Source organism: Agelaius tricolor, unplaced genomic scaffold (assembly GCF_023055355.1).
Source record: "Agelaius tricolor isolate 1412-34295 unplaced genomic scaffold, bAgeTri1.0.p SCAF_20, whole genome shotgun sequence".
Lineage (NCBI taxonomy): Eukaryota > Metazoa > Chordata > Aves > Passeriformes > Icteridae > Agelaius > Agelaius tricolor.
The window spans coordinates 5,096,349-5,572,388 of NW_027269280.1; the positions used below are offsets into that span (position 1 = coordinate 5,096,349).

Consider the following 476,040-nt stretch of genomic DNA (forward strand, 5'->3'; position numbering starts at 1 on the left):
CATTCCTGCTCTGCTCTTTGGCTCCCAGGAAAAGCAGATGTGGCTTCACTGGAAATAATTATTGGCACCTTGGTATTTGTGCCCTGTGTAATTTAAGGAGTGGGCAGTGTTGCCTGTGAGGAGATCACTGCCCTGTAATTCTGCAGCCAGGATGCAAATTCCCATCACATGCAGAGCTGCCACAGCTCTGCACCTCGGTGCCGCAGCGATGCTGCTGGGACAGTCCATGTTTTGGATTATACATGGAATGTAATACACTGTGCTAATGGCAGGGATCATTCTGGGGCGAATGCCCCTGATTCTGTCCTCCAAACACCAGCACAGGTCACCCTTGTTCTCCAGTAGCACTGGCAGCCTGGAGCTCCTGCCAGCAGGAGGGTTCACTGTAATCCTGGGAGAAAATGCATAAGAAGTCAACCCAAACCACCTTACACTCAGGGCTTTGCCATTGCTTCTGCAACTCAGAGGATCCAAAACATTCACATTGAAGAACTTGCATATTTTGCACAAAAATAATGGATAGTTAAGTAAAAATGGGCCCAAATTCCTGAGCTTGTATTTGTTACCTAGAGAACAGTCCCTTGGCTTACATTCCAATGCCATCGGTTATTCCTTCCCATGCCCTGCTTTGAGCTGCTGCTCAAACCATGTGGACTGTCCTCTAAATTACCCAGTGCTCCTTCCAACTCCTTAATTAACTCCAAGTCCCAAAAGAAGATCCAGAGCAGGAGCACATCCCACAAACAGCCTGCAGCTGCACATTCTCACACACTCATCCAGCCAACAGGACATGGCTGCGAGGCCAAACCTCGGGTGTGAAGGCTCCTGCCCCAAACCAAACCCAGGGATGTTCAGCACGTGGAGTCAGCCCAGGAAATGGGAAATCATTCTGTTTGTGCAGCAGCAGCAGCACTGGGCACTCATGGGAGCTCCCACAGGGTGGGATGGGGGTGCCAGGGAGACACAGCACAGCCCCCAGGCAGGGGAAGCCTGTTCCTATTTTTGCTATGGGACAACATTGCTCCTCAAAACATCAACTGCTTCCCTGTGAGTGCAACGTGCATGGAAAGCAAAATTCCAGTTGAACATAGCAGTCCTTCACAGTGAGAGTTATCTGGTGCTGAAGCAAAGGCTGTGGGTTCTCCATCCCTGAAAATATTCACAACTCACCTGGAAGAAAGGCCCAGGACAACCTGCTCGAGCTCTGAAGTCAGACCTGACTGCAAAGCCCACCCTCCTTTGAGCAGGAGGATGCATTTCACCTAGGATACACGATGCCACCTGCAAGCAAGAGCCTCTGTGGGTGGTGGGTCCTCTGGAGGCACCAGCTCTGCTCCTCCATCGCTCAGGAAGGGGTCCATGTACAGATAATTGATGCATTTTCAACTCGCAAATGCAGCACAAACTTCCCTCAGAAACATCTAATTCACATTTTAAGTAACAAAAGGGCTCAAATCCCTTTCTTGCCTATTTAGTCATGCTGCATTTGGTAGAAGTGAGATGAAATGCTCAGCTCAGGGAAGATCAGAGAGAAATTGTATGATTTCCACATTATAGGATAATTCCACGGCTGACTTACCCAAATGTGCAAGATGAGACGCCACACTCAGACAACGTTCACCATGCTGAGCTGAACTCTTGGGTCTCAGAGTCAAAGGAGAAGGGAGCAAGCAGGGGGAGCAGGATTAGCAAGAGAAGAACAGATGGGGCCTTGGAGCATCAGGGTATAAAGGAGAGCAGTGGGAAGGTGCTGGATGCAGGAATCTGGCTGCAGTACCAGCAGAGAGGAATGCCTCAGAGGAATAAGAGGGACCTGGCCAGGTCTGGACACCTCCAAGGTGAGCTCACACCTGTGGAGTGCCCTCTCATCCCCCCCACCCTCAGCTGCTGGTAGGGGTCTCTGCCTCTGAGCATCCCCCTTGGTGCAGGTGGAGGCTGGCAGAGGGAGGCAGCCCAGCTGCAGCCCCCTGGCAGCCACCTCTTTGTATTTCACGTTATTTATTTTTAAGCATCTGGGCCTCTGCACTGAGGCAGATGCTGTGACTGTCCCAGTCACAGCCTCCTGACCAGCCACTCGAGGGCTTTACCTGCTTTATGAGGTCTGGACGCTGCCTTTCTTTCCCTTTCCTTTTGTTGATCAAACTGAATTTTATCTCAGAGCAGACCATCTTTCCAGAACAGAAGGCATAAATGCTTCATCTTGACAAAGCTGAAACCAAGCCTTTGTTTTGCCAAAAATACCCCTTTCACTTCTCATTTTGTCCTGCTAGTCACCAGATTAAATCCACATTAACAAATATTGTCGCTCATCCCAGAAGTACATTTTTTGGAAAGCAAAGTGTTTTTGACAAAAAGCATCATCCTGCTCTCCCAGTCCACCACAAGCACATGGGGAGGGGAGCAGGAGCCTTCCCCAGCCCTTGGCTCATGGTGAGCACAGCTCTGCCTGCTCAGCCAGGCAGGGACAGCTCTAATGAACCCTCCCAACCTCACCACTGTTTATCTCACCCCTGTTAATGGTGGCTGTGTGTTTGTTTCAGCTGAGCTCCTGTGGCTCCCATCTCTCAGAGGTTCCTGCAGCCCCCACCTGCCAGAGCTGCTGCTCCAGCCGAGCCAGGGGCTGCCCAATGCCCATCCCAGCCCTTCAGGAAGCACTTTTCCACCTGGCTGTGCACAGGCAGAGAGCACAGGGTGAGGTTTGGTCCCATGGAGCTCCTGGCTGGGGACTGTCCCTGCCATTGGCCATCCACCTCCAAAGCTGCTGCACAGAGACACTCACAGCCAGTTATCTTCCAGCCCAGTGCAATTTAATTATCAACTTGGAAGCTCTCCAGCAAAGCATAAAAAGTCAACCCATTGCAGTTGTTTAGGTGTATCATTGCCCTGCTAATTGAGTTTGATGGGAATTTCAAGAGGACTTTACGATATTTTCCTTCATTGCTGTTATGTTTAAGTCTTCCTCATTCTCTGAGTTGCTGAAAGCAGAGGAGGGGTAGGAAGAGACCTCCCTTCATCCCCAGAGTAGGAGTAGTGGATAATGTGCAGGGAGATTACTCCTTACTGAGCCATATCTCTCTTTCTGAGACCCAATTCCCTTTTGAGGAATGCTGCCATGAACATCAGCTCCTGCCAAACTACAATAACCTCCCCATTTGTGTCTGTGCACGGGGATTTCCACCAGTGCCAGACAACAAAACCAACCTCAGTCCTGCCATGGAGCCAGAGGATGTGACAAACAGTTCACAGCCAGGCCCAAAGCCCCAGCTGTAACCAGAGAGCCCAGATCTCTATCTCCATGAGAATCAGGAGCATAAAGGGTGCTCGGGGAGCTGGCACTGCTCCCACTGTGCCAGCACAGCCAGGATGTGCCACATGGCACTGCAGGGTTGGCTCCCAGTTCAGGGCATCCCCTGGGAAAGGGCAGGAGGAGTTCTGGAAAGTGATTCTGTGACACACAGACTCTGTGAATATTCTCCCTTCTGTTGTTGCTATTTAAACTCTTAAGGTGCAGTCAGGCTAAAAAGGATAAATAGAATCACTGAATTTGTACACAAAGCCCCCCAGTGCCCCTGCCCAGTGCCCAGGAGTCAGTGCAGAGGGTTTCACTGACCAAAAGGCTCAGCAGCCAGTGACATGCCACTGAGGCCAACAGGACCAACAAGGAGAGGGGGGAATGGTGTCACTGAGAACCCCACAGGCAGAAACTACAGCTGAGAAGCTGCTTAAACAGGCTCTGCTCAGAGACACCTGCACTTTGCTTCAGGGCAGGACCCCAGAAGCCAGGTGTCACCTCAGGCTTTATCCCTGTGTCACCCTCCAGAGCCTCTTCTGTAAATCCAACAGCAATGAAGGAAGGGGAGGCATAAAACCAACACCAGGTTCTTCCTGGTGGGAGGTTTGCTGGGTGGCCACAGCAAGGCAAGGCTGGCACAGGGCATCGCAGCCCCGGGCAGTGCCAGGCAGGCAGCGAGCAGCCCCTGCCCTGCACCCGCCTCTGCTGCCCAGGCACTCACACTGAGCCGGTTCTGCAGCCAAACACGGCAAAGTTTTGGATCTTCCCAGCTGTCAGCCTTGGTTCTGGATCGGCACTGCTCACCCAGAGGGCTCTGACCGCCTCACCCACGTGCCAGGAGCCAGGAGCAGCAGCTGGTGCTTCATCCCTGCCCGTGCTGGGCTGCTGGGCCCGGGCACGGTGCCAGGCTGCTGATATCCACCGTGACGTCTGCTCTCCAGCCACAGCAGCTCCCAGACACGGGGGAAGGAAGAGACACTTTTCTTCTCACATCAGGAGCCGTGGCAGCAGCACACGTAATCCGCGCTGGCACCAGATTCTCCATTTCGTGTTTGAATGATGCTGCCACAAACATTTATTGTCACAAAAGAGGTTATTCAAACATGAGCAATTAGGCAACTATATTAGCATATTTTTCATTGTAATATTACAACAAAGGGTATATTCCTCCCAGTGAATGTATTTATAGGCTTTCGGAGCTAATATTTGTTTAAATGATTAATATGTTTTTCAAATACATGTGACAAGTGTGGCAGAAATATTTTTATCTCCACAAACAATGTTCTGAAAGGCGAGAGCTCAGAGTCTCTGGGAGGGCTGTTTTCCAGGTTCAACAGAGTTTTTCAAGACATACAAGTTATATTTTTATCATCATGAATTGCAAGAGAAGGCCTTTCTCTGAGGAATGTTTAGAAATAAGCTGAGGCTGCATGGCCTCCACCCTTCTGTACAGCACCTTACCAAAGAGCCCCTGGATTCTCCCTGCAGTCAGGTCACCATTTCCATCCAAAGTGTGTCTCTTACTCTTACTGAGAAAATCCCAAAGAGTGGATGGTTCAAAGCAAGGCTTAGAGCAAAGGTGTGTTGAGTTTTTAACCAACATTTCCCTTTACTGAACATCTTAACAGGAAGGGTCACAGGATTTTAATCACAATTCTGGTGTGTGGATGGTAGGAGTCAACTTCCAGAGTTCTATGCTCCCTTTTCTGATCGCCTCCATGGACAAGCACATCCTTCAAGTCTGAGTGATCTGTTAACTCTCTCACTCTTGCTTTTCTTAAGATACAAGAGAAAAACACATAGAGAAGTAAATTCAAAAAGGTTAGTATTGACTTGTCTGGAGCTGAGGGGTTCTGGTTGGAGGGAGCAGAGCTGGGGGTGGTGCTGCCAAGCCCCTGGACCAGACACCAGCAGGGACCCCCTCACTGCCCTGCCCAGAGGAGTGAGCTGGTTCCTACCACCCAATCCCCTCCTGATCTGGGATTTCCCCCCAATTGATTTCTGTCAAAATCGATCAGACCCTGCTCCTGGGGTTTGGGTGAGAAGGGGCAGGGCTGGGACAGGGCATTATGAGGTACTGCTGTTCATTTAGCACCCAGCACAGAAGTGTGGAGGAGCTGTGAATAAGCCTCCAAATGCCAGCAGGTCCCAGAGCAGCACCCAATGATGTCATCCCACCCTGCTGGGTCGAGGCACTCTGGTTTTGGGGGCAGACCCGTGTGGGACAGCAGCCTCAAGGACCTGCAGTGTCCTTCCAGACATTAAAAGCCACAGGGCTTTCCCCACTGACAATCCTCATGTCCTTGGCAGCCTTCTGGAGCTGGCAGAATAAAGTGACACTAGCAGAGGAGTATGAGATGCCTGTGCTTGATGCCGTGGCTGAAATCTCAGCCTGGGGTTTTTCTGCCTGTTCAAGTCCTCCTTCCCTTTTAAACAACAAATGAGTTATTTACATTGCACTTGGCCGTGCAAGGAAGTGGAGTCTGAAGAGGAATATATGAACACCACCTGTGGAACTGAAATAGCCATCATCATCATCTGCAGGGGAAGTGGCTGCGGGCTCAGCCTGCTGTCTCTGGGAGCAGAAACTGCCACGGGCTCAGAGCTGGTGCTGCTCAGGGGGATGAACAGCTGAAGGGAGGGGAGGGACAGCTGGGGCAGCTCTCCAGTGACAAACCAGGGTCCCCACACTGCAGGTGACATGCTCTGCCCCACGCTCAAACCAAACCCTGCCATGGATGGGCATTTGCTCTTCTTTGAGGCACAGATTTAAGCTGCTCAGACCCCAAGCTCCCACCAGGTCCTCTTGACACCCAGCTCTAGCAGACCAGCCAGGTCTGACCTCCAGTGCTGTTGGTGCCAGCAAATCCCCAACCTCTGCAGGGACAGCTGACACTGAACTCAACAGCATGGTGGCACAGGGGACATCACTCTGTCCTTCCCAGAATGGCTCCACAGGGCCTGGCCTGCAGCCTGTGGGGTTGATATCTCTGCGATTCAGAGAGGAGTTTAAAGGACCATTTCCAGCCAGGGCCCTTCTCTTGGCATCCTCTGACAGCTCCCTGAGCCACCACAATGCTCTTAGTGTGGAAACCCCCAGCTTGGGCAGGTCCCTGGAGGACACAGCTCTGGCAGAGCAATTCATCCCTCTCTGAAGAAGAGGAATCTCTCGGCAGCAGAAGCTGAGACATGAGGTGATGGCTGCCCCATCCCTGGAAGCGTTCAAGGCCAGGTTGGACAAGGTTTGGAGCATCCTGGGATAGTGGAAAGTGTTGCAGTTCATGGCAAGGGGTTGGAGCTGGATGGGCTTTAAGGTCCTTCCACACAAACCATTCTGTGATTCTGTGCTGGCACTGATGAGGGGCTCCTGTCCCTGTCCAAGACCCCACAGCACCTGCCCCTTCCAGTCCTCCCCAGCCTGAGGTCCCAGAGCTCCCCTTGCAAAGATCAGCTGCAAACCTCGGTGAAATCTGAACAGCAACTGACACCTTGCAGCCATGCTGGAAATGTGGTTTTCCACCACTGCTGCTATTGCAGGGAGAGCAAATTCACAGACAAATCCATGACCCCAGATTCTTTTAAAAATTCTCCAAACAGAGCCTTAGAAATGCATGGCTTTGCTCAAGATCACCCTGTTTGTGTTGGTACGAGGCCAAAATCCATGAAAAATAGCATGCATGCCAAAAAAATCAATTTTATATAATAAATACAGATCATTTGGATGTTTCTTGCCAAAAACAATGCAAACATATACATCCTTCGTGATTCTTATCAGAGCACAGCTGAATCTTTAATACACTCCACAGACAGGCTACTAAAAGGCAAGAAGACTGCTCAATGGTTAAAGTTTCCTCATGTCCATCCCTTGCAATGGCTTTAATGGTCAAAAGTGTGAAATTCAGTTAAATGCAAAACTTAATAAACCAAACCCCAAATTTTCTTCTAAGTAAAACCCTATTTTTAACAAAGAATAGGGGCTGGTGTAAAAAATAAATATATTTGGCAGCACTAGAATTGCTTTATGTCGCTGCAAAAATGTTTACCAAGGAGTAGCTGCTCTGAGCTCCACATTCCCAACAATCTCATATGTTTAAGGTCCACAAGAGTGTCAGGGCACTCAGCAGCATCCAACACCATTTCCTGGAACACAAACGTGTTACAGCAAATGGTTTAAATTCTCCATTACAACCTAGGTGGAATAAATAAAATATTCCATCTGCCTAATGTGACATGCAGATCAGACCCCTGTGGGTAATCCTGGAGTTTGCAAAGGTGCATATGGGATGCTCCAGCAAATTTAATAAATGTAAAGGAGGTTGTTTTATTTTTTAAAATAACCTTTATGTTATCCTTGCTGTAAATTATGTAAGGGGATGCTATCAAAATGTGACACACGTGCTGCACATGCTCACAGGGGAAAGGCAGCGCCGTGCCAGGCACTGCTGACAGCCTGGGGCTCACCTGTGCCAGGCACTGCCAACAGCCTGGGGCTCACCTGTGCCAGGCACTGCTGATAGCCTGGGGCTCACCTGTGCCAGGCACTGCCAACAGCCTGGGGCTCACCCGTGCCAGGCACTGCCAATAGCCTGGGGCTCACCTGTGCCAGGCACTGCCAACAGCCTGGGGCTCACCTGTGCCAGGCACCGGCGGGATGGGGGCGGCAGGAGCGGGATGGGGACAGCAGGAACGGAATAGGGACAGCAGGAACGGAATAGGGACAGCCGGAGCGGGATAGGGGCAGCAGGAATAGGGTGGAGGCAGCAGGAATAGGATGGGGGCAGCAGGAATAGGATGGGGGCAGCAGGAATAGGATGGAGGCAGCAGGAATAGGATGGGGGCAGCAGGAATAGGATGGAGGCAGCAGGAATAGGATGGGGGCACCAGGATTGGAATAGGGACAGCAGGAACGGGATGAGGGTAGTAGGAGTGGGATAGGGACAGCAGGAATAGGATGGGGGCAGCAGGAACGGCATGGGGACAGCAGGAATAGGGTGGGGGCAGCAGGAATAGGGTAGGAGCAGCAGGAGCAGGATGGGGACAGCAGGAATAGGGTAGGAGCAGCAGGAATAGGGTGGGGGCAGCAGGAATAGGGTGGGGACAGCAGGAATAGGGTGGGGGCAGCAGGAATAGGGTAGGAGCAGCAGGAGCAGGATGGGGACAGCAGGAATAGGGTAGGAGCAGCAGGAATAGGGTAGGAGCAGCAGGAGCAGGATGGTCGCCCTGGGCAGCCGGCGCTGCATGGACCGCACGCTCCCGCCTGCCTGCAGCAGACGCTTTATACAAAACACACCGTTCCCTCCCACAGCCGGTGTTTGTGGCAGGAACACAGCCCCCAGGGATGGCTGGGCTGCTCGGTAAGGCCTCCTGGAAGCTGGAGCAATTCCTATTTTTAGTTTTCCTTCAGTGAAACATCGCTGCGGCCGCTGTTCACGCCGCTCGCTGGCTGTGCCCGCCGGGAGCGGCACCGCTCCCTTCCCCTCGGGAAGTGGCCGATCCTGGAGCCAGGCTGGGGACGCCCTCCCTGTCACTGGAGCCTCACATGGAGATGGGGACTGTGGCACACAGACCCCGCACTGCTGTGCACCCACCACTGTCCCCCTCCTGCTGTCCCCCCCAACACTGTCCCCACACCAGCCCCCCACCCACTGGCAGCCCCTTCTGTGCAAGCAGAGCAGGAAAAGCTGCTTGAACCCAGCTCTAGGGAATTTGAGGAGGTTTTTTTCCTCCTTTTTTAAAGCATTAGTTATAGTGGAGAGGCTGTGTTTCACAGCAAAGTTTGCAGGAACTATCAGGGAGTGTGGAACTGCTCGTGGTGCTGCCTAATGAAGTGTGTTTGAAATATTGAAGTATATGATAAACCATTATGTAAATTAAATTCATTGATAGCTCTGCTATGAAATTGCTCTGGTAGCAGAATAGTAGATAAACATGGAGCTTAGAAGGTGTCATTTATTCATCCTTAAAATGGTTTCAAGTTTCTAGTGATTCATTATCATTCAGCAGAAAACAAAGAGATCATTCGTTTCACAACTAAACTCCAAGACAAGCTCTGGGATTTTGCAAGTGCCCATGCCAGGCTGAGGTGTTTCAGGTGCTCAGATTCTTCCAAACCAGGTCCTTTTTCCTTGCAGGTCCTGCCTTTGCCAGCTGAAAGGGAAAATTCATTCTGGGGCTGAGCAAGCCCAGGAGGGACCGGAGGAGGAATGTGCAAAGAGGATAAAGAGCAAGACCAATAGCTCCTGATGCTTCCCAACAATGGAAATGGCATTTGCTATGCTCCCTCTTCCATCACCCACTGCTCCACAGCCCTCCCAGCAAGGGCCATGCAGCCTCAGGGTGGGTCAGTTTTTGTCTCCATGCAGGCACATGGGGAAGGCTGGGGCCAGCCTATTCCCCTGTGGCCTTGTCAGTTTGTACATTCACCAAGTCTGGAACAACCTTTACCTGAATTGGAACATTCTTCAGGTAAAGAATTGGAAGAACAATTCTTTACCTGAATTGCAGCTAAAGATGTCTCTGCAGGGCTCTGCTCCAGAGCAAAGGCTCGGGGCATGGAGCAGAACATCCCACCAGAGATCCTGGGGAGTTACTGGGTCACAAGCAGGACATCACCACCACGACCATCCACATGGCCCAACCAGCCAGGCACAGCTGTCCCTGGCCACAGGAGCAGGGTGGACACGGTGGTGCAGGATGGACACGGTGTCCTGGCGGTGCAGGGTGAGAGCAGAGCCATGAGGGGTTAATGCTCCCGCAGCCGCCAGCCAAGCGTGCTGGGAAGGAGACAACCCGCTGCTCTGAAACTAATTTTACAGCTTAACTCCTATCAAATATCCTGGGCCCCCCTCAAAAACCCTCTTTGAGAGGAGTGCTCCTAACCCGTTGGAAAAGCCGTGGCGTGTTTTGATTGGCAAGGTTTCCTCCAGACGGTGGGAGTTATAAATGAACATCTCAGCAGGGCCTGGAAAAGTCCAGCTCATTCTGCCAGCCCGAGACGGCGCGAGCGCCTCTCCACGGGGTCTGTCCCTCACTGGAGCCCCTCCATCCCATTACATAAGCCCCAAACAGGACATTACTGCATGTGTGTGAACAACTCGTGTTACAGGAACAGCAACTCCTATTCACCGGGAAAATTGCTGTAGCTCTCAAAAGGCCCCTTTTCTCACAGCCTCCCGGCCTGGAGAGCCCAGGGAGCTGCCATCTGCATGGGCAGGGACAAAGTCTGGCTCAAGCTGCTGCACCCACCACTCCTCGCTGGAATCTTCATGTGGGAGCAGGCTGTGAACCACAGGGGCCCTGCCTGACCACACAGCCCCTGCCCATGGCTGTCCTGCTCAGGGCTGCACACGCCAGCATGAGCCCCAGGAGCAACCAGCCCTCCACTGAGAGAGACCTCAGGGCTCTGTGCCGAGCTGTGCCACCTCTCCACGCCAGTCCCACAGCCCTGTGGGCAGCCAGCCCACCCAGCCCACGGGGGGTCATTCCCAGGGACAGTCCCCCTGCTGACATTCAGATGCCAGTCAGTTTTTCAGGGTGAACAATGGAAGAGGGGGCTGTGCTGGGCACTGGGTGTCCCTTGATGGATGGAGACTCAGCTGCTCCTACATGAACCACCCCAGAATGGTTTGCCCCCTCCAATCCATGCCATGCCTCCTAAAGCCTCTGGAAGACACTGGAAGCAGGGATGCAGGCCCATTCAAAGGTGTGCCCTGGCTCACAGAGATGGGTATCTGGGCCCCCAGGGCCTTCCCCACACACCAGGCATTGCTGCTCACCACAAAATACCCCCAAACCCTTGCTGCCTTCCCTGTCCCATCCCCAGTGTCCTGACCAAGCCAGGTGGCTGGAGGGCAGCTGCTGTGCCCTGCCCTGCCCTGCTGTGCTGGTGCTTCCCGGAGCTCTGCTGATGCAGGGTGACAGATTGCAGCCATAAGTCACCAAGTGCCACCAGCCCATGATGTGTTATTGCAATACATCACCGGCATGACGGGCGGCAGGACCACGGACCCAGCCCGCGCCCTTCATCAGGCATTTCATTCTCCAGTTCTCAACTTCTCTCCTTTTCCCAGAAAATTAGGGCTGTGTTTACAGCACACGGGCTGGGAAGTTCCCCAGGTTACTCCATCAGCAGGCAGGGAAGTGGCAGCAGCCACTTTCCCAGCAGGAGCACAAGCCCCTCTGCATGATGAGCAGGTCAGGCTGTCCCTCTGGCTGTGACCTCTTCCCACAATTTAAAAGTCACCACTGGTTTATCGATCCTGCTTTCCCTTCCCTTCCCTTCCACAGAGCATAGAGGGATGCCTTGAAGAGGCCATTTCTGTTGTAAGACAAGTTTTCCCCAAGTCCCACACCTTCAGCTGATCCCAAACCATTTCCCACGTGCAGCATGTACCTGGCAGCTTAGATCCACTGCCCGGGACTCAGCCTGCTGCTGGGCAGGTGGCTCTGCACACCCTGCAAAGCACAGGCCATCAAAAACTTTGTTGCTCTGTGCAAACTCTATTCTCATCAGCAGCTGCTGTAGCCACTTCTGTCCTCATCCCTGGCACCTCAGAGCTCTCCCTGAAGCCAAACCAGATCCTTCCAGCCCCCCTCGGGGTCACTGCTCCCCGCTAGCCCTGGTGTGACTGTGACCACTGCACAAACCCCTCAGAGGCAAAGCAGCTCTGGGGCTCCAGGGCACACGGGGTGAATCTGCAATTGCTTCAGAGAGGAGCTGAAAACGTATCTCTCCAGCTGGATTTTGGGCTGAATTCAGGTTGAATGCTCACTGTGAAGGGGCTCAGCTCCTGGTGTCAGTGCAGAGTGAGGAGGAAAGGCTGGTGCCACGCAGTAACAATTCAATTACTTGCTGGGGATGCTGGGGAGAGCTCTGCTCATTTTGATGCTGTGGAGTAACTCATTTCATGCTGCAATTGCAAAGCACTCACTAGTCCCACACACACATAGCCCCTGGAGAGCCTTTTCCAATTAATAATCATTAACATTCACTGCTTCAATAAGTAAAATGATTTCTGCATCATCAAAGAGGGCTGGCTCCTCTTGAAAGCCAGGCAGCGTGCTCCAGGCTGGCACTCTGACAGCCATGTGAGTCTGTGGGGCACGTGCTGGAGCAAACACCTTCCCAAAATGCCCTGTGACAGCACAGAACCCACTGATATCCTTCTATTTCATCTTCCCGTGCTCTTGTGTTTATCCTTTACTTACTCATTATCATTTCTGCAGTAGGAAATTCTAGCCAAGCAGATTAACACACTGTGAATATCTGGCTTTGGGAAGGATCTCCCTGAGCAAGTGGCAGGTTTGGAAACTGCACCTTTGCTGGTAAGAGGATTTGCTGCTCGATATTTTTACCCACAATTAGCTTTGCCTTTGTAACATGCAGCAGAAACTGAGGACTGGCACAAGAGCAATCCCTTTATGTTTATTTTGTAGGAAAATTTTATCATGCATCTGTTGGCATCCAGATTTTAAAAGTTCATCCAATGTTAATCGTGTGGCAATTTACATTTGTCTGTGACCTGTTGTTCATCTGCTGCTGGCACTCAGATATCAAATTGCACTTCTAATTTTAGGCGCTGGAGTTTGCCAGGTGTATTTTTGCAAATGAATTTTTGTCCTGTTTTTTGGAGGGTCACACACACAGATCCTCACAGCCATGTGTGCTCATCCAGCCCCAGGGACACACCTTGTGTATCTGTGGCAAACCCATCTTGAATTTGGGGTAGATTCATGGTAATCTGGAGAAAACAGAGAGCCCAAGGCACCACCAGCTCTCTGTGGAGCTTATCTGCAATGAGGTTCTCAAACACCCCTCTCCTGCTGAAGGTGGATGTCCCCTGGCCTCAGCTGCCCATGCAGTCAGGTGGGACAGAGCTGGACCAACAGTAGCCCCTCCACCAACCCCAGACCTGGCACACCAGCTGTGACCTCACACAGCCTTCCCAAAACACAACCTGCCCCTATCTCTTCAGCACATTCCCCACTGGAATCAATTTCCCCTTTTGAAGCTGCACAGAAATTCAGTACAATTCCAGTGCCTCATGCTAACCTGTCACTCCAGGGGCTGTGGGGCCAACAGGGATCTCGTGCTCTGTGCTCACAGCACCAGGGCCACAGGAACAAGGGACAGAGCAAAAAAAGAACTTGTGAGGTCAGGCTGGGTGCCAGCGGGCCGGGCTGTGAGGCTCGGGGCAGGGGATGCCTCCCAGCACGCTTTGTCCGTGAGCAGCGCTCATGCCAAGCGCCAGGGCGAGCAGGGAATAGGTCATTCACGCTTGAGCTGAAATCCCAGTCGCATTATATCACTTACAGCTAATTAGCAGGCTCCAGGCACAATGCAGCCAGACACTGTTTCTTGCAGAAATGGAGAACTGGGGACAGCCCTGAGCGCAGCGCTCGCCAGGTTCCGTGGCAGCACAGACCACGTTCACCTCCTCCCTCCCTCCCTGCTTGGGGCTGGGTGTGAACCTCCCAGCGTGGGCTGAACCCAGCCAGTGACAGGTTATGCTGGAAGGCTTCAGGAAAGTGTTCCCAGAAGAAAGGCTGCATTGATCTGCAGGGGCAGGGTCCTGGTTCTCCCCCACACTCACAAGGTTGGGTTCCTCTGCACTCCTGGATGTCCAGGCAGCCACAGGGACTGAGTCAGCCTCTGCCCTCTCCATCACTTGTCGCAGACATCTTTTATGAAAAATCCTTTCCTTAGGATTTTTCCTCCTGAGAAGCTGAGAGGCCTCAGAAACAAAATGTAAACAATGGTTATCTGCTGCTGTGGAATGCAACAGGTGAATCTTTGATTGGCCCATGTTGGATGTTTCTAATTAATGGCCAATCACAGCCCAGCCGGCTCGGACAGAGTCCAAGACAAAGCCTTTGTTATCATTCTTTCTTTTTCTATTCTTAGCCAGCCTTCTGATGAAATCCTTTCTTCTATTCTTTTAGTATAGTTTTAATATAATATATATAATAAAATAATAAATCAAGCCTTCTGAAAGATGGAGTCAAACCCTCGTCTCTTCCCTCACCCTCAGACCCCTGTGAACACGGTCACAATCACTCACCTGGAGGCTGTAGCATCATTGTCTCCAAATGCCACCAAGGGGCTGCAGGGCGAAGCCACACTGCTCCAGGGACAGCAGCCAGGCTTGGTGACGCAGGGCAGCCACTCTGGCTGTGAGGGACCATACGGAAAGGGGCTGCACGTCTGCACTCCTTGCCAGACCTCTGAACTCCCCTGCCAGCACACAGGGGCTGGGCAAGCCTCTCCAGGCCCTCAGAGTGTGCAGGGTACAGCAGGAAGGTCTGAAAGGCAGAGGACAGGTGGAAGCAGAGCAGGACCCTGCTGGTCTCCCACCTGCTGACCCCAGGAAGGCAGGGCTGCAGCTGCCAAAACCGAGCCTGGACACAGAGAACCACGAGAACCACGGAAAGAGCCAAGGATTCCCCCGCTCCCCCATCAGCATCTCCTGTTGCCTGGTTTGGCACAGGTCTGTCCCCATCGTGGGGCTGCCCCTGGTGCAGGGCCAGGGAAAGGATCTTCCCATTAAGAGAAGAACCAGGGCAAACAAGGCAGGACTGTGCAGGAACAGGAGTGAGCCAGAGATGGGGCAGGGTTCCTCCAGTGAAGGATGGGCAACTCCAGCCTAAGTAGGGCCAAAGCCTGGTTCCATCCAATCAAGATCATGAATTTCCTGGTTTTCCCAGATGAGCCTGAGGTATCTGGCCTCAGTCAGGACACCAGAAGAGCCCCAGTTAAGGACTCAAGCCCTTCTGACAGAACGCAGATTTGCACTGCTGTTCCATTTTGCTTCTGAAGGTGCCCAAAGCAGAGGGAAATGAGGATGGGAAGCAGGCAAGCATTTTGCCTTCTGTCATGGGTTGGAGAAGCGTGCTGGGCTGGCTCTGTGGGAGGAGAACTGACCTCCCAGCACAGCTGGGGTGCCCAGTCCTTGATGCCCAGCAGGGCAGGTGGGACTGGGAGCAGAGGAGGTGACAGTGGTGGCTCTCATCTACAACCACCAGTGGGATTTTGGAATTAAAGCAGCCGTGCCCAATCTCTGAGACACACTGCCCCCAAAGAGGAGCAGGGACACACAGGGTCACCCTGCACAGCTGGTGCCCTTCCACCATGCTCCAGGTCAGTGCTGGTGGTGGCAGAGACCCCCCTGTCCCTCTGTCCCCTCTGACAGGACCCCCCAGCCTGGGCAGGCTGGGCACGGAGAGCTGGTGCAAAGTGCATCTCACTGCCACTGTAAACACTTTAAAAACATTTCCCCAGGTTTCCTGCCTGTGCTTCCCTGCCGAGGAGCTGGGGAACAAACACACTCCGTCAGGTTTGGGTTCATTCAGGCACTACTGATCAAGATGGGAATTTTTTTTTCATTTTCTATATTGTTACTATTCATGTCAGTCTGGACTCTTTGCAAAGGAATATTAGCAAAAATTTTTTTTTAATTATTTGCCAGAAACAAAGGATGTATTTCTTTTTTGCCAAACATAGCAGTTATGTGGATAGTTCAGTTCCAGCCACAGTTCACAGAGGCTATTTTGGAGCAGATTTACCTGGCTGTGTCCCACATCACCACACACTGAGCAAATGCATCTCATTCAATGTACTCCATGAATTTAAGGGATGTTTCTTTGGAGAGATGTAGGCTGAGCAGTTTAACTAATTACTTACAAAATCATTTTCTTACTTGACAATAACAGTCACCACCTGTTCTGGGGCTGGCCTGGGCTTCAGGCAAACATTACCTCGTTTGTTCATTTCCCACCTGGGAGAATGAGAAATGCTCTGGTTTTATACAAGTTATTTCTACAAAGCTGCTCTTAATACACCAATAAAGAGAGGATTCCTGCAGGCCAAGGACCTGGGGCTCTTTGAAATGCAGAGTTTTACTGGACTTGCAGAGGCAGAAGTTGCAGGATGGAAACCCTGGATTTAAGGAGCATGGACAGGATCTCCCTGTGCTGCTGCTGCTGCAGGCAGCAGCCTCAATCCTCTGCTCTCCAAGGAAATGTCTGGAGGCCTTAACATAAAACCGGTTCAGTTTCTTCAATAACAGTGTCAAACCATTAGTTAAAATATCCTGAACCCACATGAACAGCTCACCCCAGCTCTGCACCCCTTGGACATCTCCATGCTAACCCAATGGGTTTACACTTATCCACTTGGGGAAAAAAACCCACCCTCACACAACAATTGATTTTCATTCCCAAAGCTGACAAAGAGGGAGATGGAGCTTCCAAGGCCATGAGCACACGAGGGTGTGACCCCCATTCTGCACTCCCTGTGTCCCAGAGCCAGGCTGCAGCAGGTCCCCAAGAGCTGGCAGGTGACAGCAGCGTCCCAGGGCCAGACCCAGGTGGGGACATGGCCCTCACGGACACCAAACCCAAGCAGGTCCCAGGTCCCCTACACTGAGCTCTCTGTCCTCACACAGGGCTCTGGGAAAAGCCAAAGAAATGAGCAAAAAAGCCATTTTTGAGGCTATTTTGAGTGCTGGTGGATTATATTGTAATGCAGCCCAAGTGCCAAAATACACTATGCTTGGGGGTATGTAAACTAATTCCCCAAAAAATCTTAGGACTTTATTCCAGTGTCCTGTCCCTCGGTCTGACACAGAGCCAAGCCCTGCTCAGCACCACCACAGCCTATTAGAGATTTTGCTCTAAGCAGCTTGAGAGTGTTTATTTGGTGTGCAAAGAAGATTGGAGCTGGGAAAAGCACAAAAAGGATTATTCTGTTTATCACTCAGCTTTCCCTGGCCAATCTCTATTCATGGAAAAAGTCATTTACTCGGGTTATCCACAGGCTTTGCTCGCCAGAAAGTGTTGAAAGCCCTGAAAATTAGAGAGATGCAGAATGGATTGGAAAAACGTAAGGCACTTAGAAGCCTCTGACACCCAGAAACACACCAACACAACACAAGGCTTTTTTCAATCCCAACTTTCCCCACTGCTAATAAGAAACTGTCCAAGTCCCAGCACGTGCCAGTTAAACCGCTCCAAAGGCCAAGCAATAATTAGATGGATTGTCAAATCTGGGAGGCTGGGTTTTGAGAAGAAAATTAGAAACCAAAACATCAGATTGGCATAATGAGTTCTTCATTAATTCTTTTCTTTAGCTCTTTGCTTTTTTTAATATGGTCTCCAAATGACATTTGATTTTATTTTCCATTGTAGCAAACACGAAGCGGGGAATCCACTGGGCTCGTGCAGTAACTACAGACAGGGGAAAAAAGGATGAGGCAAGTGGGAGGGCAGGGCTCACAGCACCCAGACAGTCCTGTGGGCATCCCAGGCTCCCCTTGTCCCCTGCTGGGGTTGTTAACACAGCCAGGTCACGGCGCAAAGGATCTGCCCTGCATGGATGGATCCCTCCAAAGAGGAACCCAAGAACTGTGAATGCTGCCAGGGGAATGCCCTCTGCTCCTGCCAGGCACAGAGATGGCATGTGACACTCACAGTGGTGCTGCTTGGACACAGGGACCCCCATGTGGGGCCACGCAGCCCCCAGCTCCCTCACACCCCAGCTGGAGCTGGAGCTGGAGCTGCCCAGACAGCTGCTCTGACACCGCGAGGCCTCCCTGAAAAGGGAGATTGTTTCTCAAAAATAAATATTAAATAACTCTAAAATTTCAAATAATTCAGAGCTCTGCTGTTTTCCATGCATTATGAAAACAAAATTGAGGGGAAAAGGTATGTAATACGTTTCCTATTTCCTGTTTCTGCAGCTCTGCATGTGCCCCGGGGGATCAGCACAAGTGGAATTATCTCTCCTCTGGCTGGGAGCGTTCATTTCGGGCCAAAAATACCAAAAAAGTATGAACTAATCCCTACATAGAGCTAGGAAGTGTGGGATCTCAGGCCAAATGCTGAAAAATGAGGCAATTTTCCCCATTTCAAGAAGTGACTAAAATCCCTGTGCTGTTCTCCGCACAGGCCTGTTCTGTTCCAGCCCAAACCACTTCAAGAGCAGGATCAGATCCTCTCTCCAGGAGCAGACAGACACGAGGAGCTGCTGCTCAATGCAAACATTGTCCCTCTCCCAGGAATCCCTGCCTGCAGAAGGGGCACTGCCCAGATATTGTTTCATTTGTCTCTGTGATGCTTGGAGCAGCGGGAAGAGCAGCATTAAATACATTAAATACATTAATAACCATGGAATACTGCAGCAAGATCTGGAGACTGATAAAATCATGACTGGGAGAGGGATTAGCACGGCATGGAAGCACCTGGAGGATTTGGGGTGGGAAGGAGCACCCCCTGCTCTGGGAGAGGGAGATTTGGTTGGGATGCCTGTGCAGGACGTGGGAGCCTCTTGCTCCTGCAGCCTCTTCAGGTTTTGCCCAGGAACTGGGATCAGGGAACAGCAGGAGCACACATGGTGCAGAACTCCCTGCACAGGGCAAGTGACCACCAAAACCCGTGGTCAGCACCAAAACCCGTGGTCAGCACCAAAACTCATGGCCACCACCAAAACTCATGGTCACCACCAAAACCCATGGTCACCACCAAAACTCGTGGTCACCACCAAAACCCATGGTCACCACCAAAACCCATGGTCACCAAAACTCATGGTCACCACCAAAACTCATGGTCACCACCAAAACTCATGGCCACCACCAAAACCCGTGGTCACCACACCTGCAGGGAGAGGCAGAGCAGCGCCTGCAGCTTCTGGAGGAGGAAGGGAGGGAAGGGGGAAGGCAGGAATCGCCTCTCCTTCCAGAAAATACCTGCCAGCCAAAGGCAGGAGCCAGCATGAGATGCAAAAATGACAGGAATGTGATGCTCTGGTTGCATAACTGCAAACCAGTCAAGAACACAGCAGTCAATCCTCACCCCGCACCCAGCAGCTTGTGCACTTCATGCCACAAGGGTTTTCCCAGTTGAGGATGGAGAGCCAAGTGTAAATCCCACCCTTGGCACCCTCTGAATAAGTCATTTACTCTGTCTGACCCACAGCTCTGCTGGCCATGCATTCAGGGGGTCCCTCGTTCTCAAACACATCCTTCAGATTTCCAAAACCCAGAGAACACATGCAGGGATGTGGATGTTCTTACACGGTTTGCTGTCTGGCCCAATTTACTAAATTTCACTTTTATTAAAAAAAAAAAATAAAAATCACTTTCTAAAACTTCATAAGCACCACAGAGGGAAAATCTGTGTAAGAATCCACCTTTTCATATTTCCTTCCTTTGATGGTGCAACTTCAACTCCTCATCCACAAAGATCCTGCTTGGAACTCAACTCCTTAAAAAAAAAAAAAATACCAAACAACCAACTTCACAAGAAGCCACACGAGTTTCTTAACATGAGAATTCCCAGAGTGTTTCTCAGCCCGGAGTCCTGTCCTCGATTAACCACTGCTTTTGGAGTAGGGGGAAGTGCCCACCCCTTGTTTGTACCACTCGGAGCTGCAGAGCACGGAAGGAAAGGCAGACCCTTGGTGAGCACGGGGTGTGAGGAGCCAACACCAGCCCCAGCTCTCCACCCCACCCGGGCAAGCTCCGCCTGCTCCGGGACACCGAACCCGTCTCCATCTGCGCCTCGTGATGCTGCTGGAGGCAACAGCAAAAAAAAAGAGAGAGGAGAGAGGAATCATGGCAAGACAGAGCCTGCTCTGACAGCTGTGCCCTCCCCCAGCCCCTTTGCCCAGTTTCCCATTTTCTTATCCCTTTTTTTCCCTTCGCTTTAATCTTCCCACTGAGGTGCTTGGGCCAGGCCAAGTTCCGAGGCTTTTCAGACTCCAGGCTATTTTCTGTAGCCCTGTCTGAAGGAGAAGGGGGGAAAAAAGTAGCTAAAGATTTTCCAGTGGGAAGAGAGTATTTTCTCTTCTCCCATAACACAGGCACGGCCAAAGGAATTTTTCTCAAGCTTGACAACAATTCACCTTCAGGCAAACAACAAGCATGGAAAATTTAAGCCCAGCAGGTGAATGTTTGGGAAAATTTTTAGCCTATAGAAATTCTCGTGTAACCTTAACTATAGGGGTCGCTCTGTGGCATCGCTCATCGCGGGCTCCCTCCTCCGCCGCGCTGGCAGCCGCGTTCCCAAGGACGGCTGAAGGATTGGCATGAGAAAATAAGAGCTTGGGGGGAAAAAAAAAAATAATTATGTACCCAGCCCCTTGAAAGCACTGCACAGTCGGGTACACAGCCGAGGGTCCCCAGGCATGAGTCACTGGGGACTGCCACCACCCACAATGGCTTCGGGACACCAAATCCTGGGCAAACAGGGATCCCAGAGGGCTGGGATGGGGGCCAGGCAGGGATCTTGGGCGGGGATGTGAGGCAGGGATCCCAGAGGGCAGGGATGTGAGGCTGACAGGGATCCCAGAAGGCTGGGATAGGGGGCAGACAGGGATCTTGGGCAGGCAGCACAGGGGTTTGGCTGTCACCACCCTGGGACCACAGAGGAATGTGCACAAGCCACAAATTCAGCTTTGCTCCACAGCCCAGACTTGGTGCATGTATTTAAGTTAATCAGAAACAACTGAACCACCAAGGGACTAATTTCTCCAGTGTGAACTGTCCACAGTGGGACCACTGCTGGGAAGGCTGTGGCATCCCTCAGTTCAGTGTCATGAGCCACTGGCTGAGCAAACTTCCCTGGAAAAAGAAAGCAAGCTGGATATCTCTGTGGCTGAGCAGTGACTCTGTGCCTACAGGGCAGACCCACCAGGGCCCTTCCAGCCACACAGCACCACTGCTCAGCTGATCATGGATATCTAAGTTCTTACCCCACTCCTTGCTCAAGACATTCTGATAGAAATACTCATCATTTCTAGCAGAAAGCATCCAACCTGTGCTGAGCTGAGCCTGTGCCAGGATGGCAAGGGCAGCTCCATCTGGAGATGTTCCAGGGCACAAACCAAGAGGAAAGAGCACAGACCTGGGACTCTAAGCCTCACCTGACAATCCCAGGCAAGGAGATTCATTTCCCAAGCAATGCGACTCTGAGTTCCTCTCTCCATCCCTCTCCAGCACAGGAGCAGCTGCAGCAAACAAAATGTTTGGCCAAAAAGGGAATTTCACTACTGCTCAGAATTAGCAATAAGAAGTTATCTGTGTCCCACTGCTCTGGCTGGAGAGTCCCTTTGGAGGTGTGAGGTGTCTGTGCAGAAAGGACCTCGTGTGTCACAGTCCCAGCTGGGGCACCTGCAGAGAGCTGTGGTGGCAGAGTCATCACCAGGTCTGCTGCAATGGGCTAGTCAGCCCATCCAGAGCCCCCAGCTCCAGTCACAGGGCAGGTTATGGATGTGGAGCATCCCTGCAGTGCTGCCTGGAGAGCAGGCACTGCCAGCTGGGCTGGCCAGACCCTGACCTGGGCACAGGGAGCCCTAGGGAGCGAGATGCATATCAGAGCACTGCCTGGCACGGGCAGCCCCCAGCCCACAGATGCCATTCCCACAAGTCCCCCTGACTTGTCTGCTGAGGATAAACAAACACCAGAGGTGATGGATGGCTCCCTTTGGGAAACACTGATCACTCACTTTTAGCGAGGCAGAGGAGCAGCAGCACCGGCAGCTGCCTTGCATCACAGCCAGGTTTCACTCGCCCAGTTTGGGGAGTTAACCACCCTCTGGTAGACAACACATCCCTGGTGCAGTAAACATCCCTTCAGAGCTGAGGGACAGCAGCAGCTCTCGGTGTCCCCGCTCACTCCTGGTGCTCCAGCTGGTCTGGGATGCCAGGATGAACAGTGGGGACGGGGGCTGAGGCTGGCGGGGAGGAGTCACTGTTGGAAAGGCAGATATTTTGAAATACCATGGCTGATATTTTTATACAATAGAGACATCATGTACGTAGGAGGCCTTTTTACATTTTAAAACATAAACTGAATCACCAAAGATAGAAGATGAGCAAACCTACAAGCATATGAGCATTTTACCATCTCACAGATTCCCTCCTCAGCGCTCCAGGGCCAGCAGGCAGCACGTACAGGCAGCTCACAGGCAGAGCATCACCTCATCCTGGCAGGGAAGGGGGTTACAGGGGGAGAAGATGCTGGTTTCTGCCTTCCTCTTTCCCTTGAGCTCACCCCCACACTGGGGACTAGAGCAGCCCTGAGAGGAGTGCCAGGTGTTGGGGACAAGTCTGAGGGCAGACAGGGGTGGGAGGCGGCACCCAGCTGAGGACACAGCAGCCCCACACCCAGATCTGTGCCCACATCCAGCACCAGCTGCTGAAGATGCCTGGCAAGGTGCAGAAGGGGTTGTGTTTGGAGAGGCAAATAAATGAGAACCAAATGTAGGGATGGCTGCGCGTGGACCGGACTCGTGCTCCGAGAGGCTGAAAGACACTGCACTTTAATTACAGCTCTTACCAATCAGGCAGTAATTGCTGGTATCCTTCCTGTGGCCCACAATTGCCTAATCTTGTTATTTGAGAGCCATCACAGTTTAAACAGCTGGTGAGCTCTGCCTGCCCCTCAAAAAGCCATAGTTTGCCCAGCAGTGCTTAATCTGATAACTGTGTGTGACAATGGATCCTCTGCAGCTCCCCAGCTCTGTGGGGTGCAGCCTCACGCTGTCCCTGCCCCTTCCCAGGACATTTGTACCAGGTTCACATCAGCTGGGTGTCCTGCAGCAGCCTGCCCCTCTGCTCCTCCATGGGGAGTCCCACCCCCTCTCCTGAGAGGACACATCTCTAGGAGGCTCCAGAAATGAGCATCTTCTCTGTGCATGATCAAGATCACCCCAGATATCAAAAACTCTGCTGGCCACACAAGAACAGATCCAGAGTTCCCATCCAACTGTTAATTTCCATTTTTCTGTCCTGGAGACACCTGGATGACACCAGCTAAGCGCGGTTGTCCCTGGGTGGCACAGAGGTGACACCTCCCCAGACCCACGCTGTTCTTGGGGCTCCTTGAAGAGGAGGTACCATCATGCAGGGCTGACACCAGTGCACCCAGAGCCCCCCTCCTGCTGAGCCCTGGGGCTGTCAGGAAGCAGACTTGGCTTGAAGCTGTCGCTGGTGAGCCCAAATGTGAGTGCAAGAACCCAGAGCTCCTGGCAGGGCTCTGCTCAAAGCTGCAGCAAGGGGGAGTTTTGGAAAATGGTCCCTTCCCTTTGGTCATATTTAAGAATTAACACGTCATGGAAATGCTGATGGTATCTCTGCACCATTCCTCCTTCATACTTGGTGACTTATCAGCCTGGGAAGCAGCTATGGAGATGTTGTCAGCAGCATCCATCTCCACGGAAAGCCTGGAATGATTGTGATAATACTGCAAATACTTCAGGCTTTTCTTTTATGACCATTGCCAGTTACAGGGGATTCAGAAGCATCTCAGCTGGAAAGCCCAGCTGGAGAGCAGGATGGGGCTTGGGTGGGCTGGGGTGGGCAGGGGCAAGCTGCCATGGGCAGATCATCCCAGATATCCAAAACCCTGCTGGCCACGTCAGAACAGACCCAGGGTTCCCACCCAATTATCCCCAATTATTCCCAACCATGTGGGACCCTGCAGTGGGCCAGCCCTTGGCTTTGAGCAGCCATTCTGTGCAAGGTTCTGAATGAGGCTGCTCCCCTCCACAGCCCTTCCCAGACCCACAGCAGCCAGACAGAGGCCCCACAGCCCCACTGCTGTGGGGCACAAGGCCAGGGCAGCAGAGTCTTTGTGTGCCCACAGGCTTGGCTTTGGGGTCGCCTCCCTGTGTGTCTGAAAGGGCAAGTGGAATCGAGGGATGTGTACACGGGGAGGCTGGGGAAGGTCAAGCTGGTGGCTGTGGCCCCTGTTCCATGCCTGCACTGGCAGCCAGAGGGGCTGGTGCAGAAGCCAGGGGAGCACACGGGGCACAGGCAGGATCTGGTTGCACCACCCCGCTCGGGTTCGGCAACCTCTGACAGCTGAGCACAGTAACCCTTTAATCCTTTGCAGAGCTCGTCTGTCAGAGCCCCAAAGCCCACGGGGAGGTATCAGTAACAAAACGCAGGAAAGAGAAATGAGAGTGGAAAATGTTTGGCTTTTTGTCTCCTCGCTCTCTGGAAACACAGCCGTGCCTGTGCTGCGGGTTCCTGCAGGCACTGCCCAGCGCCCCGGGGCTCTGGGGCGTCCTGTGGGCTCTGACTGCACTGAGCCTGCACCCATGGGTGTCACCCACCACCCCTGACAGACCCTGCCTGCCCCGGCTGGCCCTGGCTGCTCCAGAGGCACAGGAATCAGGGAGGAAGAGGTGAAAGCGAAAGGAAGGCAAAGGGAGGGGAGGGGACTCCAATTCTGAGCAATTTAAAGGTGTAAATAATGTTGCCATGTGGTCAGTGCCTTGCTCTGCTCAGCTCCTCACCTGAGAGGTGCAGCTGAGAGGTGAGAGTGGAGGCTGAGCACTTCCTCCCTTGTAATCTGCAGATTATGGCTGTGAAACTGGATTACCAGAGGCTGAGGAGAGGCACTGAGTGGGATCCAAATCACACAGCAAAACAGCAGAGAAACCTGGAAGAATGTCTCACGTAGTACGAGTGCAAATACATCCCTTGCAAGACCACATTTATATTTTAATATCAATTTTTCTGTAATGCAGAACACACTTATGGCCCAGCTCCCTTGCTGGGCAGCTGCTGGGTTTCAGCGTGGGGGAATTGGCAAGATCTTTTCACCAGGTGAAATAAATAGAGTGCTGGGCCCCAGATAGGATTACGGTTTGTTTTCTTTAGGTGTATAGAATCCGCGGGAAAGCTGAGCCCAAACGGAAACTCAACTCCTAAAGAATTTGGCCTATACTGGCCAGCTCCTGTCTGCCTGCCAGGCATGCTCTCCTTGCCTTGTATTTTGCTCTTTATCTTTTAAGAGGCTTTGTTAGCAAGGGATCAAGCCATTCTTTGTGTGCCTGGAGGACAGGGGGCTGCTTTCATATTATTTGAGGATGATAAAGTTACAGGGTTTTACCTGGAGAGCCGCAGTGAGAAAGTTCTCCTGGGCATTTCCAGGAACAGACACTCTCCCAGCCAACCCCCCAGCTCCACTTCCCAGTGTTTCCAGAGCAAGCCAGGGGGGGCTGAGCATGGTGAGGGAGAGAAGCATGACAGGGAGGAACCTCCCCCATCTCTGACTCCTATTTTTTGCAGTGAACATGTTTTTCTCCTTCTTTTTTCCTGCAGGGAGATGGGGGTACAGGGCGGTCACAGCCACATCCTCCCCCAACACAGCCACAACAGAGGGGTCTGGACAAGGATGCAGCCTCAAGTTAACAGCAGAGACAGAGAAAAGCACAACCCCAGAGCCAAAGGCTGTGTCCAGGAGTTTGCTGCACGTCTCATCTCTCTCTCCTTCTCTTTGTTTCTCTAGTGAGCAGCATTTGGAGGAAAAGCCTCGGCGAGCATATGCGGGAGCCTGCAAGCAGCTGCCTCCTCCTGCTCCCTCACTCCTCCAAAAGCTGGGACATGTGGGAGGTGAAGGGGCAGCCCTGGGACAGAGCCAGGAGCACCTGTGGGACCAGCACTGTCCCTGGCCAGGCAGGGGGAAGGCAGCATCACTGGGTCAGAGCCATCAGAGGAGAGCCTGGCTGGAGTAAATCTTACTAGATTTACATCAATAGGAGTATTTTGAGGGCCCAGAACAAAGGGGACAGCTAGATGTGTCCTGGAACAGGCATGGATACATTCAGTCAGTGCCCAGCACGATGTGAAAAATCTTTAAAAGCCCAAGGAGAGGCATCCCCAGGTGCTGAGGCACCCACTGCCCTCCAGGAGTGGGTGCCAGCATCCCAGCTGAGCCCTGCTTGGGCATCTCAGCAGCACCATGTGCATCCCAGAGCATCCCATGTGGAAAAACAGGATCCCAGCCTTAAAATTAACAAAAATTAAAATTTTTTGGGCACAGGACTTCTAAACTCGCTGCTCCACTGGGACATCAACACACATTTTAAAGCACAAAAATCTCTTCAGCCAGGCATTTCTGTGAGCTGGTTGAAAGCCCCTGTGCCCATGGTTCAGCCCTGGGGCACTGCTGGGGCCCTGCAGCTGCTGCTCTGCTCCCAGAGCTGGGAGCAGCCGTGGCTCATCTGGATTCAAATACAGCCTCAGAAATTCTTGTGGGAATACTGGGGGGAATCTCTCACTGAAAATATACACACATCCCTTCTCTCCAGACACTCCAACAGCAGCTGAAAAATGGGTCTGCAGCTTCAGCAACCCAGTTCTCCACCACAGTCAGCTGTGCAAGGGCTGCACATCAATTCAGGTCTTCATTTTAGGTCTCTCTGTATCTTTGCTCCCCCTGTACAGTCCGGGTGGCCGCAGGTGCCAGGCTGTCCCTGTGCCCTGCATTGTCCCCATGCCCCTGGGGCTGTCCCATGCCATCAGGCTGCGGTGCTGCCGGGCTGGGAGCTGCTGCAGATATTCCTGCAGGCCAGGAGGGACGGTGGGAGTGGAGCCCATCCCTCTGCACCGCCCCCCTCAGCTTCACCACCTGGGCAAAAAATGCGGAGAGCTGCAGAGACACGACCGAGCTGCCTGAGGGAGGACAGCACAGCTCCTGTTGCTAATTAGACACCCGGAGCTGTCCCGGTGCTCAGGTGAGCCCTTCGTGGAACAAAGGAGCCCTTGTCAGCAGCATCCTGGTGCTCCTCCAGGAGGAGGTGAGGGATCTCCTTGGGGCTTTTCCCGCTCTCCAGGGAGGCTCTGCCAAGCCCATTTCTGCCTCCTGCCACGCAGGGTGGGTCCCCATCAGAAGCAGGGTGTCTGTGACAGAAGAGTAAGTGACTCGGGTGTCCTTTTGCCCATGAACTGCTGCTTCACTTTTGCTGGAAAATGCACAGAAATCTGAACACAACCTCGCCTAAAGTGCTCGGTGCCAATGCGGTTCATGGCTTTGTGAGCATCTGCAGCCAGCAGATAATGAAAGGAGCTGGCTTTGTACCATGGAGAGGGAGCCAGGGGGGCTGCTCCCAAGGCAAGGGCAGCTGGCAGTGCTGAGTCACCTGGCTGGTGTGCCAGGGGCACCTGGCTGTCAGGGCAAGCAGGAGTTGGTTACACAATGAAAATATTGATATTTGTTTCATATTCAATAAATTCTCCCAGCTCTTGCCTGCTGCAGGAACAAGTCAGAGCTGTTGCATGTGTGAGCAGGGTGAATGTACTCCTCTGGGGAAGACTGGTGTTTAACTGAGCCAAACCACCCTCTGCCTCATGGAGACTCCTTGGTAAAATGTCAAAATCACACATGTGCACTGACAGGGAACACACCAGGTCTGGGCCTATGATAACCAGCCACCTAAGGCCACAAAAGCATGGCCAACTCCACCACAGATGTCACTGAGAGCATCCACCCCAGCTGGGAGTGCTGAGAGTGCCCAGCCCAGGGGGAGTGAGCAGCCCTGGTCCCTCTGCTCCCCCTGTGCCAGCCTGCAGTGGGCTGGCAGCTGTGCCCCCAGCACACACATCCAGCACGCTCAGCCTGCCCCAGGGGCAGCTGGAAATGCTGTTGGTGAGACTGCAGGAGCTGCAGAGCCATGAGCTCTTCAGAGCCTGAGCTCACAGACCCGCAAAGAAATGTTCGGGCCATGATATCACAGAGAACGCTCGCCAAAGCAGCTGAAATCACTCAAACATTCAGAGCGTGCTTATGGGGGGGACCCTCTGTTCTAAATATATTCCTTTGAAGGCAGCTTGTTATTTAAACAGTGATTGCAAAACAGGGTTTACATGGAGCTGCTCCAAACCAGAGAGGCAGGGAGAGAGGGATGCAGGCAGGGAGGGAAAGAAGGCAGGCTGTGGGCACAGTCACCACCCAGGTATTTTAATTGCAAATCCCAGCATGTTTTATAGATATCTAGAGAGTATCTTTTTACGTGGGCTCCAAGGATTACAGTAAGATCCATCACGTTTTATGTGATCCTGGTGACAGTGCCCGAGTTCCACCCTGACGGCGTCTAGGATGGGAGTATCCCATGGAACAGCTCATCCATGGAGCTGGGAATAGTCCAAGGCATCTTCATGCAGTCTGAGGCTCCCAGGAGAGTCCAGCTGAGCAGAGCAGTCATGGGGCAGTGCCTCCATCCTGGATTTTGGGGGTCTGTTGGCTCTTGATCCCTTCCCTCCCATCCACACTGTCACAGCGTTCCTGAGGGAAGTGACGCTGCCTTTCTCTGCAATGTCCCAGTTCCTCCAGATCTTGCAGCATCCCAGGCTCAGCTCCCTGCTCCTACCCTGGCCATGGTTCTCTGGCTTGCTGCTTTTAGGCTCGAGAACTCCAGCAGAGGAGGGAAAAGCAAAGGCAGGACTGGGAGATGGTCTGCAGCAGAGACATGGGCAGGGTGTCCCCACGGGCTGGCACCACCTGCCAGTCAGCACCACAGGAGTGCAAGGCCCTGCTCATCCCTTCCAGCCCCACAGGAGCAGTGCCTGTGCACATTGCCAGGCTCCTGCTCAGCTTTCCTTGTGTTGTTAATACAAACAGGGGAATCCCAAGTGTGTCTGTGAGATTCCCAGTGGCAACCAGCCCAGCAGTCAGCAGGGGCAGCGTGTCCCATTTGGCCCGACACGACCAGTGTATAAATGCTGCAACCTGCTACAGTGCTTCTTCCAGAAATCCCAGAGGTGCAATCTTTCCTGAAAAGTCTGTCAGTCTGTGCTCCAACACAGGTTTTGCTTCCTGCCTCAAAAAGCCCAAACAAGGGAGGTGATGGGTCTGCAGTTAATGCCCCACTGGGCTGGGGCTTTAACGCTGGAGGATTCATGGACCCCTGCACCCAGGAATCCCCAGGGAGGGTAAATCTCTGTGCTCTTCAGGAACAGCACCACCCCCAGCACGCAGTGTGGCATCAGAGATGGCTGTGACACTCAGCAGCACAGGCACAGGGACACAAAGGCGCCTGGCTGCCAGCAGCAGCGAGGTGGTGGCTGTGTATGTGACCAGAGTGCTAAAGGAAGATGTCTCCATTGCTCCACTGGTCTGTGTGCTCTCCCCACTCCCAATGACCTCTGTCCTCGCACAAGGGGCAATGTTTGGGTAAATTCAAAACTAGGCTTCCACTCAGTAAGCTCTTCCTGCACTCCCCATCCTTGAGAGTGCTCTCTGGAGCTCGTTTGTTGTTGGAAATGCCCACAGCATATGACCTGTCAGCCCCTTGCTGCACTCAGCTTTTGGTGACGTGGAACTTGCTTTGGTGGAAGCAGTGATCTGGCATCCTCAGGCAGAGCACAGTGCCAGTGGGGGCAGCCCCAGTGCCACCAAAGGCAACCAGAGGGAGGGTGGAGGGAGATCCCTGATGCTGCTGGTCGCCAACCATCACCCCCAAGGCCAGGTCAAGGTATCATGGGCTCCTCTGGCAGCCAGGCAGCAGCAGGACCAGGGCATTTCACAGCATCCTGGCCTGAAAAGCAGGGATTCACCAGCAAAAACAAGCCTAAGGAAGCTTTCAGCCCCTAAGTGAGACACTGGTCCTCTCCTGCTCTCCAGGATGGACCATAGACCCCACTCCTCTTTGCCAGGACCAGGACTCCTTTGTTACCTTTGCAACAAAGTACCTGAAGGCAGGAGTCTGGAATAGCCCAAAGCTGTCTGCTAGCACTTGTGTGTACAACAACACCCTGAGGAACAGGACACAGCCTCTGGGGCAGTGTGAACACGGGCAAAACAGAAAAGTGTTCATGTACCAGTACAAAAGCATCATAAATACTCTCCCACTGCCAAAAGACCTCTCAGTCTTTTACTAAATCTCATCACAGGTACAATTTACAAGCCAATAATGCTGAACAACTCCATTTCAATCTCAGGGTTAAGCTTTATTTCAGGCTTTCCCACCTTATCATGTTTGCCCCTCCCAGGCTGGCATTGGACTGCTGAAATGGAGTGGGGCTTGTCTCTGTCTGAAAATCATTCCATCAGGAAAATATTGCCCTTCCCAGGGCAGCAGGGCTGTGCCACCCCTCTGTGCTGCCAGGACTGCCCTTGGGCCATCCCCAGTGCCTTGTCCTGGGGGACATGGCACCAACAGCTGCTCAATTCAAACTGCAGCTTCTTCAGAAAACACTCCCACAAACATTGACACTCCAAAAAAAGCTCTCTTTAGCCTTTTCTAAGCTGGGAGTTTATTTTGTTAATATTTTTCTGCACGGCGTGTTTCAAATGAGAACATTCTGAGAGTAAATTGGTGAAGTCTTTATTGCTGTTTATTTCTAAGCAGCTACAAGCCAATAATAATAGCAAATCCTCTCCAAGTGAAAACTGTGTTCCTTTTGGTGGAAACGCTCAGCGCGGAGTCTGAAGCTGCGTTTTGTCAAGCAGATGCAGAGTGTCACCTTCTAACGCCCATGCTAATGGAGTAATGGGATTGGAGCTGTGCTGGCTGCCCAGATCACTGTGATAATCCTGGCCTAGGGAAAACAATCCTGTGTGGAGCATTACTGCTCTGGAGAGAGGCCATTCCCTGCTGGCCCAGCTGGCCCTGCTGCAGGCACACGTGCACAGGGACACGCTGGGGTGAGTGCTGCATCCTCCAGCTGCCCGTGAGAGCCACTGGCATTTGGCAAAGCTGCCTCTGGATCCCTCCATGGGTCCACAATCACTGGGAAACCTCACGCAGGGCGCTGCCCCATCTCAGCCTGCTGCTGGGGACACAGGAACATGCACAGTGAGTGTACCACACACACACACACCAGGGCTCTCCACGGATGGGATGTGGTGGCACTGCCGTGGCAGCTGGAGCCAGCACAGCAGGACTGAACAGGGATGGGGCTGAGTGGGAACAGGGTTCTTGCCCAGGTGGCATAGAAGGAATTCATCAGGGTGGCAAACAGGATCAGCTGAGGCTGGACCCAGCACTGAAGTGGGTCTAGGGCTGAGCAGATTTCAGTTCCCTGGCTGGGGATGGATAAAGGGCCCTGGAGCTTGAGGCTGCAGAAGAGATGAGAGGAGTGCTGGGCATGGGCTGCAGCTGTGTCCCTGGAAGCTGAGATCCCTGCAGACAACAGGACCTGCCAGGAGCCAGCCACCTCCATCAGTGTTGCCACTCAAAGGTGGTGTTCCCAGAAGTAATGACCCCAGTGTAAACTGAAAATCTTCAGGAAACTTTTAGGATTGTGATTACTCCTCCAGGAGGGTTACCAGTTTCGGAAGCTCAGGACATGCAGTGGTGAGTTTGGAAAACCAGCAACAGTGCTTCACAGTCCCTTGGGAGGTTCCTCTGTCCCCCCACAGGGCAGCATCATGTGCTGCCCAGCATCCCTGCACCAACACACCATCGTGACCTGCTGTGCCCTGGGGGGAAGGTGTTGAGCAGGACTGAGAACAGGGCTGTGGTCAGGATCTTCCCAGCTCAGTGGGTGTCAAGGCAGAGCCTGGAGGTGTTCAGGGAACCCCTGTGCTGGCTGGATGCCAACCCAGCTCCTGTAGGGAAGCTCTGCCCCCATCTGCATGAAGAGGTGACCCCTTCCCAGCCACACCAAGTTAAACAAACAGGAGCCGAGCCACAGGCTGTGACTAGGTTTGACCTGTGGTAATGAAGAACGGGCTGCTGGTGGTGGTGATGGTTTGAATGCAGAGGAAGGAGCAGAGCAACTTGTGAACGTGTTAGAGAGCTTGGCAGAGCCAGTGGGATGCACAGTGTGGCTCTGGGCTCTCCCAGTCCTGCACCCAGCAAGGCTCCTGCTCACAACACGGAGGTTAGGAGAGGAAGGATGCCAAACCGCTGACAAAACAAACCCTGCTGGTGCAAGGAATCCCAGAAGCGTCTGGAATTTGCCTGTGAAGCCGGGCAGCCCGTTGCCCATCTGCTCTCTTGCTCGCTCCATTCACACGCTCCTTTCCTCCTGGTTTTACAAATTAAAAGTTGTAACAGTCTCTCTGCAGGCTTGCAGCGAGTGCAGGAGGCAGGTGGTGGCTGAGTGACTCCCCCTTGCTGTGTGCTTCCCACAGCTCTCCTACAGCCCCATTCCCTGCCCTAGGAATCCTTCTCCAGATGTGGGTGTGAACCCCTGCTCAGCATAGGGTAGGGGCTGGCCTTCCTCAGAAAGGATCTTATTTGGGTCTCCAGATCCACCAGAAGCCTGGCACTTCTCTGAGGTGAAGAAGGAGCAGTCACTCTAAACTCAAAGGTGGCAGGGATGGACACACCTGGAGCCAGGTGTGAGGGTGCTGGTGGTGATCACCCTGGTGCCCAGGGGCAGCACCTAATCCTCAGCCTTTGCTTCTTAAAGTGCAGGTTTTGTGTAGCCACAGGGCTATTACTAAAGGAAAAACCCTTTTATCCAGAATAGAGTACTTTGTCAATGTGATTATGCGTTAATTGCTCTGCTTTAAGTGAAAGTGGGTGACCTTTACCTGTTAAGGAGCTGCTTTGGGAGGAGGCTCTCTGTCCTCTCCTGGAAGCTGCCCCACTGTTTCAGCCCTGAGCTGTCTGGGGTGTGGATGGAGCCCATGTCCTGCACCTGATGGCTTCTCCCTGAGGAGCCCCTTGGCACAGAAGTGAGTGGTTACTGACCGTGGTTTATCCGTGGTCGCACGGAGGTGTTGGAGCGTGGTGTGGAAGGGTTGGGAGTCTCCCAAGCATAGCGCTCCTGCGGCTGTGCTGGGGGGCAATCAGCAGCATTGGCAAGGGTCTCTGTGGGCCTGGAGAGCATCAAAACCCTACAAAACACTTCCATGTGGGCCTCCCCGCTCCCTGCATGTCAGTCATTCTTTATTAATCCATTGGCCGGCGCGAGCGCTGCTGTCCCCACAAGTGTTCTTTCATGTTTGCCTGCAGCCTCAATGTCATCGCACAAAATCAAGAGTAATTATGAGCAGATACCAGCCCCTTGCTCCCCCCACCGTGACCATTCCTCCACATCTGGTTTCCACAACCCCTCTCAGCGGCACTGGGAGCTGCAGCTCCAGCACAGACCCCTCAGCTCTGCTGAACATTAACCTCCTCTGCCCCTTCCCTCCTGTCCCCCATAATTTTTCATTTTGACCAGTGTTCGTCATCAAACAGGTTTTAATTTCCCATTCCACCATTCCTGATGGGTTTATCCTGGGTTTCCTGGCAGCACAGATTCTGCTCCAGCCCTTCAGAGGGGCCAAACCCACACCGTTCTGCAGTGAATCCCCTGCATCCCAGCTCTATCCTGGTAACTTTTTGTCGTTTCATTTTGCCAGTTCAGGTTCTGGAGTACGTGTGCAGCCTGCTGGCTGAAGGGCCTGTGGGAAATAAATACCACTGTGTCCATGTGCAGGAATTTACCCACTGTCCATCTCCTCAGGGAGGCCAGCTTCTCCTGCTCCTCTAAATTTTTACCTGATCAGGTACCTCCATGCTTCCCCAAGCCAGTCCCTTTGCTGGGCCAGCAGCCTGCAATCCTGCAAACATCCCCTTCACATGGTCCTTGTTACAGGCACAAGATGTGCCTTAATCCTGTAATTTCTGCTGGGGCTGGAACTTGCTGCATCAGCATTTTGGGCCCCTTTGTAGATGATTTTCCTTCACTGCCTGTTGAGGTGGGAAGGGGCTCCAAGGGGGCCCTGCAGCAGCAGAGCAGAGGGTGCCTTTGGAAAGGTGTCACCGAGAGTCCCAGGAGTTTTCCTTTCAGAAAGGTGTTGCCAGGGGTTCAAAATGTTTTCTCAAGGATGGTAAGTGTGGATTGAGGTGCCAGGCTGCTGCAAGGAGTGAGGAGGGGTCTCAGTCAGAGTGGCCCTGGCTGCTGCTGCCACTGTTCCAGCTCCCGAGCTCACTGGTGTTCTCACAACCCAAGGGAAATAGAGGTTGTGTTTAAAATCGAGAAAAGGGGGAAAAAATATAATAGGCATCAAATGTTGAACCAATTTTGGCTTGACCAGAATCCAATAAAGTGCAGTTCATACAACATTTTTATTGCTAATTGGTTTGACTGTTAAAATTTAAATGCATGAAGTTACTTTAATGATGGACAGAGTGGACCTTGTTAACCTTTAAAAGGGGTTTAATTAATTTATAGACCTCCTAAAATGCTTCACACTTCTCCCTCCTGTGCCTGGCCCTGGCTGGCTTGGCCAGGCTCCCTTGCAGCCCCCAAGCTCTGAGAGGTGACTGAATGCAGAATGTGCTGAAAATGGGGCCAGCAGAGCATGGCCAGTGCTGGCCAGGGGCAGAGGCACCCTGGGCTGAGCCCCCAGCACAGGAGGTCTGGGATGGGCTGTTAAAGCAGTCAGGGTATGACAGGGGGCCACATCCCCACCCTGCAGAGGGGCCAGGGAGCAGAGCAGGGTCTGTCCTGGCTGCTGAAGCTTCCCAGCACCCCACTGGTGTTTCACCATGGCCAGGGACCCCTGCCATGAGCGGCCAGGTGGGTTACAGGCTGCCAAACATTTTCTATTTAAATGCAAATTTTGACTTTTCACTCAGCAGCTCCATGAAGTTTTTCACAGCACAACGGGGGTCACAATAATAATTTATCCACAGGCCTTGTCCTACAGGTACTGGTTGTACAGAAGGGTTGGTGCTTTGATGGCTGGGAGAGGAGAAAGGAAAGGGAAGGGGAAGAAGAAAAGAAAAGGGAAGAGGAAAAGGAAGGAGAAGGGAGTGAAGGACAGACCTCAGTGCCACAAATATTCTGGCCTGGGCAGCCCCAGCTCAGCTCCTGGAGCCACTGGCAGCCACAGAGGATGGCCAGGCTCTGGAATCTGCCCAAGCCCTGCCAGCTCTTCACCATGTGGCGCCTGCGGAACTCCCCACAGTGAAACTCTTTCTCAATATATATATTATTCTCATTCTTGGTCCCTGCCATATCTAAAGCTGGGCCTGGAAGATGGAGTGTTTATGTGCTGTGCCAGGGAGGCTGTTCTACAAGGCACATCATCACAGTGTTTGATGTACACACAAACTTACCCTCATTTATCTGCAGCCTTCCCACAGGGTACAGGGATGGTATTTCTCAGCATCATAAAAAAGAGCAGAGATGCAAGGAGATGAAATTCAATGGTTTCCAATAATTTGGATACCCAGAGAGTCACAGCAGATGTGCTGTACCCCCAAACTTCAGCCCCTCTTGCTGTTGCTGTTATCCCCACTCCCTACAACCTCCTGGCAAGCAAAGCTGGGCTCTGTGAGCAGCTGCCCCCTCCTCAGACAGCCCCAACACAGGAGCAGTGACTGAGCAGGCCATGACACATCAGGGCCCAGCCATGGGAGTGTCAGGAATTAAGATAAGTAGAAAAAGCAGAAAGCCTTTCCCGTGACATCATCTCACTCTCCTGGTTCACAGGCAGGACAGGGGTCATGGCAGTGCCTGGCCCATGCTCAAGCCCTGTCCCTGAGGCACTGCTGAGACAGGGGACACGAGGAATGCAGCACAGCTCCTCCCCAGCCCAGCACTGCCACCTCCACGTACAGCAAGAGCCATAGAAAAGGGATCTGGAGCCGAGGTCACATCCTTTTTCTAATGTGAATTAGTCTGAGCACTAAATGAGTTCAGACTTAATTGTAAGCATTTTCTGTTAACTAAGCAAGAAATCTTATAATAACACAATAAGGTGCCATTTCACAGCATCCAAATGGAGCAATAAGCTGGGGCCTCATTTGTATGTATTTTTTTTTCACAGTGATTGCTGACGCTGCTGCTTTTAATATATTCACATTGGCACAGCCATTTGCATTCAGATGCAATTATGAGTTAGAAACTCCCTCCTTTCTGCAAGCTCCAGAAAGGGAGAATTTCAGCCCAGAGACACGTTACTGTTCATTTTGTGGGGTCTAATTAAGGAGTCTGCTCTGGCAGGAATCGAATTCCTATTGTTACCAAAGGGAGCGTCCTGCAAAGAAATAGATTAAATTAAACCAAGCCTTTAAAATTCTCCCTTTTTCTTAACAAAATCTTATTGATCTTGAGCAGAAATAGTTATTTCCTATGGAAAAAAACAACACTTTGGGGACAGAGGCCCAAAAAAAATGCATGAAGCACATGCAGCCATTCCTGGGGAGTACTGGCAGGTCACAGCCATGCCACACACAGTCGACCACTGGACAGCCAGCACGAGACCCTCAGAGGAAGGCTGAGAGATTGATGACAAACCCACTGCAGACCCCCAAGGCCACTGCAGACCCCCCAAGCCTCAGTCCAGCTTGGCAGCAGTGGCAGGGCTCCCCAGTGACCAGGTCCCCACAAGGCCAGGGCAGTGCAGGTGCTGCCTGAGCAGCAGAGCTGGGTGGCTTCCAAAGAGCCACCAAAGAGCAACTGGATGGGCTGCACACCCCTCCAACCCCACCTTCTCTGAGGAGCCAAAAAAACTAATAAAAAAGAGAAATTAAGGAGGCTGAAGCTCTAGGAGGGAGTGGGAGAGCACTGAGGCTCTTGCCATGGGCACAGGTATCCTGGCCCTCAACAGCATGAGCCAGCACCATCCGTGGTAGCTGGATGTGGTGTGTGACAGCACCATGGGTCAGGGCTTAGGGACACCACCAGACACAGAGCTTACATCCCCCACAGCTTTAGGAAAGGACTCCATTTTGCCAAGACAGGTGCTCCCTATCTCGCCACCTCCACTGCCATTCCCAGGAACAGCACAGGGATTCCAGGAAGGAATGAGCTTGGGAGCAGCACAAGGGCTCTGCCACACCAAAATGCCAACCTGCCTGGGGAAACCCTGGCATGACCTGAAGAACTGGTGGGAGCAGGAACTTCAGTGAGTCCCTTAGGCTGGGCCACAACAGAGCCAGAGCTGGACTCCTCAGGTGCTGGTGAGTAGCCTCCTCCTCCTCTTCCTCCTCCTCCTCTTTCCAGGAGGGAGAAATAACACAGGGAGGAGGAGGAGATGATGGTGTAATTACTGCAGCACCTGAGATCTCATAAGAGTGCCATGCAGATTACCTCCTCCCGACAGGCTGGAGCTGTGGTTTATAGTTTACACCAGCATATATCGAATTAACCTCCTAGAAAAAGGTTAAACTATCAATCACGAGCTGCAGTTTAAGGAACTGCATCCCTGTGATGTATGGCACCGGCAGCACGTCAGGACTCAGCCAAAGACTGCTTAAAAGTAACTGGGGATAATGGGCCTGGCTCCTTATGGAGATAGATGTGCCGAGTGTTGACTTTAATACGCTGCATAAATGAGACCCCGGTGTGGAAATATTGCATCACAATGTAAAACAATTTCCTCTATTCAAACAACCCCTAAGTAGAGTTCTCGTTAATATTGGCTGGGCGGCAGGGCCAGCCCCGGGCAGCCCTGGCAGTGCTGGAGGTGCCAGTGGGGCATGAAGGGCACGGTGGTGTGAAGGTCCTGGAGCAGTGCTGGGGCTGGGACAGCCAGGGCAGGGGACATCTGGGGCAGGGGACACTGGACATTCGCTGGCGCTCGCCCGGGCCGGGGCCCCGCAAGCAGAGGGCTTCGATTATCTGCACATGTGTCGAGCAGCAGGGCTGTAATTTGAAGACATGTAACACAGACTGTTTACATTTTTGCAGTCCTGGATAGTTATGCGCTGAATTTCCCTACTGGAAAGAAAAACTGCATGAGTGGGGAATGCAGAGGAGGAGGAGGAGGAGGCTTCTCCCCTTCGCAGCACAGGCAATGCATTGCATCTGGGAGCGGGCAGGGACCCTGCCGCCCCATCTGAGGGGCCCCTCACAGCCCTGCTTGGCTGAGGGGTCGCACTGGGCAGCCCAGACAGAGGGACAGTCCCCAGACAGGGGCCCAGGCAAGGGGCAGCCCCCACAAAGCTCTGCAGAGAGCCCAGCCACCGTGACCACCAGCTCTGAGTGAGCGCGGACACGTCCGCAATCACGGGCTGGGCACACGTGTTACAAAGTTGGGGTTTAATTGTAATAAATGTAATTGCTAATTTTGGGCAAAGCTACCCATTACTGCTTCAGGAATCTTAGGAGAATTGGCACTGGATACTCCCATCCAAGGACAGCACTTCCCAGTTTTGCTAAACACTTTTTATGTGCAACAACTCTGTGATCGTCACCGCTTCGACCAAGTGATGCCAGTGGTCCCTGTGAGACCCAGGAGTGTGACAAGCCTTCCCCTGCACCCTCCACCACGGGGACTGTGTCACTGCTGTCCCATCACCCCGGCCCTGGAGAGCTCAGAAGTGCTCAGGGAACAACCCCTCCGTTCCTCTTCAGATGAGCTGAGACCTGATCTGCTCATTGTGCTTTTTGAGCTTTAAAAAAGGCTGGTCTGAGGTTAGAGCTTCACCTAACGCCGCCTGAAGAATAAGAAAAGGTCAGCAAGACTTGTGAAATAAAAATGTTTCCATCTCAGTTGAGAACAAGCCCAGATGGGTGAGCAAAGTTTAGAAATGGGAAAGAATTGAGCGAGCAGCAATACTGTGAGAAGCTGATAAGAGGAGCTCTAGCAGGAGAATAGGGGAGCCTTGTCTATCAGCCTATTAAAGGCTATTCTTACAAGTTTTTTTCTTTTCATTAATACGCAGGGTGAATAGAACATTGAATAAAAATCAGTACTTACTGCACAATTGTAGGATTGAAAGGTAACTGTCAACAGAAGGATTGGGGTGACAAAAGGGGCCATTTCAGTGCTTAGCAAATGATTTTCGGCTTGTCATTTCAATAGGCCGTGTTTTTCAGAGATTGTGTTTTTTTGAATAGCGTTTATTACCATGCTTTTTAAAAATTTCATGTTGTCTCTTTGCAGGCACCATTCATTTGCAGATGCAGTATTCCTTTTGGGTTGTCAGAGGGATACTGCTTTAGAAAAATAAAGTACAGTCGTCCAGTGAGAAAAAGGATTCTCTTGTGAAGCTAATGGCTGGGAGAAAAACAATCGGGGCAGCTCCTACCTTCTTGCCAGCCTGACCCAGTTTCTCCCACTGTTCTTTATTCATGATCGCGTGGGCCACCGGTTCTCTCCATTTCAAATTACAAGTATGATGCTGAGTAAGATAAAACTTTTTTTAACAGAAAGCCCATCTTCCCCAACGCTCCGATTTTGCAACGGGAGACCCCAAAACCAAACCGGTCGCCTATCTCTCACCCACAGACAAGAGGTCCAATTCTGCAGCCTTTATTCAGACAAAATCCCATTTCTCTCAATGGGGGCTTTGCTTGAATAAGCAGTGGGCAATTAATGCTCAGACTTTACAAAGGAGATACGTGGGGTGTTTAAGGCTTTGTGCGTATGCCCGAGAGGAGAAGCGAAGTGACAAAGTTTTACGGTTATCTGCCTTAAATAAAATCTTTGAAAACACATGTTGGTTTAATCGAAATGATCATGTTCATTGCTCCATAATTGCTCACATAGGTCTGGAATTTGCATGACACTGTACACTATGCAATAGTGGTTAAAAAGACCGGCATTAGGATTTCATATCATTTTAACAAAAACCACCATTTTTGGCACCCTGGGCTCCTAAGTAGAGAGTAATCTAGAATTAGTGAGAAATAGATTTCATGGCTTTAAGTCACTTTATAGTGTGCAGGTCTTGAACCCTGATCTTTTGTAAATTGAACCACTTGTGAAAAAACAAAGGGCTCTAATCCCTTTAAACTACCACTGCACATCCCTGGCCCAGCGCCCTTGAGAAGTGATTTAAATGGCGTCGGGTATGGCAGCTCAAAACATACTCAAATCTGTTAAGAGGCTGATATATAGGAAGGGAATGGAAGCAGAGTAAAAAAAAAAAAAAAAAAGCTAATTAAAAGTATTGATGAGTCTGACAGAGAGAGTAATATCCTTCAGCTTCTCTGAAAATCACCCTGAGCAAGACTGGAATCCTCCTGGCACGGCCGCTGCAGCCAGGGGGAGAGGAACAGCTGAGAGGATGAGGGTTCCAGGCACTGTGGTGAGGGTTTGCTGGGGCTGGAGGGGCAGGACGAGCTCCTGGTGAGGGTCAGAACAGCCTGGGACACTGTGGGGAAGGTCACTGCCTGTCCACAGCTCCCGTGGTCCTGTACCTCCTACCCAGCTCAGCTTTGTCTCTTGAAACCCCTTTTTTCCCCCCCTCCTCCAAAACACAACACACCACTTGAGAACCGTCCCAGGTGACCTGGAGTTTTCTGTATCAGACAAACATTACAAATTCAAAAGCACTTTTCTTTGCAATGCTGGCATTCCATCTCTTTCCTGGGGAGCTGCAGCAATAATGGGTGTGTTAATGAGGATTATCCTTCCTGCCGGCCCAAGGAACAGCTGATCAATCCATTGAACCCTCATCCCAGCTCCTCCCTGACTCCCAGGTCCCATGAGGAGTGTGGCCATGGCATGGGGATGGCACAATGGTGTGACCCTGGCAGGGATGGAGGGCAGGGTCCCCATGCCAGGCAGAAATCCTGCCACTGCCAGCATTTTCCCTGGCTGCATCTGCCTTGTCCCAGCCAGGACAGCTCGTGAAACAAATGTGCCAGGATGGCAAAGCACTGTGCTCCAGCATTCCCCCTCCCCTCTGCACGCACAGGGAAGGGCTCTTGGCCTTCTAGGCTTGATTTTACACCACTGCAGCACTGAGTGCTGGAGCTCAGGGGCCAGCAGGGACAAAATGTTCAGTTTCCTTAGCAATAGCAGAAAAACAAGAATTTCACTTTGAAAAACTTAAAGCGATGTTCTTTAACAAACCTGCTGTCTGCTCTTCTCCCAGGGGAAGGCTGAGACAAGGATCTCTGCAGCAGAAATGCCTGACTCAGTGTTTAAAGTGCCCTTGTTAGCCCTGCCTTGATGGCTGTCTGGAGAATCACAGATCCCACCGATATTTAAGGCCATATAATTTGCTTATCTCCTTGTACAGTCTTAAGCAGCCCCTGAAGAGAGACAGGCTGTTCCCTTGCAGATGCTTTTGTTTCCAGCTGATGTTCGGGTCACAGCAGAGGCATCAGGTGACAGTACAGGGACCCCACCAAAGCACCCACAGTGGCACCAGACCTCGTCCTAGGCAGGCAGGAGTGCAGGCACCAAGGGCTGGGGGCATCCAGACCTGACTGTCCCAGCAGGGTCCCAGATTGCCACCTTGCCTTCACTCCATGGGTTCCCTGTGAGCCCCCACAGCCATTCCCTCAAGCCATGCCCTTCACCTCCCAGCCTCCTCCACTTCACCTTTCCCAAAGCCTCCCATTGTAAATACCGATGGAGAACCAGAATGAAAGGCCAAGCAGCCGTGTCAGAGCACTCCGGACATTAGTCAGACAAAAGACTTTAAAACAAAGTTCAATTAGGTGTGAAGGAAATAAGAAACTGCCAGCAGCAGCAGGGCTGTGTGAATGCTCTGAGATGCTGGAGCAATATGCAACATAAATGCGTTTGTCTCTGCTCTGACCAGCCTTCCCTGACAGCCTGTGCTCCAAGCCGTGCAAACAGAAGCCTCCTGGCATACTTGGAAGATAGTCAACATTTCCAGCTATAATATTTTAATTATGAAGCATGCTGTTGAGTCAGTTATCTGAAGCAACCGGCTCAGGGAAGGCCCAGTGCCACCAGGCATGGGCTCTAAATGGGATGATGGGATGATGCTTCTCCAAAAAAGCCAACGAGCTCCTCCTCACAGCCAAGTGTGGAGCTTCCCCCACATCCAGCTGCACTCTGCAGCATCCCAGGTTCAGTGCCACCACCTTTCCCAGTACAAAGGTTTCCTCAGCAGACACCCACCTCACACGCCTGGAACAGACAAGGATCTGCTGCATCCCTGGCACAGATCAAGTCCCAAGGCAAAGGATGAAGCTACCACAGACCTTCTCTGGAGTCAGATGTGGCTCCTACATTGCTTCTGCAGATCTGCATTTGGCTGGAGTTTCCTGAGGACTTTTTCCACTGCCAAGGTATCTCTTACATTCTTGGTTCTTCATGTCCTCTGTGCCACCCATCCTGCCTTCCCAAGTACCCCATGTGTGCCTCTCTCACTGCTTTCCCATGATTGTTTTGGTTCAGAGCCATGGCTGCTATTGTGTCCTGAGGTATCTCTACTGGGAAATAGAACACAGAAATATGAATTCAGCAAGGAAATAATAAAATAAACAGTTATTGCTAAATGCAACATCCACTGAGTGCCCAGCGGTAACACAAAAAGAACCTGAGAGCTGAAGCCCTGAAGTGCTGGGAGGCTGGACAGCAGTGCATGGTAAGTGCAGGGATTTTGCTCCAGGACTGTCTTTACACTAAATTAAAGCTGGAGAAGTTCTCAGGACTGTACGTGAGCCCCAGCCAAGGCGCCGGCAGTGAGTGTGTGTGTTTCACCGCGGGCGCCTCAAAGACCTTTTGGGCACGTACAGGAATCTGGGCTGCACAACTGCATCCCAGGGCTGGACAGGGACCACTGATTGTGCTTTAATTGCAGGCTCAGTATGAAACAAGGTGTGGGCCAAAGTGCAGCTCCAATAGGTGCAGCGCCAAGAAGGACGCGGTGCCAGCAATAGATACTCTGGCAAACTCGGTCCTGCAGCTCCAATTATGGAACTTCTCTTATACCACTGTCTCTAAACATTGGCTTCTGACTGCAGTGCCTTATGCCAAATTGTAATCGCCCTCATTCTGCTGATGGTCAGAACGGCTGGAGCCCAAAGGGGATGTAATAATCACCGAGGAGGAGAAAGCACGCTCGGAGCTGATGCTCAGCACAGCGTGTGCAGCGCACAGGGAACGGCAGCATATGTCATCGCACTGTGATTACCTCACAGGAGCTGGAAAAACACACTTTTCCTGCTCAGACTCCAAAATGATCATAAATTCAAATGGGTTTTGCAGCTTTCTGTGAGGAAGACTCTCCAACAAATCCCACCAGCCAGGGACAGGGCCAGGCTGTCTGCAGAAGGTGTTGGCAGGGCAGCGTCATTCCTGGTGGCGCGAGCAGGACCCACCGACACTGTTCACACCATCAGCCCTGATTTATGGCTTATTAAAATAGAGAGAGTTGAGATAAAATGCCAGGAATAAAAAACTCTAACTGGATCGAGTGTGACTTGGCTTATTGAGTTTGTTTCCTCTCTTTTTATAAGGGCTATAAAAACAAACAGCTCTCACTTGACTAAAGAAATCATTCATTAAGCTCCTTCACTTGTTCCAGCACATCCAGACACACACAAATAAATTCTGGGTGTCCCTTTCTGGAGCTCATCCCAAGAACACTGGTGGGGCCCATTCACTCCAGCTGTGCCACCTGGGCAGGGCAGGCTGGTGGTGGCACAGTCACGGTCACATCACAGGTCCCCAGGATCCTGGGAGTCCTCGGGGCACAGGCAGGGCTGTGTCACCTGAGAGGAGCCTGGCTGGGTTCACATCCAGCCCAGAGAGACCCCTCAGTAAATGTGATTGAAAAAGGAAGGGGGGAAAAGGAAAAGGAAAAGGGAAAGGGAAAGGGAAAGGGAAAGGGAAAGGGAAAGGGAAAGCCTGAGCAGCTGGGGAAGAGAAGGAGGAGCCTGAGGCAAAATTTATTTCTGTCAACTGGTGGTCTATTTCCTTGATACCATTTCCTTGTATACAGATAAGGAGTTATCTTAAATGACCATGTCTTTTTCAATTTGTACTTAACAGTCAGTCCCATTTTCCTTATATGATACTATCACAGCAGGATGAAAAATGCATTACAATAATCCCTGAGGATCTTCATATATCAATATCAAATGGGCTGAAATTGACCTGTTATAAAAACCAGCCTTTCAAGTCAGAAAAAACTTAAATAAAAAAAGCAAATTTCAGAGCCTGCAGGATGCTCCATAACCCGAATGCTCAGGCACAAAGAGCAACGTTTCCAGAATGCTTAATGAAAACAAACCTTCAACATCCACAGCAAAAATATCCTTGCTATTGGTACATCTGCTGTGTGTTTTCTGCATCTTGGAGGAACGCTGACCCAGGCCAGACCAGAGCATCCACAGCCAAATCGGGCTGAGCCACCAAGTCCAGGACCAGGGATTTGGCACTGGGAACTTTCTCCCAGCCTGCACAAGCTGGAGGGTGGCAACTGGAGGAAAGGAAGGGAAAGTGGCTGAAGCACCTCAGCCCTGCCCTGACCACCAGCTCAGAGTGTGGCAGTGCTGCACCAGGGCCAGAGGGAACCCTACCCTGGCACCACAGGGCAGGAACCAGCTGGCTGCCCCCAGCTCTCCCAGCCTCACCTGTCAGCTCTGGAAACGGAGCACCAAGCCCTGAACATTCCTCCTGCAACCTTTTAAAACAAAAATGTACCTTCAGGCTCTTCCACACAAGGCAAGGAGAGGATGGGGCACTTCTCTGGGATAACACTCCCGAGCTTCTCTAGCTCCCACTGGGTTCACCCCTCACTCACGTGCCGATTCTGGAGCAGAGCACCCAGGGCTGCTGTAGGCAAAGAGGCTCTCTCTCTCCATTCCACACATGTTTGCAATAAGCACAAACACCACATTATCACACCACTTCATCCTGCCTAAACCAGCAGTGCCCATTTCCCTTCCCTGCTATCACAGCTATGGGGGATTTGTCATCCAAATTAGAGCTAAAGATACAAAAATACCTCAACAGATCCTAATCAGAAGAAGATGTTTCTGTTGTGAGTTATTGGCCCACCACAAGCCTGTCAGGGAAAAAAAAAAATAGAGAAGAGAGAGAAGAGGCTGCAAAGAAGCTGAGCACCAGCAGCTGCCAGTGCCTACAGCAAGTTGGGCAAGTCCCAACCACATCCGCTGCCAGAGGAGCTGCTGAGGCACCTCTCACCATAAAAGAGGACCCTCAGCCCCAGACCTCAGCACCACAGACTCAGACCACCTTGAAAATCTGGCAAGAGGCCCTGTGGTGCCAAGTATTGCGGCCTGCATTTGCCAAAGCCACATCCCCTGCCACATCTGTGGCACCAAACCCTGCAGATTCTAGCTCCAGCCCAGCACAGGCACCTGTCCTCAAGGCTGAGAGATGCTGCAGTCCCAAAGAAGAGTCCTCCAGGCCTGGGCAGAACCAATGGACTAGGTGGGATGGGAAATTATGTACTTAAATAACACCATTAAACACATCAGGACCTGGCAGCACTCTGCCCAGAGTTTAGGGATTCTCTTCCTTTCCTGTAGTTTTTACCCCCCTGCTCCATCAACTCTCCTTTGTGGGAACTGGGGGCTCTACGAGGCAGAGTCCCCAAGCTGCCTCCGACTCCTGTCCCTCCATGGCATGTGTGCCCCATGCCATATGTCTGCAGGACACCCTGTGCCAGTTTAAATCTTTAAACCTTCCATCCCTCCAGGAAGTTGGAAGGAGATGTGTGGGGACAGCTCAGAAGAGCCTCGCTCAGCCTTGCTGACCACAGGACAGCCCTCGAGGGAACGGCTTTGGCCCTGGCTCTGCCCAGCTGCCCACCTCGCAGCATCCCTCTTCCTGTGCCAACTGCAAAAGCTGAGCAGTGGAGGGGTCCTGGAGGAGAGCCTGCCAGAGAGGAGTGGAGCGGAATCCTGGCACGCGGTTGCAGGGCCGGCTGCCAGCTTTAAGTGAATTTCATGAGAAGTGCATTGGGCCTCTTATCATTTGCAATGAGCCCTGCAGCTCTGACGAGACACGGGGGGACATAAGTAATGTCGGAACAGAGCCCTTTATTAATTAATAAACAGGAGTGCAAGCTAAAAGCTTTACATCCACCACTGCTAAATGCACAGTTAAAAGCCCTATAATAACCCGTGTTCATCAGATATTCCAGGCACTCCGGCTCGCTCCGAGGCGCGTGTGATGTGACACCATCTACCTGCTGCAGCCTGCAATTAAAGCCAGGCAGCGGCTCAGCCTGCCAGGAACCCAAGCAAGACACTGCACAGCAACATCACCTGGCAGATGCACCCAACCATCACGGCATCAGCAGTGCCCAGGCTGGGCTGGGATGGATGTGCTCAGCACAAATCCTGCCTCTGCCGGGCTCCCCGACTGAGCGTTGTGCTCTCCTGAAGCTCACTGGTACAGTCAAGCCCTCAGCTAATCTGTTTGTAAAATAACACCCAGGGCTGCCTCAATCATTTCAAACCAAGGCACATTTTGATTTTTCTTGGGTTTCCTCTGCTACCACAGAGCACGTGCCCGCGGTGGTTATGCGCAAATTCACACGCTCCTGTTCACCAGGCACAGTTACCATCAGCGAACATGCAAAGTAGATATTAGCAGCCACACATGGCCACTTAGATGCCTGCTCATTTGCATATGCAAACACTCATTTTGCATGCAAAATGTGATTTACAGAAAATGGACATCTAAATCGAAGTCCCAGCATTGGCTCTGCCCCTGCTCCTGACAGCACTGACAGTGCTAAACCATGATAAGCACGGGATGAAAAGGGCTGTGAAATGGCCCAGGCATTGTTGCTGCTTTCATAGTGGGGATTCATTAGAATCCATTCATTTTTAAAAGACACCTTTGGAGTGGGTCAGTAGTATTGACCCCTGTACCCTGGCCCTTGCTCTGTGCAGCCTGCCAGACATGACAAAGGAGGAGAGGCTGTGAGGGGTCAGAAGAAGCCCCTTCCCTCTCAACCTGCTCTGATCCCCATGAATCCACCCTGCTCCAAGCAATGCCCAGAACATTTTGAAGAGGGGTTATCTCTAACACTGAATTCATCAGTGACCATGAGAGCTGGTGGGTTTGGCAAAAACTCCACGAGTGTCCCCCCAGCCATGTCCAGCCAGTGCTCCTGGAAGATGGCTCTGTGCATCACGCACGCCATCACAAGCCTTTCCTGCCCTCCCTCCTTGGCAGCCCACTGAACACGCGCTCCGGCTGCCACACACAAAGGAGCCGTTCTGGGAAATCCTGGCTTTCGGCATGACTGAAGTTTATAGCAGAAAGTGATCCTATTTTCAGGCAGATTTCCACTAATGAGCAAAGCCTTGACGGCCATATGCTCCCCACAGCCTCTCCTGCTCACTGCGAGCTCCTTACACGTTCTTCATGGTGAGGAAGAGACATGATACATTTCTGTGCTGTTTCACTAAAATATAAGGACTGTGTTAAATTAAAGAAATTTAAAACAACAGCAGGATATACAACTAAATTCCTTCCTTAAGGCTGTGCTGTACAGGTCAGTAGGCCAGAATCCCGTGCACAGGGAGCTGGGATTTCTTCCCTCTGACCCACACGTGACACAGGTGTGAGCAAGGTATCAGATCCCTTATCTATGTAACATCACACAATTATTTACAAACACCTGTGAAGAGGAAGACAATTTCTGTACAGCATAAAGGCCCATACATCTCTTACAAATCTCTGAGATATGCAGGGCTCTGCATCTTGTAAGACAATACAGAGTTACTCTCTTTTTATATGTCCAAGTTCTCTCTCGTATCTCAGGACAAGCAATCTTTGAAATTCTGCAAAAATTCTGAAAAAACATCTTTATCCTTGTCAACATTCTAAATGACATATTGGTGAGCCAGAGGGTTCTTTTACCTGACGTCATGGATACCCCACCACAGGGGTGCAATCTGTGTTCCTCTCTCTTTGGTTGGGCATTATCATTCTTTTAGAACATACTTAGAAAATACAGGTTGCCATTTGGAGCTGGAACGACTGTTTAAAAGCTTTAATAATCAGGTAATGAGAAATATTTCTTTCAAAAAGGAACTGGGATATTTGTGTGAAATTCTGGACCTGATGAAATGCCACAGTTAAAAATCACAGAATCATTTCGTTTGGAAAAGACCTTCAGGGTCATCAAGTCCAATCTTCACCACCTTGTGAACTAGAACAGAGCACTGAGTGCCATGTCCAGGCATTTCTTGAACAGGTATACCCTGTCTCTACCTATATTTTCCTGCATCTCCAGCTGAGCTGAGCACCCCAATATTCAATGTGATGGTTGGAGTTGCTCCCTCGCCACCGGCACCATCACCCAATGATGATTACTTTGCAAGAAGAGAAGAAACAGCTTCAGAACAAAGTTTGAAATAGTTCTTGCAGTTTGTGCAGCTGCTAAAGGCAGACAAAAAGTCAGGGAAATGCTCGTAAGCAGCACGACACACCTCGGTTTATGTGATAATAAAAGCATGATTTGACATTAATTCTCTGCTTTCTGTAGCAAATCCCTGCACAAAGCTTCTTAGCCACCAACCCAGTTGGATATGAGGAGCAGCCAGGCTCCCACAGAAAGGGTTAAAAGAAAATGTTATACTAAAAGAAATCTCTCTACAAGTATAAAAAAAGAAAAATGATTGTAAATTCCACCAGGGGAATTCTGCCATGAATATGCTTCACCTTTCGCAGAATCTCCCACCCTGCCTCAGAGGATAACTGACCTTTGGAGAAAAATAATGAAAAGAAGAAATTCCTTGGAGAAAATAATGTGGCCAGGCCTCAGTAATGAGATCTGCTCCCTTTATGTTGCTATGACAACCGCAGTCATTTTATAATACAAAATACATGAATGGGAAGAGGGCCATCTCCTCGCACCGGGGCCGGCGCTGCGGCACCCCCAGCCTTACACACTCCTCGCAGGACAGCAAGGTTTGGCTTGGTTTGTGTTCCCCTCCATTTCCTTTAATGTGCATGGGGTTAAGGAGCCCAACTCCTCTGAGTGCTCTAATTATGGCTTCTGGATGCATTTCTGGGTGGCAGGGAGTGGCGGGGAGGGTGTACTCACAGCACCCAGCCTGAACCCTCAGCAAGGCACACTGGGCAAGTCTCCCCACAGCTCCGTGCAGCCTCCGGGAACTTCAGCATGGAGATGGTTCTTGGAAAGAGTCTCCTGCTCTTGACTCAAAATCACAGGTTTCCCACCCATCTGAGTTTGTGACAATGAGGAATGAGGAGGCAGAGTGTGCCAATCCCAGAGCAGGTTCCAGGCCACTAGGAGCTGCCTGGTGAGCACACCTCTGCTCTGCAGGGACACAGCAAGCTGAGCTTCTGTCAAATCAGATGTCAACAAACTGGGAAGATTTGTATGAGAGCCTTAATGCACATCCCAGGCTTTTCCAGAGGAAGATCCACTTACTCCTGGCGTGCAGGGCTCTCCAGCTTGCCTCAAACCACTTCAGTGTGTGAGCATGATCACAACTGCTAGGACTAAAGGTGGCCCAAAGTCAGAGCAGGAGTTGGAAATGGAGAAGTCAAGGGGGACCTAAGTATGGTGTTTCAGTTAATCCAGAGGTTCAGAGCGTTTCCTGTTTCCCAGGTGGTCTGCGGGGAGACCTGTGCTCGCTGCACCGTCAGCACAACTGCTCAAGGAACTGGAGTGCTGGGAAACTACAAACCCAGGTTTGCAAATGAAGAAAACAGCCAGTAACACAGAGGAAACCAAGAGGGTGGAGGAAAAGGAGGCCAGGAAACCAGGAAAAGCACCAGCCCATGGTGTTATACAGCTCAAGAAAGGAGCAGAGTGGAGAAGGGCCCCAGGGCTGTCTGATGGGATGAGCCACAAGGAGGACAAACAGGACAGGGTTATTTCCATCTCCCTCTCTGCTGTCCTTTCATGGAGACATTTCCCAACAAACAGAGATTGGCAGGAAGGGGTGGAAAGCTGAGGGAAAGAGTCCCAGGCAGACAAACCCCAGACTGCTAAAATCAACTGCCATTCTCCAGCTACTTCCAGTACTATGACAAATGTGCCCAGGACGTGTTGTTGGTTTTAACTTCTGAGTTACGTGGACATTGAAAGGGGGTCTGTCTCCTCTCCAGCACCTGAAGTCAGCACCATTAGCCAGACCTCTGATCTGGCCTGCTCCACTCCAAAATACTTTGACTTGCCTCTGGCAACTGATGCTGGGGACCACGGAAGGATTTCTGCAACTATCTAATAATTTGAAAACAGCACAAAGGCATCAGAAGCAGCCGCTACATCAGGACAGCTTCAAACAACCAGGTGCAGGGGACCAGATATTGCCAAAGTCAGGGTAAAATTTAGGTTGCTCCCTGATTGGTACCTTCTCTACATATGGAATTTGCATGTGGGCAGCAAAATCCACCTTATATCAAATACCAAGGCAAAGGCTAATTTGAATTCATTTTGTTTGGTAGTATGGAACAGTAATAAATCTGGGAAACCACTGGAAAGAAGTTTAAGAGAACATACAAATTGCAGTCACACATCAGCAATTAGGAATCCCAGGAAGGAGAAAGCACCTGTCTTGGTCTTTATTGAATATTATTCTCAATTAGAATATTCATCATGCACACAAGACAATTCTTTCATTCCAACTTCCATAGACGTGTCCAAATTACATCATATCCGCAGAACAGAGGGAAGGAAGTTATCTTAATCTATCTCTGAATAAAGCATTATTTAAACTCTCAGTGGTCCTGCCTGAAGCTCACTGAGGTGCAGAACCCTGGCAGATGCTGCACAGAAATAAAACTGCCTGGGTGAGCCTCCCAAAACAGCTTGCAAGAAAATGATCCCATTAAGGCTGAGGCTTCCCAAGCAGCCCCTGTGAGCGGCTGGCAGGAGGCTGAGGCTCTGCCTTGGAGGGGAACATGTACTGCACACCAGGTGGACTCCAAGGATGCTGCTGCCCATGGGGAGGGCGGTCCTACCTGGACACTGTCCAGGGGTGTCATGCAAAGGAAAGCAGCTACAAATTCCTGCTGCCTGGAACTAAAGATATGAGCCATCCCTCACAGCCTGGAAAGCCGTGTTCTGGACAGAGCATGTGCTGTTGTCTGTGAGGTTTGTTAAATCTGAGGTTACTCTTTGCCTGGGGCTACCCCTGTGCACAGCTGGCCCTGGGAACAGAGCTTCAGTTCAGAACCTTCCTACCCCTGTCCCTTGTCCCTTCCCAGCCATGCCAGTCAGACTGCCAGGTGTTTTCTAATAACAGATCATACATTTCAGGCCAGAGGGATCCTCACGCTCATCTGGCCTCTGGTAAGTAGGAGAACAGACCTGAGGGCTTTTTTGTCTCCATTCCTGATACAAATCCCATGTCTCTGCTTGAAGTTTTGACAGGACTCCTTTGCAAAGAAGGCTGGAAACCCCCAGTTTGAGAGCTGCATTGCCATGGCAGTGGTGTTCATTCCTGGGTCAATAAACCCAAATCCACAGAGGGGACAGTGCACAGTGTCCAGTGCTTGGACAGTGCACAGCCACAGTGCTTGGAGAAGGTCCCCATCCTGTCTGTGGGGACGTGGCTGTGCAGGCACATGGAACACGTGGTTATGAGAGGTAACAGAGCTTGTAACTCGATCCTACACTGGCTCACAGAGAAGTTACATCGGCCAAAATATCAGATTTTGGATAAAAATAAAGCTGAGGCAACATGCTTTAAACAGAAATCCCTGCCCTGGAGAAAGGGCTGCCTGGCTCCTTGCAGCAGCCAAAGGAGAAGACACATACCCAGAGGGTGAGCAGCATCCCTGCTCCAGCATCATCTTCCCCATCATCTCCATGCAGCTCCAGCCAAGCATCTGGGCAGGGCAGAGGAGCCAAAATGCTCTGCCACACACTGGTGCTGTCACCAAGAGAGCCTGGACCCCTGGGGGGATCTCTGTGATCCTGCCCACCTCATCTATCTCCTGGGTCCCTTTGAACCATCACCTCTCCCTGCCACTTATCAGGTTTCTTCAGAAATAAAAAGGTATTGAGAAAAATCAATGATAATTCATTGTATCCCATGATTTTTAAAGGCAATTAAGGCAAAGACAAGGTAAGAGGTTAGCAAAATCTCTCATTCTTTAATATATTGTATTTTCTCATTAATTCCTTAATCTTGTGACAAATTCTCCCAGGCAGAGGGCCAGCTTCCTGCCCACTTGAACTCTGGCCGAGTTTTGAATGAAGCAAGTAATGCCTCAGCACCAGCCATTGTCCAGTGCTTCCCAGCTGCCCTGGGGAGCTATGGGGGTCCATGGGGGATCTCCTCTGGCCCCTCAGCTTGTCCTCTAACCCTGCAAAAGAGAGAGCCTTTCCTGCAGCAAACACAGGGTCTGGGCAGACAAAGCTTCCCCAGGGTATGAGACCTAAAAGCAGTGGCAAAATATTCCTGTACAAAAAGAAGTCAATGCTCCCCAGCTCTGTCTCTGTTCATTTGCACCAGAGTTAATAACTAAACTGCTGCTAATTGGGGATACTATGAATGAGAACATATCACGCTTCTGCTAATCACCAGTGTTTCTGTGTAATGTCTGGAAAATCAGAATTATTAATGAAGAAGTTATTTTGGAATTCTGAGTTTAATTCTGCAAATTCTGGATAATGGCAGTCTGGTTTGCCAGCTAATTTTCACATCATAACATCAAAACCCCTTAATTAATAGTGAACTAATTAGAAAACACTAACTTAAAGACAGCAGGAAAAAGTTCTTTCCATAAGGAGAGCTGGGTTGGAGTGAGGCAGCACAAGCTGAAGGGGAGGATTGGAAAGGGCAAGGGGTGGATGGGGATGCGTGAGAGGAAATTCTCAGTCTGGTTTTGAGCAAGTTTCAAATCAATTTTCTTTGAATGACTCTCCACAAGGCCTCTCCTTGGAAGAGCTGGGAAATGGCTCCTTCCCTCCTTCTGTAGCCCTGGGAAAGGCAGATGCAACGTTAACAACCTAAATATTTACCTGCTTCATTTTGTTTCCTAGTTATTAGGAATATTTTCCATCACTCCGCCTATTTAAACAGAGTATCCCCCCAAAAGAGCAAATATTATGGCCCTTCATTCTACAGAAATTTATTACTATGGAGTAAAAATGCTACTGTATTCCAAACACTGGCAAGAAAGCCAGGAGGCTCTGCTCCTGCCAGCTTTTAATAAGATACACATTGGAGCTGCATGTTGCTCACAAGTTGCATGTTTATTTAAACAAGAGTTTCCAAGTGTTTAGGGACAGAGGTTGCTACAACAAGTTCTTATCATCAAACACAATGGTGCTGAAACGTTCAGGAAGGAGAGTTACAAATGGAGTAACTCTGCAGAATAAATCACTGATAAATTTTCAGCACAATTAGTTTTAACGCAGGATGGAATACTGTGGACCCTGAGTCTTCAAATGGATGTGCTCACTCTTAGGATGGTTTGGGACCTATTATGAGATGAAATGATTTATTTAGGGATTTCAAACGCTTTAAATAAATCTTTCTTTTTGCCTCTGAATTACATGTTTTTCTTGCAGAGCCAGAGATTTGACACTTTCTTGAGGTAGTTCTGCAAGGCCAGGATCACCCAAACCTTCCCACTTGCCTGATGACAGAATCCTCTTCAGTGACTTCCAAAAAAACAAAGCAAAGTGTGCTCAAAGTGTGCCTCTCGCCTTCAGTGGTGATGATAAGTGAGCTTCTTAGCTTGATTGTACAGGGACAATATAAAATACTCCTGGCAGTACAGCTGCTGAAGGGATGCCACTCAGACTATGGGGTCATGGTCAGGAAATGGCCCTCCACAGATGCTCGTCCAAGCTTTACCCACTGCCTGTGCCCCCAGTGCTGGATGTGGGGAGACGGTCACACACGGGCCTGTCACTGTTCATGGCTTAGCTTTTGCTCCCTCAGCAATGGAGGGACCCAGGCCCCACGTCTGGACCACAGAATCACTGAATAATGAGGTTGGAAGAGGATGCACTGGCCACTCACAGGTCCCACACAGGGATCTCCAGCCGATGCCCTCTTTGGTTTTCCCCTGCACTCTGGGATCTCTGCACGTCCCCACAGCACTGCTGGGATCTCTGAACATCCCAAAACCACTGCTGGGATCTCTGCACATCCCCACAGCACTGCTGGGAGCTGGCACAGGGCTGGGCACACACCGAGGCCCCCTGTGCCCAGCCTCAGCAGTGCTGGCTGCTGGAGCACCCACAGGGCTCAGCACCCCTGGGGCTGGCACTGCTGTGAGACCTCGAGCCACACACGGCAATAGCCCAGGGCAGAGGCAGGAGCACGACCCCAAGGGCACCATGCCTGGGCCCAGCCCTGGCCCTGAGGCAGGAGCCATGAAGGGCCCAGCCCCGGCCCTGAGGCAGAGGCCATGAAGGACCCAGTCCAGAGGCCTCAAACGGCCTGGTTTCAGTCCTGAGGCAGGAGCCATGAAGGGCCCAGCCCCTGCCCTGAGGCAGGAGCCATGAAGGGCCCAGCCCCTGCCCTGAGGCAGAGGCCGTGAAGGGCCCAGTCCAGAGGCCTCAAAGGGCCTGGTTTCAGTCCTGAGGCAGGAGCCATGAAGGGCCCGGTTTAATGAGAGCTGAAAGCTGCGGGTCCCGCGGGCTCGCCAGCCGGCCCGCTGCCCAGGAAACTCAGCAAATGTCAGAGGAGATCGCATCTCAGCCTCCTGTGTGTCAGCAAAGAGCTCGCAGACCTGAATCCCTCAGTTCCACGGTCTCAACGCACCCATATGTGCCTTCCACATCCACATCACCAACCAAAGCTCAGGGGTGAGGAATAAAATCTGTCCTGCTCTCCCTGACCGATTTTTGACACCCGCCATGGATCACTGACACCCCAGAGATGAAGGGGAATGGTTTAGTTAACTTCACTCTTACTAATCTTAGCCAGGCTCAGAACGTGATGGACACTTTCTGCATCAAAGCTGGATGGGGATGCAGGCTCCAAGCTGCTCCCACTGAGCCTTCATCACTTCTCCCGGTCCATAAACTGGGAGCCACATCCAGCCCTTGGCTCCAGGCTGGCTGCTGGGAACCAGGGAAGGAAGATAAGCAATCCTCTGCTGCAGTGCCACTGAAAACTGCTGGGCTCGGTAAATAAAAGGAGTCTCTAAATATTATTTTTGGTAGGGATTTTCATCTGAAAAAGTAAAATGCTATAAATCAGGCACAATGCTACAATCAGCACATACTTGTGACTAAATGCATCCTGTAGCACATTTCAGCATAAATTACAGCCATTTGATTTAGACTTTGCTGCACAAAGCCATATTATTTAAATTCAGCCAGAATTGAGTCCACTCACATTGCTATACACTTATAAAACATAGTCATGATTATTGTCATAAACTTCTGCAAACTGGCTGTTGAGTTACTTTGCCACATCATCATCTATAGTAAACAAGACTTATTTTACATTTTTCTCTCCTTTCCTGACAATCTGCCACAAAACGTTCAGCAGAATTGAGGCTAAAGTTGTGGCCAGATTCCCACAGCATGTGCTCAGCTGTACCTGTACCCTGGGGAGGACAGAAAATCCTGTGTGGAGCCAGAATCATGGAATCATTAAGGCTGGAAAAGACCTCCGGGATCAAGCTTTAAGCTCCCATGCAGGACACACACCTCCCCATGGGCCACAAACACCAGCCTGGGGCAAAGGGCTGGGGCTGGAGCATCAGCTGGCTCCTTTTGGTACCAAAGCATTCCCTCCAGATGCAGAGCTTTTGATTTATGAATCATTTTTTGTTCTCTGTGCAGAACCTACGAGCTCATCCCCAGAAATGGTGCAGGCAGGAGTGAGACATGGAGAATGCTGCAGTTTTGAAGTTATCCAAGTCCATCAAAGAAAAGTCAGAGTGTCTGGCCTGAATAACAAGTCCCATAACTATAAAACTGTCCACTGCCCCTTTCCCTGCCATGATGCCAGCATTCCTCCCCAGCCTGGGGGGACCACTCACTCACTAGCTGGCTTGTCTGACTAAATTAATGTTTTACATTTCTTGTCTAGTTTGCAAACTTTTAAAAAATTAATCCCATCATTTCAACAAGTGTAACAACTAAATTATCATCTTTACATGATTAAAGTCTCTGCTGCGTCTTTTCTTGGCAAACATTACATGCCCATAATTTTACTAAATGTAATAAACCAACCATAGAACTATTAATTTTAGCATGGTATTCACGACAATTAGAAACGCATGAACCTTAAAATGATAAAAACTGAAATGAATACCAAAATAGCATGAAACACAAGAATCCAGCTCCTCAAACCAGGGAAATGGATATTATTGTCTGGTGTCACAACATCCATTTCAAGAGACAGCCCCAGCACCACCTAGGTGCCACACAGGCTGGCACACAGCAGTGCCTGGGGCAGAGGTGACACCCTGGCCCCCAGCTCCAGGTGGCCCCAGGGGGAGAAGCCCCACTTTCACCAGGATCTGGTGAGATGGGGGAATAGCACTGACAGCACAATGCCCCCAAAACAGCTTAGCTGGTGGTGGATGGGCTGCAGGAAGGCACCCATCAGTCCCCAGCCCCGGGGCTTCATTCTGAAACCCTCCCAGCTTCAGACCCACCACGGGGATCCCCACTTCTCCCACTGCTGGGCTGGGTGCCCACAGGGAGCTCTCCTGTCCTCAGGGGCTCTGGCCAGAGGAGCCCCCACCTATAGTTCAGTTGCCCCTGACCACAAGCTGAGAGATCCACTGCTTCCAAAGACCTGGAAATTATCCCTTTTAACTCACATGAGAATCACATGAGTGAGAAGCTCCTTTTCCTCACTTTCAACAGCTGAACTTTTTCTTTTTCTTTTTTTTTTTTAAGAAAAAAAGAAAAGAAAAAAAGCAAAGAAAAAGCAAAAAAACTAGACACTGAGTATTTGATCCAAAGCCAAAAACAACCTTTGGTATCAAGGCATTCCTGAGCTGCTTTGTTTATAGATACCAAAATACACACACACCACCCCACACTGCTGCAAGCACACAGAGCACAAACCGCTTCCATCCGCGCGGCCACAAATCACACACTCAGGCCACAAATGCCCGGGGCCAGCAGCCAGACTGGGGCTGGCAGCCACAGGAGAGCCACTGCCCAGGGCCCAGCCCAGCCCTGCCACTCGCCCTGCTCGCTCTGTCCTAGTTTGCAGAATTCCTGACGGACTGGACAGTTCTGCGTTTCCTTTTCCATTATTGCTGATTGCCAAAATATTTGTGCAGTGATGGAATTTGCCTGCCAGAACTAGAGCAGGAGGAGAGAGCTCTGTTTTCGTCTGACCTCGAGTCAGGAGAGGTTCAGGGTCCCCGGCTGGAACTACTGGAGCTGAGCTCTGGCTGGAGCCCAGCGTTCCTCCTGGGACGAGCCCGGGCGGGCTCTGCCTGCCCTGCACTGGGGGACGGTGGGAGGGCTCCTGCCTGCGAGAGGACAGAGCAGCCCAACCCATAGAAGGAACCGGAATGTTTCCACTTTGCCTGAGCGCGCTAGGAAACTTTTGGAGAGACTATTTTAGCAAAATATGCTAAATGCCTCCAGATCGATGCCCGTGAGTAGGAAAAATCAAACAGCTTTGCCATCATAAACAGCAGAAGGATGGCAACCAGAGGAGTCCAGCAAGCAGTGGGACAAACAGGAAAGAGTTGGAAATTTCCAGGGCATTGTTTGAAACGCAAGACAGAACATTCTGATCTACTTTTACTGTTTTGATGTTACATTTCATGTTTTAAAACACTCCATGCCTTTACAGAAACACTGCAAAGATGTCAAAAGAATTCAAATACACCAACTGCTCTTTACTTGGCTCTCCTTAGTCATTGCTGATTAGCAACATTTCCATCAGAATGGAGGCAAGACATTTAAGGACAGCCACATGGTGCCACTTGGGTTCTCACTTGGCCCACAGGAAGGAAAGGGGAGGTCCCCTCCTCTCACAGAAAGTTGGGCAGCTCCCAGCTCCAGCTTCACCCCAGATTCTGGGCAGGTACCCCATAAGACAGCAGCAACATGCCGGGGCACAACCTTCTGTTGATGAGAACAAGCAAGAACTTCCCAACCAAGTGGTGACTCATAGAAGGGGCACAGAGAGATCAGCTGTCACCAGCCTGTGGCACACTGGGAACAGACAGCACAGGCACCCACTGCTCCTTACTGGGGATGGGGAGGCAGCAGGGGATAAGGTACAAAAGCATTTTCAAGGCTCTGAGCAGCCACCCCACACAAGGGATCACCGGCTCCTGCCACAGAGAGTGGCTAAGCAGGGACAGCATGTGGCCCTGCCCAGGGGAACGGTGACACCGCTGTGGCAGCAGCATCCCAACCATGCTCATGAGCACAGAGACCAACAGCTGCCAGGCCCAGGCTCACACAGAAAACCCTATCCCCAATACCCCATTTCCAGCACTACCACTCCTGCCCAGGGCTCCCTGTCCCTTCCCTGCTGGGCACAGCTCAGCTGCTGCCCTGGCCAGGCCCTGAGCTGCAGGTCTGAGGACACCATGGGTCACAGCTCTGCTGCAAACATGTGTCCTTGTGATGATTTTGGCAACAGGAATGGCCTAAATATTTGTTCAAGAGTAGTGAGTGTCTTTGTGTGTCAGGCACAGAGAGACTTTTCTTCTGCATCTGCTCAGCCATTTATCCTGCTTTGTTGCTGCCAGTTGGAAGCTGTGCTGTGCGATCCAGGCCCTCGCAGAGCAGGATGAATTCTCAGCCAGGCAGAGGAGCATCGTGCTGAGCCCAAGCCCTCAGACTCAGTCTCACATCTCTCCCCATGTGTACACAAGTGGCCCAGCAGGTTCTCACCCTCAGCTCCAGGCCATGGCTCCCCACAGCCCCATGGTGCCCGTGCCCTCCCCTGGGGAGCTCTTACTGCCCCCTCCACATGGGACAAATTCATATGTGTCTGTGGCAGAGCACTCCTGGCATTCTGGCTGAGCCATTCCCATGCTTCTAGCACTTTCAGGACATAAGCTTCACTCTCCTGGCTCAGATTTTAAGTAAACGAGCATTTCTCTGAGACAAATCATTACAGGAGGCAGATCAGATTTGTCCATCTATCCAGTTAGACAGCCAGACATTATGCCCCCAGGAATATGCTCTACTGGCCTAGCACCAGGTTTAGGATAAAGGTGGGAGAGTGCAAAAACCCTCTGATAAGGTCACAGCACATGTTACACCTCCTCAGGCTGAAGAACAGGACACCAGAAAAGCAGAGGTGGCAGGTGAGTCCACTTACAAGTCATCTTCTCACAACAGGCTGCTCCCAGCTTTCCTTACACTAAGGGAAAACAGATTTTTTAGAGATGCAGCCCCAAAGTCGACCTCTCCCCTGCACCAGTCAAAGCTCTCCCTTTGAAAGGAAATGCTGTTGGAGCAGCATCTCCTGCAGCCAGTGCAGGCCAGGGGGGCAGAGGGAAGCTGGAGCCGGGCAGGACGTGACCATCACTTGTACATTTTACGCTCTGGAGAGTTTTACATTTTATTGTCTTATTTTTTATTCTCTAACCCCTTCAAAAAGATATTGGAGCTGTCAAATCTAAAGTCTCCTGATGATAAGCATGCTCTGTAGAGGAGGTCCTCAGGCATTACTGCAAGAAATACCTTGGGATCTGCTGGGGCTGAGGGTCAGCCTTGTCCCTGGTCCCTCTACGGGGCTGCACTCAACAATTAGTCTCTAGTGAAAATCAGCCACAGAAGTTCAGAATTTTTTTTTCCTTCCATTTCCACAGATCACCTTCTGCTCCAAACATGGAAACCATATGGCAGACAGGTCCTATCCCCTGCCAAGAAATTCCTTCTTGATGAGATCCCTGTAGCTATCGCTGAGGCTACATGGGCTTCCAGCAAGGGAGTTCACTTTCTGCATCAGACAAACCCTCCAAGCAACCCAGGGAGGAAGAGCAGGCTTCGAGGTGCCAGAATTCATGCTGTGGCTGTTGCCTGTTGAGAGTAATTGCCCTCAGAGGGAATATTGTCATGCTTGGATTTTCCTCTCTGTCCCTCCAGCTGAAGCCAGCCTCGCTCCACTCTGCTGCAAGCAACAAGGCACAGCTCAGATGGAGGCTGGAATCTGGCTGCAGACCCTCTTCTCCATCTGAGGGGCACAGGGGGAACACACAGAGAAACACAAACGGGGAGTGTTTCACCCACAAACATGGTCCATGCTTGGGAAAGGCTAGGAGTTACACCATTCTGGACAGGCAAAGGAGTCACATGGGTTTGTTAAGGAATAAAATCCAAAACTCAGCCCTGTGTTGGGAAAATTCATCTGAAAACTACAAATCCACAGCACAGCCCAAGACAGGGAGCAACAAGAGCAAGGCAGGGGAGGTTTACACCAAACCCCCAAGTCCTGGTGTGAGCTGACATCCCTCCACACCTGCTGCTGGCTCAGAGCTTTGTGGGAGCATCCCATCCACAGGGACTGGGGATCCCACCTCATTCCTGGGGGGTTACCTTGCATTTAGCTCTGTGGTGATGATGCATCACATTGGTTTGTGACCATTGAACCAGGAGACTCACAGCTCTGCCCTCACTGCTGACACCACCCATCTCTGTGTCATCTGCAGGCACTTCCAGCAAAGGTTTTTACCATCATTGTTGTTAAATCACACATTAAATCATGTCAGAATGTTCCTTGGGAACACCACAGGGAGCGACACTGCCATTACTGACCAGACTTTGAAATCTGTCATTAAGCCAATTTTTAATCCACATAATATGTGCTATTAGCTACAGGTTCTCTGGGCAAAATGTCAAACATCTTCAAAAAAATTAAAATACACAGCACCAACTGTGCTACGCTTCCTAACCAGGCCCAAAATTTGATCAGACTGGACTCTTCATATGTTTTCTCCCAGCAGGAGCTCCCTGTCCCTGCTCCACACAGCACTGCCAGATCAGCAAGGGAAAGTGTGCAAGATGTCTGGCCATTGCTGTAATTAACTGCTTGCTCCTGCAAGGAACCCCCAAGCTTCTGCTCCTGGCCTACCCTCTACTTCCAGAGCAGACAGAATCTCCCCAGCATGCTCAGTCACTCCATGAGCCCCACTCCAGCATGGCACTGTGTAAAACAGCCCCAGAAAACTGCAGGGAGAACCTGCCAGAAGCCAGACCCCAGATCAAAGATATGGCAGCACAGTGAGCCCTGCACAAACCCAGTGAGTGTTCCATGAAATTCCAATTATTAGTTAATTATTGGGGATCGACAGTGCTCCAAAACTCCTGTGGCTTTTGGGCAGCAAGGCAGCAGCTGCTGGGTCAGGAATTGTCAGATGCCTCAGGAACACCAAGTCCAGGGGAGTGGGCGAGTGCTGGGCAAAAAGCAGGCAGTGTTTGGGAGATGCTGTGCCACTGCAGCAGACACAGGACTCTTGGGGACCCTGTGTCAAAGGCAGCAGGCCCTGAGCAGCAGAAACCTTTCTGGCTCTCAGTGCAACACCAGCTCATCCCCCTGCCCTCCCTCAGGCAGCACCTGGACCCCTGGTGTCACTCAGCCACTTCTGCTGGCCCAAGGTTCTCAGCCTAACCTTTGCCCAGCTGATGAGTCTGGCAGATGTTGTGGACTGGCTGAGGCTGTTTTTTGGGGTCCTGTGCCAGCAGCCACAATGCAGGGCACAGCCACTATCCACGCTCTCCAGAGTGGACCAGCAGGGCCACATTTGCTGAAGAGCTGGGAAGAAAAAAAAATCAATGAGCACCATGCAGTCAAAACAGATTCTGGCAGAGTCCAGGCCATCCTGAAGTGAATATTACTTGGGACTAAATTGTTTTCCTTATCTAGCAGTTTGTCCTAAGGAGCTGGACTTAGCCTCCCAGCGAACCCAATAAGTCTTTCAGTTTGACTGGAAACTCCACATTTTTCCTTTTTAGAAAAATGTCACAGACATTCCTCTGTTTCATTACTCTCCGCTGCTTCTCCTTTCCTTCCCATTAAAGCTCTGGCGAGGGGAGGCCAAGCTGAGCGCCAGTGCGGGGCTGGACACAGGCCCAGACTGTCTGGACGTGGCTCAACAGTGGAAAGACCTATTGTTTTCCTTGGCAGGCAACTGGTATTTTTCCTTATGCCCAGAAAGGCTGCGCCAATTTACAGCCCATGACCTGTGGAGGGGGAGGAAGAGCCAGACTCGCGTCCCACCCTTTTCCCCCTCCAATAATCTCAGTCTGTGGAGGCACCACACACCCTCCTGCTGGGCAGGGACCATTGCCCTGAAAGCTAATTCCTGTAACCAGGGCAGCAGTCTTGCCCCCCAGGTATCCTGTGGCCCTCACTCAGGTTTATCACACAGCCAGGATCTGATCCCCAAAATAACCCCAGGGAGTGGGCAGCCTCCCTTGCTCCAGAGCAGCCTCCCAAGCCCTTCCCATGCTCGCAGGGCTGTCCCAGGGGATGGCTGGCACATCCTGCTCCTGCCTGGACAGAGATCCCACCAGCACAGCCCCCTGATGCTATCTCAGTACTTCCAGCACCAGGGCAAGCAGGAAGCACAGGGCTGTGGGAAAACTAAACAAGGAAGTTTGACGAGGTTTCTCACACCAGCGAGTAGGTTTGCTCCCTTCTCACTGAAAACTGCTGGGCACAGGTTCAGGTCAGGACTTGCCTTATCACGAATTGTTTCTCCCAGGCCTCAATACCATCAGCAGCTTCCACCGTCCTGCTCCTGGCACCATCCCTGGACCACAGCACAGGGGCCTGGATTGTGCTCCCTGCATTTAGGCAGAGAAGGAGCTGTAAGAACACACACGTTGAGCCTGCTGATTGCTGAAATCTCTCCCAGGAAAGCTCCTTCTGGGGCATAAGAATGGGGAAAAACTCAACATTTTATCGAGGGTTTGGTCCCTAGCCTTCCAAGACTTTCCCCACCTCAGCTCCTGAATCCCCATTTACCTCCCTAACACAAGACTCACTGTAGCTTTAGAAAACTGAAATCCTGCACCGAAGCAGCAGATCTCCCCAGGCTGGGGGAGGTTTCCAGGCCTGCCCTTTCATCCATCTGCAGGATAATGCTCAAAAAAGGAAAAAACAAAAGACTAAAGCAGAAGGTTTGCTCAGTGCATGCATCCTTCCAGCTTTTCATATTAATTACTCCTCTTCCCTCCCAGGCCTCCACTTGCCAAGCACTCTGCCTTACCAGCCAGGCTGTGCTGTGGTGGACAAAGTCTCACAACCCAAATGGCCTTTTCCCACTGGCCTGCACCAGCAGCTCTTCACAGTGTCTTGGTTTAAAGGGGAGCTAAGAGCAAGTGTGACCCCACAAGTCAAGCCCCACCATGTGCACCGGTTCTTGGTCCCAGACTCTCCCATGGCCTCAGCTCACACCTTGGGGCCACACAGATTAGGCAGGGTGCCCAGCAAGGCAGGGAGCATCATGGTGCCCACAGTGTCAGTGGGGCTGTGGGCACAGAGGAGCCACAGGACCTGCACAAGGAGAGGTTGGGCTTGGCCTGTGTCCCAGAGCAGCCAGAGCTCAAGGACACAAGACCCCTCACTCCAGTGCCTGCTGCACAAAGGAACAGGACATTCCTGCTCCTCTTGGTCTGTTCTCAGGAGCCAGGCAGAGCCCTGAGGCTTTGACCAAGGGTGGCTCCAAATCCTCATCTGCATCTACTGCCCACCCCATCCCTCAGCAGCTGCAGCTGAAGGCCCCAGTCCTTGGGGAACTCTTGGAGAGCACTTCCCACCATCTGAAGACAAATATGGCAGGTCTTCGAACTTAGCAAGATACTCACAGATACTTAGCAAGATGATGACAACAAACATTCATTATAGCCCAGATTATGTACTTCATTAACCATGCTTCTGCAAGCTGCAAACCCCCCAAATGTCCTCAGACAGAGACCTCCATGAGCAGATATGGATGGAAAGGGAGGAAAGCCAAGCGACAACCGGGCTAATCAGAAAGGAAATGGCCTTTGTCACTCGGCCAAGTCAAACTCAGATTGTCTCTTGGATTTAAAGTGCTGCTGAAGCAGGAAAGCTCTTTAAGAGCACACACAGTAATTGTCCAGCAAATAGAATGGTGCCAGCTTTTCTCCTCAGCTATGGAAAGGACATGCAGGATGCAATACAGGGCCATCACCAGGGGTCACAGAGTGGTGATTCAGTGATTCGGCACCCAGCAGAAAGCTCATTTGTCACCTGTTCTAATTGCAGATCCCTCCAAAGGCTCACAAGCTCACAGCCTCCCAAACCCTGCCATGCACTCTGGGCAAGGCAGGACACCCCAGCAGAACCACAGGGCATTCTTAGGGATTGCATCTCCCTCATTTCACCCCTGCAGTCCTTTCAGAGGTGATTATTCATCTTTCTGGACTCTCCATCACACCTCACAGCACCAGGACTGCAAAGCTGCTCCTGGCATTTCCATCTGTATTATTGCTGGCTGGGAACACAGCTTCCAGTCTGGCCCCTGCCCCTGCCTGTGACTCCTGAGAGGCGAGGCTCCTGCTGGGACTGCTCCAGCTGCAGCAGAGAAAATTCTTTGCAGGGATTGTTTTCACAAACCTTTCTATTGCCAGCTATTTTGATACCACAAGTCATCCCTGCAATGGGGAGGAGAGACCTCCCTTCCCCTCCAAAGGATATCCATGCTTTGTCAGGAGGCTGCTGGGTGCCAGAGCAGAGCTCATGGAAAAGGAGTCAAGGGCTGCCCCTCTAATCAGGGTGGTCCTTCCTGACTCCTTTTGAAAGCATTTTCCAAGGAAACTGGATGCATTGGCAGCAATCTGGACAACTCATAAGAGAAATTTCACTGGCTTTAGAGGCAAGGTGAAAGGTCTTGGACATTTCTTGTCCTGGCAGCAAGCTCCCCTCAAATGATTCTGTTCTGCCTATGAGGCATGGATGACCCTGGAGGAGTTGGGGACACTTTCACCTGCAAGTCTGTCACCACCACTGCAGCTGGAATTACACCTCCAGACCCTTGGTAGCCCAAGAGCTGCTCAGAGGACCCTGCTGCCTGGCCAGCCTCTTGGGTGGGAAACAGGAGGCTGCACCTTGGAGGACTCAGGATCATCCTCATCCAGGCTCTCCTAGAAGACATGGAGTTGGGTGATCAGGGCTGGGCAGGAGTGGATGCAGGGATCTGGTCTAGAGCAATGACAGATAACATACTTTGACACAGGGAGATAAAAAGCCCCATCTTTCCCAGGTTTCCAGCTCCAGCCTTGCAGAGCCCAGAGTCAGGAGCCCACCCCACTAAATCTCAGGGTGCCAGCGCCCAGAAGTCCTCCCAGGGGTCAGGGTGGTCACAGCACAGTGTTTCTCCCCAGGGGAGCAGTCTGCTCAGCACAGCACACCCTTGAGTCAGCGACCACAGCATGCCATGTCCCGCTGCCTGTACCCACAGGGCAGGAGGAAACCAGCCAGCTCCTGACCCACCAAGCACCTGGAGCAGCGCTCCCATGAGCTCCCTCAACCCCTGCCAAGGGAGGAGTTTTGGGGCTGGGAGGGGAGCATCTCATCCCGCCGAGACACGCCTGGAGGAGTGTGACTAATCCTGCACCGGCGCTGGGAACGCGAGCGGCACCAAACGCCCCAGCAGCAGCGGGAAACGCCGCCAGCAGCAGCCAGTGTGAACACGCTGCTCCTGCTCGGGTGTGAGTGCTTCAGAAATGGCATAAATAAGGAAGTGGCAGCTCAGCCAGGGCACCAGGTAACCCCGGCCTCACAGACAGCTCATGCGCTGCCTGCAATGCTCTGCCCTGCGGCTCGTTCTGCAGACACACCGAGGGGACAGGGCTGGGCTCTTCCCCGCTGAACCACACAATTCCAACTGCTGTGGACACCAAGGGAGCTCTCCCAGGGACTGCTGTGGGGCCAGGGATTTCATCCCCTTTGGAAACAGCAACATGAGTTTTCTCTCACCCCCCAGATGGGCGTTGCACAGTTCCATAGGGCAAGACCCTCATGCTTGACTGTCGTGGGGGAGCATCCCAAAGGGATGAGCTGCTCCATGGAGACACATCTGCTATGGAGCAGGCTGGCTGCTGGGGACAGATGTGTCCATTACCTTGCAACCCAACTCTCCTGTTCATCACACCCAAGCAAGACCTCTCTCAGGAGCAAAGGATCTTTCCACTTGCCTATGGGCAGCCCCAGATTTTGTGTCTGGGTATTCTGGGAGGTCAGCTGCAGCTTTCAGAACAACAAATAGCACAAAGAGATGCTGTAAGTATATTCATACGCAGGCAAAGGAAAACAAACCATGATTTTCAACAGCACAGATCAAATAATATTCCAGTTACAGCTAATTAAACTCCCTGCAAGAATGTCAAAGGGAGGGGTGTTTTTCCAAGATCCTTTTCCTTTGATTTACAGTGTGCATTGGGATTTCAACCCAAACTTCGTCATATGCTGCACTACCTTCTCCCTCTCATGATTTCAAGTTGTCCTCCTCCAGGTGTAGCATCTGGGAAAAACAGTGACAAGGGTGAACTCAGTCACCCCTGTGGCACCAGCCAGAGACCACCAGGTAATGGCCCTGGACACCAGCGTGAGACTGGGCAGTCCCACAGCTGGGGGAAGTCACAGGTGATGGGGCAGACATGGCTGGGAAAGGAACCAGCACCTCCTGCCCAGCTCCTGCAGCCCTGCTCAGCAGCTCACATGCACTCCCAGGGGAAGGCTGAACCAATTGACATAGAGGAACTACAAGGGCTCAGTGGAAATGATTTGTTACCAATTAAGGCGGAAGTCAATTAAGGCAATCGGTACAGGTTAAAGAAAAGATGGCCTAAGAAATACCTAATTGACAGGAAAAAAATAATACAAAGAGCCACCTTGCAGCAGCCCTGCATTAACTGGGGAGGCTGGGGACACTGTAAGGTTTCAAGAGTTCATTGCATTTATGATCAGGAGCACAGAAGTCCAGAGGCTTCCGTCCAGATGAAAGGCTGAGGGAAAGATTCTACAAATCATCACTGAACTCTCGACTGCTTTAATCCTCCTCTGTTCCCATTTTCTCCCATTCACTGTGTCAGCAATATCTGGAATCCAACACCCACAGGTGTGTTTTCACACACAAGTGATGTGTAACAACTTCCACATCCACCCATCTAAAGAACACCATCTATCGTTACAATTCCAGACACACACTTTTATCCAGCCCAGGAAACCCCCAAGCTAAAAATACTTGGAGGCTGGAAATATCCTCAGACATCAATCACTGTGAGCCTGCTGGAGGATTCAGGAGCCACAGAGGCACAGGTGACCCCAGGGAATGACAGGGCAAGGGCCAAAGAATCTAAACAGCAGAGGCAAAGGTGCTGAGGAGAGATATCCTGGCTGCTCCAAGGGAGCTGAGCTGCAAGGAAGTGCTGGGGAGCCCGCAATGGCTCCTGGTGATTGTGGGACCAGGACACTGCAGGGACACACCAGAGACCTCTGGAGCCAAGGACTGCAGCATGGCACAGGGAGGAGGAAGACAAACTGATCCCTCCTGGATCAGCTTTGGTCCAGGGTGGCAATACTGCCCCAAAACAACCAGGAGTACCCATCACCAGCACAGCATCCACCCCTCCAGGAGCACACTGCCCTTGTCCCACCAGCACAGGGCCAGGCTCTGGTGACCAGCAGACGCATTTGTACCTCACTAACTGCTGTGTGAGCAGGTGGCTGCACCTTGATCTCCCCTGTGACCTCTACAAACCATCTGCTGAACCCCCCTGCCATCATCTCCTGCCCTGAAGAGCTCTGCTCCCACAGGTGCCAGCACACACATCCATTATGGGATCCTGGGGTCCTTTGCAGGAATAACTCTGATGTGCTGCAGACTTCAGATGGGGCTAAATCACTTGCCTGGTATGAAGGATGCCTTCCTTGGTGACATTTTTAACACTGTTTTTAAGGAGCATATTGCCCAGCTGGAAATGAGAATCCATCAGGCAATAGCATATATCGTAGGTCCTGGTCAGTAAGTGGAAAGAATTGGGGTTTATGGCTCAATAAATCATAGATCTTTCAATTAGATGAGTAGCTTAATTACTCCGCTGGATTTCGCATCCTACCTCTTTTGTAAGATCGTATTCTTTTAATGGCAACGCCGCCGTTACCAAGGCCCTGACAAATTGCACTTCATTCCTTCCTATTCAGCATCTGACTGGAGCAGGTAGGGCATTACAGCTTAAATTCATTAAATTACTCTTAACATACAACTTCCCTTGACTTTCTGTAGATTATTCAAAATAAATGGCATCCCGTGAATGCCCTCTCCACTGGGCAGGATTGACTTCCCTTCTGTGACCCTCTCCAAAGAGAAAAACACACTGAGTAAAAACAGGGGAGATCAGCACACATCTACTAATGGGCATCAGCATTTTGTTTCAGGACTTCTGACACTTCAGGCCTGGTCTCTCCTCCCTAGGCTGGGCAAGGCTGATGCCATTTGGATTGCAAGGAACTCTCCAGTTTCACTTATTTGTCACACACCTTGATGCCTGAAAACCACAATCATCCTCAGTCATGGCCCCAAGGAGCAGCAGCACACGGCAGCATGCACAGCCTCAACAGCCCCAAAACACTGCTGATGCCTTCAGGTAAAGAGGGTTTTGCCAATACACAACAGTGGTCACTTGGAGCCACAAAAATATTGCTGAACTCCTGGGGATAAACAAGCAGGAGGTGCCTTCACCAGCACTCTGTAGGAACAAAGAGCACCCAAACCCAGGCAACAGCAAGCAGCAGTGAGCAGGAGGGATTCAATCCAGCCTGATGATGCTGGCAGACAGGTGCCCCAGACCTGGCACACCTGAACACCTTGACCTGTGCTTGCAATTCATCCCTCCACAGCATCACCCAAGAGCAGCAGGCCAGGATGACCTGTGGGGTGACCAGTCTCAGGGGAAGCTTCAGCAGTTGGTGTGAAATGAACCTGTACCTCATCCTCACTTCTGAAAAAACAGGTTTTAGTTGAAAGCCAACATTTCCCATACCCAGAACAGAGTATCCAATCCATGCAGACTGACTCCCCATCTCTCCTCACTTTCTTCCTATTGCACCTCAAGAGTTATAGATCCCTCACACTCATAAAAGATAATCACCCTTCATGGGTGAAGGAGCCTCTATTTATACCACTGCAGCAGGATGAATAGGCTGTGCAATTAAAGCAGGAGCTGCAGCAGAAGGGCTGGGCACAATTCCTAATGAAGGGAAAATCCAGTATTTTCCAGTACCTCAAAATTAGGTATTTTTACCTAATATCTTCTGGGTTAGAAGCCCTAGAGTCAAAGATTTAATCCCAAAGCTCAGTCATGCCATTTCCCAAGATCAGCACTGTTCCACATCCTGCAAACCTGTGTGCACAACACCGCTCTGGGTACCGGGAGCTCCAGGCGCATCCCTGGCTGCATCCCTGCTTAAGGGCTCTCCAAGACTACAAGGATGGCCACAGGCCATGCCTGGCCGGGGTCTCCAGGAGCCCTGGATCTCCAGGGACCCTCTGCCGCAGGCGGCTCCGCGGGGGGCACTATTTACCTTGGTAATTTCCGAGGGAGGCGTTTTAATTGCTTTAAATTACTGCTGGAAAAACTGGAGTGGTCAACAATCAATCAGGCTGATTTACCACCCCGTGCCCACCCGCCGCGAGCCGGCAATCAGCTGCCGCCACGAGATCTATTATTGATGAACTTTGCGGCACCGCTAATTAGCCCTGAGCGCAGGTCCCCGGCATCGCCGTGCCGGCGGAGCACGGCTGTCACCGCTGCCCGGGACAGGGGACCCGCCTGTCACCTCTGCCCAGGACAGGCAGCGCCCGGGGGCACCCGGAGGGCTGCCCTGCCTTCCCTCCCTTCCCGTAGCTGGATCCTACAGGCAGCCAGGCCAGCGCAGGGGTGAAGGGGGAAAGGAAGGCTGAACCTTCCCTGAAATTCAGGAGAGAACCGTGGGTGGAAGTTAGGGTGTCCCAGGAGCAAAGCCGCCCTGTATTCCAACAAAAAGCAGTGAGGGTAGAGGAGGGCATTGCAATTCTGCACAGGAATCCATAGTTCCCATCCCTGCCAAGAGCACCTCCACGGCGACGGGCGTGTCCGTGCCAGTCATCCATCAGCCCACTGATCTCATCCTTGATTTTCATGGACAACTTTGATTTTTCATCATAAATTCTCCTTGTTCCTCACTGGAGACTGACAGGGGGTTTAAGTACAGAATGAAACAGAGAATATTAAAGTGGCTGCTATTCTTTTGTGCCTGTCAGCTGATTCACTTTAAACACTGTCCTTTCTAGTGAGAATACCACAACACTTTGGGACCCTCAGCCAAGGCCCTCAAGGATATTGATTGAATGCAGCTTCCTCTGGAAGACCCTTCCTTTTCTTCAAGTTCCCCTCGTTTCAAAGAGGTGCAGTAGAGGTCCAAGGGTCCTGCCTGGCCATTCAGGGTCACTGCCAGCATCATTCAATAGAAGCCTGACCAGCATGACCAGGATGAGCACCACTGCCAGGATTGGGTAGGAGCACAGCAGCCCCAGAGCAGCCCTCACATGCCCCCAACTTTTCCAGCTCCTTCTGCCACACTGCTGCTGGGTGACCCCATGCTGGTGACATTGGGTGCTGCAGTTCCAGCTCTCCTGACGGGACCAGTCCTGACAGGAATTCCATGCAGTGCTCCCAAGAGCCTGAAGAGCACATCCAGGCACAGGGAACCCTGCACGGCACCAGGCTGAATCCCCCCCAGTCCTTGCTTCCAGGGGCATCAGCTCCCCTTTCCACTCCAGGGACAAAGCTGCTTTATCATCCCCTCCTTGTTATAATCCCATCAAAGCACTCGTGGCTGATGGCCCCCTTGCCTGGGGTGCCTCTACCGCAGGCACCCACACAGCTCTGGTGCCAGCGCCTCTCCCTGGCAAGCCCAGCCGCAGTCTTTTATCTGCAGACACAAAGCAGCAGTGCCCTGCAGCTCCTCCACTAACAGGTGATTAAACGTGCATAAAGATTTACTCATTTCCCCTTCCCCGCCGTCAGTAAGCAACGTGAAAAAATAAATATTCCAAGCGCTTAAATACGAAGGCTCCAGGTTCACAGTGGGGAAACAACCACTTCGAGCTATGGAGGTTTCCAGCCTCTGCTGGAAGGAGGTTTCCATCCAGCTGCAGGAGGTGACCATTCCCTAATTCCACTTCACACTGGAAGTGCTGCAGATTCCCGTGCTTTTCTCAGCAAAGGTGCTGAGCCCCACCTGGCTGCCAGCGAGGCAGGGCTGGGCACGCCGGGGAGGATCCTCAGCATGGGTCTGGCTGGTGCTCCCCTCGCCCCCACACCCTCCAGAACACCTGCACGGCAGCCACCGTGGTCCATCAGGGCACCAATCCCAGTGACCAAGCATGCTGCTCCTTCCTGGCACAAGGCTGGACGTGCAGGGGTGGGAGATCTCTGGTCTGGGGACATGGACCAAGAGGCTCCAGCCACAGCCCCAGAGGGACATCCCTGGGAGCATGCTGGGAGTGGCTGAGGTCGCAGGCAGGCTGCTCTGGGTGCCCTCACCATGTTCAGTTTGTTCAGCATTCCTGACCTGCCTCCAGCACAGCTTATCTCAGCTCCAGTCGCTCTGGGATGGAAACAGCCCCAGCCCCAGGGGAAGTTTGCTCACCCTGCGTTTACACCTGAAAGATCCGTTGTTTATCCAAAGCTGTGCAAACTGTAGGCCTGGAAACGCGACTGAAACCCTTATGCAACCACCCTCCTGAGCCAGAAACAGCCCAGCAGCAGCTTGCACGGCTTGGCCCAGAGCAAGGTGGGTGTAAAAACTGGAACAGAGCCAAAAGCAAGTCCATATACTGAGCATCTCTGTGCCTCCAAGGAAGCCCAGCCTCCTGGGTGACGCTGAGGTGACATTTCTGTGCTGCCAGCACACACACCTGCACAGGCAGGAGAGTCCCAGGAGGCTGAGACCAGAAACAATAACCACAAGTCCCAGCAGTTTATCACCACCACTGCATTCACCCCCATGAAAACCACACTTTGATTTGTCTATTGATTTTTAAATGTTCAAATTAGCACAGACTCGCTTCCTACCCACTTCCTTCTGATCACAGCCACCTGCCCCCAACACCTCCAGTTCCCTGGGGTTCACCTTTCCCCATCTCCTGCTTTGTAAACGCCCCAGTCTCCCCACTGCACCACTGAGCACATCAGGGCTCCTGCTCCAGTACGGGACCCATCGGTTCCAGGGCACAGCTGCTGCCAATTACCACTACTTAACTGGCACATTAAGCACAGAGTAAGGAATTAGGAGTTTCGGTCTGCTCTCTACTTAACAATAACAAAGTCACTTGACCTTTTTTCAGCCACCACAATGGCTGTGTAAGTGACTGCTTGACAAATGGGCTTTGTAATGGTCTCTGCTCTTTCTCATGTGGCTGGTGGAACAGTTAATATCTTGAGTCACAGCATTAAGAGGAGTGTTCGTGATTAATTTAAGATGTCAATTAATCACCCCAAATGGACTGGTTTGTCATCACTTCCTAATGGGAAGATGTTGATTTGTCCCACAGAATTTGTAACAGGAAGGGAGGCTGAAGGCCCCGCTCGGAGCCGCGGGAGCTCTGTGACCAGCGCTAGTGAGAGAGGAAGGAAGAAAGGAAACAACCACTTCCACATACAAGAGTGCCACTGTGTTCCCATTTTAAAAATCACACCGCCCTGGGAAGAGCCTGCATGTATTTTTTTTCTGAAGTGCCAGCCCTGATTATGACTTTAGACACCTCCTTCCAGCAATCCAAGGTGCATCACCCACAGTGCAGGGCATGAGGGACAGTGCCAGGTCCAGTCTTTAGAAAACTCACACATTCTTCCTAACACAGACAGCAAGAACTGGAAAAATCTCTGCTTTTAGCTGGACAAAGGAGACGTTGACAATTTCAAATCTGTCCTTGGTTTCCTTTTATAGAAACAAGACATGTGCAGTGATGATTCAGAAATGTAGCTCGAGATTGCCAGGGCTGCTTCACACCAGCTCCTCTGAGCTAAGCAGCCGTCCCTGGCAGAGCCTCTGTGCTCAGAGTCACCCATCCTGGCCATGGGGCATGTGGACCAGGAGCTGCATTGGCTCCTGGCTCTCATACCCCATTTCTGGAGGCCAGCAGAAGCTATTTGGCCAGTGGGAGTGCTGCTCTGCACTGCATGGATGGTCAGAACACACCCATGGTCTGACAAGTGTGGCAGTAATTCTGGACAGGTTCTGCAATTTTGCTCCTTTTCTAAAAAATTTGCTGTTTGCTACATAGCACTGATTGCTCAGCCCAGGGCCACCACACTGCCTCTAGGAAGTCCATCTTAACTTTAGATTGTATAAGAATTTCCTCCACTGGGAAATGTAAATGTCCAAACTAGCCCCTCATCAGCCCTCATACTGGGAAAAGCCTCAAGGTTCCCTATGCCCCAGAGAAGATGAGCAGGCTTTGTCTGAACAAAGTCCTGTGCAATAGTGTGGCAGCCATGGTGACAAGGAACTGGACCTCTCTGGATTCCAGGTGGAGAAGTTTGTACCCAAAGCAGGTTCCAAGCACTGCAGTTCCCTCTTTCTGGAGGAGGAACTGGACCTGGGGAGCAAGAGCCCTGTAATCCAGGCAAAGAAAACCCAGGGTTGGCATGCAGCACTTTCATTTAGGTATTTGTGAAGCAGCTAAACAACAGCTTCTTGTAGCTATAAAAATATTCCAGACTTTTTAACAGCTCCGCTCCATGAGCCTACTAGTGCCCAGACTTTGCATCCACTGAGGTGCAGGGAAGAAATCCTCCCTTCCAGTCACAGTGGGCACCAAGATGCAGGAGATAGCAAACCCCCAGCTGACTCCAAGGGGCTCTTTCCTTGGCTGCACTTTTCCAGGATGTTTCTGGGTCACTTGTTTCTGTATGAGGCATTACCTGGACTCGTGTGAGCTGTGTCACCCCTCATCAGTCTCACACTGTGGCAATAAATAGAGTCCAAGTGGAGACAGAATTTTTTTTTTCCACCCTGAAGTCTGTAAAAGAAAGGTCTGCAGGAGTTGGAGATGGAGCATCACCTGCCTCAGGTCCCATGGAGATCCCAGCAACATATCACACTCCAGGCTGTAATTCACAAGGCATATTAATCATGTAACAAAGAAGTCACTTGGGATGTTGGAAAATAAAAGCAATGATGAAAAAATAATTTTTTTTCAATTGGTGTGTAATGAGGCAGGGTTTCCCCCACATAGGCAGGTTCCTCCCTGGGAGGAGAGCCTTTGCTTCCTGCCTGCCCAGGGGCCCATGACCCCGCTCTCCGTCACACCCCATGAACCGTGCTCCTCTGCCCAGCACCACGGGAAATGTGCACTCCTTTCCTACGAGTTCCCATGAAATCACAAAAATGTTGGGGGTCTGGGGGAGGAAGCACTGCATTTCCATCCATTCCTCTCCTCCCATGGAGGAGTTTGAAAACAACTGTCCTTGTGTCTGCGTGCGCCTCATGTGCGGCAGCTGCAGAACGAGTCCTGCTCACAGGGTTGTGGTGAGACCACACTGCCCTGGGAACCCCATAGTCAGGGTTAGGAACTTCTTTCTAATGGGGTGATCCCAAGGAGGTCAAATGAACTCCCTGCACACACGAGATGAGCCCAGACTGGGCAGAAGAAGGCACAGCATGGCACCAGCCTGCACTCGCTGGGATTTCTCCACGGCTTTCACCAGCCAAAGCTCCATGACAAAAATGTCAAATCTGGAATTTTAACCCATAACAAGCCCATGAAATCCCAGATGCATTTCCATGAAAGCACCCTTCCTAGCTATGCCTGGGCACATGCAGTGCAATGCCAGTGCCTTGGTGCCAGCACCAGAACCTCCAGTGGGGTCACAGTCTTGTAACAACTGCTGCCAACAGGGAAACTGGTTTTACTGGACAGTCAGGTTGCAGGGAGGAAGGTATAGGGGACATATCCCTTCCCTTCCCTCAGGAGCCTTCCCAAGGGTCTTCTCCAGCCATCACAAACATGCACACGTGTATGCAGCTTGTTTGGGTCTGGGACAGAGCTCATTAATGCCACTTTGGGCAGCAGCAGCAGAGCCCATGCGTGCCAGTCTCACTCATTCCAGAGCTTTTGTGTTTATCAGCTCCCTAAGACAGACGCTGGAGCTGCTGTGTGTTGCCTCCAGCAAAGTCCTGGGGAGAGGGGAGAGCAGGCCCCGGCAGGAGGCAGCTCTGCTGCTCTGATCTAACCGGGAGTGACACAAGGGCTGGGGGCCAGCAGTGCCCACCCCCTTCTCCTGTGATCCTGGACTTCTCATCCACAGCATTGCAATGGCAAAGTCACAGCCCCAGTGAGGCCACAGTGGGCAGCCAGGCCATGGGCTGGAGAAGGTTCTTTTGTCACAGACCCCTCAGCACAGAGCAGGGGATGATTTCCTGATAATTTCCTGATTTCAGTCGGGGATCAATTGGCCACTTGCTCCCGTTCCTTCCCCCAGGACCAGAGGCTCCAGCTCTGCATGCAAAGCAGTTGCTCCCTATTTCCAAATGCAAATGCCTCTGTGAAAGGCCTTGCTTTGAAACCAGCATTATTCCCCAGGGTCCCGACCCTCCTGCCACATCCCTCACCCCGGCCTCTAGCCTAGCCTCTGCCTCTGCCTTCCCAGAGTAACAAAGGTTACGGGAAATAAAAGCAGAGCGATTACCATCTGGGAATCATCAGGCAGAGCCCAGAGGGATGGAGCAGGCTGCAGAGACCGGGCTGACCCCACAGCCCACCACCCATGTGTGCCTCAGCACCCCCCAAACCCCAACAGCCCGCCAAGGGCTGCAGGGACCCCAGCAGCATGGTGTGAGGGGCACTGAACCAGGCTGAGCCAAACCCAGTGACACCCTGCACCCCACTGAAAGGGGCTGGAGGGAAGAGTGGCTGCCACATCCCTCCTTGCACCCCAACACAGCACTTCTGCAGCCCCAGAGCCAGGCACAGACAGCCCAGGATGGCAGCAGCACACAGCCATAGCTACAGCAGGGCCAGAAAGTGCCTGGCAGCTCCATCTCAACTCTGTCCTCCTCCCGTGACCCCGCTGCCAGTGTGGCTGTGAGCAGGCAGCTGGATGGGTCTCACACCTTTGCTGGCCCCAGTGCTGCAGGTCCCTAAGCTACAGTGGGAACAGGGATGGGGATGGGGACATCCCACAGCTCCACACTCCCTTTGCCCATGAATGGAGTGGCTGCTCCTCCCTGTCATCAATCTCCCGCTCTGTCCACTCTGGAGCCTGGAAATAAACCCCCTTTAACTCCGCCACAACCGCTCTGTTTTGGTGGCGGAGGGCCCCACATTCCTGAGTTTCAGACTGCAGCCATGTCTTCAGGAGCGGAGCCACAAGAGCTTTCTGATGGTTAATTGCTGGCACACTCTCACTGAAAACATGAAACACCCCCTGACAAGCCGTGTGATTTATTACTGCCCACTGCAAAACGGAACAAAATCAATTGGCTATTACCTCACTTAGCGAAGGCTTGTCACCGCCTGGGAGCAGGGTGTTAAAAATAAAAGCCAGGCACAGCCCCGGCTGCGATCCCCACGCTGGAGCTGCTCCACCTGCTTTGCCACAGATAACAGCAGGGCCATGCCAGGGCTGGGCTCCCTGTGCCCTGATTGCTGCCATGCTGGTGCAGCACCAGCTCCTTCCTGCTTTGCTGTTATTAATCCACAAATGCTGTTGTGAGCACTGGCACAGCACATTTTTAAGATGTGCAGAACAGTGACAGAATATTCATGACAGAAATGTATCCTTTAATTAGTCAAATTCATGCAACCCTTCCTGCCCCAGCAAGGTGGACCCTCCATGCCCAGGAAGCCACCCCATGCTGGTCGTGGCACTGGCAGGAAAGGGCTGGAGCCCTGCTCATGGGCAGGTGGAACGTGCCAGGGAAGGGGACTGTCCATCCACTCGTGTCTGAGTGTGACAGCCTGGCTTTCCTTGGCTGGGAGCTGTCTCTGAGCTGACCCCCTCAAGGTGCCCAGTGCAGGCTCTGAACACCCACACTGTGCAGCTGCCTCTGCTTGCATTTCCAAACATGCAGGGAAACCCATCTATTGCCCTAGAAAAGTGACCAGAGAAATGCCCCAGCAGAAATCCACCCGTATTTCCCCAATGCCAGGTTGTTTCCTTGGCATTGTGAGCCATAGACCACCACAGGGGCAGTTGAGGTCTGGGAGCACACGCCCTGTCAGCAGCAGGACAGCTCAGGAGCCAGGGCTGGGGCAGCTGCCACTCACTGGGACACTGCAGCCAGTGCCAGTGGGACAGCCCTTGCCTAGCAGCCTTAGGCTCATCACTGTGACTGATGAGAGGCAGAGCCCTGAGGGCAAGCAATACCCTTCTCCCAGGTGTTTCCATGGTCAGTGTTGGGCTCTGTGTCCTGCTGCATGTGGCACAGCCCAAGGCACTACCCACAGGGTGGGTAGCAGCTCAAGAGCTGGCAGGAGTGGCTGAGGCACATTTGCAGGATATTTCAGAAATTGAACAGTCCCTCTCTTTACATTTCATCGCCTTTGTCTCATACCCAAATCACTTACAGGCTCCTCCAGTCATAGCAGGGAGATGCTCCTCCCATGAAGCTCCAAACTGTGCACAGCATAAAGAGGCTGCATTATTTATAGACTCTGGATGGATATTTCACACGAGGTCCAGCCCATTCCCAGCATTCCCTCCATTCACAGATCATTAAGTAGCACTTGCTGACATACAAGGCAATGCAAGTGAGTGGGGAACTTTGAATATTGCCACCCAGCCCCTCAGTCAATGAGATTCAGGATGTAATCATCTGAAGAAGGGGGGACAGTCGTGCCCTCCCATACAAATCTCATCTCAAAGCACCCACACAATCACGGAGCACTAAGGCAGTTGCAGGTGGATCCATGGGACCCACATGGCCTGGGCACCACCAAGAGGACAGGAAGGCTGCCCAGGGCCCATTACTACCACTGCTGAGCCTAAATTATTTTTTATAAAGGGGTTCCTCCCCACTGAGCTCATGGCTGCAAGGTGATCAGCCTTGTGGGAACAATATCCCTCCAAAACTTTGGGAGCAGCACAGAACAGAAGAGCCATGAGAGCAAGAGCAGACCCCAAGAGTTTAACTCAGAGCATGGCAGGTACAAGAGGGGGTCTCCAATGTGAGCAGCATGAGCAGATGTTTGTGTGCAGGATACCTTTCATGGCTTCCAAGTGTTCTGTGCCCTGTGACCATCCTAGCTGGGGTGCTTGGAGCAGCCAGTGGCTCTGCTGCTGCCCCAGACCCCACTCCAGACAGGCAGACAGTGTCCCTGCTAAGGGCTCATGGCCACCACACTCCTGCCTACAGCTGGAGTAAACCTGGGGCTGTGTCTGCCCCCACCTCAGGCCACAGCCCAGCAGAGACAATGGCAGGACGTGACTGTGGGGACATCTGTGCCTGATCCAGGAAACATTTTGGCATCTAGTAGGAGCAGTGGGTTGTTAAAAAGTAAAAAAAGAGATGTGTGATTGCAAGAAGATCTGGGATACATTTGCAGGCTGCAGCAGAGCATTTCAGAAGAGGACAAGGCTGAGATTGCAGTTCCCAGGAAGCCTGACACCCTGCTCCATGGGCTGTGACCCTGCCAGGAGCTGGTCTCCAATGACCGGGTCATGTCACCTCCCTAAGGGCTCACCCCTCTGCCCAGGGACTGCCTGGATGCAGAGTGAGGCTCACTGCCCTCCCAGTCCCCAGCTGCTGTGCCCACACCGCAGGCCTGTGCCCCTCAGCAGGACAAGAGCTCTGTGTGTCCCCTCAGTCTCACCAGTGCAGAGGTGGCCAAGGGGTGACACGGGGTGGCTGAGGTGCACAGCAGAGCACCTGCATCCCATCCCAAGGGCAGGTGACACTTGGCCATGCAGACCTCCCAGGGAACAGCAGCCTCCTTCTGCCCCTCACTTACTCCCCACAGCTCTGTGCCCCACTCTCACCCAGGTTTCCTCTGCTGCTCAGGGTGACTGCCCAGGTGGTGCCACCAGCTGCAAGCTTGTCCCCAGGAGCACAGGGCCTTGCTGGCACACACAAGGGCTGCAGCAGCACCTGCTCTGGGAGAGCTGTGGCTCATCTGGTCCAGCCCAAGGCCACCCTGCACGGCAGCACTTCCATTTCAGTCCATGGCGCGGTGTGCTGCGGCGACGGATCCGTGGGGCCAGTGGAAAATGGGGCTCTGAGCTCATGCATCTTATTTTAGCTCCCCATCCTCTCTGGAAGCTATCTCAGGCATGTTTTGGGAATACAGCAGGTATTTTTATGAGTGGGATTTGCAAGGGTATTTTCATCTTAGACTTGGAGACAACTGGGCCTGCTGCCAGGTTCAGGAAGCGCAGGGGCAAGAAACATGAAACTAGTGAGAGGTAGGCTTCCCACTGGGGCTTATATTTAGCTGAGGGGAGCAGGAGCACTCCAAAATGTCCTGCTTGGTGCTCCCTGTGCCAGACCATCCCTCAGCCGGTTCACTGAGGCCAACCTTGACCCAGTCCAGGAAAGGCAAGGGGAATGTGTCCTGGGCGATGGCACTTGTCCTGCTTGGCCCAGCTGGCACTGCCAAGACCCCAAATGCCCTTTGGATCAGCTGTCACCAGCAGAGCCAGACGTCACCTGCACTGGGGGAGCAGCACCCATGGCAAGGACAGTGAGGGCTGGGGGCACAGCACTGGCTGGGCGCTGCTCTGTGCCCGGGGCAGCAGAGTGGAGCTGTTGGGCAGGATGACCAGCCTAAGCTCAGCCACACACACAACAGGCTGGGTCCCCTGGGTGCCACAGGGTGCAGAGCTGCTGCCCAGTGGGGGATGACAGCTGACAGCTGAGCTGGAGGGGCTGGGGAAAACCACGACCTTGCAGTGACACGGGCCTGGCCGTGCCATGCTGTGGCCGGGAACATGAGCTGAGCAGCTGCCTGGTGGTGCTTGGCCAGGGGCCGAGGTGCACGGGCTGCTGGTGGCCAGCACCAGAGCTGCTCAGAGGCCCCTCAGAGACCCTCCCTAGCAAGCATGGCCAGCTCGATCCAGAAACAAAATGCCTTCCCAGGAAAAAAAAAAAAAAAAAAAAAAAAAAAAATAGGAAAAAAAAAAAAAAAGAGACAGCTTCAACCAAGTAATAGCCACAGGCAGGTTTTGTTTTTAAAGCATTTTTATTTTCTTCATTTTGAATTGAATTTTTAAGTGATTTGTCTCACTGAAAATGGACACATTTTGAAATCCCATGTGTTCCCTCCTCTCTGCCCAGAGGGGGTTGGCTGCTGACCCAGTGCAGCGAGCTGGGGGGCTGAGCACAAGCTCCTCATTTTCTGTGGCAGCTTTGTACCTTTTCCAAAGCAAAGACAGTCCTCAGAAAGGAATAACCTCAAGCAAATACCCCCCCTTCCCTGTACCTGGGACTGGTTTTACTGCACCTGGCAAAGAGGGCCAATAGCTGGAGGGAGCAGAATCAGAAAACAAGATTTCCTCATGACTTTCTATTTTATAATCAAACTAAGTGTAGTCATGCCCACCATCCAATGCAGCCCAGCACCTTGTAGGGGTTTTTGGCCAGCACTTGCTGCCTCTCCTTGTGAATTCCCAAGGGTCTCCTGAACAACCAGCACTGATCAGACACAGCACAGGAGCCCTGGAGCTCCAGATCCACCAGCACAGCTCAGAACGCCCTGAGCCAGGCCTGCCCCACTGCTCCAGTGCCACACAGCACTGAGGGGACCTGGTCCATCGAAAATGTGTTGGTTTTGCACCAGAACACATGTGATGCTCCACCATTTTGGTGATGCTCCACCATTTTGGCGGCCGCCCTGCGCCCGTTTCAGATGAAATGGTGTCGGCACAGCTGCACCACCAGTGGCTGCCATCGCAGCCCCACTGATTGCGGCGCCCTTGTCACGCCGCTCCCGAGCAGAGCTAAATTAGAGCAACTAATTGCACGTCTCTTTGAAACAATCAGAATGACAAATCAGTGGTAATCTCTTCAGTTCTAGAGGGAAGCTATTGCGGCTCGTTCACAAGGATTAATCAGCTTTTCATCAGTGTTATTATACCAGCGCTGCCTCAGGAGGAGCCCCGAGGCCACGCTGGCTGGGCTCACACCATGGGGACACTGGAGCAGGCAGCACGGCCAAGCTGCTCGTTCCCAGCCCTTGTCCATTGGCAGAGCTGCCACTTCCACTCCCAGGCTCCTTGGCCCTCGCTCAGGCTCTGCCTGGGGGCAGCTCTGCCCGAGGGGCTGCACACTGTGGGCAGCAGGAAGCCTGGAGGGAGGCTCAAGTCAGGTACACCCCCCTCAGTGTGACTCTCCAATACACAAAACCATGTTAATGATCAGTGCCAAATCAGAGATCAGTCAAGGAGAAATAACTACAGGTCTCTCCCTTCTACATAATGAGCTGCAGGAGACGCCCTGATGCCCCTCCCTGAGCACAGGGAAGGTTTTCTCCATGCACCACCAGCGGTGCTCTGTGTCTGTCTGGGGCTGCTCCACAGAAATCCCAAACACCCTGTTGAGCAGGAGCTGTCAGCAAGCAGGGCTGCTGCCTTTCAACTCTTTACCACCTGCACTCTACAGAAAAGCACTCAGCAGCATCCCTTCTTGGCTGATACTCAACATCCAGAGGACACAGGCTGCTAGGGATGGATGACCTAGGCTGGGTTCTGCCAGCCCTACCCCTGCTCCATGGCATGACCACGCCCAAACAAGCCACTTTCAGCTTGACAAAAGCTAAAATGGGAGCATGTTCATCAACCTCTACACTTCCACTGCATTTCATGGCAGTCCCAGAGCACTGTGCATCTGCCCACACATGTTAAGAGCAATGATGGCAGAGAGCTTTACTGAAAATGCCCAGAACTTACGCTGCAACCAGTGGTATTGCCCTTTGGCCAAGGCCTAGGAGGGAAGGATGCTTGAGGAGAGAAAAGCAATTTGTGATACTACTCCATGGACAGAACTGACTGCTTGCTTTTCATGGTTCATCTTCCACTATCAAAGACCTTCCCCTGGTCCACAGAGGTTCTTTTTCCCTACCAAGCAGAACTGAGCACAGGTATGAGCATGGAGTGTGCAAGGAAGAGAGGAGAAGGCCATGGTGCTGCTACAAAAGGCCCCAGAGACAAATTCTTGATCTTTCATGCACTCAGACCAACAGCCCTCAGTGCCCTGAACAAGAGGGCTGAAGCACTACACATGGCTCTGCTGTGCCCTGGAAAAACTCTGCGGCGGGCACGTGGCATTTCAGTCCCCTGTTTCAGTTTACAGGGGCACAGGTCATTCATTCCCTCCCCAGCACAGCCCTGCTGTCTCTGGCCAAGGGGCTGATGGAGAAATCTCTCCACCAGCATTGCCATGGTGAGCCTGCCCATGGGTTCACCTTGTACCAAACGTCCTGGGCACTGGGCACGACTCTTCCTTAGGTGCAGGTCAGTGCTGCTGCCACGGAACCCGCCCAGGGCAGCAGCTCTGAATGGGACAATGCCCAGCCTGGCAGTGGGAGATGGTTCTTGGCATCCAGGAGACAGTCAGCAGCAAGGCCAGCGTGGTGTTGCGTGGGGGCACCGTTGGAGTGGGAATCACCATCTGCAAGGGATGGAGAGAAGAGAGGATTAGCAGAACTCAGCCACAGCCATGGAAGCCCAGCTCCCAGCAGCTCCTCCTGGCTCAGACCCTATCCCTGCTCAGCCAGGAAAGAGACTGGCATTACGTGGGCCTGAGGCACCATCTTCCATGGGAAAAATATCAGCCTGCAGCCCATTGCTGGGGCTGGGGAAGGGTGTGCACAACAGCACAGCAGCACTCAGGGCAGCTGAGCACAGCTCTCCTGCTGCCTTTAACAGCTCTGTGCCAGCTCTGCCACATTATAGTGCTTGGATCACACCATCAAAACTCAACAATGCACTTGAGTTACATAAAGGTCCAGCTCGTGGAGAAGAGGCTCTTGACGTTTCCCCTCCAGAAGGCTTTTAGGGTACGTTAGGAATGCTAAAACCATAGATGGAAAATGCATGGCAAGGTGAAGTCAGGCATCAGGCTCCTCCAAAACAGTGAAACTAAAACTGCTGAAAAACAGACAAGGAAACATACAAGGTCACACACTGCAGCCAGAGGACCCTTGAAGTTGTTTACAGATGGCAAACGTGCACTACATGGCATGCATAACTTCCATTTCCCACTAGCACGTGTGTGGGCACACACCAAGTATAACATGTACATAAAATAATACAGAGAGATATATTTAAGTCCTCTTCATGCACACGTAAAGCCAGCATCCAGGCAACAAACTTCTGCTGAATTCAAAGCCCTGAACTAGAAGAAATCCCTAAAACCAGAAGAGCTCTCTTAACTAAGTGTCTCTCACGCCAGAAGAAGTCCATATTAAAATAAGCCAATCCTTATTATTTTTTTTCCTTCTGAATATCAAACTCACTACTACCTGGATTTGCCATGCTGGTGCTGGACCTTTGATGCACACAGTTTACCCAGTGCACATTAAAATGCCCATGAAGTACAGTGCTGTACCTGCCCTGCTCCAGATGATGCTCTGCAGATCCCCACTTGCAGTTTCACTCAGGCCAGCTCACTTAGAAATGTCTGAAAGTCAAAGCATTGCTCTCACTCAGGGAGTGTCACGGTGTGTTTCCTAACTGGGGCTCACAAACACAATCCTTCCCCTATGCACAACAAAGGCATTTGGGATCAAAGGAAAGGGTTAACCCCCACGCAGTCATCGCTTGGAGTCCTGGAGGTCTGAGCGCTGCCAACTCCTGAAAAATGGCCACCAGGCAGGCAAGCTGCTGAGAATCATCAGAATAAGATTGGAAGGTGTCCACATCAATCAATCACTTGTTGACAGATGACTGGAAGCCCCTACTGTGCCCGTGGACAGCTGACCAACTCTTGGCTTAACCTGGAGTCTAACATTAGCCTGTTTGCTTCGTGTGGGTGGCTGCTGCGTTATGACCTTAATAGTCAATCAATCTTGCAACGAGCAGTCTGTCTGGCAGAAACATTCATTATCCATCCTATTCATGCATTGAAAAGCTTTATCTTCAAAAACTCTGCGTCACTTAGGGAGGAATAACAGAACCCTGAGCAAGAAAATAGGCCCAGCCCCAGTTTCTAGGGGAAATCCAGATGTTGGGGCTGAGCTCCCACAGCTGCTGCAGCCCCAGATCCAGGGGCACTCAGGGCAGGGCTTGGCCTCCCTTTTATTTCTGGTACCTATTCAGGCTGCTTTGAGGTTGCTGCTCTTGCACCAGCAACTGCTGGAATCAGTGCCAAGAGGAAGACAAGGGGGAGAGATATAAAAGGACAACAAACACACATCAATTAAACCTTGCAAGCTGTTAGTCACACTAGTTAATAAGTTCTTTCTATCTGTAAAGTGCTCTTAGTGACAAATCCTTTAACTGGCACTCAGAGCGTTATTATGGCTTTCAAGATGCCTCTGTCTTTCATGTGCAGCTTCTTGTACACATGTGAGTGCTCCCCGTTGCGCAGTCTGTTTACACTAGTTGTGAGAAGACATCATCAAAGCAAACTGAAAGCAACACTAAATGCTTGAGAAAAACAGAATTTATTCACTGCTGCCTGCTCTGAAATCGCCTTTCACTTAACAAACCACTGCAAACTGCAGTGGCAGGAGCCGGGGAGCTGGGCTGGCACAACAGCCCTCGGCCTCTCTGGGCATCCCCAGCAGCATCCATCTCCCAGCATCAGGAAGGGGGACCTGAACCTGCTCCCAGCAGCTGAGACCTGGTGGTCACAGCTCCAGGGATGAGGAACTGCAGGAGCTGCCCATCCCCTGCTGTGGCCAGGGGTCCTGAGTATGGCAGTACCAGAGCTGTGCCTGGGACAGGACAAGGGTTGGGAACCACAGCTATGCCCCAAGGGTCCTCACCATCACTCATCCCAGCCATCCCTGTGCCATGGGGCACCAAGAAGGTGGTAGAGGCTTTGTTTCAAAGAGCTGAAGCCAGACAAAGCTTTGTGCAAGAAGAAGAGCTCAAGAGGAGCACTCCTGCCTCGCTCGCCACCTGCAGAAACTGGCAAAGGGTGAACACCCACAGGTGCCCCATGGGGCAGTCAGCTTTGCTGGCTGGTCCCTGTTCAGGAGAGGGGCAATGAGAAGGTGGCTCCATCCTCACCTGCACCACACAACATCCCAGGAAAGCAATATGTGACATACAGCACATAAACACAGCAGCACCAGGGAGGATGGGGAGCCAACCCCAAGTGCCCAGTCCAGGGCCAGAGGCCACACAGCACCACAGGATGCCCTTACAGAAACTATCTTCTCCTTACTCAAAGTCAAAGCAATTAGGGCCCTGCAATGTTATATTTAAAAAGAGACAGTTAATAGGAGATCTTCCATAATCCTTCACACTCAGGCTGCCAAAGCAGCCACAGTTCAGCAGGCCTTGTCCAGGCTGATTGTATGTCCTGAAAAACGAACAGTAACTTGCACAGAAGCAAGTTATGTTTCTGCAAACTCTCTTCCACACAAACTAAATATAAATCACCTTAATAGCCATTAATGTGTAATGGTCATTCATTAAATTCAGGAAAATACAAGGCCTCAAAGCAACTATGCCATGGTTTCAGTACCTGGGGCACTCACACACAGCACCTGCGCTCCCTGTGCATGGCATGTCCTGGGCCACTGCTGCCCGAAGCCACCCTGTTCATGTGGCACCCACTTCCCACGCTCCCAGACCGTGCAGCAGGAGCAGCACTGCCACATCATCACCTCTGGGTGTGCACAGAGAGCAGCCCACTCTGCCAGGACAGCCACCAGGGCTGCCTGTGTGCTGGCACCCATCCACACAGCTCCTGCAGCAGCACGGCCCAGCACACAGGAGCTGTGCCCCTGGGGAGTGGGATGGCAGCAGTGGCTTTTGGGGGCCCTCCAGGCTATCAGTTGCAGGTGACAGCATTAGATCTGCTGCCCCAGAAAGCCCTCTGTGCAACCTGGCCTCCCCTGGCTGGCTCAGGCCTTCACAGATGGTGTCAAGTGGCAACTTTCTCAATTCTGACCTTGCTGGAATTTGCTGCTGGGGGGGACACACCAGTCCATAAAGTTCCTATTAGTGTAAAAGCAGATGTAAGCACTTTGCTGGCAGGGCTCAGCAGCAGGGAAGCCTGCAGTTGATCAGTTCTGCCTCGCTGGTCACTGCAGTCAACAGGAATTACCACAGAGGGTTCCTGTGCCCCTCTCTCAAAGCCCACCCCTCCAAAAAGGATGGTTTAAAGAAGCCAGCCAAGTTCAGGCAGCACTCCAGGATAACACAGTAAATCCACATGATATGTGCTGAGGGGAGCCAGCCCCAGGCAGGAATAGCCAGCAGGAGAGCAGTGGGGATTTGTTTATTGCACAGAACAAATCTAAGTATGGGGACATGCTGCTGCTCCCATGAGGAGCTGGTGACTGCAGGGCCTTTGTGCCACATGACCCAGCACAGGACAGAGGGACAGGCAGGTGGCAGCTGGGACTGGCCTTTGCCATCAGCTCCCACAAGGACACCCAGCACCCCCGGACTGGCACAGCCAGGGAGCAGCACCTGCCCCTTCCCATGGCACCAAGGGGCCCCCAGAGCCTGGAGCAGCTCCCTGGGCTGGGGACCTGAGTCCCTCAGCCCCTCAGACCCCAAACAGGCCACAGTGCTCAGCCTGAGGGAGCCTGGAGCACCTCCCTGGGCTGGGGACCTGAGTCCCTCAGCCCCTCAGACCCCAAACAGGCCACAGTGCTCAGCCACAGGGAGGAAAAGGGCAGCAGTAAAGGCTGCTGTGGCCATGGTGCTCCCTGTCACTGGAGGCGTGGGACTGCCAGTCCTCCACCCCCCGTGCTCCCTCTCCATCATGCTGCTCTGAGAAGCAGCACCAGCTGACCTGGTTTCAGCCAGTTTTCCTTCATGATTAACACTCCCCGGGCCCATGCTCACTCTGTTATTCTCACCAAATTAAAGAGCAGTCCTGGATCCTCGTTAGATTTGCTCACATTTGAGCAGTGTCATGTGGTCAGTAGCCCATGGCAATACACTAAATTAAAGGCCTAATGCAGAATCCACCTACAAGCCTGACAACTAATGAATCGAGGGCTTCAGGCCCCAGAGGAGCTGCGCTGGGATGAAGCCACTTCACACCAAGCCAGAGCAGAAGTGCAGTCCCTGGGCTGTCATTCAGAAATAAAGAGTTGTTGAATTTTATTCACCACAGGACACAGAAACAACAGCATCCCTGTAACTAAAGCTGGTTTGCCAGAGAGCCAGGCAGCAAGGAGCCCTCTCAGCACTGATCCCCCAGGGCACAGCAGCTCCTGCCTGAACACCAGAGGGGCTGTAAATGACCTCCCACTTGGCTTCAATGGACTGGGTATGAGTCCCCATCAGGGACACCCTGGCTCTTCCCTCTGGTCAAAATTAACACCTCCAAACCACACTGGCACTCCAGAGTGCACAACACAGCCCCTTCCTCTGTGCCCCAAAGGGCTCAGGGGAGCTCAGCTGCCCATGCCACAGCACCCACAGCACCCTCACAGGCATCAGCCAGCACTGATGGGGCTACACATGAGAACAAGAGGCTGTGGCCCCACACTGGGCTGTTAGCACCCTCTCCCCATCCCCAGCAGCAGCTGGGCAAGCACTGGATGTGAGCTCTGGAGCCAGTGCTGCTGCCATCCATTTTGCTCTGAAGCATTTCAAGTTGGAGCTGAAGCCTGGAAAGGTTCAGCCTGTTGCATCAGACAGCTCCAGCCCTGCAAAGGTCAGGGCTGTTTTGGTAAGGAGCTGTTTGCTGAAGCCTCCCCCTCCCCCAGATCCCTGCTCTCAGCCCGGGCTCCTGCACCCATAGCCCTCCCCGTGCTCACACACTCACACTCTGCTCAGCCTTTGGAAATGGAGAAGCTCCACACCAGGACACTGCTCCTCAGTCAGCACACGTGGGCCATGAGCTGTGCAGTGCTCCTGGGGCACCCAGCCTGGCACTGGGGGGGTCTCCCCTCCTCTGTGCCCACCCCTTGTGCCCCTGCTACAGATGGGAGCCCAGGCAAGCCCTGTGCCAGGGAGTGGTGACCTCTGGCCAGGTGTGTGCTGCCAGTGCCACCACCCACTGTGTGTTCCTGATGGTCACAGTCATGGACCCAAACCTCCCTCCTCATCTCCAAAGCAGAGACAGACCCTTAGCACAAGGACAAAGCAAGGTGTTCTCTGCTCAGGCTGGTCTGAAATGCCCTGGGAAAGCTGCCCCAGAGGGCACCACACTGCAGAGAGGACACCCAAACCTTTGGGGGACGGGAGAATGCTCCCAGTGACCCCCCAAAACTCCGTGATGGGGCTCTGCAGGCGTGTCTGGGTGGTGCAGAGCAGTGCTGGGAGCAGCCAGCCAGGACTGCAGAGGGAGGAGGGTGGTGAGCAGGGTGGTGAGCTCTATCATAGCCACCCTCCAGCCAGGCACAGGGCATTGTCCCCCTCTCCTCTCTGCAGCTGCCAGCCATCCATCCATCCCTCCATCCATCCATCCATCCATCCATCCATCCATCCCTCCATCCATCCATCCATCCCTCCATCCATCCATCCATCCATCCATCCATCCATCCATCCCTCCATCCATCCATCCCTCCATCCCTCCATCCATCCATCCATCCATCCATCCATCCATCCATCCATCCATCCCTCCATCCATCCCAGGGAGGAAAACTTAAGGCTGAGATGTGTTAATTGATGCTGGTGCACAGCCCATCCTCCCCACATTCCTCCATCTGGACAAGGCACCACCACTTCTCTAAAGCCATCTTTTCATCCTAAAGCAAGAGCTGCATTTTAACATTAATTCTTTTTTATTCCTAGACAGACTTAAATCTCATTAATTTTAAGACACTTCAAGCTCTCTTTAGCAGTCCCTAACATAATTCTCCTAAGTTAAGATACAAGATACTAGATAGAAGTAGCCAATCCCGTTTATAATTGTATATATGACCAGCAATTCAAATTCACTTCCCTTGATTTAATGTCCTATTTGTATTCTATCAATAAATGGAGTTCTCAGGACCATACTTAAATGGAAGCAGCACTATGCTCTGATAGCCAAAGCCAGCAAAAAAAAATTGCATCACTAAACTAAAATGTCTTGTAGTATATGATTCCTTGACTTATTGTTCTCTCCTCTTCACTGCACTTGAATATTAACTGTTGTATTAATAGCTCACTCTTAATTATCCATGAGTAATGTACTACAACCAGAAAATTAATGGAGGGAAGCACCACAAAAATGGAAAAGAATTCTTCCTATCCCAGATATATTTTCAAGCACACTGTGAGAGGAGGAAGATACACACACTGCCTTGGACACAGCCAGAGAAGAGGCCAGTGCTGGGGAGGGTCCATTGCTGAACCCCAGGGATGGGTCCTTGCCCTGCTGGATTCTCCTTGCCGTGGGAGGGAGGTTCTGAGCAGGGGTCTCATGATGATCCCAGAGAGCATCTGGGCTGGTCTGGAGAGGGGCAGCAGAGCCAGCCAGGGACTTTGGTTCTCCAGCCCAAGATGAAGGAGATGAGTGGAACCAGAGTGTTGTTGTTAAGGAAGACTTTGCCACAAAACACATAATTCAGCTCCAGATTTCACTGTAGAAGGAATGTGAACTTGAAAAGACTGACAAAGGACAAGGTGTTTTCATTGATAACATGGATTCTCAGAGTTAAATATCACAGCTCAGGGGAGTGCAAAAATATCCTGCACCCTTTGTTCATCACCACCCCTGCTCTCCAAAGGGCACCCAAGAGAGAGGACCTCTCATCTCTGCCAGGACGTTTTCCCTCCCTGGGAGCCTGTTGGAAAGTGCTGCTCACCATGATGCCATGACACAGCATCTGTCCCCAAGCTGGGACCAGGGACAGTGCCAGCATGGTTCCTCCAAGGCAGCCAGGAGCTGCACAGGCAGGGCCACCACATCCATCTCCACGGGTGCAATCCTGGGCTGAAGACTGGAATGGTGAGGTGCCTAATTAAATATGTGCCTCCCAGTGCTGGAGCCCTGCAGCAGCCATGAATTATGCAGTGGCTCACTTACATGTCAGCAGGATCACAATATTGATGAGCTATCCTGCATGTAATCTGATAAAAACCAAGATAAACTCAGCAAAAATTGAGTGTAATATGATCCTTTCCTTTCAATAAACCACTTCCAGCCCAGCACTGGGAATGTCTCTCCAGGCTTCCTGCTCACCTCAGGCAGCCAAGCCCATCAGCTCCTCAGTATGGCCCAGCAGGAGCACGGAGCAGCAGCAGTGCTGACAGCATTGCCCTGCACTGCACTGGGTGCCTGTGAAACCCACCTGGGGATATTTCTGAGCCCTGGTGCTCTCCACAGCGCCAGTGCATTCCAAATGGTCTGTGTTTTGGCATTTAGATTAATGCTGGAGACAGGGAGGGAGAAGTTGCCATGTCTCACCCTGACTCCCTCCTCTCTGTCTGAGCAAGTGAAGGATGACAGAGTGCAACTCCCACTCGGAAATGCTTTCCAGTGCTCACACAGACCCAAGTCCGACTCCAGCTCCCATGACAAGCTTTGGAAACCTGGGCCAGATCCTTTCAGTACCCTGAAAACAGCCAGCAGCACAGGCTCCTGCCCTCAGCTAGAACACATTCTCCAAGAAACAGCTCAAAGAGAGGGGAGAGGCTTCTGGCCACGTTTGGTCACTGGATCCATGCAGAAGGCTGAGGAATGCAAGCCAAGGACAGAGGATGCTGCTCCCTGCCCCAGCACTCCCCCAGTGCAGCAGGGACTGGGGCTGCTCCCCCTGAACTCTGCAGGACCTTCAGAAGCCCAGCCTGCCCCCCTTCCAGACAAAGCCAGAGACAACGAGCAGCGAGCAGAGTGACTGCCCTCACCTTGGGGACACACACTGGAGCCTCCTCAGCAGCCTCCTTCCCAATGTCCCTGCTGCCCCCAGCTTCAGGGACACAACGAGGTGATCACTTCATTGACAAGAAACAGGCAGTGGACGAAGTATAGACAGGAAGGTTACGCCAGCTCTGGAGCCTGCTGGACACTGGCAGGGGCTGGGGATCCTGTGAGAGCCCATAAACCCCACCACCAACCCCAGTGCTCACAGGTCATTGCAGAAGAGGTGACCATCAAAAGCTCCCTCCCTCCCGAGGGACGTTTACTTCAGAGCACAAGAACAAAGTTTCAAAAGCAGAGCACTGCTGGTTTTCTTTTAAAGTGACATTTCAATGTAAAGAGAGGGGAACACAAAGACCAAGAAATACTCAGACTGGGGGATCTGCCCAAGAGAACCCAGAAATGGCAGAAAAGGACCAGAAAAATAAATGACTGGTTAATGCAAAGATCTCAGTGACTGAGCAAGTGGCCAGCTCCCAAGCTGTGCTGCTCCTCTCTCCAGACCTCTCTGGCCCATGGGAGGGCATTACCTGGATGAACCCCAGCTGGAATCTGCCCTGAGTGTCAGGGGTGACACCACCACAGTCAGCACCATGTGCCAAACCAACCAAGCACAGGCAGCACCAGGCTCTCCACAGCCACAAGTTCCTGCAGTTCCTGACCTTGCAGGAGGGGTCTGGATCCAGCCAGGTCCTCCTTGCCCCAAAGGCTGCTCTCCCTCATGCCCAGGGGGGCTACCCTGGCCCAGCAGGAGCAGCTGAGGGGGAATTGGGCTGGCCCAGCACCCTGCAGGGGTGTCCAGCCCCACTGATAAGCCGACAGGGAGGGACAGGAATGTTGCTGCCTGGAGACGCCTCATTTCACAGATGTGTCTGTGTCTGCGCAAGAGAGAAACTTTCACAGTTTTACTGCTTTTCAAATATTTTAATGCAAGCCATTTGGTGTCATATTTTAAAAAAATGGGTACCAGCACAAGCTACATGCACATTAGCAACTGTCTCTCTATTAGTGTAAATACAAGAAGCAGAAAAGCACAGTCTGACTCCTAATCCATATGGTTATTCCAAATAGATTGCATGGTCTTAAACTTTGGCTTATTAGATGGGATCTTACATATGGAAAGAATTAAAATGCTGGATTTACAGTGCAGTCTAATCAGAACATGTTTAAATAACGATGCCCCAGCAGCCCCAGAGGGTCACAGCCTCCCAGACACCTGGTGGAGAGGCTGATCCTGCTCCCACAGAAAGCACCTCCCCAAAGCCCGGCGCTGCAAGAGCTGCACCGTGGCTCAGGGCAGGGCAGGATCCAGCCTCCAGCGCTCCAACAGAGCAGGCTGCAAGGAGGAAATACCTCATTTCCCACCGACTAGTCCATACAAGCAGAGACAATAGGGCCAAGTGTGCGCTGCCGGCAGTGCTCCCTCCTTGGAGTGCTGGCCAGCACGGGCTGCTCTGCCCTGACTCTTCCTATCTGAAAAAGCCATCAGCCCGCCTGCTCCTTCACTTAGAATGAAAGGTCACTTCAGGGCTTTTAGGGTGTTTTTTTCAAACAAAAGAATTATCTCGATTCGAAAAAAAAACCACTTTGCCCCGAGATCACAAAAGCTATTAAAAGCAAAGCATGATATCACTGTTAACAAAGCCAGAACTCGTGGGAAGGTGGATATACATTACTTACTTCTGCTAATTCATTTCTGGACAAGGCCAGACTCATCTTGGGTGCTTCAATACTTCCATGTCCACCACCACAAATCTAAACATATTCCCCCACCAGTCTCCCTGCAGCAATCCAAGCCTCTCCCCTCTTATTCCACTGATGTTGTTTCCATGTGAGTCAGTCGCCTTTTTATTGCTCCTCTAAATACAGCTTTCTCCAAAGCTGCTGAATTTCTAGACTTGGAAGCATGACAGAAGAATGCACTGATTCACCCCCCTGCACACAGCTGGCTGACACCTCCCTGGAACAGCTCACCACAGGGAGGGTGACCAGTGTGAGCCAGTATGGATCCAGCAAAGGAGCTGGAGCCCAGCCACATCTCCAGCCATCCTGGACCCTGCAATCTGCCTCTCTGCTGACCAGATGGCAAACACCAAACCTGGTCCCACACCAGCCCCAGGAGTGGCCCTGTGTTGTGTCACACCACCCAAGCTTCAGTCCATGTGCTGGAGCCATCCACAGGAGTTCAGCCCTCTCAGCTCCACCCAGACTCAATGACACTGCTCAGCAATGCTCTCTGTTCTGGGGGGCATCAGAGGCTGTGCAGAGCCGAGGGGGAGAGGGTTTCAAAACCATAGCCAGCCCCTTAATGACTACATCAAGTGGCAAGTCAGTTACTGGTCTCTTAAACTGCCAGAAAACATCAGCACCACGAACCCAAGCGAGTGTTGAGTGTTTCCTCCACTCCCTGGTGCAGGGAAGTGTGCCACAAGCTGAAGGGCAGCCCATGGCCAGGGACACAAGGAGCGGGATCACATCCCCAGCCCTGCTCCCTCCTTCTTCTCAGCCCTGGCCACAGAAAGCCACGTGCTGGGCTTCCAACCTGCAAGCAGGAACAAAAGCCAGCCCCTCCATGGAGCTGCAAGGGGGCTCAGCTGTGTGCAGCTGGCAGCACCCAGCACAGGGCAGCTCCTGGGCAGGTCCTGAGAGCACAGCTGAAGCCCAGAATGGTTTCCCCACGGTCCATACTGCCAGCTATACAGGAGCACCTTATTTGTGCCAAAACCATCATCAGATTGTGCTGCCAAAAGATGCAGAGGAACTTGGAAAGGCCACAGATGAATAATGCTGTTCAAACCATCCCCTTGGTACTGAGAGCAGTTCTGCACAAACACACTGCACTGACTGGGGCCTAACAGGGTCTTCCTCTCTCCAGCCTCTCATTACTGAGGATCAGGAAAAGAGAAGGAGAATATGCTCCTTTTGGTTTTTAAGGAAATTATTAAATTGGGCTCAACTTTTCATCTTTCCCACAAAAAGGTGCTCTGTCATCTCGTGCCTGTTCACCTACACAAAGACGAGATGACATCTCTGGCTAAAGGCCGACAGTTCTGCACCTCCTTGTCACTTTTAACAAGAAAATAATCCTGCAGAAACACTTGAAAAACAAATCGGTGTTGACACTCCTCATCTGCTAGGTACACTTTACAAAAGGAAAGAAATACTGCATTAGCGTTTGACCTCTTCACCTTTCTGACATTGGAAGAAAATAAAGAGGGAAGGCTCAGAAAAGCTGATGCCGAAGTGAGAATGTCAGGAGAGCAGGCAGAGCTCGAGGCTGGAGCCCCCAGCACAGCAGGCAGGGCAGGGCTGGGCTGGGCCAGCCCAGGCAGGAGGGAGCTGAGAGCATCGAGGGAGCTGCAAGGGGCACACAGGAGTCCCAGGGATGGGTGAAGAGAGGTTTCTGCAGGTGAGAAATTAAAGAGGGACCATCAGCAAAAAGCTTCTCAGTCCAGCAAAGCCCTGGGGCTCTGCCCTCGGGCTGGAGTCAGTCCCTCCCCGTATATGAGCAAACATCCTCCCACCTGTCTTATCCCTACCCCACAGCAGCCCTGTTCCAGCTCCATCCTTGCACCATTCCATGGCTGTGTAGTGCTGAGTGGCTCCCTGCACTCACAAGAGACTGCCTTGTCCTCTAAATGCTCCTGAACCACGCAGCACACTTCCAGCTCCTGACCTCTGCAGCAGGAGCGAGAGGGTTTCCTCAGCTCCCAGCACTGTCAGCTGCTCCCTTCATTCTGGGCACGGTGAATTTCACCTAATAAGTCATGCTAACCCCACCTCCTCTTCCCTGAGCAGAGGCTACCAAGAAATAAAACTGAGCTTTGTCTTCTGAACAGCCAAACACTCTCCACGAGAATGCTCCCAGCACAGGCAGCTTCCCTTGGGACACGACACTCGGGTGACTTTCCACCTACTCAGGCACCAGATGATCTCCCTGCTCCCCCAGTGTGGCTGGGCACAGCTCTGCTGCCGGGTACAAGTCCTTGCCTGTAGGAGGTGGGGGCACTTCGAGGAACTCCCAGAAATATTTTCCCACAGGTAGCTGTCGGCCTGAGCTAATGCGACATGACACGAATCTCACCAGGAACAATGTGCTGACATTCAGAGCCTGCTCACCATGTTCCCAACCACTGTCACTGCGCAGCGACCACGGGCAGGGGGATACATTTCCCCCCTGAGCTTGTTTCCAGCACCCCTTTGAGGTGTCACTGCTGTGGAAGGCCTGGCAGTCCCTCCACAAGACAGGTTTGTAACAGGTAGCACAGTACCATGGTAATGTCAGCGGGAACAGCAGGACAGGGAGGGAGGCAGTGCTGCCTGAACAAGGAGTCTCCTGCAAAGCCACTCTCATTAAGTGTCCAGGCACAGCAGCAGCTTCACATCCTGCAAAGATGGCTCTGCACTCTGCCCCATCTCTGTAAAAGGTGCAGCTACACACGGGAGCAGGAGTCAGACACAAGGGCCAGCTGTTCACAGCCTAAAGACAACCCCTCCACCAACAGCTCCATCTGAGAAAGGGCTCTCTATCTGTCCCTGTGACACCCCCAGGAAAGTGGATTGGAAGTTCTTGGGACAGATCCCTCCAGGCTGCAGGTGGGGAAATGCAGGGAGCATGACAGAGCATGGTTTGTGTGCCGAAACCCCGCCACCCGCCCGTGCCCTGCTTACACAACAGCGTTACACAACACGGCTCTTCCCCGCCTTGCATAAGGCCGGGCACACCCCAAACCCCAGAGACAGCGACGTGCTGGGACAGCAAACCCACCACTGGTCACCCAAAAGCACATTCCCACCATGCTGCCTCCCCACTGGCCCTTCCAGGCCATTCCTGAGAGGAGGCAGCCCAGCACAATGACAAGAAGCATCACAACGTGATACCAGGAGGCAAGAGAAGGAGCTATTTCACCACATCCTGGGAAAACACTGATTTGACCCCAAATCGCAGGACCTGGGGAGCTCTTTCTTGCTGCACAAAGAAATTGTTGTAACTTTTGGAGAATTTAAAGTAAATTTTGTTAGAGATCATCCAGGGCCAGCCCAGCACAAGGGGCAAGCTGCAGTTTCACGTATCTGCAGGTGACAAAGGCAGCACTGTGGTCATCACAGTTTGTAGCTTCTACCCCAAGCTGTTGCAAGAAGGAGCAACCCTGCCAGGTGCTGCCATGTACAGCAGGTGTGAACTCCTGGTCTCTGTTTCAAAACATCCATCCAGTACATCCCAGTGTGTGAAAAACAAAGCATCCACCACACCACACAGCACAGAGAAGGCTGCTAAGAAGGATGAGGCTTTAGTGGCTGGCTCTCCCCAGCCACTAAAGTTTCCATTTTCTGCACCCAAGCCAGATGCCTGCAGCCTGAGCAAGGATTTACAACAGCTTCAGCTTCAGAGTCCCTCTGCTTCTCAAGGAAGTATCAGGAAATAAAAGGGCAATTGCATTAGTCAGTCATCAGGAGTTCAGGGTTTCTGCTTGGTTTCAATGACAGCAGGTAAAAAAAAATTGCTCAGCTGCCTGACTGCAGCCAGCAGCCCTGCAGGAGGCCAGGCACGTCCCTTCCCAACGCACTGTGTGTGCCACACCACCAACACCTCTGCTCTGGGAGCTGCCAGCACCAAGCTCAGCTCATCCAGGGTCTCCCCCAGCCAGCACAGGTCCCTGCAGGAGCCACTGTCTCTGCTCTGCTCCAGCAGCTCTTGCCTGTGCAGGGGTTGATGGAAATGCAATCCCTGGAGGCTCTGAGCATCCCCCTGAGGTCCTCCCAGCTCGTGGCTGGTGTGGAGCATTTAATCTCCACTGAAAGTCCCACCAAGAGGAGATCTGCCTCTTCCACAGCTGCATCCCACCAGCATCCTCCTCTCACCTAGGGACACCAGCCCTGCTCTCCAGGGGCCCTACACCCACATTCTCAGCGATGTCCCCATCAGCAAGGTCACAGACGTCCCCACCCACCTCTTAGCTCACAGTCTGCTCCTTGGGAAGGCCACCCACATCTGTGGGAACGCTTTTCAAGGTTACATTATGAGCAAATTCCAGTTTTATCACACCCCTAACTAAGCAAATACCACTATCCAGATCTGAAACCCATCCTTGGAAACCCCAGTAACATCCTGCCTCTCCCTCTGTGCGTCCCCTTCACACAGCTCTTGGCTGGTGACCAGCCAGCCACTTTCACCCACAGTGCTCCCCCAAATAATTGCTTTCTTCCCTCATGTAACAACTCCTAAAAGGCAAATCCTTACAACAAAAGCTGAGGTAGCCAAATACAGCTTCTACTAGCCTCTTTCCCTCTCCTCCCCCCAGATATAAATTTTATACTTGGACCTACTAAAGTTGGCTGAAAATAATGATAACTGACAGATGCTGGGTTAAATAGGCCACAGTCTTTCCCTCGGGCCTAATTTAGACCGGATATCAAAATGATACAAAATATCATTGCTTGCCTTCACTCCATCAGGACATCTGCAGACAGACCCATATTAACTCCTTCCTGGGAACATCGTGTTTGCACTGTCACCTTGCAAGAAAAAGCACAATTTAACCTGATCTCCTCCTGCCCTGGATCCTCTGCTCCAAGGTGGCTCCTCAGCAAAATCTCTTTAATTCCAGCCCAGCTCAGTGCCAGGTGCTGGGCAGGTCACACCAGCCTGGGCACAGCAGCCTCAAACCATGACCCACCTGTGGCACTGCAGTGTTTGGGGCAACAGGAGCCCCAGAGCAGCTTGGACACATGGTTTGCACCACTCAGGACAGGTAATTAAAGACTGTATTTTAATGAATATGCACAAGGGGGCAGAGTCAGAGTTGTGCACCTGAGGTAAAGTTATGCATATTTTAATTTTTCAACACTTGGCAGTGCAACCTCACCACATTCACTTGGCCTCCTGCATCTCCTTTCCTGGGACACTTGTTGGGTTTGTTTCTCTTCAGAGGAAAAGGAAACATTACAGAAGATCTCCTTGGCCTCCATCAAGCCCTCAGGGTAAAGCCCAGGAGCAATCCCAAGCCCCAGCCCAGACAGGGTGATGCCACATCCTCACTGGCACCAGAGGCAATGGGTCCATCCACTGACAAGACTGAAATGTCTAACTACCAAATCTCATTTTCAGTTGCTTATAAATTTACCGAGGATTAACTGATCAGCCCCAATTTTCCTTGGCAAATACATCAGCTGGACTGGATATATTGATTTGAAGATTTAATTCAGAATTTCTTGATTATTTCTGAGAAATATTTCTCTTGTAAAGTCTCCATCTCTCCCACTCTTTTCACTTTAGAGGGCAAAGGCACATTCCGTGTTCTGAAAAAAACATGAGTTTGATTTACAGATTTTTTTTTTATTGCTGTCACATAGTTACTGTACTAAACAACAAGCAGTGAAAGCAGCTCCAATAGAAGCAGCAGCGTTACAGCCACCTCCACTCCACACCTGCCCACAGCTGGCTGCAGCTACAGCCCTCAAAGCTCTCCATCTCCGAGGGCTCAGAGCTCCTGAGGCCTCAACCAAACCCACAGAGTGGACCAAGGCTGAAGAAAACACAGTTGGTGCTTTAAAGTGAAGTTGAACTCAAAGAAAATCAGTGCATCAGTTTAGAGTTATAAATGTTAAACTCTGGAAGGGGATCATTTGTGCTCCCATAGACTCATAAAACTGTATTAAACATTAAGTACTACGTTAAAAGGACATTATTCCCAAGTCCCAAATCGAGCATTCAGAAGTTAGGAATGGCTCTGCAACCTGCATTTGACCGTTTCATTCAATTGTGACAGACTTGGGTTGCACTGGTTTTCCTCCCAGAAGCTCAGGCAGGTGCTGGAGCTGCTTTGTGAACAAACTGAAAATAAAAGTGGTGGACACTGATGCCATCAAAATCCAGCTTGGCTTGCTGGAGCTGTGGGTACAGGAGACAAAAATGGTTCAGGGAAGCCCAGGTGCCCCCCCAGAGCACGGCTTGCTGTACTCAGCACTGGCAGATGAGCCGGTGGGGCTGGAGAGGGGATTGCACAGAGCCCCCAGAGCCAGGGGAGCAGCCCCCGGCCCCCGGGGCTTCACTGGAATTCACTGGAAGGCCGTGCTGTGGTCCTGCACACCCAGCAACCCTCCCCAGGCTGCCTTGGGCTGGGCGAGTCCTGCTGCACGCTGGAGCTGCGCTGCAGGGCTGTGGAAACGGGCACAGGGCAGCAGGGCTGGGCTGTGAGGTGTGAGCGGTGTGCCAGGGTGTGCACGAGTGTGCCCGGGTGTGCATGAGTGTGCACGAGTGTGCACGGGTGTGCCCGGGTGTGCATGAGTGTGCACGAGTGTGAGCGGGTGTGCACGGGTGTGCATGAGTGTGCACGAGTGTGAGCGGGTGTGCAGGAGTGTGCACGAGTGTGCCCGGGTGTGCCCGAGTGTGCACGAGTGTGCCCGAGTGTGCCCGGGTGTGCATGAGTGTGCACGAGTGTGAGCGGGTGTGCCCGGGTGTGCAGGAGTGTGCATGAGTGTGCACGAGTGTGAGCGGGTGTGCAGGAGTGTGCACGAGTGTGCCCGGGTGTGCAGGAGTGTGCACGAGTGTGCACGGGTGTGCAGGAGTGTGCCCGGGTGTGCAGGAGTGTGCCCGGGTGTGCAGGAGTGTGCACGAGTGTGAGCGGGTGTGCACGAGTGTGAGCGGGTGTGAGTGAGTGTGCATGAGTGTGCACGGGTGTGCAGGAGTGTGCCCGGGTGTGTAGGAGTGTGCACGGGTGTGCACGAGTGTGAGCAGGTGTGCACGGGTGTGCAAGAGTGTGCACGAGTGTGCACGAGTGTGAGCAGGTGTGCACGGGTGTGCATGAGTGTGCCCGGGTGTGCAGGAGTGTGCACGGGTGTGAGCAGGTGTGCATGAGTGTGCCCGGGTGTGCAGGAGTGTGCACGGGTGTGCACGAGTGTGAGCAGGTGTGCACGGGTGTGCAAGAGTGTGCACGAGTGTGCACGAGTGTGAGCAGGTGTGCACGGGTGTGCATGAGTGTGCCCGGGTGTGCAGGAGTGTGCACGGGTGTGAGCAGGTGTGCATGAGTGTGCCCGGGTGTGCAGGAGTGTGCACGAGTGTGAGCGGATGTGCACGAGTGTGCACGGGTGTGCAGGAGTGTGTACGAGTGTGAGCAGGTGTGCACGGGTGTGCAGGAGTGTGCACGAGTGTGAGCAGTGTGCACAGGTGTGAGTGTGAGCGGTGTGCGCAGGTGTGAGTGTGAGCAGTGTGACCGGTGTGCGCAGGTGTGAGTGTGAGTGGTGTGAGCGGTGTGCACAGGTGTGAGTGTGAGCAGTGTGAGCGGTGTGCACAGGTGTGAGTGTGAGTGGTGTGCACAGGTGTGAGTGTGAGCAGTGTGACCGGTGTGCACAGGTGTGAGTGTGAGTGGTGTGAGTGGTGTGCACAGGTGTGAGTGTGAGCAGTGTGAGCAGTGCGCACAGGTGTGAGTGTGACCGGTGTGCGCAGGTGTGAGTGTGAGCGAGCCGCCAGCCACGCTCCCAGCCTGGCCCGGCAGCAGAGCGGCTGCTCCTGCTCTGCCATGGGCAGCTGGGCACGGCAGCAGCCGCCACCCAGGATCGGCTCCTCCGAGCTGCCGTGCAGAGCAGCAGCACAGCCCGGGGAGCTGCTCCTCTCCCTCCTTCAGAGGGCAGGGAAAACAGGGATGCCACAGAAAAGGGATTCCCCCAGCCTGTGGGCAGCCAAGCAGTGTTTATACCTGCGTCTGCCGTGCTGAGGTGTCAAGTTAAACTGCCAAAGCATGTCAGAGCCCCCAACAGCAGCTCGGGTGGTTTTACTCACATCGTTAACAAATTGAACTTTGAGATTTGGAAAGGACAATGGCAACAGTCGTTCTGTGGCATTGCACCTTTCCTGGATCACACCTTTCCCCCATGACCTAAAAGGAAGGAGACCAGCATCACCTCTGCTCCTGCAGGGCTGAGAAGTGGGACCATCACCCTGATAATAACTGCCTGCAGTTCACAGTGCTTCCAGAAAATTGGGCTTCTCATTTGGAAAATAAGGTAGCAAATAAAATAAGATAGCAAATCCTGCTTGGAGATTCTGGGAATCCCAGCTCTCTCAGACATCACATGGCAAACCCTTCTTGGGGACAGCCACAATGGGAGGGAGAGGCAAGAGAGCAGAGAGCAGTGCCCCAGGTTGCCCAGATTTGTGCAAATACTTGCTAGGATTCCCAGAATCCACAAGCAGGATTTGTTATCTTATTTTGTTTGCTATCTTATTTTCCAAATGAGAAGCCAAATTTTCTGGAAGCACTGTGAACTGCAGGCAGTTATTATCAGGGTGGTGGTCCCACTTCTCAGCCCTGCACTGCAGGTTTGACCAGGGCATGCTGAATGGCCAACACAGAGCTGTCAGACAGCCCCAGGTCCCCAAGGGCATCACTGCCAAGCACCTTCCCAGCAGGAGAGCCCAAGGCCTGGATCTGTGCCCTTACCTGGCGAGGCAGGGGCTCAGGCTGCTCTCCTGCACAAGGAATTAATCTCTCCTGCACAGGGAAGCTCTGCTCAGTGCACAGCAGGATGTGCCACTGAGCTGACACCAGCACCAGCTCTCTGCAGCACATCCATATGGCTGGCCAGCAGTGGGCATGTTCTTTCACTTACATTTCCCTCAAGTTTTGATCCTACACCAGGAGGTGTAGCAAAGCAGTTTAATGCCCAGGGTGATCATGCAGCCAGATCATGGTGAGAGGGCTTTTCCATGCAGAAATGAGACAGCATCACACATTAGCCAGGTCGTGCTGAGCTCAGTCCAGGCCCAGGTGTCTGAGGAAAACCTCCAACCTTGCTCCAGCCATGCCTCAAGGGGCACCCACAGGTATCCCCACGTGCCTCACACCTGCACACTCCCCACAGAAGTAAACCCAGGCCTGTCAGCAGAACCAAGCAAGGCAGTGGCTGTGAATGGCTGCTCCCCCTCTCCACCACCAGTGCCTGGGGTGCAAGCAGGCAGCATGGGCTGCACAGCTCAGGGGGTTCCATGGATGCCAGGGAACAAAAATCCCCCAAGGTCCAGAGGGGCACACCCAAACCATCCCTTGATATCTATTTCCACCCAGCCCCAGCCACACTCCACTGGGATTGAAGAGCCATCTCTTCTCCTGGCCAAGCAGTATCTCCTCTGTGAGCAGACAGAATAAGGCAACAAACTATTTCATTTTTACTATTTGTATTTGACCTTTTTATATTGTTTGCTTTTTCCAGCATAATCCCTTAAGAACACGACTGATGATTTATAACAAAAGAATATCTCTATAGTGGGTGCCTTGCAAGACCTCGCTCCTGCTGCTTTGGAGTGATTTACTTTTGGATTAGCCTCTGATAGAGAAGGGCTCGGCTGACGATTTGCCCTCGTATATCAAAAGGGAAATCCTTAAGACATCACTATAAAACAGCAGGAAAGAGCACCTGCCTGACTCATAAACTTATATGATGTGGTTTAGTCAGATAGGCCATCTGCTTCCCTTACATACCCATATGTCCTTGGCTGCTCCCCGCTACCTCACGGGTAACTTTGGTGATTTTCTCCTTCACTTCCGCAAAGCTAAACCAGAGAAATGAATCGAATGATAAACTTTCATGCAGATGTGAAACAAGTGCAGTAGCCACTGTCTCTGCTTTCCAGTTACACAATAAATAATGACAGTGGAGGTGAGGAAACACATGCCTGCTCTTCATTAGAGACATCATATAAACTTAATGTGCCAAATCCTGCCCTGGACTACACCCACATGGCTCAGCCAGCTTGGGTGAAGAGAGGAAAGATCCACTCTTGTAGTGTGTCCTTGCCAACCCCCAGCTGTTCCCAGCAGGAGCAGGCCATGGTCCCCAGCATGGCTCCACTCCCGTGCTGGAGGGCAAGGAGTGGTTGCTCAGCTAGAGTTGGTCTCAACCATCCCAATGTTTAGGGAAAAATACAAGAAACTGGAGATTACTCCATTCTCTAGGACAGGAAAACACCCTCCATCCTCATGATTACCTATTTAGGGACTGACTGAGCCAAACTATCTATGAAACCTTCATTCCCAATGATCAAATGGACTTTTGTATCCCGAATTCACCTGTGTCCCTTTTGAATCCATTTTTGCCCTGGCTTCTACAACAACCCATTAACTTCAGGGATATATCTGAACACCATGATATAAAAGGTATCCAGCTTCAAAACTGCTGGCTAGCTTCATTACATACCCCCAGCTCTTGCCCTAGAAGAAAGCAATTAATTTTCTAATGAACCTTTGCCTTCCACACATGACTGCACATGGCTGGCCAGCACCCCCAGGGACCAACCCAACACTCCTTTCCCACAGGGACAGCCTGCATCACACAGAAGTTCTTTCATGCCACTTTCTCCCCCTTTCAGCCTCTTTAGAGGTTTATTCTGCCTTTTTTGCAAGATAGGGCTTGAGCACATCACTTGCTATATCCAAAATGTGCTTGCAAAGACCACTGCAGCTTCTCCACGGTGTAATTTTGTCTGGTCTTCTATGTGCTTTGGTCATGCCCAGCCACCAAACACTGCTGTCCCTTCACACCTCTCATGAGGAGAAACCAGTAGATCCTATTGCTTTGTGACCCCAGCCACAATCCCAAGGAAAACTCCAGCATGCTGGCCTGGGAAGTGGGAAGTGCCCTGCATGGAGGCAGAGCAAGCTGCAGGCACTCATTCTGCAATGAGAGCATGCCTGCATCCCCCAGCCTGGGCACACTGCTGCAGTGCAGAGAGAGGGGGGCTCACACCAACCAGCCCTGGGGGCACAGGGGGAAAGAAAAAACCTCCTGTAATTTATGTCCTTTTTTAATGTTTGCCTTGCTTTTTAATTTCCCCAAAACCAAGTCCCTGGGAGTTCATTTTTCTCCTCTGCAATAGAGTAAGGCGAGCGGAGGCTTTTCCGGCTCTCTGGAGAGCTGCCTATAGCCTACCACAGAGTGGATAAAAACCCGCATAAAAAGACCACCCAAGGGACTGGGAAAGTGGTCCCTAGAGGGAAGAAAGAGGCATTTTGTTTAGAAAGGCTGAAGCACAGACAATTACCCAAAGCAGGAAAAAAAAAAGCCCGGCATGAAATCTCCTGCTCGGCTTTCCCCTCTGAGAGCCCTGACAGGAGCTCTGGACCTGCTGTGCCATGGGCAACAGAGCTGCCAGCACAGGAGAAGGTACCAGGGAGCACACGTGCACACACATGTGTCCTTAGGGAAAAACTGGCAGCACCCTGGGCACAGGAGACACTTCACTGCCCTTCCCTTTAGAGAGACCCCAGTTTATTGCTCACTAACTCTGTGGAGCAAATGGCTCCAGTCCCACAGTGATCTCCACAGAGATCCAGTTATTGCAACACTCGGAGTGCACTTAGCCATGACGTGTCCCCTGTCTGCTCTTACACACCCAGCAGCAATGGCCTCGCACACCCAGGAGGGCAGCAGCCTTGCAGCAGCCTTGCAGCAGCCTTGCAGCAGCCTTGCAGTGGCAGGGCAGGGAGTGCCCAGTGCTCCTGTCACGGGCAAGGCAGAGCACAGCTCCAGCAAGGACTCTCTCAAAGAAATTAAAAGTGGAAAAGGCATCACATTAACCTCCTTAATTTTTCATTTCTGACACACACTGTTTTCTCCTCATTTCAAAGAATTCCAAGTTAATGTCTGGAGGGCAGAAAAATCCATTTCCCAATATGCCTGCTGCAGCTTTTTCACCAATCGACTGCCCTTCCTGGTACAATCACTGGGACATTGATTTTTTTCCTTTTTTTTTTTTTTTCTAGAGCATCATCCAAAAATCTATCAATGCAAACAGCATCTTTGAAAAAAATACCAGCAATACAAGGCAGGATGCTTCTTCCACCCTTTAACCCCGATGCTGCAGGAAATCTCTGCCTGGTACCAGTTCTAGCAGCATCTATTGCAGTGTGGCAGGGACAGGGGTGACCCATGAAGCTCATGGCAGTGGGAAAAGTCTAGGAGAGGAGCAGGGGGAAGGAAGAGGCTGCTCAATGCAGTGCTGGACAGGATTTAGGGAAGCTCACTGCAGGCAGCTCCCTGTATGTCCCCCATCCACAAAGGTGACAAGGGACAGACTCATTATCCCAGGAATGAGCAGCTCTGGGCTCACCTTGAGACCTCCGTGGGGAGGGAGAGCTTTGTCCCCCACGCCACAGGGAAGCAGCCATGAGGATGGGCAGAGGCAGAGGAGGATTTTCTGCCCCTGCATTGCCTTCCACGGGACCCAAGGTTGCCCATACAATAGCCTGTGTTCTGGTGAGCATGGCAAAACCCGCCTCCTATTACTATGCTAAATAAACACTTCACTCAACAGTCTTGGCACTTATTAAGCACCTGGGAGAGAGACTGCCTCACGTTGTCCAAAACACTCTTAATTACTGTTTAATCAAGATCTCTTCCCCTCTAGAAAAAAAAAAGAAAAGAAAAAAAAAGAGGCGGGTAAACATTTGCATGTATTTTCCACTGCAATCACATTACACATCTCTGTGACAAGCAAATTCTTGGCAGAGCTCAGGAAGAACACGCTGCCTGTGCAGGAGCATCGCAGCACAGCCTGCTCAGCCAAATAGCCTTAGGTCCCCCCTTCCTTAGGTAAGAAAAGGAACCAGGAGGATTTCCTGGCACATGGACTAACGCCATCAAATGCTTCTTTTATTTGTTGTTGACACATGTATAACAGTAGAAGAGTCACTAAATAGCCTTGTAATATCTTGATTTATGGATTATTCTTCCCTATGAGTAGCACATGGCAAGGACAACATGCCTTCATGCTGTATCTCTGCTAGCACAGGAGCACTGGATTGCTGCTATTAGCACCCACAAATCCCAGGCAGCACAAATTGGGCTAGATGGGATGCCCAATCCCCTGCTATTAGAGCTGGTGAAGGCACAAAGCACTGTGTGGGTGTCTAGGCACAGATCCTTGCCCTTTTTGTAAGCCTTCTCGAGCTGGATTTTCCCTGAGTGACTCTTGCATGGAGCTTTAGAACTGTGCCTGGCAATGTGCAGCTATCTCCAGAGGCCAAAGTCTTGGGGGATGCTCTGTGGCATTGCCAGCCTGACTGCCCCAGCCAGCACAAGACCTGGGCTTGGGGGTCAAGATCCAGCACAGAACCTCCCTTCTCCTCCACTTCACACTCAGCTCTTCCTTAAGATACAGGGGAATTGCCTTAATTGATTTAACTGGCAGCTGCAATGCTCTGAAAAATGAATTTATATCAGAGAAACGTAAGAAAAAGAAGGGCTTTTGGGACAGTATCACTACACTGCTTCACACCAAGGGCCAATCCCCAAACAGGCCAGGCAGGGCTCAGTTTGAGACACCACCACTGCCTCCATCACAGTCAGAAACACATCAAGCAGTACCCTCTGAAAGCTCTGGAAAGGAGCAGGATTGTGTCCATGTGTTCCAGCACCTGCCTTGTTCTGTTGAACTAAGTGACAATTACCCGGGATCCACTGCTGGTGATAGATTATCAATGGCATATGACTTTGCATTTTAACAGCCACTAATCTGCCTGCTAAACCCAGAATATCAGGTTAAATCACCTAATGTGATCTTTTGAGTAAGGCAGAGCAGAATTCTGTTGATAGTGATTTAAACAGCTGCTGGTGAAAAGCATCCAAAGCAGCGCAGCTGCAATATTCCAGATATGGAATGGCCAGGCTTTGGGTAAAGGGGACACCTGTACAGGAGAGGGGATAAACTGACTCCCCTTTTACACAGTGAATGCATTCAGAAGATCCACAGCTCTTCATAACAACAAGCTTTGGGAAAAGGGCAAGATCCCCCAGGGGAGACGGGCACACAGGTCTCTCTAGGACAAACAAGCAAGATGTAGGTAAAATGATCTTGGAGTACACATTAAACAAAGATTCATTTATTCGTTTTTATGAATGACTGAATTTCTCCCATTTCTCCTCCCTACCCATGGTACAACATCCTCACACAGACAACAGGCAATCTCCCAGATATGTGCACATGTTCATGTGACAATGATGTGATCAGGAGCTGCACGGCTGAACCCAGCACAGACTTCAGCTCTAAATTAGCATTCAAGCACAAACTGAGCTGTGTCAGTGCTCCTCAGCAAACCAAACTAGTCTAAGATTATCTCTGTTCTCAGCCCATTTACCAAATAGGTCTCGTAGTGAACATGTGCTGACTCTTGATCTAGGGAATGCATCCAAGGAAAACAGCTGCCAGAGGCTTCTCTGCAAATGAACACTGTGTGCTAAAGGAGTCCCGTGCCTGACACGGAGCTGGAAAGCTGGCTGGGGGTTGAAGTGGGGACAGACAAAAAGTTCACTCCCTCAAGTGCCATCTCTGAAGAAAGCCACTCACACACACAGAGGGTGGGGCAGTGGTTTGCAGCAGCCCCCAGCCTGGGACACTGCTCTGTACAGGAGCACAGAGTCCTGCTGCTCTCTCTGGACAAATCCCCCAGCCCAGACACACTGAAGCCTGCCAGGTGCCTGCAGGAGCTGTGCAGAGCTGCCCCTGCTTCTGTGCCTTCCCTGAGCTCCAGGGAGGATGGCTCATCCCACCAGCAGCTGGCCCAGCCAGAGTCCACTCCAGCAGCACTGCTCCCAGCCCAGAGCACAGCTCCAGGCCAGCACTGCTCCCCTCTGCAGGGGGGGACAGCAGTCTGAACCAGCACTAACAAACCCACTCATTAAAACCTTGGGAAGGGCTTAAAATCCACTTTCCTGGGGAACAGGAACAATTTGGGGGAAAAAAAAAAAGAAAAAAAAAGGCAAACATTTTTTCTTTCATAAACGGGCAGTGGAGCCACGATCTCAGCATGCTGCAGCCAGGAACAGTGGCTGGGAGCAGGGTAATGCCCATCTCTGCCCCAGTAGCTGCTCCCCATTGCTGCCCTGAAAAGCTTCATCACCGTGGGCAAAAACGCCAAGAGAAACAGGCTGGCTGCTGCTCTGTCAGTTAAACAAGACATTTCACATGTTGTGAAATTAACATCTGCTTCACTGCTTTCCCCTCCCCTCATCCTTTGCAAGTTCATTTTCTCCGAGATTTTGAGAAACTACAGCAAGAAAGATGAAAACCAGTTCAGGGTGCACAAAAGAAAGGTCAGCAAGTGCATCTGGATAACTTTTAAAGATAATTACTCATTTTCATATCCTCCTTCCGTTCCTCTGGCTGGGAGCACCAGACACAAATACAGCCTTCCTTGGAGCATTTTCTTGGCACAGAGTGCTAAGGGTCTTCAGAAAAAAACTCAGAAAACATTCAGACCTGGGCTGTGATGCATCTCATTAACATGCACATCCCAGTCAAAAGCTAATGTCTGGCATGGAAGATGTCCATCCATTCCCTGCTGAGCCCACAGCAGGATTTCTCTGGGGCTGGTTAGTGGAGTCCCAGCACAATAGTGCTGCAAGGCCCTTCATCATGCTGTGCTTCAGCAGCATTCCTTGGCCCAGCAGAGCACACCAGCAGTACGAGACGTGAACAATGGCCAAGCTTTGTTTCCATGTTCCTGTCTCCTGAGCCCATGAGGAACATCTGGTTGCCTTCCTTCCAGTGCAGAGGGTGGGCATGGGTGGGTCCCCAGTGACAGCAGCAAGGCTCCAGTGAGCAGCACACCCCAAGCAGCCTATTGATCCACACAAGATGAGGCAAGACCAAGGACGTGCTTGGAGAGGTGCCTGCAAGACTTTTGCCACGCTGGCGGCAGAAGTTGGAATCTGTGTGAATGTCAGCGCTGCAAACAAAGCCAGGATGAAAGACTTGACCGTGGCCTGCAGAGAAAGTGGCCACTCATGTCCTTGTCTCCACAGAGCAGAGCAGGAACCACCATGCTGTACAACATTGCCTGGCTCCTGCCAGGACAGGGGCATCTGCTCCAGGGCTTTAACCACATCACAGGCAGCGCAGGAAGGCGCTCAGGCTCACAGCCGGTTTCTGTGGCAATGCAGCACCAAGGAACAGCAGTCAGCAGCCCAGCACCCCACAACCTGTGCTTAGAAGGGTTCAGGAAATCTCTCCTACACAGTTTTGTTTCTGAGGGACACTCACCATGTGGAACTCCCATCATCCAAGAGAGGTGAAGACACCCATCTTTCACCCAGGAACACAGCAGCAGCCAGGGACTCACTCCCTGCTTTAAAGGGATTCAAACTCCAGGTATGATCAAGAAATGGCTGAATGTGGCACTGAGAGCCATGGTCTAGTTGACAAGGTGGTCAAAGGTTGAACTCAATGATCCCAGGTCTTTTCCAGCTGAATTGATTCTGTGTGTCCCTTCTCTCAGGGGTGTTTGGTAGATGTTCCTTAGGATAGGCAGACAGCAAGAGAGCACGCACTGCTGTGCCTCTGGAAAAAAGGCTTTTAGGAAATAAAAAAATCTTGATCCTATAATCATAATTCATAGAAAGTAACTCCATAGATTCAGCTTGTCTGATTTGAAAGCCAAGGCATAACTCAGAGAGAGAGGCTGGGTGAGATGTTGGCAGGAGACACCAAGTCCCCCGGAGGTTTCAGGCACATCCCTGCCCCACAGTAACCTGCTTAGGAGCTCAGGCAGATGCCCAGTGACCTGGCTATCACATGCCACACCTGCAGAGGCCCATGACTGCAGAGCCACTGGCACCAGGGCTGTGATGGCACAGGCAGAAGCCTGTGCCATGCTCAGGGCAGAGCTCTCCCCACCGGTGCAGGGTGGGGATGGAGGCACTGCCTGGTGTCTGTCTGTCCACCAAGGTGACCCAGCAGTCTGTCCTGGGCCCTCAGGGCAAGGGCCCAGCCAGCAAGTGACACGCTGGCTGCAGGCTCAGCAGCTCCATGCAGCTGAGAGCCCAGCACAGAGGGAAGCCTGGATTAGCTCCTGGCACTGTAGGAAGTGCTATAATAGCAGAAGCAGAGCAGCAGGCAGCAATTGTGGAGCCTGAGCAAAAATCCCTTGTTTTCACTGGCTAGTTCTGGTTTCATGTTTCTGATCTTTTAAACATCAGGCACTCCCCAGGCCTGGCCAACAGCTCCCTAAAGCAGCACTCTGCTCTGCCAGCAGCCTGACCTGTGCCAATGGGTTTCCTCCAAACTGCCAGCTCCAGGCTGGAGACAGAGCTCCAGCCCCACTGCATATGGGCTGGCAGCAGCCCCCAGCAGCAGAAGCAGCTGAGCCCCCTCCCTGGAGGAGAGCAGCACCATCCCACTCGCCTGCAGCCAAGGCTCACAGCTCCAAGGCATTTTTCCCAGCCTGTCTCTGCAGGCAAACCCGCGAGTGCCCCAGCAGAGGCACGAGGAGCAGCCTGCAATGGCATGGTGCAAGACCAGTACAAACCAGTGCCAGCTGCCACCAACACATGCTCTGCTGTCAGCCCAGCCACTTATCCACACTGTTTTCTCCCTGGCTGTAAGGCAGCCAGCAGCAGACCTGCTTGTTTCCCTTTCCAAAGGGAAAATAAAATCACTCTCAGCATCCTAGAAAAAGCTGCATGAGTCCACAGAAGCGATGAGAGACCATGTGGGCAGGTGAAGGGTTAACAGGTGGAAGCCAATGCCCCTCTACCAGGCAGCCAATATTTCTATCAATAAATTATGCATCAGCATCTAGTAATAATGACCTAGCAGGCAACGCTATTTAAAACAAACCAATCGATGGCATTAACGTAATCCCCAGGAGAAAACAAGACACCACACACAGAGCTGGGATCACAGCAGATCAGGCCAAGGAGAAAGGGACCTTTGGGACAGCACTCAGCCAGCGGGGACAGAGGTGCCCCAGCTGAAAAGCCAGGCAGGGGCTCCAGTTCAGCCAGGAGCAGAGAATGAAAATCATCTCCCCAGCCCTGTGCCACAGGCAGTGCAGCCTCGGGAAGGGCTGGCACTGAGACCAGCCTGGCTCACCCCTGTGGCAGCTCCACAGCCTGACTGCATCCCCCAGGCCAGACCCTGCCCAAGAGAGAGTACAGAGGCTGTGCCCAAGGGTCTGGGCCATGCCACACTGGCCCTCACTGCAGGGCAGGGGCCACAGCCCCCCACAGCAGGCACAGTGTGCTTAATCTCACTCATCCCTGGAGCTGCTCACCGTGCAGAGCCACCTGAACCTGGAGGGGAGCAGGGATTTGGGAGCTGCTGCACCCCAGCAGGGATTTGGGAGCTGCTGCACCCCAGCAGCCGTGGCCAGGCCCCAGGAGCACAGTCCCAATGCACAGATACAGAGCTCACCAGCCCACACATATAACACACTTCATGTGCATTCTCCATATTAATAAATGGGGAAAGAAGGAACCATCAATCTATGAACTGCCAATTTGCACAGGACTAGCTCTTTTACTGGCTACGCACTAGCACCTTTTACAGCCCATTAATTACTTTCTCTAATAAAGTTTGACAAAATGATAACTTGCCCATGAAAAGTGTTGTAATAAATACGTTTTCTCTAACTTTGGACCATTCTTGCATGTCTGGCTCATAAACCCCTCCCACGGTTCAGTGACTTAGAGCCTACCTGTACTTTTCAGGCAAGGAGGGGGCCCTGGTGTGGTGGCTGGTGAAGAGCAGCTGCACCAGCACTGGTGCCACAGCCAGCAAGCAGGGGCCTCCTCACACCAGCAGGAGCTGGCCAAACTCTGTCACACAGCTGGGGCTGAGCGGGGGAGAGCACAGCCCACACTGTGCCCTGGAGCTTCTGCTTGCCAGGTGGGCGCTGGGGACCCCACAAAGCCTGTGCTCAGGGCACCCCAGCATTTCCCACTCCTTGGGACACTCACAGACCCCTCAGCTCAAACCCCTGGCAGTGCCCATGGCAGGGTTAGCCAGCTGCATCACAGCCGTGGCAGCTCTGGAGGAGGAGGAGCAGGGTCTCCACAAGTGTGAATGCCACCACTAGCTCCAAGAAGCCAGATATCTGTCTCCCATGCACGCAGCCTGCACTGCTTCTGCACTCCCTGTCATTTAATTTCCCATGCCAGCCACTAAGACACATGACCTAGACTCATGCTGAGAGCTTGGGATGCCCACTGCTTCCACTATTTCTTTATCTACACAAGGCCACAGCTGAGCTCAGCAGACAACACAATGGCTGAAGCTGATCTTTCCTAATACAGAAACAGGAGGCAGTTGGTATGTTTAAACAGCTTATAATTTGAAATTGAGACTAAAAGACCTTTTTATTACACTCCTTAGGAGCACTAAGTGACCTGACTGGTCTGAGACAAATTCAGATCTCCTCTTTCCCAGTCAGTCCAGTAGACAGGGGTACTGGAGACTGGCTCCAGAGCCAATGGTCAGCATGGATGGGCATCACAGCAGATAAAGCAGGAGGCACAGCTGCCCTCAATTCCCCTGCCCTCCCCTGAGGCTGGCCAGCTGCTCTCTCTGCCCAGGCACAGAGCTGCCACTGTCACCTCTGCAGAGGAGCACAGAGAGTGCAGCAACCTGGACTGGAGGTCTGAGCAGGCTGGCACAGTCATGGCACACCCTGCCCTGCTGCAAGCCAGCCCCGTGCTCACTGTGCAGGCTGTGCTGCTCCTCCAGCAGCCAAAGGCTCCTTCCCTGTTTAATTAGTTGAGTGACTCTGCTCTGCCCAATAAAATCATCACCCCCCTCAGCAGTGCCATGCCACGGAAATTTATGATCATAATTTAGAGGCTGAATTACCACTGTCGGTACCTGTGCCATATGAATTACTCAGTCATATTAAATTCAACTGTTGATTTTGCAGGGTTATGTGAAGCAGGAACACTTAGAGCCAATGAAATAATGGAGGAGAAAGAATTATGGCCAGGGAAGTTACATTAGCTGTCCAAAGCACCCTGCACAGAGCCCACCTGCCCGTCCCCAGCTGAGGGCTGCCTGCCCCTGGCAGTGCTGGGCTCCCAGGACCATCAGAGCTGGGAGATGGAGCTGGTCCTTCCCCCTCCCCACGGCCAGAGTCCTGGCCATGCAGAGCTCTGCTGTCAGAAGATCTGAAGGAGTATCTGTCCTCAGCAGAGTCAAGGCACTGACATGAAAGAATCCTTCCATTTCTGGATCCAGCAGTCCCCAGGGCACAGGCTGTGGTAGGAGTTTTGTGTCCATACAGAATTTGCTGGTCTGCAGAGTCACAGACAGGAGCTCAGGGACACTCAGCACAGCACCAGAGCCCTCAAATCCCAGCATGATGATCTGAACCCAGCACTGACCTGACTTTCACACAGAGATACTTGTGAAGACTAACTCAGAGCAATGAACTTGGATTCCTGCCAGCCTGGACACACTTGGTCCAAGACTTCAGATCCCAGCAGCCTGCTCTGACACAGAAAAGACAAAACCTGGAGCCCTTCAATGCCACAAACTGGAAACAAAAAGCCCTTTGACTGGAAAGCCTAAGTCTCAAGCAGGCCGATTTTGGAGTGATGGCTTTAACAGCTTATGTGCAGGCAGGATTTCTAATGCACAAAGAGTAAAGTGCATTTGTATGTGGAACAAGTATTAATCAACTAATGCAGAAAAAAGGTCCATCAACAATAAAGAAAGCCTGGGATGCTTTATAATAATCCTGAGGTTTTGGGTATTGACAAAATAATTTCCTCAAAGAAAGTTTCAAACCCTAATTTCATACAGATCTCCCTCCACATGTCCATCCCAGACCTCTCTAATCATGAAAAAAGTGCATATAAAAATTCTCATGCACGGTTTCAATCAAGTGCATTTATCTATATAGATTGCCCTTTTTATGCCAAGATAATGTCAGAAACTCTACACAAATCATCACAATTTACACTCTCCTCCTCTTTAGTATAAGGCAGACTTTGCCAAATCAAGGGCTAATATATCACATTATTTCTAGTAATCCAAGGGCTGCCTCCTGCCACCTGCTTTATGAAATACCTATGTCTTTGATTCATTGATCCCTGCCTAACCTTGTAGGTAGAGAAGCTTTTCTCCCTCCTTTTAGAACTTTAACATGTTGTGTGCTGTGCTGCTTGGCTGAGACCAGCCCCTGCCCCTCAAGCCAGAATTAACCCTCCCCTGTAACACAGGACCACAGGTAATCTGGAAACCTGCCAAGGATTTATTTTTTAGACAATAAACATGGGGGTTTTATCCTTTCAGGGCAGAGCACAAACACATTTCCCACAATCAGTGCAGTCAGCTGCATACCTGAGGAAATGCAGAGGTGAGCAGAGCTGGAGGGGGCCCCACTACCACAGTGTCTCCCCTGTCACAGCCCTACCTGCCCAGCACCTCACTTTTTGCCCAGTAGGAGCAAATGGACCTCAAGACAGAGATCCCCTTTGTTCTGGCCATCCAACACTGAGCATGGCAACAGCAGCTGTCACCAGAAACTCAATTTTTTCTAATAAACCTTCTCCTCTTTACACAGGAGCAGTCATTTGAGTTGCCTACACGACCTCAAAGGAAAACACTAAGCAAAAGCAAATCCCAAAGAACCAAACCCAGCTGATGCGAGCACCTAAATCCCTTTGCAAAGGGTACCCAAGCCTGCTGGCAATGCTGGGCAGGGCATCAGTGCCAGACACTGCTCCTGTGCACCCACCAACTCCATCTCCTGATGAGAGCAGGGAGACCAGAGGGAGCCTCAGCCCCCCAACAGGAGACCCCCAAGGCCTCCCACAGCCATGGCATGGGTGGGCATAGCCAAAAGCATTTGGGAGCAGATTTCACAGGCCCTGCAGCTGCAGTGCTCGTGCTGCTATGAAACTGGGCCTCCTGCAAGAGCCTGCTGTGCTCTCTGTCCATTCATGATGGAGACAGCTTAGTATTCCAGCTGTGCATCCCAGCATCCCACAGCAGATCCAATATGCATTGGTAAATACTGCTTCTGCTGCAAGAGTCCACAGAGAAGTTATCAAGAGGAAAAGCAAATGTGTACAGCAAACAGTGTGTGGAGAGCACAGCTGCAATACAAAGCATGCCCTTCCCTCCTGATGCCAGCTCTGGGGTGACTAATTCTGTGCATGGATGCCAGTCACCAGATACCTCAGGTGCCCTTCTTGTACAACTCTGGAAACTGAAATAAAAGTGTGGGGCTGTCTGCCTGCAGCCCCAGGTGCTCCAGTGCACCCCCTCTGCACATGAGCAGGCCTGTCACTGCTCCTCCCATTAGCCCCTGCAGCCTGCAACAGGGCTCCCACTCTCATGGCAGAGAACAGCCAGCATACCCAGGACGGGTATTTCCCAAAAAAACGAGGTTAAAAACCCTCAGCAGTTTTCAAGTCCCTTCCAAAGCTCCCCAGGAGGTCCCTCCTGGCTGTTAAGGACTTCATGGGAAGGAGCCCAGCCATGCAGAACCAGCTTTCCCAGCTCCTGCTCTTTCACAGACATCTCTGGTCCTTTCAGATAAAAATTTTTAAGCATAGCATCTTCTCTGGTCTTTCTAAAAGGGTACAGCCCCCAGCCTAAGAGCTTGCTGGCAAGCCTCTGCCCTGTGCTTTTTGGTCCAAATGCACTCTCACAGATGTGGTGAGGCAGCTCCCTGGGGAGTGAGGGTGGCCACTCACACACTGAGCCCAAGGGGAAGGCACAGCACAGGCAGGGTGCACTTTGTCCACTTACAGCCTCACCCAGGGCATCATTTCAGACATTTTCTGCAGATTAGAAAAAAGGTGTTTGGTTGGGTTTTTTTTTTTTTACAGGAAGCAAATCCAGGGCTAAAATCTTCCCCTGCATCTCCTGTCCAGTAGCAAGGTCTCCTCTGTTCATTATAATCTTCAGTGTAACTTCTGCTCTGCAGCTCCTTTAATCACATCAGATATGGGAACAGAAAAATGTCATTGTTCCTTGGCCATGAACAATACCATCCGTGGAGCCATGAGAAAGTGCAAGATGGATATAAAAAAGGCGGGCTCTTGTCTCCCCATAATCTCTTCTACAAACTGACAAAAGAGGGTTTTGTATAGAGAAAATTGCCACATACAGAAACAAAACAAAAATAGAGCATGCGAGCTGGGACCACTTTTATCTGGAGAGGCACCACAGGGAGATATGCCAAATGTGATTCATTTTAACAAGTTTAGCCCTTGAGAGACAAGAGGAGAGCCCCCCGTTAAGAATGAGGAGGTTAGCCAAGAGGGTCAGGGGGGGAACAAGGCCTGGCACAGCCAGGGAGGGTAAGTGACCCTGAAGACTGCTGCTTCCCTTATTACAGTGGCAAGTGCTTCTGGCTTGGGACAAATGTCTGGAAAAAACAGCCTGGTCTGGGGTGGGGATGGGGCAGTTAATGGTGTTTTACTTCTGTTAGGTTTGCCTGTGCATTGGCTCAATTACAGGGGAGTAATTAAAATCTATAAGCAGATACAGAGGTTCTTGCTCACTCATCCATTATGGGCAGCTAGCAACAATTAACTGCATGACCCTTTGGGGAGATGCTTCCCCTACACAGGCACCTGAGCAAACACCCCAGAGCTGCTGAGCAAGTGCATGCAAAGCTTTGGTAAAACGTCATACACGCACCCACGTGTGCCTGGGACCAGCCTGCCCACTCCCCAGGCTCTGCAGGTACAGAAAGCCCCAGATCAATACAGCAGCCAGGCCCTTTGAATGAAATCAATGCAGCTCAACAAGCACCTAAGTCCTGGTGTCATCACATTATTTATTGCCCAAAGTCCCCATCCCACATCAGTCCAGGGAAGAGCTTCAGTACATTCCCTCCTTCTGCAGCACAGAATTAAAGCTCAGGCTCTGCTTCCTGATGTACAGCGGGATCATGAACAGCACTGGCACCACACACCACCAGTTCAGAGTGTGTGAGGTCACAGGGAACCAGAGGAGCAGCCAGCACCTTCCTGAGAGCAGCTCTGTGCCCACCCTCCTCACAGGTTCTTCTCCTCCAGCCCTTCACTGCCTCCCAGGGATGTCACTCTGTTCACTGCCTCCTTTCAAGCCATTGTTCGTTTATTAAGTGCTTTAAGAGATGCAATTTGTGCCCCAGGAGAACAAGCTGCACAGAAAGAACTCCACAGTCCTGGTGGCCTGGCAGCACCAGCCAAATGTCACATCCAGGCCCAGCAGGCAGCAGCATGGAAGCAACCAGTGCCATCCCCCACCGTGCCTGCAAAGAATGGGCAAGATGGGCACAGCCCCTCCACAGAGGGGCCACAGCCGAGCTGCAGCACCAATAAAACTGTGGCCATGACAGCAGACAGCCACAGGGCCAGGCACTGAGCCCCTGCCTGAGCAGGCAGGGTGGGCAGGGAGGTCCGGCACGGCCAGCCCCGGCCTGTGTCACCAGCAGGCCCAAAACAGCACCCTCTGGCCCCAAAGCAGCACCCTCTGGCCCTAAAGCAGCACCCTCTGGCCCTAAAGCAGCACCTTCTGGCCCAAAAGCAGCACCTTCTGTCCCAAAGCAGCACCCTCTGTCCCAAAGCAGCACCTTCTGGCCCAAAGCAGCACCTTCTGTCCCAAAGCAGCACCTTCTGGCCCCAAAGCAGCACCTTCTGGCCCAAAGCAGCACCTTCTGGCCCCAAAGCAGCACACCTTCCTAGCCCCCAAAGCAGCATCCTCTGGCCCAAAAGCAGCACCTTCTGGCCCAAAACAGCACCTTCTGGCCCAAAAGCAGCACCCTCTGGCCCAAAAGCAGCACACCTTCCTGGCCCAGCCATCAGCCCCACACAAGGAAAGCCCTCCCCCAGGCTCTCGTGGCCACAGAGCCAAGCAGCTCTGGCCTTCCCTGCTCTCAGCAGCACACGCAGGGAAAAACTGACCCAAAAATACCAACAGCAGCCCTGCTGTGAGCACAGCACCCAGCCAGTGCTGTAGGGGCCAAGGAGATCCTCCAGAACATCAGCCCCATAGCAGGTATGGGGAGCTCAAACACTCCCAGCCTAGAGATGCAGCAGGAGCCTCCCTTGCTCTGCTTCCACACATGTGAACATGCAGATTGAGTGGTTTGTCAAACAATGGGGACACCCAGACTGCAGACATTCCCCAGGTCCAGCCGTGCTGGCTCTCCTCAGCTGGGGGCTGCACAGTGCTCCTTGCAGGATGTCTCCTGAAGGCCTTCCAGAAGCTCAGGGCTTGCCCACAGCTGTCAGAGACAAGTGTCAGGAGAGCCATACATGTGCTGCCATCCCCAAGCCCACATCAGACAGTGGCTCCCTGCTGCAGCCCAGCAGCCTGCAACAGGGAAAACCCTCCCAGCACATCACCACAGCCCTCCACTCTGCCCCAGTGCCCCCTGAGACCTTCCTTACCCACCTTCCTGGCAGGCTTCAGGCCTCAACATGCAACTTCTTGCCAAGGATCATCATCACATCAACAGCTCACACAAAATACCCCCACATCCTGCCATGCAGGTTTTTGAATTTAAGGCTCTGAAAGTGACTCATACCTCAGAGCCCCTCATACCCTTCACAGGTGTTTCCTTTTTTCAGATGAATCCATATTCCCACTCATGAATGAGTGACAGGTGTCTTGCTTGACACCTGGTTATGTCAGCCAAATCCCCAGCCAAAAGCCATGTCACAAATTAGGTCATTTAGGATTCCTAACCAACACTGTTAGCTAAATCCTTAACACTGTTAATTATGTTTCCTATCACCAATTTACAAAGCGACTCTATTGATCTCGCCCCTACTCTGCAAATTACAAAGAAATGACCAGAATTAAAAATGCAACATCTGAGTGGGAGCTTCCCCCAACAGAGGGGAGAGCTGCACCTCAGCACTGCACTCCCCTGATCTAAGTCTTCCTGGAAGATGATCTTCATGCTGTCATTTTTTTTTGTGGAGGGCAATGAACCAAAGGTCTAAGGAGCAATATATTTTTTAGCTGTGGTTATAGCTTGAACTTAATGATCTTCCCACAAGCATAAAGCTAACCTGAGGTAGCAGCAACATTTTACATTATCTCATTGAGAAAAATACCACAGAAAATATGGTTATAAGGACATGGTTCAGGAAGGTAGCCAGGGAATACCAGGGAAACTATAGTTAGTTGTTGAGAAAGGTATAGAAGTCTCATTTAAAATTGAGAGGTTTCCTCATTCCTCATCTGGGCAATTCCCCACTTTAATCCCCCTGTGACCCCTGGGGATGCAGCAGCACCCTGGGACAGGCAGATGGGCCACTGGAGTCAGCACTGCCCTTGCTCTGCTCCCCAGCATTTGTGGCTCCAGCAGCACCAGGGCTGCAAACCTGGCTCTCACCTGCTCCTGCCAGGAGCTGAGCTCAGCCCTGAACCTGACACTCATTTCCATGTGGTGTTCTCTGGCAGGGAGAGGCATTCTGTGAGATGAGCTCCATCAAAGCCTGTGTGCATCGATCTCCTTACAGTCAGAAAGCTCAATTAGACCAACAACAACAAGGGGAAATAGATGGCAATTCTGCCCACCAGCAGATCACAAATCCTCTTACTCAGAGGATACAGTTCATATTACACCCAAGCAAGAAATCTCTCAAGTCATTTTAATTAATTCCCCTCCTCTAAAACACTTGAGTGCTGACTGGAGAGGGGACACACTCCTGCAGGGAAGTGCTGTGTGCTCACACACCAGGAGCAGAGCATGTCACCCTAAGAACACCTATGGAGGATCCCTTCTACCTTCACTAGACTGCACAGACATTTCACTCCACTATCTTCCACATTTTTATTGTTTTTAATATTTCCTCATCTCCTACAGCGGCAAACCAAACCTGCAAACCCCCAGATGCCACTCACCCAGGCTTGGGGAAAATGAGGCCAACCAGAACAGGGGCAAAGCAACCAGGACCCACAAAGCTCTGCAGAGGCAACCCCACGAGAGATGCAAGCATTGCTCAGGCTCCAAAATAAGTGTGTTTGGATGCTTCACTGACAGTACAGAGAAAGAAAACAACTGGGAAAGAAAAGCCTTATGGAAACTGAAGGGAGGGAAACTGTCATGGGAACACGGAGGAAGAAGCAGGGCAGGAATAAACCCAGGCTACAGATCAGCAGGAAGCTTCTAGCAACCAGAATGAGAATGTTCCAGACAGAATATAATTTTTGTCCCTTCTTCCGACAGCCTGGAAGAGGAATTCATCTCCACCACTTCCTCCTCAAAAAGTCCTACCCCTTCATTAGCATATCTGTCTCATGGGCACCCACTGAATGACACTCTTAAGCAGGCAGACAGAAACACCCGTGATTCCACACAGGAGAACATAGGCAGTGAATCTGTCTGTCTGTCTGGACACACAAACTGTGTTCAGCACCACAACATCCAAACAAATTCCCAAGGGCCTCAAATTAATATTGACTGATCCCAAAAGGCTGACAGATACTGCACAGGAGGGAGCCTGGGAGATGTTTTACCAGATTTTAGAAACAAAACCTCCTTAAACATCATGAAACATTAAAAAATCCTCATAGCTGCTAGTGTTTGCAAAACGAGAGATGACAGCAGCCGCTGTCCTGTTGCCCTGCATGCACAGCCAGTTGGGTTTTCATTGCAAATCCACTTGGCATCTCATTACTGTCCATCACAGGGGCTCCAGTACCAGGACCAGATTCACTTCAGCAGTGTGAGCCTTGCACTGTGCTTCCTAATGCAGCTGGATTAATGGGAACACATCTTAGGGAACATCCTCACCAACCAGAGGAAAACAGTAACATCCTCTGACAGTTCTTAGGCAGCAAAGCACAGATCCCCAAAGGGAGTGAAGTTCAAAGAATCTCAAGACCTGACGGGGCAGGGACCTTGTGAGAGGCTGTGCATGACATGCCTTCCTCTGCAAAGAGCTCTCACAGCTTGAGCTGCAAGAACAGGAGCCACATTTCCACTTGCAGACATGATTCCACATGAAAAGAAGATGGTGCGATGTGAAACTCTCAGCACTGCAGAACAAGAAGAAAAGTAAGGGAAAAAATACAAGTGTAAAATACAAATACGTGAACTCAGTTACAGTAAGCTAGAAATTTTTAAGAAAATAAACCCCTATTAGCTGAAGGAGAAATATTAACTGTCATTAGGAAAAGCATTCAAAATACAGACAAAAGGGACAGCCTGCTATCGTTATGTTACTGGTATTGTTATGTCACAATCTGCCTTACATTGTGCTTCCTCAGAGTCATGAAAAAGACTTGGAGGGCTCAAAACAGCTGTGTTAACCAAAGGAATCCAGTTTTTAAAGTTATTGTCTTGCTTCACTAGGCACCTTCTCATAAAACACAAAAAGAAACAACCAAGCTGCTAAAGCGTGGGGTTTGAAGCCAGAGCTTCCAGCTCCCAGTGCACTGCAAAGGCTCTCAGTAAATATCTGAGATTTTGATATCTGCCACTGATGAGAAGGTACATCACACTCACACCTCACTGCTTCATCAGTGGCAAGAACAGGGAGGCAAAGGGGCAAAAGATTTGCTCCACTGCTCTTTGCCTTTCCCATGCCATTTGCAGGACAGTCTGGCTTTGTAGGAAACACGTGTCCCACTCTGGGAAACATCCAGCTCTGGTCCCCCCTGTTCCTGAAGGCACTGTTCAGCTCAGAGACAGTCCCTGCATGGTCCTGCATTCCAAATGGAAAGCAGCAATGCTGTGCACAGACCAGCCACCCACGAGAGCCACCACAGCCATTCCTGTGCTGTTCCCTTAGGTCTAGGTGCACCCTTTAGCCATATCCCTCCCACATTCTCACAGATAAGTCCCCTCTGCGCTTCTCCATCATTCTTATCACCCTGACCAACGGGGTCTGTCTTGCAGGATGTGAGCCAGACCACCTGCAGATTCCCATCCCAGGGAAGACAGGACCCTGCCTGAGGGATGCAAAGCAGAGCAGTCAGCCACACACGGTGGAAGTGCAGGAGCCTGCTCCCAGGGTGGCAGCTCTGAAGGTGCATTTCCATAGCTCACATTTCCATGGGGTCACGCTGGCAAAGAAAGGAGAGCGCTGGGGAAAGACTGGCTGGGCGAGTTTGAGAAGAAGGCTCCTCTCCACCAGCCTTTAGATACAAAGGTCGAGGGCTTGCAAGGGTCAGCAACCCCTCTTAATATTCACCAAAGCAGCAACAACAAAGGCAAGCTGGGGAAAGGGAAGCGTTCCTGTGGAGTCCCATCTTCACTCTGGATACCACTCCACAATGAAGTTATTTCAAACCGCCCATAGGTTAAGCTGTGGCTTTCATCCCAATAGCTCAGTCCCTGCTGGGCTCTGCCTGCAAAGGCACATCAAGCAGAGACACTCAGATGACATCTAACCTCACCCAGCTCCCTGCAGCAGCACCTTTCTCAGCCAGGCTGGAAATTCAGATAACAGAAGAGAATGTGTCAATTGCCTAACACTTAATGAGACCAGAAGGAGGTCACAGCTCTGTCTGAACAGCACTGTTAAAGCCCCCATCTGTTACAAATGCTATGCTGGACAGTGGCAGTGCGTGGTAAAGAGACAAGTTCCACCTTCCAAAGCAAACCACGTGAATGATGCTTGGCTTTGATGATGATTCCTAGGAGGCAAGGCTCACATTTCACCTTCACACACCTGGGCATTAACCACAAAGTCAAGGACACTTAACTGCTTTCTCAATTCAAAAAATCTGGATCGTGTCTGAAATTGTCCCCATGCTGTGACAGCAGTTGGGAAGCCTGTCCCTCTGCATGGAGCAGTCTGGGATGCTCCTGTGAGCCCAGGAATAGCGTGCCTGGCTGCAGTCACTGACACCATGGTGGGGAGCAGTGGCAAACAGGGTCTGACTGCCCCAGGAAAATGATTGAATTCTCCCTTTCAGGTTTGTTGACTGAAGCTCTTCAAGGTCTTGCAACCACATAACACCTGCACATCAAATCCTGGGCATCAACAAAACTATAAAGGATTGGCACCACCACCAAGTATTCCCTTCCCCATCTGTGTTTCTCTGGAACTGAAGATGTGGCTGTGACTATAACCCAGTCACCTGCCAGTTTCTTTCCCTTGTGTTTCCATCCTGCACTGAGCACTTATAGAGTGACATGGTCAGCCCTTCACAGCCCAACCCATGGCAGAGAACGGGAAGGGAGCAGAGCTCCTGTGCCTATACCCTGTGCCCACCGTGCCCCTCATCACCCACCTGGGCACTGCACAAGCAGCAAGGTCTGGTCAGCAGCAAGCACTTTGTGTGCTCCTTGTGCCTGCCTGTGCAGGCAGAGCTCTGCAGAGAGAACATGAGGAGTTAAAGCTTTTTTTGTACAAAATGTGTAAAGATTTGGGCTGCACACTTGGTGAGCTGCAGTGGTTGTGGGCCAAAACATTTTGCTGCATATTTCTGAAATTATTTGTCAGAAAAGAACGTCAATGACATAGAAAATGGGTTGCAGATGTAACCTTTTCAAGCATCAATAATAACTTAAGACATTTGAAACAAAATCTTAACTCACAAGTGACTCCATCACATGGGGCAGTTTCTGAGGCAGGGGCTCGCAGAGGAGAGGCAGGACTGTAACACATCCCAGAAATGGTGCCTCCTCCAGCTCTTCCACTTAGCAAAGAACAATTCAACTCTTGCATTTGCCAAAGCTACTTCCCTTTCTGAGACCTTTTTTCCTGATTTCCAGGCTATTCCTGGACTCACTGGGCACTCCTGGCTGGAAAAGGAGGCTTCCAGACCAGGTCCAATAGCCAAGTCCTACAATACACTGACATTAGGGCAGGCAGAGTGATTTCTCTGAGATCCAGCACAAAGGCACTATGCAAGAAAGACATTCACACACACACAGAGCTCCTGCTCTCGTGGCCAGTGTGGCTGCTCCAGCTCAGGAAGGATGAGGGAGAACAGAGATGTGCATATTGCAGCACTGCAGACAGCATGGATGTCCTGTGTGTCAGTGTCACAGTGTCCTCACCTCTGTGGATCTGTGGTTCATCCACAGCCTCTGGGGGTTCCCACTGGCTCAGGGTCCATCACTGCCACAGGTCTGGCACCGCCAGAGAGCCAGCACTGCCACCACCCCAGAATTTCTGTAATGAATATCACCACTGTCATCTCAGAGGCACATGCTTAAGGAATTTAACTACTTTAATACAATGGGCTCAAATTGCCAAAGAATGTTTGTGCATCAGTGTGAAATCAGAAATTCGGGGAGGGGGTGCTTTATCTGTCAAAGGCCAACCTCAGGGGGCTGCCAGAGCAGACAGTGGGAAGCTGGATTGCATTTGACACGCATCAGCCCATCAAACACAAACAGCCTTCAAAGTGCTGGGAGGCTGAGGCAGCCCCATCGCAGCCTGGGCTGGCCCCACCGGGCTCCGACCCAGGTCACGCCCCGTGGGCTCTGCAGGACCCACCTGGGCCTCCCAGCCTGATCCTGCTCCATAAATCACAGGAAAAGAGATACTTCTGAACAGCTCAAATTAAGATGAAATGCCTTTGTTTGCAGGCTGGGAGCTGCCTGTGCCATTCCCTTGGCTGCGCGTGACTGCAGAGATGCCCCAGCCACAGGGACAGCAGCCACAGTGGACAGAGCAGCACCCCAGGATGCAGCATCCAGGCTGTCACACCAGGATGCAGCATCCAGGCTGTCCCCCCATCCAAGCAGGCCAGCAATGGGCCAGGTATGATCAGATAATGACTGTCCAACAACAGCCTGCCCGGGATGAAGAGAAAACATCCCAGCTCACAGCATGGGCACAGTACCAGTGCTCAAGGGAGGCCAACCCGAAACAAAAATCCTGCCAGGATGGTCAGACCTCAGCCAAGCATGGCCACTGCTCACAAAACCCCACTCCTGGGTGTCTGTGGGACTGGGAGTCCTGGGCCTGGCTGGGGCACGGTGAGCACACTCCCTCTGCCCCACAGCCATCCCTTCAACTTTTGCTGGAGGGTTTCCAGTGCCTGGAAAGAGCCAAACTTAAATCCCGGGGAAAAGAAACACAAAACCTTGTCTTCAGATTAATCCCCAGACCTCCACCCTGAACAAACCCCTTCTGCAGCCCCCACTGCCAAGCCCAGCCCCAGCTCTCCAGCACAGGCTGCCATGGAGCTCTTCCAAGGGGCTCCACAGCCCTCTGCAAGCATGAGCACAGCTGAGGGGAATAAATAACAGCCCCAACGTAAAAAACCAGCATTTTCTTACAAAGCAAAGTCTCAAATAGTAAATGAAGGGAGAGGAAGGGGAGGAAACGTGCCTGAGCACCCCCTCTTCAGCACCTCCAGCATGCACAGCATCACTCAGCTGAGCAGGGTGCACAGCAAATAATACCCAGTCCCCTGTCCCCCTGCCCCAGCAGTGAGACCCCACACACCAGGGAATGCAGGGGAACAGATGGATTTTCCATGGGAAGGAGCTGTGACTGCTCCTTCCAGTTGAACATGTCAGCCCAGCAGAGCCATGTGTTCAAACCATTAAACTGCTGCCTTTGCTCTGCCAGCAGCGAGGGGAGAGAGGGCTTGGAGGAGGGATATTCAGAGGGAAATGCTCCTCAGCCTGGCACAAGGCAGACAGGCCACAGAAACCCACGGCCAGAGCCTCAACCCATCATTTGTATGTACCCAAACTACAAGGTTTTTCTCTTCCAGATACTTCTTGTCAATGAGATGAAGCAACAGTAAAATATGAAATGGCACTAATGCAGAAATAATCTCTCATACATGGGACTGCCTTCACCTGGGCTCCTAAGCAAGAGCCTTGATAAGGAGGATCAGGCTTATAAGGCCAGCATGTTTTGGAGGTTGTTTGCACATGGGTTAGGGGTTAGAGGTTATTACACTGGGTTATTTCAGGCCAAAACCCACGCACAGCATTAAGCCAGACACAGAGATTTCTCAGAGATGAGGGTGTGGCCATTAATTAGGGAAACTGACAATGTTTAATCTCACTACATCAAGAATAAGGGACATTGAGGGTCCATGAATTGAGATAATTTGATTTTAATACAAATACAATATTTCTCTCTCTATCTTCATTAACATCAGAAATGTAAATAGTTTCACACAGACTGCAAAGGAGCCCCTGCCATGTTTGCTGCTGGGAGAGAAGGACACAGCAGACACAGTGTTTGTTTACAAGGGATTGTAGGCTTAAATTGTCAACCACTTCCCCAATATCACCACAGAGCTGCTGGCAGCCCAGGCCAGGAGCCCAGCACAGAGTGGAGGCTGCACCAGTCACGTTCTGAGGCATCAAACCCAGCACCTACCCTTGCATTTAGGAGAGGAGACACAATGCTGATGGGGCCAGGAGCAGTCAGCTGGAACGCTTCAGTTCCCCTAAAAGAGAGGAATTTATTTTCCATGGAAATTAGCAAAAAGCTTCTGTTAGCAGCAACGGGAAATAATTTAAAATCGTATCTTGCAGGTAAATGAAAGTGCACACCAAAAACACAGCAGAGGAAGAAGGCTGAGCCTGCAGAGTTCAGGTGGGAGTTGGCAGGGCTGATGCTGCCTGCAGCCCCCAGCCCCAGCACTGCAGCCCTCATGTGCTTTCCAGTGGGATGTGCACGTCTGCAGGAGGGGCGTGCATGGCCCACCTGGTTCTGGGTGCACGTGTGCAGGAGTTTACTCCCAAAGGACAGGATTCTGCTCTGTGAAAAGCTTGGGGTCCACCACAAGTTGTTACCTCCTGAGAGGGTGGGCAGAATAGGAAAAGCACAGCCTCATCACCAGCAGGCAGCAGGAACCTGAGACAAACTCAGGATTTTCCTGCATTTCATCCCAAAACACTTTTCTTTGGGCTGAGTGATACTCCGAGTGACTTGGCTGACCAAGAACACAAGGCACAGAATTAAGATCTTTCAAAAATGTAGGTATTCTAACCTAGAAGACCTCCCTAATGTGGGAGGGAAGCATTCTGGGGATAAGTTTCCACAAAAGCAAAATATTTCCTGGAGCAGGCTTTCCACCAGAGGAACAAATAAGGTTTCAGAGGCTGAAACCTTGGACAAGGCACACCTCACTCACACTGTGGGCATGGTGCTCGTGTCCCTCCAAGGCCCCTCTCCAGCCCAGCACTGCAGTGCAGAGTGCAGGGCAGCCCTGGCCAGCAGAGCCCTGCTGTGCTGGGTGCTGTGCTCAGGTTATTGCAGGGCTCCCAGACAGGTTCATGGCTCCAATCATTCCCTCAGGAGAACCCCACGGACCATGTCCAGCTCTGTTGTTTCAGCCACGCTGTTGAGGCGCCTGTTTACTTGGGAATCATATGTTTTCTGCCCTGGTCCTCACTGTATTCAGAACAGTTACTTAGCTTCAATAAGCCCCTTGTTAAAGCCTTTTCCTTTCTGTAATCTCATCAAACTAACCAAAAGGAGTTTGTTCTGAAATAGAGTCCCATTTTGTAACCTGGCTTCCTGGAGGAGCGCTCCCCATGCTCACCCGGCCCCTCCACCACAAAAGGGCTCTGCTTGTCCTGGCGCTGACAAAACACTCCGTCTGTTTGGGTTAGTCAGCAGGGGGTTAATGAAAAGCCCGGCCCTGGGGACTCCCACCTTATCTGCAATCATGAATTTATTGAAGAATGTGTTAATGTGCTGGATTTTATTCATCAGGGGTCAGGGCTTTTCAAATTCTTCCTCCCAGCTCCCCCTCTTTCCATCCCTCCCCAGCAAGCTCACAATGCTGTTTAAACAAAGGACTCCCAACACAAAGAGCAAATTTACACAGTAAAGTTTTCTTGCAAGCCCAGAGCAGAGTCTGGAAGAATTCCAGCTTTATAAAGAGAAAAAGGGGGTGGGGGGAAGAAAGGGGGAAGGGAGACAGGGGCATTTTGCAGAGGATAAAAGGAAATTGAGAAAAGTTCCCACCTCCTGAAGCTCAGCCCTGAATATTCTCCATCAGTTAACCCCAAAGCAGGAGGATGTTTTGGCAGAACATGAGCCCTCACAGCATCAAACTTCTCAGCCTCCTTCGAGGTGGAGGCTGAAATGAGTGTTTCAATATCACATTTAGGGTGACACTTCAACAGCTCCTTTGTCTGTGCACTGCTAACAGAAACCCCTAAGAGGACACAGCAAACATTGACCAGGGCTCCTCCTCTGTTCCTTGTTTCACAGGTGTGACACAAGCATGATCTAAAAGGAAATAACAAGGCTCAGCAATGGTGACACGGTGACACGTGTCCATGGCCAAGTGAGAACGCAAAGGAGCCACAGATCCCACCTCCCATATCCCACCACATGCTGTCCCACGACCAGGGACCCCCAGGGTCCTGTAAGAGCACCCCTGGCACCTCCCACCCAGGCTTGGCAAGGGCCCAAACCCTCTGCTACCTGCCAGTGCTGGAAATAGGCAGCCATGGATCCCCTTCCATCACCCCAAACATCCTCCCCACTCCACAGCTGTAATAAAGGGATGTTTGGTTGCTTGCTTTTATTCTTTTTCACTAAAAGGTTAAGGACCCCCACCACCCTGTTCATTTTGGTTGTGCTGGTCAGAGCTCTGGGCATTAGGAAACAGGGCACAGCCCTGCACTAAATGAACCAAAGATAACCTAAATGATTTGCTTCAGGTCTTGTCACCTCCACTTCCTGCACTGTCATTACTGAGCTCTGGCAACACCTAAGAAAGGAAAGTTTAAGAGACATCACCCCCATCCACTCCTCTGCCTTGTAGGCACAGCCTTACAAAGCTCACCTGAGCAGAGTTTTTAAACATTTTACAAGCAAAATATAAACATTTTACTAGCAAAATATATGTGATGTTATTGGCCATAATGTTAAACTGCTGGGGGAGCTCCAAATTGTCTCCCAGGCAGGAGAGTAACCACTTCAGGAATATGACCTAGGGATTTTGGAATTGGTTGATATTAAAAGAAATCCATTATAATGGGATTCTACTTTCTAACAACTTTCTCAGCCAAAAGGATGCCATAGACTCAAACTTTCATTCCTGTGTTTATTTACCTTGGTTTTTATGGCGAGAGGTGCCTTCTGCTGTACTCTCATAGCACCAGCAGCCATCTGCAAGCAGCTCCCCCAAACAGCAGGGGAAGAGGGGGTTTGAACGGCTCTGGATCACACACAGGAGCCCCCAGGCAGCACTGCAGGAATGTTGGCTGGCATTGCAGGGGCAGAGCTGCCCAGCAGCCACACATGGTGGCCACAGAGGGGCCGAGCAGATCTCAGCACATGGGATCCAGCTGCACTGCCAATGGATTCCTGACTGCTGCACATACAAGACATATTTACAGAGTCTCCTCCGTGACAGGAATTCTAAAGCCTCATGCAGAAAGTAACTCAAAGGACGTAATTAAATCAGTTAAATGGCTTGGGCAGAGAGATGCAGCTACAGACAGATTTCAGCTCTCAGCACAGTCACAGGCCACAGGAAAAGATTAGAAGAGCAAGAACTGTAAAAGCTCCAGGACCAACCACTTGCTTTTCTTTACTTAATAAACTATAATCCATGCTTAACTCTGGCACGGACCAGGTGAGCCTCTGAGCACAGTGCCCTGGGATGAAGGCAAGTGTTTGGGATAGGCAGGCTCCATGCCAGCATCAGCAGAGGTGACACTACCAGGTGACAAGCAAAGCCAGTGTCAAGAGCAGAAATCAAAGCCCAGTCAGTTGATTTTCATCTGTTAATGTGATGTGCAGTGAACAGGGAGCTCCTGCTGCCTTTTTGGAAGCAAGAGCTTGGGGTGGAGCCTTGCTGGAGCAGGAGGGGCTGCTCCAGCTGCTGCAGAAGCAAAGGAGCCTTTGCACAGTGGGAGATCTGGGAGCCAAGAAATGGCCTCGTGTGCTGGAGGAGCTGTGTGAATCCAACCATTAACAGAGCTCGTGGGCAGTTTTACTGAACAACTAGGACAAAGGAGGAGCAGGGCTGTGCGGGGCTGGGGGCTTGGGGAGCTACCCCAGGGGCTGCTCCCACTGCCCAGCAGCTCCAGGCATGGTCTGGCCCCTCTGGACAAGCTCCAGTGACCAGAGGAGAAAGAGAGACACTGCCACAGAGAGAGGGGACACAGAGAACAGGACAGCCCCAAGGTCCCATGGCAGCATCTGGGCAGAGCTGCACAGACATCTCCACCCGCCAGCAGCAAGGAGGCTACCAACAACCTCAGTGTACAGACAGGGCCACCATCCTGGGTGAGGGTTTCCTGAGATCATAGGCAAATTTGTACCCATCACAAGGTCCAGGGCTTACCTGAATATGAGCAGTATCCATTCACTTCTTCACACCCATGGGAAAAAGGAGTTGCTAAAAAAATTAACAAAGCTGGTATGAAATATAGAGTAGCCACCATTAACATCATATTTATTGTTATTTAGTTGCTCAGTAAAACATATACAGATATGTACAATATGCAGGAATACAGAAGACTGCACTTTACATATTTAAAAAAAAAAAGAAAGAAAAATAACACTCAATTTCATGAGCTATCGTCACAGTCTTCCAACCAAGCATTTAGGAAATGAATTTAACAAGAATTAAAAAAAAAAAAAAAAAAAAAAAAAAAAATTACAGGATTGCCTAACACACAGCAGAGTCAAGTTTTCATATTTTACATGTGCAATAACATTTTTCAGAAGAGTTTGCTAATGCAGTACGGATTACCAGTGTTTTGAGGTTTCTTTTTTTTTCTTTTCCATGAACCAAATTTAGTACAAAGAAATAATATCCTTTTGCTTAAGGCTGTTTTAAAGCTGTAATATTCTTGGGTAGTGAATAGTGATAAAGTTATAACTGCCGGAAATCAGAACCTGCAGTTTCATCAGTCAGAACCTATGAGCGGATGGACTCAAAGCAACAATTTTAATAGAGAATTTCTAAGACAAAATTAGACTATTTCCTCCGTTAGCCTTAAGCATTAAAGAAGAAACAATTCTACAAAAATGGGTTATGCTCTTACACACCATCCCTTGAACAGCTGTGAATCCAGTAGCTGACAAAACCTTACACTGCAGCTTAACAAAAATAAGTCAAATGTACCAGTTTGGTTTCTGTTGTCCAACCCACCCACCCAGTGCCCATCCCACTGCTGTGCTCACCTCATCCCTTCCACCTCCCAAAACTGGAACGTTTTGCCTTGTTGGTGGTGCCTGGAAGTCCAGTCCCAACCCCAGGTTCCCAAGGGCCAGCCAGCCCCAGAGTGACCATGGGGACCACAGGACCTGCACAACTCCCCAGGTGATCCAAGTGACAGAATTCTGGTGCTCATCCCCTTCCACCCTCAGACACCATGAAAACCTTAACTAAGTAACAAGCCCAAAGCCCCTTACTGATGCTCAAACAGCAGAGAGCAAGTAACCCCAGGAGAATGTGATCTGGAGAAAAGTTGCAGGAGTATTTAATAAACGAGGCCTATTCTGTCCTTTTTTGGCAAAGACGTATTTGATTGCTCCTCCCAATTGAAATGCAAAGGGAATTTTGCTGGGTTTGCTACGACACTGCAAGTTGCAAACTAAGCACAGGGTTTCTTTTAGGGAACACAGAGGAAGCCAGGACACAGGGCCAGGAGAGGGGGGATGTCCTGGCTCCCCCAGCCCAGCCAGCCAGGGAGAATCCCCAGGGCAAAAGGCAAAGCCACATTGTAGCTGCTGTTCCCAATCCAAGGCAGATTGAGCATTCTACCACCCCTCTTTGCCTTCTTGTCCAGCTGCCCCCATCTGGAAGCCCTGTAGGACACACAGGCTGGAGGTTTCTCCCAGGCATTTGGGGAACATGTATCTGATAAAATTCTCCCCCTGTTGACCCAACTTGGCCCCTGAGGGAAGTGAGCCTCAGGCACGGAGCTCTGCAGCAAGCAGAGGTCAGACCTCAGTGCAGCTCAGCCTTGCCACTGTTCCCTCAGGCTCCCACTGCTGTCTGTGCCTCAGTTTCCCTCCCCACAAGAGTGCAACTTACCTCTTCCACAACTGGCTTTTACCTACAGCTCCCAAACATGTTTCTGTTGGAATATTATTATTTAGAAAATGACATAATTTCCATTCTTACCATGTCAGGCCATGCTGACACTTTATATGTGTTTAAAAGACTGATCAGTGCATTCAGTGTAAAATCAATGGAGAAAATGGGTACAATGAAATTACTGCAGGTGCTGCCATGCTGACAAAGCTTGAACCTTCTGTATATGCTGTCAGTACCACATCCCCAGGTGAAGAGCAGGACAGGATGCCTGTCCTGGTCAGAATGTAGAGTTTCTGTTCTGATCTTTGGCAAAAAAGCAACAAAACCCTAAAAGCACAGGTTTAGTTGGTCCTGGCTAACAGCTGCCTCAAGCAGAGCTCCTTCAATCAAGATCAGACAGGAGGTCAGCAAGAGGACTGTGTATGATTCAGTTAAACTCCATGGCCAGTGAGGCCAGCACACAGCCAGCCACTGCCTCAAATCCTCCCTCTCTGACAGTCCCAACCCTGCACTGCACACACTGCCTGGGGCAGAGCCAGGGGTGGCCAAGTGCCACAACACCCAGGGCTCCAGGCTGCACAGCTCAGCACTGGAGACACAGCCCCTGGCCTCAGGGCACCTCCTCACCTCACAGGATTCCACTGATTTTAAGGGAACTGCTTATGCTCTGCATTTCCATAAGCAAGTGAGAAAGCAAGTTCCAAGGGGATGAGAACAACACTCCTGGAGAGAAGTGCAAGCTGCTGAGAATGAGCCAGCAGAACTGGGTGGTGAGACCAAGCCACCACAGCTCCACTCAAACGGGGATTTCTCTTTAAAAGCATCTGAACTCGGTGTTCCCTGACAGGTTCCTTCCCGTGGCACAGGGTGTGCATCCCTGACCTCAGGAAGCCTGAAAAACCTGTTCTCTTCAGTGCAGCAGGAAAGACTAAAAACAAAGCACAAGGCAAGGGACTGCACTCCGAGCAGGAATGCCACCAGACCATGAACTTGGCCGAAATTTTCAGCTGGAAGTGATGGAACTCAGTGACTGGTGTCACCCCAGGGCCCCCTGCTGCAGACTGAGCCCTCCACAGCAGCAAATGTGCTCTGCTGACAGGATTTAAAATCAAACACATACTTAGGTAAGCCATGACTTGAGGAATCACAGGCAAAGAGGCACCTTCTGGAAGGGGGCTGACAGTGATTGCTAGGAGATACTTTACTGGGGATGGTGACATTTTATTGCAGGTGCAGGAGGAGCTCTGCACTCCTGGTTGCACACCCTGACAAGAGGTACAAACCATCCCAGCTTTTTGATCCAAACCAAGTGGGTGTGAGGCAGCTCCACAGCCAGTTGCTCCAGGATGGGCAAAAATCCTCATCCTCGTGGAAGCTCCAGCTTTAATACAAAGTAAAATAATATTGAAAACCAAGATTAAAAACTATCCAAATTTATCCAAAGTCAATTCATTGACCAGACCCATAAATCAATCCATGCATGGTTAATAAGAGCACATTCAAATCACATTTCCAAACACTGTGAGTCTCTCTGAAGCCACATAGGACTGAGAGTGAGGATTCCAGACCTCCCTTGGCTTTTTAGGCAGAATTTCCTCTCTGTTGGTGTCTACCAAGAATATTACCTCAAAATAATTAAAGACCCAGCACAATCATCAAAGATAAAATATAAAGCAGTCTTCAACTCTGTCCCTTCAGCAGGGACACATTTGTGAAATCATGAATAAATAACCCTAGAGAGGCCAACCTTTATTTCACAACCAAAACCAAACCCTCTAGTGCTGTTCCTGAGCCCCAGGAGCTGTGGGAGGTGAGCTGCAGGCATGGGGCAGGACAGGGCCACTCCTGGGCACAGGGACACACAAATCATGGACAATGTGACATAAAACCACTGGAGAATCAGCCCATCGTGTCAGCTGTGGCTTTATCTGGTTTGCTTCCAACTTTCATTTTGAATGAGCATTATCTGGCCCGAGCAGGAAAGTATGGCTTTCCTTTTATTGTGTGCATCCAGCAATGCTGTTCTTCAGTGTGTGGCAGAAATGAGGCCTTGAATGAGTTTGGGGGATTCTGACACCAGGTCTCCCTGCCCTGGCAGATTAGGAAATGCCACCCCTGGGCACACAGCCCCCTGCATCTCCCAACCTGGGTGATCCCTGACCCCTGCCACGGCACTGGGAGCTGTTGTGGCAGGGGCTGGGGCACACCCAGGCGAGTGCAGGGGACTTGGACCTGCTGCCAATCAACAGCATCTTTCTGCAGTTTAAAATGGGCAAAAAGTGGGCAGGGTGCAGGGGATTTTCTTCTCCACTATCAATAAAGTGGGAAATGCAGGAGCACCATCAGGCCCAGGCAAGCAAGAAGGAGCCTGGGCCTTTGGAGGAAGAGATAATGACATAAAACTTATTTAAAAAAACCTCTCCATACCTTCCCTGCTGTGCCTGAACCAGCCCATTCATGACAGAGCTCCATCCCAGGGTACACAGAGGAAGGAACATCCTGGCCTCACCAGGAGGCACAGAGCAAAACAAGGCTGAAAACAGAGCCTCATTCTCTCAGGAAAGGGCAGGTCCATGCCTGAACATTCAACAGAGCATCAGCTGCTTGGTTGGTATGAGACTGGCAAAGGCTGGGTGTCACTGTAACATATGATTTAATGCTGACCATTTCACTTTCACTGGTGTTTATTCCTGAACTGCTGCTCCTCAGGATCACCATCCTAATAAGCACTGAACAAAGCAAAACAAAACAAAACAAAACAAAACAAAACAAAACAAAAAAAAAAAAAAAAAAAAAAGAAAAACAAAGCAAATGAGGAAGAAAAGGAGGAGGAGGAGGAAGAGGAGAATCTTTGTCTTATTATGACATACGTGACTTGGACACACACTGAGATGAAAAAGGAAAAGGCCTCATCTATAAATGTATGCCAAGGTTACAGAATAATGGGAAAAAGTGGTCTAGCAGGAAAATCTTAAGCAAAAGTGTGCTAACTGCAGAAGGGTTAACACTGGTAACATACTGTGGCAGAAGATTAAAAAAAAGTTGAGGTTTACTTTAAATTAACCCTTTCCAGTCCATATGCCACTAAGCAGGTACCAACCTAGAAAAATAGTCCACCTAGCAGTAGCGGCCCTTTGAAATTAAAAAAAAAAAAAAAAAGAAAGAAAAAAAATTTTCTTTTGTTCAAGTCAGGGCAGCCACAAAAGTCCCGAATCTGTTGGAGATGTCTGAGTGCAGGGACCTCCACGTCGGCACCGCAGTCCGGCCCTTGGCCTCGCCCACGTCGTCCGTGCAGTGGACCGAGAGGCACTGCAGGTGGGCACCCGTCTGCGCCGCCGCCGCCGAGGTCTTGCTCGGGGGAAGGTCGTGGGCTGCAAAGGGTTCACAGAGAGAGGTTAGGAGACCTGTGATGTGCAGCCCCATCCACTCACAGCCTGCGACCCCAGCCACTCACAGCCTGCGACCCCAGCCACTCACAGCCTGCCAGTGGTGTTGCCACCACCTCTCTCCCCCCCGGCCGCGCCCCTCTGCTGCATCTCCGAGTCACCACCAAAGGTATGGCTCCCCCTGCCCGCTCTGAAGTGAGATCTTGTTCACCAGGCCAGAAGAACACCCAGCACCTGAGAGAAACCAGTGATGTGTCTGAATGGACCCAGGACCGATGAGTGCGTCCTAGACCGCAGCACAATTGGGAACTTTCCTTCCCTGCTGGAAATGGATGCTGGAACACCACCAAGCAGGAAGCCAACCCCAAACCCTCCATGCCCTCATGGTCAGTCCCAGCATCAGTCTCCCTTCTCTCCTCTTAAAGGAGCACCATGATAACATTTTTCTTAAGAATTCGTTCATTTTAGGACTTGGTATGATCTTTAGCTATCATTAGTTTCTGTTAACCACAGAAATGTAAGACTTTAACTGAAACATCCTAAACAATGTCTCTAAGACTTTTTCCTCCAGCTTTTACAGTTCATGTGAAGAGTAGCTAAAATGGGTAGAACATGACAAAGATGCCAAAAACCAGCTGTAACTGTTTAACATCCCAGGACTTTTCCTCCCATCACCTTTTCCTCCCCAAGCAGTGTAGGGGATACCACACTTCAAGGGGCAACTCATATTACGTTCACTGAACCTCCTGCTATACCAGACACAATACTAGAACTGAACAGCTTGTTACACAATCACAATAATATTAAAAAATAATGCTAAACTAGCATAGAAGTCCCTGGTTTAAACTGGAAAAGGCTTTCAATGCTTGATTATCACAGGATGTCAGGGATGCTTATATCTAAAACAGTGTAACACCACACAGGAACTACCAAGAATCTGAGGATGTGATGCCATCAATCCTGGGAGAAGGAACCAGGCTCCAGAGCAGCACTGCTGCCTGCTCAGCCCTGCTCTGGGTTAGTGCTGCAATGTGCAAAATCCACAGAGAGCTCTGCTGCACTCCTCAGCCCAGCCCCCTGTTTGCTTTACTGCAGGCACCCTCCTGTGTTGCTCCAGTCAAGGATCCAGCAGCAGCAGGGCAAAGGTGCTCACACTGTCTACACCCAAAGGGATTCCAGCTCCCCTGCAGTTGGTGATGGGTGGTTTTAATCAGTTTTAATAAATAGGCAGCACTGAGGGGCTCAGCAGAAGCATGGAGCAGAGGCTGCTGCGTGATAACCAAAGTTCCGGCAGGCAAAGAGGTGTTGGCACAGATCCCTTCCCAGCACATGGAGCTTCTACTCTTCTTTCCTGTCACCCCTGAGTCCTACAGCTTTGGGAAAATCACAGGGCAAAAACCCCAGACCCCCTGAATAACCACTATTTGATCAGGTGTTCAATTAAACTTACTGTCCAGAATGCAAGTATACCTAAGACATTTTTAATTTATAAAATATTCAAAGCTCAGATGGGATTGCGCAGAAAATTGTGAACAGGAAATGTTTTCCTTACTTGTATTTGTTCACAAGACACGCAGTACCCACTGTTTTTATTCTTAGGTCTCCCTGACTGCACAGGACATGCTGGGCTCAGCACAGGAAGAGCCAGCGCCTCGAGATTAGTCCTTGTGACAGCAGCTCTCTTCCTCTCCTGCAGAGAAAGAGGAAAGAGTCCCACAGCTGAACTGCTGCCACAAGGGGCCCAGGGGTCCCAGCAGTGTTTCTACAAGGGCTGCAGGGGACCCCCAACAGCCAAGGCAGAGGTGGCACATTCCCAGGCTGGGATTGGAGTCAGAGCTCCCCTGCACCAGCTGTGCAGGCACCCCGACACCTAGAACAGAGCTGCTCCTCAGCAACGACTACATAAACAAATTCATGTGCCACAGGGAATTAGAGAATGAAAAATTAGGCTTATTTGTTTGTAAATCAGCAAATTCTTTCTAAGCCATTTGCTGTGGATAAAATCCATAAGCAAACTATTGATAAAGAAATCAAAACAAAATCTGTCCCACATGGATGAACAAGATTCCTTGGCTTGGGAGGAAAGTAAAAGAGATGAGCAGGAACTCACCTCAGTTTGCAAAGCCAATACTGACTGACACTGTCCACACAAGCCTGGCTCACCATGGGACACCACTGTGGGAGCTCCAGCTCTCCTGTCTGTCGTTAATGAGCACAGAAAGTGACGTATTCAAATCCAAAACAAAGAGAGCTTGCAGCAAAGCTTGTGCTGGCACAAGAATTCTCAAAGCCAATCTGGATGGAAATTTTCAGTGCAATTTACTTTTTTCCATTATTTCTGTCTTGACAAAAGTATGATGCTTTCCAGGGAAAAAAAAACTTTGTAGCAAAAAATTAAAGTTGTGCTGACCCACCTGGTGAGAATTATATTCTTAAGCATGAGGTACTGCCTGATGCTTGTCCAAAACAGTAACTCTCCCAGCAGACCTCTTTCACCAGCCATCCTGTCTGCCTCCTCCCTCACAGCCACAGTGTCCTGGCACTCCCCAGGCACAGTGTCCACGGTCCAGAGCAGTTCTGGTAGCTGAGAGGGACGTGACTCGGCACGTTAAAATTAGTCAGGTAATGCAAGATGGTGTCACCACATCATTGCCTCACAGCTGCCAAGTTCCAGATAAATCATTGTCAGTCACAAAGTAGCTCACTGAAAGCAGGGAATTTTCAAACAAATTATCTTTAAACTGCACAACTGCCTCTATTAGCAACTCCTGCAAGAAATTGGTGTTATTAAAAAAAAGCAGTATGCTGCTAGTAAGGGCCATCCTCCACACCCAAGATCTTGAGATGGTCTGGGTGGAGACTTCCCCTCCAAGCCAAAGGACATGACACAGAACCCGGGACTGACAAAAGCACAACCACCCTGCACAAAGGACAGCGTGTGCCACTTGGAAACAGCAAATGCTGAAGCAGAGGTAAGAAATCAAACATCATCTCTAAGCTCGTATCATGTTCATGTGAAAGGCATGAAACTCAAAGCAGTAAAGTGACCAAAGACCAAAAGAAGTCTGGAAAATACTCCCCCATGGTGGTGTCCTTCCCCACTGCTGTTGATGATGCTGTGGTGGTCTCAAGAGACAGTTTGCTTTTAAACAAGAGCTTCTGACCAGCTTTACCCAGCCAAACACATTCCAGCCATTCAGCCCCAGACAAACAGCAAGAAGAGAGTGCCCAGCCAGGCTCCCCAGCCTCCCTCCAGGCCCGACCCTCTGCTCTGACCTTGCACATTTGGGAAGCTGCTCTTTCGTTCTGCTCTACTTTGCAAAGGCACACAGCCTTCAAAAAGAAAAGGTTGCTGTTTGTTTGTTTGTTTGTTTACACAGCATTAATGGCAGCGTGGTGACTAACCCAGGAGCCTGGCCAGCAGCGTTGGAGCCTGGGGACACAGGAAGAGAACCAGGAGTTCTGCACCACAAAAAAATTCAATACGCACACTACAGGCTGCTTTTCCATATCATCTGAGAAAAACCACATTTCTTCAGTGAGGTTAGACCCTGGCATTCACCTTACTCTGCAGACAGCATGTGTACACACCTTCAGTCCCCTCCAGCTTCCTTCTCCCTTTTTCATGAGACCCTGAGCAGTTAAGCTGCTCAATATAAAGCCTCTTTTGTCATGTAGCATCTTCTTATGCATTATGAAAAAACAAACTTGTTCTCTTTACTGTGACAACCCCACTGAGCACTCTGCAAACCCAGAGGTGTCCCAGTTTTTAAGTAAAGTAATCCCATTAAAAACGAGTTCACCTGCACAGCTACCACACATTGAGTGCATCTTCTTGTCAGAGAGGAGGCTAATTGAGGGAGGGCTGGTGTAGCCAAGGCAACTGCAGATGCTGTGCTGAGACACCAGGAGCTGATGCTGCTCTTCAGGTGCTGCTAATGCCATCCTTCTCATTTTTACCAAAATCACCACCAACAAAAGGACGGAAAGCGGCGAGACACAGGAGCGAGAGCACAGACACAGTCTGGTAGGGGTCTGGTTGGGAGTGGGTTCCACTCCACATGTCAGCGCTCCTTGGAGATTGAAGTGACAAACAGGAGGTGAAGATCCCTAGACCGGCTCCTTGCCCCAGGGCTCATCCCTTACACTTGCTCACCGCCGTGACACGGCTGCGCTGCCCAGGGTCCGGCTGCCCGGCACAGCACGGCCCCGCCGCCGCCCTCGATGGCCAGCCGAGCGTGAAGGCCCTGCATTGCTACTCATCTTGTTAAGGCTGAATCGCAGGATTTGGCCAATAACACGATATTCCCTGATCAGAGATCTGTTTCCCCTCCACCATCTGAGAACCACTCTTAAAGGACGCGTTAATGGGCTTCCCTTCACTCCGTGCCCGTTAAGCAGAGGCCGAGCTACCGTAAGAGGGAATAGATTTGAGTAATGATCCCTTATGAGGCAGCAAACCTACATATAGTGTTTAAAATTATTCCCTTAGGACAAGATGTTTTTCACCAAATCTCCCACATGACAGTTTGACATATTGGTTCAGGCACATAGCTCTGCATTTGTACACAGCACAGAAGCATCTCTTTTCCGTTTTTGAGAAAAATAAGGTCTGAAAACATTTCATGTTTCCCTGGACACTGGACCTAGTCTCCACAGATTAATTTATTCCTGAAATTGTATTTTTAAAATTTTATTTTTAAACACAACTAGTTCATTTGTGTTGATAAACAAATGAACAATCTCCTTCCTCACCTCTGCAGCATTGACAAAGTCCTTGACAAAGGCATTTTCTTGACCCTGGAATACAAGGAGGCAAGGGCTTGCATTTGTTCCTAGACACAAACATGGCACCTGCTTACACCATAAACCTGCATGGCTTTCAGGTGCCTTAACCCCTGACAATCTGTGTCTGCTCTGGGCTGGATGTCTCTGCTGTTCCCAGTGCTTGGAGGGCACAGACTGCCTCTAAGCCCAGACTGGCAGTGCCCAGCTCTGCTGGCACTCAAGGAAGAGCCTCAACTACCCATTATTAGAACATTGCTCTTAATTTGATTTTACTTCATTTATTCTGTGTAATCCCTGCCTGTAAGACACTTAAAGGTGCTGCTCTCCCCTGCTGCTCTCTGCTCTGTAGGCACAGAATTCAGTGTTGGTGGTTGAGGTGAGCAGCTGATGCCAAGGACTCACTCAGCGGAAATGGGGACAGGTGACTCCTCACACTGCTGACCAGAAGCACTCAGCACAGACACCCCAGCTCCAGGGTATGGGCCACATTTCACTCCTTGACATTTCAAGAAGCCATTTGGCTTGGTCAGCCCCTCAATTTATTGTCAATGCCCAGCCAGCTGAGCGCTCTCTGAGAGCCTTTCTCACGGAAGGAGGAAGGGCTCTTCATCAAACATGCGTGCACAGAGCTCAGCACCCTCCCACAGCACTCGTATATCCTGCAAACCAGGATTAAAGCTCTGACTTTGCTGCAATATCGACAAGACTCACCCAAAGGCATGGCACACCCAGGCTAACACACAGTCTGTTCACCCTTAATGCTGCTTGCTGCCCACCCTGTCATCAGCCCATCAGCTCTGGCAGCATCCTCTGGTCCTCACAGGCCCTTCCTCCACAGACAGCTTGATTAATTAGAGGTGCCTGAGGCTCTAAAGGGAGCATGTATCAGCCCATGCTACAGAGATGTTTATTTTGTTTTCAGTGGTCCCCAAGCTGGCATGGGGCTCCATCAGAGCTCGTTGCTTGCACAGAATTCAGATAACAGGAGACACATAGTGCTTGCTGCAAATACATATTTTTCTTTTTTCTCCCTTGACCTCTTTTCCTGCTCCTGTTTTCACCAGGAGCAATGGAAGGATGTGCACGCCATGACAGGGAGGCTGCCCAAACCCACGGCAGCGTTAAGAGTTTGCTGTCAGGCTGTAGGATTACAGTCAGACTGTGAGCCACATGCTCACACAAAGAAACAGAAGAAACTGGTGAAAAAAAGTGAAGTAGGAAAAATGCTAACCCTATCAATGGAAAAGGCAGCACTCATCTCACATGTAGCATGACCTTGAAGACACAAAATGAAGGATGTGTGGATGAGGACAATGACATTGCTGTTGTAAAATCCACTGTGCCAGGAGGAGACAAGAGATGGGGAACTCATTGCTCCCCACCTTGCTGCCACTGCCCTGCAGGAGAGCAACACACCACCATGGCTCCACAGGCAAGTGTGAAACTGCCTACACCTATTTATTTCTCTGGAGGCTACTGTTAAATCACTGCTTTCCAGCTCTATGACTCTCCCAGAAGAAAGGCAAGCTCTGCATCCCTGGAGAAGCCAGAAGCTCCAGGCCTTGGGACAGCACCAGCTCCTGTACCTTGCTAGGTGGCCACAGGGACAACGGACTGTTTCTAACTCATATCCTTCCTCTCTTTTGGCTACCTTCAGTTCCTCTTTTCAGCTTGACACACTGACTCTCAGGCTGGCTTCCCTGCAAAACAAAAACCACAGAGGGGGGTCCTGCCTACCTCCCTGGTGAGGTGGCTGATGTTGGGGTTTGGTTCTCACAGAACAAAAGACCATTCTGGCAAACCAGGTCCCACCCCAGCTGCAGTGCTGCTCTTTGCCAGGCTGGTCCTGCCCACCCAATGCAGGTGAACCACTGCTTGTCTGTGACAGCCATGGAAATCTGAGCCTCCAACCAGGGCCTAACCCAACCACACAGCTCCAAACTGCTGGTCAGTTCTGGTGCCATCACCAACACTGTGCTCTCCTCAGCTCTGCACAGTGTGAGAACGGTGGCCCTGGCCAAGCAAGGAAAACTGGCATTAAAAATCAAACCAAACCAACTGCCAACAACAGCCAGATAATGTCTGGACACTTCCAACAGAAAATAAACCTGAGTCCAGCAATTGCAGCCCCTTCCAGCACAGCTGACCCAACACTCACAACATCCATATGCTGCCATCCAACACCAATGAAGCCTCAGGGAGCTCCAAGTTATTTTCCAGGGTCTGTTGCTCTTCCCCCTCAAAAAACCCAAACACTTCTGCTCATCTCTGAAAGGAGTGAACTGCCTAAGCCCCAGCCACCAGCTCCATCACCCTGACACTCAGACCTGGCACTGGAAGAGGCTACAACAAGCAGCTTCTCTGACATGACCCCTCCTTCTGAAGGGCTGTGGCTGTCTCAGACATGGCCCTGCCTCTGAATCCAGCCCCCAGTGTGAGAAGACCACTTCCTAAGCAGGAAAGAATATTGGCTGACTGATCCTGTGTTTTCATGCTGCTGGCATACATCACCTGCTTGCACTAACTAAATGCTCTGAGCCTATTTTCACCAAGAATGACAAATGACAGATCCGTGATGAGTAAGGAAATGCTGGGTTTTGCTTTCAAATTTATTTCATATGTACGCAAACTATCACATGACGGTTTTACACACAGCTCCAGCCCATTCAAAACCCATCTCTTGACTGCCAGAACGCACAAGCTAACAAAAGATCTCCAATAAAACCCAAAGTGGAATTTTCTGATTGCACAGAAGTCACACGAAACCATTCAGTAAGCTCTCACTTAAATAAAACCAGTTCTGGACACTGTCTAGTATTATTTCAGGGCAGGCCAACATTGAAAAAAGATGTTACTTAAATATTCTGCATTAAATCACCACCTGGACATTCAAAAAATAAGGTAAAATGTCAAAAGGGGTGTACCAATGGATTTCTAAAGGCAGTGAATAATTCATGATTATGCACAGAGCAAACAGAAAGAGAAACACGTAAATTCCAGCGCTCCATCAGATTTGTGCAAGAGTTTTGACACAATTGTGGCGGGAAAAATAGATATTACAGTAATAAGTAAGATATTTAAGCTCTGCAGAACATACATGGGAAACTATTTTCCTTGAGTGAAAACAGAATTAAAGATGAAGATTCCCTTCAAAGAACTTTGTTCATAGTCATTTAGTTTCAGGATGCAAATTAAATGAGCACTTGTTAGCCAAGCAAAAGAAGGGAATTAGCTCTGAAATATTTTCAGTCTCTCGTGAGGCTCAGATATGCTCGGCCAAAGACTTTTAGGTGTTTTGTCACATTGTTCCCCAAGAGCTCCCCTGTGTTCTCACACCCCAAAGCCACATCTGCATCCAGCCTGGCTGCCAGGGCTGGGACAGGGATCTGCTTGGTCCCTCTGTCTCCTCCCTGGCTCTGCCCACAGCTCCCAGAGGTGCCTCTGCCCCATCTATAACTCACAATTACGAGAGCCCGTAACACAAAACTGCCACAGGCAAAGTCAATCTCTCCCAGGGGCCTCACACATCTGAGGCTCCTGCACACCAAGAAACGGTGATCATGTGCAGTAATGCTTGGGGTTAAACCACACAAGTTCAAGGATATCCCTGAAAACACAGTGGGAGTTTACCAAAGGCTAACATTAGTGAGAAGAACCAGTATCAAGGATCATTAGCTCTTTTATGCCATTTATTTACAGCCTACCTTGAAACATCTCATTGCTCTTTAGGACACCTCCAGCTGAAGTTTGGTGTCTCAGGGGTGAATGAGGAGACTTTGAGAAACAGCGATCATGAAAACAAAAGGTGTTCAAGCAATTTTACCACTCACACATCAAAAGAGAAGAATCAAGAATTTTACCACTTACACTTTCAAGAGAAAAGGAAGCCCAGAGACCTCAGGTCAAAGCTGGCACCTGCAGAGACACAGCTCAGAGATGGACAGAACAGGCTGAACAGGGCTCTAAGCACCTGGCCTAGTGGAAGGTGTCCCTGCCCATGGCAGGGGTGTGGAACAAGGTGAGTTTAAAGGTCTCTCCCTGCCCAAACCATTTTGTGATGCTATGGGGCACTCCCTGACCTGCACTGTGCTCAGCAGCACCAGCTGCTTGACACTCCAAAAACAGGGGGTTCCAAATCACTGCTTGCAAGTCCCTTGCAAGTAATTCACAGGCAAATTCTAAAGAATCTGCAAGGATATCTAAAAAAAAGCAGAATTGTCAGGAGGCCCGAGTTTCTTAAAGAAGGGTCAAAATCTCTGCTGGAAAACATTTAAGTGCTGGCAAATCAGACTGAGAGCTGATACCCAACACCTCCTGGGCAAATTCTTACTAGACCTCTTCTAAAAAAAAATCCCAAATTCTGGTATATGTTAAGTTTTGACTACAGAAAGAGATAGAAATGTCGTCATATAATGGATTTGGCATATTCAGAAAGATCCCCTAAAGCAGCAATAAGGTGTGGCGATTGAGCTGGGGGCCAGAAGTCTGATGGAGGAACAGAGTTTGATAGAATAGCATGTTTAAAAATTAAATCTATCTGAAGGGAAAGAAAAAAAATTATTAGAAGAAATGCACGACCAAATGAGGAGCAATGGCAGTGAGAGAAATTCAGCATAAAAAAAAAAAAAACCACACAAAGAAACCTGGCATTCTTAGGTACAGCTGTAAGTGCCACTATTAGGATAAGAGAAATATAAGCTCATCTTTTACTTCCAATTGTCACATCACTGTGGAGAGTATTCATGAAATTCTCAGAATAGCAACGAATCAGGAGCAAACAGCTGTTCAAGCAGGAAAGTCACAGGTAGACAGACTTTCCTTGCTTCAACAAAAAATTAACTCTAAAGTTTCACAGGCCAGTAAATCAACAAAATGGGCCTGTACAACACAGGACAAACAGTCTCATCTTCCAGCCCAAAGCTGAAATATGGGCCTGTGTTCTCCTTCCGGCCATATGCTCACGTGATTTATGACCCACAACAATTTCAATACTCCTGGAAAATGAAAGAACAGCAGACAATTAGTTCATCCCACTCTGCTGGGGATTGTGTGGGCTCTGCCCTGCAGCACCTCCCCAGGGAGTGAGGGCCAGCAGCCCCAGTTGCTCCTGGCAAGGGCAGGGGAGGGACACGGGGCTGAGCAGCACCCAAGCACTGACACAGGGAACACAGCACATTCCTAGGACTTCACTGCATGGAGCAGCCCACAGGAGCACCAAGAGAGATGCAGAAGGACTTCTAACCAGGAGTGACAAGGGGGAATATCCCCCATCTGAGAGAGGGCAGGATTAGATTGGATATTGGGAAGAAATTATTTACTCAGCAAGTACTGAAGCACTGGTACAGATTCCCCAGAGAAGTTGTGCCTGCCCTATTCCTGCAAGTGTTCAAGGCCAGGCTGGATGGAGCTTGGAGCAACCTGGTCTAGTGAAAGGTGTCCCTGCCCACAGCTGCAATGAGATGACCCTTCCAACCCAATTCTCTGATTCTCTTCTGTGATTCATTCCTATCCCATCTGTAACTACAGCTGTTAACCTGGTCTAGATCAGGTCAGTGCAGAAGCACAGACCATCCCACCAGGGGGGTGCAAGGACCTTGTCATCTCTCCCTGCAGCTGTGCCAGGCAGGGCACTGCCTGCAAGGCAAACACTGCCAAACCAGGCAGGATTCAGCTCTGCAGCACCTGCTTCGCTGCCACAGCACAAATGCAAAGGCATCACCCAACAAACAAACAAAATCCTCCACCCCACCCTGAATGAGGCTTTTCCCTCGCACAGGTGGGGTGAAGTGCAAGTTCAACAGCTTGACTCATACAGCCAAAACTTCACCCAACCCCAGCCACCAGGGCAGCATCAGCTGGGGCTGATGCACTTGTGAGCCACAGAGCACACAGCTGAGAGCCTGGGAGATACCAAGTCTACTGATACAACACTAAAATTGTTTTTTCTGAAGCCAAGGGTATCCAGACTGGTCTTTAGCTAACTTCTGAGTGACAAACCCCAGTCATGTGTCTACTCAAAGGCATGTCTCTGAGCAGCAGCTTCATGCCCTCCATGAATGAACATTTTGTGCACTGGGAAATGTGCCAAATAACTCAGGTATCCGTAACAGTACTGTAATGAATTCTGCTATCTGCTATCCTGCTCAGGTCTGCATCCACACAGCTTCATCCCCCAGCAGCAGAGCTGCCAAGGCAGATGGGCCAGCAAGGCTTCAACAAGAGGGTGAGCAAAATGGCAGCAGGAGCACCCATTACCCACAGGACTGCAAGGATAGAGGGATGGAGTCTGAGCTCAGTGTCCTAATGTACCCACCTTGCCTCCTTTCCTGCAGGTCTCAAGCAGAAGGCAGCTGTGCTGAAGGAGTTAATCTTGCCTGGAACAACCTATCTCCAGTTTCTCAGAAACTCCAAGGCTGCAGAGCTGGGCTTTCTGCTCCCTGCCTGCTCCTGCCTGCCCTGCCTGCAGCCTGACCCCTGACATTTCCACTCCGCTTCTCCCTGGCATGGAAAACTTAACCATACACAAACAAACAGGTTGGGAGGACAGATAAATGGAACAGAGGAGGAGAAAGGGAAGATTGCTCAGATTCCTTGTCAAGACCCTGATTAAATAACAGCAGCACCACCAGACGTGGGTGAGGGGCTGGCATTTATCAGTAAACCCTGAAGTCTACAGCAAGACATCTCTGTTTAATTAATCCTGAAAGGGTCCCTTCCCCCTTCTACTTCCCAGGGAGGTTCTGAGGATCTGCAAGTTTAAAGACACAGTGAATCCTTTTTAGCTCCTTCCTTACAAAACACGAGGGGAAAACCACAGTCAGGATTTACTAAATCTGTGGCAAAGGCTTCCATTGCACGGACACATGCAGGCAACCCCCACTGAGGGAGCATCTTGGATTCAGTCATACCTCTGAGGCAATACACCCATCATGTGACAGCTTTAGAGTGACCAGCTGGAAGCCAGCACACACGTAATCACAACCAGGCACGGATCTGCAGATCTCACCTGGACTCTTTTTGCCATTCTTACACATTTCCCAATACCCATCTCCCAAGGGATAAGTCTCTTCAGTGCCTGATGCAGTTCTAGTGTCACCCATTTTTGTACAGTTTTCCCATGCCAGCAATGGAAGAGTCTGCACATACACATAAAGCAAGACAAACTGCAAATGCTCTTGTCTCTGGGCTGTCAGGCTTTGGAGGACCTTCCAAGGCACCTTCCATTTCAGGAGGTTCCCTGCCCTTTGACCCAAGGTGAACGCTGTATTAGTGCAGAACACCAGAGTTTAGACCATCAGCCATGAAGGGCCACAAAGCTGGAAAGTCACTCCACACCTCAGCAGCAATAAGAGAGGAGCTCTGCTTCCAGGGTGCCTTCATCCCACCACAATGCTCAGAGAGCTGTAAGGTCTCTGAGGGTTGTAACAGCAATGGAAACTCTGGATCCTGTAGAGTGGACAGACCACCAAACCCTAAAACAGCTTCCAGCAGAAAAGGCCTCAGCAAGCACTTCCCAAAGCTCAACATCAGTCCTCAACAGGGAACAGGGCAGGGAGGGTCTGGCAGCACTGCTCAGGCCCCCAGGTCAGCCACCTAAACCACCGTTCACCCAACCATCCATCCAAGCAAACATCCAAGTGATGGCAGAATTACAGAGATCAATTCTTTTTATGTTCCTGCAAAAAGAGAAAATGAAAAAGTAGCAGAAAAATCTCTGTAATAATGACTTCTGGTCCAATAGGAAGCAAAAGAAGGGGTGGGGGGAAAGGGAATATTTAAAAGTCTAAGTTCAAATTGTAAAATAAATCTGTAATTCAGATCAGTTTTATAAAATTCCCAGGAAAATACAAAGTCAAAACCAGTTATTTTCTTGAGGATCTATATTCTTAAATACCTGGTTTCAACATAATCTCTTTTTTAAAGAAGTACTGGGATGGGGGATGAACTGTGAGGAACTGAAAAAGGTCTCTGCCTACCCAAAAAAAAAAATCATTATGCAATGACAAGAGATAATCCAGTCTATAATCAAAGACAGAATCCTGACATGTTCAAAGAGGAAATTATTGTAACAACAGTGACTTTGAAGATGAGAAGGGTTTTTTTGATTGAAACAATGGCCATCAAGATTTTTACTGTAGCAGCCAATGTTTAAATGCATCACTCAGCATGCTGAGTACCTGCAGATACACTAAGCACCAACACAAAAAACCATGAAAAAATTAAATAGTGACACCTAAGAAAGTCCCACCTAAAGTGGAACCAGGCAATACCCTCTGAGTGTGAACCACTCACACCAGGGGGCAAACACTCCTACTGATGGCCATGCTTGATCCAGGGATTGAAGTTTTACAGAAGAGCCAGTGTCCCATTAATACAAAACTTGCAAGTTACAAGGCACTACACTAAAATATTTAAATTTTTGACATTTGCTTCCAGGAAGTTGCATATTTGGCTGTAAAAGTCGTGATCTGCGCTCTTTGCTGAACTAGTGTGATTCACAGAAAATGAATCACAAAAGGCAAGTTTGGTGACTAAAAAAACAGCTGTTCTGTAATGCACCTAACGAGCAGTATCAGATTTGCTGCTGTTTGATTAGGAGACTACTGGAAGATGACTATAAATAACCCTTTCAAAAACAGAATCTGGATTAAGCTCAGTGTTAGCTGGGTGCAAGACTCAGTCAGACTGCCTCACACCTCTCCTGTATCTCACCTTTTAGGAGAAAGCCCAAGCACAGTCCCCCTGAAGGGCAATTTATCACAAAAATTATTCAAAAGCTGTGCAGCATCACTACCACCAAAATTCATATTTTTAACATGGAAACTTCAAGTTATATCAATCCTGTCCATTTCTCCATCATTATGAGCATTGCTTATATGTGGGAACCATTTTATTAAAACCATGATAACACTAAACAATTCATTTAATAAAAGCATTTTCTCCACTGTAACTCAGCAGTGAAAAGCTGTTTAAAGCAGAGTCTATCAGCCCTACTTCTTCCACACATTTCTGTTCTCACCATTACATTAAAAACCTTCCACCAAAAATGAAACCATTAAAAAGCATGAATATATGTTTTGGTTTTCTCTTAGCTGGAACTGGCAAATCTTCCTGGGGGCATCTCCACTTCTGTTTCACAGTTACACAGAGGATTCCTCCTTTTTTCTTTCATTAGACATTTATATATCTTCTGCAGAAAAGGAACATATTGAAAGTGATTGAAACACTGTCTCTGTGTTTTTGCTGACGTTGTTCCAGGCCATGCCACACTTGGGCTCACCACCTGTGCCCCAGGTGTGCAACAATGAACCAACACAGGTTAAGGCCACAGTGGGCTTGGCCCTTCTCCCTTTTTGGGTATTTCTGGCAGAAACGCCTTGGTAAGTGCCACGTTCATGTCCCCACTGCGTGGTGGCTGCTGGCCAAGCAGTGGAGCCGTGAAAGCACAGCTGGCACGCACAGCACACACCACCACAGTGACAGCCCAAATCCAGCTGTGACAGCAGGGGAAGGAGCACACCCTGAGATGGGACACCCGCCTTGGAACCCAACATCTGTTTTCCAAGGAGTGCCCAGACAGCCCATGGAACTCAATCCCATGATATTTTAAAGCAGGGAGCACTGCAGATAAAGACAGATCAATTTTGCCCTACATTTTTAAACTAAACTCTCCTGTTTTGGAAAGAATTTAATTAAGGTGAAAATATAATACAGAACTACCCATTTAAGAAGAATGTGCTATTAATTCTTAGCAGTATATGTGGAAGGGAAAATTGCATTTTTATCTAAATGGTTTTTTCAGCATAACCCATTTCCAGTATTCTTTTACAGCTCAGTAGTGGGAACTTTTCACATTTCTATTTGAGCCAGACCACTGTGGAAGGCAGCCTTCAGTAACGTCAAATACAACCCCTTAAAACGTATTCCAAGAGAAGCTCCACAAACTGGAGAAAGGCCAGAAGAGCACACCTTAAAGGATGGTTGGAAAATAAAAGGAAAAAACGTCCCTCTTAAGGATGTAAGCCAAATTTTTGAGGGGGAGAGGAAAAAGGATGTGGTTTAGGGTGGTTTTTTTTCCCGAAAGGCCAAGAAGAGTTTTGGTCTTCCCTCTCTTCTTCCTCACTTGAAGCAGAAACACCTCGACTTTGATGCAGTTCCCAGTCCCAAATGCACACAAAGAGCAGAATGGGGCCATGTTATCATTCTGAAAAAATGGACATTCTGAGCTCTAACATGCTCTAGTATGTTCAACCAAAACAAGTGTATGCTATGAAAGACTCATTTTATCAGCATAAACAAATGCTCATTTCTCACTACAGTTTCATACCATTTGAAACTGACTATAATCCAAACAATAATTCCAAACAGCTGATGCTGGGATCCAAGTTTCCCTGACATACTGCCATCACACAGCAAGAACAACGTCAAGTAAAAGCAAAAGCAGATTCGGAACTGACTGCTTCGAGCTTTACTCTGTTTGCCTAATCTAGCACAAAGAAAAGCAACCATAAAATTGAAAGTTTTAAAAATTCTTCATTTCATCATCAAGGATCTCGTATTCAAGCGAATCTAAACCACAACAGCACAGTGCCCTGTGTTTAACAAACAAAGCCACTGACTTTTCAAGCACCGCAGCAGGGCTCACTGAAGAAGCTGAAGCTCCGTGTTTTCTAAGCATTGTTCATTTGACATTCTTCACCTCTTTTATTTTTTTTTTCCCCTGCATTGGCTTTTATTAGCTTACTTCAGAAAATTAGTATAACAAAAATTTTATCTTTCAAAACAGACATTTAAAAGTGCAGCAGTTATGGAAATACAATTGGACAATGAACAGTTTTTATTCCCTCTACCTCGCCACACTCCGCACAGCAAAGCAGTAATTACAGGAATCTACTTCTGGTTTAAGCTCTACAGTAAGTTCTTTCCAAATTTAAGGCCAGCAACCAACCCTTCATTATGCTTAATAGGTAGACATAAAACATAATTGTATCACAATCTCCCAAAGCACGTTCCCAGCTCTGAGGCTCACACGTGTCTGGCTCAAAACAGAGATATTTTATCTGTTCTTTTTCCTTAAGAGAAACACTGCAGCACCATTGGCATCAGCCACTCGAGGAAAACTACACAAAACACTAGAGGATCTGGAAAATTATTTGGAGTAAGACTTCATTGTGTTGTTAAAACCTCACATTTCCAAAGTGGTGTTTGTTGGTCCACAGGAGCAGAGGAGCCTGGTACAGTCAGGACCGTGGTCACCTGCCCTGGGGCCCGGAGCACTGGGAGCAGCAAATTCCCTTCTGCCTTTCCCATTCTCACCTCAGCTAAAATAAGTAACATCAGGATACAGAACATGAACTGGATTTATCTACAGGACACACCACTTTGTCATGTAACATACAACACAACTTTGATGCACAGAGTTTAAAATCACCCTAAATCACCAGGGCTGCCCTTGAGCTTTCCCCTGCTCCCCTGAACATTTTCCAGCCATCACCCTCACACCCACCCTGCCAACAGCACAAAGAACTGGCAAATGATGGGATGAAACTTCAATAATAATAATCCAGAATGAAGAAATGTTTTGCTAGTCTCCCTTTTTTGTGATCTGCCTTTTTCGAAGTAGTTCATATGAGATTTGAATTGTACTTGGGACAGCCCTTTTTTTCCTCTGCCTCCAGAACTGGTATGGTAGGGAGAGCACAGGGAGCTGGGCTGCGTGTGGTTCCTCCCAGCACAAAAAGAAAAGCATGTGCCTATATTTAGAGGTAGAGAAGGGAGCTATAGCATCCAGGAAAAAAATAAATAAATCTTACTGATTTTATCTTCAAAAAAGCATTTGTGTTTTTGGTTTGTTTAAATCAAAAATGTGCTGCAAGTGTTTGACCCTATATCCAGCAACAATAAAATCTGTTCTATCATAAAATACCAGCTGCTTTGCACTTTGAATAATAATACTATTTTTAAAGAGTTTCAGAATTATTGTCTCATAGATTGTGGTAGCTTTTATTACAATTACTGGGGAACTCCTTTTTTTTCTTTTGTAGAATACAATCAATAGGCCCATTTGTTATCTTCTTGCTTTTAAAATTGTATTTGGTCTGAAATTTTGGATTACTTTTCAGACTAGGCAAAAAACATTTTTCAGCCTAATATCTGGCACCAATAAAAATTAAAACAATTGAGTCAGATCAAAAATACCAGTATTATTAGATGCAGACAGTTACTGGGCTGCCTGGCAGGTCTAAGAGACACCCTTTTTCTAATTATCAGCTCAGTACCACTCCAGGAATAAGTCACACCAGGTGGTTGTGATCTACTGGGCAGCTCAGACCTGAGGTCTGGGTGCTGCTCTCCCATCATCCAGGGGAGCAGGGAGGAGAAGCCCTCCCTTGGTGATGCTTCCAACCCCAGGCACCTGGAAGAGGTGAAAACCTTGCACCAAACTACTTCTGCAACATTTAGGTCTCTTTTCCTGTTGCTAAGACTGACAAACCTATTTAGAAATTCACTCACACACAGATCAGAAGTGCCATATCTGGTGTTTGGGTTTATTTTTTCCATGAGAGGAGAAATGCTGCCCCGGAGAGGGCAGTACAGCCGCGCCATCCTCACCAAACAAGGAATCCACTCAGAAATGAGATCACCAGGTGGGATGAGATGCTCTCAGCCCTTCATTCCCTGCTCACACACGCTTCCCAACCCAGCATCATTCAGCACCAGTGTGCCAGCCTTTGCTGGGTACCCAAGTGCCCTCCAGTTCCACTGTGCACCTCACCAGCATCCTCTGCCCAAGCCCCGGTGGCACCGCCCGTGTTCCGGCGATGAACCAGCAGCTGCCCAGCCCAACAACGCCTCTTTTATCTCATTTGGACAGTAAATCTTTAGCAGTGGGAACATCTCCCAGGTTTCTAAAGCACCGTGGCAATTTATGGTGCAATAAATATGATCTTAAATAAAAAATAATCCTAAAGTGGGACCTGAATATGGACTCTGCTGCACTCTAAATCACACATAGACCCCGATGTCAGTCAGTACGACGGCAATGCCTGGACTCCCCGAGCCGTCCAGCCAGGAGCAGGAACGCTGTGCAGGCATTCCCTCCCTGCCTGAGCCATCCAGCCAGGAGCAGGAACGCTGTGCAGGCATTCCCTCCCTGCCCAAGCCATCCAGCCAGGAGCAGAAAAGCTCTGCACACATTCCCTCCCTGCCCGTTCCCACTCGCAGCCTCACCTCCAACGGTGCAGGGGAGGGAAGGCTCAGCCCCATTCCCCAGGGAGCAGCACTGCTTGCAGTGATGCACAGCTGTGCCACAGCATCCTCTGCCTCTTCTGACTGCTCTCACCTGAGACCAAAAGGCTTTTAAATGCCATTATGGGGGAATATTATACCTACCCACCCTTCCCTCCAAAAAAAAAAAAAAAGAAAAAATAGTGGAAGATTTTTCTAGGAAAGAGATCCTAAAATTCTGACCAGATAATAACCCCAGCCCAACCTCCATTTCCTATGTTAATAGATCAATTTACATCTTTCTAGCAAAATGGTTTCAGGCTATATTATAAAAAAGAAAAAAGTCATGCCTTTCTTCTGAAACTGCATTTTGGGAGAGGATTAAGGAGGAAGGAAGGATATGACTCTTTCCAGGGCTTTGTAATGTATTTGCTTCGCACAGCAAATTAATATTCTCAATTTTAACTCAGGAGTACATTCTTAATTAGGGTATGAAATGTTTTAAAATTTTCTTCACTTTACAAATGGCTGCTTTTTCAATTAACTGTGCTTCCCCAGCCTCAGGATGATCTTTCTATTAGCAACAGAATGCTTTCGAGTATTTTGTGAATACTAATTCACAAAATTAATTAAATGCAGACTTAACTCTGAAAACATATATTTTACCACCAAAAAACCCTGCTGCCTTCCAACTACTGACCGATCACAGGCTTTGCTTGGATCAAGGGGATCAAGTCCTAAAGGCCCAGCAATCAGAACTGAAGGTAAGAGAGTTAAAAGGAAAAAAAACCCACAAAGTTCTTCATTTTGTATTTTAAATGCTCCAAACACAGAGGGGGATAAAAAAAAAGATAAATATCCCAAAGTTCACACAAAGTGGCGGCGGGAGCAGGACTGTGGCACGTCTCTCCCATCGCTCACAGTCAGAACTAGCAGAGCCCTTCGAGCTCCCACACGTGTTGTCCGTGTTTAAACTCAAATAAACTGTATTTATTTCAATGTAAAAAATCTATCAAAGCAGCACTTAAACATAACCAGATTTCTGCTTACCAAACCAAAAAAAGCTTTTTCTGACAAATGTTAAAAGCTAATAAAAAAATGTAGACCGCCCAAGCGTCATGCTCGGTGGTGTTACGTTAAAACACTGAACAGACACAAACAGATTTGCTGGAATTGAAAACAAACAGACACAAAGTGCCCTGCTGCAGGGTCTGGGCAGCACCTCAGCCTGCAGCCAGGACTCAGCTCCTGCTCGGGAGCTGCCCCTGATGGATGCGCACGTGCATCCCAGGGAGCGGCACCGGCGGCGGCGCCAGAGCAGCTCCTGCCCAAACGGGCGAGGCAAAACTTGGGAAAATGTTACTTCCAAATGGAACAGACCCAGTCCTACAGAGAGGGATGTGCCCTACGTGTGAGTCAGGCGTCTCGAAAGGGCACAAGCACAGAACTAAAGTACTCCTATGGCAATGCCCGTGCTGCTACAAAAAATAACCCAAGTACAGGAAAGAAAGACAGAACAGTGGTGACCACGTATTTTTGCATTAGTGTGATAGAAAGTGCAACACTAAGGCACATTTCTAGACCAACGAGTCTTAAAACTTCTTACATCAACTAAGGAAAATGCATTCGCCCCATCCAGATGCTTTTGTCACTTGCCAGATGAGCGGAACATGTAGCCTTAGAGAAGAGGGCACTGGCAGGGAGAGGAGAAGGGGTGCTTAAGAGGGGAACAGTAAAGCAGCATCATCTAAGATGTTCTCTTTGAAGTATTAAGAAAGTCAGCTTGTAAAAATTAATGGATTAGACCTCCAGCTGTTCAATTCTCAGCTTTAAATTTAGATGGTATTTGACTTTGGAGTATTGGCACATAATCCATTAAATATATTTAAATTTGTAAAAAAAACCCTAAAATCGTTTGTATTAAAAGGCCACTAATAACTCAGAATGTTTGAACTGCACCAACACAAAAGCATCTGGCAAAGGAAAAGCAGCAAACTACAAAGAATCACAGTATTTTTATATAAGCCAGTCATCTAATCACTATGTGTAAACTGGATCTATCTACAGAACAGCAAAAATTCGGAATCACATTTTAAAAACTGAGAAATCTAACCAAGACCAGAAAGGTGAGGGCAGACCTTGAATTTCCTGGGTGATTCCACAGCCTCACCTATTTGATTTCCATAAGGCTCCCCATGTCCCTTACCCAAGATCTGGTGCACAGCCAGCCATGTTCTGAACAGCCCTCACTAACACAGGCACTCATTTAAAAACGCCTCTCAAAAAACAAAACTATTTCATATTTAAAAATAACACACCGATCTTAAACATGTCCAGCAAACCTTAATCATGTGTTTACAGGTGCAAACATCGTTCTTTCCAAGGTTTTTCAATGGAAAAGCTGGAGCTGCTGGGCAGGGAGGCGGACGCCGGCTGGAGCCGCGGCGCGAGGTGGCTCTACCAGCGCCTGACACCCACCGCCCGCGCTGCCTGCATCCAACACGCTCCAGTCCGAAACACACACAAGGACAACCCATTCTGCACTAGGGATAAAACAGGGAATGAGCCTCTGCCTCCAATTTGACAGGTCTCTTTCGGTATTCTCAATGCGCTTGAGAAATTATGTCACGAACCAGCTTCTGATATTTCGGTAAATTTAGCGTTAACAAAGCATACGCGTTAGGCCACCTGAAGATTCAATTTAGAACTGGCTGTGCACTTTCTGAGGAGACTCTCCTCACACTCAGATTTAACAGAAATACATGAGAAACCACTGACTGAAAATGTACAGTAATTTGTCTAGTACTAAAATTTTATATGGCCACATAAAGGCATTTTACTATACCAAAACCTTTCCCTGGTATAGAATACTACTGAGGCTGAGAGTCAGCTGGTTCAAATAAAAGCAGCCTATTTAGTTTCAGGTTAGACTTTTGTTTGATGCCTTATTCTTTGTTCTACACAAGTAACAACAATTTGTATCTATAGACATTGCTAATTAGTAACACTTTTTATCAAAATATTATTTGCAGTTCTATGGTCGAGCATTCCACTAGGTGATTGGTAAAAAAAAACAGGTACTGTACCATAAAAAGTAAGAGGAGACTTGGTGTAATACATCACAGATCAAAATAAATCTATGCTGTCATCCAAGCTCATATATAAATACTAAGTCTAATTCATTTCCTTTTACATCATACATAAAGATCTGAAGCACATTCACACACCAATTTCAAGAAACATCTCCCTCAAAGTCTGTCTCATGTAGATCCTCACACCAAGTGTGTGCAAAACAACCCCATTAAAACTCGCCTTGCAACTGAGTGGGCATCAGAAAATAACAGACTTTGGGGCCAGGAAGCACCAGGATGCAAACCAGAGAGGTAATCTGCATTCATTCAAACACAGCTAGATTGTCCACTGAAATGAAAACAGGTAAATCTAGAGACCAAAAATTAACAGCCAGACAGACGGTGGATGCAAAGGCAACACTGGCCACAGTTGTTACTGAAATGCCAATAAATTTACACATTTCCTGCACTAAATATTTTAGTATATTACAGCAAGAGGAAATACTACTGAAAATTCTGTCCCTTGCTTTTTCTAATATATGCCATAAAGGTCGACAAGCACACTGCTACATAATGTTTATAAAACAAAGGAAAATATTTCTAAACAGAAGCATTTTCTAGTAAAAAGTATTAAAAATTATAGTCAGTCAAGGTAAACAATGGAGAATTTCTATCATTCACATGAGGCCAAGCAGGGGCAACCCTTCCAATTATTATTTTTAAACAGGTTAGAAAAGTTTAAAGCATCATATTAATTCCAAATCTAAGGCACACCAAACTCTCTCCCAGGATAAGCAGCAGGAGCGTTCTTCCCTCGTCACTCTGATTGCTAATCCAGATGATTTAATAAAGATGTAGATTTGATATATGTGGAGTTTATTGTGTAACTTCAAGACAAAGGCAATAGCTTCTTTTTTCACTAAATTGCTAAAATTGTGTAAGTTTCAGCAGCCCAGTGAGACAAAGCAGCATCGGGAATCACAGCCCCCTCGCTGGAAAAGGCGCTGAGCTTTGCTGCTGAACTCGCTTCCACAGCGCTCACTACAACACAGCCGCTCACAGCACATCGCTTGCAGTGAGGGTTCAGTGCCTGAAAAACCTCACGAGAGGTCTGACAAACTCAGTCCCGGTAAACAAACACAGTCCCTTGGTAAAGCCTCTAAAAGAGCTAAGCAGTATTTAAAATAAAGCAAGCAGCAGAATGCACTGGAAAGGGAAAGAAAACAAAGGCTCCCGGCCGCATCTGGACCAAATTTGACCTTTGTTAATGTATTTCTAGTAATTCACAGATGTTACACACTGTTCCAGCAAGAGGGTTGGCCTGTGGGCTCATTCCAGTGACAGGTTCGGTGTAACAATGAAATATGAACAAAAACTCACAGATGAAGGCTAACGGTGCCGCGTGGCACGTGCCCGTCAGCCCGGACTGACGAGCCCAACAGCCACGGAGCAGCAAAACATACTCCCATCCTTTCCACCTGCACAGTTCTAGGTACATACTGATGTCTTCACCTGACATCTGCAGTACGGGACTTTCAAAATTTCAATTAAAAACTAAAAGCCAAAACCCCACCAGCACTTAATTAATGGGTTTCTAAAGAATACTAATACACATTTCACTGAAGGGGAAATTGTTCTGGTTTGGTCAAAGCAGGAAAAGCAAAACCCCATTAAACTGGCCCCAGATTTTTAAGTGAATTTGGACTGGTTATTCTTTGTCAGCTAGAGCTGTGGTGTTGGAAGTCAAGACGACCCCTCTAGACTCAGTTTTATTTATCTCTCACTCCCAGCTCAAGCTGCTAGGCAGAGGAAAACATGATATTCTAGAAAGCATTTTCAGGGGAAAAAACCCCAAAACCTACCAGCTACTTCACATAAAACATGTTGGTACAAGAAGTGATGCATCAGAGAAAACTTACAGAAAACACATTTCAGGGCAGAGCCATGTCCAGGCAGCATTACTAACACTACATTCCGGAATGGAACGCGAACGCACGCTCAGAGCTCGCGGCAGGCCAGCGCCGGAGGTGTCACACCTCACAGCACCGGTGTCTGCTCCCAGCAACCTCCAGACCCACAGCTCACACAAGTGCCGGAGATCAGCAAATCATTTTAATGCCGTTATTGGAAAAAAGGTGAGCTCCCAGGAATGTGAGCAGCCATTAAAACAACTCAAGTTGTTTTCCCCCCATAACCTGCGCACTAACAGAGTATTTGAGAAGTTCCTGATCCTGCTGTATTTTGGGGAGTCTGCTGTTCCTTCATGGCCAGCACTGAAGTCGGATCCTCTGGTCCTGGAGAGTGGCAGGCAGTGGACAAAGTCCCCAGCATTGCACCGAGGGGAAGCTGCCCCCCGGCACCCACCTCCCCTTCCTCCACCTCCCCGCACCTGAGGAGCCGCCGGTGCCAATCGCAGCAGTGCCACAGTGGAATAAATCCCCAGCCGCTCTCACGGCAGGTGTAAATCAGAAGCCCCAACAAGCCTCCACTGGGAAGGACCCCGGGTCTAATGCTGCTCACACTGATGCTCCCCAGCCCCAGAACGGTGCCCACCTTCCAGCATGGAACGCAGAGGAGCTGCCTGAATTCGGAGGAGCACTGTCTGGAGCCTGCGCATCCACCCAGACACTGGGTTTCTGCCGGAACAAACACCACAGTGCAAATCCCAGCCGACTGAGAAGGTTTCAAATCTCAGCCCATGACTAAAGGAAGCCTTTTCTTAAACACAGTTTCACACACTCAGGGGTATGGCAATGTTAAGTTTAATTATTTCTACTGACCGAGGTGAACAGCCTGTTTTGTCTCACCCGTTGTATCTTTATCATCTCTAACAACAGTTAAAGTAAATTCTCTGTGAGTCTGTATAAATTTCCTCATCCGAGGAACCAGCCCATTCAAATCCCTCAAGTGACTAAAGCATGAACCAACCCGAGCGCCTCTGCATTGTTGTGGAACTGGTTTGCTATTTTATGTTAAGCCTCTGAAATACTAAAACATATCCTTATATAGGAACACTGATTAAATGGTTTTCCTTCCAAGTGATGAACTGTTTTAACACCAACATTGTGGTTATCGCGACCAGAAAGCAATTACTTCTTTCACTAGCTGTTACTAAGAATAGCTGTGATCAAAGTGACTGGAGGAGTGCTGTTAAAAGACGCTGCAGAAGCATCGCTCCATATGACACACACACACACACACACACACAAAATATAGATCATTTTAAACCAAATTACACTTTTAATAAATGTGCTGTTCAAAATTAAATTGCTGCTCAGGATTTCTTTTTTTCATCCAGGAAGTGAAGATCTATAGAAGAAGTTATTCTTTCAAAACCTATTTCTAAACACAGCATGGTGTGAGATGTGTGTATCTGTGTGTGTGTGAAAGTGCACACGTAACGGGGTGCGTGCGGTGTGAGAGAACGTATGTATGTGCTTGAGCCTGCCAAGGCAGAAGTAACAGGAACTGTGATTTGTGCTAACTAGCTATTGATCCAGTCAGATCTAGATGTTGTGTACAAGAAACAATAAAAGAGAAGGGGCCAGGAAGGATGCTGTGTGCAACTCCATTTAAAAATGGAAAAGAAGGGCCCCAAACAAACCAATTTATGTCCTTGCCTGGGTGAAGCATGGAGAATGCTGATGGGCTTCCTCGGGTCTGCCGTGCATGCTAAACACTCTGCTCGAAATGAGAGTCTCCTGCGCTGGGCATTAAACATGAACAAAGAGACAAACCGTGGGGGCTAGGATTCATGCTTCAGAAAGCCAAAGCTGCAAAGCCAACCAGAACCAGGTTAAGAAACAGCCCAGTTTCCTAACCAGCTCCCTTCTAATTTCACCAACAACTTTCTTAGCAAAATTACTAAATGTGAAGGGCTGCAAAAAGTCAGTTTCTACTACCAGAGATAATGAAAACAATTTCAAACTACACTGCAGTGCCAAAACACCACCTTTCCTAGACACAAATAATGAGTTTATATTGTGTAAACTGCACACATGTATTTCTAGCACACCAAAACCCACCCGCTTCCCCTCAGATAGCAGGTACAGCATGTGCACCCATTGTAACAATCACACATACAGCTAGGCAGGTTGTAAAATAGGGATTTGATAAGATAAAATAGAAAGCAATTGAATCTATAATCATCCTTATCTTAAACAGCTTTTATAATGGAGAGTTTTCCATTAAAATATTTTTTCCTAAGCCTGGGGAATTATGATGCCCTCTGGACACAAGGAAGGATCAAAAATGACAACTAATGTCAAAATTAAACATCTGTCAACTAAGCAAGTTTTACACTAACAGACCCAGAGCCTTATTTTAAACTGCCTTTCAGTTAAATCAAAATAATTTGTTACAAGCCGTTCAGTTCAGTATCACACTGCTGTGGGCTCCAAATGCAAGCAGGGGGCACCTGGACCTGAAGGGGCAGAACTACCACCAAATTCATGTTCTTGTCGTTAGGGAAAAGCTCAGTCACAGTTTTGGGAAAGTGTCTGGAAGGTTAAGCTGGCACCAGGCTCTGTGGGAGCCCCCTCCTCAGAACCTCAGGCTGGAGCTCCCTTCTGCAGCATCCCAGGCCCAGGAGCTCAGGTGAGGCTCACTGGGAGCCCCTCTGCTCAGCACCCCCATCTACCCATTTTCTAGAAGGCATGATGGGGACAGGGATGGCAGCAGAGATGCCACGGGGCAGTTGTCACCTGGGCCAGTCAGGCAGCAAGCACTTTGTCCCTGACACTGCTCCCCCCATCAGAGCCACCCAGCATCCCAGTATCCTGCAGCCCGACTGGGAAGGTGCCTGGCACCCACCAGGGGTGGAACCAGTGTGTGCCCAGAGTACCAGAGCTGCAGCCTCACCATGTCCCCTTCCCTGAGCAGCCCACAACCACCCCTACCCCTGTGCCAGCACCCCTGTGGGACATCTGATACCTTCTTTGCTGGGGTTCGGGGGCTTGGGCTTCTCCCAGGGCGCCATGGGCTTGTCCTCCTCCTGTCCCTCCATCAGGGCCTTCTCTCCAGGCAGGTACCAGGTGGAGTTGTGCTCTGCCATCAGGGAGTCCAGGTCGATGGTGCTCATGGTGCCCTTGACACCCTCCGAGCAGCAGCTGCCCAGGTCACTGTCCCCATTCTGCCCCGCACACTCCCCCTTCTTGCTCTTCAACCCCAAGGGCTGGTCTTCCGAGATGCTGAACTGCTGCCGCTGGAGCTGGATCTGTGCCTGCAGGATCTCCAGGGGGTGGATCTCATCCTGGGCCGAGGTGCTCGTGGGGGTCCGCACCTGCTCCATGCTTGGCGTGCCAGGGTGAGCGCCCGCCGTGGTGCTGAGCCCGTAGCTGTCGGGGGTCGAGGTAGATGTACTGAGAAGGCCAAGGGCCAGGGGCTTCTGTCCGTTAAGAAGTGCGTGCTCCCCACGGGGCAGCTTGGGCGAACCACCCAGCAGCGGGCTACGGGTGGGCTTGGAGGTGGCGTTGTCGGAGCTGGAGGACACCTCGTCCTCGTTGCCGTAGCTGGTGCTGACCTCGTCGGGAAAGTCCACGTGCGGGGAGCTGCCGTCCGACTTGGTCACGCTCTGGATGCCGCTGTCCAGGGAGGACATCAGGTCGGGCTGCTCCGCCAGCAACAGTTCACTGCCCTTGCCCCAGGATGGTGAGGTCAGGGGCTTGTCATGAGGGGTGCCTCCGCCGCGCTCAGCGCCCGCAGCCCCCGGCGGGGCCCCCGCCGCCACCGGCACTGCCGGCTGCCCTGGGCTCACACCGGCTCCCCCGCCCTCGGCAGCTGAGAACTTCTCAAAAAACGTGCCGGGGCTGACGTGCCCACTGTCCCGTTTCCGGCGACCCCGACCCCGCCCGCCACCCGCCTTCCCCTCGCCACCGGCCACCGGCTCCAGCGCGTAGCCGGGCGAGAGGCTGCTCTCCGCAGGCAGCAGCGGGGCAGCGCCCGCTGCTTTGCCCGTGCCACCCCCACCTACTGGCGGGCCTGCTGGGAAGTAGTCCGGGGCAGCAGGTGGCGGGTCAGGCTCGGCCTGGCTGAGCTTGCGCTTGGCCTCGGCCGGGCTCTTCTTGTTGAAGGTGACGTTGAGGTTGGGAGCGCCCAGACTCGCGATCATGTTTTGGCAGGCAGTGGAGAGGGCAGCCAGGCAGCTCTGCCCGAAGACATTGTCCTTGCTGGCAGCCTTACTGAAGGAGCCCAGCGAGAGGGCACCCAGCTTGCTGGCAGCGGGCCGCGGTGGGGCTGGCGGGGGAAATTCGGGCGGGGGCGGTGGGTAAGCACCTGGCGAGGCGCTGAGGGCAGGTGCAGCCCCGTGGGCCGCCGGCTGCCGCGCTGCCGCCCCAAAGGGGAAGCCAGGCTGAGCGGCGAAGTCGGCGGGGCCACGGCGCTCAGCAGGGGCACTGGGCAGTGCCACGCCGCTGCCTGGCGACTGCAGCTGCGAGAGGCCGCCCATCGTGGGTGTGAAGGGCGGATGGACGCCGGGCGACGGCAGGGCCTGCGCTGGCCCCTCGCCTGCCATCCGCAAGGGCTCCTGCAGCCCCAGCCCACTGGCACCCGGCCGGAAGAGCACGGCAGGACCACCCGGCTGCAGGCCCAGCTCGTGGGGGGCTGCCTCGGCTGGTAGCCCGGGCGCTGCCAAGCGCCTCGGCAGCAGCTCCCCGGGCGGCGGTGGCCCTGCGAACCAGGCGCTGTCGGGGGCCAGGTGCGGCGCCGGCGCATCGAAGCTGCGGCCGCCACCAGCCTCCCGCTCGAAGGCTGGCGGGGGCAGGCTGCCGGGTGCGCCCACCTCACCATGGTGCCCCAGCTGCTGCAGACTGGGCGGCCGCAGGCGCTGCTGGCTTCGCGAGGCCATCTGCTTCATCACCAGGGCCGCGTTCTGGCGCTGCGCCAGTGCCGGGTGCTCAGGGCCGCCGTGTGGCAACGGGCCCCCAAAGGCCTCAGGTGCCGGCGGGGTGAACTCGCCCGGCAGGCCAGGGTAGGCCGTCGGGGAAAGGTGACTCTCCATGGCCGGGCCGTGCATGCCGCCGCCCCAGGAGGCACAGCGCTCGACGCCAGGAGTGTTGGGGAAGTCAAACCGCGGCCTCTTGGCGACGCTCACGTAGGGGGCATCGAAGTGCTGCAGTCTTTGATTTGGTGGCTGTTGCGGAGGAGGGTGCTGCATATTAAACACGGGGTCGGTGTAGGGATGCATATTCCTGTTCTCCAGTCTGTGAATAGGGTATTCAAACTGTGCATGCTGGTTCTGCATTATGGGCCCATTGTCCTGCAGGTTGGAGTTGGGAGCGTTGGCTTCTGTTTGCTGTTGCCTAGGGATGGCTGGCGGGCAGGAGTTCTGTCTGGCCAGCAAGCCCGGCGGCTGCTGCGGTGCTTGCGGTGGTGGTGGCGGCTGCTGCTGCTGCTGCATCAGCGGGTGCCTGGCGTTGGCCCCCGGCTCCAGACTGGCCGACATCTTCCGCGCCCCCCCGAAGCGCTCGAAGAAGACGCCGTGCTGCTGCGGCGGGTGCGCCTTGGCCACGGCCATGCCCGGCGCCCGGGGCAGGGCGGGCGCCCCCGCGAAGCTGCCGCCCGCCGGCACCTGCCGCCCGCCGCCGTAGTGCGGCAGCTGCCCCTCAGGCTCCGACGGGGAGAAGACGGGCAGCTCGAAGTGGCTGGCAGGGCCGTCGCCAGGGTAATTGTATTCCAGGGAGTCCACGCCGCCCTGCGCCGGCAGCCGCCGCGGCTCCAGGCCGTGGGGCTCGGAGGAGCCGGCCGCCGGCAGCCCGTGGAAGGAGGCAGCGCGGTTGGGGGACTGGTCGAGGGGCAGGCAGGGCGCCGGCACGGCGTGGCTGGCGGCGCCGGCGCCGTGGTGCTGGAAATCGGGCAAGGTCCCGGGGCGCTGCTGCCCGAAGCCCTCGCCGCTCTGGCCCTCGGCCATGTGCTCGTAGCCGTCGGCGAACGCCGTCTGCCCGCCCAGCGCACCGCTGTAGCCCAGAAGGCGCCCGCCGTGCACGCAGGAGGCGCCGGGGTCGGGCCCGAAGCCGCCGCCGAAGTGCGGGGGGTGCTGGTGCGGGTGGGGGGCGCCGCCGGGGCCGCCGTGCGGCTGCTGTCCGCCGAAGAAGCCGTGCACGGGCGGCTGCATGCCGCCGCCGTGCAGCTCGGCGGGGCCGCGGCCCGGGAAGCCGTAGCCGTCCCCGGCCAGGCTCATGTTCATGCCCAAGAGGGGCGGCTCGCCCAGCGCTCCCAGGGCCGGGTCCGCCGGTGCTGGGCCGCCGCCGGGGAAGGCCGGCGCCTTGAAGTGCGCGCTCATGCTCAGTCCGGGCTGGCCGAAGCCCCGCTCCGCCTGCCCGCCGCTCCGGCCGCTGTTCTGCGGCTCGAACTGCTCCAGCCCGAACATCCTGCGCGGCTCCTCAGCAGGGCATGGCTGCTCCGCGCCGCTCCGCCGTCCCGCTGCCCGCCGCTCCCCGCTGCTCCGCTCCGCGCCACTCGGCCGCCCCCGCTCACATCCTGCCGCGCCGCCGGCACCGGCCGCTCGCCCGCGCTCACCCCGCCGCTCGCCGCTCGCTGCTGCCCGAGAGCCGACGGGGCGGCGCGCCGCCGCTCACAGGCTCCGGCGCCCGGGAGCTGCGCGCCGCATCGCCGGCCGGCCGTGCGCTCCCGCGGCTCGCAGCGCTCCGGCGGCGGCGGGGCCGGGGCGCGGGGCCGGGCGGGCGCTGCGAGGGCTGCGCCGCGCTCCCCGCGCGCTGCCGCGCTCTCACCCAGCGCTGGCGGAGCAGCAACAAGTTTTGCATTTCAGCGATGAATTTCAGCCATCGGGGCTGCGCCAATGAGCGCCGCGGTCCGGGGCGGGGCTGCCGTTAAGGTGGCTCCGCCGCCGGCCCTGTGCCCCGCCCGCACCGCGCCCCGCACCGCCCCCCGTGCCCGGCGGCGCCGCTGCTCCCGCGGCGCACGGAGCGCGGGCGGACGGGGAGGTGCGCGGTACCGCGGGGTCCCGGAGCGGGGTCCTGAAACGGGGCAGGGGGCACTGGAGCTGGCACCAAGTGGCGGGTGTGGGGAGCCACTGCCCGCCGGGCCGAAAGCCGCCCGGCAGCCCCGAGGCCGGGGGAACAGGAGCGGCCCCGCCGGCCCGCCCCGAGCCGGGCACCGCTCGGAGCCTCGCTGGGAGCGGGCGCTGCGGCAGCGGGGGGAGAGTCACAACCCCGTTCCCCCGGAGGGACAAACACCCAGCAGGCCAGGGAGCCCACAGATCGCCGGCGGGACACGGTGCTTCAGGTGCTCGCGGATGCACATGTCGATAGTTTAAAGAAATAGTAATGAATATTGCTCCCACCGAAAAAAAATGAGATCTATAAATAAGCGGCTGAAGACTGTTTGTATATGGCAGGAGAGTTTTAACGGGATTTTTTTCTGCAGGATCAGGATGCTGCGCTGTGATTAAATATTGATTTTGTGTAATTAGTTTTCATGTGAACTATCCTCCTTGCTGATGGCCTGGAGATTTCAGAACTGGCGAAGAAATGGAATTGGACGTGGAAATTATTACTTAGCGAAGTGACAAGGGGGGGAAGAGGGGGGCGCGGGGCTCGAGCTGCGGGGCGGGCACCGGGGTGGAAAACGCAGCACGCGCGGCGCGACCGCGGCACAAAGGAACGAAAGGGATGTCTCGCTCCTCGCTACGGGAACGGCGGCAACGGAGGGAGGGACTTCGAAGTCGCCGGCCCCTGCGCCGCGTCCCTGCATGGGGTCACCGGTCCGGACCGGCCGGGGCCCCGCACCCCGGCTCCGCACCCGGCGCGGCTCCGGGTCAGAGGCGGCCCCGCGCCCGGGGCTCCCCCAGCGCCGCCGCCGTCGCGCCCCCTCTGCGCCTGCGTGCGCGCCGTCGGAGCGGCTCTTCCGAACGGGCACAGCGCCCCCTGGCGCCCGCCCGCGCCCCGCCGCACCCCCGCCGGGCGGAGAGCCCCGCTCCGGGCCCCGCTCCGTGTCCCCGCCGGGCGGAGAGCCCCGCTCCGTGTCCCCGCCGGGCGGAGAGCCCCGCTCCGTGTCCCCGCCGGGCGGAGAGCCCCGCTCCGTGTCCCCGCCGGGCGGAGAGCCCCGCTCCGTGTCCCCGCCGGGCGGAGAGCCCCGCTCCATGCCCCGGTTCGTGTACCCGCCGGGCAGAGAGCACCCGCTCTGTGTCCCGGCCGGGCGGAGAGGTCCCGCTCTGTGCCCCGGTTCGTGCCTGCGTCCCCCCTTCGCCCCGACGGCGGTCGTAGAGCCCCCGCTCCGGCCCAGGGTCCGTGCCCCCGATCCGCTCCGGCGGCGGGCAGTCGGGCCGGACGGGGCGGGCCGGGACCCGCATGCATTCCTGGCCGCGGAAGGGCAGGGTTGGGTGCGGGGGATGTCGGGCGGAGTCGCCGGGAGAGGATGCCCGGATTTGTCTTGGGGCACCGGCGCCGCCGCCTCTCCCTTCTCGGCCCGTCCTGCCGCTTTTCTGGGGGCCCAGGGCCGGCAGCCCCGGGATGCCGCCGCTCCCTCCCGAGCCTCTCCTCGCCGTGGGCACGGAACGGCCTTAGCCCAGCGGCGACGTCGGCCCCGGGGCTGCACCCCGCACCTCGAGTCCGTGCGCTGCACCAGCGGCTCGGCCCCGCTCCCTCCAGAGGCACCCCAGCCTCGCTGGAAAAGTCAATTTTGCTGAAATCTCATCCCCAGCCAGGGCTTGGCCCAGCTCGCCCAGCACCGCTCCTTCTGTGGGAGCTTGGTGGGAGCCACATGGTGTCTATAGCTGGACGACGGCAAACATGGAAATAATCTCAGCCGAAGTATTCTGACGGTAAAAACTGAGCTGTTGGAATGGCAAGGTCGGACACCAGCTGCGGGGTGTTCTGCTGTCCCGTGGTGTACTTGTGGGAAGGTGGCTCAGCCCATTTCTAACCTGAGATGAGCTCTGGGGCTGCCAACCTGCCCCACAGCTCCCGGGGTCCAGCTCCAGGTGGGAGCATGGCCCTGGGCTGGGGCCAGCACTGTCAGGTCACAAAGGGTCACAAATGGTCACAGTCCCCAGCCAAGGAGAAGGAAACCTCTCTCAATCAGACCAAGCAGTGAAAAGTGTATTTTCTAAAACATATTTTTACTTTCATTCTTGGGGTTTTGGTCATCTTGGGGGAAGCAAGGAAAGGCATTATTTAAATAGTTGTAGCTGCTGGGGATTATTTTCTAAATTAACAATAGTAATTGTGCCTGCCAAATCCAAAGTTGAGGGGATTCATTTATTTCAACTCTCCAGACAATAGCACAATTTTGGGTTTCATATTGCAAGCTCTGAAAACCAAATAGTGGGACTGATGTTTAAAAAAATAATTCAAACAACATCAATTCATCAGACTTAAATCCAGCTCTTTCCACTGTGGCAGTTTAACTTGCACTTAGAAAAGTTGCTGCTCAGCAAAAAAAAAAGAAAAAAAATTCCTTTTTAACAAAATGAATGCATCATACATAAAACATCACGGACCATACAATTAGTAAGCAAATGTAAGAGTTCAGCTCAGTTCATAATTATTCAGCAAACCTATTCAGAATGATTTTTTCTCCCTCCAGCAATCTACTGTGTGGGCTCATTACCACTGAAAATCTAACGAAGAAACCACCACAGAAACTGCACAAAATAAGCCCATATGCTCAAGACACTTTAGCTCAGCCAGCCCTTAGCAAGAGCCTCTTAAACCCTGACACGGAGGGAACCAACCCAAGCTCAGTTTGCACTCCCAGCTCTCCAAAGGTGTCCTGTCTTCAGTGCAGCTCCAGATACTTCATTTGCAGCCACTCCCTTGTCCCCTGTGCTGCCACCAACGCCTGCTCCGTGTCACACACCCCATGATGGGCTCTGTCCCTGGAGCTGAGGCTCCCAACAGCCACTGCACTAAAGAGCTGAGGGGTTTCTCCTGGCAGGGATTTCCTTTCCTAGCAGGGATGTTCGGTGAAAGGAATTGTAGTATTTTGAAGGACAGGTCTCCAAATCTGGCAGCTGACATTTTCAGGGAAGTTTTCAGCATTTCTGCCTGGAACAGTTTAGGGAAACTATTGTATGTCCTGTCTCTCAAACTACAGCGCAGGTGGTGATGGGACGGATGCAGGAGGAAAATGTGTAAAATGATTACACAAGCTTGTGAGTGCAGGGAGTGCAGAGCCAGCTCCCGAGGGAGGGCATCGCTCCACAGGGGATGTGTCTGTCTGTCTGTGTGCATCTGCTCAAGCTCCTGAGAACAGAAGGGTTTTGGGTATGGAAGGGCTCTGTTCTGGACAGGTCCCAAGGCCCAGCTGTGCCCAGAGCAGGCAGACCTTCCCTGCACATGGTGCCTCACAGGGATTTGCTGCCAGCACGGTCACACTGCTGAGCTGGGAGGCTCCAGCTACAAAGAGACATGTAGGCACTCCCAGTGATCTGACCTCTGCCACTCCTTTTCCTTCCCTGCTTGAGTGTCTGGAGGTGACATGGTTTGTAATTGAGATTAAAGACAATTTCATCTGCGAAACCTGATTTGCATTCAGTTTCTGGGAAGTTCACCTTGCCGGTGTAAAAATTTCATGCTTAGTTTTACCAACAATGTGGTTTCTAAAAAGACTGAACCAAATCCCTTCAAGACACTTGACTGCTTCCCATTTTTAAAAATGCATAGCTGAATAAACAGAGTTAAGGGACTAAAACCACCTCAGTCATTTCCCATAGGGGTAGACAGCAATTTCAGAACTTAGCCCTTCACAGGGATTTTCCTGTTTGGTTCTTCTGCAAGGTTGGTTAAATTGCTTTTAGTTCCTTTACATGGCTACAACCTTAAGCTGTTTATCTTTCCTGTTTGGGTTCCACAGATGCCTCAGTGTGGATCATGATATTTTCACAATATCAGTAGAGTTTTCCATTGCTGCAAACACTTTTTTTTAACCAATTTGATATATTGGGTGCCCTTTATCCCATTAGGTGAAAACTTTTGCAGCACACAGGGCACTTTGGTGTATATATAATGAACACCAAAAATATGTTTTGATTGAACATATAATTTGGATGACCGAAAAACAGGATAGTGCTAAAATCATACAACACTGAGAGTGTGCGTTAGTAAAAACATAGGAAACCCTAAAGCAATTTTTCCAGTCCATAGCACAAGTCTTGGGCTTTATTTTTCCTCTTCAAATTCCCATCCCTAAAACACACATGTAGGATCAGGTATTGGGAAGGGGATATTAAAAAAAAAAAAAAAAAAAATATATATATATATATATATATCACAACAGAAATAGACAGAAGTAGTGAATTAGTTTGACTGCAGGAAAAGCAAAAGTTTTATGTTTCCTAAAATAGCTCAGTGAAACATAAATAACAAAATGGCACCTCTCGGTATGGATAACCGTGTTTATCCATACAGAGTTTCATGGTGGGAGTTTGTGTGACCAACTTTGTTCTGCTGTTTTCCTAAACTTGAACCAGGTGGGAATTTATACAAGTGTGGTGGAGCAAGAACAATTTTTGAGCATCTGGAAAGTCTGGCTCACTGTGGGTGATGCCAGAAAACCACCAAAGTTAATTCATTTTTCATCATCTTATAAATTGAATTACTGTGAAAGGAGAGAGCCAGAGGGTGTTTTATAAAGTCCTGATGACTTAATTTCCCCTAAGTATTAGCATCAGGAGAGCCCTTGCCTTGGTGGTTCCTCTCCCCATCCTCCTGCCATCCCCTGGGATGTCACACACCGTGGTCCCGTCCTGCCCGGACAGCGCAGGGCACAGTGAGGCCACTGGTGTGGGTTTGGAAGTCATTGGTTCTCAGGAGGTCACCCCCATCCCTGGGGACCAGGCTGGCTTCTCCTGGAGAGCCTCCCCCAGGGCTGTGTGTCTGAGCATCCCCTGCATTCCTTGGTGCCCTGTGACCGCTGCCATCCTTCCCATTCCATCAGGGCTGGGGACACGCTGGCTCCAGGGCTCCCTGCCTTCGGCCCCTGACCTCCTGGAGAGCACACTGCACATCCTGGGGTGACTGATGCTCGAGTCCACAGGGCCTAGAATTCAAACCAGCAGGCAAATAAAGCTGCTCCTGTGTTTGTTATTTATCGTGTTACTTCATAAGATTTAACAGCACAATGTGCGTTCCTGAGCCACTGGTCAACCTTGGCTCACAATTTAAATCTTTTCCAATTTAAATCAAGTGCTCCTGCCCACACACTGCAGGGGGAGAGGCATCCCAAGGCAGCAAGCACCCGGTCCAGCAGCATGAATTCACCTGCCCTGCCTAAAGAATGATTTGCTTTCCAGCAGGAATTATCCAGCACTATTGGCTGCTCCTCACAGCTGGCCCGGCTGCCCCTGGCCCTCGCCGAAGCCTCGCCCAAACCTCCCATGTCCCCGCCAGAGGCACAAAGGGTTAACGATCTCCTGCTGCCCACAACCATCGCTCCTCCACCAGCACGGCCCCTCAGCATCTGTACAAAGGGCCTGATTTAATCCGGGTTGCAGACGACTCACATTGTACTCGCAGCCTCGGAGTGATGTTGGGTGATCAGGTTTCCAACTAATATCCAAGGCACAGCCCGAGCACTGAGCGGGAACAAAGGCACCTTTGTTACTGGAGAAAAAAAATCCCCTGAAGATATTAGCAGTGCAGTAGAGTTCAAACTGTTAAATGATTCAAATATTATTTAATGAATACATTTGAAATGAGGTCTCACAACCCAGAACACTTTTTAGATCATCATTTACAAAGAGCCGCCTCTTCGCTTACTTCTTTATGAAGTTGCTGCTTTCAGATTTCAATTACGGTCATTTTGCTCCCAGCCTTTTTTAGGGACTTCCCATGTTGGTGTAGCTCAGTTCTTTTTATGGTATAGTTCAGCCAGTGACTACTGGGTTTTTCAGAAGTCCTGATAATCCCACTCCTTTAATTTACCTTGGACTGTGTGAGAAACAAGGGAGACAGAGCCTTTTGCAAAAGGAGCAACACCATTAGGTGTTGTTCTAGAGGGTGCTAAAGCCAAGCTTTTAAAACAGAAATTTGGTAAATAAGCATATCAAGATTTTAGCTGGGATTGGAGAAGCTCTATAGTTCAGGTTCAACAAATACCTCAAATTTCTTGTGTGTCTTGGATATGCAATTCTAAACCAGAAAGCCATGTAATTTTAGAGAGAAAAATTAAAGAATAAAGGTAGATGGGGTTCAGGAAAGAAACATGTCTCCAACCTGAGGAATAAAGCTTTTAAATTAAATTAGAGCTTCCTGTGCTTATAGCAATAAGAAATCCAAGGCTGCTCTGAAGCATGGACAGCAGATATTGTCCCTAAAGGGTAACAGCAGCACATCTGGGGCTGTGCTGGTGCCTGCTGAGAGGTTTTTAAAAAATACAGCTTAAGTAGCAAAAGTGGGGAAAGAGCACCAGAACAAAATGACTACAAGTATCAGAACCAGCACCAGCATACCAGCAAAAAACAGCACAGGGCAGTGGCAGAAATACCTCCAGACTGTCTTCAGGTGAACTGCAAAGGAATCACCTCCCCTCACACCAGGCACCCTCCTGGCTCTGCTGCCAGGGGCTGGGACCTCAAACAGCCTCTGCTGAGGAGACAGGGACAGCAGCACAGGCTTTCACATAACTCTCATTAAGGTCCTCGTGCAGGTGATGCCTCAGGTGGAAGTAATTGAAAATCTGCCTCCAAAACCTGGGCTTGACACATTATCACCATAATCTTTAAAACTACTGTGCATGCCAGAGCTCTCTTTGTGGTAGGGTTTGCACACTGAGCTCTGCCCACAGCAGGCATCAAGGAGGAGAGGAGGCTCCCAGGAATAAAATGTCTGCAGCCATCACTCTGGATAATCTCTGCTTCCCTACAATTATATGCTGTTGATTAAAATTAATTTTTCATATAAATTCAAGCAAGTAGAAAGTCTTTCATTAAAAGTTACAAAACTTCAAAGAGAATCTTTTCCCAATGACTTTATCAAGACAGAATTCAACGGAGAAGACTCTTGAATTGTATGAACTGAATAAAAACCACAGCAACAGCCCCGTGCTTCAGATTTTGCCATAAAACCATGGCACTGCATTTCAAGGACACGATGGAGCCCCTAAACATGGCTGCATCAAATGAGGCTTGGAAATGCAGAGTAAGTTGTCTTACAGGACATTTTCAGATTGCTCAGAGAGTATTTAGAAAGACCTGAGGGTGGAAAATCCCAAAAGACCGAAAATCTCAGCAGAATTTTTTTCCCTGATATTTCTCAGTCTACATGCAAAAGACAGGAATCATTCTCCTTTCTTTTCAGTGATTAAAAATCCTCCAGAATAAAAAGTAAATTCCTTACAAGTCTCCTTTAGATCACACTTGTGTACAGCCAAGTGATGGATTTCAAAGGTTACTGCTGGAATACGGTTCCCAGCAGTCTATTGCAGTGAGTAACTATCACGTTTACATATCCATTACATCAAAACTACGTTACACTTCCACTGCTTCCTGTTGGCTCACCATCTGGAAGCTAAACAAGCTGGTAGTAAAGACAGAATTCAATTCTGCATTTACCAAAGGAGCTGTGCAAGCCTTCATTTGCAGCAGGTGATTGCACAGGCTGAGCAGGCAGAGCCCTGCCCCAGAGCCAGCCCAGGAATGGGACCCCAGGGAGGGACATCCAGGAGCCCCTCAGCACCTCTGGGAGGCACTTCCCAGCTGCAGCCCCTCCTCAAGCCCAGTCCCACCTGTGCCAGCCCAGCACCTCACAGTGAGCAGCCACAGCACTGAGTCCTCCCAGCTCAGCAGGGTCAAGGTTCCAGGCGCTGCTCAGCCTGAAATTCCAAACCAAACCCAGCCTTTGGGACCCCAAACACCAGCTCAGGAGCAAAACGTGAGTGCCTGAGATAAGAGACAGAGCTTTTTATGATCAAATTTATTTAATTAAATTTCATTGCCTGCTTTACTTGTCAGTTGCACCAGAGACTGCCAAAGGAAACAAAACATTGTACATTCACTACAAGATTCTCTCAAATTTTCACAACTAGTCCAAATCCGTGGAAGTCACAGGGCCCCTTTCCCTCTGCATTGCAACACATTAAAAATGGCAGGACACAAACTCCAGCACTGAGACCTGAGCTCTTGGGTTCCAGGGGTACTGAATGACCTCTGTGTGTGGTTCCAGGGGTACTTCAATGACCTCTGCATTTACCAGCCCAACCTCCTGGTGGTACAGGACAAATAAGCACTGAACTAACCCAGAAAGGAAACCAAGCACATGAAATACTGTGGGGCTGGAGGGAGGCTGGTGCAGCACACAGGTGAGGCACAGCACCAGGCAGGTGTGGCAGTGCCAGCGTGCCCAGCACCAGGACAAGGTGCACAGCACACCTGGCCCCTGCTGCCAGTGCAGGAATGTTTTGTCACTGATGGTAACAGAAATCAGAGCCCTCCTGGGAAGGCAGGCAAGGCTTGCCCTGCCAAGGCTGCTGGGAAGAAACCAGGCATTAATAGATCTTTATCTAACTAGTGCTTTTAAAAATACTTTTTCTTTGATCTAACAAGCATTAGGTTAATGTCCCCCTGTTATGTGCTCTGAATGGTTCCTCAAACATGCTGAAGACCTTTTCCCTTTGGAGTTTCCTACAGGAGGCATCTGTTATCCCAGGGGCTCTCACATCAGCCCCACACAGACAGCAGGGGAATGTGTCAGGGGCTACAGCTGAAACTGTCAGCATATCTCAAAGTCTACATCTCCCAAAGTGTATTTCCAACATGAAAACAGCTAAAATCACAATTATATTCCATTGCTGTGTGTGAAATCCAGAATGCTTGCATGGCTTCCAAAGAGAAGCTCTGGAAAACAGCCACTGCACTGGCAGGAGAATTCCTGGAGGGAAGGGCTGACCCTGTCCTCACTGCCCAGCCTAAGATACACTGGAAAATGCTCTACAGGTACTGTCAGTGTACTTGTCTAAAAAGCAGGTCTGAAAAATTTCAAGTTGCAAATTACTTTATAAATCACAAGCCATTTTTCCTTAGTCTTGCCAATTTTAATGAAGAAAACTGTTAGCATTTCAATGTACAAAAGTCCAATAAAACATGATTTTTTTCTTTTAAATCAGTGAGTGGGTAAAGTTTGGGTTAAATTTATTCAACAGTAAAAGTCTTCCAATTTCCACTAATAGAAATTTTTTTTTCTGATTTGACTAGAGGATAATGACAATCCAGAAATAAATAGCTATAAATACATTCATTGTTCCTATTCCAAAAACTCATCACATAGGGAAGACATAAAACTGAAATTAACTTGTTTGAGTGTTCCTTTACAATGAGAGATGGGCAAGTTAGAGCAGAGTGACTTGGACAGGAGAGAAAACAAGTAGGGCAGAAATTGGTCCAGTATTGACATTCATGAACATACCAGTTAGCAAAATTCATCCTTTAAATGACACTACTCAGTTGATTTTTTTATTTGCTTGGGGTATACATAATGAAAGCAAGTTTTCCTTGGAATCTTTGCTAGGACAGGTATAGCACCCAGAGAGAGACACTGTAACCACCCCTTGTGTCTGCATGTGTGTGTGTAGTTATATACAGAGTCATGCACCCACACACACAGCCAGGATCCGGCACCGGCGTCCGTCCGGCGTCACTCGTCATTGGCAGCACTCGTTCCTCTCACTTGGCCTTGGTTACGCAGCTGTGGAGAGAGGAAGGGCAATTTCTGCATCAGCAGCTGCTTCACACACAGCTCCAAACACACAGGGAGATTATCTCCAGGGAAAAGCAGGACAGGGCCTCAGAGTCACACCAAAGCAATGCCGGCTCCTGAGGGAATCTCAGTGGGAGCTGTCCTTGGTCAGGACCTGCCCCCAGGGCTGGGAGCAGCTCCCTTCACTGGGGAGCCCACACGGATCAGTGGCATGTGGAGCCCTTGGGCTGGGATGTTACAACAGTCCCTGTGAGGAACAGCAGCACCAAAGGGCTGGGCACAAGCACCAAGAGCCTCTAACTCCTGGAGAAGCTGCTCCTGAAGTAACACCTCTGACACAGTTTGGTGTTCTGGGTGGAACTGGATTTCTAAGAACTGAAAGTGTTTGGAAGGTGATGCTCCACAGCTTCCCTGTGTGACATGGACCAAGTCCAGAGACCACTTTGCTCCTGTGTGTGCAGCAAAGTGATGCTGGCCTGTGTGACTGGAGCCCAGAAGGGGCGAGCATTGCCACGACAGCAGCACATCCCACACCTGGGGTGCCTGCACTGGGCGAGCATCAGGCACCAGGGCAGGTGCCCAACGCTGCAGGAACTCTGATCCCAGCCTTAGTGCCTGCATCAGTGCCCACCTGCTGTCCTGGGCACCGTGGGTCAGCCCCACCTGCTGACCACCACACCACTACTGAGCAGGAGGAAGGCAAGGCCCACACGGGTCATGTGGACATTAAGATGATTTCTGCTAGCAATTCCCATCCAAAAGAACATCAATCCCTCTTCTCCTTTTCCATCCAGCAGTTGACTTACACAGCTCGCTTTGCCTCAGAACCTACAGAGAACTCCTCTAGACGTCCGCAGCCAAAGTGCCTCGAACGGAACCCTTCTTACGCATCTGAAGTGAAATAAAAGGTGAGCTCCACACACAGAACCTGCCATGCTGTGGTTAGTATGAGACAAGGAATGACCTGCAGGGCCAGGATCTGCCTCTCCCTGGCCAGGGCCAGCTCCAGCTACAGCTCAGGGGGTTTGGCCAGGCTATGGTATTTCTTTTTGGCAAGGAGACCTGGGAACTGGAGAGCAGCTGTAACTAATGCTGCTTGAATTTTTATCAAGCCCACGATGCTCCAGTATGGAATCACTGCTCAGGGTACCCAGTGTGGCATCTCTACCCTCAGACAGGCATGAGAGAGGTTGGTCACAGGGCTCTGGCTGGACCTGATGCTTTCCTACTCTGCACTGATGAGCTGATGCATGTTTCATGGAGCAGAGGTGCTTCTCATCTCCAGCAGCCAGAGACAGAATCCACCAAGTGAAACATAAACAGTGATAAAAAGATGGACTGGGATAGAGGAACTCTGGAAGAACACTGATGAGGATTCAGAGAGTAACAGAAAGTAACAAAAGCAGAGATCCTGACTATAAAAATCGACTGAAGATGAAGAACAGGAGCAACAAAAGAACTGGAATGTGCACAGAACCCAGAGAAAGATCAGCTCGGAGCAGAAGGAAGAAAGGGTGTTCATGAGGAGGGGAAGAGAAGCAGGACACTGTGGGGGAAAGAACATGCACTGCCAGCCCTGCTTTGTGCCAGGTTTGGCTCTCAGCATCACAGAACTGCCTAGGGCTGCCCTGGCCACTCCTGACCACTGCAGGGACGGATCTGTGTCACACTGAGCACCTCACCCCTGAGCACTCACTGCCCAGAGGTCCTGGCCATAGAACACACTTCACTGGGGATGTAATGGCAGTTACTGGTGAGCACAATGGATGCAGTAGTTGAATATGAAACAAGATGACAAATTATTTTGGATAAAACTAGCATTGATATTATTTGGCAGTGACATTTTTGCCCTTAGGTTGTCTAATAATGCACTGCACCATAAACCCATGGAAATTACATCATTTATAGGTGTTTGTAGATACCCCTTGTGCAACAACTGGAAAAACCCCAAGACAGTAGGTCTTCACTCCTCTCACATTTCACAGAAATCTGGGTTAGTGTAACATCATACATTTATCTTGTGAAAAAGAACAAACCAAAACAACCCAACTTTTTCAACAATACATAAATTCCAAATTCCTGACACTAACATCTTACACAACAATTTATTTGTAAAAAACAATTTGCCTTTGCAAAATGAGAAAATATTAAGTAAACATATCTGATGTTTAAGAATGAGGATAAATGTTACAGCCAGACACATGTGAGCTGGGTTTGGCTTAAGGTAAGAACTAAAAGAGCAGCAAATATTTTGGAAAAAATATTTAAAAGGAGCTACTTACCAGTGAGAAATGTGAAACAAAACATCCACAGTCCACAGAGACACAAAGGAACAATTTCACCATGCACACAGGTATGTAAAATTCTGCTGCCTTTCTCCAGCACACCTCTGGTGTGCACTCCTCACTGCCACTACCCTTGCTCAGGGAAACTGGATAAAGTCTGTTTCAGTCCAAATTAAGAACTATGGATGTGCAAAAGGGAACCCTTCTGGCAAAAGTCAGTTTGGAGAGGACAGCTGTCATGCTTCCTCCTCCACAGACACCTGGGAACTGGTGGCTCTAGGAACAGGATCAAGCATAAATTAGAATTCAAGAAGAAATCCCCATGATTTGAGAAAACAATTGCCAAAAATACCCAAATGCCCATGAGAGAGCACAAGATCTGCTCACAAGAGTGAGTGAACACCAACCTTGTCCACAGCACATTCTGGGGCTGCTGACCCAAACCCTCCAGCTTATGGGCAAAGAGCATTTGGTGCTACAGCTCAGCACAGGACCGTGAAGAAACACTTTTCCAAATGCAGGAAACATCCCTACACAACACAGGCTGTTCCACACTGCTTGGAAAGCCCCTGGAGAGCACAAGTGGGGAGGGAGGAGCTGCAGCTGCTTTGGTACCAAGAGCAAAGACTCACCATGCACAGAGCACAGAAATGTGCCCCAGGGCTCCTGTCCAGGTCTGGAGCCTTGGGCAGCCAGGTCAGAGGTGTCTGGCATGGCTCAAACCAGGCAAACAGCAAGTTTTAGCTGAAGACACATTGTGTCTTGGAAGAACCAAGACACTGGAACTGTCTGGGTAACCTGACTGGGTTTGAGGCATGAAGCAATTGTCAAAATGGGAAGGAAATACAACTGCAAATCCAAGAATGGCAAAAATGCCAGTGGGATTGAACATGGGAAAGGCTCATGCCAAAGGCCATGCTCTGTAAAGACTCTACAGAAGAAGGCTTCCTTCCCAGCCTGTGGTGGTGCTCCACCTCTGAATGGAGAGAGCAGGGACAGTGCCCTAAGGCTGAGCTTTCTCCCAGACATCAGCCCACATGGATTTGGTCCTCACAGCCACTAAAGCAGGAAAACTGACATGATCTCAGCTGACTTTACTGACTTTCTTTTTGAAAGTAAGACTTTGGTTTGGTGTGCTAATCAGAAGTGGAACAGCTGACAGGTGACACAAACTTGCTTGAAGAGAAAAAGTAATCAGATCTAATGATGAGCAGAAATGAAACAAAGCAAGACACGAGATGGAATGGGACAGTGACAGCTTTGAGTTCCAACCAACAAGTGGCAGAAGGGCCCTGAGTGGGACTTTTGCAGTGGGTGTGGTGCCAGAAACACAGAGGTAGTCAGGGCAGACATCCTGCAGTTAATGACATCAGAGGTACTTACCTTAAATCAGCACAGAATGCAGGAGCCCATGGGGCTGCACCCAAGGGGCCACCATCAGCCATTGCCCAAACACACACACACAAAGGCATGGACACCACACAACTTGCCTCAGTTTCTGCACAGATATATCTGCAGGTAGAAGCACACACAGCCTTAAAAAAAAGCTTTCTTACCGCTTCCAGCTCCTTCTGGGTTTCATCCTCCATCCTCCTGATGTCCTCCATAGTCAGCTCAATCCACTTGTCAATCCAACAGAACAGCTGGCGGTGGAAGTTGGTAAATATCCTTTTTTCTTGCTTTAAGAAGATAAACAGGCATTAGATCACAGCTAGGACTTGCTAAAGGCTGCTGAAGTGATAGCAGCTGCTCAGTTTGAAGAGTTAAAATCTTCAAGTGTGTGCTGCTTTACACTGCTACAGATTCAGCCACCTCACACCCCTGGATCCAATTTAAATTCATCTCATTTCTCAAATGCTTTAACATGGAAAGAATGAACAAATTTCACTATCAAAAAAGAGTTTCAAGAAAGTTCAGCCATTCACATTACTTGAGAATTATGAAGAATGTTGTTAAAATCTGTTCCAGCTCCAAGGTGGCAGCAGCCAAACCAGATCAGCCACTTCCTGAAGGCCTTGCTTTTTTTTCCCTAGAGAATTGTTCTGGTAATTCCAGTGAAACCCCACTTGCAGCAAACCAAGACACAAATGGTTTGACAGGCTGGGGAAAAGGACAGGAATGTCCTGGCTGTGAGGAATAGGAAACTACACCACTCTTCCTGCTCAAACCCCCACATCAACACAGCCCCAAAAGGCAGAAGTACTCACCTTTTGTATAAAATTTTCCACTTTGTTCTGCAGTCCCCACCACTTAAATTTGATGGTCACCAATTTGTAAGCACACATTTTGGGACACTCCTCATCAGTTGCTAACTCCTTCTGTTAGGGGATAATAGAAAAGAAGTTTTAATACTTTAAAAATTTAATTATTAGAAATTATAATTATTATTAGTGCATTAGAATGATAAATAGTATAATTTATAGTAAATTAATGACATTTAACTATGTTGTTATGATAACAAAATGTGATTCTAAGCATTATTACAGAAAAACAACATTCTAATCAGTAACTTGGGGTTGTTCCTGACAGACTCGCTGTGATTCACTCCAGGGCACAGCAATGGGATGCTCAATTCCTGTGGGGGTTCTCTGGTGTGCACACACAGCCCATTCCCTCCTAGGACAGATTCTGAGGGCTGGCAGGGGGTATTGGCAAGTTCTGTGCTGCTTTTTGGGGTCACATGAGGGATGCGCTGGGCCACAGAAAATTTGTTCCTCAACTGGAGCTGAGCCAAGCTCTGAAGGAGCCATGAACTTTGTTCTTCTGCTGATAAAGAATTCCTAAGGCTGTAACAACAGTTCCTAGAATAGAAGGTATTCCTACCTTCCAGTTTGGCCCCAGAGGTCCTCTCTTTGTCTTAACTGACTGGAATAATGCAGGATCTTCATCAGCTTTGTAGTCCTGCAACATAAACCACTCTGAGAGTCAGAAAACACCACCAGATTCAATATCCCACTGTGTAAAGCTTCTGCTGGAGCAGGATGGGTGCAGCACAGCTGCCAGGCTGGCTCCATCACCCCTGCTCCCAACACAACACAACACAAGAGCTCTCCAGGGCTGCCCTGTGCTGTGCACTCTGTGAATCTGCACTGTCCCTCTGGGTCTGTGACCCCTGACAGGAGGAGAAGGCAAGAATTCAGCAACCAGCACGCCAAAGCTACTCAGGCTGCAACACATGGCCTCTGCTGGGGAGGCAGAACAGGAGGGAAGGAGGCAGAACAGGAGGGAATCCTGCTCAGGACTGCCTTTTAAAAATTTCACACAACCACTGGATAGAAGACATTGAAGTGAGTCAAGATACAGCCATGGACAAACAATTCTGCTCTCTGTAACTAATTGTTGGCAGAACTGCTGCTGGTTTGGGGCAGCAACATGCCAAACAGAAACACAAGAATTCCACCTCTTAGTGCCAGTTTTATAAATAAAAGCAGGTACTGCATTGAGACAAGCCTGAATTTATTTTCACTGTGTGAACATCCTGCCAAAGCAGAGCTCACTGTAGTGGTGTGAGGCATGAGGCATTTAAGCTGAGCTACATGTGCAGCCTTGATCTGCCTGGTTTATGGAGTGGAATGATTTGTCTGGCTACCCCAGGGACACTCAAGTCCACACATGATGCTGTTACCTGCCATCCTACCTCCCTCTGCACAGGGACTGCTAAAAAGCAACTGTGCTCTTGCATTTAGGACCCACATAAAAATAACTACAGCTGGAAACACTGGGGAAGAAAATGTTGTCTGTGAGTAAAATGTAGGAGTGAAAACAGAAATTCCAAGGAAATAGGTGGAGTTTTCTATGCTAGAGACAGAAGCTTTGAACCAAGACCTTTTAGAACTCACTTAACCCAAATCCTATTAAGGACAGGAAAAACCCTTTATAGACTAAAGCCTAGATGGACAGGAGAGCATTGTAGGAACTCATCTCTACACACAAATCCTACAAGCATGCAGGGAAGAAGACTGGACTAGAGCCAAAGTACAAATAAACAACAGTTCTTTGCAGAGTTTAAGGAAAATATCTGTGCAGCAAGAGCTTAACTCCTGACAACAACAAGTCCTTCTTAGGAAGAAAAACAGGCAGCTGCTGGAGCAAATATTACAGCTCAAACCCCTGAAGCCCTCTGGAAAGCTAGACAGGCAAACATCAGCCTGCAGCAGCATAACAGGACAGAGGAGCAAAACCATTTCAAAGAAATACACAAATACCATTTCCCAGGCAGTTTCTGCTCAAAATCTAGTATAATATGCATGAATGCAACCATCTATTAAAAAGAATGGTTTAGAGAGACTGTGAGCCACATACAATAAAGCAATATCACAACAAACCCTGGGCACTTCTTTACAATTCTCATTCTCAGTCTTTAGACCTGCTCAGAGTGGTAACAGAGCTCCTGAGAACTCATGATTCACTATCAAATTGTATAAAAATTCAAACAGGACAGAAGGATTTTAAGAAAACTTTTAGAACCTAACATGAAAATTACACAAGTTTGATGCCTGATCTTCAAACCCATGAAAATGGAACTGAACATGGAGTGGCATCACACTAACTAGGCAGGTGGATACAAAACTGGCTTCCAGCTCAGTACTGTATTAGTGTTTTAAGCAAGAGAATGCACATACTACTGGTGTTATGAAGCAAAAAACTCACATACAGATCCTGAGGAAGGTACCACCTACCAGAACTCCCCTCCAACATCATCCACAGCTCTGTGAGTGCTCATTCACAGCACACCAGAAGACCAGAATCAGGTTTATCCAAGTATGCCATACTCCCAGCTCAGTGCATGATTCCCATATCTCAGAACTGAAGCAGTCACCAGCACCACTGTACACCACCCTGACAGGCACTCGTGTTTTAGGCAGATTTAGCTAAATGGCTTTTAATAAAAAATGCCTTGCAATCACTGCCATCTCCTGAGGAGTCCTGCAGCTGCAGCACAGCTATCAGGGGAACCATTGCCTGAGATCACCTTTGAAAGAATGCCAAGGTTCAAATGGGAAATGGAAGCAGCCTGGCTATCAGGGACACACATCGTGGTGCCAGGCCCAGGAGGTAAAGGTCACTAGGAACAGGCTGGGAGAGATGAATATTTATAAACAGGATCAAAAGAGAGCTACAAAACTAAAAGCACATCATATTTGTACACAGATAGGCTGTCCCATGGGATGTGTCATTGCATGATGATTCCAAGGTTCAGCACTAACAACGTGGAGCTGTTTAGCTGCCCATTGTGATAAACTAAGTCTGAAATGGGAGAGATCCACCTATCAAGCTCTGCAACTTGAGAATCTTTTAACACTTCCTTACAGACTACAAAAGAGCAATTCCTATATTCTAATATATTTCCTCAAAGTATAGAAAAATGGACAGCACACAGAAATCCCAACTCCAAAATCCATGTGTAATCTGACTGATTCATACAAAACTGTAATTTTAGAACTTTCTTTCAAGTAATAAAGATCCACTATGAACAAGACATTCAATGTCTTCATTGTACAAAAATAGCTATAAACCTGATTTCAATTGTTTTCACTACACTCTACTTTTCTACAAATTATTTCCAAAACCACAGCCTCCCCTGATGTTCATCAAGTGCTCATTTTTGCTTACACTTTAAAAAGTCTTTCTCTCCTGGCAAGTCACTTTTATATACAAACAACATAAAGTGGCACAGACTGCATGCTGGAGATGATTAAGAGAAGGCAGGGTTAAATGTGTATCTAAAGAAAGTCACAACTGTCACCCAAATTATTTCTATACATACTTAAATGAGCACGAGTCAGCATGTCAGTCTTGGCAATTTTGTTATGATATAGCTGAACTTCCAAGAAAAAAAAATTCAAGTTCCATTACCTAAATTTGATAAAGATATCAGCACAAATAGAAAGTGTCTCTCCTGAAGTCCTAAGAAGTAAAGAGAGAGAAGACAAAGGCCAGAAACTTCAGACTTTTATAACAGAAGAGACTTCAAGTGTGGGTCCCAGAGGATTCCTGGTGTGTCATCCCAGAAGGGGAAAACAAGTAACCAGCAAGGATGTCAGTCTGCAGGTTACCAGGTAACTCTGTCAGAGTTACCAGGGTCTGTTAAGAGTTTAATCACAAAGCCAGGCTTTGGTTAATGAAGCCAGGACTTAGCAAAACCGAGTTTCTGGGAGATGAAATGGAAATAAAAAATTCAATCACATGGTGAAAATGAATCCCAAGTATTCCTACACAAAAATGGACTACACTGTGAGCTTGAATCTACAAATATCCTCTAAAATATTTGCTAAACGTGGAAATGGTGTTAGAAGTTTATAAAAACGAAACAGAAATGTAGAAATATAACAATGTAGACATGTACATCAGAAGAGACTTAAGACTCTGGATGAGACCACTCTGCATTCAGTTTTGATACTCTGTAGGTCAAATACACAAAATAAAAAAGAGGATTTTGTACTGAAAACAGTTCCAAGGACTTCCTGCAAAGGAGTCCTCTTCCCAGAATGTAGGATATCCAAGTATCTACTTTCAGAAAATAACAGTTAAACAGTATAAAGAGCCTCTCCCTGTACAAAAACAAGACAATCATATTTACTGTGCAAATACAGTCTCCATATTAGTGCCTACCATTTCCCTACTGTCCAAAAAATATTACACATCCAACAGTCCAGCTGTTACAATTTAACAAACCAGGCAACAGCCCCAGCAGATCCAGATGTGCAGAAAGAATCAGCAGTAAAGCCAAAGAAGGAAGGCAAGCACATAAATGAATGGTTCTGTCAAAGACACTTCTCATGTCTCTATTGGGTGAAATCCACTCCATTTAAACTTATTCACCAAAAACACAAAGCACAAAAGGAATCAGCTGCATGCTACATCCCAATCCCAACAGTAGAACATTCACTTACTCCTGGTTCTACTTGAGTTCTATCTGCAATGTCAATATGGACAACCTCAACACTCTTCCATGTGTTTGGATCTAAATTGTGAACCTGCAAAAAAAAAAAAAAAAAAAAAAGAAGGAATCATTCCCATGCTGGGAATCACACAGCAATCACTTTGTGCAGTACATGGGTGTGCCAGGGAGTTATTCAGGATGCTGTAAAGGCAGCATTCTCCAAACCTACCCCTTCTTCCTCTGCCTTTCTCAAAGGGAATGATCTCTACAATTACAGTTTAATTCACTCACTAATCAACTTTAAACCAGCACAAAGCCTTCACTTCTTGTGCATTCAGGAAACCTGGAATTAAGATTAAGCTCTATTCATCTGTCACATTTGTTAGCACTAATGAAATCAAGCTCTAATTACAACCATTACCCATTCTATAATCTGCATGAACTTTTGGAGCTAGAAAGAAGGTGTAAAAATTCCAAGTGCAAATATGCAGATTTCAATAACCTTGGTTATTGATCTCACAGGAACCTGATCTCACAGGTTCCCAGAATCACAGGACTGCCTTGAAGGTGGAGCAGGTGCAGTCTGAGGGTGTGTGAAAGTCAGAGGATGGAATCAGCTCCACACCTGTGGTCTGTCCAGCACACCTAAACTCAGTTACAGCCAGGGGAGCTGTCCAAGAACAATCCCCCTCCTGTGTAGCACATCCAGAGTTACAGCTCACCCAGGCACTGGAAACAGTCTGACAACTACTCCTCTCTGGATGGTTTATAAATGTTTGCCACTACAGATCAAAAATTTCCTGAAGAGACACAGGAACCAAACTGATTGTCTGAGGAGAAAACGAGAACATCACCAGCTGGGACAATTCACAGAGGCAGCTTCAATATTCAACTACAGCATTCACAGATCAACTCCAGTGCTCTTGTGAAACCTGTTTTCAAATAAATCTATCAGCCTAACTCTTAGTAGCACATCTACGGTAAAAGAACATGAAATCACCAAAAGGACCTGCTGAAAAGCTATTTAAGTATTTGCATGAAAATCAAGCATCTGTATTGACTTCTAAACATAAAAACCAAACCCCTTCTCCTGATCTCCTTAGATGAGACAGCTTGACCACCCTGCAAGGACCTGAAAAATGCTCTTGCTTTACTCACTGGTCAGGCATTGACTCTATGCAGTAATTACTCACCATCACCAGGTATGAAATACTTTATCTGCACTAATTGTACAATTGCATTAAGCCTTGGTATCCAAACCCCAACTCACGTTCTCTGTTGTTCCCAAATCTGGTTTATGCCAGGTCTCAATTTTTATGAAGAAGTCATCTTTCATGTATTCATTCTGTAAGAATTAAAAGCAAAAGGCACAAGTCTGATTACACCTCTCTGCTCCAAGTTTAGATAAATGGTATCTACATAAATGACACTACTAATCCCTGACTAGCAACACAATATATTGAAATTACCAGAGAAACAGCCCCTTACCTACACACAGAAAGAAGTATATGATAATCTTAAATTAGAGCAGTGAGTACTAAATTAAAACCAGTCATGTTTAAGAAATCCAGCTCTACCTGTGCACACCAGTAGAAATAACCCTGCCATTTGCTGTCCTCAACCCTGAAGTTCTTTACCTCAGTGTTCAAGTAATTTTCAAATTATCAATCCTGCATTTAGAAGTTACTGTACAGCACAATGACAATCATAAAGCTGGATCATAATGGTCCAGATGCCACTAAGTTGTGCATCTAAAGAAAATGACAGAGCCCTGCTGATTCCAAAAGTCAGAGGGCACACACCTGTGTGCACAGGTACCAGGATGAGTCAAGCTCAACAGCTCAAACTCACTTGTGTCACATCCACATGGTAACAATCTAAACCATGTTTGCAAGGGAGCAGATAAAGCAGTTTAACATTTAACTAAAAGTTGTCATTAAACAGGTCACCAAAACATGTAAAAAAATCTTAATGATGTGTCTCCCATGCACCTTAAAAAAACAAACCCAAATCCTGAGCTGTGCTGATCCACTTAGGCTCCCAGTTACCCCATTTTAACTGGGGCAGGAATTCATTTTACAGCAATGGCATTTCAGACAGGCAGGGACTGATTCCTCTTCCCTGCTCTTCCTGCATTCAGGAGTGTAGAAGCCTCCTGAAGGTGATAAGTCACCTTTCCCCCTCCCACTTTTCTTAGCATTATGTCTTACCAGGACAGACATTATGTATCGTAATTAAAGGCATAAAAGAAGACATAAAAAATGAAATAATTTCTCTGACAAATTACAGTTCTAATTATAGCCACGTGCAGACAAATAAAGTAAAGGGAGTTACTTTGTTATATTCTACACCAGGAGTCCTAGCAAGGCACATCTGACAGGCTGGAGCCAGACAATTGGTAATGGGTACTAACAGATAAAATATATCTCAAAAAACCCCAATATATGATTGGTAGGATTTCAAATACTCACTGTCACAACTGGAGTTGTAGGAAAACACGTGCAATGCAAAGGAAAAGAAAACACAGATCGTTATTAGATACAATTGTTTCTGAAGAGTTTCACATATAAAAACACCAAGAGAAGAACACACAGGGGGAGACTCACTTGTTCTACAGTAGGGATATGCATTCCAGGCCTTCTCATGGAACACCAGGGAGCCTTCTGGAGCAATCATCCTTACAAAACCAGGGACTTTACTGGGAAAACAAACATGGACAATGTGTTTAAAATCCTGCCAGCTGAAATTCCTCACTGCTTCCTCCCGCTCCAACAAGAAAGGCACACTCTACCCAAGCATTTGAGGGGTTATGATGCACGTTGTCACCTGCAGTGAAATACACAGGAACTTCAGAAACCTTCCTGATCATGACATGGTTGAGAAAAAATGGGAAAGGTAAGGATAAGGTAACTGAGAGTGAGCTGTGTGACCATGAGGAATGCTGTGCTATCCTTCCTCTTGCAGAGCAGCAGAGACACCTGCTGAGGAAGAGCACAGCACAGAGCCCTCACCTCCAGCTCCCTGGCAAGCAGCTCCTGACCTACAGCAGGAACTTTATGCCCCACTCATCTCTGACTCCTGTCCAGAGCAAGCAACAATTCCATCAGCTGTCCCAAACAAGTATCCCCCATATTTAAAATCCACAGTATTTCACATTTCCCCACCCACCAGAGCACTCATGCACAATTCAGCAAATTAAACCTCACCTTTCAACATTTCTTGCTCAATACCAAGGGACTACAACATAAATCAAGGCTTTTCTCACCTCTTTAAATGATAGATTTTGTGAGTATATTGTCCCTTCTCGCCATCCTGTTCATAAGGCTCGTTTTTTAAGACCTGAATTCCTTCCCCACCTCCTGTTTCGTTTTTGCTAGCTTCTGCCACAGAATAAAGTTGCCCAACTTGATACTGCAAAAGGAAGAGAGGTCAAATGTTAGCACCAAAGTTGGCCAAAACCTTTTAACACGTTAAAAACAATTAGCTGTTTCCTCTGACAATTCAGTAGTGCAAAAAAGACTATTAGCAAAGTAAAATACACCATAGAAAAGATGTTTAGTGAATTCTGACAACTTTTTGGCAACACATATCTGCAGCTCACAAACACCAGGTCTACACCCCAGCTGTTCCACAGCCACCCAACACTTTGGTCCACACCATTGCTTCATTTTTCCTATGCCAAGACCTATGTTGTCCTTCACTGCACCAAGAAATATCAATTTCGAGTTTACAGACTTTGGAGTGACTGATTTCCAGCTCTGAGCCTTCCCAGTTCATACTTTCAACCACCTAAATGCTGCCCTTACAGGACCCAGGAAATGCACACTACAGAACAAATGTGATATTTCTCTCAAAACCACATTCAACAACCTGTCATGACAGAGATCCTATCATGACTCTCATTTAACTGCACTTCAGTGCCATTGAATTGCTGGCTTTAGGTCTGGGAAGACAATTCCTTCACCTGTGGCTTCAGGAAAAGGCTTGGAGTCCCTCAGTGCTGGATCAGCAGCAAAGTGCTGCCACAGGGCACAGCTGTACTGCTGGCAGAGGAAGGCTCAGAACACCTCAAGGCTCAGTGCTGCATTTGCTTCCTTGGAAATTCCTTGCTCAGAACAGGGATCACACCTGTGTCACTCATCTCTGTCAGTGCAGCCACAGCACAGGGAATGTTTGGACTCAGGCTGGCCACAGTTCTGACACAAAACCCCCTCCCAGCCCTGAATAAAGCAGGGAGGATGAGCAGGACATACCTCTTGCACGGAGCAAGGTAAAACCACTCGGCTGAAAGAGGAAAAGAGAAAACTCAGTAAAATGAGTGATTGGACTTCACCAGCAGATAACAGATCTAACACAGATGCTAAAGAAAGAAGTGTCAAAAGAAGCCAATTCAAAATTTCTCTTCAGAAATATCTGTGATAGGAAGGCTTTGGATATAACCCAACAAACCCAAATAAAGTTCAATGCCAGACACAAAAAGAAACACAAGGGATGGAACGTGTTAGAACCCGCACAAGAGAGCCAGGAAATCTGAGATCTACTTCCAGCTCTGCCACAATAACTTCGTGTTATGCCAAATTTGTTTACAAACTTTTCAACCTACACATTACCTGTACTACCACTGACAGTCACTGCCCTGTGAAATAATTAGCAAAAGGTGGGACAGAGGAACAAACCAGCCTGAGCGGTGCTGGCAGGAGCCCCCTGGGCACGGATCTACCCATTGCCAAGGAGCTCCCGGCGCCACCGAGCAGGGAGCCGGGAGCAGGGCAGGGCTGCGGCCCCGCTCGGGGCTGTCCCCGCTGCCATCGGCGCCGCTCTCTGAGGAGAACGGGGACGGAGCCCCCGCGGCTGCCCCGGCCCGGCCCGGCCCGGCGCGGAGCTCGCGGAGCAGCCGGTGCGCGGCCGCGGCTCTCGCTGCGGGCAGGGCCCGCCCGGCCCCGCTCGAACAGTGCCCAGCGCCCTTTCCCGTCACGGCGGCCCCGCCGCACGGAGCGGCCCCGCGCCCCGGAGGGAGCGGCGACCCCGGGGCCACACGGCAGTAGCGGCGCGGGCGGGCCCCGGCGGCGGCGGGCGCGGCCGGGAAAGCCCCGGCGGGTCTCGGCCCGAGCGGGGCGGCGGCGGGCGCTGCGGCGGTGGCGGCGGCCCCGGTGCCCGCTCCGCTCCCCCCGGCCCGGCCCCGGCGCGGCCCCGCCGCCCCCACTCACAACTCCTTGATCAGCACCATCTTCCCGCCGCTCCGCGCACGCGCCGCTCCCCGGCCAGGCCCCGCCCCCGCCCGCGCGCCCAATCGCGCTCGGGCCTCGCTCGGAGGCGCGCACGCGCCGGGCGCCGCCAATCCGAGGGCGCGCAGCCCCCGCGAGCTCACACCTCACCCATCGGCAGCCAATCAGAACGAGCCGGGCCGGCTCCGGTGCGCCTCCGCCCTCCCGTCGTTGCTGACGGGGTGACGTCATCGCCGGGCGCCGGTGCGGGGCGTGAGGGGCCCGGCGGGGAGCGGGGATAGAGAGCGGGGCTGGGAACGGGGCCGTGACCGTGGATGGGGCTGGTCTAGGGCGCGGTGCCGGCGGTTCCCGGTACCGAGCGCGACCCTGCAGGGCAGCGGGACGGACCCTCCGCACTGCCGGGCGGGCCGGTGCCGGACACCCCGGTTGGCCGCTCCGGGCCCTCACGCCGCCGTTGCCGGATGGGGTCACCCGCGGTGTGCGGGACGTGAGGAGCTGCAGTTGGTGAATTTTGGGAGCCCCGTTCCGCTGTCACACCGGCTCCGCTGCCCTGGCGACACCGCCCTTGGCGCTGTGCCGCTGCCCGCCCGCTCCTCTGCCTCACTAAAATTCCCTTTTACACTTTTACAATCTGCTTCAAGCAAAATCCTTCACTCGCGGATCGCGGTTAACCCTGGGCTGCCCCGGTGTTGCCACACAAATGAAACGACAGAAAATCCGTACAGCCTCGGTTTCCGCGGCCAATGCCGCCCTCTTGTGAAACCATTTCTTTTCGCCTCCATCGCTGTCTCGACAAGGACAGGGATTAATAACGACCTGACAACCGTACAAGGTTCAGCCGGGCTGGGGCTTCCACCTTCAGCTGGCGCTAAAAAGTACAAACTGAAAGGAGTCTGCAGGTCTGAAAGCTCAGAAACATTGAAAGAAGGCTGAAATCAGCCCCAAGTGGAGGAGCCCTTCAGGCGGTGAGGAACCTGGAGGAGAGAATTGCCGTGGTAGCTCAGGGGTGTGATACCGGCCAGTGTGACAGGGACAAGTTCTACCGAGGCTCCTGCTTGGGGGGTGTGAATACCACAAAACAATCCTCAGCAGAATCCAATTACCAAATTCCTTCTGGTAAATAATCTTCCAACACATTCCACATGTTCACAAACACGGGAGCAGCAAATGAGATAAGAAATGTTTTGATCATTCTTTTCTCTGCTTCTCTCACAGCTTCCCTCTGTTCAGAGGGCATGTGAATACCACAGGGGGGAAGAGAGATGGGACCACCTAAGGCCTGTTCTTTGTGTTGAATTTGGCTTTCTCCTGGTTTACATAATGATGGAAATTATTCTGTGGCAAAATGTTCCCTAAAAACAAAGCAGCCCGGAAGTAAACTTCCACTTGGAGGTTCTCAAAGTTGTAATTCAGGGAAAACTACAGAATTTGCTTAAAATAATGTGTTCTAAATATATTGATTTGCTTTCCCTCTGTTTGAAATGCACACACAAACATAAAACCAGGGAAGCTGGAAAGAAAAAACAACCACAAGCTGCATACGTGTTCCAGTGGTGCATCCTTTTCCCCAGGGGTGACCCATGGCCCTCTCTGCAGCCCCTCAGCTCCCCTTTCCCTGGAGAAATTCCACATTTCCTCTTGCCAGGAGCCAGAACCAATGAGGTATTCTCCAAAGGACAGAAATGCAGATAAAATTCAGCGTTGCCAAACACTCCTCCCCCACATGAAAGGCTGTATGCACATCTATTTCCATGGAAGTCCTTGAGTGGTGACTCAGGCCTGCCCTGGCTCTGGCCATGAGGAGCAGCAGTGATCAGGGCTGTAAATCTCAGTTTCCCCAAGCATTCAGGATTTTCCTTTATTTGGTTTTTCAGAACGCTGGCAGTGTGCAGGCCCTGCTGCTGCTCCTTCCCCATATGGACAACATTTGTGTGGTGTTTGCTCAGTGCCCAAAGCCTCTGTTTACAGCTGCATCCTGCCACACACCAGGGTCACAAGCAGCCACATCCTGCTGAGCCCAGGCCTGGCACACACAAACCACTTGAGCCCACTCCAGCACAGCCCCTCTGGAGGAGGGGACGCTGCCCCAGGAGCTGCTGCTCATGGCAGGGCTCCAGCCCAGGCTCAGAACCAGCACTGCCAGTGACCCCTGGCTGCTCTGAGTGTGCAGCCTGCAGCCCCAGAGCAGCTCTGTGGGTTCAGTTTCCTGTGTCTCCAACACTTCCCTGCAGTGCAAGGGCACCTTTCACGTGGGGGCACAAGGATTTAACTCATCAAGTTCCAGCTGGCATCAGTATGGGGAGAATCTCTCATTCCTTTAGCACTCTCACGACCCTCAGAGCTCCTCTCAGCCCTGCCAGTCCTCTTCTACAAGAGATAAAAGTGAATACTGGTGCTCCCACCACCTGTCAGGAGGAGGAAAAGCAATTTCCAGTGAGCACTGGTGACAGGAACACTGCACTGTACAAAATGGGAAGTTCCAGAAGGAGCCGAGGAGAGCTGCCCACAGGACACTGTGGACACCAGGGGAGCTGGGTGTGGGGTGAGCAGAGAACCAACAATCACCTTTCCCAAATCCTTCCAGATCAAGACACTGAGGCACTGAGAGAACTCATGCTTTAATAGACACTGAAATCACAAAGAAGAAAAGGCCAAATGCCTTAGCAATTTCAATAAAAATATGAAAATCTTTTTACATGGTAAATTTCATAATATAAAAAGTTTAATGCTGTCTGGAAACAGAGTTTTAATTTACAAAGAAAGTCCATAGAGGCCAAACATGGCTAACACTGCACGTAGGGAGAGCGAGTGCTGAAGGGCTGCTGCTGGGAAGCCTCTGCTGAGCATCCTCCTCTCTGGGTCACTGTGCTCTTCTGCAGCTGAGGGGACCAGTGCCCACACACAGTGCAGCCCTGCTGGGCAGCATGGCAATGCAAAGAACCCAAAACTGCTCAAACCCATCATCACCATCCAGCTGAAACTACCAATGCTTCCTAACAGATTCTCAGACACCTCTGTGCCCCTGGATCTGTTCTGCAACTTGGAAGAGATGTTCACAGAACGAGCTTGCCCTAATGAAAGAAAATATGGCCTAGAGTGATATGCATGGGTGTAGCACCCCCTCAATGCTTTTTTCCTTGTTTCAGTAAGGTATGATTAAACAGAAGGAAAACCAGTATCAGGCCAGAGGTACAGGCTAACCAACAGAATCAAATTAAACTAGATTTTGATCACAGGGGTTGTTTACTGTTCCCATTTAGTCGGAGCTAAAGACAGTCAATAAAAAATCTGAAATCTCACACAGTAAAACGTACAGGGCAAAACCAAAACATTCTGTGGCCTTGGGGAACGGTTGGCATGTGGCAGGTTTAATGTGGAAGTGGTTAATACCTAATTGTTATTGCTCACTGTATTACGCAGTGTTGTCACTTGTACCATGCACAAATACAACAACGACAAATGCATTAAACCCACAGAAGGAATTCTAACAGCAAATGCAGAACATGTGATTTTCATTTCCTGAATTTCTCCACGTATTGGGCAAACCTGATAAAACTCTTTTGTTTTTCCTCACAAAGGGGTTGTTTCTCATTCAGGAGGTGGAGGAGTGAGGGACAAGGTGTGCAGTGTCTCCCAGCCACGAGTAAGCATGCATTTCATGGCTCCTGGCAAGCCAATGGAAGTGACCTGTGCCAAGTCAACGGAGACCTATTTCCCAAAAGACTTGTTCTAGTGACACTCACCTTCCATATTTATACAACATCAAATTCCCCAAATACTGAACTTTCTCTACATCTGAACCCTTCCCTGCTTCTAATGCTCCCCCCTCCTTAAAAACAACAACAGAAGAACCACTCCCCCACACCCCCCACCCCGATTTAGCTCTGTCTGAAAGCTTTAAGCCAGCATGAAACCTGCTGGAGCACAGAAATGGGTTGTAACAAAATGGCAGCATAGAATTTCTACAGGTTAAAAGATCCTTTAGTTATGGAAGTAAACTACAACAAAGAGGCTTATTTCTGGCGTGTTATGCAGCACTACAGGGAGTATTTGCTGTTGCTATAAACAAAAAGCTGCCCACTTCCATCCTGGGTGTTCCTGGGATGTCGTTTCAAAAAGTTTATGCTGGTTAGAAACAGAGCAGGTCACATGAAATCTCTCAGCAGTCCTGTGACCACAGCAAGTGGCACAATCAACAGCATCTCTGTCTCCACAAGGGGCAGATGCTGTGCTGACTCATTTTGGCCCACTATTCTAATTTCTCCTGCCAAATGATGTTTAGCACCAAACCATCACAGGAAGATGTCATGTACAGACAAATAACTTGCACCATAATGAGTTGAACAGACTGACTCAACTGTTCTGCTACATTGTGTACGAGTAGGTAACTACTCCTTCTCTCTGCACTGAAAACTTTGGTGATCCCCCCTCCCTAATTAGCTGGCTGTAACAACCCAGCCCAGTATCCTTTGCCTTTAGTGCTTGTGTTCATTTCTTGCCACAATGAAAAGGAAAACATTCTCCTGAAACCAGCAGACTCCAGATTATTCTCACAGCATGCATCTGATTATGCCTGTGAGTAAGCTGAGCCTAAGCATTCTCATGTTTCCATATCAGAACTGAATTCTCTGCCCTGCTATCATGCTTTTCCTCCAAGATCCCTAAGAAAACCACAAATCATCAGATCCACATTTACAACAAGAGCATCCAGCCATGCCAAGTACAATTCTCTGCATCAGCAACGTACTCTGGTACGTCCACAGAGCTGCCTGCACTCTCCATCCAGCTGCAAGACTGGAAGTTGACTTCAGATCCAGCTAAAACTCAGGGCCTAATGAATTCAGCCTCACAACACCTCTGTGAGGTAGGTAGGTAAGTATTTACTATCCCCATTTAGATAGAAAGGGAAGACGAGGCACGGAGAGGTGAAGTGATTAGCCTTCAGTCACTCAGCCAGTTCTGGGAGTGCAGAATAAACACCAAAACCTTGGTGATACAGTGCTCTGACTTCACAGCCTGGGAATACCTTGTGTGGATCTGAGCTCACATGGTGGGGTCGATGCTGCTGCACCCCACAGCTTCAGTGCACGTAAACCATCACTGGGATCCTGATCACAGCACTGCATTCCACAGCCATCTAGAAACCATCTCCAGCCTGCCCCAGCTCCTAAACCCCACCTAGCCTAGAGAAGCTGACTGTATGTGTTGCCCTGGGGGTGCTCTTGGTCCCTTTTCTTCCACATGTCAGAGGGCACTCAGGTTCTGCATCCAGCCCCTCCGCTTGCTGCCTCGCCTTCTGCCTCCAGCTGCACCAAGACTGGCACACCTGCTCCAAAGGAAACTTGTTTCCACACCTGCTCCAAAGGAAACCTGCCCCCACAGCAGGGAAAAGGCTCCCAGACCTGCCTGTGCTGAGCCCTGGCAATGATTTAGCAGGATCAAAGAGGGATTTTTTTGGCCTGGTGATGTCTGAATCACACACACTGATATCACATTCTTGCCTGCTGTGGAACTGCAAAATAATGTTCTGAGCTGCAGCATCTGCTATTCTTTTCTGTGCTCACTGAGCAGACAGAGATGTTAAGTATTGCCCAAAACTTGCCAGGATAAAAAGTTCACTTTTACAATGTGGTGTGCCAGAGAGACCAGAGCACTCAATAAAACCAGAACTTGTCTCTCTGACACACTCACTACCACACACACAGGCTCACCTGGTTTGTTAAGCCCCAAACATTTCCTTCGAGCAGACCAACCAGCAAAGTCTCATCTGAGGGCTTTCCCTCCAAAAAAGTTACCTGAGATGCAGATTTTAGAATGGGGCACCTCTCTCCTCTTGTCTTTGTTTCACCAGTCTCTAAATGATGCACCAGAACTGCCAGATCCTGCTGCTATGGAGTTTTACTGACAGCAGTTTCTGGTTTGGCCAACCTGGCAGAGGTATCTAGAGGCATGTGGTCTTCTCTGTCAGCCTTTGAAAGCAGTCGAGTAAATGGCTCATCTTTCTACAGGCAGAGACTTGTACCTATGTTCTTTGTGGTACACAGGACTGTTCTGCCTCCTCTCCCTTTCCTCTCTAACCCCTGATATGTGTAATTTCTCAACAAAAACCCAGCTGTAAAACTTCCGGTTAAGAAATACAAGGAGGTGGCTTAAAAGCCAGTGTTTAAGGAGCAGACAAGCAGATACTTTGCACCTGCTGCTGCAAATACTGAATACTACAGAGAACCTGTTATCAGGTGAGTCTGGCCAAGGTCCTGATAAGGGAAACAAAAACCCTATGTGTGTGAGGCCGTGTGCCCCCACAGTGACAGCAGGCCTGCCTGTCCCATCCCTGGGCACTGCCAGCTGAGGGCATGACCACGGCTGCTTAGCTACTGGTTCTGTTTTGGTAAAGGCAAGTGGGCAGAAGCAAATACTTCAACAAGACTGTAAGTCATCAGCTGGTTCTCGGGACATTTCAACATTTGGAGGAAGGGAAAAATCTTCCTGGTGACAAAAATTTATACCCGTTCCCAGCTGGCAGCCTCAGGGGACGCACAGCTCCCAGAGTGTTGCCAGGTGAGGAATGAGCTGATGTCATGGAATTTGTGGTTTCAGGGCATCTGTGTCCATTTGGAGGGATCTTCTGTGGTGAAGCAGTAAGGTGTTGCCCAAGAGACAGGTCCTTCAGTTCCAGCTTCTCTGCACTTTCTTCTTTGCTGTGCCGTGGTGATAAATTGAGCAAGCTGAGGACATCTTTCTTAGAAGTCATTGTTCCAGGAGCTCCTCGGAGAATCTTTATTGGACCAGTGGAGTGGTGGGGAGTGCTTTGCCAGAACATCTTTAAGTTGTGAATTGCTTGCACTTTTTCATCGATGGCAGCCAATTTTAATTTATCAATGTCTGGGGCATCAGCTGGGCTTGAGCGAGCAGAACCAGCTGAGGAATAGGAAAGAGCAGGAGATGGAGTGCTGCCACCAGGAGACTGATGCCCTGAACTCGGAGAGATATTTCTGGGTGATTTAGAAATGTGAGCACTATAAGGAGAGCTGGGGTACTTGAGTTTAAAGGGAGGCTGCTCATTTAAGGACCCATGTGAGTCACAACCCGGAGACGGCTGCCCACTGTACTGACCTGTGCCTTCTCTGTTTGACATCTCCGACGTCGTGGGGCTGTTATAGCCAGAGCTCACCTTCTGAAGGGATGAACTCCTCGTTGGAGGCTTTGGTTTGATTGCAAGAGGGGAAGAAGCCTGGTTCCTGTGGCTGGAGCTGAGCGGGCGGCTGAAGGCGCTGGTCTCCGAGGAGCGGAAGGCGGACACGCCGCCGGGGCTGGGAGCCCCGTCCTCGGAGCTGCTGCTCTTGCTGATCTGGCTGCTGCTGCTTCTCTGGAGGCGTTCAACAGCAATGAGGTGACTCTGAGTTTCCTCCAGAATTTTTTGGGCCAACTCTTGTGGATCAAGCTTTGGATTACTGTCCTCCTGGGATTTGACGGTGCTGTCAGTCTCAGTGCTAGACTGGTCAGATTCCCCAGTATCAGAACTTGCAAGTTTCCCAACTTTTTGGAAAGGTGAATTTGGGCTGGGGATGAGAGTCATTTTAACAGGAGAATTTGGAGTACTTATGCTCCCTTTGGAGTTGATGGATGCTTTAATGCCTCCATTCTGACTAGTTTTGGGCTGTTTGTGATCAGGGGAAAATCTTGGTTTTATGTTTTCTTGGTAACTGGCCAAAGGCTCATTGCTGATTATAGAGAAACCTTCATACTCTTCCTCATCTTTGCTGGCTGCAGTGGCTTGTGGTGACAGCTGGCTCTGAGCTGCAGACCTGTGTGGATAGATATTCTTGGGCCTCTCATAATCCTGCCTCCCTCTGTGTCCTGCCCCATCCAGCATGTTCTCTGGCTTGGAAACAAAGCTCATGGAAGAAGCAATGGAGCTCAGGCTGTACACAGAAATGGCATCTGAGGCAAGGCTGTCTGGACAGGTAGGAGAGAATGGAGGGTTTTGATACTGGGGTACAGGGTTGGAAACAGACTGAGCAGAAGCCAGTGACTCCAGTGATGAGGAACTGTCCAGGCTAAGGCGCTTGGGCAGCTCTGTAGAATCTGAAAAAGAAAAGACAACATTATGCACGTGCCTCTAGATACACCATAAAATCAAATAAAACCAGGTAACATTCTAGCAAAATTAAGAGAAAATGCTACAAAGCATGCCCTCAGGTTCTGTGCTACCTCAGAACAACCAACTAATACTTAGGTAAGGAAAAAGAAGTGCACAGGCCAGGCAAGCACCTCTGTCCAAGTATCCTAGATGGAAGCTGTCAGTTCATTATCATTTTATTTCTCAACACAAAGAATGAATTATTTGTCCTCCAGTTGCTGGACACTATCTCCAGCTTCTGCTCAGACAAGTCTTTCCCATACAAAAATAACATTTACTCCAGTCTCTGTATCACATCTGGTCTGTGTGACACAGGTGTGACCTCTGCAATGATGCAAGTGTGAGATTTCAGCAGAAGCCATTCTGATCAAATCATCAGATGACACAAGAGCAAAAACACACTGAGCAGCTTTACCAAAAAGTGCCAGCAAGGATTGTAGAGCAAAGTGCATGGTCCTCCTGGTAGCTTGTTTCCCAGTTTTCAGAATGACCTCCTCTTGGCCAACTTCACAAAGGTCAAAACCTGTAGTGGGACATGGAACAGAAAACTACAGCTCACAGAAAGACCCTCTGTCTCAAATAACAATAATCTCATTTATAACACAGGCAGAACAGAGAGGAATGACAGCCTGCAGCACCCTCAGAAGGATGACTTCACCGCTCATGTGCAGTTTGTTGTCTGTTATTTTTTCCTGTTTAGCACACCTTCTCCAGGTGTTGGGAGCTTTGTGGCTCTGGACTGGGATCACAGACATTCATTAACAAATCACTCCTGCCAACACTTCTGTAGCTGCAAATTACTTGGAGTTGTCAGGAAATTATATACCAAACACATCTCAGGGGACAATGTCCTACATGCCAAACAATTTATTATTAATTCCAGGGTTTCTCACAGAAATAGAGCTGAAGAGCACAGACCTTGGAATTTGGCAAATGCAGGCTGGGCTGCAGGGGGCAGACAAATGTGAAGCTGTGAGTCTTACCAGTGTTTCAAGCCCCCACATGAGACACCAGCAATGGATTTAGAGAGACAACAGAAAGAAGTGTTTTCCTACCTAAAGCTGCCAGAAATTCATGACAGCCAGGCAGCCTCCAGAGCTGGACACTGATGGAGACCTGGATTGGTGCAGAGGGGAAATCTTGCTCCTTTTCTCCTGCTTGAAGTTGAACCAGGACTTGATGCAGCTGAAGACAGCAATACAGACATTAGCCATTCCTTACAAGTCACATCACTGCTTCTCCTACAGCCACCGATAAAGCAATGCCCTCTGCCCACCCTTTCCCTGGACACCCAGTTCAGCTGCTGCTCCTGAACAGAGCAGTGAGATGGGAAGGTCTGGGAAGAAGGACAGGTCAGGGACAGCAACATCAGACAGCCTGGAACAGCAACAAAGGCAGGGACAGACCAGGGGTGAGGGCTGGGGGGTGGCCAGTGGAAACTGAGCAAGAAGGAAGCACAGCAGGAACATCTGTGAAGGGAAAGAAAAGGAAAGAGATACTCTGGGGCTGCTCACAGAAATTTACTAAAGCCCATTCCATGACTGAGCCATACTCCTTATGCAAATCCTAAGAAACTCATTAACTGGGCAGAACAAGTCATATGAAACCATGGAAGACTTTCCTAACATCTCCATGGCCTCCAGGAAAGAAGTTTCTCAACTGTGCCCAAGGGACAGGAGTAGCGAGCTAGAGAGAAAATGTGTTTATGAAGATCTGACACAAATTAAGATGCCAGGATCCCGTGTAATTCACCAACACAGCCAGGGCAGCAAGGATGGAAAGCCATTAATCAGGGACCAGCTAACCTCAGGACCACCCATCTCTCACAACCCACAAAAGCTTACACAGGCCTTTTTCCACAGTAGCTGTGTGGAGCAAATCCCAGGCCTGAGAGTGGGTGCAGACAGGGTGCAGCACAGGGCAGGGTGTGCAGTGACCCCAGCACTGCACCCTGCACCTCAGTGTCCCCCCCTGCACATCATACTCACCATTCCCACCACATTTCTAACAGCCTTCGGGCAGCGGGCAACAAGAAAGGAAAAGAGGAGAAAAGAACATGGGTTACTCTGTGCTACAAAGTGCCTGTGCTGAGGAACCTTGCAGGGACACATCCATGTCCAAGCCAGCACCCTGACTGCAAAATGCTCTGTCCAGAGAAAGAAGGGAGCAGTGGGAACGGCCTGGGCTGGGAATCCAACAGCATGGGAACAGGCAGCTGGAATCTGGGAGTGCCCAGCTCATGACAGCTCAGACACTTAGCAGGCAGACACTCAGGCCAGCCCACACTCTGGCAGGAGGCTGAACATAAACCAGCCCTTCTCTTGTTTCCTCTGGGACACAGAACTGGTGCTCAGTGCAGGCAGAAATCACTAACTTTTCCTTGCACATGCAGTAGTCTCAAGTTCTCTCTTTTGTGGCTCCTGCCTTCTCTTTTGTACTCAAAATAAGCATTTTCTATCCAGCAGCTGCTCAGGCTCCCACCTTGTTGCTTCACTAATGCCAAGAGCACTCACTCCCCTGTGATGCTGATCACCCACTCAGGAAAACCAACCAGCAGCACGCAGGGACTGACATTTCTGACCTCCTGCTTCTGTCTGGAACAAAGTCTGCTTTCCTCTGGGACAGGCAGAGCCCCAGCTGCTCACACCATCAACTGCCAAGAGGCAGGAGAGGAAAACAGCAATAACCACAATGGAGGGGAGAGCTGCTGAAAACCACCATGTAACAGGATAGACTGCTGCAAAGGGGAGTTCTCTGCCAGGGGTCTGGGCTATGAAGAAAACTTGCAATATCTCTGCCAGTATTTACTCTGTGGGGCAGCGAGGAAAGGGTGTGTCTTTTGTTTGGTAATTACCTTGGGTAATTTAATTATCTGAGGCAGGGCAGCAATCATGAAGCCACCTCATTAGCACTCTAAGGCATTTTGAGCCATGGGAATGTTGTCCTGTCCTCTTCACACCCCTTGGACCTGGCCTCCCTTGGGTGGCCATTAGGGAGACAACCCTGAAGTTAACCACACACATCTCAGGCACTGAGGAGAGCCAAGGCAAGAGGCAAAACACCACCAAGGACACTGGAAACATCTCAGACATCTCAAACTCTGCTGCAGATCCTAACAGGATCCTAACAGGAACCCTTTCCTTGGAGCAGGCTCATCCCAGTGGGCTGCCAGAGCTGCTCAGCAGGTCACAGAGAGGCTGGGGCTCTTCTCTGGCTTTTTCTGCAGACTCCAAGGGCAGCCTGACACCACACAGAACCAATCCCAGCTCCCCATCACAGCATTGCCTGCAATGTTTCTGCATGGGGAAAAGGGAAAGACAGTGAGATATAGGCCCATTCCCTGTGTGAGTGTGTCCATGTACTACAGCAAGCAAATGATGAAGAGAAACCTCATTAGAGGAGCAGTCAGAACCATGGAATGGAAGCAGCCAGGCTGGTGGCACAGAGAAAGGTCAGGTCAGGCTAGGCATGCTCCAGAGACAGGAGAGGGGAGAGTGTGGAGGAGGCTGAGGGGAGCAGGGAGAAGTCCCATCACCACAGGTAGCACTGCCCTTCTCCTAAAGACCAGAAATCCCTTCCCTGGAGCTGTGGGCACACACAGGAGCAGCACAGGCTCAGGGAGTTTTCTGACAGACCTTGCATTGTCCAAAGTCAACCAAACCTTGGGACTTCAATAAATAGAGTGGGCAATGAGCAGCCAACGTGGGCCTAGGCAGGATGGCCAAACAGCTTTGAGGGTGTGCTACTCAATTCCCCCACTGCTGGAGGGATCATGCTTTCACTTGTCACTGAACAGGGAGTCCCAGGGCCATGCAGCCCTGCAGCCACCTGCATATTTTCCTTCTGGACACACACTTTCATTCACACAAACAGGCTAGTTTAGAATTTCAACCCTCAAGTCTCCTAGCAAGCTCTGGGTTGATAAACCAGGGCATCAACCATTCTGCATATTTCTGCATTTACTGACCTGGGAAGAGCCATTTGGAACCTGGTACTGGAGGAAAACCTCCCAACTCACCCTGTTGATAAGCTGCTCTCCTGTTTCTGAAGCTGTGATAAGTTTACAAAGTGCCTGAAGTGCAGGGTTAGGCAAACCTGAAAAATATCAGCAGAAAAATCTGTATCTGTTTCTTGACTGAAAGAAATGCAACAAGCCTGAACAGAACACACACTTGGCTAATTGCTAAAACCTCTCCCCCACATCACTGGATAGCTCTGGAAGCAGCAGCAATTTCCAGAAAGCAAAAGGTTTGCATCTGATGACAGGCTTCCTGACTGAGAGCTGGGAGAGAGGAACAGTCACCTCACGCTTACTCGACCCAGCAGCAAATGATTCTCATCAGTGGCAAAATTTTCAGTTAACGTTTACTTCTAGAACTTCTTCCCAGTCCAATACATTGATTTCATTGCTGTAAAACATCCCTTTTTCACATGCTGCCATCATGGAAAGGTGTGAAAGGCTGATGTCTGCCTCCTCTCACCTAGGAGGGACTGGATGGTGGTGCTGCACTGCTGCAGCCTGTCCCCAGGGTCTGAGGTTGGGAAGAACACTGCTGCTGGGAGGCCGCTGGCTGGTGGGTCCAACCGAAATCCCACTGCTGTGAGGAGTGCCTGCCAGCCTGGAATGCCACCAACTTTATTCTCCACACTCTGCTGGGAGGTGTACATGGAGTTGTGCTGCCCGTTCTGGATTCGCTGCAATGATTTCTCCACCTGTGGGGAAATAAAACACCTTCTTGTACTACTGACTGCTTCTTTTTACTGGAACAGCAGGCTGGGAGACAGCAAATCCAAGATTGATCCTGGCCTGTCTCACACAACAGGACATTAGTGCCTTGGAAAGAAAAGCTCCAGTAACTCAGCTTTCACAGCTGCAACATCACAGTGATGAGTGTCAATATTCTCTGGGACGCTGGGAACAATAATGCCACAAGAAATGAAGTAGCAGTTTGTTTGGGATAGTTTCCTGTAAGCCTGGCAGCTGCATTTCTCCCTAAAGATGATTCACCTTGGGCTTCCAGGCTGCTTATTACCAGACAAAGAGCCTGCAGCCACACAGCAAACAGAAAAGAGAGATGAGTGTCCACAAACCCCAGCAACTGGGAAGACCAGCAATATTCACAGGTTTCCATCATTCTGTGGATACTTCACACTCCTGTGAGACCACAGATGATGCACTGGGAAGAAAAGTATTAGAAGTCATGAGTGATCACTGCAGCCACCTGGCAGTTGGCTCCAGTCCCACTGTTCCCCAGGACAGACTGGTGGCACAGATGGGGACAGAAGGGCCTCTTATCTTCCAAACACACAGAGACAGCAGTGACTGTGCTCTGTGTTTCCATGACTGCCATGTTCAGAGCTATTTCCCTGTATAAACAATTAATCCCAATGCTTACCCCTTAAGCAGAAACCCAATTCAACAGCTAATGCAAAGCAGATGGGTCTGGGGAGGATTCTGTCACAATACAATCTAAGATTTTGCTTACTTTGCCTCTTTTTGCACTGAACACTTCCTTAGGTGTCCAAGTCTTTCCACACTGACCCAGAGTTTTGCAGGAGGACACCTCATGGCAGGGGAGGGGGGATGAAGGTGTATATGTAATTTTTTTCAAGTGGGAGTGGCTGCACATCAGGGAGTGGCTGCTGTTCCACTCATGCCCTCAGGTGAGGGTGTCTCAGGACTGGGTGGGCTGTGGTGCCACTCATGGCTGTGACAGTGCTTCCCTTCCCTTACCAGATGAAGGAGAACACGCAGAGCATCCCGGGCCCTGTCAGGGTGCTGCAGGATCTCAGTCAGGGCTTGTCCTACCAGTGAAGAAGGGCTGTTCAGCTTCATATCACTCCCAATAAGCATGAAGCCTGCAGGATTCAGAATGAGAGACAGTCAACCTCCTGTTGTTATGGAAAATGCTCAAACCAGACACAGATGTCCTCTGCCCTCAGACCAGTGAATGATGGTTCACTGTACCCTGCACAGGGACATTCTTTTCCCAGAGCTGCTGCCCACTCCCTGCCCAGTCATGCAGACTGAACTTCCAGAAGTTTCTAGATACTTCTTAATGTCCCCTGCTATTAAATCAATAGTGTCTTCCTGTTCAAGCAGGCAGAAAACCACTGGATTGCAGCTAAACTTGTCCAGGCATGCTCCAGGTCTCCTCTGCAGCCACAGAAATCAACACATGCCAATAGTGGTCATAAAACAGAACTCTGAACATGAAAAGTTTTCGCTGTTCTGGTCAGAAACCTGTCCTGGCTCATGCCCCATTCAATGCCAGACTCCCCAGATGCCAGCACAAGGAGCTCTTCATGTCCCTTCCCACTCATGCAGTGAGGATGCAGCTGCTCCTGGCTCTGCTGCTCTGTCCAAGACTCAGTGCCAAGGGCCAGCAGTGGAAGTCAGGCACTGTGTGGGATGGATTTGCACAGTGCCATGGAAGGGGCAGTATTCAGACAGCCTGAGCAGCTGAAAGCCTCTGCTTGCTGGCAATGCCAAGCACTGTGTCCACACTTTCTTTTCTGCCTAGGAAGTGGTCACTTTTGGGGCTTTTTAGTGCTCTTTTCTTTTGAGACAGAAATATCTTGGAAGGAAAATAAAATCCCAACTGAACTGTGGACTGTAACCTGAACTCAGCTCACAGCTGGTACTACCTGAACCACATCCTGATGCTGGACAACATGCCTGAAATCACTGTCAGCCTGACTCATTTTAACATGTTCCCACTCCTCCAGCCATATGCAGTTCACACCAGAGCCATATTCACCACAGTTTCCTGAGCTAAATAACATGCTTCTGCTGCCTGTGCAAAAATCAATTTGGGGAATGCCTGCAGCTTTCAAAAACCAGGCCTCATGCCAGGAAGAAAAATTAGGTTTTCTGCACATATTCCTGTCACAGCACTGCTGAACTCCAAGACTTTGTCATTCCAAATCTCAAAGTACAGATCTAATTGAGAGGGAGCAAGAACCAGCACTGCACAAGGAACTGACACTGCTGAGACATTCCCAATGGAAGCAAGGGAAACCTTTCTCCTAAAAGGACCAAAGGAATAAGCCCTACAAGGTTTATGTCACAAAAATCACAGCTACTTGCTGCTGCTTCTAGCAGCACTTCTCCTGCCTCCTGTTGAAGTGTCACTAAATTTTCCATTTAAAAGTCTGTATGTGTGCTCCAGCTGACTCCATCCCACGGACACAGGAAGTGTGAGCCTGGAGGTTTCAAACATAGAGAAGGAGTTGTTGTACTGCACTTTATTTCTTTCCAGTCATGAAACACACTTCACCTCACAACTGCTTCTAATTATACCAAATCCAGACCCACCTACTGTGCCCAGTGAAATGCTGATGGGTCCTGTGACACTGACATTCAGCCACACTCAGCTGAATCAGAGTCTGAGGCACAGGGGCTGAATTCCGGGAAAGCACAGGGCACACACTGCTCCCAATTACCCCCCAGCACTGCTCCCTGCTTAGCTCACATAGTTTGGCAGCTCCCTGGTTAGAAACCCATCTGATTTGTTCAGAAGAAGACTTCCTACCTGCCCAGTTGGCTGGGTGGGAGAACTGCTTGCTGCTCTGCACAGTTTTCATTGCTTCTCCCAGGGCTGCGCTGGCTTTCATCCCGTTTAAGAGAGAGGAGTAGAAGGCGTGCACAAACATTTTGGAAGCAGCCACAGGAATGGGCCAGAGTGACACAAGGACACACTGAGCCCCAGCAGCCAGGAATGCTCTTGTCAAGCCAATGACTCCATCAGAAGTGACTTTGCTGTTGGACTCTTGGTAAGAGCCAAGAACCACCAGCTTGACAGGAAGACGCAGATCCAGCACATCAGCTGCTGTAAGCAGGAACTCCTGGAGAGGAGGGCAGTCTGAGATGCTCTCCACATCACTGGCATCATCCTGCATCCTAAGAGACTCTGGGATTGTGTAGGGGTTCCCAAAGGAGCTCTTGCTGCTGGCTGGGTTGCTGTCAGTGTTGGGTGTCAGGACCAGAGCAGCCAGTTTCCAGGAGACGTGGGTTGCGAAATGGACGCATTCTGCCTGAGTCAGGGCACTCATGACTCTCTCTTTTGTTGATGAGCTGCCAACTAAGGGCTGGCAGCCAAGTAATTCAGATACCATATAGGCTTCCTCTTCTGCAGAGGGCATGGGTCCCCAGAGCCACCTGTCCATAACTGCTGAAGGGAGCTTGGGATTTCCTATCACAGCTGCCATTGAGGTAGAACTGGAGTAAGCAGGAGTATTCTTCCTCACATGGGACTACAGAGAGAAAGAGAAAGAGAAAATGGGGTTCAAAGATCTGATTTTTACGGCCCTGGAAATAAAATATCCTGTCCCTTTGGCTCTAAACATAAGTCTGGTTGTCATAATTACAGGAAGACTGGATTTCTTTAGTTTCTTCTGTTTAACTATTCCACGGAACACCTTTGTTTGAATCTGGTCAAGACTTCTATCCCCAGATCACAGATATAGCCCAGGTCCCTTTGAGGGCTGCAGCAGAGCTAAAAACATAAGAACATTCCAGGTTCTCACATTCCTGGAACACCACCTGCAATCACTCACTAAGTGGTTCCTCATACCTGTATTTCCAAGATCAGCATCAGCACTGCCAGCAGCAGGTGCTGCACACAGCTGATGCTGAATGGAACAGCAGTGATGCTGACAAGATTCAGACCCTTCTGCTGTTCCACTGACTGTGCTTAACCCAGGGCAAACCAAGATGTGCCACAAAACACTGCCCAGCAAGAGCAAATGTGATTTGGTGCATTCTCCCAGAAATGCTGCTGCCAAACCTCAGCATGAAGATACTTCTGCAGGATTCACCTGTGGGATTTGCTTTCCCTCATAGCTTTGGTGTCCTGAGACATCAGTGGCCTTCCCCACTCAGAATGCTGAAATGGAGGTGAACATACCAGCAATGTGACAGGACAGTCAGCTTGGCAAGGAAGCTCAGCATAGATCACAGACACCTACATCTCTGTAGTCTGCCATGTAGTTCCACAGCCAGCACATGCAATCCTTTAGAGGAGGACATCCAAATGATCCAATCCCCTTGTCCTTCCTGGCATGCCTGGGGCTGTGATTGAGTGCTGCAGGAACTACATCAGAACCTACTTCAGAGCTGTGGTGCCTCAGGGTGCTCCTCACACCCAGGGTGGCCTGGTTGTGGTTTCAGTTGCTGTGTGTGGCACAGCAGGACAGAGCTGCTGCTTTGTGAGCATGTACCAGGACCTGCACCTACAGGAGAGGTTTCATAAGCAGTGTCAGACCTTGGAGCTGGGGTTCAGTGACTGGATGGAGGGCACTGCAATGAGGCTGAAGCGCTCGTAGAGGTACTCGTTGGAGGAGCTGCCCTTCAGCAGAGCAAAGGGAATGAGGTACAGTTCTCCCTCCAGAACCAGGACCAGCTGGCGGTGGCGGCCCACAGGCCCACTGGAATGCATCAAACCCTGAAAAGAAAGAGCAGAGAATTAGTTTGGCCCTTTCACTCCACCCATGTCCCTGCCTGCATTTCCCAAGCATGAGGCTCTGCTCTGACCCTGTGTCAGTTTGGAAACACCCACACCAGAACCACGCTCTGTGTGACACATGAGCATGTCCTGTGCAGCTGGGCTGCTGCTCACCTGTGCCCAGCCAGTTCCACGGGGACAAGGGAGCACTGAGGGCACTGACCTGTCTGCTCTGGGTCATCACCCTGGCCTCAGCCCACTGGGGCCCAGCCTCATCCTGGTTCTGCAGCTCCTTCTGCTCCAGCCTGAAATCTTGGCTAACCCCCACCACCTATGCCTTGTCACTATTGTCATCATCTTATCCTTTGTCAGAGAATATTCTTTCTGATATTGAATTTCTAAAAAGCCATTTCCTCTGAAGAGCAAACCATCTACAGACAGATTTGTCCATGGCCTGCACTTCCAGACACTTGACATCATCATCAACCCAGAGTCACTAAAAGATCTAACCAGGAAGCATCTTATGGATGGAAGTGAAGCAGAGAGATTAGTCAATAGGGAACATGCAGCTGGGCACAAAATGTGGCAACTGCTCCTGGTCCCATGTAACTGTGGAAATTTATTTCTCTAGTGTATCATAAAAACAATTAGTTTTCACTCCAGGAAAGAGTAACTTCAAAGCACTGCAATTTGCTCCAGCTTAAACACTGGCAGCCCACAAAAATAAAAAAAGGCAGGAATATATCCTTGTCTCTAGGTGGTCACTAAGACCCCTTCCACCCCAGACTGTTCTGTGAAAATACCACAATTCAGAAATCAGCCCCAAGCTGTTTGTTCTTGCTCTCCCACACTGAGAGGGTTTTGGTGTCTGTGCAAAGCCTTACTCCTTCCATGGGTCCTATCAGTAAGTCGTAGAGAGCACGGAGCGGGGGCTTGGTGAAAGAAGTCTGCCTCCTTGGAAGTGATGATGTTCCATCCTTAACAGGAGACATGGTACTGCTGAACAGGCTGGTCATGCTCTGACAGCTCCTGTGGGCAAAAGCCAAGGGAGAGGTTAGCTGCAGGAATCTGAGCTGCCCTGACTTCTGACAGTGACCCTGTCACCCAGGGCACTCTGCTCTCTAAGATGCTTCATGGGAGGACTCCAGTCTCCCATTCAGCTTCACACCTCAGTGAGCACTGACATTAATGGCAGGATGAATCAGCTGCAGCCAGCACATGACATTGCTGTGGAGTTTCTCTCCACACTCCAGTGCCTCAAGTGCTGTTCCCAGCTGCTCCTGCACACCTATGGGCAGCAGCTGTGTGCAGGCAGGCATGAGACCCACTGACAACTGACCACAGCCACAGGAGGATTTGCACTTGGGCTGTGCACAAATTGACCTGGTGATGTCAGAGGAAATGTGACAGCAGGCAAACCACGAGACATCAAGATTCTGCACTTCTCAACACCTGGGGCCCATTTCTGATAGTCCCACAGGGCTCTGCACGTGATCTCCTGGCATCAGCAGCCACAAGTGTCTGCCTTGCTGGAAATGAACTTGCCCCATTCTGGGCTTACTAGTCCAGCAGCTGTGCTCCCCAGAAATGTTATCCTTGGCTTGGGACCATTTTATGTGGAAAGGGTAACTTTCCAAAACTTTTTAGCAGGTGAACATCAAAGGAAAGGTAGGGAGGCCCGGGACATACCCCAGCCATTTCTGATACATACCAACACACAGACTCAGAAATTACATTTCCCCCTCTCTTTCTCTCCTCAGCTGCTGCAACCAGCCTTCTGACCCAGCTCACATCATGCCTAAAACCTACAGCTCTCTGAAGAAAAAAATGCTTTTACCACCCACAAGGAATTTCCATCTTATGGGCACACAGGAATAACCTCAGAATGCCAAGAGAAGCCTGGTGTCTGACTGCCCATGCTCTCCAACCCAGAGATTCCAGTAACAGTATGAGTATGCTGCTCCTGCTGCTGCCTAGAGCTGCTGGAAACTCATCTGGGGCATTTGTGCAACAGGGTGGATCAGCACAGGCTTGGCACTGTGTGCTCCCCTCACACCCATCTGCCCCACTTCACAGTAGCACCTGACTGCAGGGTTCAGCTTTATGAAGCACAGATTTTAACATCAGATCAGGAAAGAAAATCTGTGCAGGGATATCCAGTGGTCTCCAGGACCTTGTGCCCTGATCCTCCCTGAGTGGCTTGTTGCCATCAGGCAGCACTTGCCAGCCCCACAGCCCATGTTCAGCCATTGTTACACTCTCATTTACTGCAGGGAATTGGGGCTTCATTACTCCCATCAGCAAAGCCCTCCTGCATCTTGGGTTTCCCAGCCAAGGAGCTCCAGATTTATTTCTTCACCACTCAGATTGCTTTTTATGAGAACCAATCCAAGGAAGCACCATAAATCTCTCACATCTCCTGCCTCTGTGTGTGTGTGTGTGTGTGTACACAAAGAGTGAGCAAATCCACAGGGGAGGATGGACAGATCTCTTGTGGCAAGTGGAGCTGACCAGGAGCCCTGGCCAGCCCATTCTTTCCTCCTAAAGAAGCCAGCAAAAGGCTCCAGGTGCATTGATGATTTGCACCTTGCTCTTGCAATGCAGAGGATCCCCTGATGTCTGAACAGTGAAATCTCTCATTTGGAAGCCTCTGCTCAGACTCTGCAGTGCTGCTGATTTATAACCCTTTGTACAGGCAGCCTAGCCTGCAGCAAGCAGAGAAACAGCACAAACAGGCAGGGCTTAGCTCTGCTCCCTGCCTTTGTCTTGGGGATGCAGGAACAAAGCAAAGCCTCAGAGAACAGGCTCAGACTGACCTGGCTGCCCAGCAGCCTCACAGGTGCTGGCTCTGCCTGCTGAGGATGAGTGGCTGGGCCCAGGCAGAAGGAGGGGTTCGTCCCAGACCGGGACAGAGCTGCTCCTGCCTTAGCACTAATTAGGATTTTGAGCAAGTTAAATATTCCCCATGGCCATTGGGAGGGATGGAAGTCAGGTTGGTGCTGCAGGGGTCTGACAGCCTTGGGAAGCTGGAGACCCATCAAGCCTTCCTCAAAGAGACTCTTCCTAAAGATGCAGCCCTAAATCCACATTCAGGGCCTTGACACACACACCATACAAAGCTGCAGTAAGCTCCAGAAAACAGCCAGATCTGAGCTCCCTGTAGATTCTTTCAAGGATCCACAAGTATACTATTCTCTGCATAAAAGCACCTACCCTGAATTCAGGGCTCAGCAAGCCAGCTGCAAACAGATGTGGCAGTGTTAGCTCCATCCCCAGGTCCCCTGCACAGGCAAAGGGAGAGGGGCAGGCAGGGAGGCCATCCAGCAGTGTCTCCTTATTTTTTCACCTCAGTGCTCATTGCAAGAACATCACAGACACGGCTGCTTCTAATGCTTCCCTGCTTCTCTTCTGAGGCTGCTTTTAGTTAAATACCCAAGATGCCCCATCCCTGGGCTGCTCCTAAGAGCTGCAAACTACTGACAAGACACCTGAGCTAAGCTCCTAGGTCTGGATTCAAAGTAATGTATGTGGCTCCTGTGAAGCAGAAAGACAGATGTGGCATGGTTGGCCACTGCAGTGTTCCTGAAGATTAGCGTTCCCTGAACAGAATCACATCCTACTTTCCCCTGTAATCAGAAGGACAATCTTCTCTCTTTCTAAGCCTGATAAACTAGCAAAACATCTTATCAGTTCTGGGGATCTGCCTGTGTGATCCAAAACTAGCAAGCAGTCATAGTCCTTCATCAGTGCAGCAGCTTGAACAGATATGCTCGTGGATTCTGAAAAGAAAACCAGGCCAGTTGCTGGTGCCAGCAGGCAGCTCCCAGTTCTGTAGGGATGATGTAACAGTTCACAAGCTCCACTGGTGGCTCACAACACTCCAGGCTGATCACATTTTCTTTTCCAGCTGAGAAAGGCCTAGGGTGTCCTGTGCTCATAAACCACAATCGAGCACAGATCCAGTCAGAAACCCTGGGTTGCATCACGCAGCCACACTGGAAAAATTCTGTCCTCAATTTTCTTTCCAAATGGTTGCCTTAAGCCCTAATCAGCACAGTCATGTGAAAGGCTGAGAACAAGTTGTAAGAGGCAGAAAATGAGTGGAGATTTGCAGCTAGTACAATCCTGTAACTCTGGAAATGCAGCATATTCCCACCTAATTGGTACAACACTTGAGAGCAACAGAAACATGGATTTCTGTAACAAGTGTGCAGGAGAGAGCTCCAGGCTGTGCATCTCACACACAAGCAGGGACAAAACAATTGCTTGGAGTCTCAAAATCAGCCCTTGGCCAGGAGAAGAGCAAATTCAGAAGAGCTTTCCCTCTGGACAGTCATCAGTTACTACGGGGACCAGTCCTTGCTGGCTCTGCCCTTGAGCACTGGCTGCACCTACACTTGCAGTTTGGAGAGAAGCCCATCACCCAGACATATCCTGCTTGCTGATCCCCACAGCAGTGCTGCATTCTCACCTGTTCAATAGGTTGTTCCTGCTGACCATCCTCAGGAAGCCAGTTGGGTCAGTCATGGAGTTCAGCCTGTTATTCATCTCCTCAAACTGCTGGTCCATGATATCCCCAGCTTCACTCTCTGTCTCACTGCTAGCACAGGCTCTGGGGGGAATCAGTGAGATGAAGGGTCACTGATGCAAGAAGGAGCAACAGCTTGATGACAAATGCTTGGCCAGTCTGAGCAAAAATGTTTTTCAAACAGAAGCTCAACCAAACACTAATGCCAAATCTTCCCTGGCTTGCCTTTTGTCAGGCATACAAGAAAGCCCCAGCCCCATTTCCTCCTCTTCTGGGATTCCTCAAGGTTTAGTGAGTGGCACACACAGGTGGGAGTGCAGGACCCTTTCTGTGCACTGCAGGCAGGGATTTCTAAAGCTGCAGCACAACACTGAAAAGCTGAGTCTGCAGGAAACACCAGCTCAACCCTTATCTGCCTAAGAACACGTGTGAGCACATCCTTTCCAAATCTCCACAGCTAACTTCAGGCTCCACATACTTCCTTCACATAGCAGAGGGAGCTGTGCTGCCACTCCTGTTACACAAAGAGGGAAAGCACACAAAGATTTACTCTGTCAATGCCCCAAGTGCAGCAGCAATACAGAGAAACAGCCCAACAATTCTGAATTCCCAGTCTCCTGATATTAATATCTAAATTTTCTCAGTGCAGTTGGGGTGCTCATGGTGGACTGGGTTTGGCTCAGTGAGCATTTTGCATGTGAATCATTCTCTCTATTTTGTACCCTTTTTTTGTTAATGTTGTTGCTGTTACTGTTTGTTTCCTTGTCTCATTGCTGTTTCCAGTAAATTGTTCTTGTCTCAACCCACGATCTTCACCTTTTGTGCTTCCAATTCTCTTCTCCAGCCACCAGGAGGGAGAGAGGGGGAGGAAGCAAGCAAGCAGTATTGGGGTTTGGGGAGTCTCAGTGGGAGAACCAAACTGGGGAGTACCATTCCTAAACAACAACAACTGCACATCACAAACCTTGGTATTTGTACATTTAGGATAAACCTAGGATGCTACCTGATTGCATCCCATTTCTGCTTCTTTCTGGGTTCCTGACAGCTTGAAGCCTCTCCTCAAGGGCATGTTTCCCAATAAAGAGCACAGGAATTAAATGAACACACAACCTGTACTTGTGCAGGCAACCAGAGCTGTATCTCTGCTGCTGTATGGATCATGGATCTCTTGTGAGTGAATTTCCTGGTCAATATGATTTATAACCTGGTAAGTCCTGACAAAAGCCAATCACTTCATGAACACTGAAATGGGGACAGCTGAACCACAGACGGGGGATTAAAATAAAAACAACATAAGGGGAAAAAAGGAAGAAGAAAATGTTGTCAACAGCTTCTCCCTGAACATTTTTCCTCCAGTTGAGGCATGCTCAGCTCTGAGTCCTGGCACAGTTTGGAGTAACACTCACAGCTCCTTAAAGAGGCAAAAATCTTGAGTTCATGAACCCAAGAGAGCAGGTCACATGCTCTCCCTAAAGAGAGTGGAGTCTGTTCTGACACAAGTTAAAGCAGATTTTAAAATCGCTTACACTTCTTTTTTTTTTTTTTTGCAAGAATGCATTACTTTGAGGATTAATTAGACCAGCTAAAAGAAGCCTTTCTAGCAGAACCTGAAGGCTGCAGTGTGGAACTGAACATGCTGTGCATCCCTTCCCCTCCAGAAAGTGTGAAGCCATGCTCTGGAGACTCAGCACTACCTCTGACCCCGCTCACAGCAGCATGGACACAAAAACTCTTCAACCTGAACCCCAGAGCACTCCAGCAAGCCAGGACTGAGCAGTCAAGCTCCTTTACATGTGCTGTGCAGATTCACACCCTGCTGCTGGGCAGAGCCTGGGGCTGGGACTGAGGCTGGCAGCTTCTGCTGGGGGGCTGTGGAATCAGCAGGGCTGAGGGGAAGCACTCCAATCACAGAGGGAAAGAGGTTTCAAAGTAGAAAGTGATGCTCACCCACTTGGAACAGCCAAGATTTGTTTGCTTGATCCCCTGCATGTGATTTTGATATGGGGAAAGAATTGACTGCCTATGATTGTACCACACTGGTCCAAGGATCTTGGAAAAAAGCATTAAACCCAGAATCCTTAACCAAAACCATACCCTTACCACTACCACAAAGTGAGGAAGAAGCTGAAGAAGCAGATCCCTGCAAATTAAAAATTCATCCCAGAACCTGAAGACTGAAGGACTGCCTTTCCCAGGAGGAGAATCTGTGGTGACAAACAGTTAAGGAAGCTAAAAATTGCATGTGCAAAACTGCTGCATGAGGCCCAACTGCAGATTTCAGTTATGGATCTTGTGTATCTGCATATCTGCAGGGTAAGACTCAACAATCAACATGTGGGTTCTAAATTATTCACTCAGCTATAGCCACAAGCCACGTTGGGGGGGTGGTTAGAATTTCTATGGTATTTGCAGTTTTTCAAAGCAAATCATTGAAAGAGAATTAATTACACTGGAAACTGTAAGCAGGATGAAATCTGCCCATATGCAGTCAGACATGGCACCTGCCTCCTCATCCAGTCTACAGATTGACCACACACCCTGTGGGTTTAGATGTTATTTGCATGTGCATAGAGTTGTTTGGCTGGAAAATAATCATGGCTACAAAAAACAAAGCTTTTTTTTTTTTTTTTTTGTTGCTGCACTGAAAATTTGCCCCTTCTCTGACTCTCAGCTCTCAGACTTCTCAGTCAACTAGCTCATCCCAAAATGTAATAAATTCAGGTGGGAGAGCAGGATGTTAGAGCCCCTGATCCCAACTCACCTGGTGTAGTAGGAATCCACCCCCAGAGCCTCCCTCACGCTGGAGATGTGCTGCTCCAGTGCTGAGTTTGTCAGTGTCTGCAGGGCCACGCTGTTGGCTTCATGGAAGTCCCCAGCATTTTCTGTCAGGCTGTCACCCAGATAATACTCATGGAATTTCAGAATTCCTGCAAGGCACCAGAATCAGGAGTTATTTCTGCAGGGCTACAACAGTGCTGCCAGCAGCTGTCTAAGAAGATGGCACAGCCCCAAGCATTTGGCATTTCCAACAAAACTGGGGCAAAGTGTTCTATGCCAGGTCTCCACTGAACTTCTCCAGCATTTCCCAGCCTTGTTTTTAAAATCCGGGTTTGTACTTTGCAGATAATGGCTCAAAGGCACAAAGGCAAGGAGAGCTTTTACGAGATGCTCAGAATGCCTTTGCTATTGCAGCACTCAAATAAATTATAAACCAGATCTTCCATACAAGCCCCTGCTAGAGTAATTCACATTTCAATTGATGCACATGAAAAATACCTATTAATAGCCTCTGAGAAAATTAACTGAACACACAAGGCTGAACAAGAGTGTTGTTACTACAGCAGAATCTCCTCACATCACACACAGTGATTTCACTCTATAAAAGGAAAGAAGATGGATTAAAGCACAGTGAATTATTAAAAGATAGCATTTCACAATGGGTAAACCAGATAAAGGCCACTTCCTGTTTTGCTGAGAATTCCACTGCTACTGCAGATAAAACCTTCCTGCTTTCAGACTGGTCTATTCTTCCTGAGATAATTAATTCTGCAGCCTGTGATCAACAGTAAGAGGCTGCTCTGGATGCCTTAGCAGCATCAATTATTACACACAGTCAGAGAAGAGCAGAGGAACAAAGAATAAAGCAACTCCTTCTGCAGCCACAGCAGCAAACACAGCAACAGCCAAGAGGTTCTGAGGGTTCCACATCAGTGGGACAATGAGGACCCTGGGCTGCCACTGAAGCTGCTCCCTCTGTCAGTGAACAAGAACAGGTCACCATGGCTGGACCAGAGTCACTACTGAAGGGCTCCCAGCAAAGTTTCCTGAGCAAAACACCACAGCCTGTACCCTTCCCATCACCTGATAGAACCTTCAAAGAGGCAGCCACAAACCAGGGACTCAAACACTGCTTTTCTCCAAGGCTCACTTTGGACAAGGAGAAGACTGATTATGATGCCCAGTGGCAAATCCTATACTTGATCCATGTAATTTTAATAAGTCCAGCCTGATAGTGATACTATAGAATTATTGGCATTTTATTGTGCAAACTACAGCCCCAAAGAGCCAATTAGTGACTGTATGCAGAGCAGGACAATCCCATCTTACCCTCAGACGTTGCAAAACGCTCCCAAAAAGTGTCTCTTCCAACCACTGTCACCCAATCTAAATCAGGCATGTGTGAGTGCTTCCTTTCCTTTCTGAAGCATTTTTCATGCAGTCTAAATAGTGCTTTTTATCTCTCTAGCTTTGTCATGATGAAGGGCTGCAATTATTAAATTATATCCAGAAAGAACTTGTTAAAATTTAGAGTCATCACTTTATTAGATAATGAATAACAGCTGTCTGCAAAAAGCAATCCTCTTCAAATTAATCCTCCTTGCTCCTCTGTGATAAGTGTTTCCACATTCATGTGAGGATCAGGCAGTTCAATGGCATATCAGGAAGTGGGGATGCCCTTCTGTTTTCTGCAATCCACTTCAGTGAATAAACCTCAAAAGCTTTTGGAAGAATAAAGCACAGAACTATAATTAAAGTAGGGATTCTTATGCAGAGAAGATTCTCATAGAGCCAACATACTTGGAATTTCATTACTCTTCTGTTCTGCCCTGTGGGAAATATAGACAGATTGGAGGTTGAAAAATGAAAATATTAAACATTTCCATCTCCAGGTGAACATCAAAGTCCTGAATAAGCACTTCTGAGTCATTACTGCTGTGGCTATGCCATAGCTTTTAGTCTGTTCAGCTTTAAGGTACTAGATGGAAATGATTCCCTCCTACATTTACTCTGGTCCCAAATTCATTCCTATTCTCCCTGTTCCCAGGCTCTTGTGTCCAAGAAGGAGCTCACCTGCCCCAGGAGCCAGCAGCCAGCTGTACAGATAACCTGCAGCCAGTGAGTAGTAGAGAACAAGTCCCCTCTGGCCATTCACAGTCTCCAGGACCTGGTCAAGGGTCACAGGAGAGTAGGGATCTGAGTCCTGCTGCCCAGTCTGACGTTCCACGAGCAGGTCAGCAAAAGCCCTCGTTCGTCCTCTCTCTGCTACTGCCAGTGCCTCATCATGGTGACCTGAAAAGACAAAGCCATCTCTCACACCTGACACAAGTGTGGTCTGCAGTGCCACATTCATGGAACAGGGACAGCTGCTATCCCAGTCCCAACCTGGGGAAGCAGTGCCTCCTATTTCCCAAAAGAGCAGTCTCTGCACTGGAACACAGTCTCACAGAATATATTTGCTGCAGGCAATAACACAATGAGCCACAGAGAGGCAAATCAATGGAGGAAGCAAGGAAGAAGAACCAAAGGTGCCCCAAACTCAAAGAGAGAAACCCATCTTGCTGTCCTGAACAGAAATGCTGTGCTGTTCACTCCTGGCATGAGCCTGGAGTTCAGCCTCAGCATCTGAAGGCATCTCTTACCCAGGCTGACAAGAACTCGCTGCAGGGCCTGATAGGAGGATGTCTGCAGGTCGAAGAGGGACAGCTTGTAATCAGTGCTCAGCTGCACCTCGTGGCGGATGGTTTCAAACAGCGCGGAGGCGCGGTACAGCTGGGAGGGAAAACAGCCACAGTCACCTCCTCATGGACACCACACAGCACTGCCAGGGCCAGCAGCCACCCCCTCAGGATGGGGAGCTCGGCCTCACAGCCTCCCTGGGACACACCAGACATCTTCTTCCCAGAGAACAGGAAGCACACGGGGCAGACCATGGCGTACCTGGTGCTGGGACTCCTCCAGGTTCCCGCTCGCCCAGAGGGAGAGGCCGAGGCCGTGACGGATTTTGGCTTCATCTTCTCTGCGACCCAGCTGCTCTGCCAGCCTCAGTCCTGGAAAGGAGTCAGAGTGAGAGAGTGCCAGAGGGGAGAGGGGGCTGTGCCCTCAGTCCCAGGGGGTTCCTGTGCAGGCAGAGACAGCTGTGGAGCTGCCAGCACTGGGACAGAAAGCGGGGCAGCACCAGTGGTGGGGTGGTGAGCAGGGCAGGGACAGCACCAGGATGACCAGGGGGGCAGTAGCAGTGCTGGGCAGCTGCTGCCAGCCCTCACATCAGCACCAGCATGAGAGGTGACAGACACTTCCATGGACTGAGCCCTCCCTAAGTGAGGTTAAGGCACCATCCCCTGAGACACACTCAGTAAGCCCCTATCAGAAAGTTCAACTTTTAAACCCTAAAATCCTAAAAGCCACTCAGACAAACAAAATCACATTGAGCTGCCAAACACTGCCAGAAAAGACACCTCTTGCCACATTCCTGGCTTGCTTCCCATCAGCTCTCCCCAGCCCTCTGGCAGGCTCTGCACGGTTTATGTGCTGAGCCTGAGCAGAGGGCAGGGGCCTGGCCTGAATGACCTGGAGCTCACTTCACTTCCAGCAGCACTTTCTGTGCTGTCCCCACTTCCACACACTCCAAACCTCTGCCTTGGTGGCTGGTCCCTGCTGACAACAGGGACACCTCCTCTGAGGCACCTTGGGTTTCCCCCAGCCTGGGGAGCAGGGCCCTGGCTGTCACCATGCAGCTCAGCAGCAGCTGGCATTCCCAGGCTATGCAGGAATTCTGCAGCACACCAGGAGAAGGAGCTGTGCTTCATTTCTCCCCTTCCAACAGCATACTGGAATCCTGCCAAGGTCAGTTTCATGAAAACCAAACTAACTGATGTAATACATCCTTCGGCCTCCAGCTTCGTACACTCCAGCTACATTGCTCATCTGCTGCATCAGAGCCCACAGTCTGATCAGCTGCTGCCTGCATGCTGCACCCCCTTGCAGCAGCACAGCTCCCAGGCCAGCACTGACCCAGCACTCAGCAGTGGCAGACAGCTCCTGGACACCTCAGGCTGAATTTCCCTCACCTCTCTATCAAACAGCACTTGTTTTCACTCAGACTTTAGGGGAACTCATCCACTTTGTCTCACTCCTAGGTGAACATGTTAGAAGAGCAAGGCATAAATCTCTCCTAACAGACTTCTCAGGATCAGAGAGATTCATCACAATCCTCTGTGATTTTCCCAGAGCCAGATCCTGGTATGCAATGCCATTTATAGAGAAGGTTTACACCTTCAAGCACAAATGAGCTTTACAAAGAGACTCTGCTAGCTACAGTCTAGATTCATTCTTGGAGGCACCTGAGATGCCCCGAGGAAGGCACAGATCATGCTTTGTCTAGAGGACACCAAGAAGGCTCCAACTGAGATGGCACACTGGCCATAACAGCTCCATAGACAGCTACTCACAGATGCTCAGCAGTAGCTGTGGATGTCTGCAAGAGCTTCTGCACTTCTGTTTATTTCCAGAAGTGATCAAAGGCCACTGTCAAACACATCCTTTTTGAGCCATGTTTACAGTACCCCATCTCTCCCTGTCTTCAGGTCTCCCTTCCACCCTTCTGACCCTACATTCTCTATTGTGCAACTCATCCTCTTACCTTCCTGCAGGTACATCACAGCCTGAGAGTAGTTCTGTAAAGCATGATGAGTCCTCCCCAGGCTGCTGTAGGACACAGTTTTGGCCACGAGGTCGTTCATTTGCGCCGCGATGCTGAGGTGCTGCTCCTGGTACACCACAGCCCTCTCGTAGGTGCCCAGGGACTCGTAGGTGAGGCCCAGGTTGCCGTAGGCACGGCCCTGCCCCGCGGGGTTCTTGGTCTCCTCGGCGATCTGCAGGTCCAGCTGGTGGTACTGCAGGGCTGTCTCGTACTCGCCCATCTGCTGGTAGACCCCGCCCAGGCCACAGGCGGCGTCGCTCTCCAGGGCTCGGTCCTTCATCTCCCGGGCGATGTTCAGCTGCCTCTCCAGGCAGGAGATGGCTTGCTCATAGTTGCCCAGCTGGCTGTGCAGGCTCCCCAGCTCCCCGTAAGCCTGGGCTTTGTTAAATGCCTCCCCCAGCTCGTGTGCTACTACAAGCCTCTTCTCAAAGCACACCAGAGCCTGCTGTAAACTTCCCATGGCCCTACAAGGGAAGAAAACAGCAGTGTTTATTTTGCCGGTATTTCCTCGAGAGAAGGTGTTTTGCCATTTCCCCCAGTAGACATCCCCAGCACTTTTGAATCAACCTCCTCCTCTCTGGGCAGTGTCATCAGCTTTGCATTTTGAGCTGTCACCAGAGTCCTCAGCATCCACAGGACTCTAACTCACTCCTGTGTCACATCACTTTGTGTGTGTGTGTGGCCCTCAAACACACCCATCAGCACCACACTGCACTGATTGTACTTGTACTTCCCTGACACCAGAACACACGTGCAGCTCCTTACCTGTGCCCACTGCCCAAGCCTCGGTAGGCCTTTGCCTGATCTTGCATACGGTTCAAGCTTTGAGCCACAGACAGGTACTGTTCATAATACTTTATAGCTTCCTCAAAATCTCCCAGAGCCTCATAACAATCTCCCAGGTTCCCATAGGCTCGGCCCCGATCCAGTACGGATTCGTTCCCGCTGAGCTGCTGCAGCATGGCCAGCTGCTGCTCAAAGTAGCCAATGGCTTCCTCCATGACATTCATGTTCATCTTGGTAATGCCCATGTTACCGTAGACCTGGGCTTCGATGCTGGGGTCCTTCAACTTCTGGCCCAGCTCCAACTGCTCTTCATAGCACTTGAAGGCCATGGTGTACTTCCCAAGTGACATATACACTGCAGCAAGGTGACCATGTGCTCTGCATTCACCCGACATATCCCCCAGCTCCTGGTACACCTCCAGCTCCTGTGTGTGGTAACCCAAAGCCTTGTCACACTTCTGCACCATCCTGTGTGCAGAGCCCAGGGCTGCATAGGCATTGGCTTCCAGTCTCCTGTCTTTAACGTGATGGGCTAAGCTCAACTGCTGCTCATAAAATTTTATTGCACCATGTACATCTTTTTTACAGACAAAAATATCCCCCAAGTTCCCCAGAGCTCGGAATTTGGCCTGGGAATTGTTCAGAGACTGTGCCAGGGACAGCAGGTACTTTTGACACTCCTCTGCTTTGTTGAAGTCCATCAAGGCTTTGAAGGCCAGGCCCAGGTTGCAATAGGCTTTGGCTTGGCTCAGCTTGTCATGAAGATCCTTTGCTAAGGCAAGATCCTGCTCGTAGTACTTAACAGCTTCCTCATAGTTCCCGAGGCAATAATGGGCATAGCCAAGATTGTGACAAACCTTCCCCTCTCCTTCCATGTCCTGCAGCTCTGGGGACAGGCGCAGGTACTGCTCATAGTACGGAGCTGCCTGCACGAACTCTCCTCGTGTGCAGTGGAAGTTGCCCAAATTGCTGAGGGCTCGTGCCTCGCTCTGGATGTCCCGCAGCTCCCGGGCGATGTTGAGATGATTCTGGTAGTGCTGCAGAGCACGGTCGTGGGCCCCCAGCGCCTGATAAGCAACAGCCAGGTTGCCGTGTGTGGATGCCTGAGAAGCTCGGTCATTGACTTCCATGGAGATCTGCAGCTCCTGCCGGTGGTACTTGACGGCCTGGTCGTACATGCCCAGGGCGTTGTAGGCGTTGCCCATGTTGCCGTAGGCCCGGCCCTGGGCCGCGTAATCGCTCAGCTCCTGCGCTATGGACAGGTGTGTCTTGTGCAGCCGCAGCGCCGTGTCGTAGTCACCTTTCATCTGGTGAATGATTCCTGGAAAACAACAGAAACCAGCTCAATAAACACAGGGCCCTGTACTAAACCTCTGCAGCACCCTGCACACCAGGACTGCCTGCAGCCTGGCCCCTTCCCTGCCGTTTGTTCAGCCCTTCTGCCTCCTTGCTTCTAACAGGGAAGGCCCCGGGAAGGTTTAGGTTTCATGTTATACAAAAGCGCCCATTCACCACAACAACCAGACACAGTCTGGCCCTATAAAATCACTGTTTATTTCCAGAAGTGATACCTGGTAGCTCCAGAGCTCAGACTCCACACGTTCAGTGAGACAGCACTTGCAGATGCTTTTCAATTTCAGTTGAATCATCTTGCATTTGTTATGAGACACGGGAACAGGAGCTCTGATTCTGCTGATGATACCACCTACATTTCAATTAAACTCTGTGCTAATAATGCCTGTGGCTACTTTGCAAACACCTGTGAACAAGCCTGGAAGTTTGGGAGCCACTGAAGGAGGCCCTGCAAATGTTTTTTGACATTAATTCCAGAAGCTTCAAGAGAAAATATCTGGCATCTTTGGGCAACATGATGAGCACATGAAAAGAGGTACAGAAGTTCTCTTGAAGCTGGAAAGAGGCAGCACCGAGAGACTTTAAATTGTGTTCTATTAATAATGTGAACTGTCTTCTCTTCATCATAGTGGGAACCCTTAAAAGCTGCAGAGGCTGCAAAGCCTGGTCTCCACATGAAGCCTGAGTGTTTGGAAATACCAGATGCTTTGCAAAGGTTGAGAACCTGAGACTTCTGGTTAAACTCCACGTCTTGTGAAAGGCTGATAGCTTGTGCTTCATCCTCAGTCCATCACCTCCTGCTCACCTCATCCCAGAGTGCAGAGTATCTCCCTGCAGAACACTGCAGCAGCTGGGCTCTGTTACACTCCATGTCTGCCCTGCTTAACACTGGATCACGCACTTAAGGGTGCTTTCCATCTGCATTAGGGAAATGCAACAGAAAATGTCTGTTGCTTCAGCAGAGAGGCCAACTCTAACATTCTGGCCTAGAAACACACATTTAGATACATTTTTTTGCCTGTCAGCAGGGTTATTTTGATGAGGTTTTGTTTTGCATGTGGATTAGATGAAAGAGACAATTAAAACTTGACTTTTTGATTGGTACTGGATGCGTTTTAAACAACAATAATAGAGTGTCTCAACAAGAACTGCATGTTCCCTTTCTCCAGTATAACTTAACTCTGACAGAGAAGACAAAAAATACAGCCAAATAACAGCTGAAACGTGAGACCCCGCGCTCAGAGAACTATTCTAACACAAAGTGTGGAGTGGCTGAGTCAGCATACCAACTCAAAGTTATATTTAGGCTAAAATCCAACACTGAGAAGCATTCTCTCTGCAGCAGTCCATCTCTCACATCTCTGCATCTCCCCAGGACTGCAGCCACAGGGTCCCCAAGACAAGGTCCCACACTGGAGAAGAGATGGGGAATGTGGTTTGTGCTTTGCTGCTCATGCAAGGCCTCCTCTCCCAGTCCTCCTGCCTGCTGGGTGCTATCACATTAACAGAAACCTTGCTCATGCTCACTGCTCTCTCATGCTAAGCAGCCCACTAGCATTTTTGCATCACAAACCTATTTTGCCCCACGGATCCGCCTCAATTTGTGTAAAGGAGGAGATTTGCAACACTAATTAAAAAGCTGTGATTGTTTTGTTTTCTGAAGCTCTCCTTATCTTCTTCATTCAGCTCCTGAAGACTCAGCTACTAAGAGAAATTAAGTAATTCATCAAGCTCTTTTCAATTACCTGCTGTTGATAACATCAGAGTACAATTAGCATCTACAAATGAACCAAGTGCCAACTGCCAAGCAGAAACAGGAGCTGATTTACAGCGTGGGGCAGCCTGCAAGGGCTGGGATTCAGGGGCTGCCAACAAACACTTATTTTGATATCCCAGCACCAGCCCTGCTTTGCTGTTCCCAGCCAACTGAGAACACATCCCAAATAACAGCTGGAACACTGGCAGCACAACTGCCACAGCCATGGCAGAGATGGAAATGCATCCTTGGTAACTCCCACATCTGGTGCTGTGAGGCAGCAGGAGAAACAGGCTTCACTTGAATGGAACTGTCTCTCCCAGCCTGCCAGCAGCATGCCAGTGCTGCTCCTTAGGGGAATGCAAGACTCCTACACCCTAGTATTTCAATTAGTATATTTGGAAAACAAACTTAGGTAGGACTTGATCCACGTGTCTCTCAACTTACAAGGCAGCAATATATCAAGAGATCCTGCTGACAAGCTCCCAAAGAAATGGCCAGGTAACATGCCACATCACTTCTTGCATTAGTGCAAAACCTACATTTATTCCTAACTCCTGAAGAGCTCCTCAAATGCATTTTATCTTTTCATTTCCCTTTTGCTGTGAGTTTGTGCTTTCTAGTGTTCTTCTAAGGAATTTAATAATTGAACACAGAATACAGTACAGCAGCACACAATCTGCCAAGGGCCTGTTTAATTTACTGAGGCAGCCTGGTGAAACTGGGGTGACTAAGAAGACAGCACAGAGCAGATCTTGGCCATCCTAGCAGCAGCACTGATAGTCTCAGTATCCCATGACAAATTCTGCTCCGTGTCAGGACCTTACCTAGATTGGAGGAGGCTCTGCCTTCAGCAGCTCGGTCCTGCAGGCTCTCAGCAATGTGCAACTGTTCTTCATGGTACTGCTTAGCCCTCTCCAGGTCTTGCATACATCGAGCTGCATGGCCCAGGCCAGCATAAGCTCTCATCTCAATGGCCTTCTCAGCCAGCTCCTGGGCCAACTCCAGCACGTAGTTGTGGTAGGACATGGCTTTGTCGAAGTTCCTGCGGTAGTGGTAAGCACTGCCCAGGTTGCTGTAGGCTCGAGCTTCCTCCCGCTTGTTGCCCAGCTCCTTGGCAATCTTCAGGTGCTGTTCGTGGCACTGCACTGCGTTTTCAAAGTCCCCCATGGCAATGTACACTGCTCCCATGTTGCCCAGCTCCCGTGCCTCGGAGAGCTCATCCTTGGACTGCTTGGCGAGGAGCACGCACTGCTTGTGGCTGGCCAGGGCGTTGGGGTAGTCCCCGATGGCTGTGTACACGTGGCCCAGGCTGCTCAGTGCTGAGGATGCTGCCTGCAGGGGTAAGGGACACCATGTAAGTACAAGCACTCATGGCAACAAGTCAGATGGCCCCAGTCCTAGAAATCAAAACCACGAGAGGCCATTCTGGTGAAAGAATGTGACTACCAACTAGAAAACCTGCTCTCTGCAGCTCTAATCTGCTCAGGCAGCTTCTGTGGAGGCAGCAGGAAGGGATGGGGCTGACTCAGGAGGACATGGGTTGGACTACCTCTTTCTTTGATGTGTGCAGTGTGTGTTTGTACCTGGCAGAGGGGAAGGACAGCACTGCAAAGGTGCAGAGACTACTGGGGAGACAGAGAGAGTGATTGCTGTAGTTAACAACATCCTTCCATACCTCTGCTTCACCAAGCACACCATGCTCCAAAGAGCACAGCTCTTATTGTGCAGCATCAGGGCCCTGAGCCTCACACAACCCTGGGAATGCAGCAAAGACAACAGCATTTCAGTAGCTGGATCCTCCGTCCCTTAGGCGCATCTTACCTAAATATAGTGCTGTGCAAACCCAAGTTCCTACCACCAAGAAACAGCTGTATTTAATAAGAAAAATTATCTGAAAATCAGATTCTTTTGCCCCCTGCATCTCCCAGGATGCAGACCTGCCTTCCACCTGGCAGAGCCAGAGCTCCCAAGCAGTCAGCAGGGCAAGGAGCCAAGGGCAGGGATGTGCTCCTCACACACACTGCTGCCTCAGCAAGGCTGCTCACTCCATCGTGCTGACCCCGACTCCTCTGCAGCTCCTGCATGTGCATTTCCTTTGCTGCCCAGCTGTGACCCAGTTCCAAACCTCCCAAAAGGAGCTGTCAGGGTGAGGGCAGCAGCTGGCCAAGGGCTGCCACTCATGGCTCCTGGGCAGTCCTGGCAGTGGTCCCAGCTCCTCCTCAGTGCAGCCAGACCAGCTGCTGTTGGTGTGGCCACAGGCTGAGCTGGGACTGGGTCCTGCTCCATGCTGGTCACACTGGCTGCAGAACTGGGGTGGTCTGGCCCTGGACAGGCTCTTCAGCAGCACAGTGACATAAATTCTTGGCTGACAATGCGAGGGAGAGCTCTTAGAGGGTTTGAGGGGGCCTGTTTGGAGGCTGCTACAAAACCAACACAAAAATTATTGCTCTGAATTGGACTCCATTTTTACACAAATCTTCATGAAGCTAAAATACTTATATTTAAACTTATATACAGTGTATTGAGTCATTTGCAACCTAAGTAGGGAAGAAAAGGGAAAAAAAACCAGATACAGGCAGGCCCCACTTGGCCCAGACCAAAGTGGGGCCCATTACAGGCCTCAAGATGCATCAGAGCTCCCTTCATCCTGATAGGAAGCATCATGCCCACTGCTGTGTAACAGGGCAGCAGCACCCCCTGGGCCAAGAAAAGCCCAGTACTATGCTGTGAGAACTGATCCAGCCTGAAAGTTCAGAAATTCTGCAACACTGGCCACCACCAGCAACAGAACTTCTGTTATTGCTGGGAAGAGAATGGAAATGTCTTTCTGGAAAACAAGGAGTCAGTGAAATCTGGTGTCTCCTGGGGCTGCTAAAATAAAAAAAAGTGGACATCCATGCGTGCAGATTGCTGAAGAGATGAGCTCTGGCCAAGAGCCATCAGGCAGAGACTCAGATGATGTTAATGGGCTATGGCTGGGGAAAAGAGGCATAAATGGAAAGCAGCAGATCTCAGATTGTGTGTGCACAAGAGAAACTTGACAGAAGCAGGGACTGCGCATCCCACACATGGGAAGAAATCTTTAGGATGTCTCCTAGAATGGGAAGCAGATGATAGGAATTGAAATTTGTGAGGCTGGAAATGTTTATTCTTAGGGCTCCTAATCCCTTAGCCCAAGAGCATGCCCAGGCTCACAATAAAGACCTAGAATGAAGGGTACAAGCTTGGCAACCATTCTCAGAGCATGCAAAAACACTTGGCTGACATGCTTGAGTGCCCAGGGCTGGATTATCTAAACCAGGATGTGGCAGGAGGACTAGTGAAGCAGAAAAGAAAAGTAAGTTGAAGGAGACAAAAAGAGAAATAGAAAATAAAGGGTGAAGAACTGATGAAAAATAGCACAACTTGATTACAAAGCTGGGGCTGTTTTGTTTTTTGTGGCTCACCCAGACACACAGACAAGGCAGGAAAGCCACCTCTACCCTCTGATATGTCCTTCATTACAATGGTCCTCATATTTTATTCTGCACCAGCTTCTACTGTTACCTGAGCTGAGAACAGAGGATTGAGAACAGCCCTTCTCAATCCTCTGGGAGTCAGCAGGACAGCCTGTGGCACTCCTGGCTTTCCCAGGCTGGGGCTGATTGTGCAGCAGCAATCCTCAGCAAGATAACCATCAGTGCTCTATGTGCTCTGGGGGCAGCAAGGGCAGCCTGCCCCTAGAGCAGTGTTTAGGAACAGTTTGGTGATAACATCTGCTGGGTGACTCCAGTGACTCACTTCAAGGAATTAGGAATATATATAATATGAATTTATCCAGAAGATAAATTCGTGACTGTGTATTTAATAAAATCCTCCACATTACAGGATCCACTGGGAACCCCAAGTGGCTCAGCCCCAAGAGGGATGGGGTGTTCCCTCCTCACTGGCAGGGAGAGCACACAGCTGCCACATGGCAAACAGACTCCATCTCTGCTAGCACACACCTCTGCTTGGTAGCAGGGTGATGTGAGACTGCAGCTCCATACCACAGGGGGCTTGCAACAGCAAACAAAGAAAATCAATGTTTTATGTATCTGACAAAGACAAATTTTACAGTGGGGGTTGCTTACACCTCCAATTAAGCAATTTATCAATTTAATAGAAAGCAGATTCTTCTGCCATTGAGCTGAGGCACAGAAGGGAGCTCTGAAAAAGATTCCTAAGTGCTCTCTTTCTCTCAGAAGCAACAGCCAGCTCAGGTTTTTCAGCTGAGTAAGGCAGAGTCTGATGTTAAGCAGATGTGTATCACAGAATGGCACCTGGCAATTCAGAGATGCATTCCTTAGGTATTTCACCCTTGCTGGAGAATGGTCATTTGCCAGTCATGTTACATTTAAACAAGCCTTCACCTGACTGCACAGCCTGCTTAAATAAGAACACTCTATAATCATCCTGAAATGGACAAGGTAATGGAAAATGTTCTGCCTGGTATCTCACTGTAAGGTACCCTTAATCCCTGAACACAGACATTAATTAAGACTGATCAGAGATGGAGCATCCCTGCTTCATGCTGCTTCTTTCAAATTCCCTTCTCCCTGTGGGCACAGAGTAATAGCAGCTTGATCTTACAGCTGTAGTAGAACTGTATGCAGCAAATTACCATGCATATTCATCCCAGCTGTCCTGGGGGCAGGCAGCAGCACCCCTAAAGCCAGTGAACCTCCTCATCTGCCCCCCATCATCCCTCACCTGCATGCCCTTGCTCCTGAATGCAAGCAAAGCTGTGCTGGTTCACTGAGAGTGCTCTGAGGGTACTGAGGGGAGCAGATTGTTCCAGAACAGACACACACACAGAGCTCTGAAAGCACAGGCTGGGTGCTGTGGGTAAACACACTCAGTACAATCTCACTGTGCCCTCCACTGCTGGAATTGCTCCAGGTAGGAAGGGCTCAGGATAACTGACACCAGGAACACATCCCAGCTCTTTCTCAACAGGAGCTGTTTGTTTTACAGGTAAGGACCAAGGAACTGCTGTGTACACAGACAGGACAGCACTGTGATGGGGGTAGTTCCAGGACCTGCTAAAATGATCATTTGCTGTAAATTGCACTTTAGCTCCACTTCTATTAAGCCCCTTCACCATTTCCTCAGAATACACAGGTATGCCTCAGCCTGGCTTGGACAATGGCTGATTTATGCACTAAGATAAGTCTCACATACAAACAGAGCAGGTGCCCCATCAAAATTAAAACTTGTCCTTCTCTCCTCCCTTCAAGGTGAGGCTGATGTGCCAGTGCCACATCTAGATTCTTCCTTTGTGTGCCATGCTCTTGAAAATCAGAAAGGAAGCAGCAGGCAATATCCTCCCTTCTTATACATGATCATACACACAAAGAAGGAATGGATTTGCTTTTAGACAATTATTTACTGAGGGCAAAATATACTGCAATCAATATCCCTGACAATCAATATCCTTATTTATTTGTAGAAAATCTCAGTCTTTAACAAAGAGCAAACCCCAAAAAAGCCAAAGCCATGGAACAGCAGCACTAATATCTGAAAGCCTGAAAGGAGCTTTGTACCTACCAAATGAAAGAGAACAACAAGAAATTAATGGCAAAAGACTCAAAATACACAGCATAAAGAGATGGTCCTGGCTCCCATTTGATTAATGGGTAAAATTCACAGAGCTGCTGCTCACAACAGAGCCTGCCATGGACTGTGCTGACAGTCTGCTCCCAGTCCTCTCTGTTTTTACTTGCTCAGGAAATTGCTAATGTTTCAGAGAACTCCTCATTCTCCCTGTTCCATGGCAAAAGTATCACACAAGGTACACGAATCCAGGCAAACCTGAGCAGCACTGGGGGTTTGACTGCCAGAATTCACAGTTTTTCCTCTTCCAGGGGAATGCTGACTTTCAGCTGCTCATTTGGAGATCAAAATAAGGCTGCTCCATTCCACTGACTCCATCTCCTCCCTTATCATTTAGAAGCAAGGTGCCTAGTTCTGCCTAGAACACTTGTAAAAGTAAACCTGAGCTACACCCTTAACAGAGTAATTCTGCAAATAGTTTTGACCAAGTTAGCAGGGTTTTGCTGGAAAGCTGGAAGCAACAACTATTTCATTCCATTTTTTAGGGGTAAATCTGCCTGTCACTCGTACTGACCAGGCTGTTCACTGTGGGAACTGGTGCAACACCCCTCACCATGTGGTGCTGGTGACCTGGGGGAGTGGGCTGCCTCTCTGGGTGGGCTCTGCAAAGCTCCACTCATTCTGCAAAGAAATCACACAAAAAACACCAGCCCAAGAACACTGCAAAGGAGATCTCATCATCAAGCCTACCCATCACCTGGGGTTGATCTATCTTTACCCCAAGTAGCCCAAATTTGGTCGCTTTCTGGACATAATCTGAAAGGCTCTTGTGAGCAATCACTTTAGGGAGGATGGCTGACTTGACATTTTTAGTGGTGATGTAAGTATTCCTCAGTTACAACCACAAGCTTCTCCACAGTGGTGACCCTGAGGAGTGACTCATACCCTGGTCAAAGTCAGGAAGAATAAGCCAGCAAGTCACAAAGTTGGATCTCACAAGTTCAGAGCAGGCAAAGAACACATCAACTCCTACAGCAGTGTGCTGACCCGTGCCAACCCTTGCTACTCTTGTTGGACATCCCCTTGTTGCAAACTCAATACAGAGGAGAAAAGCCCTGGCTGAAGTGGCTCCTGAAAACCCAGAGTGCTGCAGCTGCAGCTCTTGCATGAGTTTTCTGCTTCATTTCTTTTCCTGCAGCCAGGTCCAGGCCTCAGCAGCAAGCTGAGCTTTGCAGACACTGTGAAAGTAAAACCAGAAGACTGCATTTCCTTCAGCTAAAATCCATGTGCTGTGGAGGTCAAATGGGGACATTTAAAGGAGATCCTCAGGAAGTATTACATTTCCCTCTTGAGTCACAAGTCCAAACAAAACAAAGCATATGGCCTTTTAGTGCATTCCCAAATTTCCTGCACCAGTCAGATTTCTCTTCCTTCTGCTTAATCCTATCACTTTTGAACCAGACAAACCTGTATGAATCCTGTCAAGCTGACTCTAAAAAATCTGCTAAAGACAGAAAAAGGCAAAGAATTTATACTCTCAGATATAAATCCAAATGATGAAGGTCAGGCTCTAAGGCTGATTCACATCACTGAACTCATCCTTTGAGGCTCGCAGGTGATTCAGTCTGAGCTGTAATGCAGCACTAGTGAACCCAGAATTAGAAATTAACTCCAAAGGTAAGTGTTCTCCCAGCAGCTGGCACTCAGCCTTCCTCCAGGGCACAAGGCAGTCTGCCCTGGATCCCTAATAAAGCAAGACTGCTGTCTGCACTGAGAGGCTGGAATCATTTCCTCATCACAGCCTGTCTCTGACATCTTAGTCTATGTTTCCAGGCATGACAAACTGCTTTAGCCTGAAGACTCTTTCCAGTTCTCATTTGTAAGGTATTTATATCCTGTCCTCATTTTCCAGATTGTTTGCAAATATAACAAAACAACTGTGGTCGTAAGATTTTCAGATTTTTCCTTTCTGAAGAATGTGGCAGCCCCAGGGCCAGACCACCTCTTTGTATGGCTGAGAGCCACACACATCCCACGGGCAGGGACACTGCCATGGGCTCCCTCCTGCTGCAGCTGATGAATGGATGGGATTCTCCACACTCCATCCAAGACTGCTGGTAAGGAGCACATCCTCTATGAGATTTAACTTAGAAGAACAGAAAAAAACCCATTCTGCTGGTCCAAACCAGAATTCATACAAGTTCAGGGAGAAGGCTGAATCCATACAGCCCTGCTATTCACTGAAGATGTGGCTTTACAGACAAAGCAGGGCTGGAGGGACACCTGGAAAGCATTTCCCCTTCCCCTCAGGAAAGGGCAGAAAACCTTGGCTTTACAGAATTTACAGATTTCATTAGAAAGGAATGATCTATCTTTCCTTCTGCATCTCCTTCTGGAAACAAGAGGGTGAAATTTGATCTTTGATTTGCACAGCCTGAAGCAAGGAGCTGCACTTTACCAAATGCAGGAGCTTTATACTGAGTTTCATTGCTTTGAAGGGGACTGGGAAAAATGACCAAAACTGCAAACCTAAATAACTACTTTGTGAGATGCTCCGAAAGTATGTTCAGACAGTTGCAGAGTGTTCAAATTCCCAACAGAATCCAACCAAGGATTATGTCTGCCCCAGTAACCATACTCAATAATACTCCTCCTCCAGGGATGCCAGTGCTTGGTGACCCCTCCCAGCCATGGCTCCAGGTACATCCAGCAATCCCAGGTTTATCCATGGCAATGCCCTTTGTAGAAGAAAGCAGAGCACCCATCTGGATTCTGGAGTCTCCTGGGCTGCAAGCCCATGGTTTCTCTTTCCAGTGGGAATTTCTGCATTCTGGTATTTCCCCTGCTACACAAGAACCCTCAGAGATATGCCAGAGCAAGGTGACACAGAAAACCCACCAAAGCCTGCTTAATAAAGATCTTTCTTCTGTGCTACTTAACTACCCAGTTGTAATTATCATCTTCATCATTCCCATTTCCTGCAAATAGTCAGCCTTTCTGAACAAAATCTGCTGAAGCTGCAAACATGAACTCCGCCTTACATTTGCAATCGTTTTAAAAAGCATCTTGAGACAGCAAAACCTGGCTCATCAAGTTACTGAGCACACCCACCTGCTGCAGAGAATTCCCAGAGCCCCAGATGCTCCTGGAGATGTCCAGGGCAGCAGCCAGAGGCTGATACAAAGGGTCAGTAACAGGAGGGCACTGAGACCCAGCAGTTCTGCACCTTTTCCTGCCACAAAGAGCTGCTTCCAGAGGGAGGTGGGGGGAAATCCCTTCAAAACCAGGCCAGGAATGGTTGCTACAAGCTGTTGGTCATCATGAGTCAACCTAGGGGCAAGACAGTACTGACACAGTCCGTCAGTCTGTCCTCTGTAGGAGTGTGCCCATTGTTAATGGAGTGACAAAACTGTCCTTTGTCCCTTCAAAAAGGAAAGAAGCCCAGAAGTTTCTCTCCTTGATTAGGCGAAAAAGCCACCCCACTGACAGGCCTAGGGGACTTCACCTCAAACTTAAGGATAGATAATTGGATAGAAGCCAAAAAGCCCCATCTGAGCAATTCACTAGAAAAAGAAGTGAACAAAGAAACTAATTGCTTTTGTAAGGTGTTCTACCAGGAGCAAGGACCTTCTGCACCTGGCTCGATTTTTCTCTGTTTATTATTTTGCCTTTTATTAAACCTTTTTGTTTCCAACACTGCAACAGAAGCCATCCTGCTGATTTTTATGCCTCCAAGGGCAGCTGAGCTATCTTGGGTGTGTTACAGACCTCCAAGAGCTTATTAGACCTGGCTCAAGGAGACTCCTGTAACAGTCTTTAGCTCTCTGCCCTTCCCTCAGGCACACTGCTGAGAAAAGGGACACCACAAAGTGCTCAGCCACACCTTCATCCCAGCCCTGGGAGAATTCAGGGCTGCAGACAATCCTCTTTCTCACCCAACACTCGTGTTCACTGCTGCATGGTGCAGAGATGCTGCAGCCCAGGGAAAGGCTCAGCTCAGCTCAAAGCATGCCTGCCAGCCAACACAGAGGGGCTGCCAGCACCCAGTGGCTTTCTGGCAGCAGCATCCTCCCCAAGAGCTCCCTGCTGGCAGCACAAGCACTCATTTCATGATGGTTGGTTTGTGATCCTGCCATGCTGCCCTGCTATTTCTGAACAGCAGGGCTGTAATCGAAGGCGTCTGAGGGCCCAGGAGAGCAGGGAACTATGAGACTGAGAGTTCCTGTGGTGTCCATGGGCTCTGCATGGCAGGATTCAAGCACAGCCTTTGTCAGGGTTTGGACACTGCACCCAAGAAGGAGCTCCACAGTTTTCCCTTTCCTGTCTATTTCTGCTTGTCAGCCACTCACAGCTCCAAAACTCAAGTGTTACCTCTCTAAATGAAATGCTCTGGAAGGAACATTCAGAATGGTCATCAAAAAGGGCCACCCCAACCTGTCCCAAGAAATCACACACCACTGGCTCTACACTGGCACTCTGGCCCTACAGAATTCCTAATTCAAGACAGTTCTGGACACCTGAAGAGCACCTAGCAATGAAAAGGGACACAGGGGACTAATCTTTCACATTTACATTTTGATTCTATTCTTTCCTCTGATCCTGGCATAGCTCATCAGCTGCATAATCCTTGTCTAAATCACAGCTTGTCATCTGGCATCAACACATCCTACCTACATGAGTTACCTGATGGTTTCCAGAAGATTAGGCTACCTGGTGTTAAAACCAAAGCAATTAATTCAGAAATGGAGTACAGACATAACACTCAGCACCTGCCTCATGGGCTGGTGTAACTGCAGCCCTTAGACCACTCTGAGGAGAAACAGGCTGCAAACTTCTGCTGCTCATCAGAGCCAGCTTTTGTGACAAGACAACAAGCTAAATAATGTGATGCAGTCTTCCCTGCTAACATCATCTGCCACTCCTCCTCTGGCACATTCTAGCACCTTGGCTGCTGCTTTGGGGAACCTCTCTTTGTACAACTCCCAGCACTTTCATAAGCACTAAGCAGAGACTGGAAAAAAGAGCAGCAGCCCAAGCTAGCAGAATGGGATTTCCTTGGCACATGAACTGCTGGACAGTAGTGCTGACATTTCAGACACAGAGAGCAAGAAAACATCACAAGAACATGAGGCTGCTGCTGCTCTAGGACAGGGCTGTGATTCTTAATCCATCTTTATCAATCAGCAAGGAATCAAGACTACATTTCACTCCACTGCAGCCAGGGCTGCTCAGACTGGACCTTCTTGTTCCTGCCCAGTGGCAATGACCCCTGCACAGGCAGCAGTTCCTTCCTGCAGGACAGGAATGAGTGAACCCCAACAGCCTGCAGCTGGCTCTGAATGAGCGAGGAAAAGACAAGACCAGGGGCCTCACCAGCCCAGGAAAGTTTGATTTTCCACCTCTGCACAAATTGCAGGGGCCTTAGTTGGAGCTGGTGCCCAAAGATCAGCTCCTGAGGTGCACACAGGCTGAGCCAGGGTCCTGCAGCCTGCCCACGTGTTCCCTGTGAGTTCAGATGGGCTGTGAGCACCCTCCTCACTCAGGATGGGATGGTTACACTTTGTACTGCTGCCATGGGGCACACAAGGAGTGATGCCCACCCTGCCACCAGTGACAAGGTAGAAGCAGGGACAGGACTAGCCACAGAACTAGCTCATTTGAATTTCTTGACCAGCTACTGAAGCTGGTCAAAAAAATCCATCCCATTCCTTACCTGAGGTGTCTGTTTCATGGTGCCCTTCACAGCACCTCACTAAGAACAAGTCTTCTCCCTCACCTGCACAGACCAAACCCACACTTGTGTTCAATCCCCCAAATTCCCTCTTTGAGACACTACAGGTATGCCAAATCCCAGTGACACTTGCCCCATGCTCTCTCTGGACACAAGGACAGCAAAACAGCTCTAACTTCTCCTCACACTGACTGAAAGAGCAAATGGCCTGCCTGGACACAGAGCCTGTGTTTGTAACAGGAGCTGCACAGACTCCCTGGGCCAAGGAGGAAAAACATGTAAAATCCTGAGTCTCTGGGAGCAGCTGAGATCTTCCCTGCACAGCTGACAGCTCCCCTTCTCCAGACCTGCATGGGGAGGGCACACCTGAATGCTCCAAACAGACCCTCTGCAACCTCCTCCTCCATTTATGAGCAGCACAACACAGCAAACATTTGTTCCAGCAGCCTCAGAACCTGACAGCCCCTCCAAAGACGGCAGTATCCCATACAAAGGAGCACTTTTTACCTTTTCTGCCAATTCTCTGTACAGTCAGGGGTAAAACAATTACCTCATTACAGTCACACACCAAATTCCCTTCTGCTGGAATTCACATCAGCCCTACTGCAACTTTATAACATTTGCATTATAAAAATGTCTGCAAAGGAGGCCAAGAAAAACAGCTTTTTGTTCAGAGGAAGCTCTGTGGTCAAGATGATGTCATCAGAAAGCGCCAAATTAATTTCCTGTGGTTACATCCTACAGGAAATCCAAGAAGCTCAGCTTTCTTGCTAAACCAAGTAGTCATTTGTTGTCAATAACTGTTAATTATGTGCCCAGATGTGTCATGAACTAAGGACTATTAGGATTAGCCCTCATTCCCTGGACTCCCCTCAGTGAGATCTGTTTAAATCAGTGGGCTGAACACCAGGAAAATGCTCCAGCCCCACATCCCAGGCCAGCCTGGGGTCCTGGGGCTGCTGTGCTCTTGCCAGCACATCAACTGCCCTGCTGCTGCCTCCATGCCCCACACCAGGGGATGAAACCCATGGGGCTCTTCCATGGGGCAAGAAACCCCACAGAAGAGCAGCAGCCACACAGGTTACTCTGTCAGCAGCAACAGGGACCCCGATCAAGAAAACTCCACAAACAGTGACAAGTAACAGCTTTTCTGCTTTTCATGAACAGAAACAAGCAAATCAGGAGTGATTCAGGAGGTTTTCCAGCTGGTAAAATAATCAAGAAAATGTCTAGGAAGTCCCTCCCCCAGCCACAGTCCTTCCACAACCTACTGAAAGATGCATTTTTCCAAGGCTTACCTGATATTTAACTTACCAAGTTAGTAAAGCAGTAAAGCATTCAGCAAATTCTAGCAGATTTTTTCCACAACTTGCCAATGGGAAATTGATCTTCCTCAGCTTTTAGATCTCCCCCAAAACCACTTGTGCTTACATGAATTCTCACCTGCCCTGCTGCCATGCAATCATCAGTCTCCATTTTCCCACTCACACTAGAGGGGAATCCCTGGAGCAGGGGATAGATTTTGTATCTGTGCACTAAAATATTCTGTCCTTACAGTGAACTTTCAGTAGAAATGCCTTGGGACAGCCTCCTCAGCCCATGCAGCCACTTCCCTGCACTGGCAGGGAGCCCAGCATAACTGAATGGTCAAGGCAAAGCACATCCTGCACAATTTGTTTTCAGGTTTGCATGGGTTCTTTTTGCTCTCACTGGTGTTTAGACTAAGTGTATTTTATGCAAACACTGGGGACAGGGATCTTGCCCATTTCTTGGCAGGAAAAGGCACAGCTTAGGATACAGCTTAGCAGAGTCCAGGTCAGCAGCACCTGTAACACTGGGAAATGTGCTGAGGACAGAGAGGGCTCAGCTGCAGCAACGTGGTACTGACACTGACCCAGCAGCAGCTCCCACCCCTGGAGCCCAGAGCCTCTGAGCTGTAGGAACATGGATGGTAAGGGAGAGGGAGGCAAAAGGACCTGCTCAGGGCCCAGAGATGGGGGAGGCAAATGGGCAACCCAAGCATCCTGCCCCTTGCTCTCACACATCATTATCTACTGGTACAAAGACTTTCCTTAACAAAACGCAAGTGGACACCCAGGAGGAGAAGCCACAGCTCCCAAATTCTTGGGGTAAAACAGGGCAATCAGAAAAGTCTGTTTGACCTCTCTGGAAAACCATGCAGTGCAAACTACCAGCTTTGACTGTTTAAAAAGCTTCCTACCTACCTCTCTGTCCTTGAGCTTCATGGCCAGCACCAGCTGATGTCTGTGGTTAGTAAGGGCTTCCCGGTAATTTCCTTTGGAGAAGAATGCAGAGCCCAGATTTCCATGAGCTCGGCATTCTCCTGTCTGGTCACCTGTGTCACATGCAAACAAAACAATGATTAGCTAATATAGGCATTGCTGGAAGCATCCAGTGGGAAGACTGAAACATGGGGTACAAGCTCTGGTGTGAGAACCAGCATTAGAACAAACTCATCTTTATGTTTAACACACAGCCAAACTTTCCTCTTTGCTGGCCTTCAGAAACTTCTAGCCATCAAGCCATCAAGCTTATTTTTAGAACTGTTTTACTTTCTTCTGTGGCTTAACACTTGGCAATTTTCCATTCCTCCCTGTTTATTCCTTGCTTGACATTGTGAAGGTCAGACAATGGCCAAGGCCTAGAATAAGCACAAAGCATGCCAGCTTTCTCCAGAAAGCAATTCTGCAGCACAGCTCAGCTCAGATGTACTAAGTACACCTACAACCATCTTCAAGAGAGCAGTTCCTATGCTCTCAGTGAACAGTCCTGGCTCGAGCCCTTGGGCATTGTCTTTCCAGCTCTGCACAGCCAGGGCTTTGTCTCACACCTGTCTGCTCTCCTACAGCACCCCACAAAGTCAAATGTTCTCACTGTTGTGCAGAATGTACGAAACTCAAGAGGGATTTTTGAATTTGTTTATTTTTAAACACTCTTTGTTCATTATTATGTCACTACTGATTTGTTCCTTCCCTGGCTACTGCTCCAGAATCTCAAGAGTGAGTACTTTTGTCCATCTTGGAAAAGCAGATGGCTTAATTTAAGACTCATGTAAGCTTTTGAGGCCGAGTCAACACAGGCAATAAGAGCAATTCTCACATACATGACATCAGGTAATTAGAAGACCCAGTAAAACCTTAGCACACCCACTGATCATCTGCCCCTTCACACAGGCAGGCAAACAGGGATGCACAAACCTGCAGTCTGCACATTTCAGAAGCTTCAGATCAGATTTAGCAGCTTGTGAAAACCCACAGAGCATTCAAGAGATGCTGATCATTAACTTAGCTCTTGATTTGTTTCCCCAGTGCCCACCCAGCACCCCAGGAGCATTCTTACCTAAACTCTTGGCTACGTCCAAGTCCTGCTGCATGTATCCAGTGCTTTTCTCCGTGTTCCCCAGGGACCAGTAGGCGCTGCTGAGTGCAGAGAACACCGACCCCCGCAGCTTCAGGCTGCAAGTGCCAATCTTCAGGGCAGCCTCCAGCACCACCACAGAGGCCCCGTGGTGGCCTGCAGTCAGGAGCTCCTGGCCAATCACAGACACCACGACAAAAGGGCTCTTGTCCAGCTTCATCTTCTGCAGTTGTTGGTAGGTGGGCTCCAGGGACTCTGAAGCGCAAAACCAAAGACAGAGGTACTCAGCAAACCAAGATATTTGCATCAGGAATCACCTTCACAAGTCATCTTGATTTTTTTGTCAACAAATGACACATGACTTAAGGGCCAGACAGCCCAAATTCAGTGAAGATTTATTAAAGGAGCTTGGGGCTCAAAGGTACCATCTAAGATCTGGCACATCAAGACAGATCACCTGGCAAGCTGCTGTTTGCCTTGCAGAAAGCACTTCAGGAAGGCAGCATAAAAACAGAGCTTAGAGCAGCCTCAGCATAGAGCAGTCTCATCCTGAGCTCTGAAGTCTGGCCTAATGGCAGAAGGAATACAGAAGATATCTGTGGAATTTTTTAGGAAACTGGAAATGGGCCAACTGCAGTGTCTGAGAGCATTGCAGTTTTTGCTCTTTCAGCACAAACCTTCAGATGAATGTCTGCAAAGTCTGTGCCTGTCCAGATACCCAAGCACATGATGTGTGCTAAGAGAGGTGACCAAAACTGCAGAAAGAAGCTGCTCCTCCTGCAGGAGACAGTGCTCCTGTGGCATGACAGCACTGGACCTGCCCAACTGCTTCAATCTGTCTAACTGCAGCAGGGAGCACAGTTGATACACAGCTGCAGGGCAGTTAGCCAGAGATCATCCTGCCAAATTTGGGGATGCTCCCACAGAATACCATGTAGCCTGCATTTTAAGCAGCAGCCTTAGTACCTTTGGGTAGCAAATCAAATTGCATTCACCAGGTAACTGCTGTATAGGCCAGAAACTTCCCAATGAATTCGTTTTGGAGGATGGAGAAAAACACTGTAAAAAAGCAAATACCAACAAGGGTATTTTTTCATTTCAGTGCTCCTTGGCTCCTAAGCCCTGTGGCCCCCAGCACCATCTGCTGAGGAGGACAATTGCCATGTTCCCTCCTGACTAACAGCATTAGGGCATTGCAGCACAAAGCCTGCAAGAGACACAGAGCTAGGAGGAGACAACCCCCTTCCTCTAGAGAAAAAAATCTTGGAAACGGGGACACGATGAAAGAGAAAAACACTGCACAGCTCATATGGCTTCAAGGTCTCTGTGATTGCAAACACTGCTTGAACAGAAGCAAATTAGCAGAGCAGCCTTTTTGCCTTCTGGAATGCTGTGTTTTCAGAGACAGCAGTACCACAGAAAAGCTGCTGATGTGCTCTTCTGGGGCAAACGCTGGCCTGGGGCATTTCAGATGTGCTGCTCCCAACCTAAACATTGTGGGAAGTTGCTCCAGTAACAACACAGACAGTGCCACAGCAGCACACACCTCTGCCTGCACTGACACTGGAGAAAGGAAAAATGAACAAGGACTCCATGGGAACTGCTGTACAAACCCAGTTTGATTCATCTCCAGTGCCCCTCAAGCTGGCTATCACCATCTTAACCAGAAAGATAGTTTTTGTTCCTCCTGTAACTTCAGGTTCCATTCTTGGCATCCTCCTGACTCGGCAGAGAAGCCAAATCTTGAAATCTTTCCCTTCAAACCTCCAGGTTCTGCTGTGCTCCCATTCTGGGACTCCCAGCTCTGGCTAGCTCAGCAGCAGGTGAGACCCTGAGAACCCCCATGTGCTTACCTCTCATGGGAGACTTCATGGCGGCCTCGACCATGCCCACCAGGAGCTGCAGGCTCTTGGGATCCTGCGCCAGCCCCGAGGCAAAGGCGGCCAGAGCGTCCGCATGGCGTCCCAGGTACTGCAGGGCCACGCCCTGACGGAAGTATGCCTGCAAAAACAGAGGGAAAGCAGTGCCCATCACAAACAGGAACAAATAACACAGCTCCTGCAAAAACAGAGGGAAAGCAATGCCCATCACAAACAGGAACAAATAACACAGCTCCTGCAGGGACAGAGGCAAAGCAATGCCCATCACAAACAGGCACAATAACGCAGCTCCTGCAAAAACAGAGGCAAAGCAATGCCCATCACAAATAGGAACAAGTAACACAGCTCCTGCAAAAACAGAGGGAAAGCAACGCCCATCACAAACAGGAACAAATAACACAGCTCCTGCAGGGACAGAGGCAAAGCAATGCCCATCACAAACAGGAACAAATAACACAGCTCCTGCAGGGACAGAGGCAAAGCAATGCCCATCACAAACAGGAACAAATAACACAGCTCCTGCAGGGACAGAGGCAAAGCAATGCCCATCACAGGAACAAATAACACAGCTCCTGACAATGCCCATCACTGAGCCATCACAAACAGGCACAATAACACAGCTCCTGACCTCGTGCTGGTGGACAACAGGCCACACCATGGCACCTCTGGTCACGAGGTTACAATCACTGCCACCAACACTGCAGTCCGGTCTGTGAACCCCACCAGCATGGACCCCCTCCTTGTGATCACCTTCTGAGCTTTAGCAAGGCCTCTGAACTGTTTTGGGAACCAGGGTTGGTCACTTCTAGTAAGGCAAAGCTTTCCCCTTGGATTTGGCTCAATACTAGTTCTTAACTACTTATAACCAGTACTGTTTCTCAAGACCCTCCTGTCCAGTCTCGGCTCACACAGCACAGAAGCAACTCACTTCCTCTCTCATCAGCTCTTGCCAATGAGCCCAATATCAACATCCAGCACTAGCAGGGCCCAAAATGTACTGAGAGCTCAAGCTGCAATGAAACAAAACAAAGATGCAGCCAGGAGCTGAGCCTTCTTTCTCCACTGTCCAGCACTGCCCCACTTGCTAAATGCACTATATATACACAACCCACACACACTTACACATGTGTACATTGATCTATACAAGCTTCTTAGACTAAAGCAAGACACTCATAATTCTGAAACTGTTTACAAGACCATTTTTCTCCATTTCTTCATTTTCCAGAAAACCATTTATGGGAACCTGCAATACCTTCAAAGTAACTTGTATCTCCTATCACTATGCATCTCAATTTCTGCATCAGCAACATCAATATGCAGCTGCAAAGCCTTCCCATACAGAGCTCCCAAATCTGCACAAATTGGCATAGCAGGAACCTACACACAAAGCAGGAACTTCAGACACACACTCTGCTCACATAACGAGAGCAGGCAAAGCCCTGGCCCAAAGGGTATCCAGAGCTGCCTGGGGGACACTGGGGAAAAAGACCACAGAAACCACAATCCAGTATTTACAAAGTATTCACGTATTTGTAGCACACACATCTGGACACTGTGTTATAAAAAGGTCTTGAATCTTTAAGCACCTTTGATGCCTGTTACTCAGGTTTTACCTTCATGCCCAGCTAATATGTTTCTAATGCAAATTTTGCTGCATTTTCAGTTCGTTCAAACCTATTTCAATAGCAAAAATAAAGAGGATAAAGCATTATTTGTATTATTTAAAAGTGCTTTAAGAACCAATACTGCTCCTTGAGATTGGCTCTCTTGGCTAGGACCTCATCACTCTCTCTCTTGGTCCATAATAGCACAGAGATCTGCACTCAAGATACATTAGGTATACATCTGGGAAGTCTTTTTACTTAAACAGGAGAAATCTTTAATTAATTTTTGAACTCGTTAGAGCATTCAGGCACTTTTGGACTCTAATCCAGGAAGGTAGAGATTAAGGAAAATCAGAAATGATGTGAGAAATTTAGAGACATGAATATTTAATCTCTTTTCCATTAGTAAGTCTTGATTGTAGAACCCCTTTTAATGAATTCAATGAAAGCAAAATGCTTTTCATTAACCTTTAGTATAAATGTGTTCTTATTGAACCAAACAAGTCACTGTACTGGAAACCCAATTCATTGCTAACTAGATTACAAGCATGAAGCTTTAAATCAAAGAAAATACAAAGAACTAACAACATGCAGCAGCCACCAAGCACAAGTCCTCCCAGCAGAGTGGGAACTGTCACCTAAATCATGCTGTACACTATTAAGTCTTGTTTTTGCAGAATTACCATCTAATTGCTTTCTTTACTGCCTGATGAGAGAGGGAGTTGGACACAGCACGATTCTGACTGGGACCTCTGCAGCCCACAAGGCTGCTTGGTTAGGACAGCTGTGCCTGCCTGGTTCAGCTCTGCAGAAGGACACACAGCCACCAGCACTGAGCTCCATGTGGGCATCTTCAGCACCCTGTGCTTCACTGGCACATCCTGAATGCTGACAAATGAGAAACCCCCATCTGTCACCACCACCAGATATTTTCTGAAAAATCCTCTTGGCCCAGGATTTTCTCCTGGGAAGCTGAGAAGCCTCAGAGAGGAATGAAAACAATAATTACCTGATTGCTGCTCCTGTGTTTGCTGCTTTGGAATGGGGCTTGGACATTGTTTACCAACAGGTGAATGTTTGATTGGTTCCATGTGAATTGTTTTAATTAATGACCAATCATGGTCCAGCTGTGTCGAGGTTCTGAGGAGTCACTGGTTTTTATTATTCATTCTTGTGAAGCCTTCTGATGTATCCTTTCTCCTTCTTAGTATAGTTTCAGTATAGCATGAATGGAATGGAATGGAATGGAATGGAATTAGAATAGAATAGAATAGAATAGAATAGAATAGAATAGAATAGAATAGAATAGAATAGAATAGAATAGAATAGAATAATAAATCAGCCTTCTGAGAACTTGGAGTCAAATTCTCATCTCTCACCTCATCCTGGGGACCTCACAAACACCACACCCATCCCCTGAGCCCTGCACATGGAGGGGACACACAGGCTCCAGGTGACAGGAGGAGACAAGACCCACAAACATCCAGTTCAGTTCCGCACATTCTGAACATCCTTTATGGAAAGGGCTTTTATCCGCTCCCCACATCTATTGCTGGAAGTGCCCCTGGAAACTGCTTAATTTGAATACAAACACAACATTCAAAGCCCAAAAGAGAACCCTATTAATCATAGCAGAAAGTACAATTTTGGCCTATTTTTCTCCTGCAAAAAACCCTTCCTTCCTTCCTCTTCCAGTTTCCAGCATACACAAGAATGCTTTCTGCACATTGTGTTCCCCACGGACCTTTAACTAAATAAATAAAAAGCATTCACATCACCTATTTCCTCCCCAAGAGGCACTCACAAGTTAGTTTAGCATTGGAATGAAGACACTGTAGCAAGGGGAAAAGTCTGCAAAAAGGAAATGGTGAGAATCACCCTTTGGAAGAGGAGAGGAAAAGGGAAGGCAGGGAGCCAGCAGCTGCAGCTGAAGGAATGAGCCAAGGAGCAGCTCCTGGTCCCGACACAGACAGAGCCTTCCCCTGCTGAGAGAGCTTTAAATTTTAAATCACATTATGTGAAGATACTACAGTGCTCACTCTACAGTAACAGTTACATTAATTTTCCAGTGATCCCAAATAAGAAAAAACTATCAATTCCTTTTAAGAAGATTAAAGCAAGGAGAGACAATGTTTCACTAAAGACAAGACAGAAACAGCAGGTGTTTTCTAACCTGGCTCTCTGCATTCTCATTGTCTCAATACAGACAGCTGGAACCATCCCTTTCATTTTTTGCAGTCTCTGCACCACACTTTCCAGGAACAAGGCACTGTGCAAGAAGAAAGCCTCATTCTCAGCTGGAATTTGGCACCAGATGCATCTCCCTCAATGGGAATTATTTTCTCCTGTCCTTGTTTCAGCAGGATGGACACAGCTGTGCTGTCCCCACCCCCAGAGTCCCAGCATGTCAGGGATTCCCAGCACCTGCACCCACCCCTCCAGCCCGAGCTCTGCCCAGCACACCCAGTGCCTGCAGAACAGGGAGAAGAGCAGCTCTTGCCAGCGGGAGCCCTTTGGGAAGGGAAGAGGATTAAAGAGTCCACAGCAGCTCTACAAAGCAGCCAATCTCATCAAGTCCCTGATTCTACGTTGGAGAGGCTGTTAAGTGAGCATTCCCACACATCTCTGAGAATCAAACACCACTGCAGGCTCTCACAGCCAGGTGGGCTCAGCCTTCTGCACAAGAGGCTGAGCTTCTGCCCAGTTACCAATTTCAAACAGCCAAGGGAAGGAGGGAGGACAAGGAACAGGTAGCACTTCTTATCCATAACACCTTTGAAAGCACCCTTGATATTCTGGAAGCAAAAATAAGTTCCTCTAATTAATTAACTGGCAAAATATATTTGGCACTTGAGACTTCTGAGCCATGCAAAACACAGATGCTGCTCACACTGCTGCCCTCAGGACAGAACCCAGCCAGGTGAAGTGGCAAAGCTCCCAGCACAGCACCCAAAGGGGAATAAGTCTTCCTACCCCATTCATGCTTTCCCACCCATTTTTGCACATTTGCCTCATGTTTTTCAGAATATTCCATGTTTTCATGGCTGGAATTAAGTTTTTTACTGCTTTTCCTACCCTCAACCTAATTTTACCAAACTTGTATGAGCACGAGAAGAGCACAGGGCAGTTCTGGGGGCCAGGCCACAGCACAGTCAGCATCTCCCTAGGCAGGCACAGCCCCTCTCTGAAATTCTAAGCACAAGTCCTAGGTTTTCTGCCCAATTTATTGACCCACGTAGTTTCTGTACACACCAGTATTTTCCACCTGTGTTTATTATAGCCCATTTAATGTAAAAGGAGAATTTCTGTCTGTCCTACTAGGAGTTGCCACTGGACTGATGGCTGCAGTGTCCAAGGAGCACAAATAAACATGCCTATTAGCTTTTTTGATCCTCATCATTTGAGATCCCATCTAGGTAACTGTCTAGATCCTGAATACTGGATTTCCCTGTGCAATCTGAAACAGGATTAGAATGCAAATGTCATTACTGAACGACCAACATCAAGAAGGGAGCTGAAATTTTTATTAAATCTTCTGACATCAATATGCAAGAACTGTTTCAGGCAACAGTAACTGGTTTATAATTAATACAAAATATACAATGAAGATAAAAATACAGTACAAAGACTGTACAAAAATACATTATTTACACAGCATGTAAATAATGAATAGTATCTTTAAGTTCCCCAAGATTTTGCTAAATAAAACTAAGTCAAGGTCCTGCCCGCAAGGAATGCAGCAACAGATTCTACATTTGGGATCTCCCCTCCCTGCTCAGGAGCTCCTGTGCCTCCCCCCTTTCTGCAGGAATCCCACTGCCATCACAGCCACCCTGCCCTGCCAGGCTCACCTGGTCCCTCTGCCACCAAACCTCACCCCACAGGCTCATGGACATGGCACAATGCTGGCCAACTTTAATTGGACAACTGAGACAGAGGAACAAAACTGGAACAGCATCAGAAGAATTGCAGCAGAAAATTCCTGTCAAACAAACATGGAAAACGTGAAAAAAAGCACCTTGGTCTTAGACAAAGGCTGCCATTGTACACAGGGGAGGAAACTCCCACCACCCTCGTGCTGCTGTCAGCTCCAGATCCTGGACAGTCAGCCATGGGGGCAGGAAAGGCAAACACACAGAAAATGCTTCTTCCATAATGCTCCCTTGGTTTGCCAGACCAGGAGAAGATGCCAAAAACAGCAGGAATAATCTCTGATGCATTCAATGCCTGTTCTCAGTCTGCAGAACACCCCTTGTGCAGTCAGAGGTGCCCCTCAGGGCTGCCCATGCCAGCTGTGCCCAGGGCTGAGCAGAGCTTGCGAGGGACCAGCAGAAGGGAAGGGATGTGTGAACAGCTGCCACAGCTTCTCAGGGCCAAGCACCAGGTTGGATCCATCCTCTCCCCTTGTAACTGTTTTACAGCCAAATTTTAGAGAAAAATACGGACAAATCTCTGCTGTGGGATTTCAGGAATGCGAGGAGAGGGAAGACTGCACTTTAATTCAGAACACATGTAGCACATGCATAAATACTGCTGCTGACCACACCAGCTGAATTCCTGCTTTCCCAAAATTAAGGTTGTACCCCAGGTAACACTTTTCCTTCACGGTCCTACATCTGGCTGACACCTGAACCACAGCTGTCAGCCTGCCCTAGAGAATCAGCACAACAGATTTGTTGTCTCTGTAGTTTTGTTTCTTTATCTTCTACCTGTTTCCAAGATGCCTCTTACAGAACTACACTACTTAGAAATGGGAATTTCCTCTAAGACCCATGGAGAATATAGAGAAAAACAAGATGGGTGTGTGTGCAAAATATCTTGCCTGGTTTTATCCAAAGAGCATTTAATCATTCTTATTAACTGTGCTTCCACTACCTGCTAATGGGATTCTGTGCACAGCTCACTTGCCCACCTGGAATAAATCGAATTTAATCAGTAAATAAAGAGTCAAGCCTTTGTTTACTTAGTTGAAGTAAACAGCCCAGCTTCCCCCAGAGATCTTATACTTGCTGCTCCTTTCTGACATGCTTCAGGCTTACTCTAGGAACAGCAGCTACATCCTGGAACCTCTCTTCAGAAGACATCCCTCTCCTTCCCTAACAGCAGGTGCCAGCAGTCAATCTTCCTGTCTATATCAGCTACAACTCTTAACCACCACTTAACAGCAAGAACCAGCTATGAGTGGAGGGAGGAAAGTGCTCTGGAGGAGTAACAACCAACCTGTCAGTGCCCAAGTACAGCACAAGGAAAACAGAACCAGCCTCTTCTGCCTGAGGCCAACAGGCACGGCACTGCAGCATCTGCCACAGTTCCTCTACAAGGACAGGGACAGTTTGGCACAATTTTTGGCTAAACAGCTTCTTTTAGAAATGGCAGAAGAAAGGATGGGACACCTTTCATCCTGCTCAGAAGTAACACTGGTCTTTGTAAGATATTATTAGATATTTAACAGATACATAATTATACACAACTTAAACTAAATTGATTAGCTGACACCCATAGGAGGCTTCTCAGGGAAGCTTGGGGCATAGGTAGGGCTGGTTTGAACACTGTTATTACCTGGTGCTTAGTTTACTTTCAGCACTGTACTACCCCAATACTGGGCCCTCTTGGCTTCACTCTCCATCTGTAAAATCCCTGTGTCTTGCACTTCTCAATTATCCTACCTCCTCCTGGTCTTAGCTGTTGTTTGATTGCTGTGAATCTGAAAGGCATTTAGGGTTGTTTTGGAAGCACTTTTGTCTGCACTGAGACAAGATACAGCAGAGGTCATTTAACAACCCTTTATCAACTTTGGTGAAGGTAATTCACCCAAATGACTCAAAACCTCTGTAACTGCTGGAAGTCAGATAAAGTTTGATCAGCAAATGGTGATTTGTGTCTTACAAGAATGAGTGAAGTGTAATGTTTTAAACTAGCATTTCAGGATTTTAGCACAGACAGTTCTTCCAACACAGCAGACAGACTACACAAGAGCAACACTCTGCATGCAACCAAACATTCAAAGAGAAGTGAAATACACCCTGAGAGCCACCAGAATTACACAGGGCTTTGTGGAAAACAAGCCCCAAAACTACTTCCTTACCACACATCTCCATGGGTCCATGCTCAAGACTGTCCTGATCTTAAGCTACATCTTTTCTTACTGGTGAAGCAGAAAAAAAATCTGAGCAGTACAATCCCCAGAAGACAACAGTAAGATGAAATTCACAGCAGCTAGAGCACAGGATAGCAGTGACTGCAGGTGGGGGCTGCAGAGTACCTGCAGTGGGGAGTTGTTCCATATTCCCTGGAGGAGCAGCTGATGCTCAGCAGGGCTGTGACAGAGAAGCCCAGCACACACCTACTGCAGACATCTCCTGCCTCTTGGCTCACCCTGCCAGCTCCGCCTGCCAAGGACAAAGCTGATGACAGGGGAGAGGGGAAAAATCAAATTTGCAAAAGTACTAAACATATAAATCTCTTTGGCCCAAGTGAACGTGGGAAAAATTCTTCAGCAGGGGCGTCCCATTTAGCAAGTTTTGCCAGATCATTACTCTTGTAATGCAAAGGGGAAAAACATCAACACCATGTTTCCCTACAATGATTCGCCTCCTTTATCACAGATCTCTGAAGCACCAAGTAATTTAGTAGTTGCTATGGAAACTGCTAGTTTTATTGAACAGCCCTGAAAGGGTCAAGAGGTACCATCAAACTGGCCAATTGTAAATTATTTCCTTGCTAAACATCTGCTTTATTTTAGTTGCCCTACCACTTCTCTGTTTTGCTGTTAGAACAGTATCTGGATGGACTCCAGAATAGGTGTCATTCTTCAGTGGGGTTGCAAGAGCCAAGTCCAAAAATAGCGATTTTCATTTTCTAATACACTGTAAAATCCTTCAAACAATGGAGCCCTACTGAGGGCAGAACAGCAAAGACCTGGGGACTCTTCCCTCTCACACACATCAGCACCAACTTGAGGCAGTGGTAACCAACACAAAGAGCTGGTTTTCACCATGATCCCTGGGGTTTTCACATGTCTGCTTGCAGCAGCCACAAGATGAACAACCCATCAGACTGATCCACTTGTGCCTTCAGAAAAGGGACAAAAGAGCAGTAGAGGAGCACCCTGCCCTGCTCAGCAAGCACCCAGCTCTTCTCAGCTTTGCAACCCCAAGAAAACACAGTCTCCCTTGCCAGGAGGGGCCTGTGCTCTAGGAACAGAAAACACTGCATTGCCTGTACTGGACTACCAGAAAACAATGTAATCTACCTTCCTTTATTCATCATACACAAAATGGCACCAGAGGTTCCAAATGCTAGTTAGCAGCTTCTATTCCTACAGGCCAGGAGAACAGCAGGAGTACTGGCTGCATTTCCAACATTGCTATTGAACTCACTGGATTTGTGGCAGTTCCATAAAAGTGCCAAATTTCTTATTATTCCCATTTACTAAATGTGGGTCTATGGAGCAGGCTTCCTCTGTGGAGGACATGAGCACTTTCTGTCTCTTCAACATCACCTGGAAATTCTTATTCCAACATCTTTAACTTGCCTTTAAAGTTATCTTTAAGTAACCTTTAAGTTATAACTGTACTTAATTCAAATAACTGGAATGGGCAGGAGAGAGCATTTTATTACAGAACATACCTGAATTTAAGAGGCTGCATGCTTTCTAATGACAACCATGCCTAAGTTCTGTGCCCAGGGCAAGCCAGTAAAGGGCAGGCTCTGTTCCCTCCTCATGCATTCTCTCCGTTCTTCATCTGGCTGAAATTACTCAAGTGATGACAAAGAAAGCAAAAGCTGTGTCTATGTAGACAAGTTCTGGTCTTTCTCACATATCCTGTGAGCTCCATTACTTGTGTAAGGTTTTGGCTTGGAAGAAAATATTCTAAGTTCTGAGGTATTTGGCATGCCTTGGTATGGTGACTCCAACCTTGATTCAGACTTTCCATCCCCAGGAATCCCAGGAGAAATGAAGATATTTTTCTGTACATCCACAGGAAAATTTCTCCTTCGTCAGGCAATGAGTTCATAGGATTAATTTCAGTTCTGTTTTCTAAAATTATCCACCACAGACTAAAATTTCCACACAGCAGATACTGGGGCATTGCTCTGTTAGGATACACTCAGCAGAAGGAATTCTCACAAGGCAGAGCTTGCCTCAAGCCTGGACTCCTGAGAAAATTATCAGGGCTGTACAGAAACTGCAAATCATGCAGAAATAGCTACAGAGAGAACAAAACCAAAGAGAAATGTCTGATGTGTCACAGTTCCTTCCAGCTCATGGGAAATCACTACATCTGGACTCTGATGCAGGCAGGTGCCAGGTGGTAGAAAGACAAATATGAGGGGACATGCTAAGCCAAGAGAGATCCTGCACTTCCAGAGGCACAGTTCAGAAATGCTGGAGGAGAAAACCAAGCAGTGCCCTGCTCCAGGACCACAGCCTGCAGAGAGCACAGGGGAGTCCCAGCTCACTGGAGCTGCTCAGCAGCAGAATCTGGTGTGTTAATTCTCTCCTGACTAACAGACACAGCAACTGCCCCTACAAAACCAACAGCTTGATGCTTATGGCACTGAGGATCTGTTCAGCATTCTGCAACACAGCACCCCATGGTAACAGCTCCCTCCAGGAGCCCCTGGGCACAGGCAGAACCTCTAGCACCCGGCAGGCACCACTGGCACAGACCTCCTCAGCTGTGCCCCCGAGGACAAACCCTTCCTTAAGCATTTCCTGCATCCTCCTCTTCCACTGGCCTCTCTTTTGGCATTTCCCAGAGGATCTTCTGACAACCAGGTCATGGCTGTTCAGCTGTGGAATTTGTGCAGGGTAAATGCAGCCACAGTGAAAACTCTGTCCCTAGGGAAGGAGAAAGCTCACAATAATTACAGCTCACTGAGAAACCTCCAGCAATGGGGATGGCTGTAGACTCTTCCCTGTCTGTGAATTGTACAAATTTGAACTTTGGGTGAGAGGTTTAATACAGTAAGCACCAGGCAAGTCTCCCCCACAAGGTACCAAGAGCAAGCAGGAAAACAAAGAGAAGAAAGCACTGCCTGCTGCTTGCCACCGGCCTGCAGCCCTGTCAGAGTGCCAGGAGGAGAACAAGAGGCTTAGTGAATAATTGAAGTTACAGTGATGAAATCTCAGAATGTCAGAGGCATAATACAGTTTTGTAGGTTTCATCATGAAGCTTTGAATTCCCAAATAAGACACACTGAATAATTTATCTCCGTGTCAGTACTGGGTCATCAGCTGCTCACTCACAGCACGCTTCAAGACATTTGAATGGGTCTGAACACACTAAAGAACAGGGTCCAGAGGGAAGAGGTGATGAAAACTCAACCCACTCACCCTTCCAAACACTAAGCTCAGATAAAAATGTGCAGAGCCCTCAACCATGCCCAGTGCATGAGGTCCCACAGGTTCTGAACCTGCTTTAGTGCTGCCCAGCACCACCTTGCCCCAGTGCTGCTCCTCAGCACAAGAGACCAGGGAGCTCTCCTGTGCTGGCTTCAGGCTGGCATCTGCCACCCTGTCACCCAGACTCAGGCTCATCCAGCTCAGATCCAGAGGCTCACCTGTCTGTAGCATCTCAAAGCCCCCAGCCACAGCTCTGTGCCACTAAAAACCACTCTGTGCCACTAAAAAGCACTTGCTCAGCAGAGCAGGGGATGAACACTGCACAGCTTTTGCCCACACATCACTTGGAGCTTGCCAGGTAGCTATGTGCACTCAGATTTTATTGGTTTAGGGCTATTTTTTTTTTTTTTTTCACATTTTTAGCATTCACTGCTGGGCAGGTACCTGTGCAGCAATACATACCCAGCCTGTTTAATCAATAACTGTATGGCAGCAAGTAAAAATCCTTGCATTTCCAAGTGGAATTCCACAGTTGCCACACCCAACCACCCATGATGGGATCAGAGAGCACAGCTCAATCTGTCTGGGCAATCTGCTTTCCTAGAAATCTGCTTTAGATAATATGAGCACACAGGCAGGTCACACACAACAAAGCTTGTAGGATTTTAATCAATTCTCAACCATCAAAGACTTTCCCACGTACTAATATCCTGAAACAGCCCTCATCAATACTGACTGACCTGGCAGCATGAGTAATTACCTCCTAGTTCATCCTCTAAATGACAGAGGAATCCTTCCCAGCTGAGCTATTCCCCTGAGCACCTCCCTAGGAAGAAGGAGCAGTATTCAGAAGCAGAGCTGCATGCCTGTAGCTTTCCCTGTGGAACAGGCAAGCAGTCACCAAGGAATTCCCCTTTTCACCTATGCTGACAGGAATTTTGTAATATATTGGATTATTTGAGAGGGAAAAAATTAAATGTAATACAACTACACCTGCACATATTCTTTTGGCTTTCACAATAATAAATTTTTTCTGTGTTTCTTTTAAAAATATAATTTAAATAAGAGAGTCTAGATTAAATTGCAGTAAATTTCCTGAGGCATTAATTATGTCCATTCATTACTTGTAAGATACATCAAACTTTTCAAAGGCTCTTGGTATCATCACTTATACAGTGGGATTTGTGCACTGGTGATTGTAATTAACTGGATACAGAGAGTCAGAAAACACCTGGGTGCTAAAAAGGCAGGGGAAATGTTTCATAAAAAAAAAAAGTGACACAAGAGTCTGGAAAGAACTGGTCATTTAAATGACAACATGCCAGACAAAGGCAAAAGACAAGGAATGAAGAAATCAAATTCACTTAAGTGAGCACGTGTGTGCACTCATGCATATGCAACAGGAAAAAGACAGCCAGCCACAGATCAATCATGCTAACAGACCATATGAACATCAGAAAATGCAGGTCTGAGATAGTCTGTATCCAGTGGGATAGAAAAAGAGACATAAACAAAGGTACAACTGCCACAACTGCCCCATGTCACTGTGTCCCTGCACTGTCCTGCAGCAATTTTTTCTGCAGATCAGTTAAGCAGTCTTTCATTCAATTATTGCCTAATTAAGTGAAAAACAAGAACATCATCCTTTAGGTCTTTGTTAACACTTCAGTAAATAATTCCAAGCTCCTCTCATTATATGACAATCGTTCAAGGCATCTGTTCTTTCTCATCACACATCTCCAAATATTCTTCCAATCAGGGTGCCACAGGTCAAGGACACCACTGTGCAAGATGACAACCACCACACTGGGTCTAACAAAAGCTCCTGCAGTCACCTATTTGTGACTCAATACAACTGGAAATGGCAAGAGAGCAGCTTCATCACAGCCCACAGCTTTAAATGGGAGAAAAAGCTCCATTCTTCACTCAACCAGACAATGAATAGGTGAAAGTTAAAAACTTCTCCTGAAAAATGAAACAATTAGGAAGTGCCTTTTTCTGGGAACATGCTGCTTTCACAGCAGCATGACAGAGGTTATTTTGAACTTATTACTTCTGCTAGATTCAGCTGTAAGTAATTAAATTTAGTCATAGAAGTCTGATCTATAAATGGAACCTACAGAAGCAATTACCAGAGCTTCCACTGGATCAGGAAGCAATGGCCTGCTCTGTTTGATGTAAACTGAAAAGAACATTATTTATACTGCATGACAGGTCACAGTAACATGGTCCCCTTGCAGAGATTTGCTTTGAAAATTACAGTTTTCAGTGAAGAGAGTCACAGGTTATAAATTCCAGCCATGCTCTGCTCCTTCCAGTTGGACAGTCTCATGGCCAAAAAAGACAATTGTATGACACAATTTAAAAGGACTGTTTTGGCTCCTATTCTACACTCAGAAACCACATGAAGGAGAAGTTAATTAAACATGCAAGAGATGGGGTGACTAAGCATCAAGATTTTTTAAAATAATATATTTTGATACTTTATTTTGGTCTGTTTGGAATCTATACTGCAGAATCTGATGGATCTGTGAACCCAGTGGGTCTCTGTCAGCCCAGCTCCTGAGCCTGCACTTTTTCCACTCCTCAAACCACCTCTGTACAACTGGACTCAATCAGAAAAAGCTTGCAGAATTGTCTGTTCTGAACACAGTGGTGGAGAGGGGCAGCCTGACAACATCTGCTGAGGACACCAAAGTGAGTGGGGAAATGCATACTTGGGAAGGGAGAGCCAACCTGCAGGAAGACCAGGATAGGCTGGAAAAGTGTGCAAACAATTTTCTATCTTTCTCCACAGGCAAAACCACTGAAGTGCACACCAACTTGTGCAGGAGAAACAGCTGAATCCTGCTCTGCCTTGTCAGAAGATGAAGAGCTTGCGTGCTGCTGCAAGTGAGATGTGCCACATGCTCACAGAATCTGAATCCCCATCTGGAGCTGCAGCCAGGTAGCAGAAGGTCAAGGCAGTGAACTCTTCTGTGCTCAGACATCAGCACTGCCATCAATATTTCATTGCTCCCCTTCATGGTACAGGCAAAGATAACAACCTACTCTTCAGCATATTTCTTTTACTTCACAGAGGAAAAAAGAAACAATACTCTGTTAGCAAGTGCAACACAATTAACAGAGTAATAATGATGAAAACTACTGCACCTTGTAAAATCTTTGCTTGGTTATAAAGAGTTCTTCTGCTACTAATGGCATTGTGCAATGAGGTCTGCAGCAGCTTGGCAGCCATTAGCAATGATTCACTGCCACAAGGCACTTCTCAACCAACATATTCAGGAATCTGAATTCTGAAAGCTTTTCCTGGTCAATCTCTGGGCATAAATACATGAGAAAAACAAAGGATCTGTGAGGAATGAGCACAGATCCCAACACACTGAATATAATATAGAGAATTGTTATAAATATGCTATAGGGCATTCACTACCAGATGTCCTAATCTTTTCTATAACACAAAAATTGATATTTTCATATTTATAATTTGATAAGGAATGTGCTAGGGCCGTCTCTTACTGGGACTGAACACACAGATTATGCACACGTTCATGCTACTGTGGCAAAATTGCAAACACACAGCCAAGCTCTGAAAAATGGCCATGTGATAGTTCTCACACAAGGCAGCCTACAGCCAGAAAATAAGTCAAACCTGCTTTAGCAGATCAAGAAATCCTCTAGCAGTCTCTTCAGAAAAATTACGTAGAGCCTGAAGCCTCTTAGGCCTGCCTAGGACAAACTTTTTTGAGCCCATCTTGTATTTTCATTCTGACATTGTGTTACAGGTCTCTCTATAACAAAACCCAAACCAAAAAATGCACAAACAAAAACCTTTACCAGAAAACCTGAAAAAATTCCTATCTGGGAAAACCTGCCTCTGCAAGATTGCCTGTTTGTGCATCAACTGCTGTCCTACCCTGGCAAACACCACCTCAGACATGGGCACCTCTCACACCAGATCCTTCCTTTGAGAAAAGCAGTTGATAAACAATGATGCTGACATGTAATTCTGTGGCTATGCATTTCATTTACAGCTGGGAGATTCTGTACAACAATCCAGGAGAAAAGCAGCCAGCAGCCACCATATTCCCAACAAGAGCATCTGCTCCATGCCCAGCAGACACAGCAGTTCCAGCCACAGCAATTCTAATGCCATGTGCAGCACCTTACCCCTGCCACATCTCATCTCACATCTATCCTAGAGAGGACACAGCAGCTACAGACCTGGGTAGGAGTAAATGTTCCTTCAGTAATTCAGTCCCATTTAAAAAAAAATGAAAAAGTAATTCAGCAGGGTCTGAAGGTTTCAATTTCAATCATCTCCCCTCTGCCCTTTCACGTGACTGCTCCCAAAGGAAATCCTGCTTGGAGGCATCACTATTTCATGTATCTGAGTCAATAAGCCTCTGCTCTGAAATACACAATACCAAGAGAATACACTATCCCAGTGCCTTTAAAGACACCCATCCCTACCCTACACACACTCTGATCCTCTCTTCTGCACACACAGCACTCAGTACATCTCCTGCCAAGCATCTCCTCACATCACTCATCACCTGCCTCAGCTCCTCCTGGCTCATGCCAGACCCCACATGGCTGAGCACAGCCCCCAAGAGCAGGGACAGAGCTCACCCACAAGCACAGGACACAGGGCACTGCCTCAAACAGGTTATTTACTATTCCCAGCCAAGCAGGAAAAAATAGACTGCTACAACAGCTTATACTGGCAAAGGTATGTTAGATAATGTAAAAGATTTGCTTTAAACTATCAGCAAGGTAGAAAATGATGACAACAACCCTCCTCCCAGGCTTTGGTATTATAAGCAGGTGGGAAAGAAAACTTTCAAGCCACCACTTCAGTTAAAATAGGTCTTTAGCTTGAAGACAAAGAAAGATTCAGCTGCAGCTGAAGTCTGGAATTTCCAAAACATGTTTTGCATTTATTAAGATATTATTAACATCAGTAGAGAAGATAACTAGTCAATTCATACAGCAGCCCAGACTCATGTAAAGATTGTTAAAAATGCAATTCAGTGACAGAGGTAGGAATGTAGCTGCCATGAAATGCAGAGCACAGACACCTGGCACAAGGCATGAAAGCAGCATCCTGGAAATACCATCTAAAATAACATTAATTTCTGCAATTGCTGGTTCTGCAAGTAAGGTCCTGGATCCCACTTTAAAGTCAAGGCAGCCCAAACTGCTGAACCAAAGCAACACAGCTACTGACTGTGTGAATATTCCTCTTCTGAAATGCCAAGAACCTGCAGCAGGGCAGAGGCCACAGAGAGGTGACCTCTTCTCAGGCTGATCACATTAGCCTGATGTAAAAGCCAGGAAAGGCATTTTTCTGACAGCTCATTGCTCTCTGTTCAGCCAGTCCCACCCAAGCTGGATGGACCCTGCAGATGCAGCCACAGAGGCCAAAGGGACATAAAACCAGAGAGCCACTGCTGCACCAATCTTCACTTTACATTCCTACCTCTGTTTAAAACCTTTTGCGTGCATTCATTACGAAATTAAAAAGCAATAGTTTAAGTCACTGGATTTACAGCAAAAGACAACTGAACACCCAACCTCGTTGTTTGGAAATTTTCCTATTTAACAGCTTTTTGCCCCTTTCTACTGTAATTCCATTGCCCTCATCATCCCACATTGAATAATCTCTGCCTGACACATCCCTGTTTATACACATTCCATAATCACAGACTTTTATGTTCCCTACTCAGTCAGTTATCCAAATGATACAAATTCAGCCCCTTTGATCTTTCCTCATACATCAGTCCCTCCAGGCCCCTAATCACTTTTTTCACTCTTCTCTGAACTCCCTCCAGTAATGATGTGATTCTAATCCTCTGAAAGAAGAGGGTTTTGGCTCCAGTTCTTCCCACAGATGCAAGCAAACTAATTCAGAGAGACTCCACAAGCTCTGTGCATAGCACTGTCACCAGCCACCACACATTAGACAGTGACACTGAAACAAAGATGGAATTGTGTTGTGAATGCTGGAGAGCCAGAAGCTAAAGGAACCACAATGAAAATTAAAACAATGAATTGATCAGCGCTTTATACAGTCACCAGGACTTCAGGGCAGTTTCCTACCAGATGCTCTAAAGAAGCCAGGGTGGCTGTCCCAGGGTTTTACAGAAGTACAGCTCCTGTGGCAGCTTCACGATAAATAAATACCCCAAGAAAATGGTGCCCTGCCCACAGCCTGAGAGCTGTTTCATAGTTACCCTGCAGCAGCTGCAAGTGATCTGAGTCCTGCTTATATTGATCAAGTGCCTGGCATCCCACCAGAGGAGGAGACACTATTCACACCTCCACCAAAGGCCCTGGCCAGCTTGAGAGCCTCCAGAGGCTACACAAGACTTGTCTGCCATCATTCAGAACCAGTTTTGAACAATTTCCAAACTGAACTACAACAAATTTACTCCAATTTGACAGCCAGTAAGTAAATAACCATTAAATTCTATCCACAGATGTGTTGCCTGATTAGTGGATTCTTTGCTACAGTTCTGGCAAAGGAAGGTACATCAGAATCCACATGACTTGCCTGTTGCAGAAAACTTCCCATTTTATGCACAGGGATTATACTGGGTCACCAATGATACTGGAATTACAGGTACCCCAAGCTGGATCCCATGGGCACACCACCACCTCTCCTCTGGGGAAGATGCAGCTCTCCTGACTTCTCACCCATCATGTGAAAGCCAGAAGAAGCCTTATGCAAAAAACAGATGGCAGAAACAGCTCAAAATGCTGCATTTCAATGATTAAGAGGTATCAGAGTAAGAGAGAGACAGCTTGTGTTGGGCCACAAAGCATTACATCTGAGACTGTATGTCTGGGAGGGCACTGTGCTGTGAGCATGGAGAAGATGGAATTCATCAAAGCAGGATTCAAACCAGAAAAATGCTGATGGAAGCAGGATGATGGGAATTGCAGGCACAGCAGGAGCTGCCATCTCAGCACCACTGTAATGGCCACTGGTGACACGTCTCCATGGCAGCGGGGACTGAGGTGGAACCAATGCAGGAGAGGGGACAGCCCCAGTCCCAGGGGACAGGAGGCCAAACAGGACACACTCCAGTAGTGGCAGATGGGCTCTTTCCCTCATGTGTTCCTAAATGAGAGACTTGAGATAAATGGGAATGAAAACACTCCTGAAGTCAGTCCATGACAAAGCCAGGTCCTGAGCCTCAGCACCTCAGACTTTCCCCATCAGATGGAGGCACAGGGCTGCAGTGGAAAAACCCCAGGATAAGAACCCCTGAAAAAGGCCTTTAAGTGACCTTTTGCACAAGACAAAAGCAACAGTGCTGTCTGCATCCCAAGTGCCTAATGAGACCAGGTGAGCACCTCCATAGATTCAAGGCTGGCCAAGTGAGTGACATTAGCTGTGACATTAGCTCAGCTGGTCAGAGCATGGTGCTAATAATGCCAGGGCCATGGGGCTCATCCCCATATGGGTCATTCACTTAAGAGTTGGACTTGATGATCCTTCTGAGTCCCTTCCACCTCAAGATTGTTCTGTGATTCTGTGAAAGAGTATTTTCCAACAAAAATAAGTATCAGGCAAGGAAATGCCTGTGTCCTACTGGTCAAATGGATTCAATTGGACATGGCAGATGAAACAGCAGCAATACAGAGAGTGGGGACACCTGCCTGTAGTACCTCCTCACTGTCACAACCCAGACAGAGATGGGGTACAGCTTCAGGTGAAGACAGTGATCCTTTGGACACTGGGTGAAACGGCATGAGACACATCCTAGCTCCCAAGGGATGAACCACAGTACCTGTGTACACAGCACCATTACCTTGGGGTGGGGTCCAGGGTTTCTAGGATTTACTACAGAAGCCACAGACTTTTCATGGAAGTAGATAATTCAACCACTATCAGGACCATAAGGACTCCAGCAGACTTGTTAATAATGTCTCTGGAAATGACTGCAAGGTTTGAGGTCACTTTTGCTGCAATGCAATGCAAATGAGTCCAGGTTAACATAGCTAACACTTACAATGGGGTGAATCCTGGTTTTAACTATTGAACAAAAACATAAATCAGTCAATGCCGAGATGATTAACAAGATAAGATTAAGGTTAAAACTAGAAGTTTAAAAGTAAATGTGGCACCTGGCAGGTCATCAGTCTTTTAAGCCTCTAGGGTGTAGATGCTCTAAGCAAAGAGGAGGCAGCCAAAAGCTCTGTGTGAAGGTTACTGGATCTGTTACTGCCTTGCCACATCACAAGGGACATTACTCCTCCCTGAACTCAGCAGAGTGAGCCACAGACCATCAGCTTCCACTGCCAAAGACTCAATGTACCACAACCCTTGAATAGAGTAGGATCTGGGAAGAAAGAGCTAGTAGGAGGTTCAACATACAAAAAGAAGCACAAAGAAAAGAAATCAGCAACTAGAATGGCAGATTCAATTTCATGTCTATATCCTAACAGCTGTGAATTCAGCTCATAACAAAAGTTTTAGTCAGAAAACTATATTCACCCATTCTGCTTGTCCTAGGCTGCATATCTGCCTGTCATTCAACTGTCACACTTATCCATTCACTGTGTACTGTGATAACAATTGTAAAGAATTTTAATTATGCCTCAGAAGACACATCATCTCCAGGAGAGAGAGAGAGACACATGGTCCACCTGCATATTTGAGTCTAATTTCCCTCAGGAAAATTTTCCTCTAATGCATTATTTCACATCAGACAGCTTACCACACAGAGCAACTTGCCAGGCTGCACTAATTGTTATCAGTTTGGGGTTTATCACGTTCTGGTTTTTAAAGCCATGTACAGAGCCAGTCAGGATTGTGAGAGCACAAAGACAACCTATTCAGGGGGTGCTGACCTACAGAAGAAAACAAATGCTGTAGATGAGAAAATGAAGACAAAAAAGACGGTTATTCAACCTGTATCCCAGAGCCCCAAATTTAAGCATGACTGTAACTGGGCAGTTCCCATCTCAGTGCCATCAAACTGGATCTCTTTGTCTGATATCAAACTGAACAGGGAATTTTTGCTGCTAAGACCTTTGTTCTGTAACAGTGAGAACCTAAATGCATTACTACTCTTCCAGGACTTCTGTGCATTGAATAAAAACTAGGGGAAATTTTAAGTAATTGTGGCTTTGGGGAACTTTGTATCTCCCTCACTGAGTACCTGTGCAAAATATTAAATATTTCCCTGCATTTCTTTACCCACAGACCTAGTCATTCTAATCACTGCACACTTTGATATCCAAAATAAAAGACATCTAGACTTGGAAGAGAGAGGCAAAAGGCTGCAAAGAACAGTACCCAGGCCACTGGAACTCCTCCTCACTAATTATCCCAGAGTGTCCATTTGCTATGTAACCAAGGGAGAAGTGTGTCAGACTGTGGCAAAGCTGTCTTCAGCAGCTTATGGAATGTTTCTCCGGGCCCTGATGCAATTAACTGCCAGTAAAGTGCTGAGGCAGGCAGAATTAGGAAGCTATAACAAATCAAGTATATAATCCTACACCATTTACATTTAAAACAGCTGAATTGCTTTTAACTCAGAGAGCTGTAGCATGTTTACAATTTCATTTCATCTGATCTAGATGTCCTATTCCCCAACCAGGACAAATAAAAAAATCCAGTTTCAAGGCAAAAATGGGGAAAGACTCAAAAACAAGGTACAGATCTCCAGAGCTCCCTGACCCAGGGGACAAGACTGGCCATCCTGAGCCACCAGCACACCCTTAAACTCACTGCAAACACTCAGAACCACTAAAAAACAAAAAAATTATTACCCCAGAAGCTCTTGTTTAGCTCAAAGGAAGTTTGAGTAATGCACAATATGGAGATTGCTGGGTCCAGGAAACACTTTCCCATAAAAACAAGCATGCACAAACTCCAACATTCTTGCTGTAATATCCAGTTAGCTGCAGAGAGAGCAAAGCAACTGCTGCTGAAGTGTTATAAAGCTTTGTGGTGGGAGAGGGGGGAGGTTTAAGGGGAAATGGACATTTCCACAGACTCTGAAGAGCTCTAAGGAGGTGTATTAGAAAAATCCCAACAAACCACAAACACACACACACACAAACCTGCTTCTTAAAAGACAAGGTTTGACAAGGTCTTAAGCTTAATCTACAGTGTAAGAAAAATAACATACACTATTCAACACTAATGTCTTCAGGGCATAAAATGGTTGGGCAGACCCAGATCCAACAGTTACTGAGGATAATGGGAATTTCTCTGCTAACTTAGCTGACTTTAATCTGGACTGTTGGATGGACTTTGCTGCTAGTGCTCAGAAGATAATGCCAATTAGAAAGGAAAGCAGCACAGAGAATCCACCAAATGCTTTTAACTTCTGCCAGCTACACAAAGAACAGAATTAATGTCTCAGAAAAACATAAAAGTGACACCTGTACTCAAACAACTCACCACCATCCAACCAGCTGCATTACAACTGGGAGCAAGTGCTGACACATTTCCCTGACTCCCACAGCTGCATTGCCACCCTTCCCCAGGACAAGAAGATGCAGGACACCCAGGGGTGCTGGCCTCGCTGCCCAGCACTGCACAGCCACTCACACTGCTTTAACTGCTTTAACTGCAGGAACAATGCTGATTTCAAAGGATCATGGCTTGTTTAGAGTCACCCGAGCTGGAGCACAGCTGGGGCTCCTGCCCATATGGCAAATTTCTCTCTTTAATCTAACTTTGATAGTGAGATGTGTTAAATCTTTGATTTTATTGGCAGATACTGACTGTATTTGCCTAACCTCTGAAGCCTGGTGATTGACAGTGTTAATGTACTTTTTAATAGATGAAAGGGGAAATGACAGCTTTTGGCTCACTTTCAAGCACATTTCTTCACTGCAAAATACTCTACAGCTCAACCTGCTTTTCATGCAACCTAAGAAATCTATTCTTTATAGTGTTGCTAATAACTGGTGGCATGCTGAAGAAAACTGTAGCTCAATAGGAACACTTACTGTGGGAGCTACTTGACTTCCTGAAGGGAAGATGTTTTCTTCCTTTCTTTAATCTCAGCTGCATTGATCTGATCTTAGAAAATCCCAGACAGAAGTTAAACACTACTTCAAAATGACTTCTCCATTCTTTCTACACCAAACAAAGCTTACCCTCAGACTTTTCAAGTGCAGCAGTTATAACAAGGCACTGGTGCTTCCAGCATCAAAGGTGATCTGTATGGACTGCTGAGGCTGAGGGACTGCACTGTTCCACATGAAGGAAACTGTTCACAGAATCACTGGTTCTATGGTTTGGACATTAAAGCCCATCCTGTTCTACCCCTTGCCATGGGTAGGGACACCTTCCACTAGCCCAGGTTGCTCCAAACCCCATCCAATCTGGCCCTGGACACTTCCAGGGATGGGGAAGCCACAGCTGCTCTGGGCACCCTGTGCCAGAGCCTCAGCACTCCCACATGGAAGAATTTCTAGCAAGTCTGAGGAGGGGGAAGCTGTGGTTTGCATTACATGCTGTGAGAGACTGGCAAAGGTGTTTCTCTTCCCAGATATCCTTGTCACAAGTCTGCATCTGAGTAAGAGCTAATACTCAGAATCCAGAAATTCATGAAAGGGCTCTCCAACCATAACAGAGTAACATTTCTATGGAAAATGGGATGGTGCCAAGTCATAAGAGTCTCTGCAAAGGCCTAATTAACATGAATAACACAGCTGGATATTTTATGTATCAGCTAAGTCCCTCCTTCCTGCCACTTAAGAGTAAAAATATTTGAATGTTTTATGGAGGTTAATTCATGCTTGCTTAGGTGTGATTCCACTTTAAGAGAGGGCAGAATAGACTCTTGCAGCCATCCATACAGGAGGCACATGGACAGCCTGTCTAAATGGTGTTTGCTGAAGGAAGTCACAGCAGAGGAGGTTTGTCAGAGAAATGTGAATAGTTGCCAGAGTATCAAAGGAATTGCCTTTCCTTCCATTCCAGACTTGGGTTTCAGAGTAGATGAGCTGATATCATCACCTGGCAGGTTACAAGATAATCAGAAAAGGAAAGAGTAATGGCAAAGTACAAAGAAAAATACAAAGAAATCTAAAAGAAAAACAGCATGGTTTACCAGGAGGTCAGACAGTTGGTTCTATCCCTCTGATGGCTGTTCAGTTCAGAATACAATCTGGCATGCTTCTTTACAAATACACACCATCATATCAATTAATCTGAGGTGGCAGCAGCTCCCAGACCTGCACAATCCCTTTGGACCCTCCACCAGAGCAATGGCCAAGAGAAGCATCTGCAGTGTGTTACCCTGGGCTGCGTGTCCACCACTGCAGCACTGAGCCCAGGCTGCAGAACCTGCCCCTTCCAAACACCACTGAGCCCAGGCTGCAGAACCTGCCCCTTTCAGCCACCACTGAGCCCAGGCTGCAGAACCTGCCCCCTCCAGACACCACTGAGCCCAGGCTGCAGAACCTGCCCCTTCCTTCAGCCACCACTGAGCCCAGCCTGCAGAACCTGCCCCTTGCAAACACCACTGAGCCCAGGCTGCAGAACCTGCCTCCTTCAAACACCACTGAGCCCAGGCTGCAGAACCTGCCCCCTCCTTCAAACACCACTGAGCCCAGGCTGCAGAACCTGCCCCCTCCTTCAAACACCACTGAGCCCAGGCTGCAGAACCTGCCCCCTCCAGACACCACTGAGCCCAGCCTGCAGAACCTGCCCCTTTCAGCCACCACTGAGCCCAGCCTGCAGAACCTGCCCCCTGCAAACACCACTGAGCCCAGGCTGCAGAACCTGCCCCCTCCAAACACCACTGAGCCCAGGCTGCAGAACCTGCCCCCTCCTTCAAACACCACTGAGCCCAGGCTGCAGAACCTGCCCCCTGCAAACACCACTGAGCCCAGGCTGCAGAACCTGCCCCCTGCAAACACCACTGAGCCCAGGCTGCAGAACCTGCCCCCTCCTGACACCACTGAGGCCAGGCTGCAGAACCTGCCCCCTCCTGCAAACACCACTGAGCCCAGGCTGCAGAACCTGCCCAGCTCATGAGGTGCCAGCTCCAGCACTACCCAATACCCAACTGCTCTGCTGCTCCATGGCAGGACAAACAGCAGCTTGTGTCCAGGAAAGATTCAATCACTTGTACAGTAACCACACAAAGTGCTTCTATCAACTGTTTTCCATTAAAAGGACAGAAATTATTTGCAACTGAAGCCACTATGCTTAATTCTCATTCAGAGTCTCAGACTAGCCTAACCCATAAACATTCCCACCTCAGCTCTGCAATTTTATTTCAATGTAGGCAAGAAACTATACAAGCCTAGATCTGGGTTATTCACATAGCTGTAGGCACTGAATTGTTAGTGCTGCCCTGGAAAGCATGTAATCATAGCTTGCAAAAAGTTGTCACACTTAAGTGCATCTCACAATCCTCATTTACTCCATTAAATGTAGTAAGCTACTAAATAATAAAAACAAGAATAAAAGAAACAATAAGTAACTTTGACAAGAAGACCTGTATTTTTATATAATGGAAAAAAAAAAAAAACCAGTGGTTTTTTTTTAAACATGACTTTTTACCCTCTATCAAAAAAAAAAAAAAAAAAAAAAAAAAAAAAAAAAAGTAAAAAAAACCACCTTACCAGCAAGGCTCAGAGGGCAGAGAGGTGCCGAGGAGCCAAGCCCCCTGCCACCAAACACTTTTCAAAGGTCACTCCCCAAGCAGCACAGCCACTGGATCCACACAGCATCAGAGCCTGCCCCAGGATGAACAGGGAGCAGCTCTGGCCAGGCAGCTGAGCTCCTGGGGAACAAACCCAAGCTATGCTGACAGCACAATCCATACAGCTTTAATAAATATCCCAGTAGGAATGTTACTGACACTTTTAACTGTGGCTAACCAAAGCGTAATGGTCTCAGAGATTGTTCCAATTAAGCTGATGACACAGACAGGTATTTTATTATTTATAAAGCCCTGGTTTTTGCAGCATAGGAGAAAGCAATCTGAGAGCACTTCCCTATTCATTACTCCAAACCTTTTCAAACCAGCATCTCTGCAAAAAATCCCTCCATGCTGGGCTTCTGCTGTTACCCCACATTAGGCTCAGTTATGAACCACTGTGTTTGCCTCACAGAGGGAATCCTTTTCCATTCCTCCAAAGACAAGATTTCCTTCCCAAACACTCTGTGGCTGAACCAGTTCATCCAACCTGTATCAAGGAATTCTACAATTTCATTTTGCCTGTATTTTCTCAGATTTGTATGCTTAGCTGCTCCTGTCAGCCTAATAGTCCAAGTTCCAGTTAAATACACTCAGCAATACAAGCAGCTGCTTCTCTTACAAATTGACCCAGGAATCCCTATTACAAGGGTTGATTTACCAGAGCAGGGTATTTCTACATAAATAAAGTAACACAGAGAAGAATGTTACAAATATACTAAAAAGCACTAATGTCATTTGGCAGCTGAAGATTTCATTCTTTCCACAAAACATTGTGAAGTGACATTGAAACTAATCAGAAAGACTTCAAATAATGAAATTATTTTCCAGTGTTCAATTCAAATACACAACTCTGACAAACATGTACAAACACAGCAAGATGATGAGCTGTGTTTACAAATCCAACTTGACTCCAGGGTGCAATGCAGGTACAATGCACCCTTGCTATAAGGGATAAGTTCTGACCTTACCCAGCTCTCACATCCTCTTCTTTCACCTCCACCTACATCTAACTTCATGCTCCTTTTTAACCTCTTTTGTCAGCTCTTGAACTAATAGACCCAGTTTAAGAGAAGCTTTGTGCATGTCATGGATTTTTCTTCTAAACCAAAGCCAGCTCTAGTAGAAATTCAAATGGATGAGTAGGACTGAAGGGATGATTTTAGGTGTATCAGAAGGTTACAAGACCCATACACAGGAATTAAGGAAGATTGAATTAATCATCTAAAAGGATTCAAATATTGCAAGTAGAGCAATTCCATTTCCTAACAGGAACAAATTCAAACAATTTCCCTTGCACAAATTTCCATAATTACAAGTAATAATTATCTTCTACACTGAAATTCTGCAGTACAGCACTTACTGCAAAGGACATTCCCATCAAATGCTCTATTTAGGAAATAGAGGAGGAATATTTTTCTTGGTGAATTGTATGTTGCCATCACATTGATTAACCCACGCTTCTGCTCTGCCAAAATATGCATCTATCTTTGATAACCTTAACAAGAATCACCAAACCCTACTTAATGACCCTATAATTAGGTTTTCATAAAAGCCTAAAATATATGGATTTTTAGAAGTGCATGCAGAAGAAGAGGAATAGATCATAGGCACAGATTACATCAAAGGAAGATCAGTTATAGCACTGCATATTGGACATACAGTTCTGTTCTGCTGAGGGAATCAAAGGCTCCAAGACAGCATTTGGATATGCATTCCTTTTTGGGCAATAAAGACAAGTATGGCAACAGCTGCTCCAGTATTTGCAAAAACTGTATAAATGCAAACAAAATACCAGAGGTTACGAGAAACTAATATTTGCATTTGTTGCTTTTGTGCATAAGGAAAATGTCTGTCAGCTGTTCTTCTTGTGCATAAGGAAAATGTCTGTCAGGAACATGTAATGTCAGTTATTCACCATTTTTCATAAGCAAATATGTACAATCCCACATCTCCTGTGACCAGCTGTGGGAGCAGAGTCCACTGGACTGCTGCTGCCCCATACATCTCTGTTATCCCATAATATCCCAATTCAGCCTGCCAGCAGTACAGCAGAACATCCTGCTCCAAGCCTGTGGGAAGGGGAGCACAGTGTTCACTGATCTTCTGCAGTGCTGGGCTGAGCTTGCTCAAAGCACAGCATCTTCCAGGCACTGCAGAACAGGAGTTTTCAGAGCAAGTTTATCAGAGCTCACCACTGACCCAACAGATAAACAGCATTATCAAATAGTGTTTAATGTGCTGAAAACTCTAAATGGTCACAGACAGGTGAAAGGCAATCATCCATACAGCAGGAGACCCTGAAGCACAAGAGATGGGAAAGGCAACAGCAATTTGATAGCAAGAGATAAAATGATAACATTTTGGGGGACTGTCCCCTCAGAAGTTGCTGGATCTTTGCTGTACACAGTACAGAAAAAGAGCTTGCAACACCAAGCAGGTGTCAGGTATCTTACAATGCCCATAAGACTGGAAGTGAAGACACAGAAATTCTCATCAGATATAAAAAATCTTAGATAATGCAATGTAGTTACAAAGTGCACATTTCATCACAGAAATTTGTGAGAAATGGGCTAAGACCTATCAGGATTTTGCAGACTTTTCTACTGGAAATATTCAAATCAGCCCTGTTCCCACCCAGCCAGCCTTGCCCTCGAGGAGGTGCCCTCAGGCTCTCCCCTCTCTGAAAGAAGCTTTTTGATTTCAGTCATTGTTAAGGGGAAGGCAGGACACTGGTCCATCACAGCAGAACAACAGATTACCAGCTCAGATCGCTATGAATTCAAGCATAACATCATTCCAGAGCCAAGGACTGGATTGCCTTAAATGGAAAAGATCTGCAATATTTAACAGGTCAGGAATACTATCCTTTTCTGTTTATTTAAGCATATAAGAGGGTAGATTTAGATTTTAAAAGTCTCTTTAAAAATATAAAATAGGAAAGCTCATGAATACTCCTCTGATAACTGCCAGTTATGAAAGTGGGGAAAGAAGCAAGGGTGAGAAAGGAAAAGAAGAAAAAGGAGGGGAAAATATTTTTTACAAAAGTTTATTTGCTTATTTCAATCTAATATGAACAGAATTCTGGAAAATCAGTTTGACTTTCCAGCTTAGAAAAATCATGGTATTTGGCACATCAATAAACCCTCATGCAACCACTCCCAGTGCTGCCCATCACCTGCCAACCTGCCCAGAGAAGGACACCAAGGTCAGCTAAGCTCATGCTCCTTTGCAGGAATTACCAGTCTTGCAAGCATTCCCCAGCCCTTTTCCACAGCATAAACCATTTTACCCCACAAAACAGAGTGAAAAAGTGACTTTTACACCAATAGCCCACCCAGGGGCCTGCCCATTCCATTCCCCATGGAAAAGGACTCTACAGCCTGTGACATTTTAGCTGCAGTACAATACAGATTGCAATCACTGTAGATTCCCCACAGTGCTTGCTTGTAAGAGTCACACAGACATCATTACTGACAAGAACAAGGTCACAAAAAGGTATTTCATTGTTTTTAGTGAATAACAGAGGTTGTCCCAGGAACCCAAACACTCCCATTCAACCCCACTTCAGCTCCAAATGGCACAGCAAGAAAACAGCTCCTCTCCCATGGAGAACATGATGTGTGTGCCCAGATTCAGTAGCAGCAGGAACAGATGGAGCCAGGAATGGTGGCACAAAGTTACAGATTACAAGAAAAAAAACCCATAAATCTGAGCTTTTGGATCCTACTATTACACAGTGACCAAGATGAAAAGCACTAATCCAGTCTCCAGCACGTACTGAAAATGCAAACAGAGGACATGGACATACCATAATATACACATTCAGATTTCAAAAAACAAATACAGATCTCCAAGAGAGTAACTTATGGCAGAGAGATAATGAGATTTGCATGAATTTCCTAAGAGCATATTTTCTTCTGTACTCCAGGAAAACTGAAGAAGCTGTTTGTACACAGAGGCTTTACACATGAATGAATCTTCTTACAGAAATGTTCTGGGTAAATATGCCTAACTTGTGGCAGTCAGGAACAAAGGGATAGCTCAGCTCAGCCCTGTGTTGCTATTGATGATTTACTGAATGCTTCATGACATCCACACCCACCACAGTCAGTTCAGATTTTGTCCAGCATTTAGTCACAGAATTGATTAGCAATTGACTCCTCTGTGCAATTTTGTTTAGTATCTAAACCAGCTGCTGTTATCAAGCTCAAGCAGGCAGAATTTCCCACACTGCTCCTACATATAAACAAGGTACATTTCATAAACATGAAGCACCACTTCATACAACTTGCTGGCTTGCACAGTTTGGAAAGAAGGGCTCTCATCTGAACTCCAGTACCCCATCAGGCACTCACAAGTATAAAGACATCTTTATTATTAACCATAGATTCACTATTCTGCATCAGCAATCACGACCACACCACCATCCACGCCATTCTTTTCTCTCCCCTTAGCCCAGAGGCTGCAGCAACCCCTGGCCAACAACAGGTCAGAGCAGCCCAAGGCAAGTCCAGGGCAATGGAATCCAGCAAAAATCACCATTTCACTGATGAGGGAGCCACTGGAGCCAGCATCCTGTGGGCAGTACATGTGGCTCTGGCAGCAAACTGTACCCTGGAGCCAAAGGAAGCTTCAGAAAGAGGTGTTGAAAAAGGAAAGATTTAGTTCCAGAACTACAACACTGTCAGCCTGCCCTCAGTGCCAGAGAAGATCGTGGAAGAGATCATCAGAGAAGGGAACAGAGCTGGGGAAGGGTCTGGAGCAAATCTGATGAGGAGCAGTTCGGGAGTTGAGGAGGCTCAGAGGGGATCTTCTCCCTCCCTACAGCTCCCTGAAAGGAGGCTGTAGCCACCTGAGGGTCATTCTCCTGAGTAACAAATGACAGGACAAGAGGAAATGGCCTCAAGTTATACCAGGGAAGGTTTAGTTGGGTATTATTGAAACTTTCTTCATGGAAAGAGTTGTCCAGCCCTGGCACAGGCTGCCCAGGGTAGCAGTGGAGTCATCATCCCTGTAAATGTTCAAATCCATGTGGATGTGGCACTTGGGTACATGCTTTAGTGGTGACCATGGTGATGCAGGGTTGACAGTTGGACTTGGTGTCCAAACATAACAATTCTATGAAATCCCTAAAATCTGAGCTGCTGAACACACTGACATGGCTGATTTTACGCTTTTCAAAGAATATGATCAATGTAACGAATCAGTCGTGGCTGCAGCCAGACCCAGTATAATTCCTGGCTCCCGAGATGCTGTCAGTGCAGTTGTGCTCACCCAAAGGCAGGGGATGGCTCATGCTGGAATTCCAGCCTGACTTCCCAAGGCAACAGACTCACACACTGCACTGGCAGCCCCTGGCTCCTGGGCCCAGTGCCTGCATCCCAGGGCACTTGGCCAGCATGGACCTTGCTCTGGACTAGAAGACAAGGATGCAGGGGAAACCTGGAAGGAAGTGGAGCCAGAGGTGAGTCACCGAGGCCCACAGGAAAAGAATCTTTATTCGTTCTGATGCTTGTGGGAAAAAATCAGTAAACAACAGTCATCTTTTGAACTTAAAAACACACATGGTATACAACAGGAGTATTTCAGTCACAAGCAAATTCAGTTTTTCACATTCTATACAGCAAGAGAACCAGTTACACATTCCAGGCAATAGCTGTATCTGTGAATCACCAGACAAAGGAGCATACTCCAGGGTTACACACAGGACTAATAAACTGCATGAGATTCTATACAGCACCGTTTCACAGCTGTGAAAGCAAATAGCTCTCAATGAGCAAAACACCTTAAACATTTAATAATAAAAACATGGGTAAAGCAAAACAACACAAGTATAAATAAATAAATCAAGGGAGACTCGTGATTCAGTGAAGCAGCACAGGCATTCAGCTCCTATTTGGGTATTCTAATAGGGACTAGGCAGGGAAATGACTTCTCGGAAGTCACTTGAGGAAAGGACCAGCAGTACCACGGGCTGTGGTGCCACTCAGTGCAGCCCTGCCTCATTTTCTGTGCCACTCAGACCTGGGGCAGCAGAACCTCCTGCCTGGTCTGCACAGCCCCTTTCCCTGAGGCTGCTGTGAGCAGCACATGACGCCAGCACTGCAAGGGCACCGGGCCAGCAGAAATCCCAGCCGTGCTCACGTGAGGCTGCTGGCAGCACAGACCGAAGAACCTCTGCTGAGATTCCCTGGGACTACAGCTGAACACACAACCTACTCCAACACGAACACAGTTTGCATCACATCACATCAGGAACAGGAATTATTTTTTGCTCAGACAAGCCTGACAGTTCAGAGAAGTTCAGCTGTCTCGTGTACCTTCTACACAATCAAATTTGGTTGCCCTAAATCAACTCGGTTTGGACACAGACAATAATGCAGGGAAAAAAAATAACCATCTGACATGGTGATTTAAGCATAAGTGGGTGAGCCAATACTGCCGAGTGAATCCTGACACTCTGAACAGAATCTTCCAGAGCCGAGGAGTCCAGCCAACAGCCAAGAATAATATTTCAGTGGTTCAGTCAATACAGCTGTAACCATGGCCTGGAGGGGTTTCCACAGCCGTAACCACAGGAGTGACTGCACATTCACTTGAAAATAGTAAAAACAGACATTAAAAAACCTACAGCTTGTAGACATCTTAAAACCAGTTTGAAAGGAGGCACAGAGGGACCTAAAAAATGCACCAACACTCCCACCAAGCTTGACTGTCATCTGTTTATCTTTCTTACGAGACAATGACTTGAAATAAGAACTCCTCTCACTAGGTACAATCACTTGCTTGAAAAAAAAAACTGAAGGAACAGCTTCAGACTAGCTGAAAAGAGATGAGGTTCCCGTGTACAAAGCCTGAGTGATCAGCCGGAGCTGCAGTGGCACAAGGCACGTTCCAACCAGGACAGTCTAACACCGTTTATTCGCGTCTCACACTCACAGCCAGAGACACTCTCATGCCTTTCACATATGATTCCGATTTCTTCCCTGATGTAAGACACAGTATCACACAACATGCTACAGAAGGAGCCCTGCTGGTTCAAGCAGGCTTTCCCAAACGAAAAAAAAACCAACCAAAAAACCAAACAAAAATCTAAAATGGAAAAAAAAGAAAATAAAAAGTTTAATAGTCCACAGCTGCCAGGAGCAAAGGGTCACTGCCGCAGAGGGGCGGCACAGCCCACTCGCTTTGCTGGGTTTTCCCTTCAAAGAATATCCATAAAACGCACTGCCAAGCGCCACGGAACAGCGTCCTGGCCGCGGCCCCGCACGGACCCCGCGCACGGACCCCGCGCACCGCCCGGCGCGGGCCCTCCGCGGGCACCGGGAGCCGCGGCCGTGCCGGGGCGCGGCCCGAGCGCCGCCCGGACCCCGCCCGCGGCACCGAGCGGCGGCGGCAGCTCCCGCCGGGGCCAGGGCAGCGCCGAGGGAGCGGGGCGGACCCTGCCGGCACTCACCTTCTTCCGGGGCTGCCATTTCATCATATTTGTAGAGCGGGGACGTGCAGCATCAAGGTGGCGCTGGGGCGGCGGGCGCAGCGGGGCCGCAGCCCGCGGTCATGCTGCCCGGCCCCGCCGCCAGGCCCGCGCCGCGTCCCGCGGGACAGCAGCCGGCCCGGCCGCGCGGGCCATGGGCGGGGGCTGTGCCCAGCCGGCGGCTCCGCCCGCACCGGTCACGCCCGGGGCCCGCGGGGCGCGGCCGCTCCCGGGCGCATCGCGGGCGGCGAGACCCGAACCAGGACACGGCCCCGGCCCGGCCCGCCCGGCGCGCGGCAGCTCAGGGGCGGCGCCCGCCCGGCCCCGCCCCCGCCGCGCGCCCGGCCCCGCCCCCGCCGCACGCGAGCGGGCACGGACGCACCGGGCCGGCAGGGGGCGCTGCGAGCGGGAGCGGCTCTTGCGGCCCCTGTCGGTGTCACCCGGCACACGGGGACAGTCCGGGTGGCACCGGCACACGGGGACAGGCCCCGGTATCCGGGCACGGGGACAGCCCGGGTGGCACCGGCACACGGGGACAGCCCCTGTGGCACGGGCACAGGAGGACAGCCCCTGTGTTAGGGGCACAAGGGGACAGCCCCCCTGTGTCCGGGCACGGGGTGTCCAAGGACGGGAACAGCCCCTGTGCCCGGGCACGAAGACATCAGGGCACGGGGACAGCACCCGCGTGTCAGGGGCACACGGGGACAGTCCCTGTGTCCTGCACACAGGTGAGCCCCGGGCACACGGAGGAGCGGCGGGAAGGGCTGTGCTGGAAGGGCTGTGCAGCCCCAGCCCTGCCCTCTGTTCGCGCTCTTTTCCCGCGGAGCTGTCGCTGCCAGGCTGGGGCTGAAGGCAGAGCTGGGCACTGTGGCCATCTCCAAGGATCCAGTTATTCGAACATCACACAGCTCCAGCCTGAGCTCAAGGGCTGTTCTGAGATTGCTCTAATAGGCTCAAGAGAGTAACAAATCCTTAGGGTATGAACACAACACAGTTTAACTCCAGGCTTACATTATTGAAATGGTGCAGAGGTGTAGTTTTCATTGCTGTGGGAATGACCAACAGTGGAGCATCTTGGAGGTAAACAATAAACGTAATGGCAAAATGTAATATCAAAACACAGGTCAAAAAATATTCACTGCCAGGTCCCTTGGAAATACAACAGTTGCTTCTTTCCATCGCAGTCCTCAGTCCCAAAGGACAGCATGCCTTGGGTCTCAGGGAGGCCAGAGCACTGATAGGGGTATTTCAGCTCCAGCCCTGATGCTTAGATGCAACTCCCTTCCACAGTGACACAAAACTCAGACACAGACCCAAAGCTGCCTTCAGCAGGTCCCATCTTGTCCCACTGTCCTCAGACATGAGCTCTGTGTTCTGTTCCCACACCTTCCCCTGGATTACTGACAGTGCACATGGCAGCACAGAGTGAAAAGTGAAAAATAAAGCTTTGAAACGCAGCAGGGACTGAAAAGAATAGGTGTGACCTGGAACAGGAACTCCTGCTGGTTTTACTCCCCAGAGCTAGTGTCTCACAGAGCTCTGCCCTTCTATTACACCAACAGCAGAGCAGTGGGCCCTGAAACTCAGATTTCCATAAATTGAAAAACTGGTATTTACAATTCTGAAGAGTTCTGCACATAGCAGTTGGTGCCTGAGTCAAGAAAATAAGTGCTCAGCATCAGACAATGCCATTCTCCACGTGGCTGTCAGAAGGAAGCTTCATCAAATTCACACAGATTACAAAATGTGGTGTTTTGACATAATCAACAGGAGGTTTTTGAAATTCTTCCCAAGTAAGGATAATTAAGTGGAAGCAATGCAGGAGCTGTCGTGAGAGACTGTGATGTTACAGTTAATGGCTTAAACATTGTTATGAAGGACTTTTTGTCCATTATGGCAACACTGTGTAAAGAAGCTGAGACCACCAAAGCCCACCCCTCCCTGGATGTGACTCCTGACTGAAGCATAAGGGAACTTGAGATAAGATAAAGGTGACACCACCTCCAATCATCTCAGGTCCAGTGACAAGGAAATACATTAACAAACATATTTTATTCCTTTTACTACTGTAGAGTGAATAATGGTCATAATTTTGGCCAGCTAGCACAAAATAATCCAGCACAATGACAGCCTACACCAATACTTTCTATTTTTTTACTTTCCTTGATTTACTGGTGTTTTTAAAATTTGCATTGTAGATCTGACAGTCCAATATATGGTCCTCCTTTCCTACACTCAAGTGAACATCAGAAGCAAGCTGTGCATTATTAGAGATATCTGATAGCTCTCAATCTTACAACTCAATGGATAAAAAACCTTTTAAAGTGTCTTCTTCAAATTAATCTTTTGCAAGAACCTAGAACTGTCTGATCTATTATCACATTTCTTGCATAATCCTTTCTTTTCAATAAATTCTAAGTTGATATCTTTGTTACACTTTGAAATTCCTTCTGCTCAACCCAAGTGAGCATCACCCAGAAACAATCACACAGTGCACATAGGAAAAGGTCCTGTTGGAGATGGTTTGTTGTGCAGTTTGCAGGTCAGGCTATCCAAGCAGAATGAGAATTCAGTTCATTGTGTCACTCTACTTAGAGAGCAGCTAAACTGGTCAGTGCTGGTCCATGAAGACTCAGAGTAACAACCTGCACTTCCCTGGCAGTGTGAGATGCCAGCACTTCAGTAACTCCCATACAGCCAGAGCACTGCAGACCAAGCTCCTAACAGCTGAGTCCCCTGGCAAATTCATGAAGGATAATGAAATCAAGTCCTTTAATTTCTGAATTTATTAAAGCAGCTTTCAATTCATTACAGTGCTTCCATGTCTGTCACTTTTCTGCCCTCCAGCCAGAGTGCTGAAGGCAGACACAGCACCTCACAAGGGTTTACAGATGAGACTCTGCATGAGTGACTGAGCTACAGCAGCTGCTGAGCGAGCCTGGCCTGTAAAAGGGAAAAGGAGTTCAGAAAATTCTGCTCTGGGAGGAGGGAACTCCCTTCAAGTGCAGGAATTCTCTTTTAATTACCAGACCAAGTCTTGTGACACAACTCCATCTATTTCACACCCTTCAGGAAATAAAAGGTCAACACTCCATCATTATCCATCCTTTGGTGTTTCAAATGAAAGCCCTACTCCGTGCCTTGGAGAAGAGAAGGGAAAATGGGGGGGATAACAGGGGGAAGAGAGGTGATAATCAGAGAGAGAGAGAACACAGTGCCCTCAGTGCCCTGTTCCATCATCCTTCCCTTCACAGAGCAGTGAGAGTCTCTGCTGGCACCTCAGTTGTGACTCTGTTATATAAACATGGTGTGCTGAAATATCTGTGTGGTAGTCCTATGGCAAAATGTATTTCTGTACTTCCATGGATAGGAAACATATCCTAAATTTTAACTGCATCTTACCAAGGAAGGTGTTTGCCTTCTGAACTGTTGAGACTCTGTTATTGGCTTAGGAGGCTTCAATTCTACCCTTACATGATCCTGAGCAGAAAACCATGTTTGGGACCTGCTTCTAATTATGACTTGCTCCTCCTTTTTTCCATAGGAAGTACAATTACTGCTGCTATGGAGACAAGTGTAATTCAGGCAAGATGTGGGTCAAAGCAATACTTGGAAGGCAAAGATTCACAAAAAAGCAAACACCCTTTCTGCTATCTGTCCTCTCCTGGAGAAGAGGAGTCTCCCAGTCTTCCCTTGCCAACTTCCATCATCATCTGCTGTCTCAGGTAAGGAGGAGCCAAATAAATCACCTGTAACTTCTCACCAGGAGAGCTGCTCTTCCTCCTTTGCCCCACCTTACCCAGTGACTCCAGCCATTCACAGGATCTGCCAGCACTCACATCTTCAGTGTCTCTGTGGGCATAACAGCCTCAAATAAGCTCTTACTAGCCCAAAATGGGAGATTTACATTAATTTAGTGGAGAAGGCTATACAAACTTAAATAGTTTTTAAGGTATACTTACAATGTTATCAGGTTCCTGAACCAAAACACTGCTTTTATTCCCCAAGATCATCCCCTCTGCTTGCCCCTCAGAGTACACCTTAAACACATTCCTATGAATTCTTTTCAAAAAACCCAGTTGCAAGCTGGATTATCTTACATGCAGACAGTAGTGAGACTGAAAACAATCTTGCCCTTCCTGGTACGATGCTGCTTGGACAAAAGGCCTGAGATGATCATTTGCTGGAAGAAGCAATTGATTCAAAGGAAAGGTTTGTATTGAAGTGAAGGAATTCTGTGTCTGAATATGATATAACATCAAGCAGGATAGAGGATGGCTGTGGTACCTTTAAGGGCACACTTGCACTGAGGAAACAGATCCATTAATGCACTGGAGGAACCAACAAGCTCCTAAATCCTAGCAGCAAATTAAATGTGAAACCTTTCAATTATGGTTTAAAATCACATCCCCACTTAGACACTTCTCCTAAAGAGCTGGACTTCAGACACACCTGACAATGACATGAAGAAAATGAAAGATAAAATAAATTAAAGTCAAACTTGTTGCTTTAACAATTAGCTCTTCTGGAGCTGACAGGTGAGCAGGGAGGGAGTTTGAGTTTGGTGACATACTCTGCATATTAAATTTGTCCTGTTTTCAGGATACAGAACATACCTTCTCAATTTAAAGAAATCATAGGAGCATATGAACAGTTTTAATAAAAATTCTTTTTTAGCTTTGTCTGAAAGGGCTACACAATAAAACTATTGTATTGTAAAGGATCTGTTTTGTCTATTCTAAATTTCTCTTCCACACAGTGGAAATGTAAGCATGTTACCAAGCTATCCTACTCCTGAGCCCTGAGACACTCAACAAAAGATCCTGTAACTGTCAGAAACAGCCCTTAAAACTCCCTAAGGACTCTTCTCTTACTGATTTAGAATGATAGGCAGTTCACCTGCTGAACTTCCTTGTAAAATGTGTACCAGGAATTTTGCTTGTGTCTGTTCACATTTTCAGTCAGGACTGAATATGAATAAGAGATGTGACACAATTTATCCATATGCAGCACCATATCTTCCCAAAGCACAGCATGCTGTATCTCACAGCTGCCCTTTTCACTGCTGCAGCAGTAAGAAAGCAGAGGAAAGAAATAAACTGAACTCCTCTACAATGACAAAGTGTCCACAGACAGCCAATGAACCCTCAAAACCAGAATCAGATAAATCTTCTTTGGAAAGATAGATGTTCAAGTAGCAACTCCTTCTACAGTTAATCTGAAGAATCCCTTGTCACTGTCATGTCAGAGATAACCATTTCAAAAGTGGGAAACAAGGTGCTGTAAAACCCTACAGCATCATTGAAATCATTGGAGCAGAGACAGTTTGGCCTCTCTGAGGAGTCACATCCAAGATCCTTAGAATAGAAGAGTTCCAGTTGGGAGGGACCTGGAACAATCACCCAGTGCAGTTTGCTGAGGAAAAGCATCTCCAACTCAGCACTACAATGAAGGCTTCTGATGCAGTTTTAGTTGGCTTCACTCCTTCAAACAGGAAAATCAGGAGAGCTCACCAAAATAGGAACTTGAGACGCTGTCAGTGACCAAGCAGCCCCAATTAATTTTGTCCTCCAGCAGTGAAGCCAGCACACAAGGCTCAGTCAGAACCTGACTTCAATGGCATTTTTCTGCATAAAGTTCTGAGAGCATTTAAGAATAACCAGGACAGCTGTTGGCTCCAGCCTAAAAATGCAGAACACATCTGTTTAATTTACCTTCATGTGCTCAAACATCCAGCACTGAAAAAGCAGAAGGCTTAAAGAGGTACTAAAATTTTTCTCTGTGGAGAAACAGAAGGAGACAACCATGCAGCAGTTTCCATTCATGCCTGACAGGAAAGGTGAGGGGTGAACTACTTGCAAGAACCAAAAATAAAAAAAATATTCAGTCTGTACCTACATAGAAGTGTTTACTGATGATAAGAGATAGGTTTAAAATATTTTTTTGAAGGTTATGTAAATGGAAGTTAATTACTACATATTAGATTACTCCATAATCTATTTTTGCAATTAGCATCTTTTCTTACTGAAGTTTTATTACAAAAGGTGACCCCACAGCAGACCCAAAAGCACAAACCCAGTCTTGAAATCTGTACTCACTTCACCGTTCTTTTTCTTCAGCACAGATTTTTCTATTTAAAAAAGTGAGATTACCAGCACATACCTTAGAAACAGAAGCTTTTTGCACAGGCACAGGGCAAACAGGAAAAAATAACATTATCTGCTTCCCTGGAATGTCTGTGCTGATGTGTCTGGACCCCTTGGAACAAGGACTCTGGTGTCACCCACAGACCCCAAAGCCCAGGCCCCACCATGCAGCACAGAAAACACAATTAGAACTGAAATGTAATTATGTAATTATAGCTGGAAAACAGATTGTGGTAAGTATCTTTATCCTGATACATAGTAGCTTTGACAGCAGGTTCTGAATGTGGGTCAGAAATATTAAAAAAAAAAAAACAAGCGTGGGAAGGAATTACATGAATCAAATAAGCAAAAGTAAGAAAGGGGAAGAATTATCCAAAAACTTTTCAATTTATTAAGGTCTAGGAGAAATGGAAAAGATTCAACAGATCTTGAATTACCCTGCTACACACGATGCCTCCTTTATATGCTGCATGTACAAGCAATGACAGACAAAAGAGACACAAATTGGTTTGATATTCTCTCTGCCTGGGCACAGACTTCCACTGTTCAACACAACATCGTAGCAGGCTGTCAGAAATGCAGTGATTGTCAGGTTTTCACATTGCTACCCAACCACCATTCTATAAACATCAGAGTTTAGGTAAAATGCTGCCAATAAGCCCATATATACATTTCAGAGAAGTGTGCTGTTATTCTTCTCCTTCTAATTAAGTTGTATAAAGGCTTAGGCCTAATTACCATGACTTTAATGTCCTAAAACTGAAACAGTTTTACAATGGTTTATTCCAAATAATTCCAGGCTCAATAAAAAAACAATAAAATAAAATAAAATAAAATAAAATAAAATAAAATAAAATAAAATAAAATAAAATAAAATAAAATAAAATAAAATAAAACAAAATAAAAATAAATAAAACTAAAAATAAAATTAAAAATAAAATAAAATAGAAAAATAAAATTAAATTAAAATAAAAATTAAAGAAAATTAAAGAGCTCTTGTTGCTAGCCTCAACTGAGGTGCTACAGGAACCCCTTATCAAGATAGACAAGCTGGTCCCTAAATCTAACAGCCTGGCCTATTAAATCTGATTTTTTCTGCTGGGGGTCCAGATCATTCTAAGAGAACAGACAAAATCTGGGAACATACCTCTTGTAGATCCATCTTCTAAACCATGAAGAGGACAGCAAATGGTGCATCTTGTTTATGAGGAAGAAAACTCCTTTCTGATGCCACTTGTTAGAAGTTTATGCCTTGAAGTCTGGGAGCAGTAACCACACCTATCCAAGCACAGGGACACTTACAGGGCTGTGCCCTTCCCTATTAAAACAGCACAGAACACAATTTGCCTCCTGAGTTTTCCAGCTGGAGAATCACCATGGCTTGCTGAGGCCAGGGTCTCACTGCCAGCACGGCAGAAACACCTGGGCATCCCAGACAGGAGGAACCAGATCCCTGCTGTGGTACAGTGTCTGAGCTCAGCAGAATCATTTCTACTCAATAAGTGTGCAATATGAACCTTCTGGCAACTCACAGATCTCACATTCCTCCGAGAGGAACCATCAGAGCACCCTTAAGCAGATCCCTCAGCATGGATCCAAAGATTCCAGAGTGGCAATTTACCTGTGTGACCACTACAGGAGACTTCTTTCTAGCCTTGTACACAGACCAGCAAGATTATAATACTATTAGCTAGCAATGATCCTTTTAGCAGGAAAAATCATCAGTAAACATAAAAAAATACATAAAACAGAAAAAATCTCTCAAGCTTGAAATGTTCCATTTGGATAAAGAATTCCTGACTTTCTGTAGGCGTTCTCCTGTTGCTGCCTTCCAGCATCTCCCCTCCTCCCTTTAATTAGAGCCTGTGCAAAAGGAGGGAGAAGCAAAGCTATATTTAACTCTCTGTACACCAATGACCAGATAACATATTCTGTACTGAAAAAAAATATTTTTAGTTGACCTCAAAATCCAGGGGGAAAAAAATCTAGGAAGAAATCCCATATTTTCACCCTGAAATACAGAAAAGCTTAAACCCACCTTTGGCTTTATTGCATGTGAAGCACTGTTGGGTAAGAGATTCAAATAATTCCAGGAGGCCAGTTAATCTGCAGAGAGAGCTGTGCATCAGTAAAGAGAGCAATGTCTGGCACCAGAGCCTCTGCTGGAATGTGGAACCACCCTTAATAGGAAGTACAAGTGAAAATTGGAGTCAACAGATTCCTCTGATTCTCCTCTGCTGCAAGTAACTCCTATGAAGAAGCCCTCAGTATGTTTTCTGCATAAAACAGGAATTTCTCCAAGCTCATCTCAGAAAAACACTGGGAAAGGCATTCTGCTCCCAAGAGCAGAACTTGGGCTCCAGGACTGAGAAACCCCATGGAGTGTATTTGTACTGTGCACAGAGCGTGGCTGAGCCCAGGCTCAGCACAGGACATTTCTCAGCATCTTTACAAAGCTGCTTTTTCCATTTTTCAGAGCGCACATCTGGCAGCGCCGCGGCGCGAACAGCAGTTCCTGGCTCTCGGTGCATGTGTTCTGCATCCCATGACATCATGCACTCCTCAGCCTGCCAAGGAGCAGGCTCTGCTCCACAGACCACCAAAACAGAGCCCCAGCAGCCCTGTGGGGAACAGGGCTAACTTCCAGCCCCAAAAGTTTTCCCCTTGCAAAATCTTGTTCGGTGTTTCATCTGTTGTGCTGCACTCTCTCCCACTCACATCCATTACTCAAAAGCAGTTTTCAAATCATTCCTAAATTGCTTCTATTCTATCCTGCCTGTAAAGATATTTTCTTTGCACAAGGCTGTAACTACTCAGTTACTTCTCAGCAGAACAACCCTTTTTCCTTTTATTCACAGTGGGTTTTTAACTCTTTAACGACCTGAAAACTGGGAAATCTGTATTTCCCAAAGAAACCTACATTTGTTTTTCTTTGCTATGGGTAATAGTAGGTGGCACTGTACAGATTGATTGTTCTCTGGAGATGGGATTAATGGCTCATCTTGTGTCATACTCATTACTTAACACTGCCTCAGCAGCACAGAAGCTCTCTGGCACACTTAAGAAAATAGGTTCTACATTGTAGGGCAAATCAGAAGAAAAATAATTCTATTACCTGAAAAACGTTCATGCTCAAAATCTTTCAAAACCACTTAAAAAAAGGCAGACAAATGCCAAGACCAAAGACCCATGGCTTACACTCTTATTGGTGGAGAGACCTGGAGCCAAGAACTGCTGCACAATTAGACCCTGGAATTTACCAAAACTGGCTCTCTGCTCCAACTCCTGTTATCAATCCCAAACTAATCAGCCAGAAGGAAATAGACTTACAGATACTGCAGCTTGGTCATGAAGTCACAATGAGAGATAAGGCTGCAAGACTTCCCTGCAATAATTTCACTAACAGAGGTGAAAAACAAGGTCTCTAAACCTGATTCCTCTTAAATACGGCTTAATTGTCAAAGGGGAGAGAAAGTTGCACCAGACTGATATTTCAAAATGACAAATTTCAGTTTTCTTCTCATGCAAAGTGGTCTCGTGCAAAAGAGCCAACTCACTCATCAGGAAAGGGTCACTCAGAGGTTATCCACAGAAACAGGACACAGCAGAAGCCAGGTCTGTCACAAATTACCAGGCACATTGGCTCGAGGCAGCAGCAGCCCATAAATCCATTTCTCCCAAGACAGTACTTGCATTTCTAGATACAGTGATTCCACATCTCCTTTGCTTGCCACCAGAGCATTTCCAGATATCAGTCTAATGTTCCAGAACAGAAAAATGAGGGCACTTGAATGATTTCAAGTCACTGCGCTCCCAAATGAAAAAGCAATTTTTTCCTATTGCCTGCCCCCCTGACTGAAGGTTCTCAAGCCCAATTGCTGTGTTTGGCATCAGGTAACTGCACTCAGTAATTGTGGCTACTGCCACTCACTTCAGAGCACTCTTGGAAAGGTTGCCCAGTTAACACCCTTGAATTTCTTTTCATCCAGTATTATTATTAAAAAATAATTATTATTTTAGTATTTTTTCCAGTGACAACCAGTGTTTAAGTAATTTTCTTTATATTAATAAAGATTAAAACATGCTATATGCACATAACTATGTGTTTCTCACACCGAAATATATGCTTTGTTTATTCTACCTCTTCCCCTGAAAAAATCTCATATTAACTAATTACTACATATGATACTTCAGGGATAATGTACTTTCCTTTTTACTTTTGGTAGGGAAATACATGATATAAAGAGAATCCCAACTGTAGATAAAGTAAAAAAAAACTTAGAAATACCAGATTCAAAAAACACTGAAAGAAGGAAGAGTCAATCTGGCACTCCTACTATGACTGTTACAGGGTGGCTTGTTTTGACTCTGGAAGTCCTGAATATTTCTGGTCCTTCCTCACTTGTAACAGCAATGCAAGGAAATTCATGTTCCTGAATTTCAGTTCTGTGTCTGTTTTCATGGCAAGTTATTCCTGGCAGAGTCTTTAGAGAAGCTTTAAAGAAAAGTTATCCTGTGATCATTAAGATGGAGCACTAATGAGTTTCATTAGAATGCAGTGCATCAACCCTAGATTGAGACACAGCCCAACATGATTAATTACCCTCTTGGAATGGCTGCAGCAAAACAGAGAGGGCTATCAGGGCTATCCTCTAATAGCTGAGTCCACCCACCTCCTCCACCTTCCTGAAGAGGTGCTCTCCCTTCCTGCAGCTTGGCCACCACTGTGACAGCTGTGGGTGCTGCCAGTGCCAGCTCAATAGATGATCACCTTAATTCATCATCTTCTCTATTAGCAATTACCCTTGCTCATTTCAACTGCAAGGTCAGTCTTATTTAGCACATTTCTTTCAGAAAAGTGCCAGTGTTCTAAGCATGAGTTTTTCAGCCTCAACTACTATTTAGTTATGTAAAAACAGGAATCTTCTTATTTCACAGCTAAGCTTATAATCATGTCCAATCAAACTAACTCAAAAATTATCTCAATTACTCCTTTGAAATGCATCAGCCAATTCCCCAGTTCACCCAGTTACAGCAGTATCAAAAAACTAGAGCTGAAAATGTATTTACTTGATTTTTACTTTTCAGAACATCTTGAAAAGAGATTTGACTGCGAAGATAACTGAACCCTATTTGGAAAGCAGACTGCATGTAAAGCTACAGCTGTTTAAAGTTTATTGTCTTTATTATAAAGGCATTATCTTGAAAGCTGTCACTTTCTGTAGCTCTGAGATGCCCCCAATGAGGGTTTAGCCATGAAATATTAGGCACCTGAACACACTGTCCATGTGCTCCTCAAACATTACAACCACCAAACTGCATGAAGGATCTCAGCACACGTCCCAGTCAGGCACCAAAATTAAAATTTTTCAGTTATAAAATCTCCTCCATATCTTGTTGTTCCATAGCTTGTTCCAAAAACCATACACCTCCTAGAGATGCACATTTAAAGACATTTAGACTCGATGGTCTTCAAAGGTCCCATCCCACCCAAGCCACTTCATGTGAATTCTGTGTTACAATAAGCACAGAATATGGACTTGAAGCTCCCAAAGGATTGAGTCTTGCATTGGTAGGAACAACAGAAATTTCACAATAGTCCTTCAAGGGTGTCCACTCTAGAACATTCCTGTGACGTGTGCCAGAGGCTCCCTCAGTGACCCCACTCTGTGTGTGGCACAGCACGGCTGGGATGTGAATTGTGCTCACACATTCTGTTATTTCCCAAATCAGCACCTCCATGCCACTTAAGATCCTTGGCTCTGAGGGTGGGGAGGCCCTGGCACAGGGTGCCCAGAGAAGCTGTGGCTGCTCCATCCCTGGAAGTGTCCCAGGCCAGGCTGGATGGAGCTTGGAGCAAGCTGGGACAGTGGAAGGTGTCCCTGCCCATGGCAGGGGGTTGGAACAAGCTGGCTTTAAGTTCCCTTCCAACCCAAACCATTCTGGGATTCTAGGAAAAGCTCTACTAAACCCTACTATGTCTCTCAGCAGCTGCCAAAAAGCTGCAAGCCATACCAGCCCCATTTCAGCTCTTCCATTTGTAACACTTCTAATGAGCAGATGGTTAATTTTTGTGAGCAGGGAATAAGAAACAAAACAACTTTTGTTGGTGCAAGTGTCTCAGGGTCCTTTAGGTTATAAAACCCAGTTGTTTTGGATATCTGCTTAAATTTTTGACTGCAAATGTAGCCTTCTCTAGATTACAAGACAAATGTTCATATCCTCCATTTGTTTTCAGGTAAAATAAAAACCTGCCAGACATTGTTCAAGGCTTTTTAGCTATTTAGAAGTTGGGAAATACTTCAAGAGTAAAAAAATTTTATTGTGCCTGTTTCCTGTCTATTTCCAGCAATAAAATTTTTGTACCTCTAGATCACAAACAGTTGTGTTTCTCCACCTTTATTATTGCCACCTCACAAAAAAACAGCAGATGAAATTCCCACACAACTGAGAGTACCTGACCTTCAGAGCCAGTGCCTCAAACACAACCTCAGGCTGAACCTGAAGGCCACACAATACTGAAAGTGTGAATATTTGAGCAATGCTACTGCTCACTTCAGAGGCCAAGGGACTGAGGCAACCCCAAAAAAAGACAAATAACTAAGTAACAAACTTTCTTTATGTTGTACTGAGAGAATTTTTGGGGGTTGTAACACTAGAGAGATTCACAGAGATACCTAAAGTAAAATGTAAACACTGCTTTCTTTACCATGGTAGAAAGCAAAAATTCAGTTAAATGTACACAAAAGCCCATCAGAGACCTCAGCATTTGAAAGGCCAGGGTGCTCACTGCATTTACCTTCCTGGCAAAACTGTCTTTAACTGAGATTCACAGAATGCAGAGCTGTAGATCTGCTACATTCAAGTTGCTCCTTTATGTTCTACAGTGTGATTTTATGAAACATGAATTCACAGAAGCTCCAGTAAATTTTTAATTAGTGAAATACAGATGGTTATTTTCATACAAATTTTAAATTTTCCTGTGTCTATGAAGCACCAACCAAACCCAACACAATGTGCACCGTATTTACAAATGCTTAAAAATATTTATAGCTCCAGATATGATTTATCACTGTACTTAACAGTATTGAGCACTCTAAACTAACAAACAATAAAAATTACATTTCTGTGATTTTTTTTTGTTTAGTATAGACAAAATTTAATAAAGAATAAAATATAAACCAATTTTAAATATAAACAATTTTGTGTGGGGGCACAGAAGAAAAAAAGAACAAAAGCATTAGTATTTGGGAGGAGAAATTGTGTGAGAGCACGAGAGACAATGGATGTGTCTGAGCCAGGAGTGAGTTGCTGGTTTGGATCATTAACTGAGAGCTCGATGCTGCTCCCTCTGCAGACTCCAGGATCAGTATCCTCACTCAGAGCAGAGTGTGAGATCAAGCAGAACAAATGTGGGAGGGCACAAAATCATACAGGCAACTGATTTCTGTTTTATTCATTGGAACACTAATTTAGACTCCTTAAAAAGCACATTTACTATACACACTCCTCTTATCCACACTCCTTTTTTGCTGCATTCCCTATTCTGCCACAGCTTTCCAAAGCCTCAGTGACTGTACCTTGCAATACCAAACACTTCCATCTGAGTTAAGTGCACATATTTTCTGCTTTAAGCCTAGGAGGGCTCAGTGCTGTAGCTGTCCTTTCCCAAACAGTCACAAAAGCCATTATTTCTCAGCACACTTTCAGAGTGCAACCAAATCCAAGAAGCTGACATTTTTTATTTAGTACCCATGGGCTATAACCATGAAAAATTTACTCCCTGAAATACAGTTGCATGCATTTCCTATCCACCCTACTCATGATAAAAAGTAATTTCCTTGCACAGCCTGGTAACAATGGCAACTGAATGAGATGTATCACCATAAAATAAACATGAGCACATCGCACATCTGAATTCTCCAGAGTGAGACTACTACTCTGTGTTCCCAGAGAACATTTAAATGAATAAGAGGCCTTGAAGCTTGACATGTATCTCTAAAGGCATGGGAGAGGATTCAGGGCAACTGTCATTAAAATTAATCACTATTAGTGATCACAAACCTTCAGTAACACCGTGGCTCACTGCAGGAGAGCTATCAGGGCCAAAACAAGATGTCTAAGCAATGAAAACCAAGAGCTGATCAAGAACTTACAGGTATTCCTGTGTGATAACTGGGGGGGGCTAAAGGTTACACAACAACAAAATCTGACATTAGATTGTTTTCCAGTTACTACTCAGCTGGTAAAGGAAAAGCAAAGGAGAACCATTATTTTGTATTCTGAACCAATTAAGAATGAATTACAGTGCGAGAAAAAAATAAAAAGAAAATTAAAATAAGAAAAGATGTCTAGAATTCCTATCCTGAGTTATTGCAAAAGTCCACCAGAGTGAGGCAGGACCCAACCATGCTCTGCCCAACTCAGGGGGGAGCTGTCCAGCAAACACAGAACTGAATGTTACAGGGTTAAAATCACCTTTCACCAGCTTTTTCACGCATTCAGAAAAATTACAAAACTGAATTCCACTAGATGTTATGGCTTCACAGGACAAATGGGCTCAGAAATTCAGTTCTTGAGAAGCCCATGAGTGATAATGAAGATACAACAGCTCAAATGTAACCTCGAGGACAGAAAGCCCCAAAATCTCTGACAGCTGCCAGACATGTTTGCCAGGTAAACCAACCCCACAATTCCTCTTTCCTTAAACATCTCCTACCCACCAGGGCTTAAATTCCACCATGTGGCCCTTCAGTCAGCTCAGCACAATAATTCTCATGGAAGAGCCAACACCTCCTATAAGAGGGGAACAGAGCTCTCCAAAAGGCAGAAGAAGGCTCTGTGTGATTCTGTGATTCTGTGACACATGGGTCCCAGTGCTTGTGAGGATGTGAGTTTATTAAGTCACCTTTAATTACATAAATCAGGAATTATTAAATTATCATTGAATTGTTTAGTAGTTTATTTTGTATAATTCACAATCCCCTTTCTGCTATGTCTCGCACTGCTTTTTGTGTTTTATTTGTGAAGGACAGGAGCCTGCAAGCAGATAGCCACAAGGAGTAAAATACTTGGCAAAAATTAAACCTCCTTTTTCACCCTGAAAAAAGCTGGAAAATTATGCCTGAACTACCCATTAATGCAGTGTTTCAAGAAAGTTTCTTTCCACTACCCATATGAGACAAGCTTCTATTAACAAATGTTTCATCCAAGTACATTCTCCCTTTGTTAGCATCCAGAACATCTAGGGCTTGGTATACATCTTTGAAGAAGTTCATTAAAAATGAATCATAAAACCATGAATTTAACACTTGTCTAAATAAAAAATAAGTTTTCCATTAGGGGATGTGAGCACTGTATTAGTTCTAACCCAAGAAAAACCAAAGGAATAGTTTTCAGTTCCAGACCTATCAAGCACATGGAATAGAATTTTGACCCTGACTAACAAAAGCCATCACATACACTGCCTGAGAACAGTCTCAAATACTGGACACTAAGAAAAATGCCTTTATTTTATTTTTATATATACATCAATATTCATATGATAATATGAATATATATATCCATATTTTTTTTGTATGAGCTGGTTCCTGAACTGTTTTAGAATGAAAAAAGCAGTACAGGAATTTGCATACAACTGCCAACTTCTGGTAAAGTCATCAGAAATTACAAAAATAACTGCACTGAAGAGCATAAAAAATTATGTCTATGATAGACTTCTAAGAACTTCTAGAGAAATTCAGTTATTTGACTTCCAGGACAGAAACTTGACATTCCTGACTGAAGGGAAGAAAGGAAGAGTTCAAAACTAACATAAACCCAGAAAATAAAATTGAAACTAGAGTGCCCATTCACTACATGATAGAAACTACAATATTGTTCAACCTCTCTTTTAAACTTCAGGGGCAAATTCTCTGTCAGTGGAAAATAGCTGATAAATAGCAGTGGATAATAGCTGATAAATAGCAATTATTTCTGTTGTTCCATGTAACACAAGGGGCTTTATAATTTCCTCTTTGGAGCAAATGAGAAATCATGTACAAAGATGCTTGTGGCAAAAGGGAAATGTCACCTGCTTTGTGCAGCAGTTCAGACCTCAGTGCCCTCAGACACAAATGGAGCAGTGACTCAGAGAACAACAGGTTATAGAAATAAAAATAATTGCCACAAACCTCTTTCCTGCTTGCATTAGTTTGAACTGTCACCATGCTCTTGTCTCAGAAAATGCCTGTGCTTAATGCAGCAATTATCCCTGTGCTGCATCTCCTGCTTGTACATGATCACAGCCACTTCACATCTCACTTGGCTGCAGGGAGGGAGATGGAATGACCTGAACAAACCCCTGCTGGCACTATAAGGCCAGGAAGATGGAATGTTAAGCCCTGGATGTATTTTCAGCTGTCAGGGAGCTCTCAGCAAGGCCCCTGCTAATTGGCTGGGTTTTCTTGCCCTTGGCACAGTGTAGCACACTGTGTAAATGGTATCCTTGAGTGCTTCCTACTGACTTGCTAGTCAAGGCAATTTCCTGCTTTCTCCATTTTTAGTGTTTTCTCTTGTCTACTTGCTCTCATAAACTCTCAATTTAATTTAATTTCCTCAGAGACTGGTTGGCATTGTAGGTCTGTGATGAGGATCCAGTGAGGTCCAGAAAGGCCATGATGTATCAGCCTGTATACCCAAAGAAGAAATGCAGGTTTATAAGAGCATTCTTGTCTATCACAGAGAAACCAGGTACAGCATCCTTGAATGCACTCAAATGCCCTCCTGTTCTTTATTGCCACTCAGCCACCAATGGGCAGCTCTCAAAGGAGAGGAGGGCTTGATGCACTCCTTATCATCCACAACCTCTTAGGCAGTCTCAAATTCTAGTCCTTGGCCAACCAGAACTACAGCATAAATTCAGAGAGCTGGGACAAACCCAGGATGGCAAATCCTAAGAAAAATAGGACTATTTGCTGCAGAACAAAACCAAAAATATCTGAGACATGGTTGTTGGTGATTTGATTAAACAAAGCAGCAAATAATGTAATTGTAACAAAAGGAAAAATAGATGGGGATAAGGGGCATAAAGACAGTAGGGTAACAAAATTAGAGTAAACAATTAAAATGCAAAGACATCCAGATAAAGTGGGTGCAAAGCAAAGCATTTCAGAAAGCACAGCTCAGAACAGCTGCTCTCCTTCCACTGCTGAGCATCAGTGACACTCAGGAGCCAGATCTGCCAGCATTGCCCTGCCAGCCACTCCTGCCTGATGTCAGAAAAACACAGTGGGCAGCAAGAACAGCACCAACTGTGGAAAGAAATCAACGAAATTCCACTTAAAAGTATCTTAAAAATGTGAATTTCTGCAGAGCTGAAATGAGATCCCAGGCCCTGCTGAACGCCTGAGCACAGAGCGCCCTCTCATGTGCTTCACTCATTTCTCCACACATCCCTCCAACCCTCCACAATTCCACAACTTCACAATCAGTCATCACTGTGGTCATATTAACAAAAGAATTTATCTCCAAGATGAGAAAACTGAATCCTTGTATGCTGAGTAAAAACAAGGAATATATATCTCATTCTTAAGAATAACAAAATTGAAGGAACAAATGTCTGAAGAACCAAAAACTGAGCAGAAAAATCATCTGGCAGTTAACTCCTCAAGGTTTGGGTAGGTGAGAAAAAGCAACAGCAACACATACTGAGGTTTTAGTCTGAAACTATGGGGTACAAAACCCCATTGTGTAAATAAATGAAAGCTGTCCAAATGTCTTAAAATGCTATCCAGTGGTAATGTGCCTGAATCACAATGAGCAGGTAACAAGATATTTTTCTTAAATAAAACCCTTGCAGATCAATCCTCACTTCTGCAGTTCAGAATTACTTCTTCATTTGTGCTTTGGATATTCAGATATAGGAGGAATAAAAACCACTATACCATTCCTGCACAGTAATATAACTAGTTCCAGTGGCAAGAGAGCTGTGGGGTAAAAAAACTACCATGTTCCAGGAGAGAAATTTCCATTACACCATTTAGACTAAGTAGAATAACTGCAGTTAATTCCATAAAAGAAAATTTTAAGTTGCTTTATTCCATATACAAAAGGGTTCCAGAAAACAAAGGAAGGAATAATGAAACCCTACAGTAAGTGCTTGGAAAATTTGTGTTGATTTGTTGCATGCTGAGCTCAAGTACCTCTATAAGCTTTTCCAATTCTAAGGCAATAAGCTGATTTCTTAGAAAGGAGCCATTTTTCTTGTATACTTGTCTAAACAGACAAACACTACATGTGAAAATACTTTTCTTTTTTTTTTTAGGATGACATAATTATAGTGTCATCAGTCCACTGTGTCCCTGTCCCCCACACTCATGTTGCACTGCTACTGCTCTGTAATTTTAAGAATTTAGGGAAAGGAGAACCTACACAACTTATCTGCATTGCAGTTTTCCCCCAGCAATGCCACAACCATCTCTTCTGGTGCAGAGAATAATTCCCCAGTGAACCTGACTGTTGGGAAAAACATTAACTCCATAAAGCTGTCAAAACACTACATGATGCTCATTATTTAAATATCTAAATGGGAAAAAAAGTAGGGGGGAGGGAGCAGAAAACTTTTAGGTCAGGGTGGTCAAACACAGGAAAATGTTGCACAGAGAGGCTGTGGAGGCTCCACCCTCGGAGATATTCAAAACCTGACCAGACAATGTCATGGACAACCTGCTCCAGCTGACCCTGCATTCATCTCTAAGGGTCCCAGCCAACTTCAGCTCTGCTGTGGTTTTGCAACACAAAAAGACAGAAAGAAATGCACAAATCTCATGATAATGTAACACAAGTTCTAGCAGAGTGAAAAAAGTCAGTTAAATGGTTTTATGTATGTCTGAAAAACTGGAATGCAACTTTCTGCAAATTAAAGACAGACTGTAAGCTGAAGGACAGGACTGGAAAGTTCCTTGCTCATCAAATTAAAAACAAGAGGTCTATTCACGAAAAAAAGTTATGTGGTCAAGTCACATTCTTTGCTCAGAAGTTTTACATGAAACCAAGGGTGGGCACTCTGCTTGCCACTGACTGAGAAACTCTGAGGTTGTCAGGGATTGCTAGAGCCTGTGTAGGTTTGTTTATAAAGATGGGCAGGCAGTCAGGAGAAGTGCAAGTGGGCATGCAAGTGTCCCTTCTTCTTGTAAAAGTCCTGGTCAAATGACTGACAGCTGGAGGCACTTAACAAAATCCCAGTGCAAGGTTTCTGCCAAATTCCCCTACGGTGAGATGACAGCACCTAAACCCCTCCTGCACTGCAAACACCCAAAGGCTTCACAGCTCACAATTTCCCTTTCTTTCAGTTCTTTCATATTTTTTCTCCACTAGAGATGCTAAGCCACATTTTTAAATTGAGACAATAATTTTAAATTAGGAGAAACAAAGACCATCAGAGAAAGTCGTGCCTGATGAAAAGTGCTGTAATTTTTCCTAGCTACTTTTGAATTACATATGCACAGGGCATTCCTTTTGCATCAACCACATTCTCCAGCCTATTCAGCTTTTCTCTAAAAGGTGTTCCCTCTAAAAAAGGTTGATACAAAAAGGTGGTCCTGTTTCAGGAAATAAGATTATTCCCTGCCTAGCGGCTTGAACAGTTGCAATAATCAGAGATCATTACTGAACCCTGATCTTTGATTTGCCAGCTTGGCCCCCTCTCATTCAGAACCCACTGTGCTTTTCAGGGAATGCTGCTCCTCAAGCACCAGTCCCTGGGGCTTCAAACAGCACAGTGTCACTAATGGTACAGTCAGCATCCTTCTACTCACACAGGACAAAGAAATCAAATCAAATCAAGGTACCCCTCCGAGTGCTGAAAACATCCATTTTTGTGATTCTTGCTTCCATTTGTCTTAGGCTGTGAATGTTCCTATTAGCCAAATGTATTCAATTCTGACAAAGTCATTTCATCTCCTGTTAATGAACAACTTTTCTGTTGAGAGATCAAGAGAATAAATCAATGCCAAAACCCAGTTAATTGTTCAGTAGCAGTAGGCTGTTTGTACCTTTTGTTAGCTGTCACAGCACTGAGCCAGCACTCAACGGGAAGTGAAATCTACATTTTAGCACAGAATTAGGTCCAAATTTCAACTATTTAAGCCACAGCATTTTTCCTATAATGTGAGGATTTAAAAATACCTCAAAATCAGCAAGAACTAAGGAGAGACTATTCAGGTATCAGAGTCACATAATATATATCCCTCCATTTTCATGCACCATGCCTAAGGCTGTGCAGCTGTGAAGAGAAATAGAAGAAAAATTTTCTACAGCACAATCGACAGCAAAACAAAGCAAACTGTTCAGTGGGAAATCAAAGAACAAAATGAGCATGATCTGATTTGCCTCTTGGATATTTCCAAAATGCAGTTTAATTCCTGAAATATTCTGTTGTCCTTTCATTTCTCAATGCTATGTACACAAAATATTTTTCAAATAGCAGAACACACAAGCCAGCCCTCTCAGACAAAGGCTATGAACAGGTTTATGTGCTGCTGTTATAAACATGTTTCAGCCACACACAAGTTCTTGTGGTCTGTAAGAGATCTGATGTTTCTCTCTGCAATCACTTTCTCATTGTTCATGTCTTGAGCTGCATAGATAAGAATATGCATTTGTATAAACACACCTGCTAAATACCCAACATTAATTAATGCTTTAAAGAAAGATTTTGGGGTAGGGATGTTAAGAGCATGTGACTTTCAGCCACAGATTTTATTGAACTGATGCTAACAAGCATTAAGTGGAGTAGGAGCAAAAAAGTAAGAATTAACAAACTACATAAGAAATGTAGTTTGTACCCAAAGGAGGAAAAGAAATATAGAAACTTATATTTAGTAGTTCAAAACTCAAAAAACCTGCATTCAAATTAATGTTTCAGCTTCCTAAGGGAAAGGAAGTAAGGTTCTGTATTTAAAACTCAGGCCTTTCAAACCAAATACCAGTTGTCCCTACTAAGCTCCCTCTTCTGGCTAATTAATAAACTTGCTTAGACTTTGTATGCAGAAGTTTTGATTTTCCCAGTTCTGTTCTATCAAAAAAAAAAATCAATTCTTTTAAAAAAATTGGTAAATAAATGTTGACATTGAAATATACAAGTTTCCAGCTTAGGACAAAGCCCTCCTTTTGTCTCTGACAAGTTCCACAAACACACACAAGGAAATAAACATCCCTGTACTGTGTAGGGACACTCTGCAAACTGACACTTGACCATTTGCACTTCCTCTCAGCTTCTGAACACCACTGCCTATTCTCTGCTAGCAGATATTCTTGAAATGCCTGTGTTCAAAACATACCACACTAGTTAATTTGTTCCCCAAAGTACACCCTTCCTTGTTCTGGCAAAAACTAGGATTAAATATGTAATAAAAACACAAATACACATTTTAGAAATTGTAAATGTTGAAAATGAGGAAAACAGAATCACAGAATAAACTAAGTTGGAAAAGACCTTGGAGATCATGGAGTCCAACCTGTGACCTAACATCACCTTACAGCCAAACCATGGCACTGGGTGCCTCATCAAGGCTTTTTTTAAAAACCTCCAGTGACTCAAGCACCTCCCTGGGAGCCCATTCTGAACCACTCCATCTGTGAAGATAAATCATCTCCCTGACAAAGCAGGACTCTCTTCTAGTGTGGACTAATTAAAGTCTTAAGGAAGCATAAGAAGAAGCTTTTCTAGAGGCTAATAAACAACTGTAAATGAAAATACAAGAATTAAGAGTGATCTGCTTTGAAATAAAAGAAACCTTCAATAGTTTGGAGCCCAGCTGGTGCAGAGCACCATGCTTGCCATCTGCTCTAATTTCTCAGGAGAGGAACCTGGGTGATGAGTCTGCTCTTAAACTGCACCTTTAGCTGAAGTGGCTCATAAGGATGGGTGAGGGATTGACAGGAGAAATGGAATCTGGAGCAGATGCTGCTAAAATCAATTAGCATGCAAAGGGCTGGCCCTGGACTAGCCAAGGCCAGGCAGCTACTGGAGCAATCAATGGCAGCTGGTGGGAAGCAAGCCCAGGAGGAAGAGGCAACCAACATCATTTGCTCTATACAAATGTTTCCTTACATAGACAGTCTTACTGAGAATGCCAAGATACATATTTCTTCAAATGTTTGTCCAAAATATACTACACAAACACTCTTTGAACAGTATTTTGAAAGACCTTATCATTCTAATTTACTAATAAGAATGTCTATGCTACCTCTCAAAGTTTTGGAACCACATGTTCTTGGATGCTGATGAATACTGACTACATTAAACATTAAAACAGATGTCTGGTCTTCACAACCCAGGAACCATGCTGTGTTAAAACAGTAAAATAGTAGCATACTCCCATTGGGGAACAGTATGCTTGCACAGAAAACTGTTTAATACCCAACAGGTAATTCAAGTCAAACAACTTTAAACAGAAAATATGTTATTATGTGGGAGCGATGGGGGGAAGGACGGCCAGGACAGACAGAGATGAGAGATCTCTGAAGCCAGGTTAGGAACTTGGGGTTTATTGCAAAGGACCTGGGTGCAGGGACCCTGCTTGGAGCTGCCAGCCACAGCTCAGAGCAGGCCCAAGAGAAGTAAAGAGAGTGTGAAAGAGAGAGAAGGCAAGAGGGTCTGAAGAGAGAGAGAGCGAGGTTCCCGTTACAATACAATAAATCTTCTTTTGTGTAGAATATTCTCATTCTCACTAACCAATCTAGTCCAAGACACAATCCTATAGCATTTATACATACAGCCTGTAAGAATCATTACATTACCATACTGTGTTACATTTTAAACTCTAAAAACTACTCTTTGGACCCCTTCTGCCAAGCTAGTGGGGTCTGCTCTGACCCTTGGACCTGCCTGCAAGCAGACACATTTTATGAAAAATCCTTTTGCCAGGATATTTTCTCCTGAGAAGCTGAGAAGCCTCAGAGGAAAAGAAAAACAATAATTATCTGCTACTGTGGAGTGCAACAGGTGCATCTTTGATTGGTCTCATGTGGTTGTTTTTAATTAATGGCCAATCACAGTCCAGCTGTCTCAGACTCTGCTCAGTCACAAGATTTTATTATAATTTCATTCTATTTCTATTCCTTGCTAGCCTTCTGATGAAATCCTTGCTTCTATTCTTTTAGTATAGTTTTAGTGTATCATTTTCTTTTAATATAATATATATCATAAAATAATAAATCAGCCTTCTGAAACATGGAGTCAAGATTCTCATCTCCTCCCTCGTCCTGGGACCCCTGTGAACACCACCACAAGGGTATTTTCTCATCAAAAGGGCATTACCTTCAGCTGGCCATACCACCGTTTTCCAGTTGTTCAGTAACTGAGGTATCTCAAAGTTTGCTTTCATTGCTTTCATTTCAATCTCGCTTATAGTTTTCATATTCTCAAAATCTTTTGCCGGGCAATCATATTTATAAGATGTTCCTGTTCCATCTTCCCCAACATTATTATCTAGAGCTTTTAGCAAAACCAGACTTTAGCACAGAAATACATGCACTCTTTTACACTGGGTGCTACATACGTGACCAACAGCCCCACAGGAGTTCCTCCTTCCCCAGAAGAACGATAATACACAGAGGACAAATACAGCCCCTTACCTTTGGCCATTTGGGATTGAGGAGCCGTGCCTTGATGGCATCATCCAAGGCCTTGTCATACTGGTGGATTTTCATGTAGGCTGCAGAGCGGTTGCTGTAGAGGATGCAGTTCTGGGGGTCCACGCCCAGCGCCTCGTTGTAGAGCACGATGGCCGTGTGGAAGTCGCCGTCATGGCACGCCTGGTTGCTCTGCCGAACCTTCTCCACAAACTCAGCTTTGCTCAACATGGGACTGTCAGGACTTTTCCTTCTCAAGGATTTTGATCCACAGAAAGAAATCTGACAGGGGGGAAAAGGGAGAAATTATATGTTAGTGTTAAGAAATGCTACAGAAAGATAGATTAAACTATTAGAAACTGTACAGCAAAAATTAAAGCCACCAGCATCACTGCAGAACAAAGGATGAATTCAGAACCAGACTGTTTAAAAAGTAAATAGTTTATCTATTGAATCTCTTTTTGAGGGGAGTACCAGAAAGACTCTTGCAAAACATATAATTCCCTATGAATGATGTCTTCTAGACACAAGAGCAGCTGCAGTATGTTTACATGTGCTGCACTCCACATACTCAGAAGTGCTTTTCTCCTCAGCCATGCTACTGGATTCTACAGCACTAAGCAGAGCTGCCAGGTAGAGAACAGGTGCCAGCTGTGAATATGATGTTGTACATCTGAAGTTTGGTATCACAGAGAAGCACAGGCGTACACAGACAATGGAAAAATGTGTAAAATCTCTTAAGACCAAAGAACCCCACAATCTCTACATACAACCCTATGCAGCTGCAAATTGTTCATATTTGGGAAGGGAAGGAGGAGTTTTTAGAACCACATACACTACAGAAGTAAGTAGGACCTACAATTTATTTTAATAACAGGTCATCCTTGGCAGAGCTACCCTCCCACAACTTCAGGTAATACAAAATAACAAAGAAAAAAATATTTAAGTCTTCTAATTGTAAGACATTATTTAAAGTGAGCTAAGTGAGCTGTATAAAATCCTAGTTCCCTTGACTGTGGTGGTCTTTTTCTCCTGACTTAACTTTGTACATTGCACATTTTCCTCAACCACCCCTTTGCAGTCAGTGACTGTTTCTGTCATGCAAACCCTACTTTATCCCAAGGACACTCAAGAACTTAGCAGAACATCCTAGTCCAACTCTCATCACAAGGCAGTTGGGAGTTCTGCAGTAACAGTACTGGCAACAGGCAACACAAAACATATGGTAACATACAAAGTACTTGAAAATATTCATTAAAGGTTCAGACTACTATAATTAAGATTGGTGTCATCTAGCTTTAGTCCTGCAAATTGAAAAAGTTTAAGAATATCACACATTGTTACCACAACACAACAACCACAGGGCTTAAATACATTACCAGAGCCAGCTGGGGAATATTTTTAAAGGTGGAAAGGGAAGCAAGCTGCAAACTGACATCCTGTCACAAGAATCAATTGGTCTATAGACTTTTCTTTTTTTTTTCCCTTTCTTCCTTAAGTCAAATAACAACAATAGAAAAGCATCAAGTTAGAAACTACTGATTTCTTATTTTTCTTATTATAGCCATTCTTTTCTGACAGTGTTTGTGTGTTTGTCCAAACTTTTTCTAAACTTCTCTATTGAAGGAGATTCTATTCTTTACTCAGGCAATCTCCTTACACTGCTTCAAAATTTTCATCATTTAATTTTTTTTCCTAATATCCAAATCTCCTTTATGTCAGTTAATGTACTGTTTCTTGTCCTGTAGTAGACTGAACCAAAACCTCTCTTCCTTTCATCTGTGAAGGTTGCTTTTTCTATAGTATTCTTGCTAATGCTAGCACTGAACACATTGCTTCATTCAAGCAGTGCAATAACTCACACATCTGTGAGATCTGACAATAAACTTCATCCCATGGACAGTTTGTTGTGACCTGAGGCCAAGAACTGAGCATGAAGATTCAGCAGCTATTACGTGGGCACGTGTCCAAACACAAAGATGAGGAAAGCCTGAGAAAGGTAATTGGTCAGCAGAGGGCTTGGAGGTAGTGCAGGAAAGGGGACAGGTGAGTACCCAGGTGCCAGGGCAGCAGTTTCTTCACGTGTCTTTAAAGGTGGCTGCTGCCTCCCTCCCTGAGTATTTCCTGGTCACTGACCTGCATCAGGGACAATGAAAAATACCAAATGTCATGCATTTCCCACGCTTTTATCACATTCAGAAAACTGCAGCTTCCACCAGCAGCACCACAACGAGCCATGAACTTAAGTTATTCAAAAGATAAATATTTCAAATAATAGATTCCTCACCAGCTGTGGCCATAAGGTCTCTAGCAGGAGGCTGGCCTGGTGTGAAGGCACAGCTGCCCCTAGAGAGCTCAGGGCCATCAGTGGCATCTCACCCACCCCTCTGCCTGACCACAGGGACTCTCTGGAGCTGCAAGCCCAGGACCACCAAGAGCTACTGAACCCTCAGCAAGGGCACAAAACACCCAGCACAAGCTCGAGGAGCACCAGTGAGACAAGTCCAACAACAGCTGTCTTTTCTGGCAGTTTATTATGCACAAACAAATGCACACACAAAGCTGGTAATGATCCTTCCAGAATCACACTGTGAGTCTGTTACAACAAGGAGAATCCATGAGGACACATCCTCTGGGTCCAAGTGAAGTGGTTTCTGCCTCTAATATGCTGTGACGCTAAACAATCTCGTGAAAAAGAAAACTATGACGGTAATTTGTGGAATATGTTCCTGTTTAATTCCTGCTATCATGAGAACTACGTAAGGCAGTAAAACATCGTGAGCTAAAAGAAAAAACCCTGAAACAGTAAAACTGAGTCACTCTGGCATTCAAACCACAAATAAAAAAAGATTATGATTATGGTACCAACTCACAAAAAGTACTCATTACAAAGTCATCCCCACTTTCCACTGCTCACCACTGCTCCTCTCCTGTTAACACAGTGGAAGGTGATGGTAATGCACATTTTTGGGCTGCCTAACATTTTGCTACAGAAGGTGTTTGCATGTTCTAAACCAATGCTAAAGAAGAAGTTTCTTAGTGCAGCAGAACAAATAAGGTTCTAATGAAGTGCAGAAGAGGATTTAGTGAGAAAGTCTGAGTTAGAAGCTCATATATTTCTCACAAATTAGAGGATGGCATGAGCTTCTCAACACTACTTCTCCAAGCCAGCATAAGACAGCAGAAATCAGCTCTTAGTGTCATGTCAGACAGAAGCTTCCACAATATCTGCTTCAGATCAGACTCAGCAACAAATTTCCTTCACTTGTGAGAAAGTCTCCTCTGGCAGAAGGTGCTCAGGATTCAACCCTGCAGGCCATGCAAGTGGAGTGTTAAAACACACACAACCTTCCTTGGTCTTTTTCAAGACGAAATTAACTCCCAACCACCTCCAAAGCAAACAGGAACTTGAATATACAGCAAAACTTCTCTTACGAGAAGTTTTGTCTTCACTGATCAAGGTTGTTAAACTTAATCCTCTCTACGGAACATCCATCAAATACAAGAAGTGCCCATACACACTGAGAGATGTGTCTGAACAGCCATAGGGAACAGATTCCCAGTGAATTCCAGTAAGAATGAGAAAAGACAACAGCAATTCCACATTCTGCTCCAAGAGGATGAAAGAAAACAATGTGGTACAAAAGTAAATGTTTTATCAAAACACCAATGTTACACCTCAAAGCTTTTTGATTTGTATGTAATTCCTCTTATTTAATGCTATGTAATGCAAATAAGTATGCCTTATACAGATGATCTCTTGGATGGCAAGTCCACAGTTAAAACGTGTTTTTAAAAAAATTCTTTATAATATTAAAAAAGATACTGTAAGTATGATATGTAGAATTTTTATATTTAATCTATATAATTTTAATTTATATAAAATGTTTCTATTTATTAAATTATATAAATAGCTCAAGATACTTCTTGAAGCAACAGGAAGAGGAAAAAAACCAAAAAGAGGCAAGCAGAAAAATTGGCATTCCTAATGGATTCTGAAAAAAAAGAGTGACAGTAACTTAGGCTAAATACAGGTTTCCAAAATCACCTTAAATCTGTAACTAAGCTTCCCTTTCTAAGAAAACTTCTACACAACTTATACTTTAAACTGTAAAATGGTTTTATGATTTCTCTGCATATTCTGGGGTATTACTGTTTTTCTGCAATAGAAATTGGCTTCAACGAGAGCCCAAGAACAAATAAAGCAAACGAAGTGTGTCTCTGATACCTCCCAGCAGCCAGCACTTCAGCCAGGCTGCACTACACTCCTGAAGAGATACAAAACCTTGCCAACCTTCCCCTAAATAGAGCAGAATTTCAACAGAAATAGTGTGGAAAGAAATGAAAGACCACCAGAACTGGAGGCTTAAGCCACCACAGGATGATATGAACTTATCAACAGGAAAGAAACAGATTTTTTTCTTAACTGGAGCTCAAACAAAATTTTCTATAGAAAATGGTTTTACTTTAAAAATTTTTTAAAAATGGAAAAAACTTGTGAGCTTCCAATACTGAGCTTAGAGAGATCTGCACTTGCTACAGCAGTTAGATCCACCCTAATTTAAGGCATCCTACATATTGCTAAAAATTGTAATAATTACAACTGTAATTGTAATAACATGTTGCTAATAATTGTAATTGTAATTAATCCATAGTTAAATTTAAACAGTACTTTTTGGTTCATACATAATTTTTAAAACTAGTTATTGTTAACGGTGATTATATATATAAATATAAAATTAAATCACAAACTATCAGTGAGGAAACAGACCTTTCCTTCTGATCTGTCTATGAGCCAAAGGCAGCAACAAGGGAGTGATGGACCAGTAATCCAGCAAAAACCAGGCATGAACAGTAACCTCGCTCACTCGAGGAACACCTGTTAGGGCAACGTTCAAGGCACATCCACTCATCCGTTTAGGAATTTATCCATTTGCCACATATCCATTTCAAAGAGCCTATAAAGGGCTCCATTAGCACCTGAAGAGCTCTTGTTCCACACCAGAAGAAAGCGCAGGAGAGATATTATCTAAGATTGTAAAAACCTCCAAGGAAAAGGAAAGGCACTAAAATTATGAACAACTCCAGAAGAGAAGAGGAGGACAAGAAGGCACAGGCACCCGGCTCTCTGGATTTCAACTCTAAATTCACTGGCGACAGCCAAGGGCATCCCTGGGGCTGCAACACCGAGCTCGGGGAGCGCAAGCTGCTGCCCGGAGCAGCATCGCTGATCGCCACTCCGTGCTCAGGCACGGGCAGAGCCACATCGGTGACAAATCGGTGACATCTGCTGTCACCCCTGGCGCGCTGACTGAATCCAATCTCCGGCTTCTAAGCTCTGCCAGTGACAAAGCCCTCATAACCAAGTTCACAAGAACTTTCTGTACCACTGGAGCAGGGTAAGGAGCTCTGCAGCGCTGCCAAGTACACCTGACACGCTCACCTCCAAACTTTGCACATTTTAACGAGATTCGAGTTTGTTTACGGGGGCGCCAGAGCGAGCACAATGCCCATGCCGACATCCGAGCTCTGTGCTCGCGAGGGTCCCGCTCCAGCTAGCGGCGGCCGGCGGCGTTCGGGGCGCACAGACCCCGCTCCGGGGCCGGGCCCGGGCCCTCCGCCGCTCCTCACGGCCGGGACCCGGCCGGGACTGCGGCGGGACCCCCAGGCAGCGGGGTCACTCGCGGCACCCCAGCGTGCCCAGGGCGAAGGGAGCCGAGCGCTCGGCCTGGCGGCCCCGGAGCTCCGGTAGGAGCTGCCCCACGGCCGCCCGGCCCCTCACCGCGCCTCGGGCCACCGGGCCTGCGCCCCCGCCGAGCCCCGTCCCGCTCCGCGGCGGGACAGCCGCCAGCCCGCGCCCCGCAGCTTCCCCCGCCGCCCGCGTCCGGCCCGGCCCGGCGGCTCCTTGCCGCCTCCCCGGCCGCTCCAGCGCTGTCCGTCCGGCGGCAACTCACCCGGGGAGGCTCCGCGTCCTGCTCCCGCCGAGCCCGGCCCACCGCCACGGCCCCCGGCGGGGGCGGCGGCGCCTGTTGCTCCATCGCGCTGCTCCTCCTCCTCCTCCTTCTCCTGAGGGGGCCGGGGCCGCCGCCGCCCCCGCCAGGCCGATCCCACTCCGGCCCCCGGCGCCACGTTCCGGGCCCGGCTGAGTGGGACCCGCAGTGCCCCGGCCCCGCCCCGGGGCTGGGCTCCGCCCGGACCCCGGGCACCCCCGCCCGACGGCTCCGGGCCCGCGCCGGACGTCCTGCGGCTGCCGCCCGGGCTGCCCCGGCCCGGCCGCTCCTCTACGGGCTCCGGCGGGAGCAGCGCTCGCCTCTCCGCCAACACGGACGGGCTCCGTCCTCACGGAGGATACGGCTCTGTCGCCGTACGGGTGGGGGACCGGCGGCCAAAAGCAGCGGCAGCCGGAGCTCGAGAGTAAGCGGGGCCCACACGGACCGCAGGTGGTGATGTTGGTGGTGATGCTGGTCACTAACGACACCGCACTGACCAGGCACAGCGAGCCTCAGCACTTTGGTTAACCCAACTTCCAACTGCTGTGACCCATCCTGCCTCTTGAAATGAACAGGCAAAATGCAATATGCTGAAGACTCTTGTGCTGCAGATAAGTGATAAATAATTTCTTACCTATGTGAAAATTGGATGCCGCTTCACCTTAGCGAAACTTACTCTTCCACAGAAAAAAATGTGAAACTTCAGAAAGCTTTCTGCAATCAAATGAGGAACACATGGCCAGCAGCCCAAAGGTCTGCCCTCAAATGAGTGAGATCAAATTTAGGACATCATTGGAAAGCAGGTGTTAGTCAGGACCCAGGGAAAGGACCCAAACAAAGCAGTTACTGATTACCTAACAACTGTGGGATGTAAAAAATCATGGAAGAATAAATTATAGAAGTTTTCTATCCATTAACAAATTGACAATGTAAGTCAGAGCTAGGGAATTACCTTCTCATCAGCCATGATGCAGGTAACTGTATCTTTTAAAAGCGACTGGTAACCAAAGCCCAAAGGTATCAACTTTTGCAGTATACCAGGACACAAATCTGGCCCAAACACACTGCATCTGTGATTCTTTTATGTAGCAAATGGCAGCTGAGTGTTCCCTTCTACTTCAAATGAGCTACAGCAAGCACCAGAACTCCCTGAGGATGTGCCACCAACAGATTTGCACCCAAACATAGACACACACCTTTGTTCCATCACCCCACTGCATCTGGAGTGGACTGGAATCAGTGGTTTTGTTTCCATCCAGATGCCCACAGATGTTTCTCCATCCAATCCATTAAGAAAGGTATCAATGTACAAGAATCAGCATTTTATCATTAACATTGGTTAATATCAAATATATCAAAACACACAAGATCTCTGCAATGGGCACACACAGGAAAGTGAATCATGAATATCTTAATTCCTAGCTGACATGGGTTTATTCCATAATGCATTAGGTTTTATTCTTTACAAATCAACAATCTTAGATGCCTTTAACCAGAAGATGCATGTTGGAGAACAGAGTTACTAAACTGTTCTCTCAGTCAGTAATGATAATAATCAGTAATCCTTTAATAAGAGGCACACAGTTCAGAATCTTCACCTAACAGGCAAGCAAGTTTTTCCTCTCAGCCCAATTCCTAGTTCTTCCCTGACAGGAATTTATACATCTTCATCTCTTGTTATCATGTTTCCTCTTACTCATCCCTCCTCTGGGAAATAAACATGGTACACACATGTTAAAACACCATGCACATGGTAATTGTTGCTTTGGAAACCAACCAGCCCCATCCCAGTGCACAATGCTGTGATTCTGCCAGTCCAGCATTTACTGGGGAGCTTTACCTGAAGCCCAGAGCACCTCAAGGTCCATCAGAAGTTTTACATCTCAACTGAATAGTCTGAGTGTCCTCAGAAGTCTGTGGGCAGCATTGTGTCAGGTAATGCTGTGTCTCAGGCAAAAACCCAGCAAGTTTAGTATTCCTTCTTCATCTCTTAGGACTAAGCATTATTTCCATGCCTAACCTAGAAATTGGAAAAGAAGAAACAGAGAATGTAGGTGGGGATGAAGCTAGCCTAAAAAAGTGTTAGTAACTTAGTTCAGGAGTTTTTCTGATACTTTCCTTGAGTCAGCTGGATGGACTAGAACATGAACTAATTGTGCAGATTCTCATGCATTCACAGCAGTCACTTCAGTCTTACAAAGTTACTTTTATTTGAAAATTATACATCTTCAACCGTTTATTCCATTATTAAGATTTTTCTTAATAAAAAATTCCGCTCTCCATAAAAAAGCTGTCATTAACAAAGTCATTTTCTTTTGCTTTTCACCTCATTTTCTGATAGGAGGTAGAAGGAACAGCACGTTTAGCAGAGCCATTGTCTTCCTCATTGTCATGGGGACGCTTTCTTGTTGTGGTTGGCTGGAAGAAAAACACAGGAGGATGGCTCCAGGAAACCAGGTAAGGCAGAACCTGACTTTCTGCTTGCTCCAGAACCAGAGGTGTTGGACAGTGTGACCAAAAACTAACCCATGTCTCTCTCCCAAGATCCATCTAATTATATTTGATGGTTCTCATCTAAGACATTGCTCCCAGCTTGAAACAGCCACTGTTTACAATTTTCCTAATTAGCATCTGGTGATGAATGGCACAATGCTGTCCTAACCTTGCACCAGCAGGAGAATTTTTACTTCAATACTAAACATTAGTGACTTGAATCCATTAAAAAAATACATCCAACAATTTTATTCTAAAGATAGGAATAATCCTTTAAAGCCTAGCAAGTGTTTCTATACATTTAAACACTTTTCTGTACATTTAAACATTTTGTCAACACAAAGTGTTGACAAAACATGGAAATCCATTGTTCAGGAAACAGAACTAACCAGCAGGCTGCCACATACAGCCCAAGGGTACATTTCTCTAAAGTCTCAAAATTAACTGATTTTCTTATTAAAGGTTACTTCAAAATCTAGTTTCTCTGTCCATCAAATATGAATCTTCAAATATCTACAGCACATACCATTTTTGATGTTTCTGGTGGGCTCATATTGGTACGTGTCTGAGCAAGTAGCTGTTCAAATGTAGTTTTCATATCCTCATCCTGCAAAAAATCCCAGCATCTAAGTAGAATATAGAATATTTAAGGGGAAAGCAAAGATTGGGAAAATCAAAGAGAAGTGAATGAGACATTCAGTGCTAGAGACAATTAGAAATAAAGATCATTGAGGTCCTAAGGGTTTCAGCTGTTTTAACTGAGTTTTTTAGGTGAAGGCAATGGAGTATTGCAGTGTCTCCTTTTTTTATTTAACTATTCCTAAGTGCTACAAAAAGGATTTTACTCAAATATCCATTTAATTTTATATAGAATTTTGACTTGGTTTTTTTTTCCAGTTCACCTGATTTGATTGTGGCTACATTTGAATTGATGGATAAGGTAAGAAATATTTTTCCATTGATGTAACAAAGACCTATGGTTTTTCTTCAGCATGCAACCAAACTAATCTTGTACCATTCAAAAGACTTCAGTGAAGATTTCAGAGGCAGAAACAGCAATAATTGTTTATATGCCTTTAGAAAATGTTTTATTAAGTAAATACAGGTAAGAAGACATTTCCACTGAGCAGTACTTAGGTTTACACAGCTCAACAAGTTTTAAAGTTCTAGATTTGAGCAAAGAATGGAGTAAACAACTTGTCTTGAAAACACTAATTTGAAAGCACTACTAGTTTAAATAAATCTGCAGAACATGCTTATTTCTAGTAAAAAATTTAGAAATTTCCTAGTGCCCCCAAAACGACCAGAGGTCTAACAGGCATCAGCTGGGCACAGAGACAATGGAGTTTCTCCTGCTGACTTGTTAAGTCGATACTTCCAGACAACACAAGAGGGAGAGAGGAGCCAGTAACTCCTCACTGCTCACAGGAACAGGACTGGGGAGCTCTTTGGGTGCTATGAGATGTGTGATACCCTAAGCTGAGCATGCTGGCCTTCCAAGCAGGCAGTGTACATCACCTATGAGCACCTGGCACTCTTAATAACAGCCCCTGCAGGGAAACAGCTCAAAGAACAGCAGCTGAGTGCTAGATGACATCTGGATTTATGGCTGTGATGTTTTCTGGAACCTTCTGTCCTGTCTTCAAAATTAAACTTAACAGTAAGAGATATCCTTACATGGAAAATATAATCAAGTTAATAACAATTTGAATATATATACTGAAATATCTTAAATTCTTAGCTCATCTAAATCAGTCATCTATTTCCCCTTCCCCCTTATACATATCAGCAATTTTTAAAATCAGTGTTGCATATTTCTGAGTAATTCTTCTGCTCAGATTTGTAATTCAAATGTTAGAATCTATATCCGATTAACTCACTGTAGATGTTACACACAAAACTACAGTTAGTAAAACCCATGAATGTCAGGAAATGCTTCCTGATGCCCAGGAGCATAATCAAGACAAGTTAATTACTTTAAAGAGTAATCCACACATGTTTTTTTGTCTCAGAACACCATCAGCTGTTGAGCACTGAGGGATACTCCCTTGCTTCCCCCATTTCTTATGCTCTTTACCAAAGCATCTGAAATTCTGCTGTTCCCAGCAGGGGAACAGGAATAGCCTTGTGTTTGGTGTGAATAAACAGAACCTGTTGCATGGCTCAGATGTAGGCTGGGTGACATTTTTCAGCCTCTTCAAGCAAAAATATGCAATAAAGCTCATAGGTTGAGTGGGTACCTCTGCCAAAATTAAGAAAAGACCACCTAAAGACTATCCCTCTCAAACCTAGACTGTAACAGGAGGCAGGGAAACCATCACTTCCTACTCAGAGGGTTCCCAAACCAGGGACATTAATTCCTACAGAGCAGAGTAAAAACAAACTAGTATTGGATGCTTGCCAGAAACAAACTGCACTGCCTGCCCACACAAACATCTGAGGAGATGGGGCTCTGTTCCAATGCTCAGAAGGAGAGGTCCATCCTAGAACCACACTCAGACCTGGGCTCTAAAAAACACATCTTGATCTCACATGTGAAAGAGTTCTGGGAAGAGGTGTCTCAGAAGGGATGCAGAAGCTGCTTATTGTACTGACAGAAGGTACTCAGGAGACTACTCCATGCTGCTTTTGCAGTCTCTACAGGGACTAAATCTTTGAAAACACAAGATATGAACAAGTTATCCCTCAAACAACTCAGCTTTCACTTAAAACCCAATTCCTACCTGCAGCCAAGGATGCTCTAAGGCCTCCTCTGTGGTAAGACGTTTGCTTGGATCCACCACTAGCAGCTTCTTCACCAGATCCAGAGCTAAGACAATAAAATGAGCTGGTTGGCCTGTGATCAATACAATCATTACCTGAAATATGCCTACACCAAAACTCTGTGACAATGTGCCTTACACCCCTTCAGAGCAATGCACACAAGTGCAGGGAAGGGCTGCAGACTGCAACCATCTTTCACATATACAGAACTCAGCAATTCTCAGGATACCAGAATTACCCAGAGATAAATTTAGCATATACACAGTTTATGTTCTGAGCATGCACAGGAGGCTCAGCATTTCACTAAAAGCTTCAGTATTTCTGTGGAAAAGCAAAGACAGCTTAATTTATCCTGGTTTACAGTGTCTTAGAAAGCAGATTATCCATCTGGGAAAGTGGGAGAGAAGAGACAGGACATACACATGTATGTTTAACATAAAGTTTCATCTTCTTAGGAAGCTGCTTAGTAGACACTGTGAAAAATATGGCATTTATGTTGTATTTTATTACTCCAAATCTCCCATAAAGGAATTTCAGCAAGATTTACTTTTCATTTGATCAGATTATTCTGAATACATACAAGTAGGACTATGGAAATTATGTTAAGATTGTACATTCTCGTGAATGTCTGATTTATTATTGAATAAGCTCCAAGCTATCCAGGAAGGCATTACATTTGATAAGTTTATTAGACAAAGGATGACCACATAATTTATTAGAAACTCCTCTGCACATACAAAGAAGTGTCCAAGGTAAATCCTACAATTATTTTGTGCATATAAAATGTCCTGAAAAACTAAAAGCACACAGACAGTAATTATCATTTTAGTTTGCTATGCAAAAACTCAGTTTCACAGACTACTTCACTTACAGTGGGCCAAACATAACAGATGATTCCTCAAATGTGACTGACTCTTTCAGCTCAAAGACTAGCACCATGAAAGGACTCTCTTGGAACGTTTGGTTTTTAGAATTCTAACTCGTATTCCTTAAATTCCTGGTATTTTTGGTTCAACACTTGAAGAATCTTTAGGCAAAGTCTGTAGACCAGCTTGATAAAGTCAGAAGAGAAAGTGAAAAGAGGAGAAATAGATGTATGTGCCCACAAACTCTATACTTGTGTGGTTAATTATGCTAAATACTACTAAGAAATCTCTTCAATAATAAAGTATGTTCTCTTTTTAATGCTTCAACTATGAACTTCAAAAAATATATTTAATATATTAGCTTAAAAATTAAACATATTAACACACAGTGTGCCATGCAGCTGAAAGGAGGATAAAGGAAAACAAAAACTACAAGAAAAGAGGTAGATATTAGATATTAGTGGTAGATATTACCACTAGATATTAGTGGTAGATACCCACTGTGCTGGAGTCATACCCATGTCTGACACATGCTTCCACTCTTTTGGAATAAATGTGTATTTTCCACGAGTGATTTGATCCCTCAGAGAGAGCTGAGTGTTTTGCTCATTGAATGGTGGATATCCACACAAGCTGTATAAAAGAAAAGAAGTTAAATAGCACTGAATTTCTCATACCAAATGAAACACTGAAATCACACATTTTAAGGCATCTGCTATGGTAGTGTTTTTATACTTGTAGACTTTTAAACTTTCACTTCCTCATATAGACACTGAAGTTGCCAAGTCTCAAGCCATGTATGTCAAAGACTGCCCAGTGCAGGTACATCTCCACAATATCTTACCATACAAAAAGAATAACTCCTAAACTCCAGCAGTCCACAGCTCGGCTGTATCCAGCAGTCCCAAGTGAATTTAGAACCTCAGGAGCAAGATACATGGGAGTACCACATAATGTTTTCATAAGAGAAGCTTCTCCAAGAATCTTGGATTGTCCAAAATCTGTAATCTTGCATTTAAAAATGGTAACACCACATTACATATTAGGATGGAGTGTACTAGAACACATCATATTGTAGACATACATCAGGAGGTACCATTAAGTTTCTTCCTTCCAAGCCAGTTCCAGTACATGACTATGAATAAAAGTCACCCCAAACATTATTAAGTGAGAATGGGAGAGGAGGAAGAGGGAGAAATATGACAAAGGATCACACTTTACACTAGCAAAAATACTCTAAGATATGGATATAAATGGACAACTACAGATTAAAGGTATTGTAGCCTATTAGAAGAGTTTTTGTGAAAAATAAGCATTTCAGCATGCAAATATAGTCAATGCTTTCTCAACACAAAAGAAAATATACAACCCTAATTCCCCCCCCCCAAAAAAAACCAAAAGAAAAAAAATCACTGTCACCACACAGCCTGGACATTTGTGGGAATACTGTCTGTAATTCAAGAATTTAGATTTCATTGGGGAAAAATAATTGACATTTGAAAATAGATATGTAGTGTATGGGTTGAAATATCCATAAAAGTAAAATTACAATTATTAAAAAAAAAGGTCTATGTTTTAAGTTACTTCATGGTTTGTATGAATAATTCCATAATATCTTTTTGGCTGTGTTTAATGAAATATCAAGAAGAATGTGAAGGAACACTCCCAAATTTCTCCATTAACAAGAAATGTAGTTTTCCTTACCTTTACAAGACATGTTTCTTCAGTAGATGAAAGTAGCACATTTTCTGGCTTTAGATCTCGGTGTATAATTCCATTGTCATGAAGATACTAAATACATACAGATGGGTAATTAAGGAAAAACAGATTATTAACTTATTTTAAAATGTAAGCTTTCCATTTTTTCTCATGGCAATGGCAGGATAACTGAAATGGCTGTGTAAGAGGAGGGCAAACGTTTAAAGCTTCCTAACATGGGACTGTCCCTTAAAAAAACAAAATAAAACAAAAAAACCCACACCAAAACACCATCACAAAGAAACAAAAAAAGCACCTTAGAAATCATTATGCTTCAAATGTCAAATCTCATGCAAGCATAGTGTGCAGACCCATGTTCTGTGTCACCTTTGTAGGAATTCTGCTTTTCTGTCTCTCTCTTGTTAAACCAACTTGTTCAGAACACTGTGCTGATTGCTTACATGGGTTTCAGCAATGACAAGTGACAGAAAAACTCATCTTAGTGACTTTTTTTGGGTAGAATTCACAATGATGTACCTTTACTGCCAGCAGCATCTGATAAAAGTACAACTTGCAGATTTCTTCTTTCATCTTGATTGGCCTTGACACTCTGTCATACAATTCTCCTCCTTCCATCCTAAAACAAATGCAGGCTAACAAACCAACATATAACTTCCAAAAGATTCATCTCATTAGACAAGACTAAGACCAAAACATTTGGCTATTCTGGCTACAGGGAAAGAATATATATCTGAAAATGAGTGAACAACATCCTAAACACAGCACATGCATGGCTGAGTTAAGGTCAATTTCTTGAGTCTTCACTGGCAGCTGTTACATGATTTTTGATCAGCCCCCTCTTATGAGCTCAAAAATAAAAAAATAAAATAAAAGCAGCAATCCACAACAGCAGCAGAGCAAACAATACCCAAGCCCTGAGTGCCTACAAAGAATAAAGGATGATTTCTCCTGGTTATCCTAGCTCCTAATCTTACAAAGGTTTTAGAAGAAAGTAGAGGCCAGCAAAAGGAAAACAAAATAAGAAAAGCAAAACCTCCACAGTTCATTGTGGTTATCAAAAAAGCATTTCATGTTATGCATTTACTTTCAAACAGGTTACTTACAGTTCCAAAACAATGTAGTAATCGTCTGCTTCAAAGAAGTTTTTAATCTTGATTAAGCAAGGCTAACAGAAAAGGAAACACAGAGACACACAAAATAGAATAATTTGTAAAAATTAATCCTAAAGTTCTTATTTCAGTATTTCAAACCAGGTCACTTAAGCTGACACTTAACACAAGGGACTTGCAAGCACCCCAGACCACACCCTCAACATTTTATCTATTTTACATGGAGAGGAAAGAGAGGATACAAATTCAATAAATTGCCAGTGAAAACTAGTCTTTACATTTAGTCAATTTGCAGCATTTACAAAAATTTGCATCAAATAAAAATTTCTGCACGCAGTTAAAACTTCTCCTGTGATGTTTCTTCTCAAATTTATATCTAAGTTATCCAAAGCTTTAAAATCTCAAATCTGTTGGATATAATACACTTAAAAGAATAAAGAAAGACCCATTCAATAATTTACAAGGGAAATTATATATCTCCTTTAACACATTTCTGAATGGATAAAATTGCTCTTTTATTAATACACTAAGGTCAGTAAACTAAACAAGTACATACAGGAGAGAGCAAAAAATAATAAAAATGTACAGTAATACTCACATGATCTATTTTCTTCAAAATTTCAATTTCTGTATTGATATTTAAACCTGGGTTCTATTAAAAGAATCAAATACCATATTGGGTAAGACAGAGCTGTTCTGGAATAAGACATATGAGAAATAAGAGACAGTACCAGGAAAGACATAATTCCGTGCCTTTTGCTACTCTAAGTGACCATAACATATAATTTTTTTCATAAAATTATCAGATACTTTCAGTGAATTAAATAAACAGAGTGCTGTCACTATCTGGAGCAATATCTTCCTCCAGACATGAAATTTCACTGCAGGTTAGAAATCCCCAACCAGCTTCCAAATTAAAAAAAATAAAATTCTTTTTGCTTATATACTTGTATTTAAACAGCTTTTCTCCCTCCAAGATGCTTTGCAGATGGGCCAACCTAAAATTACATGCTACTATTTTGCAAGTTAACATAAACAGATTCTCTAACCCGTGGCTTAGGCTCAACTAATGAAATCAGCTCAGCAGGGATTTTTTTGCTCTTCTTCCAATCCAAATCAATCATCTTGGAACACACAACCCATACACAACATTCCAGATATACTCCTGTGCCTGTTTTGTAGAATGCCATGCATCAGTAATTATAATTCTCAACAGCATCTTGAGCCAGTTGTCTTTGTACTTCTCCAAATTCTGGCTTCTGCCATTAGACCTTCCCTAAAGGCTTCATACAATTTTCTTAAAATGTATTACAATGAAGCATTCAACAAAATTAGCTTAGTTGGTACATTTATGGTCAAGACTGTGCTGGTTATTTTGTGTCTACCTGATGCATTTTAGGACATAAACCAAACCCTGCAAGACTCCACTCCACCCATTGTACACATCCCATTAACAGCACTAAATGATGAAAAAAAGGGCATTGTGGTCAAGGAATAAAACCAAGAATTTTGTACAATATACAAGTTCAAAAAGCATTTTAAAATGAAATACTGAAGACATTAAGTAAGAAAATCCTCATTTAAAGATAGCTGAGGAGTCTGAGAAGTCAGCAAATATTCCAGGACCACTGCAAGGTGGCCAAGACAGACAGACAGTCAAAAATACTTACTTCTTCACTCAGGCCACTTGCCACAAACTTCCGTTTATTGATGATTTTCACTGCAACTTTGTTACAGGTGCTCTTCTCAAATGCCAGTTTGACTTCTCCACAGGCACCACTACAACAAGAGCACAGCTCTGTCAAAAATCTGCGTAACAAGTGCAGGCAAATGAAAGCATAATTTGGAGCTGGCTGCTTTCTAACTTTCTGAATAAGGATGCTTACCTTCCCAAAGTCTTTGACATAATGTATTTCTCTCTGAATTCTTTAGGAAACATCATCTGATCATCCACCGTAAGATCAGAAAATACAAACACTGGGAAGACAAGTGGACATAATTTTCCTATTATTAGGTTTAAATTTTTTATTATAACAAACAGCTATGTTTTGTGAGCTTTTATAGTCAACAATATAACTGAGAAAATACTGCCTGCTAGAGGAAAAACTAAATATATGCTATAAATTATACCAGCTATGGATTAGCAAGGCGATCTTATTGCTAAAAAATTACATTTTGGGATTAAATTCACAACAGTCTTTAAGTAATTAATTACATTTAAGGACAAAAGGAGCAAAAATTTCAATGTTCCAGCAAAGATCAGAGAGAAGTAATAATCAAGAAGACAGCATCTTAGTGGAAAATCAAAGACAAAGAAACAAAAGCCCAGCCTTGTTTGTTTTTAAGAGGATTTTCTATTTATTATGCAGGTATTATGCAGGTTAGGTATCTGGGTTTTTTTTTTTTTCAACTTTTCTTGAATAGCCTGTTTCCCCTGTTCCCACCATCATATGCACAGCTACTGAAGCCCAAAAGGGTTTCAAAAACAGGAGAAAACCTATAAAAGTTTATACTCTAGTAAGGCACTGCCTGATACAGATTTCTTTAAGTTTTCTTTTTCAGATTTTTTCCTAGGGTTGACATGAATAATTTTTATGTGAGTACTAAAACACCTATTAATGAGATGTGCTCACAAAGCAGCTCAGCTCCCAAGAAACAGACTCAAATCAATGCAGAAACAACCTCTTGGTCAATACATGAAAAATCTACTAAAGTTAAAGCACATTTTACCCTTATTGGTCTGTACAGACAATGCAATTTCAGAGTTGTGTGTCAGTGGAAGCCTCCTCCCTCTTCCAACGAGCTCTCTATTAACAAATGTCCCATTTGCACTGTGGTCTTCAATGTAGGCAACATAGGAATTTCTTGGACCCATTTCCTCAAAGAGAAAAAAAATGGGGAAGATGACAGTAAAGAACAAATGACGTTACAATAAAGACATGATACACTAAAAATTTACTATTGTTGACTCAAGAAATGAGACTAAGTTTATTTCATAAGCCATATAAATGGGGTATTGCCAAAAGTCACGTTAAAGGAGTCAACCCTGAAGATACTCTGATTTCTTTAGGATTTCTGCCCCAAAGTGTCTTTCTGAATTACACCAAAATAGACAGAGTTAATATTTTTAGCACTTACCCTGAAAATTCGGAAGTGCTTCTTGCTATAGTTTTGGTAGAAGCCAGTCTCAGACAATCCCAGCTTAGAAAAACTGTAATCACAGCTTTTGTCCCTCCCAAACCAGTACTCCTCATTGACACAGTCTGCAGAGGAGGGGAAGGTACAGCAGAGAGAGAGAGGATGTTGCAGGAAGTTAATAACTATGGCACCACAGAATGACCCCAAATGGTAATGGATAGGATAACAGAGACAAGATTCTTCCCATAGAATCAAGTTTGTCTTAACTCATACAAAGCACCACACCTTGTCAAATGCTTTAATAATTTTACCCTCTTCAGCAGTGGTATTTTTAGTTCACTGTCAGCAATATAGAGACATATAACTAAATAAAATAAATTATAATTTTTTTAATTAAGCATGTAACAAAGAATATGAACACCCCAGAATTTCTGTAAGTCTGTGGCAGCTGTGTATCTGAGAACTCAGTGTAAACACTGGGATGTAGCATGGAATAAAACATTATAGCAAAAAGTTCCATACCTAAATTTGCTTGTACCTAACTTGAAAATGAAAAGACACTGCTCTTCAGCAAGCTGCTCAGAACTTTTCTGAGATCCTACAAAGAAACCAAGAGATTTATTACAGTATGCACCTACCACAGTTGCTGAAACCTTTTCCAAGTGCAAAGAGTCGGCCCCAAGGCTGAGGAACCAGCTCTTCAGACTCCTGGTCCTCAGGGATGGAGGGAAGCTCCTGAGTGGGAACCGTATCCAAGGAACTGAGAGTCCCAGAACTTAAGGAAGACTGACTGGTGCTCTGTGAGCCACTGGAAGAACTGGTACCACTCTGAGGCTGCTGGGCACTCTGAGACTGCTGTGCTTCACTTCCAGTCTCTCGAGACATGTTGGCTTTAAAAGAGAATGTTGAAAAACCACAATTACTACAGCAAAGTAAAACTGGCAAACACTCACACACTGCACTAATAATGTCCAAATCCATTCCCAGCCTCAAAGAAGTAAAACTTACAACCAAAGCGTGCATGTCTGGGTTACACGTAAATTCCCAGGAAGTGTGCAAACCAGGATGGTTTTCCTTTTAAAAGGCAACGAGGGGCGGCCTCTGCTGGTTCTAAAGCAGAACTAGCCCTGATTAATTCCCGGATTTCAGGCATCGGCTGCGCTCTGACAGAGCATCCCCGCACCGAGCAAGGGACCACGGCTGGTCCCCGACACAAAGAGAAAACCGAAAGGAGTAAGAACCGTAAAATCACATAGGTTTTCTGGAAAGCCTCCGAGAGATTTATCACACCTGTACATAATAAGTGTACAAAACCTTGCCAGATTCAGACACTGCCCCGGCAGCTGCCGGTTAATTTTCACACTGACTCAATGCAGGAAACAGCCCGGAAATTCACAGCCTGCGGTGCCTCCTTCTTTACTTAAATGCTACCCCAGGCCCCCCTCTAGCCAGCTTCCTCCAGCACAGCAGTGCTCACGAACCTTCCAACCTTACCACCTGTTTATGGGGTTTTTAGCTCTTGCCATAGAGTTTAATGTATACTTCTCCTTACCGCTTTGCTACATTTCATTACAAGCCATAAAACCACGACAGCTCCCAAGTTCCCTCACCCGTCCCGTTCCTTACGGGTGTTTACAAACACAGGCGAGGCCCAGAGCTCCGCCCGCAGACAGAACAGAATCACGGAGCCATTCGGGCTGGAAAACACAGAGGCCACCGAGTCCCCCCGCACTGCCAATGCCACCGTGCCCCTGTCCCCTGCTCCCACACCCACACGGCTGCGGGACCCTCTAGGGATGGCGACCCCACCTCTGACCCGTGCAGCCCTTTCCATACCAGCGCTTTCCCTCGTGTCCAACCTGACCCTCCCTCTGAACGCTCAGACGGCGGAGCCGGGCCCCAGCGGCCGCTTCGCACCGTGCGGCCCTGCCCGCCGGAGCTCTGCTGCTCCGGACCGACACCGACACCGGCACCGGCACCAGCGGCCCCGCCGTCCCCACGGAGCACTGCGGCCCCGCGCCCGGCGTGTGTGTCCCGGGAGAAGCGGGGCTCGCAGCCCGCGGCGGCGCCGGGCCGGGAGAGGAGCGCGGGGCGGGGAGCGGGGCAGGGCCGGAGCGGGACCCGAACTCACGGCTCGCGGGGCTCGCGGGGCTCGCGCCGTCGGGCCGGGGCCGCCGTGCGCGCCGCGCGCGCGCCCCGAGCGCAGCCAATGAGCGGGCGGCCCGCGCGGGGGCCGCCGGGAGCGGGGCGCGATGCGGGCGGCGCTGCGGCCGCGGCTCGGATGGGCGCGCCTGGCGCTCCGTGGGGCCGCGCTGGGCCGCGCCCCGGGGCCGCCGTGCTGGAGCTGCGGCGCTCCGCTCCCCAGCAGCGATGGGCCGCCCCACTTCTGCCCCGGCTGCCAGGCTCTGCAGCCGCCGGCGCCGCGGCCTGACCTTTTCCGCCTGATGGACTGGTGAGTGTGGGCGGGGCGGCCGCGAGCCCGGCCGGCCGCGGGTCTCACCCGCCCTGTGTCCTGCAGCGACCGCTCCTTCCGCATCGACCCGGGGCAGCTGCAGCGGCGGTTCCGGAGCCTGCAGCGCGCCGTGCACCCCGACCGCTTCGGCAAGAGGCCGCCGGTGAGCCCCGGGCCGGGCGGGGGAGCCGGGCCGGGAGGGGCCCGCGGGGCTCGGTGAGCGCCGGACGAACTCGCCTTTAGCCTTCGGCTGCGTGGCGGGGTCGCAGTGTGGAGTCCCCACGTCTCTCCCGCTCGGGGAGTGAGGGGATTCGCCTGTGTTTGTGTTTCGGTGCTCAGAGAGGCTCTGCCGTGGATTTGCGGAGGAGGCGGACGATGCGGGGCCGCTGCGGTTCGTCAGGCCTTAGCTGAGCGCAGTGCCACAGCTGCCAGGTCCACGGAGCCTTCTCCGTTTCACACACGGACTGCTGTGGGGACGCTGCTGTTCCGCATGTAACAAAGCGTATTTCGCCACTTGTAATTAGCTTCCGTTATTTGCCATCCGTTTGCAGAAAGAGCAGTACTACTCTGAGCAACACTCTTCCCTGATCAACAAGGCCTACCAGACTCTGCTGAACCCTCTGAGCCGAGGCCTCTATCTAGTAAGGTCCCCGCTAGGTATTGCAGTGTTCTGTGACTCACCCTGGGGCTGGTAGGGATCCCACCCTCGATTCAGTCCTTAATGTGCTAATTTGTGCTAATTCCCCTGAAGAGGATCACCAGAGATTAAAGGGAGACCAGAACCAAGTTTGTCCACAAATTAATCAGCATATTATCTCATTTATTACTCATCTTACAGTAATTTCACATGACACGTGGTGTTTGGCTATGGCTGCTCATTCAGAATTTCAGTCTGGCCCATGGCAGCCTTTTTTATGTTTTTTTTGGTTTATGGTCAGCCTATGTATGGAGTTAATTTTCAGAGTGACTCAAAGCACTGTAGGTTTATCAAATATGAATCTGAGTATGCCCCACTGAGAGACTTAATATTAAAGAAAATAATTTCCATAGGAATGGATGTGGGAATATTTATTTTCAAATTCCCATTTCCTCTGCCAGCTGGAGCTGAGTGGAGTGGAGCCAGCAAAAGAGACAGACTGTGATGGAGACTCAGCGTTCCTTACGGAAATCATGGAAATTAATGAGAAATTAGCAGAGTCCAAAAACAAGGATAACCTTGAAGAAGTTGAAACTTCAATTAAAGGTAGGTTATGACTTGAGGAATTTGTACAGAACTAGTATACTGAATCTTGTGTAATACATGAGTGTGAAAGCTTTAAACTGTGTTGGTATATTTCTTATAATGTCTTCAATTTGTGTTAGTCTGGAATTGACTCAATGCAGGAGCTTCTGCCCTTTTCACCTCTTTTCCAATGTTGTCTTTACCTATTTATGCATCACATCTGTCTTGATGTGATACATTTGTATAACAGAACCTATTCTGATGTCAAAATAAATTTATATAGACAATAAAAAGGAATTTACTCAACCTTCATCAGGTTAGTCAATTGTTCAAAAAAAAAAACTGTCAGAATGAAGTTGATTAAAATGCTTGTCTGACCACACTAAATAATGTTATTTATAAAGGCATTGTAGTTCTTTCACCTTCTTCATCTGGCAGCCATTATATTAAGTGGTTATTCCCTTTACACAAGCAACTTTCTTTTTATATTGTTGGTGATACCAAAAACATTTGGTTTACTGATATATTTAAGTTTTTTCAATAACAGCTATGTGCTAAAAGCAATTACAATAACTAGGAAAAAAAAACTGAGTAGCACAGGAGAAAGTCAACTGTAGCAGGATAAACTGATGCACCAAAAATAAGTTAGATTGCTGGGAAATTAGTGACCACTGGTGTGCATTGGAATTGCTGTCTCAGTATACTTGTTTAAATAAAGAAATACATGTTTGAAATGAGAATTAAAACAACATTGACAGCATTATAATGAAAAACTCGCTTGGCTCCCGAAGGCTGAAATTAGTAATGAACTTTCCCACCACAGGCAGTCAGAATGTAGTGGTATCAAATATCCTAAGTATAACAAAAAGTAAATGAAATCATTTGTTTTGCAGTTAAACAAGAAGAACTGACCAGAGAGGTGACTGCAGCTTTTGAAAGAGGTACCTGATTTTATGAAGTTTTTAGCTGCCATACATACCTGTCAAATGCTTAAAACTCCACATTTTCTTACTGGCAAATATTTCCTGAGCTATGGAATAGAAATACTGCATTGACAAGGGTTCTTTGTTAGGTATTTAGAATAAGTACTTCTAAACTGACATTCCTGCTGATTTGGGAAATTCAGGACCTCACATTAAAAGCAAAATCCAGTACAAAAGTTCCATTCATCTTGCATCTAAATATCATTTTCAGTGGGAATGTAGATGCTAAGAAATTGTTTGTGTGTTTCCCAGAATGCTGGGAAGGACAGTCCTGATCTTAGACATGTTCTGAGGTTTCACACTCGAATTTGGGGGATGTTGTTCTGCAGTCCTGGAGCTGCAGCAGAGCAGTGAGTGCTTTCTTTGCAGTGAAAGCCACAGCTGCTGTGTGGCAAGTAAAGGCCTGTTCAGCATAACGTTTTGGGGACTTGCTGTGCAATAATCAATGTAACTTTATTCTACAGCCAGTGGATAGGCACAGGCTTGAACCATTCCTGAGCTTCTGAAGCTGGGAAAAAACCTTTGTGTTTGTGTGCCAGGTCCAGAATGCTGCACTTTGGTCGGGGTGTGTGGAACTGTAAACATCACAGTGGTGCTGGCTGTCCCTACCCATGAGGAGTTACATTCTGTTACTCTGTGCCATGAGAAGGATTGTGTTGCCTTTGTCTGGAGGTCATAAACCACCCTCCCCTTGAGCAACAATTGTTTCAATATGAGTTTTGGAATTGGCACTGTCCAGACCAGACTCCTCCTATTTGCATTTTTCAGTTATGTCAGTTGGTCTATTTATACACATTTTAAACAAAAACATTTGTCTTGCCTAGTGGGTAGATCAATACTGCAGCCATTTTACAGGAGTCATTGAAGGGCATTCATCCACATTTCTTTTCCAAATTGTTCATTGTTACAGGTTTTGTGGAACATTTGAGTTGAGATGTTCCCAGACCAACTGGGGTTAAAACAATAGGCAGCATGGTTTTAATAGAGTCTGAGTCCTTGCAGGTCACAACTCTTGGTACTAAAACAGGTGCTGTCACTGCAATCTTGAGATTCATTTTGAAAATGCAAATTCACCTTTCCTTCTGTAAACCAGTAATGTTTTATTTCATTTCAGATGATCTTCAAGAAGCCAAGAAGCTGCTAGGAAAAATGAAGTATTTTGCCAACTTAGAAGATAAATTAAAGGCCAAGAAGATCCCTTCCTGATGTTGCCTTCTTAGCTATTAAAAGTTAGTGTTATTTTCAATTAAACAAATGGTTTTATTAGCAAAATCAGATCAAGGGTGTTTGTTTCCTATACTTCCATTAAAAGCTTTAATTCTGAGAGGAGGAAAATAAATAGAAAAGAAATCCATGCTTGCTGCAGCACTTGGGTAACAGGTGGCATTTGGAAATGCTTACAGCCAGGAAAGGTTGCACTGGGTAAGGTGGGCCACTGTACTGGCTGTGGCAGGTATGGAAACAAATAACAGAGAGGCACACAAACACCAGATGTGAGATTTCTTACTTCCTAACATGTGAAGAATTTATTTTAAGTTGAAAAAGAGTCCATGAAAAAATACTGGAGAGGGGGCAGAAGGCTCATTCAGCATGTCCTACAGGCTCCCTGTAAAGGTAAAAAGTATTTAATTCCTGTCATCTGTCCTCTCTGCTACTTCATGCTTTTGGGGATGTAGATCTCAGTCTGATGGGAACTAACCTCCAAAACTAGAAGAATTTCACCCTGTTGCATAGTTTAAAATGTTAAGATGCTAGGTTAGGGGAAAAAATAAACCAAATTGAAACCCCAGGCAGTGTTTTATCAGGATAAAAGTTTTTATTACAAATACCAGTAATCAGAGAGTGCTGTACTTTCATTGCACAGTACAGTAGTAGGAGTGGATGAGGAATGTCTTTAAGGCTTTCAAAGTTACATAACTGGAAAAACAGAAACTAAATACCACTATTTCTATATAAACTGGAATATTTCAAATATCAGCTATCATTTATTGTATGGGTTTTAACAAGAACTCAGAATATTACACTCAGCAGAGCATTTGGATATGCCCAGTGACCCAAACTGAACACAGGGCTTTGAAATGCAAGAGTTGCTGAATTCTCTGCAGAAATCTGCCAGAGGGCCTCACTGAACATCCTCCCTGGCATTTCTGCATCCCTACAGCACCAGGTTACAGCTAAAGATCAAGTTTTCTGTGGATAATACAATATGTTGTTAATAGTATTTCAGCAATACATGTTTTAACAGCAGTACTAACTTGCCTTTAGTTACACTTCCTCTAAATACACAGGAAGATTTAATAAGCCACTTGATCACTTATTACAAGGTTCATAATTTTCACTGAAGTTCTGTTGCATTTGTGAAATTATGCAGAAACCTTTAAAAATTCATCTTGGAGTTGCCTTCTTTCATAAAGCTCCGTTTCCTTTTTCCTGGCATTTCTTCCAAAATTAAGCTTGTTAAATTCCTTTTTGATTTCCAGAAAAGATTTGTTTTTTGTCTCAGGAATTATGAGGAAGATGAAAGCAGCAACAAAGAAGCACTCCAGTAAGAACACCACAAAACAATACTGCTTCAGTCCATTCTGAAAATAAATGTGATTGCAACATATTTCAAGAGTAATAATAGTAGGTTAGAGAAAACAAGCTTTTTGTCTCCATTTACACTTAACATTGCTGCTCAGATATTTTTCTAAAAGGAGTCATTCAACCTAATCTTTACCTGTAACTTTTTAGATAAAAGACTGTCAAGTGCTGTGCAATTATTGGGCAGACTTTGTAATAAAAATAAGATAAACCATTTAAACAGTCAAATGTCACAATCTAGAAGTCAACATTTACTACTTAGCTGTCACATATTTTAAGATTATATAATTTAAGTTTCTCTGAATGTTAACATTTTTCAATGCTGTGCATTAAAAAAACCCAGCTGTCTTACTGAGAAGCACAGCTCAACCATGAAGGAAGGACAGGCAGATCCAGATACCCAGATTCATTCTGTTCCTGCAGGTTTTGCTGTCGAGAACATGTGCTAAAACTAAAAATACAAAGCTGGATATGAAAGCCTGTCTTGGCTTTCCCAATAATCTGCTTACAGAACTCTGTCAGTTCAGCAAATTCTCAGGGATGTGACTTACTGGCCACAGGTACCACCTCAACATTACTTTGCCATAAAAGCACAAGGCACTATTTAAAAATGTTTTGTGTAAATCTCGGTATCTGATTAAGTTTTTCTGGTTTTGATACCTTCTGGTTTTTTTCATCCGAACATGAACATTGCCCTCCAGTGCATTCCTTTATTTTTCATTTATCATATTTTATTGAGGTTTGTGATGTGTAAAAAATACTTTTAAAAGGGACTGAATCTAGTCAAATTCATTTGAGGGGCAGTGTGCATCCTGGTCAAGTGTCAGTAATATATACAAGTGTATATAATGCAATACAAGCACTAGGATGGAAGCTGGGAGCAGATGAAATGGAAATTGTGCTGTTCATACTCACCACTATGAAGGGAAAGAGCATTCCAACTGTAAAGAAACTAATCCAGCTCACAGTCCCTGCAATCATGTAGGCAGCAGGACGTGAGGACTGTACAAATAACTCAGCTGTCAGGGTGTTTGTTATGCCACCTGGGATGGTTCAGAAACAGAACAGAGAATTGTGCTGAATGTCAACTTGAGGTATTTCCAATGCTACAAAAGACTGAGTTGCTTTTGAATATGCCATTAGAATTCCTAACAGCACAATTCTGAGGCTGCTGCCCTTGCAGGAAGTGTCCCACTAAAACACAGCCCCATTTCAGCAGCACAGATCAGGGAGCAGGCCCCTTCTGACAAGTGTAGATCCCCTGTGCTCTGAAGGGCAGAACTGAGCCCTCCCTCACATGTAGCTGCCCTGGAATCATGCATGGTAAGCCTCAGCTCTGGGCTACAGGATGGCCTCACCTGGGTTCCCCAGCCAGAGCAGCAGCAGCTGTGCTGCAAAGGCCTCTTGGCTGTGTGACACCCCAGCCCTCCCAGACTTCCCCCATTCACACAGATTCCTGTGCAATACCTGGGCCCAGCCCAAAGCTCAAGATGAAGGCAAATACACACATCATGCTCATGTAAGGCACCCAGGAGTACAGCTCCTGAAACAGAAGACAATGAGAAGGTTTAGTTCAGATTTTGATAATCCAGTTTTAAAGTCTGGCTTTACAGTTATGTTTCTGTATTTTATTTCAATTAAGACCAGCAGTCTTACACTACTCTTTTACAGCTAATTTATTTAACAGTTCTGCTTAGAGACATTAAACAGTGTTCATTCAATGATTTTTACTAAATCATATCACAGAATTATGTAGTCATAGTGTGGGCTGGGCTGGAAGGGGCTTTAAAGCATCCCATCCCTCCCCTGGCCATGGGCAGGGACACCTTCAACTATCCCAGGTTGCTCCAAGCTCCATCCAGCCTGGCCTGGGACACTTCCAGGGATCCAGGGGCAGCCACAGCTTCTCTGGGCACCCTGTGCCAGGACCTCAGCACCCTCACAGGGTAGAATTTCTTGCTGCTACCTAATCTAACCCTGCTCTCAGCTTAAACCCATTCCCCCTTACTGTGTCACCACGTGCCCTTTTCACTCCTCAGTCACACTGGGTAACAGGAACGAGTCCTTTGCACCTGGTAAGTCAGAGAGAAGGTGAGAACAGTGCACCAGAGTGTCATGAGGAGATAACCCCCAATGATAAGGCATCTTCTTCCCACATAGTCTATCAGCAAGCCCTGTGGACAAGATACAACCTTCTGTTAATATACTGATCTCATTTTTACCAATATTCTTCAAGAAGAATCATTGCTTTTTGTACTGGGAGGTAGAAAAAACTGCTCCTTACACAGGAGAGGGCTGTGAGACACTCACAAACTCCAGTGCCAAGTGTCACATACGGGATTTTTTCTGCCACGATCCCAGCTTGTTCAAAAACGTAAGTTGCATAGAAATAAATCTACAACAGAAAAAAAAACCCCAAAAACAAACAATGAGGTTTTTCTGGTATTTAAAACATTGTCTGGAAACAAAGTCATGTTCATACTAAACAGATAGATTACTGTATTTTATGTTGTGAGTTACTAATTCAACATAAGCAGCAATAACAATCTGTTAAATTCATGTCTTAAGTAAATATATTGCTATCATAAAAGCCAAGAGGATCAGTCAACTTACTGAATATGCTTTATACTCTTAAACCAGACACACTGGGATAAGCTGATCCACCTTTATTTATTTTTCAGAGGAAGTATCAAGTCATTTTCTTTAGAAAAGTTTGCATACCAGAAACACAGAAATGAGAAAAAAATGAGAGAGAAACACCAAAATAATGCAAGGACATTCTTTCCTACTTATCCCATTTCACTGAGCTTCTCCTCATGGATCTTTTGTGAAAACCAGGTGGAAATGAAATACTTATTTAAGCTGTTTGTTCACTCTTACAGCATTAATGCCACTGAGCTGCTGGCCCATGGTCATGACGATGACAGTGATCAGCTGCCATCTCACAGCAGGGTCAGTGAATAACTGCCAGGGCTTCCTGGGTTTCTCCCCGTCCAAGGCAAAGCATTCCCGCTGGATGTCTTCCATCTCCCTCCGATACTCTGAGGAACCATGAAATCGTTTCAAAGCTACAAAGAGAAAAAAATCATTTACATTTATCTATTAGCCACAACTCCTGGGAAATAATCTCTTTTCATAAAGACCTGGTTTTTGTTAGGATATGAAAAATTTGCTTTGTGACTTGCTTGTTTTTTCAAAATTTTTTGCTGTGGTGGATTTGGAGAATTCTGTGGCATTTCTTTCCTTCTTTTTAGAGGAATATCTGACCTTGAAATATTCATCAGGCAAAATATTTTGTATCTGAAACTCAAACCTTCAAATAGTCTTTTCCTTAAAGGACACTCTTGCCATTTTGATTAGTTTTGCTTAAATTCTAGGCAGATATTGAGTCCTTTGTTATGGCCTTGACTTTAATGTTGCCAATGGATGCAGTTCGTGAGCTGGAGCAAAGACAGAAAATTCTTCTCCTAAGGCAAATATAAACAGAAGTCATTTGGATCCCAGACTAAAATCTTTACAAATGGTCTTAAAAACTTAAAGACTATATAGCATCAATTCCTTTAAAATCTTCATGATTAAACATATCTCAAATTACAATCTGTCTTCTTAAGGTCAACAGTAGGAGTTTTGATGATCCTGTTAATGAACTTTCCACTGAGAGTAATCAGCTTGGAGCTCCAGTCAATGAACTTATATTTGAAATAGGGTAATAAAGTTTTGTTCATAACCCATTATGGGCTCCTGAGTTCCACAATCCCTTCTTCCATATAAGCTCACTGGAGGAAAAACGTGGGCCAAAAAGCACTAGATGATACAACTGTGCTGTGTGGATAAAGATAAAAGGAGAATCTGGAATCCAATATATTCATTGTACCCTTCTGGAGAACAGAAAGTATAGATATTACCTTTGGCACAGCTTAGCTCATCACCTCTGTCAATAAGAAGATATCTGGGACTTTCAGGAAACCATGGAAGGAATAACAGTTGGGCTAATGCTGGAATACAGCTGCTGGATAGCAACAGAGGCCAATGCTTTTCTCCACCCAATAATTCTCTGTGAGAAATGTGGAAAAAGAAGGCAAAGAAATATAATAATTAGCTATTGGTTACTATTTAAGGCAGTCTCTGCTCTTGGAACTTCTAAGTTCCAGCCGAATGAAGGCCTGAGCAACTTCCTCTGATCACACAGGGGACAAAAGCAGTGCTGGTGCTGTGATACAGAGATGTGAGTCCTTTGCTCTCAAGTCCTTGCCAACATCCACTGTCTCCAGCAAGAAATTGGCAGAAAACTTGAACTCAGCTCCAATGTGGCTGCTTTACTGATGCTGTTCAGGTGACCCATCTAAACTGACACGACTCCCCTGAGGAGACAGCACTGATGGTTGGCAGTTGTAGCAATAAGGTGACTCAAGCAGGATTTTCTCCTCCCAGGGGGACCTTGTGTGTGAATTCTAATGCTACAATGGCACAAGGAACGTGTTGCAATGAGCTGTAGGAAATTGGAATTCTTTACATAGGAGTAACACAAAACAGGAAAAAAACCACTCAAACATTTCTTACCTCAATCCAATTATTTGTCCTGTCAGAATTCCCCCAGTCAGAAAGATGGAAGTCCCCATGGCCAAGCCACCTCTGAGGTGTTTTGGGGCAAACTCCCCAATATAAAGAGGCTGCACACAGAGCCCAACACCTGCAAGTAAATGGAAAAAACATTTTCCTATCAGTAGAAATTGCTTTGCAAAGCAATTTACTAAACCAAAACACACACAAAGTGGGACTTAATTAATTTCCTATTCATTTAGCTGCCTTCAGATTCCAAGCTAAACTACAGAACATTTTCATCATAAAACCTAAAGGATCAGAAATAACAATAATTTATCATTCACCATAGTTTATTGATAGTAGGAATAAGAAATCATTCACCTGAATTTATGCCAATCAAAAACCTTCCAGCAATCAGTAACTCAAATAATCCTGTAGGAAAACTGATCCCCATTAAAATGGAGGCTAGTATTGCTATAATATTATTCATCAAAAGAGCTCCTTTCCTAAAAAGGAGGAACAAAAATAAAATAAAATAATAATAATAATAATAATAATAATAATAATAATAATAATAATAACAATAATGATACACCACAGAACAAACAAAAACCGATTAAAACAAACAAAAACCCCCAATGTCTCAACCAGACATTATGGAAATCTGTAATAATGTGGGGTTTTTAAGTTTTCTTTTCTGATAATGTGGGGGGATAAATGGACTTTATACTGAAGAAACATGCTATTCCCTGGAAACCCAGATATCTGATACAACTCCTTATGTTTTTAAAATGTCTAAACATAAGAACAATGTATAAATATGACAGAAATTCCTGACAATGTAGGAGTGGGGTTTCTTCATTTAGACAAATGAAGTGCAACAGATGAAGCAGCATGTCCTTACTGGCACAAGGGCTGCAAATGTGTCAGGGGGAAACTCATGTCTCCAACACATTCCGTGTGCATTCCCCTACTCAGATTTCAGTAAATGTAATGCAAAGACAAAGGTCATAACTCAGGGCTCATCCTTGAAAGTCACATTGGAATAAACTGTAAAATTGTACTAGAAAACTCAGTTTTAAAGTGACAGAACTTTCACTTTCATCAAAGTACTCTTTTCTCCCACTCTTTTCCCATTTATTTACTTTCTATTCCAGTGAGAAGGTAGGAAAAGCAAACATGTTTTGATGTGTCTGCTGCTGCAACTGACCTGCCCAGGCGAATGGCCATGCTGCCTCCAATCAGGGCTCCACACAGGCCTCCGAGGGAAAAGATGGAAGCAATGACAGACCAAAGAAAAGTCAGCAAATCTGGATTCAGCTCCTTGTGATAACGACTGCTCCAGGTCTCGTTTAAGAACTTGTGTATATGCTGCAGGAGAAAAGAGTGATGAATGTGCAGCATTTTATACAGCCCTACACACAGCACTACAAATAACTTGCACCCCAGTCCTGAAAATCAATTCTGGGAGTTAATTCTAAGAGGTATCAGCTGACTGGCAGAATGTTCCTTGACCACAAGGAAGACCTTGTGTTTCCTACACCCCACACTTCAAAGGCTGCAGAGCAGCTCTGCTTTGTGCCCTGCCTTAGGAGCTGCAGCAGAGGAGAAACACAACCCTGACATGCACTGCCATGAGAGAGCTCTGAGGTCCTTCTGAACATGGAGGGGAACAGGGTGGATGGTTGGCCCTACTGTTTTTAGGAACATCTCACAGCACAGAAGCCTTGCCACCTAAAAAATTTTACTGTCAGGGGACTCATTCTGACACTTGGTCTAAATCTCCCTGCCTTAGTATAATCCAAAAAGTCATAGTAAAATCCCTTTTTCAGCTCTAATAATACTCCACCTTACAGTATTCATGTGTCAGAACTTTGAAGCTGTTATTCCACATGCTTGGTTTTCTAAAATTTGCCTTTAGAAACACTTGAACTGGCATGTGTCTGTAATCAGAGGCTCCTGTTTTTGCCTGCAAACAAAGACTACAGAAGAACCAAACTTCTTGGACTCTCCCTCTGTTCCCAGCATATGACCTGTTCTTTCACAAACAGCTCCTCTGAAGCTTTGTAAAAAGCATACAGTGTTGAAGCAAATTCAGTCTTCACAGTTTTCCAAGCAAATAAATCAGCTGGTAGCAAAAACTGATACCCACCACTTTCACAAGAATATTTGCTCAGATCCTTGAGTCATCCACAAAATATGCAGAATCCTGGAGGCTACAGCAAAGAACGCTCAAGTAACAAGTGAAAATATTTACAAGATACTCAGCCACTACAGATGGAACATTTTAATTCCCTAAAGAGATCTTTTTCAGTAATCTGCCTTGTGATGAACACCTGTAAATAGTGACTATGCTTCCTCCCTGTGATAGAAAGAATGGGAATGGCTGGAAGCTGTGTCAGGGGAGGTTTAAACTTGACATTTGGAGAAACATCCTACAGAAAGGGTGGTCAAACAGAACAGGCTTCCCAGACAAGTGGTCAATGCTCCAAGGGCATTTGGACATTGCTGTGAGTAATACACTTTAACTTTTGGTCAGCCCTGAAGTGGTCAGGTAGTTGGACTAGATGGTCATTGTAGGTCCCTTCCAACTGAAAATGTTCAGGTCTATTCTACCCTTAGTGTTCTGGGCTATTTTAGTGATCAAAAAATATATTACTTACTCAGTTAATCCTTCTAATAATAAAGGTATTTATGAGGCATATTAACACTTTTGTCTGACACAGAATAGCTCTGACAGGAGGTACTCACAAACAAATGCACATGAAACCACTTAGGAAATGAACAAGATTCCTTCATATGAGAGGAAGAACTGCTTCAGTTCTCACTGTGATCACAGCAAAAGCACATTTGGCCTCGTGGCTGAGTTCAGAGGGGAAACAGTCCAGTGAATAAAAGATGAGCTTTTACCTGAGTGGGTGCATTGATAATAGAGACATTGTACCCATACTGAAAGGTGCCTCCAATTCCAACAGCACAAACAGCCAGGAACAACGTCCAGCTGGGGAGCTGGGGAGCAAAAGAAAATCAAGGCACTTCAGTGATCAAATTTCCCCTTCCTTCATATATAAAGCCTGTACATATTTCTTTTAATAAACTTCTATTCCCTGAATTTCTCATTGTTAGGTATGTAGATTAATTCTTCATCACTCTCATTCTTGGTCCAGTTCCCAGAAATGCTGAGTTATTCTAGATATTGTACTGTATTCTGACAGAGCTGTGTCCTTCCTAAAGATAATTCATCAGCACTTCCTTCCTTCTTCCCTCCCTCCCTGAAATTTGCAAGCTGAAATTGATCTTATTAAAGTAAAATCCAATTTACATTTCCTTATAGTTTCCAAGAATGAAAAGTGTTTCTCTGAATGTCAACCAAAGCAATGAATTAAGAGTTATAAGTATGGGCTGCAGTGAGTATGGTAGAAAAAACCAAAATTGATGTGGTAAATACTGGCACGGCACACTCAGACCCTTACAGTAACTAAGTACTGTAAACCTATTTTGTGTGTTTCATGGGTACAACCGGGAATCTAGAAGGAACAGAAACTAAACAAACAAACAACCCAAAATAATGAACATACTTCATATAACTTAGGTTTTATTATGACAGATCTTTTGCTCTTCATGCCCAGATCAGCTGGGCTCGTGACATTGGTATGCTGTCTGACATTGGAGTTAGGAGAGAGCACAGATAACAGCCTCATGTGTTCTGAACTCCTGACAGTTTGTAAGGGCGTTCACTTCATTCCAAAAACATGACACAAACAAAATTCAATTTGTATTCAATGTAAAACATCAGAATCAGAAAGCTGCTTTTACAGCTTCCACTTTCTAACACAGCCAGGTGTCCAAGGAAAGCACAAAACCTTACGAGTCTAATCACTTAATGTATTTATACTCAAATGCTAACATGAAATTCCCACACATTTCACATCTGTACATCATTGCTAAAACTACAAACTCCCTGCAGGATCCACCTTCAGGATGGTTCTGCTTACCTTGCAGGGCGAGCTAGACCCTCTGAGCAGGGGCTGGTGCTCCATTCTGAGCAAGGGCTGAATTAGATTTCCTTTGCAAAATTTAATAAACTATGTTACAGGAAAAAAAAAAGGTGCCAAAGAACTTAAGTTACTAATGTATTCTTAAGACACAGCTTTAGGTTTTTTTCTTGTCATTTTGTTTGATCGATTTTGGTTTTTTTTCTCCCCGCCCATTGCGACTCTCCTGAAGGGTTCTGAACTTTGTGACAGGGATGTCCAACTTCGATAAAGCCTCGCAGCAGCCTCAGGGAGCTTTCCCACCTCTTACAGTGTGTACATGCACTGTCCTTCTCTAACTCCGCGCAGAACCCGCAGCCCCCCGCAACCAAAGACAAGGACGGGCGGTTACCGTGTGCCTGGGCGCCATCCCTCCCTCCTGCCGCCCGGAGCTCAGCTCAGCTCCGCTCGCCACCTCCCCTAGCCCGCCTGAGCCCCTCAGCTGACCGGGATTTGGCTGCCGGACCGTGCCCGCCCCTCTGAGGGGATCAAACCGGGCCACGGACAAGAAAGGGGCTGTTCGGACACCCTCGGAGACACCGCGGTGCCCCCTCACGGGCCACGGACAAGAGAGGGGCTGTTCGGACACCCTCGGGGACCCCGCGGCGCCCCCTCACGGGCCACGGACAAGAAAGGGGCTGTTCGGACACCCACGGAGACACCGCGGCGCCCCCTCACGGGCCACGGCGGGCGGGGGACCGGGGAGCCCGCGGCGCCCCCTCACGGGCCACGGCGGCGGGGAGCCCGCTCGCAGAGCGCGTCTCCCACAGCGCCCAGGACTACAACTCCCACAGGTCCCACAGCACTCGGGACTACAACTCCCAGAGGTCTCCCAGTGCCTGGGACTACAGCTCCCACAGTGCCCGCGGGTCCTTATCGGATCGCGGCGAAAGGCCTGGAAAGACCCGGGCTGTAGCGGCGGCCGCAGCCGCGGGTCCGGCTCGGCCCGGGTGAGCGCGGCGGGCGGAGGAGGTTTCGTGCGGGAGCGCCTCGGGCAGGGCCGGCGTGTGGCGCAGCGCGGATTGCGGCGTTGATGTGCTCTTTTTGCCCCGCAGCAGGAAATGGCAGCGCTAGGCAGATCCTTCCAGGGTATCCCGGCGGGCCCGGCCGTGGAGCTCCCCACAGCGCCGGCCGCTGCCCCGGAGCCCTTAGCCGGCGGCCACGGCCGTCTGCAGCCGCCCGGCATGGTCATGGCAGGGATCGGAAACGACGGCGTGGACGGACCCTCCGGCCTCTGTCTGCAGAGCAGCTTCGACCTGGCCTCCCTGGCCGCGCTCGGCAGCCACAGCGAGGGGCTGACGGTGGCCCCGGTGAGCTCCTTCACCAGGAGCCGCAGCCAGTAAGTGCCAGAGCCCTTCCGCAGGGCCCAGGCTGTGGGGAGCTGCGGCGGGTGCTTTGCGAGGCGGCTGGGATTTGTTTCCTTGTAGCAGTGTTGCGCTGGTAGGAGGTTAGAAAATTGTCTTGTGCTCGGTTAAGGACCTTGAAGCTGGCTGGGGCTGGGGGGGGATGAAGGAGCCTTTTAAAAGGCAAGAACCAGCATATTTGCGTACTTTCAAACTCACTTATTTGTTTCAGTATTTCTTCAGTATGTCCCTGTGATACAGAATATTAAGAGACTCAAGCTGGGTCGTGTGTTGCTTCTTGAAGCATTTGAATTTTAGACCGAAAAATTGGTCTTGCCCCTTGCGGAAAACGAAATATAAAAGAGAAGAAATCAGCATGGAATTCTGTTCAGAGAACTGAGCAATTACAGCTGCCTTTGATTTCCTTTGTAACAATGTGGTTATTTATTGTCCCAAACTTTTATTCCCATCACAGCTGGTGACACACTGTCACCATTGATCTCAGATGAAAAGGGAGGAAAATATTGTTTGACACTATCAGTGTAACCAAAAGATACAATTTGAAGCTAAGTAACTGTTTTTCTTTTGTAGTGTCTCTGTGCGATGTGGAAGGAAGCATAAGCTAGAAGAAGAGGCAGAAGGGTAAATTAATTTGTCTTTTATAGCCTGAAAAATCCTGATTTGCTTTTTGTTTTGTTTGAGCACATCTCACCTCCAATACAAACAGGAAGGAAATCTATAATTGTTTCCATTTGGAGCTCTTCCCTTGAATTGCCCAAATCCATTTCTGTTACCTAATTAATTGTGTGGCACTGATTTTTCTGAATAGGTACTCACATTTTACTAAGAGCAATGTGAATTTATTTTCTTTGTTGAGGTTGCATTGCCATAGAGTGTCAATGCTGCTGAAATGCACTTTACATTTGTTCCTGTCGATTTTCACGTTTCTTTTGTTGACAATTGTAAACTTACTTTGTTTCCTAGCTGTCCTGTGCGGAAGAAGAGACTGACAGGAACCAAAAATTGCTCTTTGAATCCCAACACTGAAGAATGGATTCTTTGTGCAGGTCAGCAGGCAGCTGGGGAGGTAGCAAGTCAGTATGGTGGCAGCGGTCCTGAAACTGCCATGTTAGAAATTCCCTGTGAAGAAATGGATCAGACAATGGGGGAACAGCAATGCGAGGTTGCTCGCAGGAAACTTCAGGAAATTGAGGACAGGTAAATGCAGGGATTGAGTAGCCTGGCTTTGCTGAGCTTTCCCTTTTTTGGTGGGCATTCAGGGGTAAATCTAGCACTTAGCAGTGTGGTAACACTGCTGTAAGTCTGAGATGAACCTTCTGTTCAAATGATTTAATTTTAGGCTACCTGTGGTTGGTCCCGTGAGTCTTCAGGCTGATCTGAAATTTTGGGTGCTAGAGCAGGAGATGCTGAGTAAATGACACCCTGCTCCCAATCATTATGCAGCTCCAATATACCCTAATTTGGTTTAATGCTCTTCTGTGAGCATCCAGAAGCTCAAATTCTAACATTTACCTGCTCAGGCTTGAGCTCAGGTTTTTTTCATCCAATTGCAGCTTGTTCTGTGATTTAAACTTAAAATAGATGTGAATTTGTCAGTGGAGGGAGTAGCATGAACCAAAGAGGTCTCTCTGCACATATGCAGTAAGGCTGAGATTCATCTTGCTGATGGTGTGATGTGGGTAATTGGGTGGCTATAGACAGTCTGCTGTAGTCTTTAAATAATTTTACTGTGCATTCTGGCCCTTGAAAGATTTCTGGGAATGGCATGTGTATGTATCAGTTCATTGCAGGTGAGCTGGTATTCCAAAATATCTAAAATGACCACTGCAGATGATCAGAAAAGCCTAAAGTTATAGAAATTTTAAAACGAGATTTTTTTGTAGATTACTCCATAGATCATGCATAAGGAGAAGCAAGGTACTGTTAGACTGATATTTTTTTAATGGGTAAATCAGAGTAGTGAAATCTGTCTTTTTTATCTGTCTGTGTCTGCTTTGGTCTTCTTGGAGGATTGTTCCCTATTCTTCCCAGCTACACTGCTAAATTTTCTATAAAACAAAAACCAAAAACAAAGGAGATGCTTCCATTTGTTCTAAACACTTCAACAATTTGTGCTGATTTAATCTCAGAAACTGGCACAGCGTTGTGAAAAGTGAAGCATTATTTTCAGTATTTCCAGTACCTTTGCAATAATTCTCAATTCCAATTCTGGAGAATTGAGCAGGTGAAGCAGCTGCATAGCTGAGACTCACTTGTGTAATGTGACTGAATCATTGTTTCCTTTGGAGGGAATTTCTTTTCTCTCAGTGTGTGTTTGCAGTGACACTGCTGGGATAACACAGGGTTAACAAAGCTAGCTCAGGTACCAGGAGTGGCATTGCTGCTCGAGTGGCTTCTGAGAGTCCTCCTCAGGGTGTTTTAGCCCAAGAGAGCCTCATGTTAACATGGCCCTGCTGCTCCTGGTACCCAGCCCAGGTCAGAGATGTGCACAGAGCAGAGCACATAGATGTGACTGTAGTCTGCAGTGGATGTTCCTGATAACAGTATGCTCAATAGTGTTTATCTCCCTCTTCCCCCTCCATTCCTAGGATAATTGATGAAGATGAGGAAGTTCATGCTGATGGAAATGTTAGCAATCTGCCCACTCTTATCCTGTCAGATACCCTTAAGAAAGGGATGAAGAGGGATTTTGGTGAAGTCCTGACAAAGAAAATAATAGAATCTATGTAAGTTCTGGAGGAAATCATGGTGCTATGTAGCTAACGTGCAAATGAAAGGAGAGAGACCTCGTTTCATGTTTATGGAGATGTCCTTGATTACTGCATGATGCAGCCAACATTGTATAACACACCACTCATCTGGTTAAAATAGGAAAAACTGTCCTAATGTAAAAAAGAAACAAGTGTAACTGGAGTGGTCATCAAGTATGTGTTTTGTACTCCTCATGTCTACAGAGTGAAATCTGTTGAGTGAACCAGTGTCAGTTTTGGTTTTATGTATATGAATTTCCAAAATGAGAAGATCTTGAAGTGTGACCAACGGTGGTCAAGTTTGGTGCAAAAAAGAGAGGAAATACAAGGTTAGACTAGAAATAAGGGAACTAGGGAATAGGGAAGAGGAAATTTAATAGAGGGGGGGGAAAAAAGGTATTTATTTTCTGGAATATGGTTCCAGACTAGCTCAAAGGATGAAGATCTTCTGCATTTAATAGCTGTGCTTGGAGAACTTAAAATTTACTGAAACTCCATCCCTTCTAGGAGCCGTCCTTCTATGGAACTCGTGCTTTGGAAACCTCTTCCTGAATTTATGACAGATAAACTGAAGTCTGTTTCTGTTAAGAACTTCAAGCAGCAGAGTACAGAAGTGTGTCAAGCTAAGCAGCCAACACCAAGAGCTCCTTTTGACCCACAGACTGAAACGTTCCCTGGATCACAACAGACTGCCATGTCTCCAGATCCATATGCTAGTTTGGGAATATCTGGGTGTGCAGAAGAAGAAATGGAGTTGTAGATGCCAGATTTTAGACTGGAAGTGGTGAGCTTCTGATGCCTATTGTTGATGTTTTTTGATTATTTTTTTCTGGTTTGATGTGTGAATCTGAAGTTATATTATTTGTTTTTTTGTTTTCTTACTAACAATCATAAGCACACCACAATCATAGGGTGGCCAGGAAACACCCTAAGATTTCTGTGTTCCAATCTCTTAAATATTCTTATTTTTACTGAAAAGGTAATTCAGAGGCCTTTGGAACAGGGAAGTAGCTTTCCATCTTGCTTAATGGTGAAATATCCTCTTAATTGCCCTTGGTAAAGCATAAAATCCAAATAGTGAATGTAACCGTGGCTTAAGCCACACCTTTGTCTTACTGAGCCATTGAAACTGGTGCACATACTATTCTTGGCCATTTGGTTTAATTTGAATTACAAAATGTAAAGGAAGAAACATCTTCAAATCTAGTCATGGATAGAAAAGCAGTCCCTCTGGTAATACAGCTTTTCACATCATCTTATTTGTTTGGACTTTATGTAAACTCAGATGTAGAAATTACACAGTCCACGGGGTGCTAGGGAAGGAATACTACAGCTGAGCTTAAGTCTTTTGCTTTGTAGAAAGTAAAGCCAGCACTTGGACCTTGCAGGATACCTGCTAACTTCAGTCATCTTTGGTTCATTGGCTTCTAAATTTGATTTGTGGGTTTTTGATGTTCCCCTCCCCGAACAACGCAAAGTTTGGAGAAAAGTGGTTCTCAGCAAAGAGATTCACATTCTACATTGTGCTGAGATTCTCTATATGCATGGAGTTGGGAACTCAGTCAAGACAGTGTAACTTCTGATGAAATGAATGGCATCCATTGATCTGGGTAAAGATGATAAGTAAATCAGATAACAGGGATAATGGTGCTTGCTGCCATTACGAGGCTCAAATGCTGGGTCTGTACCCAAGTCAGTGGCTTTGGTGCTGAGGTAAAGGAGATGCCTGTGTTTTTCCTGAGAGAATCTAGACATAAAATTTAAGCCACAGTATGTGCCAATAATATAGCATCACATTGTTTATACAGATGTTTGCCAAAAGAATTTTCTACCCTGCACAGGGTGCCAAGGAAAGGAGTTCACAATGAGCTATTGCTTGTACCTTTTCTCAATGCACAGCAGTTTGTTATGCTTAAGGTTTTCTAACTTGTTTAAGGGTTTTATCTTTTATTCATAAGTCCTTGAGCTTTCTCAGAGATACCTGAATTGAGGCTTTTCATAAGAAATCCCTTTCCAAGTAGCAGGTTCTGTTCAGAGTCCTACGTCCAATCTAGTTTTGACATCTTGCTAACATAAAGGAGCAAGTACACAGGAATGCAGCTGCAGAAAATCTACTCTTCCTCTGCACAGCTAAAAGATAATCCTTGTGATAATATTCTTCACTGTTGAATAACCCATAGCTAAAAGCTTAAAATCAGTCTTCTCTTTTTGCAGTCCTTCTGGTTGTTCAAAACATACCTGTTTGTTAAACCCTGTTTATCTTGCTGCTTTTGTTGAAGGTTGTCTGAAATTTCCTGTCTCTTGGTAAAACATTTTAGAGTTTCATTAAAAACACTCCAGCATTTGAGTAAGATATTATTCTGGAAACCAGTATACACCTGTAGCATTCTGGAAGGTTTATTAAGTTGAACACGTGCAGCCTATCTTGCTATAATGCCTAATTTAATTTCAGGGTCTGCTATAAATCTTTTGCATGAACTGTGGAAAATTTCTTATGTGTTATTAAGCTGCTGAACATCTTTTAATACCTACAGCCTCTGATGTGCTCCAGTGGTTGAGTAGAACATAAAGCAGTCAGTTTGGAGAAGGCTGTAGTCACTGCAGGTAGAAAATGTGATGCCTCCAAGTAAGTGACTGGTTTTTAGCTTGCTGGATTGTAGTTAAAGTATTTTAGGTGAAAGCTCTGAATCCTAAATAAACTGAAAAAAAAGGATGAAAATTTTAAAAATATGATGAAACCATCTCAACAACATTGAAACTGCAACAGAAGATTTAAAAAAAACTCTGGGAGGCTTAAATACATCAATTGATGCAGTTGTTTTCCTCTTAAAAACACCAAATTGCATACAGATTTGCAGAATTTGTTGTAGATGGCTTTTAAGCATACTTTTTTTCCTCCTAGGTTTGTACCAAAGGTTGACTTTCAGAGGTGTTTTTCCTCTTAACTCAATGCCAGTAGGGCATCACTGACCTGTTACCTGCCATCTAAAACAACAATAGAGCGGTGCACTGTTGACAAAGACTATGGGATGGAGAAAAAAAAATTGTCTAAAAAGTTTGCTTTGATAGAAAACATTTGCTTTCATTTTTTCACAATGCATTTCTGCCCTTGTGGTAGGAGACAGAGGGGTTGAGTTGCTTAAATTGATGGAAGAGTGGGAACCAAGTGAACACTGAGCAAGATCCTTGCTACAGCCATCACTTGGAGAGGGTGATTGGATGAGAGATCAAGCTGTGGGCATTTACAGACTTCTGTATTTGTGAGTTTCATTTGTTGTTGTCTTCATTAAAAGACTTTTATTAATGCTGTTCACAAACGGGATGGCAAATGCAACGCAGTATTAGGAAAAACATTATTTTGAAATACGAAAGATCCGATTCTGGTCTGTCTTCTCTTGGGACCAAATCACCCTTTGTATGTCAGTTTTCAATAAATTTTCTAAAATATTTTTTAGATGACTGTTTCATTCCTGGTAAGAGTGATAAAACCTTGGGAGTCTATGTGCAGTCCTTCAGCTGGACAGTAAAGTACTCTTCTGGCTTAAGAAGATTGGAATTTATCTATGTTATGTCAAAGGCATGCTCTTTTTTTCCTCCACAGTATTCAGCAGGACAAGGGAAGGCAAGAGCAGAATAGAATAAACCTGAAGCTGCCAGGAAGGAAAAGTTATTTTAAGTCTCTCATAGGCCTCTGACAAAGGAATAGGGGTACCAATTAATGTTGCTATAGCTTGTGTTTTGACATCTTTTATTTTACTTCAGAATAAAACTATTCAGAACCAAGCAGGCTAGGTATTTTTAAAGTTAAGGAATGTTTGAGAAGAGTTTTAAATTCAGATTTTAGTAATTTCGTTGGAAGGTAAGACTTGCTTTTTTTGTGTACCATCTTAGTGGACTTGATTCTAGTAGAAAATACTAGTGCTCATAGGGATTTCTCCATGGTAGTAGGCTTCCAGATACCAAGCAAGAACCACTTCTGTGTTTTTAGTGGAAGAGGTCTCAGTAACTATTAACACCTTGTTGTGGGACCCAGTGCTTGCAGTAAGTCAGGATGAAGCATGCCAGGATAGAGTTGTTAAGTAGAGAAGGGGAAGCAAAACAGTGTAAAGGCCACGTCCTTGAACATTGCTGTCTCTTGTGCTTAACAAGGTTGAAATGTTAGGCACATCCCATGTCCCACTGTGATGGAAAGGAGACTGTAATACAATTTCCTTTGGATTTTTTAGATGTTGAAATGGCTTTCTCACGGCTGCCAGGAGGAGCTGGGGCTCCATAGAAGGGTGCTAACAGAATGTATTGCAAAACTACAGATCAAATCTTCACTTCTGCTTTTTTTGGATTCGCAACAATTTGATACTCCCTCTTTTCCACCGTGAAAGTAATTTATTCTTCTGACTGCTTGGATTTTTAATCTAAATTTGTTACACTGCACAGCTGTAGTCTTTACTTCTACCCACTATTCAGGTGGAATCCTTCAGTATAAGCTAGGTTACTCAAGCTTGTAATCCAAAGCAGTCCTGTCACCTTGAATGTTACTGACTGAAACATCTCTGGTTTTCTTTCTTCCCCACCCCAAGTTATTTTTGCCAAAATTGAATGCAAAACATGAAATAGTACTGAAACCAAGAACAGCTGTGCCAACACCTGCAACAGCTCTCTTATTTTCAGTACGAAATTTCTTCTGTCTCTCCAAGTTTTAAGAAAATGTTGTGATAAATACTGGATATTGGAGCAAATGGATGTGGACAATGAGAAGTCCTGCTGTGGTATTTGAAATTGGCTCCTGACAAGTCCATTTGATGCTTCAAGATTTCCTGTGGTCATAGAGAATCTGCAACCATTTTCACCCACCTCCCCTCAGACTGAGAGAATTTTGGACAGCAGTACTGGCCACCAGGGTGCCACCACTGCCTCGACTTTTGAATATTCAGACCTCAAGCTCCTGCCATGTGCCTGCCTCACAGAGGCTGAAGGTTTTGCTCCAGTAGCTCTGGCCCTCACACAAACCTGTCTACCACATCCAATGCCCCCAAAAGGGAACTGCTGAAGCATCCAGCTGCAGACAGCTTATGAGCAGTGCTCCTCAATGCATTGTGGCAGGATGAGACACTGAGGGACCTGAACTTAAATTCTCCAAGGCCCAGATCCTCTCCCCTCCCCAGTGAGTTCTAAGGCAAAACAGGGTCAGTGAGCTGCACTGCATTTTAATTGCACCAATACAGTTAAATATTAAATGGACAAAGCAACTCTACATAGCAAATGGAAAACAAGCATTTAGTGAAGCTGTAAGACTTAGAGACTATTAAGGTCTAGCCCAGTTGCCTATACATAAATATCCCAGTTTAGTTTTTGGTGTTAAAATTTTAACTGGAAAACAAAACATTTTCAGGTTCAGAGAGAATGAGCAAGTTATTGAGAAACAAACCTGCCTCTCTCCTAAGCCAACACTGACTGGGGGGGAGCCAGGGCAGGACAGGACACCCCAGGCTTTTTCATACCATCAACTAGCATGGTAAAGGTGAGAAACACTTTTCTGAATGGGCTTGATTTTGCCCACATAGACCCCAAAGGGGCACTGCTGATTTCCTGCCAGGACAGTTGCTCCCAGGGAGTTAACACTACCACGTTAGACACTGATGAGCTGGGGAAAGAGTTCCTTGGCAAAGCTGTCCTCCCACGCATGGTCAGCGCCAAGCGGGGACGATGTATCGCTGAAGGGAGACAGGGATCCTTCATACCCAGAGTCACTACAGCCATCCAACAGGTAGCTTGAGGCTTCAAGGCTATGACAAGAAGAAAGCAGATGAGAAAAGCCCAGTTCAGGCATGAAGCTGTCTACAGGTTCCTTCTTCACAGACACTGGGGCTTCAGGGATGGCCTTGTTGTCAGATGAAGAGAGATTTTCTTTCTCAATTTTCACTAGCATATTGGTTTGGTTGGCCACTTCAACAGGAATCTCCACTACCAGGGGTTTTGTATACACGTGATCAAACCTTATGAGTTCATTAATGGCTTCCAGCTTGGCTGATGGGGACCCCAAAGAGGGAGAGAGGGCGGCTGGTATGGAATTTGTTTCTCCAGAGATCTCTTCCTCCAGCTTTTCCAGGCACGTTGACTCTGAATCAGCATATTTGAGAAACAACTCTGGGTCCAGACTGTCCAGAAAGCCCAATAGGACATCAGACTGCAAAATGAAAGACAGTGTTAGAAAGATAGTTTATTACTGTTACAGCCAGACACCAAATGTGGCCTCTATTAACCTCCATGTGGAAGTTAATATACACTGATGCAATCACAGTTGTTTTACCAAGAATATTATCAAACATACAGTTAAGGCAGTTACCTATCTTGCAGAAATTCACAGAATAAGCCAGGTTGGAAGGGACCACAGTAGGTCACATCTGGTCCAATTTCCCTGCTCAAGCAGAGTCATCTTAGAGCACGTGGCACAGAATTGCACCAGATGGTTCTCAACTGTCTCAAAGTGAGGGAGACTCCACACCCTTTTGGGCAATCTATGCCAGGGCACAGTCATTCTTTGCCCACAGCTTTTTTTGTAAGGGTACTGGCAATCCCCAGGGAATTATACATGCATTTAAGATTTACAGCCACTATTAGAAACTCCTTGAGATCTTGTACCCATCAAGTACAAAGACCACAGTGCCTGCTGGCTACACAGAGCATAGACCAAAACTTGGCTTAGGCAGACCTGCACACAACCAAAGCTGTGGGGACTGGGTTTTTTCATGTGGGTATTGTTGAATTCCTATACTCACTGGATACAGCCTAACACAGCTGTTCTGATGCACAGGTCTGGCATTCCAAGATTTGGAATAAACAGAAATCACCAAATGATTTAACATCAAAACATTACAACGCTAATCTTAAATCTACAGTAATTCTGAATTTCATGGACAGTTTGTATAAGACTGGATGCTCACCTCAGAGTCTGAAGAGTCACTGCCATCAGAATCCATGTGGAAACTATCAGAAATGGTGACTGCTGGGCCTGCACCTGCTGCAGAGGAACACGTAGTCTGAGTGCTGCGGACTCAGCGGACCCGGTCACCAATCTGATCTCATCCACCTGGGATTCCTTCACAACCTGCACCAAGACAAAAACTCAGTCAATTCGAGTGTTCTGGCAGGCAGTACAGTACGTGATCTTCAAGATCATAATTCTTCTGCTAAGGCTTCCAACACAAAATTCCCTATTTGCTTGTACTGTAGGAACCTGAAGGTAAGGTAATTTCCAAGTTAGCTGACGCTTTCCTACTCTTGCACATTTATTTTAAATGAAAGCCTGACCCTCTCCACCACATCTGAGACATACCTACATGACTGTAACAGTTTTTACTTCACCTCTATATAGTAGAAAACCAGAGAAAACTGTCTTAAACAGCCTGGAAGTAGTCAGCTTTCTACCTCCCACATTACCCATTTCGACTTGGCACCCGCAGAGTTTCAGGACAGCCTCCATATGGAGGACAAAGGTCTTTGCGGCATATCCCTGCCCACAGCCCCGAGGCTGCCCCGGGATCGGGGCAGCTGTGCCCAAGGCGGGGCGGACACGCCAGCAGCGCAGCTCACCTGGAACTCGTCACCCTCCTCCTCCTCCGTCTTCAGAGCGTCCAAACCAAGGCGGCAGCGGAGCTCCTGGTTCTCCCTCGCGAGGTCACACGTCCTTTCCCGCAAGAGCTGGTTCTCCCGCAGCAGCTTCTGGTTCTGCAAAGAGCCGTGAGGCAGGGAGGCCGCTCCCTTGCTCCCCCTGCTCCAGCCCCGTATCTCCCGCAGCCCCTTACCTCCTCCTCCAGCTCCACCACCTGCTGCTCCAGCTCTGTCATCCGCGCCTTCTTCCTGTCGCGGGCACTCTGGGCCGCCACGCGGTTCTTCAGCTTCCTGCGGGGCAGAGCAGCCGTCAGCGGGACATCTTGTACCCACCACGTACGGCCGCAGCCCCGCCACCGCTGCCCGCACTCACCTGCGCAGCGCCTTCTCCTCCGGGCTCAGATGCGTGAGCCGCTGCCGCTTACGGGCCGGCTGCGCGGTGTCCATCCCCGGGACGCCGGGGTCGGCTCCTGCCGGCAGGACAACGGACAGATGCCGGGCAGCCGCGGCGCCGGGAGCCTCGGCAGCTTTGCTAGGGATGAGGAGCAGCCGCGGGGCCGCGGCACCGGGCAGCGCTGCCATGGCGGCACAGCGGACACGCCGCCCGCGTCACCAGCGCGGCTGACTGCGCCCTGCGCCGCCCCGCCCGGATTTCTACCATCGTGGCTCTCGCTCATTGGCTGCGAGGCGTGACGCTACGGCCGGGAGAGCCCGTGATTGGCCCGAGGCCGCGAGCAAGGGGGGAAGTGAATTGCATCAGACAAGGGGCTGCGGCTGTGAGGCGCTGGCGAGGGGCGGGCGGGCGGCTGTGAGAGCAGAGCGGGGCCGGGAGGGGCCCGAGGGGCCCGGGCCAGACTCGGGCCAGACCCACGATGGCGGTGGCCAAAGTTGAAATTCCTTCGGAAGGCAGTGAGCCGGGCCTGGCGTGGCGATTCAGATGAAATCTCCCTCTGGTCTCCTTCCCGGAGCCGATCTGTCACAAGTAGTCACAAGCATAATCATGAGGAACACAAGTGCCACGAATGGAGCTGTAGCAGATGCCATAAGAATGAACTTTTTAGTCTAAGAAGACTAAAAAGGCAGCGATGTTAGTGATTGATGAGTGGAACTGCAGGAGACCATGCAGAAATCCCTCAGGGGAGTCGAACCCTGAGGAGCAGCAGAGCTGTGTGGGAGTGAAGTGAGCACTTCTGAGGGAGGAAATCACCCTGCCCTGACGGGCTGGAGTCAGATCTGATAGATCTGGGGTTCAGACAGAAGGTTTCCAGGTAGAAAGCCTGGAAATGCTCTGCCCATGGGAATGCAGGTGTTCAGCAACCTACGGGCAGCAATGCACAGGTTGCAGGGCATCGAGGGAGTTTGAACCTCCGGCAGCTCAGCCTCTGCAGCTTTCCAAGTTTCCACTTGTGACAGTTGCCAACGACCTGAATAGTTATGAAATGTCGAGACTTTGGCTGCTCACAATTATTTTTGAAAGCCATTTGTACATTGATTTTAAATTAGTGGAGATGTTAAACACTAAAGGAAAACATGAGCTTTAGAAGATCAAAGACACTGGTGTGCTGGTTTGGCATTACTCCAGCACTGGAGTTCTGCCAGGCTTTCATGATACAGAGAACAAACTGCATTTGTGAGCTTGTGTTTGTTCTTTTCTTGCGCACTGCAGCATGACATTGAGCTAAGGCTGAAAGTTCATCTTTCTACTTTGACACCTTTGTGAAAAACATGGCAATTTTTCAATAAGCCTTTTAATCGGAGTGCAAAAAATTGTTTGTTCGGGTCCTGCTAAGCCCCTGAGACACTGGCCATTGGAGATACTGCTTCTCTTTTGTGTGTCTCTTCTGGATTTGGACTCATGTTTCTTCTGTAATTCCAATTCCCACTTTAAAGTGTTACTTTTTTCTACCAAAATGCAGATTCAGTATTAATAACTGCTTCAGATTTCAGACATCCATTTCAAGTTGCCCTTATTTGCAAGAAAATTGGGGTGAACAGGGCTGCCTTACATTGCTGATTTGTAATATTTACAGCTATACTGCGGAGATCTGATCTATCATGATATGATTTATCATAAAGATATCCATATGTCTTGCTATTATGACTGAAGAAAAATCCTAACCTTCTGTCTGCAGGTGATTTACTTTTCCTATTTAATTTTATGTGGAACCAGAGCCCATGAAAAGCACCTTTCCTTTTGTAACAAACACTTGTGATCATGAATAAACGACAGAAGTGCAGGGACATATGTGCTAGAAGTGGTGCCTGAGCTACTTCACAATGATGTGTTATCAACAAAAGTGGAAGCTGCCCTTGGCACTGGTGGTGTCCATTGTTACTGAGTATAATAACAGCATCCATTACTGCTGGCAGTAATAGCTAGCAAAAGAAGGGCATGACACCCTGCATTCTAGTCCTCTTGAACAGTTTTAGTAGTACTAAGACAAGCTCTGGGGCAGTTGCTGAGAATATATTTAGGCTCACAAATATTATATACCATTAGGATATATAAAGTGTTTATTAAATATATGGTTGAGTCCCTGGGTAAAAGAGTGCCTAAGAAAAGTCCATAAAGCTGGTCTTACACTGTGACACTCTCTCAGAGAGTTTTAACAAAAAGGCTTCAAGTTTAATTCTGATTTCCACTTTTTTTTTTTCCCCTTCACTGTTTACACATTCCAGTCTTTGTATTTTTCTTTTTTTCAGTCATTTGATTTAATCCTGTGATCCACGTGACTCAAGAATGCTTCTCACCCTGCCTTCACCCTGCTGGGGGGTTCAGCACTACCCCCAAGGATGTGCCAATGAGGATTCTGTTGGCTGTCCTGCCAGAAACCACATTAGTTCCTGCTAAAAGAGCTTTATGTTTTATGTTCCAGGTGGCCAACCCAGCAGAGGAAATAATTTTGTTTAACAAAGGTGGAGAGGCTTTACCCTTCTGTAATCTCAGATACAGAGAAAGAAATGTGTGTTCAATGTTATCTACACATTAAAAAAGGGGGAATAGGGGAGGAAAGTAAAATGGAAGAGGGGGGCATAGAGAAAAGATAATCTGAGAAAGAGCTTGCTTGCCAGATGTGTGTCTGAAAATACTTGGATGGTGGCCCAGGCCCCCAAGATCTTGACACCAGCTGGAGTGTTCCCATACCTGTATCAATAGCTGATTAAATGAGAAGAGAACCTGTTTAGCAGCCTAAAACAAGGTTATTCAAAACCTGTAAACTAATTTTACTTATTCTTAAATTTTGTCATTACACATTTGGATTCAGGAGTGCATTTTTTAAAGTTTTAGTGCTCTTAGTCTCAGGGAATATGCAGAATCTGTATCCTCTGGCTACTGCAAGGAACTGCCACCCTGCCTGCATGCTGTCCAAAGTGACATTGGCTTTCCCTTCTCTTAACACTGCCACAAGCAAGCCCTTCAGAAAGGTGATTTTCACTCAGCTCTCATCCTTTCTCCATTAATACTTAATAAATTATTTGGATTCTGCTTCATTGGCTTCTGTGATTGTTCCCAGGTTACCACCAGAAAAGCATGGAAAAGACACAGTGAGTTCAACTCCAAACCATGGCTTTCCCAACATACGTGTACCTTGCATTCCAGTTCCTTGTCCTCCTGTCCTCGTGTCCTCATGTTCCACCCACACGTTACTGGTACTTCCAACCACCCAGAACTTCCAGGAAGAGTGAGGTAGGTCTGCCTGAGTTCCATCTTAGATCTTGGTTGTGGGCCAAAGGCATGGGCTGGAGAGTCTGACTTGGTCTCTTTATGGTCCAGTCCTCTGACCTAGCTGATTTGTGGTGAGGGAGAGATCCCATCACACCTGTACCTGAAGTGACTCCTGTTACACCTCTTCTAATACCTTCAGGCCTTCTTGCTGGAGTTCTGTCTGTATTTTCCCCATAGCAATGTCCCAAGCACTGCAGGCAGCATCAGTTGGCTCAGACAGCCCATATTTTGTGACAGAGATGTCTCACACACCCCTCTTTAGGGTTATCTGCCTCCCCATGCAATACAGTTGGTTTTCCCATCACCACAGTCAATGAAATCTTGCTTCTGATTCACAAAACAAGTCTCAGTTAACTCAGGCAACACTATCAGTGTTTCTGGAACAAAAATATTCTGCAAGTTGAGTAGAAATTAGGCCTTTTATAAGGCTTTTCTTCAGGAAAAGAGGGTCCCCCTTCAGTGCTACAGGAGTTCCCAGCAGCCAGAGGCACTGAGGTTCACCTTGGAGCTTCTTTGGAAAGTTCAGTTCCATTGCCCACAGCAATAAATTTCAATGCAGTACCTCATAAAAACGGGGAGATGAGGAGCACACTGCCCAAAAGCCAGGTGTAGATGCATGTATAGCAACTGATTAACTTAATTTTTAGAAAATATTAATTCCATTGTGGCCTTCTTCTGTAGTGACCTCTTTGCATCACAGATTGTTTGGCAACAAGATCATTTCATGTTTCACAGCTTCTAACATTTTGTGTGTGTGATTCCTTTTGCTATTGTTACAGAATACAAGATGGCAGATTTTTCTTAAAACAATCTAATGATATATTGTCATTTTGAGTGATAAGTCAATTTGAGATCAAGCAATCTATAAAAGGCTCACAGTGTTCCTTGCATCTCCATAATGGTTTTTTCCCCCTGAATTTCACTTGCATTGTAATTCCAATTTGCTTCATTTTTAGACTCCTCTGAAACTCAAGAATTCACTGGTCTCAGGTAAGTCCAGAAATTAACAAATGTATATAATTTTGTAGCAGTAGCATTTTTTTGCCAATTTACTAATTTTTCCAGAAAACTGACATGCTTATTAAACAGCAGAAGCCCCACTGTAGAGAACAGCTTCCTAATCCCCCTCACACTGCCAAGGATTGCTGATAAAGAGAAAATCAATCTGCTTACAAGGACATGGCAGTATTTTGAGATAAAGATCTCTTGATTTGATTCTTTCTGTGAGTCAGAGAAGGAAATTTCTCTTGCACATTCAGAGCTTGGAGCAAACCACTGGGAATGGTTTGGGAATTTAAAAGAAGACAAGATATCCACAGCACAGAAAGGCTGGCAACCCTGTGCCCAGTTCTGGAAGAATGAAAAGTTACTGGAAAACTCTGCAAACATTAGTCATGTAAACAGATCTTTATACATAGCCACTGGATGCCCTTGGGAAGGTTTATGCCATCTGCCAGTCCCTGAGAGAATCAAACAGCATTGCTCACTTAGCCAGGAAAATGGGCTCAGGTCAGGTGATCGGTTTGGTGGGCAGCCCTGATCCCTGCAGGAATCCCACAGGTCAAGAGGAGGTTGTAGTTGTTATTTTGCTTTGTAGTTCTGGCCTCTGCTTCCAAGCAGCCTGGCCCATCCCCTTCCCACACCATTCCCCTACTGCTCTATTGATTCTGCTTCCATTGCATGGATTCCCCTTTCCCTTTAAAGGTCCAGCTGTTGGCACCCCTGGTGCTTTGCTGTGGTTTGATTGTAGTACCTATTCCCATGTGTAGTCCTACTTCATCTCTTTGGCTTTTCTCTTTCTAGCTTGGTCCCAAGCACAGTGTTCCCCTGCAGGGTTCTCTCCTCCTGCTGGCAGGAAAATGTGAACCAGAGAGCTGAGCAGAGCATGCAGGACTTTGAGGTTCTGGGAGATGCCACAGGAGCTGTTGTGCTCACCTGTGTACACTGATGCACAATGACACATTAGAGGTGATAGTCACAAGCAAAAGAAAAAAAAGGCAAAGGTCCTACACTGACTTGAGATGATGCAGCAGGTGCATTTTTTGGGGTGGTTCTGCAGAATGTGCTTGGGCAGTACAGGAGAGACTGAACTTGCTGCTGTGCTGTCCCAGGGAGCCAACAATGCTGTTCTGGGTTTTGTGCCAGTGTCTCACATGTTGAGCAAGCTCTCTGAGGAAAACACTTAACTTGAAATATCACATACCTAAAAGCTCCTGTTCCAGTAAGTCTTTTTGTTTGCACATCCTGGTTCAGAACTGGAACCTCTTCTTGGAAAATACCCAGGGAGGTAAACAACCATGCTTAGGAAAACTTGATGGCTGCTTCCTGTTGGCAAAAGCCAGCTCTTCTTTGGAGTACTGCCAGCATTTAAAAGGGAAAACCTTTCTTATTTCTTAGAACTTCCCTAGGCTTTGAAATTATTTTAGAAGTCCAGAGCTCCTGAAAGTCCTGGAAACTTTCTTGTTTTGTAATTTTGAATTTATTTCCTTATATTCTTCCATCTGGGTGCCCTTTTGTATGCAGAACTCTGTCTCCAGCTGTCATGTGACCCTGTATGAGAAGAGGAAATTATCAGGAAATGTCAAGTTATGAATCAGTTCTGTTTCACCATAGGTTCAGGACCCAAAATGTGGGGGATATTGTCAGAATTATCCATCTCCTGCCTCCTACATTTTTGATTTGCTGACTCCCCAGAGGGCACAGGGTAGCAGCTGGTGTTCAGAGAGGGACAAGTCTATTATGGTTTGTCTTTGGTATCCTCACTGATTTGCTCTGTTAGCACTGACTTTAATGATAACTCTTATGTAAACAGGCAGGGACAGCTAAAGCCCTTAATCTACTAATTAAATAGATCCTGTACTAGTACTTGAATGTGGAACATGAGTCTTTTAAGGTGATTAATTAAAAGTGCCAGTCGGATCTTTTAACTTAGGTGAGTCTTTAATAAATTAGATGACCTAAGATGAAATAGAGTAAATAGCTTTTTAGTTCACTGTCACATGAATCAATCCATTGTAAATGTAGGAATTCCTTCATTTTAGCCAGTAACATTTGAAGAGTGTTTTCTGCTTTTGGTTCTCAGAAGCAGTGAAATCTATTTTTTGGCTTTAGCATAGAGTTCTTCATATTGCAATTAGTATTAGCAGCTGATACATCGTACACTTTAACCACGGGCTGCAAATTTATTATGTGATGTTTATATATTGTTCATTTTATATTTATTTTTTCCCTTCAGTAGACAGCTACATGTACAGAAAGGTGAAGAGTTCCCCAGTCATCACAGATTTGAAAGACTACACATTGTTTAAAACATTGGAAACCTTAACTATTCAAACATTAACTACAAACTTTGTTCATGAAAAATTGTTATAATCAGAGTTGCTGTGGCTAGTCAGTTGGTTAATTTGCATTGCTTCAATGCTGATTTACTTGGATGAATTGTGTTTCCAAACCTTAAACAGCAAGATGCAAAGCCACTTTGCAAGAAATTTTTTTCTTAGTACAAATATTCACACATTCTTAGTACAAATATCCATTGACAAAAACTTTTCTTTTTATTCTTTAATTAAGCTGACAAGCTACACTGGTTTGTTACTTTAATTTAGAATAATCGCTGATAATGACAAAACCATCACTTCCATAAATCATCCATCTCCTGCCTCCTACATTTTTGATTTGCTGACTCCCCAGAGGTAGCAGCTGGTGTCTCTGATATCCTCACTGATTTGCCCTGTTAGTAAAGCATCTGTAGTGAAAATGTGGTCCATTACGATGGGCTTTCAGGTCCAAAGTTCAATGGTGAGGTTTGCCTGCAGATGCTAGATGAGGATGAAGAAGATTCGAGGCTGTGGGAGATATTTTAACCCTTGCGCTGCTGCCGCACCCTCCGGCCCCGCTCGGGCTCCGCAGACGCCCCGGGCACGTCCCGCGGCCCCGGCGGCTCTCGGGCGCCACCTGCTGGTGGCCGCGCCGCGCTGCACCCGCCCCTCGCGGCCCCTCCCCGCGGCCCCAGGAGCTGCGGCGGCTCCTTCAGAGCCGGAGCTCCGCAAGCGCCCGGGTGTGTCCGAGCAAAGCTCTAAGTCAGCCCGAAAACTCTCTGCTGTGCAATTCTGTCTCAGAGAAAAGGGGCAGGCGTGTACATGTCCCTGAATTTACTGGGAAAAGGACAGCACTTGTTCCTATTGCTTATTAAGAGGTACACCAATATAATTTACTTAGGAAATAAGCTCTGCAGAGCAACGTATAGGGAATGTGGGCAATAGTCTGAGTTATCAGTTCCTGAAAACACCTGGACTGGTGAATGAGTTGACCAGGTTTTTATCCTTCCTATGGACAGCTGGTCTGCTCTGAGAAAACAGTTTTGGGCTTTTTCTATAATGTTCATCACATTCATTTTGTGATTGTGTATATATTGTTCATATATTGTGCATGTATTATGTAGCTAACTTTGTTTTCTCTCAAGAGCAGAGGGAAAAGGGTTCTATAATATCCATTTCTTTGTAAGGAAAATGAGATGTAGGAAGTTCAGTGTCAAAAGCATCCTCTAATGTTGATTGCCTGCTTTTGAGATAGAATTATAGAATTGTTTATGTTGGAAAAGATCTGTAAGACAATTGAGTCCAACCATTCCCCCAGCACTGCTAAGCCACTAAACCATGTCCCCATGTGCCACATCCATGCGTCTTTAAAATCCCCCAGGGGGATGGTGACTCCACCTCTATCCATGGCCCCTGATCCAATGCTTGACAACTCTTTCCATGCACAAATGTTCCCTAATATCCAATCTAAGCCTCTCCCGATTAAACCTGAGGTTTTTTCGTCTGGGTCTGTCACTTGTTACTTGAGAGAAGAGACTGAATGCCTAGAGAATGCTTTCTCAGACCATTTGGCATTGCACATAATTTAGTTTTGCTCAAATCACAGCTCTCACTGTCCTCAGCTGTAGTTATAAATGCTTGAGACTTCTGTATTCAGACCCTGGGCCTCAGTTTGTCATTCAGGGGGAAAAAAAAGAAAACATATCTGAAGTATTATGGCATAACTGAATTGTGAACTCTATACTGCCAACTGGGCAGGATGCCAATTAGAAATATTCGATGCTTTAATGATAGACAGTCCATTCTCTTCCTGTAACTTCCTGTTTGGATTTCTGCCCAAGTCGAGGGAACTTGGTGACCTGAGACCTAGTGCCTCATGTCACTCCTCAGTATTTGACTGTGAGGCTGCTCCAAGGCAATTTTGCTGTGTCTGTGGTCCAAGTGGAAGGGATCAGATCTTCAGCAACTCTTATTTTAGGCATAGGATCTGTCCACTTGCTGTGCAGAGCCCCATTCACATCTTTTTCTATTGGTAATTTCCAGACAGTTTAAGCTGTTCCTATGTTGATTGTGATGTAGGAGACCATATGTTGGCTGAGCATCAGCCATTTGCCTCATGGGGGAAGGAAAATCAAGTAGAGGTAGTTTGCACTAAGGGATTAAAATGCTTCTCTTTAGTACACTAGATGCCATGCATTTCTGAAATTGTACTGAAACATACCTGTAATCAAAAATTAGCACCTGTTGACCACATCTAAATTTGCATAGTGCCCCACAGTGATGTCCCTTGCTAAACATGCAGTAGTTTTGTGGCCTTTGATCCCCTGTACTGTAGTCTTAAGTGGGTGCTTTGTGGTTTACTGTAGGAGCCTAGAGTTATGGTCCTTCTTGACCCTTTGCCACTGAAGAAATCCTCCGTGATGTGTTAGGCTAACATTGCTCACTGTGTCATGCTAAGGAAGACACCACCTTGTCTTCACCTGTAACAAAGTACATTTAGGAAAAGAGCTGGCCATTTGTAGATTATGGTATTATTTCTTCTGCCATTGAATTAGGGCTGGGCTTTGTTTCCAAACATTGTGTTTCATAGCCAACAAGGGATCTTGGATCAGTTTGTCTCAATCCTCCTTGTGACTGAGTTATATTTTTAGGCTGTGTAACACCACGTATTAATGAGTTCCATGACTTAGCTGTACATACTTTTAATAGAAAAACGTGTAATTGGCTGACATCCAGTTCTTGTTCGAGACAGCAACAAAAATCATTACCAACACATTTTCCCCTCATCACATCATTGATGGAGGTTTTGCAGGCTTGCATTCACAGCCAAGCGAAAGAGCCCAGATAACCCAGCCTCGCTTAACTCAGATTCAGGAGCTGGGATCAGGGGGCTCCGATGAGCCTAGACACAAACGAGGAGCCCGCTGGGTGCCACCTGCGAATAGCTGGCACGGCCGGCGTGCAGCGCAGCGGTGTCTGCGGAGGATGGGATGGGTGCCCGTGGTACCCGCGCTGCCAGGGCACTGCTCCGCCCGCCGGGGCGCGTCCACCCGGGCCGTGCCCCCGCGCCCGGGATCCGCGCCTAACGCACCGGGCATGGCCGGCGGCCGCGGCAGCGCCGGGAAGCGGCCCGGCCGAGCCGCTACGGGCCCGCAGCCCGCTGGGCAGCGCGGCAGCCCCGGCACCGGCGGGCAGCGGCCCCGGCACCGGCGAGCAGCGGCCCCGGCACCGGCGAGCAGCAGCCTCGGCGGACGCGGGCCCAGGCGGTTGCCACAGGTCCCGGGGCTGCCCTTCGCCTCCCGGCCCTGCAGGCCCGGCCGCGTGGAGAGGCGATCCCGGCAGGGCCGTCCCGAGTGCCGCTCGCTCTCAGACCCTCGCGGGGCCGGGCCGAGCCAGGCCGGACCGCCGGCAGCGACGGCAAGCGCTGGGCTCGGCCGGGCCCGGCGGGGCTGCGGGCGGTGTGTGCACGGCGGGAGGGACCGAGCGGGTCAGCGCGGCGCGGAGGGCGGGGATAACCCCGTGGTGGCCGTCACGTGGAGCAGATGAAAGGGAAGCGGCTTGGCAGGGCGGAGAGGAGCCGGGGCGAGGGAAGGGGAGCGCGGCAGCGAGGAGCGGGGCGCAGCGCGGCGGGAGGGCCGCTGCCATGGGACGCTGACCGGCCCGGGACCCCGGCCCCGGAGCTGGAGCCGCTCGGGAGAGATGCGCGGCGGCGGGGCGCCGCTTCCTCCCGCCGCGCGATGAGGGGCTGCGGGGCCGGCGCGGGGCTGCCCGTGCCGCCGCTGCCGCCGCCTCTGCTGCTGCTCGGGGTGCTGCTGGCCGCGGCGCCGGGCGCGGCGCTGGGCAAGGAGACGGCGTTCGTGGAGGTGGTGCTCTTCGAGTCCAGCCCCAGCGGCGACTACACCACCTACACCACGGGGCTGCAGGGCCGCTTCTCCCGCGCGGGGGCCACGCTGAGCGCCGAAGGCGAGATCGTGCAGGTGAGCGCGGCCGGGGGGCGCCGCCTGCCCCAAGATGGCTCCGCGGGCCCGGCACCTGCGGCACAAAGCGGGGCCGGGCCCGCCGCCCCACGTGCGCCGCGCGGCCCGGGACGCGGTGACAGATGCGCGCCCGCGCACAAAGGCCCAGCGCCGGCCTCAGCTCGCGGGGCCGCCCCGCTTTGACAGCCGGGCGCGCGGCGCGGGCTCCGCTGGGCGGCGGGAGCGGGCGGAGCCGAGGCCGCCCCACACGCGCGACGGGATCCGCTCCGCTCCGCTCGCCCCTGCGCTGGGCGCTGGGCGCGGGGCCGGCGGGCGGGCGGAGGCGGGGCCGCGCCGGGCGGCCCCTGCCGGTCCCGGAGCTGCCGGCGGTGCGCGGCCGGAGCCGTGCGGGGCTGCTCCGCTCCGGGGGCGGCCGGGCCGGGCCGGGCCGCGGGGGGGGCCCGGGCTGGAGCTGGCGCGGCAGTCATGGGGTGCTGAGCCCTCGGGCTGTGCCGGTCGTTGGCCGCTCCGCGCCCGGCGGCGCTCGGAGCTGGAGCCGGGGCTGCTGCGCTCGGGGTCCCTCGGAGCCCGGCTTCCACCGCGTCACGCTTCGTGCAGAGCTGTGCTTGGCTTGCTCACCAGAGAAATGGTTCTTGTCTTTGACTGAACGCACCTACCCTTTACTCTTATTGAAACTCTTGAAGTGCTTATCTAATTCCTTTGTAGTTGCTTGTAATTGCTGACTTTATTTTTTCCCCCCTTTGGCTAAGTAGAGAAAAATTACTTGAATTGTGTTTTTGTAAGTTTGACTGTTAAGCAAGTGCCAATAGCAATCTTTATTTCTCTTTAACAGCTGTGGGGTTGGTTTGTTTGCGTTCCATATATGTATGCATATGTAGACATACATACACACGTAAATATACATACAAAACTTACAAGAATCTAACTGGTAGCAAGTAGGTTATAGAAACAACTGTTAAAGCTCTACAAACACAAATACATTACTATCAAAATAACTTTTTTTTTCTAAGTAAAGAATATTGCTTATGAATGCTTGATATTTCAAAACAGTTTCAGCTGGGATGATTTCTTATAAAAGTTCTCTTGGAAGCAGAAGAGTTGTGAGGCCAAATTGCTGATGTAAGGTAATTTTTCAGAGAAAAGAGGGATGGACCCATTAAGTTATAATTATGACATTTAGAAGAGGTGGTGCTAGTAGGGGCTGGAACTGACATGGACTTTTTTTTAACCTTTTAGTGCTTTTTCATTTTAAGACTTAATAGTGTCTTGGAGGCCAGCAGGAGACTTCAAAGGTTCTTTTGTGTCAGGTGTTAGTATTAAGAACAGAACATAGGCTGAGGTCATACTTTCTTGGTGACTGTGAGTAAAAGTGGAGAAAAAATAACCTGTTCCATTAAGACTCAGATTTGCACAACTTGAAACAAGGGTATTAAATAGACTTTGACAGGCCTTACTGTTTGTAACATCACCTGCCTGCTTCCTCATCATGCCTGAATAGACAGCACCCCAAATAGGAAAAACTACAGTGAAAGTCACATGATGTGGCAAATCTTTTACAGTCATTTATCACTCAAAAATTGATTTGCTTATTCATCTGGATGCATGCTAGATAGCATATGCCACGGACAGGTTTGGGGTATTTTTGTTTAATGAGCTGTGTGTGCTGCTCTTTTTTTCAGAGGGAACCTGGCAGATACTGTTCCAGAGCAGCATCAGTTGTATTTTCACTGTTGAGGTTTTAGATTGCATATAACATCTCTTGTCAGTGTCTTGCTTCCTCTATCTCATCCTGAAAGAGAGTTTATCAGAGCCAAAACTGATCAAGATTTTCACAGCACTGTTTTGCCTCCTTTTTTCTGGGTTGTATTTTTGTAGAACATTTTGACTCTGCTGTTCTGGATCATCATTTAACGTTCACAGTGAGGTTCAGAAAAGGCTCCTGAAGCTGTTGCCACTCAGAACCTGTTCAGCAGCAGCTAGTTGTACATCAGTCAGTGAAGCAAGCCCTCCTTGGCCCCAGCCCCTTTGTCAGTGCACACAGCTCTTTCAAGAATAAGATGCATTTTTCTTTAAGATGAAATATTAGAAGTTCTTGAAAATCAGGCACACATTAAAGAATGGATCAAAGGAATTGTGGTTTTGGGACTACACAAAGGCTTACTTTTGTTTATGTTAATAGCATCAATTACTCATTGGTCTTGAAAGTCTGAACAAAAAAACCCCAACCTTAAGAAACAATGCACTTTCAGCTTTTGATAGGTCATACATCCACTCCTGAACTGGTTATTGGTCAGATTCCTATCCAGTAGTGGTGTGCTATTATATTGTTTCTCAAGTTATTGTGAATGAATCTTATTAGGGTCAAGTGTCTCCCCAGAATAACTCTTCAGAGAGATGAAATGTTCATATGCCTTCTTTCATGTGGCCACAGTTTGTATTCAGCAAACTCATCCTTATGTTGCTGTGTCAGCTGGTCCTTAAACTGCTGGAAAGTCTAACAATTTTAGTGGTATCTGGCATACAGGAATATCCCATGTTTCTTGGGGCAGTATGCTGGCCATTGATATGGGCAAGAGATTGGAAGTTGCAGATGTTTGGTTAGAGAGTGACTGTGAAAACCAGACTTTGTTGAAACCTCTAAAATGATATATTGCTTTGAAACAAATTATCACTGGAGAACTCCCTATGGTTGAAACTTCCCCTACCATTCAGGGCAAAAGTTCAGATGTAGCCTTGTCTCAAACTCAATGTTACATGGCCACAGACTGTGCTTGGACAGTAAAAATCACTGATTTGACTAGCAATGGCTTTATTGCTCAGAGTGAGATTGTGTGTCTTAATCTACTTGCAACTGGTGAGATCCTGTTCCTGTTGCTTGTTCAGCTTGATAGCTAAGCTATGGAGCATCTAATATCATGTTTCTTATAAAGTTATGGTTGTGATTGGACTGCTCAGGTGAGGTGCTTGGGAAAGAGGATCAAATTTAATGCCTGTGATATGTCAAAAACTTTAAATTATGCGCATTCATCATTGTCGGTTTTCTCTCAGTCTTACTTTTTTTTGTACTCCTGCCTTAAATATGGTAATATGGGTGGATTTACTGATATGTACAATTTTGGAGAGAAAGAGCATGGAGGAGAGATTGGAGGATTTTATGGGTGGTTTTTCTTGTGCAATGAAAGTTTGTGTTTTGGTTGGTTTGTTTCTGCTTGGAAGCCTCAGCAGGGAAATGATGAACTTTATGTAGCCATTGAACTGGAGCAGTGTGTAGATGATGTAACAATCTCCACTTGCATATATTTTTTGTGCTTAAAAGGTAACAGTCTGAGGAGAACAAGCATAACTCAGTGCTTTAAGCTCCAGGAATAAAACAGAAGTGGGACACTTCCCAACTTCTTGCATGATACTTCCTAGTAGCAAATTATTGCCCATCTTTCTCTTGTAGAAGGTGGGGAGGCTTCAAACTGGACTGCAAGACAGTGCCTGTGTGTTCCTTCCTTCCTTCCAACTCCCTCCTACCCCTTACTTCAATGGCTTTCAATATTTCCTCTGTTTTCTCAAAATGCAAAAGTTACTAAAGGTTGCAAACTTCACTCAGAAGCATTGGCAGGTTTTGATGGTGTTGAAAGGAGTGACTTGAAATAACTGTGCAGATACAGAAGATGTCTAGCCATGATCAGAGGAGGCTGAATCAAGGGAATGTTTGTGTCCTTTGAGAGTGGAAGACAAAAATAAGTATTTTCGGGTTTTTTTGGTTGTTCTTTTGTGATCATGCAGGTTAAGTTTCTTCTTGCTGAGTGCCTGAAGGCCTTTCAAAATGAGGAAGTGGAATTATTTGTGGCTTTGAGTCACTGTTTTATTGAATGTTTTCTTTGCTAGTTATCCTCTTAGAATATGAAGATGCCTGTGATTGGGTTTGTGTTAGTTTCCATACCTAGCTGTGAATCTGTGGCTTGCAGTAATGATCCTGAGGACATCAGGCACAATACATTTACCTGGGCTTCAGGTTGGCTTTGTCATTGTGTCCTTAAAGGAAGAATAATTTGTTTTCAAAATAAGAGATTACTTAGGCAAAGGCTTGCATGGTTGTTATACCTGGACAGCCTTTGTAGAGTGTAATGCACAGCAGCTTGCTCACAGCAGAGGTGTTGTCTTGGGCTTGATCTCAGGACAGACTGGTCCAACTGTTTCACAGTTTTATCCCTCCCTCTGTCCTTTTTTTTCTTTTAAAGTTTCAATCATGGTTTATCCTGTTGTGTACTGTAGTTGAAGACAGCCTGTTAAGGTGTTTTGTTTAGGTTTTTATCCTCTTGTACTGTTTTGTCTTGACACTGAGCACTGTTCTCACACCCTGAGCTCCAGCCCAGTCCCATCATTGCTGGCTTATTTCTCATTGCCTTCTAGCTGTGATATTGTAAATAAGGATGCTTATTTTTTATTAATTCTTCAACACTGCAATATCTAAGATGTCTCTTAGAATGGTGGTGGAAAGACCCAGGAGGGGACTGATCTGAGGATGAGGTACCAAATTCAGTGATGAGTTACTGGTTCTGGAGGAAGCTCAAGTGTCTGCTATCTTTGCACAAAGCTGCAGCAATACCAGAATCCTCCTGTCAGAACCTTGTTGCAAGACTAAGGCAGTCCTTTGGGGAAAGGGTGGGAGACACAGTAAAAAATCCAGTGAAAGATATTTAAGTATGGAGAAGTTAGAGTGGAAAGAACAAAAAATGCTAATGTGACCCATTTAGAGGAAGAGGAATAAAGTAGGTTAACCAAGTAAATAAAAGCAGAAAGCTCACAGCACTGGCTCAATACTCAGACCAACCAATGCAATTTCCATACTTCCAAGTAAAGGTGGGGAATCAAGTGAGGAAAATAGTTTGTGGGAGTTCAGGTAACTTTTCTGCATGTGTCTGTATGCTTAGTTAAGCTTCCTCACAGTTGCTGAAGCTCTGCGCTGTTGAAAACCTTGCCTTTGGTGGCAGGATGCTGACCACTTCCTTTTCCATGTGCTCCTCTTGCTTGTTTCAGAGTTGGAAGTAGGAAAACCCATAGAGGAGTGGTGCTCAAAAACTGTTCAACATGCATCCATTTGGAGAATTTTTTTTTTTCATTTATATATATATTTATTTATGTTTAGACTGGATCTACGTGACTACAGTGGCTTATATCTAATTACAGCCTACTTCATGGTGTTACCAGCAGTTGTGGCCAGGCGTGCCCCATGGGTGGAACTGGCCCTCAGCCCCCCTGAGCACCTCTCTGGTGCCCTTGCTGGGCAGCACAGCTGCTGCCCTAGTCTGAAATGACACCAGGTGAAGTGTCTACAGGACATTATTCAGTGTGGCAGACTTGGAGGCAGCTCTGCTGCAAGCAGATCTTATAGGAAAGTCTTGAGTAGTTGGATAAAACCATTGATTAGCATACATAGTAATTTTCTTCCAGTTTATACCATCTTGTGGTGGAGTGTGTATTTAAAAAGGCTCCCTTTTTTTATTACAGTCTTCTAGTTCTTGTTTTGGAATTGCAAAGTGAGGCCCTTCTGAACCAAAATAACTTGCAGAAATGGTTTTTCAAAGTATGAATGCTTTCAGGAGGCCAGCATTGGACTGGTTAAGGAAAGATAAGATCTGGATGCAGTAATCTGTAGTGCAATAATCTGCTGTATGTTCTACCCAGTTATGTAGGTGGTACAGGTATTTGCATTAATACACTTTACTGCATTGGAAGTGCTCAATTTAGGAAGCATTAAGTGTTAACTGGTACATACTATCTCTTGTTTTGGGCATCTGCCCTGCAGTATTCAAATATGTTCAAACCAGAGCGTGTGCCTACACATAAAAACAGAATGAATGCAATTTGAATGCTTGGCCTTATTTCTTGTTTCCTGGCTTAAAAGGAGGGCCCTTCACACTCACAGACACCAGCAAAGGAAAAACAGATTGTTTTTAAACAAAGGTGTGGTTTGAAGTTGTTAAAACAGCAGCAGAAGATTCATGTAAAAAAAAAAAAGTAATCATATTTTCTGCTTTTTTTTTTTTGACTGCTTGGCACAAAGCAGAGGTGACCAGGGAAGTGTGATCTTGCAGATTCCCAACTGAGACTCCCAAAATTTGCACTTGACTGCACTTATCCCATTGGTGAAGCTGTGCTTACATTAGGCTTGAGCAGCAGTGCTCAGGAAAACAGGCCTCTGGTGACTTAGGGTGTCCTCTTCACAGTGGCAGACTGCTTTCATTCATTTTTTTCAATTTCCTTTTCATGCTGCTTAGAGACTTTTGTTGTTGCACTTGGCTTTAAGATGAAGAGCCAGTTTACAAAGGTTGATTAGGTGCCTGTTATGTTCCAGACACAAGTACAACCTTAAATATGCAGCTTAATATATGCAGACTCTCTAGGCTTCCCAGACACATGTTACTCGGTGCATTAATGTGAGGATTTTAGTTGTTTTCTAAAGCTGATGCCCAGCTTAAGCTTTCTGTTGGTTTCCTTGAGCTTAAGCTGCTTTATTATTTTGCATAATTTTCAGCAGTAAAGCAAATGGAAGAGGCAGTGAGGAGGTGACTGGCCTGGGAAGAAGGAAGGGCCATGGTTTAGAGTCTGCAGTCATGGTTGGAGTACAACTGTTTAATTAGCTGTACAGGCATGCATGTTGCAAGTATGTGCCTCCTACTGTGAATTTACTGCATGTGCTTGGTAAGCAACTTTCAAATACTTCTGATTGTAGCGTTTGAAAAATTGCTTTTAATTCAGAAAAGAGTCTTACTTTGTGCCAAGATCTGTTTTCCTACTTTGAGGCTTTTGATGCTTGCCTGCTTTAAAAAAATACACACAATAAAAAGTGGTTTAAGTGTGGCTGTGAAAAATCCTTCTTCTCTACTTCTTTTTCCATTCTACTCTGCCCCTCCTCCCCCAAGCAGAAGAGGCTCAAACCAAACTTGCAGTTGAGTTCACCTTTGGAACTGCAAGTTTTGAGCTTTTAAACTGTCTGCTTTGATGACACATGAAGAAATGCACCTTTGAAGGCCTGAACTGGAAATGCAGAAGGTATTCTCTGTGGACTTTCTACACTGATGGGTCAATTTCACAATTCTGTGGTTCATGGAGAAGAACCTCTTTTTAAAGGCTGCGTGTTTTTTTTAAATTTTATTTTACTTTCCTCACAGAGACTGCCCTTGAACTTTTATAGACTTGGATAAGTGGTGGCACTCATAATTGAGCCTTGATCAGTTTTACACTAATAACAACAGCAACAGTAATAAAACCTGTCTCATAGATAAAACATCAATATTCTATGTACAGCATGCCAGTTGTGTGCACTAGTGTTTCCTGTTCTTTTAGCCTGTCCTTGCTGGCTCTGGAGGTTAGGAAATGCAATGTAGCAGTTGCTGCTCTTTTCTTAGGCACACTGGGTTTTTTCTCCTAAAGCAGTCTCTAAAGGTGTGTGTGATAAAGTAGGGAAAGGTATTGGTCACCATTCCAGTGTTGTATTTTAACAGGTCCAGCATGCTTCCCCATACCTGATTTGTATTTATTTAGAAACCTTTTAGAGCAGATGCTGTCTTGCCTGCTGTGAGAATAAAGAGTAGATGAACACTTTAGGATTGGATGCCAAGCTGGCAGATATCCTGGATGATGTGCAGCAGGGCTGGGAGCAAGAAATGAACTCTTGAAACAGTGCCAAGGGATGCTGCTGAGTTCAGTATTTAAGAGGAGCCAAGGTCTGGAGACCTCTTTTTGCTCAGAGACAAGGTATCCCCAGTCTGGTAGCCAGCAGTGTTCTGCCTCCTTAAAAGATACTATCTTTTACATCCCAAAACTGAACCTGAAGAAAAGACTTTGTGGACTGGACTAGTTAATGCTAAAGAACTTCCAAAGTATGATAGTATTCTGGTTTTCCACTATTTTATTTCAGAAAACTACTCTGCCAGAGTTACCCTGCCCCCATTCTGAACTGTCAGGGACAGTCTTTTTGGGTTTGCATACTGGGAATTGGCAGAGTTTGTTCTACAGTGAAATAACACAGTTGTAGTTGCACATTGGAGTAAATTTCTCACACCGGACCTGAATGTCCTCAAATAACAAAAGTCAAATGAAGTGGTCTGCTCTCCTGTTGTCTACCACTCCTGTTATCTTCAGACAACCATGGGAAGGTGATTTGAAATCTTTCTGGACAGCTTTAGTATTACACATAGATCCCTGATGTGGAATAGCCAGCCAGAATGTATGCACACGTGTGTGTGTGTGTGTGTGTGTGTGAGGGATGCAGTATGAACAGAACCTCTGTTTCCAAAGTCTGTGTTAAGTGTTTGCTTCAGGGGCTTGGATGGGAACTTTCCTGGAGACATCCCAGCCTTGGAAGTTGTATAGGAAGAAGCCACTGTCCTTTTCAGGGAAAGGGCTGAAGTGTCCTGAAAGAGTTAAGGCTCTACTTAGCTCACTCATAAGGTATTTAATATCCTTATTAAACTCAACTGCTGGTTCACTTTTTTTTCCTCTTCTTATGCTGAATAAAATTTCTTGAAGAGCTGAGCCTCTGCCTCTCAGATCAGAGGCTCACATGTTGAAGCTGGCAGTGCTAGAGGCTAGTTCCTATCTGTGTGACAGCATTTTTAATTTAACAGGACTGGCTTTGATGTTCTTGAATATTTATAGGCAGCTTCAGATCACTCCAGTATGTATTCTTTTTAACTGGAGCAGAAGTTCTTCCTCACACAACAAAATTTCTTTCCCTCTGTTTACTCTTTGGTCTCCTTTGGATTTGTAGACATCAGAGTGGTTTTATGTTACAGAAATATTGCTTAAATACTTACTTAGAGGGGGGAACCACTTGATTTCTTTTCTAGTTCCTGCAGCTTGGGGGTAGTCCAGTAACTGGATCATAGCTCCTTGTTTGAGCCTTGCTACAGACACAATGTAGAAGAGATAGATGCAGTAAAATAGAATTTGAGCAAAACCCAGTTACAATGAATCCTTCTCCATTATCTGTGTAAACTCAGGTGGGTCTGCAGCGGCTCAGACCTGGAGCACCCTCAGGAATCACAGAAATGTTTGTCATAGACCCTAAGGAAGGAGCAGGTTGTGGTGTGAAGAGGAACTGAAAACTTGGGATTTGGCTCTTAATAGGAGCTGATCAGAAATTAGGGAAAAAAAGTTTTAGAAGGAAATTGCCCCTTGGATCATTTGACTTGAATGAAACTTTGACCAGCCTTGGGCAGGAGTGTTAAAAAAGACACCTGATGGATGAGCTTTCATTCAAGTGTTAACCCATCTCAGGCTTCTTTGCCTCAGTGCTCAGAGGCTGCTCAGAGCTGGCTCTGTGCTTCAATGAACAGAGATGTGGGGTTTGGGCACTTCAAATACCTCTGGTTTTGGTGTCCTGGGCCTTGTTGTGATTCACCTTTACCTTGATGGTGCCACAGGACGCAGCTTGTGTGTCATAAGAAAGTGTTCCCTCAGCTTCTGCTCTGGGCTTCTCTTTTCCCCCTTCCCTGCCATGTTCCCCTTCTGCTGTATCCTCTTAGCCCTGTGTAGTGGCTGTCATGTGGATTCCCTTATTCCTGATGTCCTGACCCACAGAAACTTTGCCATGGCCAACTGGGACAGCAAAGCAATGGCATTTTTTCCTGGAACTTCTCCATGTGGGTGCTGGTAGTTCAGGCAGATTCCTGTAGCCTTCTCTGCTGCACTCCCTGTTTGCTGTGAAGTTCTGTACACTTGGTGTTGCAGGATGATCTCCTAGGTAAACTTGGAACACCATTATTGAAGCAGCAGGTTTTTGTGTGTATTATTTTGAATGGTTTCACTTAATAAAAAATTCTGTCTTTCAGTGGTGATAATTTGTTTTAATATACAGCCTATAGAGGAAAAGGTCTGTGGGTTTAGATGTTTCTGTTATAGATGCAGTTCTCTGTTGGTCCAGCCTTTTCTAGTTCAGCAAGTGAAATCAATGTCACTGCCTGGGTGGATAAATAGCACTGGAAATCAACCACAGGAGGAAAGGCCTTGCTTTCTATTTGACATAAGCAGTTTGCTCAAAGAGTAAGGCTTCTCTTGCTATAGACATTCAGCAGGGAAATGGGGACCTGTAACTTACTAATGAAGGAGTGAGAGTTTCTGAAATATGCCAGTAAACAGAACTTTGTAATGTACAAAACTTGAGAAAGAACTGGATGGCTGCTGGAGTTCCATTCAGTGCTTGTGTCTAGGGATGGGTGGATGTGATAGTGACTTCATTTTTCTTTAGTTCCTGCCTCCAAACTGTTGTTAACAAATTCCTTCTCCCTACATACCCTGAAATATCCTTGTGAGACAGGAAAATGATCAAGTGTGGAAATACTCAATACTTCTGTCTCTGGGCAGGATCTCTCCAACAACCACAAGTTGTGCTAGGGGAGGTTTAGATTAGAAATTAGGGAAAGAAATTCACACAGAGGGTTGTAAAGCATTGGAAAAGACTGCCTAGTGAAAGTGGTGGTGTCACTGTCTCTGGAATTGTTCAAGAAATGTGTGGATGTGGCTTTTGAGGGCATGGTTTATTGATCAACATGGTGGTGTTGGACTTATCTTAATGATGGTTCTGTGATTCCCTCTGTCAGTGTGCTTTTATCTTAGTAAGAAGTAATAGACAGTAGCATACATCTAGTTAAATGTAATTGCAGTGAGAATTTTTGCAAATCAAATTACTTTTCCATCCTTAAGTTGCACTTGGTGTCTTAGAATTCAAATTGGTGAAGCTGGGAAAATATTTACTTCCTGTGTAAGTGATAAAACATACTGGGTGGTAAGGATATTGCTAGCAACTAACCTTGTAGATAAAGATATTTGTCAGACTAGGTAGCACTACTTAAGAAGCTGAATTTTATATATATATATATATATTTAGCAGTTGTGCTATCCAAGTACTGGTGAATGTTGAAATCTTGTCATTACAAACATTCCAGATAAAATGGGTTCTGCAGTCTTTAGAACAGAATCCACAAACTGATGCAATCTGTTCTTGTTCTTGAGACAGCAGAATTTTGATCTAGGTTAGGACTAGTTCAGGTAGGAAAGAGAGAGAAAAGTAAAAGGAATCCTGAATATCTGTCAAGGGAAAGTTGTGGGGCAGGGAACTTTAATTTTTTTACAGCATTCTTGCCAGAAAAAAAAAAAGCTTGGAACAGCAAACAAGAAGAACAAGAGAGAAGCTGAACAAGCCTTAGAAGAAAGCCATCCTAAAGCAGTTGCTGGGTACAGCACACTGTAAACACTGCCCAGCTGGAGAATGTCTTCTAGCACTCTCCATGCCTCTGGAGGCATGGTGGTTATGGCTGCTCTGCTTTAGGGAATGGTTCATGAACTGTATGATAGAGGAATTTAATCTTTGTATCAGTAGGATAATGTGGCATATCCATGCCCAACTGCAGGGCTCCATTTCTCAGCAGAGAACAGCATTTCTTAGTCTGAAAGAGAATGTCTACGTGAATTTGCAGATTTTTGCTGTTTGTGTTATGTGGAATTAACATTACAGACTGTGCCTCTGGAAGGAGGAGTTGGTTTTATTTCCCTTTTCAAGCTGAGACAGCTGCTAGAAGAATAGAATTTAAAAAAACCCAACAATATCTATTTAGAGATAAGGCAATTTACATTAAAAATACTTTTTTTAGAGTAATTTCAGGCATTTTCAGTGCTCCTTCAGCTTGATTCTTAAGGATACAGAGTACATTTATAATTGTGTAGTAATCTTTAAAGCAATTACGAATGTGCTGTTTGACAGGGACTTTATGGGTACTTTTTGGGTTGGTTTGGTCTTTTTGCTGTCCCTTTAGAAATCTGTCAGTGAAATGTCCTTGCAGATGCTGAGGGATGACTGCTAACAGTGAATTAAACAAATTATTGGAAGCATGAACAAAATGGGTTAGAACAAAACACATGATCTGCTTTGCAGCAGCTGAGCATATGCTGCCTAACTGAAATGCTAGAAAAGATTGCTTTGAAATCATGAATGTTTTAGGAAAATATTTACATTTTCTGATATTGCCCTGTTCCTGTCTCTCATTAGCTGGTGGAGAATTGATCTCTGATGTTAAGACCTCAGGATCATATTTCTAGTACTGAGGCAGGTCCTGGATTATTCAGGGGGTGAATAAACTTCATTCAAGGTGTTCAAAATTTGGCAGCTAATCCTGGCAGAGCAGCAGCTCTCCCCTGCTGTCCTACAGGCTGCATTTCCAAGCCCCCATTGTTGCTCTCTGAGGTGGATGGAGAGGAGTGGGAGCAGCTTCTGGAAGGGTTCAGGTGCTGGTTACACCTGAGATTGTTTCTGGGGCTGGTCACAGGAACCCTGATGGACAAGCAGTGGCTGATGTTAAATCTGGGTGGGTGAGCAAGGGAGGAAAAAAAATTAGGTTTCTCTGATTTCTTTCCTGGTGCCTTTTTCTTGCCTTTGAATTCGCATTTGCTGATTGCATTTAGTTCCTGTGTGAATTCTCAGGGCACTACCAGGGAAACACAGAACTGTTTCTGAAATTCAAGGTGAAAATGATTTGCAAGAGAATGAATAAAAGTTCATGATCCTAATGTTTCAACCCCACTCTTCTATAAAAATTAAGATAGGAAAAATTATAATAACCTCCAACTAAATCAGAGTTAATCTTTGTGTAGCTGAATTTCTCTTCTCATCTATCTTTGAGGGTAGAGAAGGAAGCTTTGGTTTGTTTTGAAATGTGATTGGTTTAGTCCTGCAGTTGGAGGTATTTGATAAAAGCTCTTTGTTGTATCTAGCCACAAAAGTGCAGTAAAAGAGAATTAAATTAGGAAAAGATAGAATTTCTTACATATGATGCTCCTTAAGTGTTATTTTTAATATGTTTTATCTCTGGTCCCTTGGACCAAGTCTCAGAGACACTGAAGGAAAATGCCAAGGTGCTGTAGAATCTTGGAATTCCCAACCCAGCCCTGCAGGGTCTGTTAAAATAATCTCTGGTGCTGAGTCTGGTTATCCTTCAGGACAATTTTATAGGTGGCACTATTTCTGTCATGTTCTGATATTTCATGATGAAATTACTTACAGATGGGTTGCAGGCAGAGAAACTAGGGTTGGTATTTATTATCTCAAGAGACCTTCCCTTTCTTGAAGAAAGCTAATTAGTAGTGCTCTGGAAATCACTTCAGTGCCCTTCTTAGGGTCAAAATTAGGGATCTGACAGAGAGAATTAAAGTGCAGATAAGCAGATCCAAAAGCTGGCTATTCAGACACATCTCAAAGTTCCAGCAGGATTTACGTTTTTTTTTTTTTTTTTTTGCTCTAATATTGCCCAAAAGATGGGTCATGCATGAATAGTTGCATCAGTGTGCTGGTCTGGTAGGTAATATACTGCTTTTGTAGTCCATATAGCAGAATTCTGAAAATTGGTCATCACCTTTATTTTCTAGTACATTTTGTGATAAGAAGTGTTTGCCAGCCACCTTTCCCCAGCCTGCCTGCCCAAAGCCAAATTAAACTTCTGAAATTGTAGTGTGGGATTTTAAGCTGCTGCGTTGGTTGAAGATGTCTCTAGACTGCAAATGAGAAAGGCAGAGCTTTGTTTTCCCCTCAAATAAATATTAGAACATTAATTTAACTTTTAGAATGTGATTTAATGGCTCTTGAAGGCCTGACACATCCCCTCGCATCAATCACTTGTGCAAAAATGTTAATATAAAGTTCATACTTCTTCCAGGTAATAGTGATCTGTTATCAAATATTTTGGATTCTGTTCAGTGTTCCAGTTCAGCACTGGGAAGGACTGGGCATGGCAATTGGCCTTGAGCACTGTGTTGGGCATTGAGGCACAGGCACTGCTGCATGACATCGAAATTCCCTGGCACACTCGAAATTCCCTGGCACACACTCGCCCTGGTCGCTGTCAGTTGCAGCACCAAAGTTTTGCAAACAGCCACAGCTGTGTTTTCATGGTACAGCTCAGCTGAGTTCTCTCTGGTTTATCTGTCTGGGAAGGCTGCTGTTGAGATTTGCCCAAGTTGTTTCCATCGTCTTTGGAAAAAACAATTGAAATTTTGGGTCTCCTGTGTGTAGAGTTTGTGCTGACTCCTCAGGCTCTGCTGCTGAGTGAGTGATGCAGCTGTTGCAAATATTAGCCAGTAGAAGTAAAGTAATGCAGCACCTAGAGCATTGAATATTTTGAATGGGAATTCAGAAACCTGAATAATGTAGAACTGGCTGTTGTTTCTGCATATTCTGGTGTGAGTTTCTTACCCATGTTTTGTAGAGATGTTCAGTGAAGGAGCTGTTCAGGCAGCCATATAAATCATATATATTGGGGATGCTTTTTAGCCAGTTTTAGGTTTGCATAGAATCATTTGACAGGTAACTTTTCAACCTGCATTCAAATAAGAAGTTCTTATAGGTTGTAACCTCTCTAATTTTTTAACCCTTACTCCGTTTCTCCAGCTTGTGTACTGAGACAGGTCCTGTAGAAAACTATGCTCATGAAATTAACAACTTTATCACATTAAATGCTCAGAGTGAATCATAATTTTACAGCTTCCCTTCAGTTCTGACTGTTCTTAACTTTGAAACCATAGTTCTGAAACCACAGAGAGGTTGGAAGAGGTGTTTCATGTGCTGGAGGTTAAAGATTCCTAGCAGTTTTAGGAGAAAAACTCAAGACTGTTCCTCTATTCAGCAAAATCAGGTCTGAGGCAAAAGCACTTGGCTGTACCTCATTGCCTTGCACACCCAAAGTGTGTATCACACACACACCCCCCAAAGCAAGTTTTATTGCTTGTGTTTTCCACATGTGCACCCCTGACTTTGCTATTGGTAATCCTGTCCTGCTCTCTGAGCTTTGGGACCACCTCAAAATAAGTGAGACTGCTGAAAAGAAGGGAGAAAAAAAGAGAAATTTTAATGGCACCAGACAGAAGGCAATGTGGGAAGTTATTTACTGTGGCAAATCCCACATCCTTATTACCAGAACTGTCATAATGGGGGTGGCAGTGCTGCAGCAAACACTGTTTATTTTATCCTTCAGAGGAAGGGACTTACCTTGATATACCTGCAGCACTCTCCAAAGGAACCCCTTCTCCACTCTGCAGATATAGGATAACATTTGACAAAGCAATGAGGAGTTGAATCTATCTGAGCTTTCATTCTCTGTGTGGGTAACAGAGGTGCAGTTATTTGAAAAAACAGCTAGGTGTGTGTGAGAAAAATAAAAATTCAGAACTAAAATGTCCAAACTAAAAATGCAGCAATACCTTACTCTGTGTTGTAATCTGGATTAAGGTTTTGGCAGCACATCTGCCAGGTTTTGAGAGCTTTAAATACAGATGTGCCTTAGTAAAGAAGATACAGCTGAAGTTTGAGTGTAGCCTTGTACAAATACAATCAGACAAGATGTGATATAAAAAATAAAGTATAGAATAAAAGCATGATTAGAAAAATGGCATGGACAGCCTCACTATAAGCAAAAGTATTGTTTTTAATTAATAGGCAACCTCTGTTGTTTAATAACCAAGCAAAAAGAAGCTTGGATACAGTAAATCCCAATGGTTTTTGCAGATTCTGTAATTGAAATAGATGAGTACATATGCTTGAGTATATATGCTTATGTCAGACAAAATGAAGTGGCTTGTTTGAGATCAAAGTTCACCCATCCTCTGTTGATGTAAAGATGAGTGCCTTTCCCTGGATCTGTGTGTTGGTGGAAGGTGGGTTGTAAGTGTTTGTATACAATTGTGAGCCATCTGGGCCTGAAGCAAAATGGGGACCCCAGGGAAGAGGAGGGGAGTGGTGGGCAGTGGCCCACTCATTGTGTGCTCCAAGTGCTAGGGAAAAAACTGCAGAGTCTGGAAACTCCAGCTTCATGGGGAACTTTGGAACAAAAGTAATTAAATTGGTCCGATTTTTATTTTAAGAACAAAACATTGAGTGTCTACCACTACAGTTGTCTCTCAGCAGAAAGACAGCCAGGCTATTTTCATATTTTCTGCCAAGACTTATTTGAGGTTTCATTTGTTAGGAAACCTGTGCTCCAGCTTGTCACTACTGTGAGAATGGGTGGGAGGCCAAGGGAAGCATTTAGTTTACTGGAGTTTGTTGGATTTGTGGGATCCTTTGGCCTGACTTCAGAAGGTATTTAGATAGTTATAGCTGACTTGACATTACTGAAGAGAAATGATGTCTTCTAGCTGTTTAAACAAATTCATAATGTGTTATGGAAAGTATCTGTGTGATATTAGGAAAAAATTCTTTACTTTGAGGATGGTGAGGCACTGGCACAGGTTGCCCAGAGAAGCTGTGGATGCCCCATCCAGGCTGGATTGGGCTTGGAGCAGCCTGGTCTAGTGGAAAGTGTCCCAAGCATGGCAGGGGATTGGAATCAGATGAGCTTTAAATTCCCTTCCAAGCCAAACCATTCTGTGATTCTATGGCACACACAAATTGATTTTATGAGTCCTAATTTTTCTGACCTCTTTCTCACCTCCAAAACAAGAGGAAGGGGAAATGGGAATGTGACTATCGGCATGTCACTTGTTAGTTAAGTCTTGAACACATCAGAATTAACATTTAGGCTCCTGGTAAATTTTTTTTTTCTTTACACAGCAATCCCTTGCTGAGGGCAGGGATATTGGGTACTTAAGAGTTAAATAATCTTGCTTTGGAAGCAGCTGAACAGTTTACACTCCTTGCTGGGCTGTACAAAAATACTTTTCCTTTGAAGTGCTAGGAGGAGCGGCTGAGGGTAAAACCTGGAATGGGCTTGTAGCAGTTTGCAGTGGGCTCAGCTTGGAGCAGGCAGCTGCCTGCAACTGCAGGGTGAGGTGGCAGAGAAGGTCAGGCTTTCTTTCAGTCTTGACATCACTGTCTCAGTCTGAAGGCTTTCTTTCTGAAATTCTTCAAATGCTATCTAGTTCTTAAAAATTTTTGGATTAGGACACATTGCAAAAAATACAGATTAAAAATATCCTTTCCCATAAAGGCGTGAGAAATACAGGGGTCTTGTTGGAAGTTCCTTCACACTGCTTCTGATATGATCTGGTAGTGAAGTGCACCCTGCTGCTGTCTGGGATGAGAAGGATTCACTTTCCTGAGTGGTGTAAACCAGATGAAACTCTTGTCTGGAAAGAGCTTTCCAAAGCTGGCCAGAACCTGTGAAATTTCAGGCCTGATATTCCCCCTGAGCCAGGCTGAGCTCTCAGTGCAGAGCTGACAGGAGGATGACAGCAGTGGCACTTGGCCCACATGGAGGAAGCTGAACCATGATGTTTGCAGGAAAAGCCATGGGTTTCTAGCCCTGTGCAGTGGGAAGCTGTGCATCCTCTGCTCTCAGAGCTCTGCATGGCACTGCTGGGGGCTCTTCTGCAGAGCAAACCTTGCCATGGCCAAAACCTGCTGCACGCTGGCTCTGACACTCTGGTGTCTCCTGCCAGGACCAGCGTGGAACCAGCCTGACTGAAGTTGCTCCCTGGTTTTCTAGAGCAACGCTGTCTCTTGGATTAATAATCTCTTGTTGTGCATTTTTTTGGGAGCTGCCATTATGCGAAACTGAAGAAAACAAATTTCCTTCTAGCAATGCCATTAAAGGGACAATCAAAAGCAATTTCCCCAACAGCTAATGAATGAGGGGCAACATTTAAATACCTGGCTATATCTGTTGAAGAGACTGTGATGGTAGTGCTGCAGGTCAGATCTCCAAATTTCAAGTTAGAGTTATTTATAATAATAATGATAGTGTCCTTTCATCTCTACTCATTTCAGAATCAGACACTTGGCTGTTGGTAGGATCTCTGTGTTTCCTTTCCCTGCTGCTCTGCCACTCAGTCTTTAGCTTTCTACCTCTGCCTTTTTTTTTTTATCTTTGAACAAAAAAAAGTGTCAAGAATTCAATTGCTAAAACAGGCAGCATTTTCCTCTAGGGTTTCTGCAGTTGCTTTGGCTGGCTGAAAGACTAACCCTAAGTTGTCAGGGTCATCTATTCTTTAAGAGAGGGAGCTGCAGGCGCTGGCAGAAGGGCACAGGCAGGCTGCCCACATGTTGGTGCAGTGCTGTGTGTGCTGTGTGTCTGCTGCTCCGGGATCACAGGGCACACATGCCTCTTCAGAGTGTTCACAAAGCTGCTCTTGGACAGGAATGGGTGCTGCTGCCTTTTCCAAAACTGTGCAGGCAAAGCAGATATTATCAGGGCTGGCCCTGGGGCATAAAATAGAAAGATCAAAGGAAGTGGCAGCAGCACACAGAGGCTCTTCAAAGCCTGAGTAAGGGAGGATTGATAGAGAAAAGGAGAATGCTCTTGCTGATGTAATCACAGCCTGTGAGACAGGTTGGTTTTTTTTTTTTTTCTTAATTTAAACAAAGGCACAAAGACAGTCCTTGTTTGTTTAGAGAGGTGAAGCATGTGCCACAGAGATAGAGCAGGGATACCTCACTATATAGAAGATTTTCGTGAACAGTGTGGAGCTCAAACATTTTGAAGTGTCTGCAAAGTTGCAGTTTTTCTTACTTTACTTTGCACAACTCCTGCATGTGGTATTTTCTCACTTGTGGCGTCCATGTGGAATGAAGTAGGAAAATGGCAAAAGAAGGAATGCTTGTTTTCAGGCTGCAGTCCTTATTAAAATGGAAGCTTATTTTGTTTTCTTTGAGAATGCCAGTTAAAAATTTCTGGGATTCGTATGAAAAGAGGTTAAGCACAGGCAAGGTGGAATTGGAGGGGAAGTGATAAACCAGATCCATTGTCAAGAAGCACAGGCTTGTTCAGGCACAAGCTGTGAATTGGAAAGAAACAGTTGTTCTCCCCCTTTATCTGTGGAAAGGGGGAAGAAGAGGTGGGACTTTTCTGGAACAGATGTGCAGGGGTGGAGGGAGTTTTCAACCTTCTCTGTTACAGACCTCACTTTATATGCCACAGCTGCAGAAGTGTTTCTGAACCTTCATTTTGCTTATAAAAGTCTCACCTTTATGATTCAAAGGGAACCTTGTGAAATTATGACCTAGAGCATGGTAGTCCAGCTTTTCCACCCAAAAGTGTGCCTGTATGTTGTATGGCAAATAACCTGAGCTAGCACAGTCTGATACCCTAAAGTTACATGAAGACATGACTCAAAGCCTGAATGAGTGACTACTACCTGAAAAGCAATGTATATCAATTAATACAATTGCATTGATTTTACATATGTTTTGGAGCTCAGGCAGGACAAGCTCTTCTGCTGAGATGGTGAGCAAAGCCTGCATGCCTCTCTTGGTATAGACTGGAGGTCCATGGGAGGGAGAGCCTGTCCCTCTGTAAGTCTTTGGGAAGCTCTTAACTCCAAAACTTAAACTCAGCTTCAGCATTTGGCATTGTTTCACTTATTGATTGTTTTAGAAGAAAGACTTAATGGGATTATCTCAGTCCCAAAATGTTTTCCAGGATGCCAGAGATCAAAGTGGTTGTTTCTGCTGGCAAAATCTACAGCTTTCCTTCCCCTGTAGGTCTGAGACCATTTGCAGTGCAGTTCAGAGTAGTACACAAAATTGTGGTTCTCTGAAGTTTGAAAATCTATCATGAGGGAAAGGTGACTCCCTATATTAACTTTAATGCTTTCTTCTTGGGTCAAAGCTACATTTATAGTCTGCTGAATCAGTTTATTACCTTAACAAGGCAAGTAGTAAGGTCCCTGCTGAAAAAGGGATTCATCCTCTTTGTTGTGGAATATGTGGGATGATACTGGCATTCTTGTATTGCCTCATGTGGAAATTTCTAAATTTTGCTGGTCAGCATCAAAACTATTTCTCTTCAGCCTCCTGCATGTCTCTTCTGCAATGCTGCTTCTACAGATGTGTGTGATTTGATACTTGACACTAATAGAAATTGCTTCAATACACTTAAAATACTCTGATTTTGGTTTTTACTTAGCAAACCTTCAGGCACCAGGAAATTTGCACATCTTACAGAGCTTTGAGATGGGCTCTGACATGTACTTGTGTTAGTGCTGCAGGCACTTTCCCCTCACCATACACAGAGGCTAGAGAAAAATTCTGGGATGGGAATCCTAGCAGTTACCATGACTTTCTGCTTTAAAATACGTTCTTTTTGGAAATCCCATCCAGATATGTGAAGGACAGGCTGTTCCAGTCTGTAGAGGACAGTTAATAAAGGAGAGGTTTCTCTGCCCATAGAACAGGGTAAATTGATGGGTTCTGCCATCAGTATGGCATCCCCATTCTTTGCTTCTAGTGAGCAACAGAATGAAAAAAAGGGAGGTTTTTAGCTGATTTCCTGTATGCTCTACTGAGTTTGTGCAGCCACTTCTGCCAGCAGTTATCTGTGGCCTTTGGATTCACGCAGCCAAGTGAATTAACACAACTGCCATGCTGAGTTAACCAAAAAAGCTCCTCTGCTCCAGTGACTCTGGCAGAAACCAGTAGCAGATATTTGTGAAGGAATGCAAGATTAGAGCAAGCATATGGTGAGAATTCTGCAGTACATGCTTCCAGGCTCTGCCAGCTTGTGGCTCAGGTCTTCCCATAAGGATCAAGTTCTACAGGAGAGCCCTTGATGGGTTTTTCTTTCATATTTTTTTCCAGTCCATTACTTCATTAGTTGTCTAAATTTGAGAGCACACAGGGAAGATCTGTTTTGGTTTTGGGGGTTGCTGGACACTGTGACATTGTGCTTTATTTTTGAAGAGCAGTGGAGTGGAGTGCATGTTTGCATGAGGAGTAGAACAGGAGTTTTATTGGCATGTCTGACAGGTACCAACTTAAATTGCTCACTAACAGAATTGGAGGGAAGACAACTAAATCTCCAGAATTTTTCTCATTCTCTTACTGTTCAGTGTGAATTTTTTTTTTTTTTTTTTTTTTTTTTTTTTTGAGCTGCAGGGGAAAAGAACGTTGCCAGGAAGTAATTGTTCTTTCTGTCTCTTCCTAATTCTGTGCAGCAGCTGCCTTGTCTTTAGCTGCTATTAATGGTCAGAGCTTTGTGAACAAAGGAGCGTCAGGCTGATGTAACTTCTTCCTCTGTTCGACATTCCCTCTGAAGCCATCTTTTGTCTTGATAGCCCTATTGTAACCATTCATATACTGATGAATGAACAGGAAGCTGATGATGATAGTGAGCAGATGAGTTTGATCATGAACAGGTTTTACTCAGACTCCAGCCTGAGGGAGTATATATAGGAACAGAGCTGTAGCACTGTCAGCTACAACGTCTGATTTGTTCATTCAGATTTGCTTTTGTGTAAGAAACTAGGAAAGGTTATTAATCTAAGAAGAAATGTGCTAACTTTTTCTAGAGAACAACATTATTACAGGTATAAATACAGTAATTCTGTCTGTGGACTTGTCATACAAAGAGAAGATTACTTGAATGGCTGTATTTTTTGGGAGGATTGTGATTTCTTGAGCTAGAATGACTGTTTCAAGACTGATGGTAAATACTTTGCTGTACTGTTAGCTACCTGAAAGAGGCTGCATGTCATGTGACAGTCAGTGAAGCATCCTAACCATGGCTTTTCCAGCACAGATGTTCTTCTCATGTGGCCTTTGGTAATTGTGATATATATTATCTTTCTATAGATAGATAAACTATTCTCAAAATGCCTGATGGAATGGACTCTTACATTTATTTTTAAAAATGAACAACAATTCAGTGTTATTGAAATACTACAGACAAAATTAGAGGCTCCCCAGCAGTGGAGGGCAAAGAGGTGCTGAGTGTGAGTGTGGTTGTTCTTTTCACAGTGCCTACCCTTTCCTGGTTTTTTCATGATTCAGCAGAGATTCCATTGACATTGTTTTTATTTTTGTGTCTGTCACATTTTCTGCTTTCCCATTGTTTATATCTGGTTGAATGTGCCTTTTATGGACCGGACCTTGGTCAAAGGGATTCTCCCAAGTCACAGCTGTGTGTACAGCAGGTTATCAGTGCTGATCTTGGTTTAATTGTAATACAAGCTGGAGGCATGCACCAGGAAGAACAAAGGAGCATCATAAAAAGCTTCTCAAAATTATGGCTAGGATTTCTTTTCCTTCTTAAGAATAGAGTGTATTCTGAAAACCTTATCCTTACACTAAAAATTTCATGGGAGGTTGCAATTAGTAGGAAAGGTAAGAGAGCAAATTATGAGAGAGCAAAGCAGAAGACTTGGTGAGCACCATTGGGCTCCAAGAACTGGAATGCTGCCTGTAAAAGTGCAGTGCATTGTAAAAGTGGAAGGGGAGAGTAGATAATGGAGCAGATAGATCACAAGCTATGGATCCTCTGAGTCCTGTAAGTGTGACATTCATTGGAAGAGACCTGAATTTTACCAGTTTGGAAAAGAGGCTGTTGACAAGAGACTTTGAGTAGAGTCTGATGCCAAGACAGTGATTAAGGAACAATTTTTTGGTTGTTCCTTGCAATACGATTATCAGAGCATTCTCAGTGAAATTCACAAAACAGTAAAGTAAAAGAAAGCACAGTTTAAAAATGGTAGGTTGTGTTTCTTGCTGTAGGATGGTGTAAAAGCCATAAGTATGTGTGTCATTCCAAAGGAATTAGGTAAAAACATGGAACATAGATGCATTGCTTACTTAAACACAGTATTTTGGGTGAAATATCAGTTCTGGAGGTCTTAATCATGTATAGCCATAATTAAGAGGCTGTGTAAAAGCATAATCATTCTGTATTTTTTCTGCCTTTCATATTCTCAGAATTTCTGCAGTTAGCAACTGCTGGGGATAGGTTACTATGCTGGTTGGATTTTTGGTCACACCCTGCATGGCTGCTTTTGACTTGCCCAACATTGCACAGGAATCCTGTGGCAGAGGAAGCAATTCCATCTGTTGGGAAGCATTCAGCTGCTTTAACCACAACACAGTATTTTCTTTTCTCATAGTATCTTACCTCATTCCCTGCACTGTCCAAACTTCCTGACATGTGAGGGGAATGTCCTGCAGCCAGCACTCATTCAGCCCTCACTGCTGTCTTCTTGGAGTGCATTTACAGCATTAATTTCCCAATCAGTGAGGCATACCTCAGTGTTGGGGTGTGCCAGCAGGAGATACACAGCACTACACCCAAGCCAATGGGCTTGACTGGATTTATTTGCATGGGTTGTATGCCAGGGCTGGAGGAGTTGGATGAGAAAAAAGGGGGGCAGCATGGGGTGGGAGTGAAGTAGTCAAGGGCTGGTCAGGAAGAGAGGAGAATTGAGGCAAGAGATTAGTGACCGTATGAAGGAGGAATCATCTGGAAAGAGATGGGAAAAGGAGGAAGAACTTCGGATGCATCCTGAAGTGCAGCACAAGCATCTGAATTTTAAGGCTGAATTGGGTTTATGATTTAAATTATTTTAATTATGGTAAAAATTTAGCATTAGAAACTTCTGGTACCTGTTTTATTTTCCACCCATACATAGGGTGCTGTAATATGATAAGTATGTACATTATTATTTCTCAGAAAAAGCTGAAAAAACCTCTTTTGGGTTACTGTTCTGTAAAACAGATCACTTTTTGCAGATTTTTATTCAAAGTGGAATTGAATTTTGCTCTTAGATCAGGAATAAACCTCTTGTAATGAAAAGGGAGTGCATCAGGTCTCCAGAATTCCAGAAACTTCCATTATTGTTTGTTTGACTTTAAATAACATTAATTGAATCCTCCAGGCACCAAGTGCAAAGTTCCTGCAAGTGCCTTTGATAAATGAAAAAGAGCAAAGGAAGTGATAATTAGTTGAGTGCAGAATAGTTCTGATTCTGGTTCAAGATGTCAAAGCATAGGATGTGAGCAGGGAGTGAAACTGGCCATCAAGTCAGCTTTTGATCTGTATGAATTGTGCACTGGACTGAGTTGTGGAGCCAGTGTTACATTTAAGTTGGTTATTTCCTGTGCAAAACAAAACAAATTAGGCCTGAAAGAGGGAGGATGAATTTCACAGCGTGTGAAATGTTTGCAGAGACTAGTTCAGCAACGTGCTACGTTAGAATTAAGCATAGCTTTTTATTTTCAAGTCATTCTCTCTAGTACAGAGCATTCTTCAGTGGTGACTCAGGGTAGAGCTAATCTTACTCAAAATGGTTGCCAGTTGCCACTTGGAACAATAGGAGCGAAGCCACAGGCTGCCATCAGGTGGTAGTTTTTAAGAAGGGCGTTTTTTCCCCAGTGGATTTGAGTGCTTTCTGTCTGCTGACATGAAAGGTTGCAATGTGCACTGAATTCTTGTAATGGAAGGTGTTGAAACAGTGCATTACTCATTGCTTTGCCTGAAATGGAGAACCCAGTGCAGCAGGTATTATTCTTTTATGGAAAAACCCCAATATTATGTTTTCAGGAATAACTCTTGGCACCTGATTTACATACTGGCCTGTACTTTCTTTTCAAATACTCAGTTCCTCTCTGGGCAGGGGCATCTCACCTTCCAGCAAAGGAGATTGTGTTCTGTTGTTACATCCTGTTCTAGAGCCTCATCTTGTGTAGCCACAGAAGACACTTTGGCTTCACCTTATTTCCACAGGATATAGGTCAGAGAGATTGTGCTGATTGGAGCTGACAAAGAAGTGCATTTAAAGCAAGGTGTGATGTTTGGATTTTGCCAGAAAATGTGCAAAGCAGGTGCAGAGCATGAAGGGTGCTGTGGAAGTAATTTCTTGAGAACTTGATGCTGGAGAAAGAGGAGACACTTTGGAAGCAAACAGTACCTATTTGGAGACCTCTGCTTTCCCTTTTGGGTCCTTTTCCTCTAAGAGTTACCTAGCACCTTAAAATGTTTTCACATGGGCAGAAGCCATAAATTGAATACAATCCATTGAAGTAATCTGGGTTATCAGATGAAAGGAAGGTCAAATTATAAGTTTTGGAAAGGAAAGCTTGGAGCACCAAGTGGGGAAACAGGGATATGAGAAGGCATGTGACAGCTGGAGTTGGAAACAGAACTTCTGTAAACTTCACTGGTTTGTGTGTTGGTCCAGAATGGCTTATAAAAGCTAAAGAACCTGACCAAAAGGCAAACTTTGAGAAACAATTTAAGATGAACACTACGTTCAGATTGTAAACCGTCACAAAGATTTTCTTGGAACATCTTTTGGTTGCTGCAGTGTAAGCTAAACTTAAATGTAGAGACCTGGAGAGTGCTTTGTAATTTATGACAAAATTCAACACAAGAATATGATAGTTATCCTCAAGTCAGCTATTTATAAATTTAGAAATCTTGAAGGTTAAGCTTCACAGAAATCTGCAAAGATAAGAGATAAGGAGAGGTGTCCTAAATAGTCTGACTAATATTGCAGCATAACAAAGAAGTAAAGAAGACCCATAATACTCATAGCTGATTCCAATATTTTTCTTCCTCTGATGTCTTGAGAGAGATGTGTGAAGGGATTTGCAGTAGATTGGGTCAGAACCGGTTTTATGGCAGAGGAATGAGGAAAGACTGAACAGAGCATGCAGCACAGGTACTTTCATATCAAGACAGAGGAATAAATACAATTCCTTAGAAATAATGCAGTGTGGGAGGGAGAGTGTGGAGAAGAAGAGTGGGTTCTGGAAAGTCTGGTCTGGGCAGTGAGAGCAGGCACTGCTGGAATCCCACCTCTGCTGGGCCTGTGCCTCGGGCTGTGCTGCAGGCTCCGGGAACTGGGAACTCCTTATTCCACCACTGAGCTGGGAGCACATCTCTGACATGGGCGTTTGTTTGTCTCCATCACATCACTCTGAAAGACACAGAATCAGTGTTCTAGGTTAGGCTGTTCAATTTTCATCATATTCAAAAACTTCAAAGAGCATCTTGTACAGCCCAGGCTGAAGGGACTTTTCTATTGGCCAGAGATTGTGAGGTTCATAGAATCTTGAAAGAGTATGTATGTAAATACTCAAAAATCAGTTCCAGTTTTTCTCACACTAAACTGAGAAACAGAGTTGATCTTTAGGCTGTGAACTATTACATTTCAGCCTTGAGAAAACTTACTTTTCATGCTGACTAAAGCTGACTGTATCTGTATTTTCCTTCCCTAATGGTACTTCCATACTGATTGCAGTCAAGGGTAGCGATCAAGAATTTTCTAAATATTAAAACCTTTTTCGCTGTCAGCTTTTTTTTGTACTGCAACCCAGAGGATTTGTTCAAACCATGTAGCTTTGGTGCCATTTGAATTAGCACTCAGGCTGCCACTGTGCTGACAGCAACTGAAACTTCATGCTCCAAAACACACGCTCAAGAATTGTGTCTGTTCATCCTCAGCAGATGCCAGCTGCTTCCCTTCTTTGTCTGTTTTGGGGAAGATACTGGGCATGACGTGGGAGGTAAATATAATGAAATTATTTCTATCCTACCGTTACTTGATAATTCAACAACTGTATTTTTAAGCTCTGTCAGCTAATTAAGACACTTAAGAGAAAATTAGAACAAAGTACTGGTTCTATCAGGGAAAAATGAGTTTTCTAAAATAGAACTACAATGTTAAAATTTTAATTATTTCTTGAATTTTTAATTTTTTTGTTCATAATAGAGCAATTTTGATTCCTCTTTGCATTCCGATTTTACTTCATCTGTTAGATTTCACTGCTTGCATTTGCAGCTGCTTTTCCTGTATTTGAGGGCTAGGGGCTTAATTTTACATTTGGTCATAATGTGCATATTTAATAAAAATGCCTCAAAAAGTTGTGAGAATTCTGAAAAGCAGAGTCTGGGATTGCTCTTATGTTGGCTTCTAATTTTTATGCAAATATTTCAGGTAGCTAGGAGTCTGTAATTTGTTATTCCACAGTTTCTCTTAGAAAAATAACACAGATTTTGTTGGGTAGTGTTTGCAGGCAGTGTTTATTGTGTGACTGCCTCCCAGGCTCCAACTCTGAAGAGGTATTTATGTTTTCTGTGAGCAGTAAGGAAACTACAGCTGGCTGTGCATTATCTGCTGTACCTTTTCCATCCCTCTTCTAAGCATAGTCACGGAGACAAAATTTTAATTTTGAGCTGAGTAGAAAGCTGATCCTTCCTGCTGCCTTGTGCCTAGTGCAGCATATTTTACACTATGTATCTTGATGAGTTTAAACAGCAGTTCAAGTATCTGGAGTGCAAAAATGGGTGGAGAGAAGGATTAAAATATCCTAACCCCTTCTCTTTTGTGCTTCCCCTGAAGCAAAGTGCAAAGCTGCCCACTTTACACTGCCAGCTCCAGCTTTATCCTCCATCTCTGAATTTCCCTGCAGCCCCAGGGGAAGCTGCACCTCTGTGGCTCTCCCACAGCTGCTGGACTTTGATGAGGACATGCCTTCGCTCTTTCCACTGGCCTCCCTTGGCAACCAGCCCTTTGAAGATGACCTCTTGCTGTTTGCCTGTTGTCTCTCTTGTGTTGGATTATAGATGAGAGGTTGGCGTGAGGGGAAGGGGGATGGAATGGAGTGTTGTGCATTTTAAGCCTCATTTCTTTCTGCGTTCTCACCTTTTTTTTTTTTTTTTCCCCCTCTCTGTGGCTTTTACCTCTCTATGTAGATAAAATATTGTCATGCATATGGAAAATGGTTTCTGGCAGAAATACAGAGTTCCTGCTTGGCATGTGTATGTAGGACAAAAGAAGTTTGATTAGTGTTGTGGTAAGGACTTTATGTTCTTTTGTAACAATCTACTCACATTAGTTCCCTTCCCCCATCCCTCTTTTTAAGTACAATATTGTTCTTAGTTATAGGGCAGCCTTTCTCTGTGTGCATGTTTTCTGTCCCTCTTCTCTCCCTCTTGCCCCAGTGAATGCTTCCTCTTGGGGACAGGACAATATAATCACCTTGGTAATGAAGGCTGTGGTGTGAGATGGCAAGGGATGCTCTAGAGCTCTGGGCCTGGCTCACATTTTGCATGGACACTACTTCTGGAAATCCAAACAATGAGACTTAGCTAAATATTGAGAATATCCTTCATGAGGGTCTTATAGGGGCAGTAGCTGTAGGGGAAGAAGAATGGTATTATAGGGGATCAAACACATCCAATTTTCACTATGGTGAAAGGTGAACAGGTGAGGTTATTTAGGACAGAACATTGCAAGTAACAGTGGTTTTTACACACGTTTACAAATTCTACCATCTCCTTTTTCAAATTTTCTAAGTGATGAAATTAATCTTCAAAGTTAATAATAGAAAAAAGTAATAATTGAAATGTGGCAAGGAGAGCAGAATGGTAGTTGACATTGATGTGGAATATTGATGAATAAAGGCAGGAGTAATATGTTTGAGGGTATTTTACAGCCAACATGCAGAAGATAATCTGGGTGTACCTTTGTATGCAGCTGGAATGCTTCAGTGCAGCATTCCACCCAAAATTAGAAGAATAGGGTGTGGGGGGTATCTGTGATCTGCAGATGTAATTAGTATATCCTTATACTGCTGTGTAATTGGATCTTCACTTTCTAACCCAAATGATGCCACAGAAATAATTTGTGTTATTTTTAACTCCTCTTTCTCTCCTTCCCTACCCTTCTCTGTCTAACAAAGTTCCCCACAAACCTGAATGCAAGCAAACCAGCTCTGCTTGTTAGTAGCTCATTGCAAAATACACAAATTAATATCTTCTCTTGTCAGAGGTCACCTCTTACTACATCAAGGACTGCTGGAAAGCCAGGATCTAGACCAGTTCAGGTGTCAGAAAAATGAACTGCAGTGAGTTTGGATGTCTCAAATCAGTACAAAGAACACCTACAAAGAACAGTCACTGCTGCTCTGGAGTCTCACAGTACTGTGAAATTTTGGGCCAGCATCAGATCTGTCAATCTGTTAAACTTCGTTGCTAAAATTCAATTGGCAAATAAATAAGTTTTGAGACTTTTCAGAGCTGTGTGCTTTTGTAAAATGAAATACTACCTTCTCTGGTGTGTGCACGTGTGTGTGTTGTCTTCTGATTCCCTCCTAAAAGTCTTGGAATTTTCATCCCAGCCAAATTTCCTAAGTGTGCATCTTGTGTGCTTTTGGCAAGGGAATGCAAAGGGAAGTTTCTTTTAGGCTTCCTTATATGAACAGCTTCTGTCAGCTGGGTTTGGTAGCTTGTTTGTTTGGGGTTTAGTGTTTGGTTTGGTTTTGTTGTTGTTTGTTTGGGTCTTGTTGTTGTTGAATAGTTGTATTCATTCTTTCTGGGCCCCAAACACTCCCTAAGGTTGAACAAATCCCATTATGTTGTACAGTCTTTGTCAGAGTGTCTTCATACTTCCTACTCCATTTTCTGCTAGAAAACTTAGTTGCAAAGTATTGGTAACTCCTTATCAGGCCTTTAACTGAAGCCAAGGAGATTTTATGGCAGTGACCTAATATTTTCAGTTACTAGTCCCTGCTTGAGTGCTATGGGACAAATGCAGTTTTTCATGAGATGTAAGATTATCCTGCTTTTCCCAGCCAGTTATGATTATGTCTAAAGTTTTGGTAATTAGTGTGTTTTGGGGGTCTGTCTTGTTTGTTATAGAAACAGAAAATTCTTTTGTTTTATCATGTAGCTACTGGCCTTCTTCTGCCAAAGTAATTTATGAAGGTATCATTTTATTCCAAATTTTCTCTCTAATTTCTCCCATCCTTAGTGACATTATGCCTTCACTTTTTGCCAGCATCTTTCCACCAATTTAAAGGAGGAGGGGGAAGCCACAAGTGTAAATATGGCTTTGTTCTCCTTTGGTCTGTCAATACCATGGTGGGAGAACTCAGTGTAATCAAAGCACTTAAATTTCTGAGAGAAGAAATCTTCCTTCAAATTGTCTACAGTGTGTACATCCTTTCATGAGAGTTCTGCTTTTTGAGATGCCTTAAAGGAAGGATACACCAGTTTTCTGTTTGAATGGACCAGGAGCTTCCTTTGCACAGTGTTTGGAATAATTAGTCTCCAGCTGCCTTGTTGCAATAGATTGCTCAGCTGCAAAGCTTGGGCTGTACAATCCCTGCTTGTGCAGCAAATCTGGTGCAAATGTGCTGAGTTCATGTTTGTAAACATGTGTTACTGTGCACATGCTGTGGCTGTCTGTGGTGTCTCTGAGCTGGGACAGTCCTAGCAGGAGGATGCCTGGGAATGTCTTTCAGGCAGTTCTCCTCCTCTCCTGAGGGATTTGAAGCTGGACCATGGCACAAGTGAATTGAGTTTGCTGATGAACTAGATCAGTGCTGAGATCTGGTTCCCTAGTTAACAAAACCTCCTTTGGCTGCTCTTCAAAACTTACTGCTCCTTTTCACAGGATCTGCTGGGCTTTGTGTAGCACTGGCCAGTCTGCATTGTAGAATTTGCCCGGCCTTTCCTGCATGGTGGATGTGTCCACTGAGTATCTCTGGTTTCACATTCAATTACAGCACAGGCTGGATTTCTCATCATCCCTTTTGGCATGCTTCCTGGAGTAAGTGGACTGTGAGAGGATTTCAGGAATGCCTGATGCTCTTGCTGTAGAGAAAGTTGAGTGGAAGCCACTTGTGGGTTCGGTGCTGACCACTGGCTTGGACAGCATGGTCACAACTGATAGCCAAGAAAAGCGCCCTGCTGAAATGCTCAGGTCCTATCATGTTACATTTTGTGGCAGTTTGGTTTTTTGCAGGATGTACTTCTTTAAAACAGAAAAAAATATGCCTGAAAGGGAAAAGAAACCATATTCTAACGGAGTTTTCTACTTGTGCTGGGGAATAAACATTCTTCTCTGCATGGCAAAGCTGCAGAGGGATAGGGAAATGTTTCTGGCTTTCACCTTTTCCAGAAAGGCTGCTGTGTTCCAGCTGCAGCCAGCATAAAAACCCTCATGTTTTACCATGAGGCTGCAGAAACAATAGCAATGCCTAACTTCTTAAAAGAAACCCTGTTTTTTAGTTCTTGAAAAATTCCTCCCCCTATTTGTACAGTTTTGGATTGCTTATGTGTAATGGCACATTCTACTGAAGCCTTTTTCAAACAGCAATGACACAGTGGAGTTAAGGCCTGAGGCTTTTCTTTCTGGTGGAGTCTAAGTAATGCTGGGTTGGAATATTGCAGTCAAGAACCTTAAATCAGTTTTTGGTAAACAGCTTGGTGTGTCAATACAGAAGAGTATGTGGAGAGAGGTTTCCCAGATCTGTCTTGGATTTTGCAGATGAGTGTGGCATTCTTTTCCTGGCATCAGGGGTCTTCCCCCAGTCTCCATGACCTGTGAAAAATAATAGAGCTTGATGTTGCAATTACAGCAGCCAGCTCTAATTAGATATTTGGAGGCATCCTCTGATTCCTTGGACACCTTATGCCAGGTTTGCATGGGTGACTCCTAACTCATCCTCCTTACAGCTGTTGGTTGCTTGCTTTGTTACTGCTTTGTGCCAACCCCATTCAATAGCAGACATTTATTGTTTGCAATTCTTCTTGCTGTTAATATACTTGTTTGTCTTGACATCTCTTGCCAGTTTGAGCTCCTAATGGTTGCCTAATTCTCTGCATCTCCAAGGAATATTTCTGTATTTGTGAGTGTGCCCCTTGTTCCCTATGTCTATTTCATCCAGCTTCTGGAGAGTCTAGGACCAAAATACTGGATTGTCTCTGAATCAGACACTCTGCATCCTTAAGTACTTTTTGGTGAATGAAGTTGTTATTTGTTCAAAATCTGTTTGGTGACTTACTGCATTTTGGATAAAGCATCTACATTCAGTCCAATTTTTGTGTTTAATAAATCTGGTTTGACAGGGGAGATGCTTACTACAGAACTCCCAGCAGGGGTGTACTAATGGTTTTTCTGCTTCCTGTAAAACACAATGTTTGGTTGCCTTAATTTCACTTGAGCCTCTATACACTTCAGATTTTGGATCCTTCCTTTAGATGAAGCTTCCCTGGGAAAAGGGAATTGGAGGAAGGAAACAAGACCTAGAGCTTGGGAGTGGTGGCAGGACACTGAGGGGCTGGGTAACCAAAAGTGTCTGAAGTCTGAACTGAGTTATCAGGCTCTGCTTCCATACACCTGGGCTAAGCCAGGAGAGGAATCTCTTCCTTTCAGCTACCAGAGGCTACACCTGGTTTAGGAGAAAGCTTTCCCTGCTGATAGAGTTCCTATCCAGGTTGACTAGTTTTTTATGTTTTCTTTTGAGCACTGCAAAACCTCATAAATTTTATTTCAAAAGCCTGTCTAGTGAAAGAATGTGAATTCATGTGGACAGAGATGAATCCATGCCAAGTGCATTCCAGGTGGGAAAGCTATATGGAGTGTCTGTTGTTTCAGGCTGTACAGCAATAAAGAGTTTAAGTCTTCACAAAAAGACTGAATGGTCCTGCTCCTTTTTAGAGGCTTGTGCACTGCAGTGTTTTGAATTTGCTTTTTACTCTGACATTTTGAAACTACTGATAATTTTCCACCTCACAGAAAATAATTAGTTTTATTGTTGCCATTGTAGGTTGTCCATCATCTCTTTCATTTAGTGTGTTTAAAGTCAAAGATGTCTGTGATGGAGAAACACCCTGGATCCTTCCTGGGCGTGATAAATATTTTCCTTTAGCCTTACTTTTTTGTGTTCTGTGATTCAGTGATTAATTCACTTGTGTTGTGACAGGAAACCATGAGGACATGGCATATACTTGCACTGGATGAGTCCTGTCACCATCAGCCCCAGTGAATGGGGTTTCATTCCATGTGGGCACCTAATCAGAAGTAACACCAGTGTTTCAGGCTTGAATTCTTAAATTCAAATGCTCTCGTTGCACTTCTGGTTGATATCTCTGGTTTGGAAAATTACAGTATATTTTATCTGTCATGATCTACAGAGATCACTACAGTGTAAGCTTGTGGTATCCAAGCAGAATCTACCAACTGCTTGTGGCTTGTAGTGCTGGAGTGCTTTTCTGGACAGAAAGTTTTCTGTCATTGAAGGCCATGTCTTATTGGCCTTGGTGCTGATTCTGGGGTTTTTCTGAGTCTTTAATACATTTTTGTAAAAGGAAGAGAGGAAGCTCTTTCAGGTTTATACTGATTTCCAGGGACAAAACTGCCGAGTGTGCTTGGTGAGTCTGATCCAGAGGGTCATTCACACTTGGAAGCTGGTACAGAATAACAATATTCCAGTGGAGAGTGGCAGTGGAAAAAATTTTCTGTTCTTTTGGCCTTCTACTTTTTTAGTCCTTTTTCTCTGGACTAAAGTGGGTAGAACTGTTATTTATTCTGTGGTTGGGGAAAAAAAGACCAAAGCTTTTCTATACATGAGACTGTGTGTAGAAAGATCCTGAGCTGTTCATACAGCATTTTGTAATACTATAATGCCTTATCCTGGCAGACATAAAAAAGGGCAAAAGGGTGAAAGTTCTCTTTTAATCATCAGGACTTTTTAGGTGATAGAGTTACAGAGCAAAGTATTCTTCATCTATTGGTTTAATGTTTGTCTGCCCTGTAACACTAACCCACATAAAATTGCTGCAGCTCTTTATAAAGTTATTTTAGACCCTCAGCAATGTATACAGATTTTGTAACCTTGGATAAAAGCACCTGAGTCGTGGTTTCAGTTTTACCCTTTCAGGCATGTGCAAAGTGCCCCAGCATATTTCAATGATTTTGAACTAGAAACTTCTTAGATATGGGTTATGGTTTCAAAGCTCAGTTGATATACCCTATGTCAAGGGAATTACATCAAGGAAATGGTTCTCTGTTTCTTTAGATGCTTGATATTGATTAAAGCTTTGTGTTTGCTTAAAGGATCCCATGGACTCTTTGGGGGGTTGATTATGTTGGTATATCTGCCCTGGCAGTTTAGGAGAGAGCACTCGGCCTGACTCCATCTCTGTTTTTATGTCTGTGCTGAAGAGTTTATCCATCAGATACTGAGTTTATGGAGTGGTTCATCTTCCAGTGATAGTACTTGCCCCAAGCTTTTAGCTCTAAGTTAAATTGTTCATCCATGTGAGGTGGTAGACAGCTCAGCAGTGTGTGGTAGTAACTCATTTAGGAAAAAAAAGAAAAGGAGAAAGGTTAAATTAAGAGCCTACCTAGTACAGTGTGGCTTGTTGTGTTTTTTTTTTTCCCTTGGAATGTTTTGGTGATGAATCTTGAAAAATAACAAGTGGTAGGAAAATCCCTGTATTGTGTCAGTTCACTGTCATGTTTCCCATATTTTACAGTAATCACCCAAGTTATTCAGAAAGTTAGGGCCCCACAAGATAATATAAATAGCACTCCATGTATTGTATCACTTGCAAAATGGAAGTCAGGGTACAAGACATGGGAGAAAAGGAGAAAAGGACAAAACGACAAGCTGGTGATGCAGAAGTGATGGTAGGATTAGGGGCCATTACATGGTGCTACTTTGCATGGATTAGTGAGGGGTATATATATGTAAATTATTGAGCAGTATAATCTCCTCCTATTATAATCAGCTACCAGAAAGCAGAGTTGTCATAGTGTTGGTATCAGTTCCTGGTTTTCTTCAGCTAGTTTGATAAAGTTAAGATTTAAGGAAAGACACTAAATTGGATGAAGTACAGACTTTTGTTTTTGCAAAGACCTCTGAATATATGTTAAAGCCTGGGAAACAGGCAAGGGTCTGTGAAACATCCAAGGAAAAAGAGAACCAGGAGAAGACAGTAGACAGTATAAGAAGTGAGATGTGTGACACTCTAGTTTATACACAAAGATATTATCCTAAGGAAGGACAGCAAATTTGGAGAAGACAAACGAGGTGTAGGAAGCTCCTTGCCATAATAAAATTAGAGTAACTACTGTAATTAGAGTAACTACACCAAGTGTTGGACGGAGTAGGAACAGATTAAATATTTGAAATTAAAACAAAGGCATATTGTTGCCCAGAGTAAGAAACACAAATGTCTGAAAGGAGACTGAAGTTTCTCACTTCATGATAGCCCTACCCCCCACATCATTTGGGTTCAGAAAACAATAGAGAATGCTTCACAATGGTTAGGAAGTTTCTTGTGTCTTACTTTGGCTTACATGACAGGCTTGTTTCAAAGGATGACAGCCTGTTAATACTGTGCAATTATTTAAAAAAAAAAAAGGTGATAATGGCTCTGAAACATGGGGTCTGGATCTTAATGATGTGTAAAGCTTTTATAAGGGACTCTGCCAAGCAGTTCGTATTATTTCTGTCGGTTTGCAAGGAAAGGTGGTTTGCAATACCAAGGAGGGCTTTGTAGTTAAGAATTTTATATCTGAGCAAAGGACTTAAAATCACATTTAATTGTTAGCCTTAGATGATTTTTTATAAGCAAGATGACAGCTTACATAAATTTGCAAAGATTTTGTACTCATGGCATGCTTCAGAAACGTTCTGAATTCTTCATGTATGCAGCCTTACCTTTCAGTTTTTCTGGTGTATCTTAACTTAAAACAAATATACTTTAACCTATCATTTATTATTATTATTTTTATTTTTTATGTATGTATGGTTTTGAATTCTAATGATTGGCTAAAAGTTTCTTTTTGATTCTGTTTCAGATGCATCCACTTGGACTGTGTAATAGCAATGATGAGGAAGACCTGTATGAATATGGCTGGGTAGGAGTGGTGAAATTGGAACAGCCAGAGTTGGAGCCTAAGCCATGCCTCACTGTCTTAGGAAAGGTAAGGGGATAGTTGGGGACTGCACCTAAATGTTTCTTGGAAGGATTAGTTCCTTTTGAGAAAAATCAGCAAGAAATAAACCCAGGGAAAATTCCCCTTACTCCACAGAATATTCCTGTTTTGCTTGTTTTCTCTCCAGGTACTTCAGGGAAATATGCTGTCCTAACTCAGTTGATAGAGATGGTGATGGGGAGCTGAGCATTCCCTTTTTGAGTTCTGTAGGAACCTAAGAAAAATGAAAGCAAAAATGGCTTTTTAGCAGAAGCAGTATCGGAGTAGAAAGGGTGAACTGCAACTGTGATTCTTACTTGGTCAAAGCAGTCAAAATGAAAGCATCTTCCTGGTTTTCCTTAGGCACAATTTTCTAAGAATACATACATCAATTTTCTCTTTTTGGGGAAAGAGAAACTTTCAAACCTAGAAAGATTTATTCACTTTAATATCAGGATAGATATCTCTAATAACAAGTGAATTTTATTGTACTGGTCAAAAAAATAAAAAATTTCATCTTCCTGGAATCTCACCATGGATTGGGGCCTCTGGAATCTTAAATAAAATGCAAAACTTTTCTCTTTGTTTTATGGGGTGAAGTCACTAATATGCCATTACTGCTCCCAGATACGTTAAAAAAAGAAAGGTGACCTTCTTTTGTTCATGCCTTAGAATTTTTGAGTATTGAGGTTATTATATGTTGGCATTGAAGTCTAGAGGGTTTGAAAGTGTGTGAAAGAGCATAGGCCACAAGTTCTACCAGTAACTGAGTAGTTGAAAAGTACTGCATAACAGGAATTCATCCTAAAATCCAGCTGCCTAAAAGTGGTAGGATTGTGTTGGTGACTTGAGGTTAGCAGTGGATCAAGCAGCAAATAAAACTGCAGGTTGATATTTTTTAATGTAAAACTTGATTCTGTAAATTTATAAACAAAACTTCTAAAAACTTCACCTTTCCAAAGAAATGGGAAGCCATCTAATTGTCTAAAAGTTGCTGCAGGTTTAACTTGGGGTATATGGAGAAACACATGTCTTTAAGAAGTGGCTTCCCTTTCTATTGGATTTCAGCATAATACAGGTCTTTTTTTCTAACTTGGAAAACTGTTTTTGTTTCACAGAAATTCTAAGTGTTGTTTCTTTGATCTTAGAAAGATAATCTGAGAATGAGGTCTTGTAAGGATGGGAATTAAAGATTTAGTCCTGAAAGATGCATACTCCATAAGCGAACTCCAGGAGTAAGTTTAATTTTGAGGCAAGCCATTTCAGAAAGGAGTCTGGTCAGTCCCATCTGTCAGGCTCTTGAAAATTAAGTGATGAAATAGATGTAAAAAATGGATAAAGAAAGTTGAAGCAGAGCTACCCTGCACCAAAAAAAAAGATAAAATTCTATACCTGGCCCACTGCTTTGTGCCCAAATCCCACCATGTCCTCTATACTTTCATGTCCCCAAAGCCACACCCATCTCCAGAATAAGTTCAGCTCAGTATTTGCTGATGTTTGCTTCCTAAAGCTTGGCCTGCTGAGCAGCAGACTCTGGCTTTGCTTCAGGAGCTCTGTAGCATCTGCTTTGATGAATAATGATGGTGATATGACATAGGGTGTGTCCAGAGAATTAGGGCAGAGAGTTCCAAATGTGTCAGTTTATGTGTAGCAATTTCAACAGGTGAAAAAAAAGTCTGGCCAAGGTTCTAGTCAATACTGCACTGCATTTCATTGTTCTGGATTTTCTCTACTTATTCTCCTCTTCCTGAAATATTTCTTCCCTATTTCATGCTCTCTGCTGTAGTTTCTCCTCTCCATCTTTTGCTAGCAACCCCTTCTGCTGAGTTCTCACTCTGCTCAAGTTATGTCCTGATTTAGGACTTGTCAGAATTCTTGGAATATTGAGTGCAGATAGCAGCAGGATCATCAGCCCTGAGCTTCCTTCAGGTCTATCAGTTAAGCCAGCCTGATTATCTTAGCAGTGAGAATAAGTTGTGTTGTGATTGTTTGGGTCTCTGAAATGTTCAGTTTCCATGCAGTTTGGTACACAGTTGCTATGTGAGGATTCAGTGTGGCTTGTAAACTATTTTGCCTGGGTAAATATCAAACCTGCTGCATGTGTATATGTGTCTTCTTCTGGTTATTTTTAGGACTTGGCAGCTGACTTAAAAGAAAATGTGAAAGGGAAAGGAATGGGAGAGGGAGAGGAGAGGAAAGGAGCGTGGGAGGGAGAGGAGGAAAAAGAGAAGGAAAAAAGGAAAGGAGTAGGGGAAGGAAAAGAAGGGAAAATGGGGGAGGGCTGATCTTGAACAGGGAAAGGAATTGGAATTTTTTCCATATAGAACAAGAGGAAGAAATCCAGGAGTGCAAACCTATAGTTTGTTCCTCATTAAGTTTGATTTAACCTGCCCCCAAGGTGGGGCATCATAGAGGTGATATTGTTGAAAGTTTGGAATATGGTGGAGCAGAATGTTGTTTGGTTTTTTTAAGTAAAACTTTGGCCTGTGTTTTTAGAAGTTCTATTCTAGTTGTTTATCCACAAGGAGCTATACAGAATTTAATGTGTCCGTTTTCATATTGATTTTGTAATTTTCATATTGATTTGTGATTCATATTGATTTTGATATTGCTCATCCTTCTTAGTCATTGCTTGTCCTTCTTTATATGATGTAATGGAAATAAAAGTGTTTAAAAAAATGTCTCTGCTGTGAAGAGTGCCTGTGGAAGCTGGGCCTTGGTTGAGGCAAGGAGTGTGTGTGGCAGCTGTGTTTTACCATTACCTTTGATCACAGTGCAGCCCTGTTTGAGGCCATGCTGCATGCAGGCAAAGCAAAGGCCTGGGTTTTACTGATCTTATGAGCTCCTGAATAGGGCTAGAAGGGGAATGACAGAGGAAGAAGAAAGCTTTTGGAAATGAAAAGGAAACCCCGTGAACCCGAGCAGCATTATTGGCTGGATTTGCCTACCAGGGAGCCGCTCAGTTTCTGCCAGGCTAATTTTGCTTCAGCCTCTCTCCCCCACACCCCCAACCCCACCTCCCCCTCTCTCCTTCTTTCAGACTTTTTTTGTTTTTGAGGCATGGCTGTAGTAACTTGGTTCTCAGGCTGGGAACCCACTGAGCTGTTGCCATGGTCACTGGGAAGCTCTTGGTGCCATGTGCTTCAAAGGGAACCTTTCCCCTCCTGGAATTCCTGCCTTCCCTCTGCACACAGCACAATGAGGCTCCTTCACTGCTCCAGCAGTGGCACTGTGCTGGAGGAAGGGAGCAGCAGGGTTGCCTGCAATACTGATTGCCTGCAGCATCCTGGCAGGGCTGGGGAGTTGGAACTGGGTGTTCCTTAGGGTCCCTTCCAGCCCAGACCACTCTGGGATTCTGTGATCCACTGCACCTGCACGTGTCCTGTACTCTCCAATATGCAGACCCCTGTTCTTCCCCCACCCCAGTAATTTTCAAAGCAAATTCCATCTGTCAAGACACTGAAATACAATTCAGCAATACCATTGTTTTTTAATTTCAGTACAGGATAGTGAGAAAATGCTGAAGATTTTCTAAAAGTAGCACTTTTTCCCTTTCTGCAGGATTTGAAGTCCACAAGAAAGGATTTAGCTCTTCTTTCTCTTCCAGGGACTGCTCTTCTCCTGTATTAATAGGATATATGTATTTGAGGATGTGGATCTGAGTATAACCTAACAAAGACAGGATGTCCCTGCTACTACAGCTTCCTGTTTTCTTCAGATGAAAGAAATCTGTAATATGAGGAAATTCCTGGCAGTTCTTCCAATATCCATTCACTTCTTTTCTAAGAGCTTATTTACAAAAATTTAAACACGTACTAACTAGAAGAATCTCTTGTTTTACCATGTCATCATTATTATTATACTAGTTAGGCTGGGGCAAAAATCATCATAACTTGAAAATGCACTTAACAGTTGAACTGTGATTCCTAACCTTTTGTCTAACAATTTAGTTTAAGTATAAAAATTCCTATAAGGTAATCAAATAAGAATTTATGGGGCTATGTTGGTAGTTTAGTTCCTGAATAAAGAGAGATCTGTTCTAAGACTTGAGAAACAAGAAGGCCTGTGAGGAGTCCATTTTAATCTTTTTCTTTCAGAGTTAATAAAACTAATAAAAAAAGGCAAATGAAACAAAAGCAACTTACACCTTTATATTAATAGCCTAAATTAAGCAATCAGTTATATGCTCAGGTTGGTTGCTGACAGTATAAGTATACTTTTTGTTTCTTTGTAATTAATAGTTTTATATACAGTTTGGATAATTTCCTGTAGAAATGGATATTGAATTTAGGCAAGCACTCTTCTATGCTAAACTTGTTCAGAAATTAGGACTGAACTATGCCATAGATTAAGATGTAAAATTAATGAGAGACATGCCTAAAACCATTGGTCAATGTTTCCAAAACTTTGCTTGTTCAGATACTTTCAAGTGGTAGTGACAGCTGCAGTAAGGTACCCTGTGCTGAGTCCTTGCTGCATGCAGTAGGAAATATTGTCACTTCAGGAAAGCTTCTTCTATCCATTGAAGTTGTTGACATCCTTTTTTTGGTATCTGTTCCACAATTTGGAGGCCCTTTTCTACCTTCTGTTTGTTAGCTTGTGTTTCTTCATTGCAAACAGCATCCAAAAAGCATCTGTAATTCTTTTTGAGGCAGTAGTCTCAAAAATTAGTGGCAAAATTTAATCAATATGAATGAAAAGTAATAATACAAGTGATTTTTTTGGCTGGTTGGTTTATTTATTTCACCTGAAGGTTTGTGCTGACTGTGTAGAGTACAGTGGGGGTAAGAACAAGAGGAGATAAGGGTCTACGTTTTGTGATGGCAGTGTGGGTATAAATGTATGTCAGACTACAGACTGAGAAAGGTTTTTTGGCAGTATAAACTTAATATTGGTTGTTTTGAACTCCCAGACATTCTGTGTTGAGAAGGAAGTTGTTATGAAGTAGAAGAAAGCTTTTTGAATGAGACTAGACTCCTCTGGCTGTGGACCAGCTGTCAGAACTGTACTGCAACGTCAAGCATGGCAAAACCTTGATCAAAATAAAAACTATTGTTTTTATCAACCCCATTGTTCTGTAATGAAAAAGGAATATGAGTTTTAATGGGGAAGAATAGCATCCTGGCTAGTGTTAAGGATTCAGACTTTCTGAATCAGTTATGTTCTTTAAGAGTCTTCATTAACTTGGCATTGATTTTTTTTATTTCCAAGGTTTGTTATCTTAGCACTACCTAAAATTGGGGTTTACTTTGAAAAAAACATAGTATATGTAATTGTAATCCCTGCCATGTTTGTGTTTGTCCTTAGTGTGTTTGTTCTAAAGAATGTATTGAGAAAGAGAAAATTTTAATTTTCCCAAAGCACCAAAGAACATCATAAGTACTGTAATATTATAATGGTTGTTTCTTGTTATTCCCCACTTCAGCATCATTTATAATCTCCAGGACACCTGAAATGTTAAAATCCATTTTAAACAACCATAACACATATTTTAAAATGATATCTGAAGTGATACTGTTATTTGTGCAAGTACTTTTGATGTCATTTATGTTTTGACATTAATTTTTCTTACTTCCCCAGTGCTAGCAGTGTGATCAGACATCTGCACCATATAGACACATTGACTTCTAGAATTCTAACAAAACTCCAGCATAGATGAGATCAGAAGAGGGAATAATACATGGTTTTCCAGGAAGAAGATGGCTTTTCTTAATGGCACAGAGAAAAAACAAGAAGAAGAAGAAAAAAAATAGAGCTTTTTTGCCAAATGCTCAGTGCATTTCTGCTTCCCATCTCCTTGCCTGTTCACCCCCCACAGACCATACTCCAGCAACAAGGCTGTTTTAACAGATGAAGAAGGGGGTTTGAATGGGAAAGAAAAAAGGAAGAAAGGCTGCATCTAAGAGTGTTAGAGCATTTGGCCACTGCATGAAACAGCAGTGTCATCATTATAACTGAATTCTTGAGTTTATAGGTACCTTTCTCATGTATTCCCTCTTTAAATCCTCTTATTCCATCTCTGCTTTCCACTGTAATTCCTGCAGTCCCTTTGAGGAGAGAAGGGAGAGATTGAGCACAGGAAAGAGAACTGACAGGCAAGCCAGCTGAAATGTGGGGAGAGGAAAGGTTTGTGCATGGATTGTATGGTGAAAGATGCAGAAGGAAAGAAAAGAACTGGATCAAAGCCAAAGAGGAGAGAGCTCAAAGGAAGGGCCAAACAAGGGCTGAATCAGGTTATGCAGTTCAGAAGAAGTAGCTCTGTCAGGTTTTCATTCATGGGTACTGCTGAGCTCTTTCCATTGGTAACTAGTGCCAGCAGTCTGTTACTGTATTATTTGACTAACTTTCTTTCCATGTTGCCTCCACAGTTAGGAAAAGCATCAGCTATTCATGAACAAAGCCCTCTCTCGTGTTTCTCCCTCTGGGCACTCCTTAGATTTGCCATTGTTGGATTGATTACTTTAAATAAAAGTCTCCACTTTTAGAGTTGAGTCCTTAGCAGTCCCCAGCACCATCTTCACTCCTTTCTAACCAACTGTGGAGCACAGCTGCTTCTCCCTTAAGCTAAAGAAGCAGCTGTTGTTGCACTATATGTGTTACTGGAGTTCAGCTCAGTCAGATCTCCCAGTGAAACTAATGGAAGTCAAGGGCTGAGTAAAGACTAAGGAACAATTATTTAAGGCATGCTGCACTTACAAATGATAATAATAATATATAAATGCTTCATGTCTCTTAAGTTTCTGGACCCTCATTATTCTATGTGTCTTGGAAGCCTTTCAAACATTCAGAGTTGTTTTTGTTTTACATGCAGACTCTACCTATTTCTCTAACAGGAGAAATGCATGGTGGCAAGTGTTTGAAACAGAAAAGTGAGAGAGCAAGTAAATGGTGCTGTGTTGGAGTACAGAAATGAGCACAAAAGAACCCTGGCAAGCAGAATCAGATAAATGGACCAGAAAGTGAAGAAAATAAGGAGCAGATATGGAGGCAGGGAATGGAATTATTTAGGACTTCACAGATGAGTGACATGCCTAATTTTGGTGCACTAGGAGACAGAAGGCTTTGAAAGAAATTGGAGAACTTCGGAATGTAACCAGAGCTGCATCAGAGGGACTCCAATATTCAGAAAAAAAATTGGGCAGATACAATTGACAGTGGTAAAAAGCTGGATCCTGAGAAATTACAGACATAAAGTGGGAATGTTTTGCAATGATTTTCACAAGACTGAAAGGAAGGAAAGAGAAAAAAAATTACACAAATTGTGCTTCATATCCTACCGCTTTGAGATAATTTGCCAGAACATGTTTTTCTGCTCTAAACACTTTATCTTTTTGATGACCAGGTGATATCTAGAGGTGCGGTTTTGGATAACATGATGATTTAACATTTGTACTGAGTTCAAGGAAATGACTCCAAATGAAACAAGTGATCATCCTGTGAACTCAAAATGAGTAGGAAGTGCTTTTTAGTCAGTGTAGGGAGTACTGACTGAGCTACTAAAAATCCTAGCAGGTTAGTTTTTGAACATTTGAGTTGGACGTGTTTGTGACATGAATTAGGTTATACAGATTAATTATACATTATTAGTATTTGCATTGCTGTGGCCTTAGAACTGTTCAGTGGGGATATGAAACTCTCACAGAGAGTATTAAAAATATCACAAGAACATATGTGTTTTAGTGCATTAATGTCTCAGTTCTTGGCCCATTGGTGGTTTGTTCAACTGGTAAGCCAAAAGAACTCATCACAGACATGTAATTTTTCAAAATGCTCAAATAACTTGGTCCCTTTGGGATAGGAAGATGGGCCTTAGCACTGAGGATCCAAATAGTGAGCTTTTAAATGGGTGTTGGGAGGAGGAGGTATTTGCAAAGAGCACAGAATCCATAGACTTGAGGTCCATGGATGGTGTTGAAACTCCCAGAGGGTCGCTTCAGCTGAGTGTAAGGGTGTAATGAGCCAGTCTGACTGTTTATGGGCTGTGGTTAACCTCTTGCAAGTTAGGATTTCCTGTCGCCAGCAATGAGCTGTGACCGCCAGCACCACAGTGTTAATGATGAGGTAGGGGCTGATGAATGGCTGGACTCCAGACAGCAGCCTTCACTGGCAAAGAATCAAGTGGCTAGAGGGAGAAAAACATTGAAGTCTACAAGGGAAATAATGCAATCTCCAGAACCTATAATTCCCATGTTTAAAAAAAGAAAGGGATAAAGAAACTGGCGACAAATTCAAAACAAGTGAAGCTTTTATCTCTGCATTCTGAATAGAAGATTGTTCTTCAGCAAAACTGGCTGTAAAAGCCAGGCCAGTTAAAACAATATGCAGGCTGCTTGCCTCCAAGTAACCAGAAATTGTTGGCTCAGAGTAGCCTGTTCTGAGGAGCCAACCTGCTGGGAGACGTTATCCAAGCAACGGCTTGAATGTAATTCCTCCCGCTGTGGAATGGCTCTTTGGCAAATGAAGACCCTAATTAGAGATGGAAGGGTTTCTATTTTGTTTTTCTTTAATCCTTGCCCCGAGGCCTCTGCAATACAGCCATGTCTCTGCTTGCGTGGAGAGAAGTTTCCAGTTTCCCTTTGTAACAAAAATCCTCCACCTTTTTCATTTTTGTTTTCCCCTTCTTTTATCTTTTTTTTTCATTTTTTTAATTTTTTTTTTTACAGAGTCAACAAACTAACAACAAGGGCCCACCACAGCCTGGGACCTTGAAACTAAACTAATCCAAAACCAAGGATGACTGTTTGGAAGAAGGGCCCTGTCATCCTGGATTAGCCAGCCATGAACGTGGAAAGTTGCTAGCTAAACTGGAATACTGGCCCACCATGCAGATTTTTACTATTGAACTTATTATCCAAGCTGATTCTAGAAGTAGAGAGGGAGGATCTCACAGTATCCTACTGGATTCTAAGGGAATCCCACATGATTTCTTGTTTATTCAGAAAGATTGAAGTACCTCAGTAGGGTTTAGATGCCTTTCTGCAGTCATGGATGCAGATGCTCATCCCTACCAAAGAGGACAGAACCTCCAGGGCAATGGACTGCAGCACTTTGATATGTGTGGAAGTGAAAATACCTTTGCTTCTTCTCAACTCATCTTGTTATATATCATGTCTATCTGAACATACTGTTAGGGATTGCATGCAGGCACTTAATAACCCTGCCAAGAGCACTGTCACTATTGAGATATGGATTTATTGTTTCATCATCTGAGATTATTTTGTTATCTCTAAAATGTCCTTGCTCACAGTAGATACCAACCTATTGATGAAGGTCAGCTTCCTGAGGGTGAGGCTAAGCAAGACAGATGATACTAAGCATTCCCCATTACACTGACTGAGGTTAGGTGGAATTCTTTTTAACAATTTTAAAAAGTTTTGCCACTTCTTATTCTAAATACAAGACAATTCTTATAATTCCTTGTTTTCCCTTTTGATGTACATAAATAGCAGTTTATAATTCTAAAGTTAGAGCACATGCCTATAGGAGGAGCTTCAGTACATTCTTTTTAAACAGCTTGGGTACTGCAGGGATGCCTTTTTATAGTGGTCTGCATTAATAGTTTCTTTAATTTACAACTCCTCCAATGCTTTCTTATATATCTGTTTTTATTCTTTCAGCACCACAACATGCTTGCATGTATGTTTACACAATTATCTTAGGTCTGTTTTGTTTTTCTATCCATCTACTTTCAGTACACCCTCAGTGAAAAGGTTAAGAATTATCTGGATTGGCTGTAGTAGTATTTTATAGCTTATGATATAGCACATACTTAGTACATAAAATATCCTCATCCTGTGACCATTATATTTCAAAGGTAACTGTATACAGAAGTTCTGGGAAAAGCTTGAAGGGGGGTTAACTATCAATTGTGAATGCAGCCACCCATTTCTTGCTGAGTGTGCTGGGTTCTCTGTGAATTTGTAATCTAGTTCAAGACCCCAGTCCCCTCCTTTGATCCCTCCCAGTGCTCACCCTTCTCTCTGCGCCTGTGCCTTGTCATAGCAACAAGGCTGCTGGGCTGCAGCGTGGTGATAGCAGAGCTCAGCCTTTGGGACAGAGTCCCATGACTCTGAAATGGATCTTAAGAGATGTGCAGCCAGCAGGCTTTGCTGTGTTCAGGATTAAAGAAATGTCCTTTTCTTACTGTTTTTACTCGGTCTAGACTCAGAACTGATAACAGCGTTTCTCCCTAACCCCAGAAAAGAGAGACACTTTAGTTTTCTTGTTCTTCATTTAAACCATCTGAGAGCCTCTCAGTACTGAGTGGTATGAATCATACTGGTGTGTGTATATATATATATATATATATATATATATATAGTTCATGTGATTATGTCCAGCATGAGGTGATAGTTTTTTCAAAACTGCTTTTTAAGGTTCCTTTTTTTTTATTTACTGAAATATACATTGGTTTTAAATTGTGATGATGCTTTTAAATTTTAAAATGCTGCTTCACATTTCCTATACGTCTTAATTCAACTGTTGTAATGCTGTGTAATTCAGAATCTATAGGGCATATGTATAAATCATATCTCAAGGTGCCAGAGAATTTGAGTATTCCAGTCAGGAAGGAGTTTTCTGCTGGTGTGATACATGGGAATTTGACTGTCTTGTTTTGATTCTCTGCCTTTGTTTTCAGACAGAAATATTCAGACAGCAGTTTCATTATCTCAGAAAAGGTTTGAAATGGCATCCTGTTTATGCTTGGCTTAACTGAGTTTCTGGAATTACCAGGGAATTGTACATTAACAGGTCTGAAGCATCAGTTGGTTAATTTGTAACTTGTGCTGTTTGCTGTCCTTTTCTCCTTCCTCCTCTGCCCTGCAGAATTGGCCTGTGGCCTGGCTTGCTAGCTCCAGTGTTGGTTCAAGGGACAAGGTATTTTTTTGTGATTGATTGAACCTGATAGCAGTGTGGGGGGAGAAAAGAGAGAGGCCTGGATTGTTCAGATGTTGTTTGTATTCTGTGTAGCTCTGAGAGAAACAGGTTTTTGCATTTTCACAGTTGCAAAGAAAAGGTGTATTTGCACAGTGCTGTGGGTTTTATGTAGGGTTCTTAATGAGCAGGTTTGGATGTTATTGCCTAGCTTCATGTGATGCCATTTCTGAAAAATCTAGTGATGCCATCCATAGAATGGGGGTGCAGTTCATACCCACTGCTTGTTTTAATAGGGTTTTCTAAGGTATTCCTCTCTCCTGAAGAAGTTTAGGGCTTTGAGAGCATCAGGGTCAGAATACATTTCAGCTGACTGGAATGGCAAAGTGGCAGTGGCAACATCTCCTTGTCACAACCTGCAGATTCTTCATGCATTTATGTAAGAACCAGTGGTCTCCTCATCATTAGGACTTCCTGGGTTTGTCCACATTTAACTGAGGTTTTCTCAAAACTGCAGAAAGTGAAACCCTGATAAGGTAGACTCCTAATGCTTGTTTCAGCACCAAACTTGTCCTCTGCTAATATAAAAATTAAAAAAAAGAAAAAGAAATGAAGACAAGTCTGCAGAAGTGTCATAGTTTAACCACACAACCACAGCAAACCTCTACTATAAAAGCCAATATTATAGAACCTGGTACAGCATAGTCTGTATCATATCTCAGTAATATTGTCTGTATCTTTGTGGTGTCACTTGATATAGAGAAAACAGGTGCAAATCAATTGATATTGGAATAGACTTTGTTACTTTCGAGTCTGCTCAAGAGAAGACCAAGACCACTGAGTTGCTCTACCCATCATTTATTTTGGTGAAATACTGCAGATGGAAACCTTATTCCTTCAGCTGTATTCCCTAGCAGTCAAGATTGTTGAAATCCTTGAACTGCTTTTCCAGAGCAGTAAAACAAGAAACTGCAGCTTTTCATTGAAAATCTTGTTCCTTGCAGTCACAGAGTTTGCAAGTTGCATGTCACTGAGTGTTGCTCATGTGTTACCAGTGCACTGGGTGAGAGGCTGACTTCTCTTATTTCAAAGCACCAGAAGACAGCTGATGATAGAATCAGCTATGAAAAACGTTCCACTTAACACTGCTTGCATAATCCCACTCTTTTGTCAGATTAATGGCCACTGACTCCACCATGTAGAGAGATCTGACAGAGACCATTGGATCTAACTGATGGGCTGGGAATATCCAGAAAATATGCCCCAAGTTCAATAATTATTAGTTCATAGAGAAACTGAAGGGGAAAAAAACCTTCAAAAACTGACAGAGAAAATTCAGGCTGGGTCAGTTGTCAGTTAAATAAGGACATACAAATCAATTTTATTGACTGCTCTGTTCAACAGTCTGTGCACTGATTTAGAGTAATACCATATTTTCTGCCCCAAAAACCAAGATGTACTGAAAAAAGGAATGGCAGTGGGAAAAAGCTGTTCTTACACCTGTTGGAGCTGTGCTGTTACCCTTAGTTCTAGCAGCATTTTGCTTTTGGGATCCATAGGACTGTTCTCTGTGTACTGTGTCCTCATTTTGGAGGACAAGCTAATAATGCTGACACCCAATGGAATAGTTTGCTAAAAGGAGTTTACTGGCATTTGTACTGGTTATTCCTTAAACCATTGCCCAACCTCCTCTTCCCCAGCTTTGTGAGTTTCTTAACCCAGGGAATAAATCTACCTGCTCATGTAGCACATACCATAATTATAATTAATATTTGTTAACTAGAGTGTACTAAGTTCCAAAAAGATAATACATAGAGTTGGGTGAACAAATCCAGGAAGGAGGGCTAGGTAGTTTTTAATGTAAAAACATCTGTGAGAAGGTCATTTTATATCACCAGGATATGTCTGTGGCTTATACAGGCAGCCAATACTTTTAAAGCATACTTTTTTCCCTTCAGTCCATCAGTATTATCCAGGATGTTAACTTAAAAAAGTTTATTTATAAGTAGTAATCTGGCTCTGCCAATAGCCATTTTCAGCAAAAGGTACTCTCTTAATAGATGTGTAATGCATTACTATGTTGATGTAAATGGCAGAGCTTGCAGTGCTTAATGAACTTTGATCTCCCCACCTATAGTTTAAGCCTCGGTCTTTCTCTCATTTGTAATTTATTCACTCTCTGAAATCCATTAGATTAAAGTGTCATGTCCTCAGGTGCAAATGCTGCTGGATATTGTCAGGGAATTCTAACTCTGGCAAAGAAGTAAATGTAATGAATAAGGCTGATGCTGTTGGTATGATTTTTCTCTTAGAGGGGAATCTTGTTAAGCGGCTTTTCTTAGGATGGTTTCTCCACTGTTGCATTCTAACTGAAACAATAATTGGAATGAAACCATACTAGAAAGCAGAGGGGAGGAGATGCTTGCCATGTTCATTTGTGCAAGCATGCAAAGTCCTTCAAGATGTCAGGAAGGAGCTGAACTTTACTGTTTGATTGTTGCTGTCCCACCTGACTTGAGTGAACGAGGGGAACAGTGCACCTGTTTAATAATTATCTGGTCCCTTGGGATGAAAGTTTGCCTCATCAAGGAAGTTGTTACTTCCTTATTGTATTTGCCTGGCCCACAGGGAGGTAGTGCAAAGCTCTTAAAATCTTTCTGGTGTTCTTTGAGGTAATAACTTAAAATTCCTCAGGCCTGGAGATGTGGAGAGGTATTTTTCTTGTGGCTCTGTCACATGCAAATCCTCTTATCTTACCTAGATTACAAGGTCTAGTAAATTCTGCCAGATTTTCATCTGAGACAGTATTTAATGTGCATTTTATTGGTAATGTCCATTGTTCTGTAGTAGCATAAACTCTAGATTCTGAACACAGAGAGGGACTGAGAGGTGGTTGTCACTATGAACAAAGTGATCACTTGAATTATGAGAAGTGCAATTACCTTTTTTTTCTATTAGTTTTCTATTAGTCTTTAAAAAAGGGGAAGAATACTGATACATAGTGATAGCCAATTTGTTTTAAGCCACAGAAGACAATCACAGAAAGAAATACGCCTGGCAAATGAATGGGAATTGAATTGTGGAAATGTCTGATTGTTTCCCACAAGTATTATAAATGTAAAAGTATGAGCTTATTTTCCCCTCTCATCCAGCTTGTGTTTATTTTTGATGTAGGTTTGGTCACTTTGCTTAGAAAAATGATTTGAGGGAGTCTAAATGCTGGCTAGCCCAAAAAGAAAAAAATCACGTGCCTATTACAGACTGGCATTATTTTAAGTGGGACTTAACATTGCTGTGCTATTTTGAGCTGCCCTGATTACTGAGGAGTGGACAGGGTATTTTCAAAGACGTTTTGACTTTAACTCTCCTGCGGCATTTTCGGGGATGCAGAAGGAGCGGCGGTGCCCGCAGGTGTTTCGGGTTGCCCGGAGCCCCGGTCACAGGTGCGCTCCAGCAAGGAGGGCAATGCCTAGCGAGCAGAGGTGATCGCGGCCGCTCGCCCTGCTCTCCTCCCTCCACAGTGCCCGGTTTTACAGCCGAGCTGGAGGCGGGCGAGGCGGGGGCAGCCGCGCTCTGATCTGTAGCCGGCGGAACCTGGCCCGTCGGGCGGCCCCCGAGCCCGCCGGAGAGGGCTGGGCCCAGCTCCCGCTGCGGGCCGTGCCTCTTTAGCACCTTGTGCAGGAATGCTCAGCACCGCCGGCAGAGGAAGTTTGGCTGGAGCAAACCTCCAGGCAGCAGCGGCTTTTCTTGGGTATCAGCATTTAAACGCCAGTAAATCCGCGTTTCCCCGCTCTCTCCGCGGCCCCGGCCCCTTCCTCTCCCCTCCGTGGCCGGGGACAGGCGGCGTTTCCGGCGCGGGGGCGCTGCGGCCGCAGGGGGGCGCTGTGCGCGGCCGCTGGGCCCTCAGGGCCGCGGGCCGGGCGAGCGGGGGGGGGAAGGCGGCCGGAGCCTCGCGGGGCGCGGTGAAACGAGCCCGGCCTGGCCCCGGTGAAACGAACCTCCTTTGGCCCCGGTGAAACGAACCTCCTTTGGCCCCGGTGAAACGAACCCCCTTAGGCCCCAGTGAAACGAGCAGGGCTTGGCCCCGGTGAAACGAGTGAAACGAACCTCCTTTGGCCCCGGTGAAACGAACCCCCTTTGGCCCCAGTGAAACGAGCAGGGCTTGGCCCCGGTGAAACGAGTGAAACGAACCCCCTTTGGCCCCGGTGAAACGAGCCCACACTTGGCATGATGGCCACACGAGTCACCCCTATTTGCCATTAAACTCCGCAGCATAATTTTTTTTTTTACTCGGTGCTTTTCCTTTCTTAACACCTGCTGGTGGAAACTTGTTGTTCGTTCAGTGTATGCACCCAATTTAGGAGTTTTTATCAGCGCTGATCTGCAAAAATCTCTTTTAAAATCTGTTCAGAGATCAAGGGGCCCTGCTTGTTGACTGATCATCCTGAAAAAGCAATCTAAATAGCCTGAGCAGTTCAATAAGCAGTGTGTGTCTGTGAGGGCTGCTTCTAGGGAAACCTGCATGAGCCCTCACCTCAGGGCTACTGCAAAGGAGAATGGGTGGTGGATTCCTTTCAACTCTTCCTCCCCAACAGTTCTTAGTCATTAACCAGGTGTGCCGACTTCAAAGGGGACAAATACCTGGTGGGCTGAGAAAAAGCTCTAATTTGGGAGTTGGTTTCCCTCATGTGCTGTCTGATGGGCCTTTTTGATTTAAAATAAAATACGAGAATAGAGCAAAGCAAGTGATATTTATATATTCAAACTGAGTTCTCTGTATTGGCCAACGTTTTTCCAGGAAACTGCTGAGTAATGTTTCATAATTTATTACTTTTATTTGTTTTTCTTATATCTCAATATAAGTTCAAGTTCTGGTAGTCTCTGTGGAGGGCCAGTGCCTTCTTGTTTAGTACTGTGGTGGTGATAGCTGTCATTGCTTGGAGAAATAATTTCTTATATTCTGTGTCCATAAAGGCAATAGGATTTTGAAAAGTTACTGGGAATGTCTGCTTTGTGGAGCCATTGAGCAACATTTGAACAGTACATACAGAGACACACTGGCAGAAGCAGGATAAAACCCCTGTGTTAGCCTTGTTTTCTCTATCCTAGAGGATTTTAATATCTTCTAATGCCTTCTCTGTGCAGTTGGTAACTCCAGGTTTGGCCTGTAGTTGATGAAAAGCTGTGCACTTACATAGCTCTGATCAGCATAAGAAACGTATGCAACAGTTCTGACCTCTGATGGTCAGAAAAAGCAGTATTCTCTGAGGCACATTTTGAGATTGTGACATCCTAGTTTGTGAGAATGACACTGAAAAAGTATAAAGAATCCTGTCCACCTTAATTTTCTACACTAGTGAGCTTGTCTCCACTCCAAGTCACAGGGAAGATGGTTTTTAATGGCACTTCCAGGTAAAATGGAGGGAAAATAATATAAATTTTAAAAAATTCTTCTACTTAAAGTCTTTGGAGGATCTAAAACTCATTTGAATTCCTTTAAAAGGTTGTTGAAAGAGGAGTTTGAGAAGGAAGGAGCAGAGGCACTGTAGAAGCTGTAGTGAAGTTTAACTACATTCCATGCTGGTTCAGGAACTCCTGTTTGTAATTGCCCTGTCACTTGTTTTAACTACACAGAAACACAAAATGTTAAGTTTTCTATCTGGAGGTGAGGAGAGGGAGTAATTTTTGAGTTAAGAAGTTATCTTTTGGGGTGGGACTGAGGATGCTGTCTTTCTGATTGCAGGCAAAACGAGCAGTACAGCGAGGAGCCACAGCGGTCATCTTTGATGTGTCTGAAAACCCAGATGCCATTGATCAGGTATGCAGCAATGCCAGGCAGGAAGCAATGCAGGTGTTGGGAACCTGGCAGAATGGGAAAACTGTGGGGAGTTAGATTTTTCTTCTTGCTTTTGCCAGAATCCAGAATCCAGGTCTGGGATTACGGTTTTGAAAGAGGATGGAGGGAAATTTTTTGTGGCCCATTATCTAATCAAGGAGGTTTTCTTTGCTCAGCTCTGTGTACAAAACACAGGATGTTTGGCCTGTCCAGCCTGTGATCAATAGTGTTGTTGAACAGCTGCTATTTTTGAGATTGTGAAACAACTTTCAAACCTGATTCTAAACAAGTTTCTTTTTAAAGCTTATAACCATTTCTTTCTCATTTACAGCTGATGATTTCTGCCTATGTATTTTGTGGACAAGCAGGGTTTTTCTTCTTTTTCCAAGTCTTGTTATAACTTTCGTCTTTTTATTTGAAGTGGGTGAGGTAATAGCCCTATGAAAGGCTTTAGCATACTTCAGCTAATTTGGGGTTATTTCAGTGAAGAAACATAAGCACAAAAATAGTCTGCATTTGGTTTAGTTCTGTTTTGTCTTGAAACAAAACTGCTGTTTCTGTTACAGCAGAAACAAGTGGAGCTGAAGGTTTTTAAGTGCACCCTGTACTTCTTGGGGGAAAAGAGAGATCATTAATGTTTACATTAAAGAAGCTGGCTTTAATTCTGAAATCTGTTGGACAAAAGAATGCAGAAGATCCTGTGCAATGGATGCTTTGAGTACTGTGGTCTGCATGTGCATCAAAGTTGCAGCCTTGATCTTGAAAATATTCACAGGGATATTTTCCCCCCCTTCTCTATGCAGCAAAAATCTCCTTACAAAGATGTGATCTGTCATTTTCTATTTTTTAACTCTGTATTACAGCTTCTGATTACTTTCAGCCACGCTGCTCTGGACTTGGGAAGCTGAGTTACTGTCTCTTGCTCTTTTCCCTCTTAACAACAAAAGCTTTCCTTGCTTGATTATAAATAATAAATTGGGTGCATCTGTCCTCAAGAGCTGGGAAACTAGTCTAGTGGATGTTTGAATATTTTGGGTGTACCAATAAAATGGAAGGAGGTTAGTGGCTTAGAGCAGTACTGGCACAGTGAGTAGGCTCTGTTAGATGAAAGAGCAGTAGCCTGTGGAAACACTGGCAAGCAGGAGAGCAATGACTGGATGTAACTTTCATACTCTAAAAGTTACAGTTACTGGGTTGGCTCTGTTCTCATGCTGCTCTGGATGCTTGTTTTTAATGGATTTTGATTCTCATCTAAAGTTTTTCAGAACCTTTGACATTGGGGTGCTAAGTAATTTGTCTTTAAAATAAATACCATTTTGGCACTCATAATGGAATTGTGGAAAACAATGACAGATAACATGGAGGGAAAACTGACATGAGGTAATCTGGGCTATCTTTGGTTCAAAGGGAAATATCCTAAGACACTGAAGGCAGCTGTTTAGGAAGTTTTCTCATGTATGCTTGTTACTAAGCACTAGAACAAATAAGGGAGATTTCTTTGAAAAGGAGGAGTGGAGTATGATGAAAGGCAGTCCCCTCCTGCCAGTCAGTGAACAGAAATTGGAGGCAGGCCTGACCAGAAGAATTGTCCTCAGATAATTTGGTAGATGCCAGATAAAAGGACTTTGCCTAAATGGGTTTTATTCCCATTGATCTGAGTATTTTTTACTGTAAATTAAGAATGAAACTTTTATTTTTAGAAATGCTCTCTGAAGTCTGACTTGTTTCTTAGTTTTACTTTTGCATATTTGAAGAGGAGTAACAGCACCCAGAGCAGCATGGTTATAGCAAGAGTCTGACAATGTGCAAAAATGACTGAGGAACTGGGAGAATTCTCTGTTGAGCAAGAAATCATGAGAGAGGAGTGCATGTGGGAATGGAAGGACAGTGATTGGATTTGGCCCTAGGCCAGCAAGGCTTGTAGACACATAGGATCCCTGGATACTGCAGTTAGTTTTCAGCTCATCACAAGACACCTGCCTTAAAAGTAGTTTGATCAGTGTTCTCAGAAAATCTGTCAAATATTAGGAAGAATCAATTTTAAAAAGTCTCAATGAAATCTGTTCTCATCATCTGGTCAGTTTGAGTCCTTTCATCAGGATGATGGGCCAGTCAGCTTATAATTTCTGCATGGTTTAGCCAGAACTAACAGGTAGCTCTCAACAATGCAGATATGTTAACCTCAGCCATAAGAAATTCTTGTTCTATTTGCTCCCATTCCTGTCATCTCCTTCCTTTTCCCTGTACCATTTCCATCAGCTTGTCAGTGCATTGCTTGTTTTTTGTCAACCAGCCTCTGCACTCATATTTTACTTGTCAGTCAGAATAAGCTGTATGAATTTATTGTGTTGGTGCTGTTTTTTAACAGAACAATTCTCTTGTGTAGTTATAACTCTCTCTGGTACATAATTTAGCAGATTGTTGTTCTGGATTTGTTGGCCAGAGAAGTTGCACGTTCTCCACACTTGCAGGTTTTCAACATCTGAGTGGATAAAGCTGTGAGCAGCCTGATTTGATGTCATAGTTGACCCTGCCTTGACCATGAGGGCTCATGACATGCCTTCCCACACACATTATTTTCTGATTCTATGATCTGGCCTTTTTGACAAAACATAGCTGGACCTGGAAGGAAGTTTCAGGGTGAATTATGTGGTCTACTCAAATGATTTAGACTTTGAGGCCCCCTCCATCCTGCAATCAGTAAGTCTCATCATTGCTAGAACTCAGGTAATTTTGAATGAGTTTGTAGAGTTAAACATGAGAAATTAGTAACTTAATTAGCTAGGTACAAAGAGCCTGAAAGACAGGACTCTGATATAAAATTGTTCAGAAAGAAATTTCCATGAATAATTGCCATGTGAAGAAATTTCCATGTGAATAATGTTGAAATTGAAAGATTGATAAAACATAGCAGGGACAATTTTTTTTGAATGTGCAGATTTTTATTCTTCTTCATTGTGAGGTTTGACATTACAGTATTAATATCTGCACTGATACATGATGCAGCTAAGTTAAAGAGGCTGTTCAGAGATAGCATTTGCTTTTCCTTAATCTTAAAAAAAAATAATAAATAATCATATTTAAAAAAAGGCAGCATAAGTCAAACATTTAATTCAGGTTTAATTCTGTGGGGTACTTAATTAAAGGTCTGTGCTAGAAGAGAACAAAGGTGCTCAAAATCAGTTCCATGTTCATACTCCTTAACCATTCTCTGCATTGTCCAGAAGGAAGGTGTTTTCCCTGAAACTTGCCTTTTGAGAAGACTATTTTTTTTTTTGTTCTAGCTGAACCAGGGCTCAGAGGACCCTCTGAAGAGACCAGTGGTGTATGTGAAAGGTGCTGATGCTGTCAAGCTAATGAACATAGTTAACAAGCAGAAAGTGGCACGGGCCAGGATTCAGCATCGCCCCCCACGGGTGAGACTTCCAGATCCTTTCTCTGGGTATCCCAGTGCTGCTGTTACTGCAGGCAGGGCTTGCTCACTGCACTGGGGGTGAAGATGTTCTGATGCTCCTTATGTGCATTAATGCATGTGAAATTCTGTTGACCTTAATAAACTGAGCACTGTGGGCAAGCAGCTGGACGTGGTGTAAGTACAGAATCCACAGCATCTGCTGTCTTTCAGAAGGATGCTTTTGAGTATACAAGTGGCTAAAAAATTCACACAGTAGAAGTTTTCCTTTTTCTTAGTTATTGCACACTCCTGAAGGTTCAGGAGTTTTGTGAAGTGGTTTGTCCTGTGTTAACTAATAATTCTATGTAGTATTTTAAACATAGATTAACTATGAGATTATCTGATATTTGTAATTGTAATATAAAATGGGTTTTCTAGACCTTTTTTTCCCCTAACACTCCCTATGTATAGTTTACAGAAGAACAAAACTCAAGGTCATCAATGTCCCAATTACCACTTTGGTTTTTTGTTTTTCATTTTAATGGGATCCTTCTGTTGAGAAATGTATTTGAGAAGTGGGCCATTTTTTTGAAAAATCAAATGTTGATTTTCAGTCACTTACATGCATGAGCAACTCAATAAGCTATAAAAATTAGTTTTGATGTGATACACTCAGTTAAAAAAACCTGAATTTTGCAGTTCAGAGATTGTAAACCTGACACCTCATGCTTGGCATTCTGTGTGTTCTGCTCAGTGGCACATGAAACACAGGTTTTGTCTCAGAAAATCCCAGTTAATGAACAGAATAATGTGTACCCTGACTTCTGCCATTCTGACTGAGTACATTCAGCAATGGCCCCTGGAAAATTTTAAGAGAAAGAAACATCAGCTTTGAGTATGATCTAAAGGAAGGAATAATAATACCTTTGTTTTAATTTTTAAGCAACCCACAGAGTACTTTGACATGGGAATTTTCCTGGCCTTCTTTGTGGTTGTGTCTCTTGTTTGCCTCATTCTTCTTGTCAAGATCAAACTGAAACAGCGACGCAGTCAGGTAAGAGCAGTAGTGGGAATTCACCAATTGCTGAAAGTTAGCTTCTCTTACTTTGTCCTAAAATGTGCTTTGCAACTTTTGGAAATGCAGGCCACTGACTTACAGTAGCCATCTTGGTGGCTGTGTGCTTTTATCCATGTGTCTAGGCCTTTGGAAGAACTTGGAAATATCTTTAAAGGAGATTTACATTGACCCATGATGTTTGTTCAGTTAAATCATGGAATGAAAACAGTGCAGAAGCAGTTCACTTAGGCACTGGGAAGAAGGAACATTTCTGGTTGCTTACAGGACATCAGTAGCACTGGTATACTTCTAAATGAGTCCAGACTCTTGCTGCTGTATTGTGGAGAGGATTGAAAATAAATCACAAATCTTTTCAATAGGGTAACATCTGTAGAAATGGGAGGGGTTTTCAAGGTAAAAAGCTTGGTTAGGAGAAATTCCAGGTGACATACTTAGAGTTTGTCCTGGAGGAAATGATACAGCTAATTTATAATATTTCATTTTAATCCCTTTCTCAAGTATTGCTCCAGGTAATATGATGGTAACAGTATATTGGGGCATTACAATCAATACTGATATATAAAAAAAAAAAGTTCCTGGCTAAGTTTTATATGTTGGCTTGAATAGTTGCTGCCTATCAGTTGGGCAGTTGCAGTGTATCCCATTTGTCAGCACCTTCATCCAGTTCTAATTCAGAGTAGTTTATCATTCTCACTTCTGCATGTGGCATACATTCTTTTCCATGAGGCTTTTGATCTGAATTCTAAGTAGCCTTCTCTCTGTTTAATTTAAGAAATTATACATCACTTGGGCCTGACATGATCTGTAAAATATGTTATGGTGGTGTTTCTCTGCTATTACACTCTAGTCCCTTACACAGCAGCATTGGCTTTTTTTTTTCTTTTTTCTTTTCTTTTTTTTTTTTCTTTTTTTTTTTTTCTTTTTTGTTTTGTTTTGTTTTGTTTTGTTTTGTTTCTTCTCATGTAGAATTCCATGAACAGGCTTGCAGTGCAAGCACTGGAGAAAATGGAGACCAGGAAGTTTAAGTCCAAAAGTAAGGGACACCGAGAAAGTAACTGTGGAGCACTGGATACACTCAGTAGCAGCTCCACCTCTGACTGTGCCATCTGCTTGGAGAAGTACATTGATGGGGAGGTAAAGGATGAAAGGTTTCTTCACCATGGGCTGGGAATGTAGGTGGTTTTAGCACTGTGCTATGTGGCTGGCTGTTGGGGATATTCTGTGCTGAGGTGGTGCCACTTCTCAGCTGGATCATACTGAGCAGCCAACGTGGCCCCAGCTGCATCCTGCAGCTCTAAATTACCCGTGCTGCAAAGTGAGAGGTGAGGGATCCCAATTGCAAGTTGCTACCTCCACTGTTCTTGCATTTCTGAAGAACAAGTTACAAAGGAGGCAGGGTTGCCTCAGCACTTGGTTCTCTGGGTATTTTTGACAAGTCATGCACTGAGGTGATGATGCATGCAAGCTCTGCTGGAGGTAAGGAATATCCTCAGGGTTTTGCTTTTCAAGATTTGATGGCACCCTGTCTTAAAAATACAGCACTGCTGGGAAATGAGGGGAGGAGAAGGAAGAGAGGTCAAAACATTCAGGAACAGTTTTTTGACTCCTCAGTTACAATCACTTTATTGATGCCAGGGCTTGCTGTCCATGACAGTTCAACTCAGAGGAAGCAACAAAAGGGTAAAAGAGAAAATGGGCTCCTTAAAATAAATAAAATAGAGGCAGTCAATATTCACAGCTATCAACTTCCTTTAGAAAGATTATGTGAAGACATTTTATTTTATCATAAAAGAGTCATAATTTTTAAGGCAATAGAAAATAGCAGCTGCATATTTGAGTTCTGCAAGGTGCAAATAAAAAGTTTAATGGAATTTGTTGGTGGGAAATTATTCAGAGTAGCAAGGATGAAGGTAGACAAGGACTTCAAATGGGCTGTACAAACTGACTGCAAGGGAAATTCAGGCATCAACTTCAGCTTCAAGTGATAGACACAGGGAAGAGCTCCACATATATCAGGGATGGGTTGGGAGCTGAGCATTGCTATTCAGGAACAAGATCTTGATGCTTTAGATAGCTTTGTGAAAGCAAATTGGTGGCAGTTTATCTGCTTTGTGGCAGTTAGAAAGGTAAATCAGATTCTAGAAGTGAGATGGGAAAGTCTAGAGAGCTGAACAGAAAACATAATTACACCACAGTGTAAATTTAGTCATGTTCTTACTTTGAGTACTGTGTCTTTCTGACCTCAACTCACAAAAGATATGGAATGGAAAGGAAGGTGCTTCAGGAAAGGGTAGTCACAAAATGGTCAAACATTTTGAATGGTTTCTGTAAAAAACCCCAAATAATTGAGTGGGCAAGGACTCTTTAGACCCAGATTGCTTGGGGACAGGGGAATGAAGTTGTGTGGTGTTTCTCCACCAGGAGGTAGCAGCCCCATGGAACTCCTTGCCAAAGCATGTTAGACATTGAAAACCTAAGCTCATGGGGAGACATAAGCAGCACTTGGAAGAAAGATTTGTTGCAGGTTTCTGAGATATCCATCAGGCTCAGGAAATCCTGTAAACAGATCATAGCTGAAGGATAAGAGTCCTGGGCAAGGGAAAAAGGATCATATACACTGTGTTGGTTTTGCTTTTACCTGAGTGTTTTCCATTGTGAATTATTGTAGGAAGGGTACATCATTACTCTTGATTTCTGTTTTTTAAGTTCATTGAATATATTAAAGAAAACTTTTATGATGGCCTTCTTAAAGGTGTTGGGTCATAGGGACATACCAAAAAAGTGTCCTAAAGAAATGTCCTATATCTGCATGGAATCCTAAGGTGCCTGCAGACTTTTCTTTTAGAGACAGCTGAGCACTACCTGTTGGGCTCTTGACTGTCTTGATGCCATTTTTTTTCTTCTTAGCACTTCAAGACTAGAAATTGCTCCATTTAATAGCCAGGTTGAAAAAAAACTAGGAACAAGCTGTTAAAAATTCATTTGTTAGGAAGGAGTAGATTTTTCATGGTGTTTCATGTGTTCCTGTAGGAGCTGCGTGTCATTCCCTGCACTCACCGATTCCACAAGAAATGTGTGGATCCTTGGCTGCTGCAGCACCACACCTGCCCTCACTGCCGCCATAACATCATAGGTAAGTGCTGCACTGGGCATGCTCTGGTGTCCTGTTTATTTCAGACAGCTTGAAAAGATGAAATAAAAAGTGTCCCTGTTTGTGAATCTCTGTGGAGCTCCCAGTCCTTACTGTAACATAGCCCTGGAAATACAGTTAACCCCAAACTCTCAGAGGACATCTGAGTGCCCCTGGCATCACCTTGGGCTGGGGATGATGCCCAGCTGAGGGCAGTGTTGTGTTGTGCAGCCCTGAGTGCACGGACACATGGAGAAAAGGGATATGTTTTCCCCTGAGAATTACAAAGAAAACAATGTATGGGCTTTTATTTTTCCATGGTTTTGTAACTTGGAACGTGGTTTCCCTTACTTGCCCTCTTCCTGCTTTCATTTCCTCTGTCTTAAGAAAGTTTTCTGGCGCTGCACATTTATATAAAAATGCGTAAAGTGAAAATTTGAGCAATGACTTCCAGCCTCTCTCAGCCTCTGCAAGATGTTAGCAAAAGATTTTGTGTATATGAGAACAGTATCTGAAATAAATTCACTTCTTTTGCTTTTTAAGCAAATACACTTGGGTGTTTCAAAGTTTTCCAGACATGCTTGTGAGTTTTGTTTTGCTTTTATTTCCTTCCGTGTAAAAAATTGGTGCATAATGCAATGACATGGAAAACAAAATATGCTTTCTTGCATAAAGTAATTTTATTCCCTTCTAGTTCTACTTCTCCATTCTTCTTTCTCTCATTCAGAACAGAAGAAGGGGAACGCAGCTCCCATCTGTCTGGAATCCATCAATGCAGCCCGCAGCCGGCAGCAGAGGGTGATCCTGCCTGTCCATTACCCAGGCCGAGTGCACCGAGCCAGCCAGATCACAGCGTATCCCACTCGGACCAGCATGGACCCGCACGGAAACCCCATCACCCTGCTGACGGTGGAGAGGCACGGAGAGCAGAGCCTCTACCAGGCCCCTTCCCCTGCCTACATCCGCAGTTATCAGCCTATTCATTTGGACCATGCTTTAAACAGCCATCACTGCAGCCTGGAGCACAGGGCTTACTCTCCGGCTCACAACTTCCGAAGGCCCAAGTTTGGCGGACGCAACTTTTCCAAAGCAGCGTGCTTTTCCCGATATGAGACCATGTATCAGCACTACTACTTCCAAGGCCTTAGTTACCCTGAGCAAGATGGACAGCTTCCAGCTGGCATTGCCTCAAAGGGTCCTTCCCGTGCCTTTCAGCCTGGTAGCAGCGTGCTTTTCCCTCCTGTGGTACATGTAATGCCCTCGTCCCGCTTGGAGAGCGGCAGTACCTCCAGCTTTAGCTGCTATCACGGCCACCGCTCGGTGTGCAGCGGGTACTTGGCCGACTGCCCTGGCAGCGACAGCAGCAGCAGCAGCTCTGGTCAGTGCCACTGCTCCTCCAGTGATTCCATGGTTGACTGCACTGAGGTCAGTAACCAGGGGGTTTACGGGAGCTGCTCCACGTTCCGCAGCTCTCTGAGCAGTGACTACGACCCCTACGTGTACCGCAGCAGGAGCCCTTGCCGAGTGGCTGAGGTTGGTGGTGCAAACAGGGGGGCAATTGTGCTCTTGGAGGGCTCTCACCAGGATGAGCTCCCAGCTCACAGTCATGGCCTGGTGGGTGCTGACTGCCGGCCCGTGCCAGCTTCTTCCTCAGGGGACCAACTGTCCAATTGCAGCATGGATATGAACTATAGCAGTAATTCCTCACTAGAGCACAGGGATCCAAATGGCACTACCTCAGAGGGAGGACCTGAGGCCACTCCTGGTGCTGCCTTGGATGTTAAAAGGAACTGGAAGAATCCAGAGATAGCGGGGTCGATTTCGGAGCAGGCGTGCGCGTGCTGCTTTGAATTCCAGCACTCTGCCCTGGAGCCCAGCAATGGGACAGCTGACTGCAGTGCACTCTTCCTTAGCTCTCCACTGTGGGGGACGTGTGGCCAAGGAATTGAACCACAGTCAGGGAACACCCCGGGCTTGTACAGTATTAACTCAGACCACTTACATAGGACAGATGGGGTAAAATATGAGGGGTTGCCCTGCTGCTTCTATGAAGAGAAGCAGGTAGCCTGTAGTAGCACCAGTGGCAGTGGAGGTGGTGGCTGCTATACAGAAGACTATGCAGTGAATGTGCAGTACACGCTTCCTGATGACACCTTGCCAAACTGCTGTAAGGGTGTATGTGATCTGGGTCAACGCATTCCCATCATTCCTGAAGACAGAGACTGTGAGCTGATCCTACCACCAGAGCACCAAGGGACCCACATAGGAGGCTGTAGCTCCTGGGATGGAACACCTGAGCTAGACACTTACCTGCACTGTCAAGGTGTTGGAGAGGTACAGGTGGAGAGGGAGGTGTGCTATGAGGCAACATCATTCCTGCAGCAGAACTACTCTCAGGAGGAGGAAACTGGAATGCCCTTTCCCAGTCCCACTCTGAACTCCCAGAAGCTGATTATGACCACAAAGGCCACAGGTAATATATGTGCTTTTTTTGATTACTTGCTACCTTTCTATGTTAGTGGGTGAAATGCTGCCAGCTTTCATGCTCATCCTTTGTGGGGAGAGGCCCCCATTGGAGTTCCCACAGCAAGGGACACTGTGCTGGTCATGGCAGCTGTGGTGAGTTGCCTAAGCAGGCAATGCCACTGTGAGAGACAACAGACAAGCTGAAGGGTTTGGGTTTTTTTTAAAAGGTGAAAATCTTGGAACTGCTGTAGAAGAATATGTGGGAAAATCTCTTCTGTAGACATGGACAAGGGGGGAAAAAAGAGCTACTCACAGACAGAGGGGGATATTTCTTACCTGCCTTGCCAGGGTTATTTTAAAGGGTGTTCATAGTATCACAAGGTTACCCTAGTTGGGAATGGACCTCAGGCCATCATCTAGTCCAACCCCCTGCTCAAAGCACAGCCAGCTCTGAGACCAGACCAAGTTTGTCAGACCAAATGTATCCAGTCAGGCTGGATAAACCTTCAGGGACACAGAGTGCAGTCCCCTTCTGGGCTCCTGTGGCTGTGCTTGACTGCCATTATGGTCAAAAGATTTTCACACTTGAGCTTCACTTCCTCACCTCTGGTTCAGAGTGCATGTCTGTGAGGACTGTGGTTCCATCACTGGGACAGCCCCATGCAGGTACTGCAGAGCTGCTGGGGATGCCTTTACTGCAGGCTGAGCAGCCCAGATCCCTCAGCCTCCCCACACCAGGTGCTGCAGCCCTCTGAGCACCTTGGATGTCTGTGAAACTCGTCACTGAGTGTCTTGTTTGGGGGCCCAAGCTGTATGCAATATTCTAGATGCAATGTTCCTTAGTTTTCTTTATCCTTCAGGTGCTGGATCTCATCCCTTGGAGAGAAGCCAAATCAGTGACTAGAGCTGTCCAGATGATCCCAGATGGAGAAGCGGAGCTTATCAGAGACTCCAAATTCTCATGGACTTAATTTTTTTTTAAGCTTTGACAAACACACAAAAGTGGTAATGTGGAGAAGTCCCTCCCCTACTTCCTCTGTGTTCACATCAGTTTGATTGTCTCCTTTGTCCCTCCTGCCTGAAGCCTTCAGGCCTTGATTTGTGTGCAAAGCCCATGTGGGACATGGTGTGGAGCATTTCTGAGCTCTAGTGCCATTTCTATATTAATGACAAAGTGTTATTTATATTTTCTTTTTAGAAGTGACCTCTTGCTGAGAGGTAACACAGTGTGTTAAATAAGCCAGGCTATGTGTAGATGCTGTTATCTCCTACTTGAAGGAGTCCAGCCTTTGATAAGCTCAGGGCTACACCTGCCTTAGAAACCAGATAGCACCTTGAAATATAGTAATCCAGAGGGATACAGCTGCTGAATGGATGCTCAGATATTGACTGATCCCAGTAGCAAATCCTAGCAGCCAGCAAGTTATGTGAGTGATTTTGAGGGAGGTGAAGCATTGGACTGTCTCCTTTCTCCTCTTCCCTTCTCCCCCCTTTCATGCTGCTCTGATGGTTTGGCTAGGAAGGTGTCCTGCCATTAGGATTAGTTTCAACAGAGTGGGGGTAAGGAAACTGAGAGCTCAGAATGTTCTCATCCTCACTTCCTCTATTTAAACCGTGGACCTCATTGTATCTTCTGACCAGTGAAGAATGCTGGGGACCTCTCCCTCAAGCAGATGCTCGAACAAAGTGCTTAGAAAGGGTATTACCTTTGTAGGTAATGAACTTTTCCTTCCATAGGAAGTTTTTCAGGCACCTGTAGCCCCTGTTACAGCTGTGAGGAATGCTGGCATGTGCAGGAAAGCAGAGCTTGCAGTGTGCTCACAGCTTTGCTGGCTCATTTTGGAAACAGGGTTTCTTGTTTCCTTACAGGCTGCAAGCATGCCTAAGGGAAGCAGTGCTTGTCACCTTTTGTGTGTGTGGCAAAGTGAGGGACTTGGTTTGATCATTGTTTTCTTCTTTGCTGTGGTTGATGTAGCTTCCATAGATTGATCTGTTTTAAAGGTTTCTTGGGCCCAGCTGGTTGTGCTTCATTTTTGTCTTGTGTACAGAGTGCTCTCTGTACCCCATTAGCCTGGGCACATACTTTTGTTCTTGTTCTTGTCCTAGTGGGGATGTTTGTTATCATGAGATAATTTATGTTGTCACTTCTGATAGCAATTGTTTCCTGTGGAAACAGCAGCTTCTGAGTAAGAGGCTACCATAGCATGGGTTAAATTGCCTGTCATGCTGCATGTGCCTGAGGACACAGTGTCATCCTGTGGTGTATTCACAGCAGGAATTCTTCTAAAGGGAAACTAAGTATTTAATGCCCACAGTGCCAGTCTTCTGAAAAGATTTGTCCTAAGTTCAGTACACTTTGGAGATGCTTCAAAGACATGAAATAGAGATGTACACTTCATATTCTGCCAAAGCAATGTCCTTGACAGCACTGGGCTGGTTGTGAGACCCAGCAAAGCTAACTTGTATTCTCTGTAGTCCCAAATGAACTATTTTAAAAGAAGGAAACAGATATTTAAGAAATAACAAATACATTCATCTATTTCCTTTTGCTTTCATACCCAGTAAGTTAGGAAAAAAGTTCCACCTAAAGGAATTCACATTACATCTTTTCAATCAACAAGCACCAAAATTCAGCTGTTCAGAGAATTAATACAAGGCAATATCTGGGTATAAGATTAAAAGAAAAATTTCAATAAACACATTTTCTGTGTATAAAGTTTATTAAAAACTTATTCATTCTCTGAATGACTGAAGTAAGTGGTATATGTTGGGAGAACAAACTCTAAAGGTTTGTGATTTTTGGAATTTTTTTTTTTAATTTTTAAGTCTTACCCTTTCCTTCCTCCACTAAAAAAGAAATGCATTTTAGAAGCTATGGTACACTAGCTTGGTTATTCTGCTTGGTGTTTTGTGAGGCACTGTAAAGGCTGCCTAAGATACATTGTACTCTGTAACTAAAACAGCATATTGTGGTAAAAGTCTTTCTTAAAAAGATTTGAATATTCTGGCTCCTGGGGATCCCAGATGTGCTGGTCCCACACATTGTGGAAATCTCTGCTGGTACAAATCTCTGCAGGCCATACCACAGACACCCTACACCTGCCTTCTGTGCTGGCTCTGACATTTAACATAAAACTCTCTGTCCAGTGCAGACTTACAGGCTAGCTGGCCATGATAGATGGTTTTTATAACAAAATGCCTTTCTACTACTTACATGAACAGTTGTCGTTGTGTTTGGCTCATGAAGCACTATTTAAAATGTTTTTAATTAAAATTGTCTTATAGCACTTAAAATTGTTTTGTATAAAATTTGCTGTAAAGATTTGTAATATGGTCAAAGGGCTCTTTCTCCTTCATTACCATTTTTAAAAATGTTTTAAAAGCTATAAAGCATCTTGTATATATTCTGTATATGTATAGCAGCACATTTCATGTATGGAAATATGTTCTCAGAATATTTATTTACTAATATATTTATCTTAAGCCATGTCTTATGTTGAGAGTGTGTGACATTATTGTAATAATCACTGAAAATCACTAACACGAGGCCCTGTAAATACATGATAATTGCACACAAAGATTTTACAGTACTTGCCGACCAAAAATGATTTAAGAGAAGTGTAGTTACTTGCAGTTTTGTAAGAAAGTGTACAAATGTCTGTATTAAAAGAAAAAAAGGCAAAACCACACAAAAAATACAGTTTTATTGCATATACATGTGGGAGTTGTCCTTCTTGTTTTGGGGGAAAGGACATAGATAACTGTTCTCAAAGTACAGTCCTAGATATACTGGGATGAACTCTAATAAACAACATTTTTTCCTTTTTTTTAAACACCAGATAGATGGATATGTATGTACCTTTACACAGCATGCCAGTCACTGGGGGGTAGGAGTCACACAAGCCCCTGAGCCCCCCAGGCACATGGAAGTACCACATCTGCTAAAAGAAATCCTCATTTATGTTTGGAACCTGCCTGTTCCTCATGGCAGGGGAACTGAACTCTTGTAATTTTAGGTAAAAATAATTTATTGTAATTTATTGCCCTGAAATAAAATTGTTTTGAGAGAGCATGATACAGGTGGGTACAGCTGGGTAGATCATAGTTTGAATAGTCAAGATCCAGGTCTTTGCCCTGGATCACGGAATCACTGGTCCTGCTTGAGTGAAAATCAATATTGTGGTGCTCATTTTGTCAGCAGAGAGCACAATTTCATCAGAGATGTTTATGCAGACTCCAGAAGAGGGGAGCCTGGGGCTGTGTGGCTCTGTGTGTGTATGTACATGTGTATTTATGTATGTTACTGTGTCAACAGTTCACCTTCATGTGTTACTCATTTCCCATCCAGTGATACACTCATGGAGCCTTTTCCAGGATTCTCCAGCTTCTTCCTTCTCCCAGAGATTTCCACCTGGTAATCCCCTGGACTTTCCCCATCTCTCATCCATGTTCAAATGCACTGTAATTCAATCACCTCAGGATTCAGCCAAGAAATGAGCTTTACTTCTCTCCAACCCTCCTTGTTTCATGTGTGATAACTCCATTTGGGATGACAGACTCTCAAGAGTATTATTTTGTAAGGGACCCTTCACAGCACGAGGACCAGTTCCCATCCTGACCTCAGGTACAACAGAAAACCCTGGTCTGTGTGGGAGACAGGCACAGCAATGGAAGAGCAACAGGAGCAGGTGCTGCCCAATTAAAGTATGTGCCCCTTTTTCTGCTCAGTGAGCAGAGTCTGGGCACTTGCCAGTGATTGCAGATATGCCTTTTATATGCAAATTAGTTCACACACCAGTTGTTTTTACAAAAAGCATAAAACCCCCCTTGTGGGTGGCTGGTAACTCGTAACAGGTCACACCTGAATCTCCCTTCTCTTCCCTCCCTCCACCCCCTGATTGCTGCTGCTGCTGTTCTGTTTTCTTGTTCCCTGTTCTGAAGAAAACTGCCAGGTGATTGTGCTTTTAGGAACAGGACATGGCACCACCCTCAGTGTCCTGTAGGGACACAGCTTGGGGTCATTGGCAGTGGGGCTGTGGCTGAGCCCCATCCCCAGTGGGCACAGCTGTGAGCAGCAGGTGAGCAGCATTGACAGCAAGGAGCCATGGAGTGCCCAGGGCACTGAGCAACCACCAGAGGAACAGAGGGCACACAGGGACAGGGCATGGACAGTGAGGGGCACACAGGGCAGTGCATGAGCCATGAGGGGCACACAGGGACAGGGCATGGACAGTGAGGGGCACACAGGGGCAGGGCATGGACAGTGAGGGGCACACAGGGCAGTGCATGAGCCATGAGGGGCACACAGGGGCAGGGCATGAACCACGAGGGGCACGCAGGGGCAGTGAATAAACATGAGGGGCACACAGGGGCAGTGAATAAACCATGAGGGGCACACAGGTGCAGTGAATAAACATGAGGGGCACACAGGGGCAGTGTATGAACCATGAGGGGCACACAGGGCAGTGAATAAACATGAGGGGCACACAGGGGCAGTGAATAAACCATGAGGGGCACACAGGTGCAGTGAATAAACCATGAGGGGCACACGGGCAGGGCATGAACCATGAGGGGCACACAGGGGCAGTCAATAAACAGGAGGGGCACACAGGGGCAGTGAATAAACATGAGGGGCACACAGGGCAGTGAATAAACAGGAGGGGCACACAGGGCAGTGAATAAACCATGAGGGGCACACAGGGGCAGTGAATAAACATGAGGGGCACACAGGTGCAATGCATCAACAGGAGGGGATAAAAGGTTGGGCTAAAGGAGCAGAAGGGCAGATGCCTGCAGCCTCCTGAAAGGACAGGATGTTACTGTGGATGGGCAGGTGCCTGAAGCCTTCTGATGAGGTAAGGTGTTTCTGTGTATGGGCAAATGCTCAAAGCCTTCTGAAATTGTCTGGTGCCACTCTGCACTGTGGCTGTCCCAGCTGTGACACTGTCCCACAGAATAATCAGTGAACCCATGTTCTGTCTGCATGAAACACAGCAGGGCTGAGCTTGTGGGTGGTGCTTGGCTCTGTGTGAAATTCTGTCTAGTCTTTCTTGTGGCTTTTTAAAAATGACTAAATGTAAATATTTTCTGTTCAAAATGAACATTTGGATACTTCGTAAGGGGGGAGGTTCTTTTTACTTTTCAGGTTTGATGCTTAAGGGACAAATTTGTGACAAAATGAGAGCCCTGTTGGGCACCACAAACTCTGCAGAACCTTGATACAGTAGGAGAAGACAAGCAGGAGCAGATTATTCATAGTGGATTGTACATTATTGTAACACTTGGTGTTTCTGTAACACTATCTGCAATATTGTGTGCATCTGTCAAATCCTATGGCAGCTGTTAGGTGACGTTTGATGCTGCTTGGGTAGTGTGAAGAGAAAAATGCCCTTAAAAGGGTGGCCTGGTCCATACCCTGTGGAGCCAGCCTGGCCTCATTCTCTGGCCTGGGAGACAATGGCATACCTGAAACCAGATATTTTATCTTGCAGTGAAAGCACCCTGCTCCTGTGACTTAAATGCTTCATAGAAAAGTGTCTCTTTCAGAATAAAGAACACATTTTCCTCGTGGGGAATGAAACTGCTGCTTAGGAAACAAGCATGAAAAAAGAAAGGAACAGTTCCCAGAAAGAACCAAAGTGCCAGAGTCTCATAACCAGAATGGCAAGAAAGGAGAGCAGAGTAACCTCCCCTGTGTAAGGGGAGGCCTGTCCCCTGTGACAATTGGGTTTCTAAAAGAAAAATGAGTTTTCATGAAAAGCTGGGGACAGTTTTGGTATTTGTTACTGGTTTTCTGGTGTTTACATAAAAGGTTGCTGAAGGTTTCTTAAAATGCAGCATTATTTTGGCCAGGAGGAATTAATTAGAGAAAAGATGAATCTTGCAAGGAAGTGGAAACAGTATTACATAGTGCTGCAATTGCAAAGCAAACCCTGAACGAATTTATACAGTTTTCAAGAGTTTGAAAACATGTAAACTGAAAACTTTCAATTTGCTGTTAGCTCAGAAATCGTGCCTCAGAGCAGTATCATACTTCATATGTAAAGTAATCATTCTCAGCTCTAATTACTCTCTTCTAACATGCATAGCAGGCAGTGCTCTTGTAATCTGCTGGTGAACTGCAGCAGTTTCTGCCTCCTTTATTTCATGCTTGTATACACTTTAGTCATCCTAACTGAACTCCTCCTGCACAAATACACTGTATTTATTTTTTCATAATTATTATTTACAACCATTTGCTGAATGCAGGGTGAACAGTTACAAACACAGTGCATACTTCAGCAGTGACTCACCTCAAATTTGATTTATTCTGGTTTCTTGACAGCCTTATGTGGTTCATGTGATAGCTTTTGGATTTGGAGCAAAATGTCTTGAGCTGGAAGTTCATGATGCCAGATTTCATCCCAAAGCACAGGTGCTCAGTAAATCTGGGAAAGTCTGAGTGGTGTGAAATGTGTGTGTAGTGGGGATGTGTTGTTAAAAAAAATTGTTATGGTCTGAAGGCAATTGTATTTTTCACTCTCAAGTAGCAGAATTGTTCAATATAATGTCCAGAACAATATTCAGGTGAAACTATCAGTGAACTGTATTTCATTGGAAGATTGTGAAATACTGCTGCAAGGCAATAGGAACCAGTTGGACAAGTTTTTGTCAGGAGTTGTTTTTGTAGTTCACCCTTCCTTTAGGCAAAGTGGTGCACTAGAAAACTCTGTTCCTTCCCACTGCCTGAGAGGGTTTATTAAGCAGAAGATGAAAGTGGAATAGCTCTTTATGCTCATTCAGTGGCAGCCATGTGTCTGCTGGTGTGTTTGACCTGTAGTCATCCAGGCTGCAGATTCAGTGCAGTTTCCAGGACTATCCATAAAAATCTCCTATTTATATTATTGCTGGGGGGGTTGGAATACACAGACTTTAATTCTGCAATCCCACTGGATTGCCTGCATGAGCAATGTGATAAACTTCCTCAGCATTGTCCTGGCAGAAACAAGTCCTAAAGAAGATTATGTTAATGCTTGATTGAAAAAGCAGATTACATGTTAGATGGTAAAGATCATCCAGAGAGTATATGCACATGAATTTGCAGAATCTTATGAACAGCCTATTACAATTAAAGGCTAGAAATGAGATCCAAAGGAGGAAAGTGTTACAGCAATTGTTTTATCAGCATCTATTCTGTCACAAAACTGAGGCTGAGTTCCCTTATTCTCAATGTCTTTCTATCATATACACCAAAGAAGTAGCTTTGATTTTTTCCCTATGGTTACAGTGTATAGAAAATTTATTTTTCCCAGAGTGTAAACCAACATCTTTTCTTCCTATAAAATGTTAGCAAGATAGAAGCATAATATGCTGTATTAAATAATGCATTTCCTATACATATACAAATATATATATTACTATGATAACACATCACACATTTTTACATAACAAAGTCTCTATTTTCCCACAACATAACAATATTAAGATAAAAATACATATAAAATCACGTAGTCAACAAACTAAACTAGTTTTAAATGTAGATTTTGAAGGGGAAGGCACTTGTCCAGCTGGCCCCTTTCCACCTGCAGTGCACACCCAGTGGAGGCTGCTGGGTGCAGGGTGAAGGCAGCAGGTTCACCCATGGCTGTGGCAGCTCCAGCTCAGTGCCCCAGCTCCTGGGGCAGCATCTGCCCTTGTCCCAGGGCTCATTGTCTGCCCAGGGAGCTCTCAGCTCATCTCCCTGTGCCACCACCCAGGAGCAAGGGCAGAGAGCTCAGCTCTGTGAAAGGTAACTCAGGGAAGAAGCAGCCATGGCAGTTTTTGACCTGGTCAGTTTATTGCACCACTACACAGCTGGTCACACCAACACAAGAGTGAGCAGTGGGCCAGAGCAGGAGCTGAAATCCCTGTGGAGGAGGAGGCAGCTCCTCATCAGGATTTGGTTGCCACACCAGTTGCTTTTGCCATTGTAGCCAGTGTCACCTTTGCAGCCTGTCCAGCCTCCTGAGGGGACTGCCAGGCAGGAGCTCAGGAGGCTGTTCAGATACAATTCCAAACAAATGCTCCTTCTGCAGCAATTTTCAATTTGTTGGAGAACACGGTGTAGACACCACCCTGCTGAGGTGTCCCAGCTCTCAGCTGCCCCTGCAGTAGGGGCATTTCTTCTCTGGGATTACAACACCTGTGCATGGTCACACTTTTGCTTCTTTCTCCCCCAAACCCTTACAGCAAAGATCAAAACCTGCTGTGTTCATGGATACCACATCTCTTGGCCATAAATCACCACACCCTGAAGTGTCTGCACTGGCAGTGGGAGTGACCCTACCACGTTTGGAAAAAATCCACTCTGGAGATCTACCTGCTCCTCATGGTCTCAGCCCTGGAAAGTAATAAGTGCTATTTAAGGGACCCTGTCCATGAATTTCCATCCATTGCTCTGTTTGCTAGCACAGGCAGGATCTAGAATCAGCCAATCTGAAAAATTCTGTGTGGGGGAACATAATTTCTTCTATGTTTTTATCAGTGTATTATCCATGCATTGTTTAATACTAGTCCTGTTGATTGTTGCCATGACCAGTTAATCTGCTCTAAGTGCTGGTTTTATGGGACTTTTGTACATAAATTTGATTAATGCTCCCCATGAAAGTCCCATGAAATACAATTTTATTAAAAAAAATATTTGAGGAGCTAAGGGAGCAATGCAAAAATCTCATTTCCTAAATTGTGTAGATTTTTGCATTAGTAGTGTCAGTCTTTGTTGCTGTTTGTAATTATATTTTCTCTAATATTATAGTGAAATTAAATTCTTCACTAATGAAGAGAAGTGTAACATTCTGTATTTTCCTTTCTGCAGTAGGTGTACATCAGTCACTGGGTGTTCCTGATGGTTTTTATCACCATTAGGTAACTGCTTTATGAATGTCTCTGACAAAATGTTTAACTTGCCTTTGATAAGGCAAGCAAAGCTTCATCACTTTGTGATAAGCACTGTGTGCTTGTAACAGCTCCTGAGGATCTGGCAGCACACTGTGATTCCCTCTGCAGGGTTCCTGTTAGTGCACCAAATTAAGGATGCTTAGGAACCAACCTGCTTTGTTTTGCTCTGAATCTCTGAGGTGAACTCTTTCTCCACACAGCACGATGTAAAACCTTACCTTTAAAAAAGGCAATTTCAGATCTTGTGTTGGGTCTGAAACAGACAATGGTTTTTGGTCCAATGTGGTGACATGTAAGAGAGAACCAGCATAGCTTTTACAACTTGTCCTGTCTTCATTTTAGCTAATACTGTAATTATATTTTCCTGTATTCTTTCCAGCAGCTCATGCAATAAAGTACTAGATGTTCCCATGCTGTTCCATTTTTTATATAAACAATTCCATAATTGCTGGCTTAGTCAAGTCTGGTTTCTTTTAAGCATGCATTGTGATGTTGTTCAGCTGTCTCTAGCACTCATCTGTGGTACATAAATCAAGCTGGACTGAATTCAGTTCAGGTAAAGACCAGATCTACAGTGCTAAGGCACAATATTTCACTGCTTAATTCTTTGATGCCCTGATTTTTCAGTGAAATCTGTAGTTCTCACAAAAAGGAGGGAGTTATATGTTCAAAAACGTAAGGGCAGATACTGGAATGAATTTAAACTCAGTGACAATTTTCTTACTTTTCTTAATTACCTTTTGTAGATGCACTTAATAGATGTTCTCTGACTGCACATCTGGTATATGCAGACCATTGGTATATGTTCAGACTTACCAGAATTAGTGTTCAAACTTAACCAGAATTAGTGTAGATTAGTGGTTCTCAGTGAACCTTCTCTGAGTTCAAGGAGCTGCCCACTGTAAACTTTTCCAGACAATTTATCTGACATTTGCATTGACAGTTTTTCCTACATATCTTGCTGGTCTGAACTTGCTGAGGCTGAAAGATTCACTGCTGATCCCTTGGAATCTCTTGTTTCCCACTTGTGGTGGTGGGATGAGAAATCTGGGTATTGTGGATGGACAGTCAGTCCACCAAAGAGCAGAAATAGTTAATGCTGTCTGTTGCAATTCAAAGAAAACAGTTCACAGATCAGAACCCCACTGATGTTTTAGTTCTTTGACAAGTGAGGCAATTACCTTAAAACTTCAGTTCAGTTTTAGTGCTGCAGGCAAGGAGACACTGCTCCCAGGTGAGTGTCAAGGCAGCTGTTTTGTGGATGCTCAGCTGCACAGCCTGGCCCAGGGGAGTTGGTGATAGCAGCCTACAACTCTGTACAATGTTGGGGCTGCTGAGATCAATACATGTGACTTCAGAGCAAAATTGGTTGGTCAGCCTCACTGATAAAAGTTCAGTGGATTATCTTTGGACAATCCTTTAAGAAGCCCTAAGCTTATACCCAGAATGAATGCTGGCTCTCAGGCTGGAGTACAATTAGTTTTTTAAAGGATCACTGTGAATATGAACAAAATTATCATAACCATTAGTGAATGATGGGTCAGACAGAGTCATTTAAAAGGCTTCAGTGCTCCTGCAGGCCTTGACCTGGTGAGCTCTAGTCAGCCAAAATGCATATTTGTTATAGAGGCATCCTGAATTTGATTTTTTATGTTTGCATCTCTGCTTGGAGACACAGAAACAGAACATGCAGAAAGAGCACAGCACTGAGCAACCAGGCTGATCATTTTTCCAGTCTTTGATTCCCATTCCACTGTATAATACCATTGAGATGTGTTTACATCAAGGTAAATTAGCTCTGTTTGCTGAACAGGTTAGCAGTACCCACCTCTGTCTTCAGAATTCTCAAGAATTCTCAAGAATTTTATTCTTGAGAATAAAAGTACCAAAGTAGCCTGATCTAATACAGTGGCACAGGCAAGGGGGACACAAGAAATCCTCAACCTGTAAAAACCCCTTCAGTTACCTTGGGCAGGGGTACAGGACATTTTGAATGCTATGAGTTTTTACATCTATTTTAAGTGCAATGTTTTAAAGGTAGTAATTAACAGCACTACAGTCTTGAGGAGCACCAGGTATTTCAGAATTATTGCTGCAATTAAATCCGTTGTCACTGCTATATCCAAGAAAACAGCAGATAGGCAAAGTCACTCAAAGGCCTTTGTAAATGGACTTTTTGGAAAATAGCTATGAGGTTGGGAGGAAAAAAAAGGAAGAAGAATCTCAAGTCACCTGGATTTTAAGGAGATCAATTCTTGCAAGATGAAAGACAGCTCAGTCTCCCACCAGAGGGTTGCAATCATCTTGTTGATTTCGAAGCTTTTTCTTGAAGATGGATATGGATGTGGATGGTTGGTAAAATATACTCCAGATCTCACCAGCAGTAGTGACATCACTGCAATCCTCTGTTTCAGCTGCAGCTGGAATCTGGTGGGACCTAGGAAACAAGAGTGAATTCACTCTTGTGTTCAAGTGCTTGGGTAGCTGTGGTTATTAATGTGTTTGCACATGGGAGTGCTCACTGCCTCCACTGCATCTGTGACATTTCTTTCTACCTTATGTGCAAAATGTAGGTTTTTGGAGTGTTTCTTGGTTGGCTTGATCAAATGAAAAGTTAGGCATCCTTCTGCCAGCCTAATGACAGCACTGACATCAAGCAAAGAGGGCTCTACAGATTGGAGTTGTTACTATTATAGTTGCTATTAATACAAATTAATTTCCTTGTATATTTTTAAGCATGTTTGTACTATGTAAATACAATATTCGACATTTTGATTTGTTGATAACTCACCCATCATTTCATTCAGTGAGTGTCCATCTAGAGGACCCAGAATTTACTTGGTAGGAATGTAGAGGTTTTAATTTTTTCCCTGCAAAGTATTATCACAATTTGACCTCTTCTCACCAAACCTGGATGTCTGATAACATTTTCCTCCTTCCTCCTAAAGTACAGATCTTGTCAAATCAAGACCAGAAGAGATAGTCTAGTAGCAAATGCTATACCAACAGGCTGGAAAGTTTAAAAATGTGCTTATTTAGGATCTTCTATGAGAATACAAATATGTAATATAGCTAACTTGGTTTGGAATGTGGCCAATCTGACAATGGGAAGGCAGAGAGGAGCCCCAGGTTTGGTTCAGAGCTGAGATCTTGGGTCTCTGGTTGGTTTTGCTCCCCACTCACCTCATGGTAACGTGCAGAAGTATCTTTGCTATTATGGCTGTGGCACTCAGGATGAGCAGTGCTGCAAGGCTGTATATTGTCCATTCTGCAAAAGAGAAGAGGGGCAGCTCTCAGTACATTCATTTATTTACAGTTTTTACAGTAAAAGTATTGCATGAAAGGAACAAACAGCCTTTTGATGCTTTATTCAAATCTGGAATTTGACAATGCCTTAAACCTGCAAGTATTTTCTGTAGACTGGCACAAACCATACAACTTTCAGTCAGAACTGCTTTTTTCCCTTGCAGAACTCCTCCCAATAAAACTGAAAGCTGGCAAAATTCAAAGCATATGCTAGTCAAATTATCTAGGAAAGGAAGCAGAAGTTCCCTTCCACCCACTGCCCCATTCCTCAAAGCATTGCCTGTACATGATGATTTGAACAGTATTTTTGGAACTGCATAAAATCCAAGGGTGCAGTTTCTGTTGGTGTTCCTGGGCAGTTTAACACTAAGGCAGCTTAGGTGTAATTGTGGTAAGCCAGCATTAGGCTGGGCCTGGTCCCAGACTATTCCTGGGCAGGTTCTGCACCTTGGCTGGTTTGGGTGTGAGCACATTGCAGGTTTGGGATGCAGACAGCTCCAGGACTGTGGGACTGAGACCCAGCTCCAGTGAGACATAAAAGCAGATGGCCAGGGTGGTTTAACAACAGGAGAGAACAAGTGATATTCACTAAGAGTGCATTTCCAGCCTTCAATTACACAGCTCAGTAATTTCCTGAATTCAGTGATGTCCTGAAGCTGAGTTCTGAACATGACATTTCTCAGTGAGCCCTCCCCTACACCCATTAACTTGTCTAGTCCCCTTTGTATTACTGATGAGGCTTTTGTTAATTGGGATAGCAGGGATGCAACCAGCATTCAAGCCATTCTAGACTCTACAAGTAAAGTTTGCTCTTTTTTCAGCAACTCGTGCCCTTCTGTGGCATGCAGGTCACTAAAGGTGATTGCAGTAAGGAGGCTGCTCTGACTCATGTGTTTTGAGATGCTTTCATTCTCAAGAACTCACCATCTTCACACTATTTCTGACTTGGCTGAGAAGTGTTTTGAAATGTAATGAGAGAATCCCAGTTAGTGCTAATTAGACTGAATGAAAATTCATTTTTTAGTAAGATGCACAGTAGATCTGCTAATGAGGAGGCAGCAAAGGAAACAGTGACTCCAGATTTTGCTTTGGCAAAATGGTTTTTCCCATTTCCCCATTTGATGGTGTCATTACCAGGCATGGAGCTGGTAGGATGGCTTGGGCTGGTTGTGATGACATAGAGGATCTTTGATGACCGGGCTGCATTGATGCTGAGATTTGCTTGCTCATTTGTCCTCTCTGGAAGGGTGTGATTCACTGGGATCTTGTTTTGGTGCACATTGTCCTTCACAGCTGAAAACACAGGAGTGTGATTACAATAACAATCTCTTAACAGGTATAACTGGACTTTATTTTGTGCTTATAAACAGACATGCTGCTCTCTGGTTTACATAAGAGAACTCAAATAATCAAATTATAGCTGATTCCTAAAAAAGCCTGTACTTCACCAGTTTGGGATTCTCAGAATTTTTCTGGAAGCTGGTTGTTCATCATAACAGTAGGTACAAATCAAGGACCAGAACATTTTCTCCTGATGACTTTTAGCTAGAGAGGAAGAGACTGTTGGGAGGAGCCAAGATAAACCAATGTACAGATGGATTATTGTTTGTTTCCCTTTGCCATTTTCTAATCTGTTCTAACAGGAAGATCTAGAATTGAATTCTGAAATTATGAAATAAATAGCAAAGTGCAGGTTTTGAAAACCTGTATTTTGCTATTTATGATGTAGCTGACTGGAATGTTCTAAACTGAGAGACATTTTGGCTAAACTTTCACCCAGTGAGTAGTGGCAACAAGAGAGATGAAACACCTGTTAGATAAGAGCTAAAATATTTGGTTTTTAATTGCCACTTCAGAAATCTCTTGTGTGAATTAAATGCTTCACTGAAAGGTAGAAACAGCAAAGGTTACCTCTTACCTCTATACCTGATAGCAAATCCCTGGGCTTGATTGATGTCATCTGAGAAAAAGTACAAAATTACAAAATCCAAAGAGATGTTAAAGGTGTGGGGAGGCTTGTTCTTGCCATTAAAACGAGCCAGAACGTGGTAGGTGTAACCATCCAGCAATTCCACCATATCTGTAGCATCCTTGATTTCAAAAAGGACAAAGGTGAAGTGGATTTGAGATGCTCCTGGAACTTGTATGGTCCAATAACAGACTTTGCCTGTGCCATATGTGTCAGGGAAATCTGGGGAATAGATCACAGCTGTAGCAGAAGTGTAATTCCCTCCACAGGCACCAATAAGGGCTGTGAAAAGAAGAGGAAAGGGGGGGGAATGGGAAGAAAGAAAAAAAGAGGTAGTACGTTAATTTTGCAAAGCTTTAGCACCCTATAGATTCTAAAATGTAAATGTGACTTGAAGGTAGACTGGCTAGGCCAGCAGGATGCAGAGTCTGCAGCTGCTCTTTCCCTCCCTCAGCACAGCTTTTGTTGCCTTTTCTTGGAATGCTTATGCCTCATTACTCTGACTCATGCATCAGTCTTGAACACTGCAGCTTTCCTTTGTCCTTGTGTGTAACCAGGTACCCTCTCCTGCATCCCTGCAGAAATGGGATGAAAGATAAATCACTGATTCAGGGGCTTCTACTCTAAACCTATCAGGCAGGCAAGAAAGTGGATTAGTGACTATTAACTCTTACTGCTTAATGACTGATATTCCTTCACAGCTGTAGGAAATTGGAAACTTAAACACCAGTGAATCCAGAGAGAACTCAAATGCCACCAAATGACAGTGCATATCCATGCATGCTCATACAATTTTTTACTCTCTAGTCAGATCAATGCCTAGGGAGTTTCTGACAGCTAAGTACCACTTGTGAAGAAAGTGAGAGAACCTCTGGAGCATGAGCAAGCAAAATTTCTTGGAAGAGCTATTTCACATTATTAATGGATGAGAATTTTAGGCAGAAATGGAAAGCAGCTTTGATTTATACTGCATGGAGGTGTTTTGCTGTTTGGTGTGCAACAGTTCTCTTTGTTTTGAGCCTTTTCCCTAATTTGCTGAACATGTGAGGCCTCTCCTTTGGGAAAAGCTGAGCCTGCTTCAATACTTACTGTCAAAAAGAATGACTCTGCCATCCCCACCGCAGGGCTGAGTGTGGTCTCCAAAGCAAACACTGTTGCATTCCGTGCTGGCTGCCTCCCCGTATCTCCAGTAGTCAGGATTATTTCCACAGAAGCAAGCATAACCTGATTCCATGCCTGCAAACTTTGACAACAAAGATGCATAAGGAAGGGAGGAAAAGTATTTGAAGGAGTGACAGCGGGAGGTTGTTTGAGCAAGAAAGCTGGCAAAGAAAATGTGTGTTTTGGAGAAGTATGATTACTCAGAGGAACCACCACAGGCTATTTTTGTTTGGGCTGTCAGGATGCTACTTAAGACTGGGGGGAAAGACAGAATGGAGGGCACCCTGACATAATGGAAGTAAGCAACCATATTTCCCCCTGCTGTTATTCATTAGCCATTTGTCCAGATTCCTCTGGATGCAGAGACAGGGTTTGATCTCTGCGGTGGAAGTCCAACCTTAGACCTCCCCAAGGTTAAAAAAAATGGGGAAGAGGAGAAATACGACAGAGACCTGTAGGCATGTTGCCATTTTTGTGTTTGAAAGCATTCTGTAAATGGATGGGAAGGAAATCACCTTGAACTGCTGGCTGCGGCAGGAGCTGATGCACGTCTGGATGGTGAGCTTGTTGGAGGTCTCGCTGGTGCCAGTCAGGGGTGGTGGCTCCCCGTGGTCCTTGTAACAGCCCAGATTTCCTGGCACTGGCAAGAGTGACACAAAGCAGTCATTCTAGAGTGCCTGTAAACATCCCAGATCACTTCATGCACTACCTGGTCACTGAGCAGCTCTCTCTATGTTCTGGGCTCGATGCCGCCCTATGGGAACTCTTTGTTACTCATGCTCTGCATGATTCTTGTCATATTTTCCAAACACACCCAGGGACGAGTGATGGGACAAAAGAGTATCATATCATCTCAGCAATATACCTGTAAGACTGTCTAGCTGGTTTCAGTAAGCTGCAGTAAAATATACAAGATAAATACCTTGCTCATTTCTCCTGAAAGAGGCAATTTAAAAAACCCAAGGCATTAAGTGGGTTCAGGGGGGTTTTGTGGTTTGTTATTTTTGTTTTGTTTTTTACTACTGGCATGCATATTCTGAAAATGTAAATTAAACTGTTTGATTTCTGTCTGACCTTCCAAACGTGACATTCTGGAAGTTTTCAAAACAGGATATTTGAGGGAGGGAACCTAAACTGTTTTAGAATGGAGTTTGGCAAGTTTTATGGGAGGGACTAATATAGGGGAATTTCCTAATATTTAAAACTTGAATTCTGATATGAATCTGAAGCATCATACAAGGAGATTAAAAATGAGCAATATTACTTTAAGAAGACAACCCATCTATTTACATTAAAATGATGTTTCAAGGCTCCTTGGTCACTATGGGAGATCAGAGTTTTCTCCCTTCAGTGCTCTGGTTTTTTTTTTTGGTTTTGCACTTTTCATCAAAGCACTGGAATTTAGCCATGACCACCCCGGGGAGAGGATGTGGAGTACAATACAGTGCTGGGATAATGGCATAAAATTATCCCTTGCCCACTTGTCATATCTATTCACATGCTTGAAATTAAATCTGTTACTAGCTCTATGTTAAGTTTTATTCTTGTGCCAGATTGACATGGATTCTTTTTGTCCACCTAACTGCCACAGCTCTGTTTGACATGATGTGCTCAGAGACCTGTATGAGTGTTTTATTTATGTAGTCATTGGTATTAGAGTACCCAGTAAACTTATTATAAATAATGACATAATGTTGCTTGAAATACTGTTCAGAAATTAATTTTGTTCTCTAAGAATACAATTTCAATTATAAATACTTGCATGGAGTTATGGCTTTGATATGCCCTGCAGCAACATTCATATAAGTACTGAGACTTCAAGTTACAGCCTGATTTAACATACCTTTGGAAATCCCCACTTGCAGCCCCACCCCAGCTGAGTACAGCTGGGCAGATAACTCATGAGAGAGCTCATTCTTTTTTGTATTGTGCATGATTTCACAGCCCTGAAAAAGCTTCCTAGTTATCCAACCTAGCTCATTTTCCTAAGAGACCTGGGATTTTAATTTTTTTTTTCTTTTTTAAAGTAGCTTTATTAGTGAGACCTTTCAACCTTGGCTCCAGAGGATTAGTACTTCAGTATGCAGAGAAACCTGAGTAATTTGAAAACTTCTTAAATTTTTTAAATAAATCAAGCGTACATCCTAAGGCTAATAAGTCTCTGGTGTCCCAGCATTATTTTAACATTCTTTGCTCTTAATATTTAGCTTGCTAAAGAAACTTGGCAAAAAAAGTGAGGTAGTCAGTGTTCTGCAATTACTGTTCATGCTCACCAGTGATATTTCACTATTACACTGTCTTCACCCATTTGTATCTATTTGTCCTCTTCTGCTTAAAAGGTCACCTCTTTTGCACAAGCATATTATTTTTCTTTTAAGCAGCATTTGACTTAATGAGGTCCTGGCAAACACTACAGTTTCTGCATTTTACATGTTGAGGCACATATTCAATACATTAAAATATGGAATTAATCCTTTTGAGCTCAAAACCATGTTCCAGCTATGCTCATCTGGCTGTCTTTGAAGAGCTTCCCAGCTTTTTGCACATGCACAAATTGTTAGGGCTGTCCTTGTTCCTGTGTTCCATACAGATCTGTATAAATTACCTGGCCCTGCCATTTAACACCTCCTCCATATTTCAGTCAAATTTATTACATTACATACATGCACACTGGAAATATGATTCCAGTAATGAAATCTGTTTATGAGGAGAGAGTCATGTGAGTCATAAACATGAAGATGTAGTTAAGTGGTAGAGCAAGCCTTTCTTTCTTTCTTTCACATTTTGGAAGTGTAAGTTGTTATTTCCTTTGAACTTAAACCTAACCTCATTAACAAGGAGACCAAAAAAGTCAGGAATAGCTGCAGCACTGCAAACAAACCATCTGAAGCATTCAGTTCTGAATGCTCCATGTGAGATGCACATGTTCTCTCAGCACTCAGAGCTGCAGCCTTGCCTTTTATTTTGTTTCTGTCCATTCCAGTCTGCTTAGCAGACATGAAAAAGGGAAGAGGAAGAAAAGGGAAGACAAAGCTCCTCCTGGAGTAACTACCACTGTCTTCTGTGATTGTACTCATCCATCTTCATATAACACTGCTAAATTCTGTATATTACCTTTGCAGAATGTCAGAACACATTTCTGACTGAAGCATGTAGTGTTATGTAAATATTAGGGAATGAGACACATGAGATAATCATGTGAATTCATCACCATAATGAAAAATTCTTAACTGTAGATTCTTAATTATTGTTCAGATGAATCATTGCATGCAAATCTCTCTAGGCAATCAAGATGCTTCACGTTGCTGGCACTGCTATGGTATTATGTGGGCACAGTTAATAGGTAACTTATGTTCCAGATAATTTTCTACTAGTAAATATCATTAAGGAAAAAAAAGCTTATATAAGAATTTTTTCTCTAAAAATTTCAAATAGTTTTTTTTTTTAAAAACAATTGCTTTCTTGCTCCATCACAAAAGTCAAGTTTTGCATTCAAAAACTGACTTTGCATTTTATTTGTAACTTCACAAGATAGTTTTGATGGTCCTATGACTTAGCATCATGCTTACTGAAAACAGAAAGTGTGGTGAAGAATAAAAGATTTTTTTACACAGCTTCATAAACCATGAGGTTTGTATTAAGATTTGGATGTGATTGCAATGTACAGTTTGCTCTAAATTGCTGCAATTCCTTTTTCTAGTATCGAGTTTCAGTGCAATGCTTGAAGCAGCTGCTACTGGTCAAAAGGACATTTTGTAAATGTAAGTCTGGATTATCTGTGCAAGTAAGTGTCCAAGTTTAAATCCTCTGCTCCCCACCACAGAGAAAATGAGCAAGGCTGGTTTTAAAAGGATCCTTTGTGTAGAACAAATGGAGTGGAGAGAATTTGTCTTTCAGCTTTTTTCCTGGTGCCATATCCAGATAATTTGTTAACATCTGTGGTCTTTAAAGAAAATGCAAATTCTTTCATTTTAGACCAAGTTAAATTTCTTAATTAGGAGGGTCAAGTTTCTTAAATCATACCTTATATATTGGTAAAATAAGTAAGATGTCCTCTGAACAATGAGTATCAGAGTGTTGAGTGATTTTGTGCTATTTAAATTAGACTCCTTAATCTGTATTTAAGTCTAGGTAAAAGCCATCTGTCTTAAGGTCACACTTATGTATTTGTTTGCCTAGCATGAAGATGTGAGTCATTCACATTCATAAAAACCCCAAAACAACAAAGCTATGAACAAAGTGAAAAAAAATCACTTCAGCTCCGTTTTTCTTTCGTCTGGTTTTGCTTTCTGAACTTCAAGTAAGAAATAGACTTCTTCCAATCAAATGTATGTCCACATGTGGACACCTGCTCTGGTGCTTAGCACTGAAGACCTAAGTTATGCCTTAGAAAAAGAGGGTACTTGCACAAAAGAAGTTAGGAAAGCAAGTGAAGTCATTAATGATTAGACTTATTAAAATGTGTAGCCATGGTTGCTTGTTAACATGCAAAACTAGAATATCTTCTTAGTATTTGGACATATTTTAAACAATGTGATTTGGGAAAGAGAATTTTGGAAGATACTGACACAGATCATGACATTGTGGACACAGTAAAAATAGAATACATTAAAATATTAAATTCTGGAAAGAAGCTTCATGTGAGTAGCTTGTAAGTGATCTGATTTTAAAAAAATCAAACTAAGTCCAAGTTGTGGTTTCACAGCAATGCTAAGTATCTGCACCTGCCAGAGACAGAATTCTACTCCAGAGTTCCCATACAGCACACAGACACCTTTTCACTGTGTCCTCTCATATTTTCATGTTTTCTCCAAGCAGTTCTGCATATGATGCTCTATACACATTAAACTAATGTAATTTATTTCATGAGCTAATTGCAATGAAGGGACACATATATACCTTGTAAAAACTCCTTTTTTGTTTTTTTCCTCTAGATTTTAATAAATTAATGATCTATTGATTCAAAGAGCTAGCAGTACTTCACATGTTTTGTGTGACTCCCTATCATACAGTATTATTTCTAAATAATATCATCCAGTAATTCTGAGATAAGATGAAAAGGATAACAGTGGAGGAACGATTCAGTAAGCTTGTCATTAACTCTCAGAAACCTGTTTAAAATACAGCTTAGTCTGCACATGAAAATAAGCTGTTTTGCCTTATCCTAATTTGTGTTTGGAAATCACCACCCACTGTTGTGGAACTGCCAATCTCTGCTCAGGTGAGATGGAGGCCTGAAAAATCTGCAGGGTGCTCTTACTTCTACAGGATGGGATCTCACAGTATTTCCAGTATATTCCATCTTCATGTTCTGCAATATAGCACCATGGGCTGACATCCCCATCAGGGTTTCTGAAAGAGAAAAATAGTCATTGAAATTTATCTTCTTTTTCCTAAAATCACACCAAAAAAATCAATCTTATTAAGCTTCAATGGCATTACTATTTTTGCTCTAGTACCTACCAAAAATGCAAAGTTTTGCATTATCAGAAAGTTCAGATAGCTTTGGTTATTACAGGATTCATCAAGCACAAGATGCTAGTAATGTCTAAAATGTAGCTTTGTTTTACTCTAAGGTGAAAAGGTGCAGAGCTGTTTCTGGTCAGTACTGACAGAGAGGAAGATTTTCTGTCCCACATCCTGTGTACAGGTTCCATAGACTCATAAACTTGATTTTCTGCCTTGGTACAAAATAGTCCAGACTCCAACTTTCTGTGTGTATGGTGATAAAAAGCTGATAAAGGCTTCTGGGAAAGACTGAATTTTTTTCCTCCCTTTAAATAAAAGTGTGATTTAACCACCAATATAAAGAGATCATTTCAGTGATCTCTTTATATTGATGGTTAATTCCTTATATGTCCATGATGTTGATCACTATTTTTATAATTATTTGCTGTTGTGTAGCACCACTTACAAATGCATACCTAATTAGTCATTAGGTTATTTAAAGTTTTTTTCTATATACACTGTGAAAGGCTATTCACATTGCAAAGATCTATTTAAGAGAATAATTTCTTATTTTGGACAGGTTAAAGTATGACTTTTTCTTTTAACTAGGACCAGTTGCAATCTTTTTATCATGTGCTTTGGCATGAATTCTATAAATGACACTGCCCTACTGAAGTGTCAGTCCAGCTGCATCTTGTCATTTATGCCTATTAACAACTCTTTTGTGGGAGATCCAATTTTAGAAATTCTGTGGATGTTTTTTGGTCAAATAGCAGACTGCTGAAAACAACTGGTGAGATGAGTGCAGTTTAGATGACTAAAATGCTGCTAGTTAGGCTTTCAAACAGATTAGTAGAGGCAGTGCACCAGGAAAGTCTAAGACTAGCTATGCTAGGAATTTAGGTGTAATGCAAGAGCCTCCAGTAGCTAAAAAAAGTAGAAGACTAAAACCAAGTGAAACTTGTACTTGAACTAGCCCATTTTCCCTTGTTGCCAGAGTTACAGGAATTTTTGCAATTACATCTTCATGAGAGAAACCGTATGTCAGGAATTCAATCATGAGAATGGCACTCTACATAGAAATGCCTTAAAAATGTGAGGAAATTGGAGAGAAACATGATGAATGTCTTTAGAAATCTTTGTCTTCAACCTCAGAAGTGCATGGCAGTTAGAAAGCAACTCTCTGTCTTTCAAAATCTCCAAAAATTTGTACTCATAATTTTGTTATGGTTGAACTGAGTGAGGCATTTCCATCTTGACAGGGTGTCTTGCAGTAAACAAAATGTTCCAAGTAAGGACCACCCATGGAGAGGTAACATGCTTCTGATTAATATTTCAAGTGTAAAACTTGATTATTCAAATGTTGTCCCCAAAATCAAATCTCAAGTCTATGTATTATGTCTTAAAAAAGCCCTGTGAGGTATGTGCTGCCTGAGAAAAGGGAAAATCCACTTGTCCATTGTCATCAAGCAGATGAATGTCAGAGAAGAGCTAAACCAGCTGTATTGCAGACCTCAACATTTGCTATAGATATATTCTGGCACTCTTAGTGACTTTCCAAACTTTCTTTCAAGAGAAGGTGAAGTTAAAAGTCATCCATCAGTTAGGACTCTCACTCCATAAACCTGTGAGAATATTCCTAGGCCAAGTGATACAGCATAAGGAAGAAAATGAGGACAATCTAATACTTAGCAGACTCAGGTAAAAAGGCTCTTTTTGGTAATGAAGTAATTTCTCAGGTTTACACATCAGATTATAGGCTTCTTGCTCCTTGTAGCATTTACCAAGTTCTCATTTGCTAAGTAAAGCAAGTCTCAAGTAAGTGTTTTTTGAGTATCTGGATAAACATCCAGTTTCTCATGGATGTTTTTGCTCAGCTTGTACATGTTTTGCTTTGTACTAACTAAAATATTAGCCAGAGATGACTGCCAAAACGAAGATCCTGTAGCTACAGCCTGTCTAGAATATTGCCACACAGCAACAATCAAAATTACATTCTTGATTCTGCTATTATTATCAAAGAGAATTCAGTGGCCACTGTATTTTTCACAGCTCTGTATTAATATGCCTACTGAGACAGCTGAAGAAAAGCCTACAGAGCCTAAACATCTCTGAACTTAAGTTCTGATTTGGCTCCTAAATTCTGAAGTCCTTATTTAAGTTTTGTTCTAAGTTCTGCCCATAGTTATGGAGGACTTTCTGTAGAAGGCGAGGAACAGAAGTGCATGTTTTAATGCACTTAATCCATGGTTTAATCTGGTATTGTAACCCCTGACAGATGAGATTCTGAATTCAAATAACTCTAAATCACTGATGCTCAATTAGAATTTTTAGTGACTGTATAACTTTCATTAGCACAAAACTTGGGAAGTGTAACAGAACCAGGGTTGTGTGTGAGAATAAAAACCATCCAGAGACTCCTCCAGACACTCACTGCACTGTGTCCTTCTAATTTGGATTATTGTTTTTTATCTCCACCTTTTCATTTAAGTAATCTACAGTCTTTCTCCATTGTGCCACGTTATAAATTAGACACATGATAGGGACTGTGCTGAAAAAGTGTGGGAGCTGGGTTGAAAAAGTTATTCTGTTAATGGTGCTGATAGATTCAGGGTACTGAAAACAGGGTAAACCAAAAAGTGTTAGATACCCGTGGTTCTGACCTTCTTCACTGTATAAAAGGACATTTCCTAATTTTCTGTCAACTGCTTACAGTAACACTGGGCATGTGGGCAATGTTACAGCAATGGGATATTTCTTACCTGCAGTAGTTGTGCTCTCCAAGCCCTCCCTCCCCATTGGGATATTTCACAGTATTGTAAGGATGCTCAAATGTCTCGTTCCAATAAAGACAAGGTTTCCCTGCATATTGGGAGGTCTGGTTCTGAGTGCCACGGTAGTCAGCCCCGTTGGCTGTGTAGCATTCTGGGAAGAAAGAGAAATGGAAAAGAAAGAATGTGTGTAGGTTTAGTGCTTGTTCTCTCCTCACCCTCCACCCCATAACCAACAGACCATGCTTCCTGCATTGTTTAGGCAACTAAAGATGCTGGCTAGGATTTAAACTTTCACTCAGTCAAACCTCTATTCAAGAGATTATGATGTCATTACTTTAATAAACAATGTATAAGACAGGTCTGATGAGAGGTTTACACAATTAACATGCATTTTTTGAATAACACAATACTTTTTTACTTTTACTTGTGTTTTACTCATTTACTCATGACTCTGTGACTTGCTAATTTCCCAAAAATGAAATCATATGACATTATCAGTCTGCCACTGATCAGTCTGCCACCAAAATCTCATGCCACTTCAGCTAAAGTTGTGACTATCTGTACTTTACAAAGTGAAAGACTTTGTAAGCATGGATCTTACCAACATTTATATTCTGATTTAGAAAAATTCTTACATATTGAATTGCCTTAGAAAGGGACCTCCTTCAACAGAGTACAATCACAATACTGTGATTTGCTACTAAAGCATTTATGCTTTCAGATTAAAAAGTATAGGTCAGTATTGTTCTGCCTCACTCACTCATATTTTCTCCCACTTACATTTGTTTTCCTAGCCTCCTAATACTCAGCAAGTTAGAAACCAAAGTAGAGAATGATTTCACTACATACATTAGCCCCTTCTCAGCTGAACTACAAATTTCCTGCTGCCTGGCTTTACTGGGCCTTGTTAATCACAGAATTGTGGAGTGGTTCAGGTTGAAAGGGACCTTAAAGATCATCCAGTTCCAACCCCCCTGCCACGGACATGGACACATTCACTGGACATCTTCTGATGAAATAAATATCCAAATGCATGAACAATTTCACTTTTGCTGAAATTGCCAAGCATTTTTGATTAAATTATGCAACATGAGTATGGCAGAGCATGGGAAGAAGTTGCCCAGCAAGGCTGTAGAATCTCCATCCCTGGAGATATTCCAAAGCCACCTGGACATGGTCCTGGACAACCTGCTTTAGGTGACTGTGCTTGAGCACAGCAGTTGAACAATGTGACCTCCAGAGGTCACTTTCATCTCAGCCATTCTGTGATTATCTTCCAGGAAGAATGATTATAATTAGTTTACCATAAATAAGTCCATCCTGCTTATAATGAATAGTTGCTAACATTTATCATCCTTGCATTTATTTAAGAAGAGGATTAAAACATAACAGTCTGGGACAGAATTAAAACTGTTGCGTTACACTGCTGTAAACATTTCTTTGTACTGGGCAGCATTACTGGGGAAATTCATTGAAAATTAGCTTTCTGCTAACTATAGGGTGTGAAACCTCCTGTTTCATCTGATAGTGTTCTCTGTAGAAACCATATTGCAGCTGCAGAGATGTTCTACTGCCCTGAGGGAGTGGGAGAGTGCTCTGAAGTATGTGCTGATCTCAGGTGTCCCTCATGAAATCTAACTTACAAAACAAGTCTAGAAAGACCTGTGTGGCTGCAGTTGGAAGAGGGGAAAAAAACCCACCCACATTTTAATCCTGATATTAACAGTATACTGTTTTTGTATTTAGAACTACTGTAGAAGAAAGAAAAAATGGATTATTAAAACCATGCCTCTGAAATTAGTTTAGTCTGGGCTCACAAATATCAGAATGGTACAATTATAATAATTATTTCAGAGTTCTATAACACAGCAGATGAAAGACAATGGTTTTGTGCTTTCACTGCGCATTTTCATGCCTAGGCAAGTTTGGATTTCTATTAAATGAAATTTTGTTGCTGAAGGCACATAGAAGAGGTGTCTGCACAGCCATTAATATATTCTGCTATCGTCTGTGGACAGAAAGGTGTATAATTTAACAAAAACAAGCTTCAGGTCAATACTCCTCCTTACTGTAATTTACCTGCCTTAGCAAAACAGGTGGGCTGCATGCATTTGCTTAAAAATGCAAATCTGAGTTTCCAGCATTCAGGCCACCACAGATATTTGTGTAAACATGAAAAAAACCCACTTTAAGGTCATGACTTTGTTGCATCTTTCTTCAATAGCTCTTTTACTTTGCAGTTAATATAAAAGCTTTTGTAGGTTATAGCTGAAAAATACAAGCTAATGCATTTTAGCAGAAAAGAGAAAAAAATGTAATCAAAATAGATAAAATGATAAGCAGCAAAAAGAATTTGTGAAAAGTGATAAGCACATCCAGAAAAGATATCTACATTAGCTTTATGCTTTAATTTTTTTTCTTCTCACTCTTAATGAAAAGCAATATATACTTCCATCTACTCAGAAATGTAACGAATGCTACAACACCTGAATTCAGTCTGGCACACAAACTAAACTGAAGTTAACTTCAGTCCATTTCAGGATCTGCTAAGACTGGCCCATGCTTTAACTTGCAGTAGTGACTTACATTTTCATGTCAGCTTTTTTAAACTGATTTTCTTCAAACTTCACTGCACTTTAAGAAAAAAAAGGAAGAGTCAGAGCCCACCTATCTAGCCTACCTATCTCTCTTCATTCCTCTCAACTGCAGTTTTTGTTCCCCAGTCAATAGGTAGCTGTATCAGTGCCTCCTGTGTTCCTTTGTGCTGTCAAGAGATTTGGTGCCAATGTTTCAGCTGAGTTGTAACAAAGCTCCCCTGGCTTAGATGTGGATGTGGAAAGGGGAGGCAGTGAGATACCATGCAAAATCATTGATTAGCCCTGAAACACTGAAGTGAAAACTTGAAGTCATGGAATTTAGCAGCTGTTATCAAATGAAATACAAAACCTTTTGTGTTACAGGGAATTTGGATTTTCTTAAGGATTAATAACGATTTTGCCATAGCATGGGAGTGCAATATTTTCAAATAAATATTGGCATTTAAAAAAATCAGGTCAATTGTCCTTGCTATGCTCCCTCCTGGCTTCTTGAGCACTTGCTCACTGGCTAAGCATGGGAAAATGAGAAGTCCTTGATTTAGAGTAAGCACTACTTGGCAACAACTAAAAAATTCTTCTATTTGTCACACGCAGTGATTTCATCATATTTTGCTGTGTAACAGCCAAGACAGTACCTTAGTGATTTCACCATGAAATTAATACTCTCAATGTGCTGAAGGTGCATGTTTTGTCTGCAGAAAGGCCACTGTTCTCTCTATTTCAAATCCAAGCCCTAAGATATTCTGGAGAACAGGAAGTTAGAACCTCCACCCTACTTTTTGTCTTGCACCACTGGTGCAATAATTCTGTGAAAAGATGAGCTTAAAAAAAGGTCACCTGGATTTGTCTGCACAAAAATAATTCAGATGAGGTCATCTAAATTAAACACTCAGAAAAGACTGGACTGTATGCTGTTGGTAAAACTTTTCAGTTTACTCAAATCACCTATTTCTCTTTGGTAGATTATGCAAAAGGGAGGGAGAAAATATTAAATCAACCAGCAACAACCACCCCTGTGTTGTGGCACCCTTAGGTTGAGTGATACTCCCATCACACACTAGGGTATGAAGCCCCTCACTTGGAATGTACCATCAGAACTGTGACTAAGAAAATTCATATGATTCTGTGAATTTCAGCAAGCCTTTATTCCTTAAAGTTCTGTAAGATTATGGAAAACTGTGACAGAACTTGTACCTGTATCCAAGTCCCAGTGGCAAGGACAGACCCTTGGGGACACTACAAGCCCCAAGAAGGTATCAGGTTGCCACTGTGTTTGATAGATTTGCCACATGGATTTTGTTCAGGCACACAAGGCTCAGACTATCCTGTCAGCTATAAACCTCTACTGAAACACTAGGGTTTCAGACAGGACAGCTGAAAGAAGAAAACTGTGACCACTCAAAGCTAGAAGTGTGTGACCTCATACTTCTAAGATCTTAGTCAGCTGGGTTTCAGACATAGTCTGAAGTAGAGGCTTGTGTCAAAACTGTGATTAGAATCAGTGTCCGTGATGATTTCACTCAATTAACTGCCTAATGACCCTGCTGCTTCTGCTGTGTCATGGGGATGTCTGTAAACAGAATTAATCAGAGATTAATCAGAGATAATTAATCAGAGAACCTTTGCAGTGGTTCTAGTCACAAAAGGTTCCAACAGATGCTGTTCATGAGCCTTGATGAGAAAAGAGGGACAGCACTTTGTTGTCAGGGCTGTTTAGTTTTCAACACATCAGGTGCCATGGTTGACAGCAAGTAACTTTTTAAAATGAATGCTGAGGCTAGGTAAGCATGTACTGAGTGACAACTGCTAGAACAAAAAAGCAGAAAACAAGACTAGGGATGTTGTCCACTGTAAGTGAATACTCAGTGTGTGATACAGGTTCACAATTAGTTTTATTAGAGCCAGATCAACATTTGGAAGATCAAACAGCAGCTGTTGTAGAAATTCTTTCCATCTGTGTCGGTTTCTTCTTCAATGTAGGGACCTTACAATGATCATTTTCCTTTGTTACTTTGGGACTGCATGGCTGCCTGCACTCCACATGGGCGCCACTTTAGGATCATTTGAAAAATTAAGGTAGTGCAGACTATAACAGCCTGATGTTTTATTGATGATAAATCACTGACATTTCAGAGTCTGCACTGGCTTCCAACGATTTTGTCAAAGACATCTATCTAGAGACACTACAAACTGCAGACTGAAGGGATGGAGGCTTCAGGATGGTTTCAATGACTTCTTAGAGTACTTTCCAAGTTTGAGGCCTGTACATAGCTTTTGAGACTGAAAATTCAGAATGACAAACTTCTTCCTATTCCACTGGAGAGGAAAAAAAACAAACCAAACCACTTTGTTTGCTTAATGTTTTCAAAGCTACTTGGAGCATTGAGCAGTGTCCAGAGAGACTGACAACAATTATCAACCTGAAACTGGCCTACCCAAGCCAGAAATTATCCTACCACCTACTGCCCAACAATAAGTAAGGTTTTCTTTTAAAGATCTGCAGATTAATGAAAGATAAATGAAAGTGGCTACTATTTAAATCTTGGGTTTCATTACAGCATTGTAATTAAATGTAAGGTTGGACCAAAAATTAAGGGTTCCTTGAATTTACGTGGTTATAACTGCCTGCTCAGTTTTCACTTGTTTTTCCTACAGCCTTTTAGAAAAGTCAGAAAAATGCTTAAGCAGAATATAAGGGTATGAAACCAAGGGTGCCAGGTCCGATAATGACTCAGTGTGGGTTGCCTGATGCATGTTCTTGCAGAGTATTCCAAGAATAATTTTAAGTCATTTCCATTCTATCTAAACTGTTCTAGCTCTTGCTGGAGATTGCAATTTAAGCACTCCTCCTTAAATGAAAGCACTGTATCTAGGTGCAGATGGCAACAGTTACAGGCACTAACCAGATGCTGCAGTCTCTAATTTGATTGAAAGGGTATAATTAGACAGCAGAAACACTTCAATGAGAAAGTAATGCACAGAGGAAAGGACAGAAACCACTTAACTGATGCCAAGATACCCCGGCAGTGACAGAGGCAGGGGCCCACGGGTGGAAGGGGCAGAACACCACATCACCTTCTTCAAATGAGAACGTTTCTGTTTCCCTCGAGATTTGAATAGGGATTCTATTATCATAGGTTGCCACAGTTCTTCATGTGGGAACACTGATTAAAACCAGAAGAAGCTTCAGGAGATGAAAGACACAAATATGGCTTCTGTGGTCATTATTAAAAATATTTTTAGCATTGCAATGGTTTTCTTTGAAGATGCAGTTTTATCGACTGAACCAAAAGTTAATTTGCATACTATCATATGAGTGGTCAGGAAAAAAAAAATCTCATTCCATATTATGATGCAAAATAAATGCTTTTGGGAAGTATAAGGCTGATTTAGATCTACCCAAGTAAAAAAATAGTGTACTATTTTTGCATTTCAATACTTTTCTATTCCAATTCATACTAATATAATACAACCACTCATCAAAACTGTCAGGCTTCTGTGCCTGTGCTGTAACAGTAAGAATCTCCCACAATAGAACAGTTGATACAAGCTAAAGAAAAACCATCATGAAAGAATTATCTTTGTTTCAAATAGCAATTTTCAAAATCCCTAGAAACAACTCCCCATTTCTTAAATTAGACAGTTAAGTTTTGATGTGATGCAATGAGGGCACTTGATTAGCTGATCATTTTTTCCTTTACAATGTGGGGGCACTTCATATGTAGTTTAAGAATTGTATCTGCTCATTCTACATATCCATGCAAACACACACAAAGACATACACATTTAATTTTTTTAAGTCCTCAAATGCAATCATTTTTGCTAGTCAGAATTAGACACCTAATTAGCACTGGTCCAAGCCAGAGAGTAGCCACAGTGAATATCTGATTCTGCTTGAATTATGCCACCTGAAATTTGCTCAAACCTTGACTGAAGCATCTCTTGTAAAAATGCACATTCCTGGAAATGTACAGACATGCAGAGTTGATACTTGTGTTCCCTGGCAGCGTGTGAGCTGTCATATATGTGAACTTGCTATCCTTGTGAAATTTTGACTCTAATTGTCAAGCTAATCACTTTTCATCACTTTTTATTTGTTTAAAAAAAAAAATCTGTCTGGCCAGACCTTTTCTGGAATATGTTGGAGGCAGATGAGCTGGGTTATGAGCACAAGAGACAGTTCCCATTATTTCTAAGTGCATTCTGTCCCTTTTGTCTTTTTATTTGTACAATACAAACATGCTATATTAGCCAGAGCTTTGCAGCTGCTGGCTGGTCCTCAGCCACAAGATGCAAACACACTTGCTTGCCTTGTGATTCTTTATCACTGGAAGTAAGAATGTGTGATGTGACCCCATAAGAATTTCTGTTCCTTAATACACCCATTTGTTTTCTTTCTTTGTGAAGTTTTTAAACTGTTGTTCCCTTGTCAAGTGTGGCAGGGCTGAATCCCTTTGGCACTTCTATCAGGATGGGCCATAGCCACTGTGTGGATGAAGGGAGTGGTGAGTTGCACAACCATTATGGTGTGATATGACAAAAAATGAAAATTTTGCAGCTGGCAGCATGTAATCCCTGCCTCCCTCCTACTTCTTTGGCTCCATCCTGCTTAAATCTATTCACATAACTCTGGATTTTGAGTTATGCTCTATGCATGTACAAGCACGATATGCTGAAATGTCTGACTATTTCATCCCCTATCTGCCTAGTTAGAAAGAAAAAAAAATTGCTTTTTAAAGTATTTTTATGAGGCTTGCCTATGGCATATCAAGTAGAACTGCTTCTCTGAATCACTAAGGCTTAGAGAGAATAAGATGACAAGAGATACCAGGTTTGTAAGAGAAGGCTGGAATAAAAGCTCAAAGGAAAGACTCAGCTGGGAAAAAAACCAAGGACATGGTGACTCAGTATTGCTAAATGGAAAGAAAACAGAGAAAGGAAAAAGAGATTGATAATCACATACATTTCTGATGGGGAAATTAAATGAATGGTATAAATACAGAAACTAGAAATTACAACTTATTGCACTGAGTATGTAAAATAACATTTGTTCACCAAAACTAACATTTGCTGAAGGCATTTCCATTTCTTTGGCCTCACCAAATTCAAACAGTCCTTTAATGGTAGGTAATCTATCCACACACTTCTTATTTCTGATCCACTTGAGAAATTATGTATGGCTGATGTTTGAATGCACACATGCCAAGGTTTGAATGTAGAAATATCAGTGTTTGAGTGAATAGAAACTGTTGAACATCGCATGGCAAAGCAGAAACGTTACGTGGAAAGTACCATAGTACTATGTGCAAAAATGGTTGTTAATTCACTTTCATTTCTGACAACTGGAGTAATTTCTCATATAGTAATTCCTCAAGTTTTTCTCCTATCTTAGCAAGTGATGGTGACACAGATTTTATTTTGACTGCACTTTACAATAAACTTATAAGGACACGCATTAAAAAACCAGAACAAGAAACAGGCATTAAAAACATACCATACAACAAACTGCCTTCCAAAAGCAATAATAATGTTTGTCATTTCAGAATTCTGCTAGATTCAAGTGCAACCTGACACAGCTGATCCTGTTTCAGGTCTGTGGGATTCAGGGTCAAGACGAGGACCCTTGTGCAGACCAGGAACTCTGCAGATCCTGTACCTGCCATACAAATTACAAGCTGCTGTATTTGCACTGTTTGCAGGTTCTTGAGCAGAAGACACATGGGTGGCAATGCTTTCTAGATCCATTCTCCCTTGCTGCACCTTCATTTGGAGGCATTATATACTGTTCCCTCCTCCCCCTGCCCCAGCTGCTTGTGCTCAGGCATTTCTGTCCTCTTTAACAGCCCAACATTCATGCTGGGCCATATCCTCCACTTGCTGTCACACAGCCCTCTGTGAGAGACATGGTTACACATGGAGGGTTCTGTTCAGAAATCTTACAAGCATTCTTCAACCTAAGCAAAGGAAGGAGTATCCACTGTGTGCACCAAGCACGTCCTAATGGTGCTGGGAAAAGACTCTTAGATATGGTCCTGTCTAGGCAGCTCTCTAAATGCTTATCTGAAAATACTCTCATGTTTTACTTCTGAGAAGAAGTAAAATGTACCAGAACTTTTTTTTTGTAAAAGATTTTTTAGTCCCTGCAAATCACTGTGCAAGTATTTTCCGTTTCTAATTAGTTGCGTCTACAAAAACTTGATGAGCAAGTATGTGTTCAAAAAGGAGAGCAAATTCTACTTTGTTAGAAGAAACAGCAATCAAGAATACACGAAATGTATCCAGAAGGACCACACATCTGATGGCTGCGACCATCTGGAACTGCCACTTCTGATCTTGCAAAGCATGGCCAATGTTTACCAGAGGAGAACCATAGTACTTGAAATCATTAGCAACAACTAAAACGAGGACAAAAGGGTGCCGAGAAACTTTTGAGTGAAAAATCCCCTTAGGAAGTGAAGCTTCAGGCTTCTAAATGGTGAGAGGAGCCCAGGCTTGGCCGGCAGCTGGGGCAGCACTGCGGGCAGGCGGGATGGGATGCTCACCCTTCAAGCTCTGGCTCTGCTGCCCCAGCGTTTTCCCCAGTGACACAAACAATCGCACGCCCCTCTCCCTTTAAATGCCTCCATTCCGCAGATCGAACCGCTTTTATAGAGAAACGTGCTGCTCTTCTTTCTCTTACATCACGCTTTTACAGGAGATCCCGAGCTCCCACTTCAGCACGCACAGGGAGAGCCTCAAATACCCCGGGACTCCAGGCAGAAACACCCGCTGGGTGCTCGCACGAGCAGCTTCGAGCCCGGCACGGCTCTGCCGAGCAGGAAGGGACGTCGTCAAGACCTCCAAGAGGCGCTGCCGGCCGGCAGAGCCCTTCCGCGGGGGAGCCCTCTCTCTCGGGGAGAGCCTGCCCCGCTCGCTCGCCGCTCAGCCCGGCCAGGAGCTCGGGGAGCAGCCCCGATCGCGCCCCCCTCCCGGCTCCCCGCGGAGCGGCACTCACCGGACAGGACGGGCTCCCGGCAGCAGCTCAGCGCCAGCCCGGAGAAGGCCAGGACGGCGGCGAGGGCGGGAGGCTCCATAGGCAGCGGCCGCCGGGCCGCGCCGCGCTCGCAGGCGGCAGCCCCGGCTCTCCGGGGGTGGCAGGCGGCCGGGAAGAGCGCAAAGTGCGGGAAGCGGAGGCCCTACAGCATGTGTCCTGTAAGTGCGCCCCGGCGAGGTGCCGAGTGGCAGATGAGGGATCCTATTACCAGCCATGTGACAGGAAAGGATAGAGACCGACATCCCAACCTGCTGCGGCGCGGGACCGCAGGGCTGCCGCTTCCACTTCTGACACCGACACGTTCGGGCTGGTGCTGTTCGCCCCGGGGCAGCGCTTTGGCCCCGCGGAGCCCTCCTCGCTAGCCGGGACGCCTCACTACAAACATACACACACAAACACACAGACTCCTCCATCCCAGCAGCGACCCAAGGCTCGCTCTCGTCACTCCCCTCGTACCCAGTGTCCCGCGGAAGAGGTCGGGCAAGAGCCCGTCAGCCCCGTGGCCTGGCGCGGCCGGCCGCTGCCCCTGCCCCGCTGGGCTCCCCCTGAGGGTGTCGGAGGCGATGGGCGAGCGCAGGTGCAGCCCGGCTCTCCTCTCCTTGAAGCCGCGAAGGCACGGACGGACACGGCACAGGGAGAGAACGCTGCAAACTTTCTGAGGGACGCGGGCGGCGAGGTGCCAGCGCCGCACGCTGCGATTTGGGGCGTCGTTCTAAAAGTGGAAAGGCACCAGCCGCCCCACAGCCCGGGGAGCGCTGGCAGAAAGCAGCGCGGCTGCTGAAGCCGCCGCGTCCCCCGTAGGCCGCGTCCCGAGGCGGGCGGAGCTGAGGCCGGGCGGGGGCCGCTGTCCCGGCCGCGGGTGGCAGGGACAACCGCACAGACAGAATACAGACAGCCACACAAACAGGAACACACAGCCGCACAGACACCCACACGGACGGGAACACACAGCCACAGGAGCCCACCACGCCCAGGGACCCGGGGCATTGGCGGGCGGGCACGGGCACGGGGACGTGAGGGGGCACCCACGCCTACAGCGCAGCACGCCCAGAGCGACAAACACAAACACAGCGGCCAGCAGCTCCCGACCGAAAGTGGCATCGTTGCTTTCTGAAAATGCACGTGCAGAAAGATAGGGTTTGGATTTGTGGTTTGTTTGGTTTGAGTTTTTGTTTGTTTGTTTTCATCTACCTGATGATCCCAAAGGACAAAGTGTCAGAGTGGTAATGTCCAGCAAATCGTCTAAACTTTTACAAAGTCCTTACTTGGCCTGTGAGACATTTTAGTAATGGTAGAACAGCTTTGCTAAGAACCAACCACACTAAAAAACCCCCCACGCTAACAGTTAAAAAAGCATTTAAAAAGTTGCTTTGTCAGGAACAGAAATAGGGCAAACATCCTTTGTGCAAGGTACATCCTTGTACCCCCTTAACAACACTGCTGTGTAATCAAATAGCAACCCATACAGGCAGAGAACAATTTGTCATTCTGAAGGGGAACAATCAAAATACAGTTTGTAGGCCTTAACTATTGTATCAATACACAGTGTGGATGCATCTCACTTTTAGCATACAGAAACCTCCTGCCATATAAAGCTGTAAGGTTGATTTTGAGGGGGAAAATATGCTAACATTTCTTTTGGCCTTTGTGACACATATAGAAAGCAAAAAACGGTCTTCATACAGTAGCATGGCTTTACACATAAATTTTAATATCACGGCATAATATGCCGCATTCTTATTTCTTTGAGCTGAATTCATTGTGAATGTAGCATTTTTGAGTGATGAAATACTGAAAAACAATATCAGTGTTCTGTTAGCTTGGCACTGTGCTTTTTTTTTCTTTTTTGTGACAGGTTCAGAAGTATTTAGTTCTTCCTCACACATACAGTCTTCTTTCCAAGGGCTGGAACCCGATGTTGTTTCCGTTCACTCAATTTCGATTCCATTTTATCTGCCATTCTATTACTTGTGAACACTGGAGCAGAGAAGGATTAAAAATTTGTAACAGTTGCTAACAAAGTTCAGAAAATTAACCATATCTCCATTTCAATCCACCAGTATTCCTGGCAAAACCCTTTTCATTCACTATGCTGCCCTCTTTCTCCACTAGTTTCACATACAGTTCAGTGTTTATACATCAGTTGCACTTCTTTTTAACCTGTAGCACACTAGCAGTTTGTTGCCAGTGGTCATCACTAAATTATTATTTAAAAAGTCATAGCAGTTGCTATTTCTTTAAGAGGTTCATTTGTGTTTTCAGTTCAGTCAAGGCTTACCTCTCCTTTCTGCATAAATAACCCAGACGTCCCAGGACCGCAAGGCCAACTAATCCAAATACACTGCCAATAACAATTACTTGTTTGATAGCTGAAAAACAGAGACCAACCACAAAAAAACCATGAAGACTTTGATATACATATTTTCATATCTGTTTGAATGCAATTGCATGACAATTTTTGAAACTGTACATATAGTGTTAATTTTTCTGTTCTCTTTATTTGTGGAGCTGCCTCCCTTGGCAGTGAGATTGGATTGAATGATGTCCAGAGGTCCCTTCCAACCCTTTACCCTTTCAGATTCCCTGAAACTGGTAAAGATTAGGAACTCACAGAGTTCCTACATTTAACTGTTAGGGCAGGTGGCTGCAAAAGCTTTGTAACACAAAGGGTGGCTAGTGGTTAATTTGTAGTCAACATTTTGAATGTGCAATATTGATGTGGAACTGTCAATCCCAAGAACTGAAATGGTTTTCAATCCTTATTCCATATAGTTTGATTACTTTAAATTTTGGCATTAAATTTTGAAACTACCTTTGCTGCTTAATAATCTACATAAAAGAGAAGTGACTGCTCTGATGTGGGTACACTGAACTGCATCAGAGAGTTTGAACACACTAAAACACAGAAAGTGTCAACTTGATTCTGTGACTGCCTAACAAGGACACCTGAAAGAGAGAAACAAACCAGATTATAAAACAAATTTTGAATAAAAAATATCATTTTGTTTTCTTATCTACTAAGAAGTGGCAGATTAGATTACCATATAAGAATATTTGTAAAAGTTAGGAGATGCAACATGTGGAATGAACTGTCTGGGAGAAACAATAATTCCTGCATTTTGTATCTGAGCCTTAATACATCAGGGCTGCATTTTTGTCAGCCCTTCCTTCCTTCCATCACTTTGTCACACCTGCCCAGCCCACAGCCTAGCACACAGTGATGGCAGAGTGACAGAACAGACACTTCTATGATCCTAGAAGAGATTATTCAGCTGCTGATTTGGTTTATAGTGAAGTTTAAGGAAAGAAATGGGGTACATAAACTGTTTCACAAGCATTGATCCATCATCCAGTAAATTCTTAACAAGGCTTAATGTTTGTCTTACACATCCCTCACAGGGAGGCACCCAGTCTCTGCCAAGTGATGAGAACTCACCACTGGCTAAAGTAGTTAGTCCAGTAGTGATTTGCCTCTGTTGTGAAATCTTTGTGTTTAGAAAAAGCATAGAAGACTAATGAGATTTCTGACAGCTTTTCAAAATGAACAGCATTTACACAGAGCCTGAGACTGGAAAAGGAAACCTAAAAGTGAATAGAGGAGGAGGGGGGGAAAGGAGAATGTAACCCAAAAGACAAACAAAACTAGATTGCCCTTGATATCACCATATTGTCTGTCTCAAAAAGACTCTATGTACATACGTTGCCACTATCTTATGATTTTTAGCTGGATATTACATCTCATTTTACTAGAATCTCCTTTTTGCTTTTGCTGGATGGCTTCTTTGTTCTTCCTCTTTGTGATATTCTGTGAAGAGAGCTTGCTGTGGTACTGGCAAGACTTGCAGTGGGATTGTAATTAGAAGCATAGCAAAATAATTATTAGCAGAGGATTTCCATGGAAACTTTAGTCCAAGGAAGCAAAACTCAAAAACAACAATATGCATGCCCAACAACATAATTTGTATTTGAAGTTTCAAAATACCGAAACGGATTTTGTAAAATAACTGGCATTACATTTTCTTGTTTCCACCTCTTCCTATCCAATTTCCCTGGTTCCCATATCTTTATTTTAAATATTCTCTTTTGAAAAGGCATATAGCAACTAAAAAAACCTTGATGATTTGCAAGACAGAGCTTGAATCTGATGTGCTACACAACTGCAGCATCATGAGCACAGCACTGTAAAGAAATACACCTGTAGGCTTAGAATAACAGAGGGCTGGGCCCTGTGCTCCTGAGCAGCCTGAAAGAAATAACTTCAGAAAGTGTGTGTTTAATAGTTCACTTTCAAAGTAAAAAAGTGACTGCTGATCACAGTGGCTAGGTCAGTGATCATCCATTCAGGCACCCAGAAATTGGGAAGGGCTGTCCATTAATTTTGTCACCATTTTCCTGGTGTCAAGAAGGTCTTTGTCACAGGACTTGATAAAATGGATGTTGGTGAAACAGCAGCATGCTGCTGTGTAAGGAGGAAAACAATAAAGAAAACTGACCTCAGGAACAACAGATTTTGACAACACAAGGACCTTTTCTGTTCTGGAGAAGAGAAGGAGGCTTGGGGGATGGAGAATAGAGAAAATAGCCAAATAGAGAAGTAAGACAAGAAAACTGGCACTGGATTTCAGCTGTGTCTTGGACCATGGGCAGAAGTTTCTTTAGTGAAAAACAAGTGCTGGCTGTCCATGCTTTAAAAATATGAGAAGTTTAGCTATTAGTGAAAGGAACTTTGAACTGTATTGCCTCTCTTCTCTGTAGAGACCTGGGCCTGTCAATAAAATAGCCTTCTCTGACAAACACTGACATCCAGCAGAGCTCCTTATGGAAGAAGGAGAAACAAGGCTAGCTATAAATGCCACTAGTAGGGCATAGCAGTAAGAAAAAAAGAATAGAGAAATTTGTATTTTATATTGTGTTGCTCAGTTGTTGGTGTTGTCAGCATCCTGCTGCCGTGGACAGCATTGCCATACTCCAACTTCCTGCAGCTAATAAAAACCATCAATTTTCACATTGCATATTAACTAGAACAAAAAATATCAGATACTAAGGAAGATCTTTGTTGCAATCAAATCAATAAAATTCTTTCACACCTTGTTTTTCTTTGTCACCTTCCAGGAAAGCATTGGAAAACACTGTGGGTTTTGTTTGCTTATCCACAAAGCTGTGTCACATCTCCATCATTCTGAATGCAATCAGTCACTGCATATCTTCCAGCTCCTTTCCTCTGATCTCACAGGGCTGCCTTTCTGTCCCCCTTTTGCTAGTGTAAATGTCAGCATCTGTTTTGCTTATTGAGACTGACTGGCTCTTATCCAGTATGTATGTGGTTGATGGCAGCAGTGGAAAAATATTCTTAGCTTTCAGCTTGGCAGAAAGTTTTGCCATTGCCTATTTAAGATCTAGCCTTTGTGAATTTTTCTGCTGCCCAGACTCACTGCAGTTCATCTTACAAATATTACTAAGTTCAGAACTGCACTGGAAATGTACAAGCAATTGGTACAGGCAGCAGAGGCTGATGAAATGTGCCAGCATGTCAGGAATTCGTTGCTGATGTGAAGTGCACTTCCCACATTTCTTTGGAAGGGTCTTAGAATGGAGAATCTGTTAGTATGAATTATTTGATGAGTGCTTTTGGGAGCTATTAACTCAGCATTGAAAGTGCTTCAACATGCCATCTGGCCTTGCACCACCCTGGTGCTTTGAAATATTGCCATCTTGAGGACATTTGGAGTCTATGTGGTGAATGAATAAAAAGAAAATTTTGGGCCATTTTCTGTAAATCATAGAGACAGCCTATGCTACTAAAATCCAACAGTCCCAGGCTAACTGATAATCTATTAGTAGTGACACAAGAGGGAGAATAAATCTGTGTTATTTATACTAAATACTATTGCATCATTCACAATACTTTTACTGCTATAGAATAACAGAATTATGTTTTGAGATAAGATAATATTTTAGAAAAAAAAGTGTGGAAGGGTTCAGCAAGTGTGGGCTGTGTCTGCTCTCCAATCACAGAATCACAGAACAGTTGAGGTGGGATGGGACCTCTGGAGGTAATTTTGTCCAACTCCCCTGTTCAAGCAGGACCACCCAGAGTGAGTTGCTCAGGACCATGACCTGACAACTTTTGAATATCTCCAGGGAGGGAGATATTCAAACTTCTCTGGGCAAGCTGTGCCAGTGCTCAGTCATAACCACAGTAAAAAGGGGGTTTCTGATGTTCAGAGGGAAGCTTCTATGTTTCAGAGCATGCCTGTGGCCTCTGGTCTTGTCCCTGGGTGCTACTGAAAAAATCCTGGCTCCATCCTCTTTTCACCCACCCTTCAGGTACCTGTACCCATTGGTAAAACAAAAATACCTCCACCAAAACACACAAAACCACCATAAGTCACCTGTTATTTAGATTTGAATAATAGTCTTTCTAGTAATTCAGGCATCTCATGTCCAATGTTTTACCAAGTAAGAGAAGTTGCTTTTGTCGAGGGCCATCATGGTATACTGAGATGGCCTTGTTCTTGATAACAATTTTTTAGTGACAATATGTGATATCTAAAAGGCAACAGACCTGTTACTTGGCTGCACTGGGGTGTGTCCCCTGACCAGGCTCCTGACACTTGGCAAGTTCTTTCCTGTGACCCTCCTGTGAGTTCATAGCCCTCACTGCAGGTGAAATTGATGGTTGAGCCCAGCAGGTAGTTAGTACTATTCTTTCTTCCATTGGTTGGATGATCCAGCCAGCCACAAGAGATCACTAATAAAAGAAACATATCTGGTTAGAGTATTTAGGACTTAGACCAGCAAATCTCCATTACAAACAGCATTTTAGTGGCAACTCATGGAAAAACAAAGATTTTTAGGCTGAGAGACAATACTTCCTGCTACTTTTAAAATTTATTTTGAAGTCCAAGGAAGACAGCTTAATGTGTATAAAATGAAGATAAACTTTCTGTGCTGTGGTGTTATAGTGGAAGAAATGGAAAGAAATTTATTTTGAGTTTGCCTAAGTATTCTATCAGTACAGAGATTTCCTGGTACAAAGATGATTCCCCAAAATCAGATTATTTATAGATGCATGAACCTACAGTTAAGCAAAGCCTCCTCAAAGAGTGTTAACTCTTTAGATGCCCTGTAGAAATATCTATAGTGATGCTCCCTATGGGCCATTCACTTAAGGATTGGACTTGATGATCCCAGTGGGTCCCTTCCAACTCAGAATATCCTGTTATTCTGTAATGATGTTTTGTGGAATGTTGTATCACCTGGCTCTAGGTGTTCTACCAACAGCTTGTGATTCTGATGGGAAAGTCTTGTGGAACTTCCCACTTGAAGGTTTCTTGTTGTCAGGACATCAAATCTGCAGAATGGGTCAGAGCCACAGCGTGAGACCATCTCTTCTAGCAGGGGATCAGCAGGGTCTTCATGAGGGGAGAACACAGGCAGAAAGGAGGCATTGTGCTTGTCCCCATAAAAGAAACTGTCCAGTAAGAACTCCGTGTCATAAGTAAAGAGAGAAGTTCCATTTTCAATTGCCCCTTGGGAGAGAGAGACAGAAAGAGAGATCCACATGTAACATTGCCAACATAGACCACCTTCTGCTATTAATCCAAGTGTTTATCTACAGAGATGTGGCTGGAGCTGGAAGAGATATAGGTACAAAGTGCTGAACATTCCATCATGGTTCTGTTTTCACTCCCCAGATGGGTAGAGGAGGGCATATTTCTCTTACTCCTTTTCTTCCCCCCATACTGGTTGCTTGGCACAGACTTAATTTCCTAGTCCTTAAATCATAAGCTGTCTTAAATTTGTAAAGAAAATGTAATAATAAACCATAAAAATTACTTACAGCTAGCTCCAAACTCAAACACCTGCTGGGGACTTGCATGAACTGACATGGTGGTTTTATTCTTGAAGGTGTAGTCATCCTCTGGATTGCCATTCATTACTCCAAAGAGACCCCATGTGTGATTCATAAACTTCTCTGGGAGCAGAACTGTCAGGGTCAGAAATCCTCCATTTCCCCTTATTTCCACTCCTGACCCAGAGGAGAACATCACTGTGATGTTCTGATCAGGTGTAGAGTAGAGGAAGAGACCTATAACCATGAGAGGAAGAGGACAAAATAGCGAATTATCCATGTGAAAAAATTGTTGTGTTTTAGCATCAGTTTAAATCATCAGTTTTAGCCATTTTTCATACAGCTTTTCCTCCCTTCCACTCTGAGCTGCACTCTGAGAAGCATTTAAAGGGAAGCCACACCTTCACACTACAATTGTGACAAGATGGCTACTAGAGAGTGGCAGAAAAGAGAGGTCCACTGTTGATAAAAGATGCCTCCTGCCAGTGTCTCAGGAGCTAAGATATGAGATGTCCACATCAGACATGGATGGAAGCACTGCTCTCAGTGGTCACAGTTTTCCTCTCCTTCTCCCTTGTCTTGTCAACACCTCCCTAATATGGCTTCTTCTCCAGGCCCCCTCGATGGCCCCCTTTCATTTTGTTTTCCTCCCTGCATCTCTGCTTCTGCAGCTCCCTGGCATTGTAGCCCTCCACCTGCTCTTCAGCCATGGGAGGAAAATGAATTGCTAGCCACAGAAATGTTCCTCTGCTGAACAGGGAGATTACTGTTAAAATTTAAGTGATGTATCATGAGTATTTGTCAAATTATCATTAAGACTAATCAAATGATCACAGCCCTGTTGGACAGAAAGTCAACTTTTGATAGTCTTTTTGGCAGAAGAATAGAGGAATAATATCTGACCAATTGAGAGAGCTCCCAATAGGTAAATATGAAATTGAGTTATATTTTAGTGTATATTTTAGTTATATTTCACTATATTCCGTTTTATTTGGTTGGCTTCATTGTATTAGATGCAGTAAGTTCAAAGCAGAATGCAGAGGACAGAGTTTTTAATTCCATTCACTGTCCACAGGATGAGGGGGAAAACCACTGCTCTACAAACAAGTGAAAGAGGACATGGAAACCATGGACACTGAAGCCACCTGTTAGAACACTTGACAAAAGGATGCTGAAAAAAGAGTTGAAATGCATACACCTAGAGACACCTTTAACTCTCCATGGGCTCCATCAGAATGGAATTGCTTGCAAGGCTGATATGTGTAACTAACCTTTCAAGTCCATCCAAGTTTGTTCAGAGAAGCTGAGAACCCTCTGGTTCAGGAGGACCTCCAGATGCAAATCCTCAGAGTAGCGCACTTCAATCACATCAGAGTTGTTCTCCTGCATGGCCACTGCACACAGGCCTGTCCCCCGAGCCTCAGTTCCTTCCAAATGAAAAAAAAAAAACAACAATGCTATCAAAATGCATCAGCTGGCATTGACTGATTTCTAGAACTGGCCTTCTGTTTCCTTATTGGAGAGAAATAAGAATTTTTTTGGAGCTCTTAAACACAGTAGAAAACTTTACACTTCCATTACTCACACCCAATAAAAAAACCTAGCAATTAAACTTTGATTGGGAAGCTTTTCCTGAAGATGTTGTCTGCTTTCTGATTATCTTCAGAATGGAGACTGTTCACAAATGGCCAAAAAAAGAAGACTAGAGATGACAGGAGGATTGCTGCTAAGTGCAAATCAAGCAAATATCAAATCTCAGTTCTGCAAATCTCAGAAGTTCTGCGATTTGCAGAGCTCTGCTTCCTCTCTTACCAACTCACCATTGGAAAAGTGTGCCTGCTGTGTCCTCCCTTGCACTCTCAAGGATGTGAGATTAGACTCCACCAATGTGTATTCTCCTAGGCCATTGAAGGTGAAGTTCAGACCATCAAATGTAAAGAAATGAGGATCTCCAAAAGCAGATGCTATTTTTAAAAACAAAAAGAGAATTAAGATCAAGCAAAAATCACAACCTGTTACTCCTCAAGTTCATGAGAAAGGAAAGAGAAGTCTCTGTCACATGCAATATATGGGGAGATTTGGACATGAATACAGAGCTATTGCTTTATCTCTGCATCCATATCCTTTGCACCCTTATCCCCTTTTGCATTTCCAACTTCCATGTAAATTTCTCCAAGTTCCCAATTATTTATCTTCCTTTGTATGCTTTAATCTGTATGGTAACTAATACAATGCACCTTGCCATCAAATTGTAAAGCTGTATTTTCACAAATTCAAACTCTGCTTCTGCCAATACTTTTGATGGGGTTTCTTTAAGCAGCCAGACCACTCATTCATGACCCCTAACTACCTAATACTATGCCCTCTACAGTTTTCTCCTTTTTTCCTGATGCAAACTGCTGCCTCTTTGCACTTCTTTATGGGAGGCCAAGTCCTGCTGGACACCTCAGCATCTCAGCAGCATAGAAGGCAAAATGTGGTGGCAACAGAGGTATGGCAAGACTTGAAGACTGAGTTGAAAGCAAGTGGGAGAAAACCAGACACATTGTAAATTGTAAAACTTTCTTATTTGATATGAATATTTCTCATCATGACAGCTTTTCTAGCTGCTTCCTACCTGTCATTGACCATCTCTAAACACCTTTTTTTCTGAAGAAGTCCACACTGATGATATAAAGTCGTGAGCATTGACTATTATGCTTTGGCTATTTAGGTTCCAGGGATGAGTGAGATGCTAAACAGCAGAAAATCTTGCAGCACAATTAAAAAACACATACAGATTTTGTAAGTGATAGATCAAGATAAACCTTCCATGGAACTTTTCCACAGGACATTGTACCCTCACCATTGTCAACTCGTATATGTATGCACATATAGAAATATTCTAAAAGCCAACACTGTATGAAAAATCAACACTCCATAAGGGAATTCTGGAGCCCTTACCAGCTCGGGGCGGGCGGTACGTCCTGCAGTCACTAGAGGGCCGCCTTTTCATATAGAAGTCACAATTGTCAGACCACAGGCAGCAGTAATAGAAGCTGATAACATCATAAAGCCAATGGGAAAAGCCAGGTATCCGGGGAGGCTTCAAGAAAGGTGGAGAACCCCAGTCATGTCCTCGATCAGGTGTGCTGCCTCCGGTGGAGTCACGTGTGAGGATTTGGGTTCCCGTGGAGTCATAGCAGCACTGCTGTCCAGCCCCATACTGGGGACTGATTGAGAAAAGCAGCAAGAAAATCATCATTTAGCTCTGTGGGGTCCGTTTCTATTTAGGGGTTGCTTACTGACTTTTTATGGATACAGCTAAATATTTTGTTTGCCAAGCTTTATCTGATGTCCAGTTAGATTTCACCCCTGACTTCTGTGATCCTGCTGTCTCTGAGGTGAAAGGATTACTCAAAAAATTGCAGTTTAAAAAATGTTCTTTACCTGGCTTGAATGGCTCTTACACAATGCACAGCACCAGGATGATAAGTACACACGCTCCCCTTTTCAATGTCACAGCCATAATCTGTCTGAAAAAGATCAATGTTCACACTTAATGGGGTTCTTGCCTCGTTGTCCTTTCTGTTCTTACATTCTGTTCCCACCTTTTGTATCTGACATGTGTGTAAAGTTGACATGAACTGGTTACGGTTGTGTTGAACAGCATGGAATGATAGGAAAAATGGTGAATTTAATACTCAAGTGTCTGGAGCACATGTCTGACCTGAACATTTTGCAGTCTGTTACAACAGACCTTGAAGAACAAAGGCAGCCAGATGGGGATTCAACTGTAAGTGTACAACAAACACAGACACAGAGTAAATGTTTATCCTGTGTTCTTAGATAGAGGCAGTAGATCTATTCTTTATCTTCACAAGCTTTTACACATCATGTTTGGAGCTTCATCACCAGACTAGTAACAATTTTTATCTAAACTTTTTTTTTTTAAAATGCGTAAACACATGCCACCATTTTGGTATCATAAATAGGAGAGGAAGTCACTCTCATCTGGTCCTCAGATCAGCAGTGTAAGTGAAAGTGTAGACTGAATGGCAATTGATTTCTTAGCTTTTGTCAGTTCCTTGATAGCAGTGAAGCGAAGGAGGAAGGAGGCAGGTTAAAGGAAATAATGGATTACAGCTCTGGGATTGAGCTCTGATGTACATGGCAGAAGGGTTTGCAGCAAAGTATGAAAAACTAGGCAGAAATAGTTTGCCACAGCATGGGATATCACCTTCAAACACAGACTGTCCTCTTGTAGGATCTTGAAGAAGCCATACCTGCTCCCAGCTCCACAGAGTGTTTTCAGTTTGCCATTGGAACTACTGCTTTAATTCCCTGTTTGAATGTCATTTCCATCTCCTATTCTAAAGGCACTTGAATTCATACTGCCTAGATAAGCAGTATTTACCTCTGCCATTTGGTATGCTACTTGGGCAAATCTAAATGTAACCTAATTTCCTTGTAATGATGTTTAGAGAAGGGAACAGGGGTGTGTGTGGAGTTTGGCACTCCTTAAGCTTCCACCTGGAATTGTAATAAGCCAGAGGGATCAGTTAATAACTTACATGGAACCTGCCAGTGTCAGCTCTTGCCTGTGCCAAGGTGCAAGGGCAGTCTATAATTTCTTCCATGAAGTTTGGAAGCAATTCTTCCTTTCTGTCCCATTCCATACATTTTGCAGTTGCCCATGCATTTGGGTCATTTCTGAAGTCTTTCTCAAGGTGCCAAGCCAATGCATGGTCTGGGCTCCAGATTGATGGAATATTGCTGGTAAAAAAAAAAGAAAAAAAAGAGAAACAAAAAATAGATCTGATAGCTGAACAAGCACTACTTGAACAGTAGCACTGTGGCTCTATTGTTAATTATAATTAAAAAGCATCTTTTGACTTCCAAGTTATTTCATTGCAAAGCCCACTGCTTTCTTTTTCCTTCAAAAAGTTATGGCACATCAAAATTTTCCAAATTCAGGAGGTGGCAGGACAGCATGCAGCAAGTATGCAATAATCAGAATACATTTTAGTAATCATAATTCTGGCTTACATAGATCCTTTTAGAGGAAGGTTTTGTATTCATGCCTTTTGACATTGCAATTTCATTTAGGCCAGAATGAAGAATATCTGGATTCTTTACAAAACATAACAACTGCACCCCAGTAATATCAGGACTAATGGCTACAGAAACAATTTAGAATCCTTGAAATGTTCCAAAGCCACTCTGCTTTTCCCCCATGAAAAAAATATCTTACACAAAGTGTAATAAAAAGCCCTCTAGAAGGGGAAAAGGTTATCCTTCTATGTTCAAAAAGGTTCTGACATATTAGCAATATTTTGTAACACTGAAGAGGTGGCATTTATATACTCACAGTCTACACCATCTACATCAAACCTGCAGATATGGAAGAATTATGAAAGAATATCCATGGAGCACTTACACAGGTAGTTCACCAAAAATCATGGGGAAATATGCAATGAAATAAAAGAAAATGGCTATAAAATTTGAAGGAATGCAAAAACCTGCACACAAAATAGAAGAGGAAGGCCTGTGGCTGCAGTGATTGAGTTCCACAATTAGGGACTCCTCCACAGTTGTGACAAAACAAAAGAATCAGCAGATCCTACTCTGCTGAGAGCATGGGTTTGGCTGGAGTAATTTTCTTCATAGCAGCCACATTTTACATCTGTGACCAAGACAGTGCTGATAACACACCAGTGTTTATCTCCTGCTGGCACAGTGTCAAGGTCTTCCCTGTGTCTCATGCTGGCCCCAGGGAGAAGGCCAGGAGGGAGCACAGCTGTGACAGCCAACCCAAACTGACCAAAGGGATATTCCATGCCCTACACCAGCATGCCCATCCATAAAACTGCAGGGGTGTTTTTCCAAAGCAGCCCTTACTGGATGACTGCCTGTGCATCAGTCTGCTCATGGGAGACTTCATGATTCTTCCTCCATGCTCCTCTTTACTTAGTAAACTGTCTTTATGTTGACCTATGAGTTTTTCTCACTTTTGACCTTCCAGTTTTCTCCCCATTTTTTTTCCCAGGAAATGGAGCCTGAGTCTCAGTTTTGAATGCCAAAGGAGACAACAGCTTATAAGGTAGCTATTATTATTATTATTATTATTATTATTATTATTATTATTATTATTATTATTCACTTGCCTCTGCCCATCAAAATAGTTGCTGGGTATAATTCTCAAAATTCCATAGTCCCATGTACTGTAATTTCCCTCAGCAGGTACAGGAATGAAAGAGTACTTCCCTGTGTTGGGGGTTTCTCTTGCCAAAGTATAAAGGTATTTCCATTCAGCCATCCAGTTTTCGGAATAGCTGTCACCTGTCAGATAGAGGAGGAGAAGGGTTTTGGATGCTGGAAAAGAGCAATAGCCACAAGATTGAAATTAGATGTTTCCTCCCATATGTAAATGAAGAGGAAAAGCTGACATTATTGTAATCAGTTATTTATACTTGCAGGTCTCAGTGAAAGTGATCACAAGCTGTGCAGAGCTCTGCACAAGAGTTATGTGTGTGACAAATGCTTGTAGGAAAAGGGTCACTTTACCTGTTTCCTGGTATCCCCAGACTTCTATGTTGACGTGGGTTGCTGCAAGTGTCTGGTGTGTCCAGGTAAGAGTTAAGTTTCCAGCAGTGTTGGGGGTGCCATAGTATTGCCATTTTGTCTCATTTACCAAAGTGCATTTTTCTCCATCTGAAACTTTGCTGTGATGTACTGCATTGCAGAGCAGAAAAGGAGGGCTAATGACACTTTGGTTTTGTGTAGTTCTGAAAAAGTGCTACTCTATTATTTAAGATTTAGCAGGATTTCCCCTGGGTATGTTTTACACAGCACAGGATGCATGACATGAAAATAATAAGCTGAAGCTGAGAATGCAACCCTTACTAATACTTGCAGTCCTTAGATTACAACACCACAATGCAATTATTTGAAGAGGGGGCAAAAAGGGGTAGAAGTAGGGATGAAATGGGAACAGTTTTGGTCAACCTCATTTTTAAGCAGGACTTTTTATCAGTTAATGCTGCTGCTGCTACTCAATTGCTGTGAAAGTTCATCTCTCAAAAGATGAATTAACATGAAGCCAGTGAGACTTTCTTTTCTGAGGCCTGTTAAGGAAGAATAAAAGTGATCAAAAAGAAAAGACTTCTATAATCTTGCATGCATGGAGGAAAAATATAGCAAGAAGAGGGATGCTGTAGATATAAGTAACCTGATAACCAAGTTCCAGAGTAGGGAAACGTTGATCCAGCATCTATAGAAACTTCAAAAGGGATGAAACCAGTCTCATAAAGCAATGGGGAGATGCAGTGGGCTTTTCCATCCTTGTCAATATAGCCACTGGTTGTGATTTGCTGCTTGAACCTGTAGATGTTGAAAATACTTTTTAGTGTCACCATAGATAGAAGGAAAATTCTGAATATTCTTCAACAAGCAACCTTGTGTCATATGTGGATCATTTCAAGTCTGGGGCTGTTTTGCTTGTTGCAGGGAATATAAACTGGAAAAATCTGCCATTACATCAATGTGAATTCTGCTGTGAATTGCACAAATATAGAGCAATCCACAAACCTTCAATTTACTATTTAATTTCTGGGGGAGAGAGATATAATAAATTAACAACAAAGGGGCAACAGGAAGAGGAAAATAACGTTATAGCATTAGTAAGATTACAGGGTGGCTAGCAATGACCGTGATGCAGTTATTGCAAATTTCTGATTTGTTGATTTGGGTTTTTTCCCCCCTGGTAAGTCCTGTGAGGTCAACGAAAGGAATTTCATGCTGTTGTAGAATTTCTGTTGCAAAGGTTAACTCAGAAGGCACTGCTTGTTGTTTAACCATTTGAATCCAGTTAGGGCTCTTGCCCAGAGTCCTGGGGATTAACCCCACCTGTGACTATTCAAAATTGATATATGGGGACTGAATATCTATTCCAAGTATCACAGGGAGCTGGGGCCTGCCAGGAAATAGGACCTTTGCTTTTCTGCACTGGAATTTGCCTTGGCTATAATTATGTAACTCTCTGCTTCGAAGTACACAGTTATGTTCTACAGAATGAATGCCTTGGTCAAAGGTTTTCCAAATAAAGAATTGAAAACCTTTTCAGGTACTGCTACCCAGACGGGAAGGACTCCAAAATCTCACTCAGAACCTTCTGTGGAAATAATAGCACAACATCTGGGTCATCAAAATTCAGTGTACTGTGTGTATTGCACGTGCCACGTGCACCTAAGTGTGATACAGGCTGACACATTTAGGATCCACAGCTTTCTCTTACAGGAAAAACATCAGGTGTCCTACCTACATTTCTGTCTTGCTGTTTTCTCGTTCAGATTAAGAAATAAATACTTCTTTCCCACAAAGGGAAATGCTAGAAAAATATTGACAATCAAGAGCCCTGAAGGGAAACTCTTTTCAAAAGGCACTGTCATAATATGTTAAGGGAGCAATGAGCAGGGTTATGATTGTACCACACAATAACTCCACCTAAAAGAAACAATCCTGTGTGGAAACACAGTCAACAGGTATTCTTGAGGGTGAGATTGAGCAGAACTTTTGCACATTTCAGGATTCTAACAACTTTACAACGTTTTCACTCCTGTATGGACTGGTGGTAATTGCCTATTGCTGGAGAGTGAGATTTCAAAGTTTTGCCTCCCTTTGGCAGAGGAATATAAAATCATGGCCCACCTGCATTTTAGCTTAGAAGAGAGATCAAAAGCTGTGTTGTTAATCAAAAAGTCTTTGCCTCCCATAAGAGATCCTGAGTATGGAGAAATTTGAAGACAAAATTCTTTATAATCAGGACAGCATGTCCCCAAGGACTGGCATGTCACCTGGCAAGAACAGGTACCAAGCAGCTCCCCACATCTCTGTGCACAAGAGTCTTCAGCTCCTTGTTAAAGGAAGAAAAAAAGAGTCAGGAATGTTATTGAACTCTTCTAGATGTTCTCTGAAGCACAAGTACATCATCCAAAGGACTGCTGTAAGTAAATAAAATAGGCTGGTTACGTTAGTTTAGGAATGTATTTAGGTGAAGGTTATAATCACCTGCATATTAAGGTTGCTCCATTTTGAATAGCAAAATACACTTATTTACCTCCCAGATAGTACATAATTTCATTAATTCCAGAGGTATTTTTACATGTAATAGACAGATAAATCTCCAGAGCAGCCCCTCAGTGAGTGTCACCAATTACATTTATTTTTGAGGATAAGTCTTAAATGTACCAGAACCCCGCCATCAACCTTACACGGGAATCATTAAGAACAGAAAGCCAGTGCTCTTGGAAAGTTAACATCAGCAACAAAAATGGGCTCCAACACAAGTTTATTAAGAACTACTGAAATGTCTTTGTTTTGTGCATTTCATTTGAGTCTGGCCTTAACAAGGCAGGTGTTAGCAGCTCTGGGTACACAGACAGGTGAGGAGGCTCTTGGCTTACAGACTGTCAGTAATTACTGGACATCACATGGGAAACTACTCAACAAATAAAACAGTGAGAAGGAGACAGACATTACAGTAGCACTGTCAAAAATTACTGGATTTCACAAACAATTAAGGGGGAGTTAATTGAGATGAACAAGCTGCAGAGACAGCTGGGAGCACTGAGGACCTTTTGGGAAGTGGAATCTTGCAAGGATAACACTGCTTGGGAACTATGTCAAGAATACCATGCAATGCTGAGATGATCTAGGTAAGTATCAGAAATTCTAAACTTGGACATGGATCTTGCAAAATTGGAGCCAATTATGAAAAAGTAACTAAGGAAGGATTGATTATTTGGGAGGACACAAGCAAAAAGAAAGGCAGGGATCAAGGTGGGTGGTGAAGAAAAAAAGCACAGGAAAATGCAAAGAAGGGAAGTAAAAACACTTGTTCAATATGGGAAGCTGGAAAGTTTTTCTATGTCTTTAAATATATTTACTGCATTCTCCAGATTGTCTGTTTACTTACAAAAGAATCCACTGACCTGCTGGAAATTACAGAGGAAGGGATTGAAAATGAAACCATGCAGGTAAAATCTGGCCCGTGTGCCTTTGCTTTAGCTTGTATAGATGGTATCAACAATTTCTTGCCAAAGTGTGCATTCTGAAGTAGAGAAGTCAAAAAAGTTTGCAGTTAAAAGCAGCAAAATGTTTGAAAATCACTTACCTGCATTCCAAAGAGCAGTGAGGGTGGAAAGAATGAAGAAATAAACATCTAAGCCAATGAATTTCATATTTTGTCCAGATGATTCAGGATGGCTGATTGTGGCAGTCTTCGTGCTAGTCTGGGAGAAGCCTTCAATGGAAACGAGTGTCCAGAAATAAACAAGATTCTCTCTGTTCAAAGGTTTGTTGTAAATTACTGAAGCAAAACAAACTGAATGAAATGCTCCATTTCAGAGGTCATGTCCAATCCAGGAAAAGATTGAAGGGGAGATAGTCACTGCAACTCCTTCACATTAACAGTCAAGTTTTTCTGAAAGGGGGGTAGATGTTTATTGCTTTACAAGCATTTCTGCTTCAAAGCTCAAGGCCATGGGGTCATTGGCAAAAGTTCTATGGTTTAATTTTGCTGGAGGAACTGAAATCTGTTATCACTTAGAAGAATGATAAAGAATACATGCTGACAGCACAGTTTAGTTCAGAAGATAATGAGATATAGAGGAAGCATGCTCACTGCACTGGATGTGACAGCATGAGGGCTGATTTAAGCGAAGGCAGACCCCTACTTTTCCCTCTTTTTAAGGGGATAAATTGAAGGAAACTCACCCTTTTTCATCATTTTAAGGGCTTAAATCAGAGGGTTCCCCTCCATTTCAGAGCACTTCTGCCTGTTTCCCAGCACCACGTCTCTCGTGTGGGAGCAGTCCTTGGATATATGCAATTTTGGAGGTGGAATTGAAATTCCAGCAATGGGATCCAGGCAGAGAATGACAGCAATGACAGCTCCTTTCCATAGGAAGGAAAGCACGTAGCCCCAGTGTCTCAGGTGCAGGTGACAGGCTGTCCTGGGGAGGTGAAGATCCCCAAGTCCTCTCTGTTCTGGCAGCTTTTGTCTGGGAGCAATCCTCGGATATATTGAATTTTGTGGGTGGAATCCGAGCGGCGGGCACATGAGCAGAGGCTGAAATGACTCGCTGGTGGCACCTGGTGACTCACAGCGCTACTGCAAAGCAGAAATGAGCCCTGGTGCAGCTCTTGAAAGGGATATTCGTGCTCAGTAACTGCAAACCATCCACATGCACAGGAACAAGAAACTGCAGGCTGGAGCTAGGCTCTGAAAGCAAGGGAGCTGAAAGTGTTTCTTTGGATAAACCCGTATGGAGAAATTCCCTTTTTGTCTCATCAGTCTGGGTCTGTAGGACTGAATCTTTGCAATCAAGAGACAACAGAGTTGTTAGTAACACTTATCTCAAATCTCTCAAATGTTGTTATCTCTAACTGGGCCAGCACTAAGCTACTCCCATGTGCCTGGAGAGCTTTGAGGAAGGGCAAGATGATGTCCCACTTCTGTCTGGAAAAAATGGCAAGAAAATGAAAGTTTCCTTTCTCTCTCTCTGAGCCATAACTAAACCAGTTCTGTAGGACAACATGGACATCACTGCTCCCCCCCAGTTTGGGTGAAATATTCATGTAGTTCATAAATATTCCCTTTCCCTGCTGCTTCGCTGCTCCTCAGTCCTTCACTGCACAGAGAGCACATTTACTCAGATTTACTTTACAGATTTACAGTTTTACTTTGTTCCCAACATTACCTTTCCATCCCGAATCCCAGTTCTCACAGGCACAAACTGAACAGACCTAAGGCATTGGTCTATTATTGCCTGGGATTCGCAGCTCCATGTTCCCTGGATTGCTCAAACAAACACTCACAGCAGTCTCACCTCAGCCCAGAGACTGTGCTCAGACTAAGCCCATCACCAGTGGTGGTGGCTCAGATCAGAAAGATGGAGGAGCAGCAATGGTAGGATGGCCTTGGCACGGCTTTCCTGGAGCTCCAGGCTCTTAGAGTCTCTCAAGCCTAAGCCTAGCCCCAACCCTCATAAAAAAAGAATGCCTTGTGTAGGCTGTTGAGTCCTCTGCTGGAAGAGAGGGAGCAGCTCATCAGGAATGCATTTCCTTCATCTCTCTTGGCTCTGGAACACCTTCATTATCATGCACACCCAGGATAAACAGGTGAGATTAGAAACCCTCTAAGCAAAATCCGTGCTCGGGCGAGTAAAGCTTTGCAGGACCCATGCTAATCCTGCTCTACAAAGCACATTCCAAACATTTGGCACCTCCTGCATTTATAGGAATGAAGGAAATCATGTCCCTGCTGGCCTTCACCTCCTTCAGGGGTATAGATGGGTCCTACCTCTCAAAGCTCTTGGCCCAGTGAGCCTGCCAGGGAAGCAAGCTCATGGCTGCCCTTGGAAGCTGTCTCTAAATAGTTTCATTCTGGCAGGAGGATGGAGTGGAGCCTGGCTGTTATTGCTACCCCCTGGGTCACACAAGGTAGCAGTGACGTGATGGAAGAACTTGGGCTCTGTCACAGCAACTCATCTGTCACTGCCCTGCTGAGATGTGCAGCAGAGCTGGTGTCACTGCCTGGTGCCGCGGGGACGGTCCCGGTGCTGCTCCAGTGCCCACAGCAGGAGCTGTTTCTCGTTAGGAAACTGAAATGCTTTTCAACATGCTGCCAAAGGCCATCTGTCTGTTTGTTTGCTGCTGTCCACCCTGCTGGGAGCTGGTGCAGAGCTTTGTGCTTTGCCCTGTCCTACCAGAGTCTTTGGTATGGGCAGGATGAGGTGGCTGCAGCTGGGTGAGCTGGCACCTCTGCAGATCCTGGGCAAAGCCATTCAGGTAATGCCTCTCCTCCCATGGGTGTCTGAAGACTGGTACAGGCTGACTTGGGAAGTGCCTGCCAAGGGATTGCTGATTCTTCAGCAATTCCTGTTTTCTTTGGTCCCTACAGGAGGCTGCCCAGAGAAAGGGGCTTGACCAACACCTGCAGGGGCTGCTTTCCCAGCTCTGAAGAGCATCCTTGCTGCTCTGCTCCCAAAGCATGGGAAGGGCTCTAATGCTGTCCTGAGCCTTGCAAAACAATTGCTGAGTTTTACTTCCCCTCCGCTCCCCCCTTTCCTGTGTGTGTCTCTGAGGGTGAACAAGCAGGGAGCTGCCAGCAGGCTGCACTGCCAGGCAGGGCTGAGTGCTCCTGCCCACGTTATCTCAGCTTTGTTTGGGCTGGGCCAGGCAGGTGTGCCCAGGGGAGCTCCAGGGCTGCACCCCAGTGGAAGATTGCAGAGGGAAAGTGCTGCATTGTTCTCTGCCTGCAGTCACCTTGCCTGAACCCAGCTCTGAAGCATGCTGGCACAGAGGGATGTGAAGAGCTATGGTAAATGTTAAGGAATAATTCTAACATGGATCAGGAATACCCAACATAGCACTGAACTTCTGAAGACTGATATTTTGGGTGTTCCCAGCGCTGCAGCAGAACAGTTTGTATAGCTGCTGTGTCTGGTTGAGCCCATTGCTATGCACAGAGCAGCAAAGAGAGTGTTGCTATTGGGCTTTTTGCTTCACTTCTTACTTCTTGAAGCCATGATTGCAGAGCAGATTCCAATTTTTTTAATGTCAGAAGAAAGGCCTGATGCAATAGTTAGTATTGTTTAGTATTTGGCAAACCATGCTGGATTAGGGCAGGGTGAACAGTAGAGAAATATTAGAAGTTAATTCTAATCTTGTTTTTTATATGGATTACAAGTTATGTCACTAGGGACTCATATTCCAAACTGGAGACAAGCAGCCCCTTGTGATTGCTGGTGAAATCAGCACCAGGAGGGAAAATGGAGCAGCAGCCAGCTGGGGAGACAGTGCCCTCCCAGAGCTCCTCAGCTCAGTCCTGGAGCAAATACAGGTCCCTGGTCACAAACTTCTCTGGTGGGTGTTTGACTCAAGGCCTGTCTTCTGAATCCTTTCCTCAGTGCTCCCAAGCTTCCCTGCTTGGGCCATGAGCCAAGGAATCAGGGATATCAACCAACAGACCGTTTGTTTTTCCAGGGCTGTGTAAATTGTGCTGTTGTTATCAGTGAAACCAGGTCTGCTCATGGCCTCCTGCTCTGCGGGCGGTGGAGGGCTCTGATCTCCTGCTCCTGGGCTTTCTGAGGGTGGGGCAACACCTTGCACGAGTTTCCAGAGCACCAAACATGAGGTGAGCACTCTGAAACTGCTTCCAAAGACAAGCTGGTCCCACCACAGCTGTGTATTTGACTCGCAGCAGATGTGAGAGTGGTGGGACATCATACCTGTGTGGTTGTGCAGCCAGAATTGCTGAGCTTTCCAGTGGTCCTGCCCTTGCTCTGAGATAAGGACAGGAAAATGCTGTTGTTTTGAAGGTGCTGTTTATCTGGTTAAAGGTTTGATCTGGTCAAGTGGGATGTAACAAGGCTGGAGCAGTTTTGAAGAAGGTCCAGATCTGGATTTTTGCCCAGAGCAAAAGATTGGTGTTTTGTTTCTTTTGGTGTTTGGTTCAGTTCTGCTCACAGCCCCACAGACAGAGGATTTACCCGTGGGAGATTCTTCTCTGTGCTGTTCTTCATAATCAAGAGCCACCCTTGATGCACACCCTGATAAGGCTGCAGGAATCCACTCATCTGCTGTGATAAAACTCCCTGTGCTGGTCCTCCAGCCCTGCACACCTGGGCACAGCCCTGGAGCAGCCTCTGCCTCTCTCATGTGCTGGTTTGGCTCATGCCCAGCTCTGTCTCTCTTTTGCTTCTCCCATCTCACAAAACCAAAGGCAATCGTGTGTGTGTGCTTCTAGAGCCCTGCCAGGAACAAAGAGAAGTCCAAATATTTGTGTTGGGCTGTTACTCTTTCCATTCAGGCAATAAATGACAGACTGCAGCAGAGTCTTTGTGTGCTGTGTGGGATTTCCACTGTACTGGCTCCAGCTTCACAGCCTCACCAAGATGAAACACCTACAATTAACAGTTGGGTTTTAACTGGAGGGAAAATGACTGAGTGTGATTGAAATATGGCCTTAAAAAAAAACCCCACCAAAACCCAAAACAAAAACCCACAAACAAACCAACCACAAAAAAACCCCAAAACAAAACAAAACAACAAAAAACTGAGAAAAATCACCAGACCTTTCCTGTGTCAGATGAGAAGTGCCTGGTCTCTGTGTCCCTGCAGAACAGAATTTTCTCACTCTGAGGTCTGGGAGCTCTGTTGTTGATATCTGTCCCAGAGCCTGGGACACAAGCTGTCAGTCTGTACACAGATATTTCTGAGCTGCTTTCCTCTGCAAAGTTCCAAGCAAAGTTAAATCCATGTGGAGGCCTGAGTTTCCTTGGGACTGAACCTCTTTTTGTCTGAGCTGACCAAGGGGATGAAGATGTTTGCTAACAAATTAATTCCTGAATTTCAGATCACTGCTTCTGGGAAGATGCTGGGCTTCAGTGCTTGGTAAACCCAGGAACAGAATGGTGAGACAGCTCCAGGTGTGAGCTAGCTCAGGACAACAAGCTGGCCTGGTGTTACTGGGCCTGTTCAAAATTTGGGATAAAGGAAGGAAAGGCATAATCCAGCCTTGTGGGATTTCACATACCAACATGCCAGACAAATTCTGCTTGCTCTCTCAAGTAAATTTGGTGCTCCCTGCTAGTGCCACCATGAGTTTCCTCACTCAGAAGTTTCTTATCAGGAATTAATTAGCCCTGAAACCTTAAGGATTGACTCTTCAAACATAAATACTCTCTATAATTACCTTCTCTTTGGATGATATCTTTAGTGTTTCATTTTACACAGCAGACAGTACTAATATTATAACATCAAGTTAAATCACATCTACTCTGGGCAACTGAAAAGCTATCAAAAGTGACAGGAGCTTCAGAAAAAAACCCTAATATGAGAAAAGAATCATGTCAGAAATCTTTCTGGCTTCCTTTTTATCCTATTCATTACACCCAGCCGAGAAAAGAAGCACTGTTTGAGTCTGCTTCAGCTGCTGTTTTCTACAAGGATCCATTTTGGCAGACTCTTTAAGCTCCTTCCTTCTTAGGTCACTTCTGAGATCACATAAGAGCTGAGGAACCTCCCAGCAGCCTGCTTCACTAAGTGCTCTGTCCTGTTTTGCTTCTGGGCTCAGGCTGGCATTTGAGAGTTACACCTACCTGGGCTGTAATAAAGTATGTGGATGTTCCAGGCAGAGAGTAGAAGGTGGATAGAATCTATATGGTCCACATTAGAACTGCCTAAATTCAATTTATTACCACAGCCTGACCCTAACCTTCACTGACTGACACCTTTGAGGAGTAGGTGGCAGAGGGATAAATCCTTTCCTGCCCTTGAGTCTTCATTACTGGCAGTTGGGAGAGGTTAAGGGTACAAGGAGAGAATTTTGCTAAACATATTTATTTTTCAAGATAAATGAAATATAGGTCTCAAACCCTTCACCAAGGCTATGTGTGCATCACTATTTAAAACCAGTTGATTGATAACAGTTCTTGCAATCAGTCCAAGGAATTTTGTTGGAAATTTTCTGGAAAATACAAACCTGTTACAGCCAAGTACATGATAAGGTGTATTACTCTTTAATGAAATAAGAGGATAAACAGCAAAGAGGCCTTGAGTTTGTTTTGGTTTTGGATAATGAAAAGGAAAAAAAAAAAAGCAGATGGTATGTAAGCCAGCAATGTATAAGCTGGTCACTTCATGTAGCTACAGAATAGGTTTAACAGTGCCTGAAATCATTGCTCCTTGTGAATCTGAAGTGTGTTTTCATGACTTATGTTCTCCTGAAATTTTTCATCTCCCCTTTCATCTGATAAGCCATCAGACTTGTCCACCAGCCCCGTGGTTCTTCACTCCCACTTGTAACCTGTGGCACCCCAGTGAGGAGCATTTGTATGGAAACAGCCCAACACGGGCAGGTCTGTTCTGAGCAGCTGAAGCAGTTTGGCTATAAAGAAACTGAAACCTGGGCTGTGGTGGGGTGCTGCTCAGGAGCTGCCAGCTGGGATGCTCAGGAACTCTGCTGCAGTGATGCCCTCACATGCCCATGGCAAGCAGCTGGCCAGGACCAGGCAGGACATTTCCTGGGTGATGCAGAGAGCTGTGCCTCCTGGGTCACAGGGAGCTGGCCAGGACCAGGCAGGACATTTCCTGGGTGATGCAGAGAGCTGTGCCTCCTGGGTCACAGGGAGCTGGCCAGGGCCAGGCAGGACATTTCCTGGGTGATGCAGAGAGCTGTGCCTCCTGGGTCACAGGGAGCTGGCCAGGGCCAGGCAGGACATTTCCTGGGTGATGCAGAGAGCTGTGCCTCCTGGGTCACAGGGAGCTGGCCAGGGCCAGGCAGGACATTTCCTGGGTGATGCAGAGAGCTGTGCCTCCTGGGTCACAGGGAGCTGGCCAAACGATGACACAGGGCACGCTTGATTTGCTGTGTAACAGCAGACCCTCTGTGATTCAGATAAGAGCACACTTATGTTGTTAAAATGGTATCATTTGCTCCAGGACCTATTCCTTCTAAAGGCATCCAGCCACAAGAATTTCTCTGATCAAATTAGGCAGGTTGGCTCGATGTGGGTGGGTCTGTGGGTGGCACTTCTCATCCTCAGTGACAGAGCTGACTTGCAGTGCCTGGCAATGTTTGTGTTTCCATTGTTTCTGGTATATTTTCTCTTTTTACATGTACTTCTTTAAATGCTCTTGGGGCATCCTATTTAAATGTGAGAAACCTTCCTCTGAAGCTCACTGTCAGAAAAACTAAACCTCCCATCTCCCAAGGCCTGCTCCTGCCAGCTCTCCCTCCCCTGGGATGACCAGAATGAACATGCAGCTGTGACAGGGAATGAGTGTGCACCTTGCTATGGCTGTCCCTACCCTTGGCCAGTGGCTTTTTCTGTGTCACAGTCACAGGGGACAGCTCTTCTGTGCTTTACACAGCAGGCTGTGCTCACACAGGTATCAGCAGGTTACTTCTTTATCATGGCCTCAATTTTATGTCCTGTGACACATTAAATTAATGTTACACATGCCTTTCAAGTTGATTCTCCTCCTAAGTATGTTGGCTGGCATTAGCCAGCTCCTCTGCTGGCTCAAGTCAGTGTAATTAGAATTGTTTCATCTGGCTGAGGGAGGCCCCAAGCTCCCATATGGGTGCTACAGTAAATTGAGAATGGCTGAGTAAGATCTGAAAACATACAGCCTGAGGATGATGAAGCACTTGGGAGTTTTTAATGAAAGATATATTAGTTAAAAAAATTAAGACTGTTGACAGAAAAATCTGATTCTCAGTGTAAAATCTGAAATCTAAAGCAAGTTGTGCCAAGCTCAAAGCCTAGTCTTGTGAGCCATGGGATAATACCCCTAAAAATCAACAAGTTTTCTTAAAACAAATATTTCCACTGTTCCTCTCTTACCCCTACCTGCCATTTAAACTCTATTATTTTGATTTTTGGGTTTTTTCTCTTTATCCATCATATATAGCTTCTGAAGGAGAAAATCTTAAACATACAGTCAGTATTGGTGAAATGATACAATAGCTTATCTAAACCAAACTGACTGTTATGCTTTGAATGGAAAATGTACTACATTGCTCCCCAGGCTTAGGTCTGTAATATTATGTCTACACAAGAGAGCTCAAACAGGCCTTTAGGGTCCTGGATATAGAAAGGATCAGGCTGAAACTGAATGCCAAATTAAAATTATGGGGCATTTTCTATCTCCTGTAAGTCCCACAGTGGACAAGCTTTCCAATACCAATTCCTTTGTGTTCCTCAGAAATTTATACCTTTGACTAGCATGATCCCAGGCTTTCCTATGGCCTCTGTTACTGCAGCTGACCACTGCCCCCACAATATTTATTGTATTTCTTTACTCTTCAATTCCACTCACCCTATTTTACAGAGGGACAGAGCTATACAGGGGTTAGAGAAGTCTGTGCATGACTTAATTCTCATTATGTTGCTGCTAAAGGAGAGGTGCCCAGAGCTTCCCAGGAAATTCATTGCAAAGCAGGGAGCACAAATAAACCCAGGACTTTGGAAATGTATTCAAAACCTCTCTTCCATGCCCTGTCCATGGGGTCAGACCACTCTTTTTGTAGTGTTAAGCAAGTTCATAACCTTTTTGCAGAAGAGGAGACAGATAACCTTGTTTACCATATTTTATCTTGTGGTTCATTTATGGCCCCATTCTGGTTTCCATCTATTTGTCTGATTTTGTTTATTTGCACCAGAATGGAAGGGAACTGCAATTAAATACAAGTGGTATTAATAGCTTGCTGCATGTGGCTCTGCTTTCTGTAACCAGATTATACTAATGTTGCTATTCAAGCCTTGAAGCTGCAAAAAGTGTCCCATCCTAATTACATAACCCCAGCTGAGGTCCCTTGGTAATAGGTGAGTGCATAAAACTCTTCCTGACAAGTTTCTCACGAGTCAGAGGATGTTGGCATCCTGCTTATTATGCCATATTAATTTTAAAAGGCTCTTGTCAACCAATAACCCAATAACTTTTCTTCCCTCTGGGTTTTGTTAGGTTAATCCATGAGTCATGGAATATTTGACTATGAATTCATGACTCATGGGAAAGCACCACAGCCATCACAGTCCTGGATGATCCTGCTGCCTGGTGCTGCCTGGTCAAGTGCCTTCCCAGTGCTTGGATGGGCATCACAAATGCATCCTGCAACACTGCAGAGCATCAATAAACCCAAAACTCTCCACTGGGAAATATTAGTGTTAACCTGGCTTGTTAGCAGAACAATTCTCATTATTTGTACCCAGCTCTGGGGAGAGCATTGGTGATGGACAGAGAATTAAAAATAAAACCAGGGTCAGCCTTTTTCCTCTTGCTTTTATTCAGATATTTGCTTTTATTAGTGATGGTGTCTTGTTGCATTTGACAAAGGACAAATGACAAATGCTGAGCTGTGTATATTTCTGATCTTTAATTGGGAATAACCATTACTGCATTAGTTGCTACAAAAATCAAAGTAGTACAGAAATAATGATGAGAAATTTGGTCTTTTAAGGCCTTGTAATTCACACAGATAAGGGAAAAGGAGAGATAGCAGTCTAGGGGACTGAAACACCGAAATATTTCTCAGAAATGCATTTCTGATTTGTCAGGCTAGAGACCTTCAGTCCCAGACATGTGCTTCAGCTAAACTGCATTTCTGGGAAATTGCTCTGTGAATTTGTGGACCAGAGAGCTCAGTCCAGAAAAACACACACAGAAAAAAAAAATCAGATATCAGATTACAAATCATTTATCACCTTGTCCTTAGGTCTTCCTTTGCTGTGGGGCTATAAGTGCTGGAGTATAGGTATGGGTGGGTATGATGTCTTAGCAGACCAGTTGTTTTTTTAATAGAAATTATTTTTAAAAATTTAAAATGTGTTTGAAAGCACTAAATAGAAAAGAAATCTTTCTCATGATCCACTGAGAGCTTTTCTTGCATGCCACTAATGGCTGCAGGCTTTCATGTGGGAGAATGGTCTCTCTGGTTTCCTAGAAATACACAA

At 46.3% G+C, this 476,040-nt stretch overlaps 11 protein-coding genes and 2 long non-coding RNA genes across 22 annotated transcripts; 5 read left to right on the forward strand and 8 right to left on the reverse strand.

Moving 5' to 3' along the window:
- Window positions 1-79,734: 79,734 nt before the first annotated feature.
- MN1 (MN1 proto-oncogene, transcriptional regulator) lies at window positions 79,735-164,426 on the reverse strand. 2 transcript variants are annotated; one of them, XM_071445279.1, is made up of 2 exons: window positions 160,566-164,426; window positions 79,735-82,179 (listed from the first exon to the last, which is right to left on the reverse strand). In XM_071445279.1, the coding sequence occupies exons 1-2, from the start codon at window positions 163,996-163,998 to the stop codon at window positions 82,013-82,015; spliced, it is 3,600 nt and encodes a 1,199-aa protein (XP_071301380.1). In that variant the 5' UTR covers window positions 163,999-164,426; the 3' UTR covers window positions 79,735-82,012. The 2 variants fall into 2 exon arrangements, with proteins under 2 accessions (XP_071301380.1, XP_071301379.1); XM_071445278.1 differs by lacking the exon at window positions 79,735-82,179 and adding an exon at window positions 129,543-134,532 and having other exon boundaries at window positions 160,566-164,423.
- An 8,060-nt stretch (window positions 164,427-172,486) lies between these two features.
- Window positions 172,487-188,771, reverse strand: PITPNB (phosphatidylinositol transfer protein beta). Its single transcript, XM_071445280.1, has 11 exons — window positions 188,656-188,771; window positions 187,702-187,732; window positions 186,714-186,859; window positions 186,055-186,146; window positions 185,920-185,927; window positions 184,719-184,793; window positions 183,459-183,542; window positions 179,389-179,466; window positions 178,773-178,883; window positions 178,122-178,244; window positions 172,487-174,268 (listed from the first exon to the last, which is right to left on the reverse strand). Exons 1-11 carry the CDS (start codon window positions 188,673-188,675, stop codon window positions 174,218-174,220), a joined length of 819 nt encoding a protein of 272 aa, XP_071301381.1. The 5' UTR covers window positions 188,676-188,771; the 3' UTR covers window positions 172,487-174,217.
- A 2,501-nt stretch (window positions 188,772-191,272) lies between these two features.
- On the reverse strand, window positions 191,273-300,664 carry TTC28 (tetratricopeptide repeat domain 28). Of its 3 annotated transcripts, XM_071445281.1 has the most exons (23): window positions 300,560-300,664; window positions 294,609-294,887; window positions 238,702-238,849; window positions 236,831-237,103; window positions 235,696-235,826; window positions 222,990-223,497; window positions 219,033-220,374; window positions 218,208-218,731; window positions 216,506-216,615; window positions 216,208-216,337; window positions 215,639-215,857; window positions 213,549-213,714; window positions 210,731-210,871; window positions 207,144-207,288; window positions 206,080-206,259; window positions 204,349-205,069; window positions 202,548-202,672; window positions 201,295-201,526; window positions 200,832-200,908; window positions 198,802-198,825; window positions 197,869-197,998; window positions 197,229-197,336; window positions 191,273-196,758 (listed from the first exon to the last, which is right to left on the reverse strand). In XM_071445281.1, exons 1-23 carry the CDS (start codon window positions 300,641-300,643, stop codon window positions 195,131-195,133), a joined length of 7,425 nt encoding a protein of 2,474 aa, XP_071301382.1. In that variant the 5' UTR covers window positions 300,644-300,664; the 3' UTR covers window positions 191,273-195,130. The 3 variants fall into 3 exon arrangements, with proteins under 3 accessions (XP_071301382.1, XP_071301384.1, XP_071301385.1); XM_071445283.1 differs by lacking the exon at window positions 198,802-198,825; XM_071445284.1 differs by lacking the exons at window positions 294,609-294,887; window positions 300,560-300,664 and adding an exon at window positions 270,826-271,133.
- A 2,117-nt stretch (window positions 300,665-302,781) lies between these two features.
- Window positions 302,782-314,854, reverse strand: CHEK2 (checkpoint kinase 2). The gene is made up of 15 exons (XM_071445287.1): window positions 314,520-314,854; window positions 313,322-313,573; window positions 312,684-312,808; window positions 312,276-312,423; window positions 311,432-311,522; window positions 311,216-311,324; window positions 310,144-310,197; window positions 309,540-309,601; window positions 308,953-309,052; window positions 308,422-308,508; window positions 307,562-307,725; window positions 307,235-307,350; window positions 305,812-305,897; window positions 303,615-303,695; window positions 302,782-303,013 (listed from the first exon to the last, which is right to left on the reverse strand). The coding sequence occupies exons 2-15, from the start codon at window positions 313,566-313,568 to the stop codon at window positions 302,918-302,920; spliced, it is 1,566 nt and encodes a 521-aa protein (XP_071301388.1). The 5' UTR covers window positions 313,569-313,573; window positions 314,520-314,854; the 3' UTR covers window positions 302,782-302,917.
- On the forward strand, window positions 302,998-311,531 carry LOC139598659 (uncharacterized). Its single transcript, XR_011681971.1, has 3 exons — window positions 302,998-303,052; window positions 303,986-304,028; window positions 311,478-311,531. It is a non-coding gene; the product is annotated as an uncharacterized lncRNA (long non-coding RNA).
- Window positions 314,855-314,910: 56 nt separating the features above from the next.
- HSCB (HscB mitochondrial iron-sulfur cluster cochaperone) lies at window positions 314,911-318,615 on the forward strand. Of its 2 annotated transcripts, XM_071445291.1 has the most exons (6): window positions 314,911-315,135; window positions 315,202-315,298; window positions 315,687-315,776; window positions 316,234-316,378; window positions 317,251-317,298; window positions 318,455-318,615. In XM_071445291.1, the coding sequence occupies exons 1-6, from the start codon at window positions 314,936-314,938 to the stop codon at window positions 318,544-318,546; spliced, it is 672 nt and encodes a 223-aa protein (XP_071301392.1). In that variant the 5' UTR covers window positions 314,911-314,935; the 3' UTR covers window positions 318,547-318,615. The 2 variants fall into 2 exon arrangements, with proteins under 2 accessions (XP_071301392.1, XP_071301393.1); XM_071445292.1 differs by lacking the exon at window positions 315,687-315,776.
- Window positions 318,616-318,899: 284 nt separating this feature from the next.
- On the reverse strand, window positions 318,900-329,338 carry LOC139598652 (solute carrier family 2, facilitated glucose transporter member 11-like). 2 transcript variants are annotated; one of them, XM_071445285.1, is made up of 13 exons: window positions 328,852-329,338; window positions 328,461-328,550; window positions 327,376-327,474; window positions 325,676-325,836; window positions 324,847-324,971; window positions 324,484-324,613; window positions 323,829-323,977; window positions 322,804-322,991; window positions 322,208-322,318; window positions 321,996-322,097; window positions 321,391-321,466; window positions 320,839-320,966; window positions 318,900-319,922 (listed from the first exon to the last, which is right to left on the reverse strand). In XM_071445285.1, exons 1-13 carry the CDS (start codon window positions 328,867-328,869, stop codon window positions 319,704-319,706), a joined length of 1,596 nt encoding a protein of 531 aa, XP_071301386.1. In that variant the 5' UTR covers window positions 328,870-329,338; the 3' UTR covers window positions 318,900-319,703. The 2 variants fall into 2 exon arrangements, with proteins under 2 accessions (XP_071301386.1, XP_071301387.1); XM_071445286.1 differs by lacking the exon at window positions 328,461-328,550 and having other exon boundaries at window positions 328,852-329,334.
- A 12-nt stretch (window positions 329,339-329,350) lies between these two features.
- On the forward strand, window positions 329,351-343,708 carry CCDC117 (coiled-coil domain containing 117). Of its 3 annotated transcripts, XR_011681970.1 has the most exons (7): window positions 329,415-329,838; window positions 330,434-330,484; window positions 330,827-331,060; window positions 332,452-332,589; window positions 333,121-333,397; window positions 339,425-339,853; window positions 342,925-343,708. XR_011681970.1 is itself a non-coding variant. In XM_071445288.1 (6 exons), the coding sequence occupies exons 2-6, from the start codon at window positions 329,561-329,563 to the stop codon at window positions 333,371-333,373; spliced, it is 954 nt and encodes a 317-aa protein (XP_071301389.1). In that variant the 5' UTR covers window positions 329,351-329,449; window positions 329,555-329,560; the 3' UTR covers window positions 333,374-336,067. The 3 variants fall into 3 exon arrangements, 2 of the variants coding, with proteins under 2 accessions (XP_071301389.1, XP_071301390.1); XM_071445288.1 differs by lacking the exons at window positions 339,425-339,853; window positions 342,925-343,708 and having other exon boundaries at window positions 329,351-329,449; window positions 329,555-329,838; window positions 333,121-336,067; XM_071445289.1 differs by lacking the exon at window positions 339,425-339,853.
- Window positions 338,490-340,860, reverse strand: XBP1 (X-box binding protein 1). Its single transcript, XM_071445290.1, has 5 exons — window positions 340,595-340,860; window positions 340,416-340,512; window positions 340,204-340,338; window positions 339,555-339,718; window positions 338,490-338,797 (listed from the first exon to the last, which is right to left on the reverse strand). The coding sequence occupies exons 1-5, from the start codon at window positions 340,801-340,803 to the stop codon at window positions 338,608-338,610; spliced, it is 795 nt and encodes a 264-aa protein (XP_071301391.1). The 5' UTR covers window positions 340,804-340,860; the 3' UTR covers window positions 338,490-338,607.
- A 6,972-nt stretch (window positions 343,709-350,680) lies between the features above and the next one.
- ZNRF3 (zinc and ring finger 3) lies at window positions 350,681-417,193 on the forward strand. Of its 2 annotated transcripts, none has more exons than XM_071445293.1 (9): window positions 350,681-351,242; window positions 386,583-386,708; window positions 403,318-403,392; window positions 406,695-406,826; window positions 407,748-407,858; window positions 408,849-409,016; window positions 410,913-411,015; window positions 411,740-413,485; window positions 414,339-417,193. In XM_071445293.1, exons 1-9 carry the CDS (start codon window positions 350,808-350,810, stop codon window positions 414,380-414,382), a joined length of 2,940 nt encoding a protein of 979 aa, XP_071301394.1. In that variant the 5' UTR covers window positions 350,681-350,807; the 3' UTR covers window positions 414,383-417,193. The 2 variants fall into 2 exon arrangements, with proteins under 2 accessions (XP_071301394.1, XP_071301395.1); XM_071445294.1 differs by lacking the exon at window positions 350,681-351,242 and adding an exon at window positions 378,321-378,780.
- Window positions 417,161-448,260, reverse strand: KREMEN1 (kringle containing transmembrane protein 1). The gene is made up of 9 exons (XM_071445297.1): window positions 447,643-448,260; window positions 438,040-438,202; window positions 435,090-435,181; window positions 430,345-430,469; window positions 429,758-429,911; window positions 428,618-428,950; window positions 427,834-427,992; window positions 426,577-426,661; window positions 417,161-425,830 (listed from the first exon to the last, which is right to left on the reverse strand). The coding sequence occupies exons 1-9, from the start codon at window positions 447,719-447,721 to the stop codon at window positions 425,668-425,670; spliced, it is 1,353 nt and encodes a 450-aa protein (XP_071301398.1). The 5' UTR covers window positions 447,722-448,260; the 3' UTR covers window positions 417,161-425,667.
- A 1,111-nt stretch (window positions 448,261-449,371) lies between these two features.
- On the reverse strand, window positions 449,372-465,820 carry SUSD2 (sushi domain containing 2). 2 transcript variants are annotated; one of them, XM_071445295.1, is made up of 15 exons: window positions 465,690-465,820; window positions 464,225-464,429; window positions 462,747-462,898; window positions 462,083-462,250; window positions 461,683-461,857; window positions 460,090-460,291; window positions 458,966-459,051; window positions 458,480-458,748; window positions 457,357-457,500; window positions 456,808-456,963; window positions 455,525-455,773; window positions 454,941-455,213; window positions 454,247-454,432; window positions 449,960-450,050; window positions 449,372-449,658 (listed from the first exon to the last, which is right to left on the reverse strand). In XM_071445295.1, exons 1-15 carry the CDS (start codon window positions 465,754-465,756, stop codon window positions 449,646-449,648), a joined length of 2,436 nt encoding a protein of 811 aa, XP_071301396.1. In that variant the 5' UTR covers window positions 465,757-465,820; the 3' UTR covers window positions 449,372-449,645. The 2 variants fall into 2 exon arrangements, with proteins under 2 accessions (XP_071301396.1, XP_071301397.1); XM_071445296.1 differs by lacking the exon at window positions 462,083-462,250.
- On the forward strand, window positions 461,196-465,872 carry LOC139598663 (uncharacterized). The gene is made up of 3 exons (XR_011681974.1): window positions 461,196-461,618; window positions 461,995-465,552; window positions 465,768-465,872. It is a non-coding gene; the product is annotated as an uncharacterized lncRNA (long non-coding RNA).
- Window positions 465,873-476,040: the final 10,168 nt, after the last annotated feature.

Coding starts and splice junctions, on each gene's coding strand:
- MN1 (XM_071445278.1), bottom strand. CDS start 163,998: ATGTTCGGGCTGGAGCAGTTCGAGCCGCAGAACAGCGGCCGGAGCGGC. Junction 134,533..160,565: donor CCCGAACCCCAGCAAAGAAG/GTATCAGATGTC, acceptor AACCCTTTGCAG/CCCACGACCTTCCCCCGAGC.
- PITPNB (XM_071445280.1), bottom strand. CDS start 188,675: ATGGTGCTGATCAAGGAGTT. Junction 186,860..187,701: donor TACCTTGCTCCGTGCAAGAG/GTATGTCCTGCT, acceptor TTCCTTTTGCAG/TATCAAGTTGGGCAACTTTA. Junction 183,543..184,718: donor ATTTGGGAACAACAGAGAAC/GTGAGTTGGGGT, acceptor TTTTTTTTGCAG/GTTCACAATTTAGATCCAAA.
- TTC28 (XM_071445281.1), bottom strand. CDS start 300,643: ATGGAGCAACAGGCGCCGCCGCCCCCGCCGGGGGCCGTGGCGGTGGGC. Junction 235,827..236,830: donor GGACGTAGCCAAGAGTTTAG/GTAAGAATGCTC, acceptor CATGTGACACAG/GTGACCAGACAGGAGAATGC. Junction 216,338..216,505: donor TGGAGGAGTCCCAGCACCAG/GTACGCCATGGT, acceptor TTTCCCTCCCAG/CTGTACCGCGCCTCCGCGCT.
- CHEK2 (XM_071445287.1), bottom strand. CDS start 313,568: ATGTCTCGAGAGACTGGAAGTGAAGCACAGCAGTCTCAGAGTGCCCAG. Junction 308,509..308,952: donor AGATGCTGCTGGCAGTAAAG/GTACATCATTGT, acceptor GTATGTATTTAG/TATCTTCATGACAATGGAAT. Junction 303,014..303,614: donor CACCAGAAACATCAAAAATG/GTATGTGCTGTA, acceptor TTTTTCTTCCAG/CCAACCACAACAAGAAAGCG.
- HSCB (XM_071445291.1), top strand. CDS start 314,936: ATGCGGGCGGCGCTGCGGCCGCGGCTCGGATGGGCGCGCCTGGCGCTC. Junction 315,136..315,201: donor CTTTTCCGCCTGATGGACTG/GTGAGTGTGGGC, acceptor TGTGTCCTGCAG/CGACCGCTCCTTCCGCATCG. Junction 315,777..316,233: donor TGAGCCGAGGCCTCTATCTA/GTAAGGTCCCCG, acceptor TTCCTCTGCCAG/CTGGAGCTGAGTGGAGTGGA.
- LOC139598652 (XM_071445285.1), bottom strand. Junction 324,614..324,846: donor TTTGATTGGCATAAATTCAG/GTGAATGATTTC, acceptor ATTTACTTGCAG/GTGTTGGGCTCTGTGTGCAG. Junction 322,992..323,828: donor TGAGCTAAGCTGTGCCAAAG/GTAATATCTATA, acceptor TTCTCTTTGTAG/CTTTGAAACGATTTCATGGT.
- CCDC117 (XM_071445288.1), top strand. CDS start 329,561: ATGGCAGCGCTAGGCAGATCCTTCCAGGGTATCCCGGCGGGCCCGGCC. Junction 329,839..330,433: donor TTCACCAGGAGCCGCAGCCA/GTAAGTGCCAGA, acceptor TTTCTTTTGTAG/TGTCTCTGTGCGATGTGGAA. Junction 332,590..333,120: donor AAGAAAATAATAGAATCTAT/GTAAGTTCTGGA, acceptor CATCCCTTCTAG/GAGCCGTCCTTCTATGGAAC.
- XBP1 (XM_071445290.1), bottom strand. CDS start 340,803: ATGGCAGCGCTGCCCGGTGCCGCGGCCCCGCGGCTGCTCCTCATCCCT. Junction 340,513..340,594: donor GAGGAGAAGGCGCTGCGCAG/GTGAGTGCGGGC, acceptor TCTGCCCCGCAG/GAAGCTGAAGAACCGCGTGG. Junction 338,798..339,554: donor GTGACTCTTCAGACTCTGAG/GTGAGCATCCAG, acceptor TTCATTTTGCAG/TCTGATGTCCTATTGGGCTT.
- ZNRF3 (XM_071445293.1), top strand. CDS start 350,808: ATGAAAGGGAAGCGGCTTGGCAGGGCGGAGAGGAGCCGGGGCGAGGGA. Junction 406,827..407,747: donor TTCAGCATCGCCCCCCACGG/GTGAGACTTCCA, acceptor TTAATTTTTAAG/CAACCCACAGAGTACTTTGA. Junction 409,017..410,912: donor AGAAGTACATTGATGGGGAG/GTAAAGGATGAA, acceptor GTGTTCCTGTAG/GAGCTGCGTGTCATTCCCTG.
- KREMEN1 (XM_071445297.1), bottom strand. CDS start 447,721: ATGGAGCCTCCCGCCCTCGCCGCCGTCCTGGCCTTCTCCGGGCTGGCG. Junction 429,912..430,344: donor GCCGCAGCCAGCAGTTCAAG/GTGATTTCCTTC, acceptor TTGTTGTCAAAG/TTTGCAGGCATGGAATCAGG. Junction 426,662..427,833: donor TCCTACCAGCTCCATGCCTG/GTAATGACACCA, acceptor TCTCTTTTGCAG/AATGGACAATATACAGCCTT.
- SUSD2 (XM_071445295.1), bottom strand. CDS start 465,756: ATGAAATTCATTGGCTTAGATGTTTATTTCTTCATTCTTTCCACCCTC. Junction 461,858..462,082: donor CTGGGGATACCAGGAAACAG/GTAAAGTGACCC, acceptor TCTATCTGACAG/GTGACAGCTATTCCGAAAAC. Junction 459,052..460,089: donor CTGACACTGGCAGGTTCCAT/GTAAGTTATTAA, acceptor GATCTTTTTCAG/ACAGATTATGGCTGTGACAT.